The 576,716-nt window shown below is 36.7% G+C and overlaps 1 protein-coding gene and 1 non-coding gene across 4 annotated transcripts; both read right to left on the bottom strand.

Annotated features, from left to right (window-relative positions):
• Positions 1 to 106,321: 106,321 nt before the first annotated feature.
• On the bottom strand, positions 106,322 to 443,147 carry CNTN3 (contactin 3). Of its 3 annotated transcripts, XM_073009925.1 has the most exons (25): positions 443,040 to 443,135; positions 442,394 to 442,536; positions 355,247 to 355,381; positions 333,777 to 333,903; positions 319,971 to 320,146; positions 263,030 to 263,125; positions 209,474 to 209,677; positions 208,162 to 208,264; positions 207,458 to 207,642; positions 204,482 to 204,618; positions 203,064 to 203,193; positions 200,488 to 200,638; positions 175,555 to 175,682; positions 173,741 to 173,916; positions 146,093 to 146,210; positions 145,058 to 145,216; positions 144,809 to 144,958; positions 143,296 to 143,366; positions 141,425 to 141,659; positions 138,046 to 138,161; positions 128,239 to 128,425; positions 123,155 to 123,214; positions 109,705 to 109,817; positions 108,920 to 109,088; positions 106,322 to 106,905 (listed from the first exon to the last, which is right to left on the bottom strand). In XM_073009925.1, the coding sequence occupies exons 3-25, from the start codon at positions 355,299 to 355,301 to the stop codon at positions 106,805 to 106,807; spliced, it is 3,147 nt and encodes a 1,048-aa protein (XP_072866026.1). In that variant the 5' UTR covers positions 355,302 to 355,381; positions 442,394 to 442,536; positions 443,040 to 443,135; the 3' UTR covers positions 106,322 to 106,804. The 3 variants fall into 3 exon arrangements, with proteins under 3 accessions (XP_072866026.1, XP_007983198.1, XP_007983199.1); XM_007985007.3 differs by lacking the exon at positions 442,394 to 442,536 and having other exon boundaries at positions 443,040 to 443,147; XM_007985008.3 differs by lacking the exons at positions 123,155 to 123,214; positions 442,394 to 442,536 and having other exon boundaries at positions 443,040 to 443,147.
• Positions 443,148 to 521,412: 78,265 nt separating this feature from the next.
• LOC119625988 (U6 spliceosomal RNA) lies at positions 521,413 to 521,519 on the bottom strand. The gene has a single exon (XR_005242201.1). It is a non-coding gene; the product is annotated as a U6 spliceosomal RNA (small nuclear RNA).
• Positions 521,520 to 576,716: the final 55,197 nt, after the last annotated feature.

Raw genomic sequence — 576,716 nt, 5'->3', positions numbered from 1 at the left:
AAAGAATATCAATTAAATCTTATTTTCTTATCATGACAGCTATCCCTGTGTATTTTAAATATCAAATAAAGCATTCAGAAAAAACAAGGCACACAGATTCTATAGTTAAAACCAACTTGGCCAAAATTAATGCTAGTAGATAAGAGATTTCAGTCTGAAAATAAATCCATTTCTCCAATTCCAAAGACTATTGTCATCTGCCACAATTTAGGGTACATCTAGAATAAGATGAATATTTTTGATAAGAATTCTACACAACAGTGAAAATATCACTGTCTAGTCTTGAATTGCAACCTAATGTAAAATTTATTTTGAAAATAAAATAACTTATATTGGGTTTTTTTTTCCTGATTTTAGAAGATTGGCCTGTTTTCTTCTTAAGAGTTTTCTCTTACATGAGAAAAAAAGCAAAGGGGGTAAATGCTTAAAACACAAAAGTTAACCACATTATAAAGAACTCTAAAGAATATTCTATTTAATCCATTCTTTTCCTAATACATGTAGGAGGAATATGGTCACAGCATTTCCAGAATAACAGAATTCAAAATATAGAGTATGGCCAATTCTATAATGTGCATTTTAAATAATTATTTTAAGATCAAGAATGTGGCCAATGTGTTCTGGTGCCTTTGAATGTTAAGCTTCTTTCTTTGATGGGAATCTTATAGTTTGTCTCTGAATATCAGAGCACACCATGCTTTAGGGGAAAATAGATGGAAAATCCTTTTCAGTGTAAGAAAAACATTTCTGGGAGAGAAAGTAAAAACAACCCATTCAATCACACAATGCAGAAAAAATAAGAATATCTCCCAAAACGACTTCTACAATAGTCTAAATCCTCTTTGTAATCAATATCGGCTCTGACAGTCTTAACAGAAAGTTTCTGCACACTGAAAGCCGTGTCACAAGAATATGTAAATAACGTTCCTTTCCCACATACCTCACTATAACTGCAGTGCCTAACACCCATTTTTCCTAAGCAGCATCACTTCTAGTCTTAGATGAGTTAAAGTGAAAATAAAACTTTTCATTTCATCATTTTGTGAACGTGAAAATATGTCAGTTTGGCTCCAATATTCCTGTTTTTTGGACTAGAGAAAGATAGGAATCACGTGTTTTTTGAAGACTCGAACTACTGGCTTTGGTATGTACAATATTTATTGGGGATTGTTTAAAATGCTCTGATAAAAATAAACTTTGTTCCATTCTAGCTCTTGACTCTCAAAGGCAGGAAATTACAAAAAAAGAAAGATTGGCAAAGGAATATTATAACATTTTGGCATGCCTTATATTCTTTCAGTGGACAAACAGTCTTAGAATACACAGTAACACATTTTAATTCCCAAACTAGGGTTATACCAAGTAAATGCAATAGAATTTAAAATGAATTCTCAGCACTAACCCAACTGTGCTATTCCTTTATATTTGTTCATAGATACTATGGCTTAGACTAAATTTACTAGCAAAGCAATTCCTTGGCCTCATAGCTAAGGCTTTGATACTGAAAACTTGGTTTATTAGTTCATTCATAAACATCACCTTTAGGATACTGCGCTTTATATTTGAAGTTGAAACATAACCATCTAAATTAGAGCATTTATATATAGACATATTAATATAGCTCCCTTATTGACAACAAAAGTTTTGATATTTTGGTTTGAAATATCTAGCTTATTAATATGAAACCATTACCATTTGGAAATCCTGGAGCCATAGTTCACCCATTTACCATTTCAAGATCCTCTGAGGTTTCCACTTGGGAAAACTATATGCCTAATTACCTAATGTTAATGAAGCCCTAATTTTTACGACATAAACTGGTCTCGTTAAATTTGTCAACTTCAGGACAATTAGGCATCATTAGTATTACCTATTGACTAATTGAGTTGTAAAATAAAATTTAGCATTTCATTTTCAGCAACCTTTAGGTATCCAGGAAGAAAATATGTCATGACTTATGACAGGATCTTCTAGAAAAGGTAAATTAATGAATTCAGATGACTTTTCAAATAAAGCCATATTCTAAATATGAATTCTAAGTAGCATTAATTGCTATTAACATTAATTACTTTAAGTATCAACTTGCTTCTGAAGATTTTAATTTTTATCAGAATTAAGTAGCAGAATCAATAAGAGAAATTGTAGATTAGTGACTTTCATTCAAAACTGGTGCAATCACTGGCAGTATATCAGTTTCCACTCAGAACAACTAAAATTAGTAACATCACAGAAGAGCTGAACAACAATCTTAACCAATTTAACCCAATGACATTCATTGAACACTGCACCCAATAATGACAATAAATATTCTTTGTGAGTCCACATAGGACATTTACCACAAAATGAGTCTATGATAAGTCTTCAAATAAACAAATTGCATAGGATTTAAATCACTCAAATTATGTTTTTGGAACATAATATAATTAATTAAAAATAGTCTAATAAAACTAACTGAAATATCCCTAGCTTCTCGGAAATAAAGCAATACATATTAAATAAAAATATGTGTCAAGAACTCACCAAAAACTTAGAAAATCTTTTCAATGAAATAATAATGAAGGTCCAGTATATCAAATCTTGCATGATACATCTGATAGAGTACTTAGTGGCATATTTGTGGCTTTAAAAAGAATATATTAGAAAATAACAAAGGCTGAGAATCGATGAATTAAGCATCCATCTTGAGAAACCAGCAAAAGAAGAGTCAATTAATCCCCAGAAAACAAAAGGAAGGAAATAATAAAGAACAAAAGATAAATTTGACAATTTAGATGAAAAGCAGACATTTCTTGAAAACCACCAATTACCAATCCATCACAAGAAACTCTACATTTAGATGGTTTTGGCAGTGAGTTCTTCCAAATATTTAAGGAAAGAAGTGTAAAGAAAAAAAAAAAAAAGAAAAAGAAAGAAAGAAAAATAAAGAAGGAACATGTCTTACCTTGTTTTATAAGATTAGCATAACTTTGATATAAAACCTGACAATGCTATTACAAGAAACAAAATTTTAACAAATCTTTCTCATCAACAAGATGTAAAATCCTCAACAAAACACCATATCACATCTAGGGATATATAAAAAGAATAACACGCTACAATTAAGTGAGGTTTATTCTGTGAATACAGAGTCGGTTAACGTTTGAGAAAAATGTAATTTGATGCATTAGCCACAAAAAGAGAAAAAATTCATATCCCTAAATGCATAGAAAACTTGTGATAAAATTCAACATTCTTTACTAGAAACAAAACAAAAACCCCTAGCCTAAGTTCAATAGACAGGAATTTTCTTAATCTGATAGCATCTCTTTTTTGAAAAAGCGTCTCGCTCTCGCCCAGGATGGAGTGCAGTGGCGCCATCTCGGCTCACTGCAAGCTCTGCCTCCCGGGTTGACGCCATTCTGCCTCAGCCTCCCGAGTAGCTGGGACTACAGGCGCCCACCACCATGCCCGGCTAATTTTTTTTTTGTATGTTTTTTTAGCAGAGACGGGATTTCACCGTGTTAGCCAGGATGGTCTCGATCTCCTGATGTTGTGATCTGCCCACCTCAGCCTCTCAAACTGCTGGGATTACAGGCATGAGCCACCGCGTCTGGCCTCTGATAGTATCTTTTAAAGATAAATCAAAGATTATACAAAATGATGAACTGTAAAAAAAAATTGTCCCCTCCAAAATAGGGAATGAGACAAAGATGGCTGCTCTTCCCATTTCTAGTCAACATTATACTGGAAGTCCAAGCCAGTGCAATCAGGGAGGGAAAATAAGAGACAGTGGCAAAGAAAGAAGACATTATTCTTTGCAGGCAACATGATAGTATCTGTAAAAAATCTGAAAGAACCTATACGGAAAGTTTAAAAATAAGCAAAACTCACCTATGATGCTAGAAGTCAGATTCATGACTATTTCTGGTGGTGGTGTGGTCTGGTTTCTGAAAGAAACATGTAATAATAGCCTGTTTCTTGATCTTAGTGCAACATACACTGAAGCTTTATTTTTGGAAATGAATTGAGCTGCACAGTTAGATTTTGTGCACTTTTATATATGTATGCTAAACTATAAATAATTATATTGTATATTATAGGTAACATTTCTTGAGTCACTGAGATTATCACGTGTCAAAAATTTTGTCACCTAATCTTGAAAACAAGTTCAGGAAGTGGATCTTATTTTTAGCCCCATTTTACAAATAAAAAATCCGTACTTTGAACACAGATCTTTGTGATGCCAAACTCATGTTCTTTATCACAAAATGTAATGTTTTTAATGCTTCTTAATTCAATGTTTTCTGAATCTCTCTTGATAATTCTTTCTGTTTCAGATTTTGGGCAACAAACACAGGTTAAACTCTAATTCAAAATGTGAATTTACAACAGCCATGAAAATTATTACATGCCTGAAAAACCCATGTTTAGGGAGATAATACTGAGTGCACATTGCATTTTACTTGCATTCATGCAAGATTGACTCAACCTGTCAAATGTTTGAAAATGAAAGCCAAGCTATGGCCCAAACATATATTAAATCATGTGCACAAATGATTCATAACAAAAGCCATTCCACCCCCAGTGTTCTGGCAGCCAAGAACAAATCACAGTTATGCCTAAATCTGAAGAACTACTCTTCTCATATATTGTTAATGATGAGATTACAAAGGCAGCAAAGCACTGGTGATGAATGGGTGACCATAAAATATAAGACGTATGCTCCAGTAAGACCCAAAGTAATTGAAAAAAATTAGATCATGGTGGCACATCTTTCTATTCCATCTAGTTTTTTCAACCTCCCAGCAGAAGTTGATGTAAGAAGAGAAAATATTTGCTGGTCGGCACACAAGGCAGTGAAACCTTCCCACTTTTGTGCAGATGGAAGCTAACTTAATCTGGTTCATATGTTTTAAGCACATCTTAAAATAAAAACTGGAGGCTCACTTGTGCCCATAAAAAAACTACATAAAGCTGCAGAAGTAGGCAAGCAATTTAAATTTCCAATATGTTTTTGCAATTCTTTCTTCATTCCAACAGGGTAATAATGCTACCATTTTCACTTCATCATTCGATTCTTTTTAAAATCCACGTTTACATTTCAAATGTTATATCTGACCTAATTATTTCAAGAAATGTTGAAGTTGCCTCAAAAAATCAATTACAATAGTCAGTCTGTTTTGTTTCCACTTACAAATTCATTATTTGAATGTGCTATCAGAATTCATAGCAGTAGAGTTTCCAGCTATAATGCATAGATGGCATCTGTTATTTTCTCTTGCAAGAGAGTCCTTGGAGTACTTTGGCAAATGTGGTTATGAAAATATACAGTAACTATTTTTTAGCATTATCCTACATAACTGGACGATGCTTACCTAACAATTACTTTTAGATCTTTATTGAATTTTAAAATGACACTCACACTCATAGGTATTATTATTAATTATTATTTTGGAAAAACAGAAAGGCAAGCACTAAATTTTGGTGTGTTTTTTTTTTTAAGAATTGGGTCCTGGCTGGTGTGGTGTTTACAACTAATTGATCACAACCAATTATATATTTCTTTGTCCCTTCTCCTATTGATTCACTTGACTAGCCTTAAAAAAAGAGAGAGAGAAGAAGAAGAAGAAGAAGAAGAAGAAGAAGAAGAAGAAGAAGAAGAAGAAGAAGAAGAAGAAGAAGAAGAAGAAGAAGAAGAAGAATAGGCTCCTTTATCTACTATTCTATATAACTAGTTGGCATGTTTCCTACTTTAGCCAAAAAAAGAGGGGGAAGGATGTGCTGAAAATAATTTTGGCTTCATCTTAGTTTATTATTTTAACCCCTGCTTAATCCAGTCTTTAGGAAGGCAGGTTTCATGTGGGTTTTATTCAGATTTATTCTCACATTTTAGCACAGTGCCTATTGTATAATAGATGCTCAGTAAGTTTCAGCTGAATGCATGAATGAGTTGGCCATTCAATGTTACATCTGAAAGCTCACAATAGGAAACAGAAGTCAAAGGTCACAATATTATCAAGAGTCAGAATACTCCCAGGTTCAATGGTACACGAGGAGGACTCACAAAACTCAGCAAACAGTCATACCCATGGTCATGATTTTTTACAGCAAAAGGACATAATGCATAGTCAGCACAGGGAGAGGACTCATGGGGTGAAGTTCTTAGGACAATAGGCACAAGCTTCCCAGAGTCTTCTCCCAATGGAGTCACGCAGGTTGTGTTTAATTCCTGAGCAGAAAGATGTGACTTCACACTTAAAATGTTGTCTACCAGGGATGCTCATAAGGACTCAGAGCCCAGGGTTATTGGGGGTAGGCACTGACTGTCTAGTATGTACCAACATTCCAGACTCCCCAAAAGAAAGCAGTTATTCCTTATAAACCATTTGTTTGCATAGACAATTTAGGCACAATGGGGCATTCTTACTAGTTCTAGGAATTGTGAGAATCCTTCTGAAATCTCAGTTCCCGAATGCCAGCCAAGTTCTAACATTGCTTACAGGTTTTTCTAATGATGGCAGTCTCAGGTCTGCTATGTTTACCCTTTTCTACATAGTGCTCATTTGCTCATTTCAATCATTCATGCAAAGATAGTGCATCTCAACTTTTCTAGTTGATTGCTCTTTCCCATTTTAACAGAGTCCTGTGAAAAATCCCATTTATATCCAGTATCACTGATTGCTAACAAATGTATTTCAACTTAACATTAAGTAACGTAACTAATAATATGTGCCCCACTTAGGTTGATGTGATAAGAACAATATTCAATGGCACAAAACTAATAAAAAACCAATTTCCTTACTAAACTTCTCTACTATTAGGAGTTATTTGTATGGTGGTTTTAGGAGGCGGCTTTTTCCAATTTGTACTTATTTTAAAAGGCAAAAACATTATTTTATTAATATTGTGTCTTAAAGCATTTAGACTTTTTGTAAATTATCAGTGCTACAAACATTGGTTGAATAAATGAATTCATGAACACACATTTACATATGCTCTTTGAAATATAAATTTTGTTATTGGCTGAAACTTTAATAAAGTCCTTTAAAATAATAGCTTTCCTGCCTACTCGTTAACTTATGGTTAAGGGCATAGATTTCTTTTACTAATAAATTAATAAAAATGAGCCTAAGCTTCCAGTGGAAAATGTATGTGTTTAAGGGAGATTTTAATGGAGAAATTGTCTTCTATTGGGAATGACAGGATAGTTGTGGTAAATTGCCTTAATAGAATCAATACTTTACCCTGAGAGAAATATATGCCATTGCTATGTAATTGTGCAGTCCTTCCCATCAATAGTACACTGTTCTACCCTAGAACCTGGATTTGATTATATGATGTGTTTTGGCCAACAGGATGCCGTCATTCATGACGCAAGTAGAAACTTGAAAACTTATTTACCAGATTGGGTTATGTTCTTGTCCTTCTGCCATTGTCAAGAGAAGGATATTCCTGCGCTGGCCCATTGCTCTCAGGAGAAAGATGAGTGACATGTGGAGCAATGCTGAGCGTTCCCATCCAAGCCCAGTCTAATGCACCTGACCCCCTGCCAACTCCACATGCCTGAGTGAGCCAAGCCAAAATTAGAAGATTCACCCAGCTGAGCCTGGCCTAGATTAGCTGAACCATATTGATTCATGAGAAATAAACACTTATTTTTGTATGCCACTTGACTGTTAATAAAAGTCATGTAAAAGTCATAGAGGCAAATTATAGGAGACATTATAGCCAAGCCACAAAGATGAGAGTTTGGACCAATACTGAGCATTCATAGCTGCCTGAAAGCAAATGCCAGGTATTTCCTGAAAATGATATTTACATTTTTAAAGCATTTTTGTTGGATCAGTTAAAACCAAAACATAAAAAATATTTTGCAAAGGCCATTTAAAGATAGGGCTTGAGTCATTCCAGTGTGGGTATTAAAAGTTAATTTGACATCATTTTATATTTATAGACTACAGAAATCTTGACTCTCTGGTTACATTCTATTCTTCTGTTTAACTTCTTATTTAAATCTTGAATCAGTTTTTTTCCACCACACACCAGCATGGGAGAGTGAACACAGAAAGGGTGGCCAACGTTCCATTATAGTGTGGTGAAAAATTCCTAAAGTCAGTCTTGAGTTTCACCAGTAGAGGAGTGAGTAACAGGAGAAGAAACAAAACTGAAAGACAAGGAATTGATATTTTCATCCCATTCCAGGTCTCTATCATCAAGGGGGAAATAAAGGCTCGCCACAGAAAAAGGAAGTAGGAACTGTCCTATTATGGTGATAAGTTCTCAATTTCCCAAAGCTTTTCCTGCTCAGACATTTCTATCAACTAACAATAATAAGGCAATCTGCTGAAATAAGTAGTTTCTTATAAACTCCAATGTCACGTAGGGCAAAGCCCTAGTTGATGATATTAGTTAGCGTAGCACAATCTATCACAACAAATTAACTCCTGCATGTCAATAGTTTAAAACAGTCAATGTGTATTTTTTGTTCACTGAATAGTCCCATGTGGGAAGTTTTCCTTCTGAGTCTGTTCTTCAAGGACTCAGCCTTTGTCCATCATATAGTTCCATCATTTCCTATGGCCTGGGAATCCTTTGCAACCAGCTACTGTACAGGAAAGAAAGAGTGGAGAAAGTACACCTGCTTCACAAAAGCCCCAGCCCAGAAGTCACAGTTTCTCTGCTAGTCCACTGACAAGAACTAGTCACATGGACACACAGAGATGCAAAGGAAGTTAAGATGTTTAATTCCATGCTGTACAGAAGCCTTTTAGCAACAACTTTGTAGAATTGAAGTGGAAGCATGAAATTTTGGGTGGATCCTAGCCATCATCCTTGCCACACTGAGACAACTGTGTTTTGCCCATAGAAAACATCACACGTCTTAAATGTAGTGAGTGTTCAATACATATTGTAGAATAACTAAATTAATTATTTGAACTCATGCACCTGTTCTTGTCCTGAAGTGCGAATACAGCTATTATTGATGTGTTTGTTGACTTTCACTTTGTGTTTGCTCTGTACCAATGGCTAAGCTCATTAACTAGCTGTGAGAATGGCTGTTACCAGTGTTCCCATTTTGTAGATGAGGAAACTGAGATTTAATAGTAGTTTGCCGAAGGTCACAGAGCTATTAGATGTTAAAATCAGAATTTAAGTCTAAGTCTGTCTGACTCCACAACTGAAACTTTTTCAGGCACTGAATGACTTCTTCACAGCTATTAGCCCAATCACATGCTCATTTGTAACAAAACATTTTCCATTATGGGCATCTCTTTGCTAATTATTGCAAGCTCTTTGAGGAGATCATTGAACCCTTTAATAAACAGTTCCCTGCCTCATCTTTCACTGAAAACTGGGTAAGTTGTGAAGGCCTTAAATTGTTGCTGGATCCAGAGTGAGGATCAAAATCTTAGTGAAAATGCAATATTACATTCTTTGTGACATCACATTTAAGCAGATGAATTTTTTTATGATAGTTTAAAACAACTTTTTCCAACATACATCCTTGGCCTAGGCAATTTACAAATATTAGGTGTTACAAGATATTTTTACAAGAATTATTTTATTTCTGAGATGAGCAAATATTGTTTACCCTAATATAAAAGTTCAATAAAAAATAGGATGAACTATTTGTTAACTGTATCAGTGGATAATTCATATTAGCTGTCATATCAGACAAATCTTCAAAACCATAGTGGCTCCTGGGTCCTTTTCTCTCAGACATAAAATCTAGTGGGTTGGGTATCCCCCTTCCATTTTAGAGCCATGTTACCATGGCTTGTAAGGCTGCAAAGGCAGGAAAAGAGACATGGGGAGGAGGTACATTCTCTTAACTGTCTTGGCCCCCAATTGACACATCTTTTCTGGGCATTATCCATTGGCTGGAACTAATGATGTGACCCTAGCCTCACTCCAAGGAAGACCAAGAAATGTAGGAGAGGGCAGGCCTATTTGGCAGGTACAGTTTCTGCTGTGTTCATGGCAAAAACAGGTACCCAACTTTCTTGAGAGCTGCTCTAGTGATTTGTCTGTGGATTATAGTGCTCCTGCAAAGTGTACTTATGGAGCTCAAAAGAAATTATCTATGATCCTTTTAGGTTTGTTCGTCAAGACTAATTTTAAATAAAAATGAAATTCTTATAGAATTGTGGTGGCAGACATTATCATGAAATTCTCAGTCTTGTGACTCTGAATTTGAATGTCTTGATATTGACTTAGGAAATTTATTGTATAAGCTCCAAATGATTTACAGCCAAAACTGAAAACCTGAAGGTTGATAACAGCATATGTGATTTAGTAGGGTTCTTCCATAAAGAATTACATATTTTTTCTCTTTGGAAATGCATTCTGTTTCTTAGGTTCTACAATGAAACCAAACTATCTTACACATAAAGCTTTCTGCAGGTATATATTGTGATGTTGCAGGCTTCTTTTTTAACACTAACTGAAAAATCAACACAATACAAGTGATAACATAGTTGCCTAGTTCCCCTTTCTTTTCTTTGATGATAAGGATCACAAAATGCATGACAGCAAAATACTGAAGAAATGTTTTTCCACCTTTAACAAGTTTTTTAAATTAATGGTACACAAGGTGGAATGGTATTTTCAAGTTCCATTTTTAAGAAAATTGATAGCATCATATTTCCTAATAATTTGGACTTATTATCCATCATTGATCTCCCAAGTACTTTATAGGAAAATTACTATTTTTACAAGAAAACAGATTCTTCCAACTCCACTCACTTTGATTAGGAAAGATGTGCCTGAGAGAGTTTAGAAACTCTTGCAAAGACTCTCATATGTTAACTTCTTTTCATTATAATGAAATACAGCCTGTTACTCATATGTACTAGTGGACAAGAGATATTATTTTAAGCAAGTCCTCAATCATGGGCTATGGAGAATATTATAATTATTTGCCCAAACCAAATGATTACAAGCATTGCTTATAGTGGCATAATTTTGTCTGGAATTTCATTAGAATGGCATTACCTTGGCCCTTAAATAACATTTGCTTTTCTTGACTGTCAAATACCAGATTATATTATTAATAGTTAAATGATGATCTCAAAAACTTTCATTTATATATCATTTGATGTCTGTATTCCCTAGGCACTAAGGAGAGGTTTCATAAATTTTGATGTCTTGTGTTTTATTTACGCCTAAAAGAGGGCACAGTCTGTCTGGTTTGGGAAAGCTAGAAAATGGTCAGAATTCCTCAGAAAAGATCAGGCCATTTGAAACAGTCCATGACAAGTGGCATTCAGTGTGGAAAAGTCTCTTGTAAATCCCTCAATATTAGTAGGTGAACTTTTAGTATTTATTGGCTGCAAAAACATATAATGGGAAAAGTTTCAAATATGAAAAAAAAATTTAGAGTTGTTAAGACATTTAGACAAATTGAAGAATTTGAAGCATGAGAAATTAAAGGAAAAAATAATTTAGTTAGAATTTGCAATTCTTCTCACTTTTCCCACTCAGTAAATCATGTCCTGAAATGATCATGAGATAGAAGAAGTGAAGATGCTCTTTTCTCGCTCTTCTCAGTTGCCAATGGCTTCTCATAGTGTGAGCATCTGGCCACACAGGCAACGATTCTAACGAACAAGATTAAGTACTTATATACAATGTTTTTCCTAAACACCTGCTAACATCTTTATCTATTCCTCAACCATCAGAACAGCACTGGAGGAAAAACTGACTGGGTTGGGCCTACCGAGGAACAACATGCCTGTAAACTCTATGAGAAACATGGCAAATTTTCAAAGATAATTTTAAGAACACCTAATTTTCACTTTATTAAGAATTTGAGTGTCTAAGAAGATGTAATTGATACCATGTAATTGTCATAATAGGATCCATATCCACATCATTATTCACTCTGAGTGGTCAAAAGAGTTTGTAGCTACTTTGCAGACTTGTTGAATTATCCAGGGGATGTGATGGACAGTGTGAGAACTACTAATCCAGAGGTCAAAGCTAAAAAGGCCAATATGGACTGGCTGAGCATGTTTAAAATGCATAGCCCTTAGGATTTAGCCACTTTCCAAGCAAAGTAAGTCAATAGCCTACTCACAAGAAACATTCACCTCTGCGTGGACAGGGGTCCACAAATGAACATGACATTATTCTCTAATTCAGTCAGTCTTCAGCAAAGAACATACAGATTGTCCCTGACTAATATTCAAGTCTTGGAGTGACAGGCATAGGTCTCAACCTCTTACTACTGGAGAGTTAAATGTAAGTCACTTAATTCTGAGCTTCACTATTTGTATTTTAAAATAAGATCTTGTGAGAACTCAACTAAAGCAATTATGTAAAGTGCTAGAACCCAGTAAATAGTTGCAAAGGGTAAGGCAGATTTATGTATACTGATTTGAGGTGATTGCCAGATTATTGTTAATGTTTAAAAAACCAAGGTTTAAAACAATATATTTAGTTTTATAAAATCAGTAAAAAATGGATATATCTGTGTATATATATGTACATATATATACACACACACACATACATACACCTATATATGCATTTGATTGTATCGACCAGATTTTGGTGAGCTTTTTCTGTAAAAGAACAAATGACAAATATTTTGGACTTTGTGGAGCAGATGGTTTCTGTTGCAACTACTCTGTTGTTGTAGAAAATAAGCAGACATACACAATACATACATGGATGGGTGTGGCTGTGTTCCACGAAACTTTATTTAGCCCAAGGGCTATTCCACATTTCTGGAAGGATAAACAAGACCTCAGCAATAACAGTTGACTCTGGAGAAAATAATCCAGATGGATGCAAGACAAGAGACAGAGATTCACTTTTCATCTTATACATTTTTATAACTTTGAATTATATACAATGTACTGCATTTAACAATAAATAAGTTTACCTTTGGGAATGCAGGCATATTTCTCAGATATCGTGGATTCAGCTCCAGACCACCACAATAAAGCAAATATCAAAATAAACCGAGTTACATGAATTTTTGGTTTCCCACCATGTATAAAAGTTACGTTTATGCTATACTGTTGCCTCTTAAGTATGTAATAGCATTTTGTTTAAAAAAGTACATACATTAATTTAAAAATACTATATTGCTTAAAAAGGCTAATGATTATATGAACCTTCAGTGAGCTGTAATCTTTTTACTGATGCAGGGTCTTGCCTCAATGTTGATAGCTGCTGACTGATCAGGGTGGTGGTTGCTGAAGGCTGGAGTGGCTGTGGCAACTTATTAAAATAAGACAACAATAAAGTTTGCAGCATTGATTGACTCTTAATTTCACTGAATATTTCTCTGTAGCATATGATGCAGTTTGATAGCCAGAGAACTTCTTTCATATTTGAAGTCAATCCTTTTAAATCCTGCTACTGCTTTATCAACTAAATTTAAGTAATATTCTAAATCCTTTGTTGTCATGTCAACAATGTTCACATCATCTTCTCCAGAGGTAGATTTCATCTCAAAAAACCACTTTATTTGCTCATCCATAAGAAGCAATTAAACTCATCCATTAAACTTTGATTAAGAGATTGAAGAAATTTAGCCACATATTCAGGCTCCACTTCTAATTCTACTTCTCTTGCTCTTTCCACCACATCTGAAGTTTCCTCCACTGAAGTCTTGAATCTCTCGAAGTCATCCATGAGGGTTGGAATTACCTTCTTCCAAAAGTCCTGCTAATGTTGATATTTTGACCTCTTCTCATGAATCATGAACATTCTTAATGACATCTAGAATAGTTAATCCTTTTCGGAAGGTTTTTCATTTACTTTGCCCAGATCTATCATTGGAATCACCATCTATGGCACCTATAGACTTATGAAATGTTTTTAAATTGTAAGACTTGAAAGTTGAAATGACTCTTGGGGCCAGGCACGGTGACTCATGCCAGCACTTTGAGAGGCCGAGGGGGGCACATCATGAGGTCAGGAGATCGAGACCATCCTGCCTAACACGGTGAAATCCCATCTCTACTAAAAATAGAAAAAATTAGCCGGGCGTGGTGGCGGGCGCCTGTAGTCCCAGCTACTCGGGAGGCTGGGGCAGGAGAATGGCGTGAACCTGAGGGGCAGAGCTTGCAGTGAGCCGAGATTGCACCACTGCACTCTAGCCTGGGTGACAGAGTGAGACCCCAACTCAAAAATAAAAATAAAAATAAAAAAGAAAGAAAGAAAGAAAAAAAAAAAGAAATTACTCTTGGATCCCTGGGCTACAGAATGGATGTTGTGTTAACAGGCATAAAACCAACATTAATCTACTTATATATCTTCATCAAAGCTCTACTTAGGTGACTAAATGTATTGTCAATAAGCAGTAATATTTTTTAAAAAATCTTTTTTCTGAGCAGTAGTTCTCAACAGTGGGTTTAAAATATTCAGCAAACTATACTGTAAACAGACGTGCTGTCATCTAGGCTTTGTGATTCCATTTATTTTTTTATTTTTATTTTTTATTCATTTTTGATATGGAGTCTCATTCCATCATCCAAGCTGGAATGCAGTGGTGTGATCTTGACTCACTGCAGCCTCTACTTCCTGGGTTCAAGCAATTCTCCTGCCTCAGCCCCTGAGTAGCTGGGACCACAGTTGCCCACCACCATGCCTGGCTAATTTTTTTTAATTTTTAAATTTTATTTTACTTTTCCATAAGTTATTGCAGTACAGGCGGTATTTGGTTACATGAGTAAGTTCTTTAGTGGTGATTTATGAGATTTTGGTGCACCCATCATCAGAGAAGTATAATTTTCATATTTTTAGTAGAGACAAATTTTCACTATGTTGGCCAGGCTGGTCTGGAACTCCTGACTTCAAGTGAACCACCTGCCTCAGACTCCCAAAGTGCTGGGATTACAGGCATGAGCCGCCACGGCTGACCTGTTATTCCATTCAAAGGGCACAGGCAGGATAGATTTACCATACTTCTTAAGGGTTCCAGAATAGATTTAGCATAATTCTCAAGGGTCCCAAGATTTTCAGAATGGTAAATTAACATTGGCTTTAATTTAAAATCAGGGCATAAGCCCTTGACAAGAATCAGTCTATCCATTGAAGCTTTGAAGCCAGGTATTGACTTCTTCTCTCTAGTTACGAAAGTTTTAGATGGCATCTTCTTTCCATAGAAGCTTATTTCACCCACACTGAAAAATTGTTGTTTAGTGTGGCCACTTTCCTCAATGATCTTAGCTAGATCTTCTGGATAACTTGCTATAGTTTCTCCAAGAGTACTTGCTGCTTCATCTGGCACTGCCATGTTGTGGAGATGGCTTCTTTCCTTAAACATCATAAAGCAACCTCTGCTGGCTTTTCTTCTGCAGCTGCCTCACCTCTCTCAGCCTTTATAGAATTGAAGAGAGGCAAGGCTTTGCTATGGATTAATCCTTGGCTTAATAAGGGTATGCTGTGGCTAGTTCGATCTTCTATCCAAACCACTAACACTTTCTCCATATCAATCAGCAATAAGGCTGTCTTGCATTTTTATCATTTGTGTATTCACTGGGGAGCAATTCTAATTTCCTTCAAGAACCTTTCCTTTGCATTCACAACGTAGCTGTTTGGTGCAACAGGCCTAGCTTTCCTCCTATCTTAACTTTCAACATCGTTTCCTCACTAAGTTTAATCATTTCTAGCTTTTGATTCTAAGGGAGAGACATAAAACTCTTCCTTTCACTTGAACACATAGTGGCCACTATAGGGTTATAAATTGGCCTAAATTCAATATTATGGAGTCTTGGGTAAGAGGAAGACCCAAGACAAGGGAAGAGATGGGAAAAGGGCGGAGCAAGCAGAGCAAACACATGTATTGATTACATTCTCTTTCTTATGTGGGTGTAGTTCATGGCCCCCCAAAACAATTACAATAGTAACACCAAGGATCACTGATTGAAGATCACCATGGAAGATATAATTATAATGGTGAGTTTTTTTTTTTTTTTAATTTATTTATTATTAAACTTCAAGTTGTAGGGTACATGTGCACAACGTGCAGGTTTGCTACATATGTATACTTGTGCCATAGTGCGAGAATTACAAAAATGTGACAAAGAGACACAAAATGGGTGCTTACAGACTTGCTCAAAGCAGGGTTGCCACAGACCTTCAGTTTCTAAAAAATACAGTATCTGTGAAGTGCAGTAAAAAGAAAGGCAATGAAACAAGGTGGACCTGTAATTATTTTTTCCATGTATCAATCAATTTCCCAGGGCATCAGTTTTATCTTCTGTGGAAAGGTAATATAACATCATCTCTCCTTCTTTCACTGGGTCATTGTGGAAACAAAATTAAACAATGAATGTAAATGTGCTTCATAAACAGGAAAGTACATGTAGGGTGCTATATTTATTATTTCATAGCTACTTCATTTGGGGAAATAGGGCAGCTTAGTAGCTGAGAGCTCAGGTATTAGAACTGTTCTACTGAAGACCAACCAGAATATTTCCAGTTGCTTTTCCCTTTTATTACCACTGTGTTCTAATAGAATGCAAACTCAAATCAATACTGGGCTCAAAGTAATTTAGACAGTAAATCTAACATATTGAAAACTGGTACATAAGAAACAAAGTTCTAATTGGGACCTTCTCTTTTAATAATTCACAATATTCTTTTCTTAAATCTATGTAATTTACTGGGGAGGAAAACTAAAATAAGGAACATGTTTTCCTCATGTCTTTTTTTAACTTTCCAAGTCAATTCTGGAGTTATTTGACCCTGGACCATGTCCAGCTGACATTCACAGTTTCTGTAAATGTTGTACAATTAGAATTGATCAGAATAATAACCTTATCCACAATAAAATCCTCAAACACTAAATAAGATTTAATTAAGTCATGTCAAATATGTTATGATAACACAATGAAATAGACAAATGTATTTTAAAATTATTTTCAATAATAAATTTTAAAATGAAAGGAAGTTTAGATTACACTCGAGCTAAACTAAACAATCTATTTTCATTAAAAATTGATCTATTGAGATTTATTTAAGAGGCAAATATAAAAGATTGTTGGATTATATCTACTCTAGCAATTGTTTATAAGCACTGGGATGGAGAGTAAGAGATGGATACATTTTAAGAGACATGAAGAAAGATAGGTCTATCAGCGTAATGGAATAAAGCACCTAATGTTTATAAAAAAAAGAGTATAGCACTTTGGCAACATGAAATGTGAACAAACATTGATTGGTAAAATGTGGATTTTGTAACTGCATTTAAATCATCTTGAAAGTTTGAAGAACATGCACCACTTTATTTAAGGATGCCTCAAATACAGAATTTGCCAAGTATTGAAAGCTGGAGATGAAATGTGAAGTATTTTGGATATTTTGACCAACAATGAATCCAATACTGAAATGGAAGAGGCCATTTTGTCTCTGAGTCTTAGACCGAGAGGTAAGGCAGCTATGAGCAAAAAATACAGGTATGCATGCATACATCTGAACTCAACAATCTGAACTCTACAATAATAGACTGGATGAGAAAATGGATTTTGTGTAGAAAATTCTCTAGGTAGCCAAAGACAAAAGACATTTTTGTTTACAAACAGAGGCACCAAAGCAAAGAACTGCTTCACTGATGCAAAAGCTAATTAAATCTTTGAGAAATTGTTCCAAGGCAGAGAAGATGGAGAGTGAATATCAAGGGGACTAGTTTGGGAGGAGTGCCCCAAGGATAAAGGAAACAAACTACAGTGAAACTTATTGGATTAAAAAAAAAATAAACGAATACCCTTCACTGTGGTACATATTCTTGCTGAAGTGGGTGGTGGCAGAAGTGATGAATAACATGAGGTATTTCCACTAATTAATTGCCACATTACAACAAAGCAATTTATATTCCAAAAATGAAATTTCTGAAACCAAATACAGTTGCAGAATTTGTCTCATCAGGAACAGTCTGCTGAAATGGCCTTAGCAGTCCCACTTGCCAGAGAAGTGAGCTATTGCCCGAAGGTAGAATTTTAGGGCTTGAAGCTTATACAATTTGGACCTTCTCAGTAAGAAAAGAAAAATACAAAATTACTAATACAAAACTAGATAGATATAAGAGAAGAGTTTTATTTGGAATGAGAAACAAAATCACAACAAATTATGCATATCAAAAAACTGGCAAATGACACAAATATCACATAATTCAGAGGAAAAAAACATAATATACAAATAATACTTTGACGTAAATCTTACCCCGCACCTTTCAGTCAAGATGTCAGAAAAATTGCCAGTAGGGACCCCATGGAAGCCATTCTTAAACCAGGATGGCTAACTTCATAACTTTATCAGATGCTTGGAAGTGACTTTGAGCCACATAAACCCAAACTAAGTGTACCCCAAACTTAATCTCCTTTAGCAGATCCCACTCAATCATGGACACTCTGAAGTCATTCAGTCAGGAGAGGAAATATGATGGAGGGCAAGTTACAGTGGTATGATAGTGGTCTTAAATAACTAAAATCAAAATGATTTTTGCAAGTTTTACAAAAACACATTGTGGTGAACACATTGTGAGCACACTGCTGGACTCCTCCCAGAACCTTGCAAGGGGCCCAGGCAAGTGAGAGTTCCTGCAACTCAGCTCAGCTTCCTTTATGTCACTGTAAGTTTACCTCTGCATGGCCATTGGTGCTTCTCCACTGGATACAAGTTGCTGTAGATAGGAGGCAAAAAAAAGTGTGGGCTAGCCTGGCGCAGTGGCTCACGCCTGTAATCCCAACAGTTTGGGAGGCTGAGGCGGGTGGATCACCTGAAGTCAGAAGTTCAAGACAAGACCAGCCTGGCCAACAGGGTGAAACCCTGTCTCTAGTAAAAATACAAAAATTAGCAGGGTGTGGTGGCATGCACCTGTAATTTCAGCTACTCGGGAGGGTGAAGCATGAGAATCTCTTGAACCTGGGAGGCAGAGATTGCAGTGAGCAGAGATTGCACCATTACACTCCAGCCTGGGTGACAGAGTGAGACTTTGTCTCACAAAAAAAAAAAAAAAAAAAAAAAGAAAGAAAGAAAGAAAGAAAAACAAAAAGTCTGGGCCAGACAGTAGGTTTTCATTAGAAATGATTATGAATATATAAGATAATTTACTTCCAGCTATTGCACTTCTGCTTCATATTTGTAAAATGTACCAAAAGTGAGAACTCTAACAGGTACTTAAAAATATTTCAGGGAATTTTTTTCTTGTTAATTTCTTTGAAAGTCCCAGATTCTTTCACAGAAAGATTAATGGGACTTCAATGACACAAGATTTAGAATTTCTAGGCTATATGTGATATGACCTGAAGGATGATGTTGGAGGTTTCTCTATCCGAGAAAAATCTGCCCTGTAAGAATATTAAACTTCTTCCTCAGATAATCATTATAGAATAAAAGAATGATTCAAGGCCATTCACCATTGTAATTCAAAGTCCTCTCTAGCTGAGGCTAAGAAATTTGGCCACATTATCATCAATTAGAAAACTCACTGAGAATCAGTATATTAGAGCAGAGAGTCACCAACAATGTATCTGAGAGACTACTACCCAGGAAAGCTATGTTCTGAGGTTTTGAGGCAGAACAGAGATAATGAATATAGATGGAAGAAAATGATCTCTTCCAGGAAGAGTTTCTGCATATAGAGGACAAGCCATAACTGGGCATTCCATGAGGCCTGGGAAGTGGAGCATAGTGGCAGCTACCATTCAGAAGAGGTAAGAATTGGGAGGCCGAGGCGGGCGGATCACAAGGTCAGGAGATCGAGACCATGGTGAAACCCCGTCTCTACTAAAAAATAGAAAAAAAATAAAAAAAAAATAAAAAAAAAAACAGAAGAGGTAAGAAAAACAGAGAAGGAAGAGGTAAAGCGATGCTAAGTTACACAGCTGTTTTATTGTGTAGTTTTGCCAAGGGCTGGCTTTGTCCTTAGTATCTGACAATAACAAAGACTGATGCATGTGCATATGTAAGGCCATGGGTCCAAGCTGCATGTGTAAGCCATGTGCATTGGACTGGAGAAGTCAACAGTAAACTCCAGGGAGTGAGCAGGCCCCTTTTCATACCAGTGGCTTTAGATAGCAGAGATTTGACAGTGGTCTCTTTTAGGTGACAAGCTCGGGCCAACATTTCCCAAAAAGAGGTATGTGCACCCCTACTGGTATGTGAGATGTTATAATTTAAACGCTCATTTCCAATGCTTTTATCTGGCATTTTATTTATCTTAATATGATAAAGGAAAAAATATTGACCTAGTGGGTTTACAGATATTATAATGTTTTCCTTTAAATTAATTACATAAATAAAAAGCAAATCAATTTAGAAGAATAATTAACAGTATTCTGAATAGGTGATATTGAGATGTGACAAGAATCACAAAGGGGAATTAGAATAATAAAGCCTAGGAGCAATCCCATTACTGAGTCTAAACCCAGAGGAGTATAAATCATTCTATTATAAAGACACATGAAGGTCAGGCATGGTGGCTCATGCCTATAATCCCAGTGCTTTGGGAGGCCATGTTGGGCAGATCACTTGAGGTCAGGAATTCAAGACCAGCTTGGCCAACATGGTGAAATCGTGTTTCTAATAAAAATACAAAAAGTAGCCAGGTGTCGTGGGGCACACCTATAATCCCAGCTACTTGGGAGGCTGAGACAGGAGAATCACTTGAGCCTGGGAGGCAGAAGTTGCAGTGGGCAGAGATTGTGCCACTGCACTTGAGTCTGGGCAACAGAACAAGACTCCATCTCAAAACAAACAAACACACAAAACAAAACAAAACAGCAACAAAAACACATGCACATGACTTTTCATTGCTGCACTATTCATAATAGCAAAGACATAGAATGAACTTAAATGCCCATCAGTGATGGACTGGATAAAGAAAATGTGGTATATACACACCATGGAATACTATGCAGCCATAAAAAAGATGAGATCATGTCTTTTGCAGGAACATGGATGAATCTGGGGGCTACTATCCTTAGCAAACGAACACAGGAACAGAAAACCAAATAACAAATATTCTCACTTATAAGTGGGAGCTGAATGGAGAACTTATGAACACAAAGAAGGAAACTGGAATCTATTTGAGGGTGGAGGATGAGAGGAGGGAGAAGAGCAAAAAAGATAACTATTGGATACTAGTTTTAATACCTGGGTGATGAAATAATCTATACAACAAACCCTCATGATACCAGTGTACCTATGTAACAAACCTTTACACGTAACGTGGAGACTAAAATAAAAGTAAAAAAAATAAATAAATAAAAAATAAAGCCCGGGAAATAAATTCATATATAAACCTCTGCTTTTCTAAGAGTATAGAAAAGTGGCCATTATGTAAAGGACTGCAAGAGACAGAATGCATTTTGCCTTAAAGGCAACTCATACTTCAAGTTCCTAAATTTTATCAAATAGAAATGGAAGTAAAAAACCCAAAATATGGCTACGTTTTTTTCTTTTAGTTTTATGTTTTCTCAGGGTTCATGCTGCCCATTTTTACTCATGAGGAGCTTGAGGTATAAGGTAATTAGGTTAGTTCCTAAGATTCAGGAAACAGTTAAGATTTCAATGCAGGACTGTTACCTCCAAATTCCATGATAACTATTACTCTAGCACTGGTTCAAGACATTCTGGCAAAAATTGGTAAGGTGGAGAATCAGTACAGGTAAAAAAAAAAAAAAAAAAAAAATTGGGGAATGGCTCACACACAACTACAACATTAACTTCTATATCTATTCCTGGCTAAAATGTTACCAATTTCTGGAGATACAGACTTGTTAACATGAAATATACACAGCTGTCAGGATGTTTAAACAGAAAAACGTGATAAGGACAGTTTATGCAAAAACTATGTATGTATACATATGTATGAGTCTGCATACATACGCACTTCCATTATATGCATAGGTGAAATGGGAGTTTGTTGATAAGAATCAACATTAGATTATGCCACAGTTGTTAAGAATGAGGGCTCTGACCCCTTACCTCCTGGACTCAAATTCCTTACCAGCTATGTGGCCTTAGGCAAGTTTTTCAACTTCTCAAACCATGTTTCTTCAAAACAAGGACAATAATAATAGCTATCTTATATAGTTGCTATGAGGATAAAATGAGATGATATTCAAAACATGCTGAAAACTGTACCTAGAATATCATAAATTATACATAGCTATAAAGAGTTAGCCTTATTGTCCAGTTGTTGATGCCATTTAAAATAAACACAAATGCACAGAAAGTTCACTCTTCTCTGACTCAATAATCTGTTTCAATCTCAACTTACACATTATTAAATAGAAGACTACAATTATTTTCACACCAGCATTTGACACAAGAATTGAAAAATGTTTTGAAACCTTTTTAATTATATGGGCACTTACTATGTAGAGGAGACCTTTGCTTGACAACTGGTCATTACTAGGAGTAGCTAAGAAGGTAAATGTTCTATTACATGTGAGACCTTTCCTGATGTTTTGCTCTTACTGATTCTCTGGTTTATTAACATGTACAGAATGTAAGTGCTACACAGGAGTGCCAGCTCTGTCTTAAATGGAATTAAGTCTGAATCCTAGGAGATGAGGAAGATTCTGCCAGGTAAAATAGTGAAGAGAGAGGTGGAGCTTGTTCAGGCAGGTGCCCACTGTGTGTTAATGCCTAGACATGAAAAAATGCTGCTCATTTCTGAAACAGTATGTCCCCTGTCCGTGGTTTGAGCTTACAGTACAAGGTGGGGGAGCTTGAGAGATTGAGTCTGGTTGGGTGGTAATAGAGCCTGTTTGTCATGCTAAGGATTTTGGACTTTATCTGGAGGGAAGTTGTGAACAACTGGAAAGCTTTCAACTGGGGAGTTACATGGTTATCTTTGCTAAGAGGCTACCAGCATCTATGTGAAAGGAATTCTTAATGTGGAGTCCATAGACACTCCCCGAAATACAGTGGGTCTATGAACTGAGATAGCAAAAAGGAAAAAAAAATATTTATTTTTACTAACCAATGTAGTGTATTACTAAAACAGCTTTCATTTCTTATATCACACATTTGTTTATAATGGTAACTATTTTAATATAATTGTTTTCTCTATAATCCTATCTTTTTTTATTTCATGCTTTTAAAACATTTTTCTGATAAGGAGTCCATAGGCTTCTCTAGACAGCCAAAGGGGTCTCTAGTACAAAATAAGGTTAAGAACCCCTAGGAAAGGGTTACATGTATATCTACTGAGACAACACAAGATTCCTCACAGCATATGCTAGGGAAGTGGCTGCAAGATCAAGTACAAACCAAATATCCCAACAAGGTAATACTTAAGCTAGCTTAATTAAAAACTCCAAATTCTGTTATCTCTAGTACTTCTTTTACTGCGTTTGCTAGCAAGAAAGTTCAAAATATTAAATTGTCTCTTTCAAATCAAGTTCCCTGGCAACTTTGCAGGCATAAACCCTGCATATTGTGTCAGGTTGCTTCTGCGGACACACAGTATTATAGTGGATATTTCCTGGGGATGTCTCTCCCGATCCATCCCTCCTCCCTCTGGCAATAACAGCCAATTGCAACCAATTGAATCAACTAATTGGATGCACCTCTTATCCTCTCTCAATACGTATCACCTTGCGGGGAGCGTCATTCCCCTCAAAACATGTATGCCAAGGCTAAGCCAATCTTTGTATCACTTTCCTTCAACCACATGATCTAAACGTGTCCAATGAGAGTAACACTCAAGATTTTGCAGGAACTAGCTGACAAGATTCTAGTTGTTTCTACTGGATTTGAATCCAAGGGTCTATAAGAATGGAGCTCCTACAACCACATTTGTCATGAAAGTGGAGAGCCTGATATCAGAAGAAGAAGTTAGCATGCAGAAACTAAAGAGGGAATGGGGAGAAACTGAGTCCTGATGACACTATTTGATCCCTGGAGACAGAGATAACACTGGACTATTTAAATTCATGAGCAAAGCATTTTTGTTTTTTATTTTTTAAAAATTATGGAATTATTTAAATTCTTTTTTTGCTAGGTGGAAAGGAGATTAATGGAAAGAACAAATGTTCATGTATGATGTGGAAAAACAGAAAATAAAATTTAAAAACTCTATGTAGTTAACAGCATACTGGAATTCTTTTATTCCCAATTAATGTGTGATGGCATAAAGATTTTCAGGAAAAGAGCCCCTTCCTCTGGTATTAAGGAGGGGTGTGTAATCATTGAATACATAAACTATTATGGTCACATATTTGGTGTCCATATTGTGTTAACAGCATTCCTTAGGCAGAACGCTGCCAAGTGTACTCCATAAACCACCCACAGCAGAATTATATGGGGTTGAGCTAACAGTAGACACTGTTACAGTACTGCCAGGTTCATATGTCCAATGCACAGCAACATGGGGTTTGCAACAGAGAAAGTTTAATAATCACAAGATGTGAGGAATCCTCAAGCTTCAAATCTGTCTTCTCTAGGGGTTCAGGGCAAAGGTTTTTAAGGGGCTCATGGAGAGTGAGGGGCTAGAAAACAAATCACTAATTGGACAGGGTAAGGAGGATGAAATCATCAGGATGTGAAAACTGCATTCTTCCATGAGTCAACTCCTTGCTGGGCTCTTCAGACCAGCCGACATCAGTAGTTTTATCAGTATGCAGAACTTAAAGGAGAAACTCAAATGGAAAGTTTGTCATCTCACAATGTTTTACAATTTATCTATAGAATAGAAAATAAACAAAGAGTCTTGTGACAAGGGCTACATTATCCTAGGGTAGTAAGCAGTGATCAGATACAAGGAAGTGGGCCAAAGGGCAAGCTGGCTTCATGATTGATGCTATTGTGCTACAAGACTAGTAGACTAGTTGGATTTTATTTTATTACCTTAATCAATTTTATAAAATTTCCTCGGGGGTGGTTTCAACATTATTGGATTCCAGGTCAAATGTATTGAATAATATCTCTGGAGGAAAGGGCAGGCCTAAGAATTGGCATTTTTCTTAAATACCTCGTGTTGTCCACAGACAGAAGGGGTTAAAACCTTCTTTCTTATGGTTACTAATGCTATCAAAAGTACAGAATTATGCCATGAGGGTATCTAGGATTGCACTATGCTAATTCTTCACTGAGTATTTTTTTGTATTTTTCACTTTAAGCTTTTATGTTATTGGTTAGAAGTTTTTCACTGCCATTTATCACGCTCAAGCCATACCATGTACCATCATTTCTGAAGCTCTTAGTATAAAACAGATTCCCAGGATTTATTCTGGTTTCAGTTCATGTGGTGGAAGCCCTGAAAACCTGCATTTTTATTTTTTACCTGGCCATCGGAACACCTGAAGTGTGTGTCAGTGTTTCCTATTCACAGTAACACGGCAGTCAGCTGTGTGGACTGTGTCATCTTTCAGCTGAAGCAGAAACCTAAGTAGGCCTTTGTGTTGCTTAATGTTTATTTAGTGCACGAAACCATTGGGTGTCTGTTCTTGTTAGGGACAATCAATAAATAGAAAGCATTATTAGTTTTGTTCCAACTTTCACATCTGTTTCCATCCTGTATAGGATTTTAATCGTGTATATTAATCAGGTAGGACCAAGTTTCCCAGATAATTCTGATGCACCCTGAAGTTTTAAGAATGATTAAGCTGGAGAGATCAAGAAAAAGACTGAACTCTAAGCAGAACAGGAAGAGAAGATTAAACCTGAAATCCTTGAATTCCCTTTTTACTTGATCAATCCAGAAGACATCTTCATTTTTCCTTATTTGCAGTGAGTTTTTCCTCTTTTTAGCACACCACATTTTCTTTCACCCCTATGGAGATTCAGAATTCATGGTACTCTTTGTATAGAACAATTTAAGCCACTTGCAGGCACCAACCAGATTTAATTAGGAATATCCCTAAGGAAAAGACTTGGCCACTCTGTGGGCATTGCTGGATGCACATTCTGTCACTACCCAGCGGGGCTTAATGCTTGATGAATTTTGGGATATTTTAAAAGTAGGAAATTGAGCATACAGTTGAAAATGCCAAAATTCTGCTGCATTCATGAAGCAAACTCACTGTGAGCTCTGAATTCCGTTTTTGTCCCTCAGCTAAAATTGAGTTTGAGTTACGCACACATTTCAGGAATAGGAAAACTATTATTTACCTATTTTCAGATATGAATTTTGGCATCTTCTTCAAACTAGTTGTAGAAATGGAGCTGCATTAGGTAAGCAGAAATGCTGCCGTTTCTTAAGAAATTTTTCACAGTAACTTCAGGTAAAAATGAGAACTTTTCCTACACTGTAAACTGTTCACTACTGGGTGGGAGATTTATAAAAACGTACCATTCTACTAAATGGACAGATTCCTTACATTATTCATTCAAGGTATTTTTCCTGTGGAGGAGAGAGTGAGAGAACAAAAGAGAAAGAAAGAGAAGTGATTTTTTTCCCACCAGTTCCCTATATTTATTAGGAAATCATAAGAAAAACATACATTGTATATTATAACTATATCTATTATTTCTTGTAATTAATAAATCTGAAGAAGAAAAATCATTTAAGGCGGTATTTCCACGTCTTTCAATGTATGTTTTTAAAAGTTAATACTTGTGCATTTAAAAAATCTTTTCACACATATGATAAGACAAAAGGATCTGATCCCTCTTTTTTTCCCACAAATATTTTTGCATCTTACTCTTGTACAGGGTACATATATTATTATTGACATAAACTTCCAATCAATATTTAGAAATAAAGCTTCACAGAAACTTTCATTTCACCTAATCAATAAACAATCAACCTGGCCATCTGGAACACCTGAAGTGTGTGTCAGTGTTTCCTATTCACGATAACATGGCAGTCAACTGTATGGACTGTGTCATCTTTCAGCTGAAACAAGAGCCTAAGGAGTTCTTTGTGTTGCCTTAATGTTTTTTTAGTGCACAAAACCATTGGGTGTGTGTTCTCATTAGGGACTATTAATGAATAGAAAATATTTTTAGTTTTGTTCAAACTTTCACGTGTTTCCATTCTGTGTAGGCTTTTAATCCTGTGTATCAATCAGGGCTCAATCAGACCACTAGGAGCCATGTATGGACCTTATGCAAAGGTGGGAGATGGTGGAGAGGTCAATTCAAGTCTGTGGCTTCTGTATCTGGTTTTGGGCTTCACCTGTTATAGGGTGGCTAGGTTAGCCTCCAGGGGAAAGCTAGATGTGAAATAGGGGGTCCAGGACAAACTGAAACCTGCAAGAATGAATCAGAACCCACCAGGATGAATGACTCTCTTGATTTCATCAGGAATGTCTGGTATGTGATGTGTGTGTAAGAAAACAGCTTCTCTGCCAATGCAGACAATGCTCATCATGGTACTTTTCCCAGTAGTCATGACTCTGCTTCAGAATCCTTCTAAACACAGATATGTAGGTAGTTGTTTCCAACCTAATGAAGTTGATCTAAGATAAGAAACCTATTTGCCATATCCAGTGTCAACACAGCATTCAAGAAAGGGGTACCCTGTTACGGGTCCCCCTCATTCTCTGGATCTCAGTCCTCATTGACTTTATGATTTAAAGAGGCTTTGAGGATAATTGACCATGACTTACTTAAAGCATTGCTTTTTAAAAGGAAAAATGAATTTCAAGGTTTACCAGTCAACTAACTGGTAGTTTCTCAAGAGAATGTAACTGTTTCTTATTAGCAGTAGCAATAATAGAACCTGCTATTTGGAAGATAATCTACATTTATTTTTATTTGTTCTTAAGTTACATGCTTCAAGTTTATGTAAACTTGCTCAAAACATTAGTCAACAGATCTTGAAAACGAGATAAAAATCAGAAAGAGCTATGCTTTCAAAAGAAAACAGACTGGGAATGCCTTCATCCGACCTTCATGGGAAGCCCTCTATAGGTTCTAAGTTCAGAAATTACACAAGTTCATAGACTTCATTTTCTTTCTATTTTTCTCCAGTTTCAGCATAAAACTGCATTTCTCGAACTTGACTCCTTTGATCTGACTTCTGCCCATTTGGGCACAGCTGAACTAATATACCTCTCCTCCTCTACAGTGATCCTTCAGCTCTTATTTTTCCCTCAAATCGTCTCTGCATCTCAGATCTTGAGTGTCTTTAAGAATTTCTCTTTTACCATGTAACATGATATTTCACACATCTGTATACTGATTTTTCTTCTTTAGAATCATTTCTGGTTTATTTCTATTTCTTTCTGAGTTGTGAGAATCATACAATATCTGGCACAAGATTGAACCAGAGCATCACCACACTTATTCTGGAATATATGCTGCTAAGAGAGCCTTAAAATTAAAATAAAAGAAATAGTTTCTTTTTTTCATGTATCCATATCATAATATGTCCTCATATTGATCTTGTGGTCAATTAAACTCCTTAAAGCTTCCCATATGGGGTGCTTTAAGCCACAGTGTCATTCCTGCAATCCACAGATGGACTATTTAGACTCAAAAGTAAGTCATCATATTTGTCATTTTTATAGTTTGCAGGTTGCACAAGTATAATGGGAATGAGTTGAGTCCTCTGTGAATTTTCAATTGAATTCACAGTCACTTTAAGCAATAGCTACTGCTTTTCTTAGTACTCACAAGTCAACCTTAAAAATACATTGTTTTGTATTTTATCTGGCCTAGTGGCAAGTTTACGTGTATACACAGGTCATGTCTTCAAATTGTTAAGAGATGATAAGATCTGCAAGGGTAGGAATTGTATCTGCTTAGTTCTTTGATGTATCCCTAGTAATAGCCCCTCACTCACATCTGTAGAATAAATTCATTTATATGCAAGGCTGTTTCCATATAATAAATGATGTAATCCTTTTAACAGCTCTAAGAGGTAAGGCTATTTTTATTCCATTTTACAGATGAGGAAGTGAGGTATCTGCTTTCAAATTTCAGAGTGGATATTGATTGGTTACTAGAAATCAGCTATAACATGTATGTCGAAAACAAGAAACTATAGCCCAAGAAAGGGACAACCAAATTTTGTAAAAGAGATTATGTTTTCTTTTTTTCCCCATTCCCTGTCCCTCTCCTCTCTCCATTCTTTCTATTCTCTGTTTCTGTGAGATTGACTTTTTTTAGATACTTCATATAAATAAGATTATACAGTATTTGTATTTCTGCAAAAATTGCTAAAAGAATAGATTTTTAACATTCTCATCACAAAAAATTAAGTTGGTGGGGTGATGGACATGTTAATTAGCCTGACTGAATCTATAAAATATAAATAGATCAAAATATCACATTATATGCTATAATTATACACAATAAAAAGTTTTAATATAAAAATTGTGATATATTATCTTTAAAATCTTATCAAATTTTTGACCATCTGGTAAGCACATTAATCCTAGAAAATCCAAAAAGAATTAAAATACAGTTTTATTTACTTTTTCTTTATTATAAAAATTTTTATTATAGGCTCAGGGGATTATTACATAGGTAAATTGTGTGTTGCAGGGGTTTAGCATACAGATTATTTCATCACACAAGTAATAAGCACAGCACACAATAGGTAGTTTTTTTGTCTTCGCCCTCCTCTCACCCTCCATCCTCAAGTAGACTCCTGTATCTGTTATTCCCTTCTTTGAGTTCATATGTGCTCATTGTTTAGCTCCCACTTCTCAGTGAGAACATGCTATATTTGATTTTCTGTTCCTGCATTTTCTTTGTGTACGAAGTGTAGCTATTCATTCACCCAGCAAACAAATTTTGAGAAAACTTTTTTTCAAGAACGGTGCTGGGGTTACAAAAATATTATTAGATAGAATGAGTAACACTAGTAGGTGATGGCACAACAGAGTAATTACAATGGACAATTTTTTGTACATTTAAAAATATCTTGAATAATAGAATTGGATAGTCTGTAACATAAAGAAAGGATAAAGGCTTGAGGTGATGGACACTCCGCTATTATTATGCATCTTATACCTGTATCAAAATGTCACATGTGCCCCATAAATACATACACCTACTATGTTAAAAAATTGTCTAAAAAAGATCTGTTCTGTGTACTAGCAGGAATTTATCCCAAACAGCTGTCAATCATGCTCAAACAACAACAACAATATGTGTAATAAAGTAAGCAGAAACTATGGAGATGAAGGACCACTCATATGGTTATGTAAGTGTTAAAAGAGACATAACCAAAAATGACAAACAGGTAATATAAAAAGAGAAAAGTGAGCAAAGGCCCAAATGATGATTGCAATAATGAAATCAGATTACAAAATGAAATGTGATAGGAACCCTAATGAACTGTATAAAAGCTGAGAGGTTGAGTGTCATTATGAGCCCTGGGTCAGGAGTTTTTAGAAAGACTCCATGTTGATGAGAAGGCCATTGATGCTTTATTGTTTCATAAACAGAAGTGTGGCTAATCATGCATGCACAAATTAAGGCCATTTTTTATTCATGAGGATGGAATTAATTAACTGAAGTTAAGCAAGGTTTTCCATTGGTCTATTATGAATAATTATGATTTGTATGTATTCTCTATCCTTGATATCAGAAAAAGTTGTTTTGTCACAGGACATCTCAAGTTACAAAGATCTTTTTTGGATTTTTTTTTTTTTTTTTTTTTTTCATCCAGACTATTTCCTTTTGAAACCCATACCAAACAATGAACTCAAACAAATGCAAACGATCAATTAAAGGGGTTTGGTGTCTGACAATTCTAAGGATAAAGCTCTATGGATAGTTGGAGCAGTCTATAAGCCTATTTTAAACGTTTAATGCCCATGTATCTCCACACAGTTGGCATCTGTCACTATATACTCCTAGATTATTTGCCTTAATTTGACTTACCCTAGTAAGAGTAAGCATGTGATACCAGTCGGTCCAAAGAGACATTGGGAAGATGCCTCACCAAATAATAAAAATCCGAAATGAAACTTTCTTTTCAATCGTTCTGTTCTTCAGATGGTTCATTAATCTCAACTCCCATGACTATTTGTAATTCCAATCAGCAAGCAAGGGTAATGCCAATTCTTGCGCTCTTATTTTCAGCCAGAACACCAACTTTTACTCCCTACCCCTTAAACCTTCTTATTTGCTAATAATAGGAGAAGAATTTTGGCCTCCTTGATGTCTGATGAAAAAGCAGCTATTAATCTTACCCAGAATCCCTTGTACTTCATAACTCACTTCCATCTTGCTGCTTTGAAGATTTTTCTTGTTTTTGACTTTTTAACTATAACGCATCCAGGCTTAGATCTTTTTGGGTTCAAGGGTTGGAATTTGTTGAGTTTCCTGTATGTGTAGATTCATGTTTTTTGTCAAATTGTGAATGTTTTTGCCCATTATTTCTTTAAATTTTCTTTCTGCTGCTTTATCTCCCCTCTACTTCTAGAAGTCAGTCTAATTATGCATATATTGGCTACTTGATGGTGTCCCACAGGTTCCTGTGGCTCTGTTCGTTTTTCTTCATTCTTGTTTCTTTTGTTTTCTGATGGATATTCCCAACTGACTCATTTTCAAGTTCACTGATTTTTTTTTTTTTTTTTCCAACTCAGATCTGCTGTCGAGCCTCTGTAGTGAATTTTTCTCTTCAGTTGTTTTAATTCTCCACCCCAGATTTTTTATTTGTTTTTTTAAATAACTTCCATCTTTTATTTCTTAGGCACTTTCCTTTCCCTTAATTATTTAAACATGGGTTTTTTTTTTGAACATATTTATAATAGCTCATTAAAAGACTTTGACTAGTAAGTCCACTGTCTGAGCTTCTTCAAGGATCTTTCCTTTTGATTGCTTTATTTCCTGTTTATGGGGCATATGCTTTGTCAAACAATGGATAAATTAAATAATTTGATGTGACAACTCTGGAAATTATATTCATCCCCTTCAGTGTGTGTTATGTTTTTGGTTGTTGTTGTTGTTATAGAAGATTTATGTTTAATGACTTTCCTGGGCTACAAATGTAAAGTATGTACTTTTTGTCATATGCCACTGAAGTCTCAGCTCAATTAGCTCAACGGTCAGCTAATCATTGGACACATATTTTCTTCACTGTCTTGGATGAACATATCTCGGCCTTTGCCAAGAGACTCTGTGTGTGCTTGAGTACACCTTCAAAGCTCAACAGTTTATAACTCTGCCTTTGCCTTCACTTCCTTTTTGTGCAGAGCTTCAAGGTCAGCCAAAGCTGAGAGATTAGGACCTTCTCAGGACTTTTCTGGGCATGTGCATAGCCCTCCATATATTCACAACCTTTGATATCATCCAAAATATGCCAGAACTTTCTAAAGTCCCTTATAACATCTCATTTCTCAGTTTTTCTTTTTACGTTTTCTTGAGCAATGTCTTATTTACTGTTACTGGTATTGCTGTTTCAGGCTGCTGCAAGGTTAAGCAATTGCTCCTGATTATTTTCAACAAACACCCCAGGGGGTAATTCTTTTCCTATGGAATAAACTTGGACTCAATCAAATAAATGCAAGCCAAGAAAATGGAGCTTTTCCAGAGAGCTATCAGATAGGTCAAATAATAATACTTCTCTAGGCATGTAATTTTTAGAGGAGCTTTGGACCCATTTTGTTCCTCTTGTTCCTGCTAGGTCAGTAGTTTTCATACACCATGTTTCCAAAGCTGCTGATATTCAAGGCTACCAAAGAGGTGGGGGTGGGGAGATATAAACAGAGCAAGGTAAAATGCCATAATGTATTTGCTATTCTTAATTATATTCAGCTGTTTTTCCTGAATAACAATTTCTATTATTGCTGTGAGATTTTGATAAATTTTCTGAGTTTTGAAAAAGTTGAATTTTACTATTTTTGTAAGTATTCTTGTTATGAAAAAGCAGATTTTTGGAGGACCTTACTATGCCATTCCAGAAGTATTTCTAGTTTGCTTTTTTATTTTTGTATTAGATTAATTTTTTATTGCTCTTGGTGTATAGCTTTTTTAGGCACCTTATTTAACGAATATTTTCACCATCACTTGATGTAGAAGTTAATTAATTTAATCTAAAAAATTTTTATGAATACTAATCTAAAATATCGTGTATAAGATCTCATATATATGATTTATAATGAATATTTTTTTTACAATGATAATTTTAAATTTCCAAAAGAAAAAGCTTGACAATAGAATAATGAGATACAGCAAGGTCAAAAAAATCTGAAATTGGCAAAATAAAGTTTAGAACATTTTGAATCTTATAAAATAATATTTATTTTAATAGAAATATTTAGATACCTAGGGAAAAACACAAAAGCTAAAATAATTACAATGATGCATCATTATTTTTCTTGGGAAAATACACATCAAACATCATTTGGTAAAATGGAATCAACTACATGTAAGACAGAGTGAAAAAAAATAATGAAGACAATGCTGCTTATCATGCATGAGGTAGGGATGGTAATATAAGTTAGTTCATGTCTTATAGCTGTTATTAGTTTAGTGTCTTAATATGCTGCATCTAATTTTAGTGTTTAAAGACACAGTGCTGGAAAACTCCATTTTGCAAGACCATTCTTTTCTGTGTGTATATTGTACATGTAAACATTCCTATTTCTATACAGAATTGCATACATAATAGCAGATATAGTAGGTTGAATAGATTCCCCCAAATCAGTCTCCACCAAAACCCTCAGAATGTCACCTTATTTGGAAATACAGTCTTTGCAGATGTAGTTATTTAAGATGAAGTTATATGATTATTGGCAGTGGTGGGAGCTCAAAATCCAAAGACTAATGTCCTCATAAGAAGAGGAGAGGACAAATAGGGATATGCACAAAGAAGAAGGCCATGCAAAAATGGAGGCAGAAGTTGGAGTGATGCAGATACAAACTAAAGAAAAATAAGGATTGCTGGGAACCACTAGAAACAAAGAAAATAAAATATTCTTCCGTTTCATGCCCTCTTTACCATGCCTGGCTAACTTTTAATTTTTTGTACACACAGAGTCTTGTTATATTTGCCAGGCTGATCTTGGACCCCCTGTTCTTAAGCAGTCCTCCTACCTTGGCCTCATAAAGTGCTGGGATTGCAGGCATGAGCCACTGCATCCTACTAATACATCACTTTTGATTAAGAATCACTGTTCCAGCCTTCAAGTCCATTGAGAGTTGGTTTCATGTCACTTTGTTAACTTCCAGTTATCTGATTTCATGCCCTTGTATAAATACAATATTTTATAATTTGATATATTAAGTAATAATCAATGTGTGTCCTATTTGGAAATAAAATATTAGAGTATGTAATAAAGGAGATAAGCCACTACTATCACTTCACCACAACCTATATCTGGTACCTTGCTCGGTGCTTGGCATGTGAGAGGAGTTCATGAATGATGGTTAAATGGAATGAATGTTGGTGGGAGACATTGTTCTCCTTATTGAAAAGAGCAAAACACTTCCTACTGTGTGTTGAATCTTTATCACGTACAAGGCACTGTACTAAATGCCTTACATACATTATAACAACTCTTAATTACTCTCTAGTGGCAAAATTCCATGTTGTAAATAAGGAAACTGAGATTTAGTTCAAAGTCACACAACTAGCAAGAGACAGGAGCAAGATTTTGTAGCAGGACGAGCCGCAGACAAAACCTCTCAGACACCGAGTTGTAGAAGGAAGGGGTTTCACTCAGCTGGGAGCATCAGCAAGCTACTGCCTTAAAATCCGAGCTCTCTGAGTGCACAACTTCTGTCCCTTTTAAGGGCTCACAACACTAATGCTTTCACATGAAAGGGTCGTGATTGATTTGAGCGAGCAGTGGGTACGTGACAGGGGCTGCACGCTCCGGTGGTCAGAGTGAAACAGACACAGAGCAGGGAGTTTCACAATGTTCTTTTATATAATGCCGGGAGTCAATGGATAACATCGGCTTTTAAGTCAGGAGTTGATTTTTAACTACTAGGTTTAGGCCAGGTAGGTCCAGGCCCGGTTTTGGGCCTGGCGCCGGGCTGCCTGTCTTTGGTTTCACTTCCTTGTTTTTTCTTAAAACAGGTAGTGAGTATAAAACAATATAAAACAATATGAGAGGGTCTCTTTCTTCCCTCAGTTTGAGTGCATATCTTCCTAAATCCCCACCTATGCTTTTAATAACAGGATGCCCTTTGATACCATTGAGTTAAAATTAATAGTCCCAGAATGAATAGAATTACCTGTTACAGTATCAACCTTTTGAGATTATTTCCTAAGATCATACAAGCATAGTGGAAAGTTTTAAATCTGAATAAATACAATAGGAACTAATGAAAGCATCTGAGGATGGCTTTGAAAAACAATTTTACAGGTACAGATGAGGAAAAGCTACAAGGTAACTCCCCCAAAGCATTTATTCATCAGTTGCCAGCTGAGACCAACTTATCTTATTTGATATGCATCTCATCACCTCAACTCATGCTTGTAGATCTCATTTCAGAATAGTGTGTTGGCAGGGAAAAGTAAGTCTCAAAAAGATTTATTATGTCATTAATCAATACTCAGTGCCACAGAGCAAATGTGCCACAGAGCAAATAAACCACAAACACGCTGAATCTGCTAGCTCAGTTGTCTTCAATACTGTCAGCTCGAAGTGACTGAGACCTGTGTATGCTCATTGTAGGGTGGAGTGTGTGTACACAAGTGCACATATATCAATAGAGTCCAATCCAGAAAAATTAAGAGCTATGAAATAATGAATAACTTACCACTCTTCTGAGACATTTCTGATCACAGTATAACTTCAGGACACTGAAGGGCATAAGTTATTCCCCAAATACTGCATTCCATTTAAGATTTTTTTTTTCTATCACAAATAATAAATCAGGACTTGCTTATAAATAAATTACATTCTAGAATTCCATTTTAAGGCTTTTGTTTCTATGTTAGAATACATTTTTCACTTTACAATGATAGGCCATTTTTACCATTAGTCTATACAACTCTATTTAAATCTTAATGCATCTGATATATATATATAGCATTATTTCAATTATAACCAAATGTATTGATTTTATTTAAAAATACATTTGAAATTTTTGGAAAGCAGATTTTACTTTCTTAATGGTGATGACTCCACTGAAAGTTTCAGGGTCAAGGATTCCACCAGCAACACAGTGTAGAGGAAGATAATGTTACTGAACATCAATAAATTCTGTTATCTTTTTAAGTCAGCTAAAACTCGTTAAATATCTATCCTATGTTGAACATACTGATCCTGTACTCTAGATGCCCTCAGCTTAAAACAGGGAGCTTATATAAGTATAGATAACTGCAGTAGAGTGAGTTAAGAATAGCATAGACTAAATACAAGTTAGGGGTTATAGAGAGAGGCGAGGGGAACATTGGGATGAGAAGATGGGATTTAGAAAGGGCTTCACCCAGGAGATTTTTGAGCTGCACATATGAGCTTACATATTTAAGAGATTTGTCATATTTAAGAGATTTGTTCTGGAAAACAAAAGACAGGTATTCTACTCACTCATGAAATTTGATTAACTCACCTATAATTCTAATATTTCTCAGGGAATCTGGTTGTTAGATAACCTCATACCATAATTATGAGCTCTAATATTATAATTGCATTCCTTTTGTTTGAGTCTACAGCCTGGAAATTATCTTTTGGAATTCATATAAATAAAACAATCATAATGGCCAACAGTTGAGCACTTACTTGGACATTGTTCTAAGGACTGTAGATATATTATCTCATTTAATTCTCATAACTTGCCTATGGGGTGAACTCTATTGTATTCATTTTTTAAATAAAGAAAATGACAGACAGAAAGTTCAATAACTTTCCTAAACTGACAAAGATGGGATTTGGACCCAGTCTGTCTAATCCTAGACCTAGTTTTTGCTACAATTTCATACTGCTTCCAGACAATTTAAATAATAATTTAACGGACATTTAGTATTTTCCCGAATGGCTATTTTACCTGAGTTCTAACATCACATTGCCATTTAAGGAGATTTAACCCAGGACTGGTCTGTTAAAATTACCCCTGCCTTTGTATCTGCTACGTAGCCCACAGCCCAGCAGTTCCACTTCTGGGATTATACTCCTGAAATTTACGTGTTGATACATTTAATAAAAGACATATACTCAGTGATCCACAGCAGCATCACTTGTAATACCCTCCTACTGGAAAATAACAAAATGCCTTTCCATACCAGAAAGTATAGATAACCTGTGGAACAATCACATAATGCAAAACTTTACAGAAAGGAGAGTGAATGGTTGACAACTACACTCAATATGGATGAATCGCCCAATGTTCAGCAACATATATCAACACAAGAGTATATATACCATATGAATCCCTGTATATAAAGTAGAAAAATGGGCAAACCAAGCTATGTTGTTAAAAATCAGAAGAGTGGTTATCCTTGGTCAATAGTGCGACTGGGAGATAGCTTGGGGGTACTTTTAGGGAGACTGATAATGTTATTTTTATTAAACCTATAGGTGATGGTTATATGGATATATTTACTTTGAGAAAACATGTTCTTCAATTATGACATGTATACTGTGCATGTGTGTGTGTGTGTGTATATATATATAAAATACTTCAATAAAATTTTAAAAAGTTGGCTGGGCGTGGTGGCTAGCGCTTGTAATCCCAGCACTTCGGGAGGCCGAGGCAGGTGGATCACGAGGTCAGGAGATCGAGACCATCCTGGCTAACATGGTGTAACTCCGTCTCTACTAAAAATACAAAAAATTAGCCGGGTGTGGTGGCAGGCGCCTGTAGTCCCAGCTACTCAGGAGGCTGAGGCAGGAGAATGGCATGAACCCAGGAGGCGGAGCTTGCAGTGAGCCGAGATTGCGTCACTGCACTCCAGCCTGGGGGACAGAGCGAGACTCTGTCTCAAAAAAAAAAAAAAAAAAATTTTTTTTTCAAAAGTCAAATAATGTAATGTATTCACCACAGAACAAAGCAGCTATTCAACAAACATATATTGAATGGAGGAAATAGAACTAAATTTTTTTTTATCTAATAAAAAACTTTTTTGTACATCGAATGTTACATATTTAGCCCTCCAATCATGAGCTTATTCAACTAGAATTTTTAGAATCTTTAAGTAATATGATCCAAGAATCTCTCCTCTTTAGTTTGCATCCGGGCAATAGATAGAGAGGACATGTGAACCAGTCTTGCTGGTAAAACAGAGCAAATGCTTTGGGATGGGAGCAGGAGAAGCTGGGCAGGGAGGAAAGAGAGTTCTGGGAAACAGAAGCAGCAAAAGAAAGTCTTTAAGGAAAACCTGGAGCCTATTTACTAATTGGGTTGTGTCCCCAGAGTCTCCTGGGAAATAGTAAAAGATGGCCTAGCCTGGCATGAGTCTATAAAAGAGTGAAGAAGGCCTTCTTTGGCTGTGACTGCAGGGTCAAATTCAAGTGCGAAGGGCAGCAGTAAAAAGCAATAGTTGCAATAAACAGTGGTTCCAGGCACAAATCAACATTAACCATCTTAAATTTGGTTTAGTTCCCTTGTTGGTCTTTCCAACTGCACAAACTGTAATCACCTTTATAGCAATTGCAAAATCTGCAAGTATTAAAAATAGACATATGACTATATTTAATGTGAGGCAGTTATATGGCCATTTATTCTGTTATTCTTCCTCACTAAAGCCTCATAACAAAGTGAGAAAGCATATTAGTCCTTAGAATGTTAATATAAAATATTTAGAGGGGTCAAATATTTGCAGCTTTTAAGTGTTAAAATGGGAATACTTGTCCTGAAGCACCTAAAACACCATTACAAGTAAGAAAATATTAGTAAATTATTTGTCACTTAAATTATGCAGCCTGTGGCTCCCAGAGACAATGAAAGTTGAATAGCTCTTTTAAAGCTTGTATTGGGATCATCAGTCATCTACTCACTGGTAGAAGGTAAATAAGTAGACAAATGTCCTTTGTGCTAGTACTCTCTTATCTCCTTGTTAATCTGTAATTAGTTTAGGAAGCAGCATATATGATTTGGGACCAGAATCAGTTTTACCTCCAACATTAGAATGGTAAATCCTTTCCTTAACAGAAACAGTACATGGAACAGTTATTGGACTTTTTCTTATTGTGTCACATTGGATATTTATTTCGGATTGCAGTTATGCGTGGACGGGTATCATATGGTGCTTTGATGACCTTTAGAAATTCTCTTGATTAAACGTTGTTGTACTTCATTATGACATTTCTTTCCTTGTACTACTAGATTTGATGTGTATGGCTTAATAATGCAAGTAGACATGAATGTTAATAACTTCACAATTCATTGCTTTGCTATTTTTTAATGCACATGAAATTTAGAACAAGTTTCAGTGGCTGGAGGCTTACATGAATCATATAAATTAGAGGGTAACAAAAGAACATATTAGCATTTGTTAGCCTAGATGCACGAATTTTGTACTAACCATTTTAATATGTACTACAACTTTTCCACCCTCAAGTTAAAAAGGCTTTCAATTTTTCAACCAACATTATAATTGAATTGGTTCTCTTTCTGCCTAAGGATAATGATTTTACACTGATGGAATCTTTATTAGATTCTAAGGATTATACTGATGCTACTGGTTTTTAAAGTCAAACAACTCTACCCAGGGAAAGAGGTATTTCAGGGAAATCATGAGCAAAAAAATGTAAAATTTGTCTTTTAGGGGTAAAATGCTCATTTAATTATTATTGTAAAATTAGCTGAAGTGGTGTCTGATAATTGATTCTCAGGAGAAATGGCCACATGCTGAGAAGGCTGTATAACCTAAAATTTCATAGAGCAAAACTGGTTCCAAACCATGGCTATTTTTCACACTAGGTAGTGTTTTGCTGATTTTCTGATGAATACGCTTTTAAGTTGGTGGTTGAAATATAATTTCATAAGATAGAACTTGTCTTTTGATAGCTGAGAACATTTGGCTTGTGTCAACTTAGTTATGTCTTGAAATGGAATTTGAATGAACAACTTTATATCAGGTTTTTAAATATGTCACACTAGATTTTCAGTCTGAATAGTATCCTGGCAGTGACCAAAAATAAGGCTTCAGATCCTCCAAAATTAAAAACTCTAAAACTATACACTAGACCATGGAGATAAGCTAGGTAAACCTTGTATTTTTGACCAATAGATCTGAAATCTGGAAATAAGAAAACATGTAGTACATTCAAGTAATTTTGATTAGTTCTTCCATATTTTATTAGATCTCTCTGTTGCCTTTGCTTTCTGACTTAAATTTGGGAGAAGAGTAAAAACAAAGGTTGCTGGCCATAAAGGAAGAATTGAGAAAAAAAGAGAATAGCTCAAGAAAAAGCAAATTCTGTGACTTTCTTGGTTACAACCACAGAAAGATACTCTATCTGGACATGCATGCTCTCTCTCTCTCTCACTCTCTCTTACATACACACACACTCACACACCAAAGTCAATTTGAAGGAAATAGGATAATTCACAGAATGAAAAGAATGACTTTTTCTCTAAAAGGATATGAATAGGGTAATTCTGGGTTTCGAGATAGCACTAACTAATGGCATTATTTACAGGGTCACCATTGGAATAAATCAGTTTGAACCCTTTATTTTGTCCTCTACAACTAATCTAAATATTTAAATCCCAAGGAGAAATAATCTAATTGACTTTCATTGGGCCCAGTCCCACTTCTGGCCCAGAGTACGATATAGCATTTTGACTGATCTCATCAACACAGCATGCTATGGAGACAGGGTATTTCAAAAAGGGAAAATCAGGCTGATGTTGTCAGAAATAAAAGATAATAGATACATAACAGCCTAAAATCACTGGCATATACTACATAAAGGACATTAGACTAATGGTTTCCATCCTGAGGCCCCAATAACATTGGGAAGTACTGCACTCCCTTTGGTTATTTTAAGGGTTTAACAGAAACTGTGTAATAAATGACAATAGTGACATTTAAGAAAAACAAGATGTTGAATACTGGGAGAAGTTATATTATGTCCTTAAGAGTGCAGTTCTGCCCAGGTTTAAATCTCCTCTTCTCTTCTTCACAGTGACTTTTAAGTCATTCGGCCTCTTTAAGCCTTAATTGCCCCTTCTTCAAAATAGAGATAATAATATGTGTGTTATCATTGCTACAATAATTAAATGCAATCATGCATGTGAAATGCTTAGTATAGTACCTGACACAGAATAAGTTTTGATGTAGAAATAAAAAATTTTGATTATTTTCATCATTGGATTTCTTTTTCTTTTTCTTTCTTTTTTTTTTTTTTTTTTAAGATGAAATGACTTGATTCTGCATGGAGATCCTTTTTATTTCATTCCAATCAACAATCCTGGGGCACTACTTTTCACTGGTTAATGCAACTTTGAAAAACAATTAGGCTTTACTTGCACTTTATAACACACATAAAAAAAAAAAAACTTGGGGGATAAGGGGCTACTATATGAATATAGTAAATAATCACAAAATGATAAAAAAGCATCTTCCATGATGAAATGTTTGGAAAGCCCCACTTTAAGGTAGCCATCAGCCTGTTTTCCACCCAAAGGACTGAATTGCTTAAAGCAAGGAAGAATCAGAGAGTGATTTCGCACCAGGATTGCCAGAGGCAGCTGGCTAAGAATTCTCAAGTTTTCACTGTGGGCCCCTAAGACAACAATTCCAAATAACGATTTGTTATTTAACAAATATGCATTGAGTAGCTACCACACTCCCAGAATTATGCTAGGAACTGATAATTAAACAGAGAGCAAAACAGATATTTCTGAGTATATGATAACTTTTATGACTACTACACAATAGTTATTAAGTTAGATGCAGTGTGGTAGAATGGTTAAGAATGTAGGCTCAAGGGTCGGTTCCTTGTGTTCAAATCTTGGCCTCACCACCTATTTATTAACTTTCTTGGTGTGCCTCACTTTCCTAATCTGGAAATGGGAATAATAATAGCATTCGGTATTCTCAAGATTCAACAATATGACACAAGTAAGAATATAAGTGACCTTCTTACCACAGTGCTAAGACTGTGAGATATGTCATAAGAACAGGAAAACCAGATTGAATAGAACAGAAGTAGTAAGTGCAAAACTGTCTGGAGGGAGCGATCAGACCATACAAGACTTTTTAGGCCATAATTTGGAATAATGTTTTAAAAGTAAAAGGAAGACTTGGAAGGGTTTTAAGCTAAGTGGGGAAATTGCCAACTCATATATGCTTATTATAAACATGATTTGGGTTGGACATGGTGGCTCACACCTGTAATTTCAACACTTTGGGAGGCTAAGGCAAGAGGATCCTTGAGCCCAGGAGTTTGAAACCAGCCTGGAAACACAGGAGACCCCCATCTCTACATAATTTTTTTTTTTTTAATTAGCCAGGTGTGGTGACCCGTGCCTGTCTTCCCAGGTTTTTGAGTACAGAGAGGCTGAGGTGGGAGGATCACTTGAGTTCACAAAGTCAAGCCTGCAATAAGCCATGATCATGCCATTGTACTTCAGCCTGGGGGATAGAGTTAGACCCTGTCTCAAAAATAAAATAAAATAAAATAAAATAAAATAAAATAAAATAAAATAAATAAAATAAAGACATAATTCTGTCTGTAGTGTGAAAAATTGGGAAGGTGGAATTCAGAGTTGTTGAAGGGAGATCAGGTAGGAGACTTTCAATAGTCAAAACAAGACAAGATGATAATCATATTGATAGATTGTAGAGAAGAGACTACAGAAAAATGTAGGAGATAGGATAGATAGGACTTGATTTATTCTATTGGTGGGGAGAGACTAACAGGTGTGTGGAAAAGTTCTCAGGCATCTGACAGGAACTACCAATGGAACCATGCACTAGAATGCAGTGGACATCTGCTCCTTTTCTCTGTCAGCATTAATTCAATTTTATTCTCATAAAGGTACCTAGATTTTTCTCTCGGGAGCCAACTCCTTCTTCATTCAGCTCAAGAGTGGATCATATGACTTTGGCTTAAACCAATCTGGTGATCACATCTTAGCATTGGCAACTGTCAAGGGATACCCATGCAACCCAATAAATATCATCTTTCTGAGACTTCTAAGAAACTCTTTTATTCCTGCTACCCCAGATGTAAACCTTAGGGGTTGTGTATTATGGAGTTGTTATAATATTTTTTTACTACTGAAAATAAATCACTGAAAGCTAGCAAAGATTTTTTGGGAAAAATATACACATATGAACAACAAAACCATTATGTAATAAAGTGACTAACCTAGAAAAACCAAGCCAGACACTTGTGCATAGGCCTCATAACTGAAATCGCTTTAATAGAATGAATGCTCAGTAAATGATGCTTGACATTGCTCACATATTAAAAGCACATAAGGCCTTCACTTAAGACCAAACCCTAACCAGTTAGCCGAAGGCCTCTACTTCCATTAAAGTCTTCAGAAATCTCTGGAGAGAGAGTCTCTATTAAGTCACTTAGCTCTTCCCTCACAAAATCATTAGATTTAATTAAATGTAGGAATGATACAACTAAACTATAATTTAAGTAAGCAGTTGAGTTATAAAGCATAGGAATCATGATTGAAGATTTAGATCTCTTCCTACATAAAATATCTACCAATAAAATATCTAAAAGTACCATCTTCTAAAATTGAACTTTGATAGTAAGCTAGTCTCTACACTAGGTATATTGCATCATTTTCTTATTTATTCTCCCTAGTGGATTTTTCAGGTATGCATCATTAACCCTACTTTCAAGCCAAGGGACCAAGGTGTAGAGAGAACTTGCTGAGCTTGGAGTCAACTCTGAGCCTATCTGAATTAAGCCGTCAAACATTTTCTACTGCCAGGCCTTATTCTAAGCATAGAAATCTTTTGGTTATATTTGTATTTTTAATAATGAGATTTTTTGATAATGAGATTTTTTAATTGTCGAATTAAAAGCTCGAATTTGGCAACATGTTAGAAAAGATTTAGTTCTCATACTATTTGAGGCAGCCAAGTTAATTGTAGAAATGTTTCCTAAATGGTTGAATGTGATCAACTCAGTCTAAGGATGTCTACCTCAATGTAATTTAGAATAGTAAAAAGTCAAAAAGCAAATAAATATCCAAAGTAGAATTAAATAAATCAAGTTTTGCTTAATTACATCGTGGAATACTTCCAAGCTATTAAAAATATTTTCATAGAGGAATATTTAATAATATGGAAAATGTTTACAATATATAGAACAAAGCAGAACACTAAAAATTATGTATAATATGACCATATAATCCTGTTTTAATGTATAGACACAGATTTTTGGTTATCACTAAATAAAGGCATTTGGGAATTTCTTTGCAAAGGCTATTGTAACTAGAAGAAATAGTAAGTCAGCCTAAGCATAAAAGATGAGTTTATTACAAGAATCTAGGAGTATCAAAATGAAGTTGAGAGTGCAAGTACAATTGGGCCTCATGAGGGATGGGAATTAGACAATGGAAAGCCTTTGGAAAACAAAGTAGTTATATTATTGGACTCTTCCTTTTTCCACAATGCATCCTAGTCAACTCCTCTGCTTCTCTGAAGACCTGCTTTATTATCCTCCCTTGACTGACATTCTTTGTTTCTGGGTGCACACCGAAGATGTTGAATACCCCTCTATACCCAGGTTTACATGTTCTCACTTCCAACAATCAGGAGGACTGACAAGCAGTTCTGATTTCAAAAATGACAAGTGTATTATTGGTCTACCTTGAGTCAAGTATTAATCCTGGTTCAATAAATAGTTACCACGGGGACTAGTCACAAAGTTAGTGCCAGCTCCAGTGATTGGGACTGGGAGGTCAGGGTCTGTACAATTACTCCAAACACAATTATTTTCTTGTTTTTGCATTTGTATGCTTTTCTGAATTGTTTAATGTGAACACATTCCTCTTTTGTACTAATGGAATATAAGGTGTTATCAAAAATAAACTTGTCTTTTAGGTTGAGAGAAGCAATGAAGATACCAAATGAGTTTACCTACGCAAACAGGAGAACCATGGGTTATTTATATCCTGCTAAATATATCATTTGAGGTAGAGAATACTCTGGCTGGGAACTCAGTACAAACATTCGTGCATCACTATGCTCTCTACCCCTACATGTTTTGTTGAAGATCCTCAAGTCATAGTAGATTATCTGTTGGGAGAAGGAAAGCTCAGATGTGGGGCCCAAGAGTACAAAGGAACTTACTGGGAAGATCGGGAATCTCAGCTTCATTTGACACCCAAGAAAAGACAGGCAAGGAAAACAGAGGCAGCATGATGTGATGTAACTTTCGCTACACTCCAGGAGATGAGTGGAGGGGAGTATGACCCACTTTTAGGAAGTCACTCACACTCATTGATTTTTAATTATGTAAAATGCATCAAATTGAACCAGATGTCATCTATAGCTCTAAAAACACACAGTTCTAAATATTTGGTAAAAGTAATTCATAAAATAATGAGCTTCAAATATTAACTTGGTTGTTTACAACAGCTAAAATATACCTTTAAGCTATTTTGGCCTGTGTACTACAAAGGAATTTTCAATATTTGAGACCTTGGTCATTTATTACAGAATAGGCCTTGTCATTCAGGTATGCAGTGCACTGCTATTTTAATGGGTTTTTAAACCCTCCTTCATGGTTCATTAACATGGATGGACATAACTGCAGAGGTCATAAAACACAATAGCTTTTCTACACTTAGTTGATAAATAGGTCAATCAGCTTACTTCATAGAGAAAACAACATTCCAGATAAGCACAAATTGAAATTCACACACAACTAATTGTATATGGGATGACTATATGTTAACTCAAAAATAATGTCCATACATTAAGCTATTATCAACTATATGAAACTGCCTTTCTATTTTGGTTTCCTCTGGCTCCATGCTCCAATGCCCTCATGAAGAAATCTTCAACATATCTTTCATCTGGAGAGATAGAGAGGGTAAGAAAACATAGTTTGCATATGCAACAAATTATATCTTCATCCAAAATGTTGTTACTATGAGCTAATTCTCAATATGTCATAGTGATTATTCTGTGCTGCTTTTTCTACTGCCCACTGCATGATATTATTTTAATTTAAGGTCAGCTTGGCTCTTTTTAAACAAGATCTGCTACATACCATAAATACACTTCAATTCCTCTCCTGATAATCAAAACTCTGTCAAAAGGTTGGCTGGCATTCAACTCTGATATACTGTTTGACATCATTCAATAATGTGTTGCACACTGAACAAACAAGTGCTACTCTTTAGCCTACAATATATGTCAAAATAAATGGCTATTTCAGATCTAGTTTTCACTGAGTGACATTTCTATGTGGTGTCATGCTTTTACTTATTGACCTTAACTTCCTTGAATGAGGAGCCTCAAGACCAAATATTAGCTCTATTGTTCCCCAGCCTACTTTTAACAAGTTGTCAAATCCAGAGATCCATTCAAAACAATTTCGTGAAACAGATTGTCATGCCCCATCTACTAAATTGCTTTATTAGCTTCAGCATCATTGGTACTAAGACGAGACCCTGTCTTCAAGTTTTTGATTTCATTAACCTCAGTTTACATTTCTATATAACTGGTTTTTTTCATCATAGCTACAGGTTTCTGGATTTTTTAACGTACATCAACAAAGTTATGTCTTGGGATCATCTGAAATCATTAGGCTACTTAAATAACTAGGATTATTTACAAGTTTTCTTCATAATTTGCTTTATAGACTTTATTATGGAGGCTTACAAAGGAAAGGATTAAAAAACTAAATTAGATGGATTTATACTGGGCACTCAACTTCAATGCCAAAGTCTTGCCATGAATAATGCAAAATTACTTCACCAATTTAGCCTGAATTTCTGTTTTTATTTATTTCCTCTCCTAGCGCAGTTTGTGATAGTTAACGTGACAGGTACTCAGTTACATCAATTGTTCTTTTTTTCTTTAAAAGATTTTATAGACTTCCTTTGTCATGTAGAGATTTTTTGCTAAAGTCTTTGCCATCTTCATGCTGCTGCTTCTTCTTTTTTTTTTTTTTTTTTTGAGATGGAGTCTCGTTCTGTAGCCCAGGCTGGAGTGCAGCGGCATGATCTCTGCTCACAGCAACCTCCACCTGCCAGGTTCAAGCAATTCTTCTGCCTCAGCCTCCCGAGTAGCCGAGACTACAGGCGTGTGCAACCATGCCTGTCTAATTTTTGTATTTTCAGTAGAGATGGAGTTTCACCATACTGGCCAGGCTGGTCTCAAATCTTTGACCTTGTGATCTGCCCACCTTGGCCTCCCAAAGTGCTGGGATTATAGGCTGAGCCACGGTGCCCAGCCTATTCATGTTTCTTATGTATTATTTTTGCAAGTGGATCATGGTGGTAAGAAGAGAAAAGGTGCCTATTTGAAACTTCAGAGACTTAAACTAAAAAAATGTCAGAACAATTTACATGGAAGTACCAAATATGAAGCAACTATGTCCAGTTCTACTCTGTTCCTCATTCTATCCCCAAGGACACAGAATCAGTTACTTTTGATCGTTTTAATCTTAGCTTTTAATGACTGCTTCCAAGTACGAAGTAGTACATTTATACTGATGTTGCTAGATTCATCAATATCAAACAATATCAAATATCTAGTTAAAATATAAGAATGTAGCTCATGTTTCTCTCATCTTCTCAACAACATGTAATCCACACCATTATGAGTATATCTAAGCCCATCTTTACCATCAGTGCCCAATCAACTCATTGATTCATTTATCTGGTAATATGTATTCAACAATGACAAAGTGATCAATTCATCTGATAATGTATTGAACAACTACAACGCGATCAAACCTTTTATAGGTGCTGGTAAAATAGCAGTGTACTGAACACAACACACCCCACCCTCTCATAGAACTTCCATCCTGATGAAAAGGAGGAGAAAACAGACAATAGATAGAATGTAACAGGTGTTAATAACAGCTAAGAATAAAGAAGTGAGGGCAGTGTAAGGAGCTGAGAGGGACTAAGAGCTACCTAATAGAGGGACATCTAAGAAGGCCTTTTAGATAGCATGAGGCCTTTTCAATGTCTTTGGCAGAGGTTGAAAGATAAAGAAGGAGTGAGTCATGACAATATCAGAGGGAATATGAAGAACTACAGCAGAAACTGTTAGCTGTTGGTCTGCTGAAGGACTGGAAAGAAAGCCAGTGCAGATGAGGTACAGTGAGTGTAAAGAGAGTGGTGGAAGATGAGAGAGTTTGGGACAATGGACAGGGAATGGGTTATATTGTAGATGATGTAGAGTCAAAATGAAGGAGATGTAAGCTGAGTGAGATGGGTTTCCAGCAGCTTCATGCATCAGGATAAACAGAGACTGACAATATCATCACACACCATGACCATAGCCTGAGCTATCCCATCATCGCCTATGTGTTACATAAGCAACACTAGATTTATTCTTATAATACTGTTCTTAACAATGCTATGGAAGATACACTGTAGTGGGGACAATGCAGTGATAAGAATAAAAGATAAGGAATGTATATTAATCTATGTGAGGTAGGAAAAAGCTTTGCACTAAGGCAGTGTACCAAGAAAAGTAGGCAGACTTGAAATAAATTTCCAGAGAGAAATTGGTGGCTATTTAAATGTGGGACTTAAAGGAGAAGTAAGACAAGAGACTGATTCATTCCAAAGTGTCTAGGTAGTGAAGGAAACAAAGAGGTTCAGTTGAAAAAGTCAAGAGAGATGGCAAGTTTGCTGAGGTTTTAAAAAAGTTCATTATTAGAAAACTTATGTTTTAGGTACTTGTTGGGTATTTGTTATCAGAACGATTATACAATGTGAAATCATTATAGTGGGAGTGGGTTTTTAAAAAAATTCCTCTTTAGAGTTTAGTGTGCGTTAATATTTGTTGGATTAATGGGTCTTACTCAGTTTTCTTCAATTAAAAATAATTGAGTTGTTCATTTTGAAAAGGTGATAAGCTTAATGAGAAAGGTTGTATGTCAGCGAGTTGACAGTAATTGGCAGAACTCTTCTGGTCATTTACAGCTTCTAACTAATAGACAAGTGACTTTAATATTCCATATCCTGTTGCTACATCTTATTTCACTCAAATAATATTTGAGGACCTATAATTTGCTGGATACTATACCAGGTACAGGAACAAGATATTGTTTCAGTCCTATTCTGTGACCACAAGAAATGGTTTCCATCCTATTCTGTGATGGCAACATATTTCTATTAATACATTACAAAAGGATGAATCACAGCTCTACTAGCTACTGACTAAGCACTTTTTAAGAAGCACAAGAACGGGCAATTTTAAAGTCATCTCCACTATTCTCTTTAATATCATTAAATTTTTAAAACTTTAATATCATTCCTCAATGGAAAGCTTTCAAAAATTATTTCCCTTTCCTTCATTCTCTTGTACAAGGATTCACATCAAGGTCTGCTAATACATGGCATCTTCCCTTTCCCACCCATGACAGAAATCACAAATCTATCATAGACCCCTTTCCAAATGAACCCTGGTATAATTTCAGAAATGTTTTTAAAAATAGGACACAAGATAGCAGCAAACAATAGTTTATTTTGAGTACGTGAGATGGAAACTCATTGCCATCCAAGTTTGAACAACTGCTTAACAAAAGAGGATGTGAAAATAGGCTACATACCTCTGAGAAAAGACTCAACTGTATTAGTCATTAGGGGAATGGAAATTAAAGCCACAATGAGGGTCTAGAGGCAAAATAAATAACTCTGAAAATACCAAGTGTTGGTGAGGACGTAGAACAACTGAATTTGTCACTGTCAGTTGTTTCAATTTTAAATTGATTCAGCCACTTGGGAAAACTGTTTGATGGAATCTACAAGAGCTGAATCTATGCATCTTCTAGGGGTTAAACTGACTTGAAATGTGTCTGTATATACACCAAAAGGGATGTAAAAGAATATTCATAGAAGCCCTATTCAAAACAGCCAAAAATTAAGAAACAACTTGATACGGTTTGGCTGTTTTCCCACCCAAATCTCACCTTGAATTGTAATAATCCCCACATGTCAAGGGCAGGGCCAGATGGAAATAATTGAATCATGGGGACGGTTCCCCATACTGCTCTCATGGTAGTGAATAAGTCGCATGGTATCTGATGGTTTTATAAATGGGAGGTCGTCTGCACAAGCCCTCTGGCCTACCTCTTTGTGAGACATGACTTCGCTCTTCGTTTGCCTTCTGCCATGATTGTGAGGCCTCCCTGGCCATGTGAACTGTGACTCGACTAAACCTCTTTCCTTCATAAATTACCCAGTGTCAGGTATGTCTTCACGAAAGCTGACTAATACCCAACCCAAATGCAACTTTCACTAAATGAATACATAACATTTTTACATTATTAAATACACTATACCTAGATAGTGTGATACTACACATAATGGGAACAAACAAACAAAACTACTTGCAGCATGGATGAATGTCACAAACATAATATTGAATGAAAGGAGCCAGAAAAAAGCAATATAGGATACAAGATTTTATCTATGTGAAGTTTAATAAACTTAATAAAGTTTAAACTTAAAGGTATAATAAAGTTTAATGAACAAAGCTAACCTATGGTGATAGACATTAGATAGTAGTTACTGTTGCGAGGTTGTGACTGGAGAATGATGTCAGGGTTGATGGGAACTACTAATGTTCTAGGTGCTGGTGACATGAGTGTGCTCATTTTGTGGAAAATTGAACTGAGCTGTAGTCATATAACTTGTATACTGTACCATATGCATGCTATTGTAAATAAATTTACTTAAAAAACTACTCTTCAGCATCCTTGAAATCCTACCAACTTTGAATTTTCTTTCCCCACATGAACATCTATCCTTTCATTATGAGACACTGCTATAATCCACTGCAAGAAAGTTTAAAAATAAAATTTTAGCTCCTTTTAAATAAACTTAGTTTTCCAGTTAAATTAATTTTCATCCTCCTTTAAATGGGCCCTCCTTACTCTTACTTTATTTGATTTTATCTTCATGTCAAAATTTTATTGCAAAAATCTTTTTTTAAATAAGCTGAGTACAATTTTGGAATAAAATACTTTCAAAAAGAATAATGTATTCAATTCTTAACACTATGAGTCTCAGCATTTATTACAACACATTCATGAGCTGCAAAAAGAGCAAACTAAATAAAAAATACACAGCATTCAGGTACTTTTTTTTTGAATACTCTTTATTCTTATTACTTGCATAATTTGTTTCTTTTCAAACACTTTCCATACTGAGTCATGTAAAACATTTGTTATTTCTGGCTGATTATCATTTATCTGGATGATAAATATAAACACGTAGCATTTATTTGGTGAGTTCTTAGTTTTCCTTACATAATTTTTCTGTATGTAAACTTGTTAATTCAGCCAGTAGCTTTGCACATACAAAATTTAAAACTGTTAAAAAGAGAGAATATACCTGAGATGTTTTGTTTAATCCAATTTTGGAAACTTCATTCTCTTTGTTAACAATTGATGAAGTGAAGGGTGTGTGATCTCATTCCTGATTAAGATGGCATGAACAGAGGGGCTGCTGGCGCTTGGGGAAAGGTCTTCTTGGTAAGAAAGAGACACTGGGAAAGATGAGGTTTGAAATCTTGGCAGCAGCAAGCAACCATGAGATCAATCATAAAAAGCGAAAACTCACAGGCTTCAACTTTCTTGACTGTGATAAATGAACTTGTGACTATTCATATTTTTGCAATTTACTTAATCTGTGTTGCAGAACAGGATTTACAGAACTAGAATGATCAGCCATCATAAAAGAAGGGAAAGATGAAACATTCCATGTCTTTGGTGACGTAATTGATCTAAGGAAATTGCCACACCTAGAGCTGACATATCACTGGGCTTCTACAAGTAGGTTCAGTAACAAATGTACTTATTCAAACAATTTTTCTGTTGGAGTTATGTAAGAAAAATCAAAACATCCTAACTAATTTAGAGAGACAAATTTGTTTCCTTTTAGACTTTCTTAAGTACTCAGCACTCTGTACCAAACATGACAGGTGCTTAACAAATACTGAATTTGCAATTTGAGCTTCTGGCTCTTAAACTTGTGACTCCTAGTACTAGGGCAGTGTTTTCCAACTTTTTTTTTTTTTTTTGCTAGCAATATTGCACCAGGAGGAAATTTATATTAAATTTAAATTATGGCCGGGCGCGGTGGCTCAAGCCTGTAATCCCAGCACTTTGGGAGGCCGAGACGGGCGGATCACGAGGTCAGGAGATGGAGACCATCCTGGCTAACACGGTGACACCCCGTCTCTACTAAAAAATACAAAAAACTAGCCGGGCGAGGTGGCGGGCGCCTGTAGTCCCAGCTACTGGGGAGGCTGAGGCAGGAGAATGGCGTGAACCCGGGAGGCGGAGCTTGCAGTGAGCTGAGATCCGGCCACTGCACTCCAGCCTGGGCGACAGAGTGAGACTCCATCTCAAAAAAAAAAATAAATAAATAAAAATAAAAATAAAAATTATTTCTAATTAATTAATTTTAACTTAAATTTTATTTCTCCCTACGGAGAGTTTTTTTTTTTAGTATAATATCTCTCTTCTGTCCTTTAAGAATACATATGCTAAAGGATATCTTAGTTATGGTTAAATTTTTTTTGAGGTTACACATTGCTTTTATTTTCTTTATACTTTTTGGTTTCTGTAACTGTTTACAATGACCTTTTATTATTTTTATAATAAGAACAATGAACACCATTTAAAGAAAAGCCATAAAAATGTTTAATCGAATGCAAAATATGATACTACATTAAATCATGCTTCGTTTGAATTTTTATCTTTGCTTTTCACACTTCCAGCCAATGCCAAAGGCAGACTAGGGGCTTGGGAATGAGGATTAGACAGCGAGCATGTGAACCTGTATCATACCTAGAATACTGATTGTCTCAGGATAACCAATGGAATCTGCAAACCTCAGAGCTAGGTACCTATGTTGGATGCTCATTGCCACATCTTTTCTCCATCTGCTGATTTTTTTTAAAAGGCTATACCTTGGAGAGCATGGATTTTATTTTATTTAAAGAGGAGCTATTCCCAAATTGACCTAGCTGACCGACATACTACAGTCAAGTAACTCAAGCAGAAGTTAAGTAGAGGAAGTGTAACTCAAGTACAGTCAAGTAGAAGTTAAAGAGGAAGTGTGACTACACAGACTGTTCTATAAAGGATCCGAGGTTCATACCTACACCACCAGCCTCCAAGTAGCCCTTGTAACCAAATGATAGGGTGGCTTCTTGTTTCTTCCTTTTTTTCCTGTTTTGTTTTGCTTGAGATAGGGTCTTACTTTATCACCCAGGCTGGAGTGCAGTGGCACGATCACAGCCCACTGCAGTCTTGACCTTCTGGCCAGCCTCTAGACTAGCTGGGATCACAGGTGGGTGCTACCATGCCTGGCTAATTTATTTTTTATATTTTGTAGAGACAGGGTCTCCCAGGAGTTCTAGACCAGCCAGTTTCCCAGGCTAGTCTAGAACTCCTCGGCTCAAGACAATCCACCCACCTCAGCTTCTCAAAGTGTTGTGATTACAGGCAAAAGCAACCAGACCCGGGCTCCTCTGGTTTAATACACCCTATATCACCTTTTCAGGGCTCACCCTCCTGTAACCTGATTTCTATCTGTATAAAAATGTTCAGCCAAACTATGTGTGTGGTGGTGGGAGTGTGTAGGGGAGAAGTGAATACTTCATTTTAATTACTAAGTAGTTCCCTGACAATGATGGCAGTAACTTCAGCTCATCCTTCTAACTATATAAAGTTCATTCTGCAATTCAGAGTAAATAGAACTGGATAAACATAAATATTTACAAGCTTATTTTGTCATATAGGAATATATATTATCTGGATTACAAGCTGTTTTGTATATTTATCTTTAATTTGTATGTTTATAAGAATAAAGTATACATATTTGTAGCATTTTTTCCTTATGGGTAACCATATTTTCCCAAACTTGGTATAAGGACATTTTTATAATAAGATGCATTATGCAATATATCAGCAACTAATGAAGAAGAAATAATGATGACTGTACTGTAAAATGTATTAGAACACTAATTAGACTATAACAGAAATGCTTACTGATGTCTTTTAAACACCTGCTTGATAATTTCTAAGCCTGGGAGTTACTTCATTTAACAATGCATGCTTAATTGGGTGACACAGTTAAGATTAAATAATAAACCCAGGACAGCCCAGGATGCTCCATGCTTTTAACTTTCTATTTCATACACAAAATTTGAGGAATGATAATTCCATTTACAGAGGAAGCAATAGAATAGATTTATCTGTTCCCTCAAGGCAGATTCTAATTGCTATTATGAACTTCATTTCATACAATTGCAGAGCAGATTTAGGGATGAAGGTATGGATAAAGATATTGGCAAGACGGTAGATGAAGCCAGAAGGGGAAGTCTGATTACTTCCAGGTGTGATTTCTCTGGAGTCCTCGTGATTGTTTTAGCCCATGTTTCTGTGTTCAACAGAAACAATTTCTTTGGGGTTTCCATCTTGGCGTTCAATAAAGGATACCTATTTTGTTACCTCCTTCCCACACCATGTATTTCCTCCCACTTTTTGATGGGTGAATATAGTGAAAGCATCCATAGCAAGGAACATGAAATCACTCAGAAGGACATAGTTGATGAGTGGTCTCTCATTACTCAAAGAGTATTTCATGGGACAATAGCATTGACCTCAGCTTGGAGGTCATCAGAAGGACAGGATCTCCGGCCCCACTCCAGCTCTGTTGCATCAGAATCTAAATTTCCATAAAGTCCTCAGATAATTTGCAGCCAAATTAATTCATGATGCACTGGCCTAGAGCATTCTACTACTGATGTCCACTCAGTTAAAGCTTTTGATCCTCTGAAACAGTCTTGTCATTATAGCAAATATCCCTTTGTTCATTAGCTAACCATAGTGAGCTTCTGCTACCTGTAATTAAGACTCCCGATAGCCTTATTTTATCTATGCGCCCACTTTTATTTCATAAGATGTAATAAACTTTAAAATTTAATTTCCAAGCAATTTTCCTCCCCAAATTAGCATTAAAATAAATAAAGATTGAGAAGTATTCACATTAGGGGACCTGAAATGAAGAGTTATTTGTTGAGGTTTAAAGGGTGATTTGATTCATGCATCTTTGAACACAGAATAACTACTCATGTTCAACAGCTGAATTTATTTACAGGCAAAGCCTGTCACCACCTATGAAGGATGATTTTTAAAATAATATTATGCTGATAAATTGTAAGAAAAAAAGAATGGAGAGAGAACTACAGATTAAGAGAGACTTAAAAGATGTATCATATTAAAATAAATAGACAACACTAAAACTAAAGTGCCTACAGTTGCACATTTGAGTGATAAAAAAACTAATAAAAATGATTACCATAAAGATAGGATAGTGGTTACTTATGAGAGAAGGAAGAAGTTATAATTAAGGAGGAACACACGGAAAACACTTTCGGGGAGTTGGCAAAATTCTACTTCATAGTACGGAGGTAGTTACAAAACAGTTGGTGTGCAGTAATTTTTAAGGCATATATTGGCTTTGGAAGGTTTTTAAATTTTATTTTATTAACTATATTTTAATATAAATAAACTATATTTTATTATAAAAGTTATAGTTTTATTTTTACTGTATTTTATTATAAAACTATAACTATATTTTATTTTATTTTTACTTTATTCAAATAGCATGTTTCTGAAAAAAGAACATTTCCAGCGTCAGAGAGTTAAAACTGCCTGTCAACAACTTTTGAACAGTTAACTACCACAGTGATCCCATGTGTACAAAGCATCCTGTCGTAATTATTAGAATTCCTACTATATTTTTTATATTTTATTTTAAACTATATTTAAAATATATTTAAACTATATTTTATTATAAATATTTATAAACAACAAGAAAAAGTCTTGTACGAAAGTTCAGTCCTACACAAGAACTGAAATATATTTCTTTTCTACAGATCAGGCTCTTCCCAAATGTGTGTAGGTCATGTGCTTTAGTTAGACAATATGAAAATCAAATTAAAAAGAAAAATAAATGCCTTTTTGAAAAAAACAACACAAAGCTAATTAAATAATAGACATGTTGTCAGGATTCATCATTCTGGATTCATGCTTTATTAATTCCATTTTTTAAGCAGTTCTATTTTCTTATTTTGGCATAGCAGTAATTGGCTTAGTACTTCAACATGGAAGCTCTGGAGGCTGGGTGCCCAGATGCTAGTGACTTCAGTGTGTTAGTATTGAGCCATGTACTCATCCTTGTCTGGGAAATAGGGGTAACTGTAGCATCAACCTCAGAGCTTTTATAAGATATGAATCCAAGTATGAAATCACTGAGCCAATACCTGTTAGTTTTTAGGAAAAGCTGTGAAAAGAGCAGGGCTCTTGGAGTCTAACGATTTGGACTGAGTCCCAACTCTTTGGTTAAGCAGAGCAACTCATTTCTGCCTGATTTTATGAATAGCATAAATATTCATTTAGAAAAAGTCAACTTTTAGGCTATTTTCAATTGTTTTTAACATCTGGAACATAAATCAATATTCAAATTCCAGATTATCTTAGAATAATATCCCAGAAGTTGAAGTGCAGGGCCAAGTCATTTGCACATAAGTCTTTTGCAATATACTATATATTTGCATCATATCTAAGATTAGGTTATAAAGTAAAAAAAAAAAAAAATTGATCAAAATTGCCTTAGAATCTTGATAAATGTTGAATCTAGTTGATGAGTACTAGGGACCTTACTGTATTATTCTATTTTTTAATATTTGGACACTTTCATTAAATATGGATAAATGTGCCCTTTAAAATCCATTTTAGAAAGAATATGTTGAAGGAAGTCAACATGTTATCTTTCTAGAAATCCAACACAGCTATTTCTACTTGGCTGAAATAGATCATTTTTTCTTTGTTTAAGTACCAGATAAAAGAAAGCACTGATCAATCTGATAGGTAAAAAATTGCAATTTTCTCTTTTAAAATGTATTTCTCTGAATATTAATGAAGTTGGCCTTGTTACTTTTTACATTGATTAGTTTTGTGAGTGCCTTGAATTCATATCTTTGGCTTATTTTTATAGGGTCATACATCCTTTTTATTATTGCACTCTAAGGATTCTTTATACATTGTATATATTAACTTTATTGTATAATACATGTGCCCAAGTGTTCTCATTTTTGTCTAATTATTGATCACATATAGATGTTAACCTTTTTCCAAATACATATATTTTTTCCTTTATGCTTCTTTCTTTGTCTTTCTACTTAGAAAACCTCTCTTTTCATATGTTATTTTCTTATTCTTTTATGACTCAGTATTATATATATTTATTATAATATATACTTAATAATTTAGTATTATATTATGGTTTATTTAGATGCATTTTATGAAGTGGGGGGTCTAACTGTGCTTTCCCCCTTAAGTAGTCAAGTACTGTTTATTTTAAAAATAAATCAATCTGTGCTGATGTATATGAATTGCCTCCTTCTTCATATTCTAATAATTACAAGACAGGATGCTTTGTACACATGGGATCACTGTGGTAGTTAACTGTTCAAAAGTTGTTGACAGGCAGTTTTAACTCTCTGACACTGGAAATGTTCATTTTTCAGAAACAGATGCTATTTGAGAAAGTCAAAGAAGAAACATTTAAAGTTCCCTTTTATTTTCATAAGATATTTGGAAAGGAGAGAGGATCTAAACTGTCCTGTGGGCAGTACTGTTACCCTTCTCTTGTACCAAAAATATGTTTATAATACTACCATAAAATCAGATTTATAATCCACAAATTCCCATGTGAGAAGCCAAATTTTCATTTTACTTTGAAGACAAAGCTTAAAAATGTAAATAGACTTAGAAGAGTTTACATCTTAACTTCAATGAACAATAGATATGATACTGTATTAGCTCATTATCATACTGCTACAAAGAAATTCCCCAAACTGGCTAACTTATAAAGAAAAAGAGATTTAACAGACTCACAGTTCCACATAGCTGAGGAGGCCTCAAAACGTGGTGGAAGTCAAAGGAGGAGCAAAGGCACATCTTACAGGCAGGGGGCAAGAGAGCACGTGCAGGTGAACTGTCCTATATAAAACCATCAGATCTCATGAGACTTATTCACTATCACGAGAATAAGGTGGGAAAAACCTGCTCCCATGATTCAACTACCTCCCAACAGGTCCCTCCCACAACATGTGGGGATTATGGGAGCTACAATTCAAGATTAGATTTGGGTGGGGACACAGTCAAACCATATCAGATACTGATAAGATCCAACCCTGAGAAGAGATATTAATGAATGATTGGGATCTGGTGCCTGAAAGGGCATTGTGCAGTTGAAGAGAAATTAAAGAGAGAGCATAAAGAAAGGCTTTCTATCACCAGTCTTTCTATACCCTTTATTTCTAGAAAGGTAATCATATCCGAAATACAATAAGATCTTTCTATGAAAGACTGGCAAGTGAGTTTGTCTACAGAAAGCAAGATAATTTTCTAGTTTGTACATTTCATTTGCCCCTTCTGATGAAAACCCTAAAGGATGAATTTTAAGGAGAAAGAGAAGATAAACAAGAAGAGTTCTGAACTCAAGATGTAGCAGTGTACCACACATACACATAAATTACACCTGTGCTATACAGTGAGCAACCCAAATTCCAAAAAAAAAATGAAACGACATGCATTGTTCCTAGATTCAGAGTGGTCAAAGCTTATGATTTATGGGGGGCAGGGATAACACTTAGATGATTTGGGTTATAAATTATTCTGACCCCAAGGGATACAACAGTTCAGCAGTAACAGAATAGCATCATCTTGGTACATATCCAGGGGCAGGAGCTGATGCTTCCCAGGGACACAATGACCTAGACTGATACAAGCTGAATCTATCACTGGTTTAATATATGATTAAAGAGTTGAAACATCTTTTATGAAACAAACTTGATATTTTATTGAAAGAAATACATAAGTCTGTATAAGTCTGTTTATTCTTAAGCAATAGGATGGTCAAGGGAAAATATATTATTTTACAAAGAAACAGAGTACTTTTCAATTCTTTTTTTTTTTTTTTTTTTTTTTTGAGATGGAGTCTTGCTCTGTCACCCAGGCTGGAGTGTAGTGGCATGATCTTGGCTCACTGCAACGTCCACCTCCTGGGTCCAAGTGATTCTCCTGCCTCAGCCTCGTGAGTAGCTGTGATTACAGGCACATGCCACCACACCTGTCTACTTTTTGTATTTTCAGTAGAGACGGGTTTTCATCATGTTGGTCAGGCTGGTCTTGAACTCCTGACCTCATGATCTGCCCCACCATCAGCCTCCCAAAGTGTTGGGATTACAGGCATGAGCCACCATACTCAGTCTCTATTTTTACCCTTTTAAATCAGCCAACCTCAAGCATCCTCCAATGCAAAATAGCCTCTTTAACAAGAAAGTGAAATACAGTCAGTCCCAAATATATTTCCTTACCTATACCCCTCTTTTCCTGATTTTTATTAATTCCAAATAATATATTATGTTTTCTAACCTATATTGCTCTTATTTTGGAAATGGACTCTTCTTCAGGGTATAATATCAAGTCAGATTTTCATGTGACTGAACGCTAAAATCAAAGTATATTTTTAAGTCGTAATCTAAGTGCTGCACTTTGTAGACTAAGTATTATTCTGGAATTCTTAAGAGATAGCATCTCTATGGTGTTCACCATTATTATTAAGTGGTATATGCTTTTGCTTTTCGATGTGGAGTTAGATAAAACCTCATTAGTATATTTCCCCCTCAGTGATTTTTATCTGCTTTTGTATTTGTGATGGTTATTTTATTGTGTATGTGTGTTTAATGATTTAATGATAATCATTAATTGAATAATAACCCAAATCAACATCTCTAGACCTGTGCCCTCTTAATTTTAACACACATCTCAAACTGCTTCCTGGATTTTCATTACATACATGTTTACCTAAAATCTAGCATGCTTAACACCAGTTTCACAGTCTATATCTCCATTCTACAAGAAAATTCCTTCTTTTAGTGGTTTTCCTTTTTGGTCAATGATATGCATAGCAATGATTGGCAGCAGAGTCAGAAGTCCACATTAGCTAAATCAACATCTTCTATATGCAGCTTGAAAAATCTTTGTCTTAGTCCCCTCAGACTGCTATAATAAAATACCATAAATTGTGTGGCTTATAAGGAACAGAAATTTATTTCTCACAGTTCTAGAAAGTTGAAAGTCCGAGATCAAGTCAGATTCTGTGTCTGGTGAGGGCCTACTACCTGGCTAAGAGACGATGTCTCTGTCTGCGTCCTCACATGGTGGAAAGGGTGAGGGGTCTCTCCAGGGCTTCTTTTATAAGGTCACTAATCCTAATCAAGGGGATTTCGCCCTTATGACCTGGTCACCTTCCAAAGCCCCACCTCCTAATATCATCATCTTAGGAATAAGGAGTTCAACTTAGAAATTCAGACCACAGCCGCCTTCACCATAGTTTCCTCCTTCCCCTTTCTTCTCATATCTGACTATCCTCTTGTGTTGGTTTTCTCTTCTTTCTTTTCTTTTCTTTTCTTTTTTCTTTTTGAGATAGAGTCTTGCTCTGTCACCCAGGCTGGAGTGCAGTGGCATGATCTCGGCTCACTGCAAGCTCCGCCTCCTGGGTTCACACCATTCTCCTGCCTCAGCCTCCCGAGTAGCTGGGACTACAGGCACCCACCACCACGCCCAGCTAATTTTTTGTATTTTTAGCGGAGATGGGGTTTCACCGTGTTAGCCAGGATGGTCTCGATCTCCTGACCTCATGATCTGCCCGCCTCAGCCTCCCAAAGTGCTGGGATTACAGATGTGAGCCACAGCGCCCGGCTGGTTTTCTTTCTGTATCTTTACCTGCCGCGTACAAAGGGAAGAAACGACGATGAACAATGAAAACTAGGCCTTGATATCCTCCTATGGGCAACCTAGTGCTTCATCTCTCTGCCAGGGTCCTGAGAAAAGTTCTCATTCATTCTCTGGATTCCTATTACAGCACTTTTGTTAACACATTTACATATATATTAATGTTTTACATCACTTTCTTTTACTGCCGTTTGGAATTTCAGCTTCTTTTTGCTTTAAAAAGGAGATAATCTTTGTATAAATCAACAATTATTTTTGGGGCACATAACGCATGCCCTACACTATAATAGAAAAGGGTGCCTATCTCCAACAGAGGAGACTGAAAGGGCCTGCCTCTGGGAAATAAAGAGGAAAGGAAGGTTCCTGTGCTAGACACTGCAACACAGCAGATCTGTGTTTACCATATTCTTACAAAACATCAGTGGTAGATATTGAATGCATAACTAAGTACAGAAACCAATGGGATACAAAATAAAGCAATGTTTTGGTGAAACTGACAAAAAGACCATTCCTCCCTACTGAAATGGTAAGTTTTCCTAGCGGGCAAATAAAATGACGTTTAAAAAACTAAGAAGAAAACTCAAGAGGTTATGTATTAGAGTGCAGCTTTCAGTTCACATGGTTGAATACTAGAGGTGGGAGAAGCTGTAAGAAAACACGAGATAGTGAAGTCAGGCTCCTGTTTGCAACCCTAAATAGCGATTTTCAGGCCCTACCATAAGCAATTACAGAGACTTTACCTGGACAGAGTTCGGGGGCAAAGCTGCCCTTCCTACCCCGACATGGTGTACAGCCAGTGCACTGGGGTCTCCAAAGAGAGTTGCAATCAAGGACTTGGGTTCCCTGGCCAGTTGTGCTCTTAATATATTCCCATCACTAACCCAGAGACCTCATTCCTAGGTCTCCTTGCCTGACGCCTTGGGCAGAGATTCTCAATAGGTGTTTCTACTAAGGCCTCCTCACTGTAATGGAGGGGGAACCTTGAAGATACTTTTTCCCAATCAGTCTCAGCACCAAATACTTTTCTACTCCTAGCCCTCCTCTGCCTTCCTTGACTTCAGAGTCTACAAAACTGCTGGAATCTTTTGTTCAGTGCTCTCTCAACAGTAACACAACTTCCAAGTCTATACTGATACATCTGACCTCCAACATATAAACAATTCCACAGAGGAAACAGAGGAAAATGGAGCAGGATGAGTTGGCGCCTTCTCCTGTCTTACGCTCTTTGTTATACCATGGCAATTAGTGATTACAGGCTTACCTCTTCCATTTTTGGCTTGAGAATCAGCTTCTCCCAATATCTGGCAGTTTAGTTTCCTTTCCCAGCTCAGGTGAGCCCCCAGCAAAACAGCATTGTGCGGAGCCTATCAGGTGCCTTTCATGATCTAGTCTGTCCTTCTTTATTTATAAGAACACCAATTTTTAATTGGACACATGCCAACCCAACTGAAGGAGTGTATTTTACAGCCTCTTTCATAGCTAGATGTGGTCATGTGACCAAGTTCTAATTGAAGTGAAAGTGTTATTTATATGTTACTGATGGAATCTCTCCAAAAGTAAGAGCAAGTCCCCCCCCACCCCCCGATCCCCTTCCTCCTTCCTGTGGCCTGGAATGCAGATAGATAGGACTCTAACAAACCATCTCGGACCATGAGGTGACCAGCAGCAGGATAGGAAGGTCTTAGGTCCCTGTACATTTTCTAGAACTACCAGATCATACTTGGACTTCCTAACACTAAATGCTTTATGCGAGGGAGAAAAATTCTTTTGCTTTATCACTTTTATTTTTGTTCTTGTGATAAGCAGCTAAAATTGAATGCTAACTTATATAATCACCTCTAATTTTATTCAATAGTAGACTAAATAATCAAATCTACGAGTAAGCTACATTTTATCTTCAATGATGAGTTGAGAGCAGCTGGCATTAGGTTAAATGTACTAGTTGTAATTCAAACATACGTTTTATAATCTTACAACAAAATCTCTCATCAATCGGTTTGTTTGGAGAACAAACATTGTTTGGAGACTTGTACCCAGAAATAACAAAATGGCAAATACCATAGCCAGATCACAGTTACAGTGTGTGAGGAACACAGAACGCTGATCTGAGAGCCATAAATCCCTGTTTTGTATGCTTTAATACAATTTTGTACCAAATATTGAACCAAATCTTACCTCCTCTAAAACATAGGAATGATAATAAGAAAATTATTTAAAACATCAAATGCAGTCACTAGCACATTGAATGTATTCAATAAGAATTTTCTTCCCACATTTGGCATCAAAACTAGGGCACTATTTATCCTGCTTCAAACATGAGTTCGCCTTTAAACCAGGGACAGGAGCACCAGCAACTCTGGGAGCAAGGCTCATTTGGTTGTGTGAAAAATAAAAAGGTACTATTCATGTGATTTAGTTTGGATATTTGTCCCTACCCAAATATCATGCTGAAATGTATTCCCGCATGTTGGAAGCAGGGCCTTATGGGAGGTCACTAAATTGTGGGGGCAGATTTCTGATGAATGGTTTAGCGCCATCCAATCGGTGGTGTCCTCATGATAGTGAATTCCTATCAGATCTGGTTATTTAAAAGTGTGTGGCACCATCCCCACCTTGCTCTTGCTCGTGCTTTTGCCACGTGAGACAGCTGCTCCCCCTTTGCCATCTGCCAAGATTGTAAGTCTCCTGAGGCCTCCCCAGAAGCTGAGCAGATGCTGCCATGTTCCTGTACAGCCTGCAGAACCATGAGTCAATTAAATCTTTATAAATCACTCAATCTCAGGTATTTCTTTATGAAAGAATGGCTTAATACACCATGGAACAGATAATTATAAGGAGGCACATACTCAGTGTAGATGTATTCAAAATGTTTCTCTTCCTCCAGAACACCACAGTTCACTTCTAGGGTGAGAGCTTGGAGAGGGGAACTCAGCCATATTTCACTCTTGTCCCTTATCCAGTGTGTACAACCACAGGGTAGGCCAGGCCTTGAATAGTAATATAAAAACACATGGAAGGAGGAAGGTGCAATTTTCTATAGATAATGAGGCTCTGAGCAGACAACACTTTTCAGAGCCTCCATTACAAACATCACAGGCTGACCGCAGGAGCAATGGCTGCTTGCAGAAGTAGAATTGGACTTCTACAGTTAGAAGCAATAATGGAAGCTATATAAAAGTGGAAAATGAAGTATACTGTGTTTCCTGTAAGAAAGCAAAATGTGGATAAAGGACTAGAGATATAAATGCACCTAAACATAACACAATAGAGGAGAACATATTTATAATTAAGAAGAAAATTGCATAAAGGAACAAAGGCTTTTAAAATAAATACTCAAGAGTTTTCACTCCTATTGTGTAATTGGAACTGTGATTAATACTTCCAGATGAGAATATTTATCCAGTACTTTGTCAATGTTTTTTTTTCTATGAACCACTATACGCTTGGACCTCTATTCTTGAACTTTTTATTTTTATTGCTCAACTATAATTCCTATCCATAAACTAAAGAGCAGATTTTATATAATCAGAGTATATCTTTCAAGAAGAGAAATGAATATGTAATAAGAGTATTTCAAAAAAAATTTGAGCTTGGGTAAGAACCAGTAAAACCCTCAGAACATTTCTTTGCTGCATGTGGTGATGTTTGAATTGGGGACCCCTATTGATAGAGAGATGATTGAAGTCTCACTGAATTCAGAAATGACCTGAAAAACTGTATGTATCTTTTTCCTTTGAAAAGGATTGGAATCTAATCTTTATATTCTAACTATAATTTTTCAAGTAAGCTCTTTTTAAGGACAATATAGTGACCCAGATTTTTTTTATAGATATGTCCTTCCCAGGTAGAATGATAATCTGACTTCTAGAGTTTCTTTAAAAATAGCAGCACCATTTTACCTGCTTTCAAAAAAATTCAGTTTTTAAAAAGTAAATCAAATGCGAGTAAAGGAATGTAAATCCAGGTCCTATTAATTATTCAGCCTTTAAAATCTTTTTTCACCACTTTAGATTTAATGCTTTCTATAAATACAGTAGACTACTGACATTCACAGGTTTACATTTTATGATTTTGATAATTAGCAGTGACTGTGAATGTCTAGGACACATATCATTTGTGATGTTTTTGAGCCATGCATTTGAGTTGCCTGCTGGGAGGTAAATGCTCAAGAATAAGTTACTGGCTGGTGCTTGAGCCCACTGATCACTCAGCAGCCATGTGACTCACAAACACCTGCGCGGCTCTAACACTGTCAGAAGTGCTGATATTCTGACACGTGTGGAGTGAACTGATGAGCTAATGCAGTGACTCTAAAACTGAGGGGCATCCAAATCACCAGGAGGATTTCTTAAAACAGATATCTGGGCCCCACTCCAGTACTTCTAGATATAAACAGAAAATTTACATTATGTTTCTACCAAGTTTCAAGGTGATACGGATACTGCTGGTCTGGAGACCACACACTGAGAGTTAATGATACAAAAGATAGTATCTATTTTGTCATTACCAAATGGATAAAATTAGATCAAAACTTCAAAATAGACTTTAAATTAAAATATTCAAAGTAAAATGTTCTAAACAAACAACAGCAGTAGTTCTGCCAACAAAACTTGTTATGGATCAAGCAATTACAAGGAATAGATAATTGGGTCAGAACTGATATTTTGCTTACAACATTTTCTACGTTGTTTGTCTACATATGCTGTTTGTCTACATATGGAAACACTTTTGTACAGATTGTTAAACAGCCACTTCACTGAGACAAGTGAGTCCTTTCCTTCCCAACTCACTCCCAGACTACCAAGCAACTCAGCACCCAGATGTTAATGCCTGGCACAGTTTGGAGCCTCCAGAACATTACTGATTGATCACAGCCATTATTTCCTTTAAGACAGTGTCTCACTCTGTTGCCCAGGCTGGAGGTGTGATCTTGGCAGCTCACTGCAACCTCTGCCTCTCAGGTTCAAGCGATTCTCCTGCCTCAGCCTCTCGAGTAGCTGGGACTATAGGTGTGCACCACTATGCCCAGTTAATTTCTTTTCTTTTCTTCTTCTTCTTTTTTTTTTTTTTTTTTGTATCTTTAGTAGAAGCAGGGTTTCACCATGTTGGCCAGGCTGGTCTCAAACTCCTGAACTCAGGCAATCTGCCCGCGTTGGCCTCCCAAAGTGCTAGGATTACTGGCATGAGTCACCGCGCCTGGCCCCCACTGCCATTGGTTTTAAACAGCAAGGCATGATAGGAACAAGAACCTCTCTTTGGCCCAAGACCTATCAGACTCCTCCATCAGGAGGCAGGTGGAGAGACAGAATTAGGACTACATTTGATTAAAGAAAGGAATGGGCATGCTTGTGTGTGCACTTTCCAATAATGGCAGCTTTCTGCCATGGAGTGATTTCCAGGCACTATGCATTTTTGAAGTTTTCAAGACACTTGGCTTAGTTTATTTAGACTAGAAATAAATCCGAAATGGAAACTTCATCATTAATTGAAGTGCACCTGGTTCCAGAGTACTCCACCTTAAGCAAGCAGAAGTAGTGACAGCCAGATTAGGGTCCAGGGAATTGGGAAGCCTGCGTATCAAAGACTCAACTAGACAAACACATCAATGATATTTTGAAAGTTGTCTCATATCAAAACATATGACATCAAAATAAATGCACAAGACTTTATCACCACCATATGTTTTCCTATAATCACTGGCTTTCAAGATGTTCAAAGACAGCATTAATACAGATATGCAGGGGAATGTCTTAGTCAAATCTTTGACAGATTTTATTTTTTTTGCTTGTCCCTGTTGGCTAAGTTCTTCATGTGTAAACTACTCTAGTTTAAATTTAATCACTTTTCCCATTCAGTCTTTAGAGAAACAATTGGTGTACTTCATAAAAAGCTCCCTACCTTTGAAGCTAATGATCTAAAAATCCTTATCCCCTTCTTTTTCTTTTCTCACTCATTTATTCAACTCTTTTAGCACCTATACCAGGCACCTGACTAGATACCAAGGCTACAATACGAACAAAATGTAATTATTGTCCTCATGACACAAATAATATGAGGGGAAAATACAGGTTTCCAGGAGAAGGTATAAGAGTGGATCACACTTGAACCATGGAATAATATAGGGAGAAGAAAAGCAGGAAAGAAGAACTTAACATGGGAAACTGCTTTGCATGGTGGAGGAAGAGGGGGCTGTGTGGCTGGAACAGAGTGAGTAAGGAGGAGGGAAGGACATAGAAGCCATCACACTGGTAACCTTGTCAAAGATTTAAAGTTTACTTTAGGAAAAATAGAAAAGATTTGAAGGGTTACAAGTTAGGTGTGGTATGAGCAGATGCGATTTTTAAGAAGATCTATTTGGTTATGGTGTAGAGAATGGACTGGAGAGGACTAACATGGGAGGCACCAAACTATTTCTATATTTCAGGCCAGACATGATGGTGGTTTGCATTAAAATGATGATAGTGAACATGAAAAAATGGGAGCAGATGTGATATCCATTCAGAATGTGAAATCATCATGATAATTTGGTGGCGAAGTGAAGATGAGCGATTGAGATAGAAGGGATTATCAAGGATATGAATAGTGGTTTACATTCTCCAAGTACAGGGACAAGGAAGGTTATGAGTCCATTTTTAGTCTGAGATTCCTCTGGTCATCTAAAAGAAGGTATCTCAGAAATTCAGGTCTTTCTCTCTATAAGTGTGAAGTTCAGAAAAATTGACACAACTTTTAATCATGTTCATCATTAATATTTGTAAAGGCAACATAGTACAATTGTTATATTAGGCTTTGAAATCAAAGGCCAGGGTAGGGGAGGACCAAAAAGACAATAAATCCCTCAAGAAAGGCTGAGCTTTTGAGCTAGCCCTGAGACTGTTTTTTTTCTTTAATGGTTTTCTAGTTCCAACCCATGAATAGTCACATAATAAACTGATCTTATAGTTGCTGCAGTCTTTATCTTGAAACTGAGAGAAATAAACATAATAGATTTCCATTTGGCTCTGACCAGATGACTAACCAGAGACTAGATAAGGATACTAAACTGAAAGGAATCAATAATCAAAACAAATAGCAGCTAAGTTTTACTCTGAAGAGCTCCTTATATATTATATTTTGGTTTTTTAATCTAATTGTGTGGCACCCTAGTGTCTCACGTGTCCATGTGAAAAGACCAACAAACAGGCTTTGTGTGAGCAACAAGGCTGTTTATTTCACCTGGGTGCAGGCGGGCTGAGTCCGAAAAGAGAGTCAACAAAGGGTGGTGGATTATTATTAGTTCTTACAGGTTTTGGGATAGGCGGTGGAGTTAGGAGCAATGCTTTTTGGGCAGAGGGTGAATCTCACAAAGTACATTCTCAAGGGTGGGGAGAATTACAAAGAACCTTCTTAATGGCGGGGGAGATTACAAAGTACATTGATCAGTTAGGGTGGGGCAGAAACAAATTACAACGGTTGAATGTCACCAGTTAAGGCTATTTTCACTTCTTTTGTGGATCCTTCAGTTACTTCAGGTGATCTGGATGTATAGGTGGAGGTCACAGGGGATATGATGGTTTAGCTTGGGCTCAGAGGTCTGACATTCCTGTCTTCTTATATTAATAAGAAAAGCAAAACAAAATAGTGAAGTGTTGGGGCGGCGAAAATTTTGGGGGGTGGTATGGAGAGAAAATGGGTGATGTTTCTCAGGGCTGCTTCGAGCAGGATTGGGGCGGTGTGGGAACCTACAGTGGGAGAGATTCAGCTGAAGGAAGATTTTGGGGTCAGGGGTGACATTGTGGGGTTGTTAGAAAGAGCATTTGTCACATAGAATGATTGGTGACGGCCTGGATACGGCTTTGGATGAACTGAGAAACTAAACGGAAAACACAAGGTCCAAATAAGAGAAGGAGAAAAACAGGTATTAAAGAACTAAGAATTGAGAGGACCTAGGACATCCAATTAGAGAGTGTCCAAGGGGTCCAAGGGGGTTTAGCATAATTACTTGCTCGGCTGGCAAGCTTTTAGGCTCTATCTTTGAGTTTTTTTTAATTAATGTCATCATATATCAGGCCAGATTGATTTAGGGAAAAACAGCACTCTTCATTTAAAAATATACAGAGATCCCCCCACCCCAGCCTTTTTTTTAGTGGTAAGTCGAGGTCTCAGTAATTTTGCAGGAAAGAGAAATACAAAGCCAGCAACTGTTTGTTAAAGAAGGATGAGAAATGGCTAGGAGAGAGTGACTGGGATTTGACAGTGTGGTGGAGATGGCTGGGGAGAGGTAGAGAGTGGCATAAGAATGGGAACGAGAATAAGAGTAAGTATAAAAGTAAAGAATAGGACTTCATCAGGGTGAAAGTATTGGAGTGTACTTTGTCACCGAAGATCTTCTATCCACTTAAAGAGAGACTTAAGGGTGGCAGTCTGAGGTAAAACCAGGCACCACCGAACACCAAGAGCCTGAGAAGCTGCTTGGGTGATTTGACTATTAAAGACCTGTCCGTTATCAGACTGTATAGAGGTGGAGGGGTCAAACCGAGGAATTATGTCTGACAGAAGGGGAGAAATGACTGCAGTGGCCTTCTCAGACCTTGTGGGAAAGGCATCTCCCTATTCAGTGAAAGTGTCTACCCAGACCAAGAGGTATTTTCTTTGGTCTAAGAACCATTTGCCTTGTGTGGGAAGAGATTGACAGTTGGAAATTTCAGTAGGGGAGTAGGTGGGAGTGACCAGATGAGAAGGAGAAAAACTGACCATGAGGGATGGAAGTTGGAACGCTAGCTGCTTTTTTAGCTACTTTATCAGCATAAGCATTGCCCTGAGCGATGGGATCTGATGCCTTTTGATGGCCCTTGCAGTGAATGACTGCAGCTTCCTTTGGAATTAAAGCGGCCTTGAGAAGAGTTTTTATTAAAGAGGCATTAATGATGGAGGACCCTTGTGTAGTGAGGAAACGTCTTTCTGCCTATATAACAGCATGGTGGTGCAGGATATGGAAGGCAGGTCTGACACCTAGTTAATGATTTCTATTGATTAATCCTATGAAATATAATTCTGATTTTAGCAACAATCAGCTCTATAACAATGTCATATCCTAATGTGTTTTCTCAGAAGGTGTTGTCAGCAGAGCCAATGAGTCCTATGTACAAAACCCATGTTTTTATGGCAGTTTGAAGCTATCAGTAAAATACTCAGAATATCAACTAAGCACCAGAGAGAATCCATTTCATGCTAAGAAAATTGTTACTTTTAAAATATTTGTATATGGGCCTTGCTTTTCCCTTTATTAGTTTCAGAGATATTCCCTACTTTTCCCTGTACTAGCTTGGGAGATAGTCTTTCCTTTAGCTAAGGGAAGTATAGCTTCATAGCAAAGTCATATTTGGAAAAGAGTATTTTAATGTAAATTGCTAAACTGGCCATGATTAACAAAACATGTTTCTATAATATGGAGGATAACACTCTTTATATTTTAAGCCCTGATTGGAAGAACTCATTCCGCCTTATCACTTATAAGACTTACACTTAATAGAGAACTTACCATAAGTATTTGTTTGTTTTCACACTGCTAATAAAGACATACTCGAGACTGGATAATTTATAAAGGAAAGAGGTTTAATTGACTCACAGTTCAGCATGGCTGGGAAGGTCTCAGGAAACTTACAATCATGGCAGAAGGGGAAGCAAACATGTCTTTCCTCACATGGTATCAGGAAGGAGAAGTGCCAAGCAAAAGGGAGAAAAGCCCCTTATAAAACCATCAGATCTTGTGAGAACTCTCTCACTATTGTCCAAACTACTATGGACACTCACTGTCATGAGAACAGCAACATGGGGGTAACCACCCGATGATTCAATTACCTCCCACTGGGTCCCTCCCATGACATGTGAAGATTATGAGAACTATAATTGAAGATGAGATTTGGGTGGGGACACAGCCATACCATATCATTCAACCCCTGGCACCTCCCAAATCTCATGTCCTCACATTTTAAGACCCAATAATGCCTTCCCTACAGACTACTAAAGTCTTATCTCATTCCAGCATTAACTCAAAAGTCCAAGTTCAAGGTCTTATATGAGACAAAGCAAGTCCCTTCCACCTATGAGCCTGCCAAATCAAAAGCAAGTTCGTTACTTCTTAGATACAATGGGGGTACAGGCATTGGGTAAATACATCCATTCTTAATGGGAGAAATTGGCCAAAACAAAGGAGCTTCAGGCCCCATGCAAGTCCAAAATCCAATAGGGCAGTCATTAAACCTTTAAGTTCCAAAATGATCTCATTTGACTCCATGTCTCACATCCAGGTCAGTCTGATGCAAGAGGTTGGCTCCGATCGCCTTGAGCAGCTCTGTCCCTGTGGCTTGGCAGGGTACAACCACTCCTGGCTGCTTTCACAGCTGGTGTTGAATGTCTGTGACTTTTCTGGGTATATAGTGCAAGCTATCAGTAGATCTACCATTTTTGGATCTGGAGGACAGTGGTCCTCTTCTCACAGCTCCACTAGGCAGTGCCCCAGTGGGGACTCCATTTGGAGGCTCTGGCCCCATGTTTATCTTCTGCACTGCCCTAGCAGAGGTTCTCCATGAGGGCTGTTCCCCTGTAGCAAATTCTTCTTGGACCTCCAGGCATTTCCATACATCCTCTGAAATCTAGGCAGATATTCCCAAACCTCAATTATTGACTTCTGTGCACCTGTAGGCTCAACACCATGTGGTAGCGGCCAAGGCTTAGGGATTTCACCCTCTGAAGCTATAGCCTGAACTATACTTTGTCCCTTTTTAGCCATGGCTGGAGCAGCTAGGATGCAGGACACCAAAACACTAGGCTGCACACAGCAGTGGGAGCCCTGGGTCCAGCCCATGAAACTGTTTCTTCCTCCTAGACCTCCAGGTCTGTAATGGCAGGGGTTGCTGCGAAGCTCTCTGACATGTCCTGGAGACATTTTCCCCATTGGCTTGGCAATTAACATTGGGCTCCTCATTACTTATGTAAATTTCTGCAGTGGGCTTGAATTTCTCCCCAGAAAATGAGTTTTTCTTTTCTATCACGTTGTCAGGCTACAAATTTTCCAAACTTTTATGCTCTACTTTCTCTTGCACACTTTGCTGCTTAGAAATTTCTTCCTCTACATACCCCAAATCATCTCTCTCAAGTTCAAAGTTCCACAGATTTCTAGAGCAGGGGCAAAAAGGCATCAGTCTCTTTACATAGAAAGAGTGACCTTTAATCCAGTTCCCAACAAATTTCTTAACTACATCTGAGACATCTAGGCCTGGACTTTATTGTCCATTCTGCTATCAGCATTTTGGTCAAAGCTATTCAACAAGTCTCTAGGAAGTTCCAAACTTTCCACATCTTCCTGTCTTCTGAGACCCCCAAGTCTTTAGCAAGTTCGAAACTCTCCCACATTTTCCTATCTTTTTCTAAGTCCTCCAGACTCTTCCAAACTCTGCCTATTTCCAATTCCAAAGTCACTTTCAGATTTTCAGGTAATCTTTACAGCAGCATCCCACTACCTGGTTTACTGTATTAAGTCCATTCTCACATTGATAATAAAAACATACCTGAGACTGGGTAATTTATAAACGAAATTGTAAAAGGTTTAATTGGCTCATAGTTCACATGGCTAGGGAGGCCTCAGGAAACTTACAATAATTGTAGAAGGGGAAGGAAACACATCCTTCTTCACATAGTGGCAGGAAGGTGAAGTGCTGAGCAAAAGGAGAAAAAGCCCCTTATAAAACCTTCAGGTCTCATGAGAATTCACTCACTACCACCAGAACAGCAGCATGGAAGTAATTGCCCCCATGATTCAATCACCTCCCATGGGGTTCCTCCCATGATACATGGGGATTACGGAAACTACAATTCAAGATGAGATTTGGTTGGGGACACAGCTAAACCATATCACCATATATAGTCAGCCCTCCATATTCATGGGTTTTGCATCTATGGATTCAACCAACAGTGGATTTAAAATATTCAAGAAAAAAACTTGTGTCTGTATTAAACATGTACAGACTTTTTATTTCTTGTCATTTTTCCTGAAACAATACAGTATAACAACTGTTTGCATAGAATTACATCATATTAGGTATTATAAGTAATCTAATGATGATTTAAAATATATGGAATGCTGTACATAGGTTATATGCAAATACTACATCATTTTATAGCAGGGATTGGAGCATCAATGGATTTTGTTATCTGAAGGATATTCTGCAACCAATACCCTGAGGATACTGAAAGACAACTGTACTTACTTTACATTATGATAAATAATTTGCAGTGTATTGTAACTTAATCCTCAGCCACTTTAAGAAGCAGGTGCTATATATATATACACACATACATATATATATACTTTTATATTATAAATATATAAGCATATTTGTATTAGACACATATAATATATATTTATTTTAATAGTCAAAAATCGAAGGTTAATTTATACTAAAGTGTAATGGCCAAGGTCATCCAGTTTTTAAGCAGTATTTCAGAAACTTGAACCCTAGAAGGTATGAACCCCAATCTGAACCCTTGACTACCAAAAAACTGATACTTTCTGAATCCTTCTTATCTTTGTAAGATTTCACAATGTTCACAGCATAGTTTAGCCTCAATTAAACTAAAGATTTGAATTAAGAACCCAAACCTCAAAGGTCACCGTCAAAAAAAGCTTTCGTGTATGATCTTTTTTTTTTTTTTTTTTGAGACGAAGTCTCGCTCTGTGCCCCAGGCTGGAGTGCAGTGGCTCGATCTCGGCTCACTGCAAGCTCCGCCTCCCGGGTTTACGCCATTCTCCTGCCTCAGCCTCCCGGGTAGCTGGGACTACAGGCGCCCGCCACCACGCCCGGCTAATTTTCTTGTATTTTTAGTAGAGACGGGGTTTCACTGTGTTAGCCAGGATGGTCTCGATCTCCTGACCTCGTTCGTGTATGATCTTTAGTACTTGGGAGACAAGTAGCTTAGTCTCCAACACAGAATCACTTTTTCAGACTGAACACAACTACTGAGAATTACAGCACCTTGTTCAGCAGCAGCATCTACTTGCAGTGAAATACTTGTCTTTAAAAATGATCAGTTCTCCCAGGTATCCAGTTCATTTTCCAACTATAAATTATTTAGAAAAGCCATTACCTATGCAGTTCTAATAAATCCTATGGACTATTTCTCATGATATCGTATTTGTATGAGAATGTGGAAACCTCCATCTTCTTCCTCTTTGAGCCAAAATAAAATACAGCAAAGCTACTGAAAACTTATATTAAAGCACTGGAATTATGTTTCCAAAAATAATTTAAAAATATTCAAATAGAGTCTCTTTGTATGTGAGTGAACCTGATTAACAGCCTAACTTATATTTGTGGGCCAATAGAAATGTCAAATCGATGGCATAAAAGGTTACAAAGTAGCTGTCTACTTATTTTCACATGAAAATCATAACACTTACTGTGTGCATATTGTTTTAATGCACATCTCTTTCTTAATGAGTTCTGAGTAATAAAAAGAGAATTATAATAGAAATTTCATATGGAATTATGTAATGCAATGAACAGGGCTTGGATAAGATTTCTATTGAGGAGACGAAGTGTTAATTTACTGTAAACCTGGATATTAACAGCTCCTTTATATGGAATGAACAGCCTTAGCTATAAATGAAAATTTCATAGAAAGATAGTCTAGTTTAAAACGTTGTTCTAAGAAGAAGTTGGGAGAAGGGACAATGATATTTTTACTCTGATTTGTGCTTTACCATATGTGGATATGCTAAGGATGGTTGAAACTTTTAAAAATATAAAACAGCAGAGATACACCTAAAGGGCATCACTCATTTTCCCTCACACACAGTAATTTCAGCTTCTTCCTGGGAGTCCCTCTCCCACTTTGTCTTAATCAAGATCCTTATGTTTCAAAGCAGGCATGCTGAAATAACTCAAAAGTCTTTCTTTACAATACCCAAGAGAATATTGTCCAGCTAAGTTTTTAAAAGCCTCAAAAGTCCATTCTAGGCACTTAGTTTAACAAAGTCTTTATTATTTACAGCCTTTGGATATCAGGGAGTTTGACAAGTGAAGAGTGTTAAGAAGGAAACCATTTCTCAGATAAATTAGCCAGTGAATCTCAAATATCAGTTCCTGTGAAGACACCCTGCTATTCTATCTTGCAGTTCTTTCTAATAAGAAATTAGTTGATTACTTCATTGAAATGAAAACTTATTTTCAAAATTTTGAGATTCCTTGAGAGTGCTGTTCTCACTTATTTGTGCAAATAAACTCTCTGCGTTAGTCTGTTATATTCATTTTCCTACATTCTGTTCTATACTAACATCCTCAGAAACAAAGGGGACTTCAATACTTGAACAGCACTTTGGAGACTTAAGTAAGTATATATTCTAGAATTCAAAAAGTAAAGGTCCTTTCAGTTTGCTTCCAAGATCAACTGATTGGCCTCACTTTCCTCACGATTAACTTTAGGATGGTATGGCTCTTCCTTTCCCTTCTAAAATAATTCAGGCCCAAAGTGATCAGGTGGAGGTGAGCAAGGTTGGGATCAGAAGCGTGGCAGGCACTGTGGTGACCAGAGAAAAATGAGGAAGATGTCTTTACCCTCCTCAAGAATAAGTGGTGTGTGAAGGAGGTAGCCTGGCATGGGGTGTCAGAGCTCAAGCAGGATGCAGAGGGCTGGCTACCCAGGGTGGGATGGTAGAGCCCAAGAAGTGTGTCCATGGGGGAGATGATCTTTCACAGGGTATCTGAACCTAGACAATGTGAAGGCGTGTGACTGTGTCACTGTATGTTTTCTGACAGACGAGTCTTTATTGAGTCCTTAGATTTTACTGAGACCTGGTGAATAATTATGCATCACAACTTCAAGTGCATAAATGAAAGGCTGAGTTTACCTACCTGAAGACTAGGAGTCATGAACCTAGGAAAGGTAAATATATGGGATAAATTTGACTCATTGACAACAGCAGACCATCTTTATTCTCCATAAATCATAGGGGAGTAAATTACTGTGTCTTATGGGGCTCAGGAAGAGCAAGAATGGGAATTACGAAAAGATGAACCAAAAGATTATTATATGGTGAGCTCTGATAAATTCTTCATATATTTTGTCTCAAGTCTCACAGCAACCCATTGTGGCTACTAGTAATATGGATATTATAAGACCATTTTGCAAATGAACACTGCAAAGCTTAGAGTTAAATATACTACTTGATGGGGCCTTGGGCAAGTATATTAAAAGATTAAAGATCTTTGATTTTGAGTCCAAGTTTTCACCCTTTATATTCCCCCCACAAATGAAATAAAAGCAGTCTCCCAGGTATGCTAGCCTCTCTGATGTTGCATTACTCCCAAAGTTTAATGAGTATGTTATAATGCATACTGTCTTATTAGTAAAGATTAGCATTTTATATTCTTAAAAAATTGTGAAATGAAATGTTTATGGTTGAAAGATAATTAAATGTTTTCTAAGGCAATGAGTTACTACTTTTATCCCAATGATGACAATTTACATATTTTATATATAAGGTGAGTTTAATTGTTTTTTCTGTTGTTTCTGCTGGCTTTCATTATGGTGTCTTATTTCCTTATGTGTCTATTGATTTTTAACTCTCTGCTTCCCATTTTGCCTGTAAAGTTACATGTGAAGTTTCTTTGAGGCACTGGAGGAAAGAAGATTCCTCCTGGGGGGATTTGCCATCTAGTTCTGGCAGAAGTCTTACATGTAGAGGAAAAACATAACAACACTTACATGTAGAGGAACACTGGAAACACTTAAATCTAAATTCATGGCCTTAGGTGTTACTGACCACAGAGTGTGAATTTATGTGAGAAGCCACGCAAATGGCAACTTGTGTGGTTATTTATTTTTAGGGAAGGTATTTTACTCCTCTAGTCAGTACCAAGTTTGGAGATAGGCCATTTCCCTATTTTCACTCGGGTACACAGTTATTCCTAATTCACAGTTAAATGCAGAGCACAGCACTTTTGAGTCCCCACTGTTAAGAAAAGGGGAACTCTGCTTTGACTTTCCCACTTTGATTTGGCCTAAGGATTTTTTTTTTTCTGTCCCAGCACCCACCCTAGTCCCATGAAATATCAACAAATGATACTCAGTAAAACTAGGATTCTCACATGCCCTCAAGATAAAAGCTGGCCTTCAGTGTTCCTATTATTCTCAGCTTCTTGCTTTCACTCAGCTGTTGGCCTAAGTTTGGTTCTTTCTTGTTAGACTACACGTGCATTTATTTATTTGGTATTGTTTTTAGCAGAAGGGTTGATCATAACTGCTTGATATAGTTTGGCCGTGTCCCCACCCAAATCTCATCTTGAATCATAGCTCCCATAATTCCCACGTGTTGTGGGAGGAACTTGCTGGGAGGTAATTGAATCATGGGGGCAGGTCTTTCCCATGCTCTTCTCATAGTAATGAATAAGTCTCATGAGAGCTGATGGTTTTATAAAGGGGAGCTCCCCTGCACATGCTCTCTTGCCTGCCACCATGTAAGATGTCCCTTTCTTGCCTTCTGCCATATTTGTGAGGTCTCCTCAGCCATGTGGAACTGTGAGTCCATTAAACCTGTTACCTTTATAAATTACCCAGTCACAGGTATGTCTTTATTAACATTGTGAGAACAGACTAATACACTGGTCTACTGCCACATTGCTAGAAATGGAACCCACAAAGTAAGTTGAACACTATTTTTTCAGTTATTTCAACTTTTGAGTTTGGTGATATGCATTGCTAATTAATTTGAGGAAAACCTATTACAGATGAAATGGATTATCCTGCCATTTTAAGCTTAAAAAAGAAATTTAACATATTAATGTATTTCTTCACTTTATTGAATGAATATCAATAATTATCTCCTAATATTTTGAAGAGATCATGATTTATTGACAAGCCCACATGGAAACTTACATTTTATGCTAGTTTTGATATTAAAAGCTCTCTAAACTTGGAATATCACATAATCCAACTGGATTACACTTACAAGAAAGTAGTAACCTCAAAAAAGAAGGTTTTGTGTTTCTTATAACTACTTAATCATGGACAGGAACAATACTTGGATGTAAAGATTAGCCACAAAGAGTCAGTTCCAGGACTAAAATCTCATTTGTAACCATAAGATCCCTGAGTGTGTTGATTTTAAATCAATGCATCACTTCGTGACAGATACTCCCCTACTTATAATTCTGGTGTCATTTGGTCTCGTAAGACCTGATCTAAAGTTGGTGATGCTTATTACATTAAAACTTTCCAATGCCACTTGGAAAAAATTAAACTATGTTAGTTAATTAAAATATGCACTATTTAATATGGTGCTTCAAATTATCACAGATACTTGACAGGTATATGGGTTGAACAACTTGTCTTCTGAAATTCAGTGAGTGAAGCTGCTGCTTTTTAAAATTTTATGCATAATTTTGCACTTCATAAAGGAAATACATTGGAAAGTAACATGAGTGACTCCACAGTTTATTTTTACTTTTACTTGTTTTGCATAAAATATAGGTTTTTAATAAATAATCAAATCTTCCTGTTTCCATCCTGATAAAAGCATGAAACAAATTGTTTCTTGTTCGGTTAAGTCCTGATAAAGACTGGAAGGCAAATGCACAAATCTCTGATTATGAATTTTACAAAAATGTTGAAGTGGTTCAGTTAAGAGGCTCCATTGATTGGCTTTGTGATGAAACTCACATATTAAACAATCATATAAAAATTTGCTTGAAAATAATGATGTTGACTGGCAAAATGTCTGGCATATAATAACAGCACTAGTATTTAATCAAGCATGTATTGAATAGATTACTAAATGAATAAACTATATAATGGATTTATGATTTTAAAATGTCCAGTAAATTTCTAATAGCACATTATCCTTAATCCTATTAAATCATCAAACAGCTGATTTAGGTCAGAGCTTTTAGACTCAAGAGGATCCCTATGCCCTTGGAAATTGTGTACCAAATTGAATGACTTAAACGTACTTCTCCCTCCAGGGGAAAAATCATTGCTTCCATAAGATCCTTAAAGAAGAATAAAGGTTAAATTATACCACTATCTTAAGCAAAACTCGATTTATTATTTTAGATCAAGCTATTTCTCTAAGCAGTATGTTGGTCTTTTCCTACAACAATAAGAAAAGCATACCCTGATAAAGATAAGTCTCAGGATCTCAAAGGAACAAAAGTCTTATTATCTCAACCATTGCACTTCCTGACATAACAAAACCTCACAGGCGTGTAAACTCCAGAAGGCTAGGAGTTTCTTCTGTCTGTTTACTGGCTGTAATTCCCAGCATCCAATGTGACACCTGGCATATAGAAGGTGGTCAACATTTGCTGAGTAAATGAGTTAAAATTAAAATGAACATTGCTGTTTTACAGAATCAAGAGTTAGATTTCTTGGTTATATTTCAACAACTCAGTGCTCTATCATTATAGATACTTAATAAATCCTAAGTAGAGAATACCAGTTCAATCTCCTCAAAAAATACAATGTTATATAAATTTTAAATTTTATATTAGAATCATTTTACATGCATAGATTTGTAGAAATGTCCATAATGATTATATTCAAAAACATCCAAGGCTATATATATATTTTTGAGACGGAGTCTCGCTCTGTTGCCCAGGCTGGAGTGCAGTGGCAGGGTCTCAGCTCACCACAACCTCCACCTCCCAGGTTTAAGCAATTTTCTTGCCTCAGCTTCCCGAGTAGCTGGGACTACAGGTGCACACCACCACACCTGGCTAATTTTTGTATTTTTAGTAGAGACGAGGTTTTGCTATGTTGGCCAGGCTGGTCTTGAACTTCTGTCCTCGTGATCTGCCCACCTCAGCCTCCCAAAGTGCTGAGATTACAGGTGTGAGCCACCGTGCCTGGCCCAAAAGAGAGCTATATATATATATATACATATATATATATATATATATATATTTTTTTTTTTTTTTTTTTTTTTTTTTGGGACAGAGTCTCAGTCTGTTGCCCAGGCTGGAGTGCAGTGGTGTGATCTTGGCTCACCAAAACCTCCACCTCCTGAGTTCAAGCGATTCTCTTGCCTCAACCTCCCGAGTAGCTGGGATTACAGGAGCACACCACTACATCTGGCTAATTTTTGTATTTTTAGTAGAGACAGGGTTTCACCATGTTGGTCAGGGTGGTTTCAAACTCCCGACCTCGTGATCTGCCTACCTTGGCCTCCCAAAGTGCTGGGATTACAGGCATGAGCCACTGTGCCCAGTCCTAAAGCTATTTTTTCAATAAACTATTATAATTTTTAAAATTCTTACTGGTATATAGTAAAGTATGAAGAACTTTGACTAAGCAACTCCCTATTTATAACTTCTTTGATATGTTCAAGTTTGAAATCAAAATTTGAATAATATTCTGATTTGCTCTGTTGAATAGTTTCACACATACAAAGTAAAGCTAAAAGAGTTACATATTTATTTTATTCATCCATTAAAAACTTAGTCTGTGCTGTGAGCACACCATGTTAGTGAGGATGATAGAAACTGATGGACCTTACATCAAGCAACAAACAACTGAGAAGTCCTGGCTTTTGATTTGTGTTTTTCTACTAAGAAAATTAAATCAAAATTATTAGGTATTTAAACAGAAAAGAAACAAAATAAAGAATTAACAATGAGCAGCCAGGCTTAGTGGCTCATGCCTGTAATCCTAGTACTTTGGGAGGCTGAGGCACATGGATCACGAGGTCAGGAGTTCAAGACCAACCTGGCCAAGATGGTGAAACCCTGTCTCTACTAAAAATACAAAAATTAGCTTGACGTGGTGGCAGGCACCTATAATCCCAGCTACTTGGGAAGTTGAGGTGGAGAACTGCTTGAACTCGGGAGTTAGAGGTTGCAGTGAGCTGAGATCCTGCCACTGCCTCTAGCTTGGGCGACAGAGTGAGACTCCGTCTCAAAAAAAGAAAAAAAAGAATTAACAATAAGCAACACATTATTCATTAATCCATATTTACATATTAATGCAAATTTAAACTTAGAAGGGTACTTAACGATGATCTAATCCAACATTCATTTGACAGATGGGAAACCTAAGACCAAAGCCACGAACTGCCTTGTCCAAGGTAAAAGATGTAAGGCATGAAACCAGAAGTCAGGACAGACATACATGTTTTCTGACAGGGACCTCAGAGAATATTCCCCTATAAAAGGAGAATTCACTTGTTCCCCTTTATAGTTAAAAAGTATTAGTTATATTAATTCATTAGCTATATTTAAATTCCCATATAAAGAAAAAGACATAATGTGCTAAAAACCTCAGAATAGTCAACTAAAATGGAAGATGTAGGCCTTATGTGTACTGATATCAGATGAATTTTAATAAACTGGGATGCTAGTGGTTCTAAGTGGTTATTAAGGAAATCCCTCAATAAAAGACAAACTGTGGAAAAATGGCTAGTTGGCTAAAAGGTTGATGGAAATATTTTGGTGCAACCATTTTGGAGGGTAATTTGGCAATACCTAGAAGTGTTAAATATATCTGTTTTTCAAACTTATAATCTCATTTCTAGAACACAAACCTACAGACATGCACACAAATGGACCAGAATACTTATAAAAATGGTGCTTGTAAGTGGGAGGAGAAAAGGCAAATGACTAGCTTTACTAGATTTTTAGGATTACAGAGAAGTAACAATTTGTACATTTTCTATGAATTCCCAACACCACGGATGGGTCTGATATATAGGGGTGCACAATAACATTTGGTTTAATTCTTCAAAAGCACAGAAACAGATGTGTGCACACAGAACTTCAGTAACTGTTCTTGACAATTCATTCTAGCCTAAGGGTACCTACTTAAACCTACTGGGAAGCACTACACTGTAATGACTGAGGGCAGACATTTGCGATGGCATCAAAAGTCTAGATAAACCTAGATACAGGTTGAGTATCCCTTTCTTAGATTCTTGGGACCAGAAGTGTTTTGGATTTTTTTTTTTCCAGATTTTGGAATATTTGCATATATACAATGAAGTATCTTGGGGATGGTGCTCAAGTCAAAACATGAAATTCATATGTGTTTTATATATACCTTATACACATGATCTGGAGGTAATTTTATACAACACTTTAAATAATTTTTGCATGAAACAAAGTTTGTGGCAAGTACCTGTATGAGGAATTTTCTACTTGTGGTAGGCACTTGAAAAGTTTTAGATTTTGGAACATTTTGGATTTCAGATTTTTGGATTAGGGATGCTCAAACTGTACTTACCTAGGCTGTAACACTCAACCATTCATGACCTGCTTTTCTTTCGTTTCTTTTTGTAAAGGAGAGATAACATAACCAAACTTACTAGACTCTTTTAAGCTATTATTCTAACATCAGAAATAGAGAATGATCATCTCCATAATTATCTGTATATGCACACAAGAGTCACAAACTCAATCCAAGCATCATTATTCTTGTCTGTCAAGTGGATAAACTACTGGCTACAATTTGTCAGGCTACAATGGAGCTCAAGAGAAATATTGCCTGGGCTAGTCCTTTGTGTTTCACATTTTTATAGAGTGGTATTATTTAATAACTACATTTTAACAGAAATCTTAGAAATTTTTAATTGAATTACATAAGTGATGAATTTGTAGTGGGTTGTGACAGGGCTATTGAAGGACATAGTCTTTAGTAATAACCAATCTATTCAATAGAAAATACTAAGATGTCACACATCTACTGTGGAGCAATTCCAAAACTAAAATAATACATAGAATAAAAAGTCAAAATTCCTTCATTCCCTCCTTAAGTATAGCATTTATTACATTTGGTATATTTTTGAGTCATATATAAACATTGACTAGTATTGACTAAACGAATAAGCTAAACTGACTAATATTGGGGTTTAATATGTTAAAGGAGGCAATAGTTCACATTTTGTTTTGCAAATTGAACCTTCTATAGCCCCTCAAATTATGTGATAAACATCTTGGTTTTCACAAGCTATATTTGTCGACTTGTGTATATTCTTTTAATTATATAGTCTAAAATGAGAAACAAGCTTAAATTTATTTAGATCAGCAATCATCAATTTTTTTCTGTAAAGGGCATAAAGGGCAAGAAAATAAATATTTTTGACTTTGAGGGTCATATGGTCTCTGTTGTAACTAAACAACTCTGTCACTGTAGTACAAAAACAGCTATAAACAATGCATAAACAAATGGGCATGGGTGTGTTTCAATAAATCTTTATTTACACAAAACAAGCTGTGGGCCAGACTCCCTGAAGGCTACAGTTTTCTGAGCCTTGCTTTAGATCACTGGTTAGCATCCAGTGCTAGTGCCATAGTTCTGTAAGCCAGACAGTATTTATATGGATTTTATAACCTTATGCAAACTCATGCAGATGGGAGATTTTATGCACAATCTTTCATTTTTAAAGGCACACAATTGTCAAATGATGAGTTAACCACTGTTGTAGGGCAAATGAAAGGCATCTTGAATACAACTGGTCCCTGTGGATAGAATTCTATTAGAGAGAGTGTTACTTTATAAAGAGAAAATAGCACATTAGTTACTCTTCATTAAATGAAAAAACAAAAGCTGCTCAGGAAATATTAAAAGCATGGAGAGATTAAGTGAAAAGAAAAATAGATGAGCTATGGCAGCAAAAAGAACCATTTCAGTGCATTTTATTGATCATTAACCTTTTGCTTTAGGAGGCATTTGAAAACAACAGAAAAGCATGTTATTGGCTTGGCATGAAACCTCTAATGATGCATGAGAATATATGCTCAAAAATGTCAAAGGTCACCAGCGAAATCACATATTGACAGATAAAATGTTTTTGATATTGTATAATACAGAAGCAAAAGGGCAATAAGCTATGCCTTCTGCTTGCTGTCTTGTGGAAATTTTGCAGTATTTAGTAAAGTTAAAACTGAATGTGACTAAATATAATGCTGGACTTCTCCTTTCTCGATAATGATATCAGATAAAACTGATAAAATATCAATGTCATGGACATATTCTAAGCCAAGTATGCATTTAAAAATGTCAAGAATTAACTAAAATAGTTATATTAATGACTCTTCAACTATTTATCAGTTATAGACTAACGTCAAAATTGGAGGACCCACTCACTTACAGACAGAGATATATAAAACATTCCCCTTGTTTTACTCATCCTGTAACTACAAATGTCTAAAATGTGTCTGTATGAATCTGTTCTCATGCTGCTAATAAAGACACACCTGAGACTGGGTAATGTATATAAAAAAAGAGGTTTAATTGACTCATAGGTCAGCACGGCTGGTGAGGCCTCAGGAAACTTACAGTCATGGTAGAAAGAAAAGGAAACACACCTTTCTTCACCCCCATGATTCAATTGCCTCCTACTGGGTCCCTCTCAAGACATGTGGGGATTATGAGAACTACAGTTAAAGATGAGATTTGGGTTGGGACACAGCCAAAGCATATCAGTGTCCATGAGTGGTATCTTATCCTAGCTGTTCGAAATATTAGGAGAAATTCACTGGAACCTTTGTTTTTCCCTACAACAAAACATCCTACAAATAAACTTGAGAGGTATTTGAAACATCTGTAAAATTTTCTAGGATTACATACCCTTTATACATTGCCCAAAAAAGCATTGATATGCTAACAATTCTACCACACTAGGAAGCATTATGCACATAAGAACTCACCTGGATTTCTTAAGGTGTTTTATTTAAAAAAATAACTTGATGATCTCTTTTAAAACAAACTTAATTTGAAAAATTAAATTGTATGGGTATATTAATTTAATAAAGATGAAAATTGGAGGGGGCTCCCAAGATGGCCAAATAGGAACAGCTCCAGCCTCCAGCTCCTAGTGTGAGTGACACAGAAGATGGGTGATTTCTGCATTTTCAACTGAGGTACCAGGTTCATCTCATTGGGGCGTGTCAGACAGTTGGTGCTGGTCAGTGGGTACAGCCCAACCAGCGAGAGCTGAAGCAGGGTGAGGCATTGCCTCACCTGGGAAGCACAAAGGGGAAGGGAATTCCTTTTCCTAGCCAAAGGAAACTGAGACACAACACTTGGAAAATTGGGTAACTCCCACCCTAATACTGCGCTTTACCAGGGGTCTCAGCAAACGGCATACTACAAGAGTATATCCCACGCCTGGCCTGGAGGGTCCTATGCCCATGGAGCCTCCCTCATTTCTAGCACAGCAGTCAGAGATATAACTGCAAGGCGACAGGCAGTGAGGCTGGGGAACGGGTGCCCATCATTGCTGAGGCTTAAGTAGGTAAACAAAGCCTCCAGGAAGCTAGAACTGGGTGGAGCCCACTGCAGCTCAAGGAGGCCTGTCTGCCTCTGTAGACTCCACCTCTGGGGACAGGGCATAGCTAAACAAAAAGCAGCAGAAACCTCTGCAGATGTAAATGTCCCTGTCTGAGAGCTTTGAAGAGAGCAGTGGTTCTCCCAGCATGGAGGCTGAGATCTGAGAACAGACAGACTGCCTTCTCAAGTGGGTCCCTGACCCCTGAGAAGCCTAACTGGTGCAGACTGACACCTCACACCTCGCATGGCTGGGTACACCTCTGGGACAAAGCTTCCAGAGCAAGAATCAGACAGCAACACTTGCTGTTCAGCAATATTCTATCTTCTGCAGCCTCCGCTGCTGATACCCAGGCAAACAGGGTCTGGAGTGGACCTCAAGCAAACTCCAACAGACCTGAAGCTGAGGGTCCTGACTGTTAGAAGGAAAACTAACAAACAGAAAGGACACCAACACCCAAACCCCATCAGTACATCACCATCATCAAAGAACAAAGGCAAATAAAACTGCAAAGATGGGGAAAAAGCAGTGCAGAAAAGCTGGAAATTCAAAAAATAAGAGTGCATCTCCCCCTCCAAAGGAACGCAGCTCATCACCAGCAACAGAACAAAGTTGGATGGAGAATGACTTTGACGAGTTGAGAGAAGAAGGTTTCAGTTGACCAAACTTCTCAGAGCTAAAGGAGGAAATATGTACCCAGCACAAAGAAACTAAAAACCTTGAAAAAAGAATAGAAGAATGGATAACTAGAATAACTAATGCAGAGAAGTTCATAAACAAACTGATAGAGACGAAAACCATAACACAAGAACTATGTGACAAATGCATAAGCTTCAGTAACTGACTCAATCAACTGGAAGAAAGATTATTAGTGATTGAAGATCAAATAAATGAAATGAAGAAAGAAGTTTAGAGAAAAAAGAGTAAAAAGAAATGAACAAAGCCTCCAAGAAATATGGGATTATGTGAAAAGACCAAATCTACGTCTGATTGGTGTGCGTGAAAGTGACAGGGAGAATGGAACCAAGTTGGAAAACACTCTGTAGGATATTATTCAGGAGAACTTCCCCAACCTAGCAAGGCAGCCCAACATTCAAATTCAGGAAATACAGAGAACACCAAAAAGATACTCCACGAGAAGAGCAACTCCAAGACACATAATTATCAGATTCACCAAAGTTGAAATGAAGGAAAAAATCTTAAGGGCAGCCAGAAAGAAAGGTCAAGTTACCCACAAAGGGAAGTCCATCAGACTAACAGTAGATCTCTCGGCAGAAACTCTACAAGCCAGAAGAGAGTGGGGGCCAATATTCAACATTCTTAAAGAAAAGAATTTTCAACCCAGAATTTCATATCCAGCCAAACTAAGTTTCATAAGTAAAGGAGAAATAAAATCCTTTACAGGCAAGCAAATGCTTAGAGATTTTGTCACCACCAGGCCTGACCTACAAGAGATCCTAAAGGAAGTACGAAACCTGGAAAGGAACAACCGGTACCAGCCATTGCAAAAACATGCCAAAATGTAAAGACCATCGATGCTAGGAAGAAACTGCATCAACTAATGAGCAAAATAACCAGCTAATATCATAATGACAGGATCAAGTTCACACATAACAATATTAACCTTAAATGTAAATGGACTAAATGATCCAATTAAAAGATACAGCCTGGCAAACTGGATAAAGAGTCAAGACCCATCAGTTTGCTGTATTCAGGAGACCCATCTCACATGCAGAGACATACATAGACTCAAAATAAAGGGATGGAGGAAGATCTATCAAGCAAATGGAGAACAAAAAAAAGCAGGGGTTGCAATACCAGTCTCTGATAAAACAGACTTTAAACCATCAAAGATCAAAAGAGACAAGGCCATTACATAATGGTAAAGGGATCAATTCAACAGGAAGAGCTAACTATCCTAAATATATATGCACCCAATACAGGAGCACCCAGATTCATAAAGCAAGTCTTTAGAGACTTACAAAGAGACTTAGACTCCCATACAATAATAACGGGAGATTTCAACACCCCACTGTCAACATTAGACAGATCAATGAGACAGAAAGTTAACAAGGATATCCAGGAATTGAACTCATATCTGCAGTAAGCAGACTTAATAGACATCTACAGAACTCTCCACTCCAAATCAACAGAATATACATTCTTCTCAACACCACATCACACTTATTCCAAAATTGACCACATAATTGGAAGTAAAGCACTCCTCAGCAAATGTACAAGAACAGAAATTATAACAAACTGTCTCTCAGACCACAGTGCAATCAAACTAGAACTCAGGACTAAGAAACTCAATCAAAACTGCTTAACTACATGGAAACGGAACAACCTGCTCCTGAATGACTACCAGGCAAATAACAAAATGAAGGCAGAAATAAAGATGTTCTTTGAAACCAATGAGAACAAAGATACAACATACCAGAATCTCTGGGACACATTTAAAGCTGTGTGTAAAGGCAAATTTATAGTACTAAATGCCCACAACAGAAAGCAGGAAAGATCTAAAATTGACACCCTAACATCACAATTAAAAGAACTAGAAAAGCAAGAGTAAACACATTGAAAAGCTAGCAGAAGGCAAGAATAACTAAGATCAGAGCAGAACTGAAGGAGATAGAGACACAAAAACGCTTCAAAAAATCAATGAATCCAGGAGCTGGTATTTTGAAAAGATCAACAAAATTGATAGACCGCTAGCAAGACTAATACAGAAAAAAAGAGAGAAGAATCAAATAGATGCAATAAAAAATAATAAAAGGGATAGCACCACCGACCCCACAGAAATACAAACTACCATTAGAGAATACTGTAAACACCTCTACGCAAATAAACTAGAAAACCTAGAAGAAACAGATAAATTCCTAGACACATAAACTCTCCCAAGACTAAACCAGGAAGAAGTTGAATCCCTGAATAGACCAATAGCAGGCTCTGAAATTGAGGCAATAATTAATAGCCTACCAACCAAAAAAAGTCCAGGAACAGACGGATTCACAGCTGAATTCTACCAGAAGTACAAGGAGGAGCTGATACCATTCCTTCTGAAACTATTCCAATCAATAGAAAAAGAGGGAATCCTCCCTAACTCATTTTATGAGGCCAACATCATCCTGATACCAAAGCCTGGCAGAGACACAACAAAAAAAGAGAATTTTAGACCAATATCCCTGATGAACATCGATGCAAAAATCCTCAATAAAATACTGGCAAACCGGATTCAGCAACACATCAAAAAGCTTATCCACCATGATCAAGTGGGCCTCATCCCTGGGATGCAAGGCTGGTTCAACATATGCAAGTCAATAAACGTAATCCAGCATATAAACAGAACCAAAGACAAAAACCACATGATTATCTCAATAGATGCAGAAAAGGCCTTTGACAAAATTCAACAGCCCTTCATGCTAAAACATCTCAATAAATTTGGTATTGATGGAACGTATCTCAAAATAATAAGAGCTATTTATGACAAACCCACAGCCAATATCATACTGAATGGGCAAAAACTGGAAGCATTCCCTTTGAAAACTGGCCCAAGACAGGGATGCCCTCTCTCACCACTCCTATTCAACACAGAGTTGGAAGTTCTGGCTAGGGCAATCAGGTAAGAGAAAGAAATAAAGGGTATTCAGTTAGGAAAAGAAGAAGTCAAATTGTCCCTGTTTGCAGATGGCATGATTGTATATTTAGAAAACCCCATCGTCTTAGCCCAAAATCTCTTTAGGCTGATAAGCAACTTCAGCAAAGTCTCAGGATACAAAATCAATGTGCAAAAATCACAAGCATTCTTATGAACCAATAACAAACAGAGAGCCAAATCATGATTGAACTCCTATTCACAACTGCTTCAAAGAGAATAAAATACCTAGGAATCCAATTTACAAGGGATGTGAAGGACCTCTTCAAGAAGAACTACAAACCACTGCTCAGTGAAATAAAAGAGGACACAAACAAATGGAAGAACATACCCTGCTCATGGATAGGAAGAATCAATATCGTGAAAATGGCCATACTGCCCAAAGTAATTTATAGATTCAATGCCATCCCCATTAAGCTACCAATGCCTTTCTTCACAGAATTGGAAAAAACTGCTTTAAAGTTCATATGGAACCAAAAAAGAGCCCGCATTGCCAAGACAATCCTAAGCCAAAAGAAGAAAACTGGAGGCATCACGCTACCTGAGTTCAAACTATACTACAAGGTTACAGTAACCAAAACAGCATGGTAGTGGTACCAAAACAGAGCTATAGACCAATGGAACAGAACAGAGGCCTCAGAAATAATACCACACATCTACAACCATCTGATCTTTGACAAACCTGACAAAAACAAGAAATGGGGAAAGGATTCCCTATTTAAGAAATGGTGCTGGGAAAATTGGCTAGCCATAAGTAGAAAGCTGAAACTGGATCCTTTCCTTACTTCTTATATGAAAATTAATTCAAGATGGATTAGAGACTTAAATGTTAGACCTAAAACTATAAAATCCCTAGAAGAAAACCTGGGCAATACCATTCAGGACATAGGCATGGGCAAGGACTTCATGTCTAAAACACCAAAAGCAATGGCAACAATAGCCAAAATTGACAAATGGGATCTAATTAAACTAAAGAGCTTCTGCACAGCAAAAGAAACTACCATCAGAGTGAACAGGCAACCTACAGAATGGAAGAAAATTTTTGCAATCTACTCATCTGACAAAGGGCTAATATCCAGAATCTACAAAGAACTCAAACAAATTTACAAGAAAAAAACAACCCCACCAAAAAGTGGGCAAAGGATATGAACAGACACTTCTCAAAAGAAGACATTTATACAGCCAACAGACACATGAAAAAATGCTCATCATCACTCGTCATCAGAGAAATGCAAATCAAAACCACAATGAGATACCATCTCACACCAGTTAGAATGGCGATCATTCAAAAGTCAGGAAACAACAGGTGCTGGAGAGGATATGGAGAAATAGGAACACTTTTACACTGTTGGTGGGACTGTAAACTGGTTCAACCATTGTGGAAAACAGTGTGGTGATTCCTCAAGGATCTAGAACTAGAAATACCATTTGACCCAGGCATCCCATTACTGGGTATATACCCAAAGGATTATAAATCATGCTGCTATAAGGACACATGCACACGTATGTTTATTGTGGCACTATTCACAATAGCAAAGACTTGGAATCAACCCAAATATCCATCAGTGACAGACTGGATTAAGAAAATGTGGCACACATACACCATGGAATACTATGTAACCATAAAAAAGGATGAGTTTGTGTCCTTTTTAGGGACATGGATGCAGCTGGAAACCATCATTCTCAGCAAACTATCGCAAGAACAGAAAACCAAACACCGCATGTTCTCACTCATAGTTGGGAATTGAACAATGAGATCACTTGGGACTCTGGAAGGGGAACATCACACACTGGGGCCTATTATGGGGAGCGGGGAGGAGGGAGGGATAGCATTAGGAGATATACCTAATGTAAATGACATGTTAATGGGTGCAGCACACCAACATGGCACATGTATACATATGTAACAAACCTGCACATTGTGCACATGTACCCTAGAACTTAAAGTATTAAAAAAAAAAATAGGACTTGAAAAAAGAAAAAAAAGATGAAAATTAACTTTGGACCAAAAATGTTAACTTGCTATAAAGGCAGGATAAATTTCTAGATTTTTGTTTAAAATGGTATACAATCTACATAAAAAGAAGGCAATGTTTATAACTGTGGTATAAATCACAAGACCAAGTATACATTGAAAGGAAATGTCTTCATGGATTATCCTACAGGTATTTTTTTTTTAATGATCTAAAATGAATTAGCTTGTAAGTTTTACTTTGGGCTGCCAAGCAAAAACAAAACAAAAACAGGGTAAGTAGGCATCCTTTATTTCTGGTATCTCATTTCTTCCCCATTAAATTCATCAATACAAATGTAGGGGAAGAAAGGAGATATCTTTTCTCTTCATCATTAGAGGGTCATGGCTGACACCTGTATAACAAAAGACATGTTAACTAGAGAAATGCATAATGAGAGAGAGACAGAGAGAGAGAGAGAAAGAGAGAAAGAGACAGATGAGAGAGAGAGAGAGAAAAACTCTCATATTTTAGCTTGTTTGCTGAAATCTCCCATCTCCCCTGACTTTCCTCCCATTGCCATTATTATTCCACTTCTGTTTATATTCTTCAACAGTCTATAGTTATTCAACTAATTTTTTGGTCATTCGTTTAATGCCTATTACTTATGGAATGGAAGCTCCATGAAGACAGAAATATAATTTTTCTTGCTAATTGCTATTTCCCAGTACCTACACAAACAGCCATCCACAATAGATAATCAGATATTCATTAATAAATGAGTCACAGATGAAGGATTATAGTTCTGCAGAGCCAAGGATATCACAATATAAAGTCTACACACATGTGTGCACATGTGTGCACTTACACATGTGTGCATGAATATGCACACACACACAAATTTTTTAAAAAAAAGTTTTTTGAGATAGGGTCTCACCCTCTCAACCAGGTTGGAGTGCAGTCGTGCGATCTTGGCTCACTGCAAACTCCGCCTCCCAGGCTTCAGCAATCCTCCCACCTCAGCATCCTGAGTAGCAGGGACCACAATTGTGCCACCATGCCCAGCTAATTTTTGTATTTTTGGTAAAAACAGGATTTTGTCATGTTGTCCAGGCCAGTCTCGAACTCCTAGGCTCAAGTGATCTGCCCGCTTTGGCTCCCAAAGTGTTAGGATTACAGTCATTGAGCCACCGTGCCCAATCAAAAGATGAGAGGTTGCTAACCATAGAAGGAATTAAGACTAAGCTTCCCAAACATAGACACCACAAAGCCACACTAGATGGTTTTATAATCAAAGTCCCAGGTCCTTATTGAGTATTTCTTGAAAATATTATATGGAAAATGAGACATTAAATATAGGTAAGAAAATGTAGAAGTAATATTGCAATAATGAAAATGGAAAGAAAAACAAACTTTTTGTTTATGCTAAAAAGGCATAGGAGAGTCTAAGAACAGAATGAGTTTTTCTGTAACTTGTTTTCTCTGATCTCAATAGGAGCCCGATGTGAAGCATCCTCTATCAAAACATTAAGTCACAGTTAATAACAACTATTTACTGAGCTCCTATACATGTCAGACTCTGTGCTTTGTGCTTTACATGAATTCTATGTGAATTCTCATAACTTTATTGAATTGCTAGGACTATTATCCTCATTTTGAAGATTAGATAATCTAAAATCATTGACCTCAACAGATCATAGAATCAAGAATATTTCAACAAGTCATATCCTGGGCTTAGTTTTAAAAGACACTGTAAATTTTACCACTGTGCTTAATCATTTATGAATCTAGTTTAACTTCTGTCTCTTGTTGGAGGAAAGAGAAACTATGTAGTGCTTGGTTAATTAAGAGAAAAAACATCTTTCCCCATTATTCATGCAGAAATGTCAGTTATTAAAGATGAGTACGGGAAGCGACAGAAAAGATTACCTCTGAGTGATGGAAGAGAGTGATCTGGAACTCTCATTCATTCATTCATTCATTCATTTTATCAATTTTTAATTTATTCATTGTCTACCAATTACCAAGCAGTATGCTATATGCCAGACATATAAAGATGAATAAAATGCACTCACTGCTCTACAGATAGTTACTGACATTTGAGTAGATAGACAAACCAATAATCAATATATGCTCCGATAACTCTTATTATAGATGGTATTTATAGAATGCTTTTCAAGAGTTAAATACATACCCAATTTCTAAGTAAACATGGCAGTGCAGAATAAACCATCATCAGATGCTTTTATGAGCCACTAGTGAAATGTTAAAGGCACAATTTATTAAATAAATAAGGACTACACATTTTGGTATATAAATACATAATAGAAATAAACTTTTCAAATGTAAATAGAAAAATACATATTACCATGAAACAAGAACATATATTTTCTTAAGGTTTGGCTGTCTACAAACCTATTTGTCTTCCCCAAATCATACATTGTTAATTATTTTTGACATAAACCCGTCAGATTAATGCTTGCTCTCATGCCAAACTTCATCTCTGATTGTCTGAAGTTAATTCCTAGGTACAACTGCCTGACAGATGGTTTCAACTTTTACATTCTCACAATAAAGAGAAAAGTTTACCCTTTTCCAGCATACTATCTAAATTTGATTTCCAATAATTCTTAAGGATAAAATTAGCTTTTAGACTAGATAGCTATGAAATGTCCAGCATATCTATGCAATATATTTGACAATTGCTTTGCAAGTCAAGTGATATTTTTACACTGACAAGTCAAATTTAAAGAAGCTTTTCAAACTACCATGGTCAGAAACATAAGCACTTGCTGTATTTGTAAACACAAACACTCAACAAAAGCATTTCCATTGTCTTTTAGGTCACCCCAGAATTAGAAAAAAGAAAAAGCATTTCCATTTCTGAAATATTTTTAATTTTTATGTAAGGCATTTACAGTCTATTTACTCTTTATTCAAATATATTTTTCTTCTTTGCTATCTGTACAGCACCAATTATTATATACTCCTGTATGGCTTAACCAACTTTAGTTAAATGTCAGTATAATTTCTGTATTCAGTCTTTAATATTCTCTTTTCCATTTCAGTTGTGTATATTTTATGCTGTCCCAGATCTTTAGAGATTAAAGCTTAAAAGTTAAAGAATATTTTTGGAAGAAAGAAAGGGTGAGTAAAAAAAAAAAATATTTTCACAACACTCAAATTTTGTATAACACATCTTTTCTTTGTGCTTTACCTAGCAGGCTTAATTTGATTTCAGGGCTTCCTTTGAAGCAAGCATTTCAGAACGTCTCTGACCTGTTCTGACTAATCACCAAATATTTCCAAAAGAAAATTCTGCATTTGCCCCCTTTGCCTAGAGATGCAGGTCTGGCTTGTGCTTTATTATATCATTCAGATTCAGAGCCTGTCTCTGTCCTTTTTTATTTGGGTCCAAGAATGATTAAAAATTCGAAAAGGAAAAACTTCTGCTTATATCACCAAGCATTTGTATGTGTAAACCAATGAGGAAACCCTATATTTCAAGTCTTATCTTAGTCTACCTTCTTGGCTTTAAGGACTGGGGAGGACAAAATGTTTTGTTTTGTTTTTTCCTTAAGACTATTGCTTTGGTTGGCATTACTTCACCTGCTACCATGCTTGTAGCCCCATAATAAAATCAGGCTTAAGCCAACCAAGAGGAAAATGTTATGGAATTAGAATCTAAAATATAAATCTGAGATGAGGTCTACAGTCTTTTGTTTGTTTTTGAGACAAGGTATTGCTCTGTCACCCAGGCTGGAGTAAAGCAGCATGAGCATGGCTCACTGCAGCCTCTTTCTCCTGGGCTCAAGCAATCCTCCCACCTCAGCCTCCAGAGTAGCTGGGACTACAGGCACACACCACTACACCCAGCTAATCTTTTGTAGAGCTGGAGTTTTGCTATGTTGCCCAGGCTGGTCTCAAACTCCTGGACTCAAGCAATCAGCCTGCCTTGGCCTCCTAAAGTGTTAGCATTACGGGTGTGAGCCATTGCACCTGGCCCGATCTGTGGACCACTGATGCCACCTTTTAGAGTGTGGAATTTGACCACCATGTGAGACTTTGAAACAGAATGGGCAAAACGAGCTTTGTGACTCAAACTCTTGATTCATGCTAAATACGTGTATGGGCCAAGATAAAACTTCCCCTTTACCTTCTGAAGGTTCACAGAAAATCAGCTGACAAAAGGCAGATTAAGAAGAGAAAAGGCATACATATTTATTAACATGCATGGAATGAAAATCACAGAGGGATTGCCCTACCATGCACTGGGGTACCGAGGGTTATATACCCTATTTCTGAGGGGAAACACAGACTGGAAGGGTGGATGATTTTAGGGGGAAAGTAAGTAAATTTTAAGGGAGCTTAATGGACTTAAGGAACATACAATGGCTTGAGACAAAGTCTCTTGGGCCCACGGAGCAGACAACGGTTTGTAACAAAAGTCTGTCCAGATGCACTGACAGATTTTAGTCTTCCTTCCTGCGATATGAGTTCAGCTAAGGAAAACTCAGAGAAGGGACCAAAGGTAATTGTTTTCTTCTTTGGCAGATCCAGGCTTTAGGCAGATAAGGGAACCTCAGAGTACAACTTCATCCTGTGCTTTGGGAGACACCGAGGATTGAAAGACAGGAGGTGGGGTATGTGGGGCGGTTGGGGTGGGAATTGTGAGAGACCTTTATGCTGCTTCTTCAGTTCAGCATGTCAAAGCATCATATTTTAGGGTATCAGTTTCTGAGTCCCCACATTAGCATAAAACGTTTAGGGGTGAGAGAATAGAGAACTTTTTTTAGAGGGTTTGGAGTCTGACTTTCATAACCATTCCTCATCCCCTAGTTAGGAAGAAAATGAATTTCTTTCCCTTTATCTCAATCTGAGAGAGAAGCTTCAAACCACTTTGGGGACCACCTGCATTTTGACATCCCAGTGGATAAGTATTTCCTATATGAAGCTATTTGTGTAGGACAAATAGTCCAGCCAGCCTTTCGGAGTTGGAACAGAACAAAAATCTGCTGCTGCTGCATTGGTCTCACTTGTAAATTTTGAGTTTGTGAGGCAATGAACACCCAAGTGCATTGCTTGGATACAATGGGGACCTTGTGAGAAAACACATGGTGTCTTTAATCCTATCTCTAAATGCCACCTGAGGAATCAACAAAGCTCAGCAAAAATAAGCTGGATGAATAGATCCAAAATGTCTCATGGTGAGGAGGACAAAGGGACCATGGAGTTCCTTAGTCGAAGTATTTAATAGCTGTTCCCTAGATAGGGTGGTGGGTAGAATGATGTCTCCAAAGAACCCATGAAAGTGACCTCAATGGACTCTCCATGGTCCTTGAGATTCCCCCAGCATGGTGACTCTCAAGACCGCCAGATATCTTATATGGCAGTTCAGGGGCCTGAGAGACCAACATGGGAGGTGCCAGCTCTTTTAAAAGCTAGGCTCAGTACTAGCTAGGCTAGGCTCACATCACTTTCATCACACTACATTGGACAAAGCAGCTACTGGCCAATTCAGATGGAAAAGGAGGGAAATGACGTCATCTTTTGATGGGGTTGTATCAAGAATTTTCAGTCCTCTTTAATCTGGCACAGTCACAAATTGAGGAAACAAATGCCCAGTAAGTACTGATATACTAAGTGCCTTCCTTTGTCCTCACCCCTTTTCTGATGAGAAGCGATGGTTAGTGAGAGCAATTCCAGATGAAGAAATAACTAAGCCCACCTCTCTCATTGAGATGGCTAGACAGCAAAAGACCTGACCTGAGAGAGGGGAGGAGCTTTGTACTGTTTGGTTGGGATTAATTTAGGCTAGAAACTTAATTTTATGGTCTAGAACACTTAAAAGTGACCAGACATAACATTGGACTTGCCAGAAATTTCATTCAGTAGGAGAGAAACAATTAACATCATGAAGTACATTTAAATGGGTGCTGAGACCAAAAACAAGGATGCTTTATGCTTATCTTCCATGAATCTTGCTTATTTATCATAACTTTGTAATACTGTTACACCACTTTCTATATACACCTAAGCAAATAACAAAGTATACAATGCATCTTTTTAATTAAGGTGAATACTTTAATAGAAGCAGTTTGGATAAGGCAAAATATACCTTAGACTATAACTTGTAACCCCAATACAGCCATTCCATACCAGAAGTAACCACTAATACCAGTTTAATGCATTTCCTTCCATACTGTTCTATCTATGCTTTTCTTACATGAATGTATACCTGTGGGAATATTATTTACAGCTATTCCATAAATGGCAACATATTCAGCTTGCCTTGCTTACTTTTTACATGCAGATTTCTTTTAAACTTCTGTATATTAATCCATAGCATAAATTTATTGTCTCATATTTGATCTTTTCCCTTTTTGAGGAATTTAGATTGTTCTTAATAGTTTTTCTCTCACAGACAACAATGCATTAAATATCCTTTGCATACTACTTAGCACAAATTTTGTTGTACATCTCAGTTTCTAAACTCTTAAATCTAAAAGGCAGTGTTTTCATTAGACTCATTCCTTTACAGATCTTAATCCTGATGTCTGATTTTACTTTGTATGTTATTTTTCTTATTAAATATTCTTGTCCTGTTTTATATACTTTTCATTTGTTTGCTTTTTAGGACATTGGATACCAAATCTGACTCATTAGCTGAAAATCTGTAGACTTTTTGCCTCTACCTGACAAACTTTGATTCAAAAGAGCTAGGGAGGGGTCCAATTTTGATACTTAGAAAGGTTTAAAAAATTCTAATATAGACAGAATACCTGATAACACATTCCTCACTCTTCTGTTACAATTTTCTTAAAGATAATTCTCTGAATAAGGCATTTCCATATATACTCCAGTGTCTACCATGCAGCAGTACCCAGTTCACAGCCTTTGATGTCCTTGTACAGGAAGTTGTAGGACCAGCTGGCATTTCTAAACCTCTGTGACAGCAAGATCACGCATCTATCACAAGCAACTATGCACAGGGCCTCTCTGGGCCCAGAGAACACTGGACACTCAAGAAACTACCAAGGAAAGAGGGGATGTTAGTCAAAGGGCACAAAGTTCAAATACACAGGGGGACTAAGTTCTAGTGATCTATTGTACAGCATGGTGACTATAAGAATATTAATATGAGTGTACTGTATATTTCAAAATTGCTAAGAGTGGATTTTAAATGTTCTCATTACAAAGTAATAAGTGTAAGATCTGATGACTATATCAATTAGCCTGATTTAATCATTCCACAATGTATACATGTATCAAAACATCACATTGTACCCCATGAATATGTACAGTTATTTTTGTCAATTAAAAAAACATAAGCATTTAAAAAGAAAAAGAGACTCAAAACATGCTGCTGGGAAGGATTTCAAAGACTTTCTATTTCCAGGCAGTTAGTTTAATGGCTGAAAAGCTTCCTGGGATTTTCTGTGTGTAGGAAAGTGACTAATCATTTAGGAAGTGACAATGGATCTGACATTTGTCCATGAAAAAGAAAAATGATCAGATTGATATGCTTAATTAAGGAACTATTCTTGAAATCACAATGTTCAACTTAAACTCTGTTTTCATATGCGTCTAGCTCAAATTTTCAAAAACACCCCACAAATATAAATAAGGCAGACTGTGCCAAGATGTCATGCATGTTTTACTCATGAAAAGGTGAGGGTATCTAAAAGTCAAGTTTACTCTTTACCTACAAAGTCTTTACGACAACTAAAGCACCGAGATCTGAAGATGCTATGACAGACGAGGGAGGAAACTGTCTAATGTTTTCCTATGTAGTTTTTTTTTTTTTTTCTTTTACTAATACCATGCAGTCTCAAGGAAGAATAATTGAAGTTGAATGCTTGGGGACTCATGGCCCTAACATTATTTACATATGACCATTTGGGGGACTTGTTCCTGAGGAGTAAAGGAAAGGAGGCAATTTCTCCTTTTTGATCTCCCCTTTGAACCTCAGAAAAAGCTGTGGGCATCTCCTTTCAATCTGGCATTTGCCATGTCAGTTTTCATCTTGAGTAGCAAGCAAGTCTACAAAGGGGATCAATGAAAATGACATAAAATACAGAATAAGATGCATAAAGCATTTGAAGTATTAAGAATCTGGCACCAACCTTCTAATTCCTGCAATATTCTGAATAATGAGAGAAAAACAAAAATCAAATAGAAGGCTGGGTGCAGTGGCCAAGGTGGGCAGGTCACTTGAGGTCAGGAGGTCAAGACCAGCCTATCAACATGGTGAAAACCCATTTCTGTTAAAAATACAAAAAATAGCCAGGTGTGGTGGAGGGCATCTGTAATCCCAGCTACTCGAGAGGTTAAGGCAGAATTGCCTCAACCTGGGAGGTGGAGGTTGGAGTGAGCCCAGATTGAGCCACTGCACTCCAGCCTAGAAAACAGAGCAAGATTCCATCTCAAAAGAAAAAAAAAAAAAAAAAGAAAGAAAATTGAATATAAGTATGGAATATGAGGGCTTACTTGTCCAGGTGCTGTCATAATAACTTTATATATGTATTAGTTTATATATTATACTCACTCTCTCATATATACTAATATATATGAGACAGTATATATATGTGTATATATATGAGAGAGAGAGAGAGCACGCAATTATTATGCAATAGAGGCAGACACTTCTCACTTACATTCTATATGCGAGGGAAGAAATTTAAAATGGTTAAGTAACTTACTCTAAAGCACAATGCAAATGAGTAACAGAGTCAAGACTTGCTGGCTGATTCCAAAGCACATAATCTTTTTTTTTTTTTAGACGAAGTTTCACTTTTGTTGCCCAAGCTAGAGTACAAAGGCGCAATCTTGGCTTACTGTAACCTCTGCCTCCCGGGTTTAAGTGATTCTCCTGCCTCAGCCTCCCGAGTAGCTGAGATTACATGCGTGTGTCACCATGCCTGGCTATTTTTTTTTTTTTTTTTGTATTTTTAGTAGAAACGGCGTTTCAGTTAGCCAAGCTGGTCTCAAACTCCTGACCTCAGGTGATCCGCCCGCCTCAGCCTCCCAAAGTGCTGGGATTACAGGCGTGAGCTACCGCGCCCGGCCCAAAGCACATAATCTTAATCATTTCCCAAACTCTGCTCTGTCATCATTCCTAAAATACAATTTATGTGTAACTACCAAGACTAGATTGCTGAGCTCACAGCTCTGCATAATTTTCTTACCACCAATATGTTGCTCAGATCTGGAAAATCTTCCCCCAGGCAAGTTCCCATCTGCAGCAAGTCACTGCCAGTTGCTTGGGAGCATTCTAAGTTCCAACTTCTCTCCTTAGCAGCTGGGGCTCATCCAGCATCAGAAACACCTGTAGCCTGCTGGCTGCCTTTTAAACAGCATGGTGGCTGTAAACAGAATGCTCTCTGTAGGACTTAATGAGTCTCATAGTCTCGTGTGTAGAAGTATGAGGATGTGTTATTTTAAAGAAAATTCTCTTTGAATGACTTTTCAGTGAAAGGTGAATGTCTGAAAACGAGTGAAATATTTTCAATCATGATTACATTGGAGAATAGAACTTCCACTGATTTTCCCCTTTGCCTTTTCTTTAGATTCAAATCTTGACCCATATCCACTGTTCTCTCCCTCCTAAGATTAGTTCATTACTATGAAATGAATCTTCTGAGTGATGGAATGAGGCAACCAGATTCTTCCTCACTGCCTCCCCCAGACACTTTTCACATTTCTTACCATCTCCTCTTTTACAGGAGGGGTGGCAGAAGGAAGAAATGGGCTTTTCCTACAGAAAGGGCATGGTCAGAGGTTGCACAGAGACAAACTGTGTTTAATTTTTGAAGGGAGATGGCTTTTGTTCATATGGCAATAGAAGCCAAAAAGATCACCTTTAGAGCTTCCAATCCCAACAGGACCTTGTCTGTCACTCAAGGGTAGTAGCCCTGGCAGTTGGAGGTAAACTGCTGCAGGTAAGAACATGAGAACAGTACTCTCTTCTCAAAAAGGGGGCACCTATTAGACATTCTTCACATGACTTCCTTTTACTCAATATATTGCTCTGTGCCAAGACTCTGTAAAATTCCTCAGCCCCTCGGACTCTTCAGACTGGCACTCAGAACTTCTCTGCACCCTAGACCAGACTTGCCAGGTCAAGTGACTTCTTTCCGTTCCATTACTATAATTCACGAGGGACACTTCAAATCATGTAAGGGCTTTATTTACTTAAAGGCAGAAGCATTCCTAAAACACAAGCGGCGCTTTGAATCTCTGATCAATCATCTTTCTAAATAATGTCCTTCTGAATAAGATTGCTGGTTGTTATTTGTGGTAACATCATCAGATATTGGCCACCTGGGTCCTGCTTTGAGAGAATAAGGATTACAGCCCGTATAGACTGAGCTCTTTTGTATGCCCAGTATTGTGCTCAAAGCTCTATAAACATACTTTAGTCCTCACAACTACTTGGGCATACACACATACACACAAATATATATTTTATGAGACAGGGTTTCACTCTCACCCAGGTTGGAGTGCAGTGGTGTGATTACAGTTCACGGCAACGTCTGCCTTCCAGGTGCAAGCAATCCTCCCAACTCAGCCTCCTGAGTAGTTGAGACCACAGGTGCACACCATCATGTCTCGCTAATTTTTGTATTTTTTGTAGAGATGAGGCTTTGCCATGCTGCTGAGGCTGGTTTTGGACTCCTGAGCTCAAGTGATCGGCCTGCCTTGGCCTCCCAAAGTGCTGGGATTACAGGCATGAGCCACCATACTCGGCCTGGGCGTATACCTTTTTCACCCTCAAATTTCTCTCTAGCCCCGTCCCCCTGCTTTATCGCTAGAATGTAAGGTCTCTGAGGGAAGGAGACTTGTCATATCACTAGTCCCAAGATGAGTGATGCATCTGAAACTCTGGATGAACTATCCTTTCAGATGGATACTGTTATTATGTGTATTTGACAATAGACCCTTAAACAATGATTCAGAATTTAAAGCCTAATAACAATAATATTATTAAGTTAGACAATGTTACTGAGTACCATGAGTCAAGCTATGATGACAGTTTTCTGTGATAAGATCATGTAATTCCTCATGACAATGCTCCAGGTCAGGTCTTTTTATTGGTGGCATTTTAGAGATGAAGATTTTTTGTCTTGGAGGAATTCACCTGCTTGCCCAAAGTCACACAATTATTTAGGAACATGGCTAGGATTCCAACCCACATCAATGACTGGGAACCAATTTGTCAGTTTTCTCTATGCAGATGGCCTATATTTATTGCAAATAAATTTTATGATGCCTCTTATTCGCTTACTCATCATATCTTATTATTTCTAGAGGCAGCACAGAAGGAAAAATTAAGCAAACAAAATAAGAGACAGTGAGAGAAAACGATGACAAATCCACAGGTTTAATTTAACAAATATGTACTGAGCACATAAAGATGAGTCCTGCACAATAAGAGTACTGTGCCAGGGATTAGGATCCCAATGAACATTTCAATGCACGATATTTGAAGTTTAGCTTTGGATGGGAAGCCAATTTTGCCTGGATGCTTCGGAAATACCAATACAATCATCACATTGAATGGACATTTTCCACTTCCTCATTAGCCAGTCTAGATATACATTTCACATTAGCTTTCTGTCACATTCTACTGTCAAATGCCAAAGTAAAGCCATGAATTTGCCATCCTTATCATTACTCTCTGTATTTTCCAGGTAATGTCCAATTATACAGCACCTAATTCTTGCTCTTCCTCACAGTATTCATGATCAAAATAGAATTCTCAGGCTCTAAGATAATTTCAGCAGGCAGAGTAAGAATAAAGAATAAGAATGAAGACTGACAAATAACAGATGCATTATTTACTTACAAGTTTAATTCAATATGCATGCATTAATTCTCCATGCAAGTTCAAGAGGTAATTATCACCTACAAGTAAAGCAAGACATGTTGAATTAGGGCACTGGGTTCAAATAAAAATAGTAGAAAAACCTAACGATTTAAATGAACCATATCCCAATCTGTTTACATATTTTCTTTCAAAAGAATGGTACAATTTACTAATTGCTAATTTTGTAATTGCTGCTGTGGGTTGATTTTACCTCCAATATTTACTGAAGTGTATCCAAATTATAATGAATATCAGTGCAATTTTCATTTTTAAAAAGGGTAAAATACTTTAGAAAAAATGAACCCAATTAAGATTAATTTTAAATAAAAAAAAGCTGGCATTATGAGACTATGAGACAGCAGGGGGGATTTTAATTGGGAAAAAAGAACATGTAACATCCTAATCATTTTGCATTCTATTTATGTCACTGAATTAAACTGTGTGGTTTTCACGGAAAATAATGAAACTATTGCAAATCAACACACAACATCTTCAAATTTTTAAAAAATATATAATGAAAGTTTAAATTTTTGCATACTATTTATTTAAAGAATTCTGGATCTGAGTCAGTTTTATCTTGGATAGCTTTTGGTGTAAGAATTAGAGAATATCAAAATTTACAATAGCTAAAGGAAGAATTCACATATTTTTAGTTCCCCAATTTAAAATATGATAAATAATAGAACAAAGTATAGTGCAAATTGATACTAGAGATGCTTACTCAGAATCTCTAGATCTGGTAAATCTGATTTCAAGCAGGATTAAGAGTCTAATCATGCATAGAGCTCAGAGGTTGCAGCCAAAGTGTGTAGGTTAGAATCCCATTTCATTACATCCTTGCTAGGATGTGCTTATGCAACTAATTGTCCTAAGCCGGTTTCCTCATCTGTAAAACAGGCTTGATAATGGACCCTAACTAATGAGATTTTTTTTAATTTTATTTTTTACTTTTTATAGAGATGAAGTCTCGCAGTATTGCCCAGACTGGTCTTGAACTCCTGGCCTCAAGTCACCCTTCTGCTTTGGCCTCTCAAACCACTGGGATTACAGGTGTGAGCACTTGCCCCTGCCATTAATGAGATTATTGTGAGGATTAATTTAGCAAACACAAAGTGCTTATCTCAGAGTCTGGCATGGAAATATATGTTATTTAATATTATCAATGTTATATTTCAATGACAAAATAATCTGTATCCAGAATCGCTTTACCCTATCTCCTAGAAACTCCTGGAATCATAGTTTTCTTCTCAGCAGAATAAGATCTAAAGAGAGTTAAAAAATTTAAAAGCAAAGACATCTCCCTTCAGGGGGTTGTCTCCTGTCTTCCATTGTATACATTTGCCTACTGATGGGAAGATGATGGCTCTAAGCATCCACACACATTTCATTTACTGCCTCTCAGCCCTTGACATGGGTAACACCAATCACTTCAGTTCACAAGAGAACATGTCAGCACAGAGTTTAGCATTGGCTGGAGATCTGACCTCTGTGAGAGGAAAATGCTAGGATGGCCTCCATTCAGGAGATAGAGAAACTAAGGCTTAGAGAAGCTATGGAACTTGAATAAGAGCACAGGGCCAGAAATAGGTAAAGGTGTTATTTAGAAGGCGGTATGATTCAAAGTTGACTTTCTGATTTTGCCATGCCAATCAGCCTTGCCTTCTGCAGGAGAGAGGACATTAACACTGTTTCAGTGCTATAATCTGTTTCTGCACATTTTCTGGGTCATTCCCCTTCATTAAGGTGTACTAATGCACCCATTACCACTGTGCTTAAATCTAGAATCACACACATGCACACCCAGATACAACCCCTATAACATAGTTTTCCCACTTCATTTTCTTGCCTTTAAACAAATCTTTGAATTATCATGTAAGAAAATGATTGGTATTTTAGCTGTCCTTCTCCTTACACCAACAATAACATTTGAAACTGTTTAAAAACATCTTCCACTAAAATGTTTCAAATATTTAGAATATCTATCATAAGGATTATTTAAAAGCAAGTCTCTAATACTGATACCAATGAGGCAGTCTATGAACAACTTGATACATTGATATTAATTTTAAGAAAATACTTGTCAAAAATGTGGGAGTAGAAATTTGTAATCAAATAAAGTCAGACAAAATTAGATACCATAATTCTATTAGGTGAATTTTCTGGTTCCCCGTTCTTCAACTTCTCCCCACAGCTGAAACACCTGTAATGTACAGGTCATTGTCTCAAATTGCTGATTGTACTAAGTCAGTAGGGCATAAAAATATTTTTAAATATCCTGTTAAAAGATGGAAAAGTTAAATGTTGGCTGAAAAGTTTAAGAAACGATAGCCTTAGCGTAACTATTATGGTAGTCTCCTATTCCCCCTGTAGACATTCACGATACCACAGTTAATACTGCACACGCATTTGCTTGTTATAAATTTTATTAGAATAGAAAATAATACATACAGATAACCATAGGATACACACACAGGAATTGAAAGATAAATTTTATACTTTTCAATATGAAACAAAGTGCATATCTCATGGAGATATATTGCTAGAAACAACATGAAACAATAGAGCAGTCATCTTGGAAATAAAAAGTATAGGAACATATAGGAATTACTAAATAATAAAAAGGTCCAACTTCATTACATGTAGCATAAAATACAAGTATTGGAGAAAGTGTTTCCCTACTTTTGACTGGAAATAACAATGGTCATATGAAATCTACTAGTCATTCAGATTGTTTCAATATATACAGTATATACGGACCTTATAAAGAAAGTTATAAATATTTATTCTTTTTGTGTATGATGACTTTATCTTAAATGTAATCTCTAAATGTAAAATAGTGCTTTATGGTGATATCAGAATTTCCCTAATTTTTAATCTTTCTTGATATCTGAACTGTTTTCAAATTCTGATATCATTGGAAATATGAACAAGTTCCTGCAAAATGGAAATTGGTAGGAAAGAGGTAAAAAATTGATTTTGCAATGTTGAATACTCAATCTGCCGATTTTAATTTATTCTTTATATATTGCTATGAAGTCATGTCTTCAACAATTTTTTGAAAACCACATATTGAAAGATTGAGTCATACATATCAAAGTCAGCAGCATCGCCTTGGTTCTATTACAAATTTAACTCAGGAACTAAAATGTCTGCCAGACTCACTGAGATAGATGGTGGGATTTCATTAAAAAACCATCTCTGCCATCCAAAAAGAGAGGGTCCCTTAATGGAACTGGAAATTGAAATGAGGGATTTTGTGGATTTTGTTTAATATTTGGGTTGAGATTCAGGTCATTCCTGATTTTTTCCTCTTGGTTTTAATGAAACCTGAAAGCTTGTTCATAGCTGTGAAGGAAACAATTCCTTTTTTAATTTAAAAAAAAACTTTTTTTTTTTTTTTTTTTTGAGAAAGAATAAAATGTGATCATTTGAATTTTAGAATGTAACTGAATGAAATAATTTTAGAATGTAACTGAATGAAACAGAATGAAGCTTGAAAATCTGGCTGGTCTTCATGACTTTTATGTGATTAAATAAATTCATACTAATATTTTGCACGGGTCCATTGCATCTGGGGTGACAAAGCACTTTCATACTTCCTTCTTTATCTTTTAAAAATTAATTCATGGGGCAAAGGCTGATCAGATAGGTATTATTATCTCTCTATTTTATAGAGGAATAATTGAGAGGTACAGACAGCAGAGTGATTTGTAGAGTCTTACAACCATTTAGCAGTATACCAAACCAAACACCATTCTTCTCAGCCCCAGAGTAGCATTTTCCAACAATGCTCTTTTGAATCACATGCCACTCCTCTCCAACAAGATAATTTTGAAAATGTATCTTTCATCCTTGGGGACTTAAATCAGCATTTCAAATTGATACTGGTTAAGTCTTCCAAATAATGCTATTATAATGGGAAAAGAGCATTTGAATTAAATGAAAGAATCTTTCAATGTAAAAAGAAGTTCTCATGCATGTGTGTGTACATGTGAGAGTGTGTGAGTCTTTATCCATAGGCAGTGCTTAAACTCATAGCTAAAGAACATTTATATCAAAAGTCTGAAGTATGTAATATGTAAATTCCTTTGGTTTATCAAGTTAATATTAAGGCATTTCAGATTCCCCTAAAAGGATTTACTGTTTTTTAAATTATATTCATATTTACCTATAATGAAGTAGAAAGTTAAAAATAAGAGTTGAAAAAAACATGCATAATCACTGCATTTCATGAAAGCACATTTTTGGTAATGAAATAACTTTCCAATAAATAATAAAAAGGAGCTAATATCACCACAGGGCATATACAATAAAGAACAGTACTATAGGCAGATAACTTGACATAGGGTGAACATTCGAGATGGCTGAAGTGGATCCTCTTGCATCCATACCTGTCAAAGACGATGAACAGCTCATTAATAAGGATTGTACAATATGTAATCAGGGTGCTAGAGACTGGATGTTTGTGGTGTTCCCCCCAAATTCTTTGTTGAAATCCTAACCCTCAATGTCAGAGTATTAGGAGGTGAGGGCCTTTGAGAGGTGACACTGAATCTGCCAGCAACTTGACCTTGGGCTTCTCAGACTCCCCTCCAGAACTGCAAGAATTAAGTTTCTGTTGTTTATAAGCCACTTGTCTATGTAATTTTGTTAGAGAAGCCAAAAGGAACTAAGACACACAGTAAAAGCAATACCTCTCCTATTAAAACCGAATCACTACATGAACCTATGCTGGCACCACAAGTTATTAGCCTTCATTTTATTTACCAATGCAGCATATACTAGTTGCCAAGAGTAACTATAAAAACAGTAATGTGTTTTAAGTTTTCTTAAATGATTCTAGGCTTTGTTCATCTACTATTATTTAACTTTAATTGAAATTGGAAAAACAACTTAATCATTATGAAAACAATTATACTTGATCACAAACAACTTTGAGATAATTCAATGGTTTAATTAAACAATGCTTCATTGGTAAGGGTTTGAAGAGTCTGTGCTTGTTTCTATTTTATGCATTTCCAGATAAATTATTACACATAATATAAAACATCATCTTTTAAAAAGCAATAAATAAAAGCTCCATTTTCATAGAGATGGCCCTGTGTGGTCACCTGCAAGCTCAGCAAGACAGCAGATGTCAGATGAAAAGGCTACTCTTGACTCAGCAGCCCTAAAATGCTAAAATAACATCTGTCCCTGCAAAAGCCTAGAACCTATTTCTTTTAAAATTGCCACTTTGCCCATATTATAATGCTAACTCTATGCCTTGCACCATTCAGGGAATAAGAAGCACATATTCATTATTTCAAAATCTAAGTTAACAGTAATAATAAACTTAATTTCTAGTTTTGCTCTATTGAAGTGCATACAGTTTTAGAGAGTTCTGTAGTCTAAGATGGGTTCTGTAGACTTTTACATTGCAGAACTTAGTTCTGAAATAAGTAGCTCCTGTTTTCTTAGTATAGCTTTGTTTGTTTTAGTCTAAGTATGGCAGTCTTTATGGTTTTACAGAAAGATAAAATTCCTCCAAGTTTTCTATTTCCCTTTCTCTTCAGTTACTAATGTCTGCCATTTTGTTTTCCAAGATTAAAGACAAAAGTTTCAGTCCTGATTGCCCAACACTATAGACTAGGTATGCTAAAGACTAGGTATGCAACTGCCATGCTAAATGAATGGAAACAGGGAACAAAGTCATTTATGTCACTAAGAACTATAGAATAGCATATGAAGTCAAAATGGGCTCTACAATAGCTAAACTGAGGCCAGAGAACTCCAGACCTGGGATTTAAAAGTGAGGATAAAATTTATTCTAGCATTGGCAGTTGATAAAATATGCATACCAAAGTCTGCTTCCAACTCTAAACATATAATTTCCATAGTAAAATAGGTTTTACTTGGATTTGGAAAGGAAAAATTAATATGAACCTCCTTGGAAGCTAGGAGAATAATTTTTAAGGAGTCTTTTAGTTTGGCACAGGTAAGTGGTTTAGGACTTTGACAATGTTAATCATTCTATTTAAAGAATTGATAAGATTTATCTATAATTTGTAGAAGGCAAATAACTAGATTATTAAAGATCTTAAAAAGTGATTAGGGAATTCTGCTTTTATAGGAGATCTAAAGGCAAATTTAAGTAAAACTCAGAATGAGAAAAAAAAATCAAATTAAAGGAAGTTTTGCTAAATATTTTTTTACATCTTTTCTTCATGCCCTCATTTTTTTCTCCCTGTTTTGCACCACTCTTGAGGGGTTCCTCTTGCCCTCGTCTCACCTACCAAAACCTTACCGGCATTTGGATGAAAGGCTTGCTGGTAAGAAAGAATGGACAGAGGGACACTGATTGACTCACTATGGGGGAGAGTAACCTGATATCAATAAAGTAAATAATGGCTTCAACCAACTTACTGGTTATTCGTGGAATCCTGATCTGTTCACTACTGGTCCCATCCCCTCCATCTGTTGTGGCCTTGACTTCAATAATGTAGTCCTCTTTAATGGGCAGCAAAAGTTCAGCTGAAGTTTTATTTGTGTTCAGCACTTGTACGTTATTTTGACTGCTAGTCCTATAGAAAACCTAAAATGCATGAACAAATACACTTACTTGTTATATTGCCCCTTTTTGTTTTCTTCATAGAACTTGTCACTCTGAAATTAATGAATTTTGTCTTTCTATATCCACTAGAATGTAAGATTCATTCATGACTCTAATTGTAAGTCTTGGATTAGAGGTTAGCACATGGCAGAAGCACCAGGTTCTCAAAATCAGGGAGGCTTGGGAAGAGTGAACTTCTCCCATGGAAAAGCCCAGTTAGGCTGTGTAGTTATGAGGCTGGACAGATAAGGCAGGGACATAGTGTATGGGCCTTGAATGCCTGACCATGGAATCACAGCCAATATTTTTATTTATTTATTTTAAAGTAGTATATAGGTGAGCATCAATAGTAGCAAACTAACACACAATTTGGAAACATTGTGTCCAAAATTCCCGCTTGAACAGAATTCTTTCACTTGAAACCATATTTAAGAAGACATTTTGAAAAATTACCCATTTTATGGAAAGTTTGGTATCTTTGTCAAAATTAGATTACATAAACCATATCAATATATAGAAAAATTCACTTATACCTAGCTTCTCTTGAAAAGTACTGCCAAAATTATGAAAATGAAGCATTTCAAATGAGAAAACTTACTTTATATCCTGTTACTTCTGACTCATTCTCCATGGCTTTAACTTGCTCCCAATTAAGTAACACTTTAGTGTCTGTGGCATTCCAAACAACATTTCCTGGTGGTTGACTGGGAGCTTGAAATGCAAAATGAGAATTAAAACAGATTGAAGTACAAGAAGTGATATTTTACAGGGAGGAGATGATGGCTATTACAGGAACCTAGTGGAAGTAGAATGGGATGCCTTTGGTAATGCTTGGTGTAATAGATGAAATCAGAAAAAAATAACAGTATATAAATTTCCTTTTTTTTAAGAAAGGTATTTCATTCATGCACCAAACCCATATGACACGTAATTTATTCATGTAACAAACCTGCACATGTACCCCTGAATCTAAAATAAAAGTCCCAAAAAAGGCATTTCAATTAATGTGTGAGATAATTCATTTTATCATACTGATCATATACTTTAGAGAATTTCACACTTATTGTGCTTATGTCTCCTTGAGAACACGTTGATAGGGGAGATAAGGAAATTCCTTTATCTACCACTAGAGGGCCGCTTGTTCCTAAACCAAGAAAGGAAGGCGGCGGGACTTACTTTGACGCATACAGAGGCTGGAAGAAATTGCCAAATGGACAGATTAAAGTTGTGTGAAATGAAATGTACATGATTTTGGAGTCAGCCTTATATGATAAGATGGGCAAAATGTGAAGCAATCAAAAATAAGAATTATTTAGATTTATTCCCGTGGAGTAATAGCAATACACATGAAAAATTGCAAGAAGAGTCTCTATTTTAAAGTCTTCGTTCTTCAGGCTTAAATCAATTTTTGAGAAAAATAAGGCAAAATGCTAAAAAGTTAATGAGAATTCCATTAGAGGATTAATGAAACTCTCTGCGGTTTCTAAACTTAGATTCATAATTTAGTTCCTTTTCATGAACACTGGACTGTAAACTCATGCTAAGGGGTGAGGGTGTTGAGGGATGGCTGATAGCATTTGTCAATAGCAACACAGGGCACTGGAAAAATCAGTTTCTTGTCAATAACAACAACAAACATAATATTATTCATTCAACAACAGCATCACAATTGCCCCCAGTGTTGAAATATGTTGTATTTGTAAATTTAACCACAGAATGTGATTTGGCTAACTGAATTTGTAATGGAAAAATGATATAAAACATTGGCTATCCGGAGAAATTTCTAAACATCATTGACTCATGCCATAGGGGAAATACAGCTGAACTTACAGATAGGAAGAATTCAAATACATTTATGAGTCTAATGATAGCAAACAAGATTGAATTCCCGTGGATTTCTTTTGCTTATTGTGTCTTTTCACATATTTCTATGTTGCCTTTAAAATTATGTGATGTGGGTATTCACAATGAGTTTAGGTCAGCTAAGATTGTCTGAGCTGCAATGCTCTGATAATAACAACAAAAAATGATAGCAGCTGCTTAGGGCTGAAATACTAATGACCATATTCTGGTTACTCAAATAATATGAATGTACAATTTTTAGAACATTTTCCCAAAGTCAGTGATTCCCTGTGGCCTGACAGCACTATAAAAAGACGGGTTTGGTTTGATGCAGCTGAGCTATACCACAGCACGGTTTGTTCTAACAAAAGGTGTGTGTTTGGAGGTTACAGAAAGTTTCAGTAATTTTGGTTAAATCACCTATACCAACATCAGCCTTCAGGGAGAAATGACTGCAAATACAACACTGGGGTTTATCTTGTATGAGTCACAAAATAGGTGGGCTGAATGAGTTCAGCCCGAAATGAATACTTTTTGAAATGACAAAAAGAGGAAAAAAAAAAAAAAAAAAAAGGAAAAGAAAAAAGAAATAATAGGGTTGAATTTTATTCTTTTTGAATCATACTACTGTTTTCTAAACATCAGTCAGTCATATGTATCATTTTTGTCTATTTAAAAAAATAACTTGGTTTAAGAAAAATTAAACATCTATTTTACCTTCATCTCAATAATATTCACATAACAATTAGCTTGATGTGCTAGTTACATTTTTGGGCACTCTCTAAAATAAATGAATTTAATGCCTAATATAAAAATTTTCAATTTTAATAATGTTCACGTACTACCTTAAAATCAACTCTTACCACCACTGGTAAGAATAACAGTATTTGGGAAATTTTGGACCAGATAAACTTTCACCCATGTTCAAAATGGTATTATTAGTAACTAATACTTAGTACACATCTACAATGTGTTAGGCATTACAGAACATACTTTAATATCATTTATTTAATCCTCATTATATTGCATTGTAATAAAGCCCATTTCTGTACATAACATAATCTGGACCCAGAGTTAAAATTTAAAAAGATTGTATAAACATGTTCATGACAGCATTATTCAAAAGATGGGTAGATGAACAAAATGGGGTATTTACCTATAATGAAATATTATTCAGCCTTAAAAACATAAAATTTGGACACATGTTATAACATGGATGAACTTTGTGGACATTATGCTAAGTGAAATAAGCCAGACACCTAAAGACAAATACTTTATAATTCTATTTATTTGAGATATTCAGAATAGTCAAAAATTCATAGAGATAGAAAATAAAATGCTGGTTGCCAGAGGCTGGTGGAAGGGGAAATGGAGAATTACTTAATGAGTGTAAAGTTCCAGTTCTGCAAGATGAAAAGGGTTCTAGAGATCTATTGCACAGAAATGTAAAAGACTAACACTATTGAACTCTATGTTTTAAAAAGGTTAGTACAGTAAATTTTATGTTATGTGTACTTTACTACAATGAAAGGTTTAAAAAAACTTGCTAAGATACACGACTAGTGAGAAGTATTACGTGGATTCAATCCAGGTCTGTTTAAGTCCTCTGTGCCTTGAGAGGATTATGCTTCTCTGCCTAACTCTCACTGATGTTGGCCTTGGCTATGGGACTTGTGGTTCCCTGCCTGTAGACGGGCGTAATTCTCCTTCTCATTGGCATCCCATAGATATAGGACTTCACCATAGGACTTCTCTCAACCAATGGAATGTGGATAAAAGGGAAATAGGCCACCCCAAGTGGCAGCTATAAAAGTCATTGAAGAATATGGTTTGCTTTCCTCTCTTTTCTCTTTGCCATGAGATTGCCATGTCCCAGAGATTGGCTCCTCCATCATTCTGGGTTCAGTAGTGGAGAAACAATGGATCAGATGAATCTCAGTCATGATGAACATATAGTATGAGTTGAAAAAAAAAGTATAGTTTTAGGCCACTGAGGTTTGGGGGTTTGAAGTACCTTAGCCTGGACTAGCCTAATCTGATATAGCTATTAACCAGTAGTTTAGATAGCTCTGAAGCAACACAACGAACTTTTGTAAAGGTATGGAGTCAAGTAATGAAGTAGGAATGAGCAGGGGATAGTTGATAGTGTAACTTCTGGGACTTCTAATTTTACTTTTTGTATTTGAACCTGTGTGGAAGTGCAACCCAGAATAGGATGATTGAGTTCCAAATTTTATTGGACCTAAACTGGTAAGTAGTCTACATTTTGAAATTCTTTGGAAATCATTTGTCAACATTCATATCATACAGGTTTTTCCTGTCAACCTCTACCGTGGGCGGCATGCTAAATCAGAAAAAACCGGGAAAAAACTAATCCTAGTAAAATGATGATATATCACTAGATTTAAATCACAACACTAATTGAGAGGATACACATAATCATTTCAGTAATTTTAAGTGTTACATAATGAAATAACTTTCTCTTGAGACGTTTTTATTATTGTTGTTCCTTAAGCACCCATCATGATCCTCTGTGCACCTGATGTTCAGACTCCTCAACATCAGCTTCATAGATTTTACTTACTCTGCAGATACTTGCCTGAAAACAAGTGATTACTATCATATAACCATGATTAGATGAAGCTGGGAAGCTGGGAATATAAGACATGTCTATCCACAGGAAAAATGGCTAAATAAATTGTGGTGTTCATCACAATGGAATATCATCCATGGGCAGTTATGATACAGTATACAGGTAACCAAATACACAGCACAACCTCCACTGCATAAGATAAACTATTCATAGAACAGAAGTCTGGAAGGAAAGACAAATGATATTAATCATGGTATTTCTGAGTGGAGTGATAGGATTATGAGTGAATTTTATTTTTTCTCTGTAGATTTTTTTCCCCCAAATTTTCTACAATAAATGTTTTCCTTTATATAATACAAAGTAGAGGTTGTTAAAATAAAGAATATTATTGCCTGGAGTTTTCAATGGTGATGTCTCACAGTGGTAACAGTGAAGCTGGCATTTACTTTCAAAATCCGAAATTTTAAGAACATATGTTTGCTGTGATTAATTATACAAAACTCAGTATGTTTCTCAACTCTTTTTCTTGGCCACCTGATGGTAATGAGATGACTTACATGATAAAAAGTTGTTATAACTAGTAGCTAGAAGTTACACTTTGCACTTAGACTTCACTTGAGATGATTATTAACATTCGTAACTAAGCTGCTTAAACATGTGGCATTGTGCAACAATCATGTAATCAAAAGCAAAAGCCAATTATGTGCCCCCCACAATAATAAGATACGGTTGTTTTGGAGTCACTGAAAACTTTTATAAATGGATCTAATTTCATATCAAAAGAAACTGACACCATGTTTTAAAACACAAAAAAATCATCTACTTTTTAACTCATCTGAAACCCAACCTAGAATACCACGGTAGGTCTTTCTTTGATTTTTGGCTTTCAATGTCTGGGAATTTTCTTGATCAAAAGTTCTCCTTTGGATAATAAAAATATGTGAGATTATAAACTATAAGGAGAACATTTACAATTGTCTAGAGCAGGGGTGTCCAATCTTTTGGCTTCCCTGGGCCACAATGAAAGAAGAACAATTGTTTTGGGCTGCTCATAAAATGCACTAACACTAACGATAGCTGATGAGCTTAAAAAAAAATTGCAAAATAATCTGATAATGTTTTAAGAAAGTTTATGGATGGGTGTTGGGCTGCATTCAAAGCTGTCCTGAGCCACATGTGGCTCACTGGCTGTGGGTTGGATAATCTTGGTCTAGAAGATTCACAGGCAAGTGGGGCAGATTTTCAAAAAAGTGCCAAAGCTCTTACAAAATAAAGTTCATAAGTTTTACACATTTAGTCAGAGTTTCTCCTGATTCTTTATTAGTAGAAGCTTCCTGGTGGAACACTAGTAAAGTTCAATATTATACTGTTATGTTTCTTCGGAGTTTACAAAACCAGAAATAACTTTGCTGAAGCCCATAGCCAGGGGGAAAAACCCTCCTAAATCTGAGGAATGTACATTAATTGGCTTGTATTTCATCACATGTGTGATGTGTGGTGTGTCATATACAAATATGATTAGGTCACATGCACTAAATCTGAGGAATGCACATTAATAGGCTTGTGTTCCATCATATGTGTGATTTGTGGTGTGTCATATACAAACATGATTACTTCACATGCACTGTGGGATGTCATGCACAGAAAAGCCAACAAATAGCATTCAGTCACCTGCAGAAAAATTCCCTTTTAATCTTCCCATGGCTTGAAGATAAAGTTAGATTTGGCGGCTAGTAGGTCTTTAATATCCCCTCTATACTAACATCACAAAGAGGGAACAGGTCTGGAGAATTCTATAGGCAAGAATATGTTCCTAGTATTTAAAAAGGAGGGTGGTCTAGTTTTCATGTACTTCTATTATTAAACTTATTATTTGGTTAACATCTATTTATGGTAATGATACTGGTTCTCCATTTCTCAGATAAAAAGCTAGTTTCCATTTTTAAAAATTTATCTAAGTAAAAATAGAAGGTCAATTTTTAAGAAAAAAAATAGTAGGTATATATTAATAGAAAAGGTTGGAAACAATTGGCAAAATAGGTGGATCATATATGAAATTTGGGAAATTTTGCAATAATGTGTATCCTGAGCCAAAACCTAGACTGGACAATTATACAATTAAGTCATATATATATAAAATTTTAGAACTTCCAAATTCTGTGTTTGAGGTAGGAATAGTCATTTAATAAAAACCTTCTGAAATATTCAGACTCATTCTTTCAGTGCTTGCCTTATTCACATTCCCCTTTCACTTCCCCAAGGCACACCTACTTGGAACAGTTCATGGCAAATGGGAGGCAGGAGTAGACTGCGGCTCCGACTCGGATGGACAGAGCAGCATGTGGAGGCTTGCACTGTGGAATTTTCGCTCCAGAACGACTGCAGGAATAAAACAGGAAACCCAAGAGGACCCACAGACCCTCTGAAGGAGGTGGATCACTCCTGCAAGACCCAGGAGACACCCTGAATACTGTGAGTGCTCAAACTGTGGAAGTGGGAAAGGGAGGTCCTCCACCCCTAAACACACACCCCCACTGGGGAAACTGAAGGTCTAGTTTATGGGAGAAGATTCCCACCTTACCTGGAGCTGAAAGCTGAGTCAATTTAGGAGCTGAGTGAAATACAGGGGTAGAAGCAACAGCAGGAAAGGCCCTGTGAGTTCGCAGGTCCCCAAGCAAGCCACTCCTGCCTGGCATCACGGGGATCCTTTGGGAGGGTGACCAGAGGCAAGAGGAAAACACCACAACGAGAAGGAAACCTCTAGCTGAACTTTGTAACAATTTGAACTCCCTGAGAAGCCTCCTGGCTAGAACTTGGGGGAGGCAGTAAATCCGGCATGCAGACTTTACAGGTGGGGGAAGAATTAGAGCCCTTTTGTTTCCCAGCTGGGAGGTGGGTAGCCTGGGGAAACTTCTCAGCCCTGCCTGCTCACTGCCTGGAAATAGACTTGTTTGCTCTCAGTGGGGGCATGGTGGGAGTGAGACTGGCTCTTCGGATTGTGTGGGAGCTGGGTGAGGCCTGTGACTGCTGGCTTTCCTTCATTTCTCTGACAACCCGCATGACTCCGCAGAGGCATCCATAATCCTCTTCGGTACATAACTCCATTGACCTGGGAGCCTCACCCCTATCCCCACAGCAGCTACAGCAAGACAGCAAGGAGAGTCTGAGGTCAGACACACCTAGTCCTGCCCCCACCTCATGGTCCTTCCCTACCCACCCTGGTAGCTGAACACAAAGGGCATATACTCTTGGGAGGTCTAGGCCCCGGCCCACCCACTGTTCCTCTCCATACTGCCACAGCTGATGCTCTCTGGAAAGCGCCACCTCCCAGCAGGAGGCCAACCAGCACAAAAATAGAGCATTAAACCACCAAAACTAAGAGCCTTACAGAGTCCATTTCTCAGCCCTGCCACCTCCACTGGAACAGGTGCTGGTATCCATGGCTGAGAAACTCATAGACGGTTTACATCACAGGACTCTGTGCAGACAACCCCCAGTATAAGCCCGAGCCTGGTAGACATGCTGGGTGACTAGACCCAGAAGAGAGACAATAATCACTACAGCTTGGCTCTCAGAAAGTCACATCCATAGGAAAAGGGGGAGAGTACTATCAAGGGAACACACCGTGGGACAAAAGAATCTGAACAACAGCCTTCAGCCCTACACCTTCCCTCTGACAGGCTACCCAAATGAGAAGGAACCAGAAAAGCAACTCTAGTTATATGACAAAACAAGGTTCTTTAACACCCCCCAAAAATCACACTAGCTCAGCAGCAACGGATCCAAACAAAGAAGAAATCCCCAATTTACCAGAAAAATAATTCAGGAGGTTAGTTATTAAGTGAATCAGGGAGGCACCAGAGAAAAGTGAAGCCCAATGCAAGGAAATCCAAAAAATGATACAAGAAGTGAAGGAAGAAATACTCAATGAAATAGAGAGCATAAATACAAAAAATTAAAACTTCCAGAAACACTGGACACATGTATAGAAATGCAAAATGCTCTGGGAAGTCTCAGCAATAGGATTGAACAAGTATAAGAAACAAATTCAGAGCTTGAAGACAAGGTCCTCAAATTAACCCAATCCAACAAGCACAAAGAAAAAAGAATAAAAAATATGAATGTCTCCAAGAAGTCTGGGATTATGTTAAACAACCAAACTTAAGAATAATCAGCATTCCTAAGAAGAGAAATCTAAAAGTTTGGAAAACATATTTGGGGGAATAATCAAGGAAAACTTCCCCAGCCTTGCAAGAGACATAGACATCCAAATACAAGAAGCAGAAACAACACCTGAAAAATTCATCATAAAAAGATTATTGCCTACGCACATTGTCATCAGGTTATCTAAAGTTAAGAGGAAGGAAAGAATCTTAAGAGCTGTAAGACAAAAGCACCAGGTAACCTATAAATGAAAACCTATCAGATTAACAGCAGATTTCTTAGCAGAAACCCTACAAGTTAGAAGGGACTGTGGCCCAATCTTCAGCCTCCTCAAACAAAACAATGATCAGCCAATAATTTTGTATCCAGCAAAACTAAGCATCATATGAAAGAAAGATACAGTCTTTTTCAGACAAACAAATGCTGAGAGAATTCTCCACTACCAAATCGCCACTACAAGAACTGCTAAGAGGACCTCTAAATCTTGAAGCAAATCCTGGAAATACATCAAAACAGAACCTCTTTAAAGCATAAATATCAAAGGACTATAAAACAAAAATACAATTTAAAACATAAAAACCAAAACCCAAAAACCAAGGTACACAGGCAACAGATAGCACAATGAATGGAATGGTACCTCACACCTCAATACTAACATTGAATGTAAATGGCCTAAATGCTACACTTAAAAGATACAGAACTGCAGAATGGGTAAGAATTCACCAAACAAGTATCCACTGTCTTCAAGAGACTCACCTAACACATAAGGACTCACACATAAACTTAAAGTAGGAAAAGGTATTTCATGCAAATGGACATGAAAAGTGAGCAGGAGTAGCTACTCTTATATCAAACACAAGAAACTTTTATGAAACTGCAGTTAAAAAGATAAAGAGGGACATTATATAATGGTAAAAGGCCTTGTCCAACAGGAAAATATCACAATCCTAAACATATATGCACCTAATACTGGAGCTCCCAAATTTATAAAACAATTACTAATAGACCTAAGAAATGAGATAGATAGACAATAATAGTGGGGGACTTCAATATTCCACTGACAGCACTAGATACTCATCAAGACATAAAGTTAACAAAGAAACAATGGTTTTAAACTATACCTTGGAACAAATGGACTTAACAGACATATACAGAACATTCCATCCAACAACCACAGAATACACATACTATTCAACAGTGAAGGGAACTTTCTCCAAGATAGGCCAAATGATAGACCAGGAAATGAGCTTCAAAAAAAATTGAAATTACATCAAGCACTCTCCCAGACCATAGTAGAATAAACCTGGAAATCAACTCCAAAAGAAACTTTTAAACCCATACAAATACATGAAAAGTAACCTGCTCCCGAGTGATCATTGGGTCAAAAATGAAATCAAGATGGAAATTTAAAAATTCTTCAAATTGAACAACAATACAGACACAACCTATCAAAACCTCTGGGATATAGCAAAGACAGTGCTAACAAAAAAGTTCGTTGCTCTAAACAGCTACGTAAAAAAGACTTAAAGAGCACAAACTGACAATCTAAGGTCACACCTAAAAGAACTAGAGAAGCAAGAACAAACCCAAACCTAGCAGAAGATAGGAAATAACCAAGATCAGAGCACAACTAAATGAAATTTAAACAACAAAAAAATACAAAAGATTAATGAAACAAAATCTGGTTCTTCAAAAAGATAAATAAAATTGATAGACCACTGGCAAGATTAACCAAGAAAAAGAAGAGAGAAAATCCAAATAACCTCACTAGGAAATGATATGGGAGATATTATAACTGACACCACAGAAATACAAAAGATCATTCAAGACAACTAGGAACACCTTTACTCACATAAACTAGAAAACCTAGAAGAGATGGGTAAATTCCTGGAAAGATACAACCCTCTTAGCTTAAATCAGGAAGAATTAGATACCCTGAACAGACCAATAACAAGCAGCAAGACTGAAATGGTAATTAAATAATTACCAACTAAAAAAGTTCAGGAGTAGAAGGATTCACAGCAGAATTCTACCAGACATTCAAAGAAGAATTGGAACCAATCCAGTTTACACTATTCAGCAAGATAAAGAGTGAACCCTCCCTAATTCATTCTATGAAGCCAGCATCACCCTAATACCAACACCAGGAAAAGACATAACCAAACAAGAAAACTACAGACCGATATCCCTGATGAACATAGATGCTAAAATCCTTAACAAAATACTAGCTAACTGAATCCAACAACATAACAAAAAGATAACCCATCACAATCAAGGAGGTTTCACACCAGGGATGCAGGGATGTTTTAAAATACACAAGTCAATAAATGTGATACACCACATAAACAGAAATAAAAACAAAAATCACATGATCATCTCAATAGATACAGAAAAAGCATTCAACAAAATCCAGCATCCCTTTATGATTAAAACTCTCAGCAAAATCAGCATAAAAGGGACAGACGTCAATGTAATAAAAGCCATATATGACAAACCCATAGCCAAATTTTACTGAATAGGGAAAAGTTGAAAGTATTCCCTCTGAGAACTGGAAGAAGATAAGGATGCCTCCTCTCACCACTCCTCTTCAGCTTAGTACTGGAAGTCCTAGCCAGAGCAATCAGAGAAGAAAAAGAAATAAAGGGCATCCAAATCAGTAAAGAGGAAGTCAAACTGTCACTGTTTGCTGATGATATGATTGTTTACCTCAAAAACCCTAAAGAATCCTCCAGAAAACTCCTAGAACTGATAAAATAATTCAGCAAAGTTTCCAGATACAAGAATAAGGTACACAAATCAGTAGTTCTTTTATACACCAACAGCGACCAAGCAGAGAATCAAGAACTCTACCCCTTTTACAATAGTTGCCAAAAAAAAAAAAAAAAAAAGAAACCCACTTATGAATATACCTAATCAGGAGATGAAAGACCTCTACAAGGAAAACTACAAAACACTGCTGCAAGAAATCATAGAAGACACAAACAAATGGAAACACATCCCATGCTCATGGATGAGTAGAATATTGTGAAAATGATCATACTGCTAAAAACAATCTACAAATTCAATGCAATTCCCATCAAAATACCACCATATTCTTCACCGGATTATAAAAAACAATGCTAAAATTCATATAAAAGAGCCCACAAGCAAGACTAAGCAAAAAGAACAAATCTAGAGGCATCACATTACCTGATTTCAAATTATACTATAAGGCCATAGTCACCAAAACAGCATGGTACTGGTACAAAAATAGGCACATAGAACAATGGAGCAGAATAGACAACCCAGAAGTAAACCCAAATACTTACAGCCAACTGATCTTTGACAAAGGAAACTAAAACATAAAGTGGGGAAAGGACCCCCTTTTCCACAAATGGTGCTGGTATAATTGGCTAGCCACATGTAGGAGAATGAAACTGGATCCTTATCTCTCACCTTATACAAAAATCAACTCAAGATGGATTAAGAACTTAAATCTAATACCTGAAACTACAAACAGTCTAGAAGATAATATTGGAAAAAACCTTCTAGACATTAGCTTAGGCAAGAATTTCATGACCAAGAACCCAAAACAAATGCAATAAAAACAAAGATAAATAGCTGGAACTTAATTAAACTAAAGAGCTTTTGTACGGCAAAAGCAACAGTCAGCAGAGTAAACAGAAAACCTAAAGAGTAGGAGAAAATCTTCACAATTTATTCATCTGACAAAGGACTAATATCCAGAACCTACAATGAACTCAAATCAGCAAGAAAAAAACAAAAAATCCCATACAAAAGTGGGTGAAGGACATGAACAGACAATTCTCTAAAGAAAACATACAAATGGCCAACAAACATATGAAAAAATGGTCAACACCACTAATGACGGAGAATGCAAATCAAAACCACAACACAATATCACCTTACTCCTGCAAGAATGGCCATCAATAAAAAATCAAAAAACAGTACATGTTGGCATGGATGTGGTGCTCAGGGAACACTTCTACACTGCTGGTGGAAATGCAAACTAGTACAACCACCATGGAAAACAGCATGGAGAAAAACAGTGTGGAGATTCCTTAATGAATAAAAGTAGAACTACTATTTGATCCAGCAATCCCACTACTGGGTATCTACCCAGGGGGAAAAAAGTCATTATACGAAAAAGATACTTGCACATGCATGTTTATAGCAGCACAATTCACACTTGTAAAATTGTGGAATCAACCCAAATGTCCATCAATCAATGAGTGGATAAAGAAACTGATATATATATATATTTTTTTTCATCATATATATGTGTCATATATGTGTCATATATATGTCATATATATGGAATATATGTCATATATCTGTCATATATATTATATCCATCATATATATATATGGAATATTACTCAGCTATAAAAAGGAATGAATTAACAGCATTCACAGTGACCTGGATGAGACTGTAGACTATTATTCTAAATGAAGTAACTCAGGAATGGAAAACCAAACATCATATGTTCTCACTGATATGTGGTAGCTAAGCTATGAGGATGCAAAGGCATAAGAATGATACAATGGACTTTTGGGACTTGGGGGGAAGGTTGGGAGGGTGGCAAGGGACAGAAGACTACAAATAGGGTGCCATGTATACTGATTGGGTGATGGGTGCAACAAAATCTCACAAATCAGCACTAAAAAACTCATATAACCAAAAACCACCTATACCCCATTAACCTATGGAAAAATAATAAAATAAAAGTCACAACAATTGAACTCATGGACATAGAGAGTAGAAGGATGATTACCAGGGGCTGGGAAGGGTAGTGAGGGGTTTGGGGTGAGGGGAATAAGTGGAGATTAATGGGGACAAAAAATAGAATGAATAAGACCTACTATTTGATAGCATAACAGGGTGACTATAGTCAATAATAACTGTACATTTTTATATAATTTAAAGAGTGTAATTATATTGTTTGCAATTCAACAGCTAAATGTTTGAGGGGATGGATACTCCATTCTTCCTGATGTGCTTATTTCACATTGCATATCTGTATCAAAAGATCTCATGTGGTCCATAAATATACACACCTACAATGTACCCACAAAAATTAAAATACAAGTTAAAAAAAGTTGAATTAAAAAAAAAAGGCACACCTACTTGATTTCCTTAAATCCAGGTAACTGATTTTGGCTCCACTTACATGAATGAGCATTTCATTTGGAAAAGCAAAGACTCAAAAGCAAAAGTGACTGTATCATTTGGCATTCTTCTATTTCCCCAAGTAGACTCACACATAATAATTAGCAAAGGCATAAAAATATAGAATCCCCTTGTTCCAGGGGAGTCTGGGCGTGTGTTCCAGGCCAGGCTGGTCCAGTTTTTCTCACAACTGGAAACAACAATTGGTTGTTCACCCAAGATGAATCAATGAGAAGCCTACTTAGCTCTGGGTAGAATAATCAGAAAGAAGCTGCCCACCTTTCCCAGTGTGATTGGCCGAGAGACAACAGTCCTCTTGAGGTGCTGGTGGCAATCTTTCTACCATGAAGAGAGAACTTGGTTAGAGTGATGCTGCCATAGAGCAGAGATAGTGATGGAGAGAGTCATTGTTCAACAAATACTTATTGAGCACTGACTAAGATTACTTAAACACTGGAGCAGAGCTCTGGGAACAGAGCAATGATCAAACCAGGCCATAGCTCTGTCCTGAAGGGGTTGACACTCTGGCTAAGACAGTACATAACGATGTCTGGGGGACACAATGATAAAGTGAGTAGCCATGAGATAAGTACGTGTGGTGGCTCTGAGGCTATGCACAAGGATAAAGCAGGGAAGGAGACAAGGGTATGCATCAGGAAAGGTGGAGCTGCAGTCAGGTGGCACCCAGGTGATAGCTGAGTGACAACCTGGAAGAGATGGGGGAGTGCATTATGGGGGTATCTGTAGGAAGAGCTTTCGAGATACAGGAAATAGTACCTGCAGAGGTCCTGAAGTAAAGTGGAATGAGCAAGGTGGAAAAGAACAGGAAATGAGTCAGCAGAGATTGGGGAGTGGACTGTATAAGGCCTCGTTGGACATTTTAAGGATTTAGCATTTACCTGAAGTGGGATGGGAAGTGACAAAAAGGTTCTGAACAGGGAAGTGACATTATCAGGATGTCAAGGCAAAGGCAGAAACAGGATGAACAGTGAGAGGCCATTGCCCTGATCTATAGGAGAGAGTTGAAGGCAGCTTACCCTGGTATGGCAGCAGTGTAAGATGTGGTATATTCTATTTTTTATTTTTATTATTTTTTTTGAGACAGGGTTTTACTCTGTTGCCCACACAGAAGTGCAGTGGCACAATTATGGTTCACTGCAGCTCTGATGGATCTCCTAGGCTCAAGCAATCTTCCCACCTCAGCCTCCTGAGTAGCTGGGAGTACAGACACACACCACCACACCCAGTTAATTTTCTTATATTTTTCTCTGTCTCAGTATAGTGAGACAGTGTTATTCTGTTGCCCAGGCTGGTCTTGAACTCCTGGGCTCAGGCAATCATCCCACCTTGGCCTCCCAAAGTGTTGGGATTACAAGAGTGAGCCCCCGTGCCTGGCCAGAAGTGGTAAATTCTTGATAAATGTAGAAGTAAGATTCTGGATCTCGTGTAGGGTATGAGAGAAAATGACTCGAGGGTGACTCTAAGATTTTTGGCTTGAGAAACTGAAACATTGGAGTGGAATTTATGGAAATGGGACTATCACAGAAGAGAGAGGATTTAAATGGGTTGGAAGGAGAACCGACGATTCAGTTTTATTAAATTTGAGATCTTATTACATGATTCTGGTGGAAGTTGTTTGAGTGTCTGGATCCATTCATACTGAATGTCAGAATTACCACTTGACTTGTTTGATTATACAAAGCAGAATATTCATCCTACAGATTATCTCTTGCAAACTCTGAACATAAAATTCTCAATGTTTCCTTTTAGAAACTAATGCAACTTATCATTTTTAAGCCATCTGCAAATTTTCTTCATCAGTCCCTTGAGATGAAAGATGCTAAGAGTTTGCTCTCTTTCAGTGGTAAGTGACAGAAACCCATCTTAGATTACTTAAAGAGGCTAATTAGTGTTTAACTGAAAAATGCTTTTAAAAAACACAAGTATTTGGATATCAAAAAATTAAGTGTTTAATGGAAGCTACAGTACTTGAGAATCCTTGTGTTATTTTACCTTAATCAGAAATATCATCTAAAAACTGTACTGATTTAAAGCCTCGCATACAAAATTCCATAATGATGAGTACATGAAACTTGCACATTTTAAGTGAGATGGTAAAGAACTGCAGCGTGTCTTGAATTCGCAACGTGCAGTCTAGAGGAAGTACATTTGGTTAATAATAGTACTTGAGGTTTGGCTTGCTTCTTTAGGTTTCATTCATCTATTCAACATTTAATATGCTGCTCCCATGTGCTGGGTTTGTGCTGGGCACAGTGGCTGGGTAAATACGACACAGAAGGACTCTTTCCCTGTAAAGTTTAGAATCCATAGAGGAAGAGAGATAGCAAGCAGGTAATCAAAAATGTTATTTTTGCTCTTTATGCCAAGGCAGACGAGTAATTCTCTTCATAGTGATAATCACAAGAGCCTTATCAAAATTTTAAATAGGATTTGCACTTCAACCATGTCAAAGCTTAGGAAGACAATTTAGAGCTACCAGTAACAATACTATTAATGGCTCTAAGAGATTCTGTTTTACTTGTAATTTTGGTACATATTTAAAAATTATTAACATAAAATGTAAAAATTAACATATGTTCTTTATATGCCATTTTAAGATGACTGGGGATTTTAATGATCTATGTGAATTTCCCACCCAACGTAGGAAATTGTCCTTAATAACATCTACAGATCAACCTAAAGACTCCAGCTGAATTGTGGTAATAGCAGAGCATTGTTTTTGAGAGATTTCATTCAGTTGCTGGAATTCCCATCAAACTAAAGCTCCATGAGCAGAGAAGCCATGACAACCTGTGATCATCTTACCTATATCCTAAGCACAGAGCAAAATCACAATAAATAAAGGTATTAAATGAGTGATAAAATTCTAACAATATGGCTGAAAGAGAGGATACCATAGTGGTTAAGACTATGGATTTGGATGCCCATCCTGTTACTTACTCTGCAATCTCAGTACAGTTATATAACCTTCATATGCCTCAGCTTCCTCCTCTCTAAAGTAAGCATACTAATACCTTCAAGTCATGATATTGCTGTGGGAATTAAGAATCAATACATGAAAATTACTTAGAACCATCACTGGAAATTGCTCAGTAAGTTTCAACTATAATTATCAGCATCACTGTTATGTGCAAATTTCTACTTTGGATTGGGCATTTATATGCCATCTCTAAATTATAAAGGGATTTTGCTTCTTTTAAAAATTTTCATTCATTCATTGTAAATTATCATGACATTTCTATTGATTTCTAATCAGTGTCTTCCTTCTGTCTTACGAATCCACTAAGTTCTTCACTGATTCCACCATGATGTTACACTGTCTTTTACAATCATAATTTCCTAGCAAGTAATCACATCAATTATTAAGTCAGAGAAAAGAGCCAGATAAACTTGTTTGCATATATTTTTGCAATCAGAATTTTTGATTGATGCTGTATTTGGAATATATAAATAATGATGTATATTTAGACCATATTAATTCAGTAGGAATTGTTAAGAAAACCAAACATATTTAGTAAAGAGTTGTAAATACAGAATTTTTTGTTTCTGTATTTCCAAACCCATGTGCTCTTTGGTCTAACAGTAACCAAGTGGTATGACAAACAGGTAGATTAGACTTCTTCTAATAATTAGATAAGGATCATGTTAAATGTTACATTAGTCGGTTGCTTACAAATGGGTCTTGCTATAGAAATTCAAAGGGTTTGTTGCTAAACTTGTGCTCTGCAATGGTCACTGTACTAGCCAATTGTTAGCCACATTCTTTTTTCTATAGCTAATACAAAGAAGATAAACATACAAACTTCTCTAATAAAATTTACACTGGTTAATTAACATCTAAAGTAGTAGAATTATGTCTTACATTACTTTAAGTTAGCCTAAAAATGCTAGTCAATCATATTCAATTTTATATTATTGGAGTTCTTTGCAATTTTAGACAAAAAATGTATGTTTTCAAAAAAATTGGAAATGATATATGGAAACAGAAATGCATCAATTAAATTAGCAACCAAGCATAAAAATTGTCTCATTCTTACATAAAGTTAGTTAAGCAAACATTTTTATTCAATTAAGAAATTTGAAAATAAATTAAGAAAACAATTTTCTGCAAGTAAAAGTATGGTATCACTGCGCATAAGTCACCTAATCCCTTCAAACCATACTTCTATCACCTTTAAAATAGAGATAATAATGGCATCTACCTCTTGGGAGTAGTTATGAGGATTAAATGTGGGAACGAGCATAAATTACTTGGGACACAGTGTTTTCAATCACTATTAGCTATGATGAGGGCAATGACAACAGCAACTCAAACATTTGCATTGTGAGTAAGCACCAATACAACAATAAAACACAATGCTGAAATGTATACTATGCTATTAGATTAACTGAAATACGTGTGCAACATTCCCAAATTGTAAATCACTGACTTTCTTGTAGACTAATGTAATTGTAACTCATGATTGCAGCTGGCAAATTTACCTGTGAATACACAGCTAACAAAAACTCAGCTTTGAAGGCAACACTGACAACTCTGGTTAGATTTTTCAGAGTATCAACACATTCACAGGACCATCATCTTCTGCTGATAACCATTTAATGTACATTGCCATTTTTTGAATGATATAGAAAAGAAAGGTAAAGAAGGAAAAATCACTCCTGATTCTTCGGCATTAATTTTAACTTATTCATGCTTATCAGAAATCGTCAAACTTTGGGAAACTAAAAATACATGAATGTAAATCCAACTAAGCTTACCATATTTTAAAAGAAAAGGGGATAAATTTAACCTAACACCCCACATTAAGATTTTTTCAAAAGGTGCATATTCATTTTCACAGGGAGTCTCTACCTAAAGATTTAAGGATATCATGAAGACAAGGGTATGTGTGGCTCTGAGTTTTAAGGTTTTGGAGTTAGGTTTTTTTTTTTTTTTGAGACGGAGTCTCGCTCTGTCTCCCAGGCTGGAGTGCAGTGGCCGGATCTCAGCTCACTGCAAGCTCCGCCTCCCGGGTTCACGCCATTCTCCTGCCTCAGCCTCCCGAGTAGCTGGGACTACAGGCGCCCGCCACCTCGCCCGGCTAGTTTTTTGTATTTTTTAGTAGAGACAGGGTTTCACCGTGTTAGCCAGGATGGTCTCCATCTCCTGACCTCGTGATCCGCCCGTCTCGGCCTCCCAAAGTGCTGGGATTACAGGCTTGAGCCACCGAGCCCGGCCGGAGTTAGGTTTATATAATCTAGTGAGATTAATGACGTGGGTTGTCCATTTCAAATAATATAGAAGGCTATCATTTTTATTGCAAACTTTTCCTTACCATTTAAATAAATCAGAATATACTTACGCGTTTTCTTGGTGGTTGCATTAACTGTGGCACTAAAGGGCCCGGCGCCAGCGCTGTTGTAAGCCCGGACAGCTGTGTAATAGGCCAGGTTGCTCTTCAGGCCCCGTAGTCTGGCTGATGTCTCATTTCCTGCCACTTTCACTTTACTGGATGATTCCTCCTTTCCACCACCATTCCAGTACCGCACCTGGTGGGCAGAAGACACCAAACATGTGAAGGCATAAACAAATTCTGCCCTTTCCATGAAGTGATTTTCATTAAAATGGGCACTGATTTATTTCCTGATTTATTCAACAAATATTTACTGAAGACCTACTATGTGCTAGGTGCTGCATTAGCCTGTGTGTCACAACAGAGAAAAGGGACTCTAGGAGGAGAAAAATAATGAACAAATAAATATATGAACCAGATAAATTCAAACAGAACAAGTGCTGAGCAAGCCAGACTATGAGATTATAAGTGGGAGAATGAAAGGGAAATGGTAGGAAGGAGGGAGGCATATATATAAATATGTGTGTGTGTGTGTATATATGTATGTGTGTATATATATAATTAAAAATAGGAACAAAGTTTTATTAATATTGCCAATTTTCTGTAAGTTTTACTATGTTCTATAAAATTTTGTTCAAAAATGTTTATATAAGGCCAGATCATTTTTTAAAAATGTGGAAACATTAAGAAAGAAATACAAAAGATGCCCCACTTTCCTTCTTAGTTGTGTTTTGGATTTAAATAGTCAAAGTACTACAACTGAAAGAACAGACTAACTTTATGCTGATTTGGATTTGATAGGCACAACTACAGCACAGGGATGGAGAAGAAAAAGCATCTAGGCTGAAGGAACAAAATTTGGAAATGTAATTGTTCAGAAAAGAGTGAATGTAAGATTGAAAGACTGACAGAACATGAAGGTAGCATCTACAAAAGATAAGCAGAGACAAATACTACAAAGCATATGAGGAACCTTGCAAGCAAGAAAATGTCAGCAGACCCAACCAGCGGAAGATGAGCTGGAATACGCTGATCTGAAACAAAGTTTAAAATAACTCTGTTTAAAATATCTAGATTTATTAAGGAAGAAACTGAATCTACCATGCAATGACAGAAGATTAAAAAAAAAAATCAGATTTGAAAAATAACATGCAGGGCTCTTAGACCTAAAAAATTACAAGTATTTAAAAAATAAAATCAGTGATAGAATTAAGCTGAAGACTTATGGTGGAAAAGGGAATTAATGAACCCAGAACAGAGCCCATATAAAGAAATAAAAATTACAAAAGCAAACTTAAAAGACACTGAGGGTACAATGAAAAGTTCTAACTGGAGTTTCAGAAGGAGAGACTGTGGAAAAAGCAATAGTCAAAGGGAAAAAGGCTGAGAATTTTCCAGAACTGAATAAATGCAGCAATTTTCCTATTGCAAATTCGCTCTGAGTTTAGAGTAGGAAAAATAAAAGGCAAATCCACTCCAGGGGAGGGGGGTTGTTAATACTGAATTGTGGTTCTCAATCATTTTTCCTTGCTAGACACCTGAGAGATAAAGGCTATCTTCTTGAGCAGTCGTGGGTGACTATGCCTTAGTTTGCCAGTGAGGATGTGCACCTGGGACAGAAATTAACTGCATTACCTCACCCAGCAGACAGCAGGAGGGAAAGGATGTGAAGGTGGATTCACACACCTGAGGCAGGGGCTTGTCTGTCTTGGTTATCACCATAGCTTTACTGCTCGCAGCAAAGTCTGTACATACTAACCATTAACTGCTGTTGAATTGTTGAATGACCTGAACATAGTTTAAAAATGCCTCCCTCCTTCCTACATCAGAGATTCACCAGGCTATGTATTCAATTCCCAATATTGTATTCATCTATGAAACATCAAAACTCCAATTTCTTGAGGAGGCAATACAATTTTTTGCCTTCAGAATCATAAAACCATTTCACAAACCAATATATTTTTATTTGGGTAAGTAAACAGAAACACAATTGAGAAATATCAGAATTAAAAATATCTCTATTACTTCCAGTAATTTGTTTTTTCCAAAAAAGAATGTTCCTGCTGTGAAGAGTCCTTAATACCACTGCATCAGAGATTTCACTTAATTTAAATTTAAAAATGAAATGCAGCTTATAAAAATAATATATTAAAATGGCATTTTTTCAGCCATTAAAGAATAGCTATTGAATCAGAAATACTCTTAATAGACTAAAAGAATTATATTCATACTTATAGATTTTCAGAGACAAATATTTTAATTTAGCAGTTAGACCAGACACATTTAAATAAATAGAAAGCAGGTAAAAATGCATTAAATTTCTTTTAGGAAGACAACTCCAGATCTGTCTTCCACTCTTCTTCACTCTGCTGTCAGTCCCTAGGAGAGCTGACTGGTATGAACTATTGTCCATCTGACTCCCTTGCCCTGTGGCTTTTCACTTGGTGTAAGTAATAGGATGCCGGTGATGGGAGGATGGAAGGAAAGAGAGGCTGGAATATTTATTCCCCCAGTGTTGAGCCACCATTTGGTATGGAATATCTTTGTCTAATAAAGAATACAGCACCATTTAGGCAACCTTCACTCACAAAAGGCTACTGCTACTGCTCTCTCCAGTAAAACCAACCCTTTGACCCTCTTCAAAAGTCTGTATTATACACACTTGAATGCATTTGTGCCTGTCATATTTATTTCAGTATGCCTGAATTGTCTGTATCCTATTTTTCCATATGCATTTGACTTGTGCTAGAGTGAATTCTTTGCCCGATTTCAGAGAATTAGACCTAATGCATATGTCTTTTTTTTTCCAGGGAGATTTTCATAGTCTCAAAAAAAGTACTCACATATTTGACATATTTTTTCTTTTCTTTTCTTTTTTTTTTTTTTTTTTTTTTTTTTGAGACAGCATCTCACTGTGTTGCCCAGGCTGGAGTACAATGGCACGATCTCGGCTCACTGCAACCTCCACTTCCCGGGTTCAAGCAATTCTCCTGCTTGAACTCCTACTCAGTCTTCTGAGTAGCAGGGATTACAGGTGACCACCACCATGCCGGACTAATTTTTGTATTTTTAGTAGAGACAGGGTCTCACCACGTTGGCCATCCTGGACTCAAATTCCTCACCTAAGGTGATCCACCCTCCTCAGCCTACCAAAGTGCTGGGATTACAGGTGTGAGCCACCATGCCTGGCCTACATCTTTCTTCATTCTAATTGAAATATTAGGAACATATTCTGTACAGCTGTTTGGAACAGGAGGCTGGAAGAAGGCATCAATGAAGTTTAAGTTTGGCATTCTATTATGGCACATTACTTACGTTCTTCTGCCAAACTTAAAAAAAAATGGATTCCTCCAAAATATGCTAATCTGTATCATTTCACAAGTGTAGACTTGTTTTAATCATCTATCAAGGTCATTCTCCCAAATGTGGTTCTTTCAAAACAGAGAAGGACTTTAAAGAAACGGACTGTAGATACCGCACTAGAACATGGGAGCTTTCATTCCTCAGGCACCCAGGATCCATGAACTTAAAGGCTTCTGCCTCTCTTCATCATGTCTGTATCTCTTGTTCCTACCCAAAAGGGCACCAGAAAAGATCTGAGCCTGAGTGTAACGGCTTAGCTGATGAAATAAATTGGAGCCCAGGGAAATGAGCTTCTCAACTACTGCTTGGTCAAATCAGAAAGAAAATTAGTCGAGATGCTAATGATGATGTGTGCTCAGCATGCCACATGGCACATGATCAACCCTCACTGAGATGAGAGAAAGGCAGGAGCTATTAACAATTTTAAAGCCAAACTGGAGAAACTGCAACCCAGAAAGTTAGCCACACGACTGATAATTAAATACTCTGCCAAGTCCTTCTCCCCACACCCAAGGTTAATTTTTAAATCATTACTGAAACTAAGAAAAGATATATTTTTATCTTGGTATAATTACATAAATTATTTTGTAAGATTTTCCCAATTAGTACTTCTTTCAGCTTGTTTCCTTTTTCTTTATACTTACCAAGCATTTGGGAAAGAAATGTTTAATCGTTGTTTCCTTTCAATACTGCATTCATGCTACATTTGGACATTCTATTTGCTACTCTTTACAAACAGGCAAGCGGCAATGCATTTCAACCTGTAATTAATTTCAAGAAAGTCCCATTTTCCCATAGCTCTTCTCATCTTTCTGTGTCCCACTTTGACGGCAATATCAGCATGCATTAGAAATGGTGGTCACTGGGTCCCACACTGGGATTGTGCTACATTACTATATATTACTTCACTGTTTTTTTTTTCTTCAGTACAATCTCATCCCAAAGCCCAATATTCAAAACAGAGAAAAGTGAAAGCCCTGAGTCTCTTTGGGCCATTTTGACAATAGCTGCTTTATCTCATTTAATTTGCAAACAATGCTGTGAGTTATTATTATCTCTATTTTAACTGAGCCTTGGAGAGCTCGAACAACTTGCTCAAGGACATACAGCAACAGGGTAGCAGAGCCCAAACTGCAGTTATTCAATCAACATATATTTTTTGCATGCCTCCTGTATGTCAGATACTACTCCAGGCACTTGGGGATAGATCAACGAAGAAAAAGGCTGAGTTAACGTCTCCCTTGCAGAGTTTGTATTCAACCTAGCATATCTGAACACAGGTTTGTCTAATTCTAAAGTGGTGTGGACTTAACTAGACACTGTGATGGTTCTATGAGGATTTTTAAATTTTCTGTCTTTCAGTGAAACTCTCTTTCTTGGTGTGACCAATAATGGTATAATTCTACTTTCTTATAAAATATTCTTATCTGGATGACTTCTTATTGACCTAAATTTATATACAGTTACGTGTTACAATGACAGGGATATGTTCTGAGAAATGTATTATTAGATGGTTGTTGCATTGTGTGAACGTCGTAGAGTGCAATTATGCAAACCTGCATGGTGTAACCTACTACACAGCTATGTTACATGGTGTAGCGTAGTGCTCCTGAGCTATAAACCTGTACAGCATGTTGCTATAGTGAATACTGTAGGCAATGTAACACAATGGTACATTTTTGTATATTCAAACATACATAAACATAGGAAAGGTAAAGTAAAATCGTGGTATTATAATCTTAGGGGACCACTGTTGTATATGTGGTCTGTCCTAAACTGAAATATCATGATGCAGTGCATGACTATATTAAACAATCAACATTTACCTGCCCCTAAGCTGTTCAACAACCACCAGTGACTGCTAGCACTCTGTTCTGCTTGGAATCCCACAAGCCATTCATGTATATTCTTCCATTTATTTTTCTTAACTATTTTACAAGTTACAACCAGGTCAAGAATTATGATCCTGTCATGATTTCCAAAAAGGACAACACTGTTCACGGTGAGTGTGCATGTCAGTCTCCCATCTGAGGAGTGCCATATGTGTTCATTTATTTTCTTTTTTGTTTCTTTGTTTTTTGAGATGGAGTCTTGCTCTGTCGCCCAGGTTGGAGTGCAGTGGTGCGATCTTGGCTCACCGCAAGCTCTGCCTCCCGGGTTCACGCCGTTCTCCCGCCCCAGTCTCCCGAGTAGCTGGGACTACAGGCACCCGCCACCACGCCCGGCTAATTTTTTGTATTTTTATTTATTTATTTAATTATTTTTAAAAAACATTTTAAGTTCTAGCGTACATGTGCACAACATAAGGTTTGCTACATATGTATACGTGTGCCATGTTGGTGTGCTGCACCCATTAACTCATCTTTTACATTAGGTATATCTCCTAATGCTATCTTTCCCCCCTTCCCCCACCCCATGACAGGCCCCAGTGTGTGATGTTCCCCGCCCTGTGTTTCCAAGTGATCTCATTGTTCAATTCCCACCTACGAGTGAGAATATACAGTGTTTGGTTTTCTATCCTTGCGATAGTTTGCTCAGAATGATGGTTTCCAGCTTCATCCATGTCCCTACAAAGGACATGAACTCATCCTTTTTTTGTGGCTGCCTAGTATTCCATGGTTTATATGTGCCACATTTTCTTAATCCAGTCTATCATTGATGGACATTTGGGTTGGTTACAAGTCTTTGCTATTGTGAATAGTGTCTCAATAAACATACGTGTGCATGTGTCTTTACAGCAGCATGATTTATAATCCTTTGGGTATATACCCAGTAATGGGATGGCTGGGTCAAATGGTATTTCTAGTTCTAGATTCTTGAGGAATCACCATACTGTCTTCCACATGATTGAACTAGTTTACAGTCCCACCAACAGTGTAAAAGTGTTCCTCTCTACTAAATTTTTTTTTTGCTTTTTAGTAGAGACAGGGTTTCACCATGTTAGCCAGGATGGTCTCAATTTCCTGACCTTGTGATCCACTCACCTTGGCCCCCAAAGTGCTGGGATTACAGTCGTGAGCCACCGTGCCCAGCTGTGTTATTTTCTTTAAATAAATTTGATCAAACATTGAATCCCATATCCTGCTCGCCTAATGGGAGATTCAGGCATAGTCATTCCTGGGCCTCCCTTCCCAAAGCCCCCAAGATCACTTATTTTTGTGTTTGATTTGAGCCCTTTACTTCTAGCAGCTGGGGGCCGTGTTTGGTGAGTGAGTAATCACTGCTGAGTGTGGGAAACACAGTTGTTCAATCTTGCCATCAACCTGGGCACTGCCTTAGAAAGATGTATGCCCCAGGAGGCTTTGTAAGCTTCAGACATTTATTTCTGCCAATGCCATTGGAAATTTCTCTTGTATGTTTTCCTCAGTTGCAGTTTCTCTCCTATGACCCTCCAAGAAACATGGAACAATCTCCCTAATGGCCTGAACTTTTGAAACAAAGCTAGGAAGGGAAGTGTCTTGTAGGCAACTCCTTTTGATAGCTTTTGGCATAATCCCTTGAGTTAAGGGGGCTTACTGTCAATTATTTGCTGCAGAATATTTACTAGGGAGAAATAGATACATTAATATCTCAAAAATTCTTCTGAGGAATGTCTCACACCTACTGACTGTTTATTATGATGAGCCAGAAATTGGTCAGGTGTAGTGGCTCACGTCTGTAATCCCAGCACTTTGGGACGCCAAGGCAGGCAGATCACCTGAGGTCAAGAGTTCAAGACTAGCCTGACCAACATGGAGAAACCCCATATCTGCTAAAAAATACAAAAATCAGCTGGGTGTGGTGGTGCGCACCTGTAATCCCAGCTACTCGAGAGGCTGAGGCAGGAGAATCACTTGAACCCAGGAGGCGGAGGTTGCGGTGAGCTGAGATCGCGCCACTGCACTCCAGCCCGGGCAACAAGAGGGAAACTCCGTCTCAAAAATAGATAGATAGATAAAGAAATAAAGAGTCAGAAATTATGAGAACCTCATTACATACCTAATCTTATCCAATCCTGCCAATATCCTAATGAATTAGGCCTATTACTGTCCCCATTCTACAGGTGAGGAAAATGAGGCTCACAGAGTTTATGTAATTTTCCCAACACAGCTGGCAAGTGGTAGAATTGGGATTTGCTATGGACTGACCTCAGAGTCACACTCCCTTACAGCTGTGCTCCTTCCATCCCATATACCTTTACCTCCATTGCCAATGTCACTGCTAGTTCTCTAACCACGAGGGAGCTACTGTTGGCCCCCCATCATCTTTCATTGCTTACATCCATTGTCATGGAATTAAAGAAACCTTCCATCCAGCTATTCTTGGCTTCCTTTAAGATGTGCATTAAGTTGTTCTCTTGTATTTGTGTGGTGTTTTACTTCTTCATACTCTCTCTTCCTTAAGTCTGGACTATTCTGTCTCTGATCAGGCTTCTCTGTGTCAAGACCAGTGTTTATTACATTTAAGTGTGCAGAAAGATGTTTCTTTACAGATAGTTACTAAAAATATACACTAACAAGACCTAGTCCTAAACGTTTGGATTGAGTGGGTCCTGGGAGAGCTGTGGGAGCTCAATTTTAACAACACTTTCAGGTAATTCTGCTGTAGGGGTTTCACAGTCCATACTTTGAGCATCATTGCTCTATTCCCTATCCTTTCTTTTCTTAATTTGTTAATATTAATTCAAGTCAATGCTTGTTTGGTTGCAAGGAACAGAAACTCTCTCAAGGCAGTTCAAATAAAAAGAGAATCTATTAAAAAAAAAGGGCAAGGTAACATTATGAAAAAGAATAAAGCCAAGTCATTTGAGAACTGAATGACTGTCAAAGAGCTATTTTATTCTGTCTGCCCCCATGTTTTTTGAGATAGAATCTCAGTCTGTCATCCCGGCTACAGTGCAGTGGCAGGATGACGGCTCACTGAAGCCTCGACCTCCTGGGCTCAAGCAATTCTCCCATCTCAGCCTCCCAAGTAGCTAGGACTACAGGCATGCGTCACCATGCCTGGTTAATTTTTGTATATTTTATTGAGATGGGGTCTCACTAAGTTGTTTAGGATGGTCTTGAAATCCTAGGCTCAAGCAGTCCTTCTACATTTGCCTCCCAAAGTATTGGGATTACAGGTGCAAGCCACCACACCTGGCTTATTCTGCCCTCTTGCAGGTTCCATGAGCCCCTGTCTCCTCCATTCTTTAGGGTTGCATGGGAGTGTATTTCATCTTTGCAGATTAGCGTCGTCCTGCATGTCCATGGCCTTAGTTTGAAAAGTCTGAACTGAGCCCCAAATTTGACACACTACTGCATTACACTCACTAATTATAATCTCTATATTTCTTATTTAAATATCTCAAACAAGAATCCGACTTGCTAGGCTTCACAGTCCACAGAGCATTTACATTTGATCAAGAGACCACCCTGGAGCTCTCATTTGCAGGTGTGTTGGCAAGTGGAAGGGTACGTGGCCCTGTGATGCAAACCTGCCCGTGTAAGCCTGCCACTGAATCAGGAGTTACACACTTCCTCAGGGAAGCTTGGAGGGAAGCTTCATAAGAAGACAGCTGTGGGTGGGATGAAATCACAACTATGAATCCCACAATGTCATTGTTGGCAAAATCTTCTTTGCATTTTATTTATCTTGCCAGTTCTTGGCTCTACTGCTCCCAGTTTCCTCTAACTGCTCACTACTAAATAGGGGACCCAGTTCAAATCGTTCTTCTTAGCCTTTAAAGCCACCTGTGACCTGGTCCTCCTGTGCCTACTTTTCAAACAGGAACCTTTGGCAGGTAGGCCTCTTATCTGCTTTTCCATCATGCCATGCCTAATCCAGAATGTTTTCCACTCCTTCCACCTTTACTTACTTTCCTTTGAAAGTCCTGTTAAGCCTTACCACCCTTATAAAGACTTTCAATATGTCCCATCCTTCTTGACAATGCAAACATTTCCTGTTTGAGTGACCTAGTCAGACCTTCATTATATTTGGTCTTACATTATCCTCTCTTTCAGATGTTTATCCTATTTCACTAAACAGAGAGGTCTTTGAAGGCTCAAAGTATCTTACAGACAGGTAGCTTCTCTAGAGCCTATAAAAGAACCCCACAATGTAACAAAGCCACCAAGAAAGTAAGACAAAGAGCTGGAGGACAGTGACTTCCTGTTGACGAAAGTACTCTATGAACTTAATACTGCAGCTCAATCTCACCCTTATTTTTAGTAAACCCATCTAAAATATTTGGCCCACGTGATACATGATTTCCTTTCGTATTCTTTTTTCGTTCCTTTTCTACTCCAACTAATGTTACTTTCATTCAACTGGTTAAATTCAGTATACATTGAACATCAGATGAAACAATGTGTTGATAAAAAAATTTCAGCCAAAGATAGACTTCAAATAAGAGGTCATTGTTAAGGATTTCAAATGTAAAGAGACAAAGTAGCATGTGACACACATACACGATTTAATCAGAAAAGAAATTACCTCATAGCCCAGTAAATGTCCATTGCTCAACTTCCAAGGAATGGTATTCCATGAAACCTCAATTTCTGAGGAAGATAGGCTATTTGCAGAGACTTGAGATGGGGCCACTGTAGGCTCTGTTCGGAAACAGAAGTTGAAATATGACGCTAATTTTGGCAGTTTGTTTAATACATATATTAACGTTCTTATTTTTATAGAAGCATTTTAACATACTTGAAAATTCTATGAAATATTCTGGCACCATATGTTGAAAATAGAGACACTGGTGCGTTTCTGTTTCTTAGGAAAAGATGGCATCATAGCCAAAGGCTTTTCCTTGCTAAACAGCTATGGCTACCTATACTTTCCTCCCTTGCACGTCTTTGTTGGCATCTTCCTTATCTTCCTTTTCTTGCCTGTGTTCTCCTCACCTTGTCTTTATTTCCTTCCCTTCATCTCTTTCCTACTGTTTGGGAACTTCCCTGTCCACAAATGCTACTTAGTTTTCATTTTGCCAAACAAAGGTCTAGCTTAAGTAAAGCTCATTTACAGAATAAACACTGAGTGAGTACCTTCTCTAGCGAGGCCTACAGAATGGACAACTGAAATGTGGTGGATAGCATGTCCTTTTGAAGGAGTAGATAGAAATGCAGGTGGTTTGTTATACAGCAAGAAGATCCCCCTTTGTAATAAGCACTGTTGAGATTCTATGGGGTTCACAGTGGTTCTCCCCTCTCAGGGCCCAGTTCAGGTGCATTTCTCTTGTCAAATGATCCTGCTTCTCAGACAAGGTGGCTTGATGCTGAGATGAATTCCTGGTCTAAGGTTGGGCCTCTTAGATTTTCTCTCCTGAAAATTTGAAACTTGGTTTGGAGAGTCAAGGAGTACTTGGAGCCCACTGATCCAGTGCAGGTGCTGTAGAGGAGCAGACCAATTTTTGAGGTTTCAGGGCTTCTCTGATTAAAGTTCTTTGTGAGGTTTGCTACATAACTCTCCCTTGGATTCACAGAGACAACCTAGTAGATTTCACAGAAATCTTCTGCTTCTTCCTTAGGTAAGCCCAATTCATTTCTCATGTTTAAACAAAAAGACTTTTAGCTGACTCTTCAGTGGGAGCAAAAATGGTAACAGGGGAAGGAAAATGAGGGAGGCAACAATGGGTAGGAGGCAACAATGGGTAAGAAGCTGTGGCTGTCCCTCTTTTCCAGTTGCCAGCACCTAGGTCCTGGATGCACAGGTGAACAGTGTCCAAAAACTCCCTGGATAATTGCCATCACTCCCCAGACCTCTCACTTGCCCTTGCAATCCCTGGCAACTTTTAGTAATGAGGTTTGGCTATGAATTTAAGACTCTTCTGCAAAGACTTTTATAATCCTTAAAAAAAAATCCCTCTCAGAACTCAACGGAAAGTGAGAAGGCAAGAATAGGGGTGGGGATCCAAAGAAAAATCAACTCTACTTACTATTCTTAGGAATGACAACTGCGGACCACTTTTTGCAACTTACTGTCAGGTCTGGAGGGTAGGGGAGACACTGATATATTTTGTGAGCTCAGAATGGTTAAGGGCAAAGGCCCTTGGTTAAAATACTGGCTGTACCAATCACTATTAGGAATTTTGGCAAATTTATTACTCTCTTTTATGAGGCTTCCATTTTCTCATTTGTAAATGGGAAATAATAGTGCCTATATTTCTTTTTTTTTTTATTATCTCAAATGTTTAATTGACTAAGATACGTACAGATCTTATTTTAAACACTCAAATACAGATCTAACAACATTTTGCTAAGTACTGAAATTGTAAATCAAGTAAATCAGATTTACAAACATAGTAGATCAAATTCTTCTAAGCATTTTCCAATGGCTTGAGGCCCAGACCACACACATAACACATCATGATTTCCTCCCTACTAACTGGCCTAAGCTGGAAATGATGCTACAGGCTGTTTTGTATGGTCACATTTTTTATTGCCAGCGAACAGGGGCTTTCTAAAACTCAGTCTTTTCCTCTGAAATTAGCTACTTACTTAATTTTATGTTTGCAATGCTGTGCCTTTCTCTTAGGTAACCTGTCCCTTACATTCAAAGAGGATTTTCCCAGCACTTTGGGAGGCCGAGGCGGGCAGATTGCCTGAGCTCAAGATTTCGAGACCAGCCTGGGCAACATGGTGAAACCCCGTCTCTACTAAATTAAAAAAAAAAAAAAAAAAAAAGAGCTTAGTGCCTATATTTCTTATCTGAAATATCAAATCAGGTAATGTCTGGCGGGTAGTAAAACTTGAATACATGTTAGTTTTGCCATTTATTATTATTATTTTTTTTGTAGAACTACAAAAAACTACAATAGTTGTTGCTGATCTATGAAATGGCAATTTTGTATAATTCTTTTACCTTGATTATTTTCTAAAGCGGTTATGAGACAAAATGTAGATGTCTCAGTATCTGAGACAGATATAAAAGAAAGACAAAGAAATGGAATGGTCCAGAGTGAAGTATGTCTGTATCTCCACCAGCAGGTTCATATCCCTCAAACCTGCATATTGCATATGTGTTGAATGAGATATCACTGCTCCTGACTCTTCATCCAGTAACATCCCTTTCTCAGGCCATGGGAACCACTGGACAACTTAGGACTAGGGTAGCTCCAAGGGGTATATTTTTGTTACCCCAAGGTAAGGCTGTGATTTTCCTTGCTTCATAAACTGGAACATAGGAAGTGTTCCTCAAAACAGATTTTTAAATTGATGGTTATGATCTGAGACAGGTCTCAATTTTGGAATTTATTGTACCAAGGTGTTAAGGACATGCCCAGAAGAAAACAAAAAACAAAAAACCAAAAAACATGGGTTCACAGAAACAGTCTGTGGTCTGTGTCCACTTCCAAAGATTGAATTTGAGGGCTTTAATATTTAGAGTGGGCTGCAGTGCAAAGAGGAAGGGTATGGTAATCTGCATGTTGCAAGGGAAAAGGAGCAGATAGGAGGCTAATCAATTAGGTCTCCTGCTCAGTAAATCAGTACTTTACATAAGGCAAGGCGAACATAGAGTAGCTACCTGTAGAGAGATTTAATGTTTCATCTGTAGCTATCTGGTTAGGAATAAAGGAAAGGCATTTTCTTGCATGACTCAGCATTCAGCTTAATTGTTTCCTTTTGGCCTAGTGAATTGGGGTCCTGAGGTTTTATTTTCCTTTCACAGTTACATCCTCTAACTATCCATTAAGTCTTACACTTCAAGTCATTTATGATTGATATTTATCACTTGCACTGGGAATCTAACTACTACTTGGATCATTGTTCTTTGGAATAAATATATTTGAAGTCAAAACGAGACTCCATATCCATTTTTGGAGCACAAATAATTGTTACTAGGCAGAGCTGAAACACAGTCATGTTTTCCATACCTTCTTCTGCAGAGAACACTGTTGTCACTGGGCTAAATGGTCCTTCACCTTTGTTATTATAAACACCCACTTTAACTTCATATGGTGAATATGGCACGATGCTTTCATTCCTAAAGACATATCTTGGGGTGTCAGGGGATGTCACCACTGTCTGGATCCAGGTGGTAACCCCAAGAGGGCGGAAAGCAACAACATACCCAAAACCTTCACCATTCTGTAGTTCCTCAGGGACTGGCTATAAAGGAAAGACACACTGAATCACCCTTACACATAAGGGCAAGGCAAAAATGAATGGAGCTGTGATCCACAGGCATTTGTAAAAGTCATCAATTCATCATCTACCATTGTATTAAGCAGTTGGATGAAAAAAGGAGTAAAACATCACCAGCAGAGTCATGTCAGTTGCTTTTAAACAGACATATGCCACCATTTCATAGCCATCCAGATAATGAACTGGAGTTTTCTCTGATTATTCAGACAGCTGATCATCTTATGGTTCAAATCTGAGTTTCTAACAGTATGATATAGTTTCAGTTGAAAATATCTGATCTCTTAAGTCAAATAAAAATTATCTAATTCTTAATGTTGACTTTATGAGAACAAACATTGGACTAGTGATTAAGCATAATGAAGTAAAACTGAAAAAAATAAAATAAAAAGGGGCCTGGTACAGTGGCTCACGCCTGTAACCCCAGCACTTTGGAAGGCCGAGGCGAGCAGCCATCATGAGGTCAGAAGTTTGAGACCAGCCTGTCCAATATGGCGAAACCCTGTCTCCACTAAAAATACAAAAATTAGCTGGGCGTGGTGGCATGCGCCTGTAGTCCCAGCTACTCGGGAAGCTGAAGCAGGAGAACTGCTTGAATCTGTAAGGCGGAGGTTGCAGTGAGCTGATACCATGCCACTGACTTTAGCCTGGGTGACAGAGAGAGACTCCATCAAGGAAAAAGAAAAAAAAAAAAGGAAGTAAATACTAATTTATAAGTTAACGAATTACAAGGCAGGTGGATCACTTGAGGTTAGGAGTTTGAGAGCAGCCTGGCCAACATAGCAAAACCCCGTCTCTACTAAAAATACAAAAATTACCTGGGCATGGTGGCATGTGCCTGTAATTCTAGCTATTTGGGAGGTTGAGGTGGGAGAATCTCTTGAACCCAGGAGGTGGAGCTTGCAGTGAGCTGAGATCATGCCACTGCACTCCAGACTGGGCAACAGAGCAAGACTGTCTCAAAAAAAAAAAAAAAGGAAAAAAAAATTAATGAAAAACTCAAAGCTATACTTGAGTCATGTCAAAAATTTTATTGACACATCATCAACACCTTCAAAAAATGCAGGTAATTCTAGTACTTTTTGACTTAAAACCTGTTAATTAACCTTTTTCCTACTGATGATGTAAACCAAGGGCTGAGAGAATGGCCAGGAAAGAAACAAACTCAAGCACCTGTTGGAATAGGTGCCTTCACCAGTGGGGGCTGCACGGCTGTTTGGAAAGTCAAAGGGGGAGCTTGAGGGGCAACAGCCACAACATAACTCGTCCCTATGTCTACCAACCAGGTGACCCTGGGCAAATTATTTCTTATCTCCGAGCCTGTGTATTTTCATTTGTAGACTGATACATGGAAGACATGAGGAAAATATATGCTAAATGCTGGGAATAGCGGGTGGCTCAGAGAAAGCATAAAAAATATTAGCTATTATGGCTACAACCACCACCACCAGCCCCACTACCACTAACCCCACCACCACCACCTATATTACCACCAGCAGAAGCAGCATCCACCAACCACACCCCCAGCACCACCACCTGGGAAGCCATAATGATCATGGGAACAGCAACACCCTGATAGTGAAGATGCTGCCCAAACACTTACATCCCAGGTTATCACAAGTTCAGACCGGCTTCCGCCTCCTCCATTGACTTCAGAAGGAGGCACTTCTGGAACTGTACAGGTCAGAGAAACAGAGATGAAATGGTACTTGCATTAAGCAATATTTATCTAAAAGACAATGCAATTTTTAAAAATATTTAAAATAATTCAATCATTGGCACATTATTCATATATATGGATATTTATGTACATATATACATTTATATATTTTTATGAGATCATCAAACAACATATTTACATGAAATCATAAAAAAATTCAAAATCTCTCAAAAAAACATGACCAAGTTGGAAGATATTTTGCTAGTATGAGAGTTAATAAAACAAGAAAAAGTGATTCACCAGAGATGATGGGAAATCAATCCAGCATGAATGTTTAGCTTGTGACTATTTCAAGTAGAATATAATTCTGAGAACAACATTGGCTATATGTAAGGATGGCCCAAACTCAAACTCTTGAATCTTGTTTTGAGGTATTATTTATAAACTTCACAGGGGCATCAGATTCTCACACTGAGAACTTTAGCCTTAGTGAACCCCAGGACAAAACTAGAATATACGTTCCATGAAAGTGGGTCTTTGGTATGGTCACAGCTGTACTTGCAGTATCTGGAAAGTGCTGAGCACACAGAGGATGCTCCCTAAAATATGTGTTGTGTGAACAAATGACCAGAACACCAGGGCAAGCATAGTTCCTCTATTTCTCATATTTCCTAGCATAAACATTATGTGCATTGTTCTGAGTAAAATAGCATCATGAAAATTATTGAAACATATTTGATGACTTCCGTCTTAGCTGAGTTCCTAAAGTGATCTACCAGCTCTATTTCAAACTTCATTTTAGTTAATATTAAGTAATATTACAGATTCTGAAAAGGCAAGTCTTTAGGTCTCAGTTGTCCCTATAATGTGATGCTATGTACACTTTCTAGTTTGAGTTTTAATGCTGGGATATTTTTAGAATAATAAAAGCAGTCTTATGGTCTATGTGAATAGTTGTCTCACATGGAAATTCTTATCAATGATTCTTTCTTAATTCAACACTTGAAGTGACAAAATATACCTATTCATCAATTGTTTAAGCTCCTTCACTGAGCTTGGTGGCAAAATGAGATTTGCTAGGAGCAGAACTCACAAATGTCATTATCCTACCAATTTGTCAATGCTTGTTATAAATGAAAACAGCACTTCCCTTGTTAACAGGGTAACTATGTCGATAGTAATTATAACCTTAAGTGACAAAAACATATTCACTCAACATGCACTAATGATCGTTTACAATGGACTGAACTCTTGGAAATGTCACACTACATCAGAATCACTTACACGTGTTTCTTTTGACAAATGCCATATGGCCAGTTTTGCCATTAGAAAGGTCAGATAATTGCAGCAATGGATTATTGAGGCCGACCCCCTGCTGGCCTGGAGTTCAGAGCCAAGGGAAATGGAAGTACACAGAAATCTATTAACCCATTATTCAGAAAACAAAAACACTAACCTGCCTCTTCAGTTCTTACTTTTTCTGAGGGCAAACTGGGTTCTCCACCTCCAATTTTGTTACTGGCTACAACCCGAAATTCATATTCCACCCATGGGTTTAACTCAACTACAGTGGCTGTGTGTGTTTTCCCATCGATGACCTCAGGCACTACAAAGGAATATTTGAGAGGTAAGAGTCTTCATGCTATAGCATTGACTTGAAATCCATTTGTATGTGTGCAGATGACTTCTGCCTCTCCGCCTTTACCTGTTGTGACGGTTTGCCAACCCACGGAGAAAGGTGTCCGAGCCTGGATGGAATAGGATATAACTGGGCTATGGTTGTCTTTACCTTCTTTCCAAGAGAGTTGGGCTGTTGTATCTGTAATTTCATCTACTTTCACATTTTCTGGTGGTCCAGGTGAACCTAAGGAAGGTACAAATGGAAACACTGGGTAGCAATTACATAAATGTCATCCTCTCCTGTCAAAGAGAAGAGAATGTCACATGACCACTTCAATGTCTCTGACTTTTCCCAATTTCAAAAACACTTAGGGCAAAGGCCATTTACCTGATAATAGAACAACTACTTCCCTCTACCCCCCATTTCTGTTGTTAGATCTTAAATTTGGATGTGAGGCAGTAATTCCCAAACCATAATACTCTCTGATTGCAGATGATATTCACTTTTAAAAGCTTCTGTTCAGCAGGATTCCTGTACCTTTCCAAATTCAATGTCCTTTACTCCTGGTGTGATGCCTTTCCCTTTAATCCACTGGTGTATCTCTGTAGTTCCCAATCTGATACCTAGATGTGATTTATTTCATGATGTACTCTGGTTATTTGTCAGCCCAGTAGCGAATCAGTATCCTGGACAGCAGCTCAGGTTGGCAAATTTTCCCAGTCATTTTGAATAATCCTGATACTTTTTTTCTATTTTTAGAAAATTGTCCTACATACAATTATTCCCAAATCCTGATTATTTTGGAAGAAAACACACTGCACAATATTCTCTCTCAAATTAAATACAATCACTGAATTAATGACATGCTCAAAAACATATCAGCTTGGCAGCAGCTGTGGAATGCCAATTACAGTGAGAGCTATTTGAAGGGCAGAGTTGAGATTTTTATTTCTTTGAATTAGCACTCACCCCTATTGTCATATTCTGTGGTCTATGTGGGGACGATGAAATCAATATTATAACTTGTATGCTCACATACTATCTCATCACGGTTTTTCCTCCAGTAAGGAATGCTGTTAAGATGTGAAGTTACAAACTCAAGGAGGCATAAATGTTTACCTCTTACTATGAGGTCAGCAGCAGATGAAACACTGTCCACCCCTGTTTGCACCATACAAACGTATTTCCCACTGTGTTTCAGTTGAATGTTTCTGATCATTAAATCACCAGATGAACTCTGTTGGGAAAACAGGTAATGAATACACCATTATTTAAAAAACAAACAACAACAACAAAAAAAACACACACAAAGAATTTTGAAGTCTATGGCCAAAAACAACAAATCGCAATGAAAACTGTATTTAGGGAGCAAACCAAGGTGGTATAAGAGAGCAGATTGCTGTAATGGAATGTATGGAAATAAAAACAAGTTAAAAACCATACATGACTGCAGTCAAAGATTTCTGTAGCCAAATAAACAAGAACCTTCCTCCTGGGCTTTATGGTTTCGAAAATAAATAAGGGCAAAGATTACAGTCTCAGAGTCTATTTACTTCCACCAGGGTGACACTTCTTTTTATATCCACTGCTCAGCACCAGCTCAACTCTCTTCTCTGGTTTCAAACCCTTTGCAATTATCTGCCTGAGAAGAAGAGGAACGCATGTGGGTATCTAGTGGGAGATAAATGCAGCACGACAAGGGGATTACCACAGTTGAAACACTTTTCTGAACACATTGGAGCTTAAAAAGCCTAAAGCTGTTTAATTCCTTGGCTGCAGAAGTTAGGGACAGTCAGCATGAAAGCATGAACCCCTCAAGAAGAAGAAATTAAAACATTTTAAACCTTAAAAATAACAGCTAGTGGGGCATGGTGGTTCAAATTTGTAATACCTGCATTTTGGAAGGCTAAGGCGGGTAGGTCATTTGAGGTCAGGAGTTCAACATCAGCCCAGCCAATATGGTGAAACCTCATCTCTACTAAAAATACAAAAATTAGCTGGGTGTGGTGGTGCACCCCTGTAATCCCAGCTATTCAGGAGGCTGAGGCATGAGAATCGCTTGAACTTGGGAGGTGGAGGTTGCAGTGAGCTGAGATCGAGATCACATCACTGCACTCCAGCCTGGGTGACAGAGCAAGACTCTGTCTCCCCATCCAAAAAAATAAAAAATAATAACAGCTGTCGTTAAAGACATTTGCTGGCATTCCCCAAGAGCTAATTAACAGGGCAAATATATTTCTAAAAGTTCAATGTTAAATGGACCTCATTTTAAGAGAATGTAAAATTGTGTTAATAAAATGACTAACTGCAAGTCAGTTTCACACATTAGTAAAAATATGACTTGTAATTAAATGATTTCAAAACCAAAGCCCTTGGAAAATGATCATCAGTTCATGTCTGGTAAAGAGAAAGAAGCAATAAGTAGCATTTATCTTATTAATTAAAAGAAAAGTTTTAGTCTTGAGTTTTTGTCGTATATATAGCAAGATGAATTCTATTATCCTATTTTTAGGGAATTTCCTAAAATCTTCTATAATTTCTTAAATATTGCTTCCCATCTTTAGGATCCTTAATGGGTTACATATTCTCTGTTAGTTGTATTGTGTAGTTTTAGATGAAATTTGTGAGGACTGGAAGAAGACAGATGGGAAATGATTGACGGTTGTAATTAAATGATAATCCAGAAACTGTTAAGCTTGCATGTTTTACTTTCATCAAGTTAAAACTTTTTTCTTTCCCTCTCTCCCTCTCCTTCTCCTAGGGTTATTTAGAAATGTATCCCCAGGACAAAAACCTTTAATGCTTGCTGACCTTTAGAAACTCTTCAGGTTTTACGAGCTCCATATACTCACAGGAGGTTGATTATCATTTCTATAGAAATCTCTTATTTTCAGTGAAGAACTGTTAGTAGTAAATGCCATCTAAGGCATTGGGGTAAGCTTTCTATTCTTGCCAACCTTTATTTGCTTATTTTGAAGGCATCTGGGTAAAAGAGAATTGTGTCGGGACTTTATGTCCTCACATATCTGGATACACCTTTTAGGCACAATGGCTGGCTTTGTTTCTAGAAGGAGTAAGGAAAAGTTTGGTGGTGGACTTCTGACTTCTGTTCACTCTTGGCACTGACAGGTGAAGAGAGAGAAATATCTGCATCATAAAAAATGAAGCCATCTTCCTAAAGAAATGTAGTCAGGAGAAATATAATTTTTAATTATCCTTTTACATTGCACAGTAGAAAAAGGAAGCAATTAACTAAAACGAGTTGAAATGGAAACCATTTTTTTCAGCCCCAACATGGACTTGAGTGTATGAATACATAAATGGAGAATAAAATTTGACAGAGTATAAGAGAGATTCTCTTATTATTTTTTGTCTCTATCAATAAAACACATTTGTATTATTCCTCTTCTAATGCTCTCTCTCTCCCACTCTATGATCTTTTAAGGGAGCACTACACAGAGACAAGATTTATCTTAACAAAAGTGCATGCCTTGCTTGCTATGTTAGATTTATTCAAGGACAGAGAAGTGTCTAACACATGGCCCTTGCTCTCTAGGATGTAAACTCAAGTCAGGGTAAAAAGGTGGTATAAACATGTGAAACAAGTTATGTTTACAAATTTAGAAAGTATAATTCACAAAGGTTAAAGTCACATGGCATATACCATGACTAGACGATGGCAAAATGAAAGAGACAGACATTTTCAAGTTCTGCTGAAGATGTAGAACTGGAACTCTTACTGCTGAAAGGAGTGTAAATTGGTACAATTACTCTGGACAATTGTTTAGAAGCATCTACGGAGGCAGGATATACATATAATTTATGACTCATCAATTCCATTCCTAAGTATATACCGTACAGAATGGCATGCATCTGTCTACCAAAAGACATTTATAAGAATGTTTACAGCTATTATCCATAATAGCTAAAAATAGAAACTACCCGATCACAGTAAAGTGGACAAATAAGTAGTGGAATAATCATTTAACAAAATACTATTAGGCCATGACAATGAATGAACTGCAACTACATAGATCAACATGGCTGAGTTTCAAAAGCATGAGGATATAAACCAGATGGAAAGGAGTATGTGATCATGACTGATCATAGGAGAAGGCTGGATTGTGGCTACCTTTGGAGGTATGGTAGTTTTGGGATGAAGCACCATGAGGACATCTAGGATGTGGGTCATCTTCTGTTTCTTGTTTTCAGTGCTGGTCACTTGAGTGTGCTCATTTTGTGAAAATTAATTGGGCTATCCTCTTATGACTTGTGCATTTCTTGGTAGAATACAATGCTTACCAAAATGCAGTTATGATTATGCACAACTGTACTCCTAAATGCTCAGCTTTCAATAGTGTCATAGATGGTAGAAGTCAAGTAACATTACTGTAATTCTAAATTCCAACTTCTTTCATGGGAATTAAACATTTAATAATAGTCATTTAATGAAAATGTTATTAGCATATCTTATCATTTCTTATCAAGATGCAATTGAGTATTCTAAGGCATTTAAGAAAAGAAAAAAGGTAAAAGAAACTCCAAAAGGAAGTTTCACTTGTATCAAACTAATTCTTTTCCCCATCAATTTGTCATTGTTAGAAAATATAGTTAGTTATTAATTAAATGTGATAAAGGGTATGAGAGAGAAATGTCCAAAAATAAACTCGGTAAAATTAGTTGAAATGGGATGAAATAGTACTCGATGGATTATTTACCATATTTATAAATAAACTTGCATCTAATATTTAGAAATAATAAGAAACATATTTGCCATTCTTTAGAGTATAAAGTAATTCAAATAACGCAACACTAACCATATTTGGATAAATTCTTAGAAACATTAATAATACTTTGAAGAAAAAATAGCTTATCTGTTAAATTAGTTTGTCTTTGTTTGCATTATTTTCCAAAACTTCATTTTCCCCCACCTCCTCAAGCAGAAAGGACTATAATTGAGAAGGTGCAAATTCATAGCTTTATCTTCTTCTCCTCATATCTCTATTTTGCTTAAAACTTCCCCTCAAAGCCCACTAGTGTAATTCTTTTTTTCCAGAAAGCACATCTTTTTTTCTATGATGCTGTCCACAATTTACTCAGGAAAGGAGATTTTGGAAGTGAGAGAGGTCTATTCCAGTATTTTACATTTGGGTGTAAGAAGCAGGATATGATCCTCTAAGTCATACAAATTGAGTTTCTTTTCCAAAGCATCATCTATTAAAAATAAGATCATTCATTCAAAAACTGTTTATAAAGCAACTATTCTACTTTAGTTGCTGGGAATACAATGCTGAAGGCAAGAAAAAAAAAAAACAGACCTTATGTTCATAGGGCATAGAGTTGGAAGACAGGCATTAATGAAATGACTACACAAATCAATGTAAAATTACAATGTAATGCAAACTCAAAGTACATTCGGGGAATCTAGAACTTTTTGGGGCTTCAGTGAACTGCTCATTGAGCTAAGATTTAACATATGAGCAGAAGTTGTCCAGGAAAGTGGGTAAAAAAATAAACTACACTAGGATACTCAGGCATGTGCAAAGACCTAAGGTAGGTAAGAACATGGTTTATTTGAGTAACTCAAGAAGGAGAGCTAAATGGGGTGGGCAGGGGATAGGGATGGCAGGGGTAGAGTTAATCTACAAATTGTTATTCTGTCCCCAGAAAATAAAAAGTTCACTGTAGCTGACTTCAAGTTCATATTTACATCTTAATGACAGTAATATTTTTTCTTTCTTGTATTTTTACAATATCTACAAAACTTAGCTAGAATTACTTTATTACTCAATTATTTGTCCATCTAATCACACAGGTTTCTCTTAGAAAAAAATCATATTTCCATAATATGTTACAGGTATTAACAGTAAATGGATTTGTATGCCAAAGCATCGTTGAAATAAATGCTAAGGGAAAATCTACTGTGTATCAAATGAAATAGGAGAGGATCTGATTAACTTTTCCCCTGTATTTTCTTAGATGATGACACTAATGGAATTTTTGATGTAATTTAAAAACCACTCTGCACTAAAGAAAAAAAAAAACAAACACTACCTGATTTGATAACCCATACCAGATAAAAATAAATAAGCAGAAAGATCATCACTAATTACAGGTAGGCTGAAAATACATTGTGATATCTACCACCTGCTAAAATCAAGGTTTAAAATAAACTTTGGAATTAGGGGAACCTCTTGAACATTACAAATGTTGTATGAACTTTCAGTATAATAAATTATAAGTAAAAAACGAATTCCCTAGAAAGCACTCTCAATGTAAATGCTGCCGCTGGACTGCCAAGAAGCATAATTTTCCAGTTTAAGAAAAAAAAATACATTTTGATGGCTATTTGGAACTGACCTCTTTTTTTTTTTTTTTTTTTTTTTATCACTTTACACAGCCTGTTACTGCAGCGCTTCCAATATTAACCATTCACCCCTTCACTGGGTTGCCTTCCAAACCCTGACATTACATGTAAATCATCTCCAGGTGCCTTGAAAACAGTCGAACCTGTAAGTTTCTTCTGGAACCTGTTTGGTGTTTTCCTCTGTAAGAATCCCTGAAGGAATAGGTGGTGACGTGGCCCACCTCTGCATTTTTGACCACAAAAATGAAACCTTGCCCCCACCAATGACAAACGGCTACATCAAGTTCACCTTCGTTACTAATGGACGCCACTCATCCAAAAAGCAGAAAGAATTGGCAGCCACCGAAACATGAAAACAGGCCCTAACATTGTAAACAGTTTTAATTTTTCTGACTGATTAACAATTTCAACTGTCACATGGTTGTCTGAACAGGTGATATTTAAGACAGATAAGATGCAATCAGTTAATATCAAAATTTGCTCAACTTTCTTGGGAACCAATAAACTGGAATAATTGCTCCATTACAGGATTTTGAATCCCAGCTTGTTCCATCATAAGTGTTTCAAAAGAGTGACACATCAAAGATCACAAAAACTTGGTTGAAGGCACTTCATGCATATTTTAGGTTGTGTCAAGTGCCCGCGGTGCCTCAAAGGTATCAGCTTTTTAATTTCAACATCAAGTTCATATTAAACAACTTGGGAATTTTTTTTTTTTTCTGGGCAGTGGGGTGTGTTGATTTTGATGGAGTAGGAATTGGTGATCTCAGGTTGCCTAGTCTGCTGTCCCAGCAAGCTTAACCCAGTGTTTTCTACATTTAAATCATTAGAGTCACGTCTTCACAATTGTTTTTGCCATATCCTAGTACCAAATGTTCTATTATTACTTAATTTTTTCTTAAACTGATTAACTTTCTTCAACTTAATATGGGAATTGACATATAAAATGTATATTCTTATCCTAAATGGAAATCTGCTCACCAAAATAATAGTTACCTAGCAAAATCAATACAATGAGTAGAAAGTTATATAAATAGACACTCTCCAAAATAATTTAAATGCTCACTAAGCTGGACACTGTCAAAGTCCCTGAGCCAGAGACTTTTGCTCTGTTAATTAAAGATTAGCAAGCATTAGAAAATGGCTAATGATAGGCCTAATACCATATTTAACCATTTATTTATTTTTGAGATGAAGTTTCACTCTGTCACCCAGGCTGGGGTGCAGTGGCACGATCCTAGCACTCTGCAACCTCTGTCTCCTGGGTTCATATGATCCTCCCACCTCAGCTTCCTGAGTAGTTGGGATGACAGGCATGTGCCACCATGCCCAGCTAATTTTTGTATTTTTAGTAGAGACGAGGATTCACCATATTGGCTAGACTGGTCTTGAACTCCTGACCTCAAGTGATCTGCCCGCCTTGGCCATTCTCCTTGATTTAATCTAAATGATTGAAATAAAATTGAAAATAGAATAACTCTCTCATTCTATGTCGTGTTAGTTAATGCCACCTGTTGAGTACAGAGTCTGTGTTTTGAAAAACACTGTGCTATCCAGTTTGCGAAACCCATTAGTTCTCAGTGCTGGCTGTACTGTAAATTCACCTGGGAAATCTTTTTAAGAAAATACCAGAAACACCTAGGTCACATTCAGAACAATTAAAAATTAAAATGGACTAGAAAGAGGAGACTCTCTAGGTGATTCTAATGAGCAGTTAGGGTAAAAACAATTATTAAAACTCTTGGGATATTACATTCCTCATCTTTACTCTTCTTGGAAGGTATAAAAGGCTTCAGATAATTGCTCTGATTTCTCGTAACTCTAATAGCTAGGTATACTGTATACTGCTGAACTCACAAGCTGAAAGTAATACTCTTATACAAATTTTCACCTTGAAAGATGGGTAAGAAAACTACTATTTGTGAAACAGGTATTATGTGCCAAGCACAAGGCTCATTTCCTTGACATGACATTGTCTTGGTGTGCTCATCATAATTTTAAAAACAATAGTCATTGATGTAATTCAACACGGTGATAAATTGCTATACACACACAAATTTACTGCTAATCAACCTCAGTCATTCTAGGATTACTCTTGATTGATGTGACAATTCTTGCATTGAATTAAAATATTTCAAGTCAAAAGAGCTTACTCTGAATAACAGTTTAACTTGTGGATCAAATCTCATTATTTTTGTCTTACCTTTATATTGCAAGTATAGAGAGTAGATCTGCCTCTTGTAGAATGACATGAATGTTACGTAAGAGAAAAGAAGCCCACTGATATAAAGGAATAAAGAGCCATTGTTTCATAGAAACTTGATCATGTTATGCCAAACGCCTTACATTTACTTGAGTTTCAATTACTATTGCTATATAACAAATTACCCCAAACCTTAGTGGATTAAAAAATGATCATTTATTCTGTTCAGTAATGTGTACATTGAACAGGCATCATTGAGGACTCATCTCCATTGGACACCTCACTAGGTGGGGTGGCTTGATTAGAGACTGGCAAGCTTGTTTACTTGGCCAGCAAGTTGGCACTGGCTGTTGGGAGTTCAGCAGGACCAGTGGGCTGGGACCTTGGTTCCTCTTGAGAAGGATCTGTCCACAGTCATGTGGGGTCCTTAATACTATAGTGGCTGGATACCAAGAGTAATTGTGCTAGTAGAACAAGGTAGAAGTGTATGCATTTTTAGAAACTAGCTTCAGGAATCATACTGTATCACTCCTATTGTTTTTTATTGGTCAAGACATTCACAAAAGTATACTAAGTTTCAGGAGGAGAGGCATAGATTTTACTACTTCATAGGGAGCAGTGTCAAAGTCGTGCTGTAATAAGAGCATGTTGGGTAAGACATGTTGCTGCAGCCATCTTTGGAAAACACAATCTGCCACAGCCTTCCAGATCCATTCTGCACCGGCCATACTGCCTCTGCCTTGGGCGGCTGACCTATATGGACCAAAGGGAAAGGTTCCCTTATACTCTGTCAGTTTATTGGGATCCTCTTACAAGATCTGAGGGAGAGAGGACGTGAGTTTAGGGTATTTATTCACCAAGATTCATCCATGCAGGCTCCTTTGAGCTGACTGTGGCAAGAATCCAAGATAGGTTATTTATTTATTTAAAGCAAAACTCTGGACTAGACACCCTTCAATTTATGTCAGTCGCCTATGTGTAAACCAGAGAAAGAACTCCCAATGGCTCAGAGAGAATAAATTTATATCCTCTCCCAGGAGAGTTGCTCCCAAAGAGATCACACTATTTTTATTACAATCACAGGCCAATGTAGTCTGGCAATTCTCTTGATACTTCAGAAGTGTGAATTTTTCATCTCAAAGTCATATTGAAAAAGATAAAGAAGGAAAGACTAGGTTTGATATCAACTATGACTATCAATAGACTATTTTCCTGGTAAAGAGCATGATCTAAAATTTTAAAGTTAGGATAAGAAAAAAAGGTTTATAAAATCAGAGTATTTTCTGTAAAACTAATTTAGAAAACCCAATCCACCTAAAATTGCTGAGTCTCTGAGTTTAAAATTTTAAATAACCCCAAATGAACCATTTATTATTCACTTTCTTAATCATGTTCAGATCAATTAAATGTTATAATTAAATGTCATGCCTTGCAAAGTAGAATGATTTTCTTTCTGAAATTCCAGCATACCATCTAAGCGAGCATGAACAGTTCCACCTCAGTAAGAGGGAGACAAGTAACCCAATTAAAAAAAAATGGGCGAGCTACCCTGACTTTTGGTTTCTGATGGGCATATAAGGAGCTTAGATTATGCCACTCTTTCCTAACAACAAATAAAAAGCTGAACAAACTGAAAAATCAACAATTAATTATTAGATCTGGCAGAAAAGTGAGGTCATGGGGCAAATGGCTTCCCCTTAATCAGACAGACAGGTGGATACAGACAATCACAACTTGGAGTAGAAACATCCCCAAGAACCAGTGCCAGGGGAGGAAAACATGAACTACAATTGAGTAATTGCTGGAGGTTCAGTGTGGACAATTCCGTGAGTTAAAACTCTAGGAAGAGTCAATCATAGGGGGTGCTGCACACTTGTGTTAATCTTACCTCAGAGAGTTCTACTGGGTCCTCACAGAGAATATTGGAAAAAAAAAAGTCCCCTCATGTTTCTGGTAGTTGCGGGGAGAAAAGAGACCATTCTGAGATATGCTAGAACATTCTGTTCTTAAAATGCTCTGCCCTCGGCAGCTACAGCCTAAGCTGCTGGGGTTTTCTAAGAGTCTAGGAGGGGAGGAAAATAGCCAACTCCAGGCCCCTTTAGCCATCCTGTTCCACTAAGAAGGGAAAAAGCCTGAGAAGCACTGGTGAAGTTCACAGTCTAGGGGCATAAGTTCATTAGAAGACTGAGACCTACTCAAAGGACTATAAAATTATTTCCCTCCCCCTCACACCTTACCACTACATTACTAAAGGCTTATTTGTGGCAGTCCCTTTTACCCAGTACATCACATCTGCCTTTCAACAAAAAATTACAAGGCATACTAAAAGGCAAAAATACATAGTTTGAAGAGACTGAACAAGCATCAGAATAAGAGTAAGATAAAGCAGGAATGCTGGGATTATGAGACCAGGAATTTTAAAATCCTATGATTAATGTGTTAAGGGGTTTAGTGAAAAAATAAACAACATGTAAGAACAGATGGATAAGGCAAGCAGAGAGACATTCTAAGAATCAAAAACAAAACAAAAGGTTAGAGATTGAAAACATTGTAGCAGATATAAGGAATGACTTTGGCTTATTAATAGACTGGGCATGGTTGAGAAAAAAAATTTCTGAGCTCGATGATACAAAAATAGAATCTTACAAAACAGAGAAAAACAGACTAATAAAACAGAACAGAATATGCAGGAACAATGGAACAACTACCAAGGGTATAACATACACATAATGGAAATGTCACAAAGAGAAGAAAGGGAGAAAGGAAAAAAAGCAATTTTTGAAGCAATGGTGACTAAGAGTTTTACTCTAATAATGTCAGATACAAAATCACAGGTCTAGGGAGCACGGAGAACACCAAGTAGAATATATGCCCCCAAGAAAACAGAAAGTCACTAAAACTAAAACAAGCAAACAAAACCCAACAAATAAAACAACCTGGCATATCACAGAAAATGAAAGATACAAAATGAATTTTTTAAGAAGTAAAAATTTTAAGAAACACTTTTTCCATAGAGAGGTGTGGGAGTCATAGACTCTCAGCTCCCTAAATGCTTGTTTAAAAATTACTGACATGAAGCAGTTGATTAAAAAAGAAAAGGCATACAAATTTGTTTTTTGTGCATACATGGGAGTCTTCTGTATGAAGACCCAATTGCCAAATGGGTCACAGAAATTTATATGTCATTTTGAGGTTACAGAAAGAATGATGGCTTAGATTCTGGTAAAACAGGTTATGGAAGGTTGGAGAAGTGTCTGGATGGCAAAGCTGGCCTTGTATGTACATGAAGCCTCCTCCAGACAGAAGAGATGATACATGTTTCATTTCAGACTTCTAAATGTGTCAGATCCTCAATCTCTCCTGGATCTGGGGAAAGACATAGAAAGGGAAAAGGGCATGGCTGCATTAATGGAGATTATCTAGAGATCCAAATTTTCCCCATTTACTACAACAACTTTGCAAAGCCACTTTTGTGGAGACGGCCAAGCAGTACCCATTTCAAAAAATGTCGAAGAAATATACTTTGGGGAAAATATTTTAATTTCTTTCAACATTAATCCCATTCATAAGGGCTCTGCCCCAATGACCTATCCACTTCTAAAAGTCTCCACCTTCTAGGACCACTACCTTGGGAATTAGGATTTCAACATGCAAATTTTAAGAAGATACAAATATTTAGACATAGCAACATGCTAAGAAATGAGAGAAAATGCAATCATATAAAATTCTCAATTAAACCACAAATGGCAGGAAGTGAGGAAGGCAAAAAAGGAACAAAGAACAAGATTAGAAAATAGAAAACAGTAAGAAATATGATAGAAATTAATGCAGATATCTCAATTATTACTTGAACATCTATGATCTAAATGCATCAATTAAAAGATAGAAATTGTCAGAATGTATCAAAAAGCCTAGACACAATTACATGCTGTCTACAAAACCTAAATTATATATGAAGCCACACATACATGAAAAAGGACAGTGAAATATATACTATGATTGTACTAATCAAAAGATAGCAGGAATAGCCATATTAATTTCAAATATGGCAGAATTCAGATTAAGTAAAGTTGTCAGGGCTAATAAGGGGCATTACATAATAAAGGGACACTCCAAGAGGATGTAACAATTCTTTATGTGTAGGTACCTAACAACAGAGCATCAAAATATGTAAGACAAATACTGACAGAACTTCAAGGAGAAACAGAGGAATTCAGTATCATATTTGGAGACTTCAACACCTCTCTATCAAATATGAACAGCTCCAACAGGCAGAAAACCAGTAAAGACTTGGTCGACCTCAACAGCACCTTCAATTGTACATAATGAACATCTACAGACTACTTTATCCAACAACAGTATCAGAGGCATTTAAATCAGAGTGACTCCATCTGAACACAGCCAAAGTAAAATGAAGCTGAGACCTTCTGTACTGCAACCCCAGGAGGTCAGGCATTCTTAGTCACAGGGTGAGACAGGAGGTTGACACAAGACACGGGTCACAAAGATCCCATTGGTAAAACAAAATATAGCAAAGAAGCCAGCTGAAACCTATCAAAATCAAGATGCCAATAAAAGTGACCTTTGGTCATCCTTGCTGCTCATTATACCCTAATTACAATGTATTAGCATGCTAAAAGACACTCCTGCCAATGCCATGACAGTTCATATATGCCATGGCAACATCTAGAAGTTACCATATGAGGTCTAAAAGGAAGAGGAACCCTAAGTTCTGAGAAGTTCTTGTCCCTTTCCTGGAAATCTCATGAATAATCCATCCCTTGTTCAGCATATAATCAATAAACAAACATAAAAATAGTCATCCAGCAGACCACGAGGCTGCTCTGCCTATGGAGTAGCCATTCTTTTGTTTCTTTACTGCCCTAATAAACTTGTTTTCTCTTTACTCTGTGGACTCATCCTAAATTCTTTCTTGCGCGAGAATCAAGGACCCTCTCTTGGGGTCTGGATTGGGATTCCTTTCTAGTAACAACAGCAGGTTGCACATTTTTCTCAAGCTCATATGGAATGTTCACCAAGAAAGACCACATACTGGGCTAGAAAACACACCTTAAAAATATAAATGTATGAAAAAATCATACAATGTCTCCTCTCAGACCATACTAAACCAAAAATCAATAACAGAACGGTAGCTAGAAAATCCCCAAATACTTGGAGATTAAACTACACACTTCTAAATAACACATGGATCAAAGAAAAAATCTCAAGTGAAATTGAAAAAGTTCTCATGGTGCTGGGATAATTGGTTATTCATATGCAGAAGAATGAAGCTGGACCCTTCCCTATCACTATACACAAAAATTAAGTCACGGTGGATTAAAGACTTAAATGTAAGACATGAAACTATAAAAATCCTAGGAAACAATCTATGAAAATATTTTATAGGGAAATACCCCATAAAAACATAGGAAATACTCTTTTTAATACTGGTTTGGCAAATAATTTATTACTATGTCCTCAAAGGCAATTGCAACATAATAAAAAATCGACAAGCGGGACCTAATTAAACTAAAGAGCTTCTGCACGGCAAGAGAAATGATCAAGGGCATAAACAGACAACTTACAGAACGGGAAAAAATATTTGCAAACTATGTATCCAATAACTGTCTAAGATTCAGAATCTATAAGGAACTTAAATCAACAATCAAAAACATAACCCTGGTAGAAAGTGGGCAAATGACATGAACAGACACTTTTCAAAAGACATACAAGTGGCCAAAAAACATATGAAAAAATGCTCATCAACACTAATCACCAGAGAAATGCAAATCAAAACCACAATGAGATACCATCTCATACCAGTAAGAATGGTTTTTGTTAGAAAGTAAAAAAATTAACAGATGTTGGCAAGGTTGTGGAGTAAAGGAAACACTTAAACACTGTTGGTAGGAATGTAAATTAGTACAGTCACTGTGAGAAAAGCATTTTGGAGATTTCTCGAAGGAAAAGCTGAACTACCATTTAACCCAACAATCCCATTACTAGGTAACTAACCAAAGGAAAATAAAGCGTTCTGCCAAAAACACACATGCACTCATATGTTCACCACAGTACTATTCACAATAGCAAAGATATGAAATCAACCCAGGTGCCCATCAGTGGGAGACTGGGTAAAGAAAATGTGGTACATAGATACCATGAAATACTCTGCAACCACAAAAAAGAATGAAGTCATGGCTTTTGCAGCAACATGGATGTAGGTGGAAACCATCACCCTAAGTGAACTAACAGAAATAGAAAACCAAATACCAGATGTTCTCACTTATAAGTGGTAAAAAATTGGGTATACATGCACATAAATATAAGAACAATAAACACTGGAGAATACAAGAGGGAGGAGGAGTGGGGGCACAAGGGTTGAAGAACTATTGAGTACCATGCTGAGTACCTGGGTGATGGATTCAGAAACTCCAAACCTTGGCATCATGCAATATACCTTAAATAAACCTGTATGTGTGCCCACTGATTCTAAAATAATACTTGAAAAAACAAAAATAAAATAAAATTTGTATATATGATACGATTTTATCTCAATGAAAGATGTTTTTAAATTAAAAAAAGATTTTGAATTAAATAAAAACAGAAATACAACTTATCGAAATTTGTAGAATATAGTCAAAGCTATGCCTAGAGGAAAATTTGTGTCATTGAGTGCATATAAAAGCAAAAAGGAGCCAAAACTAATAATCTAAGCTTTTTGCTTTAGAAAACTGGAAAAACAGAGCAAATCAGATCCAAATTAAAAGGAATTAAAAAAAATCAGAATAAAAATGAATAAACTTGAAAACTGCAAGTCAACAAAGAAAATCAACAAAAGTTGATTCTTTGAAAAGAGCAATAAAATCAATCAATATCTAGCTAGGCTACTTAAGAATAAAAGAGAAGATACAAATAACTAATATCAGAAATTAAAAAGGAAACATTATCACAGACCCTATGTATATTAAAAGATAATAACTAATACTATGAACAATGCTATGTCTACAAATTTGAGAACTTAGATGAAATGGATCAATTCCTTGAAAGATAAAATCTGCCAAAAGTTAAACAAAAAGAAGTAGATAACACAAATAGTCTTACATATAGTAGATACATTGAATCAATAATTAATAATTTTCCCAAAAAGAAAGCACCAGCTCCAGATGGGTTCAATGGTGAATCCGATGTGGGCGGATCACCTGAGGTCAGAAGTTAGAAATCAGACTGGCCAACATGGCGAAACCCCGTCTCCACTAAAAATACAAAAATTAGCTGGGTGTGGTGGTACAAACCTGTAGTCCCAGCTACTTGGCAGGTTAAGGCAGGATAATTGCTTGAACCCAGGAGGCAGAGGGTGCAATTAGCTGAGACTGTGGCATTGCACTGCAGCCTGGGTGACTCAATTAAAAAAAAATAGTGATGTTAACAGAATGAGAAGACAAGCCATAGACTTGGAGAACAGATTTGCAAAAGACAAATCTGACAAAATATAGAAAAATATCTTGAAACTTCCCAATACAACAATGAACACCCTGATTAAAAAGCAGGCGAAAGACCTGAAACAACACTTCATCAAAGACTATATGCAGATGGCAAGTAAGAATATAAAAATATGTTCAACATCATATTTCATTAGGGATTGCAAATTAAAACAATGAGATACCACTACACATCTATTAGATTGGCCAAAATCCAGACACTGACTACATAAAATTCTGGCAAGGATATAGAGTAGCAGGAACTCTCATTTATCACTGGTGGGGATACAAAATGTTATAGCCATTCTGCACGACAGTCCAGCAGTTTCTTACAAAATTAAACGTAACTCTTATCATAAGATCCAGCAATCATGTTGGTACTTACCAAAATGAACTGAAAACTTATGTCCAATAAAAATCTGCACATAGATGTATATAGCAGCTTTATTCTTAATTGCCAAAACTTGGAAGCAACCAATATTTCCTTTAGTAGATAAGTGGATAAATAAACAGCGATACATCCAGATACTGGGATGATATTCAGCACTAAAATGAGCTGAGATATGAAGCCATGAAAAGACATGGAGGAATTTAACTGCATATTACGAAGTGAAAGAAGCCCATTTGAAAAGGCTACATACTATATGAGTCCAACTATATGACGTTCTGGAAAAGGCAAAACTATTGAGACAATAAAAAGATTAGTGGTTGCCAGAAGTTAGGAGGGCTGGAAGGAATGAACAGGTAGGGTAGAGAGCATTTTTAGGGCGGTGAAACTATTCTGTGAGATACTACAATGACGGATGCATGCCATTATACATTTGTACCAATAGAATGCATAAGATGAAGAGTGAACTCCAATGTAAACTGTTAACTCGGGGTGATAATGATGTGTCAATGCAGGTTCACAGATTATAAAAAATGTCCCCCTCTGGTTTAGGATGTTGATAGTCAAGGAGGGTGTATGTGTGGGAGGATGGGGGTACATGGGCACGTTCTGTACTTTCAGATCAATTTTGCTATGAACCTTAGAAACTGTGTAATAAATAAAGTTTATTTTTTAAAAGGGGCCCATCTCAAATGACCACATATTATGTTTCCATTTATATGAAATGTCTAAAACATGCAAAGTATACAGAGAAAGTAGATCAGTGGTTGCCTCTGCCTGGGGGTGAAGGGTGGGGATTTGGAAAGTTATGGTTAAGGGATATGAGCTTTCTTTTTGAGATAATAAAGATACTCTAAAACTAACTATTGCAATGAAAGTACAGCTCTGTGAATATGTTAAAAGCCACTACATTTTATACTTTAAGTGGATACATTGCATGGTGTGGGAATCACATCTCAATGAAGCCGTTAAAAAATACCTAAGCCAGCATGAGTGAAGAGAAACCTATCATCAGCAGACCATTTTTGTCATTAGACGTGATTTGTTTATTTATTGAATTTATTGCATTTACTCCTTTTTTTTTTTTGACTTCGGTCCCCTTTTGTAAGATGTATTCATGAACCTTAATCCTGTCAGCCTCTGTCAAACAAAACAAGCCAGAATTATAAACTGCAGATCTTTCCACCAGTCAACATCAGCCTCAGCCTCTCATAGATGAGATTTTTTTTTTTAATTTGCAAATCACAGATGTAGATAAATATCTGTTATGTGTATTTAAAAATTGGAGGAACTGAAGGAATTATAAGCAATATCAAATGAATTATTACTGCCTCTCTTAGAACTTTCAGAGATTTAAAAAAAAACATGTATTATTGTATTTGGATATTTGTATGCTGGTATATACACAAATATACTTACATGTACATAAACATACACATTAGTAATTCTTCGGTGGTATCTTACATTTTCCAATATGTATTCCAACAGTGGAACTCCAGTATATCCTAAGATATTAATAACACAGATAACCCACACTCTCTCAAACCAACCTTCTTTCTTTTCCTTCCTTCCTTCCTTCCTTCCTTCCTTCCTTCCTTCCTTCCTTCCTTCCTTCCTTCCTTCCTTTCCTTCCTTCCTCCCTCCCTCCCTCCCTCTCTTCCTTCCTTCCTTCCTCCTTTCTTTTCCTTCCTTCCTTCCTCTTTCTTTCCTAAGGTACTAATAACACAAATAACCCATACCCTCTCAAACCAACTCTTCTTTCTTTCTCTTTCTCTTTCTCTTTTCTCTTCTCTTCTCTTCCTCTCTCTCTCTTTCTTTCGACAGAGTTTCGCTCTGTCATGCAGTGTGGAATGCAGTGGCGCAATCTCCGCTCACTGCAACCTCTGCCTCCTGGATTCAAGCAATTCTCCTGCCTCAGCCTCCCGAGTAGCTGGGACTACAGGTGTGTACCACCTCGCCCAGCTAATTTTTGAATTTTTAGTAGAGATGGAGTTCTGCCATGACAGCCACGCTGGTTGGCCTCGGCCTCCCAAAGTGCTGATATTACAGGCTGAGCCACCACGCTTGGCCAAATCCAACTGTTCTAAGAATTGTCAAGTGGTGCAATTTTATTGAAGGCTTGTGGTGAAACACAATGAAGTTTGCAGCAAAATCTGCCAGAAGTTTTCTTTAAATATCTGTATTTCTTTCCAAGTTCCTCTCCCAGAGGCATAACCTCTCTAACATCCCGAAACAGTTTTCTGTAACCCTTATGAACACTGGTTCTAAATCTTCTGTCTCTCCTCAAATTCTCCCAACTTTATATCCCACTCGAGCCAAGAAAACTAATGAAAACTCTTAGTCGAAGAAGATAGACTTGTTTGATTACTTGAAAATGAAAAAATATATTTTGTGAATGATGTAATAGACAAAGATAACAGAAAAGTGACATAAAATTTGCCCTCTGTGAAAGATGGAGCCTATACTGTGAGAGAAAACAACTAGTATATACATTGGGAATTTGTGTGTAAGTGAGATTTCCTGATGTGCCCCAAAGAATTATCTTCAAAAGACACACGAAGGAGGTAACAATCTGATACATGCACATTAATACAGGTATTGAAATATCAGTTTGACCCCCATAAATATGTACAATTATTGCACGTCTATTAAAAATAAAAACAAAATCTGACATGCACATGTAAATTTCATTACTTTGTCTTTGGCCAAAAAAAATCTTATCTAGCTGAGAGTTGTCTTGAAGTAGTTTTCATTTTGTTTTATAACTTTTGAATGTTACTCTATTCTAGATTTTCTTTTAAATTAATATCCTATAAAATAATACAGGCAACTAGGTTTGGTTGTGAATTTCTCTAGCTGGAAATAAAAGGTAGCTTTTCTTGCTCTTCTCTGCAGAAGTAATCTTGTATTTCACAAGAGTCAGTATTAACTCCCAATTTTCTTGATGTGGAGGAGTCAGTTATAATTCCCAATCTTTCCTCAGTATCCAAATTCCTAATAAGCAAATGGAGAGATTTTCAATCTCATTAATCTGATAAATGAGAAGTTGGTGGTAATGAGATATGGGGTCTCAGCCATTTGTTGTCAAAAATTAAAGAAAAATGAAGCAAAAATTCATGTGCAGAAAAGAATATGGGGAAGCAGGGCCCCTTTACTAGTACTGATGGGAACAAAAATAGCTGCAGCTTTCCTGGGGAACAATTTAGAAATAATACTACCACTACTGCTGGCAGTAGTAATGACCCACAAGAGCTAACTTCTGTTGTCCTTGGCACTTTACAAATACCTCTAAAGAAAGTATGATCAACATCTCAATTTTGCAGATGACGTAACTGAGACAGAGATAAAGATCAACGGTATATAAGAGAAAGGCATAGGTTTCAAATGCTGACATTCTGTTTCAGATTTTGGAATGACGAAACTATATGTGTGTCACACCAATCTGCTCTAGTAATTTCCTAACTAAGCAAATACCCCCAGAACATTCTCTGGAAATTAATGATGAGGCATCATCACTTTTGTCTTTCAAAATGTTATTAACTATTTTTATCCCTGCTTGATTTCTTACTCTAAGTACTCTCAGAATTATTTAAACTGAGATCTGATTGGTAGTATTTTAAAGTTTTGGAAAACCTTGGGACAAATTAAAACCTTGTAATGTATGCCTGTTTCATTTCATCTAGAAATATTGAATATTCCATGTTTATTTCCCCCTCTCTGTCTGTCATTATATCTCTCTTTCTATCTCTGGCCAAATTTAGAAAGTATTGCAGGTGCTTTTACGTAGGCCTCACATACTTCTTGTGCAAATTATTAACATAAATTTATCTATCTTTTCAGGGAGGTTTTGTCCTGTTATATTTTCTTATTGGTTATTGTTGATACAAAGGGAAACTATTACTTAAAATTTTTTATATATATTTTAAGTAGGCACATAATAATTGTACATATTTATGCATTACAATGTAATATTTAGATATATGTATATGATATATAACAATCAAAATAGAATAATTAGCACATCTATCACCTCAAAGCATTTATTTGTGTTGGGAACATTCAAAATCCTGTATTCTAGCTATTTGAAAACATACAATAAATTATTACTACAGTCACCTCACAGTGCTATAGAAAACTAGTTGCAAGAAAGCTATGAATAGCCTCTTATCTAGCTTTAAGGAAGCTATTATTTTTTGCAATTTACCTGGTATCCAAGCAGTTGACTGAAGCCATTAATTTAAAAAAAAGTTAGAGTTGATACTATTGGGTTTTGAGTAGCCCTAATATGATTTTGTCCTGAAATAATGCTTGTTTTCTTATTTTCAAAGTCACCTTTTATTTTTTTCATACTTTATTGCACTGACCCAAACATGTCCAAATGATATTTGTGTGTAGTCTCATCTTGTTGATGATTTAAATAAAAATATTTCCAGTATTTTTCCTTTAAAGACACTTTTGGGATGCGGAAGAAGTACCTTTCTGTTCGTATTTTAAAATGAAGTTAAAAGTCAGCAACTGGTCATTATTTTTATTGAATGTCATCTTAGTATCAATTGAGAATACTGTGGTTTGTTTTATTACATCTATTGATATGATGTATTTTGTAGGTACATTTCCTGGGATATCCGGATATCCTACAGTAGCTTATGAAGGGTTAATCCTTTTTTTTTTTTTTTTTTTTTTTTTTGAGAGAGAGTGTTTCTCTCTTGTTGCCCAGGCTGGAGTGCAACGGCACAATCTCAGCTCACTGCAACCTCTATCTCTCGAGTTCAAGTCATTCTCCTGGCTCAGCCTCCTGAATAGCTGCGATTACAGGTATGTGTCACCACACCTGGCTAATTTTTGTATTTTTAGTAGAGACAGGTTTTCACCATGTTGGCCAGGCTGGTCTCGAACTCCTGACGTCAGGTGATCCACCTGCCTCGGCCTGCCAAAATGCCTGGATTACAGGCGTGAGCCACTGCACCTGGCAGGGTTAATCTTTGAATGGAATGTTCAATCTGGTTTGCTAAAATTTCCCTTAAGTTTTCTTACTATATTCATGAAGCCGGTTTGTATTTACTAAGTATTTACTCTCTTGGTAGGTTTTGTTCATAGGAATATGCTAGACTTACAAAATAAATTAAAAATATTTCACACTTTTAATGTTGTCAAATAGTTTACATAACAGAACATTTATTTGTTTTCTTAAAGTTTGAAAATCAAAAATTACCAGTAAAATGTAGCCCTAAAATCTTTATTATTGGTGGAGGTGAAAAATTGATTTGCAAGTTTTCATAATAATTAATCTACCTAAGTACATAATTTTCATTTCATTTTTATTTTAAATTAATTTAAATTTTGATAATTTATATTTCTGCAGAAATGGTCCATTTAATTGGAATTTCATATACATGACCTGAATATGGAATCTTTTGTGTTTTTACACTCTTTTTTATATTTTATATTCTTTTTCTAATGTGTAATTTTAGTTTTTCTTTTCTCTTTATTCTTCATTGGTATATTCTGTAGATTATCAGTTTGCTTTTTGATATTATATGAATTTTATTTGTTCTTTCTCCTTTATGTTTTTTTATTAGCCAAATTTTGCAAAGCTGTGGAAAGAAAAAAAAGGAGTGTGTATTTTCTATCTGTAGGACTATTTTTTCATATGTTTCTGTTACTTCAATTAATTATAGTATCAAAATAATCTTTGTCTAATTTTTAGCAAATTGATCTACTGATAGTTGAAAGAAGAGCTCTCAAAGTCTACACAGTTTTATTTCTTACTAGATCTTTCTTCTCGACCTGATACGTTTTAATCGTACATTTGAGATATTATTATATTTTCATGGTAAAAAGAAATTTTTCCAAAATAAATTTATCCTTTTTGCTTTTAACGTTTGTTATGAATTATTCTTTGCTGGAAATTAACATTTGTTGCACTCTCCTTCTGTTGTATTTACATAACAAATATTTGCATGTATTTTCCTGTAAGTCACTTCATTTATAGCCTTGGTTTGTTTTAACTCTGCTGCTTTTATGGGCTTTAGTACAAGAAGTCACATGTTGCTTGCATTGACTTATTCTTGTAAATTTAAGTCTACCTTACAGGATTTCCACTGGGGATGGCTTTGGACCATTCATCTTCATAAATACTGTACTTGGTAAATATAGCCCTGGGACATCAATCATACTTTAAGCAGGAACTGAGCCTTTATTTGCCTGATTGAGTAAAATGACGAGTCAGGCAAATAACTACACATCAACAGTTTTGTGCATTACCCCTTTTTCCAGCTGGAATTGGGGAATTCTCATTTCTTTACCAGCAAATAACATTACGGGAGGAGTCATGCTTCAAAGACAGGGGTTCAAGATAAATAATAATTCCTCTGGTCTGATCCCCATTTTTGTGAATTTGTTTCTGGGTGTATTCTCTTAATTATTTCAAGTCAACTGATGCTTTGAATTTGGACAAGATACAAAATGTATAATACAGTCCAATGGGGATATGCTTAAAAACTCAGAATACTACCAGAAGTTGTTTGGGGAATGAGTGCTTTCCTTTACATAAAAATCGTTTACATAGTTATAAAGAGCTGCTGTTTTCAAACTTCTAGTCTTCACACACAAATAATTCTATGAAATAAATCAAGTCAAAGTGGCCACTTGTATTATCACACAAAGGATCAATTTCAAAGATATTATTTTTTACCACTGAGAGCTGAAAAATACATTAAATCTCAAGCTCACGAGTAGCTGCTGTAACTAGAGTGAAATTGTGGCTTGTGGGAAATAAATCATATTGAAGTGAGCCATTTAAATGAATGGCAGATTGGTTGTCACTGCTCAAGTTCTTATTGCTTCCAGTGACTTTTATCCACAAACATTCTAATTCATCATAGATCCAATTCCACTAAGTGTTAGTAAAGCTGTACACCTTGGCTCTAGACATTCTTTATTTCTAAAGTAAATGCACCACACAGGGTTTATCAAAGCATATATATTTAAACATTCTTACAATATAGGGTCAACTAGTGTGTTTAGGTCCAAAAGTTTTTATCTGTAGGGAGCCTCTAGCATATAATGCATGTAAGTCCAAAAGTTAGCTTACTGAGCAAGTCAAAATTATCCCTCAATATTTGTAAAATTATACTTAAATTACCAGGCCCTAGGTCTTCACATACCAGTCAACAGTGTCTTTGGTTTCTCTTGAACTTTGGAATATTACTTCCCTTTTCCTATCCATGGAAGCTAAGCTTTGTTTAAAAGTAAAGAAACAAAGATGTTATACAGGGGTAAATAATGGAGTAAAATTCATTGCTTAAATATAGGTATGAAAGAACACTACCATAAACATATAGTTAGGCCTGTACCTCTTCTTGTGATTCTGCATATGTGAAATAAAAGTGTATATATGGATGTATACATTCTTATTTACATTCACACCATCATATATGAAGATATCCAGATACAGGAAAAAAAAAGAGAGAAAACTGTGTTCCAGGTAGAGATTTCATGGCAGGAGGCAATGGGTTAAATACAGTTATGTGCCACATAATGACTTTTGCTCAAGGATGGACCATATATATGACAGTGGTCCTATAAGATTATAATGGAGCTGGCTGGGCCTGGTGCCTCATGCCTATAATCCCAGTACTTTGGGAGGCCAAGAAGGGCGGATCACCTGAGGTCAGGAGTTCAAGACCAGCCTGGCCAACATCGCGAAACCTCATCTCTACTAAAAATAGAAAAAGTAGCCAGACACGGTGGCACATGCCTGTAGGCCCAGCTACTAGGGAGGCTGAGGCTGGAGAATCATTTGAACCCAGGAGGCAGAGGTTGTAGTGAGTCAAGATCATGCCACTGCATTCCAGCCTGGGTGACAGAGTGAGACCCTGTCTCAAAAAAAAAAAAAAAAAAAAAAAAAGAAAGATTATAATGGATGTAAAAAGTTTCTATGGCCTAGTGACACTGTAGCCATCATAATATCATAGCATAATGCCTTACTGAAGCATTTGTGATGATGCTGAGGTAAACAAACCTACTGTGCTGCCTGTCGTATAGTAGTCTAGCACACACAATTATGTACAGTACATAATCCTTGATAATTATGATAAATGACCATGTTAATAGATTATACCATTGACTACACCATACTTCAAATTGTGATTCTATAGTGTACTCTTTCTACAAATTAAAAAAAAAAGTTAACTATAAAACAGTCTCATATAGGTCCTTCAGGAGGAATTCCAGAAGGCGTTGTTGGCCTATGAGATGACAGCTCGATGCATGTTATGGCCCCTGCAGACCTTCCAGTGAGACATGATGTGGAGGCACAGGATAGTGATATTGATGATCCTGACCCTGCATAGGCCTAGGCTAACCTGTGCCTTTGTGTATTCATTTATGGCAAAAATGTTTAAAATGAAAAAAAAATTAAAAACAGAAAAAAAGCTTATCCTTATTGAATAAGGATATAAAGAAAATATTTTTGTATAGCTGTACCATGTGTGTTTTAAACTAGGTGTTAATGACAGAACAGTCAAAAAGTCTAAAAAAGTTAAAAGTTTATAAAGTTAAAAAGTTATAGTAAGCTACAGTTGATTTACTATTGAAGAAAGAAAATACTTCTTATAAATTGCATGTACCCTAAGTGTACAGTGTTTCTAATGTTTACAGTAGTGTACAGCAGTGTCCTAGCCTTCACCTTCTCTCCCCACTCACTCACTGACACTCATAGCAACTTCCAGTCCTGCAAACTCCACTCACAGTGAGTGCCCTATACAGGTGTGCCTTTTTGAAAATCCTTTATACCGCATTTTTACTGTACTGTTTCAATGTTTAGATACACAAAATACTTGCCATTCTGTTAAATTGCCCACAGCATTGAGGGCAGAGGCATGTTGTGCAAGTTTGCAGGGCAGGAGGAATAGGCTATACCACACAGCCTGGGTGTGTAGTAGGCTGTATTATTAGGTAAGTACACCCTATGATGTCCATATAAGGAAGGAATTGTCTAACAATGCATTTCTCAGAATGTATCCCCATCGTTAAGTAACATGTGATGGTACTAAAAACTGATGTGAAAAAAGATCAGAAAATAAGACCAAAAAATTACGTGACTCACCCATGGGCATCAACCAGTGGACAATAGCACCTAGAACTGTTGTGTATCTGAATACAAATCTGCCACTTCCGTAACCACACCACACTGTGCCTATGATTGAGCTTTTCTTGGCAAACAGGAACTTCTGTGGAAGTCTTTTCCTGCTGATTTAATGATACGACTTTTTGATTCGTCCCATGATCATGGACTGAAATCTGTATTTGGACCCCTACTCCTCCTTTGTGATGTGTCAATTTGTTTTAGACACTTAGTTTCATAAAGCTTTTCTGAATATATTATTCCAATTGTGCAAAAATCTGTGACTGGTGTCATCGTGCTCCTTTGGCACAATTTCAAATCTATGCAGTAGATCTGGTTTAAATTATTGGAGCTTTCTGAGCTTATGGATTTTTTTCAAAAGGCATGTGTTTTTTTTAAATAAATGAATGGATGTTGACTACTTAGCATAGTCCCAATAATTGGTTGACTCAGTTCAAAGCTATGAGCTGCATTTTCTATAATCTGAACTACCCCTAACCTCTTTTGAAAACATGGCTTTTACTATCCACCTTTCTAGGCAACTTTCCTACTTACCAGCCTCCTTGTTCACATTTTGCTGCTGTTGGAAACAGGGGATATATCTATGAACCCACTGGGGAAAAAGACAAGCAGACTATCTTTGTATTAATGTGCATGCTGCAATGAATACACAATCAGAGGACAAGAATTGTTACATGATTCCCTTCTCATGCAACAGAAAACTGATTTACTTAATTGCCTGTGCTTAAGGGTAATGTCATCTTGTATGGCTTACTGTTTTATACTGATGGGAGAATATTAAGTTACTAATGGCACAAGTCAATAAAAAATTCATAGGCCATGAACTAGCATGTTAGAGAAAGAACAGAATTGGCAAGTGAACAGAATCATCAATTTACGAAATTTCATGTTTCAGACACCTGACTTGTACAGAGATGACTTTACGCCTTCTGTAGAACCTATCAGTGCAATGTAAATCAAGATAGTTAAATTACATTATAAACTCGAATGTTTTTAACTCCAAGCTTTTCTGAAAGATGGCTGCAATCTGGCTCAGTCTTAGTGTGTCTTTGTAACTGATGCATATTACAATCAAACTACTTTGGATTTTTCAGTCTTTCATTATACATTTATTCAGCAATAGCTAACACAGAGGAACTGTATTGGATAAACCATTATCAACAGCTCACAATCCAGCTGAGAAATCAATCACAAACATAATTAACTTCATTATAATGGCAAAGGTGACTAATGTTTCAAATGGAATTCTTCAATAATTAAAAGAAGCAGAAGAGCTGGATTAGAGAAGCCTTTCCAAGAATGGGTAAGGAGTCTTTATGAAAGTAACATTTTAGGCTTCTTCTTGAGGCCAAGGGAAGAAGAAATTGTTAAATTGTAAGACAGCCTGAGTATGGAGTAGAGAACTAGCTCGGAATATGGCGTATGCCTTTTGCTATATGACAGAAAAAAGCAGCAACAATTTAAAAATAAATAGACATTTACAACAATCGTAAAAGTAAAGCTAAAAGATTTTAGCAATTGGTGAAGTTCTCAAAAGTTGTGAATCGGTCAGAACAATTAGAAAAGTAGTAATTCCAAAACGGAATAAATGGATGCTAGAAAATAGAAAGGGTACTAAAATTATACTTAATTATGGCTAGGTATCTAAACGTCTCAATTTCCCTTTCCTTTTAAAAACTTTCTTTTTTTCTGCACTGGCTTCCTAAGGTTGCCGTAACGAAGTACCAAAAACTTGGTGGCTTAAAACAACAGTAATTTATCCTCTCACAGTTCTGATGGCTCCAAGTCTGAAATCAAGGTGTTGGCAGAGCCAGGTTCCCTGCGAAATCTCTAAGGGGAAACTCTTCCTTGCCTCTTCCAGCTTCTCGTGGCCCCAGGCATTCCTTGGCTTGTGGCAGCACACCTCACCTCTGTTCTGGGCCTTCGTCCTAATTGGTTCATCTCTCCTCTGTGTCTGTGCTTCACATGGCATTCTCTTTGTGTGTCTATATCCAAATGACCTTCTTATTATAAGGACACCAGTTATACTGAATAAGTGCTCGTTTTAATCCAGGATGACCTCATCTTAATTTAACTAATGGCTTCTACAATAAGGCAATTTCCAAATAAGTTCACATTATGAATTATTGGACATTAAGAATATATTTTCGGGAGGACACAATTCAACTCAAAACACCATTCTTTTAAGTTGCATATAATTTTAATATATTAACATGCCGATGTATACAAATACATACATTTAATAAGAAGTCTTTGTCAAACGAACACAGTTGAGTTGACCATCATGTGGCTTTCTGCTTTACTGAGGCCTGTATGTGAAGTCCATAATGACAAAACCAGACTTGACTGTCCACCGTGGACCTCTTTACCAAAAGAATGAAGGTGTCCTTGAGTCAGTGCAAACAGTCCCACAAGGGAAGCTAGCTTTGTCATTCCAGATTCATAAACATGCTGTGAGGCTTACCGTTAGTCTGGGTGGCTCACCAGCATTAAGCCACTTCTTGACCATTCTCCTCAAAGGGACAATTTTTTCTTAAAATCTGTAATTCTTTCTAATGTGGAATCATCACAAAAGAGGAGCCAGAATGGAAACATTAGAAAACATTTGTGTTGTGGAAACATACCAATCTGGGCTTGAAGTTCCATCACTAACTAGCTGAGTGACTCTGGCCAAGTTAATAAACTTCCAGTCCTCAGTTTGTGCACCTGTACAATGAAGCATCTTACTGCTAATATCTGGTGGAATTGTGAGGATTAACGGTGATGATGCACCCTGGCCTGACACACTAATTGGGATCAAGCACCTGGAGGAGACACTTAGTAAGTGCAGCTTTCTCCCAATTCATCACATATGTGTCATGCTGAAAAAAAAAAACCTGTAAAAGAAAATCTTCCTTTCCATAGGATACTAACAACAACAACAAAAAAGTAATGAAAAGTAACATTTACTATAAATACAACATACATTAATTTTAATTGTAATTATACATTGAAGTAAATGTGTTCCATTTCTGGTAATTACAAAAATAAAATTAGATCAAAATAGAATTGAGAACCACTCAACCAAAACCACTTATTTAAAAAACATTTCTAGAGCATCATCTATATGTCAGATATTTTTTAGAGGCAATGTGTCAGAGACACGTGCAATATGAAAAGTATGAGGAAAGTGCCACAACTTACCCCACCAACTTTCTCAAAGTGAGATCCATCTTTCTTAAAATCTGCAAGGGCCCCATTGAAATACCAGGTAAAGATGATGTCTAACAGTGGGTCATGTTGTACCTGGCAGGGCAAGATGATGCTTTCACCAACAGAAACATCCATGTTAGATGGTGCCAAAGTTATTCTCGTTGGTTCTATTGGGGAAATAATTTTTCAGAAAAACAGCATTTTATTGTGATAAAAGACATTTGCACAGGCAGACTGTTCATCTGACTTATACTTTGTATGTCTGTAGATGCATATACATAAATATACATACATCTATATAATTAAAAATATTCAACATTAAAATAGCCATTTTGATGCAGAGCTACATTTCACTGGATCCACAAATTCTTGTTAAAGAAATTAGGATATTTGAACTTGTAGGACATGTAAGTTTAAAAATTAAAGTCATGTGTAAACAATAGTTATATTATTATTAACAAAATCAATTTCAACTTAGTTTTATTGTGTTTTGAAATGTAGGGGTAGAAATAAAAAATACTGTGTTTTCACCAACTTTGACTAGAAATTACATTACCATCGAAATCTGAACAGACATTTAATGGTAGCCTGGATTTGAAAGATATAATACAAAAGATGTTAGAATTGGTACAAACAGGAGGGGTACTATGTTAAAATGTTAATTAATGTCAGTTTTTCCCCAACGCAAATGTCCACATGCACATTTCTTTCTCTCTGTCGTCACCACCTACCTTCCATTTGTCTATCATGAATTAAAATTCTCTTGACCCCATTTTCCCACTGCTACCCACATTACTTTGCACTATGTTGGACGAAAAGTTTTCAAAAGAGTCATTTATGCATACTGTTTACAATTATGCTAGTCAATTCCCTCTTTAACTCAGTCTAGCCAGGCTTTGCTCTTCCCAACTCCCCTGTCCTCACCAAGGTCCTCATAACCATCCTGCTGATGTATCAGAAGGTATTTCACATCATGAACCTCTCTGCTCAAAACCTTGCAGCCGCTCCACTTTTCAATCCAACTGAAATAAATTCCTCAGAAGGTCTACAAACTGCTTGCATAATTATCACTTAGAAATCTGTTACTTGACACCTTCAACTCCATGAAATCTTTGTCCAAATATCTCCTTCTCAGTGAGGTTTATTCTGATCAACCTGTTGCTAATGCTCTAACTTACCTCTGCCACCATGTGCCTCTTTCTTGTTTACAATTTTTGCCTTCTAATACTTTTCTTCTTTTTTATTCCTACTGTTATTTTCTTTCTCCTTTTATAGAAGGTCAGATTCATGAGGACAGTATTAGTGATAATGTGCTCAAGGATACAGCCCAAGCAACTGGCAGAGTAGGTGCTCCAATTTTTTCATGAATGGATAAACGAACAAAATATATCTACAATTTTAAGCAATTCTTATTTATATGCTGTTATTTCCTGGACTTGAACATCTCCAGAAAGAAATCAACTATAATGAAAAAGACAAAGTGTATCCAAAAGACCTGAAGACCTATTTTAAATAATAGAATTTTATTTAAAAATAAAATAGAATGAGATCATCGACATATGCTATTTGTAACTCTTATTGCCTATCATCCCAGCACAGTAAGTAATGTGTTCCCTGGTGCACATTGTGCTGTGCTAAGGAAATATTGTTCCCTTGACTTTCACCTGTTAAAAATAACATAAGTGCAAATACAGGTTCTACCTTCATAGTGTACTGAACATTGTGAAAAACATAGTTAATTTCATCATAGTAATATATCTTACAGTGAATCCATATGTAAAACAATATTTAAGAAATGGACCTACCTGTAACAACCAAATGTGTTGTGCCATTTGCTTTCCCAAACTGGTTTTCTGCCATGCAGGTATAAGTTCCAGCATCAGCTTTAGTCACATTGGCTATTTTGAGTCCTCCATCTTTTAATAGAGAAATTCTAAAGAAAAGACAAATAAGATAAATAAATGTATAATAGCCATTTTTTTCCCAAATGAATATATATATATGTTTACAGAACGTGTTGCCTTAAGCTAGTATTTTCAAGGCATGATCGACCAGTCCTTAGCTTTTTGGGAATACAAAAAACTAAAAGACAATTGACCCCTCACTCACATACATAAACACACACACAGCATTGGATGACAAAAGATGCTGCACCAATTTGAACTTTGTTCAATAGTTTTACTCAGCATTACTTATTACACTTAAATTGAGAGGATGCACTTATCAAATAAGTATGAAATGTTCTCCAAAAATATTAATATGTGTTGTGGTAGATTATTCATGGAGTTAGCCTAATCAATTTAAAGGAAATACAAAGTAGGCATTACAAAGTAGGCATAACACTATTTCCCTTAAATTTAAAACAGTATATGAGAAACAAGAAGCTGCACATCTTTTACTATGAACTGAGAGGGTCACATCACCCCAATAAAAACCCAAATTTTCCAAAAGAATATTTGGGGGTCCCCTGTGAGCTAGAGAAAAGAGCCTGGGCAAATCCAATAAACCTTACCTTAGAGTTTCTGAGTATACACTCAGAGTACTTAAAGCTTTGGCATTTGACTAATTAATTAAGGAAATATAACTGAGTGCTTTACATATGCTTGGCACTATAAGACAACCTGGGATTACGGGGTGAGCAAGACAAAAAGTCTTCACCTTCATGGAGATAATATTCCAGTGAGTAGCAGAGACAACTGTATTAGTCTGTTTTCATGCTGCTGCTAAGGATATACCCGAGACTGGGTAATTTATAACAAAAAGGAGACTTAATAGACTCACAGTTCCATGTGGCTGGGGAGGCCTCACAATCATGGTAAAAAGTGAAAGCCATGTCTTACATGGTGGCAGGCAAAGAGGAAATGAGAACCAAGGGAAAGGGGTTCTCCTTATAAAACCATCAATTCTCATGAGACTTACTCACTACCACAAGAATAGATTGAGAGAAACCACCCTCATGATTAAATTATCTCCCACCAGGTCCCTCCCACAATATGTGGGAATTATGGAAGCTACAATTTAAGATGAGATTTGGGTGGGGACACAGCTGAACCATATCAACAACAAATAATTAAATAAGTAAAAATAAGAAGTTCTGATTTTTAAGAAGTACTCTGAAGGAGACAGAGAGGGTGATACAATAGAGAGGAATTACTTTAGGAGGAAGGGTTTCTAGGATAGTGTGCATTAGAAAAGCCTCTTAGAAGTGGTGTCATTTGAATTAAGAAAAAAAAATGAGATGGGATTAACCTGTCATTAGTCTGATCACTGTATCTTTATTGTCCTAATTTGTCTCCTCATAATTATATTCCCTTTCTTTGAATTCCTAAAATAATTACTATCCACATAATGCATTTAACACTTGAGTGTCTTTATCTTTTATGGCTCCTATTTTTGATACATGAGTGAAAATGGATGGCAAACTTCTTAAAAATATTTGCAACCCCAGTATCAGCATGGCATCATATATGCAAACTGTGGTAACTAAATGCCTCCAAATTCTGGGCCATTCAGTTGAGTAAATAGGAAAAATACTGAGGACATTAGACTAGAATGAAGGATCTCAATCTGTAAAAATGTTTATTGCAAAATTTTAGGTGTATCTCAAAAATGTTACAACAAGAGTTTCGGCATAAAAAATGTACAAGATATAGATTTTCTGTTTTATTCATATATGCGTGTGTGTATATCTACATGTGTATATGTATATAGATCCATAATATTTTTCTCCTCCAGTAGACTACAGGAGACTGCCACCTAACACTTTATGTATATATTCCTCCACAGTCTATTATTCACTTTCACTTTCATCCTGGTTACACTTTCTTCAGTGAGAAAATCACGGTGGAATTAGAGCTAGCACACAGGTTCATGATCCTGGGTAGAGCTATCTATTACGGTTTGTTGTGCATATGATTTTTTTAAAAACTGTGTTAAGGTATATTTAAAATAAAAAGGTTTGGAGGCAATGACCTAGAAAGCTCGCCAGGGACCCATGGCACTGCATGTCAACTTGAGGAACTACAGAGAAAGGTAAAAAATTCCAAGAACTTTCCTAGGAACTAAAAACAAAACAAAAAGGGACATATCCGATTCTCCTCATGGGACCCTGAGGGTTGTAATGCATTTTGTTGGGTGTGAAATGCCTCCCATAACTTTACTGGAAGAGATAATCAAATAACTTTAAAAAATCTCTTTATATCTTAGCCTATCTGAAACGAAGATTTTCCCAATGAGTATGAAATAATAACTTAAAGAAGAAACCCTGCAGAGAAGTAAAAATAAATTAAAATTTAGGATATGGAGACTGGAAGCTTTAAGGAACCTGTAGAAAAAACTTAAAGACATGTCAATCTGATCACGTGATCCTGCCCTCCTCCCTCCACCTGTCCAGGCAAACCTTGCTTAGAACCCACTCTTTGGTGTCACATTGCCTGGGAGATACAGACTATATCCTAAGCCTGAACTATATCCTCACATCAGGACCTCTGCTTCTCTCTAACTTCATGTGGCTTCATGAATTCTTTCCCTTGCTTGCTTTTCTCTGATCACACAAGCCTTCTTTTAATGGCTTTTATGCTTCTTTTTGTCTCAAGGTCTTCACAAAAACTATTTCCTCCCTCTGGTTGACCTGTGTTCATCCTTCAGACATCACTTACTTCCCTGAAATCATGAGTTGGATTCAGTTTTCCTGTCTTTGATCAAAACATTATCTGTGCTTTCTTCATAACACCCATCAAGTGTCCAACTATATATTTGTGTGCTTATTTGAGTAATATTTTTCTCCTCCAGTAGACTGTGTGCTCTCCGGAGGCAAGGACAATATCTAGCTCACTCATCACTAAATTTGTAGACCCCTGAAAAGTGCCTAGCACAGAGTAGACCTTCAAAAATAAAACTTGTTGAATGAATAAATGACGGTATGCTGTTAGAGAGTCACTGTAGAGGAGTTCGGGTTAGTGAAGCTGGGTTGTAAGGCACTGACACCTTATAAATAATAAGGAAATAGATTTAGAAAGTGTGCAGACTAATACAAACACACACACACATATGTGTGAACTAATTGGATACACACACACACACACACATATATATATACACACACATACATATATATATAGCTAGCCCTCCATATCTGTGGGTTCTGCATCTGCAGATTCGGTAGATTCAATCAACCAGAGACAGAATATATTTGAAAATAAACAGATAACAATACAGCAATAATAAAGTACAAATGACAGAAAAATACGGTATAACAACTGTTTATACAGCCCTTACATAGTAGTAGGTAGTAAGACTATTTAAAGTATATGGGAGGATATGCATAGGTTGTATGCAAAGGTCAAGCTATTTCGTGTAAGGGGCTTGAGCATCCATGGGGCTCTAGTGGATACCAAGGAATTACTATGTACACATATGTAGACATATTGTTTACATATATGTAGCAAAAAAGATAAGGCAATAGAAGACTGAATAAAGAGAATTTAGAAATGCCTTTCCCAGGATAAGAGAATTGAGAATATGCTTGCACTTGTTAGAGAATAAGTCAATAGACAGCGAGAGACTGAAGATAATGGGATGGAAAAAAAGAGTGAGAGAGGAAACTGTCAGAGAAGTCTTGGAGGAAAGAGAGAACATGATCAAGACCCATGTTCCCAACCCATCTGATTGCTAATCCCATCAGTAAAATTTTGGGGCCATGACACCCAAAGAGAATGATACTTGATTTGTAGTGTTGCTCAATAAATTTTACCTATCATTGTTATCAAAAAGAAAATGCAGATGTGATGGAGAATTTTCATATGCAAAGACCAGAAGCTGGCAGATTACATCAAAATGTTGGGAAGATATTTAAATAATAAGGCAAATTAATCTGCCCTAAATTATAGGTTAGAGACAGAATGGGAAACTTCAAGAAGTTGGGGATCTACCACTTCTATGATTAGTAAGCCTTAAAACAAAGTAAAAATGCTTCTTGTTAACTGAACATTATTGGACTTAAATTGATAGTTTCTGATTTGGAAACTACAAAACAGAGGTAGGTAATTTCAGGTATCTTCTACTATGCAATGAATTAGTTTAACAGCTAACTTTCCACTACAAATACAGAAGTGCTAGGAACAGAGGAAGAACTAGAAATCCTTGTGTATTAGGTTTAGTAACTTTCATCAAGCAAACTTCAAGTCAAGCAAATCATGCCCATGTTGAAATGATAATGTTTCAAAGGCAAAACCAACACCTTTAGAATCACAGACAGACTTCAAAGCAAACATATGGACTCTCAAAGAATGCAAACTCTGTGTATATCGTAAAAATTTGAACTAATTGGATATTTTCTTCCGAAATTGGTTCTTCCAGTAAGTTCTAAGAGGCCCACAGGGCATTCACACAGCATAAAAATAAACAATATTCAGTAAATGAATGGAGTAATTGTTTCTCAACAGAAAACCTTCAATAACCCATGCTTCCCTACAGAGATTCAAAGTGAAAATTTTATACCACTTCACTATAAACAAAATTGCCTTCTAAGTTTTCTGAGAACAGGTTTATCTGCAAATGGGTGGAGCTGAAAATGTAGATAACGAAGAGTGACTCTTGTCTTGGCACAAAATGTTAAATAACAATTTATGAAATTAACATTCAGGAACACAGTACTCCAGTTTGCTTAGGGAAATGTGCAATTTAAATCACTGCGGCATTTTAACTCCTTGATCAGTTTTAATAATATACCTTTATGTGTACCTTTTTATTGGTCCTTCCTTTTGTAGTAGGAGGTTAATTATTTCATTTAACTTTGTGCAATCTATGGTTAGCTTGGGATAAGTAAATGCAATTGCTCTAAGCTGCTCTAATGGCTCATGCTGTAATTCAGTGATGGCATTAAATTTATGACTGTTAAAAAAACTTGTTTATTCATAAAGTATACTGTTGTCTAGGCAACATTGACCTGTACTTTATGATGACATTTAAGCATCCATAATAATGCAGTGTGTTTTAGAATGGAAAAAGTATGAAGTATTATGGAAGTCAAATGAGGATTTCTGAAAATATTGTTTTTCCCTGCCTATATTCTTCTGATCATTACGGTAATTTATTCAACTTGAATTTTAACAAACACACTGCAACTCTACATTTTCTCAGGAAGCATATCTCAGTGGAGATGCGATCACATGAGATCGTAATGATTAAACTGCTGTGTAGAAAATAACAAGCCTATTTTATATGGTACTTTCTGAGTACATATTCTAAGAGATGGAAGCTTACAATTAGATGTAAGACAAAAGTACTCACAATGCATATATTACAGGATAAATAATGACAGTTAAGAAAAGCAAATATATATTGATGGAAATGTATGAGAAAATAAACATGAGAGAAAAAGAGCATATAGTATATGTTCTCATTTACAACTGTGTATGTTCTCATTTACAACTGCTCTCACCCCCACATTATTGGTGAAATAACTGCTCCCCCTTGAGTTCAAAGATAACCTGCAAACAGTATTTAGGAAAATAGTATTAGCGTTTTTATTCTTCTACCTATCCTACTTTAGGCTTTCGTGTTATAAATTCAACAGTGTTAGTATAGTGATTTATTGGTTACGAAATTTCCGAGGAAAGGAGTAGCAGAACAGAGGAGATCAGCAGTTAATTATCCTAACTTTGAGTAAGTACTAGGCTAATAACAAGCAGCTCTGTGATTCTGTTGAACATACACATTCTATGGAACAGACACCTAGAGAAGATGGACCTTGGCTTCACTCTATAACCTAGAGAAAGATAATGAATTCATATCATTTAACAGGTCCACATATTCATAAGTGGAAAGTCAATAATAAAGGAACATTTTCACTTTTATAAAATGTTTCTAAATGCATATTAACATGACAAATATATTTAGAGCTAAAATCACTTTTATGACAATGACTGAATAGTTTTTCCTACCAATGGACTCAAACCTATAGAATAAAAGACCCCTATAAGGGGATTTCCAGTCTAAATGATTATATACAACTATCATCTAAGTAATTCATAAGGCCCAGGCAATACTCCCATCTGAAACATTTGCATTCTTATTCAAAGGATTCTTTGGAAAAATTAGAAATACTCAGATGCACGAAGTAGTAACACAAACAAAGGAAAACAGACAAATGAGACAAATGATTATTTGATGTCTTATGTATTAAAAGAAAATTTCAAAGGGGATAATTATTAAAGTTCAAAGGCCCCTCATACTTGGCACTATTCTTCTACACCTCAGAGAGAGATATATGAGTGTAATCAGGGAAAATAAAAATGTTGGCTTTATTAGTTGTATTACAGATAAAGTTGATACAAAACTGCTTAGATGAGCAATAATGGTTTCCTGATATTTCACTCCAGAATTAGGCAGGCTTAACCTATTTCACTCCAGAATTAGGCAGGTTTAACCTTCCTGGCCCAGGCAGACAACCTCAGGCCCTCCCCGTAAGGGCAAGCACCATTATTGCATTGTAAAGAGAGCAGCAAAATACACCCACTCTCTCTGTGCAGCAAACATCATAGCAAAGAAGGGGAAAAGTTGAGCTAGAGTGTCAGGGTCTTCTACAGAAATTTAGGAGACAGACACTTTCTCTGGGGAGTCATTACAGAAAGATCCAAATGTTACTCCAATGATTGTCCTTCTACTTAGAGACTTAGAAGTCCTGGAATGGAAGTCATTCCACACTAATGTCAAAGTGCAAGATACCTGCATTTTATGCATAAGGGGAAGTTCATCACCTCAAGATATGTAGAGGGTGCTGAATATTTTTTGGCTGTCCAGAATGGATTCCTCATTCTTTGACAACTAACATTGATTTTCCTTGAGGAACTCTCTGCCCCTATTGAATGCAGTTTTGGTAGGGCTATGAATCATGGCGCTTTGTCCTGTCCTAGCCATGGGCTAGACATATAAGTCAGTATTTTTCAAACTTTACTGTGTATCAGTTATCTAGTGGGCCCACCATCAGATTAGGTCTGGGATGGGGCATAAGGATTTGCATTTTTAACACATTCTCAGGTGATACTGGTGCTGCTGATATAGGGACTGCACTTTGAGAGAAAATGTTCTAAGCTATGTCCACTTGACTCTCCCTCTTCAGACTCTGATTTACAACAAAAAGACAAAAATAATCATTAGTTCACTCAGCCCAGCACTTGCCTCAACAAGATGGTACAATGCTTGCTGCCAAGATTTCTGGAGCCAGTTTCCTATACATTCTTAAGTTAGGTTGTGCATCTTAGCTAATAACTGTTTGTAATATCCTTAATTCTCAGCTAGAGTTCACAAACCCTTAAAGGATACAAATTATGAAATGCTGGTGCTTTGTACATAGTAGTTTTTTTGATAAATATTTGTTGTCTCAACAAATATGCAGAGTTCAGAAATAATCTTCTATGTAGAGAGGACAGGGTTTTATCACAGATCAAGAGTGGTCCAACTAACACCTTGCCCTGCTGTTGAGTTCTTGCAAGATATAATAGTTTTGCCCTTTTATCCCAATTCCAAAGTCATCCGCTTTTATTAATATCCATCAATATTTAAGTGGTTCATTTATAACCTTACACAGTGTTTTTTTTTTTTTTTGAGATGGAGTCTCGCTCTGTCCCCCAGGCTAGAGTGCAGTGGCACAATCTTGGTTCACCTCAAGCTCCGCCTCCTGGGTTCACACTATTCTCCTGCCTCAGTCTCCTGAGTAGCTGGGACTACAGGAGCCCGACACCGCACCCGCCTAATTTTTTTTGTATTTTTAGTAGAGATGGGGTTTCACTGTGTTAGCTAGGATAGTCTCGATCTCCTGACCTTGTGATCGCCTGCCTCGGCCTCCCAAAGTGCTGGGATTACAGGCGTGAGCCACCGTGCCCGGCCATTACATAGTGTTTTTAACCTTTCTAGGACACAAGGTTCTTTGAGTACTTGAAAAATCTGGGAAACCTCTCTGTAGAACATATGTATACACACACACAAAGACAAAACAAAACAAAACAATAACAGTTTTCACACAACTGAGGAGGGGATCAGATCATCTAAGATACATGGCCTCTGGTTAAGAACCTCTGCTAGCAATTAGATTCATCCAATGACGCAGAAGTAGGTTTGCAACCTCTTTGTCTTAGCGGCTTCAGTGCTAGCCTTTCTAGAAATGCTTCATTGACGTTTCCTTTTATGATGACTGTGTACATTTGATGACGGGTTCCTTACAAATTATCTAGCAGTAAAACAAAACGATAATGTTGCTCAAGAACCTGGGTCTTGAGTCACACATTTGTTCATACAATAGAGAGGGCTTCAATTTGCTTTCCCAGTAACATCTCAGTCCTGACAACCTGAACATTCTTGTCCCTCCTCCAGACAGACAGTTTATCACCAACTAGTCAAGTGCAGGTTCTGGTGGGCCAACACACCTTTCATAAGGTAACAAAACTTTAGTGCTAGTTCAATGGACTCATTTAAGCATCTGACTCTTCATTTGCACTGCAGCACCTTCTCTGTATCTCAGGTTCTTGATCCCGAGCATAACCTTGAAATAACATCTACTCCAAACTTCTACAAACATACGTGAGAAATAATGAGATATGGTGAGAAATAATATTCATGGAAAGTTAGCTAAAAGAAATGTGGCCTATGTATTCCTCAAGAGTCCTGAGTGTTAATATTCAAAGTTACCCTTAAGTTGTGAACAGTAAAAGAATTAACCTTTAAAATTGATTGTATTTTACTTTAAGTACGAGGAGTTTAAGTACTGCATTACTCAGTGTTCTCTCTGTGGGCATCCAATGGATTTGGACACACACATAACATTTCTTGGCCAGGAAGAGTTGTGTATCTCCTTATCAAACGGTTTTATTTCATCTTACAGATGCTGTGGATTGTTAATTAACAGTATTTTTCCCTGTTCATTTGTTACCACAAAGCTCTCAGCGAAAATTGTGGATCTCAACTAAGTTGGTATATATTTTGTAAACTAACTTCATACATTCATTCCACAAACATTTATTAAATTTACAACACAGACCTGGCTCTGTCATAAGCAGTAAAGATTCCCTGGTGAGGATTTATGCTGTTCTTAAGAAACTTACATTCTAGGCAACTGGAACACTGGCATATTCTTTTCTCCTCAGCGTTCACTTTGTGTATTACTTGATAAACTGTCTCAAATTCTTTGTGAAATATGACATGATATAAGTAAATGAAATAGACTAGAAGATATAAAGTTATTAAAAGTAGGCTAGAGTAATAAAGAAATAAAAAATACAATAAAGTATAAGTTTATAAAATTAAACTAAAAAAACAAGATTTTACTAAACTTTGAAATACTATTGTTTTCTCAAGTAAATTCATAAATGCTAGGAAAAAATGTGTTTAAAATAATCTTTAAGCTAAAGGTGTTTCTTTTTTTAGTATTTGAATGTAAAAGGTTAGAAAATAATCTCTTCTTTTCCAAAACAGGATATTTATATATTCCACCTCAATTATATATATTTTTTAGAATTTCAGGCTCAAAAAGTTTCAGATACTCTCATCTTCCCATAAATATTACTCTAGCAATGAAATCTGCATTAAGACACAATTGTAAAATACACAAATAAGATCACGAAGTGGAAAATGGGTCAAAGTAAAAAATGAATTGTTCTGAGAGAGGCAGAGAAATTCACCTCAGTGTAACAATTCTATACTTTGTATAACAGATCATAAATTATGAGTAAGTCCTCTCCAGGGATCAGAATACAGGAGGCAGAAATCATCATTACCAATCTGCATTTTCATTTCTCTTTCACAGAAGTGTAAGGGAAACAGTGCTTCACTGGACATCTCATTTGACATCCATCCATCCAACCATCCATCTATCATCCATCCATCCACTCACCTGTTTCCATGAAGGGCTTCAGGGAAGAGGAAGAACATACTAAAATATAGTACACTCCATATTTTTTAATAGAAAGCCTCAAGTAGAAATCTATTAAAAAATCAATTTTTTTACATTTCTAAGAAATAGTTGCAATAAATTAAATTGGAAAATTTTAAGTACTTTTAAGACATGGGAAGCTGTCCAGGAAAGAGTGACATGCACTTCAACAAATATTTGTGGAGTACTTAAAATGCAGTAAGTGTTTTGGAAAATACAAGTATGAGTAAGAATTATTCCTAATCCTTTAGATACAGTCTAAAGGTCAAGTTGGGAGCTGTATAATTCATGTACAACAAACATAAAATGTGATCATTAGGTAGGAAATATTATGTCATAAGTACAAATTCATCCAGATCTACCTCAAGAATACACAGTCTTTTTTTCACAGGGTCACTACTGTGACCCTAAACCAAATCTCCATCTCGTTCTGTCATCCAGGTTGGAGTATAGCAGCATGATCACAGCTCACTGCAACCTCCAATTCATGGGTTCAAGCCATCCTTCTGCCTCAGCCTCCTAGATAGTTGAAACTACCAGTGTGCACCACTACGCCTGGGTAATTTTTTACACTTTTTGCAAAATGAGTCTCACTCTGTTGCCCAAGCTGGCCTTGAACTCCTGGCCTCAAATGATCCTCCTGCCTTGGTCTCCCAAAGTGCTAGGATTATAGGTGTGAGCCACTGAGCCCACCCCACAAGGCCTTTCTTGAAATGTACCATATAATGATACTTTCTTTTTCTTTATGGCTAAAAAAAAATTATCTTTTCCACTTATTTATATTCTTTCTATTCCTTATGCAAGCTCCATGAAGAAGAGACCATATCTGTCTTAATTCACTGTAGTATCTTCAGAGTCTTACACATGGCAGGGCACATGGTAGGTGTTCCAGATTGCATTTCCAAAAGGTGAACACAGTATTTCGCAACCCTCTTGCCCCACTAAATCCTTGCCACTCTCCCATTAAAAGGTTCACTGATGGATGACTAAATAAAATGTGGTACATATGTAAACAGAATATTATTCAGCCTTATAAAAGAAGGAGATTCTGCTATTTGTCACAACATGGACGAACCTAGAGGACATTATGTGAAATGAAGTAAACCAGACATAGAAAGGAAAATACTGTATGATCTCACTTATATGTGGAATGTTTTACAGTTAAAAAAAAAAAAAAGTAGAATGGTGATTGCCTGGAGCTGGAGGATGGGGGAGATGGAGAAATGGTGGTCAAAGGACAAAGGTTCCATTATGCAGACTGAGTAAGCTCTGGAGCTCTAGTATACAGCATGGGAATTATAGTTAATTGCACTGTATTATGTACTTGAAATTGCTAAGAGTGCTGATCTTAAGTATTCTCAACACACACACACACACACACACACAAATGGTAACTATGTGGGGTGATAGATATGATATGTTAATTAGCTTGATTGTGGTACTGACTTCACAGTATATACATATATCAAAATATTACCTCGTGCTCCTTAAATATATGTAATTTTTACTTGTCAAGTTTACCTTAATAAAATCAAGGGGAAAAAAGTAAAGTCTAACTTCTCTCCCTTCGAATTTGGATAGCTTGTGACTCACTGGTCACCAGTGGAATGCAGGGAGAATGATGGTGTCTTCAGAGCCTAGGCAATTCAGCTTCCATCTTGCTAGCTTGAACATTCACTCTTAATGCCTTTAGCTGCCCTGGGTAGGCATTATGACTCTCGCTGAGGCCATGATAGCATAGGAAGCCCATACTCGCCCATGTGGAGAGACCACAAGCAGAGGCCTTGAGCTTCATGAGAGGAGAGAGTATAATGTACACCTATCTTCCAGCTGCTGTCTCCAGCCCCCATCCCACTGCAGCCACAGGAGACACACCGAGCAAATACTGCCTTGTCAACCAATCTCTGCCGGAACGTCTGACCCATGGAAACCTTGAGAGATGATAAAATGATTGTTGCTTTACACCATTACAACAGTGTTTTAGCAGGGCACATGGTGCTCATGCCTATAATCCTAGAACTTTAGGAGGCAGAAGTAGGAGGATTGCTTGGGGCCAGGAGTTTAAGACTAGCCTGGGTAACACACTGAGAACCCCTCTCTAAAATATATATATATATATATATATATATAAATTAGCAAGGTGTGGTGGCGCATGCCTGTAGTCCCAGTCACTCTGGAGGCTGAGGCAGGAGACACACGTGAGCCCAGGAGTTGGAGGCTGCAATGAGTTATGATCATGCATGCCATTGTACTCCAGTCTGGATGACACAGTGAGACCCTGTCTCTCAAAAAAAAAAAAAAAAAAAAAAAAAAAGTTTTAGAGTGATTTGTTATGCAGCAAAAGTTAATGGGAACAGAAGATGTTAAATAAATATTTGATGAATAAATGGAAGTTGAAATGAACAAAGATGTACAGAGCAGAGGCTGAGGGTACAAAGAGGGATAAGGTGAAGGCTTTGCAAGAATACAGGTGAGATGGTCTTCTGCACAAACAGATATAACACACTGTGTTAAGTGATACTACTGAATATATAAAGAAACCAAAAGGGTAAAACAGAAGAAAGAGCAATTATCTTGCCTATTCAGCTCCAGAAAGGCTTCTCATAGCAAGTAACAATAAAGCTGGACCTTCACTGATACGTAAGGGTTTTCTAGGTTGAGAGGAAAAGATATTCCAGCCAGAGAAAACTGCAAGCCTACAAATACAGAATGCAAGGAGAATTCTGCTTCTTTCTCTTCTCCTTTCTTTTCAATATTATTCAAAAGGTAATGATATATGAACTCTTGTACTGCATCTTGATTTTGTTAAAACCGTCAATATTCTCACTTCTAAAGAAAGCTCCTTTTTCCCCCATCTTAAAAATATTAAAAGAAAAAATGCAAAAGTACCATGTAATGATATCAGGTGTTTCTATGATTGTGTTAATATTTTTTTCTTTGAATTTCAAGTGAGAGCAGGGAAACAGAACAGAGATTGGTCTATGGTTAAATGCATGTGGGAGTTTTGGGCCTGAGTGAGAAATGCTATATGACCAAAAGAATACGGTATAGGTAGTTACTTCCTGTAAATAAAACATTTATATTGAGCAAGGATATGAATTATTTATCCAGTTCTAACAATGAACTGGCTTGAAGTAGATTCAAATCCCCAGCACATTCAGATTCATTAACCTACATTCCCCTATCAAAATCACAACACTGACAAAATAGATTTTAAGGTGGCCTTAACTTCTATAACACATAAAGACCAAATTTGAAATATGGATCTAAGAACTGCAGGGTTATCTGCAAAATTTAGTTGATATGATTTTACAGACCATGTGTCAGCAATCTGTTTAAAATAATATTTGGGTGGAATTTGCTTAAGAAGGTTTAAATAATGTGGAATTCAGTTGATTGTTCTAAAAAAGAAAGGTCTGTACTTACCTTTCTTTTCAGCTCAGACTTATTACTCTTAAGGCATCTGAGTAACGTGATGAAAACAGTTAAGAAATAATAAAGAAGACATACAAGCAGCAAACAAACATGAAAAAATGCTCAACATCACTAATTCTCAGAGAAATTCAAATTAAAGCCACAATGAGATACCATCTCACACCAGTCAGAATGGCTATATTAGAAAGTCAAGACATAGCAGACGTTGGCGAGGGTACACAGAAAAGGGAACATATATACTGTTAGTGGGAATGTAAATTAGTTCAATTCTTATGGAAAACAGCATGGAGAATTTTCAAAGAACTAACAACGTAACTACCGTCCAACTCAGCAATCCCACTACTGGGTATCTACCCAGTGGAAAATAAATCATTCTAATAAAAAACCACCTGTACTCCTATGTTTATCACAGCACTATTCCCAAGAGTAAAGTCATGGAATCAACCTAGTTGCCCATGAACAGTGTATTGGATAAAGAAAATACGGTACATATGAAGAATGGAATATTATGCAGTCATAAAACAGAATGAAATCATGTCATTTGCAGCCACAAGGATGCAGATGGAGGCCATTATTGTAAGTAAATTAACATAGAAACACAAAATCAAAAACCCCACGTTCGCCCTTATAAAGTGGGAGCTAAACAGTGGGTACATACTGACATATATATGGAAACAACAGATCTTGGGAACTCCAGAAGTGAGGAGGAAAGCAGGGACACCAGGATTGAAAAACCATGCTTTCACAGGGCATGTTCACTATATCTGGGTGATGCGTTCAATAGAGGCCCAAACCCCAGCACTACACACTGTGCCCTTGTAAAAAACCTGCACATTTGCCCTCTGAACCTACAATTAAGTAAATACATAAGTAGATAAATACATGAAAGTCATATTAATAGCATCAGAAACCTTTTTCTGAGCATCTACAGAGAAGTCATTTTAGCAGATAATTTACACACATTGTTTCAATCTTCGCAATCCACTGAGATTTTAAAAGGGGGGTCCCCCAGAATGTGAGAGAAATGAGGCAGGGACAAAGTTGGAAATAATTTGTCCACAGGAAACTTTGGGTTTCTATGCCTATCAGGGAAACCAATTTCTTTAACTCATCCCTCACTAAGAGCGTGTGCCACACAAATGCCACCTACGAGGCTGACTAACTCTGTTTAAGGATTCCTGGCCTCATTTTCCAGTAAGGAAGCCAAGGCTCAGGAATTATGTAACTTGTCTAACACCCCATAGGTGGCAAGTGACACAGCCAAGATCTGACCCACATCTTTCTGACTTCCATGCTTTGCCCTTTCCATATGCTAAAATTAAAGGAGCAAATAAAACATACATTTAACTTCATCTGACACAGTGAATAATGCACACAGCAATTCATATACTGCATGCCAATTAGGCATAAATAATTCATGTAAATAATGATACAAATACCCACACAGAAACGGAAGCTGTCTGGGGGTTATAGGGGAAGATCTGTAGGTATGTGCTGGTGGTGGAGGGTAGGGTATTGGAGAGAGGAGGTGCTTATCACACCATGAGCCCCATCCCTAACCCAAACTCTGGGATTTCATTCACTCATCTCCTATCTTTGCTCTGAAATCAGCTTAATCTTCTCATAGAGTATGGGGGTTATTGGCAAAGGACCTCATTCCTTTTCTTTTTCCAGCTGAAAGCATATGAGAAATGGAGGTATGGGTTGGGGAAGCCAGGTCAGGAAGGCAGCTGCTCTCTACTCTCTAGAACTCTTGCTTATTTACCCAGACATCTCAATCATCCCTTTAAGAGAAGAGATCTGCCTCCAATGTTCACCTCCTTTGAAGAAGAGGAATGGTTTTCTATCTGTGGAAAAACTCAAGCCAGGCTTTCTTATTTTCATGATCATATGTGAACTTTGCCAGTGACACAACTGGAATAAAGGAATAAATACCCAGTTTTGCTTCTTGCCTGTGCAGTCCTTTCTGTTTGGACAGCATGTTCCCCACTCTTTTGCTTTGCTGCATTTTACATCCCTTCCTTTGAGATGTCTGCACTCATGGAGCTGCTCTTCTGCTTCCCAGGGCTGAGACAGCATCTCTTCTCTGTGATTCTTACTGGTTGAAAAGACCAGTTGGCAACAGTCTCTATAAACACCTTCACTAGAGGCAGGATGGCAATGTCCAGTATGCTCAGCCAGTCCTAGTTTACATGTGTTGTCTTGGAGGTCATTACTAACAGTGCCCCCTTTCCCTTCTACAATGTCCCAGTTTGTAGAATAACTTCCATGGTCACCTTAATCATTTAGTCTATTCCACTGTAACTGATGGTTTAGTTATCCACATTCTCAACAGACTGTGGGCTTTTTGATGGCTCCTTGATGTCTCTTATTCAACTATGTATTCCCAGAGATGGACATAATACCCAGTGAAAAATAACAATATGACAAATTAGTAAACAACATGGAGTACCTTCCTTCCAGGCAGGAGGCGGGGACGTCAATCTATCTGGTTGTTAAAAGTGACGGCATCCACATATGAAATAATATCCTCCCTGTGCTTCAAGGTTCAACAGTTAGAGATTAAAGTAAGATACAGGAGCCAAAGACTCACTGAGATCTCAGCTCTGTATCTGAGGCTAGATTCACTGAAACTCACTGAGCTTGCACACCTACCTGGCAGTTGTGAGGGAACAACTGTTTTGATGGGTAGACCACGGATGAAGGGGAAGATTAAAATAAAGTCAGGCTTTTTGGATGAAGGGGACAGTGGAAGGCTGAGAGAGATGGGAGCAGCATTTTGAACAGTATGAAGAAAAGTGGACTACACTGTGAGAAGAGGAGCCAGGTAGTGTAAGGGAAGGGGGAAGAGATGAAGACAGACACATTCCTTTGGCAAAGGAGTCCCTGTTCTTCATTTAAAAGCTTGAGCCAAGGGGCAGTGCCACCTAAAACAGATCTGTTGGATAGTGACAGCATTTCTAGGCACATCTTTATCAAAGTGAGGCTGTGGCCACTAGGAGTGGCAATGACAAAAATGCTAAGAGGTCTTGGCTCTGAAAGAATCATCCTGGTTATTTGCAAAAGTTTAGATTCTGCTTGTAAATACCATCATCACATGACTCAGTATTTCATAAATGGCAAAGGTGACCAGTTAAGAGCATTTCTTGAGCTTTTAAACTCCTATATGAAACTACTTGATCAGGGTGGAGATGAATGTAAAATTGCATATAGCTTTTACAATTAAGGCATAATTTAAATACAGTATGATACGCCTTGTTGGGAGCAGGCTCCCTGAAATCCGGCCATAAACTGGCCCCAAAACGGGCCATAAACAAAATCTCTGCAGCACTGTAACATGTTCATAATGGCCTTAACGCCCAAGGTGGAAGGTTGTGGGTTTAAGGGTATGAGGGCAAGGAACACCTGGCCTGCCCAGGGGGCAAAACCACTTAAAGGCATTTTTAAGCCACAAACAATAGCATGAGTGATCTGTGCCTTAGGGACATGCTCCTGCTGCAGTTAACTAGCCCAACCCATTCCTTTAATTCCACCCATCCCTTCGTTTCCCATAAGGGATACTTTTAGTTAATCATATATCTACAGAAACAATGCTAATGACTGGTTTGCTGTTAATAAATACATTGGTAAATCTCTGTTCAGGGCTCTCAGCTCTGAAGGCTGTGAGACCCCTGATATTTCCCACTTCATACCTCTATATTTCTGTGTGTGTGTCTTTAATTTCCCTAGTGCTGCTGGGTTAGCGTCTCCCCGACCAAGCTGGTCTCGGAAACACCTTTTTCAGATGCACAATTCTGTGCATTTTAACAGATGAATGCAGTCACGTCATCTCTCACAATCATGAGCTACAGCAGGTCCCTCACCCCAAAAATCCTTCTATGTCCCTGAGAGTCAACTTCTAAACCCACTCCCCACTCCCAGCCTCTGGCAAGCAGTGATCACTATTTTTTTCCATAAAACTGTTCCTTTTTCAAACATGTCATATAAATTGAATAATAGAGCATATAATTCTTACTGCATTTTAATGCCAGCTTTTATCTATGTGCAGGAAATACATTAAGATTGGGTAATACCTTTGAAAAACATTGCCCAGATTATAGTTATTCAAATTTGGAAAAAAAAAAAAAGAAAAAATCCTTTACTCTTTCTCTAAAAGGCATTTAATTTTTGATAGCATTAAATGTTGCATAAAACATCTGAAATAATTTTAATGTGTTAATTAGAAGCAATGAGCCATTCTTTTACTTTCTTCTGACTGAGGTTATTGCAATAAAATATTTACTATTATAAGCAATAGCATTCAAATGAAGGACTCCATTTAAAAAACTAATTAGCTACTATGTTTTAAGTACCACTAAGTGATAGAGATAAGTTAAACAATTTTTAAAATATGCCAACTGGCTCTTTCTCACAAACCATGCCTGTTCACATTCTCAAGGGTCTTTTTCAATGTTAGTTTCCTTAAAAGAGACAAAACATACAGTTTTGATTTGTCTTTTTTGGAAATAGGTGGATTTAAGTGAATGAATGAATGAATGAAACAGCAAAAAACATTGACACCTGGTGAAATACTACTGAATACTGGAAAAGGGCAGGAAATTTTTGTTTATTCAAAACTGTTTCTTGTTGCAGGGAGATAAAAAGCAGAATAACTTTACCCAATATTGGATTGGATAATACCAATATAAAACAAACAAAAAAAGCCAAAATAAGAAAAAGAAAAACCTTTACTCAATACTGAATGCCAGTAACTATGAAGTTTAGAATAGTTGAGCACCAGGTGACTTGACACTTACTTAATAAATCAATCACTAAATCACTAACTGAGACCATAACACAGTTCTCTTGACTCATAACTTGCATGTACAAGAGTTTCAGAGGCAGGCTGTACAGCCTCTACCATTTAATGACATCTACCCTTCTTGAAAACTGTATCCACTACAATGGCTCAGCTACCATCTCCAAGCTCATGACACATAAATTGCTATTCTATAACCTGAGTCTTTCTCCTAAGTTCCAGATTCACTCAACCTTTGTATGCACAGATACATCCAGTTGGTTTTTCAGTAGGTACTTCAAACTCAACCAATCTCAAACTGAACTTATCCTATTCGCCCTCATTTCTGCCATTTCTATAAGGTTCCCTGTTACACTGAATGGGTCTCCCATACTCCCTGATTCCTAACCCAGAAATCTAGGATTTATCCTTGACTTCCGTCTTCACTTCAAATCATGCCTCTAATCAACAGGTCTTGTTGATGGAACATTTTCTCAAACTCCTCAAGGTTTCCCTTCATTCCCACTGTCACTTCTTAGTTCAGGCTGTAACACTGTTTTGCTCAGATTGGTGGATTGTTGCTAATGAGGAATCTTGCCTTCAGTCTTGGTACCACTTCAACTCATCTGCTGGTACCAGTGTTTTTTTTTTTTTTTTTCTTGTTTGTTTTGAGACAGGTTCTCGCTCTGTTGCCCAGGCTGGAGTGCAGTGGCAAGGTCTCGGTTCACTGCAACCTCCACCTCCTGGGTTCAAGCAATTCTCATGCCTCAGTCTCCCCAGTAACTGTGATTACAGAAGTGTGCCACCATGTCCAGCTAATTTTTGTGTTTTTAGTAGAGATGGGTTTCACCATGTTGGCCAGGTTGATTTCAAACTCCTGGCCTCAAGTGATCCACTTGCCTTGGCCTCCCAAAGTGCTGTGATTACAAGCGTGAGCCACCACACCCTGCTGGTCCTCTTTTTTAAACAGAAATTTAATCCTGTATGTCTTCTCCTTTGATTTTATTTTGTTGCTTCCCACTGCTTATGGAATAGACCCCAAACTCCCTAATTCGGGTACACTGTCATTGACAGTAAGACCCCTGCTTACCTCTACTGCCCAATTCTCTCTGCCCACTCTCTGTCATGGCACCTTAAAATGGAGGTCCACTGAAAAATCAGTTAATCAAGTACCTGCTATGATCTGAATATGTCCCTCCAAAATCCATGGTGAAACCTCATGCTCATTGCGATGGTATTAAGAAGGGGGGGCTTTGGGAAGTGATTAAGACATAGGGGCATAAGGTCAGTACCCTTGCAAAAGAGGTTGAATGGAGCTGTCTTTCCCCTTCTACCATATGAGGATGCAGCAAAACGGCCCCATCTATGTGGCAGAGAGTGAGCCCTCACCAGACTGGTGCCTTGTTCTTAGACTTCCCAGCCTCCAGAACTGTAAGCAATAAACTTCCATTATTTATAAATTACCCAATCTAGTACTTTGTTATAGCAGCCCGAATGAACTAAGATAGTACCCAAACCATGACTGGCCTCTGTAGCTTTGCACATGCTGTCCCTTCTGCCTGGAACACTTTTCTCCAACAAAAACCCCCATCATCTTTCAAGTCCTGCTGCAGATATCACCTTCTCCAGGGAGCTTGCCCTGATCCCTCATTTGGAAATAGAGCCTTCCCAGGTGATCCCTGAACGCCCTGTACTTTGTCAATTGAGTTTTATTGTACCTGTCCTGTTACCTGTCTGTGTGCCCTGAAAAGCTAAAAACAATGGCATAGACGTATCTGATAAATAACAAATACTTAGTGCCTAGCATACAGTAGGTACTCAAGGTATTTTCAAATGTGAACTTAACTGTGAGAGCCCAGGAATCACTTTTTGCAGGATAAGCCTTTGTTATCTACTCAGAGCAGCTTTTTGAAGACCACTGTTGGGCAGTAATACATTTACTACTCTAGATTGAAATGCTCTCCATACTTGAAAGAAACAACTCTAATTTCTTCAAAGCAATTCCGTAATTTAGGTGTCTCACTGACTTAGATCCACATTATCACCGCTGATTCATAATTGCAAAGCTGTTATTGTGCTGATATTTTGAGACGGAGTGTCACTGTTGCCCAGACTGGAGTCTCGGCTCACTGCAAGGTCTGCCTCCCAGGTTCACATCATTCTCCTGCCTCAGCATCCTGAGTAGGTGGGACTACAGGCGCCTGCCACCATGTCCAGCTAATTTTTTTTGTATTTCTTAGTAGAGGTGGGGTTTCACTGTGTTAGCCAGAATGGTCTTCATCTCCTGACCCTCGTGATCCACCCGCCTCGGCCTCCCAAAGCGCTGGGATTAATGGCATTAGCCACCGCGCCTGGTCGATTATTCAAACATATTATTATATGATTTACATAGAAGGCATATTTATCAGTTTATCCAATCCTTTTTTTTTTTTTTTTTTTTTTTTGGAAGGAGGAGTTTCCCTCTTGTTGCCCAGGCTGGAGTGCAGTGGCGTGATCTTGGCTCAATGTAACCTCTGCCTCCCAGGTTCAAGCCTCCCAAGTAGCTGGGATTATAGGCATGTGACATCACGTCCAGCTAATTTTGTATTTTTAGTAGAAGCAAGGTTTCTCCATGTTGGTTGGGCTGGTCTCGAACTCCCGACCTCAGGTGATCCGCCCGCCTTGTCCTCCTAAAGTGCTGGGGTTACAGGCATGAGCCACTGTACCCAGCCTTAGTTTATTCAGTGCTTAAGAAAAGTATTTAATCCTTTGTTTGTTTTCTGATTTAGACCTTGAATGACACATATACAGAATATTACCTTAATCAAAATGTATTTGCTGCCAGTGGCCTTTAGGTTAGGCTAGAGAAAGCTTTCATCTTTATCGTAAGTTTCTTATTCAACGACAAGTCCAAATTAGCCTCTTAAAAAAACTAAAAATAAAATACATTTCAAATTTTGTCACAAATATCCCAACAAAAAACTGTCTTATATTCTTGAATGCACCAATGACTTCATTTCTCCTTCAAATAAGATTGAATCCGCATTTTAAAAGTTGTAACAGTCCATGATCTAACAACCACAATAAATCTACCATTTAACATGTTTTTCTGATTTGGCTGAAGCCTGCAGACCAAGTCAAGAGGGAAAGATCCGGGGCTTTCATTGCCAAGTGATGGCTGTGGCCACTCTGATTTCCCATGGACTTGGAGGAGGTTCAAGTCCGCAACTTGTTCCATAATTGCTTCTAGCAGGCTTCTCCCTAAGCATCAAAGCCCTGGCTCATCAGTGATTTTTGCTGTTCAAAATGATAAAAACAAAATTCAAACCACAGATCTAAGGAGGATTGGAACACTATGGACCCTCTTTTAAATATTTTCCCTCTTTTTACAGATATCTTCATATATGAAAGCTTATGATCTGTAGGGGAGATATTAGAAATATATCATACAAAGCAGAGTGTCAGCAGGCTTGAAAGGGACAGAGAACTAACTATTACTACCATGAGACACTGCCGGGTTAGCAATTATTTTCCTTTCTCTCCTTAAAAACACACTTTCATTTTTTTATTGGGTGCATTCCCATCCAGAAAAAAAATAAATAAATAACAAAAACAAAAACAAAACAAAAACAAAAACAAAAAAAACCACCTGTATTTCCCAGTTTCTCTTGCAGTTAAATGTGGCCAGGGAATGGGTTTCTGATTAGTATGGTCTAAGGAAGAGTGTTGTATAGGACTTCTGGGAACACTCTTAAACAGAAGGAAGTACATTCTTACTTCTTCCTTCCTCCTTGATGTTGCCTGGGATGTCACTGGGAGGCTGGCGCTAAAACAGTGGTTTTGTTTCACGAGTTGAGAGTGATAGGACAGCAAGACAGCAGGGCCTGCATTCCTTTTGAATGGAGAGTCCAGGTAGCCTTGATTGTCAGCCTTCACAGTGACCAACCAACCAATGAACAGCCAACCAACAAACAAAAAAATTCTTTTTCAGTCACTTTTACTTTCAAAACTTCATTTACAACATGATCTCATTCTTAGAGATCAGTATATGTATATGTACAAATATCAGGCTAAATCTTGATTTTACGGTGACTATGTAAGGAAGGATATATTATCTCTATATTATGGAAGAGGAAACAAAGGTTCAGAGGTATTACATAGCTGATCTAATGACACTAAATTGTGTTCAAAAATCTTTGAACACAAAAATGTCAGCAGTTATAAAGGAAGAGTTAACTTCCAGCATAGTCAAAATTAAATAGCTTGTGCCACAAATCTGTACTTGTATTAAGTATAGGTTAAAGTATTAAGTGGCTAAATCAGAAATTCCAGGTTAGATCCTGGAACTTATACATTTTTACCAGCACCATCACTATACAATGTGGATATAAATCTCTCCTTGTGTATCTCTAGCTAAATCTCTTAATCCTTTAATCCCCTTTAAAAATTAAGATTAAAAGCCTCTACCTACTATATTTGCTACTGTGCAACAAGTTGATTTAGTATTGTACAAAGCACTGATGTCCATGGGAAATAATTTCTATTTAATTCACGTATATTATTGAATCAATTAAAAAATTTTTGAAAACAAAAATGTCAGCAGTTCCATATGAAGAGTTCACTTCCAGCATAGCCAAAATTAACTAGTTTGTGCCATAAGCCCGTAGTTGTTTAAACCGGCTTACAAAATCAAACTGCAAATCACTAATTAACCTCCTGTTCCAGAAATCTATTCTGTGCAGCCTAGCATTTGGCTGGATTGTGTCAAACCACTCAGTTCACAATTTTATCTTGTCATCCTGCTGTGTCTGCCTTTTAATGAAGGTATCTTTGGTTAAATAGTGGAGGAACTACAGATTGTGCTGTTGTAACCAACTTGTCTAAATATACCTTTGGGCCTATAATCTAAAAGCGTTCAACCTGGTCATGTACCATCTGATGCTGTGACGTTAGAAAAGCAAATCCACATTTCTTGGCCTAAGGTTTTATTGTTTGTTTGTTTTCCTTTCATTTCCAAAGTAATAATTTGGACTCTATGACTTCAACGGCTGAGACCACCTCAAAGATTCTGGGCTCCCTGTACAAAATGTGGTTCTGATAAAGCTTAATGGTTATGTCCTAGAGTCAAACAGAATGGCTCCCAATCCCGGCTATGTGACTTCAGACAAATTAATTCCACTAAGTTTCCATTTTCTCATTACCTGCAGAAATATTTCAAGGTGATAATTCACGTAGTGTTCTGTGTTAAGTTTCCTATTGCTGTTATAAATGACCACAAACCTGATGGCCTAAAACAACATCAATTTGTTCTCTTACAGTTCTGGAGGTCAGAAGTCCAGTATATGTCTCACTGCGCTAAAATCAAGACGCAGAAGGGCTGCGTTCCTTCTGAATCTGGAATCATTTTGTGCTCATTCAGGTTGCTGGTGGAATGCAGCCTCTTGTGGTCATGGAACTGAAGTCCCTGTTTTCTTTACTGCTGGCCGCCTCCCCCATCTTCACAGCCAGCAACACTCATCAGGGTCTTTCTCAGGCTTCAGGTCTCTCCTGCCCCTTCTGTGATTATCACAGCTCTCTGACCAATCCTTCCACCTTCCTCTTCCTCTCTTAAGGGCTCAGGTGATTACTTTGGGCCCACCCAGATACTCCAGGATAATCTCCTTATTTTAAAGTCAACTGATATGACTTCAGTCTCATCCTTAATTCTACCTGCAAATTTAATTACCTTTTGCCATGTAATATAACACAGTAACAGTTTTCCAGGATAAGGAGAGGGATGCTTTGGGGCCAATTATTCTGCTTATCACAAGCTCTGAGCATAATCCCTGGCAATAAATACTCAATAAATTGTAATAATAAATAATAAATAAATAGTAAATTTATAATAGATAAGCAGCAGTAATAACCAATACTTATGCTTACTTTCTGGCAGGTGTTTACCTAAGTGCTTTATTAATATTTATGTACTTCATCCACATAACAATTCTTGACATTAGGCGTGAACTATTATCATTCCCACTAACAAATAAGGGAATGAGGCACAGGAAGATTAGGTCACAGTATTGAGCAAGTAAAGGCAAAAATGAAGATTTGAAACCAGGTGGTCTAGCTCCAGAATCTGTGCTTTTCACTAAGCCCATCCTGCTTCTTCATCTCAATGTTATAATTATAACCAGGAAACCAGGGACACCTTTGCTTAAACTAAATACCGGTAGTGCAAAATTATTTGAGTACAGGATAACAGCAATATTTGTATTTCTTTGGCATGTGCTGTTATTATACATCCTTCTCTTCTTTGTCCTGGGATGTGGGTCTGCTTCTGGGACCGACATTCCTTCATCATTCTGGTTGAGTCTTCCCGGTGATTCAGGAAGAAAATTCTTGTTAAGAAAAAGTATTCTATGTGGGAAGAACTTAGATATATTTTCTGTGTTTCGATTTCAAAAAACTGAATACTCTTACAAAGGTATTGAAGAACAAAAATACCACTATTTTAGTTCTTAAAGATCTCACATGCTACTGAAATGCTATTTTGTTTCATTTCATATTTAAAACCTATGTTGACATCAGCATGGAAAGTGAGAGGAAAGTAAATGACCACTTTTCTGGACATCAGAATACCTTTCATGCTCCTGCACGCTCACGTCCCCCTTCTTCCAGGAGGAGCGTGCCCTTGGGGAGGCTCTGGGTTTACAATCCAAGCTGACCAGGCTGCCCACCTGCACCTGAACCAACTTCTTCATTGGATTCTTTGAAAAATCTGGAGCAGAAGCTGAAAAGCAAGAAAGGAGAGGAGAAGTGGATCATTTACAAAATTTCTTGTCAATTTTAAAGGCCCATTTTTACAGTTTTAAAAGTTTTCTTTACATTCAGGGTGTCGGTGCTTGATTTACTTGGCTTACTGTGTGCCACACACAGGATAATTCATGCTATTATGTTTTCTAGCAAGTCTAAATCATCAGACAATTACTTTATAAAGAGATTTTTAGTTTATGGTGAAGATTTAAAGTAGCTCAATCATGCATTTATTAAATACAAGGAAAACATTTGGTATAGAATGTTTTTAAATGTTAGCTCCATGAAGATAGGAATAGGGTTATCTCTCTTGCTAACCTTTAGGACATAGCACTTGGTACAGTCCCTAGCATTCAACAAAGCTCAGCAAAAGCTTTGAGAACAGAGGCTAAGCATTGAATTAATATTCTCATACATATGCATGTATCAAGTGCTACGATAAAATGTTCAAACTGTTAGGTTGAACTTCCAAACTGGGGAAAAATAATATTATGCACATATTATTTTAAATGCTATAATATTGCATGAAATATAATAATGTGTAGAAAATAATTACGTTCGCTAATAATTCATGGGATGTTAATCCTGAAACAACATTTGAACATTTAAGATACATAATATTGTATCATTTGAATGAAAGGGTATGTTAATTTAAAAAAATCACTCTTCCTTTTACTGTAAATGTGAAAAACGTTAAAAACCTAGTGCATTTCCCAAATAGCTAACGCTGTGTCTTATGGCAAATCCCAGTGAATATAATTTATTTATTTGATCAGTGGAAATCTTAGAGTGAATCATATTATGTAATTATATAGGTGATTGTGGTAAAGAAAACATGGCATCCAGAGGTTGCTGGCCTTAAAAATTAAAATCCTAAAAGAGTGATTTTTGTTAAAACAAAAACTTGTTTATATTTGAATACAATCTTTTGTTTACGCACCTCATATTTTTTCATACACAACAATCCCACACAGTACATTGAGTAGGGTTCCACCCAATTTAAAGATTGATAAACTACGGCTCATTAGGTTAATTTATTACAATAGAATTGCAGTCTTTCAAGTTAAGACTTATATGTAAACTCCTCCCTCTTTTTGTCATAATATACTACTTCTCTGTCATGGATAACAGCAGCCAGATTTTCAGTTGATCATCCCTCCAGGCATCAGTCCTCCTGGTACAGATGATGCATTTCTAACTGCCAGGCACTAGAGATGAGAGAGCTACTTCCCATTAAACCAGGGTTTTTCAATCACTCTTGACATATAACATTTTGGGCTGGATAATTATTTTTTGTGAGAAGCTACTTTGTGCACTGTAGGATATTTAGCAGCCTATCTGTCCTTCAGCCACAAGATGCGACTACCACATACTGGTCCTCTACCTCCCACACCAACCAAAAATATCTCTAGACATTTCTAAATTTCCCTCAGGGCAAAATTGTCCCTGGTTGAGAAACACTGACTTAAATCATGCAGGGCCTTATCACTTGCTGACCATATGGATTGGTTCAGAAACAAGTATTAACCCAAATTAGGCTATCTGGGGCCAATGGCATGCAACACTTTGACTTCCCTTTGAGCAATTAAGACAGCCGTCTTTCTTCCACCGGAATGACTGTGGTAATAAATTCAATTTGTTGGGAAACATCATATAGAACCTGATAATGGTGATGATATTTGAACGCTGGACCAAATTATGCTGAAATCCAAATTCTCCATTTTAATAATATGGACAGATGAACAAGCCCTCCTGCTCCTCCTCCCTTCCTCCCTTCCTTCCATTCATTTGTGCTATGCTATACTATGACATGGCGTTTTGCTTGGATTTTCAATCATTTGCAATGTAAATGTTCTTCTGGACAATTGTTTTAAACATGACAGAAAATTTTCTTTTTCTCCTATACCTAAAGTATAAGATGATCATCTATGATTTCAAGCAGTGGAGCCTTGGACAATGAAAGCCTCAATGTGTCCAATGTGTCATGCTTCTAACAGAGCCACTAAAGGCAAAGGCAACTCTTTTTGAATCAAATACGATTGACTTAAATTTTGGTATTTGCTATTAGGGACCGGCAACAGAGAACACCAAAATCACTTATTCTCCTAAAAGGCTTTGCTTAGTTGGTAATATTGGAGGTGGATAAGGATATCTTATGCCAATATTTGATTCCTACTGTAGATTTACGTAACCCTTGGTCCTCAGTTCTGGCCATAGTTGCTCTTTTTCCTTAGAAACTGTTAAAAGGTATGCCTTGATTAGAAACTGAATGATCATGCTGTAATACTGTAGATATTATTAGATGTAGGAACCTAATGTGAAAAGTAAGTATTACTGCCTCTGGAAACAATCAAGGATTGAAGACAAAAAATTAAGAGGAGAACAGAGAAAATCAGTCTTACCAACAACTTTGAGCTCAGCACTGGAATAGACAAGGCCATGTTTGTTTTCTGCTATGCATTGGAACATGCCAGAATCAGTCACACTTAGGTTTGATATGGTAAGGGCACCATTTTCTATCTGTATTCTCTCCTAGATGATAATAAAAATGTCTTTTATACAAACAAACATATCACTTTAGAATAAAAATGAACTATCATTTCACTCATACACAAACTTCCTGCATTTTTCTGAGAATATTAGACAGGCTGGCTTGAAATTTAACCTTTTCCTTATTTTAAATGTGAAAGACTAATTTACATAATAGCTATGCATTAGAAGTACGAATTAACATCCTTTAGTCCAAAAGTATATCATAAAATAGGTAACAAAGCAAGAGGTAAAATATGAAATCATTTTACTTTTCCCCCTACAGTTAAAGTTTCTTAAAAATGTACCATGACTTTAAAAAATGTTTTATGAGGCCGGGCGCGGTGGCTCACGCCTGTAGTCTCAGCACTTTGGGAGGCCGAGGCGGGCGGATCATGAGGCCAGGAGTTCGTGACCAGCCTGGCCAGCATGGTGAAACCCCGTCTCTAATATTAAAAAAAAAAAAAAAATTAGCCGGGCGTGGTGGTGTGCGCCTGTAATCCCAGCTACTCCGGAGGCTGAGGCAGGAGAATCGCTTGAACCCGGAAGGCAGAGGTTGCAGTGAGCCAAGATCGCGCCACAGCAGTCCAGCCTGGACTACAGCGCGAGACTCTGTCTCAAAAAAAAAAAAAAAAAAAAAAAAGTTTTATGAGGTTGATTTTTATCCCATCAGTTGGAAATGTTTTTACTATGTTTTTTCAAATCATGCAAGTTAAAAACATTATAAAATCTGTGGATTAGAAAGGTTTCTGGGAAACACATATATTTACCAGAGTTTCTAGGTAGTATGAAAGGTTAGGTATGGAAATTGAAAGAACATAATTGACTTAGTATACAAAAAAAGGGCATAAATTACATGGCTTGAGAATGAGAGTGATGGAGAAAATAAGTACTTATGTAACAAGGTAACCAAGTAATAGATACATTCATTCTCCAGAGGCCTCACCAAGTTGTCAAACAGGAAAAGGAAATGATATCGTAAATTTGATTAAAGTAAGGCTTTCTCTAATTTCAATACCAAAAAAAAAACAGTAGATTACTTTACAGACTAAATTCACACCAGGACTTCTTGCCAGTGAAATGCCATGCTGAAAAGCTCTCCTCACTGGCAGACTGGGTACTTGATTTGATATTTTTCCTCCTCTACCACTGCTTAGAAGTAAAGGAAAGTGTGTAAACTCAACAGTTTATTTTGGTACTAGGGACTAAAGAAAGCATCTACTAAACACAAAGTGAGGAAAGGGTGGATTTACCAGGCCTCTAAATCCATTTTCGATCCATGTTACCTTACCTCTAGCACTAAGGCTGCTCCATTTTTCAGCCATCGGTAGGAGGGCTTGGGCTTGCCACTCGCCCTACATTCCCAATAAAGACTGTCCTCCACGGCTGTTTCCACATCCTTTATGAGTTGAACCCAATGGGGCTTTGCTTCAATGAAAGAAAAAGGAGAAGAAAAGAAATTTTAAACACCCGGCAAATAAAGTGTATTTATTATTTTATTATCTTATCTGGATTAACAGAAATGGACATGACTATGAGTAACAGATTGAAGTGAGAACAGAGGCTAGAATTATATTTCATTCACTAAGTATCTACTCAGTGAATGTATGAAACATTTCTACATTTGAGGATGGATGTTGCAATCTGTTATTTCCTAAGGCAAATTAATTAGATGCTTTCTCTATTATCAAAATTCTGAGCACTGTATTATATTATTTAGATATCTATTAGTAGACGGTAATACAGGTACACAAAACTGATTTTGCTTTCCAAGTGCAGCTTCGAATCATGAGATCACAACTGATGATAACTTAGTAAGTGAATAACAGCATACATTGTTCTTAATCATGAACTAAAAATTAACATCCATAGGAGAGAAACTTCTACAGCTGAGGAAAAAATATTTTCCACAAGTTAGAAATAACTTAATTAAATACAAACCAGTGAGTATCTTGAGAACCTCTGAGTGAATTAAGATCAAAGTAGGAAAAGATGGATAAGTTGGTTCAACTTGAGTCATGTGATTTTTTTGCCAGAAAAAGAAGTAACCGATGCAACTTTAAATTATGTATGCAAATAAGTTCCATCAAGTCGATTTATCATTTTCAACTTATGCTTTAGAGGGTATTTGGAAAATTCATTTTACAGATGAAAGCATTGTACCACTTACAATGAAAGTCACTTACTGTACGCAGTATATCCAGCCAAGTCTCAGCTTGTGTTTTAAATCCCAAACTGGGAGGTGAGATGTCTTACTGGTTTCACATTGCATTATGTATGTGATGTGTACTGTGGGATTCACATTTGCATCCTCCATATGGAGAAACAGTTTATCTATTTCCATTTAATTGCAACCATGGGAAGATTTGTCTTTCCATTTCTAGCTCATAAAATTGCTTTTTTATAAATGAAATTGAAATGAAACTATGGCTATTTAGCTTTTACAGAAAATGTATAGGTCTAAGTTTTCTCTTTTGTGTGTGTGTGTATGTGTGTGTGTGTGTGTGTGTATATATATATATATATACACACACACACACACACACACACATACATACAACTTGCTCAGTATGAAGTGTAGTTCAGTACCAAATCACTTCCCTCTATATTAAAACACATTTTCTTTTTCTTTCAGGAATGATCAGCCTGAGAGGGAATATGACTGTGAACAGACTCACACATCAGCCTCTTATAGAGACCCAAGTTTCTAAAAAAAAAAAAAAAAAAAAAAAAAAAATCCCACAAGCTTCCCATAGTAATACTCTTCTTCTCCAAATGGGAGGATAATTTGCTGGACTAAAAAATCCTGAAATCATAACTGCCACATCAATTCTGATTTCTCCCCTTATTCCATCATATGAGATGTAAACATTCTATAGACTATTTTTCACATGAAATATTAGAGCAGATAACCGGAGAACTGCATGGCATCTACTTAATATACTAATGTTAAACAGAAATTGCAAGGCAACTTTCATGAAATGCTTTATGGCATTAATTTCTGATTTATATTTTAGGTATGTATCATATTACCTACACAATGGACTAAAGCAATAGTCTGCCTCTTTTACTAAGTATAGCAGACACAGTTGGTTTTCTATTGTGCATTCATTTCCTCTCTTCCTTATTCCTAAAATAACCCCAATTGTTCATTCAGTTGTCTACTCTTCCATCACCTCACATTGTCTATAGAAACATGACATTTTTCTCTATTCCAAGTGAAGCACTTAATTGTCTAATCTAATTTCTCCTTGCCAGTGACTGGTTTAGGAATGAAAACGTAGCCAGTGAGGTTTGAGCAGGGGACTTCTAGATGTTTCGGAGAAAGGAAGGATGAGTAGCAACTGATGTGTTAGTCACTGCTGGCAGCCATTTTGTGATCATAATGGAAACTAACATGCAGAAAAAGGAAAAAAAATAGACAAGGGCAGAAAAACTAATCACAAAGAAACGGGGTTGTGGCCTGATAAGGTAATTAAATGATAATTTAGCTTTGGATTTCTTTATCATATGAAGTATACAATTGTTTATTAGTATACAGCTAAAAATATTTTTACTGAAACATTAATACAGTTGGAATATCCTGTGTGTTCCCATAATGGTCACTTCTTATCCTAGATCACGTAGTGGTTGCGCAGAAAGAAGGAACTAAGCTAGAGTATGAGAAAAGGTTACTTGGCTTTGTCAGGGTCTTAGCGCTTTCCTTACCCAAATTGAGCAGTACATCAAAAAAAAGTGATTACAAATTAAAGGCAGCAAACAGAGTACAGATACATTTTTGGAAGGGATAGAGTAACACTGAAGAACTCAACAGGAGCCAGAGTTCATGTGGTTTGATTAATACAGTAATTGCAACTTTTCCCAAAAGGCAGTTTTTTTTTTTTTTTCTCTTTAGTAGAGGTAACAAAAAAAGATACAAAACCTGTTTTCTAGAGGAGAAGACAGACAGAAAAGAGATCTCTCTCTAATGTGTTTAAGTGTGTGAGAGGTTATTCTTAGGAAAAAAATATGAAATATTTCATCTTTGCATGAATCATCTTAAAATGCAAAATGACTATATATTCAACTTCATTACAAAAAATTATTTCTTTTTAATACTCCCTATGATAAATGTTTATCAACACTTAACAAAATGTTGAACAAAATGTTTAACCAACAAGTTGAACACTGGGATTCTGCTATAATCTCTCACCCCTAAACAACAACAATATTTTATAGATGAGAAAGTAAAAGCTAAAACTCCAATTTGCCCAAAGCAGATGCTCACCATAGTAAGTGAGACGCCCTCTAGCAACATTTTTTCCTCGTGAATTCTCAGCAATGCATTCATAGGAACCTGCATCTTCCTGTTGGAAGTTGGGGATTTCAAGCACACCATTGAACTTCCTTAATTTAATTTTGCTGGAAAATGGCAGTCCATCACTTCTTCTCCAATTAATCTGAGGTATGGGACTAAGAAGAAAATTGTCAAGTTGTTTGCTGTTGTCTGGAAGCCTTTTCGACTTGAGAAAGTAAAGCTTTTAAGATTGAACAAGAAGGCACAGGATTTTAAATGCAGAAAACCACTTCCAACGGTCAATTATATAAACCGGATAAAAGGATTTAACTTAACTCTTTAAGTTGATATTTTAATAAAATAAACTTCATTTTTCTTGAGTCAATTCATGATTTTGAGAAAAAAGCCTAATACAGACCCACTATATTAGATTACAGCAAATGAATAAGGGGGGGGGGAACCATCAAGTTATTTTATGAAATTAGGCAGGCAGAGTAATTTTCTTCAAATCGACTTTAAATATTAAAATTTCAACTAAATTTTATATGTGCATTTCCCCTGCATTTTATTTTTCCTTTGCCTCAAAATGAAAGTAAATTTTAGAAAATAAAAAAGAAGAGTCTTTCAAAAACCATTCTGATTTCTTATAGCAACCTAGTATTTCAGCACATAGGAGTAAATGTTATAAAACTTACTTTCCAAGGGCAAAACATTCCAATTTCACAGTCGAACCTTTAGCTGCTGGAAGAGTTTCTGGAAACTGAACTTCTATTTTAGGTTCATATTCACCCATTACACCTATAAATCCACAATATAAAGTTAATCGTTTCAACATTTCCTTTGGAATTGCCTCGATTTTCTTAAATAAAACTTTCTTTTGCTCCATTTTGAACCAGCTCTTCTAGTGATTTCAATTAAATAAAATTTAGTCTACGCAGCTCAGATTCCCTTTTAACAGCCATCAAGTTGTTGATGAAACAGATTTTTTTCTTTAATGACTTTTTAGTGGTGCTTTTTAGCCTATAAGAAAATATCCAGAGCTTTAAAAAACCTGAACTAACTTGGGTCAAACATGCAATATTAATAAACATTTAAGAACTTGGGATTTGCTGATTCATAGGTTACCACGTACAGAGCAGTTCCAAGAAAACCACTAAGTCTTTTATATTACACAAGATGGGAGGCTTTGAAATTGTGTATTCAATTTTGACATTGCTAGTCAAACTGAAATATATGATATATTATTGCTTCCTGAAATTTCCCTAAAGAACAAAAATTATGGCAGGGAATTTACTTAATGATACCCTGGTAGCGGAGATACCAATCTTAAACTTATGAAATGGCTCCCTGGAGTTAAGAAACAATGACTTAATAAATGGGAAAGGTCAAATTCAATTATAACTGACTGGAAAAAGTGCTTCAATGCTTTGTGATCATAGCATTACGCTGTATCAGATATGGTTCTGTGTAAGTGGGTCAACTACCCAGGCTTGCTTATGGATCTGCTTCCTCGGCAGCTCATAGACTCCCCTTAAACAGCCATCAAGGTGTTGATGAAACAGATTTTTTTCTTTAATGGTTTTTTTAGTGATGCTTTTTAGCCTATTACAAAATATCCAGAGCTTTAAAAACCTCAAGCTGGCAAAGGTCAGGATAGGTGACTTCATGGGAGTCAACCTGAGCCCTGGGCTCAGAAGGGTCTCATGCTTGGTTTAATACTTTGCCATTGCTGTCTTAAAATTCTTAATAACTTCTGAACAAGGGGCCACTCATTTTTATTTTGCACTGGTCCCTGCAAATTATGAAGCTTGCCCTGGGTAAGAATTATGCATAAGGACCTATGCTTTATCAAATCATTTTTGTCATTGTACTCATAAAATAGTCTTTGTGCCAAAAAACATGAAGTGACAATTCTTCTCAATGTACTTTATACATTTTCCCAATTGCTTTTGTTTGCAGCCTCAGCACCATTTGCACTCAGACTTGCACTTGGAGAAGTTTCATTACCATCAGAACGTAGCACCAAAGGAGTTGGAGAGCCCAGCACTCGGGCATTTGTCACCATACTTGTCACCACACATGTGTAATTTCCCACATCCGACGGCTCCACCTTAGATATGTAGAGGTGTCCTGTCTCCTGAGAGACAAATCTCCGACTATCTTCTTCAACAAACGATGGGTATTCATTGAAGATCCAAGCATATGACAGTTCTAATAAAATTGTTGAAGAGAGAAAGAAATTCCATCATCAAGGACAGTTTTCCATTGTGTCCTTAATGTATCTATACAAACATCAACTTTACTCCCAAGTAGTGCTGACTGTTTTTGTTGCAGGCCATGAAGAGAAGCAGTTAAGTGAAATAACTCTCCATGTATTCTTTATTATTATGGAGGATACCATTGATTAGTATCCTGGCGGGAGCAATATTATTTACTGTCATCACATCTCTGCTTCAGACACCTTTTAACAAGCTTCTCCGGTCTTGCTCAGTTTTAATTCATATCTCCATCCTGCCTGTACCATGATATCTCAAAATTAACAATCTAATCATGTCAATTCCTGACATCAAACTTTGCAAAGTTCTTTAACCTCTCAGGCATAATGCAAAATTGCTTAACCTGAATATGAGGTCCTTCATGGTTAAGGTCCTGCTCAAAACCTTAGCCTCTGAGAAGCCCCATGCTCTCTTTGGTCCCTGAGTCTTTTGCACATGCTGCTTCCGGGGCCTACAACTCCTGTTGTCTCTGTCCTGTCTTTGGCTTTCTGACTTTCAACACCAACTGCAATCTTTGAGATAACCTTCAAATGTTTTTCAAAGCTTGGTTCCAACATCAGGAATCACCTCCTCAAGTGAACTCTTCCTTAATCCTCCTTCTCTGGGTTGATGCTCCTATACAGAGTAATTCTAAGCTTATTTCAACTAAAACACTTATCAGTATGTAACATTCTACTTACTTGTCTGTCCTCCTATCACTTGTTAAACAAGCGATGTTAGTTTTTATTTCACCTGCTCTTCTCCCTCCTCCAAATTAGCAAAATGAAACACCCAAAGGCATTTAGTAGGTTCTCAATAAAGATTCATTCAGTTAGTTAAGGATACAATTATGCTACTGACTAACATCTACGTAAAATACAATATGAGAGTTTTCTTGAAGTTTACGGCCAAGGTGAATCAACTTTCTGCAAACGAACCATTGTTCTTTTTTTTTTTTTTTTTTTTTTTTTTTTTTGTGATAACGAGGACTAGATAATAATATGCCGCTTTGTTCTGGAGGCCCAGGTTGTTCAGCGCCAAGTTGAGATTTAAGCACAGTTACTGTGGTTGGTTTATTGGCTTCCTGCTTTCCTGAGCCCTATTATCTCTTAGTTGCATTAACTCTACTGTATTTATTCATTACTGTAGTGCTTTCCCAAGAGTTTAAAAAAAAAAAAAAAAAAAAAAAAAACTTTTGGAAAACATGGAATCAAAATAAATTTAATGAATAACATGTTCAAATATATTTAAGAGATAATTCTCATGGTGAAGGTCTTTCTTTTTGATAAAGGGAATAGTGCTAAGGACCTAGAAGAAATAAAACATGATGACTGATTCCCAATCACAATGCAGTGCAAATGCTTGATGTTTCCAAAAAGTAGCAAGCCAATTGCAAATTATACAGACATCCAGAAACACTGGTTTTAACCTCACACTGATCTTTAAATCATGCTGTCATATTGGTATAATGGTTCATGAAATTTCAGTCAGTCATGTGGTAAGTTGTGAGCTCTAAAATCACTTATTGGGTTGTATGAAGCAAATGTATCTCAAACATTAACTCTATGGTTATTCTCATGCCTACCCTGATGATGCTTTTCTCTTGCAATAGTATTGAATAAACCATAGAGGAAAATAATACTAGCAAGGTAAGTTGAGTTTGCTCTGCAGTTGTTAAAACTGGCAGCTGCAGTAGCAAGAGCCGTTCAGGGTCTTCCTGCTGCTCTTAAGCATCCATTTCCACCCCAACATTCCCCAACTCCTGCAACCTCACTTTGCAGTAAAGGAGGGAAAGCAATCTTTCTCTGCTTTCCAAAGTGTTCTACACATGAAACTAACAAGGTTGTTCTTCTCCCTTTTATCCAGCCAGATATCAACTGCTCTCCAATACAGTAGGCCTTAGCAGGGCATTAGGGATAAAAAGTCAATCCTATTAACCCAGTTTATACTAAAAAAAAAGGTTGATAAAAAGAACTCCGATTCAGAGTCAGAAAACCTAAAATCTGGTGAATTCATGCAAGATAATATTATACAGTAATGAGAATGTATGAACAATAACTCCACGCAACACTTGGAAAAAATATCACAAATATAATTCTGATTGAAAATGTTCAACTCAAAATATTTGCATAACTCCCTTTATAATGTGTATTTTAATCCAAAGGTTAATATTATTGATACTTAAAAAGTTATTATATTGTTATAGAGATATTGTGGTGGCTTTGCCTATATGACACAATAACTGATTGGTAGGAGAAGGAAGTAAGCCAAAATTAAAATCATTTTAAGGCTGCTCCCAAAATGAGCATGAAGTGGATATGTACAAATCAAGGTGTAGACTGGTGCAGGCATAGAGGTTCCTCCTTAGGTTTCACTTCAAGAGAACCTGCGGCACAGAATACAGTTGACTGATGGCCTCTACCTGCTACCCCAGGAGCACTGTGGCCACACACCTCCCTGTGCTGCTCCTAGTACTGAACTGGGTGGAGGTGCTAATGCTGGCTCGTTCCTGCCCCATGAAGGATTTCTCTAATGGGTAACTTTGACTCAACATTTTCACAGCTTCATTCCCCATTTTCACAGCTACAGCACCCTCAGAACTGTGCTGTAGTCTGACATTCTTCCTAAACAAGTTTTCCTCCCCACCCTTTGTTCACCGACATGGGACCTGATTCGCAGTCTGAGGCTCTCTGCCCATTTCTGCTCCTTTACCTTTTTTCCTTTACAGACACTTCTCCAGTATTTTTCAATAAGTCTGATCCTTTAGTCCCATCTTGGTGTATGTGTCTCAGGGAATCTGAACACGGGGTTTCTGAAATTGAGTAACAGACTCTACTCTGCATTTAAAATTGTTCCTCCCCCTTGAATTCTGAGAGAATGCCCATTTTCATTGACTTCCTTTCGTAGGGATAACTGTCCCTCTTCCCAGTTTCCATCGAGATAATCCCCTCATGCCACTCCCATTCTCCCAATATGCAAACTGACTCCTGATTGATTCTTGGTACCTGTCCTCCAGACAAGTAAAGGCAAGACAGTATCCCAGAGAAAAACGGTGTGAGGCTACTCTGAGATCCCCACTGAAGAAAATTCGCCATTTACAGATCTCACCAACAAAGAAGAAAATATTTCACCTTCTCCATTGGCCAAAATGCTGTGCAGCCATAAACCTTCATATAAAATTTGAAAACAAATGGCAAGAAGCTTCTCTTTTGCAGAAGTTAGGATTTTTGCATTCTTTGTTTAGGAATTAGTGTAACTGGGCAAATTAGGAGGTCTATCTCAGAGTGGTATACTAATATCCCTTGAATTACACTGGGCTTACATTCTTAAACAACCACTCAATGCAAAATTTCAGTGATCCGAATAAAACTGTCCAGAAAATACACATCCTATATACTTCATAATATCGAAAGCCATTTTTAAAAATGGTTTTATAAACACTCCCTTTCTCTTTGTATCTTAGCAGCATAGTATGCATAGTTTTATATTAAAAGCACAATGGTCTACCTATTGAAATAATATGTAAATGAATAATCCAATTATCTTCCTCCACCAATTCTCCCAAACACAACCCCAGAAAATCAAGAGAGTAAAGATCCTTGACAAACAATGAAGAAAAACTAACTCTAAGGTTTTGAGCTTGGAAAAATGGAAGAAACAGGAAAAGTAGGAGGAACCACTCTGGCGCTGGAAAAAGGTATAGTAAAAATAGTCTTTGAGACTCAGACAGAGGATCTAGACACAAGTGTTCAATGAGTGGCTGGGAGATTCAAAGGTAAGCTTAAGAGAGAGTCTGGGCCTAATACTGGTGGGGTAGGCAGAATAAGTCCCCAGAAAAAGTCTACATTCTAATTCCTGAAACCTGAAAATATGTTACTTGACATGACAAGGGGGAATCCACAGACATGATTAAGTTAAAGATCATTTGATAGGAACAAACTTGGGTTATCCAGATGGGCCTAATGTAAACCCAAGAGTCCTTGTAAGAGAGAGGCAGGAGGGTCACAGTAAGGGAAAAGGAAACGTGACTACAGAACCAGGTGTGGTAGTCAGAGAATAACATTTCAATATGCTGTGCTCTTGGTTTGAAGATGGAGAAAGAGACCATGACTTAAGGAGTGCAGGTGGCCACTAGAAGCCAGAAAAGGCAGAAAAACAGATTGTCCCCTTGAAACTCCATAAGCAACATAGGCCTGTCAATTTCTTGATTTTTAGCCAAGTGAAATTGATTTTGGACTCTGGACCTCCAGAACTATAAGAGAATAAATTTGTGCTGTAGTAATTTGTTTCAAGAGCAATAGGGAAGTAATGTACATGGCAAAGGTGATTAAATTAGCCATCTTGCCGTGAATTAAGGTAGGTCCACTGTAATCACTGGGGTCCTTAAAGGGAAAGAGAGGGGCAGGAGAGTCAGAGAAGGAGGTATGACTACACAAACAGAGATCTGAGCCATATAATCACTTGCTGGTGACCAAGAGCAAAGGAACATGGGCAGCCTCTAGAAGCTGCTGCAAAAGGGAAGGAAATGGATTCTCCCCTATAGCCCCAAGTAATAAAGCCCTGCTGACACCTTGATGTTAGCCCAATGAGACTTGTGTTGGACTTCTAATCTACAGAACTGTAAGGGAACAAATGTGTGTTGTTTAAAGTAGCGGCGCCCAACCCCCCTGGTTCACGGACCAGTACTGGTCTGTGGCCTGTTAGGAACCGGGCCACACAGCAGGAGGTGAGCAGTGAGCAAGCAAGTGAAGCTTCATCTGTATTTACAGCTGTTCCCCATTGCTCACGTTACCTCCTGAGCTCTGCCTCTTGTCAGATCAGCGGCAGCATTAGATTCTCATAGGAGCACAAACCCTACTGTGAACTGCACATACGAGGGATCTGGGTTGTGTGCTCCTTATGACAATCTAATGCCTGATGATCTGTCACTGTCTCCCATCAGCCCCAGATGGGGTCATCTAGTTGTAGGAAGACAAGCTCAGCGCTCCTACTGATTCTACATTATAGTGAGTTGTATAATTATTTCATTATATATTACAATGTAATAATAACAGAAATAAAGTATGCATAGATAAATGTAATGTGCTTGAATAATCCCCAAACTCTCCCCGACACCCACCCCAGTCCATGGAAAAAAAAATTCTTCCACAAAACAGATCCCTGGTGCCAAAAAGTTTGGGGACTGCTGGTTTAAAGCCACTAAGTTTGTAGTAATTTGTTATATTGGCAATAGGAAATTAACATAAATAATGATGATAGCTAACAATGATCAAGGGTTTATTATATGCCAGGTATAGCGCTAAGTGCTTTGGCTAGAATTTTCAACAACAACAACAACAACAACAACAAACAGATGAACAGAGGCAGGAAAAAAAAATGTAAAGAAAGGCTGTAATTAGAAAGCCTAAAGAAGAATCAGATTGTATTTAATACGACTATAAGATCAATATAATGTTGAGGTATTCCAAAAGAGATATCAAACTACAACTCCCAAACAAATAAATTAGTGATTGATTACTTTTTACGAAGATTCAGACCCTTGAAGACATAGAAAAAAATCAAATCTGCATTTAATAGAGTTGTACACTGACATGAGAGGTATGCAGAAATTTGTAGCACCTATCTTTGTTTATAGACTTTCTCTTTGAGAAGGAATGAAACATAACTTTTATGTCTTAGAGAGAAGAGCTACACTGACTTTTCATTTATTGCCTCCATGACTATGTTTATATATATATGTACGTATATATCATTCTGACTGAAAATATTTGAGAATAATGTGATTTATGCATTCTCAATACAGTTAAAAAATCTACTATAATACTATCAGAGTTTACTTATCATAAAAATCTGCATTTGCAATAAATGTTAATTGTATCAAAGCAAAATCCATATCAAATCAGCATTCTTTGGAGATTTCTAAAATCATTTTATGTACTATGATAAATAAAAAGCTGTAATAAAAATGATAATTTGATATATTCAAACAAGCTAGACTTTACAAAACCTTTCACAACCTCCTGTGTAAATCACAAGCACATTATGCCCAACGATTTGGCCAGTGGGCTTTCTATTAACAATGCTAAGTGAATACTAGGAATATGAATTTTTTTTAATTCAAAAGCCAAGAAGTTTTACCAATCAAAGCTATAAATTTAAAAAATGAAGTCCTGAAACTCTGCTTTCTAAAAAGTAATATGTGATGAATGACATTCTGCCTCTAGCTACATTCCTTCCCTGGTCACTTAAGTATAAGATCAGTCAATTGAACATGAAATATGTCACTCTGGTGTTTACCTGGAGATACATTAATACATATAATACTGACATTTAAGTTTTTATTTGTAGTTCCATTGTAAAATTCCATTATGAAGGAGATTTAATCCTTCTATAGCCACTTTCTAGAAGAAATTCTGTCAAACAAAATTGCTGTTAGGCAAAATTGTAAAAGTAACTTGGACCATTTTCTGTGATGCCAACTGGGAAGTCTGACCTACTTTAAAACAAAGCATATTTAAAAGTGTGTGAGAGCTTACTTGATGTCATTCAAGATTTTTATCACCAATTCATACAGTCAGGAAGAGAATTTTGCTCTGATGCTTACAAATCGCATCACTTTGGTGGAAAGTCTGGGATGCAGTATGTACTCAATGATCTAAAACAATGTAGAAAACTAAGGATAATTTAAGGTTCAAATAACACATAGTCAATGGTTAGGATTGAAGAGTCTGTACTGTAAAGCAAAAGACATCTATCAGCATGTTTAACATTTTGCTGCATTTTGTTGTATTGTAAGTTGTTGCTTTATGGATGACACTATAATATATTGTCTGTTTCCTTGTTTAGACCATAAATGTCTACCTAATCCATTCTGATTTAGGATACTACCAAGTCTGACTTGTGAAGGTCCTAAGATAAGGAGAACAATGACCAAGGAGAAAAAACACTAAAAATGCTATTTCCTTTTCCCCCTCATATTTTAGGGCTGGTTCTAGGCCAGAGGTTAGTGAACTATGACTTGCCTGCTTTGTTAACTAAATATATTGGAACACAATCACACTCATTCAATTACTATTGTCTGTGGCTGTTTTTATGCTATAAGAGAAGAGTTAAGCAGATGTAAAAGAGACTGTATGGTTCATAAAGCTTAAAATGTTTATCTGACCTTTTAAGAAAAGGTTTGTTGAACCTTGTCCTAGGTCAGTGATATCTAGAGATCAAGTTATGAGCTTGACAATCCCTTAACTGTCTTATTTTTTTCCCCTCTTGCCTTTGTAGGGCTATCATGGTGTCCTAACTCCTACACGAAGCTTCACAAAGCTCATGCTAGGCCCCTAAGACTTTGATACTCACTATTTCCTCTTTCTCTCTCTTGTTTTAGTCTCTGCCTTTAGTTGAGCATATATGAGCCATTTCCACTGGGTAACTGAGATAATAGTTATCCAAGAGATAACAGTTTCCTGAGATACTATTCCACTATATTCAGTTCTACCACACTTTCTTTCAGGAATTGACACCAGTGGGTACCAGCATCTTTCATCATATTGTGACTCCACAATATACTGCCACCCCTTATCTTCACTTTCGTTTTTCTTTGAGACAGAGTCTCGGTCTATTGCCCAGGCTGGAATACAGCGGCATGATCTCAGCTCACTACAGCCTCTGCCTCATGGGTTCAAGTGATTCTCCTGCTTCAGTTTCCCAAGTAGCTGGGATTACAGGTGTCCACCACCATGTCCAGCTAATTCTTGTAGTTTTAGTAGAGACGGGGTTTCGCCATGTTGGTCAGGCTGGTCTTGAACTCCTGACCTCAGGTAAACCACCTGCCTCATTGTCTTCATTTTTAAAGCTTCTGCCAGGGAAGCATCTTTCCTATCAAATATCTCTTTCCTGGTACCATGACTGCTGCTATTGATATAGCAGTGTCCTTCAAGCACCCAACTAAAGTGCTTACCTTCATATCTGTAAATGCAAAAAATGTGAAGAGCAACTCTGGAAGCTATTTTGTATTTTTGCTTGCATTCTGTATCCTTTGTTTTTCTCATGAGGAATTTTTTAAAGAGAACATCCCCTCTCCCATCTTCAGCTGAAGTTCTTTCTGTGGGACTGACTATCCTTCACTCCTTGCTCCAGAGACATCTCAAGATGAAGAAGTGTAATGATGGGACCAAATTCAGTGACACTCGAAACAGGATGCCCAGCAATGGCTTGAGGGGACTGAAGAAAACTAGCAACAGCACTGGCAAGAAATGTATTGACCTCCTTCCTTTGGCAAGACTGCTAAAGAAGCATGGCATTGCTAAGGAAAGGAGTTTAAATTTTCACAGCAGAGAATGTGACATAGTGAGAGATGGATAGAGTTATTGCAATATTTTATGAAGCTTAGACAATTCCCTCATGCCACAGTCTCAAGCTTGCAGTTCCTGCAACCTCCAGCTTGTACCTGGACTTTCTGGTACAGTGATGAGACTCAAGAAACGATTTCCAAAATGACAGCACTGGCACTTCAGATAGAACGAACTAGGAAATATAAAGCACTTCTTCTCTGCTTCCTCATTTTTAGTATCAAAATGTACCTTTTCCAGAGGGTTCAGAGCCCCTGAAAATGTTAGAAAGCAATCTTTAGATTAGCTCCAAACCAAAATGCTGTCAACACTAGATGTTTCATTGCCAAGATCTGCTTTGTATGCTGAAAGAAAGTGCTTTGTAATAGCACATTTTGCACATAGCCACGCTTGATACAATGTGCATTTTGGTGTGCAGATCTTAAATTTATGCCAAAGCCTTGTTGCCAGACTCGCACTTTCCTCATCGCTTAGACTGAAGAGCAAGCATTTTCTATGACTTCAGTGACAGTAAATAACAATTTCTTTTTCAGTTCAGTCTCGGAGAAGATAAAGAAGCCTACAGCTCATGGGAGTGCTAATTGTAGACAATTATGATTTGATTGACCTGCCTTGCTATTAAAATGATATGCAAAATTTACACTGCCCTTGCAAAATGGAAATTCTCTTTAGTACAACCTAACTATGGAAAGCCCATCCTTTAATGAATCCAAAGGTAGTGCTTCTGGTTTATCATTCCCACACCAACTCTCATAAGCTAACTCCAGAGAGGGGCTTCATCAGGTTGCAAATGATACCAAAGAACCATACAGACAGGGAAAATGTGCAATAAAATATCTGAAATAATTAAGGGCTAGTGAATAAAGGTGCTGCATCACAATAACACTGTCCATTCCACATTACATCTCATTTTCTTTTATCAAAATTTAAACTCTTTCCTTTAAGGAATGCCATGGGGGCTTTATTGTTCTCTTCTTGCATTATGGGTGATTTTTAAAAGCTTAATGAAATGTCCACTTTCACTGGTAAACAGAAATGAGGTCATTAGTAGAAGATGAAGTCGCCCTGCCAAATCACAAGGGTCTTCTTACCCGGGACAATGAATGACTCCTTAGAAAGCTGGAGAAATCGTTCTCTCTCTCTCTCTCTCTCTCTCTCACACACACACACACGCACACATATACACGCATGCACAGTACTACTATTGACCATTAATAGCACATCAAACTATTCATCAAATAGAGTTAAAAACCATGAAAAAAACCTTATTTTAAAAGGAATCTTTTATACTTTCTGAATGATACTTTTTCTGAATCAGTTAAAATAAGTGATGGCTTCATTATAAATTGCACTATTAAAATATTACGGAGCCACCTGACATTTAAGAAATAGTGTCTATATAAGTACTTGATTAAGAAAGGATATGCAATTATGTCTGGATATGCAAAATAAACATGAAAAAAATGCCCCTAGAAATCAATAATCAAAAGGAATCCCAGTCTGTTCTTCAAATCAGTAGGGCTCTATAAATGCTAATTTCTTTAGGCACAAAAGGATATGCTGGAGACTTCACAGCTGTCTCAGGTTCAAGTCAAATATAGATAGTAGTTTCACAGGCTTTGAGAAAAGTGATAGAAAAGAGTAATAAAAATAGTGTCTGTACTATCTCAGTAATAAATACATGTGTTTACACATACATTTCTTCCTACCCCCCTACACTATCTTTCCAATCCTTGTCTATCTTGGCTATGGAGATATGTCCAGGAAAAAAAATCTATCACTCTGTAACTCTGTAGAAATGTCTTTCAAAGCCTGAAAAAAGAACTGCAACAGTCTTTCTGCAATTTTAATAATTTAGCTAAAAATAACCCTCCTGATGTTACAGAGAAATATGCATGAAGGAATATAAGGTTACTGCTCAAATTCAGATTTCAGTTAAAATTCTCATTTGTTTAATATTTGAGTCTTAAAAAACTTTAAAATAATATTTATCGGCTGGGAGCGGTGGCTCATGCCTGTAATCCCAGCACTTTGGGAGTGCTGGTGGATTACCTGGAGTCGGGAGTTTAAGATCAGGCCGACCAACATGGAGAAAACACATTTCTACCAAAAATAAAAAATTAGCCGGCCGTGATGGAACATGCCTGTAATCCCAGCTAACTGAGAGTCTGAGGCAGGAGAATCGCTTGAACCCGGAAGGCAGAGACCGTGAGCTGAGATCGTGCCATTGAACTCAGCCTGGGCAACAAGAGCAAAATTCTGTCTCAAAAAAAAAAAAAAACATAATGTTTATCTATAATTGACAAATTATAATTACATATTTTTATGGGGTACAGTGTGATGTTTTGGTATATGAATACAATGCAAAATGCTTAAATCAAGTTAATTAACATATCAACTAGCTCACATAGTCACCCTTATTTTGTGGTGAAATATACTCTTAGCAGTTTTGAATTATATAACACATTATCAATAACTATAGTCACCATGCTGTTCCACAGATCTCAAAAACACGTCCCTCCTATCTAACTGAAATTTCGAACCCTTTGACCAACATTTTCCAATTCCCGCCCCCCAGCTGCCCCCACCACCAGCCTATGGTAACCACCATTCTACTCTCTATTTCTAAAAGCTTGACTTTTCTAGATGCCAAGTGTAATGAGGTCATGTGATATTTGTCTTTTTGTGCCTGGCTTTATTTCACTCAGCATAGTATCTTCCAGGTTCATCCACGTTGTCACAAATGACAGAATTTCCTCCTTTGTAAAGGCTTGATAATATTCCACTGTGTATATATACAACAATTTCTTTATCCATTCACCTATTGATGGACACTTAGGCTGAGTCCATATCTTGACTATTGTGAACAGTGCTGCAATGAAAATGGGAGGGCAGATGTCTCTTCAGAAATGGTCTCTTTCTGTCTTTGATTGTAAGTAGTTTTTATGTTGACCAATTGGCTTATTTATCAAATCCTCCATTGTCATTATTTTATATTTGATACTTTCCTGTCAATTGTTCCTTCTTGACAGTATACATCAATGCAATGAATAATTTCTGATCAATTAAAGACTTACCCCTGAAGAAAGAGGTGAATGCCCCTAATTCAGAGTCTGTTTCACTATTTCCACTACTTGAGAGTAAGGAACAGTTAGACAGTGAGAAGTGAAAATTAGCAAGAAAATAAAACTTGCTCTTATTCTTTTCACACCCTGTTCTTATGAGCCTCCCAGAAATGATGCTGTTTATGTCATTTACACGATAGAAAAACATTTCAAGCTAAAAATAATTTCTAGTAGTGGCCATACTCTTGTTATTTAAGTGGGTTTACTTTATCCCTATTACATTTTTCGACACCCCACCTATCTATTTACCAGCACACCATTTTAAGTAACAGATGTGTGTTGAATTGGTCAATAAAGGTAGAGATGTAAGAACAGATGAGAGGCATCCTGATGTACAACATGTCAAAGGCAAACATTTAACCAAGGAATTCTATAATATTGTATTTCAGTGCTATGCAGATCTCAGATTTTTTTCTCTTCTTTTCTTTTTTGAGACAGGGTCTCTCTCTGTTGCCCAGGCAGGAGTGTGGTGGCAGGATCATGGATGACTGCAGTCTTGGCCTCTGGCGCTCAGGTGCCTCCCACCTCAGCCACCTGAGTAGCTGGGACCACAGGTGCATGCCATGATGCCTGGCTAATTTTCTAATTTTCTGTGGAGACAGGGTCTCACCATGCTGCCCAGGCTGGTCTCAAACTCCTGAGCTCAAGCGATCCGCTCACTTTGGTCTCCCAAAGTGCTGGGATTATAGGTATGAGCCACCACACCTGGCCCTTTTCATTTTTAAGGGGACAGTTATTCTAATTTGATTCTTGCTTTAATATAAAAATACTAAATTGATTGAATATTGGCTTTATTGTGATTTTCAAAATTACAGAACAGGAGTTCACTGAGGCAGATAAAGTTACAGAAATAAAAGCAAACATGTCCTAATTCAACTTCAAAGCAGTGGCTCAGCTCATTTTTGCCTGAGGCAGAAAGCTTTCAAAGCTCATGCCATAGTCCTCAATTGGTAGAAAGGGTATTGGCCTTTCAAACCAAACAATATTTAACATAATCTAAATATGATGGTTCTATTTACAGTTATCCCTAAGCTGCAGTAAAGTTTACATTTACTACTTAAATAATTTTCTTTCTGCTTATATTTTTCAAAAAAGAAACAACTATAATAGAAGTTATAAGAGCACTGTCCCCCGACATTTTTTAGTTCCAACTATATTTACTGAACAATACAAGGAAATGCAGTGCAACCACCTGCTCCCTCTTCCACACATTTTTGTAAAAAGCAATTCTAATAAAGGAAACGGGTCTCCTTGTGAAAAGAAAAAGCAGCAATCATGTGAGTATTCTTCCACCAACATGATAAAAAGCTTTTCTTTCCAAGAAGCAAATATGTAGATCTGCAGTAAAAGAGCATTAGATTCTGCCTTGATCAAAGTCGAGAAAAAACTTACCTAGGAATTCTAATCCGTTTGACACAAATGCTCATTGATTCTCTCTCAACTGGAGAAATACTGAACTTTATTTCTTCAACTAGTGATACAATATTATATTTTCCATTTATTCTCCCTAACAATATTAAATTATTTTCCAAATAAATTCCTATTAAACAAGTTGTCCTGATGATTTACCTTGGTTTTTGACAATTCTTTTTCTTAATATTGACTGAGGTGATATAAAGATCTTTTCTGTCATTTACATTTTGGCACTTTATATTCTGTTACAAGTAAAAGCAACACATCTATTTTGGTTACTCTGTGGGACTTGAGTCCTCTGTTTCTAGACACTTTTTCTGTCTTTTCTGAGACCATATGTTGTACAGGGCTCTGGGAATTACTGAACTGCTCATATTTGTTTTGTACCACATTTTATCTCAACAATATACCTTCTGGGATATTTATAAGTATGTTTATTTCTTTCATCCCTTTATTTTATTAATTCAATTAGTTGATCTTCGGCTAGCATGTATTGAAGGGCCTTTCTAGTTTCTGATTTGAATGTGTTAAATCAGAGGCTATTTAGAGTGCCATGTTTTAGATCAAGCCACCTCATAGCTATATTTTATTTCTGTCACTCATAGACACTTAACTTACTTGGGCTCTGATAAAAATAATAAATTTTATCACTTCTCGTTAGAGAAGGATTTTCAGATTCAAATAAGCGAATTTTCTTTTGCACCATTTGGTCCCCAGAGGAAATGTAAAAAAAGGTAGTGAGAACAGTCTTAGCAATAAGGATTTGGCCATCATCCCCTAGGGGGCCGGATGACCTTTAATGGTGGCTGGTAGACAGAACATAGAACGTCTCTCTAAATTTCCTTTTGTCCTCTTATATATGAATATATGAAGGGAAGTTTCTCTGTCACTTAACAAGGAGAAACAACAAAGCTAATGTAGAGAACAGAAATTCAGAATACAAAATACTGTTTAAGGACACAAAAGTGTTTGACTATTGCTATCTCTGATTGTTAAAGTAACCTGAAACGAGCTTTTTGGGTACTTTTGGAAAGAGGACAGACCTCTGCATTGGAGTCATAGGATTTGAGGTTTATACTTGTCTTTGTCCTCTAGGTATGTGCCCTTTGATAAATTCATTTAAACTCTCTGGTCTCAGCTTTTTCTCTTACCTGAAAAATGAGAGGGTTGCACGAGAGAGCTCTGGTTGCCAACCTGTGGGATGGGAGTTCTTTGGGGTCTGTGGAATTTCCACAAGGATTAGGTAATCCATATGTATGCTGTTGTTGATGGAGAGACTGAACTAATTCTATGTTATAAAATATGTATGCAGGTCCTGCTTTTTAAAAAGTGTGAGCAATACTGTGATTAACAAAAATATACTTCAGATAAACAGTGTTCCTGAATTCATCATAACTTTTGGGTATCACATAGTTTCTCTTTCAAAAATATGAAAACCAATAAAAGCAGATAAGTTGACTTCTCACTGTGCGCCAAATTACTGATCTTGGCAACTTGTACATAGTAACTTATTTATTCCTCAAAAAAGTATAGGAGGAAAGTGCTATTATCATCCTGTTTTACAGATGAGGTAACTAAGATAATGGAGGAAGCCGCACGTAATATAGTTGGAAGGATCTGAATCCAGGGAGTGTAAGTCAGAGCCGGAACCACTACATAAAGCTGTCGTTTCTATGTAGCTTCTCAATCACGTGAGCAGCAGTAACATTTTGACTGTTAAAATGTCTCCAAGAATTCAAAAGGGTTGGGGAACACAGGTGTTTAAGACCTCTTCTAACCCTTAAAATCTTAAATCTCCTCTACAGCTTTCATTTTGTATAAAAAAATGTCTAGGGTAGTGGTTACAAACATGAGCATATGGCTGGGCGGTGGCTCATGCCTGTAATCCCAGCACTTTGGGAAGCTGAAGAAGGTGGATGGCTTGATCCCAGAGTTCGAGACCAGCCTGGGCAACATGGTGAAAATCTGTCTCTACAAAAATTAGCTGGGCATAGTGGTGTGTGTCTGTAGTCCCAGTTACTCAGGAGGCTGAGATGGGAGGATTGCTTGAGCCTGGGAGGGCAAGGCTGCAGTGAACCGTTATTGCACCGCTGCACTCCAGCCTGGATGACAAAGTGAGACCCTGTCACAACAAAACAAAACAACAAAACAAAACAGAAAACACATACACAAAAGACAAACAAAGCAATTTAAAAGCAACAATTAAAACACATGACTAAGTTCCAACCCTGGTTCTGGTATCTGCTAGCTCTGTAAGCCAGGGAAAGATTCTTTTCCTCTCTATTCTTCAGTTTCCTTGTTTGTAAAATTAAGATGATAACCTTATAGGTGTGTCAGGTGGATTAAATAAGATAATGCACACCAAGTCCATACAGGAATGTAGAATAAATGATGAGTGTTCAAAAAATGCTTGTGGTTAGTGTTCTTGTTTCTGTTGTCATTTTGGTCTTGCTTGATTGTCCTCTGAGGGTATCCTACAAAGGAGGATCAAAAGTAGGTTCTGTGGGTGAAGCAGAGAGCCAGGGCTGAATACCACATACATTGCAGTCAGCCAGCCCTTTCAAGAAGTGAGGAAATGGTGAATGAAGGGGCAGATGAAAACAACTGGAGGAGCTTAAGATACTGGCAGTGGAAAGCGATGCAAGCAGGTGTCAAACAAGTTTACTGTGCTTTGTTGACAGTAAGAAGCTCCAAAGTGATGATATGTGGAGATGTGACTCCTACGGCCAATCAGATTGAATGGTGGGAGCTACTTTTTAATAGTATTTTGTTGCAATTTTTGGAGACACAGAGATAAACACTCCTGGATGCATAAATACTATTATATATTAAAAATAGATGGGGAACGTGGCAAGAATAAACCTTCATCAAAACAACTGACTAAATTGTATACATTTATAGACAGAGCAAAATAAAAGAACGATGCAGGAAATAAATTAGGATTAAAATGTTACTCTCAAGAGAATATAAGCCAATGAAAATGTTCCAAAAAATCTCATCTGGTCTCCCTTGAATAGAAAGTTAATAGGACTGAGCTTCGATTCTGAGAAATACTCAAAATGCAGAAATGCCAAAACACAGCATGTTTTCTGCTAAATTAATCGGACAGAGTTAAGTTTGCCATAAAGGCAGGGGTTCACAGTACAGGTGGTGCAGAATGAGCTGGGAGTCGGTCTATGGCTCTGAAAAGTGTCAAAAGCTAGCAGTGATTTCGAGTTCTATTTCTAACTTGTTATTTCCAAATGGGAATAATTATTTCTAAATGTCAGTAGACTGTCTCTAATCTTAAGTCGTGGAAATACCTCATCACCTCCCTATGCGGTTAGAGATAACTTGCTTTGCCTTTAAAATCAGAACAGCTGTTCACTAAATGCTCATCCCCATGCCATTGTTTTGGGTGGTATCCAGATATTAATTGAAAATGGGAGAAAGATCTCCATTCTACTTAACTTTTGAAGCTTGATAATGACATACAACAAGGTAGGAAAAGAAATTTAATTTATATTTAACATTCTAACTCATCTATAAAGTGGGACCATGTTAATTAAAAATGTTCTTTTCTCTCCTGCAGTTGATAAATTTGCATCCTGTGTTAAAGGGGAAATGTTTAAAGGTGGAAGGTGGACTCATAGTAGCCCTCCTGGCTGACGGCTGAGGCAGATGGTCTAGCATTGGCTCTTGGAATAGCCAGTCATTAGTCCATCACAGTGCCAGGACAGTGTCTGATAAATGTAATTTCACTGAATTAAAATCATCTTAGTGTTTCTCAAAATGCAAGCACCTAACATATAGCAAAAACCAGTTAACACTGATAAATATAAAAAGGTACATGAATTTAAATAAAAAGTGTATACTGTAAATATTTATTGAGAATCTAATATATTAGAAGTTTATTGAGAATATAAAGCATCCCCAGAATATTAATTATGTTATTCTGATAATCAGGTATACTCAAATTGAGTGGCTTTCAAATTACTGATTTTAGAATTTCAAGTATTTTAAGTATGACTCAAAAACTCAGTTTAAGAAAAATTATAGCAAGTAAGTACACAGAGATTTCCATAAATGTTAAAAAAAGAAAAAATACAAATGTAGGAAATAGCTCTTAAAATCCAGTAATAGATTTCTTTTTATAAAAAACTTCTCTACCCCCAAAAATCTATAAAATAAATCCCAGTAATTATATTTAGTCTAACAAGCATTTCCTGATAAATTATATTCGAAGAAACAGCAAAAATAGTCTTTGAATATACAACATTCCCTACCCTTTTTTCTTCACAGGGCATCCCACAAAATTGCTTACAAGCATACAGGCAAGATAAAATGGACTGGCCTTTACAACTTCAACAAAGAAACCCCTTGTATTTGATACCATAGGAAGTCCTGGATAAAATCAGAGAAATCACATTTTATAAGGATTCATCAACTACTTATGTTTATTTAAAAAACAGCTAATCCACCACTTCCTTTTTTCATTTCTTATGTTAGTTATCACATTTTAATTTGATTATTCAAGTTAATCCCTGCAGTTTTCTGTATTAGAGATCGATAAGTGTACTCTGGGCATTCGTCTTATGCGACTGATTAATTTTTCAGTTTGGATTCATACAGTCAACATGCAGCTTCAACCAACTTTGTGTACAAGTTACTGAGAGGAGAAATTGAAGTATTTAAAAATAGAATTTTAATTCTTAAAATCTACTGATCTTCATCTCTCAAATATTGTACTTGAACAGATATTTATAGGTGAACTTTATGGAATTATATTGGCTTTTATATTAGTATTTAAAGACAATTAAATCAAATCACCTTTATGTGGTCACTGAATTAATAAATTGGATTAATTCTGAAAGTTATTTTAACGCATTGCCCAATAAGTAAGAGCTTTCTAGTTACATAAGGGAAAACAGGTATTCTCCTATTTTCATGGGAAGATTATGTCTGACTCTCATAAAAGTCTATTTAAAAACCATTTTACGGAAACAAACACAATAAATAAAAATAAGTCCCAAAAGGCCTGTAGTATTATTTTTGTGCATTACATCCTATGCTTTGAAAACTCTTACATATATTGAGAAGAGAATTTTATAGTTGTAATAATAACAATACTAATAGTTACAGTAGTGACAGTAATAGCTAATACTTCATGAGAACTGACTGTGCCACGGGTTATCTTACTGCACACTGACATCTCTTTCAATCTTCACACCATCCCATTAGGTAGTAGGTATTATCCCCATTTTACTCATGAGAGCATTGAGGCCCATAAAGGTGAAAGATCTCATGCATAATAAGTGGGGGAAGCAGGGTTTGAACCCAGCGTAATTCCTAAGTATCTGCTCCTCAAATCTAAGCAGTTCTGCACACACTAACTGAGACTGGCCATTATTGTCCCCTTCTCCTTCCTAAATCCAAGCTCTATTCCATACGCCAAAGAAAAAAGAGAGAAATGAAGCTACAATTTAGATCCCAAACCTAATGACTTGGAAGGAAGCCTTCTTACTCTCTCTGAAATAAATAATGGGCTCCTGAAAGACATAATTAAGATTCTTGGGAACAAGCATGGTGATAATTTGTAGAAGACAACACTAAACCTTTGCCTTTCTTCAGATCTGCTTTTTTAAACTGACCTCCCATTCACATGTCTCCGTCACCTCTCCTTCTAGTGAAATGGTACGAGGAATTATATGCAATGATCTTCAAAAGGTACTCTATGAACTAACAAGAACCAAAGTGTCATCTCTTAGCCAACCAGTCTCATTAAGGAGCATTACTCCAACAGTTCACTTAGGGCTCTAATAGACCTGGATTCCCAAATCCTGCAGTATTTGACCTGGGTGGGACTGAGGCCCGGAATGCAGGCTTTTGTTCAAGGGTTTGACTAAATAGAAGAAACATGTTAAATAGCCCTAACAGCATGCTGTCTTGACTTTATCAGTCTGCTGAGAGTATGGCTTTGCTGTTTTTTTTTAAGAAAAGGCTATTTCATGACAGAATAATTGGCTCTGCTTCTACAGTTCTCTATGTCAATGTTCTTCCTTCCATCAGGCCCCAGAAAGCTTTGAGCTGCTTTGGGGGGAAAAAAAATAAAGAAATAGACTTAACCCATTTGGAAGCTCTACAATACACTCTGAAAGGTAGGCATGGGAAACGAAAGCAGAAATCACAGAAGGAAAGCAGTCCTTGCTCGGAATGGTACACTGTTACCATCAACATCGGCAAGGCAGCCAGAGCAAATCGGGTCAGCCCGAAACCTTTTCTAGTTGACAGTATCCACCCACCCATATGTTCCTCAAATGCCTACTTAACACTTAGCAGATGCTTCCCCAACACAAACTACACCATTATAAACATGGTAATGGGATAATAATAAAAGATTTAGCAGTGTTCAGATAAATGGGTGAGTGTCACTGGGTAATCAGAATTAAGATACAAAGGTTAATACAGGCAAAAAGGTATTAAAGACATTAAAAAGGCACTGTGTACTCTGAAAGTATTTCCTTTTACATTTATTCATTTTTCTGCCACTAGTCTATTTATCATATGACAATACGAACTCATTTTTAATCATGAATTACCAGAGATGTGTCTTACCAGAGGAATTAAACACATAATAGCTTGTAATGCGAATGAAGGGGTTTTAATAACTTTGGATTTGGCAGCCCCATAAAACATGAGGACCATCTCGAGATTTACATGGAAGGTAGCAGCCTTGCTTGATGCAAACAGGCTCCCCCAGGATCATCTATGCTTTGTCTTACTGTATGCTTCCTCCTAAAAATGGGAGTTTTTCAGATTAAAGTAGATATGGAATAGTATACTGCCATAAAGACATAACACTGCTACCAATCTGTAGATTTGGTTACTAGTAAATGTTTGTTTACTATGCTGGGGGACGGTGGGAAGTAGTGCTCAGGTACATGGGTTCTGATCTGGCTCTACTGCTTACCAATTACATGACCTTGAGCAAGCTACACATTCTGAGCTTATGTTCCCAACTGTAACACAGGGAAAATAATAGGGCTGTTGAGAAGATAAAATAACTTAAAATATGTAAAGTACATCTCTGTGGCCCATATGAAATTAAGTACTCAATAAATGTTACTTGTTAGTATTTTGTACTCCCATAGTTTCTTTTTTTTTTTGAGACAGAGTCTCGCTCTGTCACCCAGGTTGGAGTGTAGCTGCGCGATCTTGGCTCACTATAACCTCCACCCCTGGGGTTCAAACGATTCTTCTGCCTCACCCTCCGGAGTAGCTGGGACTATATTCGTGTGCCACCATGCCCGGCTAATTTTTTGTATTTTAGTAGAGATGGGGTTTCACTATGTTGGTCAGGCTGGTCTTGAACTCCTGACCTCAAGTGATCTGCCCACCTTGGTCTCCCAAGGTGCTGGGATTACACGTGTGAGCCACAGTGCCCGGCCTCCCATACTTAGATACTTAAGTAAGACATTGTCTTCTAATTTCTATGAGAATTGTGATGTGACTTTGCTCAGATAAGTAGAGGTAGACCCTGGGATGGGGGAAAAATATGAGAAATGATGGAAAAAGGGAAGAAGAGGAACTAAGAAGAAGGGGGAAGTGAAGGAAGGAGACAGAGGAGAAAAAAAAACAACAGCAAGAAAACATGTAAACTAGGTTCTAAGAATGTGAAGTATTTAATTCAAGGACATTAATTAAAGAGTGTTACTCCAACAGAGAAAGGGCCTGCTGAGGCAAGGGAGTTACTGATGAAGTAAATTAGACCTGACAAGACAATGGCTCTACTTGGTCTACTTACATATATCCTCCCTCCTTTTCCTATTTTCTTTCTTTCTTTCTGCCATTCTTCCTTACTTTTGTCTTTCCTTTTCCCTCCCTCCTTTCCTTCCACCCTCCTTCTTCTTTTTCTTTCTTCCTTCCTTTCATTCAACAAATAAGCATCTATTCAGCAATCACTAAGGCTTTAGAACATTATAAAACAATATTTATAAAAATGTCAATATCTAAAAGCCAAAGGGGGAGATATTAGGTCGAGAGAATATTGTATAGCAGAACAAGACAGAGAGAACTCAGTGCTAATGGGCAGATAGTAGCAGAGAAGTTAGAGGAGTTCCCTGTCCTAGGGAGCTTACATTTGAGTAGTGGGAGATAGTCCATTAATGAACACACACGAATATATATCAGAAAGATGCCATGTGATGATTGGTGCTACAAAAAGAATGTTAAAAGATTGACGCAATAGAAATGGACTTGGGAGAAGTACTTTGAGTCAGGGACAGAGCTTATTTTTTTTTTAATTTTTGAATTTAGGTTTAACATTCACACAGTAGAGTGCACACAGTTAAGTGGACAGCTTGGTGAGTTTTTACATATGTATTCACCTGTGCAAGTATCACCCAGATCAAGGTCTGGAACATTCCCAGCAATTTGGTTTATGTATTTTTTTCTTTCATAAATGGTACTGTGTTATATATCTAACCATCTATCTTAATTTTTTTCAAAAGGTGCTATTTTAAGATTTATCCACACTGTAACATTTATTGTGGTTTCTAACTTGTGTACAACACTCCATGAAGTGCATCCATCATATTTTACTTATCTTCTACCCCAATAATGGACTCCAAGCTTGTTTCCATTACTTCAATAGTCCAAATTCCACTGAAAGAGACATCTTCAAACATGAATCCGTACTGAGCTATGTGAGATATTTTTTTCCTAACACATGACTAGGAGCAGAAGTTCTGTGTCTGAGAACACACATTTGACTAACCAATGTATGACTGCAAGTCAGAATGCACGTCACTATGCACTCCCAACCCACAGTGCAGATCTGATTGTCGGTGTTTAAATGTGTATGTGCTGCCATCTCATAATTTTGAAAATCTGTTCACACAATTCTAAAACGTTTTAATTTCCTTCTCTTAAATTCACTGTTCCTTCCCTGGTATATTTTTCAAAGCATGTGACCTTCCCTTTCTTGATGATTTGCAGGGGGAGTGTTATTAGGGAGCTAACACTTAAACCAAAATGTAATTATCAGGGAGGAGCCGACCTTGGAAAGATAAGGGAGTTCCAGGCTGTGCAAATATCTCGGACAAATGGCCTCAGGCAGGACTCAGGCTGCCATGTAGAAGGAACACACAGGACAGCCAGTATGGCTGGAACACAGAGGGAAATGGGAAAAGTAGGATTGAGGTCAGAGAGGAAGCGAGGGCCAGAAAGAGTTCTGTGATTCCATATCCACTACAGTGTGCCAAGTTTCCCTGTTCCATTTGCAGAATCTTTTAATGTTGAACCTGACCTTTTACCATCCATCAATGAACAGAGAATGACAAGCACAATTGTAGCTGATATATCTCTGAAAGTTTAATAGCAATAAAGATAGATCAACACTTGTGATTCAAAGCACTTAGAGAGCATCATAAAAGTACATTCTATAAAAATCTCAATAACAAAAAGGTAAAAGATGAGATATTAGGTAGAGGAGATATTGTGAAGCAGAGTAAGAAACACTCAGAAAATTGCTTATTTCTCATAGGAAAAGCCAAAAAGAATAATAATAATAAGCTTATCTAATTAGAGCAGTCTGTGGAGATGCTCAACTCAAATTAATATAGAAATGAGTTTACACAAGGTAAGGGATTTTGAGGTTTAGATTTATGGACAAAACCGTTCTTCTTGTTTATTAAGTTGAAAACTCAAAGGGTAGTAAGTTAATAGCTATAAAACTGAAGGAAAAAACTGCATCTGATTAGTGGAAAGAATACATAGTGAGTCTCAATAAAGTACATACACTCTCTAGATGTTAATTAATCATAGAGTCACAGCAAAATGATGTGATTTTGAAGCAGTGTATTATAAGGCTATTAGAGAAGAGAAATAGCTGACTTAATTTTTACATCCAGGATACAGCAAAATGGCAAAAGATCTATCATTTGAGTGACATTAAGGGTGTACATTTTATTGGGAGATGACATCCAATCTCAATTTGTCTCTCTGGTTGACAGTAAAAACTCACTATGAAGATGATCACTGTTATCTACATTTTCCATGAAAAGAAAGAAGCAAAGAAAAGTCAACACTAAGAGAAGTGTATTTGTTTATCTAGAGATATACACAATTTTTCAAATGTTGAAATGAAAGTTAATCTCTCTTTGTAAAGTCATTTGATTAAAAAAGACGGTGTGAAACTAACAAAGTTAGAGAAAGGCTTTTAAGCCTTTGCAACAAAAGTTGAAACAACCTTTACAAACAAGAAAAGCACTGCTTTCTTTAAACTCATTATTAATGGCTTTTAATCTTAAAAGAAGATAGGATTTTAATTATTCTTTGTTATTATGCTGTGAAGATAAGTAAAATGATGTGCGTGGAAGTGCTCTAAATTCATAGAAAAAAGATTCTGTAAATATAAGACTCTTTGGAAAATGTTTCCTGTGTAATGCAAATGAAATATATATGAAATAATTAATAAGATAAAATGCAAATAATATAAATTAATCTAATGATTTTTTAAAAATTGTAATTAACAAAGTGGCTTGAGAAGTCTAGAGTAGATACCTGTATGCACATGCCTAGAGTATTTACGGCTTCCCTACAAACTGCTTATGTCCTTTTCTGTTTCTCCTACTAGACCCTAAGCATCACAGGACAGGAACATTGTCTTCACGTCTGTGTCCTCAGAGTACAGGATGCTATAAGAGCTTGGGAATAGAATTCATGTAACCAAACCACTGTACCCAATCAACAGCTAAGGGGATCATACATGCCTTGAAGAACATAACCAAGACTGACTTGACTCAGCTAATCTGGAAAAAATGTTAAAACATCCACATTGCCTGTGGGGGGAGAGAGAGAGAGAGAGAGAGAGAGAGAGAGAGAGAGAGAGAGAGAGAGAGAGAGAGAGAAAGAGAGAGAGGACTGGGAAGATGCTGAGATTAAAGCAAAACAGCATGACAGACAAGAGTCTGGCTTCCAGTAAGTACATACTTATAAAGAATTTACAGTAGTGGCTAGTATTTAGTAAAGGTTATATAAGTGCCTAATTTAGAAAAATACAATCCAGGCCATGCTGGCTATTAGTCAGCTCTGAAAAAGTTATTTTATTGCTCTGAGCCTGAGTTTTCTTATCTCTGAAAAGTGGGATAATACTCCTTATTTCACAGTGTTATTTATTGCCAGGGGTAAAATGTGAAATTAAAAAGTATTTAGTAGAGCAGTTTTCAGGACATTACAGGCTTACTTTGTGTTATTGTGTTTTGCTTTATTGTGCTTCACAGATTTTTTTTTTTTTTTTTAATCGAAGGTATCTGGCAGCCCTGTGTAGACTAAGTCCATTGGCACCATTTTCCCAACAGCATGTGCTCACTATATGTCTCTGTGTCACACTTTGATACTTCTTGCATATTTAAAACTTTTTCATTATTATTACATCTGTCATGATAATCTGTTGTCAGTGATCTTTGATGTTACTATTGTAATTTTGGGGGAGATTCATGAACCCTGCTCATGTAAGATGGCAAACTTGATTAATAAACATTATATGTGTTCTGATTACTAACTGGTATTTCCCCTATCTCTCTCTCTCTTTCTCCTCTCTCTCTTGTTGGGCCTCCCTGTTCACTGAGACATAACAGTATTGACATTAGGCCAATTAATTATCCTACAATGGCCTCTAAGTGTTCAAGTGAAAGGAAGAGTACTTTAAATCAAAAGCCAGAAATGATTAAACGTAGCAAAGAGGAGAGGTTATGTCAAAAGCCAGGATAGGCTGAAAGCTAGGCCTCATGCACCAAATACTTAACTAAGTAATGAATGCAAAAGAAAAGTTCTTGAAGAAAATTAAAGGTGCTACTCCAGTAAGCACATGAATGATAAGAAAGCAATACAGCCTTTTGCTGATTTAGACAAAGTTTGAGTGAAGATCAAACCAGCTACAACACTCCCTTAAGCCAAAGCCTAATCCAGAACAAGGCCCTAAGTTTCTTCAACTCTACAAAAGCTGAGAAAAGTGAGGGAGCTGTAGAAGAGAAGTGGGAAGCTAGCAGAGGTTGGTTCATGAGGTTTAAGGAAAGAAGTCATCTCCATAACATAAAAGTGCAAGGTGAAACAGCAAGTGCTGATGTAGAAGTTGCAGCATGTTTTCCAGGACAGCCAGCTAAGATCATTGATGAAGATGGCTACACTAAACAGCAGACTTTCAATGTAGATGAAATAGCCTTCTCTTGGAAGAAGATGTGATCTAGGACTTTTATAGCCAGAGATGAGAAATTAAACCAGGCTTCAAAGCTTCAAAGGAGAGGCTGACTCTCTTGTTAGGAACTAATGTAGCTGATGACTTTAAGTTGAAGCCAGTGCTCATTGACCATTCCAACAATCCCAGGTTTACTAAGAATTCCACTAAATCTACTCTGTTTGTGGTCTATAAATGGAAGAACAAAACATAGGTGACAGAATATTTGTTTACAGCAATGGTTTACCAAATATTTTAAGTCCACTGTTGAGACCTACTGCTCAGAGAAAATATTCCTTTACAAATATTACTATTCACTAACGATGCACCCACAAGCTCTGACGATATACAGGGAGATAAATGCTGTTTACATGCCTGCAAATACATCTATTCTGCAGCCCATGTTACTACTGTAATTGCTTTGGGGCTCCACAAACGGTACTCATAGAAGATGGCAAACTTGATCAATAAATGCTCTATGTGTTCTGATTACTTCACCAACTGGTGTTTTTTCTCTGTCTCTCTCTCTCTCTCATTGGGCCTCTCTATTCCCTGAGGCAAAACAATACTGAAAATAGGCCAATTAATAATCCTATAATGGCCTCTAAGTGTTCAAGTGAAAGGAAGAGTAAATTTTATTTTTCAAGTTATAATATTTAAGAAACACAGTTCTCAAGATTGTAGGTGCCATAGATGGTGATTTCTCTGATTGATCCAGGCAAAGTAAATTGAAAACCTTCTGGGAAGAACTCATCATCCCAGATGCCATTAGGAACATTTGTGATTCATAAGAAGAGGTCAAAACATCAACATTAACAGGAATCTGGAAAAAGTGGATTCTAACCTTCATGTATGACTTTGAGTTGTGAGTTCAAGACTTCAATGGAGGAAGTAACTAAGATGTGGTGGAAATAACAAGTAAAATAAAATTAGAAGTAGAGCCCGAAGATGTGACTGAATTGCTACAATTTTATGATAAAACTTCAATGGATAAGGAGTTGCTTCTTGTAGATAAGCAAAGCAAATTGATTTCCTGAGATGAAATCAATTCCTAGTGAATATTCCATTGGACACTGCTGATATGACATAAAAGGATTTAGAATATTAAATAAACTTAGTTGATAAAGCAGTGGCAGCGTTTGAGAGGACTGAGTTTAATTTTGAAACAAGTTTTACTCTGGACGAAATGTTATCAAATATTATTGCATGCTACAGATAAATATTTTGTAAAAGAAAGAGTCAACTGATGTGGCATACTTCACCGTCATCTTATTTTAAGAAACTGCCACAATCACCCCAATCTTCAGTGATCACCACCCTGATCAGTCAGCAGCCATTAACACTGAAGCAGGACCCTCTACCAGCAAAAAGTTTACAACTTGCTCAAAGTTCAGATGATTGTTGGCATTTTTTAGCAACGATGTATTTTTAAATTAAGGTATGTACATTGTTTTTTAGTCATAATGCAACGTTGTACATTTAATAAGCAAACATAGCTTTTATATGCAGTAGGAAGCCAAAATATTTATGTGACTTTTTTTGTTGCCATATTTCTTTTATTGAGGTGGTGTGGATGGATCCCAGACCACAATATCTCTGAGATATGTCTGTATTTCTTTTTCCCCATGGTTTTTGTCTAAATTTTGAAAATTCATTTAGATCAACTTTTAAAATGTGTGTCAAACATTGTTCTAAAATAATTTACTTTTGGTATAGTGAGTTTCAATTATGAGAAGTCATACCATTAGCAAGGCACTAAAGATACTTAGGTAAGGGTGAAAAATGAGTAGATTGTTTAACCTGTGGTTCCCACCTGTTTATCCCTATTGCAATTTATATAAGCTTTGATTGATCACTTATCACATGGTTAATTTTTTAATTAAGAAAAACTGTTTAATTGACACATAATAATTGTACATATTTACGGGATACACAGTGATACTGCAATACAATGTATAGTGATCAGATCAAGATAGTTAGCATATCTACAAACTCAAACATTTATCATTTCTTTGTGTTGGGAACATTCAGTATCCTCCTCCTAGTTATTTGAAATTATATAATATATTGTTATTGACTATAGCCATCCTACAATGCTATAGAGAACTGGAATTTATTCTCCTACCTAGCTGTAAGTTTGTTTTATATTTTATTATTTTTAACTTTTATTTTAAGTTCAGGGGTACAAGTACAAGTTTGCTACACAGGTAAACTTCTGTCATGGGGTGTGTTGTACAGATTATTTCATCACCCACCTATTAAACCTAGTACCCATTAGTTATTTTTCCTGATACACCCCTTCCTCCCACCCTCCACTTTCTGATAGGCTCCAGTGTGTGCTGTTACCCTCAATCCATGTGTTCATTTGTTCTCATTTAGTTACCACTTACGCATAAGAACATGTGGTATCTGGTTATCTGTTCCTGTGCTAGTTTGCTAAGGATAATGGCCTCCAGCTGCATCCATGTCCCTGTAAATGACATGATCTCATGCTTTTAATGGCTGCATAGTATTCCATGGTGTATATGTACCACATTTTCTTTATGCAGTCTATCATTGATGGGCATTTCAGTTGATTCCCTGTCTTTGCTATTGTGAATACTGCTGCAATGAACATATGCATGCATGTGTCTTTATAACAGAATGATTTATATTCCTTTGAGTATATATCCAGTGATGGAATTGCTGGGACGAATGGTATTTCTGTCTTTATGCTTTTGAGGAATTGTCATACTATCTTCCACAACAGCTCAAGTAAGGAAGGTACAGTGTTGGTGGGAGTGTAAGTTTGTCTAGCTGTAATTTTGTATCCTTCAACAAATCTCTCCCCAGCAACTCCCTTCCTCCGGCCCTTCCCAGCCTCTGGTATTCTGTGTTCCACTTTTTACTCATATGGCTTAAAAGTGTCTCTATTATATGCCTCTTGCCCTTCCTAGACTATAAGCAGCATGAAGGCAACCATGGTGTCTTACTGATGTTTTTATCATTTGTGCCCAGCACAGAAGAAGTGTAAAGTAAATGCTTGGTGAATTCAGTGACCTAGTTACACTGAAGGAATCTTTTAAAATGTCATGATTAGTGTACACAAATCAAATCGTTAAGCTGTTTTGGATGCAATTTTATAACTGGGTTATAAAATCATTAAAAAATAAATTTCTGAATGATGTGTCCAATTAAAATTTGTCAGTAAACTTTACACAAAGAAAAAAATCTCCAAATTAATGTAAGGCTCTTTCTTCTCCTTCAAAGATCCCATTACTTTTTTCTTTTAACTTTCTCATTTGTTTATCTTCAAACAGGCAGTGTTCTTAATAATCTCCATTTAACAGATGGGAACACTGAAGTTCAGAGCTGTTGTTAAATTGCTTTCTCGAGGAACAGCACTGTCCCAGTTGGGGTCATGAGAGAAGTCTTGCATCTTCTATTACTCTTCCAATTAGAATCTCTAGTCATTAACACATTTTCTTTAGCCTGCAAAATAATAATCCTTTGTAGAGCTCCAGTGTGGAAAACTTCCATTTGAGAAAGGCATATTTCAGAAAGTTTTATGCGAACTTGCACTTGCAGGCCATTATGAAAATCACTGGGCCATCTTTGGTTTAAGAGTGTAATTGTGATCAACAATTCTCTGCAACTATGGCAACATGACAAAGTCCTTTCTAGTTGTTTATTCTTTAAAAATTAGAGGGCTATTTATGGATTAATATTACCATATTTGCTATACCAAGTGATCTGTACAAAGCATAAAATTAAAGCTCTGGGTATTCAGCTTTATAAATCAGTGCTGGTAATTACCTCGAGTTACAAAGGTATTTATACAAACATTTCAGCTCTTGGGAAACATTTGTAAGACTCCAGCAATAACTACAAGGCTTTAAGGATTGATTTGCACACCAAAGGAAACTTTAATTCAGTATTTATGTTTGCATGAGTTTGTGGGTCAGTGTTTAATACTAGTTATAAGATCAAAGCAAAGAAGAATTCTCTATATCTTGAATTTCAAAATAAGAAAAGATTCATAATTTTCACTGCTTCTATTAAAGCTATTAATGCTTACGTAGGAAGAGGAGGGAAGAAAAACTCAAGAGGGATAAACTTGTGGCCTTGTAATGGAGAAATGCTTCTTAACTGACAGGTTATACGTGCCTGGCTACTAGGAAACAAACTCAGTTATTAATGAAAACGTCCCCCAAAAAAGGTTTAATGCATTCTAGTTCCACCGCTCAGTAAGATCTAACTTAATTTACTCTTGAAACTCAATCACTCACAAGATGAGTTTTTTTAACCAAGATTTTTAAATGTTCATACTAAAAAAGACATTCAAGCTGTCCTTACTTTAACAAAACTAGTTTTCATAAAAGCATGCACTCAAGATAAAAAAGAGAATTGAAAAACAGTATTTATAGAAAATGTTTGAAAGCAATTCAGCTTCAAGTCACAGGGCTTTAATCCCTCTAGCTGAATTTACACATTCTCCACTCATATTCTCATGCACTCTCTCCTCTCTTTCTCTCCCGCACGCACACACATACACACAAACACACACACACACACACACAGAGTAGTCTGAAACAAGCTGATTTAAGGGATTAATGAAACATTTAAAAATAACATTCATAATAATGCTACGATGTATGAGACACTTCTTTCTCTTAGTAAATTGGGTCTGAGGAACATAACTACCTCTTAGAGCATAATTATTACGCAACATAATGTAATGTGGGCTATTAAACTCACGCCAGAAAATGTTAAAGGGAGCTATGGTGACAGGAAGTTGAGAACATTTTGATAACTGCTCCTCAATCCTCACACTTCCCCCACTCTCACCTCTGCTACTCTCAACTATTCTAATAGTTATTTTCCAGAATAACTATTCTTGTAACCACTCTCATCTTTCTCCAATAACCCAACCTTTGCATCTGCAATCACTGTATACTTAAGCAATAGGCTTTGGTTGGGATACAGTGAAGAGTAAAACCCATCTTTTAAGAATAAGCTCTGTAAAATCTACAAGGTCGTCTTTGTTTCTTAGATTAGAGGGGATGCTCCCCAGGAGCAGAGGCCTGTGAAATGTTAGGCCCGGGGGTTCACTCCATGTGTTTCCAGGGCTTTGATTTTACCATGTGGATATATTATGGGGTAGAATGCAAAAACTGCATAAACATAAATCTTCAAAGTAAGGCATGAAACCTCAAAAGAAACTGGAGCTTTTTGGTTGCTGTCTTATGGCTACATCCCCAAAACCCCTAAGGTTTGGTTTTTCCTCTTTCCAGTGAAAAATATAGGAGCACTGTTTAAGGGATGGATATGAAACTATGCCATGAATGAATTGAGTTTAGCTGGGGATTTAATGATGGGCCATTTTTTTCTCCTAATAGGAGCCCACAAAATTAAATATCATCTAATCTCATAAAATGTAAATCTTCCTTGGAACTCATCAATTTCTACCTTATTTAGAAGCATTCCTTTTTCTTCTTCTTCTATATCACAAACTATATCTGATTAATCTTTATAATAGAAACCTCCTGTAACACATGACCTCGAATAAAGTAGGTGGCAAATGGCATTGGTAGCATTCCAGCAGATACCTGGCATCTGTTAATAGAGTGCCTTCTATATACTAAGCATTATTTTTGGCTTTGAGGATAAGGGCTGAAAACTTTAGCAAAGCCCTAATTTTCATGGAGTTGGATTCCAATTAAAGGTGGTTAAAAGGTAACACTTTTTAAAATATACAAAATAAATAAGCAGTATAATGCAAGAAAATGATTAATGCTATGAAGAAAATAAACCCAGGTGATACGATAAAGAGTGACTGGGAAGAAAGGTTACTTTAGATGCAATCTCAGGAAAGTGGACCTCCTTGTTCAGCCTGCAATGCAAGGAGGAGTCAGCCATGCAAAGATTCGAGAGTGTACTTTCATGGCAGAGGGAACAGCTAGTGCAAGGGCCCTAACACTGGGCATGGTGCTGGGAGTTCTGGGAGGAGCAAGAGGACAATAATTCTAGGCAATTTGAAGGGTTAGGATAATGAAATGAGAGGACATTGTGAGGTAGGTTGAGTCCAGATGTTTTGGGCCTTGTGGGAACAGTAAGGAATTTAGACTTGACTTTACCTGTTGCAAGCAAGGGAGTAATGTAACTGAACTTCCGTCTTAAAGCCCTAACTCTGACTATGGTATGGAGGATGACTGCAGAAGGAAACTAGTGTGGAAACAGGAAATCAAATAGGGGACTCCTCAAGTAACAGAGACGGACAGTTTCAAAAAAACTGTGCAATATTTTGTTAAGAAGAATTACTGACAGAATATGAGGTAGAAAAAAAAGAGAAGAATAGAGTGCATGTGATATTTACATGTCAAGGTGCTTCACACTCATTTTCTGAATTCATTATCATAGCAACTTTGGGAGTTAGGAGGTTGACAGTTATCCCTTGAGAAATGCCACAAAGCACTAGGTGGCTGAGTCAGGAATGAAACTAGAATTCGGACTCGACCCAGACACTTCAGTGCAGAAGCTCTCTCTACTTCTGTGATAGGAAAGCAGAAACAGCAATCAGAAAGGAATGTGAGATCTAATCCAATCACAGCCTGATCTGGTGTTTAAACCTCCTCTACAACATCCGCATACCACAAAGCAATTGGTGTTCAGTATTTTAAATTTTCAGTTTTTAATTTTTAAGAGCTCATCCTTTTATTAAAATATTATAGGAAACAGGAGCCTAGTCAAGGTGATCATGAACCAGAATAAAGTTATTGGGCCTTTAGAAATAATCTGATCTCCTTATTCTTCTTATTTGTGTGTAAACTCATTAAAATAGAACAGTTTAATTCATTCTCTCTCTGGTTCTCTTTTTCTGTTTTGTCTCTGGATTGACTGAGACTCCCTGCTCTGTCTACTTTTCTCTTTTCTTTTTTTACTTTTTTTGAATCAGGAAACTCCTTATCATGTAAAACAATTTTCTACTTGCCCCCCTCCTCCCTGATGTCTTCCTTCTTCCCAAACTCATAATACTTTCATTGATTCTGCTCTTACAGGACTTGCTATTCTCTGCTTTTCTTATTTAAATCTAGGTCTAAATCTTCCTCCTACACATCACAAACTATTTTTTGATTTATCTTTCTGATAGTAGTCTCTCCCCCAATACAATACTTTGAATATGGTAGGATCAAAATAAATAAACACAAAATAAGCAATTACCTCAACTGCTTGGCTAAATTTATCTTTATGAGGAGTCCTTTCTTCTGTGGAGCAAGTGCCAAGAGATCAGGAATTTTCTTTCTTAATTCAATTTGGTTGAAAGGGGAACGTACAAACATTTTTTAAAATTCAGCAACTAATTACTTTTGCAGTGTGTCAGGGATGTCATACACATTGTATAAATAAAAGAAAAGGAAGATGGTTGTTAAATCTTCTCAATGTCGATTACTCTGGTTTATCTAATTAGGGCACTTTGAACATATCAAATCATTTCTATGTTTATCTCTCTTTGACTACAACTCCATCTTTTCCTCCCAACAGAGACTGAAGTCTATTTCCTTCTCAGAAAAGCTCAGAAATGATTTTTCCTTGTAGACATCAACATGTTCTTAATATAACTCAGGAGACAGCAAGCTGTTTTGGAAAAAAATTAGAGTTATCACGAAAGCTAAGTTTTGGTATGGGTCTGCCACACACCATATGACATTGCTCAAATCAAACTGAGACCCACAGAGGTCTCAGTTTCCTCATCCGAAAAATAAGGAAACCAGACAAGATTTTTCTACTGTGTGTTTCATGCCCACCACGATACTGCTGAATACTGAATACTGTTATAAAACAACAGTCTATATAAAATTTAGTCTCTAGTTTGGATTACTGTGATTTTCTCACGTGAATTGTTCTTCAAGAGCACAAGTGGTAAGGACAGGTAATACAATTTCCATAGCTAGAATGAAAACCATTCTAGTCGAATCCATCATATTTTTCACTTCTTTTCCCCTACTCTAGGAAGATCTCCATAGACCATAAAGAAAAGAAAGAAGAAAAGAAGAAAAAGTCAGTATTTAGGCAAACTATTCTATTAAAAATTTTCTATCATTATGTCTCTTAGATTTATATATGATTTCTGTCTTTAGAGTCACAGTTGGTAAAGTGTGCCTTATCCTTATACTAAAAATATATTTATCTATATTTTTATCTTAGTACCTGAATAATATTTTTAAATTTAAATGTAAAGAAAGGGAGTTGACAACATTTATGCCAAATGAATAGACAGTTATTTCCACACTCATCAATAGCTAATCTACTCTTTCTCTCACTTCTTCAAAATGCCCCCTTAATCACACAACAATATCATATAGATAGATTGGCAGATACATATATACATACACTACACACATAAAAGGATCAATTTTTTGATTCATCATTATGTGTTACTGCCCTGTTCCTACAGAATAACTATAATATTTAAGTGCTATATTTATTTTAGTTCCAAATTGTTTTAGTAATTCATAGGGCAAGTTCCCATATTAAACAACTGAATTTGCATATATATATTCACAAACATATATAGTGTCTTTCAAATAAATTCATTCTTTGAAATACACATCAATATCATTATTACAAAAATTTTAAGCTTTTGATTAGAATCATCTCTTATTTGTATATTACTTTGGGAAAAATTGTTATCTTTACAATAATGAGATTTCATATTCACAAATATGGTTTATATCTCCAGCATTACAATTGTAATGTTTTCCAGTAAACTGCTGTTTCTTTCTGCATAAACTACACATACCTTTTCAAAAATGTATTGCCTATATAGCCATTTACATATTGTTTTCATAATGACTGTGGCTAGTAGTATCCAAGAAGACTATCCAGTTTTCTATATGTATTTGTAAATGTGTGGGACACTATTTTAGCTTCAATGGATTTGTGGGTGACGTTCACAAGTTCTCAGAAGATACAATGACAAGAGCCATTTTTGAATTATCCAGGAAGATCATCCCATTGCTCTTTTGTTAGTAAGGATACTGCTTCCTGTTGTTCCGATAGATAATCTTGATCCAGTTTAGGGGCAGTAGCCTCTCATTCTTTGTTTTTCTATTGTTGGTCATTGAGGTTATTTAGTCTTTTGCTGTTAAAATGCTATGAGTGTCTTTTGAGTATTCCAATGCAAAATAGCAAATCAAAATAAAATCCACAAAACATAATGTTGAAAGGTGACAAATTAGGGGAAAATGTTTCATACAAGACAAACAAAATGCTAGTTGTCTTAAAAGATAAGCAATGGTCAGTAGGTATTATTTTAAAGTTATTTCTTTTTACAACAAAGATTGTTTCTAAGGCGTTTATACTAACACTGTGAAGTGCTTAAACTATAATGGTAACTTTAAAAGTATAAATTTGTCTTTATAGTTTTCAATTACGGGAAAATGTGTAAGAAAAAAATAAGACTGAGAATAAACAGACCAAAATGAAGGTTATCTTGACATTGTGGTAATATGATTTTACCTTTGTTATTTAAACATGCTAAATTTTCTAAATGTTCTATAATAAGCACTGTTGCTTTTATTATTTGAAAAAAATCACACTGAATTATGTTTTTTTTTGTTTTTGTTTTTGTTTTTTAATTTAGCTTCAAGAGAAAAGCTTGGGTTCATTCTAAAATCTTACTTTTTATAGATTCCTTAGTTTACCTGTATGCAATGGCAACTGTACACCAGTAAATAGCTTATTTTTTTCTATGTGTAATTTTCCTTCATCCAGATACTTTACTTCCTTAGCAAATCTATAATTTCACCAAAAGGAAAAGAAACTATGTATGTGTAGGTACGCACATATACGCACACACACAAACTCATGAAGGGAAATGGCTAAAATATAAATAACAGCTACATTATCTCTCATTGCTAGTAATTATTTTGTTTGTGCTAGAAGAAGAAACCAATAATAAAAAGACATTTAGAAGAATTTCAGCAGAGGACATGTACTTACTAATTCTTTTCAGGACTAAAATGATAACTCTACCTTGTCTATTATGTTGTATTTTGAAAAGTATAAAAAGGAATAAAAGAAAACTACGAATTCTCCTGTGAAGAAGCACATTCTCAGAACTGAGGATGTACAGAATAATGTGGCAGAATGGAAGGGATCCTTCATTCTCTCTTACAATAGGATGTTGGATGTTAAGTTTTAGAATTAAAACTGGAATTTGTTCTATTTTTCTATATAATGCTAAGATAAAGAAATGTGGAACTTTAGAAAAACCATAAACCAGAATACATATATTGTGTGGGTGCTAGAAGCATCACAATGGAGAGAATATGAAGATAAGGGTAAAGTATAGCCAGGCCAAATATTTTATTTTATTTTATTTTTTGAAATGCAGTCTTGCTCTTGTTGCCCAGGCTGGAGTGCAACGGCGTAATCTCAGCTCACCATAACCTCCACCTCCTGGGTTTAAGCGATTCTCCTGCCTCAGCCTCCCGAGTAGCTGGGATTACAGGCATGCGCCACCACGCCTGGCTAATTTTTTTTTTTTTTTTTTCCAGTAGAAGTGAGGTTTCTCCATGTTGGTCAGGCTGGTCTTGAACTCCAGACCTCAGGTGATCTGCCTACCTCAGCCTCCCAAAGTGCTGGGATTACATGTGTGAGCCACTGCGCCCAGCCAGGACAAATATTCTTAGCAGAAGACCTAGACCTAGCAAAAGACCTCGAAACTTGCTTCTTAAAATAGCAAGTTTGGAAAACACTGGGGAGTGGATGATGGGCAGTTGCTTGGTGAGTATAGTGACAGACGCACTGAATGTCCTGACTTCACCACAATGCAATATACCAGTATAGCAAAATTGTACTTGTACCCCACTAATATATACAAGTAAAAAAAGAAAAAGACTGACAAATACATACTTGATGGTAGGGCACAAGGTGCACTGATAGTGCATCAATGGATGCATGCACACCTCAGGGCATCCATTGAAAGGTATCTCATTTTGATAACGTATTAGAACTTGTTGTCACTTAAAGGAACTGTGTTCTCTCTCCTATGTGATATCATAGAAGCCATATGCACTACAAGTTCCCCAATGGTTGCTGGTGGTTGTGAGCAGCATGGTGAGTCTCCAGTTAACCTTTCTTTGACTTGATGTTTTCCAGCTTAGCCAGAATGGCCCAGACAATCATTGCCTTCCTACAGTCAGCTTATAGCTCAGGGAAGGTAGGACCTTAAGAGGTCATCAACAACATTTGAATAAATTCTGCTCCACTGTGGGAGGGTGCAAACTTCAAGCTAATGTTCTTCAAAGGAAATTAATTTCCCACTGGTCTTGCAAGTTTGTGTTATACAAATCCCTGGATTTAAGACTAGGAATATTTCTGAGATGCTTTTGAAAATCTGATCTAACTAATGTTTAAAAAAAAGGAAAACAAAATTCTCCAGAATATAATGTTGTAGGCCTTTAATAAAAGATTGGCATTGAGTAAGTCTTATCCTGGATTATCTCCCAGGTACAGTAACAATGGTTGGTTTTTCAAAGGTATCACAGAAAAAGAAAGTCAAGGATACGGAATGTTCACTCAGGAGTCAGTGCATGTGTTAATTCTTTTAACAGAGATTTGGAAGTTATCCCTGTCTTTAGAGGGGACATAATTGAGGCCTAAAACCGGCTTGCTTTTTGGATCCTTGTCAATGCATTTCCTAATGGGGCCAGGTCTCGAGGGCCATTCTCAACCATATGCATTCCCATCTCATTTCCCAATTTATGGCAGAGATTGTGGTAACCCTTTGTAATTAGACAGGGTATTTATGTTCTAGACTTTTCATTTGAAATCTTGTATGCAGCTTTGTAAGAATCTCCTTTGCCTTCTTCAGAGTAATTACCCTACATGAGGTGCTCTTGCATTCTCTGATCTTAGAAGAATTTCATATCATTCATCTCTCTTTTTGTCTTCTAATGAAGTCACATCATTGTTTCATAAAGAGTAACTGGAGGTTGTTTTCCCAAAGTCTTAACTAGTATCCTCCTGGAACTAACATAGAGTAAAATTGTCTAGACAGATCTTCATTCTATTCTATTATTTTTTATTTCAGGTGTAAAGGTTCTCTATTTCTTTTGCCAATGCACTACACACAGCTTAGAAGAAGCAGTCTTCCATGAACAAATTATTCAAGAGCCTTGCATATATATAAGGGCTATATGTTATGTCCTTTATCAGAATGTCTTACCATGGTCCTGGGTCATGTTAAAGTAAATAAGAAGGCCATTCGCCTGGTCTCTCTAAGACCAGAGCTCTTAGGTAACAAACTGGAACTTATCTTGGAAACATTTTTTTAACTGACTAAAACCAAACAAAGCAAGACTTAGCCAATTATGAACAGCCAACCAGGCAACTGGCTACACAGATAGGAACGTCCCACTGAATCATATCCAGGTAAGTAAGGCGAATGCCTGGTCACATTGTACCCAAATTAGGCAAACACCTAGCTATCACCAATTAGATAATTTCTCTATTTGCTTTCATGTTCAGCCTATAAAATTCTTTCACTTTTGTTGCTAGAGCGGAGCTCTCTGAACCTCTTTCAGTTTTTTGTGCTGCCTGATCCATGAATCATTCTTTGATCAAATAAACTCTCTTATATTTATTTTGTCTAAGGGTTTCTACAGTACTATTAATCCAACCGTTGGTTGTTCCATACTATTACAATTTATCTTAGAAATCTGTCCCTAAGCATGTGTACAAAAACTGGAAGTTCACAAAAATATATATAGAAACTATTCCTTGGACAGAACAGTCTCATATTTTTTGTTTTAACATTTCTCTACATAACACTTCAACTGAGACTCACAGGTTATCTGTTTAATGGCACTTTCTTTGACTAAGAAGCCAATTGTTAGCTTATTTTCAAGCTCTTGCAATTCAGAGTTATTGGAATATCCATTAAATTTGAATTTTTAAACTCATTTTACTTCTTGGAAAATGCCTACATTGCATTATGATGTTCTAATTGTGATGACTTGGTTTTAGCAAACCAGCATTTCTTTCAATTTTGTTGAAGATATTTGATGTTTCTCAGCTTGGAATACATACTTCCAACATACTTCACCAAGGATCAGAAAGAAGTCATGAATTCTTTAACACCTTTTATGAGATGCAGTGTGAATCAATGCATTTTGGAAATACGGAATTTTGCTTCTCCTACACTCCACTCACAGAAAGATTCAATGCCTTAACTGTACCCTGTGGATGTTACAATTCTCTTTATGTATCTGTATCTTGTTCTAATAGCCCATAAATTCTTCTTACTCTCTACTTTCACACTGTAGAGAACACAATCCTCCCATTGTATGGCTCAGGACTGTCCAACCCCTGACCTCCACCTAACCTGTGAATCTGAGACTCAAATCCACAGCTATGAAAACCAAAAATAACTTTTACTGCTTACTAGCACTGAATTAAGAAAACCCATACAGATTTCATGTGAGAGCCACGGGAAAAACAAAACACATCACATGAGTATCTGTAAGTGGTTGGCAATATTAAGTGTGTGCTGAGAATTAACACTTCGTGTTTATACCAGATGTCAGGTGTACTGCTTTTCTCTCTGAGTTGTCAAAAAGCATAATACAGAGAGAAAAGGTCAAAGAATCCTGGGGGATATTAGTGGTGCTTAAAGGTTATAATGACTGAAAAAGATTGCTTTAAGTCTACATGTATCACCACTTCAGATGTCATTTCACATCTCAAGTGGAAACAGAATAGGTCTTCTTGAGATTTGTGGAATACAATATGTTTTGGCAGTAGAGCTGAAAACACACTATGGTTACTGTAAGCCCGCCAGAATGGGTCCCCTTATCTGAAGATCAATGACTACAGATGATTGATGGACTAGTTTCCCCAACAGTAAACACCAGCCTGTTATTACCAGAACAGATGTAATGTGATCCATACATAATTAACTGAATTTACAAATGCCAGAAGTACATTAACTAGTCAAAGCATCCCTTCATTTACTCCTCCAGATTTCACAATGATATAGGAAAGAAATGACCCACTAACGCATCAAGAAGTGAACAGTCAAGTTGAATCTGAATAAACTCAGGCAACTGACTCTACTTACTCACTGATAAAATAAGAGAAGAGACTCCTCTCTCTATCTTTTCCTCCCTCCCTCCCTCCCTTCTTCCTACCTTGCTTCCTCCATCCATCCCTTTCTTCCTTTTGTTCTTTCTTTCTCTTTCTTTATAATTTGTCAGCCCAGTGTCCTATCTTTAAAAATATTCATGTGGAAGAATAACATTTAAAATAGGTAAAAAAAAAAATCACTCTATTTGAAGAGAAAGCTATGAAAATTAGCGTTTGTACACAAAGCTGCCCCCTTGAGTATTTTCACAAACCTTCAGAGCACTTGGCAGAGGATATTTTGAAAATTACTGGTGAACCCTATCTTTAAGCTAGATCACCACTTCCTGAAGTGTGCTGCTCAGAACATCTGGTCCTGCAAGATGCTCCATAAACAAAGAGTTTTATTCTTAAATAAGTTTAGGAAATGTTGCATGCTAGATTATTCCTCTTTGATAGGTAAAATCAATATTATCCCATTAAAAGCTCTGAGAAATAAAAGCAAGATGCACTCTTGTTTTCCTAACATTTTTGAAAAAGTTTTCTTTTTAAATTGTCCTCATACTTTTCCATGGGGCCTATTACCATTCTGTAAGAACACACTTTGAAAATGCTGCTCAATGTCACCCAAATGATGTCTAAGCAGAACATATGCTGACAGAAGTATAAAACCATGAGAGAAAATAAGGAGTCTCTACTGGGAACACAGACTTTACCAATTGTATTTCACGAATCAACCCATCAATTAGATAGTCTTGCCAGGAAGGCAGTGCTAACAATGTTACTCAGTGTGGAAGGTGCTCAGTAAATGCTAGTGGTACAGAGAGAATGTGGTAGGCTGTATAAAAACCAAATCAGAATTTAGAAGAAGTAACAGGAGTGGGCTGCAAAACGCCTAATACTTTCAGATACAATAATGTCACGGAAAACATTGCATATGTTAGAAAAAAAGGAAAGGTCCTTAAATTTCTGAATTTACATAGAATGTACATTGGAAACAAAAGCGATTTACTTATAGCTACAATAGAATTAGGCACAGTTCTGCTTAGCTATGGTGTTTACTTTGGGGAACATAACATGTCCTCACTGGAACTGAGCTTTAGCTGACATCTGTCAACTGATCTTTCAAATTCACCTTCTTCCAGGTAAAACTGATCTGAAATATTACAGAGTTTGTATTTATGTATAATAGAATCTCACTCTTTAGACTTCCCCTACTCTGTTGTGCTTAGCTGACTGATTTGTCCTCACTTTGGGGGCATAAAACATTTGCTAAGAAAAGTAATGATGCAAAATAGACTGGAAGGGGAGAATGTTTAATTACTTCAGAAAATGTATGTAAAACAAATTTGGAAAACTGTTTCCAGGACTGAGACGCTACTTTCAGATACTACAGGCCTCTAAGGGCCTATAATTAGCTGCTTTAATTAGCTTCATTTGGAATTATTTTATGTACCCCTGAATCTAATGAAAAGTGGATTTTTAAAGACTTTATAAACCATCCTCTTGACTGTTTCTCATATTTGTATTCCCTCAGATTGCTAACTGAATGAGGCTTATTCACTTTTTTTTTTTTTATTATCAGTAAAAAATGTCCTTAAAGGAGCAGACTTTCAGCTGTGTCCTGTAGCCTGAAGCCACCTTCAAACCATGTAGTAGTTCATCCATACCATTTAAAAAACGTTGGAAAATTTTACCAGCATACAGTTTCTGGCTTTTCTTTAAAAATTGACTTTCTCCATGGCAATAATCCACTAGAGCTAAGTAGCCCATGAACCCTTCAGGTGGAACATTCAGTTTACCACAATCCCTTCTACACTGAATTTTATACCATTTTTCATTATTATATATTATTTTCTTTATAGTAGAGTTGGAATAATGTAGACTGGTTATCATATGCAGATCTCTGTCAAATATGGAAAAATTGAAAGGAAGACTACAAAGGTCAAATAACTCAAGAAAAAAATAAGAGCATGTGGTGAATTACGTTATTATTATTTGCTGCTCCTCTCTGTGGCAGGACAGTTCTGGCCCATTTGGTCAGCACTGGCCATAACAGTTACTTTGGAAAATGGAATGAACAAAAGTGATGTATATACCACCTGTGAACAGCTTGCATAGTTCAGACAGTTTTATTTTCTCTGTGTCATGAAAATGACACGTCCCAGGTTGGGACCACTCTTTCCCAAAACACCAAAACCACATGGAATAGATTCAGCCAACCCACTGTTTAGAGGCTACATGTATAGGAAATTAATCTTTATTCTTAGATGCCTCTGAGACTTTGGAGTTGTTTGTTGCTGCAACATAACCTAGTGAAAGCTGATGGATGCAGAGCAAATTTCACATAAATAGTGAAAAATATCTCCATGTGTTTTATATACAAAGTGTGTCTGTGTCTAATGAATTTAACTTAGCCATGGTTAGGGAAAAAAAACATGGTAAGAACTGTAACCAGCAAATGGGAAATGCATGTGCCAAATCCTTAATAAACTCAAAAAAGAACTGCATTTTCTATATTTTAAAAAATGCAAATAAAGTAAATGACGCTGTTTAGAGATTTAGCTGTTACCAGGAAAATAATTGCCCAAGCCTCAAATCCTAGCCCTCCTTTCATTTGAATCACTTGCCTGGCTGCTGCAGACCTGTGGGAATAGGGAAAGGTGATCACTGTGCAGTTTCTGTGACAGAATTCTTACTGAAAACTTCATGCATGATTCATTCTACAATTTCTTACCTTTAACCCTGGTATCATTTCAAAGTCCAACTTGCTCAATTTAAGGAGGAAAAACAGGTTTTAAATAAAAGCCACATCTCAAAAGGAAGGGGATCAATTTTGAAATTCCCTTCCCACAAGGCCAACCTGTGTTTTCCTTCAGACAGAGCAACAATCGCAGGCACAGGTGCACAGTAAAAACAACAACAACAGAAACAAATTCAAACCACTCTGGGGTGAGGTGCCAAGCGGTGCCTGTGAGGATCAAAAACTACAAAACCTTAACCAAGTGGTAAGAGAGGTGCTCAGTCTCTGTGAGTATTAGTGCAGTTGACTACGAAGCACCCACTAGCTACTCCACACCTGGGCAGGTGGACGGATGAAAGCCAGGAAATTTCAGTTACACAACTAGACAGACTAGCAACTTTGCTCTCCAAGACAGCATTTTTGTAAAAGTTTAAAAAAAATTATCCTCATACTTTTGTCTCTCCAAGACAGCTAAAGTTTAGGGAAAAAATTCTGCTGAGATGGAAATTACGTAGCTTATAAATAAATGAGTATCAATGTTCCATGTAAGCCACAAAGTTCACTTTGTTTTAGAGTTTAAAATGTCCTACTTAATAAAATTCACCCACAAAAATACCTCAACTCTTGCACTTGCTCTGGCATAAATATTTCTCTATTCCTTTAAATGGATTTTGAAAGCATTTACATTTGTATGACTTGAAGGCAAAGTGTTTCAAAGTGTGGCTCAAAAACCATCTGAATCAAGACTCTCCTGGGTCATTGATAAAGAATGCCGGTTTCCAGGAAAGATCCCACTCTATGGGGTCAGAATCTCTGGGAGTGGGACTGTGGAATCTACATTTTAAACAAGCCCCCTAAATGAGCCACTAGAGTTTACAAAACACTGCCCTATGACCAAAAACACTTGATTTGGACTTTATCTGTGTAAGAAATACCTATCAATTGATCTAATACATTGCAAGGTTTCTTTGTTACAGTAGCATGTGTAATGTTAATTAAAACACAGGTACACACACATGCATTGTAATGGAAGTAACCAATGTTTTATTTCCCCCACTTGCTAGTGCACAGATCAATTCTTGGACCTCACCTGGTGTTTCCTATAGTCTTTTTTTTTTTCTTGACCAAAAGCATCAACTAATGGTCATTCTGTTTCTTTTTGGGATAAGAGACAAAGCCTTTACCATTCTTAATTTATAGATAATTTTTTACTTAAAGCAGAAAACATAGGTCAGAACTTTGCCATATCAAAATAAATTCTGCTGAAGCACTCTCTCTCGAACAGTGGATTTAAGCCCCTGAGTTTCCACATGTAATTATTTGATGGGCTTAAGGCTCCTCTGTCTATGGGTGGATGGAATCAGAGCAAGAAGACTCGGCTGTCTTTAGAGTGAGAAAGAATTATTTTCTCATCCTACTACTGCAGACCAGTTAGGGGATCTGGGAATAAAATGGAAGGGGGAAGTGTGAAGCCATGCTGCTGTGAGAAAAATGTAAGAAGTGGTCAGGGGCATTTCTGATGCTTAGGGGAAATTCGCCTGTAGACTGAAAGTGTAAGTCGTAATGAATGAATGAATCCAGCTTCTCGAAGTTGTTTCCATGACCCTGACTCTTTCCAGAGTTCTTTGTGGTATGTTCCATGCTGACTTTAATCCAAAAGGGATGCTGTAACAGCCCCAGGGACAGCTGTCAAAACATATAGCTGCTGTTTCTCTATTTTTTACCTTAAATTTCCTATTCTCCTTGCATGTTTCATTACTACAGACATACATACATACATACATACATATCATCCTAAAATGATGTCCATTGCATTAGTTATGAGCTTTTGTTTGTAAGAAACAGAAACCTACCAGAGTCAGCCTAAGTAAGGATCAGAATGTGATATACAGACATGAGCTGTTTCATAGAACCCAAGGGCTAGAAAACAGCTACCAAGAAATGAGAGCTGGGGAGCCTACAGCCCAGGCAGTCTTTCGTCCTTAATCTCTGCCCCTGGTCTCTTCTTGTTTCTGTCTGGCTACATCTCTGCTCCTGAGGCATCAGCTTTCTTGGCTGCCTAATCTACATGATAGAAAGGCTCTGTTTCAAACTCTCAAATTCAGACTTGTAGGCTTACAGGTCAATTCTCAGGAGAGAGCATCTGATTGGCTCATCTTGTGGCAGGTGTCCTGCCTGGGCCAATCAGCTGAAGTCAGTTGCAATGTACTGGCTGGGCCCCTGGGGTCACTGATGCTAGTACATGATGGGCATCTCAAAGCCATCTCCATTCCTTTTCTCTAAACATAATTGTTTTAACTTTTTCATCCTCAACCACAGATAATCCAAGGAAGAAAGAAACCCAAACATTTTCTAGAATCATGTTTTCTAAAATGGGGTACAGATATTCCCAGCCAGATAATCCCACAGGGTACAGAAAGAAAGTATAGTTAATCCCCTTCATAGATGTACTATTATTTAGATATTTTAAATTTTTACATTTTTCCATAAACATATTAAGATGGTAGTATATTTGCATGTGTATAAATAAATCAGATATTTCAAACAATTCACATAGATTGCCTTCTTAAATATTCACAATGATCCTATAAGGGTAGGTTCTGTGATTATTCCCCATGTACAGATAAGAAATAAGAGATACAGAGGTTAGGCCACCTATTCCAAATTTCATAGCTTGTAATGTCAGCGTTAGAATTGGAACTAAGCAGTCTAGCTCTAGGTGCCCAGTTTGTACCCTCTCTGCCTCCTTCATATATGCGTATGTGTAAGTGTGATTGCGGCGCGGTGGTACTTAAAAAGGTTTTCATTGTTACATTGTATCTATTAAAGGAGTCTGAGAAACACTGTTTTAGAAGGTGGAAAATGTGTAAATAAAAAATAATTGAAGCCTACAATGTTTGTGAGCACAGGAAAATTTTCCATCAGAAGGCAACTGACTAGCTGGGCATGGTGGCTCACGCCTGTAATCCCAGCACTTTAGGAGGCCACAGCGGGCATATCACTTGAGGTCAGGAGTTTGAGACCAGGCTGGACAACATGGCCAAGCCCCATCTTTATTAAAAATACAAAAACTAGGTGGGTGTGGTGGCATGTGCCTGTAGTTCCAGCTACTCAGGAGGCTGAGGCATGAGAATCGCCTGAACCTGGGAGGTGGAGGTTGCAGTGAGCCAAGATTGTGCCACTGCACTCCAGCCTGGGCAACAGAGGGACATTCTGAAAAAGAAAAAAAAAAAAAAAAAGAAAAAAAAAAACACACAGAAAGCAACAGACCTAGGTGCCCAAATCTACCATGACGTGGGTTTGGACAAATCACCTAACTGCTCTGAGCCTTGGCTTGTCAATGTAGAATGAGAGTAGTAATCTCTTCCTTGAAGTTCTGTTAGGAGCAATAAGCTCTGTGTCTGGCCAATAATAATGGCATCTATTATTGTCATTCCAGGCTTAACTAGTCACTAGCAAACTCATCATTTTCATTACTTGAGGAGAGAATTCCTATCTATCTTCCTATTTCCTGCAAACTGAACTCAGTGCTTTTCTCTTGGGGAGTGGTTTCGGGCAGTATTCAACAAGTATCAATTTGGATATATTTCTATCAACTTCATGAGCAATATGCTCAGTTTTTCTTACTTAATCTTATTCAAGTGAAGAAACATATTTATTATAGTAAAACCTTATTATAAGACATATCACATCTTCCACAAATAAACAGCTATTTGATGGATACTTGAGTAAATCAACGAATGAATACAGTGGATGGATGGATGGATGGAATGATGCCTGGATGGACAGATTTAGAAAGAGAAAAAAAAGGAAAGTTGGAAGGCAGACTCAATGAATATTTTAAATTCACAGCTTCCACATTCAGGCACTTTGGAGAAATTCAGGATTTTCATCTCCATTTCCAACTACAAAATGGTCTATACAGTACAACAAATGTTTCCTTTAGATATCAAAATATTTTACAGTTATCCATATAAAAGCAGCTAAGGTTTATGTGTCAATCGATTCAGAACATACTTGTCTTAATGCGACTATGAATCTGTTAATATTGTGAACTCCTGAAAATGTCAATAGTCACATCAGTATTGACATATTCAAAAAAATAGTTTACAATTTTGAGACTCATTCAGTCTACAGATGGATTACCTAACTGTTTGCCATGACATGCTAACCTATCCCCAGGATAGGAGCAATAAATAAACAGTAATATTCTATTGTACAGATGCCAATTTCTCAATAGCCTATCAATCATCCGCTTCCTAGTCTTGATCTTGCAGTTTGTGGTGACAAAAGGGCTGCTGTAATGCAACTTTTGCACCTACTCCTTTAGGGAAGGTGGAAACCACTGGGCTATTAGAGAAGCAGTTTACACAGTGACCTCTGATACAAATGTGATGGGAGCCAGAAAGCATATTCTTAATTCTTTTTTTCCCCCTTAAAGAGACAAAGTATTGCTATGTTGCCCAGTCTGGTTTCAAACTCCTGGCCTCAAGGGATCCTCCCATCTTGGCTTCCCAAAGTGTTGGGATTACAAACATGAGCCACCACGTCCAATGCAGAAAGCATATTCTTTTTTTTTTTTTTTTTGGAGACAGAGTCTCACTCTGTTGCCCAGGCTGGAGTGCAATGGCAAGATCTTGGCTCGCTGCAACCTCTGCCTCCCGGGTTCCAGCAATTCTCCTGCCTCAGCTTCCCAAGTAGCTGGGATTACAATCACCTGCCACCACACCCGGCTACTTTTTGTATTTTTAGTAGAGATAGGGTGGGGTTTCACCATCCTGGCCAGGCTGGTCTCAAACTCCTAACCTCAGGTGACCTGCCCGCCTTGGCTTCCCAAAATGCTGGGATTACAGGCATGAGCCACCATGCCCAGCTAGAAAGCATATTCTTTCTTCCCAAATAAAACATCAAATTTATAGATTCATCTCTATATCTTTTTTATTTTGACACTACCTACACATGTATTATGTATTCTTGACTTCAAGATTTTGAAAAACGCTAATGTTTTAAAGTTTATTTTATTAAAATTTTATTTTATTATTATTATTCTTTTTTTTGGAGACAGAGTCTCACTCTGTTGCTCAGGCTGGAGTGCAAGGCGCGATCTCGGCTCACTGACACCTCTGCCTCCAGGGTTCAAGCAATTCTCCTGCCTCAGCCTCTCAAGTAGCTAGGACTATAGGCGCATGCACCACCATGCCTGGCTAATTTTTTTTTTTTGTATTTTAGTAGAGGGGGTTTCACCATGTTGCCCAGGCTGGTCTTGAACTCCTGAGTTCAGGTAATCCACCCTCCTCGTGCTCCCAAAGTGCTACGATTACAGGCGTGAGCCACCACACCTGGCCCATTGTAAAGTTTAACTGTATTACCTGCAGAACAGTAGCAAAGTGTTGTTCAAGGAAAACTGTGTACCTAAGATGAAGCTGTATTATACTTACAGATTAAATTGTTTGAGGAAATTGTTGTTTTGAGACACAATCACATCTAAAAACACTAGTCATGTGTCTCACTGCGTTGATGAAGTCTAGCAACTGGACAAGTCTTCCTAGAGATGAAGATGCCTATTTAGTGCCTTTTCTTCAGGTTCTCTCAGCTAAGCTACCTGAGCTGACTTCTGTTTTTCAGTCTATCCATCTTGGGCAAAGAAAAAAAAAATAAAGATGTTGATACCTAAGTTGTAAATCCCATGCCATCTGGGCATGTTGCTAACAGTTCTCACCTTTGTCACATCAGGGTTTACAAGGCAATTTTTAGCATAATGTCACTTCAGCCTCTATTACCTGCTGTTTGGCATCTCACATTCTCTTTTTTCCATCCCAAGGGCTATGTTGTTATAATATGTGAATGGCAGTGTACAAGACTTCCATTTCAAGAATATGTGCATAGCAGAGATATGGAAAAGCTGAATCAAGACACAGAAGTCATTTACTGATTAAACACTGGGACAGACTCAAGCCTGTCGTCTACTCAGAATAAATTTTTATCAGCCATTGTTGAACAGAACTCATCTCTTTATTAACATGCATGTATGTAATAACTTGATTAACTATGAATTCCTAAGTGATTAATATTTATCACAAGGTGCCCATGAACTAGTCTTATGACCTTACTGAAAACAGGGTAATTTTTCTCCTGTATATGAATGTCTAATGATTGTGTAGTGATATCAGCAACTGAATGGTAATTAACACGAACTCCCAGCTTTTCACACGACCGATAACTAGATTAATAATTATGCTGCAGGTGATGCACGTCCAGTCCTCTATTTCTGGCTTTTGATTTCCTAGTTTTCTAACATATTTTGGGAGGTGAATTCCTCTTGCTTCATAGAGGTGCTGGATTGCTCTGCAGAGAAAGCAATGACTAGGAAGTGGCAGAAAATGACACAGAATGATGGGGAGATAAGAACCCTCTCAGATGACAGCAGTCTGTTGCTGTGAGGTTACAGGGATTCCTAGGAAAATTCCTCATTGTCTTCCACCATAAAACGCTTTTTTGTTATTATAGTATCAAATAAATGGCAAATGCTCTTATGCAAATCTGCCTCGAGTTGCTGATACTATCTCATAAATTACATAGATGAATTAAGGAAATATGACTAACATATGCAGTTTCCACACTTTGGGATCCTTATTTAGGCCTTTTCCACAACTATCTTCCTAATCTAGTTGTGGAGAACATTTCTGGATTTTATCCCAAATAAGCAAAAGAAAGTTATAAACTTACTGCACTAAGAGGAGATTTTAACACAATTTTATTATGAGTCAAAACATTTAGTTAACTCTGGGGATATTTCTTCTAATGTGATTTTAAGCAGTGCCGATGTGTTAAACAATGGGCTGGAAAATTAAAACAAAACCATGAACTGTGCTGCCTCTGATTTTGAAACGTCAGAAGCTTTTGGCTTAGGACAGTGTCACTTCTGCTGAGGACTCTGTGCCTTCTCATTTGGAGAACAGCAACTGGGTGCTGGTTTAGAGCATGCCATACTAGAAAGAGCCCTGGTCATGAGTCAGAGCCTCCAGGTTCTAGTTTTACTTCTTCACAGCTCTGTGATTTTAGGTTGGCCGCCTCCTCTCTGAGGCACACTTTGCAAATTCCCAAAGTGTAGCCCTAAATAAAAGTTGGAGGGCTTTGTGCTGAAGCTTAGTTTCTGGCCTCGTGACTCATGTGCCATTTTAAACAGGAAGTCTGGGCTCAAGGCACTAGGCAATGGCTGGTTAAGAGCCCACGCTCTTAGCATCTCCACGACTCAGCTTCCAGACTCTACTGTACATTGTCACTCATCTTCCTCCCCATACTTTTACCCAAAAAGAATCTCACTAGAAGGTAATTTCCACAAAGGACTAGAATACTGCTTGGCATCTAAGCAACACTCAATAGACAGAGGCTAATACTATTATGATTATTTTTATTTTTTTTGAGACAGGGTCTCGTTCTGTTGCTCAGGCTGGAGTACAGTGTTACGATCAGCTCACTGCAACCTCCACCTCCTGAGTTCAAGTGATCCTCCCAGCTCAGCCTCCCGAGTAGCTGGGACTACAGGTGTGCATCACCATGTCCAGCTAATTTTTTGTATTTTGGATAGACGTGGGGTTTCACCATGTTGCCCAGGCTGGTCTTGAACTCCTGAGCTCAAGCAATCTGCCTGCCTCGGCCTCCCAAAGTGCTGGGATTACAGGCATGAGCCATTGTGCCCAGCTGGTTATTATGATTATTATTACTGCCTTTCTTTGCTTACTGTGTTAGGCTGATACAAGAGGGAATACAACAGACAATTAAAATATGATTGCATCTTCAGTAATCATAAAAATAACAAATTTAAACATTTCTAACCACAGAGAAGGAACCAAGATGAAGAAATGAAGAAATGTGAAGTGAATAAAGGTAACACAAAGTGTGGAAGACAGACAAGAGCAAGCACGTGTCCTGTAGGGACTGTGCGACTTTGTGGGAAGAAAACCAAATGGGCCACAGTGCAGGCCATGAGCTCTCTGATTAACCCCTCATTGCTTGTACTGGTATACCCTGGAGTGACAATTTCAGCTGCTCTCTGACCTGGCTCACACCCTCTACTGAATTTAAGGCCATGAGTCAAAAAGGTGATGAAGCAGGGCTGATACCAGCTGCTGTGGACAGAGTTTACTCTGATCTGTCAATGCCTGCACCTGTCTGGTTGGCACCCAGGGCATTTTGGCTGTTAAATGATTATATCTCCACAAAGTTTCCAGTGAACTCTCAAAAAGCATGTATAACTGGCCAAATTTTAAAAAACGTATTCCTTACATGAATGTGTTCATTTCTTCAACCAATATTTACTGTTTGCTACAAACCAGCCTTGTACTAGACTCTTGGGTGCAGACAAACACCAACATAGGCCTGTCCTCAAGAAGCTCATAAGCCAATGTGTTAAGACAGTGGATGTGAATTGTGAATACCTCAGCATTACAGACACTTGGACCAACGAGCACCACATTTTTTAGCATCTAAGTCTGCACAATCTGGAACTGAGGGAAGTATGCTTTTGGTCAATGCTATTTGCTCTCCTATGCATGTTCTGGGTTCATCTGGGAAGATTTCTTCTCACCTTCACCTATTTGACTTCCACTGTTATCCCAACCTAGTGTTTTAAAAATGAAAGGACTCAGCTGGGCGCAGTGGCTCACACGTGTAATCCTAGAACTTTGGGAGGCCGAGGCGGGCGGATCACCTGAGGTCTGGAGTTTGAGACCAGCCTGACCAACATGGAGAAACCTCGTCTCTACTAAAAATACAAAATTAGCTGGGTATGGTGGCACATGCCTCTAATCACATCTACTCTGGAGGCTGAGGCAGGAGAATGGCTTGAACCCGGTAGGTGGAGGTTGCTGTGAGCTGAGATTGCGCCATTGCACTCCTGCCTAGGTGACAAGAGTGAAACTCCACTTCAAAAAAAAAAAAAAAGATAAAATGAAAGGACTACCTTTGAAAGTCACCAAAGGCAGAGAAAAATCAGGGTATCTTTACTTAGGATAGGTGTGATGGGCTAACAGTTCTCCAATTTTATAACATTTAAATAGATTTATCTTTTGGGACATGCTTCATCCAACAGCTTGCTAAGACATGTTCAATGTGTGCATACTTAGCCAACCAAAAAGTTCCTCCTTTCCAATCAGTGAATGTATCTAATCATAATAACACTTAAAGAAAACCACTCAGTTGGAATTTTAAATTGGGTCAACACCTATAAAACTGATCACAACCAAGACTATCCAGCAATTATTTTATGTCCATTTGAGACAATATAAATTTAAATTATTTTGATACTTCCTTCCTAGATGTAGTTTTAGCAATTATTTATTTCTGTCTAATATACCTCCCTCTTTTTTCTCATAATAAAACACTTCCTTTGGAAACTGCTTCTTTCTCATTCCAGTGCTTGTCAGTAGGTCGACTGACTCAAGCCCTCAGCTTCAGGGCTCCCATAAATAAGGCTGATTCTAAAAGAATCAGGAGCCATAGAGAAATAGGATGTCTGCTTCATTAGGATATTTAGCATTAAGGATCACAGAGCTTAGAGCTGTCAGAGGCCACCTTTGCCCCCACAAGGAATATACATGGGAATGGAGGCAATATGGAGAGAAGTGGAATCAAGAAATATAGGGAAAAATTGATTGTTTATGAAATTGGTTCAATCCCTGAATCCAACAAATTGGGTTTTCAGGGAGCAGACCCTAAATAGAGTTTGGACTATAAGCTTTTAATCAATGATCAAAACCCATGAAAGGAGAAAACTAGGATTCAACTGGGAAGAGAAAGAAACTGAACTGTGATGTGGTCCAACAAAGACATGGTCATCCTGACAGGAAGCTGTGGATTCAATCAGAAACGACCAGTGTTGGTCAGAAATGGCTGATCCTTCATACCCCAGCCTTGCTCAGTCACTAGATGTGGCCTTCCTCAAGAGGGGTGTGACTATGGGCAAGTGTCTCTCTGCAGCTGGGGCAGACCAGGAAGGAGTGAGAGCTGGTGGCCATCCACTAACCCCACACCCCATGGCGAGACAGCATGTCCTTCTTGATGGCATATGTCTTTGTAAAACTATACAGTGCTACTAGAAGCCACTTGATCATCCCAGTTATGTGAGCCTGCAAACTCCCAATTTTTTGTCAAGACAGTTTGACTTCAGTTAGTTTGTTTGCAATCAAGAAGCTCCATGCTTTCCTTCAAAGTTAAAGTTCTTCTGAAACGTCAAGATTTCAGCAATTATGGACACCCTTGAAATAAATTGGAGAACACAATTTAAACCCACAGCAGATCACGTGATGGCTGGCAATCCTATTTGTTACTCAAGTCCAAGTCTGCAGGCTCCAGATGGTTCACAAATTTCAAGTGGCCAGATCCTGAAGATGGGAGATATCTGTTTTATTGGGCTGAGGGTTTGTGATCAAAACTGACAACTCCTTGGGTGGAAAGGACTGTAATTTATATAGCACAGAACAAATAAATTCCAGCATGTTTTCCTTTGAGTAAGTTTTACTATAATGACAAGTAGACTTCTCAGTTTTGCTTCTGGTCAGAAAGATCCACTCTAACTTGTTTATCTCCCAGTAATTCTCATCCTCTCAATAACAAAATGTGTGTTTCTCTGAGAACAGTGATTTATTCATTAATAATGCCCTCTTTGTTCCTGCAAGTGACCACATTTGTAATAGAGAGCATGATAGGAAAATCAAACCAGCACTCTAGGCTCATACTGGAGAGATAATCCAATTATTTTCATATGTGCTGAAGTTCATTGTTACTCTGGGTCACTATCTTGGTAAGGTTCTGAATTTCTAGTAATATTTCAATTTATACCAATATGGCACAAAATTTGCACTTCCAATGCCCCAATGTAAATGATGTGAATATACACACATATCATTTTTTTATATATATATATATATATAAAATACATATATAAAGAGGCTTATTGGCACATACTAATAAGCTTGTGTGCATGTGAGACAGAGAGAGAGAGAGAGAAAGAGAGAAAGAGAGGCAGACAAACAGCAAAGATCTAGTTTGACATGGCATAAAACTAAAAAGCAAATGATACTGGTGTAATGACAAAGCATTGTTTAGCACCATTAGGTAACTGAAGCGAATGTGATCTCTCTTGTCTTTAAAACCCCAAAAGTCAATGAGTCAGTTGTTTAGAAACTTCTCTGGATGGACTATTTTTTGTAGAGTTCCTCATATTCCAACTCAGCTGACAGAATCTAATGCCCAGGTTATCAAGTTTCTCAGAGTAATTTACAGATGCAATAACAGTACATGCGCTGCAGGCCTTGCCCTGAACCTTAATAAATATGAAAAGCAGAAACAGAGCCTGACTTACCTCCAGAGTGTGGTGGGGGGCCGCAGAGCAGCACAACTCCCTGGCCTTCACGCACAGACACTGTACTCCTCATTTTGGTTTTAAAATTTTCAAGATCTGATTTGAAAATAAAACAAAACTGAATTTCAGCAAGGCCAATTAAATGACAAATTTTGCACCAAGACCTTCCTTTCTCTTAGAAAACAATTTTATTTTTTGCTTCTTTTCTTTAAAATTTTTTATTTTTATTTACTTAGAATTTCACCCTTTATTTTAGATTCAGGAGGTACACGTACAGGTTTGTTATGTGGTTATATTGTGTAATGCTGAGGTTTGGGGTATGATTGATCTTATCACCCAGGTAGTGAGTACGGAACCCAGTACGTAGTTTTCTAATCCTTGCCCCTCTCCCTTCCTCCCCACTCTAGTCGTCCCCAGGGTCCATTGCTGCCATCTTTACGGTCATAAGTACCTAATATTTATCTTCCACTTATAAGTAAGAACATACACTATTTGGGTTTCTGTTCCTGCATGGAGAACAATTTTGAAATCTCTTTCCAAGAACCTAGAGAGAAAACTATTTGCTTTGAGGTAGAAAAGCTGATTTCTTTATTAAAACTTCTAGAAATTCAGCAATACAATATAAATATATACCCACTGATCCCATGTTGCTGAAATAGTGTCAAAAATGGCATAAACTATCCAAAGGCAAAGTGTATATCAGAATGAACCAACCAGATAATATAATTCAAAAAAGGAAATGAAATATCCTAAATCAAAAATACACATAAATATGACTTTCACATTCACCAGTGATTCACCATGTCATGAATACTTTCAACTTTAACTTGTAAAAATGACCAACTATTCATGAATTTCCCTCCTAAAATATTCTATCATAAATAGCCTAAATAGATTTTATTCTACCTATAATTATTTTTATTTACAAAAATATGTGAAAATATTCAGTTTCTGAGTACAAGTCCTATTTTTCCCATATTGTGAAGGGCTCTGTAGAAGATATATTGTCACTGGAAATTACCAAGTACGTAGAATTCAAAGGATAACAGTAATTTAAATCAGCATATTCCCTTTTATTTATAGCTGCTAAAAATAATTATAAATATCCAAAGAATTTTTCAAGTGTTTAAAAAAGTTAAAAAAAAATAGCAATCAAGGGCAAATACTATTTTGATTACCAGCGGTTATTTTTAGAGAACATTTAATTTCTTCCAATGACAATCCAGTACAGCAAACACTGATTCATTCTTTCCAACTTAAATTACAGGAGAGAGAAAATTCTGTTGACTTCGTTTTTAAAAATGCTTTAGTCTATAGGGAAAGAGGAAGAAAGATCTGTTTCTCTAAACTCTGACTTACAAAAAAAATGCTTGTGAAATACTCTATGGTGTCACTTTCTGTATCAGAACAATTGCACTGTCAATTTCTGAAAGAATATACTGATTTCACAGCTCTTAAGGGCTTATATAAATTGCCTAAGTGGTGTCTATACAGAGTGAAACAGGAGATGTATTTTAGAATACAATTTGGAGAGTTTCAACTTTTCTTTGAAAAATATAAAAAGCAAAATAATTACCTTCAAATTGATAAAACCAGAACCTGTAGACATTTAAGGATATTCTAAGGACTATATAGCAGTATATCAGAGAGAAATAAGAGGGCCTATGTGCCTCATATTGTTGTTACTGAAAAGTAGTATTAAATTGCGAAGTTTTAAACATGGAGTAAAGTGATTCAGCAAAACTCTCTTGTGTGTGCCCATAAAGGAGAAAAAAACAGTTGATGGACTTATTTTAACCACAAGCTATCCAGCAGAAATTATACGATAACATAGTATTGTAAAATCTGTAACTAAAATGCAACATTCTCAAAACATTAAGCCTCTGGAATGTAACTAACTGAGTTAGAACTGCAAAACTGGACCATCCAAATGTTTTCCAATGGCTAAATGGGGCAGTACATCATATCAGAATGTAGCTCATACATGGAATTTCCCAAGATTATTTTTTGATGATCAAGTATGTATCATCATTGCTGACTTCCTGTCCAATTCCTAGTTATCTTCTGCCATATATTATTTCACGGTGTGGAAGTTTTCTATCACTGATTTTAGCTAGAATATGCAACAAAGTATAGAATAGCTCTAGGGAAACCAGTAATATCTCCCCCAAAGGTAAAATCTCTTTTGCCTAAGCACAAATATAGCTGGCACAGATCTTCCCATTGGTCTAGATACATGCATTGATACTCTTTCTGCAGTGCATGAGTGCAAGGAATATTATTCTAGATATCTGATATGGCCAGTTCACGGAGGTAGCATCAGGAAACAAAGAAAAATAACTTAATCGTAATGGCACATTTTAAGTGGCACTTTGCTGAAAAGGGGGTAAGTATACAGAGGACTGCGTAATCTACAGGTGTAACCAAGGCTTTAACAAGCAGAACCCGGCCAAGCAGACGGACAGTAGCAGTAGCAGTAGCAGTCAGAGGGCCAGGGTGGGCATTTTTCTGAGGCAGATGGAGCAACATAGATGTATAAGAACATATATGTTACAGTCAAGGTATAGCGAGACTTTTCTCCTTCTTTGCAACACTAGGAACTATGGGAAAAGAGTAGTGTCAATGTCTAATAAGTTTCAGATCATTGAAATATCTAGTGCAAGATTACAAGTGTCACCCAAATGTAAGTCAAGCTATATATAGCCCAATTTTGAACTTTAAAAACAAACTAAGATGATAAAGAACACCTACAAGTAACTACAGCTAACATCATATTTAATGGTGAAAGACCAAGTGCTTTCCACCCCAGCATCAGAAATACAAGGGAGCTAAGCAGATTACAGGTTACAATTTGTACATACTAACAATAAAAATGTAAAAACTGAAATTAAAAACTCAAAACCACTCACAATTGTTCCAAATAAAATAAAATACTCAGGTGAATTACACATAACAAAACATGCAAAAGATCTGTATACTGAAAATTACAAAATGCTAATGAAAAAGAAAAAAAAAGGAGAGGCTTAAATAAATGCAGACACATACTATGTACATGGATTGTCAGATTCAACATAATTGCTGTTCTTCCCAAATTAATACACTGTTATATGCTGCAAAACGACATTTCGGTCAATGGTGGACCACATACATGGCCAGACCATATTTACAACAATGGCATCATAGCCATCATGATACAGTAGTGAAATATATTACTCCTGTATATGTGGTGATGGTGTAAAAAACCTACTATGCTGCCAGTCACATAACAGTTTTGCATATACAATTATGTATAGCATATAATACTTGAGAATGATACCAAACAATTGTTAGGGGTTTATGTATTTACTATGCTATAATTTTTTTGTTATTTTAGAATATATTACTTCTACAAATTAAAAAAAAAGAGGTTAAACATAAAACAGCCTGAGGTAGGTCCTTCAGGAGTTTTTTGGAAGGAGGCATTGTCATTATATGAGATGACAGCTCCATGTATGTTATTGCCCCTGAAGATCTTCCAGTGCGATAAGATGTGGAGGTGGAAAACAGTGATATTGATGATCCTGATCCTGTGTAGGCCTAGGTTAACATGTGTGTTTTTAAATGTTTTTGGCAAAAACACTTAAAAAGAAAACAAAATTAAAAAGCTTATAGAATAAGTGTATAAGAAAACAGTTTAGTAAAGCTTTACAATGTGTGTTTTAAGCTAAGTGTTATTATGGGTCAAAATTTATAAAACATGAAAAAGTTTATAAATACAAAAGTTACAGTAAGCCAAGAGTAATTTATTACTGAAACATATTTTTATAAATTCAGTGTAGCCTAAGTGTACAGTGTTTATGAAGTCTACAGCAATGTACAGTAATGTCCTAGGCCTTCACATTCACTCATCACTCACTCACCAATTCACCCACAACAGCCTCCAGTTCTGCAAGCTCCATTCATGGTAAGTGTTCAGTATAGATATACCATTTCCTGTCTTTTATATTGTACTGTACCTTTTCTATGCTTAGATATGTTCAGAAACACAAATATTCACCACTATGTCACAGTTGCCTACAGTATTAAGTAAAGTGATCTGCTGTACAGGTTTGTAGCCTAGCAGCAACAGTCTATACTATACAGCCTAGGTATGTAGTAGGTTATGCCATCTGAGTATAATAAGTACATACTATGATGTTTGATGAAATCACCTAATGATGCATTTCTCAGAACATATCCCTGTCATTAAGTGACACGAGTGTATAAGTTTATATAATTCGGATCAAAATACCAGCATGGTTTTGGGTTTGTTCTTTCTGTTTTGTAGATAAAGACAAGCTTATTCTAAAATTTATATGCAAAGACACAGGACTTAGAATGCCTAAAACAATCTAGACTAAAAACAAAGCAGGAAGAATCACTCTACCTAATATTGAGGCTTATAATATAGCTACAATGATCAAGATCATGCGGTAGTGGCACAGGGAGAGACACATAGATCCATAGAGTGAAACAGAGAACCCAGAAATAGATTTACAAAAATGGGCTCAGCTGATTTTTGAAAAAATGCAATTCAATGGAAGGATAGAAAAAAAAAAAATCAACTGAAACTTTACTCAGTTTAAAAATCAACTCAAAATAGACCACAAACTTAAATGTAAAACATAAAGCTATAGAACTTTTATTTAAAAAATATTGGAAACCATCTTTGGGATGTAAGGCTAGGCAAAGAGTTTTTAGACTTGACACCAATTGAATGGTCTTTAAAAGGAAGGACTGATAAACCAGACTGCATCAACATTTAAAACTTCTGCTCCGTGAAAGTTCAAGTGAAGAGGATGTAAAGAAAAGCCACTAACTGGGAGGATATACTTGAAAACCACTTATCCACTAAAGAAACAGTATCTGGAATAAGTAAGACTGTCCAAAATTCAATAGTATAAAACATATGATTCCATTAGAAAATGGGAAGAAGACACAAAGCAAACAGTTCACTGAAGAGGAAAAACAGATGGAAAATAAGGACCTGAAAAGATGTTCAACATCATTAGACATCAGGGAAATGCAAATTAAAACTACAATGAGTTATCACTCCACACCTACCAAAACAGCTAAAAACAAAAAACAAAACAGTGACACACTAGATCTTGGAGAGGATGTAAGCAGGCTGGATGATTCAGACATTGTCTTCTTAAGTGTAAAATGTTAAAGCCACTAAGGAAAACTTTTTTTTTTTTTTTTTTTTTTTTTTTTTTTTTTTTTTTTGTTGGTTTCCTGTAAAACGAACCACATGCAACTACCATATGACCAGCAATTGCACTCTTGGGCATTTATCCTAGAGAAATGAAAACACTTGTTCACAAAAACACCTGTACATTCACAGAGTTTTATGTGTAACAGCCCTAAACTGGAAACAACCCAAATACCTTCAATGTGTGAATGGTTAAATGCACATTGCTACATCCATACCATGGAATACTACCCTGCAACTCAAAGCAGTGAAATCTTCATACACCCAACCCCTTTGATGAATCTTCAGGAAATGATGCGGACAAACATATGCCAATTCCAAAAAGTTACTTACTATGTGATTCCATTTATGTAAAACTTTAAAACAATCAAATTTTAGAAACAGGGTTTGGGGCTGAGGATGGTGTTTTACAACTGTAATCCCAGCAACTCCAGAGGCTGAGGTAGGAGGATTGCTTGAGGCCAGGAGTTAGAGACAAGTCTGGGCAATGTAGTGAGACCCCATCTCTTAAAAAAATTAAAACAAAAACAGAAATGGGAGTAAATTGGTGGTTGCCAAGTTTAGGGAAGGTAGAGGCAGGGGTGGGAGTGTCGTTATCAAAGGAGTGTCGTTATCAAAGGAGTGTCGTTATCAAAGGGTACTATGAGGGATCCTCGTGGGACCTGAACTGTTCTCTTTCTTGACTGTGGTGGTCAACACATGAACACCCATGTGATAAAATTAGAACTAAATACACATACACAATGAGTATGTATAAACCAGGGAAGTCTGAATTAAAAAATAATAAGCAAGCAAGCAAAGATAAAATCCAGCTCTCTGTATTTCCTTTTATTTTCTTTCCTCTTCCCCCACATTTCCTACAGGACAGAAGTGGCTCGCTGACCCCACTTCTGGCCATCAGCTCTGTGTGCTCCTCTACCACAGTCCAAAGCTCCAGTCACAACATGGGGCCAGTTATCCCCAAAGTCAACCTCAAAGAAAGGTGTGCAGAGAGAGAGCTTAGGAAAGAACACTCCTCCTTGTGACTAGCTTTTTGTAAAAATTCACATGGACCATTTCTGGTGTATAAAAATCTTCACCTTGATACATGTCTGTTAATGTTCTATATTGGGCCTGGTTTTCTATTGCCTACCGAAGCTCTGCACTTCAGGTTGATCTTCCCATGCAGTGGCAAGGAAAATCCCAGGAAACAATCAATGCATATGGAGAAAAGAAATTGGGGTCACTCTGACTTTCTCTGACATTCTGTGCTCAATCTGTTTCCCCTTCCTACGTATTGTTGGTGTTGGTTTCTCACCTGGATTGACCTAGGTAGTGAACTACCAAGCAGAGTATGTGAAATATCACTCGGTGTCACTGCAAGGGTATAGTGCACGAGTCTATCTCTGTATGACTTAAAATCAACCAGAACAATGACTACCATTTCCCAACAAGTAAATCTGAGTAAACTTGTGTCAAGCCAAGATAAATGAGTTTCTTTATGCAGAATAAGTCAGAGACCTTAATATAAATTATGGACTGATAATGTCTACTAAAGTGGAATGGATATTATCGAGTATCCTAAATGTATTTGACCAAATAATTCTATGTAGAAAATTTTATGGGAAATGCTGGCAAAGGCCATATGTGCAATTGGGCACAGAAATATTAAAAAAGATGTCAAGAGACTGCAAAGTAAAACAAGCCATTTTCCCTCTAAAAGAACTAAAATGGAACATAATAGTGGCAATATATCTGAAATGGTGGCCAGCTGACTAAATGGTCTCAGCATTTAAAAACTGAAGAGCTGTGCCTCAAAATGCTTTATATCTACTTGTGATCACAGCATGAAGAGCAAGTAAAATCACTGTCACTGAAAACTGGATGTGAGCTTTACTACTTGTATAATACAACGCTATTTGATGCTATGAGGTGAAGTGTTACCTCTTCAATTAAAATGAAAAATGCTATCCAGTAGTGACAATTTGTACCAGGAACACAGACACAGGCAATGTAATAGTCTTCCATACGTAATACCTTAAACATCTTTAATGTTTAATGTTGAAATGCTTAGTGATTGGTAGTTATCAAATTAAATCATTACATGAGCAGTGTAAATGACAAGACTGCCTTTGAAAGAATCAGGTCGCTACCAATAAAAGAAAGTTGTGCATTGCTATGCAAAAGCTAAGAAAAAACCCAATGAACATACCCAGAAAAGCAATCAAAATGAAGACTGCAATTCATTTATGGTTTTCACCCTTACTGTAAGTTAGGGGTATCCAATCTTTTGGCTTCCCTAGGCCACATTGGAAGAAGAATTGTCTTGGGTCACACATAAAATACACTAACACCAACAATAGCCAATGAGCTAAAAAAAAAAAAAAAATCACAAAAAAACTCATAATGTTTTACGAAAGTTTACAAATCTGTGTTGGGCTGCATTCAAAGCCACCATGGGCTGCAGGTTGGACAAGCGTGCTGTAAAAAAGAATCCCATGCAACGATTCAGTTTTGCAATCAAGTGGTAAAGTTTCAGTTAGCTGATAAATCTCATTAAAGCATGCCCACTACAAAAATACAAAAGTCCCAGTTCAGTGAATGATCACACCTTTCTTCCTGCATTATGGCACATGCAGAAGCACTAAGAAGATCTCCTAAATCAGAATATTAGACATAAACAACTGACTCTTAGTTATCTTCAGTATCAGCATGTTCAAAACTCAATCATTATTTTCATGATTTCTTGCTCTGTTCCCCAACACCCACATTCAAAATGTCTCCTCCTTTTTTTGTTCTCTTTCTTGCTGGTCCAATTCTCAAAATAATTAATTATGTATAAAGCCCCTAAGGGAAACCTCTCCCATGGCAAAGTGTGTCTTAGGAAAATAAAGCTTTACCCTTATGAAAAATAATAGCTTATTCAACAAAAGTTCAATAGTGTTTTAGTTTTGTTTCCCCCTAATCAGAGCCTCCAAAAAGACTTGGGTGACATAGTTTATGTGGCGTGATCTTAGAGGCAGTGGGGAAGGAAAGGGAAGAGATGGAGGAAAATTCAACATCTGGGTAAATTATTGAAGTTGCTACTGTAGGCAATGAGAAGTTGATTTCAAATGAACCTCTGACAACCATACAAAAGGCTATCCAGAATCATCCATTTGAAAGACAGGAGTCATGGGTATATACAGGCTCCCAACCCCAATAGTGGAGGAATTTCCCTGGGGTCAACGACTCCCTCCTCTCCATCAGAGCTTCCACTATGAACCTGCAAGAAACTGTCTACTCTCTCTGCAAATGCTTAAGAGGTGGGCATCAGAGGTGTGATACAGGGCACCAAAAATGTTTACCACAAACAGATTTTTTCCTTAAGCCCGAGCCTTTTGAATGATTTTAAAACAGGTGTGCACTGTAAGTCTCCAAGCAGAGACTGAAGTATTTCGTATTTTTCTAAGCCTATTTAGGAAATGTAGCAAAGCATCTAGTAAGATCTTACTATCCTCAGGATCTATTGTTTTGTTCTGAAACACAACCTGGAAAATGTAGGCACCGGGTGGACCCTAAGCACCGAAGTATACTCTGCAAAACCTTTTCACATAGGTATTTCATAGTTCAGCTTCATCTGCCTCCCATACATTGTTCCAACACTGTCAACTGCCAGCCACATACACTAAGCAGTAACAAGCTTTTCATTTTCCCCAAGCACAAAAATGCTAGCCCATGCCATGCATATAAGGTTCCCACTCCTTCACTGACACAGAAGACTTTTATTTATCTTCCAAACCAGCTTTGGCAACATCCCTTTTTTGAAACCTTTGAAATTATTGTTGTTCTTTCTTATTTTCTATACTGCTATATTTTCCCACCTTGTTCATCTATTTTGGGTGCTCTGCCAGGATTAGAGCCTTGTCCTTTTCATCTTTCTATGTCTAGACTGTCACATATTTCTTGGCATTGTGTAGGTCATCAAAGAATATCTGAAATAAGCATCCATTATCTCATTTTCTTTAGGATCTCCATCATGGGTCTTCCTACCAAAGTTAAATTATTAGTGTCTGCATTGCAGAGTTCCTAACTTTCTACTAGTGAAATTTAGGAAGAGAACACAGGAAATTGGAACATCAGGATCTTCTGACCATAATCCAGGCCTGCAGGTCTACAGGTGTGTCACTTGATTGCCCTTTGTCTGCATGCATTCTATTTGTAAAGTGGGTACAATATCCACCCTTTGAACCTCACAGGGCTTTTCAAGAGAGGAACCTTAGCATACCAGATCTGTAAGCCTTTTGAAAAATGAAAACAATTATACAAGTACAAGGTTTCATTTTTCCTTTTGAGTCTCTGGTTTCATAACGATTCCTGTTTCCATCTCTCTTTTGTCTTCCTTACAGTTTTTCAAACATGCACAGTTCACCCCATCTTAAAAATAAAACATACCTTCCAATCATCTCACGCCCAGCTTTTCTGAATACTCTCTACCATCCATGAACATGTTTCCTTTCAATTTTTAACTTGGATTGAAGTCAAGTCTTTGTCCTGTGGAGTCAGACAAATCTAGGTGCAATCCCTTGTCTGACTCTGTCTAGCTATTTGAACAGGGCATATTACTTCATTTCTTGATCCACAGGTTCCCCATCAGTAAATTAAGGATAAGACAGCAATTACCTCTGCTATTGTTGCAAGGAAGAAATAAGATAACTCGTGTAAATTACTTAAAACAGTGCTTAATTTATAAATGTTAAATAAATGATAGCAACTATCATTTTTCTTCACATTCTTTCAGGAAACTCACCAAGTCTCAAGATTCTAACACTATGTATATATCAATGATATGTCCATCAAATTTTGATTCAAAACATGCATTTTCTGCATGCCTTCCAGATATTTTTTTTGGATGTCCAATTGCCATCTCATATTTGACACTGCATTTTCCTATGTTCTTGGTGTTTTCTCTAATATAGTTCCTCTTCCAACTTCCCTCTTATTATTCTCTCAAAGACTCCCACATCCAATTTGGCTTTCTTTTCCTACATTTGCTCAATACATTAAATTTGATCAAGTTAATTGTTCTGCAAAACCCAGTATTACTCTTCCAATTTCTCTCTGATTTTGCACTACCATCATATTAATTTTACTGGAACTATTTAAATTAAATTAAATTAATTTTTGAGACAGGGTCTTGCTCTATCATCTAGACTGGAGTGCAGTGGCACCATCTCAGCTCACTGTAACCTCTCCCTTCCAGGCTCCAGAGATTCTTATGCTTCAGTCTCCCGACTAGCTGGGTCCAAAGGTGTGTGCCAATATTCCCAGCTAGTTTCTTGTATTATTTTGTAGAGATGGAGTTTCACCACGTTGCCCAGGCCAGTCACAAACTCCTGGGCTCAAGTGATCCACCTGTCTCAGCCTCTCGAAATGCTAGGGTTACAGGCATGAGCCACCACACTCAGCCTGGAACTATTTTATAATGCAGATTCAACTGTCACGTATGAAGCATATGGCTCCATATGCTTGTTTGGCTTTTACACCTTAGCATTCCCAGTGTCATAAGAGTATGCTTCATCAACACTGAGTAAATGGAGATATGAAGGAATTAATGGATGGATGGATTTGCTAGACACTGTGATAGAGATTTTCTTGAATTTAACTCATTTATTTTTCACAAAAGTTCTATTTTAAAAGTATTAACTTTGCATTTTCTAGAAAACTGTGGCTGAAAGCTATTTTGGAATGTGACTAACATGATGCAATAACTGATAACACTGATATCACATCCCGTCCCATTGATTTCAAGTCCAGTTCTTTCTATCTTTGTATTATGCAATAAGTCCATCCAACCCTCAGGCTGGTCTCCCCACCTGCAGCCTCTCTCCTCCCATCCAATCCATCTATCTGCTACACACAGAATTCAGTTTTCTTTATAAAACACACTCTCAGTTTCTAACACCTGCTAAAATACCTATATACATATTTCCCACTGCCAAGATGATAAAGTCCACATTCTCTGTCCTAACATTCATTCAATTATTCAACAGATGTGTATGCATATGCATGTGTATATGAAGTTTATGCCTAGGTTCCAGGTATTTGGACAAGAGAGCATAGTCTGTCACTTAGAGTATTTCTAATTCTAACTCTTTGCTTACGTTCTATCTTCCTCCTTTCAACTTATATTTACTAATAATCCTCAAGGTCTAATTAAAAATACTCCTCCTATGTGAAAGATACCTTCTCTGAACATTTTGGATGTTTATGGAAACTGCATTTTAGGTTTGTCTGCTCAGTAAGAATAAGGCTGAGGGCATGATCCTTCTCCAGCTCCCCTTGTTGCCTTCCACAGACCTCATACCACACCTACCCAGTACAGATGGCCTCAGCCTAAGCAGTACGATCCATTCCCTCTATGATACTGTCAGTTGTCCAGGGCAAACAGAATGCTTGTGCCTGGTAGCTGCTCTCTAGCAAGCCCTTCTGCTTTCATCATTGCAATTAGATGTATTTGCTAACAAAACTAATTATGCTAGTAAGAATTTCACTGAAATTATTAGAAAAATACCAAAAAAGTGATGAAATATGAATATGAAAAAAGGGATATGTTGCTTATCTATAAAAAAGGGTTTTGAAAAGCTCAATAAAGGAAATTCACCTTTCCTCTCCCCAAAACCAGTGCCAAATTAGATAAAACAGATTAGGCAAGACAACCACAAAAGCTTTGAAAATACAAAGCAAAAATTTTCATTCTGTTAATTCTATTTCTGTACCCAGATTGTTTCAGAAATATTTTTAAATAACTCAAATGAAAAGTAAAACAACAATTAGAAATCATAGAAAATTCATAATGAGTATGGCTTACATAAATAATAAAGTAACTCCTACTGTCCAACCCTTTCTCAAAGAAGAATGTTTGGCACATTGCAAAACAAAAAAACATATGCAGTTGCATACTCAAAGCAAAATAACTTGTTTATGGTATTTATATACCTTTTAAAAATGATTACTTGTTTTAAAATAATTTTTCATACGATAGAGTACTGTCTCTGATTACACCAAATAAAAAGCCCCTTCTGTACTTAGTAAAAAGCAAAAAACAAAATGCTCATTTGTTAAATCACACAAATAAAATTAAAAACCGTGTTTCTGGCCAGGCGCGGTGGCTCACGCCTGTAATCCCAGCACTTTGGGAGGCTGAGGCGGGCAGATCATGAGCTCAGAAGATTGAGGCCATCCTGGCTAACACGGTAAAACTCCATCCCTACTAAAAATACAAAAAATTAGCCAGGTGAGGTGGCGGGCACCTGTAGTCCCAGCTACTCAGGAGGCTGAGGCAGGAGAATGGTGTGAACCAGGGAGGCAGAGCTTGCAGTGAGCCGAGATGGCGCCACTGCACTCCAGCCTGGGCAACAGAGTGAGACTCCATCTCAAAAAAAAAAAAAAAAAAAAAAAATGTTTCTGCTTTCTGCTATTGACAGTTTTGCTCTTCTAACACATCTATTCTAGGAAAAACATATAACAACAAAAACTCTCCCCATTTGATTATGGATGTTAATTTTACAATACTAAAGTTTAAAACATGAATGGTTACTACAAACTGAAGAGTCAACTAAACCTTTGCTTTCTCAAAAGAGTTTCTTATACTTCAAATATGTGTGTGTGTGTGTGTGTGTGCACGCATATATATATCCCTAGAATTTTTCTATCAAAACTACACTTTTTTTTTCCATTTTTGTGGCAAGAGCAGGAATCACATTCTTTGTTTTGAAATGAAGATCTCCAGGTGGTATATCTGAGGTCTGAGGTAATTCAGAAAATCTCTGTGAAAAGTACAAGTTAAAACGATTTCAATGGGGCAACAGAAAAAGCCAATGTTCTTACATAAAACATTATCAAATAGAGAAAGCTGTATTTTCAAGACTATTACACAGTATCGTATTTCAAAAACTGACCACTGTACTGGATATGCCATAGAGGAGTTGTAACCATTAGTTATACAAAGATGTACTTGGTCTTCTCACTTAATAACATCTCCTCTCCAATTTGAAAATAAAGAGATCATATAAAATGACATTATTCTGAATATGGGAACAAATCATACCACTTCAATGCAGTTATCTTAATTATGTACTCAAACATTTTTAAGAGCTTTTTAATAGTCTAGATTAAAAAGTCTCAGTGGTTTCTTCAGCAAAGAATTTGCAGTTACACTTCAGTGGTAATATCCACCACTCTGTGATTGAATCTCTCTGATTTTGCACGAATTTCTCAGACACTTTGATACTTAGGATCTTAGTCTGAAAAATGAAGATAACATAACCTGTGTTAGAGGCCAGCTGAGAGGGCTATATGAGAAAATAAATGCAAAGTTTTTGGAATGCAGGAGGTGCTCAATAAGTGTTAGCATGTTGCTCCCCTCTCTAGGCAAAGATAAGCCCTATGTCTTTTCCCAGTCACATCTATCCAGACTTACTTGTCATCCAAGCCCAGCTAAATTATTGCTTTCTCCTTTGAGGTCTTCAACAAAACTAGTTTACCTGTATTTATCCTCTTGCTTTTTATAGGCATGTCTGTCTCTCTAAGAACACCATAATTTCTATCCTGTCTCCCTAGTTAGTAGGGTAGTTGTTTAATAATAGTTATTGAATTCAACACTAGATTTTTAAAGCTCTAGATATTTAGCATCTGTGTTTGGCTAAATATATTAGTCATTGAGACTGTTTAGAAATTTCATAAAATAGTTGCTTTTAAGACACATGTGATTTTTGCAATGAATATAAGATGCTACATTGTAAGTTGACTTCTATCAACCATAGCAATATTGAAAAATTAAAATAAATTAGCACATGCAATAATTCTCCTAACTCAACACAAAAATATTGAACACAGAATCCTTACCCTTACTTATAAATAGTTCATTTTTTAACATTTCACCCTGTAACAACACAGTTCCAGAGTAATAGCATAGTTCACAGGTGGTGAGAACTCCTGTGATCTGGCATTTAAAGAGTACACTTGTTATATAAAAAGAAGTTGATTAGGTTTCTTTTTTTCTTTAATGGTATAACTCACACTGAAACTTTTTTATCAAAATAAGAGAGGGGCATCAAAGATTATTTTATGAAGTATCTGGAAAAAAATGCTTCTCTAATTCAAGTGAAATGAAGATTACTTTTTAAAGGATCAATGATGACTCAAATATGTACAATCAGGCTGGGTGTGGTGGCTCATGCCTGTAGTCCCAGCACTTTGGAAGGCCAAGGTGGGCAGATCACTTGAGGCCAGGAGTTCGAGACGAGCCTGGCCAACATGACAAAACCCCACCTCTACCAAAAATACAAAAATTAGCCAGGCGTGGTGGCACATGCCTATAATCCCAGCTACTCAGGAGACTGAGGCAGGAGAGTCTCTTGAACCTGGAAGGCAGAGGTTGCAGTGAGCTGAGATCAAACCACTGCACTCCAATAAATAAAAAAAGTATGATCATCTAAAGTTGCATATATTTCATCTTATATGATACTAAAACAATCTGTGAAATGGGCAATATTGATATTGTTATTCCCAATTTTTATATGAGCAATCCAAGGCCACAAGAGATTAGGTTTTGCCTTGCCTAAAATCACACTGCTGGTTAAGTGTCAGAGTCAGGCTGATGTCACATCCTCTTTCTAAGAGGGAGAAAACAGAGAAACATCACAACCAAATTAAAGCTTAAGCTCCTGATTCCTTGTCAGTCCTGAGAAACTTCACCTACAAAAAGTGAAAAAGACAGTGTGTCCAATTTGAAAGCCATATTTAGGTATGTTCATTCTTTCAATCATTCACCCATTTATTCAACAACTCTAATTAAGTGCCTAAAAGGCTGAGTGAAAAAGGCTGGTGTTGTGACCTTCCGAATCAGGCCAACTGGTTCCTTAACCATGTAGTTCCTTAGTTTCTCTTTCCCAGCAACTAGGAATAACACCTACCGAGGAAACCCTGAGGTTTGATATAAAGACCCAAGGCAATGATAAATGAGACAAAGCTTTTAAAATGTATATGACAACACCATATTTGGGTATAACTGGCTTCCATTAGTTATCACTTTCTATAACCCTGTGTACCTGCATGATTTTTCAAAGTTTTATATAATATTCTGTGGCACATTTGATGTTTGTTTAGTACCCATCTCCTCTACTAACTAGAACATAAGCTTCGCAAAACCATGGACAGTTTTCCAGATCATTCTTACATCCTGAGCACAGAAAACACTGCTTTGAATATATTATATATTAAGTACATAAATAGATGTATTAAGTGATTTCAACAAGAAATCTCACTCTCTTATACCCCTATATTAATCTTACATGAGACAAGCAATATATGTCCATTGGTGGGAGATTAATATCTTAGATCCCTACTTTGCATAGTTGATTTGTTCTCCTACTATAGATCTCTTGAATCCCCAACTTAAAGCTTAAAAAGCAAATAACAAAAAAAACAAAAAGTCTCCCATAAAATATAATTGTGGAACGTAGAGAAACGCATGTACAGTCAACCTTCTATATCCATAGGTTCCCCATTGGTGGACTGAACCAATTGTGGATCAAAAATATTTGGAAAAAATTGTGTCTGTACTGAACATGTGTACTTTTTTCTTGTCATTATTCCTTTTTTTTTTTTTTTTAACTTTAAGTACTGGGATGCATGTGCAGAACATGCAGGTTCGTTACATAGGTATACATGTGCCATGGTGGTTTGCTGCCCCTTTCAACCCATCATCTAGGTTTTAAGCCCCGCATGCATTAGGTCATTGTTCTTTAAACAATACAGTATAACAACAATTTATAAAGCATTACATTTATTAGATATTATAAGTAATGTAGAAATGCTTTAAAGTATACAGAAATGACGTGCCTACGTTATATGTAAATACTATGCCATCATGTCAGGGGACAGAAATGACGTGCCTACGTTATATGTAAATACTATGCCATCATGTCAGGGGACAGAAATGACGTGCCTACGTTATATGTAAATACTATGCCATTATGTCAGGGGACATGAGCATCCCTGGAGTTTGGTATCCATGAGAGTCCCGGAAACAATCCCCCACGGACACCTACGGACGACTGTATTTACCCCTAACTTTAATACTGGGTGAGACTTACTGTGTCATGTATCTGAATTCAAAATTTTACAAACAAGCAAATGAATGTAATTTATAACGTATGGGGAATAATTAAAATTATTTTTTTAATGTGACTTCTTGATAGTTTTCATGAAGTAAGCCTTTAAAAACATCTGACCCAGAAAAAAAAAATCAACCTAATATAAAGTTTTTTGAGAAAAGAAAGTCATATATTTTATCATTTTAACACCATACCCCAAAATAAACTAAAGCGTAGTAGATGGATATAAATATTATGAGAGCATCCTTGTTTCCATGGAAACATCGCTATCAGTATACCTCTGAATATGCATTTGCCTTTGTTTCTCTGGCTAAGCAAACAAGCACAAATTCATACTACTTGCTTTCTTTACAAGTTTTATCAGAGATCAAGAATAAGCAAAGAGCAAGAGTGCAATGAGTGCAATTTTGTACTTCAGAAATGCATTACACAGGATGCTGATTGACACATGGATACATTAGTTTAGTAGAATCCCACCCTTTGGTACTTAAGAAGTCCTTGAAAGAGATTTCTCAGTTTAAATTTTTTAAGTGCAAAAATGTATACAAATTAGAAAGCAATTAGGGCAACTGCCGATGTGGGGAGTAAAATGAGATGAAAATGGGACAAACATAAACATATTTCTGTTGGAATAAATGTACCAACTTATTAAATGGGTTATATTATCCTTTGGTCCTGTTTGTTTATTGAAAATGCCAGAAATCGCAAAACTGGCAGGAGAAATGCACTCCATCAATCCTATGTATAAAATTGCTCCCTATAAAATAAATTATCTTTTGCATTTAGCTAACATGACAAATTAGGTTACCATTCTCATAGAAAATATTTCTATACAAGTATATATTCCATAAGCTTGACTTTCTACACATAAAGGTCTCTATGTTCCTATTCCACTCAACTTCATTTTTTTGCATAACTATTTCATAATGAAGTAGAGGCTTTGACAGTAAAATAGATTGAAAATGGGGTTCTCCATTTAACCAAAGTCTGCCTTCTGAAACCTCCCCTTGATATACAGAAATCTAATCACTAGAAGACAAGGTAACCTTGTAAACAAACAGGTAAGTGCATGCAAGTACACACACACAAACACACACACACACACACAGAGAGAGAGAGAGAGAGAGAGACAGAAAGAGAGAGAGATTATTTTTATACCCCATGTGCTAAGAGTTATTTATACTCAAGGTGGCCCACCACCATAAATCAGTCTCTTCTCCTCTGGTTAAATACCAGTATCTTTCTCTGTTTCTAGGCTAAGGACCATCACTAAACAGGTCAGCTCTGCTTGCATTTGTACATACTATGGCTGCAGCTGATAATACCCTTCCTTCCTCATTTTTATCGAATAATAGCCTATTTTATTCACATTTTAAAAATTCTGTTTCATGATGGTCTTCTTCCTCTGCCTTCCACCCCAAGAAAAATAATTATTTCCTTCTAAAGTCTAGCATGTTTTTTGTTTCTTCCTTATAAATTTTGCATGCATAAAATCAATTACCTAATTTTCTCTTACATGTATTTCTAAAATCCTCATCTTTCTCTTTACCTTATTTCCACATCTTAATTCAGATGTATAACCCATCTATAGGGACTGGCTAACATATAAGCCTATATGTGAGTTCCCCAATAGCTCCATGGGTGGTGCAAAGATTCAGTAACTATAATAATAGCTCACATTTAATTGGATCTTACTAAGTGCTAAGTACTTCTTTAAGTTCTTTGCATGAGTTAATTCACAGCATGACTCTCACAGCACGCCTGGCAGGAGATACTTTTATTTTTCTATGTTTTGGAGATGAAACTGAGGCATAATCACATCAGGTGACTTGTCCAAGGTCACACAGTAAGTGACAGATCTGGGACTTAAGCCCACACAGCATGGCTCCACAGCCCATGCCCTTAACCAATATGCTTATAGATTCAGTATCTGCCTCCAATGAGGAAGTTACAAAACAAGATCCCTGCATTCAGTTCCCCTGGATTCTATACTTATCTGCATTCAGGTTTAATCAGAAAGGCAAGTGGGAAGGTCTTGGGGTGGAAGAGAAGGAAGGAACTTCAACCTTAAGAAGGATAGTAGCAGCTTTAAGGAGAAGGTCCTGTGTCTGGAGGAGTAAAGAAAGGCACAGACCAAGAAGTTCATCCATTAGAGACAGAGTTGTAATTCCGGAGTTCAACAGTGGGAAGCCCTGGGCAGTCCCTAGCCTGTCTGGCTTTATTCTTCCTTCTGGGCTGTGGGATCCTTTCCATCTCACCACCTACTTCCTGCTTCATTCCAGTGATGAGTACTCAAGTCCAAACACCAAATGAAAACCTTTCCTCCTGACCAGTCTCACATTCCTCCCATCCAGTCTACCAACTGTGGCCAGATTCATCTTTCTTACACACTTGTCCAATCCTGCCACTCCCTTCCTTCAGTGGCTCCCCATCAGCCTTAAGATGAACCCAAACTCTTTCGCATGGCTGATGTGGTTTAGAATGATCTGAGCCCCATCTTTCTCTCTGTGCCATCTCTCCACCACCTGTGGCACATCTGCACTTCAGTCAGATGGAAGTCCTTTCTCTCTGTGGCACAGGGCACACTCTTCTGTTTCTCAGGCCTTCCTTCCTCTACTCTTTCCACCTGGCTAACTATTAATCCCTCAACTCTCAACTTAGGTGTTGTTTCCCCTAGGAGGTCTTTGTTAATAGATTCCTTATCAGAGTATAGCATTTGTAAGTACTTTGTGAGCTTCATGAGAATAAGAAACTCTTAGTCAAGACCCAATACTTAGTGGGTGGTGCATCAGTTTTCCAGGAGTGCCATAGCAAAGTACCATAAACAGGGTGGCTTAAAAAAAACAGAAATGTATTGTCTCATTCTGGAGGCTGGAACTCTAAAATCATGGTGTTGGCAGGATCATGCTCCCTCTGACACCAGAAGGGGGATTCTTCCTTGCCTCTCTCTAGCTTCTGATAGTTGCTGGCAAACTTTGGTGTTCCTTAACTTGTAGATGCATCACTATAATCTCTGCCTCCATTGTCACATAGCATTCTCCCTGTGTGTCTCTGTGTTTACATGGATGTCTTCTTATAAAGACATCAATCACACTGGATTAGTGGCCCACCCCACTCTAGTATGGTTCATCTTAACTACTTATACCTGCAACAACCCTATTTCCAAACAAGGTCCCATTCTGAGGCATTGGGGGAGGACTTCATCATGTCTCTTATGGGGGGTGGGGTGGAGGCACAATTCAACTCATAACAAGTAGTGAATAATATTATGAATCAATAAAGCAAGTGAAAATGTTATGTCTAGGGTAGAAGGGGTGCTTAACAATAAAGCCTTGAGCACCACTCACACAAACTAGTTGTGTTTCAGAGGGCCCGAGCAGTAGATATTTTCCAGAAAACTATGGGAAAGGCCTTCTGCATTTCTTCCCATAACTTTTCATCTACCTGACAATAGACCTTCCTTGTTTACTTATAAGTTTCTAGGGCATGACATAATTTTTTTATGTCCAACAATGCTAACTTTCCAGTTTCAAGCAAATATTCTTTGCCTTGGTGTCCCCCTTCCCTACCCAAACTGGTACTTTAAACTAAATGTGGGACAGCTTTATTTCTAATTGTCAGTTTAACGAAGATTTGGTCTACTCCTACGAAAATCATTTTAACTGAGGCATTTTCAGTGAAAACTTAAATTTTCTCAATTATAAACCTATCAGGTACTGGCAGAAAATGGCCTGTTTCTTTGCTGTTCAATTAAAGGACATTATCAACCATAAAAATATTAATCTTAATTAAAATCCACAAATGAATAAGATTAGAAAATAGGAAATATAAATAATTACGAATGTTTTTACATAGCACCAAAATATCTTCCCCACAATGCCACACATCTTAATATGAAAAGATGATAAGTATTCCTAGACTTGAAGGGATTATATACAGCTATCTTTCCTGAAGTCAGCAAACAGAATCACTTCAATAAAGTATGTAGTGTCTAGACAGCTACTGCGGTATTGCTCCATTGAATATCTGTCTTTCAGTATGCTTGATGCCACTAATGGCATTCATAATATTTAATGCACTAATGATATGTTTAAGTTAGGAGGTTCCACCATGTTTGCAATGCAACACTTACTAAAATTTCACAGTCTTCTGACAATAACATATAGAAACATTGTAACTAGTTTTTGTTTTGTTTTGTTTTGTTTTGTTTTTTTTGTTTTGTTTTGTTTTGTTTTGTTTAAGACAGGGTCTCCCTCTGATGCCCAGACTGGAGTGCAGTGGCAGGATCTTGGCCCACTGCAACCTCTGCCTCCCAGGCTCAACAAACCCTCCTGCCTCAGTCTCCCAAGCAGCTGGAATTACAGGTGCCTGCCACCATGCCTGGCTAATTTTTGAATTTTTCAGTAGAGATGGGTTTCACCATGTTGGCCAGCCTGATCTTGAACTTCTGACTTCAAATGATCCATGAACCTCACCCCTCAGCCTCCCAAAGTGCTCTTGTTTTATGAAAGCCTTCTACCAGAATCAATGAAATTAAATAGAAATGCTTTAACAAGATATGTATTTAACTATGACAGTTAAACAAACGTAGCATTACTAAGGCATGAAGTTGGAAAGCAATGCATTTCATATAGCCTCTTAATGTGTACTGCCAAATCAAATGGAACAAAAATGAAGAATGATAGTAGAAAACAATGTGCACTGTCATTAAGAATCGCAGGACAAGACAGGATTGCTGTGGTAGCATCAGCAAACATTCTGCATTGGTGTTTAAAGAAAACAGATGAAAGGGCTTCACAATTTGTCTCAACTCAGTTTTTGGCAGAAATAAACCTGAAATCGGGGCTGCCATGTAGGACTTCACAGGTTGTGCACTGCACAACTCAAGAGGATATCATTCACAGGGAACAGTAATGTGAATGGCACTTGTGCAGCACTTGTCACAACCATACACAATAGCACTGCTTAAAGGCCACGTCTTTGTCCTCCTGATCCCTAGTCAAATCCATAAAGCTCAGCTGCCTGACTTCTATTACATTCATTCTTCTGGCTGTAGAGTCAGAAGAACTGGCCCCTTGAGTCCATGATCTGATGCTTAATAGTTGTGTAACTCTGGGCCAGCTGCTTATTTGATGTGTGACTCAGTTTCCTCATATGTAAGATGGTAGTAATATGTACCTGAACTGCCTCAGGAGGTTTTTAAGAACCAACAACAAAAATAGCATATGTGAAATTTTATTATGCACTGGACACTGTTCTAAGTGATTTTCATGCATTAATTGTGGCAGAAAAAAAGAGATGCATTTAGATAGGCAGATAGGCAAGTCTTTAGGTTTATTGAGATTGACAGAGGAATAGCGTACAATATAATGTGTGTGTGTGTGTGTGTGTGTCTGTGTGTGTGTCGAGAGGAGAAACTCTTTTACCAAATGTTGATATCATAAACCTTAGAGCTGTGCTGTCCAGTAAAGTAGCCACTAGCCACATGTGGCTACTAAGGCAGTGACATGTAGCAGTCTGGATTGAGATGTGCTTTAACTGTAAAACACAAAATGGATTTCAAAGACTTAGTACAGAAAAAAATCCTGTGAATATTTTTTATATTGATTATATGTTAAAATAATATTGAGCTAAATAAAATATATTATTCAAGTTAATTTTACTTGTTTCCTTTTGCTTTTTTAAATGTGACTACTGGAAAATTTTAAGTTACCTATGTGACCCCACATTATATTTCTATTGGACAGTGCTATGCTAGAGTATTTTGCTTCTGGAAGCCAGAATACTCCTACATGCATTCCCAGAGATCAGGGTCATAGGGTATATAGTTTTTCTGAGTTAGACAGACAGATTTGCATTCTAGGACATGGCAATAAATTTCTCCCCAGTATCTTCTGTACAAACGTTCCATATGAGGTTTTATTATATATGGATGTAATACAAAGTAGTTGAAAAGTTTCAAACATGTTTTTCTTTCTTTTGTTTCATTTACAACTATTTCACAGATGCGTATTCATCAGTCTCGTAGCAGTGTACAGATGGCACACTTCAATGTGGTAAATGGAGGAACGCCTGACAATGAGAAAGATATAAAGAAGCCAACAAGAATGATATAGAATTGCAAGGCTGGTGACAGTGGGGAACCATCGCCATACTTAGGCTTGAACAGTAAGGAGAAGAGATGTTCCCAGAACCCAGAGAGGGCAGCTGTACAGAAAGGGGTACTGTTAGGAGCTGTGGCCTCCAGTAGGAGGACTACTGAACAACATATGGTGCTCCAGCAGGGAGGAAGCCAGGGGAACAAACATCCTGACCTTTTCTCTTCCCACTCTCCAATTTCCTGCCATTGCCTCCCATTAGCTAAAACCAACCAAAAGCCAGAAGGCAAGAGACGTAGTCCATATGGGTCCCCCGGGACATATGGCAGGGTGGAAGGTGGATCTGGAAGAAATAGATGGAAGACATCTAGCCCAACATGCATTTTTCATTGGTCGAAAAGATGGCTCTTGTCAATTAAGTGAATGAAAGGAAAGAGCAATTGCATGGAAAATAAGACCTACTAAGATGCTTCCCAAAATACGTCAAGTTGAATTTAGTTAACAGGTCTGGGACTTTCTTTCTGATTTCAGTGATGGCATGGTGATACCCTCACCACCTGTCTTATTTTCAAGTTTAAGATTTACCATTAACTCTCTCACACAGGACAAATGACATAATATGCAGATGTTATCATCCCTGAGGTGGAGAGTTCATAAGGGCCTGCTCTGTTCTAAGTTACTGAGAGCAAGGGCAGGACTCACCTGGACCCCAAGTAAAAACTGCTCTATGTAAAAACATGAACCATTTTTAAATAAGCAGATAAAAACAATCTTAATAAGTCAATGTTTTTCAGCTACTAGGGGAATAACTCATTCTGGCAGACCCATCAGGATGCAGCCCAGCTTAAAATTGGATGATCCATGTAGACCATTGCCTTATGTCATTTTATGGATGAGGCACTCAGCTGGGAACATCTGCTTTAAGATTTTCCAGGTTAAAGCTTTGTCTTCTATGCTACATGCAGCAAAAATCTAAGGTTTTTAGCCAAGTATGGATACACTTGCTCAGTATGATTCATGGATTTCCCATGGGTAGGGGAGCCCAGTGTCTAGTTCAGAATAGGAGTATAATTTCATTTTATTGGTGTTTACATCCATTCTGAACACAAATTTTATGTTATATATGTTGCCAAACAAGATATACAAGTAGATGTTTCTTTTAACCAACAACATAGAGTTAAAGCAGAACTGCTAGACACTAGGGGCTTTATCTCATGATACTATGTAGATAACGTGATTAAGACACTTGTCTTGGTCTAGAAAATAAAAGAGACTATGATAATGTAAACTTGAACTCACTCTTCATCATTATTCTCCAAAATGTGTATTATTTTAGTTCATGTCATCACAAAGCAAACAACTCAGAAATATCTAACAAGTATGTAGTGTGTAGAGTGTAGTAACACTAGCTCTAAAGACAGAATGTCACCTGCTAACCTGAGGAACTTACAAATTATTTAGCTTGCCTATACACATCTCAGGTTTCCAATTATAAAACCAGGAGAACAATGTTGCCTACATTTCTTGGGTTGTGAAGATAATAAAATAACATACACAGAGACAGGATAAATATTTGCCATTATTATAAGGTATCAGCCCAAACAGAACGGTCTTTCATGGCTATGTTTAATAAAATGCCCTCAGAGTCTACCAGAATGGTCCATTTTATAACTATTTTTCTATATCCTTTGAAAAATAGTTTTTATTTTCTCTGTTATACAAGATCTATCACTATATACCACACATTCATCCTTTACTTAGTTCTAAGAAAAAGTTTGCCTCTTCTGATAATTGTATATGCTTTCTATATCCAAGATGAAAAATTTATAAACCAACATGTTTCCATTTTGGTTTCAGCGATCAGGACACTTCCCAGCTGTTATAATTAATGTCTCCCAGGTGCCTCAAATCTTTTTAAATGGTCTCCTTCTATTTTTATCTGTGCTTGCCCTATTTTATATTAATTTCCTTCTGTAAGCCAACTCAGGTCTTTACAGAAGCCCTTGAGTATAAATCATAAAGAAATATCTATGTATTATATAATAAAAATTAATGTAATTTTTTGTGGCTTCTTATTGTGCCTGCTCTGGGGCCATTTCATTGCCAACTGACATCCTGCCACAAGCAAGACAAAGTAAGAGAAAAGAAATGAAAATTAAATTAATCATTTTTAGAGGAGGTTCTGAGTCTTAAGTAAATCATACCACTGCAGTACAGAGTTTAAATCTGAATTATTTATGTACTCTTCTAGAACACTAATCTCTGTAGTCATCTCTGCTGAATAAAAAAAAAAATGACAGTTGTTTTGATAAAGAGAAGAATGAAATCCACTTTTATTTATAATAATCAGCTGGGAAACATGTGCAAATTCCCAGGCCCCACCCCTAAACATTCTTATTCTGTAGTTAGGGAAGGGGCTTGGATCTATTAAATATAAAGCACATACATAAATAAGAAACAGATATGTAAGGCCTGTGATCTGAGGACCACACCTTTTGAAACTTTGCAGAAAGCGGTAATTTATACATTATGCAGATAAACCTTCTGATACACCTTAGCCTTCATTACAATGCAAGCCTGGGTCGGCTGAAGTCATTTCAATTCAGACATTTACCAAAAGCCACTTGGCATTAATTGGTTTTTCTATCAAATACTCAGAATGAATAGCTGAATACTTTGTTATACAGTAAGTCAAAAATATCTACACAGAACCTTTGCATTCACAGGAATATTCTTGGAATATTATCATGAAGCAAAAGAAGTATTTTAATGTTCTGGACCATAGGCAATTTAATGATACATTTCTCAAAAAGCATGTTAAAATACATTTCTTATTTTTATAATAATTTGTTATGATCATATGTAGTTACATAATCATTTAAGAGCAAGATAGTGAATCAAACTGGGCCTATCCTCCCAATAGCCCTTACCTAAGAAACGAGAACTGTCCTTTGCTTGGAGGCTCGTGAAAATGAAATGAATTTAGTTTATAAAACACAGTAGGCTTTCAATAAATGGTAGCTGTATTTCTTTGGTAGGAAAGACTTTATATTCTGCTTTGTAAATATTTGAAACATTTTAAAAATACATGTGTTTTTTATATACAGTCGAAACAAAATGAATATTTTGAATCTTGCAGTTATAAAAACATAGAAGGAAATCTCAAGAAAAATGGTCTCAGAGATACTAAGAAAAATCTCATACATTATTGTTGGTGAAAATGTAAATTGGTGTAACTTTGCAAAGTTTGATAAATTTCTATGACTCTCCCTAGAAAGGTCTATGTACAAAGATCTTCTCTGCAGTGCTATTTACAAAAGAAAAAGGCTGCAAACAACTTAAATTTTTGATTCTTGAAAGAATATGGTTTATATGAAGCCCTGGTTTTCAAGCTTCACCGTGCATCAAAATCACCTGGAGGTCTTGTTAAAAACCTGTGGCCCTCCCCAACCCAGGAGGGTCTGAAGCAGCAAGTCTGAGATGGGGCCTGAAAATCTGCATTTATAATAAATTCCCCAGTGCAGCTGAGGCTGCTGGTCTAGAGAACCACATTAAAATCTAACTGGTTTATGCCATAGATCATTACACATATGTGTAAAAAATCAGAGCCATATGCTCTAAAACAGAATAATCTCCAAAATCTGTTGCACGTGAATTGTAAAGCGCTGAACGCTCTTCTTTGTATTACTACTTTAAAAGGTCTACACTTACATAGGCTTGAACAGGCATATAGGAGTTGCTGCTTGGAGACTCAGGAGATGGGGTAGGAAGACATCCTCTTTATTGTATAACTTTAATGTTTTACATGTGTATATATTATTTTTAAATGAAGAGCTATCTACTGAAAAAAAAAAGCAATTGAAGAATATTCATGTTTAGTTAGTTACTTTTAAACTGATTTACAAAACGCCTATCATCTTCCTAGGCTAGGAGCATCTGACTCCAAAGTTATTGCAGTAGCATGAAATTTGAAATCTAGAGAAAGAATCCTAAAGACAGCTCTCTGTATATATTTTTTTGGCAACACATTAGGATTATGTTGCATTAATGATCTCAACATGAGGGAAATAGATATGAAAAATGATGTGTTTCTTTTAGAGCAGCCAAGTACAATGTTAAAATACTAACAATGTCAGTATGGAGGAATGGATGAAAACACAAAAAGATAATCTGTTCATTTACCATTAGGAGGTATGCGCTGGTGAAAGTACCTGACATTCACACAGGTTGCAGGTGGAAAGCAAACTGCCTAAAACAGTTGGATTGTTGAGCATTTCTTTAAATAGGAAGGCAGTGACTGGTATGAAACTTCATTGTAGCTGATGCACATTTTCAATAAAAAATTGCTGGGATTTTTCCTTGTTATGACTTAGCTCAAAACTTTTTTTGGCACATGAAAATGTGCTGCTCATTTCATCTAGCAGAGAGTTTGAAATGTTCTTTTTATGTTGAAAGATCAAATTACTGAGATTACACTCAAAGGAAAAATAAAATCTATTTACCAGTAAGTTTTTTTTATGTATACTCCACATACTATAAAAACAAAGCAAATGAAATAATTCAAATGGCCAATAAACACAAAATTCTAAAACTTCTTTCACAAATATGCAACAGCCTGTTAATGGTCAAATTTATGTTAATATTATTAAAATGTCATATTTTATAAAGTTCTATGAAAAAACAAAATTCAGATTCCCATTAATGGTCTATTTTGTTTTAATATTATTAACACCTAATATTTTGTAGAATCCTTTGATAAACAAGATTATAAAATTGTCTTTGTTGGAAAAAATAAATCACCATTTAGTGTAAGAGAGCAATGAAAAAGTGTTTTCATTGTTTGCAAAAGTCTAATTTACTCCTAATGGGAAATAGTTTTCAGCAAATAACTTTCCATTAAAAAATGATAAAATTTTAGAGGTCATGTATGCACAGGGGTTAACAGATATCGATTTATAAGTAACTGTTCAAAACTTTTTATACTTTATCATCAACTATGTGCCTAAGGAAAATTACCTCAACTCTTTGAGACTTAATCATCTCATCTGTAGAATAGATATTATATAATAATATCATTACCTCAGCCAGGCTGGACAAGAACCGCCCCCCACAAAAAATAAACCCAGTATTCAAATATAAAATGTTATTTGTAGTATAGCAGGGAGGTGATGCTATGGAGTCATTTCTACTACCCTTTTAAAATAAACTGATGAAAAAGGGTTTACTGTGATTTATCATGTGTGCCACATGCATACTCACTATTAAAAATATTTTAAATTCAGCATTTATAAATGAAGTTAGATAGAATATAAAATCCATTACATTTTTAACACCTTTCCTTAAGAAAAAAAATGTTGCATGGCTCAGAGAGAGATAATTTAACACAGGACAACAAACAAATTCAAAGGATCTAAGAAATTTTAAATGAAACACAACCATTCCTGACATTGAGATCAGAACAAAAGAGTTCTACATGTTCCCATGAAGATAATTCTGTTATAAAGAGCACCACCCACACCCACATCCACCAAGGCATCTTCTATCATCTCTGATGAGCTTACCCTGGCTTGACCATATAATTTATCATCTATACCAAGGCACCTTTGAAAATAAAAGTAAGACTAGGCATGAAGCAGGATAAATAGGTGAAAACTAAGAGTGTTCCAGACAAATGGAGACGAACTGTCACCCTCAGTCAATCTATCAGTAAGAGTAATTCTATAGAGACTGAAGATAGCTGGCAATTTGATGAGGTCTAGGAACACAGCTCTCTGCTTAAGAAATATCTGGAATTACCAATTGAAAATAAAAAACTTATAAAGTCATTAATAATAAAAGTAGTTTATCTTTTTCAGGACTTAGAGTATATCTGGGGCTAATGGTTTCAGGAGTTGGCAAACTACAGCTGGAGGGCCAAATCCAGCCTGCCACACGTTTTTGTCTGGTCTGAGAGCTAAAAATAGCTTGTATATTTTAAGTAGCTGGAAAAAAAATCAAAGGAATAACTTTTCATGACATGTGAAAATTACATGAAACAAAAATTTCAGTGCCCATGAGTATAGTTTTATTGGAACACAAGCCACACCCACTTGTCTACATATTGTGGCTTCCATACTACGAAGGCAGAATTCAGTGGCTATGAGACCATATGCCCCACAAAGGAGTCAGACTCCAAAAGCTATGTACTGTATGATTGTATTTATATGACCTTCTGGAAATATCAGAACTACCAAGATGGAGAAGAGATCAGAGGTTATTAACGGTAAGGGATAGGAGAGGTTTCACTGCAAAGGAGCAGCAGGAGAAAACATTATGGGATGATGGAACTATTCTGTAGCTTGATTGTGTCACTGGTATATTTGTCAGCACTCATAGATGTATACATTAAATGGTGTGAATTTTTACATATATAATTATGAAAACAAAAACAAAAACTGGTCTGTTTGGTTCCAAAGCCCATAGCCCTAGAGACTCAACAGAAATATAGTTTTCTTTCCACATATGTTCTCTTCCAGCTGGAAGTTGCAGACCAACCGTAGATTCTTAGTCTTAATTTAGGTGTCCCTAAATACTAGAGCTGTATTTTTGTTCAATGAAAGACTGCTAGAATTATCTGCTTCATGTGAAGTTTGGCTGTCTTGACGTTACTGACTGAGTGTTCCACATACCTTCCAGACTGACTGGACTCCTCAGGGGTCGGTTCCTGAATCCTCTTATCTCTGTCTTGTATCAGGGTGTTTGTGATAATTTTCCTCCATGGAGCTTTCTCTCTTTTGCCCATGTTGCCTCTTCCTACATGTTTTTCAAGACCCAGAGCGACCTCACTGTCATCCTTCGCTCACCCTTCACTCATGCTGAATCAATCACCAACCTCTGTACTTCTTCCTCTGCGTATTTCCTGATCCTTTCCTCTTCATCTCCAAGCTAAGATCCTTATCAAGGCCACCATCATGAATTCACTCTATTAATAGCAAAGAGCCCAGACAATCTTCCAAGCACAAATCTCTCTCCTACTGACCTGCTTAATTTATGCCCAATGGCTTTCTATTGACTTCTGAAGGGGTGCAAGATCTCTGTCCTACCTATATCCTAAGTCTCATGTCTCTCCACTAATCTCTGTAAATTCTAGGGTTCAAACATTACTTCTTTCAGAACTCTGCATGTCCTATGATTGCTGAGGTTCCTATCACTAAGGCTTTGCACATGCTGTGTGCTCTGCTGAAACTCTTTTCCTTCACTTTTTTATTTTCCTCCTCACCTCCTACTCACCGGGTAGTTCTCAGTTAAAATCTGTCTTTAACCCTTAAGGTAGTGTGCCCAAATACCCACAAACAAGGTTATGCCTTTTATTATTCTCCCATAACACCTTTAATTCACTTTCATAAACTTGGGCTATTATACTTTTCCTGGAGCACTTCAAAACATTCTAACAACAGCTTGTTACTTTATTGTAAATACTTCAGAATTATTTATAACATCTGTAACTTTTTTCAGTTAACATAATAGTTTAACTTTATTGCACACAGTGGTTTGAAATGTTTTCTCCAAGTCTTACTGTACAATTGCTCCAGAACCATTTGTTGAAAAGGGTACCCTTCCTCCAATGAATTGTCTCTGTATCTTTGTCAAAAATTAGTTGAGAATATATGTGTGGGTCGACTTTCAGATTCTCTGTTTTGTTCCTTGATCCATGTGTCTTCTCTACCAACACAATACAGTCTTGATAACTGTAGCTATATAGTAATCCTTAATATCTGGTCAAGTGATTCTTCACATTTCAATCTTCTTTGTTGAGACTGCTTTACCTTACAGTCTGAGCCTTTCTATATAAATTTTAGAATAAGTTTTTTTTTATATCCAATAACAAATCAAAACTAGCAAACAAAAAGACCTCACTGGGATTTTGATAGGAACTGTATTAAAACTACATATCAATTTTAGGAGAATTAACATCTTTACTGTATTGAATATTTCAATCTATGAACATGGTATGTTTCTCCATTTATTGTATTTAGGTCTTCTTTGATTTCTTTTGTCAGCTTTATACAATGTTCAGCATAAAGATCCTGTACATGTTTGGTTAAGTGTATACCTACGTATTTCATTTCCGTAAAGCAATTTGTAATTGATACTGTGTTGGTAACTTTGGTTTCCATCAGATCATTATCATATTAAAATATCACTGGTTTTTGTGTGCTGATCTTGTATCCTGTGACCTTGCTAAATTCACTTAGTTTTAGGATATTTTTGTAGATTCCTTGGGATTTTACAGTTATCATCTAAAGGTAGAGATAGTTTTCACAGTTATCATCTAAAAGTAGAGATAATTTCTTATTTTCATATATATATATATATATATGCCTTTCATTTCTTTTTTCTTTTTTTTTTTTTTTTTTTGCTTTATTGTGGTGCCTATAATTTCCAGTACTATCTTGAAGAAGTGAAGTGAGTATGGATATCTCTACCTTATTTCCAGTCTTAATAGGTAACCCTTCGGTTTCCTACCATTACATATTATCTTAGGTGCAGGATTTTTGAAGGTGCTTTTTATTAAGTTAAAATAATTACCTTGAATTCCTCTAATTTCATGAGAAACGTTATCATGCATAGGTACTGAATTTTATCAAAGGCTTTTTTCTGTGCCAATTGACATGATCATATAATTATTTTTCTTTACCTGACTGATATAATGTGTTACACTGATTGAATTTCAAAAGTTAGATCAAACTTGCATTCCTGGGATAAACCCTATTTGAACAATTTGGTCATGATGTATAAATCTGTTAATATTTTGTATAATTTAAGCTGCTAATATTTTAAAAATCTGTAGCAGTTTTGCACTCCTTCTCCTCCTCTTCCTTTGTTCATGCCATTTATCTATTGCAGAAAATCAGTCATTTGTGCTGTTAAATTAATATATATTACAAATTATATTATATAATATATATTATAAATTACAATATAAAATAGGTTAATTGCATCTCTTTAATGTCTTTTAACTTATACTTCTAGCCCCTAAATTGGTAGTTAGACTTAGAGGCTTGATTAGAGTCAAGTTATTATTTACTGATTGATTTATATTAATGATCATTCAAAGTTGGTGCTACATACCTTCCAGCGCATCAAATGAAGAGGCACCTAAATTTGGATGTCCTTCTTTTAGCAATGTTAAAACTGATAAGTAGGTTCATGCATTTCTTTCCCAAACTAGATCCATTAATTTGAGATCATTACTAAAATCTGCAATTTTATTTCAATCTATTTTTATCTACTTTGAATCATATTGTTAGATAGTTACAGTATCAGACAATAACTAAGATGGCTTGACAAAAAATTGAGGAATTGGAATGATAGACACTAGTGTTAAATAAGGAGAATATTTCAATGGGATGATTTTATAAGTGGTCAGTTTATTAATGAATATTTTCTTGTCAAGACCACTTATGTTTCTCAATTCTGCATCATAACTACAAGCAATACTGACCATATGGATATCAAGGAAACTGTACCTCCTGATATGGTTTGGATCTGTGTCCCCACCCAAATCTCATGTTGACTTGTAATCCCATTGGGGATTGGAGGTGGGTCCTGGTGAGAGTTGGCTACATCATGAGGATGGATCCTTCATGAATGGTTTAGCACCATCTCTTTGGTGCTGTTCTCATGACAAAGTTCTTAGATCTGGTTCTTTAAATATGTGTGGAACATCCCCTGTCACTCTCTCTTCTTCCTGCTCCAGCCACTTAAGATATGTCTGTTTCCCCTTCACTTTCCACCATGATTGTAAGTTTCCTGAGGCCTAGCCAGAAGCTGCTATGCTTCCTGTACAGCCTACAGAACCATGAGCCAACTAAACACCTTTTCTCTATAAATTACAGTCTCAGGTATTTATTTACAGCAATGTGAAATAAGGCTCAAATTCCATACAAAGACATAGAAGACCTAATAGTGTTTAATCTTAATCCACTCTCCTTTGTGCAAAATTTACTCAAATAAAACTATTCCCTAATATCTACAGGAATTTTCATGTCTATGCCTTTGTTTTAAAATGGACTACTGTCTAGAATACCACTCAAAAAATCTAAAGCAGTGTCAATATTCAAAGTTTTTAATGGCCTGTGTAACATGGGCACCAACAAATTAGACTGAATATCAGCCAGTAAATCCCACTGATGGGTGCCAACCAGTCCTGCTCCGTAGCCCCAGTGTTCTTTAGGAAGCTACTTACTAGGCCACTTCCTCCATAATATATTTATTGATTCCCCCAGACTCCTGTTGTTCTCTATGGATATTAAAGTCAGGATCACATCATTTCCTTTTCAATGGTTATAGCCTGTGTTATTTCCTCTTCTAGTTTGTAAGCTTCCTGAGGTTATAAGCTCTCTGATTTACCTTTGATGCCCTTATTCTCCTTAGGATAAAGCCTGTCCTCACATTCTTTAAAGACCTACATGTTTTTGAAACGCAGAAACAATTAGCATCTTTAATCTGAAACCTTTCATATCCTTCCATGTCCTGTTAATGTCTTCCTACTCTGCTTCCATAATTTCTTCAAATTCTTCCTTGTAGATCCATCTATCATTCCTGATAAACTATGGATTGATTAAGGGCAAGAAGCATGTCTTTATGTCCCTCACATTTAGCATAGTTACTGGCACTTAGAACTTGCTCTTTAAAGGATTATTAATTTAAATAACACAACATCAAACTGAGCTCAGTAATTGTTGGTTCAATGAAGATCCGTAACAACCCCGAGTCATTAAGCATTTGCTTTCTACAGTTTCTAGACTTTGCTAATTTGTATGTTGTGTACGTCTCTTTTCTGAAATAAGTGTGGAAACCTTATGAGTTTGTGGCATGTCTTTTTGTCTCTCTCATAGAGACATAGTATCTATGAATATCTGAAAATGGCTGACAGATAACTTCAATACGAATAGACATGAGTTTCTGTTAGTACGTAAATGTGAAAGAAGATTAAAAGCTGGCTATATAGGTAACATAATTCCTAGCAGCTAGGAGAGATAGTGAGGCACACCTATTCCTGACTCCTGCTGATAGAATCCATGGTTCTTTCTCTCATTATGACACGAACTCCCTTCGTGAATGCCACTATGAAGACCTAATTGGTTTTCTGGATTCTAGATTTCCTACACAAGATGTCAAATGAGTTTCCACCTCATGCAGACATATCTCACAGCAGGGACGAGACTATCTTAGAAACTTTACATGTTTCCAGTTTAACACTATTCTGCCTGGTTTCTTGGTCAATCATTTAAGGAAACCTGAAAAAACATGTTTTCTGTTATTGTTGTTTTGTTCCCAGGTCAACATCTCCTGGAGAGTCAGCGTCTTATTCAAACCCTCCACTTCCTCTCTAATGAAATGATGCTGTTGTCTAAAGTCTTCTATGTTGTTCACCAGCAGCTTTAAATCAATTCATATTACACAATTGTTGAATTTAAAAACAAAATCCACAGGGAAAAGAAATGGTGGTTTGTAGCCAAGAGCATATGTACCTGTTTTTACTATTTCTATTACATTTAATGCAGTTGAAATTTGTAAATAGACATTCCTCAGGAACCCTCTGACAATGTCAGTTGCCTATTAAACTTAGGTGGGCCTTAAATGCCCTCCATAGTACTTTTTCCCCAGAGTCAAAAATGTATGCCGTAGTTAAAGCATGAACTTTAGAATGAAAAATAGTAGGCTTTCAATACAGCTCCCCTCTTGCAATCTGTATTACCTCATAGAGTTGTTATGAGGATACAATGAGATAACCATGTAAAAGCTTTCATTAGTACTGTGCTTGGTCCATAATAATTGCTCAAGTACAATTTATAATTACAATAGATAAAAAATACATATGCAAAAAATCATAAAATCTGCATTTATTAAGCAGCCCCCATAATTCTCAACTGAATGTATCATCTATTGCTCCCCAAATAAACTTGGTTATAGAACCCAAAGCTAATATATTCTGATTTCTTTTTTGTTGAAATACTTGGTGGTACACACAGATATAAAAGCAGAAATATATATTAACAGTGGTCTGGCACGAGATGGGCAGAAAGATTTAAAGGAAAGAATGTCAGTGGAAGGATATCCTTACAGCTTGAAATCCAGCTGCCAAGGCCTAGAGTGCTTACATCCCAGTCTAGAGGACATTAGTCACAAATATTCAATTAGGAGCTACGAGATCCAGTAGGTGGTATCTGAAAAGTGACTACTCAGAAAAAAAGTCCATATTATATAGTTATGAGTTTGTGGCATAATATTGTAAAATTCAGTGGCAGTTTTGCACTCCTTGTCCTCCTCCTCCTTTGTTCATGCCATTTATCTATTGCAGAAAATCAGTCATTTGTACTGTTAAATTAATTACAATATAAAACAGGTTAATTGTTTCTCTTTTTAAAATGTCTTTTAACTTATACTTCTATCCCTTAAATGAGTAGTTAGATCTAGAGGCTTAATTAGAGTCAAGTTATTATTTATTAATTGATATTAACAATCATTCATAGTTGATGCTATATACTTTCTATGGCATCAAATCAAGAGGCACCTAATTTGGATGTTCACATGACACAACTGTTGAATTTGAAAACAAAATCCACAGGGAAAAGTTGTGGTGATTTCTAGCCAAGAGTACATATACCATGTTTTATTATTTCTATTACCATTGATCCTGTTCAAATTTGTAAATAAACATTCCCTAAGAACCTTCTGACAATGTCAGTTTCCTATTAAAACTAATTGGATCTTAACTTATAAAAGTGGCTGGTACACAGCAAGCCTTCAGTAACTGTAAGCTAACTTCCAAAATTGTTTTCCCCCAGGCTTTGTGTTCTATTCTGGGGATACAAAGAATACCAAATGATCCCACGCAGAGTATTAAGTACTGTGAGGACACAACAACAAAAAGGAACAACAACTAAAAGGTCTTTATCATTACTATTATACTCACCATTCAGTCAAAGAGTGTGGGGATTGGTAGATGATTTAAAACAAAAACAAATAAACAAACCAAAAAACCTCGACCATAAAAGGTAAAAACGAAAAATAATGGAAAGGATCCAACTACAGCCTTCAATGAACTAACCAGCACTGAACTGATTTTTCTGTGCTGGCGTCTTCTAAAGGAAGAATCTAGAAAGCATGATAAATTGAGGATTGTTTCCATTTCTTCTTATATCTATCCAGAAGTCGTTGCATGCAAAACAAAAACAAAAACCAAAAAAAATGCATTTCTCTCTACAAAGAAGTCTGTAGCACAATACACATCTTTGCCTTTGCAGCATCCACCTCTCTTTCTGATAATAGCAGGTTTACTTTCAGAACCCTCCTTTGCCCCACCCTGCCATTGTGTGAGAACACCAGGTCACAGGGCTGTCCAGGGATAGGCAGGGCTCCTATTTCACTGGATAAAGCTTATGCCTGGGATTTGTGTCTGAACCCTGAAGGAGAAGCAAGTTCCTATCTCCTGAGATTGCTAAATTCAGATGCTGGCTGACATCCAGGAGGTGGAGGCTGCCCCAGAATGAGGCCAACAGAAAAAAAAGCAGAGATGGAGAGATACCAAGGCCTGAAGGCACCATGTGAACCCCTGGGTACAGGTAGGACTATAGCCAATTTACTCAAGACTTTTCAGCTGCAGACGCCAAAAATTCCCTGTAGAGCTTAAGCCAGTTCTGCATTGAGTTTCTTTCACTTGTCACTGAAAAAGTCCAAATTAAAACAAGTGGAACCTGAACAGACACAAAGAGATGCTGTAAGAAGGAAAGAAACATGGAGGAAATATGTGAGTTTAGTAGGAGGGTAAGTGAGTCACACCAAGAGCAGAGAAAAGTTAGGAAGAAGTTACAGATGAAGGAGAAAGAGAAACATGTTAAGTGGCATAATATTAGTCTTGTTGGACACTTCTTGCACAGGGACTCAGGGCCTAGTGAAGACAAAAGGATTCTGAGCTGCTGACAACACTAAAATACAGTGTTAGAAAAAGCATGGATAAAATATCAATAACAAAGATGTTCATGGTTTATAGTCAAAAAAGGAAGAAAGTATGATAATGAAATTTAGATTGACTCCCCAACTACTTTGCTGAAACTACTATTATGCATTAAGAGGCATAACTATTTTGATGTTAGAAAAAAACTGGAAAATGTATAATTATATGTCTTCTCATTAATACCTATTCTAATGGGAACTTAAAGCCGAGATGAGTTGTCATGGAGGAAAATGTACCTAAAAATTGTGGGTTGAATGCGACATTTTAATAACAAGTTGTCTACTGGACAACCTGGAGCTAAATGTAGATTTTTATAAGAGATTTTCAGTGAATGCATTAAAACAAATTTAATAACTTGAGACTGCATTTAACATGAAAATTTTCAACTTGATGATCAAGAGCTACAATCAAGATATTAGGAATAAAAAAGACATGCAAAAGAAATGAATATATCTATTGACTTTAAATCATTATGTATTAGTATTACTGAGTACAAAGAAATAAAAACTTAGTGGAAAAGTGACAGCCAGCAGTTTTAATCATAGTCTGCACATATAAAGAAGAAAATTGATTAGTGTTCACTATGGGAGATTTTTACTAATAACTACCAAATCCAAAGTGATGAAATATTCCATTTTTTAAAACCATACCTTTTGGGATTTTGAAATTAAAGTTCTGAAGTACAATTGATAGCAAATATATTTTTAAAAAATATATATAAATACTTTTTTTTCAAAAAAGATATACTATTCTCTTAAGTCACATATTCTTCACTTTAACACAGAAAGATTATGGCAGATAATTCACAAAAGAAAAAAAATGATACTGGATATCCTTTGCAAATTAAATCATCCTAAAATGACTAAAAAATAAGAGTTATTTTACCAAATGCAGAATTATGAAAAGATGTAGAGGGAAATATTCTTATCAAAGCTATTTTGATTTGAAGTCGTAACTCCAAATCTAACAAAAATGGTGGGGGATGGGGGAGGGAAAATCCTCCAAGAAAGATCATTACTCTGAAAATTACAGGGTTTCAGGTATGGTTTTAAAGACATTTTCTAACATTTGCAAAATAGAATCACAGCAGTATAATGGATAAGCATTAAACCAGGACTCAATTAAATAGATGCTCACACAGAAGAAGAAATTACAGAATATTTTTAGCATGCTACAGCAAGAGAACACAACAGCCTAAAAATTATGGTACACGATACACTACAAAACACCACACACATAGAATAGTGCTTTATCTGAAATTAAGGGGTTGAGTTCAATTCTAGCCTTTCACAAGCCATTTGGCTTTAACTTTATATATACCACCCAAGCAGCTGCTACCTTCACCAGGCAAGCCTGTCTGTCACAGACAAGTCATAACTGTTCTGCTATAGACAAGAAATTGCTTTTAGAGTTCTTTAGAAGTGACAAAGAAAATCCCAACAGAACAATAATAAAGGAACACTCCTACAGTGGCCAAAGAGGGAAAGTAAAACAAAACAACAGGCAGATGATTTCTAAGCAAGAATCTTTCTGAGGTTCAAGAAAATAAAACTGATCTATGCCAAGAAGCATTCAATCCACTTCTTGCAATGGCATTATACGGAACAGAAGAAAACCCACATGGAAGGATGCCAGTTAATCAAAGGGCCAAATGGGTTGACGATGTCTCCAGCTTTTGGGAAATTTCTAAGTCTCTGGGATACTGGACTCCAATAAGAATGGATTTCATAGGACTTAGGTGTTATAAAATCATACTCAATTTGAAAGGAATCAAAATCAGCTTTACAGAAAGCTAATCAACATTTTCCCTTTGATCCCTGCAATGATACCTGCAACATGTTTTGTATTCAAAAACAACATTTACAGATGTTAAAAAGGTATTGATATCTCAAGCAAAATCTTGAGTCTACATGTTTCTTATGGCTGGTAACTGACAGAAAAAGGAAGGGAGCCAGCCAAGGCTACACATCAAAGAAAATCTAGATTTTTTTTTAATGAAATACAATTTAAACAAGTAAATGTACATGTCACTATGACATCAGAAATCTTTTAGATGCTCAGTTCCCAAGCATATTACCATCAGTACCAAAGAGTCTAACTTACTGAATTTCATATCCATCAACCGGCCCATATTGATGGAGATGACCCCATTCTAATACCAACATCACTGGGGTAAATATCTTAATTGAATTCTCTGAATTAACAGATTTTTTTTATTATTATTAATGGCATCAGCTAAAACTATTTACATAAGACAAACCCACAGCTGAGAACAAAACAAGAAACACACTAAACTATCAACTGGATTTCCATGAATGCAACTGCCATTCAACACAGGAATAGGGAGGCTTCCGGATTCTCTAGCGTAACAAACCTGTGGTTATAGCAAACAAGTGCCACTTTCAGTGATCAACATCTATATACACATGACAGAGGAGTCTCCTCCAGATGACAGATTTGGGAGGGGTGCAAACATTATTTTCCAAACTGAATTACATCATTTTACAAAAATAGAGTTTCCAAGCCTGTCATTTAGTTGTTAGTTTCAACAAGTACTGCTTTACAGGGAAAAAGGCAAGAGTATGCTAAAGGCCATTGTTATACTGTGATACTTGGGAAAATCTCAATAAAAAAAAAAGAAGAGAAAAAATATTTCATCCAAAGCTCTCAGTTGTTTCACAATCTAGAAACAATTTAAATTTGTTTCATAGCATGAATCTTAGAATCACAGAAGGGTAGAACGGAAGAGTATTTTAGATAATGTGACTGATCCTTCTTTACAAATAAAGAAATTGAGGCCCAAAGAAGACAAGAGACTCTCATCTAGCAGCGGAGTCAGGACTACAACCCAGGTCTTCCAGGATTAATCTTGGGTTCCGTCCACTCTAAGCCATTGATGTGATTAGTAGAGTATGTCATTTTAACCGTGCTAGATAACTCTCAAATTGAAGATAGCCCCTGTCCGTCTACTAAGTACAAAAGATTCCTAACAACTGACTCCAGAGATTTAAAGAGATGACTCAGAAACTCATCAAACCCCCAGAATGGTGGGAAATATTTACATGTATCTTACAAGGGACTTGTATTTAGAAGACATAAAGAATTCTAACAACCCAATAATAAAAAGACAAATAACCCAATTTAAAAATGGGCAAAGGATCTAAATAGATAATTCTCGAAAGCAGATATTTTATGGCCAGTAAGCACATGAAAACAAGCTCACATCGTTAGTCATCAGGGAAATGTAAATGAAAACCACAATATGATACACCTTCGTACCCACTAGGATGGTTATAATAAAAAGACAAACAATAACAAATGTTGGCTAGAATGTTGAGGAGATGGAACCCTCAAATACTGCTGGTAGGAATGTAAATCGGTGCAGTGACTTTAGAAAACAGTCTGCCATTTACTTAAAAAGGTTAAATGTAGAGTTATCCTAAAACCTAGCAATCCCACTCTCTTAGGTATATAATATACCTAATAGAAATAACAAATACTCTAAAAAACATGTAAACAAATGCTTACAGCAGCATTATTTATAGCAATCAAAAAGCGGAAACAACCCTAATAATCATCAACTAATGATAAACAGCATGTGATATAGCTAATCAGAGGAATATTATTCAACAATAAACAGGAATGAAGTTTTGACGCATGCTACAACATGAAGAACCTGAAAAAAGTCATAAAAGAACACACATTGCATGATTCCATGTATATAAAATGTCCAGAATAGACAAACCCATAATACAGAAAGTAGATTCGAGCTTTTTAGGGGCTGGAGTGGGGGATTTTGGGGGAAATGCAGAGATGGCTAATGGGCATGGTTTCTTTGGGGTATGATAATAACGCTCTAAAATTAATGGTGGTAATGGCTGCACAACTCTGTGAATATACTAGAAACCATTCCATTGTACACTCCAAACAGGGAATTACATAATATGTCAATTATATCTCAAAAGTTGTATTTAAAAATATTATCTGAATCCGTCCTTCTCCATTCCAGCGCACCACATCCCCAGCTAGCAGCAGGACCATGGTCAGAACATATAGTGCCTGTGTAGGAATTATAAAAAGCTGCCTTCTCTGGGAAAGACAGAGAGAAAGTCACCCCTCCCTCCCTCCATGCTGCCACAGTCAGACCTGGGCCAGGCTCCCTAAATGACGAAAAAAGCCTTGGGTGGATTTCATCCAGGAGCACTTGGGCAGAGCATGGCCTGGGCAAACATGAATGACAAGGCTGCCTGATTAACCATTCTATAACGAAACTAGGGGGAATAGATACTTTTCAGGCTACTTGTAGAGGATGTAATTAAATCAATGTGTTTAATAACAAACATATGATCTTCATAAACCATTCTCAACTCCTCCTCCCTGTTACCCCTCTCAAAAAATATACTGGTCTTCCAATGTTGCTGTGAACTGCACTACTATCCATTCCAACTCAATGAGAAAAATACTCCACGCCAAAACATATTCTGTTTTGTTGTTGTTGTTTGAGACGAAGTCTTGTTCTGTTGCCCAAGCTAGAGTGCAATGGCGTGATCTCGGCTGACTGCAACATCCACCTACCCAGTACAAGCAATTCTCCTACCTCAGCCTCTCAAGCAGCTGAGACTACAGGCACATGCTACCATGCCTAGCTAATTTTTCTATTTTTAGTAGAGATGGGGGTTTCATCATGTTGTTCAGGACGGTCTTGATCTCTTGACCTTGTGATCTGCCCGCCTCAGCGGGATCCCAAAGTGCTAGGATTACATGGACACAGGGAGGGGAACATCACACACCAGGGCTTGTGCAGGGTGGGAGGCAGGGGGAGGGATAACATTAGGAGAAATACCTAACATAGGTGACAGGTTGATGGGTGCAGCAAACCACCATGACAAGTGTATACCTATGTAACAAAACTGCACGTTCTGCACAGGTAACCCAGAACTTAAAATATAATTTAAAAAAAAGAAAAATACTCCACATTCCCCACATGCCAATCCATTACTGCATTTTATCATTTTTATCTCAAGATTTAAAAATCCGATTTCTTCCTTATCATGAAGTCTATAAACAAAAGTAACCACTTCCTAGTTTTCTACTATTCTCCTTGTTTGAATTCTTGATCCTCTCCAGCCTCAGTGCCTCAGAGAAGCTACAGTTATCTTATACATCAAAATATGCCACTGTTCATGGGCCTCTAAAGTGCTTGGAATATGATGGTTTACATAAACTTGAACTATCTAGGCTGTGATCACTTCTGCCAACTCATCTCATGTCATTCTCTGATTTGTTGACTACACTGAAATACATGTGATTCAAGTCGAGAACATACTGGGCTATTTCTCACTTCTTCCACCTTTCTTTAAGGTGGAAGAATAGAGACTGAATTTTAGTTACCAAAGATAGATCATGGGGAAACGGAAAGCTAGTGATTTCCTTTATAGTATCTGTCCCAGTTTGTATGTATTTGTGTATTAATCTGATGAAATTCTACTCCCCACCAGAACGTAAGTTCCACAAAAACAAGGATGTTCCTAAATGCTCAGCCTTTTGTGAAGAGTCTGACACACAGAAAAGACTCAATACATGCTCACTGAATAAATGAATGAACTCAAGCTTTGCAGTCTCTCTCATTTCTTTCGGTTGTTCACGCTATCATTATAACTCCACAGTGAAAATCCTTTCTTTATGTCTGGTGGCTATGCTATTATGATTAGGCCACTTGTTGAATTACGAACATGCTATGCTTATATAATGAAGAGCTCAGTGACGAAGATTCCAAATTCAACTCAACCTCAGTGGTTCAAACAATGCCCTACTCTCCCGTATTCCAACACAACAGAGTGTCCAACAGATGGAAACTCATATCAATATGTTTTTAGGAGAAAATTGATTAGGAAACATTCTGGTTAATTTGAGCATACTTTGCCCACTTCGAATTAACCATTCATATATATGCACCTTAAGAACATAAGAATAGGTGGGTAAACATAGCAAGTCCAGTGAAAATTTAGATTAAGTTACCTGTCAACTGAATCGTCTCAGCCAACTCTTCCCCCCATAATGTAGAGCCTGAAATAATACTGTGAGACTATGGATATCCTAAGATACCTTCAGTTACGCACAAACTAAAAGATTTTATGATTCAAAAGGCAAATGATAAATATGTTCCATTTATAAGGACAGACAGAAAATACACAGGCTGAGAACTTAGTGATAAAATGTTAATCTCGACAGAAACTTGGTTTTAAAAAGTCACAACTTTCTAATGAGACTAGGTGGAAAAGCATTGTGCTTGACTAAAATGTTTTGTTTTGTTTTAAGTTCATATACTATGAATGGCATACTGAGTTGTAGCATTTGGCTTTAAATTTAACTTGGTTTTAGGCCATCACAGCAAAGCAGCTTTGGATGTGATCAAAGTCACTTATGTTCAAAGATGAAATTTGCATTTTTAGCCGCACTAGTTACTTATGAGAAATAGCACAGCCTATAACTCAGAGCAAATTAGGCTTCTACTGATTTTAACACAACAATTTTCGCTAATTGTTGGTAATTTTTATTTTCAGATATAGCCAGCCACTCTGGGATTCATCTTGAAAACTGTTTGCATTTGTTTAATCTTTCTTCAAACTTCTCTTTCCATGTCTAAATGTGCTTCTAAATATTATAATATATAATAATTAAAAAATTAAAAAAATATTATAATCTAAGAAAAGTAAATAATGTGCTACCCTCTGATGACAGGAGCAATGTGGTCAATTTCTGCTTTCTATAAAAAGATTGCAAAATAAACAGAAAAGCAAAAAAACAAAACAAAACAAAAAAAACAGGGAGAGAAAAGGCAAAAATAAACCAATTCCAGGCTGATTAGATGCTACCTTATATATCTGGTTATGTGAGGGGGGAGAATCCTTCGTAATCTAATATCACCCTTTTAATTTCGTAGTATATCTGCTCTCAACTTCTAAGTCAGAGATCAGTAACCAGTGACCCACGGGCTATATCTGGCCCTCAAACTTGTTTTGTTTTGTGCTTACAGGATTGGCCTATTTAGCGCTTTTATAAAATTTAAGTTTAGTCCCCAACATTTAAAATGTCGGCCGGGCGCGGTGGCTCAAGCCTGTAATCCCAGCACTTTGGGAGGCCGAGACGGGTGGATCACGAGGTCAGGAGATCGCGACCATCCTGGCTAAAGCAGTGAAACCCCGTCTCTACTAAAAAACTACAAAAAAACTAGCCGGGCGAGGTGGCGCGCGCCTGTGGTCCCAGCTACTCAGGAGGCTGAGGCAGGAGAACGGCGTGAACCCGGGAGGCGGAGCTTGCAGTGAGCCGAGATCCCGCCACTGCACTCCAGCCTGGGCGACAGAGCAAGACTCCGTCTCAAAAAAAATAAAAAATAAAAATAAATTAAAAAATAAAATGTCAAGACAGTTCAGGTAAAGAACGGATTCTGCTTTATTCTGAAAAGAGGTTAGCTTTGGTAATACGGTCCTGCATATTCTCATTCATCACTTCATTTATTGAACAAATATTGAATGAGCATCTACTACATTCCAGGCACACGGCCAGTTTGCAGGAATCTAGCAGTGAACAACACAGTCTTTTAATCTGTAAGAGAGACAAAAATAAACAAATAGAAAAGATGCAAAATGTCAGGTAATCAGAACTGTGGTGAAAGTACAGAGGATAGGAAACAATTTTTAGGAAACGATACTGAAGCAGTGACTGGATGATGGGAGAAAGCTGTACAGACCTGGAGGAAGAGTCTGGGTTAAACCATTCACAGCACCTAAAGGAAAGGGAAGATCAGTGTGAGGGGAGTGCAGGGAAGAGGAAGGAGATGACATATGGGAACCAGGACAGAGCCCTGGGAACAAAGGTAATGAGTAAAATTTATCTTAGTCTTTATAAGAAACCATTGGAGGTTTTGTCCAGGGAGGTATCCATATGTTCAGCATGAAATTATAGGAAACATTCTAGTTGTTGGATGGAGATGAGGAAATTACAGCAGTGGGGCAGTACTAGAAACAGTGACAGCTACAGGGTATGTCAGAAGCTATTGTCACAGGGGAGGTGAGAGGTGAGATGACTCTCATTCAAGCGGTACTGGTGGGAAGAGAGAGCAGTGGCCAGATTCTGGGTATATTTTGAAGATAAATGCACTCAGGTTTATTGCTAAATAATGTGGAATATGAGAGAGACAGAGCTGTCAGTTTGGACCTAAACAACACAACAAATGTGCCCTCTTACCAAGGTGGAGAACATCAGAAAAGAGCAAGTTTATAGGCAAAATCAAAATTACGGTTTGAAAATACAAGCTTGCAATGTCTACTGATAACCAGAGATGCGGATGCTGGAGTTCAGGGTAGAGGTCAAGCTGGGAAATATAAATTTAGGAGTAATAAAATGACTCAAAATGGCGAGCTGAGTAGTGACAGTCCCCTTTAGTTATTATTATTATTATTTTTGACAGCAAGTCTCGCTGTCACTCAGGCTGGAGTGCAGTGGTGCGATCTCAGCTCACTGCAACCTCCATCTCCCAAATTCAAGCGATTTTCCTCCCTCAGTCTCCCAAGTTGCTGGGACTACCAGCATAAGCTACCATGCCCAACTGACAGTGCCCTTTAGAAAGAGCATGCTGATATAGTTTGGATGTGTGTCCCTCCCCAAATCTCATATTGAAATGCAATCCCAAGTGTTGGAGGTGGGGCCTGGTGGGAGGTGATTAGATCATGGGGGTGGTTTCTCAGAAATGGTTTAGGACCATCCCTCTTGGTATTGTCCTCATGATAGTGAGTGAGTTTTGCTGAGAGATCTTAAAAGTGTGTGGATCCTCCCCACTGTTCTCTTGCTCCTGCTCTGGCCATGTGACGTGCATGCTCCCCCTTCGCCATCTGCCATGATTCTAAGTACCCTGATATCTCCCCAGAAGACAGCCATATAAGCAGATGCCAGCATCATACTTCCTGTACAGCCTGCGGAATCATAAGCCAATCAGAACTTTTTTACTTATAAATTACCCAGTCTCAGGTATTTCTTTATAGCAATGTGAGAACAGTGCCTTCTCTGGTTCATCACAGGCCCCAGTACTCCTTGTTGCTTAAACAAAACTTGCTTCACTCACTAACATTATTTTCCTAAGCAACAGAACTGAATAAAAAATATAAAGGAGTTCAAGAAAAGGTAGAATTCTAGTTCCACAAACTGCCTAGCAAAGTTGGTTAAAATACAACAAAATTAAATCAAATGCATATCTAAGCAAAAATAGAAAACCACAAAGCTGATTTACAAATTCTACAGTTTACACCATGGTTGCTGGAACAGTGTAATGAGAGCATGGAGGATGACAGGATTAGTTTGGTAACCTGGTCGCTTAGGTTCAGTTGCCCATGTGGAAAGAAGAGATGAGATCTTAAGCCTAGAGAATTGTCATTTAGAAATAAAACGTTTTGCACACATCCTGCATCGCTGCAAGGCTGGAATTAGGGTTAAACCCAGGGAAAGGACTAGAAAATTAATTTGTTCATCTCTTTCTCATTGAAGTTGGGTGTAATACAGATAGAAGGAATGGTGGAAATGAGTATTATTTCAACCAAAAATTCAATCTGCTGGGCCTATATCTCACATGGTTTGAGGTTTCATATTTAAGCAATATGCAGTCGATTTTTCCTCTTCATGGATTTCATACGTGAAAATACACCAAGTCACTAAAATGTATTTGTGACCCCAAAATCAGTATGTGCAGCACTTTTAAGGTCATTCACAGGCACGTGCAGAGTGGTGAAAATGTGGGGTTTCCTCATATGCACATTCCCAGCTGAAGCTGACCGAAGTGACATTCTGCCTTCTTGTTTCAGTTCTCATTACAAACAAATGTCCTTTTCACCATACGTTTTGTGCCACATTTTTCATATGTTTGCACTGTGTTTGGTGATCTTGCTGTTTAAAATGGCCCCCAGGTATAGTACTGAAATGCAGGCTAGTGTTTCTATGTGAAAGAAGTTTGTGATGTGCCCTATGGAGAAACTATAGGTGTTAGCTAAGCTTCATTCAGGTATGAGTTATAGTGAGGTTGGTCATGAGTTCAATGTTAATGAAGCAATAATATATAAGGTGTCTTTAAAGAGAAACATACACAAAACAAGGTGAGATATTGTTTGATTGAGGAAAATGTTGAGAGGCTCACAGTAACCTGATCCTTTATTTCCCTTAGAAGCAATAGTTCAGTATCCATTAATTCAGTATTAGCAGTGACTTTATAGAACATGACTACCGTGAGTAATGAAAACTGACTATCATGGTGGGCTACATCAAGTGAATATACTAACATAAGACAGTTCCCACATTGGTATAGCCCTGAGGTTCCTGGCAGCAGCAACAACAGCTGCTAGGTAAGGACACTACTTAAACCGAGGCTAACAAGAATCACAAGTTTGTCCAGGTAGGCAGACACTCTGCTAAAGATCAAATTCGCATCAAAAATTTAAAAAGACAAAAATATTCACTACAACAAGAGTCATCAGATCAACAAATCACAGGTTAGCATTTGCAATATTCTGATCTAACAGAACAACACTATGAATGAATACCTATAAACTTCAGACTTAAATAAAGTAACGAAGGAAAACGGGGGGGGGGTCAAATAATCAGAAAATAATGATATTCTGAATAAAGAACAGAAACACATGAAAAAGAACCAGACGGAATGTCTTGACATGGAAAATATGATCATTAAAATTAAAACCTCAAAGGGTAGCTTAACGACAAATTAGGCATAGATGATGGAAGAATTAATACAGTATAGGTTAGAGCTAAGCAGTTAACATGGAAGAACACAAAGAGACACAGAATGGAAAGTATGAAAGAGAGGTAAAAACAGATGGAAGAGATAATAAGATTCAAAATACCTTCAAAAGGAAAACCAGGAGGAGCAAAGGATAGGCATGGGGGATAAGCAAAAGTGGAAGACATAGATATGGCTGGGAATTTTCCAGAGTTTCTGTAAGACATGCATCCCAAGAATTACTCTCTAGAATTGTATAAAAATGGTAATAGCATGCATTATGTGCTAGGTAGTGTTCCAGGTGCTTGACATATATTAGCTCACTTAATCCACTACCTGCTGAGATAAATTTTATTATCCTGGCTGTACAGAAGAAGAACCTTAGAGGTTTAGAATCTGCCCAAAGTCACATGGCTGCTAAATGATGGACATAAGCTTCAGGCCCAGAAAGTAAGCTACTGTGTCTGTGCCTTGAACAATACACTTTACTGCAAAATTATTTTTTCACGAATGAGGGCAAAATAAACACACTTTAACACCAAAGAGGAAAACGGATGAAAAATAAAACAGTACTGACCAGCAAGAGGAACTCAGTAAAAGGATTTCTAAAAGATACAGATCCCGTCATTATGTTGAGTGAAGTAAGCCAGGCACAGAAAGACAAACACTGCATATTATTTGTTGGATCTAAAAATAAAAACTCGTGGGCTTATAGAAGGATGGTTACTAGAGGCTGGGAAGGGTAGTGGGGGATTAGGGGCGGTTGAGGAGGTGGGGATGGTTAATAGGTGCAATAAAAAGTGTTAGAAAGAACAAGATGTGCTATTTGATAGCACAACAGGGTGACTATAGTCAATAATAACCTAATTGCACATTTTAAAATAACTGAAAGAGTGTAACTGGATGGTTTATAACATGAAGGATAAATGCTGGGGTGGGGGAATACCCCATTCTCCATGATATGATTATTACACATTACATGTCTGTATCAAAATGTGTCATATACCCCATGAATATATACACCTACTGTGTACCCACAACAATTAAACATTAAAAAAAAATTTTAAAAACACAGATCTCAAAGAAGGAAAATGCTTCCAGATCCAAGGATGGGTGCAAGGGAAACAGTAAACACAGGGGTAAAGCTAAACATCAATTATGTGAAATAACAATAAGGATCTAGGGGAAACACACAAGTCATTTCTCTCTTAGTCCTGAAATATTTCCAAACTAGGACTTAGGATTAGGTAAGAGACAGTCTATAAAGGCATAAACCCACAAAGACAGGACAATAGAAGAACAAAGTACAACTATAAATGTTAGAAAACAGGCGTGATGATACTAAATGGTTTGTCATCATGGAGAAAGATGACTTTTAAGCTCTTAGTGAGCAAAGCATAGAAGTGATTGATGTGTGCGCAGAATCCTCAATGGCTTAGGACCGGGGGTAGCAGGCACATCTGGCACAGGAAATGAAATATGACAATGGGAAGGTAAGAATTTGAAGCTGCAGTTACGAATCCAGATTCTCTGTCCCATCACATAGCCAGGTGAGTGCCCTCCTCCACAGCAGAAGAGAAGAGGCTTATTCTCAAAAAGGGGTAAGGAGAGGCTGTCTGAACTGGAGGTGATGTTTTATGGAGGGTCTTGTAAGGTATATTAAATGCATGTATGCACACCGGATTCTGCAATCCCCCAAGGTCTCTTTTCTGCTTGGCTCCCAGAAGGTTCCTTCTGGAGGTTTTGGCCCTCAAGGAAGTAAACTGGGTTTCTTTCCCCTCTGAGGAATCTGGCTTTCTCAAAAAGAAAGAGGTAATAATGAGGTGAGCCCAGTGAGATGAGCGACACTATAGCGACCCTCCTGATGACAAACTCTGCTTAGGCACATATAAGTTTCCATCAGGTTTTTAGTTCCATACTCCTAAGTTTGTGCCAACAACCAAATATAACCAGATAGCTGCAAAAAGGTTTCTCACTTGAAAGAGAGAAACAAACCAACACAAAACTGAAACGAAACAACCTGGATAAAACAGTTCCTATGAGGGAAGAAAACATAAAAGCAAACAACCATCATTCATATCTTGATGTGGATATGAGAAGCTATTATAACTATTACACTAGAATATGCTATAGAAAGGAAATTTCAAATATAAAAGTCTCTTACATTGTAAAAAATATTATGGTGGATATTAAAAACTCAATAGAAGTGTTAAAAGAAAGGACTAAAGTAGCCTATCAAGAATAGAGAGAAAAGTCAAAGAGAAGGAAATTTGAACAGACTGTCTGGGGGAGGGAGGAAGGGTTGAGAGAAACAATCTATTCCAGGTGGTTCAAGATGCAAGCAATAATATGTGTGAAATAGAAAACAGAGAAAACTAAAGACAGCAAATCATAACATCTCCCATAATTAAGACTCATGTTTTGAAACTACAAGGACCTACAGAGTAACCAAGATGTGAAATAAAATCGACCCATAACAAATCAAGTCATTGTGGAATTTGATTAGGTTGGTGCAAAAGTAACTGTGTTTTTTGCCATAATGAAAAACCAGAGGCAAAGAGAAGACCTAGAAGCTTCCCTAGAGAAAAACAGGCCTCTCTATACAAGATATCACAAATCAAAATGTCATCAGATTTCACAACAGCAGCACCACAAGCTAGTTAGCAAGGCAAAGTATCTTCAACATTCTGAAAGAAAAAGATTTGTAACATATTATTCACACTAAGTTAAGCCAAGTCTCTCGATTGAGTATGCCAGTATACTAATTTTTAGAATACATGTTCTAGAACAATAAAAAATATCATGCATCCCTTTTTAGGACATGGAGGACATGAAACCCTAAAACAATGAACACTAAGAAAAAAGATGATGTGGAATGTGGGTGTCGGGGGGTGGACACAGCAGAGATTTGTAGGGGATCATTAGAGTGAGTGATGGTGAAGGGAGATCCCAGAAAGACAATTTTGTTCCTGATATACAGGAAAACCAATCCAATTGGAGCACTCCGATGGCTCTAGGATGTAATTCCCCAAGAAGATAAAACTAACAGAGTATCTGATTACATCTCACTATCTGAGAGGACATCCAAAAATTTGGCCAAAATTTTGGTTGACTTAAGTATGAGACTATAGAAAATCAAGAAGTAAAATAATGTAACAAGACTACTACTAGTAAAAGAAAAATCATGCATGAAAGGAAAAAATGATCAGAATTATTGTTTGCTGTAAAACTCACCTCTGGATATCCTTTACAAAGTTACAGTAATGTAAACACTGAATATTGGCCTAACTGAAATTATGGTCCAATAAAATCCTATAACAACATGGCCTAAGCTGATGCTTACTCAAATATGAATCAACAGGAAACTGGTTCCAGTCTTCTAGAGTCTTCTTCCCATCTTCCAGTTTCAAACACAGGCAGGCTAAAATTTTTATCCTCTGTGAAGTCTTGGATGTGGGCTTCTTTGGGAAACTGTCTTGTGATCACTGGGGACTCTATCCAGTTGTGGCACATTCAGTGAAATGCAGTGTGCATTTGACTATTTTTCTTTTTGTATTTTGTGAGAATTATAGCTTAAAAATTAATGTTTTTGTAAGCCTCATAATAATGCAACATCATATTGCTGTGGTGGTAAGGTGGTGGTAGGAGAGTGTTGTAGCATCAGTTGGCATAGTTAATGGTCAACAGTAATACTTAAAACTAAAAAAAAAAATCAGTAAGTTGCAATATAAGCAAGTTATTCACAAAAATTTAGATAAATATAAAAAGAGAGTCAAAATCTTGAAAGTAGTTTCTTCTAAAAAGGAAAAATAGAGAAAATAGGCACAAAAGCTTGATGTTTTCCTTAAAAATAAAAAAAGGAGACATTTGCACATGCTCACATTATTTCTGATACAGAAGAAAAACTAGAAGATAATTGGAACATTAGCAGTATTGTCTAATTCACAGGGTTAAAAATTCAACAAAAAATATTCAGCAAAAATAGTATAAGATTCTGGAGGTGGGCTGTACTGTTTAAAACATTATAATCCTCATTGTTGGAGATATTGGTTAACTTTAGACTTTGTTAAACATAGATACAAAAATTTCTAGGACAGTTACTATAAGAAAATAAGTAGAATGTATAACATCCAATGCTTTTGAGGGAGAACGCAATTCAACCAACCCACGTGAAAGGAAGAAAGAAAAAAAAGAACATAACAATCAGACTGTATTAATATAACAATATTAATATATTGCCATATAAACTAGAAGGCAAGATGCTCTATTAAAGACAGTGTCACCACTTGTTGACAAAAAATACAGTCATTCTAAATTTTTAGACACAAATAATTTTTAGACACAAATACATACAGTTTAAATAGATATACCAGGAGAAACTAAAAAAGCCACCATCAATGTGAAAGAAAAATGATAGATTAGGCATCAGTAATGATACAGGTGATTTGAGCAACATAATTAACAAGTTTAACCCAATGAACATATGGAGAACACCATACCCAGTATTAAGAGAATATCCTTTTTTTTTCCAGGACATATGACTCATTTATAAAAAACTAATCATATGTTGGCCACAGAAAAAATATCAACAATTTCCAAGAATTAATATCTTATAGTCCATTGTCTGGTCAATGGGCTACTATGTTAGAAATCAGTATCAAAAGATGACTGTAAAACTCTACGTTTGGAAATTTAAAATACATGTCACATCTCATAACTCATAAATCGTAGAAAATCATAATGAAATTGTAACATTTACTGAACTGAACATAACAAATATGCTGTATGTCTAATCTTTGAATACAGCTAAAACTGTACTTTCAGAGAAATTTAAAACCATATAAATTTATATCAGAAGAGAATAAAGTACAGAAAACAATAAGTTAACCATACAAGTTAAATAATTAGAAAAGAATTATAAAAAATATCAGAACTTTGGAAGAACAATAAAGATAAGAGAAAAATGAACGCAATAGAGTGTAGAAATTCGAAAGTGAGGAATAATAACATGAAATTCTAACAAATTATATTTTAAAACTGTACTAAGATGTTATTTATAAAGGAACATTAAATATATATCTAGATAAAGCAGAAATGAGAAAAATAACTTTAAAACATTTGAAACATTTTTACCAATATATTAGAAAACATAAATGAAATGGATAAAATTCCTGGAAAAAAATATAACTTATCATAAAGAAATAGTATGATTAGTCCTATAAGTACTCAATACATTCAACCAATAGTTAAAACGTTTCATCAAAGGAAACTCCAAGCCTAAGTTATACATCTTTTTCAAGGAAAAGATAATTCCACTATTTCTCAACGTTTTCAAGTGAATAGAAAAAATAGGGAATAATCTCCAGGTCACTTTTAGAGGTGAAAATAACTTTGAAAGCAAAGCCAAAAAAGGATAGCCAGAAAAGGATAAATAGGCAAAAGTACTACAGAAAATATCAGCAAACAGCTAACATCGAAGTATTTTTTAAAATTGCATAAACACCAAGTTGAAACTAACCCAGGAACAGAAGGTCACTTAATACTAATAAATGTTCACCATATTAACAGAATAAAGGAGAAAGACAGCACCACTATCCCAGTAAAACTAAGAAAATAATTTAAAATAATAAATAATTCTTTATAAAAACTAAACTAGCTGATAATTATCTGGTAAAGGGAATCTATAAAATCTAGGGTAAACATATCAGATGTATGGCCTTTTCACTTTCATTTTATCACAACCACTATTTTCAAGCAACTGGAAAATTAAGATACAATTTGTTTAGTTTTTCACTAGTGTTAAAAGTGGAGCATCTACCATATTTTCATTTACTCATTTATCCATGAAGGACACAGAAGTACTTTCTCCACAGCTAAGAGAAACAAAGAAGTTACGGCTAATCATATAAACATACAACATAGTCAAGAGAGGAGACACAGCTAAATTGAACAATTAGAGAGAACATTTTTCAATGACAGCACTTGAACATCCATTTGCCTGCAGCAAAGACAGTTAAGATTCCTCTGAAGTCATGAGCATCCTACTAATACAATACAAGGGTCTCCACTCTAATCTCTTCTTTCAGTTAGCGTATTACTTTTTCTTCAAGGCTATGAAGTTAAAGCAATGTTCTACTGTAGCTAATAATTTGGAATTACTGATGTATTAAATATCTTCTACTTCTTTTGCCATCTTCTTTGGTTTCTTTATCAGAAATCTATGTCCCAACCACATGAATATTAAAACACATTTTTTATCTTTCCAGTCCATTGTGGTGTCAGGTGAAGAATACTCAATGTTGTTCTTGTAACTTCCAAATAAAACACTTAGAAAAACACCAAAAGTGCCGAACAAAACAAAAAATATAATTTCACTGTACAGCAACACAGCTAAGCAATTAAATGTCAATATATGGGGAATAAATAAAACTTGTAAAGCAGAGGGGGACAGACTGAGGGGAAACCCAAGGTATTCAATGTTACATCTTAGGTTTGCTTTATGAAAGGGAGAATTATAATAAAGGTAGGAAAATAGTTTGTACTTCACTCACCTTATGTATCTTCACATGATGCACCCCAACTCAGAAACTCAAGGACAGTACCAAACAAAAAAAATGAATAATTTCTGTTAGGAGAGGCAATCTGCCATGTGCTCTGGGCTCTCTTGCAAGTTTTTGCTGGGTGTGCCAAGAAGGAATGAATGGTCTAACTGCTCATTGTCATGTCCTCATCTCAGGGATGTGTTTGCAGAAAGTAACCTGGAGGGATAAGGTAATGTCTCCCTCTAGGACAAGGACCAGGCTTGCTTACTGTTTGCTGTAAAAGAGATGGATTCTCTAAGCCCAGTGTTTCTCACAGATGGGTGCAGTATCTACCCTAGCCTTATTGCATCTCTCTGTGGGACTTGGAGTTAAGGGGAACTCAATCAAACATGCTATACCTCCTGATGCTTTATGTTCTAAGAATAATAAAGTCCTTAGTCACTGACCTCGTAGTCTCATGTCTTCTTCCAGCATCCATGAAACAGTAACAGATTAGCTTATTAGCTCCTAAGTAGAGTAAAATCCCATCCCTCATTCAACAACTTCACCCCACTCTGCCTCTATAAAGTGCTGGCCAGGAACTAGGGCAGACCGCAAGAGGTGCAAGATAATTTTAGAGGTATTTTCTCATACACTAAGTCATACTTTTTTTTTTCTCATACAAGTCACACTTTTCAAGAGGGGCTGACTGAGGATATACCTGTAAGTTAATTATATTTCTTCATATGTTATCAGGTATGAAATGAAGAAACCATAGTAGAAAAACATCACTAGAGGAACGTATGTATCACTTCATAAGAGGAATGACTCCTCGAAACAAGGAATTAGGCTGGGAATTGCTCATCTCCCACTTTTCACAGGGCAAGGACTGCAGGGCCTAGGTAGTCCACCAACACCATCTTGTAGACAAAGACTGAGTTTAGACACGATTTGTTTTAGGACCTATTGAACATACTTAAGCATAAAAATGGAAACACCGAATGGAAGCGGTGGAGGAAACCCTGCCTCTAAGAGCTAAAATAGCAATTCAGAAAACTGATTGTACCTTCAAAAGAATACAAAAAGATGTGGTACCTATGAATCAGGAACAGGAAGTCATAGGAAAGAACAGTCTGAGATGAAAAGAATTTCAAAGAATGGGACACAAAAAAAGAAATCCAACATAAATGATCATGCCATTTGAAAATATAAATTGAACATAAAGCTAAAATATATAAAAGGAAACTCTCCTGAACTGCATATAAAATGTATAAGTACAAAAAAAGAATTTTTCAAGTTCTAAGCAAAGTAAATTAAAATAACCTAAACTTAGCTATATGCTGGAAATCTGTATGTTTTAAACTAAAATGATGAAGAAAAAATAATCCTCCTATAGACAACCAAGTGAACCCCAAAATACAAGGGGTGATGGTAAGCTCCCCAAAGCCAGAAATTAGCCTGGCCACCTTCTTCTCTTCAGTAGCACTAATTTCAGAAGACAACAGAGCAAAACACTTGGAATTCTCTGTTAAACAGCTGCAAGACTCAACATCTATTATCAACCAAATGATGTCCTCACATTTAAGGGAATATGATGACATTCCTTAACATGAAAAAGCATGAAACATACTTGAATTTTCTTAATGTAACATAGTAAATGTTACAAATATTTTAAAATTTATTGATAAATTTTTAAAAATTAGAATATAAAAATAAGAAGAGGTCTGGTAGTTGGCACTAACGCCAGGTAAAACATAGATACATCATAGATTTTGGCAAAATTCTGGTTAACAACTATATGCACATACACAATTATCTATGAGAAGACTAATACATATATATTTATACATATACAAACATATATACACATTTCTGTATACATTAAAATAGCATAATTTAAATCAATAACCATGGAAATTGCACTAAGACTGCAAAACATAGCTCAAGAGGAAAAAGGAAGCTAAACTCTTTGTTTACAATGCAGAAGCTTTCAAAAAATACATTCTGGCTATTAGAGAAATACATACAAAGTGGTTTAGTAAACTTATGGGTAACTAGTTGTATAATATAAACATCACGTATAGCTTTCAAAATATGCAAGGAAGATACAAGTAAAAAATATTTTGCCTGCAGAACAAAAATAAAGATAAAACAAAGGAAAGAACAAATAAATATGAAAAACAGAACACACAGAATATAAAGGCACAAGCAAAGTCAACCCTTGCCGTTATTAAAATAGAAAGCAAAAGAATAGGCCATGCATTAAATGACCCATTATTAATTTAATAAAAACTTTATGGGGAAAACAGAAAGAATATTATCTCATTATAAGAACACATGCTTTGCAATTTCAGAATTATTAGGTGTAAATAACTAAAAGAAATCTTAGAATCAAGGTAATCATGCTTTGCATTATATACAAAATACACAGCTAAAATATAGAGAGACTAGTGAAAAGAAACAAAAAAAAAAAGAGACAAAATAAGCAAAGATAAAAAACAAATTGGGCCTGTGGGTCCAAGTCCAAATTTTCTAGAGAAAGCATGTGACTTTCTCAGGTTGAGCTATGTGTCCACCCAGGTCCAAATAACATGGTTATTTGGTTAAAGGGCTTCTAGAGCCCAGGCCTCAGTGGGAGCTGTGCTGAGGGTAATCTGTGAGGTCATCTGTGACAAGACCCCAGAGGAGTCAACAACATGTCACCACATATGTTAATTTCTTCTTGTTCTCACAGTCTTTGTGCTTTAATATTTTCAGGTTTGTCAGACGGAATTTTCTAAATGTCCTTCAAAAGCAAGGACCATATCTAACAATTCTTTCACATTTTTTCTACAGTACAATGCACATAGTAGCTGCTTAATAAAAATATCCTCAACTGCATTCTTTTCTGTTCCCTAAACAAAAGCCTTATGAAATACTAAAATAGAACACACATACACACACACACCCCTACATGCACACATGTACACCTGCATACACACACACACACACACACTTTAAGCTCTGATTTGAACACTACAAAGTGTCCAAAAAATCATACTGAATTGCCTTCTCAGCCTATTTATTGAATTAATAAAATCCACGTATCATTTCTGAAATCCAAAACAACTATACAAATTAAGTTACCTATTTTCTAATGTTGGATTTGCTAGACATGTGAACATAAACTTACAGGCAAACTGAAGCTTGGCTTCTCTGCTGACAATTGTTCCAAGTGAATTTGTTGCAAAACATTGGTAAGTTCCTGTATCCCAATTTCTGTTGGGGTTAATAACCACAAGATTTCCTCCATTCAACTTATAACGATGTTCCATACTCGTATCAATATCACTTCCATTCAGTTGCCATCTGTAAAACAAATATCAAGGTTTTCCCCCCTTAGTATTTTTAACTTAAAAGAAGGCTCTCCATTATAAAATCTACTTTAAACATTATCCCTCATATAAGTAAAAAGTGATACATATATTTTTCAAGTGTTACATAACTGAAGATCAAATATGGCCAAGTATGTATCAGAAACAAAAAGTTAAAGCACAGTAGAAACTACAACAGAGTAGCATCTATAAGTTAAAGGGTTTTAAACGTTTCTTAGGAGATGGGAATGATTTTGTTTGCTCACTAGGGGAAAAGTTAGGCTAGGTCTGTAAAGGCAAAGATGAATTAGAAAGTTGAGGTAATTATCTCAGATACTTTAGGCCAAGCTCCTGCTGACAATGAAGGAAGACAACAGCACATTTCTTTGATTTATCCAGATTGACTGAGCACATTTAATAAATTAATTGGGTAAGTGCTCAACTATCCATTTCAATTTGTCTGGGTAAATACCTGTCCCCGAGGCATTCTCCACTTTTCTAAGCCATCACAGTGCTATTTACAAAATGGTACACTGTGGTAAAAGACCATCAACACCACCTAGGGGGTCGGAAAAAGTAAAGGCACTCACCCCAGAGCCATATTTATCAATGAGAAGCCTAAAGATAAACGAAGAGAGACGCTGGATTTTAAGTAAGAGTTTTTAAAGCTGAAAGTTTTTAAACAGTAAGTATGCTTGAAGTATCATGGGACTTCCCCTTTAAATACTCATTCATATCCCACAATCTCAAGAACACATTACTGTAAAAAACAGGGCACCCACCTCCTAGATGCCCCAATTTTTATAATGAAATTACACTGCCATCAGTTCTGTAAATTGTAGCATATTATAACCATGGTCATGTCAATTATTCTTTATAATAATTTACCAAAAATGAAAAATATGGCTATTTGATAGATAATGATTTTAATAAAGCAACTGTGTGAGTTGACAACTGTCCCCAAAACTATTAATTGGTGGGATCAGGAGTTGCATCTACTTGAATTCCAGCTCAGAGTTCTTCAGTGATGTTATGGGACATCTCTAAATTGTTGATTTAAAATATAAAATATTTAACCTGCACATATTTTGTGAAAACATACAAAGAGATGAAATGTGAACATCATCTCAAACAGAAGTGCATAAAGTTAAATGGAATACTATACAATTGTGAAAATGGGCCACTTTTATAAACAGGGATGACTCAAGCAATGGTGCATAAAAAAGTAAATTAAAACATTCAGTTAGATACCATTTATGTGAAGTTTTTTTTTTTTTTTTTTTTTGAAACGGAGTCTCGCTCTGTCGCCCAGGCTGGAGTGCAGTGGCGCAATCTCGGCTCACTGCAAGCTCCGCCTCCCGGGTTCACACCATTCTCCTGCCTCAGCCTCCCGAGTAGCTGGGACTACAGGTGCCCTCCACTGCGCCCGGCTAATTTTTTTCTATTTTTTAGTAGAGACGGGGTTTCACCATGGTCTCGATCTCCTGACCTTGTGATCCGCCCGCCTCGGCCTCCCAAAGTGCTGGGATTACAGGCGTGAGCCACCGCGCCCGGCCTATGTGAAGTTTTAAAACACAGTTGAGGTTTATAATTTTCAGACCTTTTAAAATCTACTTACTACATTAAAATGTATAATACATTTTAATATATAATCATTATATGTTATATTTTATATATAATTATACTGTATAATACAATAATATTTATTAATTATGTACTAAGTATATTTTTAAAAGTATGAAAATTATAAATCTCAACTTTTTTTTTTTTTGAGAACAGAGTCTCGCTCTGTCGCCCAGGCTGGAGTGTAGTGGCACAATCTCAGTTCACTGCAAGCTCTGCCTCCCGAGTTCATGCAATTCTCCTGCCTCAGCCTCCCGAGTAGCTGGGACTACAGGCACCCACCACCAGGCCTGGCTAAATTTTTTACATTTTTAGTAGAGATAGGGTTTCACTGTGTTAGCCAGAATGGTCTCAACCTCCTGACCTCGTGATCCATCTGCCTCGGCCTTTCAAAGTGCTGGGATTACAGGCGTGAGTCACCGCGCCCGGCCACAAACTTCAACTGTAAGCTATTTTAAAGCTCTCACAGAGAGATAGTAGGATGTGTTTAGGGGGCCTACACTGGGAAATTTAGCTTTTTTGGTTTAGTTCTTAAATTAAAAAGTAATTATATGGAAGTTCATCATTATGTGCTATTGTATGTCTATATCATTTTCTATATCAGAAATAATGCATAATGAAGTTTTAATGACTGAGTAGTAAAGGAAATCGGTGAGTTTATAAATTTAATCCATACTGCTCAAAGTGATATTTTATCATTTGCTAATTTTAAAAATCAAGGCTTTCTCACTTTTTCTTTTTTCCTTCACATACGAACTCCTTAGGTCTTAAAGCAACATGTTAATAAGAAGACCCAAATGAAATTAAGAGAACAAACTGGAGGTTCCAACTCTTCTCTTTTGAACTGGAACAAAATTAGAAAGAAAAAGCTACATCTTTTTCATTTATGGCAGATTTCTGCTGTTGGTTTTTGTTTGGTGTACTTGTAAAGTAACTCTCTTACGATCCTTCCCAAGTCAATTTCATATCTGCATGAACATTTGTGTCTCATTTTGATTTTAGGTCTACCTTAAGGTTTGAATTTGAAATGGGAGCACTCATAAACCTTCTTTCATCTTATTCCATCCCAAGTCCTAGAACCACAGAAATTCAGAAAAGCAAGTAAAATAAAGAAAAAGTGTCCATTCACACTCTTTGTGAATACTCTGAAACACAATATGGTCTGCAAGCCAGCATCAACACCCCATGAAAGTCTGTTGGAGATGCATAATCTAGGGCAATACCCCACATCTACTGAGTCAGAATCTGCATCTTAAGATTTCCCAGGGTCTAATATGCATATTCAAGTTTGAGAAAAACTGATCTAGACCATCCCCCAAAAGTAACCATGGACTGCCTACAATAGACACAAGCAGAAAAGAACTGCTCACTTTTAATTTAGCCTATTTCATATTCAACAGCCGATTAGAAAGCCCTTCCCTCCCTCTCCTTCCTTCCTTCCTTCTTTCCTTCCTTCCTTCCTTCCCTCCTTCCCTCTCTCCCTCCCTTCTTCTCTTCCTCTCTTCCTCCCTCCCTCCCTTCTTCTCAGTCAGCAAAAAAACATTTATGAAGTGTCTATATTGGGCAATTTTCCATGTTCTGAAGTTGTGGTAAAAGGTTCTTGACTTCCTGAAGCTCACATTTTTGTAGATATTTTTTCCCCTAGTTTCCTAGTTTCTGTTCCCACCCCCACCCCCTCTGCCTAATCCCCAGGCCTTAGCTATGCCTTTCAAGCAACAGTATAATGAAAAGAAATGGGATTCAGTAACAACTGCTCATTGGTTTATCAGGTGGGCTCACCTGACACCACCGCATGGCCATGGAAAATGACCTAACACTCCTGAACCTAAGCTTTTAACATATAAAATGGAGAGAATGCCATCTATCCCATAGGATTGCTCTTCAAATTTATTCAGACAATGTATGCAAAGCTCTCAGCTCAGTGCTTCCCCAGGGTAGGCATTCAACAAACGGGCAAATGTCATGGCTAGTATGGGAGGAGGCCCCATCAAAGGCTGCAAACCCATCTGTCCCCTTTGCTTCTCTTTTGTTCCATTCCTATCAAGTACATGTTAGTTCTACGTTTGATTCAATGCTTTTAGTCCTCTCCTTTTACATGGAACAGACTATGTCTTCCACTTATTGTTGGACGACATTGGTGCCTGCCCTGAGAAGTCAGCAAAAAGTAGGCTGAGAACATATACTGACATTGACTTTTAAAGAATACATCTGACAGTAAATCACAAGTGGGTGGGTTTAAGTTTTTAAGCTGTAAGAGATTTTTCAGTTACTAAGTGACTAAATGCTTACGGCAGGACAAACTCCTCTAAACACAAATCAGGAAAGATGCAGTTAAGTTCAAACACTTTTGAATGAAACACTCTCATGACAAAGGGCACTTGAGTTTTCCTCACCTAAAAAGAGCAGTTTTTATAGGAAAAAATACTTTTTAGCTCAGGAGTTAGAACGTTTATGGCCTGACTAAGCATGCCTGATGGTTTCATTTGAAAATTGTGTTTGTGTGTTTAGCTGAAGAATAATCAAGGTACAGTGGCTATATGGAAAATTTTAAAGATAAATAAAATATGGAGAAGCACTTATTCTTATGGATTTAACAGTTGGAAAGATTTAAGAAATCATAAAATATGCTGGAATATATTTTATTTCATTATGTGTCTAAGATGTAAAAGCTATCATCCTTAAGTTTTGACTAAAGAACCAAAATGGAAAAGATTTGTTTCATTACACACAAATGCTTCTCACTTCCTTTAGTTAGGTATTCTTCATACAGACACAATCCCTAGATTACTTCACTATGTGAAAAGACAAAGACTATTATTTTTAAAATATGTTCCTGCATTTTTAAATATGTTCCCAAAGTATTAGTGCATTCGAGCTAGTAAACTCTTTAGAGGTAAATTATACTTGCCATAACCAGAAGAATGTTTATTTTAACAAAGCAATATAATTATTTTTCTCCAGCCTAATACTAGTCATCATTAAATGGAGCTCACCCCAGGTGATATAAAATTTCTCAATATCTTATTAAACATTGATTGTTTTTCCTCTTGCTGAAAATATGTGAATTCAAAAGGGTTGTCTTTGTTTAAACTCTGAAATGTGCGAGTAATCTCTGGGCCTAAGCTGCCAACAGTTATTAATATTTTATCCCAAGAAACAAAATAGTATACCTAAGTTACTAACGCAAAATACTCATATTTGGGACTGACTTCTAAGTATGTCTAGTATTTTCATTCATGTAAGAAATGAATAATAAGGGCCAGGCACAGTGGCTCATGCCTGTAATCCTAATACTTTGGGAGGTCAAGCTGGGCAGATCTCTTGAAGCCACTAGTTTGAGACCAGCCTGGGCAACATGGCAAAACCCCGTCTTTACAAAAAAATGTGAAAATTAGCCAGGTGTGATGGCATGCACCTGTAGTCCCCACTACTCAGGAGACTAGGGTGAGAGGGCTTGAGCCTGGGAGATGGAGCTTGCCGCCAGCTGAGATGGCACCACTGCACTCCAGTGTTGGAGACAGAGCCAGATCCTGTCTCAAACAAACAAACAAACAAACAAACAAAAAAACCTGAAGGGATATGCAGGCTCAGCTCCTTCTTTTCCAAAGTATGTGTCCAATAAATCTTCAAATTAGACTCATTTTCTTTGCAGGAAATTGTAATCCAACTGTCCGGGCTTCACGAACACAACACTCAGTAGTAAGGTATGAGAGGTAAACGGCACACTCAGGTCATACATTTGGGAAGCTTCTGGTAGTAAACATTGCCTTTTGGTTATGCATATTCATAATTCTTTGTACAAGTTACAAATTTCTACTTTTATCAAGGAATTTAAAAGTTCACCAGGAACTCTATGAGAATGAAATCTTTTTGAAATACGAAAATTATTTAAAACTTCATAAAAGTATATTTGCATTCCCAAGTCCCATTCCAAAAGGCTTAATGCAGTGATCTGGAGCAAAAGAAGGCAACCTCATGTCTCTTGCGGCTACACACACCAGCATTTCAATCATATAACATTTACATTGTGCTCCAGAAGCCGACTAGCCTTGTAGCTTCAGCTTGGTGGTAAATGTCACAAGATTAAACACCTTTGCATAATCATCATGTTGTAACACTCTTGAATGATCCTATACGTTCAGTGTCAGCCTTCAGTGTTCACTCATTCTATACAAATTAGAATTTGCTTTTAGAATCACAAGTGAGAAATGATTTATTACTCATATTTCATAAATCTAGTAATTCTCAACGAGCTCTCATCCTCTTAAACTGGTTTGTGTGAAGGTTCTATGTGAACTTGTGTCTCAGTCAATAATCAGAGAGAAATATTTGGGGTACTGGAATTAGAAGTCCTGGGTTACTGGCCTACTTAAGGGAGCGTACCTTTGATCAATTCCCTTCTTTTAAATCTTAGTTACATTTTCTACACACAACAGGGACCCTTGGTAGAAAAGGTAGTGTCTGAGAGAATTGGACCAAGCCTAAAAAAATATAATGGTGGAGTCTAAGGCAGATTTCCACCTATAAATGAATTTGAATACAATTTCCTTAAAACAGCTGCATGCCCTGAGGCCAACAATTTTTGATTCTTGAATAGAAAGCATAATGCACCTGACACAGGAGATATTTCAAAACTGGTAGTTATTACTCCTAAATAATAAAAACTTTCATTGTCACTTTCAGGAAATAAACTAAAACATCAGTGGCTGAGGGTATAAAAATCACCGCCTTCCAACACAAAGAACAAACTATGTTTGAGAGAGAGAAAGAAAATGAATGTCTCTGTGTGTGTGTGTGTGTGTGTATGTGTGTGTGTAAACACAAATCTGTATAATAATGAGTTAAATCAGTAAAAAAGCCTAAATTCTAAGGGTCAAAAGGTGCTTTTCAAAGTATGTAAGCTCCACTGGATAATGGCTATTTCAATCACTGTTGAATTTCTATCATCAGGCATCATCATACTTTGTACGTGACAGGGAGTAGTAGAAGTTTCTTGAATAAAGCAATCTAATTCTATTCTCTATCCTAGCCATAACTAACCTCCATATAGTCTTCACTGATTATGGTCATCCTTATTGTCAATAAACAATCTTAAAGATAGGGAATTAATGCATCACTATTTTCCTTTATCTTACTAGTTATTATTTAACATATTAGTTATTATCAGCAATGACCACTTTTCCACAAAACCACGCTAGTATGGAATAACAATAATGAATATAAACACAGATGTATTTTGTCATTGGTATAATTTAAGGCAGTAGGCTCTAAATTGTGTCTTCCATTTGAACTTGCTAATAAGGTTAGACAATATCACGACTTGAAATTGAGGCTAACAAAACTGAAAATAAATGACTTCAAGTCGCTTAAAAAATGACCCCCAAATAGAATTCACCTCACAGTTGATTATATAAAGCTATTATCTTTCAGAATATCTATTGTGTCACACAAAATCTGGTCTGGACAACGGACATACAAACAATATTCTGGAGAAAAACAAACGTTGCATTTTAAACTTCAACATAAACCAATGTGAAAAGAACAAAATAACTTACTAAAATTTGGGGGGGCTGGGATTTGGGTTTAGGAAATACATCCACACTAAATCAACAGGCAATACTTGATTTGGGGTTTGACAGGAAAATCAGAAATTTAATCACAGAAGCAATTTGTGGTTTTAGATGCAGCTTTCAAGTTAATAAGCAAATGCGTTTGTGTTCAAATGCAATGTTTGTTAATATGTTTACTGAAGTGATGAGAATAATTGCAGCCTTTGAAAGAATGAATGTCTGAATTTGCATATTCAATACTTTATCCAAAAATAACTACTTAGACTTCAGCAATAACTGCTAAAGACCTAAATGAGTTAAAGTTGCAACGCTGTTTTTTTTTTTTTAAAAAAAAATTGAATGTTTAAAATGTGTTTTATGATATAGATTCCCACTTCTCCCTCATTGATAAATTTTGAACATCCATACAAACATAAAACAGATTAGACAGCTACACTGGGATTAAAAACAACTGTTCACTTTACATGGTTCTAACCTGGTTCATATCAATCACAGAGTCTCTTAAAATTATTTCAAGGAGGCCGGGCGCGCTGGCTCAAGCCTGTAATCCCAGCACTTTGGGGAGGCCAAGACGGGCGGATCGTGAGGTCAGGAGATCGAGACCATCCTGGCTAACATGATGAAACCCCGTCTCTACTAAAAACATACAAAAAAACTAGCTGGGCGAGGTGGCGGGCGCCTGTAGTGCCAGCTACTCGGGAGGCTGAGGCAGGAGAATGGCGTAAACCCGGGAAGCGGAGCTTGCAGTGAGCTGAGATTCGGCCACTGCACTCCAGCCTGGGCGACAGAGCAAGGCTCTGTCTGAAAATAAATAAATAAATAAATAAATAAATAAATATTATTTCAAGGAGTGTTACAGATGCTTTCCCTTATTGCCTTCCCTGCAGCCATCTTAGCTTTTCCTGGTAGCACCTCCTCCATTCTCCTTTAAAGAACCCCTCCTCACATGACCCTGGCCTGGCCAGTCAGAACATTCCGTGTCTCAGCCTTACCGATTGGTTAAGAATGTGAATGGGACCTAGCTGATTTAGCTTGTGTTCGATCAATTACGTGTATACCCATTCCCCTTGCCTCACTGAAAAAACACAACAAAGAGAAACAAAGCATGCGATTTATTTTGCTATACCATCACCTTTAATATCTGAAATCTAACCTTTATATCTCTGCTGGGTATTGACTAATGACAGGATTAGCTTCATTTTTATTTCACATTTTTCTGACACCATTTGGAGCTTTTGATGACATTTATGAGAAAGATACCCTACTCTTCCAGTTGACATTTTGCAGAAGACATGAGTAGCCTGGAGTTCCAGGCAGCCATCTTTGTCACCTCAAGGCAATTTGTCTTTAAATGGAGCCAAAAAATCAGACTCAATACACATTTAAGAATATCTTATAGAATAAACTATTAACAACTTCTGACCCTGTGATCCTTCATGATATTCTTGACTCCTGAAATGTAATCCAATTCCAAAATCTGTTATTTGTTTTCCCCCTTATTAACTTTATACCACTTTGTTGATGCCACCAATTAAGCATTCACTATTTTGCTAGGCATTTGGAAGGTAAGAATGAAGAACACACTTCACCTTTAAAGGTGTGTTCACCTTTAAAGGAGTTACAGCCTACTAGGGCAATCTGACTTCATTTTGATGAGCTTTACCATACAGATAATGCAATGCAATGGTTGGGCACATTGTTTGAGCACAGAATCCAGCACTAAGGATGTCAAGAAGGCTTCCTGGGAGAGATGATAGTGCAACCAAGTTTAAATAGCCCTGTAAGAGGCTCTTACCTCTACCTCTGTTTGCCTCAGGCACTGTAGATATTCTTTTATGTTTTGTCTTCATTCCACCATGTGGCTATTTCATTACTCTCCCTGGCTGATTGTGGGTGTGGGGACCACAGCTCACCAGCTAGAGAAGCCAGGATGTGGAAAGGAGTTGAACTTGAGCATGAACACAGAGAACTGGACTTAGAAATCTGACAAAAAAGATTTCATTTCTTTAAGTGTCAAAATAATTTAGAGGAACAATAACTCATCTTGCCTTGAGGCATAAAAGTAAAATAACAATATCAGATCTTACATAGCAATAAGAAATATGTAAAGGACAAATTGCGTATAATCAAAATTATGCTTAAAAATGTCATATATATGCTATATTATGATATAGACTATATAGCATATAGCACATATACTATATATGTACTATATATTCTAAAAATGGAACACTATATGTATATAGAATTGATAGCATAATACTATATATATAATATATATAGTGCGCCAAATACAGTACTATGTGTAGTACTCTGTGCCTAGATATACATTACTTTGTGTCAATATATAGACAAGAAATAAACTCAGACTTCCCTTCCTTACATCCATTCCTTGAATAAATGGTTAGCAGAAATTAGCATATTATTTTATTTTCCCTTTCTTTCTTATACTGAATGCATTTAGTTGGCTATCAGTAAATTAAATACGTACAGGATGTGACTCCATTATAGAGAACCATGTTTCAAGGCAACTGTGGCCAGGAAAGACCTCCACGTTGCAATGATATTTAGCCCTTACAACTTCTGTATCCAAGATTCCTTACACTCTATTAAAAGAGTTTACCTGTTCCTATAGAGCTGAAAGAGAATAATGTTCTGTTTACTTCCTTGTGAAGAGAGAAAAATGAAAGAGCATTTATAGAAAAGAGTTGTGGGCCCAGGGGTCGACCTGAAACATTCTGCAAGCCTGGGCATATTCATCTGTACTGTCAAATACAGTGGCAACAAGCCACCTGTGGCTACCAAGCATTTGAAATGAAGCTGCTGTGACTGAACAACTGAATTTTTAGTTTAACTTAATTGATTTAAATTTCAAGGGTCACGTGTGGTTACTGGCTACCATATTGGACAGCATACCTCTAAGTCTTGAGTGAGACTAAAAGTTGGAAACAAAAGGCCCACATGGGCCACATTCAGACTTAAGACTTATCTTTTTTGGTCCACATTAGAGTTAACAGTAAAGTGAGAGATTCCAAAATGAAAATATCTAAATTTTAAAACTCTCTTAAAAAGCTTTGGTAATACCGGACCAGGATTCCCAGATGGTAACAACTGGCCAGTGCTGGGAAGCAGTTATGACCACGTGATGATAGGCTCGGGGCTGAATGATGGACAGTTTCCAGCTGTTATTCAATATGTCTATATGCTCTTCACTCAGGCCTTCCTCTTTCAATGTTGTTATTTGCCTGGTCCCTGTTGGCATGTACCTATTTTACCCCACTCACTAAAACACGTGACCCCTTTAAATGACATCAGCATCTGTGACCAGGGATTCTCCTATTTGTGGTCTTTCATCTTAGCATAGTTGGTTGGACATTTCTAACCCCACAAAAAGTGGAAGAAAATCTTTCCCATTTGGAAAAAGTATTAATACTTCCTCAGGGTAACCTCTTTCAGCACTATCAGCAATTACAATGAGACTGAATACTAATTAACCTTTAAATATAGGCTTTGGGGCTCAGGCAGGGAAATGCAAAAAAAAAAAAGAATAAAATCCTCAATTAAACCCTAAGACAAGTAATTTCTCTTGAGAATTTCTGAACTTTTGGATTTCTAACATGGCCAATTAAGAGTTCTTTTTACTTGATGGGATAAAAACAAAGACAAGATCACTCTTCAGACAAGTTGGCATCAGTCTATAAGGCAGGCTTTGGGTTTTCAAAGGACATTCTTTACAAGATTCTTTAACTTTATTCTGAATCCTTAGAAACATGTTCGGATTGCCTTTAACAAGTGGTTTCACATGGCTCCTTAATATTCCTCCTTGGTTGCCTCTCTATCTGCTTATATTTATGATTATATATGTTAAAAAAAATGCTTTCTCTGACTTCGTGTAAAAAAATCCACCATATTTCTTCCTTTTTATGTCCTCAATGTCATTTATAGTATTTATTTGTGATTTTTGAAGGACAATAAAAAAATAACAATAAGCAAGCATATTTTATTCTGAACCATTTTAAAGAATAATGTGAAATATTACCTAGTTTGAATATTAAAGTTAAAAAGTAGGGAAAAAATAAGGCCAAAAATAAAGATGTCATCTAACAAGATAAATTTGTCATCACAACCCACATTTTTCCATACCCCATTTACTGCAGTGGCACAATCTATTTCTTACTCAGATAACATGAATAACAAGGGGTTGTTTCTTGTTAAAACAAAGTCTGATATTTCTTAGAATGAAAAGAGCTTCCCTTGTGCTTTTCTAGGTCTAAATTTCTAGTGATCATAAACTTTTAGTTTAAGTGAAATTTTATATTGGTTAGAAATCTTAACTTTAGAAAATTTTTTAAAGTTATAATCAAAGTATCTGCTCTATTTGGCTACAAACCAAAAATCATCAAACAATACCAAACATGTTAAATTTCTTCATTTATCAAACCTAAAACTAATAAATCACACATCTCCTAGTCTCAGTTACAGATTTTGTTTAAATCGTAACATATAAATGCCAGGATGATATCCCAGGACGTAAAATAAAACAGAAATCACTATGCAAACAGTGAAACTTCTTTATCAACATTTTACATGTTATCAATATATTTAAATACAGACTCCATGGTATTACAACAGGCACCTAGTATATAAAGACATAATAACTACACAAGGTTATTTTTGGATATCTAAGCTCAAAACATTTGGCTATGTGATAAAACTATACAAACATAATTAATCTATTCATTTAGAAATACATTCTTATATGACAAAATCTCGTATCTTGACAACTTTTCAGCTGAACACATTTATCACCAAATTATTCATAAGATAAACACCAGGAAATACAACTTTCCTGACAACAGAAAAAGAGCCTACACATGAGTCATTCACATGGCTGCGTTATCATATTTACAGCTATCTCCATGAGAATAATCCTTCATTTCAGGGAGAAACAAACAGATGCATTTAAAAGGTGTTAGAATGCCATACAAAAATGCTGGAAAAAAAATATTTCCAGGATAATGTCTTGTTAAGCTGATCTGTTCAACTTTCCCCACAAGAAGAAAATATTTCCAGATGTGGCATATGCTTATGTCTGATTAATGGAACTAGTTCATAAAACAGTTTCTTGCTTTTTAAAATGATTTTATTAAATAACTTCTTATTTCTATAGAAAGAGGTAGAGGCAGAGAAAAACTTTTTCTCATCTTTGCCAACTCTAATCAGGAACCTGGAATTAAAATGCTTATTTTGTTGAAGTATACAATAGGGCCTCAATAAATATGTTGTTAAATATTGTTGAAAGAGACTATCTTGATTACTTCCAGATGCAAAAATACAAAAACCTACCTTCTACCCCAATCCTGACCCAATTTACCATGACTATTGGCTTCAATTATTTATATAGTTTAAGAGAACAACAGAGGTTCAATAAGATCTAAATTACAACTCTAAGCATTTAAAATTTTATTAATACTGGCTGAAGTTTGCTTATTCTGCAGATTATAGAAAAGGTTTTTCAAGCAAACTAACGGTGTAAATGGGGTTTTCGTAGTAGATGTTCACATTGCATGAAAGAGTGTGTTGTTTTACACTTTATCTTAGCCAAAAGGCCGAGAAGCGATAAGAGAGTGTTGTTTTAAAGGTGTCTTGAATACTTTCAACCACTTATAAGAATGCAGCATGTAATTTATAAATAATTCATCTCTTCATGAAAGTGGGTCTCACAAGCACTCCTAAGAGTAAAAATGATTAGTCCTGGGTTATTTAATAATACAAATACCCATCTGATCCAAATAATCCATCATCATCCCCAAAATATCAATATATATTTTTTAAGGTGGTGGGAGTATGGATTTTTTTTTCTTTTTTCCTTATACCTTTACATGATGTTTGAAAGTTTTCAGTGAAGAGGAATTGTTTATATAATCTTAAAAATATAGACTTTAACTTGATATACATGTAATAAATGAAATATATTTTCTCTTCAAGAATCATTAAAATGACTTTGGTAAGAATGCATTTTATTCTTCCATATTTATTGACTCTCCAAGCACAAATCCATTAAAATAGTAAACAAACGAAAGGTGGGACACAGAAGTATTTGTTTAACTATGATTTCAAATTAACTTTAAGACACAATTTCATCCCCACAATAAATGTAAATCCGAGTTTATAAATTAAATTGCACTAAAAATCAATGAAAAGACATTACTTACTTTAGGGATTCTGCCATGATCAATAACTAATCAAATATATGCTATATATAGATTTAAATCTTCATATATTGAATCTGTTGAATATATCATACAACTATAGTTTCATATATTTTTTTCTTACTGATGGCATAAACATACTGGAGCAAAAAAAATTCACGATCTCCACATAAATGTGTTTAGTTTTTTTTTATTTGAATTTTCAAACTTTTCACTGTACCTGTAATGAGGTGACGGGTTGCCTCTTGCTTCACAATTCAAAGTTATTTTTTCATCTTCTGAACCAACAGGGAAAATACTATTGCTGGGTTCTTTGACAAACACAGGGCCTTGTAAGAGAAGCTCACCTACATGGCCGGGGAGACATCCAAAAAATAATAATCAGTAAAAGGTATTGTAAAAAGTTACATTCCAGTATTGAAGAAAACAAGCAACTAGTAAAAATCTAGTACTGCTCCATTTGCCTACAAAGTAAAATGCTCTGTAGACATTATTTTGTTAAAGGGAATCAATTAACCCACTCAACAGCACTGTACCTACTCTATAAGAACTAGCATTGGTATGAAAAATATTCCATATTAAGATCACTTCATACTGCAGTAATTACTTCTTAAAACAACAAACTACATCTAAGTGTAGACTGGTGAATACACTATTACACCAAGTCTTTTCTCTCATAGCCTCTTTGCCAAACTAAAGCTGAATTCAAAACTAATTGAACACCTAAGTAATTTCATAAAATCTGCTTGGCATGCAAATGTTAAGCTTGACAATGCTATTTTGCCATTTGGAATGAAAAACAATATTTGGTGGGATGTCCATTTTATTACTAGCAAATTGAAAAGGAAGATACAGCACTAAACAAGTAAAGTGCTTGTTTTTTTAGATTTTTTTTTTTAAAGATTTTTTTTTGTTTTTTATTTTTTAGATGTTTCTACTTTGGCTAAGAGAACTTGATCATGCTCTGAGGAGAATTTCCACATAAAGACAAAAAAATCTCTCTATTGTACTATGAGTTTATGAGTTTACAAAAGAATAAGATAATGCCACCACCAAATGCTTATGGGACTGCAGCTGTATAATCATTGCCATAGCATTTCTGAAAACAAATAAATTCGTCCCCCGAAAAAAAAGCTCTTTACTTTCCTATTTTGCTTGGAATGTTCAGCAAAATTACAGAGGAGTTTCTATTAATTCAGAGAATGAATAAACAGACTAAGAGACAAAGAATCCATGAAAAGTCAAACAAAACGAGATCAAAAAGCAGCAAAAAAGGCCCCAAAACAATGAACTGGCATTTTAGCTACTTCAAATAGCAGTTAGCATTAAAAAAAAATTTACCATAAGTGTAACAACAATAAATAACAATATGGTTAAAATAATCATTGAAATGATAAAAATAGCAGCTGCTAAAGCTGAAATTTTCAAGTAAATCCTATGTGCCCAAATGTGTTCATTACTCCTCAGAATATTCTGTGAGGTAAATGCCATAATTATTCCCAACAGAAGACAAATACTGCGCCTAAAAGTGGTTAGGTGGCATGAGCAAGTTCACACAGCACTGCAGAATGTAAAACATACACTCTAGAATAATGGATTCCACAGTCCATGCAGGGATACTCTCTCACCCTTTCTGTAAGGAATTTGGCCATACCCTAGGTCTGATCTTTGTCCTCAGCTTCTAGGAGGTAATCTGCACGATAGCTGATTGAAATGTCTGCTTAGGATGGGGACTGGCCACACTAGATCTTAGGGTGGGGCCAGCCACACCCAATAGTCTTGGGTTGGAAACTGGCCACATCAGACAGACTAATCATGTGATTAAAGGTGAGAGATTTGGGTCATGTGGTATCAGATGACGTGGAGACTCAGCTCAACCACATGTGCAACCAGTCAGTCACACCTACATAATGAAGTCTCAACAAATAACTCTAGACACCGAGGCTCAACGAGTTCCCCTTGTTAGCTCTCATACTCCTTGAGTATTGTCACACATCGATACCGGAAGGGTCAGATGTCCTGTGGACAATAAAAGCTGTGCATTTGAAACCTTCCAGACTCCGCCCTATGTGTGTCTTCCTCTAGCTGAGTTTAGTATGGATCCTTTCCCTGTAAATAACATAACTGTGAGTATAACACTTTTCAGCAACGTTTGTAAGTCCTTTTAGCAAATTATCAAAAATGAGGATAATTTGGAAACTTCTTGAACTCAAAGACTGTCAGAAGTGAGGGCAAGTTCACAGCTCAGCTGACTCGGGGCAACTTTGCACCACAACATCACCACACAATTAGCCCTTACTAATCCCCACCATCCTTTAAGAAAGGAGCTTGCTATCCCTTTTAGTCCCTGATCTTTACTTTTATCTATCGGGGAAATTGCCAAAGGGAAAAAAAAAAAAAAAGCTTCAATTTCCCTTTTTAGGAAAGGGCAACTTCCAGAAGAAACAGATTTTAAAATTGCCACTAACACCCCTAATTTAAAAGAGGTAATATTGCTATTTTCTTCATTTTGCCCCTTAACCAATTCACTGAATAGAAATAAGTAAAAACAAAAATGACAGTCTGTTCTATTAATTGAATTTATTGTCCTAGAAAGTTGAAAATATTTATGATGTCTCTTTAGAAATACTTGCAAATATAGTGAATATTTCCTAACATTTTTCTGATGTAATAGCTTCTGATTTACTTCTGATAACATATATTTCATTATTTATGAGATGGGATAGCATCATTTTTTCTGACAAATTCTGATGTATTTATAGCTTGAAACCAATAATGCATTAACATAATGGTATAAATTTGGAAATAACAGGAAAGTTGGGGAGATAAACCAAAAGAAGAAAGGTTAGTAGAGATAAGAAAGCAGTGGTTTAAATGAAAAAGGCAAAGAGAAGTGTTCCAAAAATTTCCTTCAAGTGGTCACAATAAAAACTCAATTGCCCATCCCATCATCATCTAATAAAAGTCACGTCCCAAACGATAGTATTTGTCTTCTCCAGAGGCCACTATTAATTTTAAATAAAAATGTTAAACTACTAGGAGCGTTTTCTTCTGATATCCTTTTGAGAGAAGGATAATAACTGCTAATTTGCTAACATTCATTGAACTAGGCACCATGAGCCATGCGCCAGGCACACGAAGCAGCTATCTACATGCTTTGCTTCTCCTATCTCAAGCTCTCCTAGCGCCAGTTCCTGATCTCTGAGGTCTAGCTACACTGCTCTTGTTCCTGCTTCTCAGACATGCTGAGCTTCGTGTCACTTCTGGGCTCACACACTTGTTCTTCTTGTGTTCTGGTTTCTTTTTGTCATTCATAATTTAGCATAAATGTCACCTTCTCGGCTTAAATGCAACCATGTGCATTCCCCCCCCCATCTAAAGTCATTACACACCCTTCATTTCCACCAGCCACAGATATCAAAGCACATCTCACAACCTCACGAGATCTCCCTACATAAACACTACAGATGTTTATGTATGTGTTTGTTATTTATTTGTATTGAATTCATTGCTGTATTCTCAACTTGTAGAACATGGAAGATATTCAATATCGGTCTGTAGAATGAATAAGATGAATGAAACAATCCTCATAATAACTCTATATGAGGCAGATACTATTTTACAGCTAGTGACTGATAAAGCTAAGATTTTAATTTCAGAGCTCATCTTCTCACCTTGCACATGGTTTGGCCTCCCCAGAAGAAGTGAGGCCCAGAGAGGTTAAATGACTGACCATAGTAACAGTTTCCTGGTCAGACCTGGTCAACTCCAGTCCTCACATTCTTGGTTTGTTTCCCTTTCCAGGAAGCAACACTGTTCTCAATATGGTCAGAGATGAAAATTGACCAACAGCCTGCTTTTTCAACTTCAGTATTTCCTGATGGCGCTGGAGTTAACGGCCTATGAGGCACATATCTGCCATCTCTGAAATTTAAGGCTCCTAAAGGCTTTCAGCCCATCAGCAGTCATTTGGGAGCCTCCAACGCCTCTTAAAAAGTAAGTACAAAATAAGAATCAAACATGACAGGTCAGTGCATGCTTCACACTCAGAAAAGGGACAAGGCCACTCAATCTTGCTTCACGGGAATGAAATAGGTGATGAGAGATGCTGGGGTTTCATGTTCTAGTCTCTTGCCAGCAATATAAACTTAAAAGGAATAGATTCTGAAGTCTCTACTAATCTAAAAGAAATTATCCAACATTTTCTTCAAAACGAATTTGATCCTCAAAAAGACAGAACCTTGACTATTCACACAACTATTCATAACCAGTTAAAAGCACCCGGTCTGAAAACAGAAGGGGGCCCCTTGCCTAACTAATGAATTCAATGTAACATTCAGATTGATGTTAAAGTTTACTTTTTGTGACAGGGGCATTTTTTTGATATGCTAGCCTGGCTCCAAAGCTCAATTTTAAATATACAACCTAAAATAAGAGGCATATCACATTTCCGAACAGGACTAAAAGGTCCAAAAATCCAATCTTAAGGTGTTATTTTTCCCCCCAAACACCTACAGGCAACAAGGAATAACTGCCTTTGAATGTATGTGCAAGCTTTATGAGCTCCTAAGGTAATGTCACATAAAAGATCAAACCGCAGACGATCAATTCTAATGGTCATACTCTATACAATTTTTATGAAGACTGACAAAGAAAAATAGAGAAGGGATTCTGGGCAAGTTGCATTACTCTACTAAAAGAAATGAAATTCCTAAAGGACAATGATGGTATCTGAAATTCCTAGGGAAAAGGAAAGCATATCCTATTTTTCCTTGCTGATTTATGTCATATCTACATGGAAAACAAAAACCAGTAGTGCATTTCAAAACACAGGGTAAATCACAACAGGGTGTAAGGGTAGGCAATGCAATTAAAGACAGAATTTAAGAGGACATGGATTTAGAAAGGAATATTCCATGCACTTACAAGGCATCAAACCCAAACAGAATGAGTTCTAGCCTGGGTCAAAGAAAGTAAAATCATATGCCGCCAGTGAAATAAGATCTATATTCTAGGGCCTACTATTCTTCAGGAAAAAAAACTTTTAAAACAAGAAAATTTTTTTTAGAAATGGGATATCTTCTATTTTGGCAATCGTAGTTTAAAGCTGGAAAATGCCAAAGAAAACAAGACCAAAATAAAATTCCATTTATATGCTTCCAGTGTCAGAGGAAGATAAAGTATTCGATCTCAGAATATTTCATTTCTTTAACAAATATGTGAATGCCAGACATGTGCCGCATGTGAAAACCTGGCTGTGTCAGATGCTGCTGGTAGTCCACTCAACAGCTATCGCCTGTCCTTCTTCCCAACCCTTAGAGTCTGCCTTTCACTGTGGAGAATGAAAGCTCCAGAGATACTAGCTTTCCAGAACTCTTGGTCGTTCTTGGCTGGGAAGCAGGGTAGCCAGGCGATACTGGCTTATGAGACCACTAATAGCCCAAGAGGGTATATCCATTTCCTAGGGTTGCTATAACAAAGTACCACACACTGGGTGGCTTCCAAAACAGAATTTATTGTCTCACAGTTCAGAGGGCTGAAAGTCTATATCAAGGTGTTAGCAGGGTTGATATCTTCTGAGGACTGTGACAGAAGGATCTGTTCCAGACCCCTCTGCTTGGTTTATAGATGGCTATCTTCTCCCTGTGTCTTTCTTCATATCATCTTCCCTTTATGTGTGTCTCTGTGTCCAAATTTCTCCTTTTTTTATAAGGGCACCAGTCCTAATGGATGAGGGCCCACTCTAATGGCCTCATCTTAACTAATGACATTAGCAATGACCCTATTTTCAAATAATAGGGTACTGGAGTTTAAGACTTCAGCATATGAATTGGGGATGGGGTGGGGTAGCAGCAAGATTCAACCTTTAACAAGCCGTTAACCTGCTAAGAACTTCTAGATAAAAGTCTCTACTCTGATTGTGTTTTGAAGTAAACAAAATGCTGACCTCACTTTCCTTCCTTTTTGATATGGAAACTTTCACAAAAGGAAAGAATGCTGAGAACTACTGAGACCAACTGGACACCATACGGCAGAACACTACACATGTGTGTGTGTGTGTATAAAATATATATTTCTATATGTGCATAAACACACACATACACACAATGTCACAGAAAAGGCAACCCAGAGCTCTCACATCTTTGAGTCCCTGAACCAACATGAACCACATAATTCCAAACATCATGTGTTGGAAAAATAAACCTCTAATGCATTTTGTCACCTGCACCTAAAAGCTATACTGTAACCAATGCTCCAGAAAAAAAAGGAAAAGGTAAAACAACACACTTCAGATGAGAAAGGAAAATAAAGTACTTATTAAGAATAACTAATGTGTCTGTTTTCCACATCTGGAAATGTTAGCAAGCAATTAAGTTAAAAGAAAAAGTGCTGGAGTATAGCATGCACCTGGAGTATGACAACAAAATAACACCAATAAAAGTGATGAAAACCCTTTAAATTGAGAAATTAATAGTTCACTACATGATTTTTCTCAATCTTTATTTCCTGTTTTATTTATAAGCAGGAAATAAAGTAATTGCATGGGAAGTGGCATTCAATAATTAGGGGACTGGAACTGACAGGGACTGGTTAAGCTTCACAGGACCTAGAAATAAATGTTCGAGTAAAACAATACTGCTCACTGGAATGGCAAAACCCTTTCAAAGCATGCAGATTTTTACCAAGAACTATATTCATCCTCTAATTGCAACCTGCCTAAGGAAACACAAAAATGTCCACACATACAAAAATATACAAAATGGTTTTTGTTTAAGCTTAAGTATCTTGATTTTGGCACTTTGCTTTCGTAAACTAATCGCAGAGTTTGGTGGAAGGTATGATCTATTTCACTGGACTGATTAACATTAATCTGTATTATAATTCAGTAAGAGAAGAGGACTAGAGAGTACTTCTAAAAGTGCCCAATGTTTTATGTTGATACTGTTTAAATCCAACGGCTCTATTTTTGCTTGTTGAAATGTTCTTTACAGTTGAATGAAATGGTTAACTAATTTATAGTTATAATGCAGGACATAACGTTTTTGGCAGAAAAACAGGGTGGGAAGAGATGGGCTGGAGTCTTGGGAGATTAAAATGTTTTCATAGTACTTCATAGCTTTCTGTATTTAAATTCACGCCATTGTCTTTTTATGAATGTGAGCTTTAATGTTTTTGAACCTCCATGACATCCTTCTGTAATTCTCAGACCATAATTATACCTTTCTTGCTAGACAGCTTAATAGCAACTCCACATGATTAAAAAAAAAGTTAGAATGCTATTGTTGGATGCAATATGCAATGTGTACAATACACCAGGAGAACACAATCCATGGTCCATTTATCTGAAAAAAACAACACTTACATTCCCTCTTTCTATTATACTTTCATTGTACATTTTTGAAATGTGCAAATTCACAAGGTTCTCATCCACCATATGAAAAGAGTGCATTAATCAACTTTTTAAAATATTTCTTTAACATATTACTTTCAAAGATTTTAATAGAGATGATTTCATTTCTATTACGGAACCCATTCTTTCTAACAGTTTTTATTCTTTAACAGAGAGTTCAGGTCAAGGCCTGTTAGGCCCAGACACAATTCTCTTTATGTATCTTAGAAAGAATGTTTCATATCAAACTCTAGTTCAAGGTCACTGTTTCTATGAGGAAATAATTATCCAATAAAGAATTCCCTTTGTAAATGAGTTGCAATGCAGAAGCTATTAAGAACTAACACTAGGCCTGGCGTGCTGGCTCACACCTATAATCACAGCACTTTGGGAGGCCAAGGCTGGAGGATCACAGGAAGCCAAGAGTTCAAGACAAGCCTGGGTAACATAGCAAGACTCCATCTCTATGAATAAATAAAAATTAGTGGGGCATGGTGGTGCATGCCTGTAGTCCCAGTTACTTAAGAGGCTGACATGGGAGGATCCCTTGGGCCCAGGAGTTTGCAACTGCAGTGAGCCATGATAAGAGGACTTGAGAGTACTTCTAAAGTCCACTCCAGCCTGGGCAACAGAGTGAGACCCCAACTCTAAGAAGAAAAAGAAAAAGAACTAATACTACTTAGTGATTGCATCTTGTAGTATTTTATAGCTGTAATCTCATAAAGTAGAAAAGAGCATAATCTCTTCCTGCCCCCACCTTAGTAAGCAGAAGCCAGCACTGTGTTTATAAATGTCTGAGTGTGTAAAACACCATCGACTTCTCTCTCCCTGTTTCTTTTTTTCTTTAAAGAAAGAGTCTTGTTCTGTCACCTAGGCTGGACTGCAGTGGCCTGATCCTGTCTCACTACAACCTCCGCCTCCTGGTTTCTAGCAATTCTTCTGCCTCAGACTCCTGAGTAGCTAGGATTACAGGCGCACACTACCATGCCTGGCTACCTTTTTGTATTTTAGTAGAGACAGGGTTTCACCATGTTGCCCAGGCTGGTCTCGAACTCCTGAGCTCAGGCAATCCACCCGCCTCGGCCTCCTAAAGTGCTATGATTACAGGCGTGAGCCACTGTGCCTGGCCTCCCTATTTCTTAAGTGAGGATCCTGATTTTACACTTCCAGACTACTGAGGGGATTGAGTTGGGTTGTGGGGTAAGATATGGAGGTCTAAGGAAGCAGAACAGAAAGGACAACTGATATGGGTAGGCTTTGTGTCCCCACCCAAATCTCATCTTGAATTGTAATCCCCATAATCCCCACGTGTCGAGGTAACTGAGTTATGCGGGCAGTTTCCCCCATGCTGTTCTAGTGATAGTGAGTGAATTCTCACAGATCTGAAGGTTATAAGAGACTCTTTCCCCTTTGGTCAGCTCTTCTCCTTCCTGACACCGTGTGAAGAAAGTGCCTTGCTTCTTCTTTGCCTTCTGCCATGATTGTAAGTTTCCTGAGGACTCCTCAGCCATGTCAGTCAATTAAGCCTCTTTACTTTATAAATTACCCAGTCTCTGGCAGTTCTTCATAGCAGCATGAAAACGGACTATTACAACAACCTTCCCCAAAATACATCTGGAACTATGGGGTGCAGAGAGAGGGGTATGTCTTAGAGTTGCCTAGGCTTACATTTGTTAAATTCATTTTAATTGATTCACAATTAAAAATGTAATTATCATAATGATTAATTGTAGACACAGTAGGCATACAACTGATAAACATACAACTGATAAAGTAAACATACAACTGATAAAAAGATTTCTTCAAATAATACTAATCCTTACTGCATGCTGGACGGTTACTTTTTTCCTTTAGATTCTATTCTATTCCACTCTATTCTATTCCATCTGATATGCTTTATCCTACTTTTTAAAATGCTAGACATAAACTACTACTATGTTCATATCATCACAACATCAATGGGTTCTTATCCCCAATTTGATAAGCTTTGGTCTAGAAACCTTCTCTCCTGTCACCAGCGCCCCAGAGTATTTTAGGAGGGAATGGGTGATAGGTGACAGCTGTAAGATATTTCTTTCATTTCCTTTTCTTAGGAATGAAGCCAACCTTGGCAATGTATGAAAAAATACAACCATCTTAAAAACTGAAAGAGTATCACTGGGCCCAAGATATAGTAAAGACAAGAGAGCCTTCCCCAAATCTACTGAACTGCTACCTCTGTAGCCTCAGGGAGAAGAGAAATACTGTGTATTGCCAATAATGTTGGCAAACAAAAACACATTTTATTTTGTTTTGACAAGCATTGTTTCTTAGTGCTATACAGTATGGAACAAAATCCCTCTTCATTATATATACTTAGTTAATAAACACATGGACATTCTAAAATGTCAACCTATGAAGGAAAAATAGACATGGAATGCTAGGCCCAGTACTACACACTTTGCATTTGCTAAATCACCTAATTCTAAGTGACTATTAAGCAGTCTGAATAAAAAAGTGGTGCTCCTTTTAATCCTTTTTTTTTTTTTTTTTTTTTTTTTTGAGATGGAGTCTTGCTCTGTTGCCCAGGCTGGAGTGCAGTGGCGCAACCTCCACCTCCTGAGTTCAAGCAATTCTCCTGCCTCAGCCTCCCGAGTAGCTGGGATCACGGGCACACGCCACCATGCCCAACTAATTTTTGTATTTTTAGTAGAGACGGGGTTTCGCCATGTCGGCCAGGCTGGTTTCAAACTCCTAACCTTGTGATCCACCCGCCTTGGCCTCCCAAGTGCTGGGATTACAGGCGTGAGTCACTGTGCCTGACCTCCTTTAAATTCCTATTGCTTTCCTTAATAATGGCACAGATTATAAATAAGTAATCCACAGGGCTGGAGAGGATGAGTTAAACCGGAATCTTTCTATACATTTTTGGTACCATTGTTTTGGAAGAAGCATCTGGCAGTATGTATGAGAAGTCACCAAATTGTGTAAGGAAGTCTGAAGAAACTCTGCTCTCGATTCTTTCATTCATCCTTCCTCATTATCTCCCTTGTAGTAATCGTTCCTCATTCTGAATTCCTAGAACAATGTTTGTGTATTTTACTCATCACAATATCGTTATCCTATAATATATGACATTTACTTGTTTTTCACTCTTATCATCCTCATCCCCAGGCTTTATACTTTCAGAAGATAGTGACCCTATTTAACACACACTTCTTCTAACCTCTTAGCATACCTACTTTATATACATATATATATAAAATACACATATATGTAAGTTTTCATATATATATATATGAAAACTTAGTAAATTAGAAATTGTCTGGGAATCTCCCTGGGTCTGTAGGTGTGTGTACTTATGCATCATTGCAGATGGTTTTAATTTACAAAATGTTAGAGCGGATTACAGAAAGACACCGGACTTTCCTGAGACCACCCTAATCAGATACACTTATCTCCAACTGTAATTTATGCATCCAACTATAAAATAATTCGTTATATAAAAATATGAACACACAACAGAAGCAAATTCAATGAATGTGTCTATGACTCTTATGAAACACCTTCACTGTGTCCTTACAGAGGCATCCACTGTCACTAGGCAGTTATTTCTGTTAGGCAGTTTGCAGATTCTTGATTACCTACACCCCGCGCACACCCTTCTGCATACCATCAATACAGGTACAAGATAGGAGCAGCTTCACGAAAGCACATACAAAAATAGCACTTTCGACAGCAATAGCACCCTAAGTAATCTTTTGCAAACCTCAGCGTGCTGAACTAAAGTCGCATTTCTGCATTTTAATCACTTGTTTGAAAGTAACAGCTGCCTGAGACATTAAAACAAAACAAAATAAAAATGCTCAGTTCTACTTGGCGTTTCACTTACTCAGATCTCTAAGAATGTTTACTGTGGTTAAAGTTACTGTCAAGAAGGGTGAGCATTAGCAAAGGTCTTACTATTCCTATGGAATGTAAGACCTTTGCAAAATATCCCCAAATCTATGAGAAATCATTTATGCAAGCTATGAATTTAGTTAACAAGTAATCAACAAGCAATTCTTACTTTAATCTAAATCTTCCAAAGTTAGGATTCAAATCAGTCACCTGCAGGCTGCCTGGACACATTCCACATCTTGGTCCCTTCATGTCGGTTTGAGCTTTCGGTCTGCTTTTCAGATAGGACCTGGGCTAGTTTGTTTTTTTCAAGTTTTTGCAAATCACAAATTCTACAATCATATATGACCTATCATAGATACTGGGAATTTGGGTTTGCAGAGCTGCACGATGGTAGCTATTGGGCCAAATCTATCTTGAGCACTTCTTAAATTTGGATCAAAGAATTTCAGGGTGGGGAGAAAACACTTCCTTTAAATTGAATGGCTTCATTTAAAAAAATGCAGCGATTTAGACATAAAGTCAAATTTCACCTTCTTACAAACAGAAAATCAAAGGTTTAGCAATCTCCAACTCAGCAATTCCATATCAATAAAGCACAATTTCCATATTCATAGACTATAGCCCTACAGGGAGTAAGACATCCATGGTTGTCAGCAAGAAATTCACATATAATTACTTGCAAAATAACTTTGTTTATCAAATAACGTATCTTGGATTGATTTATGTCATTCTTCCTCCTGGAATATTTTTGCCCTTTATTCTTCAAGGCATAAAGTCTTGAAAGTACATCTAGGTATAATCCCACTTTATCATAAATTCAATTCAACACATCTCTACAAGAAGTGAGATAAATAAATAAATAAATTAGCCTGGCATCGTGGTGTGCCTGCAGTCCCAGCTGCTTGGGAGGGCTGAAGCCAGAGGATTGCTGGGCCCAGGTGTTCGAGGTTATAGTGAGCTATGATCTTACCATTACACTCCAGCTTGGGTGACGAAGTGAGACCTCTGTCTCCAAAAACAAACAAACAAAAGGAACATTTCATAACGTGAAAATTATATAAAAGTTGAATTTTAATGTCCATAAATAAAATGGTGTTGGAACACAGCCACACTGACTTGTGTATATATTGTCTACAGCTGTTTTACACATTACAAGGGCAGAGTTGAGTAGTTATGACAGAGACTACATGGTCCACAAAGCTGAGAATATTTACCACCTAGCACATGTTATGAAAAATCCTGCTGACCCCAGCTTTAGGAAGGAGCATGTCTACTAGGAGGAACAGTGACTTTGGACCATAATAGACATGATTTTTTTTCCCACTAATATTCCATTTAGCTTTAGGCAAGTCATTTAAGCTCTCCGAGCCACTGAATTCTCCACTGTTATATGGGAATGATATCTATAATATAGGATTTTTGATGCAAAGATAAGCAGTATGTTTTCATGGCAGCAGTGGCAATGCAATACATGCCATTTGATATTATTATTGCATATTTTTCACTTAGTGTTGCATCAAACTTTTAACTACCTCTGACTGAGGAATCGTAATTTATGGGAAGGCAGTCTAATACATGATTTTATTCATTATAGCCTCCTATATATATGGCCTGAAAAATAGGATGGAATTGTCATTATCTTCGTGGTAGTTGTGAATACTGGTACCTGTGTTCAGTTATCTGGTTTGAGCAAATAAATGCAAGTATTAAGTCTGAGACAAAAGGTCCCTATTAATCTGTGGAAGGTAGTAACTTCAAAAAAGAGAGGGAAAAGGGGGAATCCGTATAATGTCCACTAGATTAGTTCTCATTGAGAGACAATTCTCTAGCAAGTATTCACTTTCTACCCTTTCTTCAAATAATTACTCACCAAAGTAACATCAACGGGAAACTTGACAAAACAAGCAGCAAAGAGCTTTCAAAAATCTCATGAGGCAGAAGAAAAAGCATTAGACTATTTTATACTGTTGTTAGTTGAATGTTTACTTTATCTTCTCCCATAATAGAAAGAATAGCCATAGCACTGAATATTCTCATTTGTTTGTCTGCATAATCAAGCAAAAAAAAAAACAAAAAACAAAAAAACCCACACCATTTGTGGCCTTGTATATGCTGCAGTAAAATTATTCCTTAACGAAAAAATAGATGTTCACTCAGAAACCCACACAGTACACTGTTCAATAGTCAATGCTTCATAATTATACACATAATTACGTTCCACTTAATACCACTTCTCTCTTTTTGTACACATGTTTGAGCTTAAATATCACTTGCAAGTATGCAGACACTCGCTCACACACACTCCTGGGATAAGAATGAAAAGTTCTATTTTGCTACAGAGTGAAGAAGTCATGCAAGGTATTTTAACATCCCCTAAAAAATTTAATAACACAAAACTTATTTGGAGACAAAATCTAGGAGCTCTGCTTCAAAAGCTTAAGGCTAACATAAAAACACACAAGTGTTGCCATCTCCCTTTACTTACTGGGTGACATATTCAGACTGCCCTTTAAGTCAAAAAAGTTTTCTGAAGAAGACAGAATGCATGATGTTGCTGTGAACAAAGTAAAAAAGGAAAAGACTATTCCCAGGATTCACATGCTTCGGGACTAAAATTTTAATCGTACCAGTGCTTCCATGTCCACAAGTGACACCAATCAATGTCACAATGGCAGCAACTGATCCCAGAGTTGACTGATGCCTTAAGTTCAGTCAATAACAGCTTTCACCACAACCTCCCTGCTTATAAGATTGGAGGAGCAAATAATGTACACATGCTTAGCATAAACAATGAGTAACTAACCAGAGCCATTTATAAAATGGCAGCCTACAAGTTCCACTCTCTCAGGTCAGCAGACACCAGAAAGTTGTCCAGGTAAAGAAACCAAATAGTCACAAAGTTCAGGGATATGGTTTCATGTGTTAACATACTTCTTCACACCCCCATAACTCGCCCTCAAGAGCTTCCACAAATAAGGGCTGGATCTTCAATGGCTGTGCCAGCAGTCCAAAAAAAAAGAGCAGCTTCCTAAAAAGAAATAGTTTCACAAGGGCACTCACCACTAGCTGAGGCCCAGGTCAGCCTGTGCAAAAAGTTTGTCTTGAACTGTCCTTGTAGTTAAAAGGAATAAATTGCCTCCTATTAAAGTGACAGGTGGGAATATTACTTTTGTCACCCCTAGTCCTATAAATAAAGTAAACCCAGGTGGTATAAAGAGAAAGTAATAAGTCAAATGCCAAGATAAGAGCTTACTTCCTTAGTTGCCAGGCAGAAGTTGGAAACACATTGGGAAGTCTGATGGCCAGCTAGGGGTACAGAATTTTTTTGACTTTTTTTTTTTTCAACATCAGATTTGTTGTTTTCCTTATTTTCAAGTGATAAATATCAACAATGTAGTATGACCAAAAATCAGTGTTTAATATTTAATAAAGTGTTTTTTTTTCAAAATTAATAGAATGTTGAGGAAAGATGTCATATTAACCAATGTTTCAGCCTTAACCAACTAACATGAAATCGCACATGCATAGTGGGATCACAATGATACAAAATTGGACAACTGAATTTCTAACGCAATGGCAGTTATAATATGCTCCAATAATTGTCAACAATTTGACAGACCAAGGAATTAATAAAAAGGATGTTGAATAATCTTCATTTATATATTTATCTACTGATAGAGAAATGAATTCTAACAATCTCTCCATTTCTAGAAGTCATTTGCCATTTCACTGTACACTCTTCAAAGAAATTAATATGATGCCTTTGTAGCCATTATTAGTTGGTCTTAGGCCAAATGAAAAAACTGGCAACCATTACACAACCAGCCACCTTAGGAAGATATCTGGGCTATACTTTTCCTTACCACAGTTGCCAAATAACTTCTACAAGGTGGTCATTAATGTGACACTGCTTTAAAATGACAAGAATCATACCACAAAAGATAAAATGACTCCATCTTCTCCCATGGTTTCATCCAATTATGCAACCAGATGCTTATATACGTAGGGATGCATGTGTAACTTGATTTTTTTCCACTGTATATGGTTCTCACAAAATAATTTTAAATCTAAAATGTCTCCATTTAAAATAGCATCCAGTGTTGGATTTGTAACCACAGAGTTCTGTCACTATGCATTGTCTCAAACTTAGTATTGGTTGATATTCAAAGGAAGTAAAATGCAGAGAAGTGAAAATAAATTGTATTTACATACCTATCTGTGGGAAAAGAGAAGATACACAGCAACTTAGGCCTCACTAACAAAACAAGAGCAGGCAGCTCTGCCAGTTCTCAAATTAAAATATGCAACCAGTTTTTGAGTTATAATTTTGCCTCGAAAGTAATACAGAATGCAGAAATGGTCCTTAGAAATGAGTATCTTCTTATGTTCAAGCTTTGAATTTCTGGATGTGGGGAGGGAGCTGGGTATGTGGGAAGTTTGAAAAGAACGAACATTGGAAGGGTGCTCTAGTTAATAGAAGAAGGGACCCTCAAGGGATACCCCCACAGGATTTTTCATTCCATAGAGTGTGAATGTTGTATCAAGCAAAAAGAAAATTTTTTAAAACTCAGAGGAAACAGAACATAGAAAGTATGTGGGAGCTAGATACTGCTCAGTTGAAATGAGAATTACAGAAAAACATATGTAAAATACCTCATATAGGGCCCACCTCTGAAGATGGTCAAGTGATAATGGTCATTACTTGTATGCAAGCTTCAAGACAATAACTGGCAACTGATAATCATGAGGAAATGGCCTCTTTCCATACTGGTGAGCATTTTCACACCATCAAACTCATATCATTATTGGCAAGATGGCATACACATACTGTAAAGGAAATGCACATCCTGTTTAAGGACCCAATCTCCCAAACACTCAGTAGTGGGTGAAATAAATCAGCAAGAATTATTTGATGCAAGAAACCATTAGTATGCATTCACTATTCATTCCAAAAGAGCAGTATACAGTCTTCAAGAGCGAAAAACAAGGTAGGTGAACACAGCAGCCAGGGCTTGAACCTATCAAATATCTACACTGTGAATGAAATTCTGATCCACTAAGCCAGTTGGTATGCCAAGGAATTTCCTAGCCAGTTGATCTCAATGAACCCTCAATTTTTTTTTTTTTTTTGACTCAGAAGCAACTCTATCTGGAAGAATTCATTTTCCTTTCAGCAATCCAACCTTCCTGGGAAGTTCAGCATTTGACCATTCACTTAAGGCTTTTCACCTTGAGAACACTTAGAAGTTGAAATCTTCAGAGATATTTTCAAAAGACAACTCTCCTCAACTCCTCTCAGTGCTCACCCAGGTCTTCGTGCACACGCACCTCTGTCTCCCAGTCACTGATAAGTATCAACAGTCTCCCTTACCCACCACCAAGGAGGAACCACTTGGTTCTTTTCTGTAAAATAATGTACAACACACCATACTGATAAACAGCTTAGTGCAGCTGAAAACCCCCTAGATGAAAATTCTGGCAGTCTAGAAAAAGCCCTACTGAGTCAATAACAAGCTATGTGACTTTGAACAAGTACCTGAAATGCTCTAGACCCCACTGTGTCATCTACAACATGAGCAGGCCTGGAATGCACACAGATATGCATGTAAATACAGTTGACTTCTGAACTACACAGCTTTCAATTGCACAAGTCCACATTTGCATGAATTTTCTTTTGCCTCTGCCACCCCTGAGACAGCAAGAGCAACACCCCCTCTTCTTCTTCCTCCCCAGTCTACTCAATGTGAACATGATCAGCATGAAGACCTTTAGGATGATCCACTTCCACTTAATGAATAGTAACTACATTTTCTCTTCCTTATGATTTTCTTAATAACATTGTCTTTTTTCTAGCTTACTTTACTGTAAGAATACAGGATATGATACATATAACACACCAGATATGTGTTAACTATTTCATTGGTAAGACTTCTGGTCAACAGTTGGCTCTAAGTATAATAGTTAAGTTTTGGGGGAGTTAAAAACTTATACGGAGATTTTCCTACTTGGAGGGATAGTCAACACACCTACTGAGATGGGGCGGAGATCCTTCTTAGGGTCCTGCCAAGCCTTTCCAAGAATAGAAGTAAAGAAAAGTCTTGAGTTCCTGCAAGGGAAATTCCAGGCACTGAGCTAGCCCTGAGAAGTAAATGAGCAACTTGGTAAGTAAGAACATAGTAATAGCTTAAAACAATAGCCAAGGAAGTTGGAGTCACAATATGTCTGGCTCCTCTAGAAATTAAAGGCAACATCTTAATGTATGTCCCTGAGCTGTTTTTCAGTAACAGGGACCTTTATCAAATGGACCCTCTGGCATACAACCTCAGATAAGGGGGAAATGAGGACTGGAACCCTGATCACACTTTCTTGTTCTAAATTTCTTCCTGAGAGCCCCAGAGGAAGTCATGCCCACAGGCCAGAACTTAACACTCCTTTCTGCTGACTCTAAGTTTTTAGACAAGGATTCACTTTCCTAACCAAATTCAAATCAGAGAGCCAGAATCCATCTAGGAGAGGGACTGTAACCTCCCTCTCTTCTTGCTTCAAGATACTCAGCTTTCTAGGCCAAAACCAATGTATAACCTGCATGTACTGATTTACGATCTGGCCTGTAACTTCTGCTTTTCTGAAATTTATTGCTACCTTTAAAAACTCTTGCTTATCAGCCACTGAGGAGGTCAGGTCTTAAGCGTGAAGTGCCCAATGCTCCTTGCATGGCTGCCTGCAAATAAACACTCTCCTTTCTCCCACCACAAAGCCTTGCTGTGGATATTTGGCTTTACTGCACCAGGAAAGCAGACAGTTCAGTTACTGAACTGTCCGTTCAGTCACACTAATACCCATATTGTGCTAGGGTCAACTGTATACATACGTACATGTAAGTAAGGATAATTCAGTTTTATCAAAGTATTATGGCCTTTCATATATTTTCTTCCCCCCTTAAAGCCCTACATTCCAGTAATTCAAGGCTTCCTATTCACAAGCCTCATTGGCTTTTCCTCAGACATCCTCTTCTTCCACCTCTCCCTTTTCTTGAACTGCTTCCTCAATTTCCATGATATCCCGCCGCACTAGAGATCCTTCCGCATCTCTATTCAATCTTTTGTAAGCTCTCCCACTTCACCCTGGGTTCTGGCATGCCTCCTTTCATTTAACTCTCCATACTTCATCCCTAAACCTTCTCCTTGGTTGCTGTCACTAGGCAAACACCTCCCTATTTTGATCTCCTGCAATGATACCCACCCCCTGTGAACATACCAGCTTCCATTCTTTTGCTTTCAACAGACTTCCTGCTCAGGGGTATTTAAAAACACTTTTATGGGATGAGTACTTTAAGACAGCTTAACACTTAGGCAACAGTCAATTAAATTCATTTGAGTGAGCACTTTATTTGCAGAAGTCAGTTAACTAATCAACAGATACTTTTGAGACTGCTATTTTAAGAACTAAATAAAATTGTGGGTTGTATTTAACCTTATATGTTTGTTGAACTCTAATAGCACTTGCAATGTAATATTTTTAAGTTCCACATACGCCTTCTTAGTCACCATGAAGCTTACAAAATATCCAATATGTGGAGTTATCAATGATCAAGGTTATAAGAATAAAATACACCAACAATGTTTGCATCTTTTACTGATTCTCACATGCATATTCTGATAAACTGTCAAGATTCAAATGGTATAAATGAAAAGCAATTCAAGATTTAGTCTGCTGCAATAGAGGGGATAATTTGAAATAAGTTTATCTGTAAAAACATGGAGGATGTCAAGATTTATAAGCAGGGATCAGTGACATCTCCATTCCACCAGTATCAATGCTATAAAATCATATTACACTGAGTACAAATACTACAGAAGAAATGACAGCCATTTGAGTTTGTGGCAATTGCTTACTCGAAGTGCCACATCCAACACCACAAACTCACAACAAAGTTCCAAATCTGCTTTGAGATTAAATGCAGTCCAGAGGCATTCCTGATCATTTTCTCAGTGATTATAACAGTGGTGTTATTAAAACCACCAAATGAAAAATACTCCTCAATCATTTCAGGAAGAACCTGAAAAGTTTATTTTGCTTTCAAAGCATTCCTTAATCACTATTAAGGGAAGACTAGCACAAAAATTCATTCACATTTGCATGACATAGAACAGATGAATGCTACAATTGAAAGCATTTGAAGATGTGTGTCAGTAGTCTTGGGCTGTATTTGCATACATTGCAACTATCACTGTGAAAACAAGCAGCCCAAATATGTGAATTTTGTGGACATGTGTTGTCCATGACTAAATCTACAATATTAAAGTAAGCCAATGTTCCTGTTTGGTGACCATGTATTTTATCCTTCATTATAGTACTGATAATTTTTTAAAAATGATTTCATGAAGGTAATCTAAATTATCTCATATAGTATGATCTGTAGTCTCAATTATAATAGGCTTAAGTGTGTATTTATATGGACATAGGCCTCCATTGCCTTTCTAACTCCCTAAAGAGGCAAATATGTAGTTCAGGGGTCAATACATTACATATAATTACTTGTATAATTACACACACAGAAACATATGTACATATATGTGCAAATATATATAATTACATAAATTTGCCACATGTAAATCCAATTCTCCCTTACAAATCCTTATAACTTTTTTACCACCATATCTAGAGAATAAGTTGACCTTTAAATTCTTTATGATGTCTTCACATCTTACTAAAGGGGACACTGCTTTTTCTATATATTTGTTCATAAACTTGTAAAACATTTCTCAAAAATGCTGAAACACAATACAATTTGCACATAATGGAAAATTACAACTAAAAATGTGAAACCTTTTAAAAGCTGATCTCATTTTCTTTTGCTACTTTCTACTTTCTGAGTATGTCTTCCTCCTTCTGAGTATGTCTTTCTGTGAATGTCTCAACTATTTGTAAAATTTCAAGATTGCTTTTACAAAATTTAGTATCATAAACAGTAATACTGCTGCAGTATATTTTCTGTCACTTTTGTTCCTTTTCCTAAAACAGAGATTATATTTGAAACTTTATAAATGAAGAAAAGATTCCAAGAATAAAATATTTTACTATATTGAACTTTTTCCAAAGCCCATTTGAAAGTCAGAAATTTTTAAACAACTATTCCTTTTGTCCTCAGCGCTAGATAAGTAGCAGTCAATGAAAATGTTTTAGAAACAAAATTAAGGCATCACAGTACAAATCTATAAAAACTATAAAAAACATCTTTCTTTTAAAAGTTAAAGATTTTAATCTGTAACTGTTATTGACTACGGATCTTTGCTATATATTATCATGTAAATATTTGAAGCATGTTTGAACTTTGACATAAGAGCCCAAATGTCTACTGCAATCTATTCATGTCTTTAAATAACATGGTTTTAGCTGACTACTCCATTTGGCCTCATTCCGCACTCATTTTCTTCTTTTAGAAAAGTCTCGAGCTACTTTTTTGTTAGGTTCCTTAGGTATCATGAAGAAATCATGTTTATGTAGAAAAGTGGTCTTCTAAGGAGATGAGTACTGAATTTTAGGAGTGATGATTTTTACAACTTATTTTCAAATGGCTTAATCAAAATAAGGAGACAGATTTTTAAAAAAGGAAAAAACACACATTCATAGACATATATACAGAAGAAATACAGTAAAATGGTACAGTAACTACATCTCAACGATACCTACAGATGTATTCATTCATTCTATTATTGTTTCAGCTTTTTTGGTGCTTGAGAATATCATAAAAAGAGGGAAAACAAAATAAAATAAACAAAAAGTTAGTTGTATATACACTATTTTTAAAAGACTTTTCACTTACTTGTTTCTCCAGAAAGTAAAATAAAATTAACAAAATAAAATACAACAAATGATTTGTAATAGTTGTTTTGTATGTGTCAAAGATGAGAATTTTTTTCATTTTTTCTTTCTACTTTGTTCTAAATTTCAAATTTTCCAAAATTAAAAAAGAAAATTATATCTATATTCAGTTTTGGTCCTTTAGATAAGTTATTTGCTAAAAGTAAAACATATGAAAATACCAGCGCTTTTTAAATTTATATGCTCCTTTATATGTGAGATCTCACCTCTTTAAGTTCCTTTGGAAAAAAAAGTCACAAATTAACATGCTCAAATTTGATGTTATATTCATAATTCCAAAGCATAATATACAGTAGATCTGTATTATCAGATGTCATTATATTTGCTATGGAAATAAAAATGGCTTACAAAAATAAGGGAAGGAATAAGAACTCAATTATCAGATCAGAGAATTTAAATTTTCCTTTTGGGGGGAAAAGCATTTGTTTTTCTTTGCTATTGGTGGAGTTTTATTTCAACACCTGAAAATTATGCAAGCATATGACTCGAGTATACTTCTAACCTCAACTTAGAAAATATAGGATTTTTTTTACCTCCTAAGCAGCCAATGAATGAAAGCAGGATCAACTGTTTCCATGGAAACATCATCTTTAATTGCCAAATGCAAGAGTAACTCTTGTCCAGTCTCTGATGAATAGAATGCTTTGTCTTCAGGTAAATCCTTTAATCTGTAAAATATATGTACAAAGAAGATAGTTTTTAAGAAAGCTGCTTTAAAAAAGCAATTTTGCTCTTTTCGTAAAAACTCTTTATCATTTGGAGACACTGAAAACCCTCAGATAAAACAAATCTGCTTTGATACGAAATAGAGGATGCTTGAAATGTAGGTACTTAAAAAACATGTAACTCATAGGTAGATGGAAACGATCTTATAGAATTTGAAATGTTTACCAATACTAAAATATTAAATTTTAATATATTATTAAAACTTTTGCCAGATAATTTCAAGAAAGAAAACATTAACCTAAAATTCTAACTTACTCAATTTTCTCTAACGATAGCATTCTGGCAAAACTAACAGAGTCAAATCAGCAGATATCTTGAAGCACTAATTTTTGCAGTTTCTGAATTCCGAATAAAGCATGCAAATTATAGGTAGCATTATCAATGTCCATCTCAGACCTATTTTTTTAGACAACTGCAGAAAGTTCCCAATTGCATATGCTGTGTAAAACAGGTTTTAAAATGCTAACGGTAGAAAATGTTCAGTCTGAAAACCTTGCAAATGAAACCATTTTCTTTTTTGCTTTCTTTAATTTTCATAAACTTGAATATATTGGTTGAGAGGAAATAATTATGTGAAAGTCTTGTGTCATTTTGAGCGGCCACTTAAAACTAGTCAAGCTGCATGGTTAATGATCAAGTACATGTGATACACACACCTGAATCTCTGGACTCCTAAAATTCAGTTGGTACCACACACGGAATTAATGATTTTAAAGTTTGCTACTTTAGTGAGGAACAGGTACAACTCTCCAATTCAGCAGCTGCTACTGATTGAGCTGTTTTAGTAGTCACTGACCCAAAGAGAGAACTCAGCCTCCTGTAGACAGTGGTTCCCAACAATGGGTTCCTGACATGTGGCGTATGCAATCAGATATTATGTACATCCCAAATAATAAGAAATCAAATAATAAAAATACGACAACTTGAAAAATATGTACTTAAAATAATATGTTAAGTCATCATTCCTATAATAATGCTCTTGGGTGCCTGCAATCTAATACATATTCTTAGGTAGGATGTAAGAGATGGAATTGTGGCTAGAATGCCTAGGCATCCCTGTCTCTAGGTCCACTGGAATCTGAAACAAGTGCAAATACAATTGAGAACTACTGTTCTAAGAATTGCAGGTTAACAACTTACAATAGTACCATTGATCTTTAACCTTCACTCAATATCCCCACTGCTGCAAACTGCATGTCTCAGTTTGGGTTCCACAACACAAATAAGACAAAATGAATTCAAGTGCAAGTAATTTACTTGGGAAGTGAAGGACAAAAACAGTCAAGATGGGGAAGTAAGACAGGAAAAGGAAGACAGCCTAAAAAGGGTGAAATATAAAGCCTACTAACACCATGGATGGCTGGAAGTCCAGTTCCTATAGAACCCAGGCCTAAGAGTCATCCAAGAGTCATCTCTGAGTTATTCTTGCAAAGGGGCAAGGCAGCTGGGGTATTTACACACCAATTCCCATGACAGTAGTAACTGCCCAGTACTTGTAACCTCCTACTAGGGTAGTACATAACTACAGAGGTGAAAAAAAGAAAAAGGAAAGAAATGAATATACTAGCTATTAAAAGTGGTGTGTGCACTGAAGTGATGAAGGCAAGAGGATGAGTAGGGCACATGTAGTGTCTGCTACACTGTGCATAGAAAACAGGCTTTTTGAAGTTATTTTTAACAGCATCAGGTCCCAGGTGATTGATGGCCAAAATTATTGAGTAATTTAAATATACGAGGGAGAAATACACATTCCACCTCAATCAATCATTATACTGCTCAAGCCTTTCCAGTGGTTGATTTTCCCTGCTTGGACCAAAGGGTCTCAGGTATCTTGCCTTCCTCCTTCTTCTGCTCAATCAATGACATATCCTGTGTCCATAATTAGTTTCAATTACTAATTTAAATGATAACATAAATCATTCTAGATTAGATTTAATTTATAACTGACAGCCATAGTTTTTTTTCTAATCATGCATTTGAGGAAACTGTGGTCCAAATATCAGGAGAAAGATGAAACACACACAAACATGCATATACATATAGACAGACAGACTGGAAAACCAATTAATATTTTTAATTATCAAATAAAATGCAATGCTAACTAGTCATAAAAGGCATGTGAAACATGAGATATGTTAATTTGATACATATATATGTCTAAGACTCATGAGAAACTAGGAAATGATAGTAACATGCACTTAAGTCTAGGGACAATGGGTAAGACTCGACCACTGCAAAGTCTTGAGGAGTACGTTGATTGAACTGGTACTTCCTTCCTCAAAGAAGTTATAGCTATCCAGTACATACACAAAATCTAACTTAGAAAGAATTCAGCAATAACAGAATAACAGACTTAAAAAGAACAGGTAGTTGGGAATTTCAGGAAAGGAAGGGGAAACTCTAGCAAAGAATTGTGCAGTAACCTTGCCATTATCATCCTCATCTTTAATATCAAAAACTATTCAAGTAAATATATGAAGCTCTGCCCTATGTCATTTGGAAAAAAAATACATGGTCTGTGTCCTAATACTGTAATGGGAAAACAGAATATTATGAACTCTTATAAATAAGATAAGGAGTAAATTACTAGCTTGATTGATAAAACTCTGAAGGTAGAACCACCATTTACCCATCACTGGTTTCTCTAATGTTCCAAATACCCTTTCACAGGAGGCTTTCAAGCAATGTTTCTTGCTGAGCTTTAAGAACAATGAATGAGTCACTTGGGAGATTAAATCTTTGCACTGGACATCAAGTGAATGAAAAGCATTTCTACTGGAACTAAAGGATAAGTTACAGCCTGGGATCTGGCCACCATTTGAAAATTACTTCAGGAAAGTGTATAAGAAGGCATACAAGAAGGTGATTGTTTTCAAAAAACGTTATCTTGCCAACAATCCATTCCCACGATAACATGTACATTGGTTATATTTAAAACATATAAATGTGTTCCAAGAGGCTCTAAATTATTTCTGAAAACTCATTCATTCAATAAAAATTTATTGAGTACCTCTCAGGTGCTGGGATTACAATTTTAGAGGGAAGTGGAGGTGATGATGGGATTGTCAGGAGACTGATCATCCCCATACTCATGGAGTGCATCAACTATTGCGAGTGACACCTTGTTTAAATGAGTGCGGGGTATTTATAAATTGCCCACGTGGAAGGTACAGTGGAGGGGTAGATGTTTCTAAGAAAGCCTAAATGAAAGCATTCCTCATCAGGAAGGTTAGGGAAAACTTCTCTGAGGAAGTGGGGTACAGAGGAAGAAAAGAAGAGATGACATAATGAGGTGTGTGTATGTGCTGCAGAGTGAGGGAAGGAAGAAATGTCCCTAGTGTAGACAAGTACTTGGTGTGGATTTATGAGGTGGCAGATAGGCTTGTGAGTAGCTAATGTCTAGACACTACTTCCCCATCAACTACTACTTATCTCCATGCTGTCCCAGGACCCCACCACACCTCTCCGGAGCCAAGCAAAAAGCTCAGCAGAGGGCTTCCAGAATCCCGCTCTAGTCCATGTCACTTTGGATTGATCAGTATGCATGCCCTACTGCTGGTTAAATATTTTAACAATCACCTCTGGGCATAGCAAATAGAATACGCAAAGGCCCTGTGGCTTAGGTGCTCATGGTATGTTCTTGGTCTTGGGTGGCATGAACAGAAAGAAGACTAAAGAGATGAAATACACATGGCAAAGCTCAGCATGGTATGAAATGAGACTGCAGATGTACGGTGGTCAGTCTTGTATGACTGGCTAAGGGTATTAGTCTCAGAATAAAACCCTTGAAAAGTTAACTGCAAGTTTAATCAGGGAGGTGAAATAATCATATCTGAAATAAACAATCAAATTAGAAATATTATAATCTGTATCTGGCTTAACAAGATGAAAAGAGAACACATTTTGCAACATACCAATTTTACTCTCACCCACAAATTCATAGAAATTAGAAACTAGAAAACAATAGACAAAGAATTTAAGAGAAAAGATATGCTAATACTCATATAATATTCATTTATATGTACACACATGCATACACTGTATAAAGTTTGAAGATAAAAAGAAATGTCATTCAGGAAGATTTTTTTAAAAATTATGTTGCTTATTTTTAATCAATGTTAAAGTAGGACATTGACTTTATAAATAATGAAGGTAATTAATACAATCACAATCTGACTTCTCAGCATTGCCAAGTATCATCATGGAGAGAGGGGATGCATTAAAGCTCTCCCCACTTTTGAAATCACAAAGCCAAAATAAATACAAAGGAAGCTACTGAAGCAAGACAAATACAAATCAAAATGTCATCTGCTACAATAAGAATATTCTTCTATTCACAGGAATGTTTTAAGCCAAAGAAAAAATAGATACCCTTTAGAATTTTCCCTGCTAATAGACATTTGCATTTAAGGGCTAAAGCTTAATATATTCACAACACGTTCTCATGGCAATCTTTAAATAGCCCCCAAATTTAGTGCATATTGACAACTGTACTATCTATTCTTAATGTCAGCTGAGCTAAAAAATGCTAGACCTTGGATTGAAAACCAAAAATGCTCTAAATAGTTGTGCCTGGTTGCTCTAAAAGAAGGAAGAAACCATTTGTGGCTTGTCATATACTTTACAAAACTGCTACTAAGACTGCAGATATCATGAAATATTGATATGTATTTATTATTTTTAATGTATACAGACAACCTTGAATATCATCTTGGCAAATGCTGAGAGTTACATTTCTTTATGTGGAGGAAGTTTAGGTGTGAGAATGATTTGGCAACATTTCTTTCAGATAACATGTACCTAACAAGCATTTTCTTTCTCAGAGAGAAAAACCCTACAGCAATTTTAACCATAAGGATTGCTTAGTACACCACCCTCTCTTGCATCCACAAAAAGTCATCTCCAATTTCGATACTTTAGAAACGAATTATATTTATAAATATATATTATTCCTAATCTTCACCCAAAAAATTGAGCAGGTTAAAGACATTTATTATAGTAAAATATTCAATTACTAATGGACAAATGTTTGATACCTATGGGTGTTGTATTGTGAATCTTCTAGAACTTACATTAACTCACTCTCATGGTATGCAACCACTGTAGCATGGTAGTCAACTAGTTAATGAGTATACTGGCTTGTTGAGACTGTGTATCCTGCCAGATCAGAAATCATGTATCACATAACCGATTTGTTCATTCATAATCACTCACTCATTCACTCATCCACAAGCTTCACATCTTCCAGAGACGTAGTTCATCCACTCTGCATGCTGACCCTGCCTCCCTCCTGCTGAAAACTGGCCAGATAGGTGATAAAAGTTACATGAACTCTGGGCTCCAAATCCAAAATTCTTAACCAGCTCACCCATCTTTCCTGCACTTCACAAGTGTTCAGCAGCAAAGAGGGAAGAATATAATGTGCCCAGTTTGATGTTACCTTCCATACCCGCAGGTGTGTGTTGACAGCAGAACAATGGACAAATAGGGTGAATGCCAGCTGGAAGTCATTCCGTGCTCCCATAGACACCTACAGCACTTTATATTCTCTTCCTTGACCCTTGACACTTCCAACACCTTCTATTGCATTATTTAGATCACGGCTTCTCTCTCCTACTAGACGATAATCTTCAAAAAACAGTGATTTGTAACCTTTCGTATGTTAAGGTCCCTTTTAGAATCAGCCAGATCTACGAACGCATCTATCTCTGTAGTCCAAATGCACATAGACAGACATAAGCTAACTTGTGTGTACTCCATGCTTTATTATACTGAAAAATAATTTCTTTTACATAGGAATCATATGTATATATATGTATTCCTATATAGATAATGTGTGTTCATGTGTGTATATTCAAAGATTTATTTCTTGTTTATTTTTCATGCATAAATTAATGAAAATTTTATGACAATGCAAATAAATCTAAACTATACAAATTGAAGAGAAGGAAAATCCTGTTCAAAGAAACAAATATTCCTGAGGTTACTGTTGAAAAACTTGACAAACAAGTTTAAATTATGACATTGTTTTTTATATGGTGAGGCATATTATCTCTGACATTCTGTTAATTTTTGCTTCTGGTCTTCCAGCAGTGAGTGGACATAAGTAGTAGCAAAGAGAATCGGAGCTCCTGTTGTATGTACATTGCAGTAGATGGGGCGGCAATACAAAAATAGTGCCAGAACGTTCTGAGATGCTATGTGTTGGTTTCAGAGCTTCTTTCAATTTGTCCTCAACTCAGAGAGATCTCCTCTGGCAAGACCAACATCGCTGATGCTATGCCAGAAAAAAATTACAAAGCTGTTTTTCAGTTGGTTCCACTAGTTTCAACCAAGTGCAGGCTAAAGGGACAAGACACAGTTACCTAATCATGCCAACCGGCATGCTTCAAAACATTAGACAACATGTCAACACTTTTTAAGTATACTTGACAAAGGGTTTGCTTCAATGTTCTTGCTTTGCTTTAAACTTCAAATTACTTGGCCAATTCCAGGTCACACTGCTTTACAAGCCTCTCAGCAATTATGGATGACTATTTGTACTTGACATGCGATAATGTCGCTTGTTGCATGTTCCAAGACAAGACTTTTGTTTAAGAGCAAGTCCGAGTTTCAACAGTGTTGCAGGATTTTGAAAGCAAGTCTTCATCCCTGACGGTTCGAGAACAGCACTGTCTAATGTTTTTCCAAGGTTCCAAGGTAGCCAAATCTAAGGTGCTTTTTTGGAACATTTTTTAAGTGTCATATTTTCCCTAAAAATAACCTTTACACATAAAAGGAACTTAGACTTTAGGGTCTTACTACACGTAATGATGAAAGGAAAACTAAATGATAAGCAACTTCTATGATATATTATTTTCCATGGCATCTTCCAAGTTAAACATGAAACAAAATGAACAAAGACAAATTTAAATAATTATAAAGGGTATGCAGATTTTCCTTCCCTTTGATTCAATGGGAAATGATTCCAGACCTCCTTGTATGATAATGAAGAATGTACCTTTCCTAAGTCTACATAATAACATTCCTTGCCACCATATATTTACTTAGGATTTAAAAATAGCTTAATAACATAATATAATATAAATGTTTTCCTGCAGGGACAATTTTGCAATACCAGGAAGGAAACGAAACAGTAATGTAATAATCACTAACTTTTATGGAGTGCCCATTATGTGCCAGGAACTGCTCTAAGTGCTTCCTATATGTTAACCCACTATAATCCTCACAACCACTTATGGGGATCTTTCTGTTATCACCCCCATTTTTCAGATAAAGAAATAGAGACACAAGTGGGTGAACAAATCCGTCAAAGAGAAATAAAGACAGAAACTGTGTACTTACAACATACTTTCCCCACGCAATAGATACCAAATGGAATGCTTAAGTAATCAGATCATTAGAGAGCCATAAAGTATAACCTGATATTTTATATAGTTTTAAAGATCTGTATTAATATAACTGGCAATTGAAAATTTAATGTCAGTTACTTCTTCCGTAAAGGGGAAGGACTTGACTATTAACATAAAAACTCCACGGCTTGATTTCAAGCATATGCACTGCGGTAATGCACCATCACTGCAATAGGCATGAATGTAGAAGAATGCAGCAACTCTCTCTGGGATTAAATGAAAACACTTCAAAGACACAGTAAACCACAAACATAAGGTGCAAAATACCGTGTGCAAAAGAAATATGGGTTTTTTTTTGTCTCCATATTTGCTGTATATAGTGTATATACAGCATATATATTTGTAACTATACAAAATAGTTCTTGAATGGCATAAGAGACCTGTTAAAAGCAGTTATCTGTGGGGAGGAAAACTGTGGGGTCAGGAATAGAGAATAGAAAGATACAAATTTTTACTATACAGTCTCTCAAAAATTTTAAATATTCTTCAGTGTACATATATCTATTATCCAAAGCATTACTAAACTTTTACAATGGATTAACAATAGAAAAGGAATATACCTTCCAGGTTAAAATATTTCAAACAATACAGAGCTCAACACGTGGCACTGAAATTCTCTTTGCATAGTCGCCACCTCAGCTGCCTGGGTCATGTGTTCTTTAGAAACTCTTTACAAACTGGAATACATGGTGGTAACTCTAAGAATCAATTTTGTTTTAGCCTGACATGTATGTAGGTGCCATCAATGTGATTTTAGAATTAAAATGTCTTCATATAGTTATCAAAATAATTTACTTATTATTTAAGTGGTTCCCCAGTCTCATTCTGAAGGTTTTCTGAAACTACTGAGAGGTAACCACTAAGGATAATGTCCCAGTTATCTGCCACAAAAATCTGTAAAATCATTTATTACACTAGTGTTCATAGTGGTATAAATTATGAAATGAAACATTTTTAAAAAAGAAAAAAAATTATTCCTAAAATGATAAAATGTGAAAAATCTGTAAACAATATTTTTGTGAGAGTTGAGTAGAAAAAGGTAAATGAAATTAAAAGTACAAAGAGAACGTTTTGGCTGAAATAGAAAGAGTTTCAACATTGAGTTCTAACTGTACACACCAGCCCAAACCATTCTGTTCCTCACCTCATGATCATGGAAGGAGAGTGATCTTGGGGAAAAACTCAAATTCACTGCGTGCCTGCAGCATGTCAGGTATAAGCACAGAGAAACAATATTTTAAAATAAATTCGTGTCTTCAAGGCATTTACACTCTCAAGTAGCACACTGACCATAAATATAATTAATTATACTACATTTTAATAAGAGATTCTAGACTGGAAGACAGAGGTCTGTAACAGGATGCTCATGCAAAGTTTCCCAGACCACCAAGACTCAGCAGGTATTACATCCCAAAGGGAGGTGCCAGAAAGAAGTGCAAACATTTAAGGGAGATCTTGCAAAACTATCTGTCTGGTTCTCATGGCTCACTCACATCAGAGTTGTCCAGAGACTAAGTAGAGGATTTGAGAGAGGGGTGTCTTTGGAAAGAACTCTTCCTCACAGAGAGGAAGGCGGGTACTCCTTTTAAGCTGTACTTTAAGGTTACACATCAAGGAAACCACAGAGAGCTACCTTTGGAGGGATGCAGTGGTCTGGGATGATACTAAATGAGACAACTAAATGAGAATGAGAGCACGCTGGAGCCAAATAGAGGGTTGCAACTGGTGAAGGAAAAGGATTCTGGGAGATGTCAGGGACACAGAATGCATGACGTTTCCCATGCGCCAGACACACACGGGTAAGCACCTGAGGAATATGGTTATTATACATCCTGAGCAGGAGAACCTCCTTCTGGGGAAAGAGACCTCACAGAGGAAAGCCAGGGTATCTCTGGACTTGTGGGGGCTGAGAAAGTAGGAAGTGGCTAGCTGAGGCTGGGAAGAGGGAGAGTGCAGCACTACATTCAGGGAACTGAGGGGGAAATAGCCCCGGTGTTTTGGAGTCTCAAGTGAACCCATGAAAGAACCACTGGAAGAAAACGCCAGTTCTGCACTTTTACCAAGTCCAAAGCGACATGACACTAAGCCACTAAAACGGGATCCATCGAGTTGAACTTGCTGGTCTCCTTTCTTCTCTTCTGGGCAAAATACTTAGCAGAATTGGAATTACCGAGTTAGGGGGAAGCAGTGCAGGTGAACTAGGTGAGAAAAGACGCCAAAACATTATCTCTTTAACTGTAGACCTTCCTTCCGCACCAATTTAGCACCAGGGAGGGAGATTAGTTTTCCCTTTAAATCAAGTTTTACCTTTTAACTATTGCATAAGACAGGACGTTGTAATTTTTTTTGCTTGAAACTATATTTCTTACCCAAGCATTGTCAGAAGTGGAGTGGGTGGGGCTACCTGAGTTTTCATCTGCAGCAGGAAAGGAGCTAAGAGAAGAACTCCCATAAGGGGCAGGAAAGACTAGAAAGCTGACTTAGGGTTACATCTCATGAGTGGTGCTTCTTCCATGTACAGTTTTAGACAGGAAGTACAACCAACGTTTAGAAAATGGGGGACATCACAGCGTCATCCTAGAATAGAGAGCATCTGAGGTAATTCTTAGAGAAAAAGGTCAGCTTACCTAGGAGACAAGGAAAGAGATAAGTACGGGGACACAGAACAGTGGAAAAATCTAGGACAGACAGGTGATTCATGAGAGAGAGAGAGATGACTCAGGGAAAGCCCAGAAAGCACTGGGCTGAGGGAGAAGGCTGGAGAAGCCCAGTGGTTAAGGGTGTGAGCAGAGGAAGATGAGCTCCTTACTGAAGAAGACAAAAGGAACATTCTGAGAAGCCCAGCGTGGCTCACGTGTGAACTGTGTTAGGAAAGCTAAGGGTGCAGTGTTCAGTTCTGCAAGAGACTGACAACATTCAAACAGATAGATGTCCTGGGGCTGGGAGTGGAATGGGGCATAACTGCAAACGGGATGAGGGTTCCTTCTAGTGTGATGGAAACATTCCAAAACAGGATGTGGTGATGGTCGACCATCACAGTTACTAAAATGCACTGAATTGTATACCAATAAGAGTGAATTTAATGGTATGTAAAGTTTACCTCAATAAATTTTTTAAGTCATAAAGAAACAGAAAAAAAACAGGAGACAGGAGGAGGGAGAGATAAAGAGAGGGAGAAAGGAAAGAGGAAGGAATGAAGGAGAGAAAATTAATTTGCTAAATAAATGCTTTCCGTGATGTTATCAAGCCCAGATTCAGTGGAGTCTTTGGGAAGGATCAGCCACACAGTGGTGGGCAGATATGTGAATAACGGGTGAGGAACCAGAAACAGAAAGAATCAGCTATTCTTTTAATAAGTGAGAATGAGAGAAATGGGACCATGGCTAGAGATGGGTACAGGGTAAAGAGAGTGCCATGATGAATGGTTTTAAGTTGGAAAATTCCTGAGCGTACAGTAGACCCCCTTATCTGTGGGGCATACATTCCAAGACCCCCTGGTGGATGCCTGAAACTGCAGATAGTACCAAGCTGTATGTATACTTTATTCTTTCCTATATATACATACCTATGACAAAGTTTAATTTAGAAATAAGACAGAGATGAACAAAATAATAATAAAATAGAACAATTATAGAAACACACTGTAATAAAAATAAACCAAGGGTGATTTGAACACAACACTGCAATATGGCAACAGTCGACCTGATCATTGAGATGACGCCTAAGTGACTCACAGGTGGGGAGCATCCCACAGCGTGGGTCCCCTGGACAAAGAGAGGATTCAATTCCTCAGCCAGGAAAGAGCAGGATGCTGTGAGATTTCATCACACTGAATGGCATGCAATCTAAATCTTATGAATTGTTCATTTCTGGAATTTTCCATTTAATATTTTTGGACTGCAGTTGATGTTGGGTAACTGAAACCACAGAAAATGAAACCTTAGAAAATGGGGGGATTACTGTATTCATAAAGTGAGAAGGAAAATTCAAAATATAAGAAGAAAAAGGTCTGATTTTTCTAGAGGGAAGAGTCTTCTTCGGATTAACTTGCATGGTAGTGATTCCACCCTAGCTAAAATCACATGAGCAAGGTCAAAAGTATGCTGAATAGAAAAGAGAAGTAATGAACCCTATCCCATGGCCAAAACAGAAAAGCTGACTCTGGGATGGAGGCATTTTCTGGAGAACCATCAGGCTTGTCTCCAAGGCTCCTTATCGGTGTCTCCAAGAGGTCACAGAAATGATGATGCCTGGCCAGTGCCAGATGCTCAGCGTGTCCTATGTGCCTGTGGTTGTATTTTCATATTCATAGGTAAATTAATTTAGAAACCATAGCTTGATTTTACAGAGTTACGTCATTTTGAGGAGCTCTGGAAACCAACTGTGTACTACCACCACACTTCCTTCTCTTAACTCTGAAACTACTCAGGGAGCTCTCTTAGGCTAAACATACAAGCAAACATGCTCAGAGCACTCAGATACATTTAGGAACACTAATAACTAAATATAATACTAATGCAGCACTTCAGAGAATCACTTTACTCCCCAAGATATCCAAACCACAATTTTGGCACTATGGGTGGTAGGTAGATAATAATGCCAAACACTCAAATTGAACATGTGCCAGGCAATACTCTAACTGCTTTTATAAATATGCACACATGTACCACCACCCCCATGTTACAGATGAGATAACTGAGGTAGAAATACGTTAACCAACATTCCCAATTTCATACAGATGACCCTGCCTGAATCTAGTATTTCCTAGTCGATATCTGGGTATTATTATTTAATTTAACCTATTTCTGGTTTACCCTAAGGCTTGGAAAGAAAGTGGTTCTCTGAAGCTTTGTAGTTTTGTTCAAAGCCTAGAGAGGCATAAATGCAAGGTGAGGTAATATTTTTAAGCTCTAGTACAGAGATTCTCCATTGAGAGTGACCTGGGCTCCCAGCAGACACTCAACAATACCTGAGGATGTTTTGGGTAGCCACTTTCTGGGGAGGGATACAGATGGGCTACTGGCACCTAGGGATTAGGGTTTAGTGATACCACTAAATACTCTGCTATACATACCACAGGAAAGCCACCCACTGCAAACAATTATTCAGCCCAAATGACAATCATGTCACGGTGAGAAACCCAACTTCAGAGCAGCTTAGCATCATCAGAAGACTGGAAAATCAGATTGCATCCAGCCTGGCTACTTTCTGTTCACGACTTTACCAAAGAAAGGCCACACTTCATCCTTCACATGTCCTGCTCTCATACAACCAGGAGTCTTGTGGGAAAACAGGATCTAAGAGCTTGGTGGACCCACTTTTTAAAACTGACCTTTTTACTATATGAAATTCCAAACAAAAGTAAACAGAATAGCATGAGCCCCTTATGCCCGTCACCCAACTTAAAAAAAAGTCAATATTCTGCTATTCTTGTTTTGTCTACAGCTCCACTCACCCTCTCATATCCCCACTTTATTATTTTTTTCATGATTTGCACACAGATTTTATGTAATTTGCATACATCAAAATGTAAAAATCTTATCTGTACCATTTTTTAAACATGGAATCTCAAAGAACTATTTTTATTGTAAAATACAGCAAAGATCTTTCCATTTTATGTTAAGCTTTTAAGTCAGTGTTTTTCAAACTGTAAGTTGTGTTTAAGATGTTGTATGTAGACCTTTAGTTTGTTTTAAACAAATGAAGTAGAATAGAACAGAAGCTATTCAGATATACTGAATTTAATGAGTTAGCACTGCTTTATAAAATGATGCTATAGAAGTGCAATGTACTGTAAGTATTGAGCCCTAAAATAACCTGTGTTTCTTACTAAGAGAACATTTTTAAATGTATAAGAGGCAGAATGACTTACAGTTAAGTATGATATATACATATGCAGTCTTGGGCAAGTTATTAAATTGGTGCAAAAGTAATTGCGGTAATGGCAAAAACCGCAATTACTTCTGCACCAACCTAAATACTTAAACCTCTTTAGACTTCAAATTTTACAACTGTAAAATGGGAATGGTGTGCACATAAATTGGTTTGTTATAAGAATTAAGTAAGACTGTGATTATATGTTGAGCTGGCATTTGAGTTGTGATGGTTACTGCTATGATTCAAAAAAATGAAATATAATTGACACCTTGTCTGGAGATAAATCAAAGTCTTAAATAAAGCATGGACTCAAACCTAAGTCTCCAACTCATTTTGAAGAGACAAACACTGCTCCCGGGCTGCTTACATCTTTTTTTTTAAACACCTGTTCAGCCTGTGTTTTTAAAATTTGCTTTATCACAACAAATTGAGTGATTTTGACACCTTTTGGAAATGCTAATCATGGCTCTGAATAGTTATCTGCTTTGAATTCACACCTATTAGGGGCTGTATCTAGGTGTGTAAAACATTCACTCTATCAACACAGAAGTGTAAATCTAAATTGGGGCAAACTGTGATAGCAGCTTGAATTTATACACACAGTTATCAACTTCAGCTGAGGAAAGATGGGAGAAGTACTCCCCAACTCATGCAGCAACAAGCCACCATTTGTTTTTATACAAATAGCAATGATTCAAGATGACAGCATAAAACACAATGGGCGGGAGAGAGAGGGAAAGACACAAACTGACTGCCTGTATGGAATGATCTGCAGATACAACCGAGTCTGATAGGCCAGATACAAAAGCATATGGAGGGTGGAGACTGAGAACAGGAGTGTGTGAGTGTGTGACAACCCCTCGAGGGCTGTCAATGCAATACAATGCGAGCCTGGGGCTGCCAGACAGCCTGATTGTGAACTGCCAGACAGACTGTGAACTCTGTTTCAGAAGACCCTGGACTTCCAGAGTTTTCTAATGAGACTTCCCGGTTTTTATTTTTGTAATATATTTTTTGATCTCCCAAATTTTAACCTTAGCAAGCCACGTTTTGAAGTCAAAAATCACAACTTCGAGACATTCGTGCCGACCAAACCAAATATATCTGCAACTCAGCTGCAGCCCATCTTGAAAACTCTAACCAAAATTCTAAACACTAGGGTTGCTCACTCCATTGCTCCAGAAGAAACATGCAACACTACATATTAGACACAATTCAATATTTTCCTCTATTCAGGAATGAAATTTTTAAAAATTTTTCTTACTGTTTTTACTGAAGGAAGTGGGACACTGAGAGACAGGACTCATCTCTTTCCCTTTTTTAGAAAAAGACATCTCTGTTATGTAAGAATGTATTACATCTTATTATATTTTATTCATTTTACTCGCGGAGATGGTCCTCATTCATCCCTGAATGAGCTCCTATGTAAGAACCAAAACTTTGCAACAAATGTTCAGAGGGTACTGGACTGTGCCAGATTGGAGATCTCTCCTCAGCCCTGTGTCAACAGGATGCCTTAGTACCTCAGTGCACCATACAGATATTAACCTTTTCTAAGTGTACTACATACTAATTATTAGGAAGGCATTTGTAACTACTAGCAGGAAAAGTTTGAGGACCTTCATGAAAACACTAAAGTGAGACTGAGAGTTGACATATTTCAGATCACACAATAGTAATCAATGTGGTTTCATTTCCCCCACTTCCCAAGACTGATTTAGGAGACGAAATTGAATTTACTAAAAAGCAACAGTAGAGATCCAACTCTGAATACCAGACCAGTGTTGTTTCTTTGGTATCTAGAACTCTGCCTAGATGAATACATTTGTGATAAATATGCTCTGGAATGAACTTAGTAATTTCTGCTTTGTTCAGAGCATGGACTCTACTTACTTCCTGCTTCTTTAGACCCTCCAGTAAGGTACCACCATGTGGACATTTGGAGACATTTTATTTTGTAGGAGCAGAACAAGTTCCCTTCACCCAGCCTATTATTTCAGAGTAACAAAAACAAGTGGAAGTTTTCACAAACACATATTCTAATTTTCTCAACGTACTTAGAATCTGAGGATATTAAAGAACCAGGTAGACCTTATAAATTACAGCAGAGTGCCAGAAGGGTAGTGGAACTGAGCTGCCAGGTGCCTACCCACTCACTAAAGAGGGACAGCTGCTTCTTCATTTTAGACAATAATTGCAAACCTGTCATCTTATCATTTAAACACACACACACACACAGCTGGCCTAACAAAACTTGCCTCTAGACAAGATGTGTCCTGAGACCAGGAGTTTGAGGCCTCTGAATACATACTCTTATGGAGGAGGAACAATAGTGCAAATATTAACAACAAGAAACTATGAAAAGATTCCTCTTCAAATAAAGATACGCTCTGCTGTGCTCACTTTCCACCTAGCCATTTCCACATGCATCCTCACTGAGTACCCAAAGGCTATCATGGTGCCCAGGCCATAGCAGACACTCAAAACAATATGTGTTGAGTTAATGAACGTCAGATTTAGGGAAGTAGTTGCCGTGCTTGGCTCCATATCAGACCATGTGGGAGAACTATGTAAAAACACAGATCTCCTGGTCCACTGAATCATAATTTCCAGGCACCAGGCCCAGAATTTGTATTTTTAAAAAACTTTCCAAAGTAATTCTGCTGCAGGGTTGTCAATGTATTTGGGAACCACTAGCTAGGACACAAGGAGCTTCCAAATTCCAGTCCTGTCAGTAACAAGACTCAGTGGCATCTTTGCCTCGGTGGTTGTTTTACCATTTTAACTTGGTTTTATTTTCCCTGAAATCTCCCCCTTTTGCTAGCTCTGTGACTCCTTGCAGCAGGGAAGGCAGAAGAAGGATGGAACAGAATTTCATGTTGTTCCCCAAATGAGCTGCTTTCTGAAAGCACAAGTAGTTTCCAAAAAATCACTGAGAATATTCAACAAAAGCCTCAGCAAGAAATACATTAACAGAGAAGGGAGAATTTCCTTTAAGACCAATATTTCTCAGAGACGGAGGGATGGAGGTCCACGGGCGAATGGCAAAACTGAAGAGAAGAATGGTAACCCAGAGCCCCCAAGGAGATGGATCTACAAGAGATTCTAAGACCCAGAAACAGAGAAGGACAGCCTGAGGGGAGGGACAGTGGATAGAGACAACCTAGATTGATGGATGATTGAATGGCCCATGGTCCATCCTTCTAAGTCTTGCTCATCACACATTTCATAACTCATAAGCTCTGCAATGACTCAGAAATGTGACAGGACACCTGGGGAAGCAGGATGAGAGTTTGCCCACAAAAAAAAAAAAAAAAAAAAAAGCTGAGTTATAGAAATACAGAAGGTACCATTTCTTGTGTCATCTGAGCTGATGGGTTGCAACTGAGACCCCTAACACCCAACTACAGTGAGGTTTTTTATATAAACTTGGGGTGGGGGTTGATACTTACTTCAAAGGATTTTGTGCAGATTAATTAGTAACTGTTTGTGAAACACTTTGTTGGGTGCAGTAAGAATGTTCTTTATTTTGGTTACATAATCTACTAATTTTACAGTTTTAAAGCAGAGTGATCAAGGTTTTATCACAAGCTAAGAAAGCCGAGAACACTGAACTTCAGTTAAAATTCTCTCCCTGTGTATGCCTCCTGAGCCCAATTATTTGCAGGGTCAGAGATCTATTATTTTACTTAGCAAGATGGGTGCTTTGAGACATATTTTCAAGGAATAACAAAAAGGATGGATTGCAATTTATCCTACTAAAGTCTTTCTGTTTAATGTTCATTTTGGAGATGCTCTATTTTATTGGAGCAGGCGTATTTGAATAGATAAAGGTTATCATTTGAGCATTTTGAAAACATACATACTTTATGATATCAAGGATATAAAGGATGTGTGGACATCCAGGCCTTTGGTAGGTGGTGTTTTTCTCTGAAAGAAGCTTCCCTAAGGCAGTATTGGAGGACAGAATTCAAAAACAAAGCTGCTGTTTTTATAGAGACTCATAACTGAAAGCCAAGAAACTACTGAAGATCTGTATAGACACAACCCAACCCTTGCATTCACCAGATTCCAGGTTGATATTTAGCCCAGGTGTACACAGCTCAGCTGCGCCAATTATGCACAGCTGTTGCCCATTCTAACTGAGCAGTACCATGCTCTTTCAACAATATATTAAATGTCACCCTTCTCACATTAAAAAAAATACTTCGGTTAATTTTTCACCTTAAAAAGGACGATCTAAACGGTCTTCTTCTAATATTTTAAAAAGAAAGTCTCCCATTAATTTCAATATATGCTAAGATATTTTCTTTCCACCCTATGATCTCCCATAGACCCGGATCTGAGCATCAATAAACATGTATCTAGCAAAGGATAGATGATGACACTGAGATCTAACAATTGAATGTATCATTTTAAGCAGGACTGTCACTTAGGGACATCAGGGTTCAATTTATCAAACGTATTTAGTACTGAATATTGGTGCTAAGAAATGTTTCTTTTTTAAGTATTAAAAGTCAAATGTTGACGGTAATTTGTGTGATTTATTGACTATCTTGTGTCCAGCGGTGAGTGTGTTTAATGTTTCCACCAGCCATATGAGGGAAGTACTATGACTATTCCCATTTACAAAGAAGGAAACTAAGGCTTAGGGCAACAAAGTGATTTGCCCACCATCACCAAGCTTCTGGAGTCTACTCCAGTGGAATCTTAGAATTTGAGCTGCAATGTTTCCACCTCCTGAAATAGTCATATGACCCCTTCACCAGTTGAAAACACCAGTTTCTTCTGGGATGAACAAAAAATATTAATACATCATCATCCAGGCAGTCCCTACACAGATATCTGTAGATGGGATTCTGGTGCTGGTTTTCTGTTAAGGGCTGGTTATCCTTCATTCCTATTTTCACATTTGAGCTGACTGACACATACTTTGCCCCACTAAGGCTCTAAGGAGTGGATGCAGTGGGCGGGTAAAGAACTAGGATTATAAATGAGGAGGAAAAAAGAATGTGCAGTTACAATGAAAAGATCCTTAATACAGTCCAAACGTAAAGGCTTTATTTCCCATTTCCGCATTGTATTTGTTCAGAAAAGAGGTTCCATTTGCTATGAAGAGGTGACAGAAGGACCCAGCAGAGAGCCTTCCAGAACTGCATACATAAAATCCGGACCTGTATGACCTGCCACGAAGCACATTCTATTACGGAAGCTTGCCTTCTACAAGGTTACCACTCCAGGGGACAATGTTTCTAAGAACTGGGAAAGTGCACAGTTAGCAAAACATGCCCCTTTTCGAGGTCTGGCAGTCACCCATGTTTGAAGAAGTATATAGCTGAAACAGAAAGCTGGCTGCTCTGTGAGCTTCCCAATTCTCTGATTTCTATTTATGTGTATACATTTTCCTGAGATTTTCTTCATGGATTCTCCCTCATCTCTCTTTCAATAAAAGTAGTGGGGGCACGAATAGACAAAAAATTAAGGAACAGTTTTAGATGCTAAAGTTTAGGGTATTTCCTTTGCATAGTGCTTAACAGTTAATATTTTTTTCCCTACCACAAGTTGATATGAACATTGATTTGGCTATAAACGATGAACTGGTCTGATTTGGGCACTTAGAATGTGTTTTCTTTGCTTTTTTCTTTATGTATATCCTGTTCCTCTGAGCAGACGGTAAGCACCTTAGTTAACAACAGTCAGTGAAGTTTGTTGAGTATTTACTTACTATACATCAGCATCTACACAAAGTGCTTTATATGTATTAATCTTCACACTAACAGGGTAAGCACTACTGGTATACCAGTTGTCAGATGAGGAATTTGAATCTGAGTAATTAAGCAATTTGCACATGGCTAATTAAGTGACACATTGGTAGAAGGTTCCCAAAGCTCTACCTCTCTACTACTCTACACTGCCTCCTACCTGCCAAAAACTTCCTTCTGCTTCTGTTTTTCCAAACTACATACGTCATCCCTAATTCAACAAGTATGCAAAAAATAAATTAGAAAGCCAAGTGGTTCTATTTAATCAATACTAATAGGTAATCATTAATTCTAGTTTATATGTGCATATATACACAGGCAGCATATTTCTATGTTTGCAATCATACGAGTGTTACGTAGCCTATTCTTCCATCAAAATACTTTACATGTATTGCTTTTAGTGATACAAAACCACTGCACAAAATACAGAAAACCAAAAAGAATAACATCAAATATTACTGAAAATCTCACACTCTGGGTAAAACTAATAGCAGTAAGTAAAAAGTTACAGGGTATCAAGTGTTGATGAGTCAGTGAAACAAAAGGAACTCTCATATCTGGACTGTGGGAGTGTAGGTCCATACTAACCATGTTGGAAAACATTGTGCCATCACCATTTTCATGCTGAAATGGCATAGCAATTCCATTTCAAGCTGAAGGCATAGCAGTTACTCTCCTTGATATCCACACTAGAGAAACTCTTGCCCTTGTATACTACTCAACATGCACACAAATGATCATAGCAGCATCATAGCTAATAGCAAAAACATGAAATAAACCAATGTCCTTCAATAAGTGGCAGATAAATGAACTGTGGTAGATTCAGTTGATGGATTACCACATAGCAGAAAGAATCAATGAAGTACAGGTTTACACATCTACCTAATCAAAACTCAAAAATGTATCAAACTGAAAAAGTACACTGCAGAAGAATAGACTATAACACTATTTATATAAAATACAAAAATATAAAACTTAACAATTGTAGAGTTACATGAATACATAGTAAAACTAAAGGAAAAGCAAGAAAATAATAAAAGTAAAATCCAAACAGTAGTGACCCCAAGGGCAAAGAAAGAGCCTCAATTAGGGAGGAACATAAAAGAGGCTTCAAAGTCACTGACAATGTCCCATTAAGCTATGTGCTGGGGTCATGAGAGCTTTTTTTATTGTTCATTATAAGTTACATACATGCAACATATATTCTTTTGTATGAAAAAAATGTTCACTATAAAAGAAAATAGTATTTTTTTCTAAACTCTATGAAGTTGTAGATTAAAGAGTTCAGGTAGAATACAATGGAAAATTATTTGTATCTCACAAATTGGTTTTCAACTCTCACTGCTTGTTTGCAGCTTTCAGAAAAACTATGTTTAAAAATGTAGTATGGGCTGGGCGCAGTGACTCACACCTATAATACCAGCACTTGGGAAGCCAAGGCTGAAGGATTGCTTGTGGCCAGGAGTTTGAGACTAGCCTGGACAACATAGCAAGACTCTGTCTCTGAAAAAAAAATTAAAAACTAACCAGGTATGGTGGTGCCCACCTATAGTCTTAGCTATTTGGGAGGCTGAAGCAGGAGGATTACTTGAGCTCAGGAGTAAAACATTGCAGTGAGTTCATTGCACCACTGCACTCTAGCCTGAGTGATGAAAAATAAATAATTTTTAAAAATATAGCATACTCCAGCCTCTTCAGAGGTCAAAAGGGCTTAATGAAACACTGAAAGTTATAAATTTCATCCTATAGAGATGAAGAGACACCAAGAGAAAAGATTCGTTTAAAGAAGTGATTTAAGAAAATTAACCTGGCAGCAATCTGCATAATTACAAGAAGATAAATCAGACCATTAAAATAATGGATTTAGTACTAGGGAGATTTTTCAAAATCCATGTGTATTTCCCCTACCCAAGCAAAATCTGAGACCTGAGAATGTACATTTTTGAAAAATGTTCTTAACACACACTGATCCACACAGCGATGTGAGAAACATTAAATACACTAACGTTAACTATTCAGTTAAGATGCATTAAGCAGTACTAGATAATATGATGAATGAGAAACAATTAACTTTTCAGTTTGACATGACTGGGCCATAATCATAGTCTTGACTGTAGTTAACAGTGTAAATCTATCAATCACATATATTGCTTAAATAGTGTTCAAAAGATTCGAGAATTTTGTTTATACTTATGCCTTTCCACTTTTAAAATTGAAAAAGTTCCCTCATGCCTTTATATTTTCTTTATAATGTAAAAAATACTGATTCAAAGAATTAATTTTTTGGCCTGTTATCCCAGCACTTCGGGAGGCTGGGGCAGGAGGATTGCTTGAGGCCAGGAGTTCCAGACCAGCATGGTCAACATACCAAGATTCCCATCTCTACAAAAATTAAAATAAAAATTAGCTGGGCATGGTAGCATGTGCCTGTAGTGTAGTTCCAGCTACTTGAGAGGCTGAGGTAGGAGAATCCCTTGAACCCATGAGTTCAAGGCTGCAGTGTGCTATCAGTATACACCACTGCACTCTACCCTGGGCAATTGAGCGAGACCTTGTCTCAAATAAGAAAAAAAAAATAGTGTATTAAGTTTCAAAGTATTCAACAGGCAGAAAGTACATGAAATGCATGAAAAAGTAGGATATAAACAATCAAGATAAAATTGAGTATAGCAGTATTTAAAAAGATGATAAATACCAGAGAAACAAGATTTAAAACTAGCATATCATTTATTGCTTGGGAATGTTAATTTCTGATGGTAACAGATCTTCTGAGAACATCTCAGGAATGACCTGGTCAAGATAGGGTTTCGGGATTTAATGCTCCAGGCAAAGTGCTAGTTTGGACACTTATCACTGTTTTCTAAAAGAGGGTGTTAGAATGGTGTGAGAATGTACTCTCAGATCTAAAATGGAGAAAGATGAAAACACAGATTAATAGGAAACATTAATGAATACAAATAAGCCATTTTAGATCACTGAAAATACCACATATTAGATCTTCAATATTATTTTCCAATTTTACTTGCAGATTTCACATTTTATGTATAGATATTAATTTGTACCCCTCCTCCTAAAAAAACTCTAAGGGTCACTGTCATCAAGGCAGCCACAAAAATATGCACAATATATAGTCAAACAAGTAAGTGGGCCATAACTGACTTCACAGCCCCATTTTTCCATTCTCAGAAAATCACAGGAACACTCAAGCTGGGAAGAAAACCTGAGACAGTCGAAAAAATGCAACTGGGGAGGGCAGCGATTTTGTGACCACCCAACCAAGTCTTCATATTAAGAGTTTTTCCAGTTTAAAAGAAGGCCAAGTTCAAAGACTGCTAAAAGAACGTATTTTAAAAACCCACTTCTCAAAAATAGTTTTTAATCATATTTGAATGACAAGTTCAAGTTAAACTTCCAATTTGCAATGGAGGAGTTTGTAGAGTCATTGAGGCTAAATTAATCAGAAACTCCAGGAATGCAAGAGTCAGAAAGAACACAAACTGATTTCTCTGTATTGATCACAGACCACAAGGCAGAAAATACATTGAGGGAACTGACAAGGGAGGTCAGGTTGGCACTGAAAGGGAAAAGGCATCATTAGAATTTCTTCTCAATATATTATGCTATGAACTTAAAACCTTATGATATAACAATATAACTGAATAGCTCAAGAATATAACATGCCTGACTCTCAGAAACTTTGAAGTTGTTTTCAGATCATATTGTTGAACTCTTCACTGAACACGTCAGAATGTTTTGCTTTTAATGTAATATTTATAGCACAGCTTTATGAAAACAAGAAGATTTAATGATGTATAGATATCTTCATTTTGTCCAGAGACCCTTGGGGCACTTCTTTAAAAATTCAATGACAGAACCCTCCTCCTCACTTGGAGTAACTCAATGAAAACATCAGTGTGAGATGAAGGAATCTTCATTTAATACACGTGTCCTAGAGGAATCTCTTTTATTTGGTGGGGGGTGGGCGGTGGGGGGTGGGTGGTGGTGGGGACAGAGTCTCGCTTTGTTGCCCAGGCTGGAGTGCAGTGGCGCAATATCAGCCCAAGGCAACCTCTACCTCCTGGGTTCAAGCGATTCTCCTGCCTTAGCCTCCGAAGTAGCTTGGACTACTGGCGCCCACCACCACGCCCGGCTATGTTTTTGTATTTTTAGTAGAGACAGGGTTTCACCGTGTTAGCCAGGATGGTCACGATCTCCTGACTTCATGATCCTCCCACCTCCAACTCCCAAAGTGCTGGGATTATAGGCATGAACCATTGTGCCCGGCCAATGAATCTCTTGCACAATAAGATGGGGAAGTAATGGAAAAATCTTGATAATAATTTTCAGGTAAAGAATAAGCAATCCCAAAAAACATAACACCATTCCAAAACACCATATACAATATGACAGAAGTTCTAGGGATGTTTGTTGGAGTCCATGCAGAGTTAATGTTTCAAATACCCTCTAGTATTAGGTTGGGGTTTATGCAGGTTAATGTTTCAAATACCCTCTGGTATTAGTAAAAGCAATTGTAACAATATAACAGAAATAATAAAAAGTAATAAAATGCAACTAAGTATCTATTACTTCAAACTAAAAGTAGGATGTCTATTATTTGTGTTTAAAATTTCTAAATAGAAAGCTACTTAAAAATGTCTCCAATCTCTGGTGGGATGCCAATTTAGGCTCTTCAAAACTGTCAAAATAATTTTCTGAAGATATTTATGCTGTGTGACCACCTACATCCTGCTCAATCGTTAAGACTCTGTGAAAACTATCTTTTTGGAATCCCTTCACACTCCTTGATATTTCAATAACTTTAAATCCACTTGGTGTCAGTTTTATGAGATTTAAAATCCACCACCATGTCTGAAGTGTTGTAAAACCCCATCTGTCTATTCACAGACATCACTATAATTATTTTATTTATAGATTCCCAGTTCAAGTAGTTGTACTAATTTAGGCTATAAGTTCACTAAGGTCAAGGGAAAAGTCATTTGTTTAAATAGTACTTCAGGAACAAGTTCTTGATCTTGCTTTTTTCTGATACAGAATAATCTTTAAATATGAAATTCATTTTCTTAGGGGTACCCAGATATTCAGTGATATAAAGCAAATAATGTACATTTTTAAAATTTTGTTTTTGCTGTGTGATTTATTACCAACCCCTTCCCCCAAAACTGAACTGATACCTTTTTTTAAGAACGATTTCTATCACAATGTCAACATGGATGTCTTGATCATAAGTAATCTACACTTTATGCATTATCCCCAAAGGGAAATTTGAGATTAGGGTCCAATCTCTGTTCCTTCCCACTCAACCATACCATCTCTTAGTAAGTTTTTAAAGTTTCTTTTTAATATGGTTTCATTACTTGAACTTTTTTTTTTTTTTTTTTTTTTTGTGAGACGGGGTCTCCCTCTGTCACCCAAGTTGGAATGCAGTGGCGTGATCTAGGTTCACTGCGAGCTCCACCTCTCAGGTTTACACCATTCTCCTGCCTCAGTCTCCCGAGTAGCTGGGACTACAGGCACCCGCCACCACACCCAGCTAATGTTTTGCATTTTTAGTAGAGAAGGGGTTTCGCCATGTTAATCAGGATGCTCTCAATCTCTTGACCTCATGATCTGCCCGCCTCGGCCTCCCAAAGTGCTGGGATTACAGGCATGAGCCACCGCGCCTGGCCCATTTCTTGAACTTTTAAGCAACCAGTCTGTGATTGTTAATATTGAGTATCAACTTGATTGGATTGAATGATGCAAAGTATTATTCCTGGGTGTGTCTGTGAGGGTGCTGCCAAAGGAGATTAACATTTGAGTCAGTGGACTGGGAGAGGCAGACTTACCTTCAATCTGGGTGGGCACAATCTAATTAGCTGGCAGTGCAGCTAGAATAAAAGTGGGCAGAAGAATGTGGAGAGACTAGACTGGCTGAGTCTTCAGGCCTACATATTTTTCCTGTGCTGGATCCTTCCTGCTCTCAAACATCAGACTCCAAATTCACCAGCCTTTGGATCCTTGGACTCACACCAGTGGTTTTGCTAGGAGCTCTTCCACCTACAACCACAGACTGAAGCCTGCACTGTTGGCTTCCCTGCTTTTGAGGTTTTGGGACTGGGACTGGCTTCCTTGCTCCTGAGCTTGCTGACAGCCTATTGTGGGATTCACCTTGTGATTGCGTGAGTCAATACTGCTTAATAAACTCTCCTTTATATATTCACCTATCCTATTAGTTGTGCCCTTCTAGAGAACCCTGACTAATACACAGTCAAATACTCATGTTCACAAGCATTCAAATAATTTCAAGTTTTCCATTTACTTTATTTCATTTATTGAAAATTCTCCTTATTTTGTTGATTTTGCAGAATTAATTTTTTATTTTATGACTTATTTTCCCCACTTCACTCATGCTTCTGTCTATACACATCACCCTGTCATTCCCATCCACTTATTCAGGTTAATAAGCTAATAGAACAAATATTCTTCCATAATTTTCCCTACTTGTATTAATTTATTTACACACACATATATTCATTTACATATACACATACACATTCATGCACATACACATACATTGAGTGTTTGTCAGTGATTTATAAAATTTACAGATATTGTTTCTACAGCAACTTGCTATTCTTAGTAACACCTGGTGAAAATTTCTCCAAATCAACTGGGATAGCTCTAACACTTCATTTTTAATGATTAACTATCATGAGTAGATGCATCAAAATGCATTCAACCTTTTCCAGTGTTTTGATAGCCATCAGGTAACACACATACACACACACTGACACCTTTATTTATGCAGGGTAGATTCCAAGAAATAAAATACATGTAATTATAATTTTTAAAATTATAATAGAAAAAATTATTTTACTGAAAGTGTGAAACTATTCATATTTCTACCTGGCAAACAAATGTTATCACGTTTTTACTTTTGCTATGACCATCCTGAATTTGAGCATCTTTTCACACATTTAATAGTTCCCTGGTTTTACTGTTCTATGAATTGCTGGTACGTTTCTTTGTTCATTCATCTATTGAGCTATTTATATAGAAATATAATTTACAAACCTCAATTTGTAAGACATATTTGTACACTACAGATATTAATTCTCTGGCTGTTATCTACTTCACAAATTTTCCTTAACATAATTTCCACTGATTCTCTTTATGCTAAAATTCTCCATATGACAGCTTTTAAGTTTTACTTAGAAAATATGCCTAGATTTTCTGAATGGCTATCTTGATTAAGAATGTTTCTCCCTCCATAAAATTAAACATGTAGCCTCCTAAACATCCTTCAAAGATTTTTATTTTCTTCATATTTACTTCATTAATCCATATAATGCATTTTCATATGTATTAGAAGGTAAGGGCCCCACCTTTATTTCACTCCAGATGGATAACCACTTGCATCAGCGCTACTTACTAAACAAACCATCCACTCACCATCAAATTGAAATACTATCTTTGGTATACAGTCGACCACCCCAAGATCTATTTCTGGATTCTATATTTTAGTCCACGGATCTAACTGTCTATTTTTATGACAAATCAAATGGATTTGGTTACACCAATATAATTGTCTATTTTTATTACAAATTAGATGGATTTGGTTACATGATGTCTCTCTAAATAATGGCAAACAAAAACATCTTTGTCAATTTCTTGATTTTAATCTCAGTAGTTGGCCATTTAGATGAACATATATGGGTTTTGATAGTTTTTGGTAAATAGTCTTTGTCATATCTAAATATTTTATATTTCTATTTTATCTACATATTATATAAGGAAAGGCAACTGAACATTACCAAATGCTTTTTCAGTATCCATTTAATATAGGCATATGCTTTTTCCAAAGAATTTATTGACTCTGACAATATAGTAAAATACTTTAGTAATCCTGGAATAAACATTCCTTGGTCACTGTTATTATTCTTTTAACACATTGCTGAATTCTAATTTTTAACATTTTGGTTAGAATTTTTAAATACAGTAAGTCCTCACTTAATGTCATCAATAGGTTCTTGGAAACTGACTTTAAGCTGAACAATACATAACGAAACCATTATTTTTTCCTCATCAACGTTATAATTGAAATAACATTGAAGGGAATAACATTACTCAAGGACCTGCTGTATGCTGTTTCACTAAGAAAAAATTCAAAGTTTCTAAGAACCTCCTGGCTTTGAGGACTTACAAACAATATTGACTTTTACATTAAAATTATGTAAGCTTCATAATATGAATTGCTGAGCTTCCTACATTTTTCTAGGGCATTCATTTGGGATAGACAACAATATACATTCATGGTCTTACCCTAGGGATATGGTAACTCTTTCACCCACTGACATGATATACTCTCAAACAACCTAGGTAATGTGGACATTCTACAGAATATCACATTGGTCCGTTATACCAACAACATCATGTTAATCAGACTGTTAATCACACAGTTTGGCTGTGTATCCTCACCCAAATCTCATGTTGAATTGTGACCCTTAGTGTTGGAGGTGGGGTCTGGTAGGCGGTGATTGGATCATCGGGGTGGCTTCCAATGGTTTAGCACCAAACCCCTAGTGTTGTCTTGTAATACAGTTCTCATAAGATCTAGTAGTTTGAAAAGTGTGCAGCACCCCCCTTTGCTGTCTCTGTCCTGCCAGCCATGTGAAAATGTGCCAGCTTCCCCTTCGCCCTTCCGTCGTGATTGTAAGTTTCCTGAGGCCTCCCCAGAAGCAGAAGCCTATACAGCCCACAGAACTGTGAGCCGATTAAACCTCTTTTCTTTATAAATTACCTAGTCTCAGGTGTGTCTTTGTAGCAGTGGGAGAATGGACTGATACACAGACCAAATGAGCAACATAGGGCAAGTATATTAGAGGCCTTGACATGTGTTCCAAAAGATGGGTGGAAAATCCTAACAAGATTCAAAGGTCTGCCTCCTAGATGGAATTTTTTTTTTAATGGGTTCAGTGATCTGGGGCATGTTGGGACATTTCCATCAAAGTAAAGGAAAAATTACTGCATGTCAAACCTCCCACCACCAGTTAGGCCTCTTCTGAATACTCTAACCTGTGTACCAGGGGACACAAAGGTTGCCAGTGTTAAATGATCTAAGAGCAGGAAAAGACCTTGCAGCAGATGAAGGTGGTGTGCAAGTGACCTTTCTCATGGGGTCATACAACCTGACAGATGCTATGGTATTAGAACTATGAGTGAGACGTAAATGCATTGCAGAGTTTCTTGCAAGCTCCAATGAGAGAATCATAGCATATCCCCTCAAGGTCCTGGAACAGGGACATGCCATCTGCAGTGGAGAACTATATATCATTTGAAAAACAGCTCCTAGAGTGCTGAGTAGAGAAAGATGTCTGCTAATAGTACACTACATGACGATTCTGACAGAACTGCCCATTATAACCTGGGTTCAGTCAGATACACCAAGTCGTAAGTCTAGGTAGGCACAAGAGAAATCCAGCACAAAATGGAAGTGGTAGATTTGGAATGAGGCATGAGCTGGGTCAGACCATCCAGCTGCATATGTGGGTTCAAGTCAAAAATAAATTCCTGCACCTCATCTTCAATAAGCGTGATGCTGAAAGACAGCAGTGAATGGAAATTGTCACCATGAGCAGAGCATCCATTTTCTGTTAAAAGAGAAGTAGCCCGGGGAAGAATACATATGAACTGACAGGCAGTGGCAAACAGTTTGGCTATTTGGTCAGAAGCCTAGAAGAAGAGATTGGTAGATAAGGAATAGGCATGTGATCAGAAAGATGAGAGTGGGCACAAAATTTGAAGATCTTAGTTTCAAAACATAAGGAACACCAGAAAGCATCTGCAATTGCATAGGAAGAGGCACTAAATACTCAGGGAAGGAAGAACTGCTTGGTCAGTTGATAGCAGCCACTTTTTGCTCTTGTATATTATTATTATTTGTATTATTTATTAGAGACAGGTCTCTCTCTGTCACCCAGGCTGGAGTGCAGTGGTGCACTCATAGCTCACTACGGCCTTGAGCTCCTCAACTCAAGCCATCCTTCTGTCTCAGTCTCCCAAGTAGCCGGGACTACAGGCATACCCAGATAAGTTTTCAAAAATTTTTTGTAGAGATGGGGTCTTGCCATGTTACCCACTCTGGTCTTTAACTCCTAGGCTTAAGCAATCCTTCCATCCTGGCCTCCCAGAGTGCTAAGATTACAGGCACGAGCCACTGTACCGGCCAGCAGCCAGCTTTTATCATCAGCCTCCATAGGGCTGGCAAAATAAATGCAGGAATAGAGTAGCAGCACAGATGGAAGCTACAGATGGGCCCTAAAGCATGGTCTCTTCACTTAGCAAAGCTATGCCAGCCTGCGATCAAAAGTTCAATGTCAAGTCCCCAATATGGACTAGCCTTCAGGAAACCAACATGCCACTTGGCAATAAGTTGATTACATGAGACTCCTTGTACCTTAGAAGGTGCAGTAATACATTCTGACAGAAATTGATCCATATTCCAGAAATTGGTTTGTCTTTCCTGTTCAAGCCATAGCTAACATCACTATCCAAGGGCTTACAGAGTGTTTGAACCTCCAACCAACTTTACAGCAAAAGAGGTGCAGGAGAGCTGCAGGCACAAAGAACACTTAATACACTCCAGGACACTCAGAAGATGTCACACTGAGACAGGTAGAGGGTCACTTTTTATTAGTAGGTTTTATTTTTAGTGGAGTGTTAGGTTTCCAGCAAAACTGAGGAGAAAATACAAAGTTCTCCTGTCCCCTGACACACACGCACGCATCCTCCCCGAGTATCGATATCCCCAACTAGGGTAGTACATTTGTTACAAATGATGAGCCTACATTGACATTTCATTATCAACCAGAGTTTACAGTTTACATTAGGGTTCACTCTTGGTGTCCTATATTCTATGGGTTTGGACCAATGCATCCACCATTATAGTAATACACAGGAATCGTTTCACTGCCCTAAAAATTATCAGCACCTTACCTATTCTTCCTTCCCTCCATGTAACCCTCAGCAACTATTAATCTTTTTACTGTCTCTATGGTTTTGTGTTTTCCACATAATTGGAATCATTTAGTACGTAATCTTCACAGATCTGCTTCTTCCTTTTTTTTTTTTTTTCTTTTTTTTTTTTGAGATGGAGCCCTGCTCTGTTGCCCAGGCTGGAGTGCAGCAGCGCGATCTTGGTGCACTGCAGCCTCTGCCTCGTGGGTTCCAGTGATTCTCCGGCCTCAGCCTCCTGGGTAGCTGGGATTACAGGCGCGTGTCACCACACCCGGGTAATTTTTGTATTTTTAGTAGAGACAGGATTTTGCCATGTTGGCCAGGCTGGTCTTGAGCTCCTCACCTCAGGTGATCCACTCGCCTCGGCCTCCTAAAGTGCTGGGATTACAGGCATGAGCCACTGTGCCCGGCCAGATCTGCTGCTTTCATTTGGTTATACACATTTAAGGTTTCTCCATGTCTTTTCATGGCCAGTGGCTCATCTCTTTTTAGTAGTGAATAATATTCGATTTTATGGTTGTACCACAATTTATTTATCCATTCACCTACTGAAGGATATCTTAATTGCTTTCACATTTTGGTGATTATGAATAAAGCTGCCATAAACATCCATGTGAATATTTTCGTGTGGACATAAGTTCTCAGTTCATTTGAGTAAATTCCAAGAAGTGCAACTGCTGGATCTTTCGGTAAGAGTACGCCTCATTTTTTAGGAGACTGTTAAATTGTCTTCCAAAATGGCTGTACCATTTTAAATTGCCACCCAGCAATGAGTGAGAGTTCTGTTGCTCCATGTCCTCACCAGCATCTGTGTGACCTGTGTTTTGGATTGTGGCCATGGTAATATGTGTGTGGTGATATCTTGCTGTTGTTTTAATTTCAAATTTCCTCATGGCATATGATGCTGAGCATCTTTTCATACACTTATTTTCTATCTGTAATATCATTTTTTGGTATGTTGTCTCATATGATTTGGCTCTGTGTCACTACCCAAATCTCATCTCAAATTGTAATCCCCACATGTCAAGGAAGGGACCTGTAATCCCCACATGTCCAAAAGGAGAGATGACTGGACCACAGGGCTGGTTTCTCCCATGCTGTTCTCATGATAGTGAGTGAGTTCTCACGAGATCTGATGGTTTTATAAGTGTTTGACAGTTCCACCTTCACAAGATCTCTCTCCTTCCTGCTATTTTGTGAAGAAGGTGCCTGCTTCCACTTCTGCCATGATTGGAAGTTTCCTGAGTCTCTCCAGGCCATGCAGAACTGTGAGTCAGTTAAACCTCTTTCATTTTTTTTAATTATACTTTAAGTTCTGAGTTACATGTGCAGAACATGTAGTTTTGTTACATAGGTATACACGTTCCATGGTGGTTTGCTGCACCCATCAACCTGTCACCTACATTAGGTATTTCTCCTAATGTTATCCCTCCCCTAGCCCCACAAGTCCCACAGGCCCCAGTGTGTGATGTTCCCCTCCATGTGTCCATGTGTTCTCATTGTTCAACTCCCACTTATGAGCGAGAACATGTAGTGTTTGGTTTTCTGATCCTGTGATAATTTGCTGAGAATGTTGGTTTTCAGCTTCATTCAAGACCCTGCAAAGGACATGAACTCATCCTTTTTTATGGCTGCATAGTATTCCATGGTGTATATGTGCCACATTTTCTTAATCCAGTCTACCATAAATGGACATTTGGGTTAGTTCCAAGTCTTTGCTAATGTGGATGGTGCTGCAATAAACATACTTGTGCATGTGTCTTTATCGTAGAATGATTTACAATCCTTTGGGTATATGCTCAGTAATGGGATTGCTGGGTCAAATGGTATTTCTAGTCATAGATCCTTGAGGAATCACCACACTGTCTTCCACAATGGTTGAACTAATTTACACTCCCACCAGCAGTGTAAAAGCATTACTATTTTTCCACAGCCTCTCCAGCATCTGTTGTTTCCTGACTTTTTAATGATCGCCATTCTAACTGGCATGAGATGATATTGTGGTTTTGATTTACATTTCTCTGATGATGAGTGATGATCATTTCTTCATATAACTGTTATCTGCATAAATGTCTTCTTTTGCGAAGTGTCTGTTCATATACTTTGCCCATTTTTTGATGGGGTTGTTTGCTTTTTTCTTGTAAATTTGTTTAAGTTCTTTGTAGATTATAGATATCAGCCCTTTGTTAGATGGATAGATTGCAAAAATTTTCTCCCATTATGTAGGCTGCCTGTTCACTCTGATGATAGTTTCTTCTGCTGTGCAGAAGCTCTTTAGTTTAATTAGATCCCATTTGTCAACGGTGGCTTTTGTTGCCATTGCTTTCGGTGTTTTAGACATGAAGTCTTTGCTGGTGCCTATATCCTGAATGGTATTGCACAGATTTTCTGTTAGGATTTTTTTGTTTTTTTTTTTTTTAATTATACTTTAAGTTCTAGGGTAGATGTGCATAACATGCAGGTTTGTTACATATGTATACTTGTGCCATGTTGGTGTGCTGCACCCTTCAACTCGTCAGCACCCATCAACTCGTCATTTACATCAGGTATAACGCCCAATGAACTGAACAATGAGATCACTTGGACTCGGGAAGGGGAACATCACACACCAGGGCCTATCTGTTAGGGTTTTTATAGTACTGGGTCTTACGTTTAAGTCTTTCATCCATCTTGAGTTGATTTTTGTATTAGGCATAAGGAAGGGGTCCAGTTTCAGTTTTCTGCATATGGGTAGCCAGTTTTCCCAATGCCATTTATTAAATAGGGAATATTTTCCCCGTTGCTTGCTTTTGTCAGGTTTGTCAAAGATCAGCTAGTGGTTGATGTGTGATGTTATTTCTGAGGCCTCCGTTCTGTTCCATTGGTCTATATATCTGTTTTGGTATCAGTACAATGTTGTTTTGGTTACTGTAGCTTTGTAGTAAAGTTTGAAGTCAGGTAACGTGATGCCTCCAGCTTTGTTCTTCTTGCCTAGGATTGTCTTGGCTATGGGGCTCTTTTTTGGTTTATATGAAGTTTAAAGTAGTTTTCTTCCAACTCTGTGAAGAAAGTCAGTGGATAGCATTGAATCTATAAATTACTTTGGGCAGTATGGTCATTTCCACAATATTGATTCTTCCTATCCATGAGGATGGAATGTTTTTCCATTTGTGTCTTCTCTTATTTCCTTGAGCAGTGGTTTGTAATTCTCCTTGAAGAGGTCCTTCACATCCCTTGTAAGTTGGATTCCTAGGTATTTTATTCTCTTTGTAGTAATTGTAAATGGGAGTTCACTCATGATTTGGCTCTCTGTTTGTCTGTTATTGGTGTATAGGAATGCTTGTGATTTTTGCACATTGATTTTGTACCCTGAGACTTTGCTGAAGTTACTTGTCAGCTTAAGAAGATTTTGGGCTGAGACGATGGGGTTTTCTAAATATACAATAGTGTCATTTGCAAACAGAGACAATTTGACTTCCTCTCTTCCTATTTGAATACCCTTGATTTCTTTCTCTTGCCTGATTGTTCTGGCCAGAACTTCCAACACTTATGTTGAATAGGAGTGGTGAGAGAGCGCATCCTTGTCTTGTGCTGGTTTTCAAAGGGAATTCTTCCAGTTTTTGCCCATACAGTATGATATTGGCTGTGTGTTTGTCATAAATAGCTCTTATTATGTTGAGATACATTCAATCGATACCTAGTTTATTGACAGTTTTTAGCAAGAAAGTTTGTTGAATTTTGTTGAAGGCCTTTTCTGCATCTATTGAGATAATCATGTGGTTTTTGTCATTGGTTCTGTTTATGTGATGGATTACATTTATTGATTTGTGTATGTTGAAACAGTCTTGCATTCCAGGTATGAAGCCGAACCGACTTGATCGTGGTGGATAAGCTTTTTGATGTGCTGCTGGATTCGGTTTGCCAGTATTTTATTGAGGATTTTTGCATCAATGATCATCAGGGATATTGGCCTAAAATTCTCTTTTTTTGTTGTGTCTCTGCCAGGCTTTGGTATCAGGATGACGCTGGCCTCATAAAATGAGTTAGGGAGGATTCCCTCTTTTTCTATCATTTGGAATAGTTTCAGAAGGAATGGTACCAGCTCCTCTTTGTACCTCTGGTGGAATTCAGCTGTGAATCTATCTGGTCCTGGATTTTTTTGGTTGATAGGCTATTAATTATTGCTTCAATTTTAGAACCTGTTATTGGTCTACTCACAGATTCATCTTCTTCCTGGTTTAGTCTTGGGAGGATATATGTGTCCAGGAATTTATCCACATCTTCTAGATTTTCTAGTTCATTTGCGTAGAGGTGTTTATAGTATTCTCTGATGGTAGTTTGTATTTCCATGGGATCAGTGGTAATATCCCCTTTATCATTTTTTATTGCATTTATTTGATTCTTCTCTCTTTTCTTCTTTATTAGTCTTGCTAGTGGTCTATTTTGTTCATATTTTCAAAAAACAGCTCCTGGATTCATTCATTTTTTGAAGGTAAACCTCTTTCCTTTATAAATTACCCAGTCTCAGGGAAGTTCTTTATAGCAATGTGAAAATGGACGAATACGGTATCTATTTGGGTCTTTTGCCCATTTTGTAGTGGGGTTGCTCATTTTCTTATTGCTGAGTTTTATGAGTTCTTTGCTTATTTTGGTTAACAGCCCTTTATCAGAAATGCAAATATTTTCATAGCTTGTAGTTTCTCTTCTCATTATGTTGATAATGCCCACTTTTTAAATAACCACTTACCAAGGTTTACTTCACATACCATAAAATCCACCCTTTTAAGTGTATTCTTTAATGGTTTATAGTATGTTCAGTTGTGTTACCATCATCACTATCTAAGAACACTATCTAATTTTCATCACTCCACAAGGAAACCTTGTACTCTGTAGCAGGCTGCCCTCTTTTCTTCTCCTCCCAGAGTCACCAGAAACCATTAATTTATTTTTTATTTCTATGGATTTGTTTATTCTGAGCATTTCATATAAAAGGAATCATAAAACATGTGATCTTTTGTAATGCCTTCTCTCACTTAGCAAAATATTTTCAAGGTACATTCATGAAGTGTTAGTAAATTTTGTTTTATAGTTGAATAATATTCCATTGTATGGATACACCATACTTTGCTTATCCATTCATAAGTTGATGGACTTTAGAATTTTTCCTGTTTGGCTATTGTGAATAATGCTGCAATGAACATTTGTGTACAAGTTTTTGCATGGATGTATGTTTTCATTTCTCTTGGGTAGATACCTAGGAGTACAAATGCTATATCATATGGCATCTCTACATTTAACATTTTCAGGAACTGCCAGACTGTTTTCCAATGTAACTCCACCATCTTATTATCACATCCACAGTGTAGGAAAGTTTCAATTTCTCCTCATCCTTGTCAATATTTGTTATATTTGTCTTTTTAAAAGTTTAGGTGTCTTAGTGGGTGTGAAATATGTTTCACTATGACTTCAATTTGCATTTCCCTAATGGCTAATGAGGTCAACCATGTTTTCATGTGCTTATTGGCCATTTGTATATCTTCTTTGGAGAAACATCAATTCACATCCATTGTCCAGTTTTCAACAGGGTTGTCTTTTTATTGTTGCATTGTGAGAGGATTTTTGTATTCTAATAAAAATCCCTTACTTTTATATAATTTATAAATATTTCATCCCATTATGTGGATTGTCTTTTCACTTCCTAACTGGTGTCCTCTGCAGCACAAACGTTCCTAATTTTGATGAAAAATTCAATTTTTCTCTTTTTTCTTTTGTCACTTGGGGTTTTAATGTCATATCTAAGAAACCCACACCTAAACCAAGGTCATGAAAATTTACATTTACATTTTCTTCTAAGAGCTTTCTAGTTTTAGCTGTTAAGAGTTCTACCTATAATCCATTTTGAAATAATTTGGTAAGTAGTGTGAGGTAGTGGTCCAGCCTCTTTGGCAGATGGATATCCAGTATTCCCATTACTGTAATGGCGTTTTGAAGATATGATTGAAACATCTGCTTGTAGAGGCCTTCTTGCATGGATGAGGCATCATCCTCCAGGACATCGTATACACCCTGAGTCAATTACTAGTATATAGTGCTGTGTCTTCAACAGGTAGGACATACAGGTTTAGGAACCAAGAGGTAGAACCAAAAGTAGCTTCAGCAATTCACATGGGAAATTTCTTTTTTCTATTTGCTCAAACTCTAAGGGCTTAAGAATTCTTGTTCCTAGAAAGGGAACATTTCCACCAGGAACACAGCCAGAGACGATTAAGTTTTATGGCATAATTTCCACCCTGTAACTTCAGGCTTCTCATGCCAGAATAGCAACAGATGAAAAAAAAAAAAAAAAAAAGGAAGGAAATGCCAGTCAGAGAGAGTTTAGAATGAGTATTAAAAGACAGAAATAATAACTGTCCATTTCTACCTGAGACCAGCTACAGAGATAGAGTATTTTGTCCTATTAGCTGCCCCCGGTAAATTTTTCCAGGTAGAGAAACCAACAAGAAACCTGAAGAAGCTGCTTCCAAACTCTATTAAATAAAACAAATTGATGTATGGAACACAAGGGGTGGACTGTAATAGTTCCCCTTCAGAATGAAATATTCATTACCCCAGCCGCTAGAAATACAGGTGGCTGATGGCTCTCAGCTTAGTCCCTCTAGGACCTGCCCTTGGCCAGAGTTGCCCCAAACTGTATCTCCCTCTTTAGGAATAATCTTCATGCAATTACTGGTTTTTGCATGATATATGAAGGCCCAGTCCCCTGCCTTAAGATGAGACAACTCTGAAGGGTCATTGCAGCTCACAACCCCCCATAGGATGGACTAAGTCTTTGATACTACTGCGTCATAGTTCACCTTCCTCCCTCTTCTTAATCCTACTTCCTTTATTCTCACACAGAAGCTGATGCTGAGGACACTCCTAAACAAACTTTGTATATGCAAATCTCTGTCTCAGGGTCCATTTCCCAAAGAATGCAATCTAAGAAACTTATTAGGAGTAAATTTTTGCAACACTCCTCACAACTGTTAGAGTCTTATCTACATATCCCTAAGCTATATATTTAAAATGATAAACTGATATATGCAGAGCCTTCTTGCTGAATACTTTTAAAGACAGATATATATCATTTTAAGAATCAAATGGGAAACAGAACGGCATAGAGATGGTCTGAAGAGTCTTCGCTGTATTAAACCTGAATTTGAGTCCTTGATCCACTATTGACTGTCTCTTTGTCCTTCAGTAAATTACCTGGCATTTTATATCCTAATTTGTTCATCTGTAACATGGAATTAATAATAGTACTGCAGGTCAGGCACAGTGGTCAAGCCTGTAATCCCAGCACTTTGGGAGGCTAAGGCAGGCAGACCACTTGAGGCCAGGAGTTTGAGACTAACCTTTCCAACATGGTGAAACCCCATCTCTACTAAAAATACAAAAAAAAAAAAAGACAGGTGTGATGGCACACACATGTAATCCCAGCTATTCTGGAGGCTGAGACACGAGAATCATTTGAAACCGGGAGGTGGAGGTTTCAGTGAGCCGAGATTGTGCCACTGCACTCCAGCCTGGGTGACAGAGTGAGACCCTGTCTCAAAAATAATAATAATAATAATAGTAACTGCAGTCAAAGTTCATTTTAATAACTAAATAACCTAAGGCATAGAAAAGTAGTAAGTACACAGCTCAATAAAGATTAGCTTTTATTAGTATCATAATTAAAATTACTACTAGAAACATACCTGAAAGGGTTTAAACTTCAGTTGTGACACTGGTTAGACTTTACAAAGTTTCCTTGTCTACCTTGGACCTCACTTTTCTCAACAGCAAAATGAGGAAGGTAGATGAAAAGTCGCTAAGCTATCTTTCTGCTCCAAAAGGTTGTGATTCTTTAGATTCAAGGACTCAAGTGATTTGCATCAGTGGGTTTTTCAGTACTAACAACCCCTGAGATGTTGATGATTCTTCCGCAGTGAAGGAGAAGCAATGGCCACCCCTGCTCCTTTGGGGCCTCATTAGTGCCCGCTCCCCAGCAGCTCAGATAATTCCTTGTTATCAGGGAGCTTTGGCATGTGGCAGTTGCTGTGTACCTTGTGCTTACATAGCCTACCTCTACCAGCAGGGAGCCTGTGGCTGGCAGTCAGTCCTGACAGAAATGAAGGGTAAACATAAAAGATTAAAATAAAATGAGACAGATACAACCAACTTGGACCAAAAAAGAAAAAAAAAAAAAAGCTATACTGAGCACAGTTTTAGTACTTCTGCATTGCTCAAAGGAGGAAAAAGGAAAAGATAAAAACTCTGACTTTTTAGAAAAAATGAAGATGCAGCCATCCTATTTTATTTAAATTTGTTTTCTTCTCTGTAAATGACTTCCTGATTATATCATGCAATTGCTTAATATAATAACATACAAATTTTGTAGTTTCCCAAAGTATATTCAGTGACCGATAACCAGAATCATGGAGTGAACTCTCTAATGTGTGATGAAATCATTAACATCTGAGACACTGGGGCACACTATTATCCCTAAATCCAAAATATTTCACCTAGTTCAGAATACGCACCTCCAAGGAAACTAGCATCATATATCCTCCATTTAAAGAGTGGCAACTCAACAGGCATGCTATTTCTGCAGTCACCCAAATGTACTGCATGACCATAAATGATGTCAATATATGGTATCACTCCTGCTCAGGCTATGAAATAGTCCAGGGTGCAAATTTCAGCAGCACACTCAGTGGCTAGATACCATCAAGCACATCATCACACTCTTTAATATATAAGTTCCTTCTTCATCTCTAGAACAGGAATAACAATGGCACCCACGTCTTGAGGATCAGATAAGTTAATACCTATAGAGTATTCAATGCAGGGCATGGCACAAAGTGACTGCCTGATAAGGGTTATCATTTATTATGGATGTTGTTGTTATTGATGGTAATCTCATATCCACAGATGGCAGCTGGTTTAATTATTATACATGCCTTAGATGTCTTACTTGCTTATAAATGCCTTAAGATTTTTAATTTTGTATTTAAAATTAATAAAATATATCATAAAATTGACAAGGATACATATATACAAACACACGAATACATGCACATATTTACAGAAATTTAGAAATACTCCATCTAACCATGCTCCTCTATCTCCAGGCTAGCATTCTAGATCAAACCACTCTCATCTCTTAACAGGAGTATTAAAACTGACATTTAACTAGTCTGCTTCCATTCCTACCATCCTCTTTTCTATTCTCCCAGCAGCCAATGTTCTAAATCAGAACTTATTTCCCTGCTTCAATCTCTTCAATGGTTTCCCGTCTTCCATGAAATAAAATCCTGCCTGCAAGAGCCACATGTTCTGGTTTGCGTCTTTCCCTTTGACCCTCCGACTTCTTCACCACACCCAAATCCCAACGGCAGCCTTTTTGTTCTCCATATACTTCAAGTTTATCCCCTTCTCAGGGCACTTGCGCTTGTTGAAGCCTATCTGCAAAGCTCCCTCGTGCTGCACTTTCCCATGACTTGCTTTTCTTCTCATGTTTCTTGTCTCTGCTCAGCAGAGGCCTCCCACACAGAAGCATCCTCCTTCCCCTCACATCCCACATCACATATCACTGCTGTGTTTTCCTCAGATCAATTATTCATTGGATTTATGATGTTCATTTATTCAGGGGTTTAGTTTTTATATCATTTCAACTAGAATGAAAGCTACTGGGCCTGTGTACCACTATCATATCCTCACCACCTTCCACGATACTTCATGCATCATTAGAACTTAACAGGTGCTTTGCAATGAATGGATTCTTTAAACCATCTTTTAAAGAAGGAACACCTCTTCATGCCCAAACAACACATAATCATGTCTTTTAATTAAAATTTATTTTTATTCTTACTGACACATATTTCACAAATAAGAAAGGTTGCATTGGATTTAGCATTCGAAATGCAGGTTCACAAGATCTTTAGAAAAAATTTACAGGACATATGAAGTAAGCTATTCTCCCAAGCCTAAGTCATGTGAGATAGTAATTCACTTAAACCCTTGGGACTGAGATTCTATGAGGCTCCTGGCATTTCCCCCATATTTCCACCAGCCACATCATTCTCTATTCTTTTCCCAGCAGAAAGGATTGACAAAATGAAATGAAAAACACTGTTAACATGTTTGCAGGTATGTATTTTAGCACATATGACTAATTGTGAAAATAAACATATTCAAAGTTTTACATAGTCAGAATTAGGACCTGCTTTCGTTGCACTGGTGCTATTTTCATAATTTCCCAAAATGTGTTTTCCTCTCTTTTTAAATTTTCATTGTGTGTTTTCTTCCCTTTTTAAATATTTCTTTCAATGTTTGCTTCATAAACTTAAAAAGCACACATGTCATTATTCCTTCTGTGTTTGCCAAAGAATTAGATGCTATGGCAACTGCATCCAGAAAATGATTATTGAAAATAATTAAGGCTTAAGCATGGACACGAATTATATCCAGGTAATAAACTCAAAAGGGAAAACGAGAGACTAATGATGAAGGCAAGTACTTCTGCTCCAAAATGAGTTCATGGTAGACCTGTGAAGGTTTTTATACTCTTGGAAACACCGGCTGCACAGTTTCTCCTCCTCTGCTACCATGGCTTCTGCACTGAACTCATCTGGATGTTTTATGTTAACACACTATCAGAGTGCTTTCGCCCAAGTCATTAGCAGCACCTCTCACTTCTTCCCTGCTCTGCCTGGACATGCCAACTTTTCCAAACCTCTCCTTCAACTAGTTCAGACAGAAGCAAAAAAAAAATACTGTCTTTGACCTTAAAGCAGATCACTTGAATTTCAGCGCAATTAAAAGCAGTCAAAATGTAAACCCCACAGTGAGCTAGTATTAGAAAGGCTAAGAGACACTTAGGCAGCCCTGGCATGCGAAGAGATAATGCCCATTTGAGAATAATGATAAAGCGGCTGCAGATGTTCAGTCAATTAGATTGCCTGATTAGCTCAACATTCCAATGCATCATGCAACTCAATAACGGATCATCCCACTGTTCCTTTTCTGGGGGAATGGCTTTAAACAGCATACCCACCACAGCTGCTGGGTTCCATCTATTGGTTTCTATACGTTCCGCCACTCAACCCACATATTCCTAGTGCTTCTTTTGGTTGCCAAGTCGCAGATGTTTCTGCTTTCTCATTTCTCCTCTTCAGAATACCTTTTTCACTTGAAACCCAATAAGCCCCAAGTGGGGGAAAATGCTACATTAGCTCTTCTCATTGTGGAAGCTAAAACACAGACAAAAAAGCTTACAAGTGCCAAATTCCAGGATGTTTATTATGAATTAATAATGGCACATGTGGTATAATCCAAAAATGCAAACATGTTAACAGTTTTTTCATTCCATTATTATTAATATATAATTTTCAATAATATGTAATATTACATATTAATATTTAATAATGTTATCCTAACCTTCCTTTTACAGGTGGAGTGGGCTTTAGCAATTCTATCCAGAAAGCCAGTAAGTTCTTACAAATAAGAACTGTCCCCAAGTTCTGAGGCAGAATATCCTGGAAGGAAACTTCAATTGCCAGAAACCTGTTTTCCTAGGCTCCCTTGCATATGATGTAGGCTTTGAAAAGGAAATGCACCTACCCCAGACTTTGAATGGGAAGCTTAAGGCACAAAGACACACAGACTGAAAGAATTCATTTTAGTGCAGAGTGGCACAGTCGTGGTGGTACTATCTATTCACCACACCATTGCCTGAGACACTTTGTTTTCATGACAGTCTGTAATTCGAGGGCTTAACACAGAGCCCGTTCTCATTGCGTGTTTGCTGAATAAACCCCGAATTAAATCTATCTCCCATCCAATTTTTAGAGCCTAGGAATATTAGCCAATATTCACATTGTTCTTGAGCTATTTGTTTGTTCATTCATTCAACAAAGATTTACTGGGTCTGCACCAAGCCTGGAGCTGCAGTAAGCCCAATGGATAGGAGAGATCCCTGCTCGCTGATGATGTACATATTATAAAGGAGTCAGGGAATTAAAAATGCAATGAAATATTGTTAGCCAAGTGACAGGGGAGATACTCTGGTGTGTACAATGTTTACGTTATGGAGGAGATCAAGGATGGAGTCCCATCCCAGCAAGGTGATATCCAAGCTGAAATAAGAAACAATGAGCAGGTCAAACAAAAGAAGACAGAAGAGTGGGGATCCCAGGCCAAGGCAACAGTTAATGGTAAGGCCAGGAAGCAGGAGAGGTGGAGGAGGCTTGGACCAAGGATGGGAGAGGCTGCTGGCATCTACAGGATATGGTACAGAATGATGAGTGATGAGAGAGGAGACCAGGACCAGAATATAAGCCTTTTCAATTGGTAAATTCCAAGAACAAGAGAAGCTGTTGGAATGTTTTCAGCAAGAAAGTGGCCTCACGATTAGATATGTGTGTTTCCTGCTCTGGGGAGAAGGTACTGGAGAAGGTCAAAGGCAGGAGACCAGTTACAGAGCTATTTCAATAAGCCATTCATTCTACCGAAGGGTCTAGTAGGCACAAGGTCCTGTACGGGTACTGGAAATAGAATCGTGAGCAAAAAGAATATAAAAATACAGCAGAAGTTTGCAGTCCTAGTACCTGGATCTTAGGTTGGTCCTGATATTCATGATACAAACTGTGAGGTTCATGGTGTTCTTAATGTTCTTGGCTGTGTAATCTCTTGGCTTAGCCTCAGATATTTCCTCCTTGATTCATTCAACATCCTTTTAACAGATTCTCTCTGTGCTTAAACCACCAGAGTCTGTTTCTACTGCTTGCAATTAAGAACTCCAAAGATATGGACATCGTGGAACAATGATATTTGATATTAGAGAACAGGCTGGTACTAGGAAATATATCACACAGTAGACCCAATAAGACAGAATATTATTTCTCTCTTACTTAACAACCCAGAGCTATGCTACCAAGTGAGCCATGGATCTAGGTTCCTTCTAACTTGCTCCACCATCCTCCTCTCCAAGGGCAAATCTACCTTCTATCACTTCTACATTTCAACCCAAAAGAAGAGGAAAAGACGTGGGTGGATAACCAGTAGTTTTCTTTTTTGTATTTGTTTCCTATTGCTACTATAACAAGTTATCACACTTACTGGCTTAAAACACCACAAATGCAATGTCTTAGAATGTGGGAGGTCAGAAGTCTGAAATCTGTCTTATAGGCAAATTCAAGGTATCAGTAGAGCCACTCTTCTCCTGTAGGCTCTAAGGGAAAATCTGTTTCCTTGCCTTTTCCAGCTTGTAGAGGCTGACCACAGTCCTTGGCTTGGGGCCCCTTTCTCCATTCTCAAAGCACATCATTCCAAGCTCTGACTTCATCGTCACATCTCCTCTATCACTCTGATCCTCCTGCCTCCCTCTCAGAAGGTCCCTTGTGATCATATTGGGCCCACATGGGTAATCCATGACACTCTCCCCATCTCAAGATCCCTAAATTAATCACACATATAAAGTTCCTTTTGCCGTGGAAGGTAACATATTCATAGGTTCCAGTGACGAAGATGTGGACACATTTGGGGGACCATTATTCAACCTACCCCAGAATGGAACCCAGAAATGAAACCTATCATTTTAACCCACATCCTACAACCCGACACCCAGCTGCAAGGCGGCTTGGAAATTTCCACCTTGGTTAGCCTGTGCCCTGGGAAAATGTGATGATAAACATAAAGGGGGAAGGTTTCTGAAACTGAAAGGAAAAGAAGAAGAATGAAAACTGGGTATATCCTGGTTTATTGACATGGTTTGGCTGCATCCCCAACCAAATCTTGTTTTGAACTGTAGCTTCCACAATTCCCACATTCCATGGGAGGGACTGGTGGGAGGTATCTGAATCACCGGGGCAAGTCTTTTCCATGCTGTTCTCATGATGGTGAATAAGTCTCATGAGATATGATGGTTTTATAAAGGGGAGCTCCCCTGCACATGCTCTTGCTTGCCTGCTGCATTTAAGACACGCCTTGCTCTTCCACTATGATCGTGAGGCCTCCCCAGCCATGTGGAACTGTGAGTCAAGTAAACCTCTTTCCTTTATAAACTACCCAGTCTCAGGTATGGCTTTATGAGCAGCATGAGAACAGACTAATACAGTTGTCCTGGCAGGAACAGGTACAATTGAGGAGAGTTTCATAAACGGGCTATTCACAACATATGAACAAGGTTAAAGGAAACCAACCTAAGAATGGTGATGCAGCCTAAATTAAGCAACAGTTGAGAGCTGTTACCACCCTGAGGCCACCTTCCCTTTGAAGGGAGCAAAGGGAAGGTGTACTCAGTCCTTAGGGCTGCTGTAACAAATTACCACAAACCAGGTGGCTTAAAATAACACAAATGTATTCTCTCAATGTTATAGAGTAGAGACGCCCAAAATGAGAGGGTCAGCAGGGCCACACTCCCTCCAAAGGCAATAAGGCAGAATCCTTCCTTGCTTCTTCTAGCTTCTAGTGCTTGCTCAGAATTTTGCGCCTCCTTTGGCTTAGGGCATCTTAACTTGAATCCCCGCCTCTGTCTTCACATGGTCCTCTTCCCTGTGTCTCCTCTGGTCTTTGCATGTCTCTCTTTTTATAGAGACACCAGACATTGGGTGTACAGCACACCCTAATCCAGTAAACTCACCTTTACTTGGTTACCTCTGCAAGGAGTCTATTTCCAAATAAGGTAACATTCACAGGTACAGGGCATTATGACTTACATCTTTTTGAGATATACAATTCAACACACAGCAAGAGAAGGTCCTGGAGATAAGAATTCCAGCTCAAGAAAAGTTGTGGCATCCAATACAGGAATGCAGACAAGTTATGGCAATCCTACACGAAAGCAGGTGATGGAATAAATACTCTCACTGCACTCTCCTCCCACCTTCTGATGTCCTCATTTGTCCTCACTGGCTGAACCCAATTAGAATTTGAGGAGATATGGCCAGAAATTCCATTATAGCAGTCCATAGAAGTCAGCCTCTTGGGGCACAGAGCAGGCTGGAGAGGGTAGCAGAGTAGATATGAAAGCACAAGCACAGTCTGAACAAGGGGCCACATAATGCCTCTACCACCGGAGCCTCCTAAGCACAGCGTGGCTTCTTTTTTAAAATTTATTTGAGATGGGGTTTTACTCTGTTGTCCAGGCTAGAGTACAGTCACAATCACAGTTCACTGCAGCCTTGACTTCCCGGGCTCAAGTGATCCTCCCAACTGTGCCTTCTGAGTGGCTGGGACTACAGGTGCATGCCACTATACCCAACAAATTTTTATTTTTATTTATTTATTTTTTTGTAGAGAGGGAGTATTACTATGTAGTCCAGGCTTATTTTGAACTCCTGGGCTCAAGTAATCCTCCCACCCTGACCTCCCAAAGTGTTGGGATTATTAGCACGAGCTATCATGCCTGGCCTAGTATGACCTCTGAATCTCTGACACATGACTATCAAATAGCTGAAATTATTTCAACATGTTTGAGTTCCTGCTGTCTGATACATACAACTTTAAGCACTAGAGTAACTACAAAATCTAAAATCTGATACCTACAGATTTGCTACTAGGGATCAGGGGCACTTGCATATCCTTCAAGAAGGGACATTTTTGAATCTTGAGAAGACAAAGAGTGGATCATTTCTTCTGCTGACACCCGATGATGCTTCTGGGTACCCGTTTTCAAGATGCTCATAGTAGCATGGAGGAGATACACAGTTAAACAAAAACAATTTCAGGGGAGTTTTAAGAGTATGTGAAAGTGCTAGGAGAATACAAATGAGGAAGCAATTAGCTAGATTCAATACACTGTTGGTTATAATTTACTAGATTCCTTCTCCTTGAAAACTTGGTAATCTATGAAAACTAAATGAGGAAAAATGTGCGTTAGCAAGATTTTAACAATTCCCAGTCATTCTCTGTAAAGTGGGAGTTACTAATTGAGGCCCTCTGGGTGACTGTTCCCAAGAACATTCCCAAAGGCAGCCCCCACTTTTTCTAAACCAAAATAGAAAGAAATGTCTAAGCATTTTAGAAGTCATCAACAGCAACTTTCTATTTTTGAAAAACAGGTTCACAGTGGGTCCAACCCTCATTCCTGATAACTTTTAAAAAATTAAAATGACATTTAAATAGGAGTTACTTAATGATTTAATGAAGGCAAACAGGAATATTCTCACCTGTTTTAAAGGAAGCTTAATGCTGCCTCTAAATACGCCTATGATATTTGTAGCCATATGTATGCACATGAACGTCAGCACATGTATATGTGTTCGGGGAAAGCATTTTCTCTCGCTAGTCTGTCCACGTGGACAAAATTCTTTAACTTAATATGGCACCTCCTTATTGCCCTGTTCCATGGGATATGGAGAGACATAATTGCTGGCACATCTGAAAACAGTGAACTGAACAAATTCAGCCTACTCCATGCTTCTCTCTCCCTGGCTCCAAGCTTGCTCTGCAGCTGTTCTGAAGCAGGTCCTGTGGTGACAAGCTGATGATGCTTCTGGGTACCAGTTTTCAAGATGCTCAGAGTAGCACAGAGGAGACATACAGCTAAACAAGGCCTACCTCAACCCATCTTTGCCTACAAGTGGTAGATATGGCTGCTAAATTCTGGAGGTCAGCCTTACAACAAGCCCACTTAGCCAAGAGAACTAAAGTTCTGTTCTCCAACCTGGCTTCTACCAGTAATACATAGGAGATAAAGGCTTCCACAGCCTCTTCTTTGTTTTATTTCTCATTGTATTTTAGAATGTGAGTGGGCAAAGGACTTTTGTTTATTGGGGGCTCTCTCAAAGGCCTCAGCCATTGGTGAATTGTCTTGGAGTACTATGAAACACACAAAATGTCTAAGTTGGTGAAACAAATGTGCTTTTCTGACACCAAGACCTGTGGCTTTGGGTCTTGGACTTTAATATGTGGGCAAAGGAAATGAACCTTGATGGGTGGATAAAGCTTATAGCCCATGAGGTCAGAAGAATTTAAGAGCACCACTCTGGGAGGGAAGCTTTAAGTCTAGAGCCATATGGTACCTTGAACTTGGCAGATTAAGCTGATACTCCTGATATTCCACCAAGATCCATTTTAGATCATCTGTGTGCCTAGCTCCCAGTGTCTGTCTGCTCTGCCTCTAAAGACTCATATCTGTTACCTGTGACTTCTTGTACAGGCCTGCCCTCATATTACCGAACTGGGTCACCTTCACAAGCATTAAACTGAAAATACCTGGGAATTACACCTCTTGGAGTGATCCAAAGTCAATGGCTGATTAGCATGGGAGGATGAAAGCTAGCTCCCTTACCACAAAATATCACAAACTATGGGGGGTAATCTGTTCTCCAGAGATCCCTGATGCTGTCTCTCTCTTGTTATTCAGCATTTTCAGCTCTGTGCCTCAGCAGCTGTTCTTACAGTCTCGTGTTATAAAACTGCCCAAGCCCGTGTCTCCCAGGGAACGTTTCTCCTGGGAGAGAAGGCTCACTCTCAACTCAGCACAGCAGTGAGTGAAAATGAAGAGAGATACACTGAATAATAAAGAAAAGTATCTTAAATAAGATCTTGATTAGGACCACCATCATTGCAGATTTTTCTTTAGCTTTGTGTACTGATTTTCTATTGCTGCATAACAAATAACCATGAACTCAGTGGTTTAAACAGCACGGTATTATCACATGGTTTGCATGGGTCAAGGGTCTAAGCACATTTTAGCTGTGTCCTCTGCTCAGGCTCTCAGGAGACTGACATCAAGGTGTCATCTGGGGCTGAGATCTCCCCTGAGGCTTGAGGCCCTTGACCAAGCTGACTCAGGTTGTTGGCAGAATTTAATTCCTTAAAGTTGTAGGACCAGAGTCCTCATTATCTTGCTCGTGGTTGGGTTGGACAAAGGCCAATCTTACTACCACAGGATGCACTTGGGAGTGTCTCCTTAGGCAGTTCACAACAGGGATGTTTGCTTTTTTCTAGGCCAAAGGAAGCTCTTATGTATAACCTCCCCGCCTGAGCCGGCTTCTGCAAGCAGCCTGAGAAAAAGCTCTGCTTTAGAGTGTTCGTCCAACAAGGGTGGGCTTGCCTGGGCATCTCTCTTTTGCCATATAAAGTAATAACATCATAGGATGTGATATCATCGAGTGTCATGGAGTTCTACCCATACCCAAGTAGATGCTACAAGACATGTATATGGAGGGGGAGGACGGGAATCCTGGGAGCCACCTTAGAATCCAGCCTACCATACTTGCAAAGTAGCAGCAGTGCCTGAAATGCCATTTTCTGAGTTAGAAAACAGCACACAAAAGCGGATTTTCTACCAGGTATGGCAAATATATAGTACTGACCTCTTACTACAGAGACAGTATTCTGTTCACGTAGAGAATTCTGCAAAGAAAGCTGAAATCAAGATACTCTCTATCAACCCTCCTTGCCCTTAGAGAACTGGCTCTCTCGCAACATTAAATGTGGAGTTCAGCTAAAATGATCCTACCTGGGATGACTGGCAGTGCTCTACAGAATACAGACTGGCAATTTTTTGAAAAAAAAACTGATTATGTTATAGTGTGGCCAATGCTATGTAAAATTTTTATGTGTCGTATTAACTCTTTGGCTCTTTAAAAACTAAGGATATGAGAGTCTTGGTCTCAGTATCTGAGGTCTTCCTCCCTCAGCCTGCAGCTGCTGAAGAATCACCGATTCTCTGACGCGCCACTTAGAGTAAATTGGAGAGATGGATGTGGGCTTCTATTTTTACATAATAATTTCGAACTTGTAACTGAAAGATGAGGAATTTGACTGTAGAATTTAATTCATCTGAACTTGAAATGTGTTTGGTATTTAACTTCTAAGGGGATTTAATCTGTAGACTTCACGTTTTCCTTGGGAATATGATAACGAAAAGTTAATTCACATTTGAAGTAGAAGCAACTCTAAGATAATAAAAATATAATACAATAGAATAGAAACACCACAGTGCGTTGGCAAAGATAAGTGCTTTTCCATGAAACAATAATTTCTCCATTACATATATCTGTATATTTCTACTTGTTTATGATATAGAATGCATTTCTTCCCCAGGTTGCAGTACAAGTATTTTGAGAGTCATTTAATACATATAAAGTGTTCAATATCATTTCCGCACATCAAAAGCATCACCATATTGCAGATAGTGTTCTAGCAGCAGTGGCTTCCACAGCAGCAGCTCTCCACTTAAGTTAGACATTGACTCAGCTGGGGAGCATTAAATCACCAGGGATGCTGCCTTCTAACCTGCAGGATTCTCATGGGATTGGCCTGGGATGCAGCCTGGGCATTGGGCTTACATGAAGGAGATTAGCTTAGTGGTACTGACCTAAGAATTGGATCCCATCTCTGCCCCTCATTGGTTGTGGAACCCTGGATAAGCTACATCTCATGACTTCGGCTCCCTCATCTGTAACATGAGAATTTTTCCATTGGCTGTTTTTATGGGGTGATTAGGGCCAAATTGCACAATATATGGAAAACATTCAGTAAAGTTCCTGTGGTGTATGTTCACAAAGTGGTAGTTATTATTGAGACATAATAAAAACCACTACAACAGGAAACTTGAACTCACATATTTGCTGGTGCTTTTTGTCAAAAGGATCCTGCCATTTATTTAGATAACATATATTAGAAATCATCATCTTATACTTAGAAACTGGGAAACAAAACTTATAGAACTCAGGATCGCTCACTAATATCAGTTATGAATACTTTATTAACAATGTTTTATCACTTTTCTTGTTCAACTACTAGTTGACCAAGTTTGTCTTTGCTCTTTCTTGCCTTGCAGTCTTTCGTGGCTATTTTCACCTTCCAATCAGGGTATCATATGACATATCTCATTGGTAGCTTTGGGTCACATAATGACCTCTGTCTTGACTACCCCCACCCTGCCCTCCACCTGCCACTGGCTCCAAGCCTTTGCAACTCTTCTCATCAACTGTTTTTCCAGGTCAAGTAAGTTAAAAGAAAATACTTTATCATTTTTCACCCATCAAATTAGCAAACATTTAAAAATTTGATAACATCAAACACTGGTAGGAAATAAGCCGTAAGTTCTCTTCTGTACTACTAGAGAAAGTGAAATTAGTACTACAAGTTTGGAAGGCAATTTGAAATGATCAAAACTTAAATGCACTTATTCTTGTACAACACACTTACTGATTAACCAACAACTGCACTTCCAAATATCTAATGTCAAACAAACTTTCCACATTTGAAGAAGGAGGCATAGCCCATGATACTCCCTGCAGTCCTGTCTATAATATGAAAACTCTGGGATCAACATAAATGTTTATCCAAAGAACAGCTAATGAAACTATGATAGACTCCACCAAGAAATACTATGCAGAAATTAAAAGGGAAGAGTTCGATCTATTTATAACAAAATATAATGTTAAAAGAAAAAGAAAATGCAAAATGGTACATAATACTGTTTATGTAAAATACGCATACAATACTTAACATTTTCTGTGCATATGTGTGTAAAAAGGGCGCCAAATACACTAATTAAACTCCTAAATTTGATTGTCTCTGTAACAGCGAGGAAAGCCTACCTGTAACTTTTGCACTTTATTAAATAATGTATTAATTACTTGCATAATTAAATACTTGCTTATAAAATTCCACTTTCTAAAAGCAGAACAAAAGACCTATATTTTGCTCTTCCCCTTATGGCAGACGATCTAATGATGGGCGAGAACTTACGAGAAGCCAAGGGAAACCCAGGACAGGAGGTAACTGCCTGTATTGAAGGATGCAAGTTATCTAGAAAACAAAGAGGGTCTAAGACTTCATCTGCTGTTCATGGAGGTCTACATGTCTGCCTGGGCAGTGCCATCTTTAAAACACCATATTGAAAGGCAGTGGTACTTAGACAAGGGTGGGGAGCGTGGATGTTTATGTCCTCAGCTCTATTACTAGGGCATTTGAGGCAAGCCTGAGAGAGTAGATTCCCACAGGGCACATGACTCCCTGCCTAAATGCCTGCAGCCCAGAGCTGCATGCCCAGACCAACAAAGGCGACCCACAGGAACCCAGTGAATTGGGAAAGACCTAGTCAACATGAATGTATTAATATGCTCTAAGCCTAAATTATCTAGGACACTCCAGGCCTCAGAGAAAGAGATGGAAAGGATTGGCAAAGCAGATAGTGTCTGAGGGTGTACAACGGAAGAGTGCTTTTTTTTTTTAGCCTGTCCCATTCCCCACTCCCATCCCATGCCAATCTCAAACAAAATTATAAAAGTCTTAGAAGAAAACATAGGTATAAATCTTTGTGACTTTGAATTAGGAAATGGTTTCTCAGATATGATACCCATATGAGCATGCATGAACTTCATCAAAATTAAAAACTTTTGTGTTTCAAATGACACCATTAAGAAAGCTGAAAAGACAACTCAGAGAATGGGACAAAATATTTGTAAACCATGTATCTGTTAAGGGTTTGGTACTCAGAACACATGAAGAATTCTTATAATGCACAATAAAAAGACAAATAACCCAATGTTAAAATGGAAAAAAGGATTGGAATAGACATTTCTCCAAGGAAGATACACAAATGGCCATGAAAAGATGTTTAACATCATTGGTCACTAGGGAAATGCAAATCAAAACCAAAATGAGAAACTACCCCACACTCATAATGATAGTTGCAATTTTAAAAAAAAAAAAAAAAAAAGGAAAATGACAAGCTGGTAAGAAGGTGGAGAAACTAGAACACTCCAATATTGCTGATAGAAATATAAAATATAAAATGGTGCAAACTCTCTGGAAAACAAGCTGGCCATTTTCCAAAAAGTTAAACCTAGACTTACTATGTGACCAAGCAATCCTACTCATATTCATATACCCAAGAAAACTGAAAATACATATTTACCAAAAAGTCCACAAATATTGAGAGCAGCATTATTCATAAAAGCCAAAAAGTGGAAATGACCCAAATGTCAATCAACTGATGAATGGATAAACAAGATATATTATATGCATAAATTGAATATTACTCAGCCATAAAAAGGAATAAAATACTGATACACGCTATGACATGGATGAACCTTGAAAACATTATGCTCAGTGAGGAACCACAAAAGGCCACATATTTTATGATTCTATTTATGTGAAATTTCCAAAATAGGACAATCCATAAAAACAGAAGATAGATTAGTACTCAGAAGAGGGCAGGGGAAGAAGAGACCGGGAAGTGATAGCTAATCAGTATGGTTTTCTTTTAGAGTGATGAACATGTTCTGGAATTAGATAGTGGTGACTGCTGTCACAATCTTGTGAATATACTAAAACCCACTGAATTGTGCACTTTAAAATTGTTACTTGTATGGTATACTGGCTTAGAACATTTTATCAAAACTGAAAGCTAACTTCTAAAATTCCTGCTTTATGATTCATTATAACTAAACCACATTTAGGTTTAGTTTAGTAAAACACAAACCCATCTAGGATTGCTCTCAACGGTAAACCATGAACCATGGAAGCACCACCCATAGAAGTCATGCTGTTTTTCTCTCATAAACTGTTTATTTTTCCCAGTGCCACACATATAACTTCAATAATTCCACTTACAACAATCACCTTTGGAACCATGCTACCAAACTGGGTTAACCTCAAGTTGCATTTTGGAAAATTCTTGGAAAAATCAAATGTTACAGCTTCGGCCACACATTTCCTGAAGAATCAACATTACCTCTATATACTTACTCTTATCACTGAAAACATTAAAATGGCTGGTGAGAAAGTGAACATGGGATGTTAGAGAGCGAACTACTCACTGTGAGAGAAAGGAAAGCAAATGCTTTTTCCCAGAAGCGTTTTCTTTTCTTTTTTTTGAGACAGGGTCTTGCTCTGTCACCAAGGCTGCAGTAGAGTGGTAAAATCAGTAGTATAATTATGGCTCACTGTACCCTGGACCTCCCGGGCTCAAGCAATCCTCCCACTTCAGCCTCCCTCCAAAGTAGCTGGGACAACAGGCATGTGCCACCCTGCCTCATTCATTTCTTTTTATTTTTGTAGGGACAGGGTTTCACTATGTTGCCCAATCTGGTCTTGAACTCCTGGGCTCAAGCAATCCTCTTACCTCAGTCTCCCAAAGTGCTAGGATTACAGGCATGAGGCACCACCCAGAAGTGTTTTCTATCTATTAAAGATGAGTGATTAATTTTCTTTTTGAGATGGAATCTCGCTCTGTCACCCAGGCTGGAGTGCAGTGGCGTGATCTCGGCTCACTGCAACCTCTGCCTCCCGGGTTCAAGCAATTCTCCTGCCTCAGCCTCCCGAGTAGCTGGGATTACAGGCACGCGCCATCACACCCAGCTAATTTTTATATTTTTAGTGGAGACGGAGTTTCACCATGTTGGTCAGACTGGTCTTGAACTCCTGATTTCGTGATCAGCTGCCTTGGCCTACCAAAGTGCTGTGATTACAGGTGTGAGCCACTGCGCCCAGCCGATTACATAATTTTTGAGATATTCAACTGTGATTCATTTCCTCTTCAGTCTCTCCCAACACACACACACACACACACACACACACACACACACACACACAGTTCAAACTACATACCCGGGCTTTTATAGTCCCTTGATTTAGGGGGAGAATATCTGGAGGAAGATGTCAACTCCTGCTCCCCTTTTCCCTCATCTCTTTCATTTTTCATAGTGGCTGTCTTAAACCACATGAAATTGTTCTAAGAGGCTTCTCAGCCCAGCGATTTACTATGAAGATACTAACTGTCCAAGCCCACAGGGTTCCTTGGAATCTAGTGCCTCTACTTTTTCAAAGACAAGCCCAGGTGGGTCAAGTTTTCAGAGATATGCCCAAGTGGGTAAAGGATGGCCGTCCTGGTACAGTGTCCAGCTTCCCTAGCTCCGCCACAAGTACTTCCTACATAACCAAGCCCTCCCCTCTCAGTCTCTTCAGAAGAGTCTGCCTCCTGTGGAGTGTTGGGCCCCAGATGTCTGCTCCTTCCAACATTCCAGCCCTCTGCCTCCTTCTAATGGGAAGGCCCCTTCTCCTGCCTCTTTTGGCCTCATTCCCCTCCTTCCTTGTCTCTTTCCTCTCTTCCATTTCCCTTCCTTCATATCTATACTTGCAAACTTTTCCTGAGAGGTATTACAAAGGAATACAATAGGAACATCACACAGATTCATTTCTTCAGAAATTATTTTGCCATACATGTATGTGAAAACAACACAGTCCCCTGAACTTGAGTGTATCAAATAAACGTCCAGTGTTCCCATCCATAAAACAAAAAGAAGGTGGACAGCTAATCTCCACAGCCTCTTCCTTCCCACTTAAGAAATAAAAATATTCAGTGTTATAGATAATATGTCAAGTAAAAATGGAACAACAGAAATTCATTCCCAAAACTAGACTAGGGTACACACAATTTCTTGAGCAGAAAAAAAAAATAATTCTTAACCTAGCCACAAGGAAGGAAGAAAAAACTTCACGAATCAATAAGACTTGAAATTACATTAATCATTTATATGTAAACTAGAAAAGAAGTTCTTTTTATGTAGCTGAGGTAAAAATCACAGTGATCCCAATTATTGTATTAAAAGTGCCCTTAAATTGTTTCTATTATTTGGAAAGTTTTCTGTATTGCTCACATTATAATTTTAAATTTATGGTAGGTAAAAGAAAAGAAAAAAATCTCCTGACCTGTAATGATTTTTTTTTCTATTTAGAAATGTAGAAAGTATTCCTTCCTACATACTATTTTTTTACTAGTGCATGTTTTTTTAAAAAATAAATTCAAATAAAGCCTTAAATCCTACTTCCCTACTGGAAACATACAATATTTATATTCTGGGCTTAAACTCCCACTTAAAAGCTTATTTTACTACTTCTCAGGTAAATCAACAGTGTCTGTAGAATCTTAGTGAGCAACCTTAGCCTTCTAAGGAGAGGCAGCAGTGACTCGGTAAGCAGTCCTCTTACTATACTTGAGAGTGATGTAAATAAACAGCTCCCGGAGTTTACCCTTCCCAGGCTTCATTCAAAAAGGAAAACGAAACACATACCTCTCCCTAGAGAAGATCCAGTTACTACACTCAAAACACAAAGTCAAGTCATCATGACCAAACTTTAGGAAAAATGACATTCAGGGAGCCATGCCAAAGATGTTTTAGATGAATGGACAAACTAATATCAAATGAGTATCAAATGCTTCCATGCACTATAAAAATGAAGAGATATTTCACTAAAACATGTCGTTAATCCAAGTGATATCAGCAGTTTCTTTCTTGGAAGTATGATTTCTAACTGCTAAAACTTCCCAAGTGATTGCATTAAAATGTATCTTGCTTCATTCTTCAATTGGCTACACAGCATTACTTATTCTATTACACTTTCTCAAGAGTAGGGGGAAGAAAGAATTAGAGTACGTGTATGTTACTGAAATGACCTCAAACCCAAATAGCATAGTTCTCTCTCATTTAATCAATGCATATTTCATTTTTACTACCTCACAAGATCTCAAGTTATTCTAAATTATTCATGATCACTCCTTCTCAGTAACATCCATATGTTCTCAGTCACCCAAAAGAGAAAGCCATATCCATTCTTGATTAGTAGCATTTGCAACCTATTGCCTATTTTTCCTAAGTCAAAGAAGGTTGAATATTTGAAAAAATAATCACGATAATATGGGTAAAAGTTAAGCTCTTGGGTCACATACTAACATTAATTTTAGCCAAAAGTTTCATCTTGAACTAATGATAGATGTTACTGACAGAAATCTATGATTAGTATTTTAATATTAATTACATTACCGAAACATATGCAGTTTGCAGAATCTTGAAACGTGCCTGGCACAAGGCAAGCATTCCATACATATTTGTTAAATGAACAAATGAATGCCTAACTGATGAAAGTTTCATTTTAAATGTAAAAGAGAGATATATTTATTTTAAATGTTCTGTAGTTTTATTGAAATAAATTTCTAATAAACCCCTGCCAATTTGCAAATTAAACCCTGAAAATATCAACCTCCTTACAAAGTCAAGTTGATGCTATTTAATATTTATTAACTCCTTATTAAAGAAAGCATGAATGACTATATACTTGAAAACCACATTTTTGCTAAGTTTTAACAGAGGTAGACCATTGAATAACCCCTCAACCAGACTCTGGTTATAAAATGTTTTTTTCAGCTGAAATTATACAAATACTACAGGAAAAAAATACAGTAATAAAATAAAATCTGGCAACTTATTGCTAAATGCCACAGTCTAGTGTTTCTCCATTGTTCGAAACTGATGTAAAAAATTAAAAGTAACGAACAATTTAAGGAGATTCTTGTGCAATGCATCACTTTTCATAATAAGTTAAGGTGAAATAAGATTCTGTGAACTACTTCCAGGTCAGCTAGAGTTAAATGAGAGGAGTTTTCTTACATACAATGAAATATAGACATCTGTTCTCTACAAGTCCATTTTGCAAGTTCATTTAAAAGCACATTATTCACCCTCAGACTATCCCATCATAAAGTTAGGAATCACTAAGAACTTAGAGTGGGCTAAAGAGGCGGGTATAGAAAGGCTAGTTGATATAAAGGGTCTCACGACTTCCTGCATTTTCGATGTCTCCCAGAAAGGATTTGGGAAAGGGTACAAATTCACAGAATTTTAATCACTAGTTGCAAAAGTCTTAAAAGCTTTACTAGCCTTGATTTTCAAACACTGTGAATTTGTCCTTTCCTCAAAAGGACTCTAGTGATGTAATACATCACTTTCATTAGTGAATTAATATGAAATCAGGTTCCCCGAAATACTGCAAGGCAGGATAAAGTTAAATGACACATTCACTGGTCTATGTACAATACCAATACATGATATGTACACTCAAACATATCAATAAATACATTAAATGTGAAGAGAATATCTGCAGCAATCAAAAGGCAAAGACTATCAAAGTGAAGACAAATAAGCAACTATATGCTCTTTAAAGAAATACACTTTAAATATGGGTGACAGATGTCTTCAAAGCAAAGAGGTTGAAAAAATTTCCATGTAAACAATTAGCATAAGAAAGCTAGTATTCCATGCCAATATCAGACAAAGTAGACTTCAAGGCAAAGAACACAAAAAATAAAAGTCCTTTCCATAATGATAAAAAATCATGTCATTATGGAGGAGATAACAATCTCGAATGTGTAGGCACCTAACAAGGCTTCAAAATACAAGATGCGCAAATTGAGAGATCTAAACAGAGAAATTGAAAATCCACAATAATAACTGAAGACCTTAAAAGGACTCTTTCAGTTATGAATAAAAAAAAAAAAAAGACAGTAGAGACAGAAAAGACTTGAAAAACAGAATCAACCAGTGTTCCTAACTGGCATTTATGGAACACTAACCCAACATCATTAGAGCATATGTTATTTTCAAGTGCATGGAGAACATCCACCAAGACAGATCATGTTTTGCTATATAAAACAAGTTTCAAAAACATTACACAATTGAAATAATAAATAGTATGTTATGTGACAACAAATGCATTAAATTAGAAATAACAAAGCGTAAACTGATCCACAAATATTAGAGAATTAAACAACATACATCTAAATAACCGAAGGGTTAAATTAGAAATTAAAGATAAAATAGAAAATATTTTAAAATTAATAAAAATGAAAACACAACATATAAAAATTTTGTTTGTAGTGGAAGCAGTTGTTAAAAAAGAAGTTTATAGTCTAAACTCTTAAAGAAAATAAGAGAGGTTTTTAAATCAAGAATCAGAGCTCTCACTTTAGGAACAAAAGTAGAGGAACAAATGAAACTTAAAATATATGTAACAAACAAAACATTTAAAAAAAACAAACAATAGAGAAAATGAACAAAGTAAAATACTGTAAAATACTGTTTCTTTGAATATATAAGTAGAATTGATAAGTCACTATCAATACTGCTGAAGGGGAAAAGAACAGAGAGGGAGAATGCAAAATCCAACCATAGGATGAAAAGGGTAACATCACAACAGATGCTACAAACATCAAATGAAAATAAGGGAAGAAAATAATTTTACATTATTGGTATAAACCAATAAATTCAGGACATTTGGTATAAAGAACAAATTATGTCAAAGACACAATTATCACAGTTGATGCGAGGTAAAGTAGAAAATCAAAATAAATTTTATCTATTAAAGAAGTTAAGCTGGAATCCAAGTCCTTACCATAAAGAAAGCTTCAGGCCAGAGACCTTATTCATGAATTCCAACATTAAGAAAATAGTATCAATCTTACAAAATCTCTTTCAAAATACAGAGGAAGAAGGAACACTTCCTAACGCATTCTACGAGACTGGTATTATCATAATACTAAAAAGCTAACAAATATTACAAGAAGAGAAAATTACAGAACAATATTTTTTCAAGAAAAAATTTTCAAATCCCTTAAAGTCCTAAAAAATACAAAATTCCTTTAAAATATTACCAAATCAAACACGTTAGTATATTTAAAAAATGGAGTTGTCCCAGAATACAAAATTGGTTTAATACTCAAAATGCCAATCAGTGTAAAATGCCACATTAACAAAACATAACTATCTCAATAGATTAAGAAAGTGATGAAGACAAAAGTAATTACATTTATGATAAATATTACCAGCCAGGTAGAAATAGAAATGAACTGCATCAATATGATAAAGAGTATTAACAAAAAACCTACAACTAACATCATACTAGTGGTGCAAACATGGCTTACTGCAGCCTGGATGCCAACCTCCTGGGCTCAAGTGACCCTCCCACCTCAACCTCCTACGTAGCTGGGACTACCAATGTGCACCATCACAATCGGCTAATTTTTAAATTTTTTGCAGATGAGGTCTTGCCATGTTGCTCACATTAGTCTTAAGAACTCCCAGGCTCAAGGGATCTGCCCACCTCAACCTCCCAAAGTGCTGCTGGGATTACAGGTGTGAGCCACCATGCTCAGCACGACTTCATTCTTATTGGGGAAAATCAAGCACTTGTGCTCTACCATCAGGAAGAAGGCAAGGATAGCTTTTCTCAATATTTCTACTCACATTATACTAAAGGTCCTAGAAGGGGTAGTAAGTCAAACTAAGAAAATAAAAGGCATTCAGATGGAAAAGAAATGTAAAACTGTCATTATTCACACATAATGGGACTGTGTATTTAAAAAAACAAAATCTATAAAAGAAAAAAACTACTTGAATGATACTGTGAATGGACGATGCTGCAGAATACAATACAATGTCAATACATTAAAATCATTTGTAATTCTAAATACAATAATGAAAAAATAGAAAATAAATGCTTAAAAACCATAATTACATTAGCACATAAAAGCACCACATAACCAGGAATTAACAGATATGTGCAATACTCCTACACTAAAAACGACAAATATCGCTAAGATAAATTAAAGATAACTTAAATAAATGAAGAGAGATGCTACATTCATTGAGTGAAAGGTTCATCATTGTTAAGATGTCCATTCTCCCTAAATTGTCTTGTAGTTTCAATTCAATTCATTTCAAAATCCCAATAGGTCCTTTGAAGAAAGAGAGAAGATGACTCTAAAATTTATGTGGAACTGCCAAGGATCTAGAAGAGCCAAAAGAAATTTGAAAGAAGAACAAATAATTTGAAAGAAGAACAAATTTGAAAGACTTAACTAACTGATTTCTACCTACAACAATTTAGACAGTGTAGAATTTGCATAAAGATAGACAAACAGATCAACACAAAAGAATAAAGAGTTCAGAAAGAGACCCCACTATTAGGTCTTTTCTTTTTAACCAAGACACCAAGTCAGTGCACAGGGGAAGTCTTGTTAATAAATATTGCTAGAAAAAAAAAAGAATGCTTACATTTTAAAACTTATCCTCAATCTTTATGTTACTCTACACATAAACATTTATTTGACATAGATCATAGGTCTAAACATAAAACAACAAATCATAAACTATTCTCCAGAAGAATATAAGGAGAATATTTTCATGATCACGGAGGGACAAACAAATTTTAATCTCAACACTTAAAAAATGACAAACTAGATTTCTCCCAAATTAAATATTTCTCCTCACAAAAATATCATTTAGGCCGGACGCAGTGGCTCATGCCTGTAATCCCAGTACTTTGGGAGGCCGAGGTCAGTGGATCACGCAGTCAGGAGATGGGGACCATCCTGGCTAACACAGTGAAACCCCAGGTGTGGTGGTGGGTGCCTGTAGTCCCAGCTACTTGGGAGGTTGAGGCAGGAGAATGGCGTCAACACAGGAGGTGGAGGCTGCAGTGAGCTGAGATCACGCCACTGCACTCCAGCCTGGGTGACAGAGCGAGACTCAATCTAAAAGAAAATCATTTAAAAATTAATAGACAAGCCACACTCTAGGAAAATTATTAGCAGTACACTTTTATGAAGAATATAGGTAAGTAAATAATGAAAAGATTAAAAGCCCCATAAAAATAGGCAATACTTCAACAAACACTTCCCAAAAGAAGATCTATACATGATAAATTAGCATATGAAAAGAGGCTTATAGCATCAGCCATGCAAATGAAAACCACAGTTGGTTATACCTTCTCCTTTAATAGGATGGCTAAAATAAAAGAGACTGGCAAATGTTAGCAAAGAAAGTAGTAACAGGAATCCCCAACCTTGATAGGCACTGTGGAGGCCTATCAAGTGCATGTGTGTGCATTTGTGTGTGTGTGTCCCTATGACACAGAATTTCTACTCTTAAGCATTTATCCAAGAGAAATGAAAACATATCCACCAAATGACCCGAACACAAATGTTTATATGATCCATATTTACAGTTGTCTCATTCAAACCAGTGGGATTTACTTTACAGAAGTGACTCAATGACAATATGGAGAGGCTGATACCAAGCCACACAGGGTTACATGGGGACACACCAGAGTTGGTCAGTCTTCAGAGGCAGAAGGCAGGGTGAGAAAAATAGTTTAGAATGGGCTAGAGTAATTCTAACAGGCTCTGGGGCATAGCGGCTGTTAGTAGTTGTTTGGTACCTGGTCTAGAGTGATTTAGGGCAGTGGAAATCGTGGTTTGGTGTGTGAGAGTTAGGTGAAGGATGTGCTTCATAGTGTGACCTGTGGATCGCAGGTGAGATACCAAATAGAGAAACACACAAGCTAAGAAAACATAGGTCAAACAATAATAACTCAAATCTGAAATGAAACAAATGTCCATGAGCAGATGAAGGAATAAATGGTTTATGATCTAACCCTAAAATGGAAAATTTCTTAGTAATTAAGAAAAAAACTCACTGATATATGCAACAATACCTAGATAAACCTGAAAAATATGATACTCAGCAAAACAGTGAGGCACTAAAGAATACATACATTATGTTTCCATTTACATGAAATCTGAGAACAGGCAAAACTCTATTGTAGCAGGATTTAGAAGTGGCTGACGTGGAGGATGTGGGGAACTGGGGAGACAGAATTCACTGGAAATGACCATGAGGGAAATTTCTGGATGAATGCAAGTCTTGTATATCTTTATGTGGGTACCTTTCTGTGACTAGCTGGGTATAATCAACTGACAAAATGCATCAAAGCGAACACATAAGATTTGTGCATTAGGTTGTGTATTAATTATACTTCAATTTTCAAAAATGAAAATCATCTATTAGAGAAGATTATACATTTTAAGGACAGAATTGCTCAGGCTATTTTTGCTGCTTGTTTTCCATTTTTCCCCTCATTTAGGGTACACTAAGAGACAACAATTAATTGCAGTTTTTCCATACATAGGCTTTACATATAGACAGACCTAACTTCTGGCCCTGGCTCTTGTCCCTGGTTCTTATCTTGAAATCTGCATGGCTTTCAAATCAAGGAACTAATCCTTTCTGAGCCTCAGCTTTTTCATTTCGACAAAAGGAGGGAACAGTACCTATTTCTTTCCCACATAAACACTCTAGCATTATCACAACATAGGAGCACCATATATTGATAACTAATGACAGCAAAGCTAATATTACTGAAAATATTGTTAAAAACTACATCAAACATATCTCTGGGCTAGACAATTACATGGGATTTATTTGTATTTTCTACAACACAGTGAATTTTGTATTTCATTTTTTACAATAAAATATGACGCCTTACATAGCTTCATCTTTGATACCTTACATAGTTGTTATAACCCAGATGAGATAATGTATAGGAAAACAGTATGTCCATTATAATCTTGTGATACAGTTTGGAAGTTTGTCCTTTCTAAATCTCATATTAAGATTTTATCCCCAATGTAGTAGGTGGGACCTAGTGTGGAGTGTTTAGATTATGGGGATAGGTGCTTTCCCAATGGTTTGGTGCCATTCTGAGGGTAATGAGTGAGTTCTTGCTTCCTTCTACTCTCACCATGTGATGTCTGCTCCCGTTTCCCTTCTGTCATGAATGGAAGCTTCTTGAGGTCCTCACCACAAGCAGATGCCAGCGCCATGCTTCTTGTACAGTCTGCAGATCCATGAGCCAAATAAACCTCTTTTCTTTATGTATTACCCAGCCTCAGGTATTATATTTCCTTCATAGCAATGCAAAAACAGACTAAGACATCTTGTTTCACATAAGGTCTACACTGTACTTTGATGTGTTATATATGTATCATTGCATATGATCCTTACAGCATGCCTGTTAAATAGATACTATTATTACTTCCATTTGAGGGTTGAGAAAACTGGGGCTTATGGAAATGTCATGCGCCAAGATGCAAGGTGGAGAAGCAGTAGAGCGAGGATCTCAATCTTATCATTAACAACCCTGGCTCTTTCCATCTTCCATCATAATATCCTCACTAAATTGGCCAATCCCCTCACGATTACAAGACGGTTATAGATCAGGCATCACATATTTACACAGGATCCAAAGTCCAGAAAGAAGAAAGAAGTTTTTCCCTTTTTGTTCCTTTATAATATAACCACTCAGATAACAAATACGAGTGTTTCTCCGTTTTTTAATTCTTTTTGAAAGAAGGTAAGTAAAAAGTGGCACATCTACATTTAATAAAATACTGTAGCTGAGATTTTTACATGCATGGAGAGTGATTAGATTTAAGGATTCTGATGGGTCAGTATCCATCAATCACAAAGTGTGGACATGTGCAAATGAAACCAAGCTAGAATTACTGGGAGGATCACAAATCAAGTTGTAAATTCCGTATGCTTTTACATATGATCGAAACAAAATTGAAGTATGTAATTCATATTATTTTAAATATTAAAGAATAACTATATATAAGCCCAAACTCCATGGATTTTCTGTAAAACAGCTGAAGGAATCTTGGCAAACTACAGAATTAACCATTTATTGAAATTTGTGGGCTTAAATTGCATTAGATTTCTTATTTTGAAATCAAGTTTTAGAGAAGTATTACAAGTAAGTGACCATCCTATATAGTATAATGAACTGAATCATATTTAATATTTGTTTGACCCAAAATATCTTACAAAGTAATATCAATCTTTTGTAGGACCAAATACCAAAAAGTTACATGATAATCTGATCATTAAATAGTAAGTATATATACACTTTTAGGCACACTGTAAAATTAAAATTCAAGATACTTAACTGACAAACGTTTATATCCATGATTAAAAATACCAAATGGCTGTCTTAAAAAATCTCATGATTTTTCTATTTCAAATAATAAAGCTAAAAAGGTATTTAATGTTGGATAAATATAGACAAAAAGGGATCTATTCATGACCATTTAAGACAGTTTTCTTGCTGTCAAAATGAGCTACAGAAGAACAAATGAGAATGGCATTCTATTTTATTTCACCTTTCCACAGAGGCACAGCACGAAATTCTTTTCTTGTAACTTCCTTGTTAAAATTACCATGTATCAAGTAGAATACCAACCCACTGGGATAATGGTAAAATTACTGTCTTGGCATTCAGACTTCATTTCCTCAAAGATTTTGGAAGTTGTGACAAGCTGCTAGATGTCTTCAAACTACAAAGAAAAGCAAAATATCCTTATCTTGGCTGGCACAGGACAAGACAGCAAACAAAGTAGGGCATATAGCCTGAGGCAATGATTTTTCTATAGAGATTCCAAATCTGAGAAAACCTCTTATCAAAATATTTGTTCCTCTACAGTGATAGGAGAGGTTTCTAACTAAACATGTAATGAATATTTAATAAATAAATAAAGTCATTAATAAAATGAGAGACTGCAGATAAAAATACTGAAATATATATTTTTTACCCTATAAACTTCTGTACCTGGACTAACAGAAACACTTCCCTTCATTTGTAGAATTAATACACCTTCTCTGTCTTTTAACCTGTATTACTGATGAAGACTATACTGTGCAATTTGAGGAAAAATGTATTAAGAAACTCTATCAAGTGACTGCTTTATAAATAATTTATAGAGCACAAATTTGGACTGGATTGGTTCAAATCCCTGCTACAGAACTGTCTAGCTTTGAAACACTGGTTTTTAGTTACTTCCCTCTGTGAGCCTCAATTTTCCCACTTAATCAAAGGGGTTAATAGTAATATCTACCTCATGAGTTGGTTACGGCATTCAGCGAATTCATATTCATAAGGCACTTAGAACGTATCTAATACATACTGTAACAACTACTATTAGTATAGTTATTTGCTAATAATATATGAATAAATGACTAAAGCCACAACTCAAGCAGGACCCTATGTTGAACACTACCCAGAACATACCAAAAAAACAGACAAAAAAAGATATTAAATCTCTTTTCCCAAGTAATTTTTAATCTAATTAGGGAGGACTGAGGTATCTGTAGTGTTTGCCTGCCTAGCATCTAACCTGCCTTGACTTGACTATGGTGAACTGCCTCTCCCATCTACTCTCACTCTATATAACTCAGGTAGGGCTTGCCCATTTCTCCTTGCCTCTCAAAGATGCAAGGAGAGAAATACAGTCCAAATCTAGTCAAAAAGAATTAATTTCATTACTTAGTATGTATAGGAAAATGATCTCTATTTCCATAGAGGGGAAAAAAAGCATTAAAAGCATAAGAGTAAGGTAATGTGGGTGGGAGGTGGGGGCAGAAGCAGGCAGGCAGTTAAGGACAGATACAAAGGAAGCCCAATTGAGTTCAACATCAGGGCTTATTTGTTTGCAAAAGTCATTGTTTTCCTTCTCATTCAGGCACTAGATAGGACTATACACCCCTTTGAATATAGTCATGTCCACAAGATTGTTTTTAGTCAATGAGATGTGAGTAGAGGTAATTTGTGCCTCCTCTTGGCAGAAACTTGAAAACAATTGCACAACTTACCATGCTCTGTTTTTACATCATTACAAGATTGGAAGCACACATCAAAATGGTGATTCCATCAACTTGGGTCTCTGTGTAACTACAATGGGCAGATTCCATCTGCCACTTATGGTGGATATGCAGTATGAGAAGAAATAAGCTCTATATGCATTAAGCTATAGGTGATTTTGAGGACTTATCCTGCTTGACTGACACATGAGCAAAGACAGAAAAAGAGATATACACGCACAGCTATCCCAAAACCACTGTAAAACTCCAGGACCTCACTCTGCTCAGTTACATCTATCCTGAACTTTTCAATAAAGAAAGTCAATACATTTGGGAGGGGGTGGAGGATAGAGGCTTGAGTCAGTTTGACTTGGGTATCCGATATTTGCAACCAGAAAATACTTTCCAATTCAGGATGGAACTATATTCATGTGGGAAAAGTAAAGTAAACATATACAACTGTGACATAGATGCCCAGTTGTCACAAGACACTTTTAAGCAGACAATAGACAAAATGGTAAGTTTTAGGAACAGATTAGCATTTGAGAAGAAGAAGAATGGGTGGTGAATGAACGTACAGCACAGAGACAGGGATGTCTGGGCAGTGCTCAGAGCAGTGGCTCTTGGAGCTCCTACCACCTTTGGAAAACCTTTAGGGGCATTTTAGCTGACTCATAGATTGGGGAATAGCAGGGTCTTCATAGAGAACAGGCCATGGGGCTAGATGTCCTGCAATGCAATTGCCATATGGCTTTCAAATGAGATGGTCATATGAGAGAAAAACCTATCCATTGTTTTCTGAGCTTACAAATAATTATTTGCATTGTCTTAATACATAAAGATGCAACTTTTATGACAATCAAAGGAAAAATGAATTCATAATGTTCAGATGTCACTAAGAGCTGTCCAACATATCAAAAAACACATCAACAGTCACAACTACACCTTCAATGGGAACCCAACCAACAACTTGACTCAGTGATATTGGTCTGCTGCTGCAGCCATCACATTCACTGTGATGCTATAAATATATACAAATATACATAACTAGTTATCATTTTAAATGTCAGATATGAAGAAAAATGACTCAAATATTTAGTTGACTACTGTCTTCTTTCTCTGAAATCCAAGCTTAATTATTACAAGCAGATGCAAGCATTGGCAATCTCATCTTAGATTCCGATGTAGTCATGGCTAATCATTTACAGAGTAAAACAACAGATTATATTACAAATTAATTTCCCTGTATTTCTACTTTCATCATACTTAGGGCCTTATGTTGGTTTTTGGAGGTCATGTGAGTAAGTTTGTTACATATTCTATTTATTTCATGTCAGTACATAAGGGGATGTTAGAAATTATTAGTAATATCAATGAGGTTTGAGAACCACTGATTCCAAGAAGAACAATTAAAAGAATAATAATGTTGTCAAAATGTGGGAAGCCTTGAATGCCAGGTTGGCAGTTTTTTTGTTGTGTTTTTTTGTTGTTGTTGTTTTGTTTTTTGTTTTTACATTTCCCTGCAGCAGCAGGAAGCTATTACAGTTTTGCAGTGGGAAAGTGGTGTGAAGACAGCTGTGTTCTAAGATAATTCATACAGTACTGTGTAGGGTGATCTGGGGAGAGGAGAAACCAGGGAGGCAGCAGCTGTAGTCACTGTACCGTTATAATAAAGGCCTGGAAGCAGGGAAACAGCTGGCAAGATGGAGCTGAGGAAAAATGCAAAGAAGACTCCATCGAGATAAGTGAGTAAGCTGGAGAGGTGAGGAAAGAAATCAATGGTAACTCCAAGGTCCCTGGCTTTCCTGACAGGGAAGACTTATGGTCTTGAGACAGAAAAGGAAAGTGTAAGGCAAGAAGCTATGTCTGGGGAAAAGGATGAGTTCAGGTTCAGACATCCTTGAGTTTAAATCAAGAGAAAGACATTCAGATGGAAATGGTGGACTGTGGTTGGCAATGTGGAACTCAGCCCAAGGAAGACTGAGTACCGATTGTAAGGACACGGAAGCACCAGAGATGTAGAGGATGGGCTCCCTAACAGGCAAAAAGAGAGTAAAGAAAATTCAGTCCAGGCTGAGGCTGAGAAAAAAATCTACCAGCAAGCATGGGAAGAAGGCTAAAATCTCAACCAGCCAGAGCAGCAGCTGGAGACACATAAAAGAACTCCAAAAGTTCAGTGGTATAAAAGTCAAAGCAGCTAAAGTGGTGGTGAAATCCATCCGCAAATACCACTGAGAGCTTAGAAGAAATGAGGAGCAGGACTCAACCACAGAACTTGACATTAAGAAACTGCTTATGATCCTCAGGATTGCCACTTCTATGTGGCCAGATCAGAAGGCAGACTGGAAGACGATCAATGAGAGAAGAGAAGAAATGCAGGGGGTAGGAGCAAGGCACCTGTTCTAGAAGCTCAGTCGTGTAAAGGAGTTTAACAGGAAGAATCTTCAGGTCACAGTTACTGATTGCAATATAGAGTATGATGAGAAATTTTGATTTATGTAGACAGCAGCTTCAAATCAGACTCAAGAATTGTAAAAAAAAAATACACTTACTCTAAAAATCACTTGTCAAAAGAAAAACAGAATGAAACACACACAGACACACACACACACACAGTATCCAGTGATTCTTACTTAAGAAGTCAAAAAGAGGAACACCAGCACTTTTTCTAGTTCCTTGGACTTTATAAAGTAGCTGTCTTCCATGGCTTGGCTATGACAGTGATATGCTGAGTCACTGTTTTCCTGAAGGAAAACGAGAATAAAGTGAAAAATCTTGATAGAAATTTCCTTCACAGTAAATGTGGGTCACATCTAATCCACATCTAACAAAGAGGTTAATCTTTAGAATAACCTCTCTTGTTCTTAATAAACTGATTTTTTAAAAACCTTAAACAAAACTTTACATTTTATGTGTCACATTGACCATAAATTGCACTTATTTTTATTGTGTAAACATACCAAAAAGAGATTCTCTTATTTTACACACAAAAGTGAAATTTACTAATTCAGCAATTGCTGCCTTTAATCACTTCATAAAACTACCAGTCATTGAGTACCTTGTATGTTCCAGGCACAACTATAGTTTTAAAATAAACTTAGCTTTGTAAAATATAAATGAATATGCAAATCAACTCAATATTCTAATTTATATATTATGGGATGCTGAGTTTTTGTTTTGTTTTGTTTTTAGAAAATGTCACACCAATGCTGACTAGCAAATTAACTGAGAGTTTTATAGCTTGGCAAATTTGTTTTCACTTTAGAACAATTTATGACAAGGAGTCTATAATGCATTGTGGCTAATTAATGACTTTTTTGTGGTTTGACATACATAATACATTAGCTTTGTGACAGTTTCATCTCAGAGCCTCCTGAATCATCTCTCTCTAAAATTTCCAGGCATGTAAGTGGTTGAAAGAATATAAACTCTATTTTCTCTATTGTTTCATAACAGCTTCTGGTACAAAGGTGATTTCCTTATAAACATCAAAGAACAATGGACAGTCATAGAGGGTTGATAGAAGACAACTCTGTGTGACTTCATATTTCCAAAAATATAAAAATGTAACATAACTAGTCCAGAATTCCTAATGGTGCTATAATATCTATGTGCTCACATGGAGGGAAATGATTTTTATTAATATGAAGAATACACTATTCCTGTTTGAGTAGAATAATTACAACTATCAATGATCGAGTACCTCTGTACCAGAAACTGTTATTTTTAATTTCACAAGAGTTATGACAGGTTGATTATACAGATGAGGAAACTGAAGCTTAGTTAAGTTTAACTTTCCAAAGGCCACACAGTTAGGAGGGTGAAATTGTGCACAGGTCTGTTTCTTGATTGGGACCAACGGGATAAATACTAGCTACTGCTTTTATTATTTTAGCATCTGCTAAGAGGAAGCCCACTTTGTGAGAAATGTCTCACTGACTTGGAAATGCTAATAGAAAATAAATATCAAATATATATCTCTTCTCCTAATACTCTGCCACCTCTGGGCCACACTAGAATGGAATAACTTGGAACAGAGTGGCAGATAATTCATTCTATGGAGGTGGAGAAAAAATATAAGACTTTGAATGGAGGCCACAGAGGGGATCAAATATGTAAGAAGCATGGAAGAGAAGAGACAAAACTCCAAACAAAACATTTTATTCTCCTAGCTACATACCCAGTAACAGATGGGGATGTGCTGAGAAAGGCAGGCAACTCTGAATAGATTGTAAGCATTGAGTCTGTTGTGCATTTCCTACCGCAGTCTGTGTCGCCTTGTTAGGTTCTAGAGTTGCTTGCTAGTGGACAATTCCACCAGAATCTAGCACTATTAAACACATAGTACTGGGGTTAGATATCCAAAACTGTATTTCTTATTTCAAAAAAGGATTAAACAGTGCATACCAAAAAACATCTCAAAATACAGTATCAAAATTGAAATCAGTGGGCCTCTTCCCTGAACAAATCAATGAATATAAAACAAAAATGTGCAGTGGACTTGACCGCCATGGGTTCTTCAATCTGGAAATGGTATAATTCCATCATTAGAAGATATTACTATTTAAGAGGCAGAGATCCAACATCTTCAACATGCCATAATTACGTGCCATAAGGACAGCAAATGACCTGGGAGCAATCCCTTTACCTTCCAGTGAAGTATGACCAATGTTGCCCTGAAATTCAATTGGATCCCTCCCATCTTCCTAATGACACTGGCAGAAGTAGGCAATTTAAATACTCCATCCATTCCATTTACATAAAATTCTAAGGTTACAACCTAATAAGAGGTGGGAGGGAAACTCCAGTCTCTACCCATCAGTTCACAGGTCTGACATTTAAAAATTTGTCAATGCATATTGTTTGTACACAAGCTTCTCTAAATCAGACTCATATTCGCTTTAGTTCTAAAACAGAAAATCATATTTTATAACTATTTCAGAAAGAGTTTATCACTATCCTTAGAATAATGTTTTCATTAGCTATATAAACCTCTTCACATGATTTAATACATGTAAAAACTCTCTACACTCAAAGATCTTCACTAAGCAAAAATCTTTCTAGAACTACATGTTATCAGGCAGATTTTTTTAATGAATAAAGAGTAACCCAGACATAGTTCCTTCTAGCTACTGAGCTGTGGCTTTGTGAAATGGAATTTACAATTACTAAAAAGAAAACAGCCCCAAATCCCACAACTCCTTTCACTTAATTATTCATGATATTGATCAGTACATTTATTTTTAAAAACAGATGAAGTTAGAGCACCACTCATATAGAAAGAAAACTTCTTGCTAACTTGCATTACTGTGGAATGGGGAGTTTCTTCTTCAGGGATTTATACTTTGCATGTGGAAATTTTAAAGCTGATCAAACATCATCACAACATATTTAAAACAAGCTTACAACGTTAAAAGCCATCTTTGCAGGTAACACTTCTAATTCACTCATCAAGATAAATTTCTGTTTATTGTTCTTAATCATAAAAATTAGATAACTCTAGCAATACTAAAAATAAATGTGGTAACGATGAAGGAAATAGGAAAAGTCAGTTAGGAGCTTAAAAAATTTCTTCAAATTTTACAAGTCATGTTCACTTTCAATAAATCAACAGACTTCAGATGTAAAACTTTCTACTACCCACATCAATTAAGTGTATCTTGGAAGCTTCTAGAGTAAAACACAGAAAATATGTGGGCTCAAGTAGTTCCTTAGAGTGGAAGATTATAAAGATGATAGTCTACAATTCCTTTTAATGATGTACATCATGTTGCTCCTCCCCAGCAAGAGTACAGTCTGTTTCTCCTACTCTTGATTGCAGACTTGCCTTATGACATGCTTTAACCAACAGAAAGTAGGAGAGGTGATGCTCTGCCAGTCCCAGACTTAGACCTTAAAGAGATTTTCTAGCTTCTATTTTCCCCCTCTTGGAATGTAAGAGAAAAGAAAGCAAACCTGGAAAGCTAGATGATGATAAGTGAGAAACAGCAAGCCATCAAGATCCCAGCCATTTCGGTTGCCCCACATGAGGCACCAATCTTGTAAGTGAAGACATCTTGGATTCTCCAGCCCCAGTTAAGCTATAGCAACCAACACCACATGGATCAAAGATGAGATGTCTTTGAAGAACATTGTTCAAACTCCAAATCCACAGAGAATTGTAGTAATAAAGTAATTTTTTTTTATTATTTTTATTTTTTTGTGACAGGGTTTCACTCTGTGGTCCAGGCTGAGTGCAGTGGCATGATCGCAGCTCACTGCAGTCTTGACTTCCCTGGCCCAAGCCATAGATAACCAATAAATTTACAGTAAAATTCAATATAATGTGATTTTAAGTTATACTGAAAGTTACTGTGTCCTTTAATATAGTAAACAATTCATACTAATTCTATTTAAAAAATCAATGAAAAATACTTCCTGAAACATCTACTACATATAAGGCACTAAGATAAAATTAATTCTAGTAATATCAACCATTTAACGTGAGCTTAAATATGATTATTTAGTCATCAAATATGTATGAATTGTCTAGTAAGATCCAGGTAGTATGCTTGGCACAGGTGACCAGCACTCAGAGAAATTTCACAGTTTAGACAGGTATACAGGCACGTAAAAGACAAATATAATACAGTATAATAATTGCTATCATAACAAAGAGTTAACATTTAGATGTAGAGATATTTTTAAAATCTAGAAATAACTATGTTGAAGCAATATGAAAAGCATCATAAAAAAGGTAGCTACACTGCTAATTTGTTGTAAGGATTGAATGATGTGGTTAGCATAACACTTAACACATAATTTAATCCACATTGAGTGATGCTAAAAATCTGAACTATATAAATGGTTACAAGAATTCAAGCAGGGAAAGATTATGAGTGGTTTCTAGGTTATTTATGGATTTTATCTAAATTGTTCAGTAATTCAGGGAACCTACTCTATGCCAGGCACTGGGATACAGGGGTAGCCAAGAAATACAAATTTCCTGCTTTCATACTGCTCAGTTTGGAAAACAGACAAGAAATAAGAGTAATGAGTGATAAAGAAAAGCAGAGCAAAACACTGTCATCTGTTCAAGAAAGTGTCATTTAATCTGAAACTTGGTAGATGAGTAAGAATGACCCATGTCAACACTCCCCAACCTTTTTGGCACCAGGGACCAGTTTCATGAAAGACTATTTTTCCATGAACCAGGTGGGGGCCAGGGATAGTTTGGGGATGAAACTACTCCAACTCAGATCATCAGGCATTAGATTCTCATAAGGAGCATGCCACATGTAGATCCCTCACATACACAATTCACAAAAGGGTTTGCACTCCTATGAGGATCTAAAGCTGTCACTGACCTGACAGGAGGCAGAGCTCAGGCAGTGATAGGTAATACTCACAGGTAGTAATAGGATACAAGAAACCATGTACAGGCCACCAAAGCCTCTGTGGGAAATGATTAACTGAATGTGAAATGTTCATATTGCATCAGTCAAGGCAAGTCACCTGACCAAGCCTTCCAACATCAATGGGGCAGAGAAAATGTACCCTCTCCCAGAGGGAAGTAATGATTCCCAATGATTTCTCAATAGCAATAAGGCCAACAATTGGATAGACAGGTCTAGATCTTTACGTAATGCTGATGGGACTAAAGAGACATGAAGAGAGAACATTATGTTGAACCTTAAAAAGGATGGGTATGATCTTGACAGAAGTAAAGAAAACCATTAAGAGGATTCCAGGCATAAATGCAGGGCAATGAAAAGGAAAGCACAGTTGATTGATGACAGTTTTTTATTTATCTCCATGTTTCTCTCTTTACAAGTGAGAGAGAAAAAAGAGGGGGAAAAATGAATTAATCATATGTGGGATAAGAAGAGTGGGACAATCAAGGGCTCTCTGACCTAAAGAGCAGAGAAAGAGGGACGGCCTTGGGAAGAAAGGAAGAAAAAGGTTTAAGGTGAATAGGGGAGTTGAAAGAGGTCCTGAAAAGTAAACTCAATTTCAGCCCTATAGATGAAATCCTATAAATGTAGAGAAAAGTGGGACCAACTTGGGGTCTGAGATCAGTAGAAAAGTTCACTCACAATCACTACAGAGGAGAAAGCAATAGTTCCTATTTACAGTTACATAAATTTCTCTTCTAAGTGGAAGCTGTTCTAGAATGAAAAATGCACTACTTCTGGACATGGGAAATATGGGTTTCATTTCTGGTTAGGTCATTAACCTGTTATTTGACCTGAGGCACTCTATGAATCTTTTTAGTCTCACTGGTAAAATGCATTTTAAGACGTGCTTTATAAGATTTTTTGAATGAAAGTTAAAAGCTGTCTACAGAGATCATTCACCCAGATCCATCCCCCCATTGTGCAGTCTATTACTTTAGATTCAAAACAGGCCATGACCTCAGATTTACCTTCACATTCTAATAACATTCGAGTAGTCAACACTACCCAAATCCCGGCCTTTCATTATAGCAACTAAAATTCACCAAGTAGCTGCTAAAACACACTCTCAACTCCAACCATGGAAGTGATCTGTGGTTTAAGAGCATGCCAGGCCATATTTTTTCAACCAGAAATTCTGTACTTCGACTTCCAACTCTTCAAATCTGGAGGAGTCATCAATCCTACATTCATATGAAGCCTTCCTTGATCGTTCTACCTCAGTTTCCTTTAATTCTTCCCAACTCTCTGTTCTTTTAGCATACAGCATATCTCTTACTAGGTTAGTGTTGCATATATAAATATATGTATATCATATATATTTATATATACAATATATGTATGTCATATATTTATATATACAATATATGTATGTCATATATTTATATATACAATATATGTATGTCATATATTTATATATACAATATATGTATGTCATATATTTATATATATGTAAGTCACAAGTAGTGAATAATAAAGACAACAACAGTAACCTAACTGCAAAGCTCAATAGGTAGCATCTAATGAGTTTTGCTAAGGGCCTCGCCTTATCTTATGGATTCCTTACAATAGATTTATACAGTAGAAACCATTATTCCAACTTTACAGGTGAAGAAACTGAGACCTAGAGAAGGCAGTTAATTTGCCCAAGGTAAGAAACTATCAAGTGGCAGACAGAGATTACATGGAATAAGAAGCATACAGATTACTACTGGACAAAACTAACTGATACTCTTCACTACATTTCCAAATACATATCTGAGATCTTTTAATTGAACAGTACACTCTTGGAGAATTTCATTATATTCCCAACTCCGTGTGTTATTGGGTCTCACAAAGGGCTCCTTCACTTAGGCAGTAATTAGAGCTATAATTCATTCATAGGCAATAAAGTGGCAGTTTACATTTCCTGTTTCTAATTTGAAAGGCAACTAAAAACTAGAGGACATTTACAATGCTTAATGGATATGAGGTTTGGTGGTATGACAGATTGCATTATTGGCCCAAATTCTTCACCCATTTTTTTATTTATGCCTTTGGTCATGTGACTCTGCAGTTCCTCCCACTAAAGAGGCAGAGGCTAATTTCCCACCCTTGACTTGGGTTTGGCCATGTTTTTTTTTTGTTATGGCCAACAGTATGAGGCAGAAGTGGTAATAGTCCAGTAAAAAATACAAGATCTTAAAAGACCTTGTGTGTTTGTCTCTTATCTCTTTGCATCCCTGCAATTGGCATGAGAATAATTTCCATCAGGGAGCTTCTCCTTCAGAATCAGTTCCACCATGAGACATATGGAAACAGAGTCAAACAGTCCTGAAGATTAAGAAAAGTAACCCATACCAGCCCAGCCTAGATAAGCCAACTCCCAGCTGACCCATAAAAATATGAACAGGCCAGGCATGGTGGCACATGCCTATAATCCCAGTACTTTGGGAGGCTTGAGACAAGAGGATCATTTCAGGCCTGGAGTTTGAGACCAGCCTGGAAGTAGAGTCTCACTATGTTTCCCATAGTCTCACTTCCCATAGTGAGACTCTGTTTCTACAAAAAATTAAAAATTAGCCAGGCATGATGGTGCACGGCTGTAGTCCCAGCTACTTGGGAGGCTAAGGTGCGAGGATCACTTGAGCCTTGCGCCTAAGAGTTCAAGGCTGCAGTAAGCCATGATTGCACCACTGTACCCCAGCCCAGGCCACAGAGCAAGACCTGGGCTCAAAAAAAACAAAACAAAACAAAACAAACAAACAAAACTTAGTCTGGCAGAGCCACCCTAGTCAATGTGACAGAGTGAGAGATATATAAACATATGTTATTTTAGACTATTGAAATTTGGGAGGGGGGGATTGTGTCTACATAGAATTATTGTGGTAACAGCTAATTCATGTGGGTCAACCGTATTTTTGTTCACAAATATTCATTATTCACTCTCAGCTTTAGTGGTTTGGTTTAGTTTTTTGCACTTCTGCCATACGCTATAGAGACTATAATAAAATCTCAGACTTCCAGCCAGATTACATGATTAGATAAGAACTTTTGGGGGCATAGTTCTTGTTAAAGGTGTTGGATGTAATTTATGTACATGTGACTAAGAGTATATTTTGTGTGTATGAGGTCAAGAGAGGTAGAATACATACATAAACTATACTACTGTTTGTAAGCACTTGCTTACCTCCCCTTCCTTAATTAGTCCTGTGACTTCCGGCCATGAAATGTGAGAAAACTTGACATACGACCAGTGTTACCAAACTTTTGAATGCAATTGCATGGTCTAGCTAAGTCTCTTGCGTTTCTGCCCTCACTAATGTGAAGAAAATATCCCAGATAAGGATCATTCTTAACTTGGGCTCCTTAAAGACAAAATCTGACGTGAAGAAGGTATTTATTGAGGAGTGCTCTTGAAAGAAACTACTGTAAAGTCAGAGGAGGACCCTAAAACTTAAAGTATTTGCAGCTAAGGTCTCAGCTGATCCTTACATGGTGTTTCAGGGCTGGGATGGCCCCTCTTGGCTACCTCTCTTGATCTCAAACACACAAAATATATTCTTAGTCACATGTATATAAATTACATGTACAGAGTTGTCCAAATTAAGGCAACTCCAGTCTTTGTGCCTTTGCAACAGTCAGTCACTGATTATGGACCACTACCCAGAGGAAGCACAATATTAGCTGACACAGTTCTCCTAAGGCAAAGGAAATTCCCAGTTGGGAGTGAAGATGTCAGCTACATGGCAGCTGATATTCCAGTCAGATGGTGGATAGATATGTGGGCCTTACATAGTGGGCCTCGATTGGGCACCACAGTATCCACTACAAAACTGTCCCTTCAACCTGGATCCCAGAAGAATAAGCCACATAGCCCACGCACAATATGGAAAACCCATGCCAATCCAAAGCTGACCCATGGCTCTCATGCAAGCAGATGAGTAATGCTTGCTAGAGCCACTGAGAGTTTTGAATTGTTATCAAAGCAAAAGCTGTTACATTTATACAACAACAAAAAAGATATCTCACATCTTTAAGCAGTTACTTACTTTTTTTAAGTACTGTTTTTAGAATAATGAGTTTGAAATGGAAGAAGATACAAATAAATGGAAAGATAGTCTATGTTTACAGACTGGAAGAATTAATATTATTAAAATGTCCATATCACCCAAAGCAATCTACAGATTCAGTGCAAGTCCTATCAAAATTCCAAAGACATTTCTCACAGAAATAGAAAAAAAATCCTAAAATTTATATGGAATCACAAAAGACCCTCAATAACCAAAGCAATCTTGAGCAAAAAGAACAAGCTGGAGGCATCACACTACCTAACTTCAAAATATGCTGCAAAGCACAGCAATCAAAACAGCATGGTGCTGGCATCAAAACAGACCGCATATCCCATCAGAACAGAACAGAGAGTCAAGAAATAAATCCATGCAGTTACAGTCAACTGATTTTGACGAAATTGCCAAGAACACATAATGAAGAAGGGACAGTCTCTTCAATACATGGTGTTGGGACAACTAGATTTATGCAGAAGAATGAAATTAAACCTTTATCTCACACCATTTACAAAAATTAACTCAAAATGAATTAAAGGCTTAAACATAAGACCTGAAACCATAAAACTACTAGAAGGAAACGCAGGGGAAACGTTCCATGACAGTGGTCTAGGCAATGAGTTTTTGGATATAACCCCAAAAGCACAGGCAACAAAAGTGAAAACAATTAAATGAGCTCAATTCAATCTAAAAAGCTTCTGCACAGCCAAGGAAAGAATCAACAGGAAGAAGAGATGATCCATGAACTAGAGAAAATATCTGCAAACCATACATCTGTAAGAGGTTAATATTCAGAATGTACAAGGAACTCAAACAACTCAATAGCAAGAAAACAAATAACCTAATTTTAAAATAGGCAAAGATCAGAAAAAATCATTTATCAAAAGAATACACAGAATTAGCAAACAGGTATATGAAAAGGTGTTCAACCTCACCAATCATCCAAGAAATTAAAATCATAATGAGCTATCACCTTACACTCATTAGAACAGGTAGTATCACAAAGACAAAAGGTAAATGTTGATGACGATGTGGAGAACCCTTGCACACTGACAGAGGGAATGTAAATTGCTGTAACCACTACAGAAATCAGTATGGAGGGTCCTCAAATAATTAAAAATATAACTACCATGGGAACTAGCAATAGGACTACTGGGCATATATCCAAAGGAAACGAAATCAGTATGTCAGAGATATCTGCACTCCCATGTTGATCACAGCATTATTCACAATAGCCAAGATATTCAACGAATTTAAGTGTCCAACAATTGATGAATAAAATGTGGTATATACACATAATGGAATATTATGCAGCCATCAAAAAGGAATGAAATTATTTCAATTGTGACAGTATGGATGAATTGGAAGGACATTCTGTAAAGTAAAATAAGCCAGACAAATAAACATAAATACCACTTGACCTCACTTATATGGAATCTAAAAAAGCTGAACTCATAGAAGCAGAGAATAGAATGGTGGTTACCAGGGGGTGGGGAGGGAGGTTTAGGGAGATGTTGGTCAAAGGATACAGAACTTCTGTTAGATAAGAAGAATAAGTTCAAGGGATCTATTATACAACATGGTGATTATAATTAATAATAATGTATTATATACTTGAAAATCACTAAGAGAATAGATTTTAAGCATTTTCACCACACAAAAAATGATAAGTATGCGATATAATACATGTTAATTAGCTCAATTTATTCATTCTACAACGTATACATATTTTAAGACATCACGTTGTATACAATAAATATATATTTCTCAATTAAAATTATATATATTTTTAAGTTTGTGTGTATTATTGCTGCATAAACCACCCCCAAAAATAAATAGCTTAAACAAATTATTTATTCTCTGATGATTTTGAATTTGGCCTAAGCTCAGCTAAGCATTTAGTTTGGTAGTTTTGCCTGGAGTCACTCGTGTAACATGAGCCATGTGATAGCTTAATTGGGACTGATGGCCTCACTCACATGACTGACTACCAATTTTGGCTACTGGCCAGCTATTGGCTACTAGCTATCTCTATGTGACCTGTTTTTCTCAAGGAGGCTTGCCCGGACTTCTCCACAGGGCAGACTCAGTGTGCAAGAATAGAAACTCCCAGGCTAAGGAGCAGAATTCACAATAACATCACTTGAGCCATACTTTATTTTTCAAATTCAATAGGCTAACTCAGATTTAAGGGAAAGGGAAATGGACTCCATTGCTTGAAGGTCAGAGTGAGCCACTATGCAAACTGCCAAGGAAGGTATTGTGGCCACCATCTCGTGGCCAGTCTGTTATAGGCCTGATGTGTGTCTTTATCTTTTTCTGAAGTTATTTTTCTCTAAATAGCAAACTTAAGACATTTTATATCCCCTATTCCCATCCTGTCCTCTCCCCTCAACAAAAAATGTGTGAATAAACATATGTAAGCTTTCCACTAGAGACCATTGAAAGCATTTAGCCACTATGGGTCAGTACAGAAGAGTCCATTCATAAATGCAACCAAAACCAAACAAGAACACTAAAAAAAGGAAAAGAGGAAGGAGACAGATACAGAGAGGCAGATAAAAAGATGGAGGAAGAAGAAGCAGAGGAGGAAAAGATTGAGTAACTTTAAAAACAGGGGCATATTAATCCTATATACAATCTAAAATGCCTCCCCATCATTTGATTTTAATCTCTTCTGCTTGAATGCTTACAAGATGTCTGTAATTCATCCCTTACAATTTTATGATTTGGGATTAACTCTATCCCCTATCCTAATCTACGTCTTGTGCATTTTGTGTGTATGTCTGTGTGGGTGGGTGTGTGTGTGTTTATGTGCACACATGTGAAAGCATGTATGTGTGAGTGGGAGGGGGGGGTTATTAGAAGGTCAAACTATGGTAGGAAGAAGAATGACAGAAATAATCGTATTATAAAAATAGAATAATAAAAAGTCAAGACTCAGAAAAATGCCCTAACTCTAGAAAAATGACAAAAGATATTTTCCAAGCAAGTCATAACACAGAAATATTTAAAGCAACAGACAATTATGGCACTATCAGATTAAAAAGGATATTGACTGTATTCCAGAATGTCCCATTATATGGAAATACACCTTCCACTTGTAAGCATCTTCACAGACTGCATGGTTTGTTTCACAATATAACAAAACCAATATATTAAGACCCTTTTGTTCTTTTTAAAAACTAATGTTGCCACTAAAGTTTACAGACTTAATTTCATAGGGCAACTGCTGCTTAACACTAATGAAACAACAGCCCAATAAATTAGCACTAAATAGAAACACATATATCTCCACATTACATATGAAGAAAAAATTTTATTTACTCCAATGAATAAAAGGAGACATTTGGGCCTGCGTGGCTCACATTTCAAAACCATACAGCCCATGCACAATGCTTTTGATTGGTTTTATTTAAAATAAATAGAAGCCCTAGTAAGAAGAGAAAACTTAACCTGCCTAGTATATATAAATGTGAAAGCTTCTTAGGTGACGGGAATGCACAGGGGTGAGGGAGGTGCAGTCACATACAGCCGACTTTGGTACAAATATACCTTATCTGTATTCCAGAGCTTTCAGAATATTCACCGGAATTAGTAATTGGTAATCAGCAACTTTCAGCTACTTTATATTCAGGGAGGCGGCCAGACCAAGTGAGTAGCAGGCATCAGATTAGATCACTAGCTATATTGTTCGGGTTGATTTTAATTGCCTGAAAAGTGTCATTACCATCTTCTGCAATGCATTAAGTTATTTTAAAGGGTGACTATTTCTATGCAAGAAATAAAATGAACTGTGATTGAGTTAGAACCTGCATGAAGCATTCAGTTGGGGCCCTGCCCTGGTGGCATCAAAATCCTATCCAAGTCTGATCACAATGATAAACAAACATATTTGCTATCTGCAGAACTTTTCAAATGTAGCATGGGGAAGTCAACACAGATTCCCAAACCAAAGACACAGAGAACCACCCAAATGTCATGTCCTGGCTTATAAAATCCCAAGACTTCCATTTCGATACAGGCATCTGCAAGGTAAAGGACTTCATGATATTTAAGAACAAGACAAATATTTGCATGGAAAAAGATTCATGGAAGTGGAATTTTTCAATGCTAGAATACAGTTGCAAAATTATCACATTAGTGTATGCTGACATGGAAATGTCACCTCTCAGGACATTTGTTCTTTAAGTTAAAATCCTAGAAACATGAACATTTACATGGGATAAAACCATGTAGAGCTATACACATATTCGTGAAATCAGGTTTAAGAAAATGATGACAACTGAATAAGGTCTGCAGTCTAGTTAACAGTAATGTACCAATGTCAATTTCCTGGTTCTGATATTGCAGCACAGAGATATACAATGTTACCATACAGGGAAGCTGGCTGAAGACTATACAGAACTCTTTGTACTATTTTTTACAACTCTCTGTAAGTTTCAAATTACTTTAAAATAAAAAGTTAAAAAATGCAGATTAGCAAGCCGTACCCCAGAGATGATTCAGAAAATCTTGTAAGGGCTAAGGTATCGCCATTATTTCAGTAGAACCCCAGTTAACGTTTCTGCAGAAACAGCAGAAGTTGAGAAACAGTGCAAGTGAAATAGAGTATTCTCAGCTCTACTACAGGGGCTTCCTCTTTGAAGGACGACTGGTGAGACTGTTTAATGCCTACAAAATTTTCCCCATTTATAAGTAATTATTTATGGTTTAGGAAGATGTGCTTTTGATTTGTTGTGATGCAGTCATTTAGCTATTTCTTTCATATGCTAATGTTTTGCTCTAATAAAACAATGAATTTTGAGAACTTCCCATCACTTCCTTGCACTAAAATAAGGTCATTACTTCAAGGACCAGTCCTCGGTGCTTACAACCTTTGACTTATGCTTCCTTTAGAGCATACGTTTATCACAGAATTTTCTAAATTCAGATCACATCAAGATGTTCACCTGTTGTCAACTAATGACTTGTCACTTAGAAACTGTGCAAAATAAAATCTTTAAATTATACACTAAAATAAATTTTAGCCCTAGAAAAAGAAGCCCCACTATAACCATAGCAGAACTTCGTGCCAATTAAAAAGATTAGACTTTCGATCATTCCAGAAATATTCACCAAAGTCTTAACATTTACATGCTACTCCATCAACAGACTACCAGGAAAAGCAGATATTAAACAATTTTACAATATTAATTAAGTTCTAATGCATTTACCCCCTAAAGAAGAAACAAAATTTACATGGTTGATTGTAGACAGCATAGAGGTCAAACCTAGTCTAGGAGGACAGTCAAGGCTACCTGGAGGAATGGTTAGGTTGGGTATTACCTTGACAAATAGTAGACTTGGAAGTAAAGAGATTTCCTGAAAGAAACAACAATGAATTGAGGGTGGAAATGAGTCAACACGGGAATAAGGAGAGTGGGGTGGAATTTATGGGTGTTCCAAGCACATGCAAGAACACTGAAGCCAAAAGGGCCATGTTGAGTTTTCAAGGAAGTTTTAGAAGACCCATACATTATAGTTGCAGTGTTAAGTATCAGGGGAAAATTAGGGAGAAGTCACATATAGACAGGCTGCATCAGTAGTATATTTTTCTCTATGCAGTGGGTGTCCAATGACCTAAGGGGTCAGCCTCATGGATTAATATAGCACTGCACGTCAGATAGATTGGAACAAGAAAGAGAGTGAAGAGAAAGTCATTTCTTACTCTCCTGCATTAGGTAAGAAGTACTTAGAACCCAGCCTGGCACATTGCTTGAATGAACATTCTTGTATTTGTAATCAGTGGACTGGTTACAACAGCAAAGGGAGAAGATGGTGACAAAGACTACTGACTCCAGATGCCCTGATGACCACAATGATAGCTAAAGAAAGAACAGACCACCTAAGCTCTTAGGAAATAGATGGAGAGGAAAAATAATTCCATTTTGGACAACTTTGGTTTGAAGTAGCAGCTGTCCAAGAGATGTACGAGATCATGGGCAATTAACAGGAAGAATACTGTCAAAGTCAGCTGCAGACTTCTGCTGAATATGTACCTTCTTGACAGGATCTTTGGTTACATATGGCAAACTGAGCAAACCAACAAGCTTAGTTCTCATAGGTTTATCAAACTCCACAGTGAGCCAGATACTTTGACAGAAGCTGCTTTGTAATAGTGCGTAAAATAGATGTGGTAACTGCTTACAAGGTAATTACAGAATATAAACATACAATCAGGTAAGGAAATGTACAGTTCCAAGTTATACTAAGTACTACCAAGGAAATGAACATAAAGAGCCTATCAGAGGTGCCCTCATTCAGGGGAGGATAGAAATCAGAGAGCTCTCTCTAAGCAAATGATATTTACACTGTGGCCTAAGGGATGAGTAGCAGTCAAAAACTCTATGTGGGCCAACTCAGTGGCTCATACCTGTAATCTCAGCACTTTGCGAGGTTGAGGTGGGCAGATCATTTGAGTCTAGGAGTTCAAGATCAGCTTTGGCAACATGGGGAATTCCCATCTCTACAAAAAATCCAAGAATTAGCCAGGGCATGGTGGTGTGTGCCTTGTAGTCCCAGCTACTTAGGAGGCTGAGGTGGGAGAATCACTCGAGACCGGGAGGTCAAGGTTCCAGTGAACCATGATCACACCACTGCACTCCAGCCTGGGTGACAGAGTGAGACCCTGTCGAAAAGAAAAAAAAAAAAAAGTCAACCCTGTGAGTTTGTGTGTGTGTGCACATGTGTGTGTATGCGTGTTTAGGGGGTTAGAGCTGTACAGGGTTACTCAGCAAAAGAACAGAATAATCCCTAAGATAGGAAAGAGCTCAACAAATCTTCAGAAATGAAAAAGGGCCTAAGAAACTCTTGTTCCAAAAAGCTTGCTAGGAATTGTCGAAGAGACAGAAGTGTTTAAATCCTACGCAGCCTTGCAGGTAATATTTAATAGTTTGGATTTTATTCTGAGTGCAATGGAAAGCCATTTAAGCATTCTGAGTAGTTGAGGACTAATTTAACTTACATTTAAAAAAAAAAAAAAAAAAACTGTCTTGGCTGCTATGCAGGATGATTTGGGGGAAGAAGTATGAAAGGAGCCAAGGAAGCCAATGTAGCTATCCCAGGAGAGAAGATGGGGACTTGGACAAGGAGGATGTGGGTGAACATGGAGGAAAGTGGGCGAATGTGAGAAATATTTCAGGGTTAGAACTAAAAGGACACATAAGGTCTGAGTTGTACTAGTTCCCCAAAATAAAAGTACTTGAAGTATTGTGATGGTGTCAAGAATTATTTACCCGATTAAAACAGTATACTGACAGCTTCATTTGTTAGTAATATAATCAAGCGGTTTTGAAATATGGATCTCATATCTTAACATCTGAAAGGTAATCAAAGTCAAGGGACATAAAAAACAAATGGGACAAAATTGTTCTCTTGCTTTAGAACATAGAAAATTTACAAGCTGAGTTATAAAGGCACCTAAGAGAGTGCTATGGAATCACTATAACATAGATAATCTATTTCTTCAAATGCCAATATGTCTGCAACAAGAAATATGCAAACTCACTGAATTATTTTATCCTACTTAATAAAATAGTCATTTTTCCTCATTCTTTGCAAGGCAGGTTCTTGCGCAGTAAAGATTCTACAAATATTTACATTCCAAGTAGCAAAGCTGTTTGAAATGCTATAAAGTTCTGCCAGCACTTCTATTACAAACCCTTATTTCTTGTTTATAACATGTACATAAAAGGGGGAAAATAAAAATGTACTATGGATTGAAACTTGGCATACAAAGTTTCAACCAGGGACTGCATTTCTCCTGCAGCAAATTTTCCAAAGAAATGTCCCACTGTGTTTAAGAGAAGAGTGCAGGGGAGACTATAAGACAAAAACCATTTACAACACTTGAACCATTTCTGAAATGTTTATACAAAGTGGATATGAGACTGAGATCTGTCACCCCTCAATTTCAAAGAAATGTTCTATCTTAAACTGTTCCATGGCCCCATATTCTCTTGCCAACCATCTTTGCAACAATGATATACTCCATTGCACTTTTATCAAGCATAAGAAAGGAAATAGTCCACCAGCATTAAGTGATTAATTATGCATGCATGTTAAAATTATATGCATATGCATGTGTGCATGTTAAAAACTACAAGTGAGCACCTTAAAGATGCTCACCTTCATAGAGACAAAGTACTTTGCTAAAGTAAGAAGGCTTAAAGGCAGACTGGTGGTGACAACTAAATCAGAGACAGTAGGCAAGCATGCACAGCATCAATAAATCCTCCTGCCATCTGAATATATTCCACTACATAAAATTAATATAATTTTTACCGCTAACAACTTACTAAATGGTGATTGGAAACCAGTCAAAGCTTCTCTGTTTTGTAGCATTGCCACAATATAGTGATACACATATCTGGCAGTTTACAAGGGGCAATTATATCTATATACTATTTCAGCATGAACCATATTAAGAGTTAATGAGAACTTCAAGTTGGACACTTAAATTATGCAGTAAAAACAAAGCTGGAAGATGTGTACTGAATACGTGAGAAGGAGTTAGGAACTTGTAAAAGAGAAAGATGCATATTTTGCAAGCAGAGCAAAGAGGCTATTAGTTTGTAATAACTAGGCATATATGAAATGTGACAGTGATAAAACTGAACATAAATCAGCAAAGGAAAGGCTACAGCTCGTTGTCCACAGCTAATCTTTGCTCTACTTGAAACTGCTCAGCACTTTGCTCCTATTAAATGCTTTGTTGCCATTTTAAGGTACACTTGGGCTATCTGGTTGTGTTGTGAAGGATATTTAAAAGTTAGAGTTCTCCTGGAGAAATGAACTTAACACCTTCATGTCTTCGGGCTGACATTAATGACATCCAGACAGTGAGGAGGACATGAGGCTGAATGTTATTGTCTGTGGCAGCCACAGCCTGAATCTATTACCTACATATCAATTAGCCACTCGGTGTCTCGGCTATCCTACTTTTAGACAGAAGGGCCACTTGCATGCATTCAGCCTTACTATTCATCTTATAAAAATGTACAGCAATTTGCTATATTTCCCTGGTGGGCACTGATCATTTTGGGGGTCCTCAAATCACATGTTGACTCTCAACTAATTTCAAGCAAGCATTCAAAGATCAATAATTCCTGACCCCACTCTTTACTATTTGCAAGCAAGCATCCTTCCATTTAGTGAGGCTGAACCCGATCAGATTTCTTTAATGAACATTCACAAGAACCTGTCCCACTGCAACCAATGACATGCACGTATTAGGCATCTTACAAATGTTGCACAAATTGGTATGAATCTTAACCTGCAGGCAAATTCCTCCCTAGTCCCATGACCCACAAATGGTTAAAACCATGAACCAAGATGCCAGGTTACTGCAGCCAAAGTCAGGTTACTGTTAGTAAACACATCTAGCAAAGCAAAATTAACACATTTGACTTGATATTGAGATATAAGCTCTTTCAAAAGCAATTACTCCTCCTTTCAATCTCTGAAGGGCTCTGACTCATTGTTCTGATTAATTCCTGTTTTTAATCTATTTACAGATCAGGATTCTTTTTCAGCTAGTGTGATATTCATCTCTGTGGGGGTAGACAGAAACCACAGCACGTACAGTCTTCCTACTTTTTTTTTTTTTTTTTTTTTTTTAGTTATTCTTGCTTAATCATTTTTAAATTATTTCTGGATTTACCTACTCACCATATGAGCTGGGGTTTCTGACCTCCCTCCTGCACATCACTCCCTCCTTGTCTGTTGCTTTTTCTAGCTCTGTTTCCCCGCATCTTGGGTTGAGGTGAACAGACTGGCTACCCCTTTCCCAGAGCTCTGTTCCCCTTTCTTTGCCTCTGAAAGGAGGTTTGCTGTCCTTACCATAGCGGGCACCATTTGTTATTAAATAATTCCTCTGGGCACATCTCCTTGCTGTAAATCAATAAGGAAATGCAATACAGGGAAGGACATACGGATTGGAGAGCTGTACGGAGCTTTGCACAACCAGAGCCCAGAAGCTGTTCGTTCATTTCACGCGACCAAAAAAAAAAAAAAAAATTCCTGATGGTGCTATGACTCGGGTGCCCGGTTGGCACTTCCTGGTTTTCTCTTTCTGGTATTCTGTTACCTGCTTGGTTAGCTTTGCAGGGCTCCTCAGAGAACACAGAAACAGCTGAAACCAGGGTCCGAGTTCAGGAAACCTGGACTACAGCGCATCAGGGTAAACCTGGCAAATAAACGCGACGGGGAATTCTGTCCCAAGCTGCTGATCTGTGAGTAGAAAGAAAATGCAGCTTAGAAAACTTGATCGCTAATGAAAGAATCCTCCACCCTAGCTTTCTCAGACCTGGGAATCTGGGCCTGGGGGGTGGTTCCGGCAAAAAGGTATCACATTCCCACATCCTGCATCACGCACCTGGAATTGTTCCTCAGCATCCCTACGAGTCACAACTTTTTTCCCCCAACTTTCACTGGTCAAATCCACCGCGCAAAGAGTAAGCCCGAGGGACCCACCACTCAATTTTCCGCGCTCCCGCTGGGGAATGCAGCCTTCCCAACCCGAAACCAATCCTCGCCCCAGAATGGGAAAAATAATTTTCCCGAACCAAGTCAGCTGAGAGAAGCATCTTTTTTTCCTTGACCCGTCGGGTGCATTTCCCTGCAAACAAACTTTGGGGCTGAGGAGCCATAAAGCGAGTGCGTAAAGTTTGCCTCTGCAGGTGGCTCATCCCTGTGGCCCGGCCGGCGCCAGCAACCGGGCATGCCGGACTCACCTGCTCTCTGCAGCTCGCCAGACGCCAGCCCCGCTGGCCCACCCGCCGCCGCCGTTAGTCCGGGCCCGGGGGGCCGCCGTGCGCGCCCGCGTAAGCGGCCGCCGCCACCGCCGCAGCGCCCTCGTCCGCACGGTTCCCGGCCCAGCCCCTGGCGCCAGCCCGCCAGCCGCTGTCGCCGCCGCCGCCGCCGCCGCCACGCGCCAGGCTGCTGTGGCTGCTGCCGGCGCCCAGCGAGCGCTGCCTGCGCCTCCGCCACTCCGGCTCCGGCTCCGGTTCCGACGCGGAAGCTGGAGGGAGGGGAGACGGGGCAGACTGGAAGGAGGGAGGGGCGGGGAGCGCAGCTGAGCAGCCAACTGGGTCCTTTGCCTTGCGTCTGTGGCGCCCCTCGCGCCTCTGCGCCGGCCGGACCCCGCACCGCCCTGCGCTCGGCCGCGTGCACCCACGTGTGTCCGGCCTCCGCAGGGTCCTGGGCGGCGGCGCGGGATGGGCGGCGGTCACCGTGTCACCTCTGGGTGGCCTCGTGCCACACAGTTGGGGCCCGGGGAGCACGGGGTTAAGGCAGGAATTCCACTCTAGGAAAACCTCCTGCAGCTGCGCTCCCGTAAGTGCGCAAAGATTGCCAATTTTAATATTAAAGCGGATAATTATTAAGGGCTCACTATGTAGCAGGCAGTGGACTGCGCTATTTAAATGAATTAGTTCATGCAGTCCCCAGAGCATCCTGGATCTATTATTATTCCCGGATTTAGTGATGAGGGAATTGATTTGCCTAGGGTTTCAATGAGTCAGTTGTGAGAATAATCGCAATTATATTCTGTCAAGGACCCTATGAAGTAGATCTTACCACCTTAATTTGCCCAGGTATACACACAGCGGTGAGTTGGAGAACTCGGACTTGAATAAGCCTGTTGAAGTCCTGAGCCTTTGCGCTGAACCGCCGCTGACTGACTTCCAGTCAAACCCGTGCAAACACTGCAACTTCACTTGTACGAAAAACAATTGGGAACAACCTACCTGTCCTTCATTAGGAGAGTGGCTGATAAAATACAGTGGAGAGAAACAGCGGCAGAGAGAAAGGTGCATCTACTAGAATTGGCATAAATGACCTCCAAGAGGTATCCTTAGAGGCTGGGCAGAGGTGGGTCACTCCAGTAATGCCAGCACTTTGAGAAGCGAAGACAGGTGGATCACTTGAGCCCAAGAGTTTGAGACCAGCCTGGGCAACATAGGGAGACTTTGTCTCTACAAAAAACAAAAACAAACAAACAAACAAAAGTTTAAATTAGGTGGGCGTCATGGCACGCACCTGTTGTCCCAACTACTCGGGAGGCTGAGGTGGGAGCATCACTTGAGGGATCACTTGAGCCCAGGAGGTGGAAGCTGCCATGATTGTGCCACAGCACTCCAGCCCAACAGACTAAGGGAGACCCTGTCTCTAAATAAATAAATAAATAAATAAATAAATAAATAAATAAATGGTATCGTTAGGAGAACGTGGGACATGTACTGTTGATTGGCACAGGAACGTTGGTACCTGTACCGGTTTTGTGCTTACACACACACACACAGACACACACGCTTTTATGTGTATGTATCCATATTTATGCATTCACAATTTCTAAAAGGATGTCTCAGGATACTGTTAACAATTGTTAGCCCTGGTGAGTGAGACTGAAATTGGGGCAGAGGAGACTTTATACTTTTCATTTTATAATTCTTTGACATTGTTTTAAAAATGTATCATGTTGTCACTTCATATTAAATAATCTAGTCACATTTAATTAGACTTGAGAGTTTATGGCCCTGTTTCCTCTCCTTGATCCTTTTCCCATGATTCCTGCAGATGGAATGAAGCACCACCTCATCAAGAGCAGCAACCTGGGCAAACCAGACCTGATTTAACTGCACTTTCTCACTCTTGATCATTTTCTCAAGAGATACGTGTGTGGTCCCCTGCAATTCCCAATGAAATTTGAACTTCTGGAAAAACTCTCTTAGAGGGGGTTTGATGACAAGAGGTAAGACCCAGGTCAGTCAGATGCAAGGTGCCGCTCCCTACAGCAAAGTCAGCATGTAGGCCCCCTGCATTTCCAATCACCACTAAGAAGTTGCTTGGTACTTTGGGAGACCGAGATGGGAGAATCACTTGAGCCCTGGAGTTTGAGACCAGCCTGGGCAATACAGTGAGACCTCCTCTCAACAAAAAGATTAAAAATTAGCTGAGCATGGTGGTGTGTGCCTACAGTCCCAGCTGGTTGGGAGGCTGTGGCAGGAGGAGATGGCTTGAGCCTGGGAGGTCCAGGCTGCAGTGGGTCATGATTGAACCACTGCACTCCAGTCTGGGTGACAGAGCAAGACCCTTTCTCAAAACAGAACAACAACAACAAAAGAAACTGCATGAATGGCTTGACCAGGTGGTGTTTCCCTAGTCCTCGTTACTCTATGAGCATACAACAGGATTCTTGAATACATTAGGGAACTTCTGGCCACATTTGCTCTCTCTCACTTTATCAGGAAACTGCTCATCCCTAAAAGAGTAATGGGTGGATTAAAAAAAAATCCGGGGTTATTTATGTTTTAAAAAGAGGTTGGGGGAGACAGGAATAGATAGAGTACACTGCTATAAATAAAAATAATGTGCTTTTTCCCATCAGAATTAAATTGCCGTAAATTTGGACTCCTTAAGGTTCCTCTACTTAGTCAAAGGAAAAAAAAAAAATAGAACAGGTACAGAAAGGTTGTTTATGGTCGTTTCAGTTGTTATTGGTTACTGTAAATAATATTTTTGCCTGCAATCTGGGAACATGTTGGCAAACCCCCTGCGTGTGACAAAATGTTTTATTGGGTAGAACTGGTGTGTTCTGGAAGGAGCCGAGAGAACTTTACATGCAAATTATGCTCATGCCTTGCACCTAGCAGGTGCAATTACTGCCATGCCCACATCCATCACAGGCATGCCTCTTCTTTTAATATTTTCAACTTGATGTCTCCTAATACATTTTTCTTCTAATACATACATGTATACCTTGTCTAATGGGAAGGGAAAGAGCATTTTCATCAAGGAGGGGGAGCTGACCCCAGGCAGCAAAATGACAGGGAGAAAGACAGGAAAGAAGCTCCTTTAAATTAGAAAGAAATCTAAACCCTAACCCCTTCCAGCCCTCTCCAAATAATTAGTCATTTCTAAACTCCGATTACATTGCCTGTGCTAGTAAAAGCTGATTAGTGCTGGAAAGGGATTTAATGGAATTTTGAGTCTTATGGTTGCAGTGTGTGTGTGGGGGGGGGGGGGGGGCGATTGGTGGGGGTGGTTAGATCCTAAAAGTTGTAGAAGTAATGATGAACATTTAAAGTAAGCCACACTCTCATAGACAGGTAAAAGGTGTATAAATATATGTATATAGAGAGATGTGAATCATTTTATACCCTCCTTTTGCCCAAAATGTAAAGCATAATGTGAGTCAACTGAAAACCTGATATTTACCAAAAGTTGATACACAAAAGCAGGTTTCAATATAATTTCCATCCAATTTCTGGGCCGGAAGCCCAGGAAATTAAAAAAAAATTAAAGGCACATGTGGGTCTTCTCAGTGTGAATGCCGGATGGAATTTTTATTGAATTTGGCCTCAACTGATTGTAGCATTATAAGCAATTCTGCAGTTAAGTTTCAGCAGCCATTTAGATGGCAAATCCTTTTTTTAGGGTATTATAACTAAGAATAATAACTTCCTTTTTATGTGGCATCTTTTATATCAACCACTTTAAAGTGTGAGATCATCTTCCCATTATTAAGATACCCCATCTGTGTTGGAATATAGAAGCTATTTAATGCCAGTGACACCACGTAACAGTTATTTGTTTGCATGTTTATTGTGTAGCAAAGGGAAATGAAGAAAAATATCTACCAAACCCACAAACCGAAATTCTTAGGTAAAAGTGTCAATTGGAATATAGCCAAGCTACTAAGTTAAACATATAGTTTTCTATAAAAGGGATTAGGGAGTCTTAATTTCCACACATGGAAATACAAGTCTTTTGTTATCACCATGGTACTGATCTAAAGTTCTAGTTTATATCTAGATGCTGAGATTAAATGTTAGGGTGTATGAAGCTGTCATATTATCTCCATTGCTGGGGTGGATGGTTCTGAGAGGTTTTTTGAGTCAGAATAAAGAGTAATAGTAAGTTTTCAGCATCGAAATTGGAGTAAAGAAATAAGGTTGTTACAATAAGTGCATAATAGTGTCAAAAATTCTTTATATACATTCACATAAAATGCTTAGCACTATAATGGAACTTAGCTCCACATACTAATCACATAATAACTAATTCAGATATCGACTCATTTGTTTTCTTCTCTGAAGACGTTTGCTGAATTTCCCGTCTATAATAGCTGCTGTCATTCTCTTTACTTCATAGAGCAAATGGTTATGTGACAATTTTTTACATGTCTTTTTTAATTATTATTGCTGATTTCCTTCACTACAATGTAAGCTTCATGAAGGTAGGGGCTTTGTTTTCTGTACTGTTGCATTCAGAGCTCCCAGCACGAATCTGACATGTACATAATGGGTGTGCAGTAAATGTATATTCCATGATTGAGGAACTTCCAATATGCCAGGCACTGTGTTATTTGCTTATTCTCAGTACTTTGCAGTCTTTACAACAACTCCATGAAGAAACTACTGTTTTACCACCTTTTTACAGATGAAGGAACTAAGACACAGAAAAGCAAACTCATATATTTGGAAGCTCAGCCTTCCAAGGTTATACAAACTGTAATCCAGACATCTGATGCCAGAGTCTCTCTCTGTGCTGTACACCCCTGTGAGTTTAAATGGGTTTTATCAACCGTCTAGTGTAGCACTTCTCAAACTTTAATGTGCCTATGAATCACCTGGGGACCTTGTTAAACTGCAGATTCAGATTCAGCAGGTCTAGGGTGGAGCCTGGGACTCTGCATTTCATCCAAGCTCCTGGATGCTGCTGGTGCTTCTGATCCACAGACTGATCTTTGAGGATTTAGGATACAATCCAAACCTTTCACGTTCACATATAAGCCACTTGGCACATCCCAGATGTTAGAGGATCAAACTAATGGAAAGTAAAAACAATATTGGAATTACTTAAATAGTCATAAACATCATAGAATTCCATTTAGAATTATTTATTCTAAGGTAACAGTGGCTAGTACAGAGTGAAATCTCAATAAATATTAATTTTCTAGGCAGAAGAAGAAACTAAAGCACAGAAGGATTATGCAACTTTCCCCAGTTCATTCAGAAACCAGCAGGCCCTGAAGACTGTCTTCTCTTTCTGACCCTAACACCCTGGCTCTGCTCAATTCGTTTTTTAAAGGTAGATTTCATGGAAATTTGAAATAGCAACACACCAACAAAGTTAAGAGAGTTGGTAAAGAAGGTGTGCACTAATGTAGTTATCAGCTGCATTTTGGTAGGCATGAGGTTATTGCAACCTAAGGAACCAAAAAGATCAGTTGAAGTTCACAACTATTGAATTGAAAATATGTTACATAAAATACTAAAGAATACTATATATAAAGACCCTTCACCCCAATGGTTGTGATGTACTCTTGCTCGGGTACATACGTTTCTGAATTAATAATTCTGTTTTCTTTCCCCCCAAATATTAATGGGTATAATACTATATTTCCCATTTAAATATCATGTTTTAAAGAAGAGATTATTATGCACATACATTTATCACTTCATTGAAAGTAAGCTTTTGTGTTAAATTATATATCTTTCATTAATTTAGCTGATCAGTTTTTTAAGATAGATTTCAACAGGTATCTATTTTATCATCTACCTAAAATGTTCATTCCAAGACTGTCAACCTTTCTTGAAGTAAAAATGAAGATTTTTTTCATTTGTTAAAATGTACAAAACATTTTCTTACTTATTTGTATTTTAGTTCTGCTCATATTATGTTAATTTTCTGACGTTAGTAAATGTTAAGATTAAACTTCTGCTTTATGTGTATCTTTAAAATGTTTTATATATCTAAATAAACCTTAGTTGATGTGTTGAGACAAAGGATTTTCTTAAAACTTAGGGTGAAAGAAGGTTCTTCACAGGGTAGTTTAACAGTGGGGAAAAATGGTTCCTTATATATGAAGGATGGCTTGTATTAGGCGAAAAGGTATCTTGGATGAAGTATAAAGAATGCAAGTAATGGTTACCTGAGTCAACTCCAGATGTTATAACAAATTACCATAGATGGGATGCCTTAAACAACAAATATTGATTCCTCACAATTTCTCTGGAGGCTGGAAGTCTTAGGTCAGGATGCCAGTATGGTGGCGTTCTAGTGAAGGCCCTCTTCCTGGCTTGCCATCTTCTTCTTGTATCCTCACAGGTGGACCTCAGAGAGAGAGGAAGCAAACTCTCTGGTCTCTTTTTATAAGGATTCTATTCTCATGCCTGAGGGCTCCACCCTCATGACCTAATTACCTCCCAAAGACCCTACCTTCTAATGCCATCACATTAGAGATTAAGATTTCACCATAAGAATTTTGGGAGGACAAAAACATGTAGTTCACAACAGTGGTACAAACGAAGTTGAGGTAAAATTCTATGGGAGATGGGAAACATTGTATAGAAGACAAGAGACAGGCCAGGCACTGTGGTTCAGGCATGTAATCCCAACACCTTAGGAGGTTGAGGCGGCTGGATCACTTGAACCCAGGAGTTTGAGACCAGCCTGGACAACATGGGGAAACTTCATCTCTACAAAAGTGGAAAAATTAGCTGGGCATGGTGGTATGTGCCCATAATTCCAGCTACTCTGGAGGTTGAACCTCTTAAGCCTGGGAGGTTGAAGCTGCAGTGAGCTGTGATTGCAACACCGCACTCCACCTGGGTGACAGAGCAAGACCCTGTCTAAAATTTAAAAAAAAAGAAAGAAAACGAAGAAGGAGGAGGAGGAGACCAAGAAATAAGCAAGAACAAGTTTATATTGATTTTCATTTATAGATCCCAACGGAATCTACAAGGTTGTATGACAAATAATATTTTGACAACATTCATAGGCATCTGTATGAAGGGGGTGTTTGGACTCTAAAAAAAGAAGATGAAAAGAGTAGTTTTTGTTCCAACAAGTTTACCTCCATTGAAATGGTTTTACTTTAATAACTTAATGCAGCCTTAATATGCGTTATCATTGGTATAAAACATCACAAAGTAATTAATTTGGTCATATGGTTAAACTTCTCTCTATGGTCATTTGATCTATAGAAATAAGATCCCTTTTCACTATTTGCTAACAACTGAGCAGTGTCTTGGGGAATGAATAATTTCCATACCAAGTTACAACTGAACAAAGCACAGGGAGTCCTTTGTTTCCTCCAGAGATCGGAGGAAAAGCAGCTGATGTTGAAAATTCTAAAGGCCACTTTTGGTGCTCTCTCATGGCCCCACATACAGCATGGGTTAGCATGTTCATTGCATGAACACACCTCAAGTGGTTAGGTTTCTAAAATTCTAAAATTCTTTTATGTTATTTAATTGGATCACCGACTTTTGAATTTTCTTTTCATTTTTGTCAAAATGATGACAGAAGATATTTTTCTCATTGGAACATATACTTTATTATGCTAAAATATTCCTTTTGAGAAACCGATCACTAGAATCCTTTAGTCTAGTGATTCTGAGATTTTGCTGCACATTAGAATCACTTGGGGGACTTTAAAAATATTGATGCCCTGGCTTCACCTCATACTGATTAGTTTAGAATCTCTGAGGGGCAGTACCCAGGCATCAGGATTTATTTAAATTGTCTGTGGGATTCCAATGTGCACACAAGTTTGAGAAGCATTTACTGTGGGTTGAATAGTGTACCCCCAAAAGATATGATGAAGTCCTAACCTCAGGTACCTGTGAGTGTTACCTTATTTGGAAATAGGGTCTTTGCAGATGTAGTTAGTTAGGATAAGCTCTTACTGGATTACGGTGGGTCCTAATCTGATGACTTGTATCTTCAGACAAGGAAAATTTGGACATAGACATACAAAGAGGAGAGAATGCTATATGAAGACAAAGAGACAGACAGACCCAGAGAACAGATGGCCATGTGCCCACAGAGGCTGAGATTGGCATTGCATAGCTGCAAGCCAGGAAACTCTGAGGATTTCCAGAAATCTCCAGAAGTTAGTAGAGAGGTATGGAATAGATTCTCCCCCCGCCTGAGCTACCAAGAAGGAACCGAGCCTGCTGATACCTTGATTTTGGACATCTGGCCTCCTGAACTGTGAGAGAATAAATTTTTGTTGTGTTAAGTCATTCAGTTTGTGGTATGACAGCCCTGGGGAACTGATATAGCACTTCTTAGTCAATCCAGGGAGAGGGCTCATTTGCAGGATGGAATTCCTCCCCTTTTTAACATTTAGCCATCTAGTCACAATGGTGGGCAGGTTCTAAATTAATAGCCATTTTCACTGACTTTGCTAGAGTAAATATTTTGCATCCTCCCATCCCTCTCTCATGCCCCACCAGTGTCATTAAACAAGGCAGAAGAATTCAAAGCACTTACCTTGATGAAACATTTCTTTGGTCATTATAGTTTTAAGGATTAGAATGTTCCACTTGTTATTCCAAGCATTTGTTTGCCTGAGCACTTTCTATCATGGTCCATAAAATACTGTGTAAGTCACATCACTCCAATAGTTTCTCTTTTAACCAAGTCCAATTGTTGCAGGATACAATTAGTACAATCAAAACATTTTAAAGGTTGAAATCAATGAAAAACAGGAGGCTTTCTTTTTCTTGAGTCTTTTATCCAAAATGATGGGTTCGCAAATATATTTTGCCATGAAATAATTTCTTTCATTATTTCTTTGGTAATTATGAAATAATCCTAAACTATAAGCAATTTTAAAGACGAGATTCAAAGAAACTTTAAGTGATTTTTGGCATCTTTAAACTATTATGACAATTATCTCAATCAATGGAAGAAAAGTATAGCTGTGGTTTGGACATAGGTGCAAATAGCATAGTAATCAAAATGCTGGTAAAGCAACCCTCTTCCCAGTCAACCACTTGACTAAATAAGTAACTTTAGGTTTGACGTCAATTATTGAGGTATATTCAGGTTTCAGAGCAGGTTTAGAAGTATATGAACTATGAACTATGACTCCTAAATGTAATTGTTACCTATCTGATACCCAAGCTAGCAGAAACTATGACTATAAATGCAGTTATGCAACTATAAAAAGCATCAGGAGAGTTATCAAGTAAGATGTTAGTTGACCGTTTAAGACAGAAAAGAGAGATATCTTAAAATGAGAAGTGCATCACACGAATGGAAATACCACTGGTGTAGAGAGAGAGAGCTTCTAACTTACGAAATATTGCTAGTTCCTTGAAATAATCATTATTAGTATATTGGCTAATCTTATTACTGCCACTAGGAAAACTTCCTTAGGGTTATTTCAGGCTTTAACATCCTTAGGATCCTTAGAGGGGGAAACACACAGAAAGGCAGAAAATTAGGATTATGTTACTTAGATGATTGGAGAAGAAAGATCTCTTCGCCCATGAAAGCCAACATATTTTATACATAGCTCATAGCTGATTGCATAATACATGGTGTTCAGTGAAAAATGAAAATGCAGGACCCCTTGTTCAAAAATCAGAAAACAGGTGTTGTATATGAACATTTTTCCTTTCTTTCATGGCCTTTCTTAAATTGTCATGATGTTTTTCACTTGTTGTTTAATGTCATTCTAAGTAAAGAATAATTAAAATGTTAATTATTAGCATGAACTTCACTATTCATCTTTATATTGTGCCATGCCAGTTTTAAATGCCAGTTTAAATATAAGAGCACTTAATTCAAATACAGAATCACTGAAATTATACAATTTGTAATTTGTAGTTTCTACATGTTTATGTATTTTTCTTACCAGAACAATGGAAATACACTGAACAAAGCTGACTTGGATGTTGCTATTTAGTTTGGTATGCACACATTCTAAAAATGCCCTCTACGTTTGGCTTACTAACGAGTGAGGAATGACTGAAAGAAAAAGAAAAAGGAACATGAATTGCGTTATCTTTCACTGTCCTTCTATGTCATAATTTTCACATCAGTGGTTGACTAATGCAGGGAAGTAATACAAATGAGAAAGGATATAATAAGCTTCCTTAGCTTCCTTGATCATTAGTGTTTCTTAGAATATAATTGCCCTCTTTCTGAAATTCTGGCAAAATTCTGATTCCAGTTGAAAGTGTGGCCTCTCAGGGCTATCTGCAATTGCTTACTTAGTTGTCTATTGCTTACTCAATTGCTTACCCCCAATAACCAGCTTACTCTTTACTCAATTGAGGTCTTGCTGAATCTCCATATGTATAGCACCAGTGCACTGGAAATCTGTGGTCATGGGCCTTAAGGAACACTATCTGTGAATGGCACAACAAAGTACGTCAGACGTGCACATTGCACAAATGTCCTGTACTCAAGCATGTGCTGCAATTGTTTCGTTGTGTTTCACTTACAAAATACAAGTTCAAAGATAAAATAATTAAGAATTTCAAGACAGCTACAGCATAGCATTAAAGCAAGCACAGGACTCTTCTGAGCATGTGGTGCTATGAGAATGGGCAGGCCATATCACCCTGAAGCCACTCAGGGCAAAGCCATTACATAATTACAATTTTCAAATTTAATTCCACCTTTCCACTAACATAGGATTTTCTGAATTTGCACGTAAGGTTTGGGGTAATGGGGAAGAACATTCAAACTAATAGGTTACTTGAGTGACATAAAAAATGCTTTGATTTTTTTAGCTATTGTATCTTAATTTTGATTTAATGAAGATCAATTGCTTTCTTGTGTGAAATAGGTAAGCATACTCTTCATTCTTATTTTTCCTTTTCCAGTGTTTTTTCTTTGATTCATGCTGTAAATTTGCTATTGGGAGCTACTCATGTTCTATATTCTGGATGTATGAAATCTATTTAACAAGGTGTGGGCAATTCATATTTACTAGAGAACAATATAATTTCCCAAACAGTTGCACCCTCCCTCGTCGAACACATTTATTTGCATTTATGTATTTTTTGAAAACTTAATGTAGGCCAGGCTTGGTGGCTTACGCCTGTAATCCCAGCTCTTTGGGAGGCCGATGCGGGTGGATCACCTGAGGTTAGGAGTTCGAGACCAGCCTGACCAACAAGGTGAAACCCCCGTCTCTACTAAAAGTACAAAACTTAGCCGGGCGTGGTGGCAGGCGCCTGTAGTCCCAGCTACTCGGGAGGTTGAGACAGGAGAATTGCTTGAACCCAGGAGGCGGAGGTTGCACTGAGCCGAGATCACACTCTAGCCTGGGTTACAGAGCGATACTGCATCTCTCTCTCTCACACACACACACACACACACACAGTGATTATTTACATTGATGTCTTTCTCTTAAGGAACAACTTTTATATCATATGTTTTAACAAAAATGATAAGGTTCTTAGACACATGGTTGTATTATTCAGTGATAGATCCTTTGAGAGTAAACCTGCCTTTTCCCCAATGTTGATCTACTTTTCCCACCACTCTTTTTTAAAGGATTCTTGCATTTAAAATTTAGATCATTAACTTTGAGCAAAGAATGGCAGAATCTCAAAACTGGCATACGTTACAAGAAAGCAGCCTGGGGGCTACTCATACTCTTCCAAGTTTTACTACTCCCAGGTGCTGCTTTTGTTGAAAACACTCCAGTTCTACCCTGTGTTTGGTATGCTGCCCTGCTTACCTAGAGTGCAAATCTATTGTAAACCTTATTCTTAATAAGGCTACCAGGATCAGAGCCAATCAAAAAAAGGAACAGCTTTCATAAATATTCACACCTCACTAGAGATTTAGCTGTAACAAGTAATGAATAGTCATAGGAAATCTCATCATTGACTGAGACCCATCAATGCAAAAACAGAACCCCATTTCTAAAAGCAAATTAAAGGAAGTGTGTCTGTAAAAGACAGGCAAAACCTAGTATTATGAGAACATTATTTTAAGGTAGAGATGTTTATATTGTATTCCATGTATCATTTATCTTCTCCCCCAATTAAATATCAATTTTAAATATAAATATCTCTTTTAAAACCTATTTTTCCCAATATACCATTATTTCTTTGCTTCTACTAGAATAACTGTATTCCTATGCCACAGACAGCAATGTAATACATGCATTTTCTCTGTGTAGCACATCTGTTTGCTTATGGGACTCATGGGAGAGTAGTAGGTGATTTTTTAAATGGTTTCTGGCTTGTGGTAGAACATTTCATCCTGGAAACTGGAAAACCACTTGGTCCAACTACCTTCAATTTGAGAATAAAATATTTGGTCTTAAAACATAAAGTGGGTAGAGGCATATGGGCTACAATGAGTCAGGAAGTATTCTGGACATTAAATCTGGGAGAGCGGGGGAAAATGTGTCTCTCCTTCCTTATTTCTCTCTTTACTGCTTGCTAAATAGAATTGTCAAAGCCTCCAACCTCCTGCATCTGTTGCAATGTTTTGTAGATTAGACATTTGGAAAGCACTATTGTCTTTCTGAATCAGTCTTAAATGTGATCATTTCTCTATTCTGAAACCCATGCAATTAAAAAGTATTGTATCGATATATATGACAAACAGGACACCTCTAGTTGTCTGACACACTTTCTCTATCCACACCTCCACCCACCTGCATGATCAAACTGTAAAAGTGACTTAGAGGACTGCTACATATTTTAATGCATACGTAAAGTAAGTCTAGAAAGAATTTCCTGATTTATCCATTTAACACTCTTATTATCCACACATCCATCTCTCTCTTGTTCTCTTTTTTTGAAGTAAATTGTAGTTGACTTAACAGCAAATTCATTTCACAGCTTGTCACCACTTCCATACCCTACCCAACACCTTCTATTGAATTTAGTTTTAAACATATCCTCTCCACTTGGTGACCTCTCACTGCTCCAGTCTTACATGCTCTCAGCTTCAAGTCCATCAGGAAGAGACTGCTTTTAATGCAAATATTTTCAATATAAGTTCCAGAAGAATGTCTTGATGCACTCATGGGTCTTCCTTGATTTACCCACCTATCCTTGAACCAGCCTCTGAAATTGGAGGAAGATGAATATCATGACTGACAGACTTAAACCATATTCTAACCCTTAGAACTAGTCATGCAATCAGCTCTAACTGAAAAATATTAACTGTGATACTCATGGGAAAAGTAAGATCCTGTAGATGAAAAGTAAGCATCCATCAGAAGCCACAGCCTACATTTCCTGTCTTGTCTTCTTCTCAATTTCCCCCCCCAAAACCCTGTAATCAAGTCTTCCCTGATTTTATTTACCATGCAACCAGGGGAATGGCAGTGGAGATTCTTTGCCTAATTGGAAGTTATGAGTTTCAGTCTTGTCTTAGGGAGGCATGGTCATCCTCCTAAGAGACTGCAGTTAACCATGTAAGGCTTTCAAGAAATCTTTCTACCAGTTCTGAGTCTAAACCGTAGTCTTGAAATCAAATCTCATTGTTAAAGACAGTTGTCACTGGGGAGACTGGGCCTCTGTTAAGGTAGAAGCTTAAATTTGGCCTCAGAATTTTAGTGGCTGGGGCCTCTCTGAGATGTTTAATCATATATTCAACACAGTCATGTGTTGTGTCACAAAGAGCAGATGGTAAGCTAATTGTTCCAAACCCTTGGGGTTCGCATTTGAATTAAACACCTCAGACCTTCACTGCAGTGCAGTGGTCAAACAGGAGAGTCTGAACAGCCCCCTGGTTGCCTACCCCATTGACTTATCTGAAGGCTATTTCCTAAAGTATGGTTCTGCTAAGCAGTGGATCCCCAACAGAAAATAGAATGCAAAGGCAAGTTTTTGATATAGAAGAATTTTTAGAGTCTAGCCTGTGCCTGTTTCCCACAAGTTGTGGCCACCCAGAAAAGCTGGACAAGCAGTATAGGCATTTTCTGGTGTCTTCTAGACCCTTGCTCCTCAAACTCTTGCCTGAAGACCAGTAGCATTAGCATCATTTGGGAATTTGCTAGCAATACAATACCATAAGTTCTGCTCCAGAAAGTCTCTCTGATATTTATAGCTTTATTGTGAAAGATCCTAGTAGATGACCATAAATAAGAGCCAGGCTTTATAGTCAGACTTGATCATTAACCTTTTTTAACCTCTGTTTCCTTAGCTTTATAATGGGGATAATAATGATAAATACATTACTGGTATGGGGATAATGTTAATTAATGGATATAAGTATTTTGAATAGTGTATGGGACATAGTGATTCCCCAATCAACATGACCTTTAATAATATAATTATAATTATTATTATCATTTTGTTCTTGAAATCAGAAATGAGAATGACCTGGGGTCAACTCTTCACTCAAGGCATATGCAAAAATATAGAGCTACCTTCAAGTAAGTGAATACAGCATCTTTTCCCTCACACTTTTGGATCATTTTATTGTGAGTGTGTTTTGTTTATCCAGCAGGGAACATTTTGGTCATTCAGCAGTGATCTGGTGTTTTTTCCCCTACCTTTCAGGAAACTTGTCTGATAAAATAATTTATCCTTCATGATATTTGTTTTGTTTGGGTCTTGGGATTGCTTTTGTTGTCTGTTCTATGCCTGCTCACCCTCTAAGAAATTGGCCTTAGCAACACTCTCTAACTTTCAGTCATATAGAATCAACCACATTATCTTCGGCTCTTTTACTATAGCATGTGTATGCTTCTATTGTATTGCATTTATCAGTTTATGTGCCTGCCACATTTTCTAATTCTGTGCCCTTCAAAAGGCAAGAAATTTTTTTTTTTAGTATCTCCAGGGCCTAGATCATAAATTTCAGTCCATAATTCTTTTTTTATTATAACTAATTAATTTATTTATTTATTTTTGTAGAATCAGGGTCTTGCGTCATTGCTCAGACTGATTTCAAACACCTCACTTCAATGATCCTCCTGCCTTGGCCTCCCAAAATGTTGGGATTACAGGTGTGAGCCACTGTGCCTGTTCCATAATTACTTTTTATGGTAAGAAATGGAGGGAACAATGAGTTGACTGTAAAACAAGTTCCCTGGAGGAAGAATGGAATCTGGCATATTGGTTAACTATCACGTTAATACTTGTAACAAACTGCCCCAAGACTTGGTTGCTTAAAAATAACCATGTATTCATGCTCATATGTCTGTGGTTCAACTGGTCCTGCTGCCTTGGCTGGACAGCTGCGCTTCCCATTGCAGGTCTGCCTGGGCTGGGCTCCTTACCATAGATTTGGCTCTGTCTGTACCATCTGCATTGACTATGAGGACCCAGCTGAAGTTGCAGTAGTAAACTACGGAAACTTTTCTTATGGTGATGGCCGAGGTGCAAAACAGTAAGTTCTACCACATAAACCTATTTCAAACCTTTGTTTACATCATGACACTAGCATCTAGTTGGTGTTGTGGGGGGCAGAGCAGGGCGGGGAATAGCAAAATAACTAAGCCTAAAGTCAATGGGGTGGGTAAGAATACACTTTGAGTCTATGAGAAGAACTGAAATATCTTGGGACAAAAGGCATAGATACAGGTAAGGGTGAAGAATTGTGACCAACATTTCAATATGCCTTATCAGGGTGTAAAGAGAATGTGTGAAAGAAATAACTGTCCTAGAGTTGGATGGTTTAATTTAGTCATTGCTGTTCTAGGATTTAATTGTGGTCTGTGTCCAAAATATCTAAGGAAGATTCTAGTTTAAATTGCATGTGAAGATCTCTTGAAATAATGCTTGTAGAGTTGTGTTTTTACTGCATTTAAAATAAAATTGTGTACATTTATTGATACCAGAATATTGCTACACTATGCTTACTAAATCTAAGATTAGATTCTTTCATGTCTAGGTTGTCCTTATTGTGATCCTGGTTTTGCAAATTCCCCAAGTGTAATTGCCTCCTCAATGATTACTAATAATCATGACCCTCTCCTCAGAAAGGTAATGTTAATTAGCCTTCTTCCTAATAACGAATCACCCTCCATGAACAGTTACAGATTTTTTTTTTCTTTTGCATTTACAAGTCACTGTGATTTTCATACATTTTTTGCAGCAGTTTCAAGGTTTACTATTTTGCACCCTCTGCTGGGGGAAAAACAAAGAGAATGACAGCAGATGTGGAGAAGTAAGTAATTTGGGATATGAAGTGAAAGCCTTAGATTAGAAGAGCACTTGCCTCACGAACGTCTTTCATTTTGCAATTACTTTGAGAATACATTTCTGTAACTCTTCTTACATAAACAATATATTATGAAATTTAAATTCATGAACATTAACCTAAAAATATCCAAACTCACAATTTATGGAATTCAGCAGTCTGAAATATTTCTTTTAAGCCTTCCCTATGGGTGGATTTGGAATATACTTAGAGTAAATTCTATTGACAAGGAACCAAAATAGCAAGAAAAGGAAATATTAAGTATCTGAAAAACTGAGGCTTAAAAGGTACTTTCCATTAAGAAAGCCACAAGCTAGTAAATTTCTGTTCTGAATTTCATAGAAGAGGTTGTCAGCTTATGCAGCACTTGAATTATAGGGAAACAAATATCTTTTTGCTTAAAAGATAAATTTAAATGCTGTAACCTCTTCCAGTGAATTACTAAGAATGCTAACGGCAATATCCACTGACATACCCTTTCATTAAAGGCCTCCATATAGTGGAAAAAGCAACCTAAAATTATTTCAAGTTAGGTTAAAACATAGCATAAATCTGAATTCCATAATGCTTTACATCAGATGGAAGAAAGTAGCTATCTCTAAAATATTCTCACACTCTTATTCATAACAAGTGAATAATTTCATCAGAGTGAAATCATCACTTGGAATAACAAACACTTTAAATGAAAGAATGTTCGTTTCAACAGACCTTGTTTCTAAGTCTGTCTGCCTATACATGTACAAACATTTGTGTGGCTGTCCTAGTTTATGTTGAATGCCATGATATATTGTTGAAAGTGGTCAAACTTATCCATTTCCTACACTTTTATAATCCACTGTTGAAAGAATATTTCAGCCTACACTGCTGTCTCAATAGCCCCTGGTGCAACACAAGCCTGATATTTTCTAATCCAAGGTTATTTTTCAGGTCATCAATTCTATTTTCAAACATCTGACAGACTCTGGTGTTCTTAATTAGAATGGTGGCACATCTATTGATCATTATCTTTATGACTTCAATTTTCTCCTCAACTTGTAACAAGTTCAGATTCAGGCTTTCATGGACCTTGTGTGTTGCTTTCTGAATCACATCTCCTAGCACTTGCTAAGCCAGTCTGACATCATTTGATAAGTAAAATAAGTACCTCAGATGTTAAATCAAAAATAGAAGGGTTTACCACCAAGGAGGGAACCTTGAGAGCAAAGTGCAATTTCTAATGTTTCTCTTTCTCTCGTTTTCTCTGTTTCTCTCTCTTTTTTCTACATGATGCTACATACTTGTACAAATAATAAAAATCATATACCAATAAAGCAAAATGTAGATGTAAATGAAGTTACATTTCCATATCTTATTATTGCTAATCTTTAATGGTATAGGAAACATAAATATGTGACCCTTGTAAATACAGCCCTTTTAGATAGAGCCATGGATGACAATACAGGAAAAAGGACCACAAAGGTTAGTTAGTCGCATTTTTTCCAGGTTGATGCTATGAGATGACTTCTTATAATCTTGGCTCTCCTTTATACTCTTTCTACTATATTTGACAATTTATACTGGTTTAGCAGACCTTAGTGCCTTTAAGGTCTCTTCAAAATGACACCCTTGTCTGTTTATTCATGTGTTATAACTTGGCCGGAATATCTTCTTTCCTTCTCATTTCTACATCTTCACATCAGATTATGCCCAGCCATGTACAATAATTAACCATAAAACTTTTTTTTTTCAAAAATGTCAGCATGCAGTGATATTTTTTCTTAATGTTAGGACAAATCTAATTAATTATTTAACTTATTTCAACTAGTTAGTTAATTATGTCACATATTTGTCTCTTCAACGCAAATTTGGGTTGAGTTGATTAACCTTTGTACTTTCAGATCTCTTTTGCAATTTTCTCCTGAGGGAGGAAAAAAAAAGAAACTCTTCCATCCAATGACACCCGTTGAGTTGATTGTCCCAATTTATTTTCTTTCCACATAGAGAAATATCTTACATTAGAATTTGTTTTGTCCTCATTCTTTGCACTTGTCAAGCTTTTTCATAAACATTTCTGCCTTTCTCTTAGACTGGATTCTTTCAGTTGCAAGTAATAGAAAACACAGTGAGACTAGCTTAAAGAATTTATATATGCATAATGTTACAGCCAATGATACAGGCTAGTTCTCAGAATCAAAAGGAGATCTAAGGCCTTATGTACTGAATATGACGAGTGAGTGCTTTGTGAATGTTTTCTGTATGTGTCTGTGTCCTTCTCTGCATCTTCTCCCTACGCTGGCTTTTTTTCTGCAGATCAGCAAAGCTCTAGGCATGTAATGATGATCATGGCCACCCAAAGCACCAACTTAGCAACTCTAGCAGTGAGCCTGTCCCTCATGGGGCTAACAAAGAGTAATCTAGGAAAGGCATTTGATTGGCCCTGTTTTCATTTATATACTCATGTCTTGGATCAATCACAGCTGCTTGGATTGAAAAATGACTGGTTTGAACCATATGTGATTCCTGTTTCTGTAGGTTCAAAATGTCAAATACAGGCAGTTTCAGATGGTTCAACTAGATGAGGGTCAGGCCTACATCACATGCTCCCCGTGGCACAAGATAGTCTTTTACTATGACGTGAAGAAGGGAGTGAGAAAACTGCCAGACAACTGAAAAATTAGCTATTATTTTTAAAACGGAAACATTTTATTTTTTAAAAACCTTAAGGCTAATAGCATTGACTTTATTATATGAGGATTTGACCCATGCAAATATACCTGGATCAATATAAACCTGTTCTTTTCTAATATGAGGTTATTTTGCAGGTCATCAGTTGTGTTTCTAAGAACCCAAAAAGCCTTTGGGAGAACGAGGTGGGCAGATCACCTGAGGTTGCAAGTTTGAGACCAGCCTGACCAACATGGAGAAACCCCGTCTCTACTAAAAATACAAAATTAGCCAGGAGTGGTGGCATGCATCTGTAATTGTAGCTACTTGGGAGGCTGAGGCAGGAGAATAGCTTAAAACCGGGAGGCAGAGGTTGTGGTGAGCCGAGATCGTGCCATTGCACTCCAGTCTGGGCAACAAAAAATAAAAATAAAAAAAATCTAAAAAGCTCTGTTATTCTTAATTAGAATGGTAAAGACAGTTACACATATAGTCATACATTTATTCTTGTTACTAAAATGGATTTTGCTCTATGATCGTGTTTCATATCTCACGGCTGTTCATACCCAATTCTCAAGTAATTGAGGACCATGTTCTGAAATGTTTCCTGTCTTCTTGCACAAAGCTGGTATCCAATATTAAAAGATGAATGCTTTTTCACATGGGATCCTGTAATGAAAGATATGTCTAAAGTTTCTTAAGTAACCCATAGGTATGAGACTGATATTATTTCCTTGGAGTTTGGTTGTTTTGTCTTTTTTTGTTAGTTTGTATGAGACATACTGTCTCTTTGTCACTCAGGCTGTAGTGTAGTGGTGCGATCTCAGCTCACTGCAACCCCTCCCTCCCAGGTTCAAGCTATTCTCCTGCCTCAACCTCCCAAGTAGCAGAGATTATAGGCGTGTGCCACCATGCCCAGCTAATTCTTGTATTTTTAGTAGAGGTGGGGTTTCACCATGTTGGTCAGGCTGGTCTTGAACTCCTGACTTCGAATGATCCACCTGCCTCAGTCTCCCAAAGTGCTAGGATTACAGATGTGAGCCACTGTGCCCGGCATTTCCTTGGACTTTGTAAGTATAATGAAGAGCACAGGTTGATACCAACTTTATTCCATTGAATAAAATTAATGATTTAACAAACCATGTGAAACTTCCAGTGTCCAACCGTTTTTGGCTTACAGAAATGGCAATTTCCCGTCATTCCAACTACGAACTGTTATGTGGTTTTTGATGTAGGTCTGAAATCCCTACCCAGATCTAGCTTAACTCATTTGTTTTTATCACTGTTAAAAACAATGGTTTGTTTTTATGGTACCAAGTACCCAAGGACAACTATAGGTAGACAAGGGAATCTTGCTCTGTCGTCCAGGCTGGAGTGCAGTGACGCAATCTCGGCTCACTGCAACCTCCGCCTCCCAGTTTCAAATGATTCTCCTGTCTCAGCCTCTGGAGTAGCTGGGATTATAGGCACACACCACCATGTCCAGATAATTTTTGTATGTTTAGTAGAGACGGGGATTTCACCATGTTGCCCAGGCAGGTCTCAAACTCTTGACCTCAGGTGATCCACCCACCTCGGTCTCCCAAAGTTCTGGGATTACAGGCATGAGCCACTGTGCTTGGTGATAAAGGATAATTTTTTAGTCCAGTGTAGATATGGGTGTGAGCTTATGTTGTGATTCCCAGAATTCTCTAAGACAACGGAGGCCATGCCAATTTTGTTCATTGTTTTGTCCCCAACGCCTAACACAAAAGTTGGAACAAAATAGGCAGTTAATGTAATAATTTTAGGAGAATGAAAAATAAATATACATAAATGTTTGAATGAACTTTTATATAACTCTCCTATTAAAAACCATACCCTAAGTATATGAAAAATTACATTATTTTAATATAATTATTTATCATATTTAATATATTAGATATAATATTAAATGAAATTAAATGTATTATATATTTACTTATATACTTAATTATGTACCTGTATTTAATTTTTATTAAATTAAATTAAATTAATTTAGTTATATATTTAATTATATATTCAATTATATACATAATTATATAATTTTATATATATATAAAAAATATGTCCCATGAGGGACAGGCTCATTGCTAGAGTTGCTAAGTTGGTGGTTTGGGTGGCCATGATCCTCACTACATGCCTAGAGCTTTGCTGATCTGGAGAAAAAGGCCAGTGCAGGGAGGAGATTCAGAGAAGGACACGGATACATACAGAAAAAATACACAAAGCACTGACTCTTCATATTCAGTATCTAATAAAATAGGTAATTTTATCATATTTTAATAATAATTATTGTTATTATTTATTTAATAATTTTATTTAATATATTAAGTATATATATTAAATAATTAAATTAAATTTATTTATTTTAATATAATATATTTAATAATGCATGATATTTCCCTGATGGCTTTGGTGAACAAGTTGTGAGATAATACACCTGAAATTAAATGCTATCTGTGGAAAAAATAACAAAACTTAAAAGTGAATGAAGATCCTATTGATATCCACATTTTAAATATTAGGAAACTGAGAATTAAAGCAGTTAAATAACTTGGGTAAGGGCTAACAACCAGCTAGTAAAGAAGAAAGGACTAAAACCCAGGACTTGTAAATCCTCCTCCAATAGTCTTTCCATATTTTAATTAAAAGAGAATATTGCCTGTTTGGGACTTCATTCTATGTTAAAAGCAATCCTCTAAGTGGATTGCACTGAACTAAGTGTAATACATAATGTCAGAGGGTACTCTGGAATATATTTTTATTGAAAAGGTTGTAAAATGTTTCTTATTATCCTTTTTAAAAAGGACCTTAGACTTTTCATTACTTCTCTACAGCAAGTAACATTGAAGAAGGCAGGGTATGTTTTGACCTTGATTATTTTTTATCTTGATTAATTTTTATAAGTTTAAGTTATTAGCTTAATTTTTATTTGATTCTAGATGTACACATGGATTAAAACTTTGCATTGATTCTTTCATTTATTCACCGTGTATTGAGAACCTACTATGTCACCAGGCAACACTGGTGCTGGAGCTACAAAGGTGAACAAGACATCATAATTCTTTGCAATTTGAAACTTAGAGCCTTGTGAAAGAGATAGACAAAAAATAGAAGACCAATGAATATACATAAATATGCATATTTTGTATTATGAAAAGTCCCCTTAAGAAAATTGAGTGGTTGCTAAGATAAAGAATGATGAGGGGTGTAATGAACACAGGGTAACCAATTTAAATGGATAGGTAAGGAATGTGTCTTCTAAGGAGGTTACATATAGCCTGAGGCCGGAATGATGAGAAGGAAATATTTAGAGATAGAAGAGAAGGCATTCTTATGAAAAGAGACCAGAATGGCTGGCTGGAGTGCTTGAGCCTGGAGGGTGCAGATAAAACAGCTTACTTATTGAGGGTGGGGCTTAGGCTTGGTTTATCAAGAAGGTCTCTCTCTTTTTCTTTCTCTTTCTTGGTTCTTTTCTATTGTCTGATCTGTGTTTGAAGAGACAGTTCATAGAGGCAGTCTCTCTTGGGCCTTTTGTTCTTCTGTACATCTGGCTGGCTGTGTAGTGGCTGCAAGCTCTTACCCAGACAATTTATCAGGAATTTTTATCCAACTGTTAACCTTAACCTTGAGAGATGAGGTTACATCTTGTCCGGACAAGAGCAAGCTTGCTTACCGTTATGAGCTAAATGTTCACGTGCTTCCAAAATCTATATGTTGAAAACTTCACTCCCAGTGTGATGGTATTAGGGGGTGGGGCCGTTGGGAGATGATGATATCATGAAAGTGGAACCCTTCTGAATAAGAGAACCAAGAGAGCTCTCTCACCTCTTTGGCCATGTGAGGACACGGTGAGAAGATGACTATCTTTGAATTTAGTGCTCTAACAGACATATAATGTGCTGGTGCTTTAATCTTCCCAAACTCCAGAAATGTGAGAGATAAATGTTCATTGTTTAAGCTACCAGTCTATGATATTTTTGTTGTACTAGCTCCAATGCACTAGGACACTTATTGTTTGCTATGCAAGTTGTGGGTTCCCCAAGCTCAGTGTGTTTCACTGCAGTGCAAACCCACTGTGTGTATAACACTCAACACATTGCCCTCTCCATGGAACGTGGGGCAAGGGTAACTGATATAAATACGTGAATACTCATGTTGCTTGCTGTGCTATGAGTAACAGTCTGTGTCTGACCCAGGAGTCTCAAGTCTTAGGCAGCATCCATGAAAAGTACAGGGTCACACTAGCTTATAAGTAGTGTAAAAATTAAATTCCAGACCTGAAAATATGTTTGTTAATTCCTTAATAATTTGGGTGAAATAACAGAAAAGACAAGACTTTGCCTTTTAAAGAGTTTCAGCAACAGATTTGATTGAATACAGTCACATTAACTGTAAGTATGATTTTTAATGAGGAAGAACATATGAGAATATTATTAATGTTTAGTTACCATATGTGAATAAGTATAAAAATATCATTTTATTATTTCCATAGGAATAATTATATATTATTTTTCAAAAAAATAATTTCTATTAATTGTGAGTGAAGTTTCACCTTGAATTTTTAATGTTGAATACAAATGGACAAACACTTTAATTTTGTTACACACAACTGGGAAATCTTTCCCCGTTTTGTCTGAGTATTATGTTGGTGCAAAGGTAATTGTGGTTTTTGCGATTAAAAGGAATAAATAAATCTGTACCATAGATACATTTTTCTTACAACATTCTGATTTCTACCGTTTTTGTTTCATTTTCATGATAATATATATTAAAATATGTAGGTGCCTTAGGATTCTGTTTCATTAGTGCAAAAGACAGGACGTTATGGTATTGTATTTATTTTAAAAGGTGTCATTTAAAAAACTTGTGTTGAACTCTCAAAAATTCTCCAAGACTCAAACTGCAAGGGAATAAGTACTTTATTCAGGTCTTTGCAATAGGAAAAACTCTCAAACAGAGTGTCTCCTTGAACTTTGGAGATAAGAGGGGTTTTACAGGTGATTGAAATAAAAGCAGCAAAATGCCTGCTACAAGTTTGGTGGGCTTAAGTCAAGCAGGTGCTTGAATGGTGCAGAAAGGAGAGACAGTTCTTTGTGATTTGGTCCCAATCAGCACATCATATCCTGATCTTGAAATTTTTTACTAAAAGGTGGAAATTAGAAAGAGGTGGTTTGTCTATTGATATAAAATTATATTTGAGTTATTTTACCCCAAAATATTCACTTGTGTTCAAGTTTCTTTTGAAGGTTGACTAAAGGACCAACATCATTTTTCTTAAAATGTATCACTTAGTATTACAGATGTTGTAACCAGATTGTCAATAAATTTATTTTAAAAGTAAACTAAACTGAGAAAAGATGAACAGATAAAAATTAAATTATATTTTTTAAAAAATAAACTAAACTTCTCGATAAATGTAGTTATTATAATATTCGACAAGATACGTTTTGAACCTTTCCTTGTGAATTTTACATGAGTGAATATTTCACTGATTAACTGAAACAGTGATTTATTCTACTTCAAATTTATAGTCTAAATATAATCATCTCATTACTGGTAGCTGATCACCTTAAGAGCAATTACAGCTAGAATATTTCCTCACAATCTGGAATGAAACGTTGAACACAACTTTCAGTTCTATCTCCCTTTATATGCTGCAATGAAACTGCAGGTTAATTTATTTCCCATCTGCCTTTATTTCTTATTCTGTTGATCTTATACTTTTTTCCTTTTCACTTCCATGGGAACATATTCTATTTTAAACCCCTTTCTTTTTTCCACTTGCAGAATTAGGGTAGTGATTTTCAGTAAAACATCACATTGAAGGACCATAGCTTCATTATCATAGTGCACACTCTATCTTTCTCTCTTCCAATTACTCAGCTAATTTTGTAATTTGAATTTTTGTTTTAGAGCAACTGTTTTTCTTTTTCTTTTATAGCAGAACAGCATTTGAAAATTGTAAAAAATCAAATACTGCCAGGACTATGTGAATTAGTCATTCTAAATGGTATTCATATAACCTAGGCATATTTTTCCAATAATGGAGCCATTAATACCTTTGCCTACCTTTGGACTGTCAATACTAACTAGGAAATGATATAATGATACCTGCATCTAAGTCTATTCTAGGAGACAATCAATTTAACAACAATTTTTGTAAAATTTCAGTTGGAGATATTATCAATTGGAAGAAAACTTGCTGATGGGATGTGTGCTGAGTTTAGATCACAGTTCAACCATCCTCTGTCAAACTGTATGGACAATAGTTAAAGACATAGGTTTATGGTCAGTCCCACCTGGTGACTCTAATCTTGATTCCTTATTGCCTGGATCTGTAAGCTTGGGCAACTATCTAAGCCTCGTTTTTCTTATTTTAAAAAATGGGGACCATGATACCTAAATTAAATAGTTGTTTTTAAGCATACAAACACACACACACACACCCATACACACAGTCCCCAACTTAACAATGGTTCAATTTAAAATTTTTCAACTTTATGCTGATGCAAAAGCAATACACATTCGGCATACTCCTTGACTTACAATGGAGTTACCTCTACATAAACCCATCCTATATTGAAAACAAGTCAATTTAATGATGTTTTCCATTTTGAATGGGTTTATCTGGACATAACCCCATGTAATTTGAGGGATATCTATCTATCTATCTATCTATCTATCTATCTATCTGAATCTACATCTAAACATCTTTAATGTAATAATTGCATAATAAACTTTATTGCTTTATTATTACTATTACTAATGCAGTAATGCCTAGTGACTGGAGAGTGACTATTCACTGACTAACCTCAACTGCGTGTGTTGGAATGGTAGGACAATTAGTGTCTACATATTACACACACAATGTTTTAATTATCCCGTGTAAGCCGTAATATTTAATAACAAATCTCAAAAGATGTGTTATTTTGGCCTCAGTTTACATTGCTGGAGCATATGGATTGTGAACTTTGACATTTTAAATGTATTCATCTTAGTGCATGAAATACTTTTAGCCTTTTATTTTTTTGTATTAAGTAATCCTTGTTTTGCTTTACTTTAAACCTGACATCAGTGCCTGAAAACAACCCGTACGTTTTTGACATTATTATATTACACAGTTAAGGAAAAACTTACATTCTTACTTTTTTTTTTTTTTACAATTTATGTTTCATCTGCCTATTTTCAAGTATTATATTGTTATAAAGTGATTCCTGCGAGTTTTAATTAGAGACTACATAATGAGAGTGGCAACGTGAAATCATGAGAAAAGGGCATAAATTGCAGTTGGAATCTTGGAATCACACTCTTTCTTTGCTCTCTGGTCATGAGGTCTTGAATTAAGTTATTCACACTTGAGGAATGTTGGTTTCCTCATTTCATTTAATACCTGAGAATGGTATTGAATGAATACCATACCCAAAAGATTATAGTGAAGATTAAAGGGAGAAAAAATATTGTAAATAATAGAATATATAAATGTACTTTGCAGCTTTGAGAATGACCCAAATCCAAGCAACACATACTAAATTTGCTGGTAAAAATGTGACATTTTTGTTTGTTTTTAAAGTAAATGCTTTGTGACTCTATGTTTGTTATATATTTGTTATTTTGTGTATCTATATGTTAGCCATATTTATTAATTTTGTACATGTTACTGACAAAGCTGGCACCCTCCAAAAACAGGGTCTCTCCCTGTTCAGTGCTGTGAAGCCAATACACAAAACCAAAAGTGAGTATCTAGTAGTGCAGGCTTAATTCTATGGCCATAGAATTGAGAAGCAGCAGTTTGGCTCACAAATCAACTTCTCAGCTCCTGAGAGCCAGGAAGCCACAGATATAGCGCATCTTTAAAGAGGAGGCTCATCATCGAAAGCAAGAGGAGGAATATTTGTGTCTTTCTGGGAATGAGCTGAGAACTCCTCGAAACCTTTCTTTTTGTCTTTTTATGGTTTCTTCACGCCATTGTCATGGTGATTGTCAACTGTCATGGCACTGGTGGGAGTACCATTTAGCATCAAAATTAGATTATAATGAAGTTAGAGGATTATTCAGAGGTCAAGTGAGCTGCCGTCTTGAATCCCACCAGTCTTCGGCAGTTTGGGCATGGTGAGGAACTTTTGGCCTCAGGCATCCTGCTTCCTAAAGATAAGCAGAATTAAGGTGGGGTAGAAATTCATCTATGTGAATACATAGGCATTTCAGTTTGTAACATAAGTTTTGCCTTATAAGAATAATTATTTTTATTTTTAGAGATGGGGTCTCATCTCATTCTGTAGCCCAGGCTGGAATGCAGTGGCATGATCATAGCTCACTGTAGCCTCCAATTCTTGGGCTGAAGTGATCCTCTCACCTCAGCCTCCCAGTGTAGCTAGGACTATGGGTGAGAGCTACCACACCTAGCTAATGATAATAGTTAAGGTGAAAAATTGGTATCTCACATCCATTATGATAGCTATTAGGAAAAAGAAAAAAAGAAAATAACAAGTACTGGTGAGGATATCGAGAAATTGAAACCCTTTTGTACTGTTGGTGGGAATGTAAAATGGTGCCACTGGTATGAAAAACAGAGTGGCAGTTTTTCAAATAATTAAAAATAGAATTTTCATAGGACCCAGCAATTCCACTTCTGGGTGTATCTCCAAAAGAATTGAAAACAGAATCTCTAAGAGATATTTGTTCTCCTATATTCAAAGCCGCATTATTCACAATAGCCCAAAGATGGAAGCAACCCAAGTATTCCTGGACAAATGAATGTATAAACAAAATGGAATAAGTACATAAAACAGAATATTATTCAGCCTTAAAAAGGAAGGAAATTTTGACAGATGCTGTACCATGGGTAAATCTTGAGAACATTATGCTAAGTGAAGTAAGCCCATCACAAAATGACAAATACTCTTCGATTCCACTCATATGAAGTAGTCAAATTAATAGGATAAAAAGTAGAATGGAGGTTTCCAGGGACTGAGAAAAGAGGGGAATGGAGACGTGTTGTTTAATGAGAATAGTATTTTAATGTTTTGCAAGATGGAAAGAGTTCTGGAGATTGGTTGCACAACAATGTGAAGGTACTTAAAGCTGATGAAATATGCAATTAAAAATGGTTAAGATGGTAAATTTATGTTATATGTATTTTACCACAATTTCTAAAAGTCAAAAATTGGTGTTTGGCCATCCTAAAGCTATTCAAAGCCTAATAGCACTAAAGAGTTCTGACAGGGGTGTTGGACAAAGCTTATTCTGTTACTTACCTAAGGAATTACTACCTACATAGTAAATAACTCTAAACTTGAGTTACTGCATCTATAAATTGAGTGGGATTAATATATCTGCTTCAACAGTGCTGTTTTGGGGCTTAAAAGATATTGCTTTTAAAGTATAGCAATGCATTTGTATTAGTTTGCTAGGGCTGTCATAGCAAATTATCACAGAGTGGGTGACTTTAAAAAAAGAAATTTATTTTCTCGGAGTTCTGGGGGCCAGAAGTTCAAGAGCAAAGGGTTGGCAGGTTCAGTTTCTCTTGAGGCCACTCTCAGTGGCTTGCAGGCAGCCACCTTCTCATTGTATTCACAGATGGTCTTTCCCAGGTATGCACATGCCTGTGTTCAAATTTTCTCTTAGAAAGACACCAATCATGTTGCATTAGGACCCGCACTAAATACTTTAATTTAATTACCTCTTTAAGGACCTTATCTCCATACACAGTTACAACCTCAGGTACTGGGTAGTAGGGCTTTAACATATGAATCTTAGGGACACAATTTATTTAAAAATAAATATACAGTTCACATTTATTCTACATTTAAGATGTATGAGATACTTGTTATATACTTGTTATATCTCATACATCTTAAGTGTAGAAAAAATGTAAACTGTATATTTTAGCTCCATGGATAAGTGTTTCTAGTAGGTATATAAAATATATTTCTGTCATAATTCCGATGTTTTGAAAACAAAATGTGATGTGAATGAGATCATTCATTCAGCGAATTTTGACTCATCAATTAGTTGAGTAGATGACTACCCACTATGAGAAAATAGGGATTAAAACATGGTTCATACTTTCAAGAAACTGAAAATAAAAGTCACTATTTTAATCATGTTTACACAGCACCCTACATTTTACAAGGTTCTTTTATACATTGCCCTATTTAATGCTCACAAGAATCTTTTGAGGAAGATGTGGGCTTATGTGTTAAGGTTATATATTTATTTCTATCGCACCTGGTTCTGGGATGAATTATGAAGTTTTTAAAAATGAACCCATTGTATCATTTCAAAATAGACATAAGTGAGACAATCTTGGCAAAGGGAACACAAGGGTGAAAACATACACAAAATGCTTGCCGAGGAATCTGAATTCAGAGGGAAAAATGAGCACATATCCCTAACATCCCCTTCTGTCCCATATCCCTTGAAATTTGAGAGAGGGAGAGGTGGGGACACACAGAGAGAGAAAGAGAAAGAGAGAGAGAGAGAGACAGAGAGACAGAGAGAGAGAGATCCATAAAAGTTTTATACATAAGTGAAACATAAGAGGACAGAAATAAACTGACAGAGAAAATAAAGTGACAGAAAAATAAGAACAAAGAAAAATAGTGCAAAATTCACAATGGGACCTAAGGCCTGTTGTTTGGGGGTGCTTCAGGCTCAGAGTCAGTGGAGTGGGGGCAGCAAATTGAAGGTAACTTGAGTGATTAATCGGCTCCCAACATTTACGATGGAGTGATCTCTGAGCCTTCCTTAGCCTGTGCTATTTATTCAGGGCTGGAACAAGTCAGTGGGCCTTGTGTCAGACAGCTAGCCATTCCCAGGGGAACAGGGTGTTCTCTCCACAGCAGATAAGCTACTGGTACATCCAGTCCAGAGGCTTGTTCTGCTACTTTCCCCAAATTGCTGAGGGCAAGCTCCTGTAATTGTTATCAGCTTCTCAAATTGCAATGTGAGTATTCAGCAAACAAGTGTTTGAAGAAAATCGACACAATGGAAGAAAAGCACTAGAACTTGGGGGTTAAATTAAGAGAGGAATCAGAAGATGCTTTAATGATCTCCGAGAGATCAAGGAGGATTAACATCCTCAGCACCTCAGCACCTCAGCACAAAAACAGGCCGGAAAAGTAACCTATTCAAGAACTTACAATTCTTAAAAAAAAGAATCCTGGGAAATTTTAAAAAAATTACTGAATAGCAGATTGAACATAATTAAAGTGAAAATTAAAGAGCTGGAAAAGGAAGCCGAGAGATTTTCTGGAAATGCAGTGCAAAGGACAAAAGAGTTAGAAAAGAAGTATGAAAAGATATGAAGTATAAGAGGACTCATCTAGAAGCTTCAATGAGATGCAGATGGCATGAGAGAAAATAATGAGGGAAAAATGTTCCATTTGATAGTTAGTAGGATGAATGAAGCAAAAAGTACCCATTTTTTCAACATCCCAGGGAAAGTATTCTAAGGATTAAAAAAAAAAGCTTAAAAGGCAAACAGTGAGTAATGGAAACAGAACAAAGCAAAATGAATTACCTACAAAGAAATGAAAATTTAAATGGCATCAAGGTTGTTTTTAGTAACAACAAATATAAGAGAGCAATAAGAGAAGAATTTTAAATCCCTGAATATTCCCTAAACCAAATTAAGATTCAAGTGTGGGATCAAACAAAACATTTTTTATCATGGAAGGAGTCAGAATTTTAATACACAGTGTTTGTCTGGAAGAATGACTGTATTAGGATATGTAGCAGCAAAGCCAAACAACAAAAACACATCTTCCCTCACACCCCTGCCCCCCAAAGAAAAGAAAGAAGAAGAAACTACAAGTTTGGTTATAAGAATTTGCCATAGGCAAGGCCAGAGGTGGTGGCTCATGCCTCTAATCTCAGCACTTTGGGAGGACTAGGCAGATGGATCACTTGAGGTTGGGAGTTTGAGACCAACCTGGCCATCATGGTGAAACCCTGTCTCTACTAAAAATACAAAAATGGGCCAGGTGTGGTGGCCTGTGCCTGTGGTCCCAACTACGGAGGCTGAGGCAGGAGAATCACTTGAACTGGGGAGGTGGAGGCTGCAGTGAGCCGAAATTACATCACTGCACCCAGGCCTGAGCAACAGAACAAAACTCTGTCTCAGAAAAATAAACAAATAAGAAAAAAGAAAATAAAGGGATTTGTCATAGGCCAAAAAACAAAACAAAACAAAAAAAACCCATAAAACTTGCTTAAAGATAAGTCTGAAAATTCATGCTGCTAAAAATTTCATATATGAGTGAACACAAATTCCAGGTATGAGTTAGAAATAGGAGGAAAAAAAAACAGGCATAAACACAAATAAGAAGGAAAAAAGGGAACAGTAGTAGTTGATATGGAAAAGATTCAAAAGTAAAAAGTGAATATCATCTTGACAAAATTCATGAATTCCCAGACAAATATTCTGTGAACAAACTACCACACATATGAAATTTTGATATAGGTTTTTATTTCCTTAAAGATTTGCATGTAAAAAGAAAAAATATAGGGAATGACCATCAGATAGAAATAGGGATCAGTTACTAACACACTAAGCTCTTTTTTATACATGACCATAACCAAGGACTTCCTCCTGCTCCCACCAAGCCCCACAAAAGCTTCTATAAATTAATTTTAAGATCATAGTAGAGGAAGGATCTTATAAAATGAACGTGTTTTAAAAGGCTATTAGAAAAGAAAGCACCGATAATATCCACTGAAAAGAGGTCAAATGCATTTGAATTCCTTGAGGAATCAGAGGGAGGTTTCACACTGAAAATCTATAAAAGTCCTGACGTTTTTCAAGGGAGTAAATTAGAGACCTGTTTCAGTTCCATGAGTTTTTAACTCATAGAGCATGAAGTTCTCTCAAATATGAAGTTCTTTTAATTGTGAGGAGGAAAGGTCTCATCAAAATAAATATTCTTAATTGACTCAAGAAATACCAAGCCTGCACAAGTGAATATCTGAAGAATAAATGGAAAAACTATTCACAAATTTGTCACTAAATCATGTACAGGCTCAAGTATGTTAAATTCTATAACTTGTTCAAAAAACAGATACTTATTACATTTTGTAAGTATAGAAAATAAATAAATATCCAATGGCAGGATCATTGGATAAATTCCAATGCCCAATACCGTAAAAGATTATGCAGATATTTTACAAGGAGACAGAACTCTATGTATTAACATAGAAGAATGCTCAGGACAGAACACAATATTAATATAAATATTTATGGGAAAATATAACATGTTAATTTATATTTTTAATTCACTATATATTTACATACACATTGTTTAAATATATTAATATTTTTATTTATTTTAAAATATATTTAAATTATAGAGGAGGGCAGGAGGGCTGTGTGTGTGTGTGTGTGTGTGTGTGTGTGTGTGTGTGTTGAGGGGGTAAATTAGAAGAATGGGGAGAATTGGGACATTTACATTAGAATTTACATATTTATTTTGTTAATATTTTGGAATAAGGAATTTTTATGCTTATTTTGTGATGAAAATACACTTCAATCAATAAGATAAAATTGAAATCATGCCAAAGCATATTATTTTCGTACAGATGAAATCAAAGACTTGTACTTACTAAGCTCTTTGCCAATTCAGGAATCTGGACTATCACTTGAACTCAAGCCCCAGTTTTTGAAACCCACCCCAGTTTTTGTCTCCCCACTTTAAAGTGATAATATTTATTTCTAACATTAAAATTATTTTTATTTTATTATTATATGAGTACCATAAATTTCATTTTTTGGAGATTATGGTTATAAAGCTACCATACACGCATCCTTCATATGTAAATTGCAAAATCATCCTGAGAATGTCACAAATAAAGATCACTCACTATGCCATCACTGAAATATAACTAATGTTAAAATTATTAGGTGTATGCTTTCAGTCTTTTATTTGTGCTCATGTATACTATAAATATTTTTAAAAGTGAGGTTGCATATGCACATATATTTATAGTTTTTACATGTATGTACCTATATACATACACATGTACACATGTTTACAAAATAAAACTCACAATATAATTTATGGATTTTTAAGCATACTTTACAAAAATAGTTGCCATGCCATTAAGCAGTCTTCTAAAAGCTCCTTACATCCATATTTTATCTTTTGTATGGATGTGGCAAGACTTAGTCGACCAATTTATTATCATATGAATTTTCACCATATGTGTCTCTGAACATTTGTTTACAGCAAACTCTACAAGTAGAATTTCCTAGTCAGAATTTAGACTTTTAAGGTTTTCAATAGATCTCAGAACTGCTATCTAGAATGATTTTATCATTGTCACTTTGTAAGCAGACTACTTTCTCTCACCCCAGACAACACCAGGTAATTAAAATAAATTGTATTATCATTAGAGTTTGCCAATATGATAGATGCAAAAAATAATATCCTTCTGGCTTTCAAACTCCACCAATTAGTGCTAGTTGAAATGCCTGACAGAATGTGTAATATTTGGGGCAAATCTTTACTGTAAAAAGCAAATAGGTTTCCCAACTTTTAAAGAATCCACGTAGAAGTAGGTCATTTGGGAAGAACTACTAAGTACTAGTTTTGTTCTAGGTATAACCCAGATAACAGCTGAAGTCACTCATCCTGTCCTGTGAGATTCAAATAAAATTAGTTGCAACCTGTCTTGCTTTCCATAGGAAGTACAATATTCCCTCTGAAACATAATCCCAAAGAGCATATGCTTTCATGGTAACCTTGTTCTCTGATTTCCCTCTGCCTCAGAACTGTCCTCGTTACTCTCTGCGCCTGCAGGGCTGTCCTCCCATAACTGCAGTGCTGATGTAGCCTGGACCACGCTCTGCACACCACTCAGGCAGCTCACTGGCTTGTGTAACAGGGATGTTGGTGTGGAGTGGAGAGTTTACACTCTGACTCTACACAGACAATGACATTTACAAATTATGAATTTATGAAACAAATGGAAATTAAATATTAGCCATTCACATTTTCAAAACTCATTCAGCTAGGAATTTCACATTGTCATGGTTTTGCCTAAGGCCAACAATTGGTGACATGCATCTCTCCCTCAGTCCTTCTCTGTCTTATCCTGGCCTCATTTTTTCTGTTTCTCCTCACTCCCCTCACACAAGTCAAACACGCATTTCGTGTATGGAATAGTTTTCACAATTGATTTTTCTATCTCAAAGTCATCCAGCCAGAACCCAGGTGACTTCACTTTCATAAGTAAATGTGCCCATTCAGGAATGTTCTTAGACAAAGGCAATTTTTTTTTTTTTTTTTCCTGGATAGGAATGTTGCAGCTAGCACTTAAAAGAACACATTCTGCCTCTTCACTGTTTCGAAGACAATGCTGGGAAGGATTTGTTATTCTAGGGGGACAAAAACTGATTCCTGCTCTCCAGACTTTCTAAATATAGCATCTCTTTCTAGTCTTATGCAGGACCTAGATATTCTTGCAGGCCTTTGGCCACCTGCTAACTCTGATCACCATCCCTGATCCTGAGCTGTCCATATCTGGGAGGATATTTAAAAGATGAACACAGGGGAATATACTTCACTCCAAAACCATGGGTTAAATCTGGTATACCAGTGCTATTCTTGCTGGATCTGCAAGTCCCTACATTTTGCTGTCTCATGTACAGGGTCCCGGTCATTACTGACCATGTCCTGTAACTACTCTTGACTCATTATGATGCCAGGAAATTTCTATGCCAAACCGGTATGTGTTGAGCTCATCCAACTCGCATCCAGTCTTTGTCCCATTTAGCATTTGGAATTAATACGTATTATTGAGGACACTTTCATTTTATTTTATTTATTTTATTTTCTTTTTTTTGAGATGGAGTCTTGCTCTTTAGTGGCAGACATCCAGCCCAAATTACCTTAAGGAAAAGGAGAGTGTATTGATTCATGTCATAGGGAAGCCCAGTAGTGGAACTCACTTCATATATCCTCTCTCTCTGTCTCTTTTTGTCTCTGTTTATCTGTCTCTCTTGTTCTGTGTGTGTGTGTTTGTGTGTGTGTGTGTGTGTGTGTGTGTCTCCGTCTCTCTCACTTTCTCTCTCACTCTCCGATTTGTATAAGGGATAAAAGAGGCTGAGCAGTTGACTTCAAGAGATGACCACTATGGAGATTCAGGCAGCATGGCATCCTGAAGTTCTGATTTGGCAGTTAGTACAATGGGTTCTAGTTCAAACTTTACCCCAAGCTAGTTGTATGTCCAATGATGGATCTTTCTAAAACTTGGATTCCTCATCAATACAGTAGTTCACAGTGAACTGTATTAGAATTACCTGGGGAGCTTTTTGAAAAGCAGGTGCTTGAGCTGTTTGGCAAATTCACTGAATTCCAATCTCAGGGGAAAAAGTTACAGATTCTGTGCACAACGAAATGATACTGATGTGCTACCAAATTTGGGAAACACAGAAATAGTCCATCTTTTTTGGAAGTTTTTCCCAGATATAAAATATATGACACTAGGAAGTTGTAGGAGGGCCAGATCTACCTACATATTAGTTTGCAAGTTCATCATAAAAAAAGACAATGTCATTATAATAAACGACTATGAAATAACCCGATGTCCCAACTAGATTGTACATTTTTCTGAGATGAAAAAAAAGGGAAGTGTTAAAATTTCAGAGAAAAATCTTTTCAAGTATGCAGGGAATATGACATGCATGCATCTTCATGTATAACCAACACAAAGATGAAACGAGAACTTGTGGAAGGAAAAGAACATATGGTAAAGGCTAAATTAATTGGATATAGAACTCCTGGTAAGCCAAGATGGGAATTTTGGTGACAGTCTATATGATGGATACATGAAAAAGTAATATAACTTAATAGGTAAACAGGGAGAACCAAGATAGGCCTCAACACTCAGAATAGTGGTCATGACACTTCTCAGTGCAAGACCTTTGTTGCCTTTTATGCCTCGCTTAATAACTACACATTAGACCGGGCGCAGTGGCTCACACTTGCAATCCTAGCACTTTGGGAGGCCAAGGCAGGCGGATCATGAGGTCAGGAGATTGAGACTATCCTGGCTAACACAGTGAAACCTCATCTCTACTAAAAATATAAAAAATTAGCCAGGCGTGGTGGCTGGTGCCTGTAGTCTCAGCTACTCAGAAGGCTGAGGCAGGAGAATGGTGTGAACCTGGGAGGCAGAGATTGCAGTGAGCCGAAGTCAAGTCACTGCACTCCAGCCTGGGCAACAGAGCAAGACAATGTTTCTCTCTCTCTCTCTCTCTCTCTCTCTCTCTCCCCATATATATATATATAATCATCTAGGTTATCTTAAGGGAAAGTTCAAAAAATTTCACACCTAAGTTGTCTATTTGGCGAAAGAATCCCACAGTACCTTTGATCATGAATTATTTATCCATTTTAGGAGGGGCAAAAACAAGAAAACAAAACAAAACCTTATCCTATGTGAAAGCTTATACTTTGTATTAATCACCGTGCTCAGGTAGATTGATTTAGTTTCCTACTTTTGATGTTGCTTTTTATATTTATTTATTTATTTATTTATTTATTTATTTTGTATTTTTAGTAGAGTCATGATTTCACTGTTGGCCAGGCTTGTCTCGAATGCCTGACCTCCAGTAATCCACCTGCCTCAGCCTCCCAAAGTGCTGGGATTACACACGTGAGCCACCGTGCCTGGCCGGAGGCTGCTTTTATTGTAACAATCTCACTGACTTACTGACTTTTTTACTTAACAGGTACCAATCATACAATACAAATGAGCTCAGGCAAAAATAAAAGCAGGGGGTCCATTGTTCCCATAATTGGAAGTCTAAAGGCCTGTTTCTGACTCAGCTGGGTCCAGGGCTCAAATGTTGTCATCAAGACATTGTTTTCCTGTCTCGGCTCCACTTACCTCATCTTGGCTTCATTCTGATGTAAGCTTTCTCCATTTGGGAGCCAGATGGTAGTTGGCAACTGAAATAGCAATTATTATTATTGAAGTACTAAGATTGAGAATAGTTTACTAAGTATCTACTCTATGCTAATGCTCTACATGTATTAACTCTTTAATCTTCACAGCAGCTGTATGAGACAGGTTCTATTATTTCTCCATCTTAACTATTTTTTTAAGAGAGGTTCTAACTCTGTTGACCAGTCTGGAGTGCAATGACCTGATCATGACTCACTGCAGACTCCACTTCCCTGGCTCAAGCAATCCTCCCTCCTCAGCCTCTCAAATAGCTGGGTCTACAGGCATGTGCCCCCAAGCCCAGCTAATTTTTTTTTTTTTTTTAAGTAGAAATGAGGTCTTGCTATGTTGCCCAGGCTGGTCTCTAATTCCTGACCTCAAGTGATCCTCTTACCTCAGCCTCCTAAAGTACTAAGATTACAGGCATGAGCCACCTAGCCTGGCCTATTTCCCCATTCTAGAAATGGGAAGACTAAGCCACAGAGAAGTTAAGTAACTTACTGGAAGTCATACAGCTAGTGAGTGGTGGAACCAGTATTCTAATCTAGGCTATCTGGCACCAGAGCCCTGGCTGGAACTGGATCACTTGCTCTTGGTTTCAGGGGAGAAGACTGGGTCCACTGAATGTTATAACTCAGCATAATCATTATAAAAATAGAAAGTGAGAGATGGTTTCTTCAAAGGAAAGATGATGGAGAGGGAAAAAAACAAACGACTAAGACATATTTTTCTTCCCATAATTAAACAGTATATCTAGTGGAAAAATGCATTTGGTTGAAAGACTAATATAAGAGTTAATTAAAATTAATCTAAAATTCAGGGAGAACTGTAAGACAAATTAATTTTGGTGGGAGGAAGTGTAGTGGTCAGTGAGATTGTTAGAATAAAAGCAGCATCAAAAGTAGCTCTTTGATTTAAACATAGGACAAATACATTGATGTTCAAGTCTTCAGCAAGGCAGAATAGAGCTGAAAGATAAAAGAAAGTGAGAAATAATCTGAACATATTAGTTTTGGTGTTTAACCAAAGACATACAGTCAGTTTTTTTTCTCTCTCTCTTTCTCTCTCTCTCTCTCTCTCACACACACACACACACACACACACACACACACACACACACTTTTTTTTTGGTGGGAGCCTCAGAAGGGAATGTTTTTTTAATAGCAGAATCAAGACTGATGGTATCTTTTGGACGATGAATTTCTTTTCTTCCAGAAAAGCCAATATTTCTTTATCCTCTGTGCCCAGACTGTTTGTTGTTTAAAAAAATATAGATTCCGAATCACACCAAAACTCACCTGAAAACAGTGAGACGATACAAAAACGAAACAAAACCCAACTGAAGTAGAGCTATACAATTCAGCATCAGATAAAGGGTGGAGTGGGCACTTTTCTTCAATGTCTGTGTTTTACCACTCTTATCTGGCTTCCATATCGGAGGTCAGCCTGTCATTGTTATGGTAGTAAACTTTTTATATAGGACACAGATGACAAAAACATTCATTTTTACTTTCACTACTAAGCAATATTTTGGAATAAGGTATAAAGGATGGCTATAAATAAAAATGTAAACCCTTCTCTCTCCAACAACTTATTACACTTATTGGTGCAATATACTAGATGGAGGATTTTTATTTTCTAAAAATATTTTCATATGTTTTTCCATTAGTCTTTGAAGATTACATAGTGTTGGGATGTTGGGATTCATGAGGGATTAATCACACTATGTAACGTTACCTAAATGAGGATGATTACATTAAACCCAGGCTGCTACTCCAATAAGGAACTTTTTCCTCTCTCAGGGACCTTTTTTCTTACCATTGCAATGTTGCCATAATAAGAGATAGGATACTTAAAAAAACCTTAAGAACAGTGTTTAAGATCAGCTTGAGTCTTCTCAAAGCAAAATAAAATCTGACTAGACAAATGTAAAAACAATAGATTGATTTATTTTTAAAACCAGATATAAATATTTGCTTTTGACTAAATCAGTGAATTTGATGGAATGAATGTATATTGAATGTATTGTGTGTGTTTATAGATGTGGAGATACAGAACTTTAATGGTCAAAATTATGTTATAACACAATGTCCCTTGTGGTTTTAAAGGAAATTAATTTTACTTCTTTTCATTTAGAATATTGAATTCTGATAGTGATATAGTCGGAGCCAGGGAAGTTCTGGGTAGAGAAAGTCAGGGTCCCTGGCCAGGGATCTACCTTTGGGCCTGTGTCCAAGGACCTAAATGAGGACAGGCATTTTCTGTTTTCATGCCCCAAAAGTTGCCTTTTGGCCCACCATGTCCCCCATCCTGTACCTATAAAAATCTAGGGCCAAGTGGGCACACACACAAGTGGCTGGATGTCAAGAGGAGCAGAAGAAAACACCAGCAGACACTGGCAGACACTGGCAGGCCAGCAATGGTGAAAACATGCAGACGCCAAGGGGAATTCAGCCAGGGGTGGTCAAAGGAGAGTCCAACTGCTGGGCAGCCCTACTCCAGGGAAAATCACCTTGCCACTCCATCTCCCTTCTGGCTCCCCATCCATCCCACTGGGAGCTACCTCCACCACCCAATACAATCTTGCACTCATCCTCCAAACCCATGTGATCCCATTTTTCTGAGACATTAGGGCAAGAACTCAAGATACAGAAAGCCCTCTGTCCCTGTGATAAGGCAAAAGGTCTAATTGAGCTCATTAACACAAGCTGCCTGCAGATGGCAAAGCTGAAAGAGCGCACTGTTACACACACTCACTGTGGCTTTGGGAACTGTAAACACTCAACTCTAGACACTGCAGTGGGGTCAGAGCCCCAGAATGCTCCCCCGACTACCTGCCAATCTGCAGGCTCCCCCTGGGGGTTTGAGCAGCAGGGCACTGAAGAAGGGAGCCACAGCCCTGTCGCACATGCTCTGCCAGGGGGATAAGGGAACTTCTCCCATTTCAACAGTGTTTTCTGAAAAACTTTTCAAATTTAAACATATTTTCATGCAAACCTAAAGACAGGTACTCATCAGATAAATATGAAAATTAGTTTCTCCATTTACCAATTAAAAGTGTAATTTTCTTCAAACCAAATGTGTTGATTCTAAATTTATCTTTGAGAAAATGGCACCATGTAATATTAGTGGGACTATACTTCACTGCAATTTTTACATATTTTTTCAAGTTACACTTCTGTATTTGATCTACCAGGCAGAATGTTATTTATTCTGTCTAAGAAGAATTGCCGGGGGGGGCGGAGCAAGATGGCCAAATAGGAACAGCTCCAGTCTCCAACTCCCAGCGCGAGCGACACAGAAGACCGGTGATGTCTGCATTTTCAACTGAGCCTCTGCTGCTGATACCCAGGCAAACAGAGTCTGGAGTGGACCTCAAGCAATCTCCAACAGACCTACAGCTGAGGGTCCTGACTGTTAGAAGGAAAACTATCAAACAGGAAGGACACCTACACCAAAACCCCATCAGTACATCACCATCATCAAAGACCAGAGGCAGATAAAACCACAAAGATGGGGAAAAAGCAGGGCAGAAAAGCTGGAAATTCAAAAAATAAGAGCGCACCTCCCCCGGCAAAGGAGCGCAGCTCATCGCCAGCAACGGATCAAAGCTGGACGGAGAATGACTTCGACGAGATGAGAGAAGAAGGCTTCAGTCCATCAAATTTCTCAGAGCTAAAGGAGGAATTATGTACCCAGCGCAAAGAAACTAAAAATCTTGAAAAAAAAGTGGAAGAATTGATGGCTAGAGTAATTAATGCAGAGAAGGTCATAAACGAAATGAAAGAGACGAAAACCATGACACGAGAAATACGTGACAAATGCACAAGCTTCAGTAACCGACTCGATCAACTGGAAGAAAGAATGTCAGCGATTGAGGATCAAATGAATGAAATGAAGCGAGAAGAGAAACCAAAAGAAAAAAGAAGAAAAAGAAATGAACAAAGCCTGCAAGAAGTATGGGATTATGTAAAAAGACCAAATCTACGTCTGATTGGGGTGCCTGAAAGTGAGGGGGAAAATGGAACCAAGTTGGAAAACACTCTTCAGGATATCATCCAGGAGAACTTCCCCAACCTAGTAGGGCAGGCCAACATTCAAATCCAGGAAATACAGAGAACGCCACAAAGATACTCCTCGAGAAGAGCAACTCCAAGACACATAATTGCCAGATTCACCAAAGTTGAAATGAAGGAAAAAATCTTAAGGGCAGCCAGAGAGAAAGGTCGGGTTACCCACAAAGGGAAGCCCATCAGACTAACAGCAGATCTCTTGGCAGAAACTCTTCAAGCCAGAAGAGAGTGGGGGCCAATATTCAACATTCTTAAAGAAAAGAATTTTAAACCCAGAATTTTATATCCAGCCAAACTAAGTTTCATAAGTGAAGGAGAAATAAAATCCTTTACAGATAAGCAAATGCTTAGAGATTTTGTCACCACTAGGCCTGCCTTACAAGAGACTCTGAAGGAAGCACTAAACATGGAAAGGAACAACCGGTACCAGCCATTGCAAAAACATGCCAAAATGTAAAGACCATCAAGGCTAGGAAGAAACTGCATCAACTAACGAGCAAAATAACCGGTTAATATCATAATGGCAGGATCAAGTTCACACATAACAATCTTAACCTTAAATGTAAATGGACTAAATGCTCCAATTAAAAGACACAGACTGGCAAACTGGATAAAGAGTCAAGACCCATCAGTCTGCTGTATTCAGGAGACCCATCTCACACGCAGAGACATACATAGGCTCAAAATAAAGGGATGGAGGAAGATTTACCAAGCAAATGGAGAACAAAAAAAAACGGGGGTTGCAATACTAGTCTCTGATAAAACAGACTTTAAACCATCAAAGATCAAAAGAGACAAAGAAGGCCATTACATAATGGTAAAGGGATCAATTCAACAGGAGGAGCTAACTATCCTAAATAGATATGCACCCAATACAGGAGCACCCAGATTCATAAAGCAAGTCCTTAGAGACTTACAAAGAGACTTAGACTCCCATACAATAATAATGGGAGACTTCAACACTCCACTGTCAACATTAGACAGATCAACGAGACAGAAAGTTAACAAGGATATCCAGGAATTGAACTCATCTCTGCAGCAAGCAGACCTAATAGACATCTATAGAACTCTCCACCCCAAATCAACAGAATATACATTCTTCTCAGCACCACATCGTACTTACTGCAAAATTGACCACGTAATCGGAAGTAAAGCACTCCTCAGCAAATGTACAAGAACAGAAATTATAACAAACTGTCTCTCAGACCACAGTGCAATCAAACTAGAACTCAGGACTAAGAAACTCAATCAAAACCGCTCAACTACATGGAAACTGAACAACCTGCTCCTGAATGACTACTGGGTACATAACGAAATGAAGGCAGAAATAAAGATGTTCTTTGAAACCAATGAGAACAAAGATACAACATACCAGAATCTCTGAGACACATTTAAAGCAGTGTGTAGAGGGAAATTTATAGCACTAAATGCCCACAAGAGAAAGCAGGAAAGATCTAAAATTGACACTCTAACATCACAATTAAAAGAACTAGAGAAGCAAGAGCAAACACATTCGAAAGCTAGCAGAAGGCAAGAAATAACTAAGATCAGAGCAGAACTGAAGGAGATAGAGACACAAAAAACCCTCCAAAAAATCAATGAATCTAGGAGTTGGTTTTTTGAAAAGATCAACAAAATTGACAGACCACTAGCAAGACTAATAAAGAAGAAAAGAGAGAAGAATCAAATCGACGCAATTAAAAATGATAAAGGGGATATCACCACCGACCCCACAGAAATACAAACTACCATCAGAGAATACTATAAACACCTCTATGCAAATAAACTGGAAAATCTAGAAGACATGGATAATTTCCTGGACACTTACACTCTTCCAAGACTAAACCAGGAAGAAGTTGAATCCCTGAATAGACCAATAGCAGGCTCTGAAATTGAGGCAATAATTAATAGCCTACCAACCAAAAAAAGTCCAGGACCAGATGGATTCACAGCTGAATTCTACCAGAGGTACAAGGAGGAGCTGGTACCATTCCTTCTGAAACTATTCCAATCAATAGAAAAAGAGGGAATCCTCCCTAACTCATTTTATGAGGCCAACATCATCCTGATACCAAAGCCTGGCAGAGACACAACAAAAAAAGAGAATTTTAGACCAATATCCCTGATGAACATCGATGCAAAAATCCTCAATCAAATACTGGCAAACCGGATTCAGCAACACATCAAAAAGCTTATCCACCATGATCAAGTGGGCTTCATCCCTGGGATGCAAGGCTGGTTCAACATTCGCAAATCAATAAACATAATCCAGCATATAAACAGAACCAAAGACAAGAACCACATCATTATCTCACTAGATGCAGAAAAGGCTTTTGACAAAATTCAACAGCCCTTCATGCTAAAAACGCTCAATAAATTCGGTATTGATGGAACGTACCTCAAAATAATAAGAGCTATTTATGACAAACCCACAGCCAATATCATACTGAATGGGCAAAAACTGGAAAAATTCCCTTTGAAAACTGGCACAAGACAGGGATGCCCTCTCTCACCACTCCTATTCAACATAGTGTTGGAAGTTCTGGCTAGGGCAATCAGGCAAGAGAAAGAAATCAAGGGGATTCAGTTAGGAAAAGAAGAAGTCAAATTGTCCCTGTTTGCAGACGACATGATTGTATATTTAGAAAACCCCATTGTCTCAGCCCAAAATCTCCTTAAGCTGATAAGCAACTTCAGCAAAGTCTCAGGATACAAAATTAATGTGCAAAAATCACAAGCATTCTTATACACCAGTGACAGTCAAACAGAGAGCCAAATCAGGAATGAACTTCCATTCACAATTGCTTCAAAGAGAATAAAATACCTAGGAATCCAACTTACAAGGGATGTAAAGGACCTCTTCAAGGAGAACTACAAACCACTGCTCAGTGAAATCAAAGAGGACACAAACAAATGGAAGAACATACCATGCTCATGGATAGGAAGAATCAATATCGTGAAAATGGCCATACTGCCCAAGGTAATTTATAGATTCAATGCCATTCCCATCAAGCTACCAATGAGCTTCTTCACAGAATTGGAAAAAACTGCTTTAAAGTTCATATGGAACCAAAAAAGAGCCCGCATCTCCAAGACAATCCTAAGTCAAAAGAACAAAGCTGGAGGCATCACGCTACCTGACTTCAAACTATACTACAAGGCTACAGTAACCAAAACAGCATGGTACTGGTACCAAAACAGAGATATAGACCAATGGAACAGAACAGAGTCCTCAGAAATAATACCACACATCTACAGCCATCTGATCTTTGACAAACCTGAGAGAAACAAGAAATGGGGAAAGGATTCCCTATTTAAGAAATGGTGCTGGGAAAATTGGCTAGCCATCAGTAGAAAGCTGAAACTGGATCCTTTCCTTACTCCTTATACGAAAATTAATTCAAGATGGATTAGAGACTTAAATGTTAGACCTAATACCATAAAAATCCTAGAGGAAAACCTAGGTAGTACCATTCAGGACATAGGCATGGGCAAAGACTTCATGTCTAAAACACCAAAAGCAACGGCAGCAAAAGCCAAAATTGACAAATGGGATCTCATCAAACTAAAGAGCTTCTGCACAGCAAAAGAAACTACCATCAGAGTGAGCAGGCAACCTACAGAATGGGAGAAAATTTTTGCAATCTACTCATCTGACAAAGGGCTAATATCCAGAACCTACAAAGAACTCAAACAAATTTACAAGAAAAAAACAAACAACCCCATCCAAAAGTGGGCAAAGGATATGAACAGACATTTCTCAAAAGAAGACATTCATACAGCCAACAGACACATGAAAAAATGCTCATCATCACTGGCCATCAGAGAAATGCAAATCAAAACCACAATGAGATACCATCTCACACCAGTTAGAATGGCGATCATTCAAAAGTCAGGAAACAACAGGTGCTGGAGAGGATGTGGAGAAATAGGAACACTTTTACACTGTTGGTGGGATTGTAAACTAGTTCAACCATTATGGAAAACAGTATGGCGATTCCTCAAGGATCTAGAACTGGATGTACCATATGACCCAGCCATCCCATTACTGGGTATATACCCAAAGGATTATAAATTATGCTGCTATAAAGACACATGCACACGTATGTTTATTGCAGCACTATTCACAATAGCAAAGACTTGGAATCAACCCAAATGTCCATCAGTGACAGATTGGATTAAGAAAATGTGGCACATATACACCATGGAATACTATGCAGCCATAAAAAAGGATGAGTTTGTGTCCTTTGTAGGGACATGGATGCAGCTGGAAACCATCATTCTTAGCAAACTATCACAAGAACAGAAAACCAAACACCGCATGTTCTCACTCATAGGTGGGAACTGAACAATGAGATCACTTGGACTCGGGAAGGAGAACATCACACACCGGGGCCTATCATGGGGGGGGGAGGGGGGAGGGATTGCATTGGGAGTTATACCTGATGTAAATGACGAGTTGATGGGTGCAGCACACCAACATGGCACAAGTATACATATGTAGCAAACCTGCACGTTGTGCACATGTACCCTACAACTTAAAGTTTAATAATAATAAATAAATTAAAAAAAAAAAAAAACAAAGAAGAATTGCCAAGTTTTGGTTAGTTGCCAGTAATGTGGGCAAATCGACTTTTTTTGTATTATAATTTTCCACATTGTAATCTTCACAACAATTAGTTTCTAAGGGATTTTTTTTTAAATAATAAGTCTTCAGAAAGATTACTCTTAATTATTTTCACTAATGTTTAGTACAATACCATACTTATCTATAAAAGAAGGCAGAGCTTGACCGCTTTCAGTTACTGGCATTCAGATGAAATTTGTATATATTTCTGCGTATCTGTGTGCTTACCCACTAAAGTTTTATGTTTCAACTATTTAAGGTTAACTCTCTGAGTTAGAACTGGTAGCATATACAAAGCTGAATGCCACAGGATTGGGGTATGCTTTAAATATCCAACAAATATACACTTTAGAGACTGCAGTGGTTGATTATTTCTTATCTTGCCCAAACTTTTACAGTGTGAGTATAGTGGCTAGAGTAATTTGGTTTTCAAATATTGATTCTAGATCAATCCCAGGCTTCAGTGAAAATACCAAGAAAGAGATCTGATTGCTGTAAAACTTTTGTGTTGACCAATGTTAAAAACACATTGATATGTTGAAATACAGCAATTACAGAATCAGCATGAAAAAATGGAAAAATTTTATTTCAAAAAGCTTAAAACATCTCACATACTGGGAGTTGGAGGGCTATGTGGTGTCATTACTCATTGGTTATTGTGCCGCCTTCTATTTTTTTTTTCCTGATAGTAATTTGACACCAAGGCTTTGAAGTCAGGTATAATTATGTTTGCGTCCTGTTTCTACCTCCTACTGGGTTTTCATCAATTTCCTGACTTATACATCGTAGACAATAAAATCTACTTCACAGGGTTGCTGTAAGGATCAAATGACAAATGTATAGAAACCCTTGGCATACTGCCTGGAGAAAAGTCAGTGAATAATTAATGCTATGGCTGTTACCAGGTATCGTTGTTGTTATTATGGTGGTTGTCTCCTGCTGGTAAGATGGTTTGTTAATCAGGGAGTTACACGATGTTGGTCACTTAAGACAGTAATAATTAATTACCTATGAATGCCTGGGGAAAACTAGTAAGGATAAAATATCTTAGGATATTTATATTTTTATAACCAATTTTTTTTTTTTTTTTTTTTTTTTTTTTTTTTTTTTTGAGATGGAATCTCACTCTGTCACTCAGGCTGGAGTGCAGTGGTGTGATCTCAGCTCACTGCAACCTCTGCCTCCAGGCTCAAGAAATTCTCCTGCCTCAGCCTCCGTAGTAGCTGGAATTACAGGCATACACCACCATGCCTGGCTAATTTTTGTATTTTAGTAGAGATGGGGTTTCACCATGTTGGCCAGGCTGGTCTCGAACCCCTGACCTCAAGTGATCCACCAGCCTCAGCCTCCCAAAGTGCTGGGATTACAGGCATGAGCCACTGTGCCTGGCCTATAACCAAATTCTTAATGCCAATCTTTAGCTCACTCTATTTGCCGGGATTTTCTTAAGCACAGAAAATGAGAGAGGGAAGGAGTGACATGTGCTATGATCTCAGCCACTTGAGCTATGATAAAGTGGCTCCCAAGTCATCAGTGTGACTCCATGCATAGACTTTAGAACTGGGAGACACTTGACTCCATTGCAGTACTCAAACTTGCCTGTTTTCTATCACATGCCACGGAGACAGGGACTGAATCTGTTTTGTCTCCTACTGAATCCTCAGTATCTAGTATAGAATCCAGAATATAACAAGAACTAAATACATGTTTGCTGAATACATTTATCAGAGAGGGCATTGAAACACAAAACTTTTAAAAAAAATTTTATTGGAGACAGAGTCTCGCTCTGTTGCCCAGGCTGGAGTGCAGTGGCGTGATTTCAGCTCACTGCATCCTCCACCTCTCGAGTTCAAGCTATTCTCCTGCCTCGGCTTCCAGAGTAGCTAGGATTACAGGTGTGCGCAACCACATTCAGCTAATTTTTGTATTTTTTGTAGAGATAGAGTTTCACCATGTTGGCCAGGCTGTTCTCAAACTCCTGGCCTCAAGTGATCTGCCTGCTTCGGCCTTCCAAAGTGCTGGCATGAGCCACCGCGCTTGGCCTGAAACGCAATACCGTTGAGAAGTTTCTACTCTCCTAGCACTCTGAAAAAATTAGCAAATTTTCTTATCCAGTTTTCAAGTGATTTTTTTTACCTTATTGCAGACATATAAATCCATATTCCTTGGTACTAATTATTATTCTTTGTGTGGCAAAAGGGGAGTGTATTAGAAAGATACTGGGTTACTTCACTAAATCTAAACACAAAATTGACAATGAACGGTAAGAAAAAGAGCAAATTCAAGAGTATCAGCATAATGATTCACCTTCCAATAGCTCCCAAACACTCTGTCTTTAAATTTTCAAGAGAGGTGATCTGATTATGCCAGCTTGGATGAACCGTCTAACTTTGGACCCATCAGCTGTAGAAGGGTAGCATCACCATTTTCTAACATATTTGTTGAGAGACTATCTCTGTGGGTAACCTCGTTTCTGGGTGTGTTTGTGAGGTAGCTAGTTTTCAGCAACTAAAAGAGCAAGAAGGTAACCCATACCTATCAGCAAAAGCTAAGTTAGGCTTTGGTAACAGCCTTGAAGTCTCAGGAACTTAAACAAGTTTTAATTCTAATTCTCAGCGCATTTGCTGGAGATTCTGTTCTAGATCATTCTCTGGAACTGAGAGACAGCAGCCAGTTCCTATAGCTATGCTGTCCAATATGGTAGCCTCCAGCTATAGGTTACCTTTTAAATTTAACTTCAGATTAGATAAAATTGTATAAAATTTAAAATATAACTCCTCAGTTTCATTAATCACTTTTCAAGAGTTCAAGAGCCACATGTGGCTAGTGGCTATTATATTGGATAATACAGAGAATACTTCCATCTTTGCAGAAAATTCTACTGGACAGTGTCGATCTAGAACATTGCTGGTCACTGTAGCAAAGGAAAAGAGACCTTTGGTAGGTCTTGGGCTAGCAATAAAATGCTTTAGCTCAAAAGCAGCATACATTGCTTTGGCTTACAATAATGACCCTACCCAATTTCATGGCCCCAGCCAGCATCAATAGTCGGGAAATGCAATTCTGCTGCGATGGTAAATTACATATGTCAACTGGAATGGGCCATGGGATGCCCAGATACCTGCTTAAACATTATTTCTGAGTGTGTTTGTGAGAGTGTTTCTAGAAGAGATTAGCATTTGAATGGATGGACTGAATAAAGTAAATTATTCTCCACAACCTGGGTTGGCATCTTCCAAACCATTGAGAGCCTGAATAGAACAAGAAGGCAGATGAAGGTTAGATTTACTTTCTGCCTGATTCCTCCTGAGCTGGGACATCAATCCTCTACTACCTTTGGCATGCCTGATTCTAAGGCCCTCACACTCGGACTGGAATCTACATATTGGCTCTTGCCCTCAGGCCTTTTATATATGTACAGTCATATTGGATTAAACAAACTTGATTTCTTTTGCCATTAGATATGCCATTTATAAGGGTAATTTCATGCCATTTACACAGGTAAAGCATGGGATTTGCTTTTCACATAAATAATTATGTTTTGTTCTTAGTACTCTAGAGATTGTGAAAATATACTCTAGTGCTTTGGAGGATTTTCCACTGGAAATCATTGAATCTTAATCTACCTTCTAAAATTTGTCTTATTATTTTTGCTGATATCCATTCAAAATAGAGATATATATACATAAAATATATATATATATATAACTAATATACACACACACTGTAAACGATTCTGTTTCTTTGGAGAACCCTGATTAATACACCTACCGTGTAACTAAATGCAGAAACCAAAAACTATTTGGTGAACTAGCATTAATAACAACTACACTAACCGATAGGCCTTTACTACAACAGCAAAATTAGGAACTATGTGATGCTTACCAATTAGTTTTCTCAGTAAAATATTTGTGGTTTCTACTTTCCCTAGGGGAACAATGTCACACATAAAATATTTATTTTTGACCCGGAATAGTCATACTATCAAAGAACCAACAAACCTGTGTATGTGGAGGTGGGAGTCATAACAACAATCTCCTGGGTTTTCTTACTTTTGTATATACATATATGTATTTAGACAGGGTATCACTCTGTTGCCCAGACTGAAGTGCAGTGGTATGATCACAATTCACTGTAGACTCAGCCTTCAGGGCTCTAGCAATCCTCCCACTTCAGCCTCTTCAGTAGCTGGGACCACCAGTGCATGCCAGCATCATACTCCACTAATCCTCTTTTTTTTTTTTTTAGAGACAGGGTCTCACTTTGTTTCCAAGGCTGGCCTTGAAATTCTGGGCTCAAGCAATCCTCCTGCTTCTGCCTCCCAAAGTACTAGGATTACAGGTGTAAGTCACCTGGCTGACCAGATTTCATTACTTTTGTATAATTATTCTTGAGAACAGTACTTAAATTATTTGTGTCTGCTCTTAGAACACTGACTTCATATGACACTATTAGTTTGGAGAACTAAAACATATCTGGACTTAGGAAAGCAAAGACAACAATTCTGCTTGGAGGAATTTCACCTTACTCTCTCAACCTCTGACAGCAGCCATAGTAACAAAAGAGAGCATTTGCTATGTGCCAGACATTATGCTAGGTGTGTTCCATAATTAAATTATTTAATCTTCATCACATCTGAATTTTATAAATAAAGAACTGTTAAATAGCCACCTTGAGATCATAAGGTTAGAAGATGGCAGACATGGGGCTCAAACCATGTCTGTCTGACCATTCTGGAATCTCAGTCTAGGTACTCAGTGACTTTAGAATACTGTTCTTCATGGTTGCCTTATGTTCTCCTTCTTGGCACTAAGATGATAGTTCTGATTAAAGGGCAAATTTTCAAAACTTAAATCTACTGAAGACCTTTGATCTCTTTGTGAATAACTTATCTTGCAGATGAAACAAGAGGGCTACACGGGGTTAAGGCTGTTGATTAAGGTCACAGAGGTAGCTATTAGCAGAATTAGGGCAGAGACTTAAGCCTGCTAAGCAGTGTGGCTGTTTACATTGACAGGAGCAAAGGAAAAGATGATCATTCTACAGCTACCTGGTATTTTCATTCATTTATTTGCACATTAATTCATTCAGCTGATATTGGAGAATATTCTACATTTCCAGCCCTCAACTGGGTCATAAGGACACCACTCTAATCAGGCGTGGTCTGTACACTTATGGGCAGTGATGAATTGTGGCATAAATTCAGTTACTTATTCAAAACTTCGAGAGGTTTTTCTGTCCTTCAAGCCTTTGAGATTTTAAAATAAATGCTACTTGGTGTTAGCACCTTTCTATCCTAAAATCACCTCACTTCTCTATGCTCAGAAGAGCACAAAGTATTCTTTAGTAACCAGGAAGTGATAGAATTTATATTCTGTATCTGACCTAGTTACAATCCCTGACACTTCCTGTTTTCTCTAAAGGGTTGATTTATTGTCGCACAACAGATCTTTATACATTTCTTCAGTCACAAGATATGCATTGGTGGCTACTCATGCACTTGTTGTTTGAAGACATTGGTTTCTGAATTATTTTAATGCTGAGCCATCTTTTTGAATGCTTGGATTAAACAAACATGATTCCTTTTTGCTATCAGATACCCCATTTATAAGGGTAATTTCATGCCATTTACACAGGAAAAGCATGGCATTTGCTTTTCACATAAAGAATTATGTTTCGTTCTTAGAACTCTAAAGATTGTGAAAATATACTCTAGCGCTTTGGAGGATTTTCCACTGGAAATCATTGAATCTTAATCTACTTTCTAAAATTTGTCTTGTTATTTTTGATGATATCCATTCAAAATAGATTTCTGCCTATTTTCTGCAAGGGAAAAAAACAAATAATTCTGCAAACTAATACACACACACACACTATATATTATATATAATGTATATATTTTATGTTATATAATATATACATTATGTATGTGCACAAATATACAACATGTAAATATGTGTGTATATATACATATGAAAAATATAAAGAAAGGTAATTATTAACATTTAGTGTATTATTAATCTCTTCCAGAGTTTTGGAACCATGCATCAATTACATAAAATCATCTACATGCTGTCTATTATGATACCTTGTATCTATCTACATGGAGCATAATTTATTCCTCACAAATATTAAGTCATTTGAATTGAGAGGTGAAACATACAACATAATGGATGCCATTGGTTTCCCACCTAGGTTCTCCTTTTACAGCCCCGTGCACCCACTTAACAGCTACTGTGAATGGTAGCAACTAACAGCTGGCAGCTACTCCCTTCTCCAAAGACACTGCATCGGTGGATAGAAACTACATCCAGAGCCCACTGTGGGCCAGGCCAAGCCTAGACTTAACTGAGACCACATTCTGCTCATCTCCTTTATCTGCCCCATTCTTGCTTCCCTCACTCTTTTTGATAGCTTACTCATATTAGGGATACAAAACTTTTAAGTTTTTTCTTTAGGCTAAGTTTTAGAAGACAACAAATAATGTAGCTAAGTATTAGAGGACGTATATTTTTCCACAGGTTCTTGGGGACAGAGAGCTTTGAGATTTGAGTAGAAAATGTGCTTAGTGGCTGAATATTGGAAAGGGCCACTCCAGTAGCATGACCAGATTTCTAATTGGTCCACAGTGATTGATCAGATTTATAAAATTTATGATTAATAATGGCTTTATCCCTAGTTTTCTTGACTTCATTCTTTATTCAGGAGCAAATGAGGCATTCTTTAATAAAGGACAAATCATCCTTGCAGAAGTTTTCCAAATAATACATGTAGATACTTTCCCTTCCAGGAAGTGGAGATTAATTTTCCACCATGAGTTAGACCTGGTGTCTCATTTCCAAAGAATAGGTTATGAACAGGAAGAAAGAATAGCTTTACGCGGCCGGGCACGGTGGCTCAAGCCTGTAATCCCAGCACTTTGGGAGGCCGAGACGGGTGGATCACAAGGTCAGGAGATCGAGACCATCCTGGCTAACATGGTGAAACCCCGTCTCTACTAAACAAATACAAAAAACTAGCCGGGCGAGGTGGCGGGCGCCTGTAGTCCCAGCTACTCGGGAGGCTGAGGCAGGAGAATGGCGTGAACCCGGGAGGCGGAGCTTGCAGTGAGCTGAGATCTGGCCACAGAGCGAGACTCCATCCGGCAACAGAGCGAGACTCCATCTCAAAAAAAAAAAAAAAAAAAAGAATAGCTTTACAATGATAAAACCTGACAAATACTACGTTTAAGCAAATGATCAAGGTTAACACACTTTGTGTAACTTACATTGATATCATGTACCCCATGATGTGGTGTCATGAGTTGGGCACTTTACCTCTCTGGCATTCTTCCTCAGAAACCAATAACCCAGCCTAATCCTTTGAAGACACCAGACAAACCAAATTTGGGGATATTCTACCAAAAATCTAATGTTCTTCAAAGCTGTCAATATCATGGAAAACAAGAAAAGATTGGCAAACTGCCACAGATTAGAGAAGACTAAACATAATGCAGTATTCTGGATTGGAGCCTAGTACATAAAGAGCTCATTAGTGGATAAGCTCCTGATATCCAAATACAGTTTGAGGTTAAATTATAATAGTGTTGAACCAATGTTAATTTCTTAATTTTGACAAATATTCTATACCTGCTATTATGTAAGATAACATTAGGGAAACTGGATGAAGGTTATTCAGGAAATTGCCCTACTATGTTTGCAACTTTCCTGAGAATCCAAAATTACTTTCAAATAAAAAGTTGTATTATACATAGAGAAACATTGCCTCAGTATAGATACTTTTATAGCTGAAAATCAATAATTGAATGAAAAAAGCAGAACTAATGCAATGGATTAATCTTATATTTGGCTTTTGATCTAGAAACACCAACATGAGGAATATCACATAAATTTGGAAAAAAATTAATCATTCAAATCTTTCAAATCGTTTAATCCTCTGAGATAAATTTTGAGATCTCACTATGTGCTAGACCCTGGAAATAAACAGCCATCCACCTACATTATATAATATGTGCTCTAGAGACTGACTGTTGGAGCCCAATTCTTCTGTGACTCAGTTTATTTAACTATAAAATGGAATGAGAATGATACTTTATAGAGATGTGAAGATTAATGGAGATGCTCATACAGCAGGAGATACAGAACTATGAACCGTGTGGTAGGAACCATAGTATTATTATTACAAGGATTGGATACATGAATCTGGTATTATTAACACTATCATCATTAACTACCTCTCCTTTGCTTTAGTTCTATCAACTTTCTGTGTTATAACATATATACATATATATGTTTATATATATATATGTTTGCCTTCTTCTAATATACAAATCAGTAAATAGCATGAGCATAAATTAACAGAATATAAATCATTAAGAAGGGCAACATATTTTGAGTCTTTAAATTGTATCATTTAAAGTTCCATTGTAGTCATTTATAATACTATTTTGGGGCTTTTTATTATGACCATTTAAGGAAGAAATTGAGGCCATGTGTAGAAACTACATTTTAGAAATATATTAAAATGGATGAATAAATTAAGTTAGGAGATTATACAAACAGATAACATTTACGCTAAGAAGCTAAAATCATGCTGGCACACAATCGAAGCCAGTTCCCTTCTTCTGGCTGCAATACAGAAAGGACTGTTTTCCCAGTCTTGTTTCTTGCATTTCACCCTTTACAGCCAGAACCAGATAAAACTACTTTGGGCCATTTGTTTACTGATATTAAAGTGGATTTATGGAGACTGAAAGTCTTTCTATTGTCCCTTCTGGGCTGAATCAAATTTATTTAAATGGTAATTCGCCCACATATTTCTAATCCCCTTTGAATGCTTCCTTTGTTTATAATAACCAAAGATATTAAGGATTTAGAAAATCAGTTCACAAATATTATTGAACATATTGAGTAATAAAAGCCTCATTCTGATACTTAGTAAATTAGACATTCCTGAAGAAAATGGAATATTTCCATTTTCAAACTAAAGATTTACTATATTAAACAAAGGATTTAAACGTAATCCTATATGTATAATTAATCACTAATTCTGGAATATAGTTAAGAACTACTCTTGGAAAATAGAGTCTATTATCATAACTTCCCAAAAGTCATTTCTATTGTGTTATCCCAACAACTACCTTTTTTTTTTAGTTAAAAATTTTCCACTGGCAATATTTACTTTTTTCTTTTCATTTGGGTATTTTAACTCTGGTCTTATTAGTTTATTAACATATCTCTTATTTTTAAAGATACTTTTAAAATAAAATTATTGGATTTAGTTTGACAACTGCTTCTATTTGTTTGGCTTATAAACGACATATTTGTAAATACCTCCTATTTTCTCTGTCTTTGAATATATATTCTTACCAATAATACTTTCTGAAGGTTATATATGCCTGTGCTTCATAGTGAAACCTATAAAACCATGGTGCAACATCAACACCAATTTATACATACATATTTGCATTGTTCTCCTAACCAACTATTGTCAGGAATACTAAGTTGACACATCAATATAGCCAGAAAAGCTGGAAAATATACAGCACTAGATGTGCTCTTGGCACATTTTTCTACACTTATCAAAGTATATTCATAGGGACCTAATTCTTTTTTGTTTAGTTTGGTTTTTAAATGTTATGATCTAACACTGATGAAAATTCAGATATTCTCTGACTAGATATAAAAGCAAGCTCCAAGTATATGCTATTTTTTTAAGAAACAGACTTAAAATATAACAAAGCAGAAGACTCGAACAACACTACTTATCAATATCATGGACCAAATCTAAAGGCATTATGTTGTGTACCAGGAGCCATACCTCCCAATTATATATGAATGATTCCACTTATAAGAAGCCAAGGACAGGTTATTATAAATTTATGAATTAATTTAAAAACAAAACAAAACAGACAAACAAACAAAACCTAATGTACTCCCTACATCAGGGCTACCTGAAGTGCTTGTTGATTTCCCAGGCCACATCCTAGGTCTTCTAAATTAGAATATTTTGGAACGAGTGCCCCCAAATCTGTATTTTCAATACTCGGGTGACTCTTAAATAATCTGAAGTGTGCAAATCATTGGCCTGCAAGATATTAAGAAGGAGTGCCACATGTAGATAGACAAATATGGGTACAGAGAGGGAAAGTGACTTTTTCAAGATCTTGCAGTAAATGAGTTGCAATGACAGGTCTCTTGACTCCCAATCTATGGCCATTCCCGTTATATTACAGGTGATTCTTAGTTTAGATACGGGGTGAATTAAGTGGATCTGTGGAATACATTGTGACACTTGCATCACAAGTGACCCTGAGCCATTTCCACTTTCACTCTGAATCCCAGGAGTAATCTCCCTATCTCTCTTGGCCAGGATTATGTTACATATCACATTCAGAATCATGTAGAAAAGTTGATATGAGACTTATCAGAGGGAAACAGACTGCTGTAGAGAGTAGAAGAAGACAAAGATGGTGGAGACAAGGAACAGAAGAAGAGAGAAAATAGAAAGACTCAAGTCTCTAGTTTATGGCAAAAATAAGAAACAAACATCTTTTAATTTTTAGAAAGAGGTTAGTATCAGGTAGTAATTTATTTATGGGCATATGCCTATTGATACCTTCATTAAACTAAAAGTTGAAAACAATAATGTTAAAGCTACAGAACTGTGGAATAATCATAATATTTTGATTTTGATTCTGATAGTATTACTTTTTTATTATGTTTCTTTCCCCAAATTTTGTTATTGGCTGCTAGTCCAAATGTAGCTCTTTTCTGCTAATTGCCACTGCAAATACTCATTTACATATTGAACAACAATATTTATCATCTCTTTAACCTGTAATTTCAGACACAAATTAAAGACAAAACTTTGGTTATGTCTCTGAAAAAGCTGAAGTCTGTGAAGAATAGGTATAATTCCTTGAATTTGATCATTTCTATTCATTGAATCCATTGAATTTATTAAAAAAAAAATGAAGACTGCTTTTTACCAATGCCTTCAAAGTAAACATTGTTGAAATCCACAATTCATATATAACTCTTGGAATTATTTAAAAGATGAATAGTTTGAAATAGGCGACTGAGGGATAACCAGTTGATTGTTTTTAAAGGAGGGGTAAGTTTGCAACATGTATGAATAGAAGTGCAAATTTGAAGATTTTCAAATCTTAACATTAATATGGACAATCAAATCAACTCCCTAAGACCTAGAAACAAACAATAGAGTGCTTCACAATTTATAAAATGCCTTCACAGATACTATTTAAAATCATCTTAACAAAAACCATGAGATATGAGGGAGGGGTCTGAAACCACATTTTATTGTTAAGGTTATTGAGGCTTGGGTTGCTGTGATGGGGGTTAACAATGTTAGGGCTTTCAGGTACTCAGGGGTTATAAATTATATTCCTCATCTAATAGCTGAGGAGATTAAAGATTAAGGAAGAGAAATGATTTGTAAAAGGACACGAGGTCCAGAAGTCCTGGAGCTAGGATTGGAACGGTTGGAAGTAAAGCTCGGAGTTCCAAAGAAAATGAGCACTTAAACAAAGGATTTCTCAGCAAGGCAAAATTTATTTATGCAGAAAGGTGCTGCTCACAAGTTTGGTCACCACGAGAGCACACTGAATGAAGGAGGGAAGGGGTTTTTATCCCTAATGCGGCTTGTCCCTGCTACTGTGTCTTGCCTCCTCTGGCTGGAGTTGGACCACACAATCTAAGCTGAAACCCGATTGGTTAACTTGAATGGTGCAGGAATGTGGTTACACTGGCAGGAAGGGCAGTTTTGGTGGGAAGAGCCATTGTGACAGGAGGGGTAATTTACAGAGTGGGTAGCAGATGTGGGCTGCGTAGATAAGGATGGGCAGGAAAGTTGTTTACTGAAACTAAAACAGGAAGGCACAAAGGATAAGGAAGTTAGTTTGGCCTTGGAAGTAGGGAACAAAGAACAAGGATAATGAACAAGCCAAACCTTTGAAGAGGAACTTCTTTTGTATCTGACAGAACCTAGGTGTTGCTAGCTGGTCATGGTCACATTCCACAGGACTGTATTGGATTTGACTGATCACAATGATCACATCAATAGGATTAGTGTCTGATCATTCCATTTTGTGCCTTATGGGTACAGCCACAGAATTAGACTCATATTTTTAAAAATTCTAATTTTACCCAATTTTTCATCCTTGGTTCTCTTGTCTGAGTGACTTTTTGCTTTGTCTTTGATTAATGTGTCACAGAGAGGTGACTGAGACCATAAAGTTGCTGATAGTAGCATAGATAAGAATGGCAGCATATTCTGGGATTTAGGAAATGTGGACATTTCTCTCCTTTCTGCCATTAATCAGTGCTATGAACAGGAACAACTTATAATATCTGTGTCATTTCCTTTGTATGATGGAAATATAAAGAAACCATATGTTAATAGACTTTATAAAAATAAAAATGCCCTACATTTGCAATTTGTTTCTGTAAAATTCCACTTCTATTAGTTAGACTATGAGTAACTAAAATGAGAGTCAAATAACCTTTCATAAGTGCATGCTGGTATATAAATATATTCCTCATTACCATCACAGGAAACCAGGTTTGGAAAGAGCTTTAAATTATTTCAGTCCAACCACCATACTGTTGCTTAGATACTTTCAACAAAAATGGGCATTATATTACCAATGAAGATATTTGACCTGATATCCAGCTATAGCATTCTAAGGTGAGAGTATTTAATTATTATGCATAGTATGGTACATTAAGATAGAAGTTTTGGAATCATGGAAAATCGGAATATATGTGCAGTGAAGTTGTAGCTTACTTGAGAATTACATTGGAAAGTCAGTGCTAAATTGCTCATAATGTCTTTGACCAGTGCTCTCAAGATTTAACAACCATAAAGTAACTTGTTTTGTTTCACTGCGTTTATGCTGTGAGTTATTGGAGGTTAAGATTTAACTTGGGGATGGGGTTGAAGGTGATGAGTTCTAGGTGGAAAATAAAGAAATGGGTCCCCCATTTTGCTGACTTCATCAACTATAATTTGCTTTTCTTAAAGTATATTCTGGGACTCAATTGCACCTACATTAATTTCTAATGCTATTAAAAAACGCTGTAACACCACAATCTGTTACTCTCAGCCTCAGTAAGCAAACTTGTCCATGGTCGCACACCCGCTCTGTCTCTCTGAATTTTCTTTTATCCTGATCATTTTTGTAAGGCTTCAGTAAGTTCATTTTAGTGTAGCATGACTGAACATTTTAACATCATGAACTTTGTCTTGCAATTTTTCCAAATTAGTACTAGCTCCCTTTCCTTCTTTCTTGGTTCCTATTCACCTTTAATTCTCAAGATGTGGTAGGGGTCATAGCACTGATGATGGGTATGCAAAGTCAGAGGACAGTTGGAAGAAGGAAAACAGGCAGCTTTCTTACATAGTGACGAAGCCTGGAGGTCTGCAGAGTGATTTGGTATTTGTGGGAGGATCAAGTACTCTGAGCTGTGGTGCCATGCTTTATCATGCTTTCTAATTCATTTCCTGTTTACCTGCTACAAAATCCTTCCAGACTTAGATTTTAGCAAACAAAAGTAATTCATTTCTTGGATACCTTTATAAACTTTGGGTAGATAATTTCCTGATAAGAAGTCAAATCTTCAAGTTATTTATATACATAAACATATATTAGTTTACATGCACACACACACACACACACACACACACATTATCATGAAGATTTTTGTGTTCTTATCTTCCTAAGTCAGCATTTGCTAGCTTACACTCTGTTAGCCATTGACTTTTGTGCTTCTCTTGCAATAGTCATCAAGATGCTCCTGGAGTCTGAGTGTCTGAATTCATGCCCCAGTACTGCTGCTATTCCCTAGCTATGTGAGTGGGGGCAAATTACATAATCTCTCTGAAACTTCAGTTTTCCCATCTGTGAAGTGGAGATGACAGTCACATTGATCTCATAGGATTGTTTGGGGTGTCAAATGCTTAACACAGAACTGGCATTGTATAAACAATCATTAAATATAAGCTCTTTTTCCTCTCTTTTTAATCTATTTCCAACAGCTGTGTCCTCATCTAATTATCTCTTCTAATTTGTAAACTTCTTAAGAAGGGTTTTGTCTCACTTGACTTTGTTTTCTAATGCCTGTTACCTTACACAGTTTCAGCACATTGAAGTGAATGTGGGCTTTTTGGTCAGAAAGAGATGGCTTCAAATAGAAACTCAAATCTAGGTTCTGATACTTATGAACAAGGCTCATTTTTTCATATGTAAATGAGAAAAATGAAAATATCCAGATCATTATTATTAGGTTTGTACAACATAAACTATGTGAGAAACTTAGTACCTGGCATACAGTACTCTGTCTATTAGTGTGGTAGTTCCCTTATTGCTGCTACCTGAAAAAAAACTCATGTGGTTTTAAAAATCATCAAAAATACTAGAAAGAAAATGTGTAAGAATGTGGACTGATTACACATACAGTCAGCCCTCCATATCCTTGGATTCTGCATCCACAAATGCAATGAAGTCTGCTTCAAAAATATTGGGGAAAGAATGGATAGCTACATTTGTGCTGAATGTGTACAAACTTTTTTGTTCTTATTCTCTAAACAACACAGTATAAAAACTATTTCCTTAGTCTTTACATTGTATTAGGTATTATAAATAATCTAGAGATGATTTAAAGTATATGGGAGGGTGTGCATAGGTTATAGGCAAACACTACACTATTTTACATAAGTCTTGAGCATCCTCGAATTTTGGAATCTGTGAGGGTTCTGGAACCAATCCCCTAAGGATACCAAGGGATGACTGTATTCTGCTAAAATCTTTTCTCATCCGTATAAATTAGTTTCATTTTAAAAAGCATGTAGAACTGTAGTGTTTCAGGGACCGCAATTTTTTTCAGTTGATGGATCAGATCAGAAAATGGAGACCTAGGAAGCAGCACTAGTTTGCAAGAGAGGACACAAATCTTTAATGATAGTTCCTTCATGACATTTAAAAATATTCTTTGGCTTTGATTTCCTACAATGGTAATGTCTAGTCCACATAAAAAGTAGTAACTTAGAAAGGATTTCTGACTTTATCTGCTCTCACATTCTTTTTATTCTTCTCTGTTTCTTTTCCTCATATCTGGGACAGAAGATCTAGCTCATCATTTAATTTGGGCTTCAAATATTCCTGTGTGGTATATAGGGCAGGCATAATTACAGCCAATTTTTAAATGAGAAATCACTCCAGATAGGTTAATTGTCTAAGGTCATACAGCTACAGTCACTGATAGGCAGGAGGTGGGTCTAGTCTTTGGACTTTAGATTAAGAGCTCTTTCTTTCACATTAGGTTGGTGGTGACCTTCAAGATTGCTTGGTCCAGGACATTTTGTAATGGGTAGTTTTTAACTTGGGATGAAAAGTATTTTTCTTCCCATCAACTATTCAGTCAGTTTACAAGTGTCAACTGTGTCCTAAGCATAATTACGCTTTAATTACACTAGGAGATGAGAATGATTCAAAGCTCAAACCCAATATGACAACAGAAGACAAATCTTTATGTATAGGAAACATATTAACAAAATATGCTATACTAATAAAGTTAAAGTAAAAGTCTGTGTATGGTAGATATTATGTCCACTTGGTTACTCTTTTGGATTCCAAACACAGTGTTCAATATTTGCTTAGGAAAAGCATGTTTGCAAAGATAAGCGCAATTTAAAAAGTACAAATCTTATATTAAAGGTCAGTCTATAAAGATACCATTCCCTGGGGTAAGATATGGAACATATAGGGGGTTTGATCTCCAAGTATATTTTGAGGTCATTTATGGTAAAATAAACATCTCAGTTTTTGTTTTTATTTTTGACCTCTTCCCATAATGCTGAATATAAGTTCTCATACACAGAAAATACTGAGAAAATATTATTCACTGACTCACTGAAGGTAAACCTTATTGAGCACAAAACCATCCAGTTTCTTGGAGTCAATAATTCATCTCCTTATAGACAGGAGTGAAAAGCAACTCAGCACAGCTGCCTGCTTCTGGTCTGTATGGTGATTGATAGGGGAGAAAGTAGGCAGGGAGTGCTCTAAGGATTTCTTGCAGCCAGGGCTCTTAACCTGAAGTTCATGGATAACTTGGGGCTACAGTGATAAACTTTATAGGATCTGCAAACCACTGCTAATAGTATGCAAATGTTCCTGCCAACTTCATATATACTCCCTAACTGAAACATGTGAAAACTTAACCCCTCATAAATAATCCTCGGTGTGTACCACCAATGTGACTAACTCAAGAAATGAGTCACAAGAGAATCACGAATCACACGAAAACCACGAATCACAAGAGAATTGTGTAGCCACTGCATCTTTTACAGAATCAGAGCAAATAGCCAGAAGGTTGAAGCAATGCTGTTGTAACTTCACTTTCCCAATCTTTGTGGACTATGAGTAGGATAGAGTATTAGGCAATGTGATCCGGCCATAAATTTCAGTGGACGACATAAAGATGACCAAGATTATATTGCCTCCTCCTGGTAGGTGTCCAAAAATACCCCAATATATCACCAAAAGTGATACCCATGAAAAATGTGGAATGAATACCAAAATATAAGGAATGCTAAAGTTCTTGGAGGACTGAGAATTTTAGGGTAAAATAAATTAGGTATGTTAGGAGCAGAATATGTCATCAGAGAATAAAATGGAGTGGATAATGGTAACATGGTCATTATGGTAGCCATTTATTAAATGTTAGACTTCTTCATGTCCCAGAAGATATAGTTTTATTTCCAAAAGCCAACTCGACTTCTGTAGTGTACTCTCTGGTAGGCTCAAAGTTTATTATCTTCCCCATCATATTTTCTTCTTTCATCACTGTTGGATTCTCTTTTCATTTTTGTGAACCTCTTACATTGTAAGTTCCACAAAATATATTTGGTTTAACATCTCCTGCATATATATATATATAATTTTTCTATACAGAAACATCTGTGCTGAAAAGAGAATGATAAGAGAAAAAGCAGCTTCTGGGCTAAATGTCACTAGATATCTCTTTTCTGCAGAGATTTGAAACCTACAAATCTCTTTTGTATTTTTTCATTGTCTCTATTAAATGCATGTGATTTATAGGGAAATTTGTAGAGGTGAATCGACATCACAGAATACAGTGAACTGTAAATGCCATGGTTTTATTATAAGCAGGGTAAGTGATGTTTGCTATTTTGGCAAAATTTTCTTCATTTTTATTCTGGAAAGATAATAGTTGTCAGTTACTTGGAACGCATTTTCTTGTTAGTGGAGTCTACTTAAAATTTATATTGAATTTCTGAAGAGGAAAGATGCAGATTTCACTGGCTTGAGACTAAGAGTGTAGAGAAAGTACAGAAATGCCAACTCTTGATGATTGCCAATTCTGAGAGGCCATTGATTGTGCTTTCTCTAGATTTGGCATCATTTTTTTCTAAAGATGAGATTCTACAGGCCGTAGGGTTTACTGTAAAAGGAGTTTACTGTTTTACCTGTAGATGCTAAAAGGAAGAGAATTATCTAAGTTATCAAGCTGAGAATAACTAATCCTTTAAACAACTATATTAGTTTATGCACACACTTCTTATTGCTGTAATTAGAGGTGACAAAAATCTCCTTAAAATTGATCTTGTTCAACCCCATAATCACTAGAGTCCTTGAAAGATAAAAAGAAAATGCAATAATACATGATCACAGTTGAGTTTTTTGGAATTTGTCATGTTTTGAAGTTAACTGTATGAGAATTAAAATTTATATAGGAGGTTAAAGTTCAACTTTAGTTGAAATATAAACATTTCTCTCTTTGACAGATTTAAAAATAAATAGGCAGGTTACACAGATAAAATAAAAATACTTTATACATGTAATAGAGCACCTGAGCTATTATGGGTGATAAGACAAACTTTGTGGTTTTATTACATTTAATAAAAATAGCTGATTATAGTTTGATGTGTGTTTCTAAATTAGTGATGAAGGAATTCAATTAGTGCAAAGGTTTCAATCGTATGACTTCGAATTTCATATTATTTCAAGTTTTAATTAGATTCAAGTTTGTTGATGTTTTTAAAATGACAGATCCCTTAGTTCAAATCTGTAGGGTTATAGAAATTCTAACATCAAATAAGTGAACTTCATCCTAGGCCTGACGAAAGAGAAATAACAATTTTTAAATTCCCAAATGATACTAAACTGGGTAATCTTACCTCTTTATTAAGTATACTAACATCGATGATAGGAAATGAATAGCTGACTGGGCCCTTGCTACATTGCAAAAGAAAAGGTTTTAGTTTGAATCTTTTAGGCCCAATGTATTGTGCTTTTTAAATGTATCACAAATTAAAATGTCCTCTATTTCTTGAAAACTGCTAGAGGCATTTCATCTTAATGTCCACATAGTTTCTAGTAAACTGTGTTCGTTTACTCAAAGTCTAGGAGAAGTGAATGTGTTTTGCCGGTTGCTTATTTTATACTCTTTTCTCAACAGATCTAATTTCTGTATTGAAATAGTATACATGCCTTGTCAAGATTTTAAGCCTCATTTTATGTCTGGTGTTCTCAGTCATTATGCAGATTTCCTATACCTTTGCTTCCTCTTCATTCTCTCCCTTCTTCCTTCTTTCCTTCCTTTCTTTTCAGTTTAAATCAGAGGGAAACAGTGGATGCCTGCTTTATTTCTATGGTTATTTGTAATATTAGGTCTGAGACTTGGTTTCTAGAGTCAAAATTTTTGTGAACATTTTTACAATGATAAAACTCTAAAACATTGACTCACTCTCATAGCCTTCTTAGCCAGGCCAACAATCTCTCAGAATAAAATGTTGAGCTAGAAATGGGATGATTGTTGCAGATGACTTCTTTATTCCCCCTATTAGAAGCAGAACATATTTGATTCATTACTTTTTAATTTATATATTTATTTATTTTGAGACAGGGTCTCAATCTGTCACCCAGGCTGGAACAGAGTGGTACGATCATAGTTCACTGCAGCCTCGAACTCTCGATCCTCCCACCTCAAATGATCCTCTTACCTCAGCCTCTCATGTAGCTGGCGCTACAGGCATGTGCCACCACATCCAGCTAATTGTTTTATTTTTTAAATTTTTGTAGGGACGTCACTTTGCTGTGTTGCACAGGCTGGTCTCAAACTCCTGTCCTCAAGCGATCTTCCCTCCTTGGCTACCCAAAATGCTGGGATTGTAGGCGTGAGTCACTGTGCCCACCTGATTTGTTACCTTTTTTAATGATGCAGTCCTATACAACTTAATTTGTTAAATGTGTTAAAAATAATTCAGGATAATCTAAACATTCAGTTGTAATATTTATTCACAAAAGATAGATGGGGGATTTTTGAAAAGCTGAAAGTTTTGCAGGTGACATAAACTTAAGTCCTAATGCAATGAGAGGTGGCTGTGGTTGGTGGACAGCAATCAAGCCTAATTCTCAGCACTTTCACTTCCTCCAGGACCTGATGTTTCCATCCTTGCTTTTTAACCTTCAAGCATATGACTTCTTTGCTCTCCTCAATCTTTCCTTAAGATCTTCCTTAACAATTCCTTCTGCCTGGAATGTTCTTCCCAAGAATTTCCAGTACTAACTTCCTCCCCTTCTTCTGGTCTGTCCTTAACCACCTGCCCTGACCATCTGTTTAGCACTAAAACATGTATTTCCACACCATCCACAACTCTTGTTTTCCTTCACCCTGATTGACTTTTTCTTTGATCTATTGTGCTTATCATTTTAAACACTAGATGATATATTTACTATATTTATCACATATTTCTAAACTTCCATGCTAAAGTGTAACCCCCATAAGGACAGGGATATTTGTCTGTAGTATTCTCTGATATATTTTAATCACCTAGGACAGTGCCTGGGACGCAGTAGGAGCTAAATAAATATTTGTTCAAGAAATGAATCATTTTATGTGACGAATTGGATCTTTTAGGTTTACTATAATTGCAAAGCCATGAAATAAAAGGTAACAAAATATTCTTTATCTTTAAAAGGTAGGTTGTAAAGCACAGGCTTCAGCAAATGGGACAAAATAATTACTGAGAACTACAGAGTAGTAAGCGCAAATATGATGTGATAGCTCATTTTGCATTGTTAGCCCCAACTTACACCAAGATTCAGAATACTTGTTTCATCTTTTAGAAAGAATACCCTTATAGAGTTGTATTTATTGAAATAAAAACATTCTAATATTTCAAACCCAGTACAACTGTAGATTGTAGAAAATTTTCGGAGTGGAAGCAGGTATGCTGTGAAAGTTTTGTAATTATATACATCTGAAATACATGGTACATTGTGAGTCTTTGAAGACTAATGGAAATGTTTCACCCAGAGTAAAAAATAAGTTTTGTTTTCTATATTGTGTTGTTTTTTTCTAAATTATGAATGCTATTATAAAATAAAATTTAAAAAATTTAAACTTATAGCTATAAAACTATTTTTATTTCTTTTACATTATGTCCTAGTTTGTTTTTTAATTAATTAATTACTTATTTTTGATATCAATAGGTTTTTGGGGAACAGGTGGTGTTTGGTTACTGTCTCCTAGTTTATATTCAAATGAAATCTGAAAAAAATTGGTTAACTTTTACCCTGAAAAATAAAGTTTATAGAATGATATCTTTTGAGACATAGCCATTTTCACATAAACATACAATTAATAAGTGTTCACTCAATTAATGCATCTTTTCCAGGCACTACATTTGCTGATTGAAAAAAGGATACTAAATAGTTATTGACTGAGAAGAAATGTTCAATAGCAGTCTCAAATTTACCTTATGAAGGAAAGAAATTATTTTCTTTGAAGAGTGGTAGAAATTTAACTAAACATAAAATAAGAAAAAGGTTACTCTCTATTAAAATTTAAATGGTTAAAAATATAAGTATAAAGAAGTCCATGACACTATTTTTTTTTTCAAATTCACACTTCATTTGCATCATACAAAGCAGATAAATCATGTACTCCCCCAAAGTGGATAACGGAAGTATGTGTATAATATAAAAGAACATCTGTTAGTACGTCTCTCCTGAAAAAATGGGAAGGGCAAAAGCTTACTTATTTCAGAATTAATTTGATAATGAGAGCTCTCTCTGAAACCTCAGATGGCTCAACACAGAAGAGTACAGAATGGCAAAGCGTAGAGGGAATTTCAATGTAAATTAATAGGTTGAAGGTAATAAGAAGGTGCAGAACAAATTCCCCCTTCACTAATTGCTAATACAATCATAATGTAGTAAGGCAATCTGGGAACACATACAAACAAACAAAAGAAAAAGGACATATTCATTTATTATTAGTTATATCAGATATGAGATATAGTGGGAAACTGGAGGATGAGAGAAAGCTCAGTTGTTTTCTTTTCATCTTCCTTCAGCTGAGGGAATTGCTCTATTTCCAAAAATGAGTTCTTAAAAAAAGAAAACTACAGCATGTACTTTGAAATCAGGTGCAATTGTGCTATTAGCAATTGAAACCTTCTCCAAATTAGGAAAGGCTTAATTTAAACTTCTTAAGTCTAAGGGAATTGGATTGATTGTTTGCTGGTAACTAAACTGCATTTACTGAGATGGTCAATTCTTCATTCCTGTAAACCTAATCTTCAATTCAGCATCATCAGGGAACATCTGTAGGAAGTTTCTGGCTTAAAATTATTTTTGTGTCTAATTTAAATAAGGCCTAACGAGAATCTAAAAATTGCACTGAGTTCCCTAGTATGGTGATTAGAGTTCAGGTAGTTTCATTGATAGAAATATTTTTTCATAAATATTTTTATTGCCATATATAATTATCTCAAAATAGCTAACAAATGTCATTTCAGGATAATGGCAGGCAATAAGTAGAGGGAATGAAAACAGCGTATTTTTATATCGTGGGTTGTTATTTATTCATAAGTTGTTCAATGTCCCACTTTTCAACTAATTATAAAGAAGAAAGTACCCCTAAAAGTCACATTAAGACATCAGTGACTAATACTGTACTTAAAATTTTGTATTACCTTTTCCAAGTTTTTTTTGCATAACTTCAAACAGGATGCCAGGCAGGGGATATATTTTTATTTAAACAAAGTGTCTCTAGATAGAAGAAGAAATAGGAGACACATTTGGATGAATACTGTCTTTCAAATACTATCCCATAGAACAATATCTATTATGCCTATAAGGAGTGTCTTGCCTGCAGATTAAAATGAAACTTCTCAGTGGCTTCTGGCTCCGGATAACAGAGAGTAAGAGCTCTCCACCCTGTCTGTCCTTTTGAAAGCAACTATAAAACTTGGAGAACAGGTGCTATGGTTTGAATGTTTGTCCTTTCCAAAACTCATGGTGAGATTGCTTGTCACTGTGGTGGGGAGAGAAGGTCGGATCTTTGGGAGGTGGTAGGTTGAGATGCGATTAATGCTACTGTGAAAGGGCAAATTTGGCCCACTTTTGCTCTTTGCCCTTTCACCTTTTGCCATATGATGATGCTGTGAGAAGGCCCTCACCAGATGCCAGCACCTTCATCTTAAAACTTACCAGCCTCCAGAACAGAGAAAAAATAAATTTCTGTTCTTTATATATTACCCAATTTCAGGTATTCTGTTATAGCAGCACAAAATGGCCTAAGACAATGGGCTTGGACCAGCTACTTGAGGACCCTAAAAAGTAAATATATGCACAATTGCCAACAGGTGGATGCAATCCAAATGTTCATTGATCACGAATGAATATATAAAATATGGTATATACATGCAATGAAATATTATTCCATTTTAAAAAGGAATCTAATTGCGACACAACCTACAACATGGATGAACCTTGAGGACATTATGCTAAGTGAAACCAACCAGTCACAAAAAGACTAACACCGAATAATTCCACTTATATGAGATACCTAAAAAATTGTGCCCCACAGAATTAAGGAAACCCATGACTAACAGAAATTGTCAAGTTTGCAGGATGGCAGATAAGAAGAAAAGAAACAACTTGCTGAAATGCTGAAAATGCCTTCACTTCTATGATAACAAAATTGGCTGAAATTTATTGGAACCCATATAGCCGACCAGAGTTTGCATAGAATAAACTTGCTGACATGACAGCCTGAATTTCCACTACATGTTTCATACTGACTCTCAAATTTTCACATGAGACCTATGCATGGCTAAGGACTTTCCAGACCTTCCCTTTCCTTCCATCAATCACCTGCTAATCCCAGAATCCACCACCTAAACTTTTTTCTAATAAATGGACTGCCTTAAAGTCAGAACAGGAACACAGACTTGGTCAGGATTCCTGTCTCCTTGTTGGTCAATGTGCAATGAAATGCTTTTCTTTCCTCAAAACCCAGTGCCATAGTGTTGGTTTCTAGCACGTTGGGAAGTGAGCCTTTTTTGCTTGGTAATGCCTAGCGTAGTCATGCTCTTAGGGACAGAAAGTTAAAGGGTAGTTGAGAGGGGGTGGGGAGAAGGAAGAATGGCAAGTTTTTTAATGGGTATAGCACTTCAGTTTTGCAAGATGAAAAGAGTTCTGGAGATGGATGGTGGTGGTTTTTGCACAACAATGTTAATGTACTTAGTACTACTGATTTTTTTACTTAAAATGTTTAAGATGGTATTATGGACTGAATTGTGTCCCCACCCCCAAGTTCATAGATTGAAGTTCTAACCCCTATTGCCTTAGAATGTGACTGTATTTGGAGTTAAGAACTTTGAGGAGGTAATTAAGTTTAAATAAGATGATAAAGGTGGAGCTTATAAGAAGGAGGAAGACACAGCAGGGATGTGCACACAGAGAAAAGGCTATGTGAGGAAATAACAAAGAGATGTCTGCTTTCAACAAAGCAGGGAGGCCTCAGGAGAAACTAGACCCACTGTCACCTTGAGCTTTGACTTCCAGCCTTCAGAACTTGGGAAAATAAATTGCTGCTGTTGAAGCCAGCTGGTCTGAGAAATTTTTTGATGGCGGCTGTAGCAGGCAAACAGGAATGCTATATTGTATATTAAATTTATTTTACTACAATTAAAAAATGTAAATAGTAACAGGTGGATTGAGGAAGAAGACTTAGGATGTAGGGCGAGGTTACCAATTTTCCCCCCTGGTTTTCCGTTCACCTCAACTCAGTGAAGCTCAACATAAAATTGACACTGATGTGGAGAGAGAGGTCCAGGAGAAGTTGCCACTACTCAGGTCCCAGACTGACTGCTTGGCGAGGCGCACATGAGGAAGATTCAAATAGCACAGCAGAGTCTTGGAAAACATAAAGGCTCCTGGAACCACATTCTATAGAGGGCTTATTGGAACTTGCAGGATGAGGCCAGCCCAGTTGATTACCTGCCAAAACAAAAATATACACATTTTCCCTCAGATTAACACAATATCCCCAGAGTTCCATGATATAATATTCAAAATGTCTAGAATGGAATTCAGTATTATGTGCCATATACAGAACACAAACAAATTTAAATTCATTTGGAAACATTAAATAAATGTGTTAATCGCAACATAATACATTGTTGGAATTACATGATGAAGACTTCAAAGCAGCTACTGTAAAAATGCTATAACAAGTTAAGGATGAAGAGTTTTAAAACAAATGGAAAGAGAGAAAGTTTCAGCAAGGAAATATAATATATAAAGAAGAACCAAATTGAAATTTTAGAGCTAAAAACATAATAACAAATTCACTAGATAGACTCAATAGCAGAATATAAATGATGGAGAAAAAAAGTCATTGAACCTTAAGATAGATCAGTAGAAATGATTCAACTTGAATAACAAAGAGAAAGACTTATGATTTTTTTTTCAACTGAGCCTCACTCGCAGACCTATGGAACAATATCAAAGAGTCTAATGTACATGCCATTACAGTTGCAGAAGGAGATTAAAAAGCGTGTGGTGTGGGAAAAAATTGAAGTAATAAAAACTTCACAAATTTGGTGACATCAGTCTTTCAGAAGCTCAAGCAACCGTCAAACATAATAACCCTTCTAAGTCCTCTTTTAAACACATCAAAATCAAACTATTTAAAACTATACATATATATATACAGATTATCAATATCAGAAAAAAGAAAATATCCCTGCAGATATAAAAATGATAATAAAATATATATACGCATATATGTATGTGTGTGTGTGTGTATATATATATAATTGAGAGCAAAGAGAGATGCATGACATATTACAGCAGAACAAAAATTTAAATGACTGTTGAGTTATCATAAAAAAAAACTCTGGAAGCATAACATTTTAATAGAAATAATAGAAATTTGTCTCTCTCAGTTCTGGAGACTCGGAAGTTTAAGACCAAGGTGATAGCTGGTGAGAGCCCAGTGTCTCTGCTTCCAAGGTAGTGCCTGGCTGCAGCTTCTGGAGAGGACAGATGCTGAGGTACAATATTTCTAAGATGATGAAAGGAAAGAACAGTCAAGCCAAATTTCTATATCCAGCAAAAATATCCTTCAGTAATGAAGTCGAAATACACAGATAATGCTCTGGACATACTGAAGGATGCAAATATCCTTCAGTGATGAAGGTGAAATACAGATGAAGGAAAACTAAGAGAACCTCTTGTCAGAAGATCTGCTCTAAAAAATCCACCAAAGGAAATGTGTTGACCAAAGTGAGATGACACAAGATTGAAGAAAGAGCAACAGACATGCTATCTGGGAAAATATATAATTATTTTCTTATTTGGTTATTTTAAATGTATTTGATAATTTAAAGCAAAAATATAAAATTTTCAGATATTATTAGTGTTTGTAGATAAAATACGTAACATGACTACACAACTGGAAGTGGTCAATATTTTTTGCAAGGGGACTGTGAAAAGTTAAGCAACCACTGTATAGTCAAAAACTAAAATATGTAAATTAAGATGACATGCAAATATATGTTCAAATAATCTAAAAGATGGCAGGAAAGGGAAAATAAGGAAACAAAAACAGAGAGAAAAAGCAAATAATAGTAGAGCTATATTCAAACATATCAATTATTACATAATATGTACATGTTCTAAACACAACAATTAAGAGAGAAAGTCTCAAAATGTATATGAAGCATGATCTAGCTATATTTTGCCCACAATAAATTAATTTTAAATATAGTCATATAAGTTAATTAAAAGTAAAAGAATATGAAAAGATACACCATGCAAACAACTGTCAAAGAAAGCATGAGTGACTAGGTAGAGTTTCTAAAAAGATTAGAGCAAGGAAAATTTGCGGGGATAATTTTAAAGTTCAGTTCACCAAAGAGACATAATACCCTAAATATGCACAAACTAAACAATGGAAAATTAAAATGTAAGGAAAAACTGACAAAACTGAAAGCAGGGACAGATAAACCACAGACATCTTTTAAAAACTCAACCTATCTTAGTGATTAATAAAGCTAAGAGCAGAAGATCGCAAAGTTAAAGAACAACTGAAAAACACCATCAACCAATTGGATCTAACCGATATGTCTAATTGGTATCATCAGCAGAATACATATTATTTCCAATGTACACAGAACATTCATCAAGAGGGACCTAACTGTGAGTCATAAAACACATCTTAAATTTAAAAGAATTGAAATAGTGTAAAGTGTGTGTTTTGATCATAATAGCATTGGAATAGTAATCATGCACAGAAAGAAAACGGAAAATCTTGAAACATTTGGATATGAAACAATCCATTTTCAAATAATCTATCAGTAAAACGAAGTCTCCAAGGAATAGAAAACATTTTGATTTGAATGAAAATTAAAGTACAAGGTACTAAGATTTGTGTAATGCAGTTACTACAGTTGTTAGAGGCAATTTATAGCATGAAATACTTATATTAAAAAGAAAGTGTCAACACTCTAAAATTCTACCATAATAAACTAGAAAAGTTTTTTTGCTTGCTTTGCTTCATTTTAGAAATGAGGTCTTCATTTTAGAAGCAAAGCAAGCAAAATTAATGAAATTAAAAATATTGAAAAATAAAGAATGCGCAATGAGACCAAAATCTGAGTCTTTGAAAAGATCAGTAAAATTAATAAATCTCTGTCAAGATTGATAAGAGAAAGGACATAAATTATCAATATCAGGAAAAAGAAAATATCTGTACGGACATAAAAAGTGATAATAAAGTGATATACCAACAACTCTATGAACATAAATTTGTCATCTTAGATAAAATGAACCAATTCCTCAAAAACTACAAACTACCAAAACTTACCCAAAATGAAATAGTTAATCTAAATACTCTCATATGTATTAAAGGAATTAAATTTGTTGCTAACAACCTTTAACAAAAGAAATTTTCAGGTGCAAACAATTTCACTGATGAGATCTACCAAATGTTTCATAAAGAAATAACACCAATTCTACACAATCTCTTCCAGGAAACAGACCGTGCAGATTACATTCAATTTGTGTTCTGAGGCTAGCATTATCCTGATTCCAAAATCAGATAAAGGCAGTATGAATTAAGAAAACTATAGTATAATATTAATTGATGCAAAAATCCCCAATAAATACTAGCAAATGGAATCTAGCAATCTATAAAAAGAATAATACACACAATATGTATTTTGTATAACATAGGCAACACAGAGCCAAGTGAGAATTATCATAGAATCGTAAGACTTTAAAATATCAGAACATTAATCAATAAAATGCACCATATTTCAACAGTAGAAAGAGGAAAACTACATAATCAACCCGAGTGATACAGAAAAAGCATTTGACAAAATTCAACATCCAGTCATAATAAAAACTCTTCACAAACTAGGAATAGAAGAAAAAATTTGTTGTATAAGGCCTGTCTTTGTTTGTTTTGTGTTGCTTATAACAATACCTGAAACTGGGCAATTTATATATAAAAGGAATTTATTTGTTTTGTGATTGAGGCTATGAGGTCCCAGGTTGACAAGATACATCTGGTGAAAGCCTTCTTGCTGGTGGGGTCTCTCTGAGGTGTCCCAAGTTGGCACCAGGAATCAGAGGCCAAGAGAGCTGAGCATTCTAACATGCTAGATTTTCTTATAAAGTAGCTGGTTTCCCTTCTAAATTAACCCATTAATCCATAAATGCATGAATGGATCAATTTATTCATAAGCACAGAGGACCCGTGATCCAATCACCTCTTAAAAGCCCTACCTCTCAGTGCTACATTAGGAATTAAATTTCAACATATGTTTTTAAGGAAATAACTATTCAAACTACAGCAAGGCCTAAAGTTAAGGCATAGTATTATGTGCTCCCTTATCATCCGGTGAGATTGGAAGGGCCTTGAATGTCATAACCACAAGCTTCTCTTTCTTTTTTGTCCCCAGAGACAAAGTCCTCTGGCCAGACAATGCTCCTTATCAAGGGGCTCAGGTGAAGTTCTTGCTTACCCTGGTTTCTGCCAATCTCTATGCTCTGTTGGCTTCACATTGATGTCATCCTAAGTCATTTACCCACGTGATCCCAAGATGTTTGTCACAGGTCTCGTAAATTCAATTTTTGGTCAAAAACTCATATTGCACGAGTTACCCAATCTCAAGGTAAAACAAACCAGACATTGTTTTTGACTCTGCACAAATACCTTCTCTGTGTTCCCTGATAATTAGAAAATGAGAAGTCTTTGGTTAACTCTTAAATGCAACGAAGAAATAGATAGCTGATTCGTATCAAGGTATTAAGCCTATTCTAAATCTAACTCCTTCCTTTGCACTTTTCAGTTGCATAAACCAAAAAATGCCCTTAATCGGAAAACCAATATACCAATATGAGTTGGTTTTCTATACTAAATAACAGTATCATGCCTGGTACAGAAGGAAAATTAAGTTTTTTTGCAGTCATCAGAATATGGCCACCCAAAGATATCCATGCCCTAATCTCTAGAACCTGTGTATAGGTTAGGTTACATGGCAAAGGAAAATTAAGATTGCAGATGGAATTAAGTTTGCTAATCAGATGACCTTAAATTAGAGAGATTATCCTGGATTATTTTGGTGGGCCCAGAGTAATCACAAACGTCCTTAAAATTGGAAGAGGGCAGAAGAAGCAGAATTAGTGCCAAATTTATACAATTTAGAAAATTTTGATCCACCATTTCTAGCTTTAAAGATGAAAAACTGAGGCAAAGTGCTAAGAAATGTGGCCATCTCCAGGATCTGGAAAAAGCATGGAAGGGGTTCTTCCTTGAGGCCTCCAGAAGGACCACAGCCTTAGTGACATCTTCATTTTATCCCACTGAGACACATTTTGGACTTCTGGCCTCCAAAATTTAAGATAATAACTTTGAGTTGTTTTAAGCCGCCAGGTTTGCAGTGAATTGTTACAGCAGCTGTAGGAAACCTAAAGACAAGCGAGTCTCTCAGTTGCTATGGAAAGCCTTTCATCACATTCAGAGTCAGGTTACACGCTCTTCAGAAATCCTCCCACTGCCCCTTGTCCACAGCACTTTTATAATCTCTAAAGACGTCACCATGTATTTCTTAAAAACAAGGAAATTTTTTACACCATCCCAGACACTTATAAAAATTAATATTTACACAATACTTAATCTATAGTCCTTCTTCAAATTTTATCTTTAATTTGTGTCTTTGACATCATTTTTTTTTTTTTTTTTTTTTTTTTTGTCCTGGTCAAGGAATCAATGCAGGATCACAAAGTGCATTTAGTTTTCATGTCTCTTTAGCCTTTTTCTGAAGTATTTCCTTAGTCCTTGGTCTTTCATGTTAATGACATATTCGAAGAGTACAGGCCAACTATTTTGTGGAAAGTGCATCAATATGTTTATCTGATTTTTTAATGATTAGATTCAGGTCACGCATTTTTGGCAGGAATATCACAAAAGTGTCTTCAGTGCATCATATTAGTAGGTACACAATGCCAATTTCTCCTGTTACTGATGATATTAACTTTGGTCCCCTGTTTAGCGTTTTCTCCACTAAAAGTTACTAATTCCCTCCTTATAATAAATAAATGTCTTGTAAGGAGATACTTTTAGACCTTTGCCCATTAGTTTTAGCATCTATTTATGATCCTTGCCTTAAAAATTATTGCTATATCACGTCTGTAATCCCAGCATTTTGGGAGGCTGAGGTGGGTAGATGTCCAGAGGTCAGGAGTTCGAGATCAGCCTGGTCAACATGGTGAAACCCTGTCTCTACTAAAAATACAAAAATTAGCCAAGCATGGTGGTGTGTGCCTGTAATCACAGCTACTCACGAGGCTGAGGTAGGAGAATTGCTTGAACTGGGGAGGTGAAGATTGCAGTGAGCTGAGATTGTGCCATTGTACTCCAGCCTGGGCAGCAGAGTGAGATTCTGTCTCAAAAAAAAAAAAAAAAAAAAAAAGAATGGAAAAAAAACTTATTACTATAGTGATTGCCTACTGTTGTTTTCTCATTCTACCATTACTTCTCTACCATCACTTCTCAATAGTACATTCCACCATTTATTATTAGCATTATCTTTTAAGAAAAAGCTTGTCTTTCTCCCCCATACATTTACTTAGTGCATTATTATTTAAATCAGTATGGATTTATGGATTTTTATTTTATTCTGTGGATTATAATTCATTACTAGGACCATGTATTTTGTTGCTCAATTTTCTCAGATTTGGTCCATGGTAGTCCTTTCAAACTGACTTCAGTGTTGTTCTGATATGTCCTCATGATTCATTGAACACTTTCCTATATCTGGTGCAAAATATTGTATGCTCATCTTATACTTTCCATGTCGTAGTTCTTCTTTTTTTTTAAATTATACTTTAGGTTCTGGGATACACATGCAGAACGTGCAGGTTTGTTACATAGGTATACCCGTGCCATGGTGGTTTGCTGCACCCATCAACCTGTCATTTACATTAGTTATTTCTTCTAATGTTATCCCTCCCCTAGCCCCCCACCCCCCAACAGGCCCCAGTGTGTGATGTTCCCCTCCTTGTGTCCATGAGTTCTCATTGTTCAACACTCACTTGTGAGTGAGAAAATGCGGTGTTTGGTTTTCTGTTCTTGTGTTAGTTTGTTGAGAATGATGGTTTCCGGCTTCATCCTTCTGAAATCAGCCATTTTATCAAGGACACCCACTACACTTTATTAGTGAGGATATTTAGAAACCAAGATATGAATGCTAGGTGTCCTTTTCCAATAGTTTCATTGCTTCCAGGTCTTTTCAGTAAATGCACCGTATTAGTCTGTTCTCACACTGCTATAACAAAATACCTGAGACTGGATCATTTATGAAGAAAAGAGATGTAATTGATTCACAGTTCTGCAGGCTTTACAGAAAGCATGACTGGAAGGCCTCAGGAAACTTACAATCATGGCAGAAGGCAAAAGGGAAGCAAGCATATCTTTATCATGGCAGAGCAGGAAAGAGAGAAAGAGAGAGAGAGAGGGGGAGAGAGAGAGAGAGAGAGGGAGAAAGAGAGAAAGAGAGAGAGAACAAGCGGGGAATTGTCACACAATTTTAAACCATCAGATTTTTTAAAAACTGATCCATTATCAGGAGAATAGCATGCAGGAAACTGCCCCCTGATCCAATCACCTCCAACCAGGTCCCTCCCTCAACACGTGGGGATTGCAATTTGAGATGAGAAGATTAGGGTGGGGACACAGAGCCAAATCATATCACAAATCTAGCAAATAGAGAAGAGAGTTAAAGTCTTCAACTATAATTGTGAATTTGTCTACTTTTCCTTTTAATATTTCATCAATTTTTATTTTGTGTATTTTGAAACTCTGCTGTTGGGTACATACCGATTTAGGATTGTTATGTTTCTTTGGTAATTTGACATATTTCTCATCATAGAATGTCCATCCTTATCTCTGGTAATATTTTTGTTATGAAGTCAACTTTGATATTAATATAGCCATTTTAGCTTTCTTTTTACTTTCTGTTTTAAAATTGCTTTATTGAGATATAATTCACATATCATATAGCTCACTCAAAGTACATTTTTCTTATATTTAAAGGGCTGTGAAACCATCACCACTACCTACTTTCTGAACATTTTGCTCCCCCCGAAGAAACCGTTTACCTATTAGTAGTCAATTTCATTCCCTGCCCCAAGCATTATACAACATGAAACTATCTTTCCGTTTCTATAAACTTGCTTATTTTGGACACTTCATATAATTGGAATAATGTAATACATGATCTTTTGTGACTGGTTTCTTTTACTTGACATAATGTGTTCAAGGTTCATCCATGCTGTAGTGTGTATCGATATTCATTTTCATGGCTGAAAAATATTTCATTACATGATATATTTGCTTCCTATTGCTGCTTCAACAAGTTGCTACAAGTGGTTTGAAACAGCTTATTTTTTAGCTTACAGGTCTGTAGGTTACAAGTCCAATACTGATTTCACTTGGCTAAAACGAAGGTCTTGGCAGGGCATTAATGCCTCCAGAAAGGAATGAAGCCTTGCCCACACCTTGATTTTAGCCAAGTGAAAACTGTATTAGACCTGTAACCTACAGAACTGTAAGCTACTACATATGTTATTTCAAGCAACCTATAGGGACAAAGTTCCTCAATTTTCCCCTCTCCTAGAGGCTGCCCATATTTCCTGGTTCACAGCTCTCTACCTCCATCATCAAAGCCAACCAAAACAGGTACTTCTTACATTGAATCAGTTTCTGACTCTTCCACCTTTCTTCCAATTTTAAAGAACCTTTTCCTTTTCTTTTAGATTAGTGTTTGAATGGTAAATGTATTTTCAACATTTTACTTTTAACTTAATATTTATATGAAAACAGTTATTCTTGTGCATACTATAAGATTGCATCTTGTATTATCTATCTATATATATGTGTGTGTTTATACATACATATTCACAGCCATTTTAGTATTATCTTCTATAGTAATATATTTTCTTGAAAGCCAAGTTTCAGAAAGTGAGAATACTGCCTGAATTTCCATGTCGTCCTTGCTCAGGGGCCATGCAAATCTTCTCTGTATTGTTCTGATTTTAGTATACATACTGCCGAAGTGAGTGTTGTATAAAAATGTTTTGACTTGCTTATATCCTTACTAAATTAAGAGCCTTGTGAGGACAGGGAAAATGTTAATTCATTTACAATTACCTTTCTTAACCTTGTAGACAATAAATATTTGTTGAATATTTAATGTATTAATTAATGTATTTGTGTATTAATGAAGCTTCATAGAATTTCACTGTATAAATTTCATTTGGCGAGCTTAATTTGCAGTTGTTCATTAGTTCTCAATTATTTTGTGCTGAGGCTCATCTGAGAGTATCAGTGACACATTTGAAGGGGACTGAACTGTACACACTATTTTTGCACAAGGTGCTTGTTAACCTTTTATTTTCATCTTTTATTTGAGTACAACTATTTCCCAATCCTCTAATCACTGCCTTCTTTCTCCTAAGTCAAAGTTCTTTTCGGTCAGCCTTTTTCAGGGCTGGCCTGATATAATGCTCATGTGCTATTATACTATTTAACTCTACATGATATCCACATTTTGATCAACTAAACATTCCATTTAACAGATGTGTCAGTAAAAGACAGCTCTTCAGCTGTAGCAGAAGTGAATTTCTCACATGATGGATAGTATTGGCACACAAAGAAATAGGCTGCAAGTTAATTGGTGTGCCATGGCATTATAAGGCAAGACATAAATGAATTTGTGGAAATAATGCACTTAAACATTTTTAGGTATGACAATAACAGCATTTCACAAACAGCATTTCATAAATGTTAAATCTCCTATGTCTTTGCTACTTTGATGTTTTAGTTTGCTCAGGATTTATCAGAAATAATTTACAGGTATAGGATCTGTTTTTCTATTACCATGGAAAAATACAAATTAGTTTTAAAAATAAAAATTATAGACAAAGTATAGACTCTTAATCCTGATTCATTTGAAAAGACTTAAATTCAAAGATGAATGGCTTTTAGTCATAGGAGAATAGATATTGCAAACTTTAGCAATAAAGCAAAATCGGTCTTAAATACTTTAGATTAAATGGAAAAGAAGATTAAAACAACTTATAGATTTTTTTTCACATTTAAGAGAAATTACCTTGAATTGTTTGGTAGTTTTTTTCTACTTTTTGCACACTTTCTCCGTGGTTCAAGTTAAAATTCATTGAGAGAAGAGATCATGACCTTTAATTGTTTGGTACTTCCCAACAGTAACCAAGGATAATATGCATAGCAAGTGTTAATACATGTTATTTGAAAGTTTGCTGCCTCCCTGACATCTTGCCTGGAAGCCTCTTTCAACACTGTCACATGTGGCTGTATTGGTTCCTTCAGTCTTTGATCAAACGTTATCTTGTTATAGAGGACTTTTATCATCTCAGTTTTATTCTCCCTGTGCAGGTTCCCCTAGTCCATTATCCTGCTTTATTTTTCTTCACTTAAGAAATAAACTATTATGTTTCTATAGACAGAAAAAAAAGCAAGAAGTTCTAACACATTTAAAATTTAAGTTTGATTTTTATTATGACAGCAATATATGTTCTTTGTTAAAAACTAGAAACTGTATAAATAAAAGAAAAAAATACCTTTATTATGCAATGAAACATGTTTCAACATGTTTAATATCTAAGTTTAACACTAACCAGGGTTTTCTTTATAAATATTAACAATTTTGCTTTCTGCTTTTGTGTCTAAAGCTTGGAATACCAATATGACATTTACCATTACATTTTAAATGAAAATTACAATGCTATTATATTCTATTAATTTTAACTACTTGTTAGATGGAAAATTTGGAAAGCTGTGTGATATGAAGATACAATTAGAAGTGATTTATTGACACCAAGATCAATTCATCAGCTAGGCACAGTGGCTCACGCCTGTAATCCCAGCACTTCAGGAGTCCGAGGCGGGCAGATCACCTGAGGGCAGGAGTTCGATACCAACCTGGTCAACATGATGAAACCCTGTGTCTACCAAAAGTACAAAAAAAATTAGCTCGGTGGGGTGGTGGGAACCTGTAGTCCCAGCTACTCAGGAGGCTGAGGCAGGAGAAACTCTTGAACCTGGGAGGTGGAGGTTGTAGTGAGCTGAGATCGCACCACTGGATGCCAGTCTGGGTGACAGAGTGAGACTCCATCTCAAAATAAATAAATAAATAAATAAATAAATAAATAAATAAATAAATAATTTGTGTCTGTAAGAAAGTAAAAATAACAAAACTTTAATATATCTATTTTAATTGACAAATAAAAATTATATATATTTATCACATACATGTTGTATTGAAGTCTGTATGCATTGTGGAATGACTAAATTGAGCTAATTAATATATGCATTACCTGACATACCACTTTTTTGTGGTAAGTATGCTTAAATCAAAATTTTCAACAAAGTATCATTGTTTAGAGAATTGGAGATTTTAATTGTTATTTAATTGATATTTATGTATGAATATGTATTTTTCAAGTTTCTTTTTAGTTGACTAAGTAAAAAATAATAAAACATTTCAAACAAAATTGAGTTTTGCCATAAGTTGCTTCTCTTGTGAGTTATGGATCACATAATTTTAGTTTTAAAAATTCTGGGTGAATTAACCTGCACAAATAAGATATCCTTAATATAAAGTTAACAGAGATACAAAGGCCACAAGATTCTCTGAGATGTTGAACTAATAAAGCTGGACACAGCAACATTCTAATCAAAAGATGATTTCTATGTTGGTATTGGTTTTAGAAGTTTCAACTTATGCCAAGAGGGGAGTAAACATGTGAGACAGTGTTATAATGATGGTTTTAATATATGGTGCCAATGATTGCTCTGAGATTTCCGTAATTGTACCCCCTTTCTGTGTAATCCTAGTTCCAGTATCCAATATTGATGCCAACAGTTACCTTGCAGAATTCTTATGACCACAATTACCTACCAGTAAAAAATTAAACACAAAACATATGGCAGAGAATCCAGAACACAGAGATTTATTCTCTTATGCATGTATTTGAAAGTAAGTTTTATTGTTTGTTCATGCACTAAGCTGAATTTGACTTTTTTTCCTAAATATGTCTCACTATCGCAGGATCTCAGCAATAAGTCATTATGCTGGCTATTATGTCTAAGTTTTCTAGCAAGCTAGGTGACGTAGATTATTCCTCGTCTGTTCTCCTACCCTGTGAAACAGAGGTAATACTGTTTACTTGTATAAACATAGGGATGTGGGAGACAGAAGATGGTACTTGCGAATAGCTTATACATACATAAAATGTATAAAACAGTCTTTTCCTTTTGCATGTTTTATAGGAGGTTGTGAATAGGAGGCCTTTGGATCAGCTGGAGCCTGAGACTTTTTTTTTGTTGTTTTTTTTGGTATATCTATGTGTAATGTACACCCATATATGTAATTTCCATTAGAGTGAGCCTGTGTTCTGCAGCTCACCATATTCTTTACGACTCTTATTCCTTTATAACTGGCCAATTTTCTTAATTTACGTTTACATTTCCTGTGGGTATTTGAATTGCTACCACAGCTTTTAAGAATCTTCCTTCTGAAAAATGAAACCTTATATTGTAGAAACATTGAAAAATTCTAGCTGCTTCTCTGTTAAAACAAGCTTGAGTTAGATTAGATCCTCAAGCTTCTTTTAGCATTATCGGTCTATGTCATATTGATACTCTAAACCAGGAGTTCTTATCGAGTGGTTCCTGATAGAACTCAGGGAGTTTGTGAACTTAAGTGTTAAAATATACAAAGTTTGCAGTTCTATTTTCAGTAAGTCCTTTAATTATGCATGCATGCAACAAACCACAGCAGTATTAGCAGTCTATGACTCCATCACTAATAGAAATCACAGACATTTTTTGTATCACATTATAAGTTTTGAAAACATCTTAAAATATTGCTCATGTTTACTTAAAAATTATGGTAGTTATTAAAACCACTGTTAAATCTTGCTTTTTAATATGCTATTAAAGGGGTGCCTATATTTTGCTATATCACATATATGTTCTATTTGTAGCTTAATAATTGTATTTGAAAAATCATTTGTTGCCTTGGTATTCCTGTGTGCTTTAGTTCACACACTTAATAACATTATTCTGAGAAGTATCTTGACAAGAGAAAAAGAAAACAAATTAAAAAAACCTTTTGCTCTAAAGGAATGTGCCTTTATACACAGAAAGTAGTTTGTAGTTCAAAAAAATGTACATGTCATTTCTGTGCCGTCATATAATCTTTTGTCTTTAGGGAAGTAAAGAAATTGGAAATATTTACCTCCCAATTGCAAAATTATTCCTTTAGTCAACGTTTCTTTACTTGAAAACACTCTTCTCACAAACACAATTATATGCACATTTTATCTTTTAACACATTTAGCTAAAAGGAGCACGAAATGGTTTCACATTATGTATTAAGAGTGTATTACACCCACCACTACATGAACAGAGACTTGAAAATAGCAAAATAGCACTGTATAAATCACATGCGATATGAATGTTGAAAACCCGGATAAAACATTTAAGTGTTAAATTTTAAATAGCAGTTGTTCTCCTTTGCTTCAGTAACTTTGAGCATCTTTTACTTCAACAATGTGCCATTGTCATCTGCTATAGCTAGGTGATTTTACGTTTTCTACATGGTGGAGTTGCAAGCAGCATCTTAATCTTAATGTCAGCTGTGGATTTCTGCAGAAATGCAATCACTGCAGATATACCAGGTGCTGGAATGTGTCTTTAGAACTACCAATGTGATGACATTACCCACTAATGTAGCTTTCATCAGAACAGAGTATGAATAAGAAGGATTATGTGCTTGCTGAACAAATTATGATTTTTCTTATGTGCCTCTCTGAGAACTGATTATCACAATTCTGACTTTCAAGAGAACAGGATGGCATTAAAAAATATCCAAGATATTAAAAACAAGTCAAAATACAAGAGTATTTTGTTTAATACTATTGGAACACCACCCTCTCCCAACCCTGAAAGAAAATCAGTAGGGAGAAATACACAAATATATAATAATTTCATATCCCCAGTCAGAGTTTCTAACTCCAGATCGAATGTAGTGTTTAACAGAATAGTGGTATTTTATTTATTATTAATGATATCTACCATTCATGCTAGATTGCTAACTCTCAAAAGTGATTATCTTTTTTCTTTTGACCCATTATTTCAACCTGAGTTGAAATGCTGAGTTCTTGCAATGCAGTATGCTTTGGAATGCTTTCTTGGGGATGTGATCCTAGATGACATTGTAGGGACATGGAGGAGTGAGACATGGAAGGAAAGAAAGCCAATGAACAAGATGCTCTGTGGCTCAAATCTTTTGGAAAACTCTGTAAGAGAGTATAGGAAGCACCTTAGAAGCGGGTTAAGTTATTCTCCAGCTCTCATACATCATTGACTGAGGGTTGCTCTGGAGTCATTAATGCCCCTGCCCTTTTCAATTTTTGTGTATCCCATGCACAGGTCTACGGGACAAGAGAAAGTTCTCAAGTAGAGTGTCAGTCAAGGAGGCCTGCCAAACCTACAGGACTGGTAAACACAAAGAGATATGGTGGGGCAGGGGGAGCCCGACTATGCCTCCTACACAGTCATACCAGGACATGGTGAAGACGATTTCAGTATGATTCATAAGAAAGAAATTACATAAGGTTAGGAGAAAAACTTCATAGAAATTCTAAGCAAATTCTTCTAAAAATAAAGAAAAATCACCTTCCAGTGCCTCTTAACCTTTTTTTTTTTTTTTTTTTTTTTTTTTTTTTGCTGTTGTTATAATCATTTGAATTTGTTCAATTGTAGCATGTATACTCTTTTATAAAACTTCTAGGGAGAAGGTAGGTGGAAGGTATGGGTAAAGTACATGCAACAATGAAAGGAAAAGAATAAAGCTGCAGTAGTGACAGATAGCAAAATGTGCTCAGTTTCCCATCGTATTTCAGCACAGAAGCCATGAAGCAAGAACCAAGGGCAGATATCTCATTGTCATGCAGAAATTTTACTATGTAAAATCACAGTCATTTGCTTCATGAGAACTAAAATCATACACAATTTGCAGACAGACACTCTCACTTTTGAAATAGTTATGATATGGAGGGTGTGGGGTAAGGAAGAAATTATTCATTCCACAGCTTCCATTGGAAAATGCCTCGATTAAGGATAGTTTCTCACTGTGAGGTAATTATTTTCATTATTTTCCTCTGAACTGACTGAAAAATAAACTTGGTGAAAACAGGCACATATGTGTTTTTTTCTTCATCCACTAACCTAATGTGTGGTACATAGTATTCCCTCCATGGAGTTGAAAGACTTTAATTGGATGCATTAAGTGAAGTCATTTGGTAATCTGGTGATTCTTTCTTTTTTTGAGTTGGGGTCTCATTCTGTTTCCCAGGCTGGAATGCAGTGGCACAGTCACAGTTCACTGGAGTCTCAACCTTCCGGGCTCAAGTGGCTGGAACCATTACACCCAACTAATTTGTGTGTTTATTTATTTGTTTATTTATTTATTTATTTATTTATTTATTAGTAGTAGTAGTAGTAGTTTTTTTTTTTTTTTTTTTTTTTTTTTTTTTTTTTTTTTAGGGATAGGGATTTCTCCATGTTGCTCAGGCTGGTCTTGAATTCCTGAGCTCAGACTGTCTGCCCATCCTTGGCCTCCCAATATGCTGGGATTACAGGTGTGAGCCACAGTGCCTGGTTAATTCAGTGGTTCTTAATGGGGGGATATTGGGGGGTGATTTTTGCCCTCCTTCCTGTGTATTTGACAATGTCCAGAGACGTTTTTGGTTGTCACAACAGGAGGGAAAGAGCTACGGCATCTAGTGGGTAGAGGCCAGGAATGTTGGAAAGCCTCTTACCATGTACAGAACAGTCTTCACAATAAACAATCATCTGTGTCAAAATGTCAGCGTGCCAAGGTTGAGAAATCCTGCCATAATACCTAGCAACATTTTGTCATTCTCACATTCTATTCATACTTCATAAAATTGCATCTTAGTCAATAATTAGCAAGTTGCTTTTTCTTGTCCAATGTTAGTTAGTCAGTCTCACTTGACTAATCACATATAAAGTTCTTCGATTCATTCTAGAATGAATATATCTGCTTAGCATTTGGATTCCCCAGTAGTCAACCCAGAGACAAAATGTCTTGCGAAAGTAGTTTCTTCAGGAGGTTATCCCTAGAGATACCAGTAGGAAGTAGGGAAGAGGGTTAGAGAGCAAAAAGAAAGCCAAGCAATGGTGCAGCATTGTTCAGATATTTTACCACTTTGGCCAACTTGAGCTAAATCCTGCTGGAGAACCCGGGTATGAGGGTAGAGTTGTGACCAAAGCAATCTCAACTGAGGGCCAAGGAAGCTGCGGTGTATATCCATCACCTCACTTTCACCATTGGCTGAATGCTGCTCTTGGAGATTTAATTCTCAAGTACTTCTGGCTTGCCTTCCACACTGGCCAACTATAGTCCACAGGCAGACAAAAGTCAAAGACAGAGTCACATATATTTATGTTAAGCAGTCTTTGGTGTGACAAGTGCCAAGATGACATGGCAGGCGGCAACAACTACTCCAGCATAATGTGGCAGGTTTACAGTCAAATATGAACTCACATAGGGATTCTATACTATGCATTGTTTATGGTGTGTTTTTACTAAACTTCTCTATTTTGAGACTCAGTACTCTTTGATTCTGATTCTTATTACTCCTTTGATATTTTAGATTCATAAAATCATAGCTTCTTTTAGTGTGTCTAATCTGACCTCCTCTACAACGTGGACAAATAGATACTTCACTTTTGTTTCAACATTTTTTTTGTCCTGCTACTGTCTAATTACTTGATTAATTAAATTGACACCAAGTAAGAAATAGTCTGTTTTTCTTTGGGTTATCACTTTTCATTATGGATTAATGCATGTCAGACTGTCCTTGACATCTAGATCTATTGCTGTTAGAAATATCTTGACATTATTACTTGATTTATTCTTCAGGAAAGATACTAAACTCAAAAGAATTGGCAAAATTCTATTCAGAAAATGGTGCTTGTTGGAGGCTCTCCATATTTTGTGTACATTTATAGTTTAAATATTAATGAAAGCTTACCATTAAATACTCATTCCAGAAAGGTGTGTGATATTAATTTATAAGGTAACACAAAATTAGTTTTATAGAAACATCTAAAACTAGTATAAATTAATCCCCAATGCAATATTCATCTCTGTCCATGCATTATATTAAAGTGTGCTAAAATGTGTACATTTCACCCTGATATATAGGGGTTGAAGGCTGTTTTACGTGATTTATGGGATCACTGAAGGATTTATTTCTCCTCTCCAGTTGTTTTTCTACTATCTTCTTGAGATTTATATTACCCAATCAGGTAAGGACCACGTTCAACCCTATTTGAATAGCTGCTGATAGATCATAACTTTTCCAGAAAGGAATAGCAGATACTCCAGTGATATTCTTAGATGGGACAAATCTTGAACAGGAAAAGTTTAGCTGCTGAGATGTTCAACATCAATCCACCCTTTGTGTTCTTACAGGTCTATTTTAAGTCCCCAAAAGCAAAAATAAATTGTCTACATGAACTTCTCAAATGCTGTTGCCAAAAAACTTCAATTTATTTTAGATTTCGTTTCAGGAAAGAGTATCAGTACAGATTATTTTTATACCAATTACAACAATTTACTGCCATGCCGTTAATTAACTCTCTTCTGCTTAAGTATATATTTTCCTTCAAAATCTGGTTAGACGCAATGTAAGTTTTATACACAGTCACATTTATCACACATTTTATTTCCTGCTATTATTTACAGCTTTATTTGTAGAGAGTTAACAAAGGGCAGGAATGCTAGAAAAAGACTTTTTACACATTTTAGATGTCATTGAATAAATATTTTATAGAAGGTTGTTCTAAGATGAAAAGTTTGGTACTATGAAAAACATACAAATGTTATTTTAAATATTTGGATTGGGCCAATGGAACTATTTTTTAAATAGTTTTTGCTAGTTATGTTACCAAAGAGATTCTAACACTAGGAAAGATGCCAGTTTTAATGGCTGTTTACCGAAAGATATTTCTGAATAACTAATTTATATATTTAGACATCGAATCCTGTGTGAGTTTGTCCCAGTTCCATTTGTGATGTATGAATTCCAATTGGTATCTTTGACAAAGTGCTATAGCAATCAACCTGGTTTTTATTTAGCATTTGAAAGAACAATCAGCCAAATTCTAATCTCAGATGTGTGAAGTTATCACATATTTTATAAAATATGTGACTTTGCAGTATTGAAAAAGGATTAGAGACATTTATGGCAAAGTAAAGTACATGAAAGCCACATGAAGGTGGATGAACTCATTTTTGAGGAATGAACTTGGGACTTTGCTTGTGCCTTCAAGAGTTCATACCTTTGATTTTTCTCCTCAGGTTCCAGTCAGTTCAGGAAACTCCATTTCACAGTGGGAAGACTAGAAAGGCTAACTATTTCATGTGGGAAGAAGGCAGAGTTTTGAAACTTGGAAATCATAGATGACACAGGAGCTACTCAGTGCACAAAATGGTTGGTTTTCCTTCAATGATCTCTGATTTGTACTAGTCACTGATCATTTGCATTTTTCCACATAGATTTTCATAAACCACAGTTACGCTTACTTTTACAGTGGGTTTATGCACTGTTAAATATGACCTCTAATTTTAATATAGGCTTTCTTTATTTCATTCTTTCTTCTGACTTTTCATGCCTCACATATCCAGGATGAGTTATGGGAAATGTATGTAACTCTTTAAGATGCCTTTGTTTATGATTTTAAAAATCTATCTTTATGGGGGGCATGGTGGCTCATGCCTGTAATCCCAGCAATTTGGGAGGCCAAGGCAAGTGGACCACTTGAGGTCAGGAGTTCGAGACCAGCCTGAGCAACACGGTGAAACCCCATCACAAATAAAAATGTAAGAATAGCTGGGCATGGTGGTACGTGCCTGTAGTTGCAGCTACTCAGGAGGCTGAGGCAGGAGAATCACTTAAACCAAGGAGGTGGAGGTTGCAGTGAGCTAAGATCATACCACGGCACTCTAGCCTGGGTGACAAAGCAAGATGTCATCTCTAAATAAATAAATAAATAAATAAACCAACCAACAAACAAACTTGTTTTTATGTATTTCCCATTGTGCTGAGGTAACATGCTTTTAAAGTTTAATTTTCTCCCTTCTTCCTTCAAAAAACCTCAAAGACCTGTTTGCATGAGGTAAGGAAGAGCAGAATGCTCATTTAGGATACTTCATTTCACTTTAATCATTACTATAGTAGGTGAAAACAATATTAGAAGGTGGTAAAGAACACTTAATATTTCTACAATCCAACCAACCTTCTAAATCTCTGACTTTCCAATCCAAAATATTTAACTTTGGGACTTCTCCATTGAGCATCAAAATGCAACTTCATTGTATCATTGAGAGAAATATTTACTACAGGAACTCATACTTTGAACATTTTTGTTTTACATTTTGTAAACCGATCATCTATTGTATTGTATATTATTATGCCTTTGTGTTATATATTATTATGTCTAGCTGATTGCTTTTCTAGTATAATATCTGCTTGTCAATTTTTAGGTTCCCTTACTGGAGTTGGATGGCTCTTAAACATTATTATTTAATATGACTAATGACACATTTTGGGGGATGTAGGTTACATTCTGACAAAAACTTACCTATTTTGAAGGAGGCAGCTTTATTTTTAAATATGTAATTCAATTGAAATCAACATTATGCTGTTCAAAATGTATATTTCTTGTTCTTGAACTTGGAAGAATTACAATCCTGGAATGCATTTCTTTCTGTTATTAATAATAACTACAGCTAAAGATTACGTCCCATAGGCAAACCATGTGCCAACTCTCATCACACTTTACCTGTTTTTCGTGACTGACTTAAAACATCCACAAGTGTATTTCCTTCCCTCCCTTCCTCCCTTCCTCCCTTCCTCCCTTTCTCCCTTTCTCTCCTTTCTCTCTTTTCTCTCTTTTCTCGCTTTTCTTTCTCTTTCTTTCTTTCTTTCTTTCTTTCTTTCTTTCTTTCTTTCTTTCTTTCTTTCTTTCTTTCTTTCTTTCTTTCTTCCTTTCCTTTCCTTTCCTTTCCTTTCCTTTCCCTCCCTCCCTCCCTCCCTCCCTCCCTCCCTCTCTCTCTTTCTTTCTTTCTTTCTTTCTTTCTTTCTTTCTTTCTTTCTTTCTTTCTTTCTTTCTTTCTTTCTTTCTTTCTTTCTTTCTTTCTTTCTCTCTCTTTCTCTCTTTCTCTCTCTCTCTCTTTCTTTCTTTCTTTCTTTCCTTCTCTTTCATCTTTCTATCTTTCTTCACCCTTAGATACCATTTGAATACCTCATCTACAAGACTGTCTCAAGCAGAAATATTTGGTGGGTTTTATTGTTATCAGCCCCCTTCACTCTGCAGTAAACATGCTATTTGCATCATATAATGAAGACTATTTTTGCAAATCGAGATGAATAGTATGAGTGACAGGGATCAACATTACCTTCCAGGTGATTATGAAGAAGACTGATACCCTTGTTTGTATCCTGAATCTCCTGTTGACATAATATATGATAGGGAAAAATTGTATACTTATTTCATCATTTTACAAAAGGGTCTTACTTTTTTAGGAGTAGAGTTATAATGTAATCATTTCTACATTCCCATAAATAACGTTATCCATAAACATTAAACTTTGAAAACTCCTAATGTACTGTTTTCTGTTAATGGAGTTCTACATGGGAGAGACTCTTACTTTAATTGAGAAAAATAGATAGCCGGCAGGGCATGATGGCTCATGCCTGTAATTCCAGCACTTTGGGAGGCCGAGGCGGATGGATCACCTGAGGTCAGGAATTTGAGACCAGCCTGGCCAACATGGTGAAACCCCATCTCTACTGAAAAGATAAAATTAACCAGGCATGGTGGCGCATATCTGTAATCCCAGTTACTAGGGAAGCTGAGGCAGGAGAATCGCTTGAACCCAGAAAGCGGAGGTTGCCGTGAGCCGAGATTGTGCCACTGCACTCCAGCCTGAGTGACAGAGCAAGACTCTTGTCAAAAAAAAAAAAAAAAAAAAAAAAGGAAAGAATAGACAGCCAAGGCTGTGTGTTTTCATACACACCATACCGAATACATTCATGGAGCTGTTATTATTATTGTTTTCATATTAGTGATGTAGATGGGTTAATAATCTAGCTACCACAGTTTCTTTTAAATAAAATTTGCATCCCTGCCTTTTGACAACATTCAAGGGAATCTCTGAATATGAAGATATCTTACGAAAAATCCAATGTCTGTAAAGTTAATCACTAGTAACGACTATTGAGTGATTCAGTTACTGATATAAAAACTCAACAGAGTTTTCCAAAATTTAGTCTAGATACTGATTTTTAATGAAATTGCATATTTAATATCTTGATCTCATTGATGAATTGTAGCTTCTCTAATCCAACTCTTAATTTGGTCAAATTTCTTTTAATTTTTACTTAGCGTAACATTTCAATAAACTTTGATAATTCCTAAAATGCTTAGAATGCTACAAATACTTATTGAACCCCTACTCTATGCCTGACCCTCTGATAAGTACTAAGTGCCTACTCATAAAGACACCAGCATTCCTGACCTCACAATTTCATGGTTCATTCATACACAACTTAGGATACGAGAAGAGTTATGGTAGAGATAAAAAGTAAATCAAATGACATAGAGTATGAGAAAGAGAAGCACTAATGTCACAGCCATGAATTCCAATGAAGAATTAATAATCAAAATTCTTCGTGATCTATTTTTTCAACAAATATTTAAATACTTATGTTGCAAGCCCTATTGTAAACATTGGGGTACATCAACGAACAAAAGAAAAAAAATCCTTGTACTGGTGGGGCTAACACACTAGTTGGGTGAGACAGAAACTAAACCATAACTACTGTAAATAAGAAAATTTTAAGAAAAAATGAAAAAGACAAAAGCAACAACCACAAAAAAGAAAATTATGAAATATGCAATTTTTGATTCACAATTTTTCCTCCTTCAAAGCAACTAAACTTTAATCCCAATAAAAGTAAATATTTAGTAATTTTTTAAATGATTTAATTTAAATGATCCATGTTGGATATTCAAGTGTGTTGGAAAAAATATAAAATAAGTTCTAGTTTGACTTTTCCAAATTTCATATATTTTACTGTTCAGAAACACATTTTCCCATGCCGGGTGGCACTGAAAACAGACCGTTTCTACGAATCAATAGGATGCAACAGTCATCCGCAGGGCAGCAGATGCAATGCAAGTTAACATGGGCTGTGTAGGCACAGACTGGTATTTAATTCATGGTGGCAGGAGGGGTAATCACTGCCCCTTGCCCTTGCAGTTAAAGCATCATCTATGAAAGAATACAAATCCTGGTTGTGGACTGAAACCTTCCATTAGTCCCATGTGTATGGTCAAGAAAATACCAAATCTAAACTTGCAAGAAGCATGTCTTAGGGGAAAAACAATAAAACAACAACAACAAACCACTGCAGACATTGAGGCAGCAGTATTTTGAGAAGTACTTATCACCAATGTTGTTGATGATATTGTTCAGATGATATTGTATGGCAAAAACATAGATACACACGGTTATGAGTAGAAAAGGCATTCAGGAAAACTGTACTCTGAGAGTAAAAATGTTTTGAGAATACTCTAACAATTTTTTTTTTGGTTTATATTTCCCTTTTAATGTATACACAAGTGTGATATGCTAAAGATGTTAGCTAAATTTAAAAGTGTTCTGCAATATTTAAGACAGAAACTCCAGACACTGTAGTAAGAATGGATAATCAGTCAAATCAGCAACTTTTTCTCATTTTCAGTAGAGCGTGAATTATTGGTTCTTCTTATAATCATCAATTATAGATGTCCTAAGTTATATGAAATACAATAATTTTATAACCAATAGCTTTTTACTTTTATTCATGCAAATAGGTATTTTCAAATGGGGACAAAACTATCCTTCTATTTGAAAACCACTACCAAAAAAATCACCCTTTTGGATTTTTACACGTGAACACTCACTGATCAGCAGGTACAAAAGCTAGAGCATCTGCTGCAATTAAACAAGGAAGGTTTTATTCAAATTACTAAATAATACCTGTAAGCTATCAGCAGGAAAATAAAAAATCAATGCACTAGCTCATTTTGTCATTCAGAATAGTTGTCAGGTTTTTGAAAACCGTTATATCTTTTTCCTTAACGCATTCATTCTAGCATGACGTAGATTTTTTTTCATTTCTACCACTCTGATAGCTTATTCAAGTTGCTTATAAAAATGATGCAGTTTTCTCTGTGAATTTAATTATGTTTTCGTAGCTGTTGCTCTGTTGTGCAGGTAGACTTGAAGTTTTCAACCACAGTGATTATGACAATTAAGTACCATTGATTGTCTAACAGCATGATTAAAGAGAAAGAGCAGGGTGGTTAAGAATGAAAATATGCCTTAACTGCTTTTGATGACTATCACAGTTTCAGTTTCGCTTCCAGATTCTCTGGTTCCTGGTCTTTAGTTGTAAAGACTAAAGACCTTCCTCCCGCTTCCTCCCCCATGCCAAACCATGCACAAGACATGTAAAAACTTAGCATTTTTCTTTTAAAAAAAAAAAAAAAAAAAGGACAGACATTTTTCCGTACATTTTTGGTGCAATGAGGAAGGAAATAATTTTTCCTGATGCATCTCAAATTATGCTCAGTGGCTGCCACCTTTAGAGTTTTTTGATCAATTCGGCTATTGACAGATAAAATTAAGTCTTTTTAATTATCAAAAGAATCTGAATTTTCAATTATCAATTTTGATTTAAGAATGTAGTACTTGGCCAGGCGTGGTGGCTCACGCCTGTAATCCCAACACTTTGGGAGGCCAAGGCGGGGGGATCATGAGATCAGGAGTTTGAGACCATCCTGGCCAACATGGTGAAACCCCGTCTATACTAAAAATACAAAAATTAGCTGGGCATGGTGGCAGGCACCTGTAATCCCAGCTACTTGGGAGGTTGAGGCAGGAGAATCGCTTGAACCCAGGAGGTGGAGGTTGCCGTGAGCTGAGATCGTGCCATTGCACTCCAGCCTGGGCAACAAGAGCAAGACTCAGTCTCAAAAAACAAACAAACAAACAAAAAGTAATACTTTTCTACTTTTATGAGCAAATGTCATTTTAAAAAGTACATAAGGGATTGTATTATTTATGCACTGTATTTTATGTGTTAAATGTCAGTAATAAAATAAATGTTCTCCACATCATATGGTAAAACTACCATTAACATTTCCTCAAAAATTCGTTTCTAATTTTATTGCTAGAAGTTTCTCTATGTAAATTACATAATTTCCTTTTGTAGTTGCAGATATGGTGAAATTACAGAAAGTCTAAATAATACACATGAAGCCATTTCTGAGCAATTGTGATGTATTTGTTACACAGCAAGCCAAGTATACCAGGAAATGCAGAACCATGAGACTTTTAGGTAACAGACAAATTTCTCTTTAATTGGCATAACTTTATTTTACTTGGATGAAATTTCTTTCTGCAAATGTATTGTTTTCTGTTCTGTCTTAAACAGATTATACTCAACTTTATTTCACAGGACCCCCAAATCAGGATCATCTTTACAAACATCAGTTTCTCAATGGCAATTATAAAAATGTAAAACAAAACAAAACAAAACCCCTCTCACAAATGTTTTGTGAGAGCTTTTATGTGCCAGTTAATTCTGTTATGAACATGCTTTTATGGCTGTATTTGTTTTGTTTAAGGCCATCTCTTTTGCCTACTTTTTATTCAAAATGTTTTTCTTAGTCTCTCCACACCTTCAAGGGACAAGACTACCAGCTATCTTTTTACATTCACTGTTTTCTTTTCAATTTTATCCACTCTTTACTTTCCTTCTATTTTCTTTTCATGATAGCTTTTTACTTTATCTTCCAGACTCTTTCATCTTCTCATGCTTAAGACTTGGCTGATAGTTATCATTAGACAGTAAGAGCAAGTCCTTGTTTGGATTAACATTCTTTCTTCAGTACTTCTTGGCTAGGTTCATTGGTGGGGTTTTCTATTCCCTCTCTGTTAGGACCAATTCACAACGTCAGCCATGCCTGTTATCCAAGTGCTGAATATACACAGTGTTCCTGTTATAAAAATGAGAGCCTTTGGATACCAATTTTATTAGCTTACCAAAATGTGAATTCTCTATGCCAATTTTATATAACTTGGCATTTAGATACATAACAATATTTATGAGGGACACTGTGTGTTGTTGCTAGAGTTTGTTTCTGATGTTCTAATGTCTGTAATTCATGTGCCAACAATATGGCTACTGAGTAGATTAAAAAAGCCAAATCTGACAATTACCTGAAAAGAAGTATGTGGTTATTATAGGGTTTAATTTACATGATTCAGTGAGAGAAGAAGCTAGTGCTGAAAACTGTTTCTTAAAAATTTGAAGTTTATCTTCTACATGATTGATATATCTCTGTAACATCTCAGTCTGCTTGGATAAAGTTACCAGATTGATCACAAAGCTTATAAATTAGAGTTTTTACCACTAGTCGCTAATTTAACAAGGACCCAAGTTTCACAAGGAGGTATACACTGGCCAAAACATGTAACAAGGCCCATGTATCTTTTATTTTTAAAATATGTGGTCTTTTCTATTGTGAAACTCTAGCATGTGCCTTTGTTTCTAATTACACATATATTTTTCTCAGCCAAAACATATAATCTTTAGAATTTATTCCCATTTTCTACATGTGAAAACGTGAAAGAATTTTATAGATCAAGCCTATGCCCGTCTTTTGCAGTGGTTTCAGTAGGGAGGAAAAAAAAAATCTTTTCCCTCAACCCATCTTAGGCACTCTGTAAATTAGACTAACAAGAGAGAGATTAATAAGAGAAAAACAAACAGAAGCTTATTACCGTGTGAATTGTGCATTCTTGTGTAGACAAATGGACACTCAGAAATGAGTAATTTAAGGGGGTAGTTAGAACTTGGGGCTTATATATCAGCTTAACAAAAGAACAATAAATGTTTCAAGAAGTGACAAGGTAAAGGAACATAACTTTCACTTTCTTGGGGCAGCAAATTGTGGGAAGGCAAATATATGGAAAACTAGATGTAGATAAGGGCTATTTTTAGTAAGATTTTTTATGTAGATTCCTTGGTGCTGTGTCTAGCTGATTGACAAGAGAGTTGTCTCAGGTGATTAACTTCTGTCCTTCCTGGTTATTGGGGAGGTGGGGAATGTGACAATTATATGTCCTGCTTTTAAGCAAATAGGGAGGGCAGAGAGCTAATCCTGTATCTTCTCAATTGCTTTCAGATCAAAAATAATCTTTACGCAAAAGTGGCATATTTTGCTACTCTTTGCTTTGTAACTCCTGCTCAGTTCCAAAGCAGTTATATTTTCAAAACAAGAGAAAATATGATGAAATACACAAGGTTTTTCAAATGAAGAGTTTAATGTAGAGGCGAAGAGGCTGGCTGTAGAGTCACAGTTGGTTCAAGACCTGATTTCATTACTTTTGATTGAGAAATATTGAGCAAGCCAAACCTTCAATTCCTGGGCTTCACTTTTCTCCTCTGTAACACGGGAAGGGTTAGAGGATATTAAGGATACTTACAGGACTGTGAAGAGGACTGAGTGAGAAAACACATTTAAAGCACTTACATATGCCTGGCCTATATAGGGAACATTCGATAAATGTTAGATCTGTTGACAAAAATAATCAAACTCTGTAAAATATTTGAAGAGATTGATACTGAGCCAAATATGAGTGACAAATGACCCATGACATAGACCTCAGGAGATCCTGAGAACCTGTGGTCAAGGTGGTTGGGGCACAGCCTAGTTGCATACATTTTAGAAGACATGAGACATCAATAAAATACATATTAATATGTATACTGGTTCAGTCCAGAAAGGCACAATAACTTGAGTCAGGGGCTTCTGGGTTATAGGTAAATTAAAAATTTTTCTAACTGGCAATTGGTTGAAAGAGTTAAGTTGTTATCTAAAAAGCTGGAATCAATAGAAAGGAATTCCTGGGTTATGATGATAAGGGGTTGTGGAAACCAAAGTTTTATCATGCAGATGAAGCCTCCAGTAGCAGACTTCAGAGAGAATAGATAGTAAATGTTGTTCATCAGATTTAGGGTCTGTGTTGATGTTAACGCTGGTCAGCTTTTCCTGAAATCCAAAAAGTAAGAGAGTATAATGAAGCATGTCCCTCCCTTCCCATCATGGTCTGAAACAGTTTTTCGGGTAAATCTTGGAATGCCCTGGCTGAGAGGAGGGGTCCATTCAGGTGTTTTGGGAGGCTTAGAATATTATTATTGGTTTGTGAATCATGTAAATATATTTTGAGGGTAACTGTGTTACATTCAGAGATGAAACATGAGATGAAACAAGCATTTACAAATGTATTTATTGGGGAAGTCATGATTACATATGAGTTACAAGTAGAGGACAGAGTGATCTTTCCTTATATATATTTCATTGAATAATTCATTTTCCACAGTATACAGTCTAACTCAGTTCCATGTGGAAAATCTTCATTATGTAGCCAGGAGGTTCAGGTTTTGCTTTCTAAATATTGTCACTGTGTTGGAAAGAAAACAGGGAATTATATTGAGTGAATTTGATGTTTTACTGTCTTGAAATTTACTGTCTAAAATGAGTTTGTATAAATAGTAGATGATCTTTTAGAAATTGTAACATGTAGAACATGCTTCAGTTAGAAACACGGTAGTCCCCTTTACTTCTAATGACTACAAGTAACCTATTTCAATTTTGACATGATATTTGTAGACTAAAAATAAAATCCTAAGTTCCCACAAGCTGAATGAACTTTCTTTTGGCCAAGAGGACCCAAGAGAAATGTTAAAAATCAAGTTCCTGGTTATGATGGAAAGGGAGATCCAACAGTCCTCATTATACCCTCTCCCTTTTGAGTTTAGACACAAGTAACTCACATTCATGTTAAAATAGAGGTCATAAGATGGCCAAAACCGATTCCTTGTGCCAAAGAAGTACCAAATTATAAATAAGAACTAAGGCCATGCAAAAAAAGGTTAACTCATGCCTGTAGACCATCAATCTTCCTTAACAGGTCATTGTATTGTGGCTGACTCTGACATAGCATTATTACCTTAAATTAAACATTCCTCCCAAAGTACTGGAATTGCAGGCATGAGGGACCACACCTGGCTAACAATGATATTTTAATTTTCTATTTGGAAGCCTTTGTGGGGTAATACTATACTTCTCATATCCTATGTAAAGTCTACATAAAACTGCTATTTTGTCAAATCAAACATTAAGCTCTGTAAAACTTGGTAGCTCCTGTAAAATAAAATGGAGAACAGGTAATTATTAGCAGATCATTTTTATTATAAAATGCTGAGGATATGCACAAGGCTTCAATGTGTGGTGGTGTAGGTTGTGCACTGTGCAAGTTTAGAGGACACCATTGACATTATCACACATAGAGAACACCCCTGTAGTTGTGCACAGGACACTTTCACTACCACATGCAGTAGCCCTGTATGTATTAGTAACCTTCCTGTGCTTAATCCTGGGGAGATTTTCAATTTTTAAACAAATATTTGATAAGAAGAATGAGTCCAAAGACCAAACTGAAGATTCATTACAAAGAAGATGGGCAGGATTTTCAAAACAGGAATGACTAAGTCAGTACAAATGGTGGTAATGATGTAATTGTGCTATCAGTGGCTTATGTATCCCTTCAGGATCCATATGGCAAGATTCTGACACAGACTTTCCTGAAGGGATAGGAAAAATATTTTATTTCAGTTTCTGTTGTTTGTCTAGATTCTGTATCAGTTGCTTTTGAGAAATGAATTGGTGAAATGAACCTTATGTTTTTGTATGTCTGAATTGTTGTAGGATCTTCAGTGGAGTGGCAAGCAAATCTCTCTGCACAAAATGTGGCCATTACATATTAGCTTAACTCTTCTGTCTCTTTCTTGGTCTTTCCCAAACCACCCTCAAACTAATGCAGCAAGATTAAGATATTTTAAGTGACTGGAAACAAAACAGCTTATTTTATTTGTACCTTCTGCATCAATGCATATAAGTTATGGTATAATATATTTGGATACAATATCATAGACTGAAGAGCTGTGAACAGAGAAAAGAGTATTTAAGTGTACTAACATATGCTGTGTTCAGATTCAGCTGCCATCATTTTCCTTTGCCACACTTCTGCGCAGAGGAGGAACACATAGATAGAACTACTGCCATGGAAAGGTGAAATAGAGGGAAGAGTTTTCTGGATTATATACTTCTTACCTCTTATCAATTGAAATGATTTTGCTTAGTTATAATGGAGATAAGAAATGCCTAATATTTTATGGACTTCACAAACTTAGCTCCCTGATCTACAGTGACGAAAAGAAGAATGGTCGAATAGGGATGGGTATTCAGTAGGTCATTGATTGGGAAACACCACAGGGGCATTCTGAGGCAATGGATAGGTTATATCTTGAATGTGGTGATAATTACATGGGTATATCCATTTGCCAAAACTCACTAACAATGTAAATATAATGGATGCATTTTATTGTATGTAATTTTATATTTCATTAAAGGTGATTTTGAAAAAATGGCTACCTATACCAAAAATAAACATTCCTATAGAAAAAGATATATTTTTCTGTATTCTGAAGGAACAGTACTGTATTCTGTATACTGAAAAACACATGAATAATTCTTTTTGGGAATTAACTCATGAAGAGCTGAAAATTTAACTAAAAACAAAAAAAGTGACAAATTATTTAAAAATTTTTCAAATCATTATCTCTGTGATTGTGTGTATGCATGAAAAACTAATTATCCCATAGTTAAATAAGCTAAAAAATGTATAAATCGTTGGCTGTAAACATGGAAAATTTACTTTTCTTAAAAATTGTTATATTGATACAAATTAGTATAATTTTTTGAAATATGTGAACATGAAATATTCTCTTATTCTTCCTTGACTCTTAATAGCTACTGCTTATTTGAGACGTCACAATTTGAACTCACACTCAATTGGAACTTTATAACTGGGAGTTCACATTTGTCTTTGGTGTGTATCATTTCATATTTTATTCACTCATTTGATGAAGATTTTTGGTACAAATGAATAAATTTATAAAGTAGGGATGTGCACACTCACATACAATCACACATTCTGCAACTCATTCTTCACTTGTTTTAAAAGTATTTCAATCATTACTAAGTAAAATTATGTCCAGATCCAAATTCATTTGGTCAATTTAAAACATATATCACCTCTGTATTAGTCCATTTTCACGCTGCTGATAAAGACATACCTGAGATTGGGCAATTTACAAAAGAAAGAGGTTTAATGGACTTACAGTTCCACATGGCTGGGGAGGCTTCACAATCATGGTGGAGGGCAAGGAGTAGCAAGCCACATCTTATGTGCATGGTGGCAGGCAAAAAGATAGCTTGTGCAGGGAAACTCCCCTTTTGAAAACCATCAAATCTCGTGAGATCCACTCGCTATCATGAGAACAGTATGGGGGAAACTGCCTCCATGGTTCAATTATCTCCCACCGGCTCCCTCTCATAATACGTGGGGATTATGGGTGCAAAAGGTGAGATTTGGATGGGGACACAGAGCCAAACCATGTCAACCTCCAAAGTTTATTCCAAAGGTATTTTGGTAAGTCAACATTTTAAACTTGTTAATTTCAAAGGGATATTATAACACATGCCTTAAAACTTTTAAATTATGAAATATATATGTCAAATTCAGTGAGTCTTGACAAATGCATACACATGCAATCCACAACCCTATCAAGACATAGAACTTTCCCATCGTCCCAGCAACTTCTCTCTTGACCTTTTTCATCAATATCTTCTGTCCCTCTCCATGCCACAGATACATCAATATTTTTACTCCTTTCTCCATAGACTAGTTTTGTTTGTTCTAGGACTTCATATAAATAGAAACTGTACTCTGTGTCTAGCCTCTTTAGTTTATCATATGTTTTTGAGCTTTATATACATATCAGTGATATATATTTTTTACTGCTGAATAATATTCAATTGTAGGAATATGTCGACATTTGTTTATCCATTCTTCTGTTGATGGATATTTAGGTTGCTTCTAACTTGGGATTATTATGGTTAAGAGTATGACCATTTTTATACAAGTTATTTTTCTGCATGCATGCTTTATTTATTTAGGGGTAAATACTTAAAAACAGAATCGATGGGTCATACAGTTAGAGTATGGGTTAATTTTTGAGACTCTCCTAAACCACTTCTAAAGTGGTTGCATTGTTTTACACTTCCATCAGCAGTGCATGTGAGTTCGCGTTAATTTTAACAACTAATGTTTTAAAGTTACTAACTTCAAAGAGAATTTGGTACCCAGTATTTTTCAAGAACCATGAGTCTAACTGCCATCAAGAATAAGTGTCAACGAATTGGTCACTGTCATCACAGCTTGATAAAATGTAAAAATTAAAATAAGAGTGAGCTACTTTTAGTTGTAAGGGGTCATTTTGTAGGGCAAGAGTTAAATGTCAGAAACCAAAGAACAATTTGAGCTTCTGCTAATTGTCAGGTGGATTTATAAAAAGGATTTGACTTTACAGCTGTCCTTGGCAGATTTTACAACTACCACATATGCTTCAATATCAGATATATTTTGAAATATTACATAAAGTTTTAGTTGCTCAAAACAGAACTCCGATAACTTCCTACGCTTTTCTTCTCCAAAACCTGCACAAGCCATCATTTCTCACCGACTTAATTGTAAAGTGCATTACCCAGCCAGAAATAAACACCTGCCCTCAATTTTGTCCCAAATCTTTAGAGTCTTTGCCAGTTTTGACATTTCCTTATACCTCTCAAGTCTTCCAATAGAGGTTTTGGGGTCAGACAGATCTCAAATTCTTAACTCTACCCCATACTAGCTGTTAGAAACTTGGCAAATTATTTAACAGAGAAGGAGACAAACAGGAGCAGTAAAAACCACACAAAGTAACACAAATAAAGCACTTAATAAATAGGTAATGCCAGGAATGTGCAGCTATCAGTTATGGTAGCAGCAGGAATCTCGTTCCTGAACCCCATGCCATACACAAGGTGTGGTACTTTGTGTTTTCTTAATGTATCCTGTTGTCTCTCTGCAGTGCCTTTATCCATACTATTCCCCCCTCTGGCAGGCCTCTCTTACCTTTTGTTTTAGAAATCTAAATCCTTATTGTACTGTCTACCCAAAGGCCACCACTGTGGTGGTGAAACAAACTTACTTTCACATGAAGTCTAACCACCCTTGAGAAACAAATGAAAACATTTTTTATTGCATTGTCACTAATCATGTTTTATGCTACTAGCGAATAAATTACAATGAAAACAAAAGTTGTTTTGTTTTATTTTTATATCATACTCTTTGAGAGCTAGAAATAGTATGACACCATCTCATAGTGCCATCTTTATCACCATCATGGTAGCTAAGTGTTATTAACTGCTTTCTATGTGCCAGACTGGGTGTTAAGAACTGACATGTGTCATGTCATTTAATCCTTATCACTGACCTCCTAAAGTAACCGAAGAAAGCAAATTCTTGCCAAAGATTTTACAGCCTGTATCTAATGCTCATTGTCTCTCAACCATAGCTGGTGCTCAGTAACTTTAAGTGAACACATCAAATGCACATAGAGAACAATAACAAAAAAATCACCTATATTAGCGTCCTTCCAAAACACTTCCTTTTGAATATACTGATTTCCTGTAGTTGATTATTGAGTCTGAGGACGGATGTTGCATAAAAAACAAGCACAGGAAATGTTACATTCACCTAGAGTTGTGACAGAGATTAACAAGCAATGTGTAATACTAATGTCTAATGTCCACTTCTTTTAAAAGTGTTCTTTTGGCCAGGCGCGGTGGCTTACGCCTGTAATCCTAGCCCTTTGGGAGGCTGAGGAGGGTGGATCACCTGCAGTCAGGAGTTTGAGACTAGCCTGACTAACATGGTGAAACCCCATCTCTATTAAAAATACAAAAATTAGCAGGGCATAGTGGCAGGGGCCTGTAATCCCAGCTACTCAGGAGGCTGAGGCAGGAGAATGGCTTGTACCTGGGAGGCGGAGGTTGCAGTAAGCTGAGACCGCATCATTGCACTCCAGCCTGGGCAGTGGAGTGAGACTCCATCTCAAAACATAAAGGAAAATAAAAAATAAATTGTTCTTTCTCCATCCCTATCAATTTTCTCTACCTCTCTCCATCATTAATCCTAGTCTACATATACTTTTCAGTGTAAATACTCATAAATTGGATTATGAGGAGAATGCATGACTGAAATACTACACGAGCTCCTTAAATGTTTATCTGCAGTATAGGATTCAATGTGAATCTACAGGAAAGAGCACCTGTCTTTAGCATTGAACGTTTGTGACTCATCTGAAAATACAAATCTATTTTTCAGACATTGAAGAGATAAATCCACACCCAAAAAGAAAAATTTCTTTATTTCTCTATGCCCTTGAAACTTTCTCTGATCTAATTAGAGATGTGTTGTCTGCATAAAAACTTGTGATTGAAATTGTTCGCTTCTTAACCATATTATAACGTTAAATATTGCATGCTTTAAAAAATCAATTTATTGAGGTATAATTTAAATGCAATAAAATGAACCCATGTAAGTGTACAGCTTAATGAGTTTTGACAAATGTGTATCCTTATTCAACCACCATGAATTAAGATGCTAGCTGTTTCCACCACCTTAAATAGTTCCTTGATTTCTCTTTGCAGTCATTTCCTCTCAGTTCTACCTCGAGGCAACCACTGCATTTCTTTCTGACCCTGTAGATCAATATTAGCTCTTTTACAATTTCACATAAATGAAATCATACAGTATGTACTCTTTTGTACCTGGCTTATTGAGCTTTCTATAATACATTGGAGATTCATTCAAATTCATTTTTTCATATGATATGAGCTATCATAAGTTATTTTTTGGTTATCAAGGACATGGAGTAAAATATCAGTTGATGTTCATTTTTTCCATATGGATATTCAGTTATTCCGGTCATTTGTTAAAACGTTTTTCACTTTTTAAACTAAATTGACTAGGCATGTTTGTCAACATTTCGATTGGCTATCAACTTGCCAGTCTGTTTTAGGATTATCTATCCTGGTCCTTTGATTTATTGTCTATCCTCACAACTCTGTCTTAACTACTATAACTTTAAACAAAGTTTTGAAATTAGAAAATCAAGTAAGAACTTTGCTCTTATTTCAAGCTTGACTTTTTTTTTTCAAATTGTTTTTTTTTTTTTTGGTCTATTCTAGGTGTTTGGTATTTTGCTATACATTTTAACATCAGCTTATCAATTTCTATTAAAAAGGAGAGATTTTGATCATGATTGCATTAGAACTATACATCAGTAAGGGAAAAATGGATATCTCAGCAATATTAAGTCTTCCAAAACATGCACAGTGCATATTACCATATTTATTTAACTCTTCATTAATTTTTTTAAATCTTGCAGTTTTTATTGTAGAGATAGCACTCAATTTTTATTGCATTAATTCCTATGAAGTTGATGTTTTATGATGACTATATAAATGGCATTTTAAAGTTATTTTCTAATTGTTACTAAATAAAATATATAAATGCCATAGAATTTTATGTATATTGATCTTATATCTTGTAGCCTTACTAAATTCAGTTATTATTTCTAATAGTTTAAAATGTTTTGTACATTTCTTCAGGTTTTCTTTTTCTTCTCCTGGTTTTTTTTTGTTTTGTTTTGTTTTGTTTTTTTTTTTTTGAGATGGAGTCTCGCTCTGTTGCCCAGGCTGGAGTACAGCGTTGTGATCTTGGCTCACTGCAACCTCCACCTCCCGGGTTAAAGTGATTCTCCTGCCTCAGCCTTTCGAGTAGCTAAGACTACAGCCACGCACCACCACCCCTGGCTAATTTTTATATTTTTAGTAGAGACTGGGTTTCACCATGTTGGCCAGGCTGGTCTCAAACTCCTGACCTTGAGTGATCCACCTGTCTCAGCCTCCCAATGTTCTGGGATTACAGTTGTAAGCCACCGCACCCAGCCTTTCTACAGGTTTTCTATGCACTTAATCATGTCCTCCAGAAATAATGTCATTTTCATTTCTTCCTTTTCAATCTGTATACCTTTTTTTTTCGTTGTGTTATTACGTAGCAAGGACTTTCAGCACAATGTTGAGTAGAAGTAAGGATAATAGACAACCTTGAACTGTTCCCAATCTTTGGGGTAAAAGATTCAGTCTTTTACTATTGTATGTGATATTGTAGTTTTTTCATAAATGTCATATTGCATTGAGAAAGTCTCATTCTGTTCCTATTTTTTTGAGACTTCCTGTCATTACTATGTGCTAATTTTTAGCAAATGTTTTTTATGTATTATTTGAGATAATAATGGTTTTTGTCCTTTATTATAAAATATCTTGAAAATATGGGTGATTAATACCCTAATGATAAAGCAACCTTTGAGTTCTAGACTTAGTATCACTTGGTCATGATGTATTATAGATTTTCTGTGTTTCCAGGTATTATTTGCTAATTTTGGTAAATACTTTGCACCTATATTCACAGTGGATATTACTTTGCTTTCTTTGGATTGCCTTTGACTTGGTTTGTATCTTAGTAATGCTTCCTTATTAAGTTAAAAAGGAATTGTTCTTTTCTCATGTATTTTTGAAAATAGTTTATTTAAGATTTTTATCTTAAATGTTTTAAATAATTCAACAGTAAAGCACCTTGGTATGAATTTTTCTTCTGTTGGAAAGCTAGCAACAAATTCATTTTGTTTAACAGATAGAGGATTATTTTATTAATTTTTATTTTTCTTGTATCAGTGTTAGTTTTATTTTTGTTGTGTCAGTGTTGGGAAAAAAGTACCTTTCATGAAATTTGTCCATTTCATTTGTTTTTACATTTATTGGTAAAAATTGTTCTTAAATATTTTTCTCACTATTGGATACTATTTTTCTCTTGTAGTGTCTGTATGGAGGGCTCCCTTTTATTACTAATATGGATAGTTTTGAATCACTTCCACTCCATTAATGTACGTCTGTTCTTATGCCAGTATCACATTGTCTTGATTATTGTAGCTTCATAATAAATACTGAAGTTTAAAGGAGTGTCAGTTCTCCAATTTTTTTCTTCAGTTTTCTGTTGGCTATGCTATTTTTTGACTTTTCTTATCAACATTAGAATCAGTTTGGTAATATTCACAAAATAACTGGCTGGGATTTTGACTGATATTTCATTGACTCTATTAGACCAAGTAGGAAAGAATTGACATCATAACAATATTGAGTCTTTCTATTCGTTAACATGATAGTAAACTATGTTCTTCTTTTACAGTAATTTGCATTTCCATATTCACATTAAAATTATAAATCCATAAAATTCCTTCCTTCCTTCCTCTTTCTCTCTTTCTCGCTTTCTTTCTTTCCTTGCTTTGCATTTCAACTTGGTTAGTTTCTCTTGTCCTGTTTTCAAACTCACTGATTCTTTCATCGGCTGCGGCCATCTACTTATAAGCCCATAAAAGGCATTCCTCACTTCCGAAACAGTGTTTTTATTTTCTAACATTACTTTTCTATCTTTCTTAGAGATTCTATGTACACCCTTACAATAGCTACCTGTGTCTTAAACATTTTCATTCAGATATAATTAACAGAAAGTAAAATTCACTATCTTAATCATTTTAAAGTGTATAATTTGGCTGATTTCAGTGTTGTCCATTAAAAGTATCCAATACCAGAATAGTTTCATCAAAAATAAAAAAAAAAAAAATGCATACTTCTCAATTCTCTCCCTCTGCCATCCCCTGGTAACCAAACATTTACTTTTTGTCTTTATGGGTTTATCTATTCTGGACATGTTTTATAAATGGAATTGCATAATGTGTGACCTTTTGTGTTTCGCTTTATTCATTTGGCACTATGCATTCAAGATTTATCCATGTTTTAGTATTTATTAGTACTTCATCTATTTTTGTGTCTAAGTAATATTCTGTTGTCTAGATATATTCTAATTTACTTACCCATTCATGAGTTCCCATAAGTTTTGGTACATTGTGTTTCCATTCTTGTAAATTCTTCAGTCATTTTTGTCATTTTCTTTCTGATTTCTTTGACTCAGTGGTTATTCAGGAGTGTGATAATTTCCATGTACTTGATAATTTTTACAACTTTTTCCTGTTATTAATTTGTAATCTCATTCAATTGTGGGTGGAGAACATACTCTGAGTGACTTCAACCTTTTCAAAAACATCTTTTTTTTTTTTTTTTTTCTTGGAGACAGGATCTCCCCCTGCCACCCAGGCTGGAGTGCAGTGGCACAATCACAGTTTACTGCAGCCTCAACTTTCTGAGCTTAGGTGATCCTCTCACCCCAGCTTCCTGGGCAGCTGAGACTTCAGGCACATGCAACCATACCCAGCTAATCTTTTGTATTTCTTGTAGAGAATGAGTTTTGCCATGTGATCTAGGCTGGTCTCAAAATCCTAGGTTCAAGTGATCTGACAGCCTTGGCCTTCCAAGTGCCTCTTGTAAGTGTGAACCACCACACCTGGCTTGTGTGACTTCAGTCTTTGAAAACGCATCAGGACTTGTTTTGTGGCCTAACCTATGGTCTATTATGAATAATTTTCATGCCTATTTGAGAAAAATATATATTTACTCTTGTTGGGTGGAGTGCTATATAAATGTCTGCTAAGTCTACTTGATTTATAGTGTTGTTCAAGCCCTTTATTTCTTTATTATCTTCTGTTTCGGTGTTCTGTCCTTTATTAAAAGCGGAATACTGAAATCCTCAACTATTATTATTAAATTATTTCTATTATTTATTTCTTCCTTCAGCTCTATCAGTTTTTTTGTTTCCTTCACTGTAGAGCTCTGCTTTTAGGTGTATATGTGTTTAAAATTGTTATCTCTTCTTGATGGAATGATTCTTTAATAATTATATTATGTCAAACTTTGCCTCTAGTAATAATTTGTGTTTTAAAGGCTCATAGCCACTTCAACTTTTTTTTGTTTACTATTTGCATGGAAAATCTTTTCCCATCCATGTACTTTCGACATATTTGTGGTTTGAATCTACAATGAGTCTTTCTAGGCAGCATATATTTGCATCTTGATTTTATATCCATTCTTCTAATCTCTGCTTTTAATTGTGAGTTTAATCTATTTAATATATAATAATTACTGATAAGAAAGAGCTTACTTTTTATGTCTTGCTATTTGTTCTCTATTTGTCATATTTCTTCTCAATTCTTTTGCTACTGCCTTCTTTTGTGTTAGTTACTTTGTAGTATAGCATTTTAATTCTACTATTGTTTCTTTTACCTTAGTATTTTGAGTTATTCTCTTAATGGTTGCCCTGGGGAATGATGATTGACATCTTAATTTATAAAAATCTAGTTTGAATTAATACCAACTTAATTTCCATAGCATACAAAAACTTTGTTCATATATAACTCTGTTCACTACCCCTTTTGTGATGCTATTATTAATAAATTTCATCTATATGCATTGTTTGCCCATCAACATATATTTATAATTATTTATTTATGCAGTTGGATTCTAAGTCATATAGGAGAAAAAATGAGACCAAAATACATTGATATCTTCTTTTATATACACCTGTATGGTTACGGTCATATGTCACTTAACAACGGGGACACATTCTAAGAAATACATTGGTAGGTGATTTTGTCAATGTGTGAACATCATAAAGTGTATTTACACAAACTAGATAGTATATATGCTTTTATTTGTATATATTTTTTCATGTGGAAAACCAAAAATCCCACACTATCACTGAATATCAGTTATTCTTCTTACTTGCTCTGCCATTGCAATATTAAGTGCCATATGTCAAATGTCTATATATGTTTCAATATCATCTTATGCAACCACCATCTTATATGTAGGCTGTCATCGACTGAAATGTTGTTATGCAGCATATGACTGTATATACTTGATCTCTATTGTTTTGTTTTGTTTTGTTGAAACAGAGTCTCACTCTGTCGCCCAGGCTGGAGTGCAGTGGCCCAATCTCGGCTCACTGCAAGCTCCGCCTCCCGGGTACATGCCATTCTCCTCCCTCAGCCTCCCAAGCAGCTGGCACTACAGGCGCCCGCCACCACACCCAGCTAATTTTTGTATTTTTAGTAGAAACGGGGTTTCACCATGTTAGCCAGGATGGTCTCGATTTCCTGACCTCGTGATGCGCCCGCCTCAGTCTCGGAAAGTACTGAGATTACAGGCCTGAGCCACCGCGCCGGGCCTACTTGATCTCTATTGTTTTGGATAAGATATTAGTTGCTAATCTTACCAAGGATCTCCTTTAGGAGCTGAGTTGCTTCTCTTTTGCTGTTTACAGAATTCTCTCTTTGTCTTTGATTTTTGACAATTGACTATAATGTGTCTCAGTGTGGATCTCTGAGTTTATCTTACTTGGGATACATTGAAATTGTTGGAAGTGTAGATTAATATTTTCATCAAATTTGGGAATGTTGGGTCATTATTTCTGCAAATATTCTTTCTGTCCCTTTTTCTCCTCTCCCTCTGGTGCTCTTATTACATGTACATTGCTTTGTTTGATGGTGTCTCAATCCTTTTCTCTTATGTTTCTCAGACCTGAAAATTTCAATCAACCTGTCTTCAAGTTTGCTGATTCTTTCTTCTGTCATCTCAGCTATGCTGTTAAGCATTTTTTGTAAATTTTTACATCTCAGTTAGTGTACTCTTCATATGTAGAGTTGCTATTTGGTCCCCTATTTGTAATTTCTATCTTCTTGGTGGTATTCTCTGCTTGGTAAAGTATAATTCTCGTGCTTTCATTTCTTTTGATGGAGTTACCTTAGCCTTGGAAATATTTAAATTGGCTGACTTAAGTGCTTTGTCTTGTTAGGACAATGCCTGGATTTTCTCAAAAACAGGCTCTCTTGACTGCTTTTTTCCTGTGTACAGAACATCCATTCTTGGGTTCTTTCATGCCTCTTAATTTTTTGTTGAATACTGAAGATTTTTAAATACTATAATATGGCATCTCTGGAAATTATATTAATCTCCCTTAGGGTTTGTTGTGGTTGTTTGTTTAGTAACGTTTTTGAATAATTTTTAAAAATCTGTATTTTTTGCTGTTTGTGGCGATTGAGATCTCTTATCTGTCAGCTAGTGACTAGACAAATATTTCTTTAAATCGCTTAAACAAAAAATTTCCTAGTCTTTGCAGACGGGCTCCATGTGTATATGGGTATATTTTGAGCACCTCAGCCAGGCAATTTCCAACCCTACCTTAGCTTTCAGTTTCTGCTTGTGCAGATCCTGAAAGTGAGCTAGACATAAGACCTCCCTTAGGGACTTCTCATATCTTCTCTAAGCGTGCACCCAGTTCTGAACATGAATTTAGCCTTCTATATTCCCAATGATATCTCTGAAGTTTACCTAGCCCTTATTCTCCAAAACATCTCATTTCTGAGCTTTTCCTCTCATGCTATTTAGATAGTCTATTTTTTGCTTCCCACCCTCCCCCGATTATCCCCTGCCTTAGTCAGCAAAGACTAAAAAGCTTTTCTGTACATGTTTTCCACAAATACCCTCTGGATGACTTTGGCACTGGGCCAATTCTGAGTTAGGCAAGCCTTTTGTGCCAGTGTTCTGTAATCACCAGAAAGATCAACTAAAGACAAATCTTTGCAAGTGAGGTCAGCTATGCTTTCATGGAAACTGGAGCCTAGAATGCAAGCTGTTATTTTCAAGGCTGCTGAGCTAAGGAGTGAAGTAGAGTGAAGAAATGTGGGGGTTGAGAGAAGAGGATAAGTAATACTATCACAAAGCTCACTGTTCTCACTGAGATTCTGTAAGTTAAATAAACACTCCCTGAATTGCTGCAAGCTTTTGGTTCATTTCCAGAGTTCTGAAAAAGTTGATTCTCACAGTCTTTGCCCATTTTTTTGGTTGCTTTTATGGCTTTTGTGTAGGGGCAAATTTTGAGGACTTCTTACTCCATTTTTTTCTGACATAATCTTGCAGTCTTATTTGTCTTTTTTTGCATGTATAAATGATATATGTTAATCTGGCTAGGAATTGTGTTTGATATTTGCTGTAGCTATAGGTACCAGAGGGTTCACAACTCCATTTTATTTTCTTTGTTGTCTTTTTTGGTCTTATTTGTCGACTTAGGTTTTCCCTTAATTCTTTTCCTCAAATACTGTGCTTTCCCACTTTTTCAACTGTAAGGCACTGCTATTGTGTGGAGCTCTATTAGTGTGGTGGTAAGTTATAGGAGAGGGGAAGCAGTATAATCTTATGATTAAAGCTCAGTCTTTTACTGGGCCTGTGTTTCTGGGCCGGGCTTTGCCTTTTGCAAGTGTTTTTCTAGTGGTTATTTTTTCCCCGTGCTAACTGGAGATGAGAAGACTGGAAGGGTCCAGAGTAAGAGGAATGACCCTCCCTTAACTGGGAGAAGGCTCTGGTAAGGACTTTACTCTTGAAGAATATACTTTTGTTATGGAGGATGTTCTGAGAATATGTCACAATGATTACTCTTTCCTTCTCCTTTCTAGTGTTATGAGAGGATCTTTCTCTGATCTTTCCCAAGAAAATCCAGTCAGGTTTTTGGCGGTAAAGTCCACCAAAGTGTCAGGTATAAGAATGAGACCATAGGAGGTTTTCCCTTTTATGTTAGTCCACACTTAGCCTCCAGCAATTCTTTAAAATTACCATTAAAGTGCTTCTACCAGTTTATATCTTCTGCTCCAAGTAAAGTAGATCTTTGCTTTGTTTCCCTTTATTTTCCTTTTTCTCCAGATTTAGGAGTGGTAGTTAATCCTGAAAATTCAGTTCACCAATGGGTCCTAAGAAAGTTGTTGAATTTCAGTTTGTTTACCTTTTATTATTATTATTATTATTATTATTATTATTATTATTATAAGGGCAGATTCCAAGTTCTTTTCATGTGAGAACTGAAAACAGATATCTGTGCATTTATTTTTCAGTTTTCATTTTGTCTGTGCCTCTATTTGGATAATTTCTGTTGTTTTAACTTCAAGTCCACTGAGCTTTCCTTCTTCAGTATCTCAGAGGATGTTAATTTAAATACATAATATTGTGTATTGCTCTAGAATTTCTATTTGCTTCTTTTTTAATATATTTCATAAATCTCCTCATAATATTAATGTTTTTGTCTAAATCCTTGAGTGTATGTCCTTCTCTGTTGTATCCCCCATTTCTATCTTCTCTTTGCTTTTTTATTTTATAAACTGACTGATTTTCCTCAAGATTGTAGGATACAACAGGGGTCCCCAAACCCTGTGCAGCAGACCAGTACCTGTCCGTGGCCTGTTAGTAATGAGGCAGCAGGAGGCAAGTGGCAGGTGTGTGAGCATTACTGCCTGAGTTATGCCCCCAGTCAGATCAGCCACAGCATTAGACTGTCATAGGAGTGCAAACACTGCTGTGAACTGTGCATACGAGGGATCTAGGTTGCACATTCCTTATGAGAATCTAATGCTGGATGATCTGAGATGTAACAATTTCACCCCCAAACCACCACCCCTCACCATTCGTAGAAAAAATGTCTTCCAGGAAGCTGGTCCTTGGTTGGGGAAAAAGGTTGGGGACATTGGGTTACAATATTGTGTGCTGCTGTTTTGCATATCCATTGAAGCAGTTTCTTTGGTCAGGCAGTTAAGTTATTTGTTGATTATCTGCTTTATTCCTTTTGTTTCTTAAGATCTTTCTTTTTAAGCTTTGGCAGAATAGGTTTAGAATAACCTTTATGCTAAGACTAGTTAGTCTGAATATTAATGGGTGACTCTGCTGTCTGCTGATTGCCTCAATGCTCGACAAAATCTTATTGCTCTTTGTGAGTTGGGAGATTCTGTTTATAGATCTCCTGCTATTTTTTTTTGTTTTATTTTGTTTTGCATCAAATATTTTGATGAAATATTTCCATTGAAAGTAATAATTAGTATTTAGCTGAAGGCTGAACAAACCTATGCAGGTTATTGGAGCCCTTTTTTTCTATAACGCCTTCACAACCAATGCTCTGTCCCACGGATCACAACTGATTTAGCTTTCCCAAATTCCCAATAGCATCTCCTCATCTCCTCAACTTGGCAGTATCTCCATTTACTGCTTGAGTTCCTCGTAACCATGGCATGATCCTGATATTGGCTCCAGGTGGAAGCTGTGGCAATTGTAAGACACCTCATTTCTTACTTTTCTCTCAGTGATCACAGTTCTGCACTGCTTCTTCTCCAAATGTGTGAAAGGACTTTTTCTCCCTATATTTGGTCAGGTTTTCTAATTATTTAAGGTAGGAGGGCAAGTTTCATACTAGTAACTCTTTCATAAGAAGAAAATTTATCTCAATTATATTTCATGTCACTGAATTTCCATGATATAAACCGCCATAAGTTAATGGTACCCTAAATTATGTATGCAACCACAAAATAACCTTAATTTTATGAAGATTTATTTTTTAAGTTCTAAGGAACTTTGGTTTTCTTATTTGTAGCTAATTCTCTTCTTAAAATTTATTTCTTAATTTTCTGTTTTGCATTCTGTGCACATCCACATATTAATACTGTTTTTCAGATATTCAATTACTTGACAATTGATAGATCTGTTTCCAGAGTTTCTCAGTACATGATCAAAATTCACAAAAATATGTTAAAATTAACTAGAATAAATAATAACATTAACTAATATTTATCAAGACCTAATTATGTGCCAATCACTGAGCTAGATATTTACATAGTTTATTGCACTGAAACCCTACACTGTCTTTAAGGGTAATTACTATTATTTTACTGACATTACAGATGAGAAGACAGATAAAGTAGCAACTATTTTTACATGCATTTTATACACAAAAAAGTAAATGCTTAGAAAAATTACATGCTCACTAGGTCATGAACTTAGGTTCACTTCAGAAAAGTACAAATAGATGTTAGTTTCTCTTTAGAAAAAAATGTGAATTTATTAGGTATGATTTAGTATTTTTCTGAAAAAGTAATTTTAAAACCTAAAGCTAGAGGTCTTTTGGGAGAATATAAAGAACATTTCTCTGTTAAAATTATTTTCAGTATCCATTAGACATTCAAAGCCTCAGAAACATCATGTAGTTTATCTCAGTCTTTTATTTATTTTCATTTTATAGTTATTGGTATCATTATTTACAATTATATTCCCAATTTCTAATTCCTTTATATATAAATATTTATTTATAATTAAGCTGACCACCATTTGCATTTCTCCAAAGATCTCCTTACCATGACAATCTCTTCTGTTTTACCCTAGACATAGATTTATTTCTATTCCAGCACCTTCCAATGCACTTTGCACATACTCTAATAGTATTCATTATGCGTTTGTTGAATAAATGAGTAAATGCAATAAGAAAGTAATGAAAGCCTGAAGTCTCATGTCCAAGTTCCCTATGCCAATTACTTACTCTTTTTGATCATCACAGAATTCACCATCTCTACATCACATAGAGTAGGAACACATTATTATTCTTCCATAGGCAGCCGAAATTCTAACATTTTATTCATTATTTCCTCCCTTCACCTCTTTAACCTGATCCCTCTCAATTACAGATGTGCACAACAGACACACCTACACACACACTCACACTCTTTCACTCATGGAAAACTCCTTGCAGGAACCACAACTTTTTCTCCTTCCAATATTTTACACCTCAGTTGCAATGAATGGAATCAATGTGTTCATCAAAGACTTCCTACTCTCAAGGAAAGTTCTATGTAGTATGATTTTTTGGTTGCTTAGCAGAACAACATACGTCACCAAATTAGTTCATATTTAAGGATTTTTGCTGCATGTGACAGTTTATTATATACTCATTTTATTTTACAAAAAAAAAAAAAAACAGACACAATCCTCATTTCTAGAACTACATTGCAATAGAAAAAGGATCTCAAAAAGTTTAACCCAGGAATAACAACATAATAGAGAATATCTAAAATAATATTCCTTTAATACATAGCAAAGTGACTGAAATTAACTGATATTAGAACAATTCATAGGTTACTGTGTTATACTACATATATGGTTGGAGGGGAAAGGGAAGTATGATACTGGAAATGTGTAAGAAGGGTTAACATAACATTAAGGGCATGGATTTGGGTATTGGCTCTGAGTTTAAGTGTTAGCTCTGCATATGTGAACCTTGGGGAAGTTAAATATAAATTCTCTGATCTTCAATACCTGTTTTATGTTACTGTTTTGATGATTTAATAATAAAAAGGAATCTCTCCAAAATATTAATTTTCCATTTGTACTTTCATAATTGTTTCCATATTTGTATATTACCTGTTATTTACTTAATATTTCTAAATGTACCTACATGTTGGCCTTTGTATTTAAAAGAAAAATATAAATGGAAGCTGTATTTCTTCTAATTCATATGAAAATGAATACATAAATACCAATATGAGAAATGTGTGTGTCTCCTAAGTGATACACATAGCATGACTACTGTCCTTGAGTTAACCGTGTGATAATTCTAAATTGAAATGACTTAGAATGGAATGTAGTATAATATATAATTGCTGCCCAGTAAATTATGACTGTAATTATTATTCACAATTCAAAAAGTACAGTCTGGCACTGCAAAATGATGTTTCAGTCAATGATGGACTGCATACACAATGATGGTTCCATAAGATTATAATACTGTGTTTTTACTGGGTGATCAAAACTCAACAAAGATTTTTAACTGCCCTGTGAGATAAAGATCATACTTTCAGGCCTGTCATTCAAAAGCCTGGAAGATTGTGTTTCAAGCTGTGCTTCCAGTCTTGTATCTTAATACTTGCTTTCATTGAAATTCAACTACGGTATGTGTCACATAAGATTTTGATCAACAACAGACTGCATATATGACAGTAGTCACAAGATTGTGAGACCATACTTTTACTGTAACTTTACTATGTTTAGAATCACAAATACTAATCTTTGTGTTATGATTCAGTATTCAATACAGTATTCAGTACAGTCACATACTGTACAGATTTGTAGCCTAAAAGCGATAAGTTACTCTATATAGCCTAGGTGGGTAGTAGGCGGTCTCATCTAGGTTTGTCTGAGTTATACTCTGTGATGTTTGCACAATGACAGATTTGCCTAACAATGCATTAATCAGAACATTTCCCCATTGTTAAGGGATGCATAACTGTATAATAATAATAATAAATAAATGATGTATTATTCAAAGTAGTTTTTAGGGAAAAGATGAAATTTTACTGCAGTGGCTAAATACGTTTGGTAAAGGGGTGCCAAAGTTTCAGAGAGTATCCTGATCTCTTTTATGCAAACTCTATTATGAGACCATGTCACAATTTTTGTTTTTAAATACTTAAGAAGGGAAATAATTTTGGTGCACAAGGTCTAGTGAGGTGAAAAGAGACTGCATTTCTAATACATTTCCACATGCTGACACTGCTGTTTCATGGACCACACTTTATGAACCACTGCTATAAGTTATTTGGTCCATCTTTCTTTCTTGTTCATTTGTTTATTGCAGTCCATCATGTGGGAATAAATCCATACCTAGAGGGAATAAATCCACATGAAATAATGAAAGACTATTTTAAGGTAAGGAGTGCCTCCAAATTATTTGCAATAAGTTAGTTCTTTTTATCTTGACTTTGACAGCCTAATTCACTGACCTGAGCTCACTAACCCTAATGATTCTGAATCTTAGGATAAATCTCCTACTGGATCTATTTCTGCTTATAGTACTTTAGGACCACAAAACTCTTGTTATCTGGAAAGACCAAATGACATCAATTTTATGAATAGATGAAATGTTCCTGTGCTCTGAATAGTTCAGGCTTTAAAAAAGGTTCAGTCACTAAATACTTTGTCCATTGACATAAAAAGGTCTGAATCACCTCCCACTTCCACCCATCGCCAGTCACAACCCTGGAAAAAGGTCTTCGCATTTTGATGTATTCTTAACCTTTCAAAGGCCTTACGAAGATTTAACTGGGAAGAAGAAGACACCCTGGGAAGAATGACTTTTACCCCTAGCTTGAGTTCTATAGTTAACTCTACCCCATGTTCTATCTTTCTGGTTATCCCTACTGGTCTCACACACAAAAATAATCCTACTTGAAATTCATGTTTACTACAGATTCATCAGTATCTGCTATGGACTTGCAAAGTATGTAAACATCGATTTCTCCTTTAGCCGTTCCCTTGATTTTTGGTCCTTGTGATGCTTTTGCCTTACAAACCCTGTGAATGGTTCTTCTGGCTTTTCTTTATCTGATCTTTTTCTAATGTTTATGTCTTATAATATCAATTATCACTTCTTTAGCTAGCTGTCATTATTATTATTATTATTACTGTAGAAATGGGGGTCTCACTGTGTTGCTCAGACTGGTATCAAATTCCAAGGCTCAAGCAATTCTGTTGCCTCGGCTTTCCAAAGTGCTGGGATTACAGGTGTGAGCCACTGTGCCTGGCCATGTTTGTTTTTGTGTTTTTTTGTTTTTGTTTTTTTCTTTTATTTTCTTTCTTTCTCTTTCTCTCTCCCTTCCTTCCTTCCTTCCTTCCTTCCTTCCTTCCTTCCTTCCTTCCTTCCTTCCTTCCTTTTTTTGTTGTTGCTTTTTCTGTAGAGATGCGGTCTCACCATGTTGCCCAGGCTGGTCTCAAACTCCTGGGCTCAAGTGATCTTCTTGCTTTGGCTTCCCAAAGTGCTAGGATGACAGGCACTGGCCTAGTTCTCACTCATTTTTTTTGCAAATCTTTCTAGCTTTACCTTCACTGCTAAGGACCTAGAGTGAATTTTTCCTGCTAGTTCTCTCAAACCAGGTTTATATTTGATTGTCACATTTGATGATTGGCTTATAACATATGATAAAAATATACAAGGATTTTCACACGATTCCTGAAGTTTCAGTTAGTGAGTGCTCTTGTTCTCATTCAGTTTTCATTATTTTCTTAATAATTTTTCTATCTGGATTTACTTTAATTGTGTCATTTGAATTTTACGTTGCTCTTTTTTTTGTAATTTTGACCATCTGATTATTTTCCCTTTTTTAAAATTTGCAATTATATTTTTTAAATTTTATAAATATATATCATTTTCCTATGTGTATAGGAGCTAAGTCTTCAGTTTTGCCAGCAGGGACAGACAACTGTATAATGATCCTCAGCTGAAGGTATTACATACTAACTTATGATATTCAAATAATCTTTTGTATAACCACCACTGATTTAATAACAAAAAGGATTATTGTGTCATTCTTTGAGAGTTTTTAATATGGAAAACTGCTGCTCCTAGTTTCTATCTTTTTTTTCTGTGCCCTAGTCCTTCCTCCTTTCCTTAACTCTCAATGCCTTCAGAGAACCCTCTGCTATCACAATTCCTAAATCCCTCTCCAAACCTTGCTCCGTTCTCACCCACACAAGAATGCATCCAAGTGGAATCTGCTTTTAGAATCCTTTTCTGAACTTCACCGATACTTCCATCAAAATTGACTGGTCTTTTGCCTCTCTTTGTGCTGTTAGTATATCAGATAAATGAGCTTATTCTGTGTCTGATAATGTATCTTTTAATAATAATAAATGGACACCATATCAATGGAACATGAAGGTGTCTTAGAGTGTGACTGGACAGCCCAAGGTCTGTCTAGAATCAAGAACTGGAGAGCTATTGGGCATTCGAGCAACTCTTCCACTTGTTTACTCACCTGTGGATAATATGGTTTCTTGTCTGTTGCATTCATCTCTTACATGAACAACACAATTGTTTCTCCATGCACATGTCCATGCCAGAGCTCTCAATTTCATGTTTGTAGTAGAAAACTACATTATCAGTCTCTTTGTTACAAGTCAATAGGATAGAGATGTCGACCCAGGCTGGGATCGATGGTCCAGTAATTTCCAGGAGAAGGTGGTGTAGGACAATTACAATTGTTAAGGCCAACCCCTGGAGGTGAGGACAAGTTTGAGATGAATGTAGATTTTCAGTCATGGTAAATAAACATGGTTATTTAGGTTCTATTTATAAATATGTTTATATGAATCTTCACTTTATAAAAATGAGGCTTGTATATGATAAAACAAAACATAGTCAGATAGTCATTTTGTTTGTTTGTTTGCTCGTTTTTAAGACAGAGTCTCACTTTGTGGCCCAGGCTGGAGTGCAGTGGCATGATCTCGGCTCACTGCAACCTCCACCTCCCAGGTTCAAGCAATCCTCCCTGCCTCAGCCTCCCAAGTAGTTGGGATTACGGAGCCAGCCACCACGTGAGCCTAATTTTTGCATTTTTTGGTAGAGATGGGGTTTCGCTATGTTGGCCAGGCTGGTCTACAACTCCTGACCTCAGGTGATCCCCCTGCCTTGGCCTCCAAGAGTGTTGGGATTATAGGCGTGAGCCACTGTGCCGGGACCAGAGAGTCATTTTAATACCAAAGAAAATATACCATCCCATCCCATCCCTGAAGTAACCATTTTTAAATTTTTTTTAGTTTGAGTGATGGTTTTCTTTTTTATTTTTTTTTTAACTTACATACAGGAAAGAGTTACTTAATGTGAAGCTTCACACATTTTCATAAAGTTAAAACACTCATGTTGTCAGTATCTGGATCAAGAATTTGCCTATTACTAGCACCACGAAAACCTCCCTTAGTCATCACTCCTTTGCCCAAATGTAACCACTACTTTGTCTTCTAATACCTGAGATTAGTTTCTCCTGTTTTTATTTTGCAAATGGAATTAACACATACTTAAGGTTTTTTGTCTGGTTCTTTTGCTCAACATTATGTCTTAGGGGGTTTATCTGTGTTAATTTGCATTATTGTTAATTTCTTTATTCTCATTGTTGTATGCAATTGTTTGAGAATACTATCTCCATTCTAATGTGGCTGGACACTTGCCTTATTTCCAGTATTTGGTAATTTCAACAAAAGTTGCTATATATATTCTTTTACACATCCTTAGCTATACATATATGCACATGCCTGTTGGATGTACACCAAGAAGAGGTATTGCTGGGTCATGGAGCCAATTTATGATAAACTGTAGCAAGTAGCTTTCCAAAGTGCTGTAGCAATTTTACACTCTGATAATCAGCATATGAGAATGATAGGTTTTCTAGATCCTAGACAATAAGTGGGATTATTAGACTTTTTCATCTAAGCCTTTGGCTATATAATCATATTCCATTGTGGTTTTAGTTTGCATCTTCCTATGATTATTACAGTTGAATATCATTTCATATGAATTTTTTTCATAAAGTGATAAAGTATTTTGCAAATTTCTTGTTTATATTTTTATTATTGATACATATTCTTATTGATATATACTATATGCATGTGTATATGTAATATATATAAATACAATGTATATTGTATATATTCCATATGCAAATCTTGTGTCAGATATATGAATGACAATTATCATTTCCAAATTTGTAGATTGCTTTTTCACTGTCTTAATGGTGTCTTTATGAACAGAAGTCAAATTTATCAGTCTTCAACATTACAAAATTGGAGATTTAATGAAGTCCCAATTTACTGATCTATGACTTCGTGGTAAGTTCTTTCGGTATCTTATTTAAGAGATTTTGACTACCTGAGATTACAAACATACCTTCCTGTGTTATCTTCTAGATGAATTTCTGTTATAGCTTTCACATTCAGATCTGTAATTTTTTTGTGTGTAAATTTTAAGGAAGGAGACATAATTATTTTCTTTCATGTGGATACTCCTACACCCAAAACCACTTTTTAAAAGATAATTATCTAACACTGCATTGCACTATCACCTTTGCCATCAATAAGGTGATTATATATGTGTGAATCTGATTATCAAATCTATTCTGTTCTGTTGGTCTATGACAATACTTCGTTGTCTTAACTATAGTAAGTATTGCCATGTGGTACCATAAGTCCTCCATCTTTGTCGTCAAGAATGCCTTGTCTATTCTTGACTTTGCATTATCATAATATTTTGGAGTCAATGACCAATTTCCACAAAAAATCTGCAGAGCTATTGGGAGATTGCATTAATATGTAGATAAATTTTGAGGAATACTTAGATTTTATAATACTGTATCTTCCAGTCCATGAATATGGAATAGTTTTCATTTACTCATATCTTCTTCAATGCCTGATAATATTGAATGCATTTACTGTTCATGAGAGTATTAATATTTGGCTATTAACACTGGCATTATATACTTAACCCAAAGGAGATTGTAGCTATTGATTTCAGATATGCAGTTTAGCTCTAGTTTGGTGGAGTTGAAAGTGACAGTAAAGAGATGAAGGGAAAAGGTTGCTTTATCTTTTTTGTATCATAACAGATAGTTGGCTAATTTCCTAGACTGCTCTAACTTTGGTAATGTCCTTAACTTGACATTTTGAAGTGGCTGTTTTGGTATTTGCCTTATGTTAGTGTGGATTTGTTTCTCTTCTAAATCTTTGCTCTAGGATGAAAGATACTTATGTTTAATGTCTAATCACAAAGATTCATGCTGGAATAGAATATGGAATTTCATTTCTAGATGAACAAGGAAGCAGAAGTAAACTCTATTTTTCACCAAATACTCATGCTTCTAGATGAATTAGGCATATGGTTGGTAGAAACGTTTTTTCAGTCTTCCAAAGAAAAATGGTTTGTTTGATGCCTCTAGTGCCTAAGTGAGATATTGTCAAGAAAAGAAAATGATTTTAGCATATCTGTTTGCTGAATTTGATTTTCAAGTGAGAATTTTTACATTAAGAAAAGTAAGGTCTACTTATCTGTCATCAGAAAAATAAGATCTATCAATCTGTAAGATCTATCTATATATCTTTTTTATGTTGAAGACATTTGCAGTATATTTCTACCCCCTTTTTTTGGTTCACTGTAGGAACAGATGTTTCACAGCTGACACATCTTGGATAAACGACATGGGATCTACAATATATATGAAATTATATCTCTAAGATAATATTTATTGTTTTACTATAGAATCAAAAATAAGTTATAAGAGAAAAAAGAACATTCATTGACAAAGAATTCTTTATTCTCTACATTTAACAATTTTGGGAAAACTCAGTGGATAAGAGTCCAGGTACATTTAGATCTGAATGAATTGTTTAATAAAATTTCGTATTAATATTAATAAACATCCTGACTTTTGGTTTATGTATAGTATTCTGGTCAAGCAAAATTCTATTTTCATAAACCTTATAAATCTCCAAATTATTTCCTGATGATGAAAATATGTTCAATAAATACATTCCCAGGAATAATTTAGATATCCTAATAATAACAATAGCTATAATATCTGTTTTATTATATGGCCCACGTTCACAACAGGCATGCACTTTGTTCTATATTGCTTATTACTAACTTTATGAGGTAAGCAATGAGAATATTTCTATTTTGCAAATGAGGAAGCAGGAGTTCTGAGACAGTAATTGATTAGACCTGGCTCATATGGCTAGAAAAATACTTAGTGATAGATTCAAATCTGGATTTACTTACTCAATAGCGTACTGACTAATGCTGCTGCATCCCACAAGATCTGGCACAAAACACTCATTCTAGCTTTTTTGCAATGAATTTCTTATGACAGCATATTTATACGTATAACAGACATCACTCTTTACCATTGATGGGGGCAGGTTCTTTTCAGTATTTGACTATTAGGAGCACAGCTACTATGAATATGACTGTACAAGGGTGTATGAGTTTTTGTGTTAATATATATTTTCTTTTCTCTTGGCAACATGCCTAAGAGTAAAAGTTCTCAGATATATGGAAAAATGTATGTTTAACATTGTAAGCGACTGCCAGACTCTTTTCATTTCTTTCTTTCTTTTTTTTTTCTTTTGAGATGGATTTTCGCTCTTGTTGCCCAGGCTGGAGTGCAATGGCATGATCTCAGTTCACTTCAATCTCCACCTCTCGGGTTCAAGCGATTTTCCCGCCTCAGTCTCCAGAGTAGCTAGGATTACAGGTGCCCACCACCACGCCCAGCTAATTTTTTTGAATTTCTAGTAGAGACAGGATTTCACTATGTTGGCCAGGCTGGTCTCGAACCCCTAACCTCAGGTGATCCACCTGCCTCAGCCTCCCAAAGTGCTGGGGTTACAGGCATGAGCCACCACACCCAGCCCTACTCTTTTCAAAGTGGATGTACTATTTTGCATTCCCACCCCAAACAACAAATCAAAAGTTCCAGTTCCTTCGTGTTTTTGACACTTTAAAAAAAGTTTAGTACAGTAAATGTGTTAAAATACTCCATTGCATTTTTATTTTGAATTTCACTAATGACTGATAATGTTGTTCATATTCTCATTTGCTCATATCCATGTGTGTATCTGTTTTGCTTTGTCGGCTCTTGACCATATTTTAGAATCGGGTTGTCTTCTTATTGATTTTTAAGTATTTTTATATTCTAGGTACAAGTCCTTTATCATATATGTTTTTCAAATATTCTCTCCCATGCAGTGGCTTCTCTTCTTTTTTTGAAGGATGTCTTTTGAAGAACAAAAGTTCTTAATTCTGATGAAGTCCAATTTAGCATTTTCATCTTTTATACTTAGTGTTTAATATGTCTAATCTAAGAAAGATTTGCCTAACTCAAGTTCATAAAGATTTCCTACCATGTTTTCTTTTGCAAATTGTATCTTTTTATCTATATTTTAGTTTATGATCCATTTCAAGTTAATATTTACCTATCCTGTGAAGTAAGGATCAAGCTTTATTTATTTATTTATTTATTGCTCATGGAAATGCAGTCATTCCATCACTATTGGTCCAAGAGGCTATTTCTTTTTTTCCCAGTTGAGTTACCTTGACACTTTCATAGAAAATCAATGGGCTATATAGCTGTGTACCTGTATCTGGACTCTCTTTTTTTGTGCTATTGATCATGATGTCTATTCTTAAGCTAATTTATTGAGTACTCTATTTTGTTATAATGCAAGTCCTCCAACTCTGTTCTTTGTTTTCAAAACGGTTTAAATTAGGTCTTGTATACATTTCCATATCAAGTTTAGAATCAGCTTGTCAAGCTCTCCAAAAAAATCCTCCAGGAATTTTGACTGCTTTAATGTTGAACCTAGAGGTCAATTTGAAGAGAATTGACATCTTTTTTTTTTTTTTTTTTTTTTTTTTTTGAGACGGAGTCTCGCTCTGTCGCCCAGGCTGGAGTGCAGTGGCCGGATCTCAGCTCACTGCAAGCTCCGCCTCCCGGGTTTACGCCATTCTCCTGCCTCAGCCTCCCGAGTAGCTGGGATTACAGGCGCCGGCCAACTCACCCGGCTAGTTTTTTGTATTTTTAGTAGAGACAGGGTTTCACCGTATTAGCCAGGATGGTCTCGATCTCCTGACCTCGTGATCCGCCCGTCTCGGCCTCCCAAAGTGCTGAGAATTGACATCTTAATAGTATTTAGTCTTGTGGTCCATGAACATGGTTTAATTTTCCATTTATGTAGGTGTTCTATGATTTCTCTCAGCAATATTATATAGTTTCTCTGTGTATAGCCCCTGTATATATTTTGTTAAATTTATTTTTAAGCATTCATTTTTCAAGTCATTAATAAGTAGTATTTCAAAAATATATTTTAAAATATATTTTTATATTTGGTTTTGCTAGTACACAGAAATACAATTCGGTTTTTCATGTCAACTCTGTATTTTAAGACCTTGCTAAACTCACTTATTACTTCTCTTAGCTTTTTTGTAAATTCTTTAGAAATTTCTGCATAAATGTATTTTGCATATAATTTAATGAATGTGGATCTTCTTCTTCTGCGCCATTGCACATTTGACCAGATGCTTTTGCTTTGATAGCTAAGTTTTGTGAAATATCAGATAGGTTTTTTGAGCAACTGCTTGCTCTACTTCTGTCCTTCAAAGAGAGTACTAAATAATTTAGTTGTAGCTCAGCTGAGCATTTTTACGCGCCCCGCCCCCAACTTTTTCTAAAATGTCACACATCAGCCCACGACCAACTGGTTTTGTTATAGAATGTGATTGTTAAATAGACCAGAAAAATTCTACTTTTACAGCAGTATTTGTGCAGATATATATCTGCACAAAAATTCGTGTGCAAATCACTTATGATGACTTTCTAATGTGTCAGCTTGAGTAGGCTAAACTGCAACTCCCAGAATTTCACGTCTTGTATGTTTCCAGTTAGGCTGGGTCACATAAGAGATTCTTATAGGTGAGCTGGAATTGTATATATATAATTCCAAAGTCCTACTCTCATTATGAATCCTGTAGAGACTCACAATGATAGGCTATTTTAGACAGCTTCTATTAAATGATATTTATTAGCATGGTGACTACTTGGTAAATACCAATTTCAAACTGAACTTTCACTGATACATGCAGATTTTCAGCAATTTTTAAAACATATATATTTATATTTACATGTATATGTATGAACTAAGTTTACAGAGGTACGTTCTGTTGCAATTTTGTAAGTTCACATTTGTAAGATATTTTAAATGATAAGCCTTACCCAGTTAAATAAAAAATAGGACTCTACTAAAATTTGAAATTTGATAATAATAACATTTGATAATAATAACAGTTATATTTACTGATTGGTTGTTAGGTACCAAACACTGTTCTAAGATTTTTTCTTTTTCTTTTTCTTTTTTTTTTTTTTTAACATGGTTCTCTTTTGCTCTTAATAGCAGTATTATTAATAGGTGTTGTTGTTTTCTTCATTTTCCCTATGAAGATTCTTAGGCTCAGAGAATTTCAGTAGCTTGTCCATAGTCACACAGCTGGAAAACAGTGAAGCAAGGTTGACACTCTGGAGAAGGCCTGTTGCAAATCTACGTTAGGTTTTAGTTGGCTAGAACTGATTTTAAGTATGAAGATTCATAGGCTCAGAGAATTTCAGTAACTTGTCCACAGTCACACAGCTGGAAAACAGCGAAACAAAGCTGACACTCTGGAGAAGGCCTGTTACAAATCTACATTAGGTTTTAGTTGGCTAGAACTGATTATAAGTAGAACTCATGTGCAAATCACTCATGGTGTCTTCCTAATGTGTCAGCTTGGCTGAGCTGAACTGCATCTCGCAGAATTCCTTTTCATTTGCTCCCGGTTAGCCTGGGCCACGTGAGAGATTCTTATGGAAGAGCTGAGAGGCAGAAGGGAGCCACAGTCACTCTGACATAGTGTCCCTTGTCTGGCTTACCTCTTGCTATGAGGCAGGAGCCAGCCTACGACTGCTCTTCCTTTCCCTGGATCCCCTCCATTGCCTTCTTAGACTCTGAATTGGATGTGTGTGTTTAGCTTCGTGATGAAGGGTCTCCGCACCTGCTGGACACACAGCACCAAGATCAAAGTCAACAAGAACTGGCGCAGCTCTGTTGTTTCATGGACTCTAGCTCATGCTTGTGGATCTCAGCTTGCTAAAACCTCCCCAGCTGCATATCCATCTTTGTTTCCCAACTGCCTGCAGAGAGATTAAGGTCAAATTCCTGCAACAAATTCCTTAAATACCTTGATACACACACACACACACACACACACACGCACCCCCCACACACACACACACACAATAGATGATAATGTTATTTTTTAAAATTTTATACTATATAATAAGTATATGTGTATACAATTGGGTATATGTAAAATGTCCTAGTGGTTTTGTATCTCTAATTAAACCCTGAGTGTTACATCAGTCTGTAACAATTTTAAAGTATCAGTAAGTTTGTTGTATTGAAGAAATGATATCATGTCCAATTAAGAGACAATATTGTATAAGGAACAGAGCAGTGTTTGTGTAGTTAGACCTATATTCACTAACAGGCTCAGGCTTCCAAACCATGTGACCATGGGCAAGTTACGTAACTGCTCTGAGCTTGATTTTCTTCACTGGCAAAAGAAAGTTGCTGGAGGACCTCAGGAGACAACACATTAAGTGCCTAACACTTTCCCAAGCATTTAAAGAAATGATAGATACAATTACTTGCATTGTTGTGTTGTCAGAATTAGTACTAAAGACATGGGTAATTTAGTCTCTACAAAATCATCAATCCATATAATAATATTTAATGAAACACAACGATAACACTATTTTCTATGTGGCAGAATCATAAGAGCACTTTGTTCCAGGCAGGGCATTTTGTTTCTGAAGTACCAAAAATACTCTTCTAAGAGGAAAGCTAATTTGTATGTATAAATGAAATTAACAATGGAACTTTAACAAATAACAATCCAGCTTGAACATTTGTGAAAGAATCCCATTCACCTTTTTAAATTGAGTTATAATTCACATGCAGTAAAAGGCACAGATCTCAAATGTTTATTCTGGTGCATTCTAACAGTTCTATGCGCCAAAAGGTAAATAACGTTTTGATTACCCTCCTCCTCCCTTTTCAGCCAATCTCCTCATTGAGTCCACATACCCTGGTTTCTATCACTACAGGTTAGTTGTGCCAGTTCGTTGACTTCATATGAATGGCTTCATGAAGTAGGTATTTTTTGTGTCTGGATGCTTTCATGCAACATAATGTGGAGATTCATCCACACTGCTGCACATACGAACCATTTGCTCCTTTTTCTTGCTGACTAGTATTAATTGTATGAATATAATTGTATGAATATACTACAAGTTGTTTATATCATTCTCCTAAGGAAGGCATTTGAGTTGTTTCTAGTCTTTGATTATTGACAAACATTCTTAGCCAGACTTTAGTCAGGCTTCTGTATCTTCTGTTAGGCATATCTGTGCATTTCCTTATAAAATTTAGTTTTAGCAAAGAATCCTGCTAAGTCAGTTTAGCAAGAACATCTCATCCTCAATATTTGATCATTCTCAATATCTGTTCAGTTTCCTCATCCTCCATTATCCGCAGGTGATGTCTGATCGCCCCGACCGGTTTTCAGCACAAATCTTGTTGGGCTGGTTTAGCCAGAATTCCCTTTACCTCTGATGTTTCCTCTTAGTAATTTTCTATCCACTGACCTCCACACTGCTTTGTGGCTATAAACTCCCACTGATTCATGTGGTATTTGGAGTTAAACCCAATCTCTCTCCCACTGCAGGAGCCCGTTGCAGTGGTTCCTATACCTAATGTGATGGCCCTCAAAAAAGTCTTCCTGACTGTGCTTTCACAGGTGTCATTGAATAATGTTTTATTTAGCACGACTATAAGCAAAGCTGCTAAGCACATCCTTAAGTCATTTTTTGATACATTTTCAGTATTCTATGTAGCTAAGTGTGGATTGCTGATTAATAGGGTGCTGATATATTTTACTTTCTAAGAACCTGCAAAATAATGAATCCGAAGTTCTTGTAATATTTTTTGTTCCCATCAAAATGTATAAAAATTTCAGTTATTTCACCTGCTTACCAACTTTTTTTTTTTTAATTTAGCCATTCTAGTGGATAAAAAATGAAATCTCATTCTGGTTTTACTTTGCATTTGCTTAGTAACTGACAATGTTGAACAATTTTTCTTGTGTTTAATGGTCAGTTATGTACTTGTGAAGTGTCAATTCAGACATTTGTACTATTTTGTTGGGTTGCTTTTCTTTTTAGTATTGGTTTGAAGCAGTTAATGTATATGTATTTGTACTAAATGGTATATTGTTGGTATACCATTGTTGGTGTATTGATGGTATGTTGTTCGTAAGATATAACTACACTGGAATTTTGCTCACTGAGTTTGTCTTCTTTGGTTTTGCCAAATTCACTAATTCTGATACATGTTTTGGAAATTTTTGATGTTTTATTATGTACAAAATAATATAATATAGATATAATTAAAATTTAAATTTTTCCTTTTCATTCTTTATGGTTTTTGTTTTTTCTTGTTCTCTTTGGTTAATATATACATGTTTTTATATATAATATACATTTGTTGTGAACATAAGTCTTTTGTCAGACATGTTTGTTGCAAATTTTTTTCTAAGCTTGTAGCTTGTATTTTTGTTTCCTTAATTGTGTATTTTGATGGATTCCAATATATTCATTTAGAAAAACTTTTATTGTCAGTGTTTTATGTCTTAAGATACCATAAGGATAGTTTTCAAACTCTTTATGATTCTAGATTTTATAATAAGGTCAATGATTCTTCTTAAATTAATTTTTGTGTATTATGTAAGGTAGTAGTCGATGTTCTTTTTTTTTCTTTTTTTTTTTTGCAGATACTTAGCTTTTCCGAGATCATTTGTTAAAAGTTTTTCTTTCCTTTCAACAAGAATTTGGCAGCTTTGATAAAAATCAGTTGGTCAAATATGTGTTTCTGTGAACTCCCTGTTCTGTTCCATTGATCTTTTGCCTCTGTTTACACCAGTAGAGTGCTATCTTCATTACTACAGTTCCATATATACACTTCTACTTTTTCAAGATTGAGGAGGTTGCAGTGAGCCGATATCACCCATTGCATTCCAGCCTGAGTGACAAGAGTGAAATTCTGTCTCTTAAATAAATAAATAAAATAAATAAATAAGAAAGAGAATGATTGCTTTGATTAAAACAGATTGTTGTCATTTCATTATAAATTTTAGAACAAATTTGTCCATTTCTTTAAAAATCCTACTATGAATTTGATTGGGATTTAGGTCATTCTACTGTTGATTTTCATGAGAATAGACATTGGTATCATCTAACTCATATCATCGTCCATTTCTGCACTAATTGAGATCATCTTTGGTTTCTCGCAACAACATTTTATAGTTTTCAGAGTAGAGATCTTACTAAATTTATTCCTAGCAATCTAATATTTTGACATAAAAAGAATTTTTAAGATTTTATTTTTTGCATTATTCATTAATAAGATGTAGAACTACAAGGAAATTTTAGTCACTAACTTGGTATTGTTTGGCTTTGCTAAATTCATAAATTCCGGTACATGTTTTAGAAATTCTTATTGCTTTAAATATACACAATCATCTTACATAGATATAATTAAATTTTAAATTTTATTTCAGTCTTTATGCTTTTTATTTTTTATTTTTTTGCTTGTTTTGTTTCAGTGGCTAGGACTTCTGGTACAATGGTGACAGCAGATATCCTTGCCTTGTTTGTGATCTTAGGGACAAAGCTTTTAATATTTTATCATTAAGTAAATGTTTTAGTTTTTAATCAGGTTGAAACAGTTTTCTTATATTTCTAGTTTGCTAAGTGTTTTTATCATTCCAGTTATTATAACGATGGTATGTTTTTCTTTTTTTATCTGTTAACATTGTCATTTACATCGATTGACTTTCTAATGTTAAATTAACCCTGCATTCCTGGGATAAACTCCATATGTTTATGATGTATTGTCTTTTCACATACTGTTAGATGCTGTTTGCTAGTATTGCCATAAACATTTTGAATTTATGGTAGCAAGTGATATTGATCTAATTTTATTTTCTTGTATTTTCCTTGTCAGGTTTTGGTATTAGGGTTATGCTGGTCTCCAAAATCAAGTTGGCTTGGGTTCTTTCTTTTAATTTGAAAGAGTTTTCTAAGATTGGTATTGCTTCTTTTATACATGTTTGTTAGAATTCAACAGTGAAGGCATATGAATCCCGAAATTTTGTTAGATGGCTTTTGATTATGACCTCGATGTTGAATAGATATAGGCCTACTGATATTTTTAGTATCCCCTTGTGAAAGTTTTTGTAATTTTTGTTTTTGAAGAAGTTTATCTATTTCATCGAAGTTTCTCAATTTATTAGCATGGTTTTGTTCACAGTATTCTCTTATTGTCCTTTTCATATTTTCAAGATCTATTTCAATGTCCCCTTTTACATTTGTTAGTTAGGTAATTTGCATTTTCTATTTCTTTTATTAAAAAAATTAAACTGCAATAGTTTTAGCGGTACAAGTGGCTTTTGGTTACATGGATGAATTGTACAGTGGTGAAGTCTGGTTTTAGCGCACCCAACACCTGAGTAGTGTACATTGTACCCAGGAGGTAGTTTATCACCCCTCACCTCCCTTCCTCTCCACTACTTTCTGAGTCTACAATGTCCATTATACCACTTTGTATGCCTTTGTGTACTCAGCTTGCACTTTCTCTTTCTTAGTCAAGCATGCTGGGAATCGGTTAATTTTATTAATCTCAAAGATTCAACTTTCTGACATTATTCAGTGTCTCTATTATTTGTTTCTTATTTACTTCATTCCATTTCTTCTTACTATTATTAAAATTTCCTTTGGTTTTAAACTTTATCTGCTTAAATTTATTTTAAATTAATTTAGACATTTTATTGGCCCAAACCATGGTAAACCTTAATGAATGTTCCATAAGAGCATGAAAAGTATTTGTATTCTGCACATGATGATCACAGTGTTACACAGAAATTAATTTATTCAAGTTGCTTGACAGCATTGCTGAACTATTTTGTTTTTAAAGAATTTTTGTCTATCTTCTCTCCATATGTTTGTCTACTTGTTTGTATTTTGTATTCTGATTTTTATTGTCTACTCATTCTGGCTCACTTACCAAGTATATTAGTTTTCCAAGGTTCTGTAAAAATTATCACAAATTTAAGGTCTTAAAACAACAATTTTTTTTTTTTTTTTGAGATGGAGTTTTGCTCTTGTCACCCAGATTGGAGTGCAATGGTGAAGTCTTGGCTCACTGCAACGTCTGCCTCCTGGGTTCAAGTGATCTCCTGCCTCAGCCTCCCGAGTAGCTGAGATTACAGGTGCCTGCCACTACGCCTGGCTAATTTTTGTATTTATAGCAGAGATGGGGTTTCACCATGTTGGTCAGGCTGGTCTCGAACTCCTGGCCTCAGGTGGTCCGCCCGCCTCAGCCTCCCAAAGTGCTGGGATTACAGGTGCGAGTCACTGTGCCCAGCTAAAACAGCACACATGTATTATGTCATAGTGTCTGTGGGTCAGGAGTCCAAGTATGGTTTACTTCGGTCCTGTGTTTAGAGTCTCACTAGGCTCAAATTCAGGTGTTGGCTGGCCTGCAATCTCATCTGACATTTGAGGTCCTCTTCCAATATCACTGCAGTTTTTGGCAGCATTTATTTCCTTGGGCTTGTAAGATCAATGTTCTTACTGACTATTGATTGCGATTTATTCTCAGCAACTAGAAGCTCCCATCAAATTCTAGCCACATGTTACTCTCAAAACACGGCAACTTCCTTCAAAGCCAGCAGGAGGTTCTCTCATTAGTCTTCTATAACAGAATATTACATAACATAGCTTAGTCATAAGAGTGATCATCACATCAACTTCGTCATATGGTGTAACCAGATCGAGGGAATGACTATCTCATGGTGCTCACAGCTCCCACCTACACCCAAGTGGAGGAAATTATACAGAGCATGCATACAAACTCGTGGAAATCTTGGGAGCCTTGTTAGATTTTTCCCACCACAATGAAGAAATCGACATGAGTCAATAGACTTGCTCTGTTATATATAAAAAATTAGCAAGTATATGAGACTGCGGTCATAAATTTATAATTAACCAGTGGTTCCTTGCAGTGATGGGTTTGGGCATGGGACCATGGCAGTGGGATCTAGGCCATGTTTAAACAGCTATGCTTTATAATGAGGAGAGGGATTTTAATTGCCTGAGGAATATCTCAGAGTGGAAGCTTGTATAATAGTAACTAGGCACTGCCTTGTGGGAGAGGGATTTTAAAAAGGAATTATCTGCCAAAAGCATGAAGCAAAGAAACTGGGGAGAAGAGGTTGAATGGCATTTTTCAAATGAAATATGCTGCAATATAAGGTGAGCACAGCTAGTAACCCCGGCGTCTTAGGAAAGACCATAAAATTTACAAAAATAAATTTTTATGTTTACTTATTCTGTATTTATGATGGAAACTGTGAAGAGGCTGGATTCCATGCCTGGGTTGAAATAAGGGCAAACCACAATTAATCTGGCAAATGAGAAGAAGGCTGGTATCTCTGCGGCACTGGAAATTGCTCTTTAATCAACATACAGCTTTCCCATCGATTTTGTCACAAGAAAGTTCAGGGAACAACATATGTTGTCACTTTTTCAGCTCCTCTTTTTCCTAACCCCTTTTCTAGCTCTAAATAGAGGTTAACATAATGATTCCCACACTACAGTTTTGGAACTATTTGACTGTTTCTTGAACTTCTAAAAAGCTTAATTGTAGGAACAATTTGCTGCTAAAAGCAGCATTTCAAAAATGTTAATTTTAATTTATTTAAAAAACTACTTTTGAATATTTATAAAATTCAGAAAAGTATATATAAGAAAATAACAATTATCTATATTTCCCCTCTCTCAAAATGAACTGCCATGGAAATATTAGTCCTTTTGCTTTCTTTCTTTATCTCTTTTATTCTTCCTTCCTCCTCCTCCTCCTCCTTTTTTTTTTTTTTTTTTTTTTGAAACGAAGTCTTTCTCTGTCATCCAGGCTGGAGTGCAATGGCGTGACCTCGGCTCACTGAAACCTCTGCCTCCCCTGTTCGAGCAATTCTCTTGCCTCAGCCTCTGGGGTAGCTGGGACTACAAGTGTGCGCCACCTTGCCCAGCTAATTTTTGTATTTTTAGTAGACAGGGTTTCACCACGTTGACCAGGCTGGTCTCAAACTCCTGACTTAAGGTGATCCACCTGCCTATGCCTCCCAAAGTTCTGGGATTACAGGTGTGAGCCACCACACCCAGGCTCCTCCTCTTACTTCTTCTTCTTCCTCATTCTTTCTTCTTTATTCCTCCTCCTCTTCTCCCTTCTCCCCTTCTTCCTTACTCCTTCCTATTTTTTCTTTCCTTCCTCCTCCCCGTTTCCTCTCCTCTTTCTCTTCCTCCTCCTCCTTTCTCTATGTCATCATTACTTGATTTATTTTGTTAAAATTACATTTGCAAGTATAAAGAATAATATGGGACAAAAAATAAAGTACTTATAAAATCAAACTAAAAACAGAGACAATGAAATATATTGTAAAACCGTATCCACCACTATGAACATTAGGTAACTACCATTTCCCGTTTTACATCTAGAAGAAGGCTAAACAGAGAGAATGATAGATAAATAGATACATAAAAAGAGATGTAATGACTGCTATTATAATTTAGAAATATTAAATTTGATTTTAAAATTTTATCAAAAAACAATTTAAAATTGAGCAAACTTAATGAACTGTAAATAAATATTTCTTTATTACAAGAAATATTTCATAAAAGATTCCTTTTGGTTTACAAAAGAGATTATGAAATG

This window comes from Chlorocebus sabaeus, chromosome 22, assembly GCF_047675955.1.
Source record: "Chlorocebus sabaeus isolate Y175 chromosome 22, mChlSab1.0.hap1, whole genome shotgun sequence".
NCBI classification, from domain to species: domain Eukaryota; kingdom Metazoa; phylum Chordata; class Mammalia; order Primates; family Cercopithecidae; genus Chlorocebus; species Chlorocebus sabaeus.
The sequence above is the reverse complement of the archived record's forward strand: the minus strand, read 5'-3'. Positions and strand labels throughout refer to the sequence as shown.

What these genes read in the sequence shown, in the direction of transcription:
- CNTN3 (XM_007985007.3), bottom strand. Translation starts at nt 355,301, where the DNA reads ATGATGTTTCCATGGAAACAGTTGATCCTGCTTTCATTCATTGGCTGC. An exon ending in ACTTTGAGAAAGTTGGTGGG is followed by an intron (nt 146,211 to 173,740) that starts GTAAGTTGTGGC and finishes TTTTCCCAACAG; the next exon opens with AGTTCATCTGGTGATTTAAT. An exon ending in GGCCAATCACACTGGGAAAG is followed by an intron (nt 109,818 to 123,154) that starts GTGGGCAGCTTC and finishes TTGCATTTCAAG; the next exon opens with CTCCCAGTCAACCACCAGGA.